The sequence below is a fragment of the Lissotriton helveticus genome, chromosome 2_2 (assembly GCF_964261635.1).
Source record: "Lissotriton helveticus chromosome 2_2, aLisHel1.1, whole genome shotgun sequence".
Taxonomy (NCBI): Eukaryota; Metazoa; Chordata; class Amphibia; order Caudata; family Salamandridae; genus Lissotriton; species Lissotriton helveticus.
In genome coordinates, this window is record NC_136060.1 from 325,475,873 (window position 1) to 326,052,588 (window position 576,716).

General features: G+C 44.4%; 1 protein-coding gene across 1 annotated transcript; it reads right to left on the reverse strand.

Annotated features, from left to right (window-relative positions):
* Window positions 1-52,073: 52,073 nt before the first annotated feature.
* LOC144821656 (proton channel OTOP1-like) lies at window positions 52,074-428,533 on the reverse strand. The gene is made up of 6 exons (XM_078678888.1): window positions 428,170-428,533; window positions 219,892-220,028; window positions 177,317-177,375; window positions 109,550-109,680; window positions 86,801-87,780; window positions 52,074-53,663 (listed from the first exon to the last, which is right to left on the reverse strand). Exons 1-6 carry the CDS (start codon window positions 428,531-428,533, stop codon window positions 53,493-53,495), a joined length of 1,842 nt encoding a protein of 613 aa, XP_078535014.1. The 3' UTR covers window positions 52,074-53,492.
* Window positions 428,534-576,716: the final 148,183 nt, after the last annotated feature.

Below are 576,716 nucleotides of genomic sequence, written 5' to 3' on the forward strand. Positions count from 1 at the left end.
AAAAACCAATCAGAGCCTGCGGAGTAGATTTTTTTGTAAGGTCTGATTTCTGTTGTGAGACAGTAGAAGGTAGATGGTGACTGCGGGAGACGATATCATCTTTTCTGAAACTTGGGTGCACGATCTGACTGTTAGAACCTCCCATATTGAGGATTATTTATAGAGGACAAACAGTCTACTGTCAAGACCCAGTAAAGGTACAGGACCTACTAAAATCATGGGTGGGTAGAATCTAAACACTAGTGGGCATATTTACAATAACTGGCGCATCCCTACAAATCAGCAGGGATGCGCCAGTTATTATGCGCCACAGCTCTGCCGTCATGGATGCGCCGCATTTAGAATGCGGCGCACCATGGTGCAAAAACAGCACAGATGCGTGACACATCTGTGCCGTAATAGTGACGCATTGCTGGAGTTGCGTCGCAAGCGCAACGCAGCTCCAGCAATGCTCTGGGGGCCCTATCTAGTTAATGCTGCGTCAATCCTTACGCCTGGTTCAGGCAGGCGCAGGGTTTTGATGCAGCATGGGCCTAAAAGTGAGTGAGTGAAATCTTGTAGATTTCATTCAGCCACTTTTAGGAGGCGTTCCTGTGCCGGAACGCCCCCCCCTGCACAGGAACACCTACATGTGGCGCAGGGCATTACAACGTGATGCATCTCCTAGATGCGTCACGTTGTAAGTACCCCGCACCATGGAGCAGGATTTGGGCCATCGCTGCGTCACAAAAGTGACGCAACAGCGGCGTAAATGAGGCGCAAGGGGCTTGTAAATCGGCCCCTAGCTTCTCAGTGGCTCAGACTCTAGTATCTAATCCGTGATTAGTGATGACTGAATCTCTTTGGCTTGCTCTTGGTTGGTATTGTCTGGCTATGCTCTCTCTGAAACTATTTCTCATTTCTGTATATTCATGGCAGTCTTGCACCTGCCATTTCTGGGGTGGGGGTGGGTTAATGTCTCTCTTTCATTTCACTTCACTGTTTGATAGGGGAGTATTTTGTTATTATTTCTTTTTTTGATTACCCTTGGGGTTGGGGGGCTTTGCGTTGGCCAAATCACCAAATACTTGGGGTGTGCTGTGGACTCATACCTAGGGCTTCTGCAAAGTCTTACTCGAACAAGTAGGATAGGAATGGGATTGGGTGGTGTGTTTTAGGGAGGAGGGGCTGGTGTGGAGGGTCTAGCCATGAGGAGGGATTGGAGGGGATGGGTTCAATGGACTATGGTTGGTTGTGTGTAAGGCTTCCAATATTCATGGAGGGCACTTGGGTCCATTCAGTTAAAAAGAGGCACAGTATGAGCGACAGAGGTATGGAGCCATCATTTATGCATAGGAATATGCTTCTATTTATTAACAGATAAACTCACTTGTGGTAACAAGCAGGGGCTACCAATTTCTTAGTTGGAATAATAATGGTATGCGCTCCAGTGAGAGAATCAGATATGCATGGGAAAAACTCTGTATCCGTAACTCAAATCTTATCTGCCTCTAGGAGACCCATCTTAGTATTGGCGAATTGCCTAAGCTTAATGGTTTGGGCTAGCATATCCGTGCTGCAGCTGGAATTTTATGTCCCGAAGAGGGGAGTTGCTCTATGTTCTAAGCCTTAGAATCTAAGGGGAGAGGATGGTCTGCAAATCAGGTCAAAATCTGCAGGTCTGGGAGATGGTTATTCGCTTGTATAGGTAATGGCAGTTTATCTTTAACAGTCTGTGTAGTCTATGCTTCAAATACTGATGTCCCCTCTCTATTCAATTGCCTACTAGGTGAACTTAGTACATGGCCTGACCCAATTGTGGGGATTTCTATCTAGTCATGGAGCCGTGGTGGATTCAACAGTTCCTCTTTTTTCACTTAGGGAAGGATGGCCAAGTCCGTGCAGCTATTAAGCAAATTAATATAACACATCCTTTGTCTTATGTTTGACATACCTGCCGGGGCCACAAGCCGGGATTTATATTCCACTCTATCCCTCATGGCACATCTTCCCGGCTTGATATGATTTATTTTAGCCCCAGCTTCCTGACTGTAGCGCCAATTAAGTTGAACCTACGGATTGTGTCCGATCATAACCCTCTGTCATTTTTTTGGGCGAATATAGCTATGTGTCTGATTCTCTGTCCCCATAGAAAATGGACGTTTGACCGTAAGCTGTTACTGTACCCTCATTTTATCCATTTCATGGTTTCTGGCTTGAGCAAATTTATTTGTATTAGCAGGGAGACAGCTTGCTAATCTAGGGCCTCGGATGCCCTAAAGGCTTTTATATGGGGTCAGACCACTAGCTAAGTCATCGTCAAAGGTAAGGCAGGCTACAGATACTAGGCTGTGGGAAAAGGCTTGTTTGGCTAGAATTGGAACTCATGCTGCCAAAGGATCCCAATTTGTTGAGGCAGCACTCTATTTTTGTGAAAAAGAACAAAGATCCTCTAAGTTGAGTCTCATATCATCCAATCGATATAATAGATTGTGATTTTTTTAAATGTACACCCATGTGCTGTGATCACCTTACTAATAGACGGATTGTCCCCTCGCGGGATACCGCCTCCCCAATCTTGCCATCTCAGTCATGGATGTGGCAAGGTAACTAAATGGATCTACTGGGATGATCCTGTTGGATGCTAAAAAATATTTGAGAGGGTTTCCTGGTGGAACCTGTGAATAGCCATGACAGAGATTGGACTAGGACCGGGTTTTGTGTCCAGGAGCAAGGTCAGCTGTGACTGCCCATGACAGTCCCTTTGATTTGGTAGAAAAACTTAAACACATCTGAAATAATGTTATTCAAGGTCAAATCTTTGATGAATTTAGTGGGGACTTGGTGTGGTCTTGTTCTCGTCTCTAGGTATCCGTCTACTTGCGGGATCAGGCTATACAGTGATATGACGTCAAGAGTGACTAGCCTTTTTGTTTCAGGATTGAACTGCAGGTCCTTAATCCTATTAATAAAGCCTGTTGTACCTCACAGGTACGATGGAATTTGTTGTGTGAACAGTTTTAAAAGTCAAGCACTGAATCACAAGCGGAAACTATAGGCAGCAGATCCATGACCGGTATCGGAGGACTGATTTTTTTTTAAGAAATCACATTCCTTTGGACAAGACACTCCTTTCCGGCAAATGCCTCTTTCAGAATGAATCTACATTGTAGGGTCTCCAGAAATCTTCCGATATAAATCTTGATTGAGAATCTGTCTTTGCCCTTCCCCTTTGGACTTGTCTGCCAACTGAATTACCATCGCCCCATGAAGATTTAGAAACGCTGTTTCATGCATACCTTATATTTAATATTGAGGTATCCGGGTAAAGTGCTTAATACATTTCAGATGCCTGCTGCTAAGTGGGCTTGTAGTTTGCTGTGTAATGTCTCTGTGTCAGAGACATGTTATGCTATTAGGCTGGCATAGTCTCGTAATGTCTCTCGGCTTAAGGCACACTCTTGTTCACTTTAAAATGATATATATTATACACCATTCAAGCTGTATAAGTCGGGCTTGAGGGAAACAATGTGTTTTCTTCAGTGTTATTAACCTGAGACTGATGCTATGTATATTTTGCAACATGTGGCTCCAGCATACCTTTTTGGCACAGAGTATTTGCATTGATGAACCAACTGTGTAAGATTAAAACCATTACTGATGCAAAACCTGTTTGTTTGGACATGCCCCTGATATCCCAGTTGAAGTCTATGGTGTTTTTTTTTTATTCTGCAGTGACCTCTGCAAGATTAACAATTGCTCAAGTCTGGCTGCAAAAGAAAGTACAGGACTCTGTATCTTGATCGCAAGAGTTTATATATCTTTGAGCGCTGGAGTTAACAATAACTGAAAATCACCCAAATCAATTTCAACTCAGGAGAATGTGGGAACCAGTTAAGTGGGGTCTATTGGATCTTCTACCTGGTTGCGACATGATAATGTGAAATAATTGTAAAGTCTAAAGATTTCTTGATGAATGTACCTATGTATTTGTGATGGTTCCTTTTTTCAATATTCTTTCTTCTTTTTTTCCCACCTGAAGTAATGCCGTTCTAGTATGTCTAATCTTGTAGTGAGGCTCAAATGAATTAACGGTTCTTAATTTTAAAAAAAAACGAAATAAAGGAAACTGTATGCTGAACTTTTCTCTGCAAGTTTACCTTGTTCATAGTTTTCTATGCACAGTGGCAAATGTACACATAAAGTGTATTCTTTGCGATTAAATTATCACACAATTCCTGATTTCGTAGCAAATGTTGGGAGAGCACCAAACATTCCATGGAACTTAATTTACGTTGTGAGAAAAACGTGGTGTACCAGAGGCCGATTTATGAATATGGCACTATGCCTGTTTGCATAAGGGAGCACCTTTCAAAAAGGGTGCTGGATGCAAATAGGGACAGTGCACTGTATTAGGAAGAATGTGCTACCCCAGGGCAGCCGCTACTCACGCTGCACTCTGAGCAGCACATTCAGGTGAAATATAAAGATGCTCTTTAAAAGCTGCTGCGTGTTTCACAATGCAGACGGCAACCCACCTGCACTTTCAAGAGGGGAAAGAGATGCCCTTGCAGGCAGGCACAATGAGTGACTACACCCAGGTACAAGGGGATGTCTAAGGGGTTCCATGGACCCCCTTTCTTCCCTCCAGGGGGCTCCCTATAGAAAGCACTGAAAGTGCACCACCTTTTTGTGGCACACTTTCTGTGTACCTCCTGAAACGCCTTTTTATTCCTTGATCCCTTGTACATAATATGGCATGGGCACAAAGGCAAACTGATTCCCTCAGTTGCATAGGGCCAAACCCCATGCAATACGTACGCCAGTGCTAGCTGTATTACAGAAGGAGATGCACAAGCTTCTGAGGCTCCCTCTGTAATACCATTGTGCACATGCCCGTTGCACCCCCCAGGTCGCAATGTAAAATATGGCCCCATTTGTGCATTTGGTGTTTTAGTGTGCAGTTTAATATTTTTATTACAGCTATTTAGACAAAGGTGAGAGCAGGTACTTCCATCTGAATGCTACGGTAAATACTGTCAGACGAAGGCAATAATTCAATGAGACCCAAGAAACTGAGCTCATGCTGAGGGAGCTGGGATTCACAGGACCAACAGATTCTCATTAGTTACTTTTATTTGTTTTAGGACGGACTGCGGTAGTATGCAACCTAAATCTGTTCTCCTAATCTGAGTTTGACAGCATCTAAAACAAAACAAACAATTTTTGTGCGTACTCGGCATGCTGCCACTGTGTTTTGACTTCATAGAGCTGTTTTATGGCAGTTGCAAGTGCCACCCAAATTGGTTAGGATCTGTTTTTAGGACAAGCCTTAAAGTCAGCACGCATGCTCTGCTTTGCAAAACTTGTTGTATTGGAGTATGGAATAGAATCACCGCCCACTCCCCGCTCATATTTGTCATTGACTTGTGTCATTGTCCTTCATAAATGCTGGCTTCTGCTTCGTTAATAGGCTTGTTAGTCCCTTCTTAGCACTGCCTTGTCTTCATTTGTAACCTCCCATGGCGACTGGCTCTTTTACTTCGTTGTTAGACAGGATGCTTTATTTAGTCTGTAAGCACTATTTTCTTTATTGAGTTTCTCTTACTGCAGGCACAATGTATTTAAGCAAAGCACATTGTACCTGCAGTAGGCAGCCGGGACAATGACGGCCGCTTCTTTCCAATGCCATAGATTTCGCATTTAAAGGCAAGGCCTATTGCAGTGCAAAAAGTTTGTTAGTCAGCCGTTGCGAGTGAGGCAGTGGGGCATCATGGAGAGAGATTAAAGATTACCTTTCCCAGGATCTCTCTCTCTTTCCTCGGGGAAAGTCTGCACCTGTCAGATGGCCTCTCGCTTTAGGTCGGGGTTAGGGGGGGCAGACAATGTTTGTGCTTTTTCATATTTTGTTGCAATATGTTTACAGCAGGCCTCAGAAAATGGCAGCTGTACAGTGTCTGTCAGAACCTGTCACCACGGTCTCTGCCACTTTGCTGATATTCATACACATTGACAGAAAACAATCACAATAAATACAGGCAGTTCCAAGCCATTCTCGGATTTCAGTGCAAAAAAAATTGGGTCTCTAATTTTCAAAATCTGTTTTATACTATTATTTGGAAACAAGACATAGGTTTTAAAAGCTCCAAGATGTTTGAAAATGAAATAATCCAAGTGCAATCCGTTTTAGATAGTTGAACTGCATACAAATTGCAGTGTCGACATTTGAGCTGGCACAGTTGATAGAGCAAGATTTTGCATATTACGCGACTTGTTTGACTCAAGAACTTCGAATAATTTATAATCCTGTAATTCAACCTATATGTTTTACTAATTTCCTTTTATTTTGGATGTGCGTGTATCTTAGTGACGCTTGCCTATGTGTTTTACTAATACGAATAACCCTTGTTCCTAAAATGGCCGCCGCTTGGGGGTTTTCTACTGCGCCTGCGTTAGTCACACTCACGTGACATGACGTAGTTGCAGTTCTGGTGGGAAAATGTGCGCATGCGTACTTGCCTCTAAAATGGCTGTGTGTGTCCTAACGTGGTGAAGCTTGCGCAAATGCTTTCGTGTTCTCGTCTGTTGCACTAATTATAATGCCATAGTATATTTTTCCAAATTAAGGAGTATAAAGTAGCTATTCATGGTATACAGTGAATTAATTTATTTCTATGTTTTAATTTGTTTTCGCTTACTTTTCATGTACCACGGTATGGAGGGTTGATGGGATGTACGGGAGTCCATATTGGAGTACACTACTGCGCATGACAGAAATTCGGCCAGTGGCACTGAACGACTGCCAACCAGAGGTGGCAGCCAAGACGTGCCTGGGAAGATGCACCTTCACCCAGCCGAAGAAGTCAAATTGTACTGCAGTTGCTACAATTGTTATTTCTCTATTGTATTCTGTAGAATAGGTCATGGGAACCCCAAATCAATAGGCGGTCTCAGACGAGAACACGAAAGCATTTGCGCAAGCTTCACCACGTTAGGACACAGACAGCCATTTTAGAGGCAAGTACGCATGCGCACATTTTCCCACCAAAACTGCAACTACGTCATGTCACGTGAGTGTGACTAACGCATGCGCAGTAGAAAACCCCCAAGCGGCGGCCATTTTAGGAACAAGGGTTATTCGTATTAGTAAAACACATAGGCAAGCGTCACTAAGATACACGCACATCCAAAATAAAAGGAAATTAGTAAAACATATAGGTTGAATTACAGGATTATAAATTATTCGAAGTTCTTGAGTCAAGCAAGTCGCGTAATATGCAAAATCTTGCTCTATCAACTGTGCCAGCTCAAATGTCGACACTGCAATTTGTATGCAGTTCACCTATCTAAAACGGATTGCACTTGGATTATTTCATTTTCAAACATCTTGGAGCTTTAATTTAGGCTTGTAGAAGTTTGTTCTGATTGGTGTGTTAACCTATCCTACTTTGGGACCCATCGAAATTGGGGATTCTGACACTTGCAACATTTGGGGGGTGGTACACTGACCCGAAAACAGTATATCTAGCCTAGGTTTAGCTAGAGAAACCGTCCGACTTGTCTGAATAGCTGACCTGTCACTGACCCAACGCACTCAATAGGTGACTGATACAGAGGTGCTGCGGAGCACTCTGTCCGAATTTGACCATAGACTCAAAGGTTTTACTAAACCTTAAGTGCTGGCGGAGCACTTTGCTGGGGAGTTCGCTAACCCAATCGGGGTTCTGACTGATAGCTGCAGAAAGGGAGGAGCGCAGGTGCTGCTTCTGAACTGCGGGTGCTGGTCGTGCCTTGGTGGTCCTGTCCTGATCCTAATCTGGTTTTCCTGTCCTGTCCTGGGGTGTCCAATCTGCACCTGCTGTCCCATTGATGACTGTCCTTCCTTGGGGTATTTCCTGTTCTTGACTGATCCGTGGCCAGGGTTGGTCTTCACACCATTCTAGGTAAATATAGTGCCAAAAACTCTATACTGCACCCTCTATTTTTCTGTCTTTGCTTCAATAAAGACATACCTTTGCATACGTTAATTTTCCATGCTTTCCGCATTCTACTATATGAAGAGTCAATGCATTTATTTCCATAGCATGTTCCTATGTTTCCCTACCTTTTAGAGCACACTCTCTCCATACTGTTTATGAATTAGAGATGTGGTTTATACTTTTCTCCTGCAATCTGATTTGAAGTAATGATGCTAGAACTATAGCGTGTTCCACTTTTCCCCCCCTATAGATATATAGGATCTCCAATCTTTATCCACTTTTGAAGTATTTCCCAAATAGTAAAATTCTAGTTTGTGTTCCATTCCCGAATCTGTTTAGCAAGTTTCACTTTGTTCTTACCTTCCTATAGAATCATAAATGGTTGCCTTAATTTTCTTTTTATATGGTTATGTGCTCTTCGTTATTCTGATTATAGACTGCTTTCTTGTTGTAAATTGTATGCTTTCAGAATCTGAATTCTAAGATAAACTTTTAAAACTTCCCAGTAGTCTGTGTTCATTTAATGAATATTAAGACATATAAAATTGGTATTTGTATTTGCCTGCCTTTCTTTTACAGCTAGCTCCCTGATCCATTGTGATCATAAGTACCCGTATCGGTGGATTGGTAAGTCGGGTACACTAGAAATAAATAGGAAGGAAACCAGGGTTACTGGTAGTAGAGTGTTAGGTCACCCCATCAAGGTATATGATAAATTGGAAATATTATGGGCCTGGTACGTGTATGGTGAAATTATATGGCCGGGTGACCTGCGATCTCTATCAGTAATTTTCTGGTAGCAGAGCTATGGTTAGGGACTAGTTAAAGTTAGGTAGGAGTAGCTAAGCTAGATAGGTCGGATGCTGCTAAGAATTTTATTGCTGCTAAAATGGTGAACATTTTTGTGAATTGATCACTCACGTGAAATGTTTGCTTTGAAAAATTATGAAATGTTTTAAATTGTTTTTCTTATTATTATACTGATATATGTATTAACCCACTCGTTAGTAAAGTGTTATATGTTTGATGGGAATCCCCGGGGAATTGAATAGCGATTGGTGAAGAGAATCCACTTCTCTTCGAGGTCACTGGCCTAAGGAAAGTTGGTGCAGGTTAGGCAGAACTGGAAGCACTAACTAGGGTTTTCTGAATGCATGTTTGAATAAATGATAGCAACGAGTTTGCTGGTGAAAACTTCTATCGTGACATAACCTAGTAAGGGTCACACCGGAAGGAGTAGCAGGTTCGTCGGAGCTTGGGTGATAGCAAAGGGGTTCGCTGGTGAAACTTTAGGCTCTGTATATATCCCAAAAAGAAGTGGATGAGTCGAAGAAGTAGCAGGTTCCCTAATGCTTGAGTGAAGGGTAGGCAGAAGCGATCTATCCGTAGTGTGTGAAAACTAAATGGAAGTAGTTTACTTGCAGTGAAACAAATCTTTGCTGTCTAGACACTTGGGTACAGTGGCGAATGTGTATTCGTTGTTAAATAACAAAAGCACTTGCACTTTAAAGAGAAATTAAGTTTCCGTTACCTTGTGAGGGAGGGAGTCAGTTGCGGAGTTGCTCTGACGTCACTCTGTGCAGCGCTGGGATTGGTAGACGCAGCGGGTGTGTAGCGGAGCTGGAATTGTATAGGAGGGGTGAGTGCCAAAGCGTGAGAACCTGTCTCGCGAAAAGGCCGCGCACCCATTGGTCGAGATTATTTGAATTTGTGCATTTCATTGGTCGCACGAAAAATAAGAGACGCACTTGGATTGGAAGTGATTTTGTAAACAAAAAGTCACTTGCAGAAATCGTATGTGGCACACGTATAGACCGCATACTAGACCTGATCCACGACATTTGGGGTTTGAAAACGATCAGTGGAAAGGGCATAACACTAGCATCATGTACGGAAATAAGAGAAAATAATCCCTTGTAAATAAAGTCAAGAATTATTTCAAAAAGGACAAACCGATTAAAACCAGAGAAGGTGTTGTCATTCCGCCTCCTAATACTCCCGCATCTTTCATGATGTTTGATAAAGGGTACCACTCTTGTGTTTGGTTGGAAAACTGGACGGAATACACCAAGGATGACGGAATTTTGGCTTTCCCGTTAGAAGGTACATTTAATGGAAGGATTCTATTTAATTGGAGAACCCGAATGAATGATTTACATCCCAGATCTAGATTAACACAGTACGAAGCTTTAGAGGAATGGGAAATCGACGCTTTTGAAAGGGATAAGCCCCGAATGGATAAAGGGTTAACAAAATTTTATCTGAAATTGAAACAGGAGACCCGAGACAAAAAGATGAAACAGTGAAGACAGAATATGATTGTAGAAGGACTGTTTCCAATGATGCCAATGGGTGGTCCTCCTGGGGGGGAGAAGAAAACAGAAAAGTGTAAACATTGGGTGCCCATTGGGGAGTCGGATGATGAATTATTGGATGACATGTTTATGAGAAGTCCGCCCCCTTATAATGAAGGACACAGACCCTCTAGTGAAGGGGATAATTCTCGAAGACCTCCTCCCCGGGAGGAGGCCAGATCTGCAAGTATAGGAGAGAGTTGTCAAATACCTACCTATAGTGAGAGTTTAGGACCCATAGGTGCTAGAGATATCTGTCAAAGAACACCATTTAGTGGGGAGTCAAGATACTCAAGAGAAAGAGACTTCTGCTCTAGACCTCCCTACGAAGTTGAGGCAAGACCCTCAATTTCAGGAATTCCGTTCTCAAGACCTCCATATGAGGAAGAAACAAGATCCTTAGGCACAGGAAGTTTGTTCCCAAAACCTAATTATGGTGAAGGACCAAGTGAGACACATCCCACTGCCCCGAGTTATGCTCCAACTCTGACCCCACAGGTATTACATGAAAAATCATTAGACAGGTTACTGGAGGAAAAGGAGCGAGAGGCTCTAGCCAAACAGAGAGCCGAGATAATTCAGAAAATCTCCCAGTTAAATACAAGTCCTGAAGCCTTGACAATCCCGGTAACTATTGGACCAGTGGTTCCGCTGTATGGGGACAGACAGGGAAGTCCAAAGACTCCAATTATTACTTCAATTATGGCGCAGCCGAGACCAGAGCCCTTAATCGTGGATGACCAGACAAGCGAGTGCGAGTCTGAGGTCTCGCTAATGGATTTGCCCCTTAAGGATGCAGGAAAAAAGTTACAGAAAAGACATAATCCTTTCAATACGAGGGAGATTCAAATGGAATCGACTTCGGGTACCAAGAGTGTGGTGACTCCTGAAGAAATTGAAAGGTGGAGTCGAGAGTTAGAAAAACAAACTCCTCAGTCGAAACCTTTAGACATCTACAAGCTGAGAGTAGAGATGGAAGAATTGATGGCAGGTAATGTGGGGTTAGACAGATTAAATACCTATTCTGAGGAAGAGCTGCTGTTCATCTGTAGGAGTTTTACCCGAAATACCAGAGTGCTCCATGAGAAACTAACAGACACTGCAGCTAGTATGGGAATAGATATTTCAAAATCGAAACCGTTGCAAAAGCCCTATAGAGCTGATTTTTCAGACAAAGATTTGGAAAACATGAATGTGTCAGGGAAAAAGGCACAGATCAAAGAACTATTGACTGTGTTACAAAAATGGGAGACGTAGAAAAATGGAAAGCCAGGTGGGCAAAGAAGAAAGATGAGGCTAGATCTAAACAGACTTCTTCCGAGTTTGTTCTAAAAGAAGCTGACAAACCAGAGCAGTTATACCCTATGCGTGAAGTGCCAGGTGGAAAGTACGTGCACGTTCCATGGTCCAGACAGGATATTGTGTCCTTTACCAATGACTTTCCCAAATTACGAGAAAAGCCTGTGGACTGGTATAGGCAGGTGGAAAGGTTTGTAAAGGTACAAAAGTGCTTGTGGAAAGACCTGGATGGGTTTTTCGATATAGTGGTTCCTGTGGATTTATGGACCGAATGTAAGGTGGCCATTGATTGGCCCAATAAAGAATATACAAGGGACCCTGTTACTGGTGCTCCCTCTGATGAGGTGATGAGAAAATACGACCAGGTCATGTTACACTTAAAGAAAAAGGTGCCTGCAAAGGAAACCGATTGGACCAAGATAGATAGAACCACGCAGGAAAGGGATGAGACTGTGCATTCCTTTTATGAAAGACTGTTACAGGTGTTTAAAACGTACAGTGGTATAGATAACATCGAGATGAAGGACATGACCCACTTCATTTACAGGTTTGTAAACGGTTTAAGACCTGAAATTTGCCAGTGGATCAAAGATAATAAAATTTGTTGGCAGTCTAAGAAAATGGATGAGGTCTTACGGTACGCCAAGTACTGTGAGGACGAGATGGCAGATAAGCGAAAGGCCCTGAAGGAAAAGGTTATGTGGGCACAAGTGAAGCTAGCAGAACAACAGGAAAAGCAATTGAATAAGATGAATAAGAATACCCAAAATCAAGGCTCTGGGGGTGGTGGGAAGCCAAAAGTAAAAATGAGCAGAGAAGAAGCTAAAAAGAAATTTCCCTGCCACCTGTGCGGAGAAATTGGGCACTGGGGAGACGAGTGTCCATATTTACAGCATGATAATACCCAAACCCCTGATTTAACTCCACAGACGCAGAATGAAAAACCAAGAAAGACCCAGCATCAGGTAAAGGCAAGTCAATTGCCCCGAGCGCCAAAACCAAATTATAAGGGAAAATCACCACAGGGTGATAACATAGAGATCTGGGGAGGCAATGAGAATAGAAATGCAGCAACTTCGCAGTTTCTGTTGAATGATACTTTTCTCTGTGATGACCAATACTGACGGGGCCTGAGAGGGGAGGACGAGGAGTGTGTACTTGGCGCCTCCTTGCCGGTAGACCAGTCAGGGCCATACATTGAAGGAAAGGTTGATGGAAATGATGTCACCTTCCTATTGGACACTGGTGCTACCCGTTCTACTGTGAGAACAGCGGACGTTCCAAACCTACCCCTCTCGGGAGAAGCAATCCAAGTAGTGGGTGTGTCTAATCAATTGATTAGTACCCCAGTTACTGAGCCCATGGAGATCACAATACGGAATTTCAAAGAAATGCATAGATTTGTAGTGTGTGATACCAGCCCAGTAAACTTACTGGGACGTGATTTGTTGTGCAAAATGAACTGCACCATCTTTTGCACACCAAAGGGCGTCGAAATTCAAACCCCAGACGAGGATGGCATATACAAATTAATGTTAATCAGACCTGACTCAGAAATTAAACAAATGACTATACAAGACTTACCCGAAGAACTCCAAAAGACAGTGAAACCAGAAGTATGGGACTTTACTGGAAAAGATGTAGGATTAATGGCAAATGTAGACCCAATCAAAATAGCCATGAAAGAAAATGCAGTTTACCCCAATACCAAGCCATACAAAATGAGTGCCGAAGTGAGAGCAGGAGTTGCCATTGAAATAAAAAGATTGCTATAAGCAAACATCATACAAGAAGTGATGAGTAGTCCGTGTAACTCACCCATAATTGGAATCAAGAAACCTAGTGGCAAGTACAGGGTAGTGCAGGACCTGAGAAAGGTAAACAAAATTGTAGTTCCTTGCTGTCCTATTGTTCCAAACCCAGCAGTGATCCTGTATCAGATTCCCTGGGATGCTGAGTGGTTTACCGTAATAGACCTATGTCACGCATTCTTTTCGATCCCATTGCATCCAGATAGCAAATTTATTTTCTCATTTGCTTTTGACAGTCACGTGTTCGTTTGGAATCGTGTCCCTCAAGGGTACACAGAAATCCCCTCGATCTTTAATCAGATTCTGAAAAAGTGTCTTGAATCTTTAGTCTTACCTGGAAAATCTGTTTTGGTGCAATATATAGACGATCTCTTGGTGGCATCTAAAAGTCATAGAGATTGTGTTATTGACACCATTGCTTTACTGAATCACCTAGGTGAGAAAGGACATAAAGTGTCCCCTGACAAATTGCAGTTCTGTACAAAGTCAGTGAAATATCTGGGGCACCAGATAGAAAAAGGCATCAGAAAAGTTACCTCAGAGAGAGTCAAGATAATTCGAAACATGCAGTTACCCCGTACTCAGAAAGAAGTCAGAATGTTCTTTGGGGTGGTAGGTTACTGCAGGCAATGGATTGTGGGATTTGCAGTCCTGGCAAAACCTTTGATAAAAATGACAAAGAAAGGAGCAAAGGACCCAGTGGAATGGGATGATGAAAGCTTGACATCATTTACTAAGCTACGAGAATGTCTGTGTACAGCCCCTGCTCTAGGGATGCCTGACTATTCCAAAGAGTTTGCACTGTTCTGTGATACACGAGATAATTGTGCACTGTCAGTCCTAACTCAGGAGCATGGTTTGACTAGACGTCCAGTGGCATATTTTTCTGCCACTTTGGATCCAGTGGCTGCTGGATTACCCGGATGTCTGAAAGCAGTAGCTGCAACTTGCACGAGTCTAGAACAGAGTGAATCTATTGTTATGGGACATCCTGTAACTGTGTATGTTCCCCATGCAGTTTATTGACCAGAACTAAAACTCAGTATCTCACCCCTAGTCGGCTGACTAAATACGAGAGGATTCTCGTGGGTGCTGCGAATGTAGTCATTACTCGGTGCAATATTCTGAATCCAGCTACCCTGCTCCCTGACACAATGCTTGTAGAAGCCAAGGGAGAGAACGAGCATGACTGTATTGACCTGACAGAATTCAGTACTAAACCCCGCCCAGACATTAAAGAAATGCCTTTGCCTGTGGAAGATGAGGAGCTGTTCGTGGATGGCTCATGTATGAGACACGAACTGGTAGGCCTAAGTGCTGCTTATGCTGTAGTCTCTGTAGACGGCATTAAAGAAGCATCCTGTTTATTTGGAGTGAAGTCTGCACAAGTAGCCAAATTGATTGCATTGATAAGAGCCTGTAAAATTGGAAAAAACAAAAGAATAACAGTATATACTGACAGTCAGTACTGTTATGGGGTTGTGCATGACTTCGGCCAATTGTGGCTACTGAGGGAGTTTCTGACTTCTTCAGGTACTCCCATCAGAAATGGAAAAGTTGTACAAGATTTACTGGAGGCAATCCAATTACCAAAAGAATTGGCAGTGGTCAAATGTGCTGCTCATAAATCTGGCATTGACCATGTAACTTTGGGAAATAGATTTGCTGATGAAGTGGCCCAACATTGTGCCAAAAATCGCATGTCTGTAAATATCAAACTGGGGGGACCTGGAAACAGCTGCCAACTTATGGTGTTTGAGGAGGTGCCTACCTGGGAAGAGTTGAGAGATTGGCAGCATGCGGTGCCATCAAAAGAGAAGGAAAAATGGAGGAAACTTGGTTGTCGACAGTCAGTCAGTCAGTCAAAACCACTTTATTTGATTAGTTAAAATCATAAAAGTATTCTAGACTTATTAAAAACAATTATTACATATTAAAATCAGTTAATACAGAATTAAACATGTCAAAGGTTAAAAGACAGGTAAAAGAAAATAATTACACAAATTCATTTCAGTTTGCGCTCAACAGTACAATAAACAAGACTTAACTAGCTTTCAGCATTGAAAGTCCGATCTTAACCGTAGTTTTTTACTTCTTACAGATGCAGCCAGGAAACTAGCAGTACAGAACATAATAACAGGAGAATCCAACATCTGTAAATATAACAATGCCAGCTTATACTGCGTAAAACTCAACTCCTTCAATATTGGTTTTAAGTATCGCATCCGAGGTACATCATAAAATGAACAAAAAAACAGGAAGTGCGCATTGTCCTGGGAGGAAAAACCATCACATTTACATGGGGACGACTCCTCTAGCCTACACCAGTCTTTCTCCCCCCACAAAACCATGTACATTTGGTTAAAGCGGAACTTGGTTAGTAGCCACCTATGGAAAAAATTTGTGACCACTGACAAGTAAGGAGCCAGCTCAAGAGATGTAGTTATCATTACATGGGCCCTCACAGAGGGTTTGCATAGCTCGACCGTTTCCCGCGCGGCCACACTGTGCCTGTTATAGTTGGACTTCACCCACATTAGATCTGCTTTACAAAGGGATTCTGGGCTGTCAAAGATCTCAGGGCGTCCCAGCTTTGCAGCCAAAGACTCCACATAAGACAGCCATTGAATATCCCTCCAATGGTCTAAAGTAAGACAATCTTTAATGATCTTGTGGTTAAGGCTAAGGTTTGGATTTAGCCAGAGCTTGATCCACATCAAGAGCGGAGCTAGATATATTATGTCTAGAATGTAACCAAGACCAAGCTCAAGGTGTAGGGAATAGGTAGCGGTCGACTGAGGTAGGCCCAGCAATGAACGTAAACATTTATTTTCCTCAGTTTGAATACGGTCAGATTTTACATATCCCCAAATTGCAGCCCCGTATCTGGCAATAGCGGCAGTCTTGGCTTTGTAAATAGCCAAGATAGCCTCAATGAGTTTTCCCCCTAATCTCTTTGCGAACCCCAGAATTGCAGAGGAAGAACTTCTCACCGCATTTGCTTTCGCTGTTAACTGCGGTGACCAAGTACCCCTTTGATCAAAGATAACACCCAAGTAGGTGAAAACCTTAACACTAGTGATAACCTCACCATCACAAAGGAAGGTTTTTACTTTATTTTTTGAACAACCTACTGTCATGGTATGGGATTTATTACTATTAATCACCAAGTCAAGGCTAGACATAAAATTTCCAAATGAATCAAGTAACTTTTGCAGGGCTATTGGGGTCCTGGCAATTAACACCGCATCATCGGCATAGAGGAGCACCGGAATTGGTGCGCCCCCCATGCTCGGAATATCCTGCGTGACTGCCATTAGGTCATCCTCCAATGAATTCACATTAACGTGAATAACATTGGGGCCAGTATACAGCCCTGACGGACCCCTCTGGTTGATCTAAAACTTGCCGTACATTTCCCTTCTGTTGTCATTCTGATGCAGGCTCTCAAGTCTTTATGGATCTCCGCCAGGAAATGTACCAGGGAACTATCAAGACCCAACTTCAAAAGCATTGCCCACAGCCTAGATCTATTTACAAGATCAAAGGCTGTGGACAAATCCATAAAGCCTAAAAATATCTTTCCGCTTTTTGCCTTTGTATATTTGGAAATTATCAGGTGGAGATTGAGGCATTGGTCCTCTGTACTCCTCCCTGACCTGAAACCATATTGTGCCTCGGATAGTATATTGTTCCCTTTGGCCCAAGATGCTATTCTCGCCAGGACAACCTTCCCTAGGTTTTTAACAGAGGAGTCCAGCAGAGATATAGGTCTGTAGCATCTAGGGTCTCCTCTCTGCCCTTTTTTGAATACTGGAATTATCGTAGCTGAGGACCAGGTGTACGGGAATCCTACTATAGCAGAAGCATTAAAAACCTTAGTGAGGATATTTGCCCAAAACAACGGATCTGCCTTAAACATGTCCACTGGGACCCCATCGGGACCCGGGGCCTTTCGTCCTGCAGTGTCCTCCAATGCTCTTAGCACTTCAGCTATATCAAAACTCACAGGCTCCATGGGGGTATCAGACATAGGAGCTACAAAGGGTTCCGGCTCCAAACTGCTACCATATATATTTTCAAAATGGGTAAGCCAATCTACCTCAGAAATATTGAGTTCCAGCACAGTATTTTGATCACCAGTAAACAGAGGAGTATTGATAATTGACCAGAACTTTGCATTGTTTTTAAGGGTGGCTTTATCCATTAATTCTACCCAGGCATCGCTCTTTATTTCATTTTTACGAGTTTTGATTGCCTTAGTAAAATCCTTTCTTAGTTGCACTACTAGAGCTCTATCCCTCGGGCGAGTATTAAGTGCTTTCTTCAAGAGGTTATGGGCCTTACTACAGTTGTTATCAATCCAGCCCTTCGCCGGTTTATTTTTTCCCCCCTGACCTTTGACTGTTAGGTTTATGGCCACTGACCGACAAACACCTTCGAAGGAGGATATAACCTCCTCCCTCCTGGAGAGGGGATTGGCACAAACATTCAGATCTGCCACCGCCAGAGCAGTTATGTTTAAGAAGAAAACTTCAGGAACTACCTTTTCCCATTTAATTCTTCTCCCCTGATCCTTAACCTTTAGCGGCAGTATAACCTGGGGGGTAACTAACGATTTTAACTTTAACAAACCGTTTGCCAGCTCCAACCCCACGAGATTATGATCACTCAGTGGCATAGCAATAGCATTGTAGGAAAACACATGCTTAAGGAGACCTAAAGATACCAAAATAAAATCAATTATCGAGTCACAGGCCCTTCCCGTGTATGTGGCAACCCGTGTCCTATTATCATAAAGTTCTGCCTCATACAATTCATTATCAATTAATAAGTTTTCAAGGACCACTCCCTTCTGAGTATGTTCTAAATGAGGGGGGGAAACACTATCAGGCCCATCAGCATCCGTTAGAGCGCAATTTAAACATAAATGTACATTAAAATCACCCATCAAAATAAAATAACAATAAGTGGTTTGCTTTTCCTTGTAAAGGATTAAAAAATCTGCTAACCATAGGAGATGCACAGTTTCAGGATAGCCGTTCGGTGCATTATAACAATTAATAAGAAGCATTTTACAGCCATCATCCAAAGTTATCTCTAAAACAAGAAAATTATGAGTGGCACAATCAATCACTTTAATTTTGCCCTTAATGTTCACCGATACCAGCGTCAGAAGACCTCCTCTATTCCGGCCTACTGGGGAGGGCAGGGCCGGTACAAAATAGGAAGTAAAGCCATCCAACCAATAATCGCACTCCATGTCCCAAGTCTCTTGAATGGCAATAATGTCATAAAACTTTATGAAATTCGACCAGTTTGGGTCACCCTTCTTTGACCGTAAGCCAGCAATGTTCCAGGATAACAACCTAACCATGTCCCCTTTTATAGGACTGACCTCAATCGGAATGTTACCAACCTCACCGGAAGAAGGTACAGGAGACACAGAGACAGTTTCCACAGGGACTTCGTCCACTATACCTTCTCCGGCCCCCCGTCAGTCACAGAGGTCAAGTCCCGATAAAGCATCAAATCTATTGTGTGTTACAATGGGGGGTCCAAAACTGAACACATTATCCCTTCTCTGTCCCTGGCTTTGGCATGCCGACCTGGGCCCGACTGGAGTAAAGGGACTTAGACCTTGTCTAGGGGCAGAGGCTACAGTGAGATGGTTATAAAAATAACCCAGAGGTCGCGCTTGAATACCGTTGCCATCATTCGACATTGATGACGCCCGTAGTAAGACTGTGGCCACGTGTTGTGGATATTTAAAATTAACTACCACACAATCTCCTCTACAGGTTTTTCTCGAGGGACCGATCCAGTTTACCCTCCTGGTTGTGATGATTTCACCAACAAATTTTGTAGGGTAACCACAGTTTGGACTTAGCCAAGCTACCACTTTATTTTTGAGAGAATCGTGAGATTCCTCATGAGAGTCGGTTCTGTCCGGGTTATAAAGCGGTACATTTGTCAGCACAATTACGTAGGGAGCACAGTCCGGGGGTAAGTTAATAAAATTGCTTCGCCTACTTAGCGTGGAGTTCAGGTTTTGAACGGGACCTGGCTTAGGATGTATAACAGTGGTAGCTACTGGCAAGGGAGAAGGGACCGAGGGAACAATGGGATCAATGTCGGCTCTGCTGACCTGTCGAGGTGAGTAAGATGGATTAGACACTTTAGTAGTATTTTTCCCAGCATCCTGTAAATTCACTATACTAGATGAAAGGGGCGGGGGGTTAACCTTAACAGGATGGGCCAACTGCTCTATCAGACCTCCTAGTCTTTTTATTTCAGCGTTGGCAGTATCCAGTTTGGCCGCTAAAGAGTTAAGGGATACCTCAAGTTTTAATTCAATATTGGCTTCTATAGTTTTAATTAGCAAGCCAAACTGCACAGGGCTCAGAGTCACATTAGCCTCATTTTTACCCTCCACGCTCGAGATCACCTCATGGGAGATATGGCTGTCATGCAGATAAGTATCTCCCCTTCTCTTGTGTGCGGTCTTGCCCCCCCTTTTATTTTGCTGCTTTCTGCAGGTTCTGACAGGTCTCGTGCTTTTATGCTCTACTATCTCCTCTACTATCTCCTCTTCCTCAGAGCCCGAAGATGATTTATTGGAAGTTATTGGGTCGGGAGCCAGAAGGATCAGTGCTTCTGCTGCACTAGCTACTCTTACTGCACCCGCCCCACAATCAGTACTATTTTCGTTCTTCAGTGGAGCCTCCAAAGAGGTTAGACCCACTATAGAACGATCATGATCCGATGAACCACCTTTACCCAGTGAGGCCCTTCTGTCATTGATGATTTTATTCACCTTTTTTACTAAGAAGTTGTCAAGAGGACCTACCCCTGTAGAAGCCTTATCTTTCTTTGGTCCCGACATGAGGCTGATTAATATAATGAATATTTGGGTCGAGACGTAGATATCACAAACAACTTGGCAGCCAGTATCTCAATATATACACAGTAGACCCTATATCAGACACTTTACCGTGTAGTTTTTAGAGCACCGTGGGATTCACACAGGGTCTCTGGCCCAGCCCGGCCTCCTCTTGCCTCTGACGGCCTCAGACGGCCCGCCCTCTGCCCGGGCTCAGCCCGGCGTCGCCCGCGCGCGTCCCGCGACGCGGGAGGTGTTCAGCGCTGTTAAGCGCTAGCGGGCGCTGCAGGAGCGTCACAGGAGCGCCGAGGTGCCGGGGCTGCTGGGGAGTGTAGTGCAGCGTTGGCCGTTCCCCTCACGGCAATGAAGAACTGATGCTGGCCGTTCCCCTCACGGCTGAGAAGACCTGGGCGTCGGCCGTTCCCCTCACGGCAAGCAGGTAGGTCTGTGTGGCGTCCCCCCTAGGTCTGTGGTTGTCGACAGAGAAGTGAGGATGGTGTCATTGTGGGCCCAAATGGTATGCCTGTGTTGCCTAGACATCTGCTTGCTTCTATGGCCAGACTGATACATGGAGATTCACACACTGGTAGGGACGCCATGGTTCTGGTTTTCAAACAAACATGGTATAATCCGAAGTTCAGGAAAGTAGCAGAGTCACTCTGCCAGAGGTGCTTAACATGTCAGCAGTTTAACGCTGGGAAAAGAACAGTAGTCGAATTGGGAAAAATTGGAAAATCAGGAGGTCCCTTTGTAAGAATACAGATCAACTTTATCACACTGCCTCGCTGTGAGGGAATGAGATATGTCCTTGCCATTGTCTGCCTGTTTTCAAAATGGGTGGAAGCCTACCCTGCTAGAAAAAATGACGCCATAACTGTAGCCAAATTGTTACTACGAGAATTAATACCTAGATTTGGGGTTCCAGTCACAATTGAATCAGATAGAGGCGGACATTTTCAGAATGAGATAATCGATCAACTCTGTAAAGCATTCAAGATCACACAGGTGCTGCACTGTGCATATCGTCCAGAGGCTTCTGGAGTGGTGGAGCAAATAAATGGCACTATAAAATCGAGATTAGGAAAGATGTGTGAATCTACAGGAATGAACTGGATAAATGCTTTGCCTCTTGTTCTGATGGGACTCAGAAGTATTCCAGACCGAAAAAAAGGCCTGAGCCCTCATGAAATCCTGATGGGAAGAGTGATGAGACAAGCATGGGTACCAGGACATAAACTGCTAAACATTTCTGATGATTTAGTACTTGAGTACTGCAAGCAACTGGGTGACCAAGTGCTTTCTATCTCTCGCCAGATTGGGTCGTAATAAAGAAGCATACTCGTACAAATTGCCTTGCACCGAAGTGGGGAAAACAACGCCAAGTGATACTGGTGACCACGACAGCGGTGAAGTGTGCCGGCGTTCCAAAGTGGATCCATGCCAGCCATACACAGAAGGTGATTCCAGACGAGAAAACTGACGCTGAAGGTTGTCCAGCTGAGGGGTCTGCAGACGTTGGTCCTGAAGTAGCTGATGGCGAACAACCGAGCACAAGTCAAGATGATTGGATACCCATAATCGACCTGACTAATGACCCAATCAGAACAAGAAGTCAAACCTATGCAGACAGAGAGTGGGATAGAGAGGAAGAGATAGGCACAGGCGAAGATCCTCAGATTATTGAGATTCACGTCAAGTCTGAGGAAGAAGAAGGTCAGACAGGGACAGAGCAAGGGATCTACACACCTCCACAAACTCCTGAAATTGAAAAGGGACAGACAAGATCTAGTGTAAAAGTTCGAGCAGAAGAAAATCAACGGTTCGAAGTGCTTCAACAGGATCAGATAGAACTAGAAGAAAGTGTTCAGGATACAGAAATTGAAACACCAAAAAGACTCATTAAGCATACACCTGAACCAGGCCAGCTTATTAACCAGGCAGAAGAAATAGATACAAGACCTGGGAGTAGTCAGACAGGAAGGAAAGAAACAGAAATAGAAGTGCCACAAACAAACGAAAATAAAAGAGCATTAGAAGAAAGCCAAATAACAGTGCCAGCTAAAAGACTCAAGAAAAAGAAAAATATCGAACCCAGATATATTAAGAGACTGAAACTGAGACTAAAAACAGTAGAGGAAAAACTTGAGCAAAGAAGGAAAAGTTCCCGTATTGCAGAGCAAGCTGGAGAAAGTTCCAAAAGAAGAAGTGATCGAATAAAGAGACTGAACGAAAAATATCAAGATCCTGAATGGACATATTTGATTTTGGAGGAGTTTGAGGATCTTGATATAACTGACGAAAGTGACGAAGAACAAACAGCTGATCATTCTGCCGAAGAAGACGAACCCACCTGAAGTTGCTCAGTGTAAGCTACCTGTGAAAGTTACAAAGAGGGGTTGAAAACTTCTTCTGAGCGAAAATGTCTGATTCAAATGTGAATGGAAGGCCTAGACGCAATTGTTGCAAAACATGCTGCAAAATATGTGTATGTAGTATAGTTATAGTGATAATAATTTGGATAGGACTAACAGTTTTCATTCCTTATATGATGAGCAAAAATACTAATATTGACCCTACACAGACTGAGAACACTGACACTGAAGAACTGACAACACGAAGTGTAGAAAAGGCACTCAGACAAACAAAACGAGACTTAGAAGCACCAGATGAGGAAGGACTACATTATCACGGAGTTAAGAACCAGACTCATTTAAATGTTTTCGCAAACCTGATAGTGCACTATGTAGAAACTATGGAAATAGAAGACTGCTATGTCTGCATGAAGCTACCTACTTCTGTAGCTGAAGGCGTGACTTATCATCACCTACCCTTGACTTATGGAATTTCCTGTAGTATTTTAGCAAGCTTATTTTACAAAAGAGGACCGTTACAGTACTACTACTCTAACTCAGACGTGATATTTTCTGAACTTCCTATACGTGGCAATCTGAATCCTGTACATACTAAAAGTGACGTTACACGTTATATGGGAGAATACTTTCTGACTATAGGTACCATAGACTTAAATGAAGCACACAGAGACAACTTGACCTGTTTATTACATGAACAAGAGAAAATGTTTTTAAACATGGCAGCGAAAAGAAGGGAGAGTTTCCAAAGAAAGGCAAATGATAAAAGACAGAAAACTCCTAAATGGGCTGAAAGCATGGAAAGCACCTCAAATGGTGGGAGTGGTCCTGCTTTGTTGCTGGATTTCGAAAGGAAGGGAAAACTCTGTCTTCACCGAGAAAAGACTAGTTATTATAATAACATTTTCATTGGTTCCAGCCAATGTGAACACAATTACAAGGTAATTGGAGGTTGGGGTTTCAAAAATGGGTCAGAACCTGTGTTTCCCGGAATTTATTATATATGTGGAAACAAGGCTTATTTCAAATTGCCGTATCACTGGGATGGAAGCTGCTACTTTGGCATTGTTTTCCCGAAAATATACCATGTGAATGAAATTGCTGGAAGCAATGAAAACACTAATGGCTTAGTGCGTAGTAAAAGAGAAAGCGTAGGTGAAATAAAGGTTAGTATTTTTAGTGCACTGATACCTGGAGTGGGAGTGGTTCTGAACACACATAGAATTTGCAAATTATCCACAATAGTGGATGTGTTGTCTACTGACACAGCACATGGTTTCCTATTGGTCAATACCGAAATGGTTTTGATCAGATCAATGGTTTTGCAGAACAGACTTGCTCTTGACACCTTATTAGCGAAAGAGGGAGGAGTCTGCCGGATGCTGAAAGCACAACATTGTTGCACTTACATACCGGACAAAAGTGTACAAATTAAAAAATATGTGAAGAACATTACAAATTTGGAAAAGGAACTCAAACCACTGGAGGTTGATAGTGCCTGGAAGAGACTTACTGATGGTCTCTCCGCTGTAGGTCATTGGTTTTCTAATCTAGGTAAAGGTTTATTGTTTAAGGTACTGATGCCAATTGGAGTGATAGGTTTCGTCATATTCCTCATATTTGTATGTTGCAAATGTCGCAAACACACAAAGAAATACTCTGTGTATAGAAGAGGTGTGAAACGGAGTGTGGATGAGCTTGAATTGGAAGAAATTAATATTCAAATTTACAAAAGGGTGAAAAATTCTCACCCTAACAAAGATGTGAAAGAGAAATTTAATCGCCTGTTGGAGGAGATTGAGATGCACAAAGTGTGAAAAAAGTTGGCATCTGGTTCCATTAGTTTGTGATGATAGTAAATATCATCAAAGAGGGGATTGATAGAGCAAGATTTCGCATATTACGCCACTTGCTTGACTCAAGAACCTCGAATAACTTATAATCCTGTAATTCAACCTATATGTCTTACTAATTTCCTTTTATTTTGGATGTGCGTGTATCTTAGTGACGCTTGCCTATGTGTTTTACTAATACGAATAACCCTTGTTCTTAAAATGGCCGCCGCTTGGGGGTTTTCTACTGCGCATGCGTTAGTCACACTCACGTGACATGACGTAGTTGCAGTTCTGGTGGGAAAACGTGCGCATGCGTACTTGCCTCTAAAATGGCTGTCTGTGTCCTAACGTGGTGAAGCTTGCGCAAATGCTTTCGTGTTCTCGTCTGTTGCAATAATTATAATGCCATAGTATATTTTTCCAAATTAAGGAGTATAAAGTAGCTATTCATTGTATACTGTGAATTAATTTATTTCTATGTTTTAATTTGTTTTCGCTTACTTTTCATGTACCACGGTATGGAGGGTTGATGGGATGTACGGGAGTCCATATTGGAGTACACTACTGCGCATGACAGAAATTCGGCCAGTGGCATTGAACAACTGCCAACCAGAAGTGGCAGCCAAGATGTGCCTGGGAAGATGCACCTTCACCCAGCCGAAGAAGTCAAATTGTACTGCAGTTGCTACAATTGTTATTTCTCTATTGTATTCTGTAGAATAGGTCATGGGAACCCCAAATCAATAGGCGGTCTCAGAAAATGTTAATTTAGGCTTGTAGAAGTTTGTTCTGATTGGTGTGTTAACCTATCCTACTTTGGGACCAATTGAAATTGGGGATTCTGACACTTGCAACATTTGGGGGGTGGTACACTGACCCGAAAACAGTATATCTAGCCTAGGTTTAGCTAGAGAAACTGTCCGACTTGTCTGAATAGCTGACCTGTCACTGACCCAACACACTCAATAGGTGACTGATACAGAGGTGCTGCGGAGCACTCTGTCCGAATTTGACCATAGACTCAAAGGTTTTACTAAACCTTAAGTGCTGGCGGAGCACTTTGCTGGGGAGTACGCTAACCCAATCGGGGTTCTGACTGATAGCTGCAGAAAGGGTGGAGCGCAGGCGCTGCTTTTGAACTGCGGGTGCTGGTCGTGCCTTGGTGGTCCTGTCCTGATCCTAATCTGGTTTTCCTGTCCTGTCCTGGGGTGTCCATTCTGCACCTGCTGTCCCATTGATGACTGTCCTTCCTTGGGGTATTTCCTGTCCTTGACTGATCCGTGGCCAGGGTTGGTCTTCACACCATTCTAGGTAAATATAGTGCCGAAAACTCTATACTGCACCTTCTATTTTTCTGTCTTTGCTTCAATAAAGACATACCTTTGCATGCGTTAATTTTCCATGCTTTCCGCATTCTACTATATGAAGAGTCAATGCATTTATTTCCATAGCATGTTCCTATGTTTCCCCACCTTTTAGAGCACACTCTCTCCATACTGTTTATGAATTATAGATGTGGTTTATACTTTTCTCCTGCAATCTGATTTGAAGTAATGATGCTAGAACTATAGCGTGTTCCACTTTTTCCCCCCCTATAGATATATAGGATCTCCAATCTTTATCCACTTTTGAAGTATTTCCCAAATAGTAAAATTCTAGTTTGTGTTCCATTCCCGAATCTGTTTAGCAAGTTTCACTTTGTTCTTACCTTCCTATAGAATGATAAATGGTTGCCTTAATTTTCTTTTTATATGGTTATGTGCTCTTCGTTATTCTGATTATAGACTGCCTTCTTGTTGTAAATTGTATGCTTTCAGAATCTGAATTCTAAGATAAACTTTTAAAACTTCCCAGTAGTCTGTGTTAATTTAATGAATATTAAGACATATAAAATTGGTATTTGTATTTGCCTGCCTTTTTTTTACAGCTAGCTCCCTGATCCATTGTGATCATAAGTACCCGTAACGGTGGATTGGTAAGTCGGGTACACTAGAAATAAATAGGAAGGAAACCAGGGTTACTGGTGGTAGAGTGTTAGGTCACCCAATCAAGGTATATGATAAATTGGAAATATTATGGGCCTGGTACGTGTATGGTGAAATTATATGGCCGGGTGACCTGCGATCTCTATCACAGTTCCATAGATATATTTTCAGGTTCTCCTCCCCTCATGCACCCGCGGTGTCACAGGTCTGATGCCAGCTGTTCCAGGGTTTTTGATTGTTCCCCATTGCTTCACGCGCACACCCGCACTTCGGTGTCTCCATATCGCCTCTCACTGTCAGTGAAATATAAATTAGAATCTAATACCTTGATACTTAGTTCATTCATTCTTTTCGTCAATTGGTCAAACTAATGTAATAAAAACAGACAGCTACAAAATATGCTTTCTACATCGTGGAGCGAAACACAACAAAACAAGCCCACAATTTCACTCAGACTATTTATCGTTTTAATGTATGTCTAAAACACCAGGCTCAACCAAGCATTGATTAAGCAAGTCGAAATGTCTGATTTATTTCTGTGGTGTGGCACAGACACATTTCAACATACACAGGTATGAGTGACCCCACTATAGATATAGGGGCTTATTTATGAGCCCCTGCGTCACTTTTGCACCACCGGTACGTCACTTTTTTTGACGCACCAGTGGCGCAAAAATGCACCATGTTGTGTCATATTTACGAAGTGACGCATCTAGGTAGATGTGTCACTTCGTAAATCCCTGCGCTACATTATACCTGCACCAGGTATAATGTATGCAGGGTGGGCATTCCCCAGCAAGGAAGGGTCGTCGGAGTGGCACAGCGAAATCTATGAGATTTCGCTGCGCCACTTCTAGGACGCCAATGCTTCAAAACCTTACGCCTGCCCCATGGCAGGCGTAAGGGTGACGCAGGCCCTTTCCCATGTGGCTTGCCCCATGTCAAAGGAACATTGCTGGAGTTGCGTCAGGGTTCCGACACAACTCCAGCACTGCGCCATTTTTTGCGCTGACAGATACGTCAGCTATACTGACGTATCTGTCCTTCCTTGCGACATGATGCGTCATATTGTGAATATGACTCATCATTGGTGTCGCAAGGAGGGCGCACTGAGAAGTGGCGCATCGCTGCTTTCACGCAGCGATGCGCCACTTCTCGTAAATGAGGCCCATATAGTGGTTACTGATGCATTTTATGTCCCAATGAATACATGTAAAGGACTATGTTTATTGAGAACCGCATACATTAATACAGTGGCTATTTGACAAGTGACTGTGTAATATTGTCAAATATTACCATCAAGGGTTTCTGATGACATCATAAGCCACAAGGCCAAATGCTGAGTGGTTTGCAAATGTAACCAGACAACAGAGATGGCAATATTGGACTAAATATACACATTTGCAATGCGATAGGTCTTGCATTTACATGAGTTTGAGCTGTTGGCATTGTACATGACTGTGCCTTCTATTTATGTTTTGGTTTTTAACACAAAATTAAAAGGCATTGTCATTTATAATGCCAATAGCTTAAACTTGAGTAAATGCAAGACCTATTGCATTGCAAATGCTTGTTCCTGCTCCGATTAAGTCCTCCGGTGAACTAGTTGCACAAGTAATTTTGTGTCAGTACAATAACTCTGAGTTATTTTGGCAGCTTACGAGGTTGGAAATAAAGGAGGTACTGAAATTAGAAACATGTTATGGTGCATAATAGAGCGGTTCTGAAGAAAAGCAGATTCTATGTACTTTTAAATAATTATTTATTGATAATTTTAACAGAGATTAATACAGACACCATGGGGAGAACAATAGCAGAAGAGTATAAAAAGTATGTAGAGCATCAGTATGTTTAAGAACAGACACAAAATCAATCACGGTAAACGATATATGGTTCGAGCACAATAAAGAATAGCATTATAATAAAGTTATCTAAAAATATATATAATGGTACAGCTACGAAAAGTAACTTACGACGTTAGGAATAAAGGAGTAACTGAAATTAGAGACATTTTATGTTGCATAACAGAGCGGTTCTGAAAAAAGCAGATTCTATGTACTATTTTTTAAATTTCAGAATAGTTTATTGAGAAAGTTGACGGAAACTAATACAGACACCACAGGGGGAACAATAGAAGAGGGGTATAAAAAGTATGTAGCATGATTAAGAACAGACACAAAACAAATCTTTGTAAGGCAATATATATTATTACGGCTAAATATACTATTGCATGATAATAACATTTCCTAAAAATATATATATAATGGCGCAACTACGAATAAGTAATAACATCGATAACCCTTGGCGTAGCTTGTGTAGTAGCGCTACGCATAGCTACACAAAGTGCACTTCGCACTACTCAAGCTACTAGTAGCTGTGCGAACCGCGTAGTGCTGTAGGGAAAATGCTGTTTGCACTGATTGCACAGTGCCGGATGCTTGTTCGCACTGTGCAATCATTGAAAACCGCATCTTGCACAGTGCAAGCAGTTGTTTTCTGCCGCTCGAGTAGATTTGTAGTCGAGCGGCAGCTTTCTCAACGTGGACTGGTAGTTTCTCATCACGAGCGGTCGCGAGCATACGCGACCACTCGCAATGAGAAACCTGACCTCCCTGCGTTGAGAATCTCACCAGGAGGTTTATTTTCCACGCTTGCGATCGGCAACTTGATGTTGAGGACAGCGAGCAAGCAAAAAATGCCCGCTATGCATTTTTGCACTGTACTACGTGCAATTTGCGCAGTGCGTAGTTGCGCAAGCTACTCACTCTCCGCAAGCATACCGTAGTCCTACACCAAGGGCTAAACATCAATAGCATGCCCATGTATCAGTGTTTCACCGAGTCCAAATAGAAAGGGAAATAACATTCTGGTTATTTCAGAAAATACAGATATTGATGGATGCATGCCACTCTGCAGAGTTGGTAGACAAGAATAGAATAAAGAAAGCTAAGAGAAGAACAGAAAGCCATGGGAGTCGAGTATGTATGTGCAAGAGACATAAACACAGCGGTTCTTATAGTATGGTCGGAAATCGGAGACAAGTTATGGATAAAGGAGTCAAGTGAGATCCATAATGTTTGAGGTATTGTAGGGTTACCCACTATCAAAATTTGAGAGCGGTATGTCTCCTAAGGTAGGTGACCCATGCCCACCAAGTATGGGAAGAAACGTGGATAGGTGTCTTCCAATCAAGGAGGAGAGGATACTCTTGATCCTAATAGTTAATAAATGGTCTAGTAGAGCCATGTCTTGTTCTGGCAAAGAAAGTAGGGTTATGTTTGAATAGGGTCCAAGGGTTATTGTGGAGAAATCCAGGGCAAATTTATGTTATGTGTGGCTCTCATAGAGACACTCCAGCGTGTACTTCAGTTTCTGAATCATATATCATACTGCTATGACACAGCAACAGTTAACAGAACTGGTGCGCCTGTGTTGTGATGCCATAAACGCCTTCCGGGCCAAGTTGACAGGGTTCTCTGAGAGCTAATCAGTGCAGCACTGCTGTCTGCTTCGATTGACAGCAGAAAGCACAGTTACAGAAGGGGGAAGGAATGCAGAGCAGGTGGTGGGGGTTGGTCAAGGATGACAGGTGAGTTATTATTTTACCTTTGGGACAGGGATGCATAACAGAGACCATTTTATATATGGTATATATGGCTCTTCCATTACCACCTCTGCCACTGTGTGGTAGTTGAAAGACGGGGCAGATGATTTTGTGAGCATGCATAACATATACTTATAGTGGGGTAAAATATGAGTTACAGGGATGTATTTCCCCTTAGGGTTCTTAGTGACATTATATACAATTCAAGCTTCGCTCTTGTTGTCTGTTTGATGTCACTGAAAACCCTATGGTGACATACATCCCCATAATTTACTGTGACACATATATAATTCTATATGTTAAAGATGGCCTGAAATGCCCCCCAGTAAGGAGTTAGCCACTTGCATTTGGTACAGCTTCCTGATCCAACAAACATCTGTATCTAACGTATTTAAGAGAGTGTCTCGTGTCCAATAAAGTAAGTGTGATGCAATGCAAAGAGTTTTGTTTGTGTTAGAGAAGGTATAAGTTTATTTTGCAGGAGGCGAGCACATATATTATTCCTTGATTATGAGTTGGAGGGTTCTCTATCTTGGTTTTTGAAGCAAGCCACCTATTTAACTTGAATGGGAAGGGAGGAAATGTTCATGGATCACGTCCCGAGTTCATTCACTAGATTGTAATGAGCTAACGTTAAAGGGAGAAGCCCTCGCTGAAAACCTCTTTGCCCTGGAATTCCGTTCATCCTCTTCAGATAACTCTTCCATCCAGATTAGGCATTTTCCACCTAATAACCCTTATGGTCGCCCACCAGGGCAACCACCTTCTTGCTCAGTGGGATCCTCTTATTTTATTTTAAAAGTTTTATATAGCGCTAGCTTGACCCGTTGATATCAGAGCGCTTTACATACATATGGTAAAAAACTGAAGGAAGTTGCATTACATAGTAGGAAGGCAGTAAGGAAGCCAAACTGAGATAAATAAAGATCTAGCATGAAAAATAAGTAAACAGTGCAGTGAAGGGAGAGAAACAAACAAAGGTGGTTAACACAGTCCGGTCACCAACTATCCTTGACTGTCTAGAGAGAGAGGAGTCAACTCAGGTATTGTAGTGTAGGTTAGTTGACGTTGGTCAGGAAAGTATTTGTTAAGGAGATGGAGGCTAATGATGTAGGCTAATGTTTGACTGATGATCAAACCCAAAAGTCACCCGGGACTCCAGGTTGGTTCTCCATCTCGCAGAGAACCCTCCCCTTCATATCCCTTCTACCAGCCAGCTCCCGTGTACCACCTGCGATCTGGTACCAAGAAATATATTGCTAACATCCTCCCTTGCAGAAAGGGTCGGGGTCTCAAGTGGAGATCTACCTTATACCCCTAATGGACAACATTCAGGCTCTAATTTGTCTTCTGGGTTATCTGTGATGTCTTGGAATATAGCTGGGTTGAGGACAAAAGACTCCAGATTGGCACACCTTTATCGAGTATTTTGACATCTGCCTTTACAAGAAACCTGGACGGTGGATCCTTTCTTCCGCACATGATACATAAATTACCATATCCCAGCTACTAGTGGGGAAAGAGTCGAGCCTCAGGAGGGCTATTAATCTGGGTTCGCCAAGCGATTAGTTTTGTTGTTCAGGTGCTCCAGTCTCAGAGCAAGGATATTCTTATAATTAGGTTGAAGTGGGGTCAGCAAGAGATAGTTGACATTTACAATGTCTATGCGAGGGGGAAATACAGGAAAAAGTAGTCGGAAGTTATAGCAGCTCTTGACTTTTTACTAGACCAGTATTCTAGGGGCTCAAATGTCATAATTGCTGGTGATTTTAATGTGTCTTTTGAGTCTCTTATATATGAGAAATGTAATTTCACTGATGAGGAAGATGAACAGTGGGGTATTCCAAAACTAGAACTGGCACCCATAAAAAATGGTCGGAAGTGGCAATCCAAATAAATTCCATCTGCTTGGAGAAAGGCCTAAGGGCGGCAAACGGTAGGTCCCTATCTGATAGACAAGGGGCTTGTACATTTAACAACAGTCACAGTGCCAGCCGCATAGACTACTTAATGACCAACTTACAGCTATGGTATGCGCCTAGGGACATGGTTGTAAGAGAGCGGTTAGAGAGTGGGGGCAGTGAATTATTTAACTTGGATTTGGTTCCCACTAATGACATGAGCCAACTAAAATGGGCTAATATATTGGAGAAACCTGACGTCCTTGAAAATATCTCCCTAGACACTAAAGGCCTACTTGCTGAGTTGGAAGCGCTTGTGGCCAATCCTGCTACTTTTGAGTTTGTAATTGGAATTCATGACAAATTCTTTGCTCGCTCCGCACCCACTTTGTCAAGGAAAGTAAGACTAGGGGCACTCACCTTAAGAAAACTTGTCAGTAGTTTAATGAAGAATGCAAAGAGGTGCGTAGATCCCTAGGGGACACAATCAGAGAAGGGGTCCCCCAGTAAAGTACGATTTGCAGGGCAAACCTATAACAGAGCTCAGGAGAAGGCCAAGAAAGTATGGGATGACAACAGATGGCAGGACCTAAAATGGGCATGCTAAAGCAAAAGTCTTAAACATTTTTGGAATATTGTAAAGTCGGACAGAGGTGGCTAGCCATCACAGCCGAAAAATCAAGTAAGCCAGGATCAATGGGTTATTCATTTTAAATTACAATATGCTAGTAGTCTAGACGATAGTGGGGTAGAGGAGCCCCCATATTTGTACTATCATGGCCAGGCTTTCGACGAGGCGGACGTCAGCCTTGCGCTAGGTGCTGTAATGGAAGGTAATAAAGGAAGAAGTTATGTTTCCACCCTGGATTTTGCTAGTTAATAGCTTTTTATTTATTCATTTTTTAAGACGAAATTTTTGAAAAAGTTAATACATATTATATACAATAGGACACTACACCGTTAAACTAAACAATATTATAATACTATGGATATTCATTCATACTCATCAGACATATCACAGTCGTTCAAAATATCATACATCCATTCTTACACAATCTGAAAAAAAGAAAGAAAGAAAGAAACAGAAGTTGCTCAATAAATCAAAACATCAGATATGATACATCAATGCATATCAACCTGGAGCAAAGTACACTTGGAATTCAATATACAATCAATTATACGATGAAAAACTTGTATGTCAATGTGTACACAACTAAAGTGCAGTATTTGTCAACACTTGAGTTATTCAAGAACAGAGCAACATTTGATACAAGGGCCTACGCGTTTCGAATCCCAAACGAAATCAACAAGGGATTCTCCTCAGGGCCAATGGAATATCTAGAAAGAATGAATAAAACATGAAAAATTGGTAAAAAATTCTATAAAAATAAGAGAGTGAACCACCACCAGCTCAAACAGCTTACCCCACTGGTCTACAAGGCGACTTGGAAGGTGAAGTGAAGCAGAAGTTTCTGCAGGGGAGAAGGGATATTTGTATAAGGTGATCAAAATCATCAGACCAGCCAGCATATATGTACAAGAGGAAGAAAGCGCTGTACCTGTCTGAAACAGCTGGTAGTCAGTGAACAGTCAGTAAACATGGAATGAATTTTTGCAGGCGCAGACGGACACTCTCACTGAAAAGTGAAATAAAATAGAATTAGGAGATGGTAATAACAGCCTGTGAGGGCCTAAGGTCATGACGTTTTTAAACTACGGTCTTACCGAGCAATATAGCCCAGGGGTCCGTTGCGGGTGTACGAATTCGGGAAAGTCGGGGACACAAGGATCCTTGTATAATTTAATATAATGAAGCCTGCAAAACCAAAACGGGGCAATACTTGTCTACCCCATAAGAGTAGAGGAGGTAAGCAGAAATGGTCACATTGCGAGCGCCTCACAAATGCGGGATGGATTACCTTAATTCAAGCGGGCGCTTGGCTTGGTGCAAAGACGAGAATTTCGGCCACGCGAGTTACCATCACAGGGGGAGTCAATCCTAAGTATATGAAAACGAAAGGATATTTTAGTCATTGCGCGACCCTTGGGGACGAGGCAAGTGAACTGAAGAAACTACTGACAGATCTTACCTGAATCACAGATTGTTGCGTGCTGCAATGGAAAGCCGACTTGTCGTTCTGGCGTCTAGGCAGAACTAATCTCCCGCACATGCGCAGGCCGGCCGGTGTCGGTCTTATAAACGAACGAGCTAGCAGGGAGAATACTACTCGCCCGCATTTGCGCATCAACAGAATTGAGTGCAAGTTGCATTTGATATACTTATTGGCACACAAAGCGGCGTGATTCATAAACAAAACCCTTCACAGACATGAAGGGAAGGATTTAATAATGAACAATGTTCAAACAGGAATAAACACCTTCACGCACAAAACGAGGCTGGACAATTACTCGCAACTAACGAACAGATGATCGCAAGAGGGCAGGACTCGGACGTTTTTATAGTTTGTAAATTTCTGACAATTCATTAAGACCTATAACGGCCGTATTAAACTTGACTATAAGGAGCGCTTCCCTTTTAGAGAGTTTGGCATCCCAGTCACCTCCTCGGGGATCGCGCTCCACCCTGGAGATGATAGTCCATTTGAGATCTTTGATTTGATGGTTCAATCTATTCCAGTGATTGACCAGGGGTGCAGATTCTACTCGATTTTTGAGTCTTGATTTGTGCTGTGAAATTCTTTGCCGTGCCTCCTGATTCGTTTTACCGATGTACAAGAGTCCACAGGGGCAAAGGATGCCGTAAACCACATATCTTGTCTTACAGTTACTGAATGTCTCGTGTTTCCACGAGACACCTTTATGCTGAAATAGAGAACCCTCAATGGTCGTCTCGCAGCATAGGCAGGTTCCACACTTATGGTGTCCTGTGATGGGATTAAGACCCATCATTTGTCCAATGGAGGGTGGGGCTTCCCTAGTCATTGCTGCTCTAACCACATAATTCGCTATGCTTCTTTCTTTTTTGAAAGCAAAAAGTGGTGGTTTATTGAGGCCCTCGTCTAGATTTTTTACTAAGTGCCAATTTTGATTGATTACTTTTTTTAGCTGATTCGCATTTGGGCAGAATGTCGTGACACACACCTGTCGTTTTAGCTGTGGCTTGGTGCGTCGTTCTAGGAGCGTTTCCCTGGGAGTCCAGCGTGCCCTTTTCATGCAATTTGATACCAGTTTTTTGGGGTATCCACGGTCACATAGCTTAGACATCAAATTACTGGCATGAAATTTATAGTCATCATTATTTGTGCAATTTCTTCGTATCCGAAGAAATTGCCCGAGTGGAAGATTCTCTCTTAGACTCCTAGGATGGTTGCTAGAAAATAACAGGGCTTTATTCCGATCCGTTGGTTTAACAAAAAGGGAAGTGGATAGTTTGCCTTCAGTTGGAAAGACTTCCACGTCCAAGAAAGATATTTTTTCTTTCGACAATATCATGCTGAACTTGATGTCTGCAGTACGTGCATTCAGCCAATCATAGAAGCATCTCAATTCCTCTTCACCACCTTTCCACACCATGAACACATCATCTATGAAGCGTAACCACACTCCAATGTGATCTTTAAAGGGATTGTTGTTGTATACATAAGTGTCCTCATACAGTGACATAAATAGGACTGCCAATTCTGGAGCGAAGGGGCAGCCCATCGCCACTCCTTTTACTTGGAAGTAAAAATCTTTTCCAAAGCAAAAGTAATTCTTTTTAAGAGCAAAAGAGGCGAGGTCAATCAGAAATTTTGTTGGCACCCGTACAGGTCTTGATCTCAATTCCAGGAAGTGTGTGAGTACAGCCACCGCTTCATCCTGAGGGATCTGGGTGTAGAGTGAAGTGACATCCAGGGTAACCAGGATGTCACTGCCCTCACAAAACTCAATTGTTTCAAGTTTATTAATAAAATCTGTAGTATCCTGCAAATACGATGTTACAAGGGTCATGAATTGTTTCAGGAATACGTCCACATATTTGGCAACTGGTTCGAGCAGGGAATCACATCCTGCCACAATTGGTCTCCCCGGGGGTTTATTTTGATCTGTGTGTACCTTTGGTAGGATGTAAAAAAGGGGGACTTTTGGATGTTTATTTTGTAAAAAATCCAGCTCTTTAGGACCTACAAAACCTTCTTCATACCCATCTTTAATGATAGCGAAGAGTTGGTGCTGTAGTTCTAACGTGGGGTCTTTCCCGATTTTGCGATAGCATGCCTGATCATTCAGTTGCGTAAGCACTTCATTGTTGTAGTCTATTGTCTCCCATACCACTATTGCCCCGCCCTTATCGGCTTGCTTTATAGTGATAGTGGGGTCGCTACGTAGATCTTGGAGGGCTTTTGTTTGTTCTTTTGTTGTATTGAATTTGACATATTTTTTCTGCGTTTCCATGGCAGAAATTGCAGAAAGTACAGTTTTTTCAAAGACTAAAATTTCTTTTGGTATTTTATGTCCCGGAGGGCAAAAAGTGGATTTATTTCGTAAACCCGTAGCTTCAGTAATAATAACCGTAGGGTTATCAATGAAAAAGGTTAGTAATCGTAATTTTCGACAGAACTCGATGAATTCAGTCTTCATCCTTGTAAAATCAGTACGTTTAGATGGTACGAAGGAAAGGCCCTTGGACAGGATACTTTCCTCCGCTACAGTCAATGATTTAGATGAGAGATTGAAGATGGGTGACATTGTCAATTTTGATAATGTTGGCGACGAGTTGTCATCTCCCATCTCACTTTCGCCCTCGGGCGTGTTTGCCCTCTCCCTAAAAAAGAATTTGGGGTGTTGCTTTGTTGTTGTTGATTCTGATTCCATTGGCGATTCCTGTTTGGTCTGCTGTTGCTTTTGTTGCCGCTATTATCACTGTCACCGCCCGATGAAGAAGTATCCGAAAAAGTAATGAACTGATTTCTTGATCTGCCGCGATTACCTGGTAAGAATCGCCTTGAGTCTGGTTTGTGTAAAAATCTGCTTGTAAAAAAGGATACAGGTTTTCCAGTGTAAAGGTCTTCTTATCTTTTTCAAAATGGTTAGTTTTTTGTGTTATAGTATAGTCCTTGAAGTCCTGTATTTCTTTTGCAACTTTGTCTAATAAAGCCTTTGCATCTGCTATCGTGGGGTTGCTATTTATTTCAGACTCTAGTTGGGCTATTTCTTCTAGTTCTTGTTTAGAAATTCTAGCCGCTGTTTCTACAGTAAGGACCATGAGGTCCCTACTGCATTTTGTCTCGATTTGACTAAAACCCTTTTTAAATAGCGGGTCCTCGGTAAAGATAAATGGTATATTTTTTATCTGGAGACCTCCCGGGATGGTACCTTCTCGTAAATGTTGGAGAAGAAAATGCCCGTGTAGGTCTGTTCTTATTTGCTTCTTTTTTAAGCGAAGTAACTTATCCGACTCATTTTGTGAAGTTGCCGAGACACTGAGGGAAACTGAAGAGAAGACTGGTGGGTCACTCAATAGATTTTTTATATGATCTTCTGAATAGGCAAAGGTGTCCCTTTCTGCCATAGAAAAATCAAAAGAATAGAAATAATAAAAATGGATACAACCAAAGACAAACCAAACAATTAAACTATATGTGGGCTTTGATATCTATGTATACCTTACACACCACAACAGAGACGAAGAATCAAATCTTGTCAGCCACAAGAGACTGTGGTCCGGTAATAAACACACTTCGCGAGAAAAATTCCCGCTATGAAATCTATTAGCAACAAAGAGTTGGCTCTAATCAGTTAGGCTGAGCACTTATATCTGAACAACAAAAGAAAGTACCTAAACTGATGAAATTAGTCATGTGTGATTTAAACTAAAGGAAGAAGTTATGTTTCCACCCTGGATTTTGCTAGTTAATAGCTTTTTATTTATTCATTTTTTAAGACGAAATTTTTGAAAAAGTTAATACATATTATATACAATAGGACACTACACCGTTAAACTAAACAATATTATAATACTATGGATATTCATTCATACTCATCAGACATATCACAGTCGTTCAAAATATCATACATCCATTCTTACACAATCTGAAAAAAAGAAAGAAAGAAAGAAACAGAAGTTGCTCAATAAATCAAAACATCAGATATGATACATCAATGCATATCAACCTGGAGCAAAGTACACTTGGAATTCAATATACAATCAATTATACGATGAAAAACTTGTATGTCAATGTGTACACAACTAAAGTGCAGTATTTGTCAACACTTGAGTTATTCAAGAACAGAGCAACATTTGATACAAGGGCCTACGCGTTTCGAATCCCAAACGAAATCAACGAGGGATTCTCCTCAGGGCCAATGGAATATCTAGAAAGAATGAATAAAACATGACAAATTGGTCTCTAAGTAAAAAATTCTATAAAAATAAGAGAGTGAACCACCACCAGCTCAAACAGCTTACCCCACTGGTCTACAAGGCGACTTGGAAGGTGAAGTGAAGCAGACGTTTCTGCAGGGGAGAAGGGATATTTGTATAAGGTGATCAAAATCATCAGACCAGCCAGCATATATGTACAAGAGGAAGAAAGCGCTGTACCTGTCTGAAACAGCTGGTAGTCAGTGAACAGTCAGTAAACATGGAATGAATTTTTGCAGGCGCAGACGGACACTCTCACTGAAAAGTAAAATAAAATAGAATTAGGAGATGGTAATAACAGCCTGTGAGGGCCTAAGGTCATGACGTTTTTAAACTACGGTCTTACCGAGCTATATAGCCCAGGGGTCCGTTGCGGGTGTACGAATTCGGGAAAGTCGGGGACACAAGGATCCTCGTATAATTTAATATAATGAAGCCTGCAAAACCAAAACGGGGCATTACTTGTCTACCCCATAAGAGTAGAGGAGGTAAGCAGAAATGGTCACATTGCGAGCGCCTCACAAATGCGGGATGGATTACCTTAATTCAAGCGGGCGCTTGGCTTGGTGCAAAGACGAGAATTTCGGCCACGCGAGTTACCATCACAGGGGGAGTCAATCCTAAGTATATGAAAACGAAAGGATATTTTAGTCATTGCGCGACCCTTGGGGACGAGGCAAGTGAACTGAAGAAACTACTGACAGATCTTACCTGAATCACAGATTGTTGCGCGCTGCAATGGAAAGCCGACTTGTCGTTCTGGCGTCTAGGCAGAACTAATCTCCCGCACATGCGCAGGCCGGCCGGTGTCGGTCTTATAAACGAACGAGCTAGCAGGGAGAATACTACTCGCCCGCATTTGCGCATCAACAGAATTGAGTGCAAGTTGCATTTGATATACTTATTGGCACACAAAGCGGCGTGATTCATAAACAAAACCCTTCACAGACATGAAGGGAAGGATTTAATAATGAACAATGTTCAAACAGGAATAAACACCTTCACGCACAAAACGAGGCTGGACAATTACTCGCAACTAACGAACAGATGATCGCAAGAGGGCAGGACTCGAACGTTTTTATAGTTTGTAAATTTCTGACAATTCATTAAGACCTATAACGGCCGTATTAAACTTGACTATAAGGAGCGCTTCCCTTTTAGAGAGTTTGGCATCCCAGTCACCTCCTCGGGGGGGGAATTGAGGGTTCTCTATTTCAGCATAAAGGTGTCTCGTGTAAACACGAGACATTCAGTAACTGTAAGACAAGATATGTGGTTTACGGCATCCTTTGCCCCTGTGGACTCTTGTACATCGGTAAAACGAATCAGGAGGCACGGCAAAGAATTTCACAGCACAAATCAAGACTCAAAAATCGAGTAGAATCTGCACCCCTGGTCAATCACTGGAATAGATTGAACCATCAAATCAAAGATCTCAAATGGACTATCATCTCCAGGGTGGAGCGCGATCCCCGAGGAGGTGACTGGGATGCCAAACTCTCTAAAAGGGAAGCGCTCCTTATAGTCAAGTTTAATACGGCCGTTATAGGTCTTAATGAATTGTCAGAAATTTACAAACTATAAAAACGTTCGAGTCCTGCCCTCTTGCGATCATCTGTTCGTTAGTTGCGAGTAATTGTCCAGCCTCGTTTTGTGCGTGAAGGTGTTTATTCCTGTTTGAACATTGTTCATTATTAAATCCTTCCCTTCATGTCTGTGAAGGGTTTTGTTTATCAATCACGCCGCTTTGTGTGCCAATAAGTATATCAAATGCAACTTGCACTCAATTCTGTTGATGCGCAAATGCGGGCGAGTAGTATTCTCCCTGCTAGCTCGTTCGTTTATAAGACCGACACCGGCCGGCCTGCGCATGTGCGGGAGATTAGTTCTGCCTAGATGCCAGAACGACAAGTCGGCTTTCCATTGCAGCGCGCAACAATCTGTGATTCAGGTAAGATCTGTCAGTAGTTTCTTCAGTTCACTTGCCTAGTCCCCAAGGGTCGCGCAATGACTAAAATATCCTTTCGTTTTCATATACTTAGGATTGACTCCCCCTGTGATGGTAACTCGCGTGGCCGAAATTCTCGTCTTTGCACCAAGCCAAGCGCCCGCTTGAATTAAGGTAATCCATCCCGCATTTGTGAGGCGCTCGCAATGTGACCATTTCTGCTTACCTCCTCTACTCTTATGGGGTAGACAAGTAATGCCCCGTTTTGGTTTTGCAGGCTTCATTATATTACATTATACGAGGATCCTTGTGTCCCCGACTTTCCCGAATTCGTACACCCGCAACGGACCCCTGGGCTATATAGCTCGGTAAAACCGTAGTTTAAAAACGTCATGACCTTAGGCCCTCACAGGCTGTTATTACCATCTCCTAATTCTATTTTATTTCACTTTTCAGTGAGAGTGTCCGTCTGCGCCTGCAAAAATTCATTCCATGTTTACTGACTGTTCACTGACTACCAGCTGTTTCAGACAGGTACAGCGCTTTCTTCCTCTTGTACATATATGCTGGCTGGTCTGATGATTTCGATCACCTTATACAAATATCCCTTCTCCCCTGCAGAAACTTCTGCTTCACTTCACCTTCCAAGTCGCCTTGTAGACCAGTGGGGTAAGCTGTTTGAGCTGGTGGTGGTTCACTCTCTTATTTTTATAGAATTTTTTACTTAGAGACCAATTTTTCATGTTTTATTCATTCTTTCTAGATATTCCATTGGCCCTGAGGAGAATCCCTCGTTGATTTCGTTTGGGATTCGAAACGCGTAGGCCCTTGTATCAAATGTTGCTCTGTTCTTGAATAACTCAAGTGTTGACAAATACTGCACTTTAGTTGTGTACACATTGACATACAAGTTTTTCATCGTATAATTGATTGTATATTGAATTCCAAGTGTACTTTGCTCCAGGTTGATATGCATTGATGTATCATATCTGATGTTTTGATTTATTGAGCAACTTCTGTTTCTTTCTTTCTTTCTTTTTTTCAGATTGTGTAAGAATGGATGTATGATATTTTGAACGACTGTGATATGTCTGATGAGTATGAATGAATATCCATAGTATTATAATATTGTTTAGTTTAACGGTGTAGTGTCCTATTGTATATAATATGTATTAACTTTTTCAAAAATTTCGTCTTAAAAAATGAATAAATAAAAAGCTATTAACTAGCAAAATCCAGGGTGGAAACATAACTTCTTCCTTTAGTTTAAATCACACATGACTAATTTCATCAGTTTAGGCACTTTCTTTTGTTGTTCAGATATAAGTGCTCAGCCTAACTGATTAGAGCCAACTCTTTGTTGCTAATAGTAATGGAAGGTAAAGCATCAGGCCCGATGGAATCCCGGCTGACATATTTCTCTTTGATAAGCCCATATGAAGTCGGTATATCATGCTACTGGCAATTGAAATTGCTAAGGGTGCACCTGTCCCAGATTCATGGAAAGTGCTGAGATAATCCCTGTTTTTAAAAAGGGGGACAAATCTCACCCTGGAAAATACAGGCCAATTAGCCTAATACACTCCCTCCAAAAGATCATGGGTCGGCTAGTCCTAAATAAGGTCCAGGATTGGGTTGATGAGCAGGGTATTCTATCTTCACTTCAGGCAGGCTTCCGGGCTCGTAACAGTACTATCGATCAGGTATTTTGTTTCATTTTGCTATATTGGAAGACAATGGACCTGGACAAGGGCAGCTTATATGCTGCCTTTGTGGACCTTAAGTCAACCTTTGACCTCGTCTCCCGTAACAAATTATGGGTAGTACTGCAAGAGATGGGGATGCCCTCTGAATTATTGTCCCTCATTGCCAGACTCCATGACGGCAACTATGCTAAAATCAGATGGGGCTTACAGGGTAATGTTACAAATCCCTTTCCCGCAGAGAAAGGTGTACGGCAAGGTTGCGTAATGGCACCTACACTCTTCTCTATGTTCCTCAACGGGATTGCAAACTTTCTGGAGTCTACCCCTACAGATGCCCCTGCTCTAGCTGGTGTCAAAATCCCCATTTTAATGTTCACAGATGACAGTAAATTATTTATAAAACACTGAGCGGTCTTCAACGAGCCCTATTACTCTTTGAAGAGTTTTGCCATTAACGGGGCCTGGAAATTAAAGTGTCAAAAACTACATTTATGTCTTTTAATCCCCACAGACCATTCAGAGGAGGCATAATGCTAAATAAGCGCCCCTCAGAACAGGTAACTGATTTCACATATCTGGGGGTCATTATGCAGACGGACATGAGATTTAATTGGCAGCTTGATATGGCCATATTGATGCACCGACAACTGGCTGGAACCCTGCAAACTGAGTTCAATGCACCCTTTACCAAACCAGTTAGTCCAGTCCTGCAAATATATAACATGAAAGTTGTTAATTCCGCTTTATATGGAGCAGAGCTCTGGGGGTTTGGAAATCTCTCTAAATTCACCACAGCAGAAAATAGGTTCTTGCATAAAATCATTAATCTTCCGCAAAGCACCCCAGTACCCCCACCGCCTTATGACGTAGGTAGGGGGGCACTGGCCGATATAGCTAGACTGTGCCCCTTACTACATTGGCAAGGAATCTGGACTACACCAGAATTGGCACCTTATGCTGCAGGCCTTAAGGACTTAATTAGAGCAGACTGCCACAATAAAATAAAATGGCTGCAGGAAGTTAGAGCCACCCTAACACGTATTGGTATGTTAACACTATGGGAGAGCCCAGCGAGTACCCCATTCCCACCCATAGCGTTATTGAAAGAAAGGTACTGGGATTGGGTGACACATAACTCCCATAGGAATAGTGACTCTTCCTCACCCACGGGGCAATTAGATGTAAAGCCATCTCCAAAGCTAGAATATCATAACCAAGCCACATGATAGGAAGTTATACTTCCAATTCAGAGTAGGCTCATTACTAGTAAGGTTGTTTACAGCAAAATGGGATATATTCGAGGAAACAAATCTTGTCCCATCTGCCTTGCCCAACTGGTGTCTCTGGCTCACTTGCTGTTTGTTTGTCCAGCCTATACTGCTCCGCGTAGACTGTGGTTGTCTCCAATTTGCAGATCTCTGGGCACTAGAAGGAATGATGTTGCACTAAGATTACTGCCCTCAGAAACAGAAACACCTATCGTCATTGCTTTGGCAACATTTTTGGGATGGGCATGGGCCATTAGATCTCAGGCACTCTCTGAAGGGTAAAGGTCTGTACTTTTTGTAGTATTCCTATATGAACTCCAAATCCTGCCCCTGTATATTATATGTTGAGGGATTGTAAGGTTAGGGTCTGAGATGATGTTATTGTATTTACCTGTAACCACGCGGTATACAGCACGATGAATTGTAATTTTAGCTAGAATATTAAGGCATTATACATTTTCAAGTTTTAGCTGTTTTATTGGATTTTATTGTTTCAATGGATACATTTTACCAATTCGTTACATAGGGGCACTAAGATTATTTCTTGTATTTTTGCTTTGATGATATAACTGTTGAAAAAAAGCTAATGTAAAAAAAAATCTTGAAGGCAGAGTAACCCAAATGTCCAATTTGGAGATTTTTGCGTTAATTTTCAGTGACTTATAAAACTCAACATCAGTTCGAGAGAATACATGTTATAGAGCTGCGAACGATAGGGAGTTCTTATCAGAATGGAGGGGGTCCTTATAAGAATACAGATTGCTAATCAAGTTGATATCTTAAGAGAATAAATAGAGCCAATCGCATTGGAGAGTAGTTTCTCATTTTTATTCTTCCAGAGTGACATATCATAAAATCAGAAAGAGTTCTCATCAATACATTTTTCAACAACTTTTAAAGCTTTTGGCATATCTAGAATGATACGACATGAGTGGGTTATCGACAGCATGGTCATAGAGAGAGGCTACCAGGGTGGAGGGAAAGTATAAATGTGGTTCAATAATCAACTATGCAGGACGTATCAGGTAATCAAGAACCAACGGGCACCTTAACCTGCCAAAAAGGCTGTTTGGTGTTTGATGATCAAACCAGTTAGGGAATTTACAATCACCCCAGCAGACGTCCATTCTTAGTTTCCTATACGCCATTCTAGGATTGTTTTTACACACAAGGAATTCCAAAGTGATTTTTGTCTAAAGAAGAATGAATAGGAAAGTCTAACAGGCAGCATTCTAAATAAAATATATAGTAAAGGATTAATCAGAATGTTTAAGGATTGCAATCTACCCCAATGTACTTAGGAGACCATGTGGCGAATAGATCTCTGATTTTATCAATTGTTTTTTGTTTGTTATATGATAATACATCTGTGAGGTTACGAGTCAACCAGATATGTAAGCCCTTGAAATAGTTAGACTGCCAGGATAGCTCTGAGTTTCCCACACAAGAGGGAAAGCAAAGGCTATTGAGAGGGAGTACTTCGATTTTATCTCTGCTTATGAAATAAGCAGAAAATCTAGAGAAGATTCCAATAATATCTAAGATGGTTAAAATGGCGGATTCAGGATCTGGCTATCTCCCTTTGATAAAGTCATATTGATATGGATGATGTCATAGTAATATAAGGTTGGAGATGTTTGGCCAAAATGTTTATACATATTGTTGCTTTCATATTAATCAGAGAAATAGATCTGAATGTTTTAAGGGATGAGAGGTCTTTCATTCTTTAGGGATAACTACAGTTGTAGCTTCGGTAGCTGTGCCAGAGACCCTATCGGAGGAGGCAAAATGATTTAGAACTGCCTCCAGTGGTGAGATTAGAGTTCAGGCAAAGGTTTTGTGGGCGTTAATGGGGACGTTACCCAGCCCTGAAGCCTTACTGCTTGGGATTTGCCTAATTGTTTCCAATATTTCATCTTGTTTAGTTGGTTTCTCCAATCTGAGTGTATCCGCTTTTGAGAGAGATTTTAAGGGCAACGAATTTAAGATGTCAAGACTAGAGTCTCTGATGGCTAAATTGGATGGTATAGACAGCGAAGGGTACAAATTATTAAAAACCATCCCTACAAAAACACTGGTCCCTCCTCCCCAGTAATCCAACCATAAAAGATAACATACAAACCTTTCCACAACTAAGGTGGATAAAAATGCACACCCTATCTTTTTTCAATAGCCTAAGGACTTTTACACCTGCAAGAATTGCTCAATCTGCAAACTGGACCTACACATCCAAAACCAAGGAAATGATAATTAATGGTAATCGCTACACAATACAAGAGTTTATAAACTGTGAAAGCAATGATGTGGTCTTTCTAATAACCTGTAGTTGTAATCAACAGTAATAAGGCAGCACCATCAGATCTCTAAAAATGAGAATCTAAGAGCATTTTTTAAACATCCACAAAGCCGGCCACAAGCTGCCACTAGTGAAGCATTTTATGAATCAACATCCACATCAGTGCACCTTCTCTTACTATGGTCTACTCAAACTGAAACAAAACCAATGAGGGGTGATGTAGAATTGAAACTATGACCACAAGAAAACGCACTCATCATTCGCTTCAATACTGTCCAGAACTGCCTAAACAAAGGCGCAGAATGACATTACTGGCTCTGATTCAACAATGGGCTTTCATATGATTGAACCTACAGACAAGACTATACTGAAGATCAACAGACTGTAAGAACCATGATCTGAAACAAACCAGTAAAGGAATCTTCACATGTGGAACTTAAGTCTCACTTATTACTGTCTGAATCTACAGCGAACTTACTGGCTCATTGTGGTACAAATCTCACACAGGACACTCAACTACAGATCTCACTTGTTTTTGTGTGAATCTACAGTGAACGTACTGCCTCCTTGTAGTACAAGTCACACACAGGACTCTCAACTGTGTAACCTAAAACGTACTGCCAATGCAATTTCTGTATGAGTAAATACAGGATTAATTAATGATGTGATTTGACTGTACTAACTTACCATGATTTCTTGATAGAGTAAACCCTATGCAGAGAATTCTTCACTGATCTTCCGGGGTACATTGAGCCTAATTAATCTTCCTTTATTAGACACCTAACGATTAGCTCGCTAATCTGTTCAAGGTCTTACTTTTGAGGGACCCATCAGATGTAGCTATTAGCAATTAGTTTATGCTTCACCATCCAAAATTTACCTATCCAATGATGGTGGCTGTTTCCAATTGACCATCATTCAGGTTCTATATAGTAATTTCCAACATATCCCACCTCCCAGCCAACAACTTACACTACATGCACCAAGACAGCTAGCCTGTATTCAAACATATTAACATATAATAATACAATGACGTTTGTTACAGCTCCCGCATAAATAGACCTCAAAACAGTTAGTGATAAGCTTAAACTCCACCGCTTTACCACCAGTAAGATGGCAGCCTCTGCCAGCCAACTATGTTTCCATAACATGTACATCCCTACCCCACAACCAATTGCCTTTACAAGAAACACATTGAGGCGGTTTGGCCACTGCTTAAATGTCTTTATCACATTAGACCTTCTCCCCGATTTTTACCTACCTAAAGCCAATAACAGCAGATCATGGTACCACAAAAAACATGAATCTTATGTGCTATACCACTCATCTTTTCATATTCCAAGATAGCGGCGCTCTAAGGAATGAAGATCCTGATACCCAACTAAGCGCCACTGATATAAAGAAGGGACCCTCAGCAACCTTAAAACATGGCGCCATAGCACCACGCTTGTATCACTGCTCAAGGACACACCACAGATGGGGATTTGCCCCGGGACAAGATAAGATACTGTCCGTGATGAGCATGTGACATGCTCTTCCTTATCTTTTATTAATAAGCCATGGCTCCTATAACGCTAGACGCCTCATTGCAATAACGGACAAGCATATCTACTGGGCTAATTCATTTTGTTCGGGTGCTCTCTAGCACTATGGAGTACATAGGCTTCATGTATTTGGTGTTCCTCCCAGCATAGACAGTTATTATGAACAATATATCCCACAACCGACAACATGTCAGAACCAGTGCTTAATTTGTAAAATAATAAGTGCCAGGGCTTCCCACTGCAGCTTACACCATTCATCACCCTTGTCATCACTGCCGAAACAACTACTAACTATATCTCTCGCATGTTAAAGCAACAGTTCAGATTATTCCAGGTCTCCAAAGCTAAAGGAATGGCTGGGGAGGCAGTTATTAGCAATTTTAATATATAGTGTACTCCTAAACTACCGTTGCTATGCTCATCTTTAAATTAGATGAGCAGCGCCACCATGTGGTGAACTGTTCTAAGTATGCTGTACACTACACCCGAGCACACCCAATCATTAGCAGTGGCTGTTGCTGTTTCTACATCTATGTTTTTTAACCCCTTCGACGCTGATGACGAGCTGGGCTCGTCATGAGGTAGCCTCCTGGCACGCTGATGACGAGCCCAGCTCGTCACGTAACATGCGCTTTTAAAAATCTCAGCGTACGAGCGGCATTCCACCCGCACGCATGCGGTTAAATAAAATACACAAGACCTGATTTGGAAGTGTGACTGGAGTACTTTTTGAAGTTTGAAACTGGACCAAGGACTTTTTGGAAACTTTACTATGATGGGAAAACAATTCTCTCTACAATCCTCTAACATTTGTAACATGCTTTGATTGGATTATAGATATAATGATTGGGTGTGCTCGGGTGTAGTGTACATATTATTAGGTCTGGACCTTTTAGGTCTGCAGATTGATTGACACCCCAGTGTGTGGGTCGAAAACACCATTTGTGAGCAGCTCTTACCGAGTGGAGTTCATACAATTTTGTTATAGACTTAGAATGTCAGTAGATGTGCAGATTGAATGAGCAAACCCATTTTTTGTGTTTATGTTCTAAGTATGCTGTTGACAGTTAGGTGCGGGTGCAGAGCACCGGAAACAAGTTAAGTGCTGGTGCTGAACACTGGAAAGCAGATGGTTAGTAGTAATTTCGGCAGCGATGACAAGGGTGATGAGTGGTGCAAGCTTCAGTGACCTCCTGGTCAGAGCCCTGCACTTAATATTTTACAAATTAAGCACTGCTTCTGACATGTTATCGATTGTGGGTTATATTGTTTATAATAACTGTCTATGCTACAATCAATTTTAATACCTTTCATACACTTGTTCTTGAATGTATGCCCACTGAGGTTTGACATTTATTAATGTACTCTAGTAACTGTTTCAGGCAGTCATGTAATGAATTTTAATACCCACTCTGGTATGATGGTAGTCAATTTGCTTCTTTGCGGGAATGACATACTTTTATGAGACATATGTTAGCACATTTCAATGCATGTGCCTGTGTATATGTACAGTGGTTGTTTTCTTCTCACCATACCAGTTATCGCAATGTTAATATTTTGTTATATTTACACTCCGTATTTACCCATGAGAACGGTACCACCGAAACACATTGTCCAGCTACCTGCTGAATACATTTTTTTCGCAAGGATTGTGGTGCTGCGGTCTGTAGGTGCACTTACATTGGCTATGGACAGTGCGGATTGAGAAGATATATAAATATATTACTATTAGTGCACTATAGTTTGATAAAGTATAGTATAGCAATGACTTGATAGCAGTCATCTTGAAATGCATGCGCATCAAAGTGTACATGTCACAACAGTGTCCGACAGTGTGAGAGCCGATGCCATTCATTCATACTATGCCTACAGCTATTCTTTCTTGCACTGTTGGAGACTTTTACATATACACTTCCATGCGTAGGCACTACAGACTAATTACTGATAGGTATCATGCTGTACTAAACTATACTATGCACTACGAATACAGTACACTTATATTCTGTACTAGACTGTACAATACTATTCTACAGTATACAATACTACACCAGATTTTCGGAAGTATTTGAAATGCACTAACATTATTCTGTCTGGCAGGGGAGCTGAATGACATCCTTTCTACTTTCTCATACACAACAATCTATGTAGTAATTCACACTCTGCTCAATGCATTCGTAGGGGAAAGAGGAAGGGAAAACGAACCTGCTTTCTGATTTCTATACTGCTGGCCCGCTTGGGGTTTTCTAAGCACCTGGTGCATATATGTCCTCCAGTTTACGTGCAATGTAATGTAATGTACACATGTAAGAAACCATATTTCGCTTCTATGCAAACGTTACATCATTATCTACTGTGCGGTATTTTGAATCAGTCATTCTAGGTTAGTTTACCTGTGATAACTTCCTACAAGCTGCTACTAGCTTTAGTGTACTTACAGGCTTGTTTTGTTCCAGGTTCTAATTTTAAGTAGGATGGCAAACTCAAGTTTGTGTCGCCATGAAATGGATCTGGCTACTGCAGAGAATCTTGGATTGCTAACAAAATGTTTTCTCAGAATTCCTCAATCTCCTTTTTTGATCACAAGTGTTACCAATCTCTAGTCTTTGCTCCAAAACTCTGTTTACTGCATTTATAATACTTATCACCACTTATCTGTTTCTTGATGATTTTTCTCGCCCACTTTCTGCAGCACTCGAGGTGATCCTTAGCAGAGCATCACCATTATCTTCAGGAGATCACCTCCATTATAAATTCCGATTCTCAAATCTTTACCCTGGCTCCGCATTAAAGATCGGATTGACTTTAAGGCGATGACCATCTTTTTTAAAGCCTTCCACAAGGTTGGAGCCGAGTACTGAGTTAAACAAGCTAACCGTTACTCTACATCCAGACCCTTGCGTTCTTCTATTGCTGATCTGGCCAATGTGCCCAAAACACACCTTGCTTGTACTGGCGGTAGATCTTTCGGCTTCCAGGGTGCAAAACTATGGAATAGCCTGTTGGAAACCCTGAGGCCTGACACAAACTTACTTTCTTTTTAGAAAGAATCAAAAAACATGGATGTATAATCAATAACTGGCTTCTTCTACTCGTCTCTCCCCGCTGTATATGCGCCAGGACACTCTAGCCTGAGCAGGTGTGCCCTTTATTAAATACTGGATTTCATTTCATTTCATGAAGATGAATCAGTGCCATGTCCATGAAAGATTCGCTACTGTTATTAGGAGGATATTCAGGTGGGTTTTCTGACTACAATTGCCAGGACCTGGTCAAACTGGGTGGAGTATAAGATAGTTGTCACGATTTCAACGTCTTGTAAAATCTTGCATGTATTTTGTCCTGCTAGAATTGTAATTCTAAAGTCAATAAAAAATAAATGAAAAAAATGAAAAATTATAAACAAATAAATGCAGTCTGTTTGTGAGTGTCGAATAGTGATGAATACACACTTCAAGCATTGCGCTTCAATTATTCTTTTATCCAATCACTTTGTGCTCCACTCAGATGCCTGCACTACACCTCTGCTGGTCATAGTAAACTACGTATACTACATGAAGGCATCTGTGCACCTGTTGTAAGGTTGGCATTTCCTTGGTGGCATTTGCCAAAGGAGTATTCCACAGTCTCTGCAGAGTGTCAGCCCCGGAGAGCAGAAGGCCAGTCAGTGAAGCATGCAGGCAAAGAAGGTTGTAAAAAAGGGGGTTCTTCTTTATGTGCTTTAAAGTTGCCATTACTCAGAAGAGATGGGCATGGCTAGCATTCAGTTTATTCCTATCCAAGATGGTTGCCTTCCTGAACCAAGATGCTGCTGGTCTATTTGCTGCAATGTTATCTCCTGGCGTGCTAACTTAACAACCAAAAGGTCAAAGGGGGGGAACACACAAGGTCAAAGGGGGGCATGGGGAGTCAGCCAAACTAGTAGGATCTGCAAGGTATCACCAGATCAAAGTAGATCCAAAGGAATAGTGAGAAGAAACATAATACTAATTGAAATAACACGGTAAAAAGAGTATCAGAACCAGAGAAAGAAGTAGATTGAGAAGGTATCCAGGTTAGTGCTGTTGATGGTCATTCATAAAAGTGTAGTAAAGGTGCACCATACTGCTGGAAGATCTATGCTCGGTTCATTCACAACTGATCTTAGTGTATTTATTAACTCATTTTACATTAGTCTTCTATAGTCAAGAATCATTCAGATTGCCCATTATGTTTCTTAGGCTTTTTTGGTCCTTTCATCCTAACTGGACTCCCTGAAGGAGACACATGCTGACTATAAATTGTATGCTAAGTACAGGATGGCACGTGGCTGCTGGGAGGAGCTCCCTTTCGTTGGGCAATCACACTGTAAGCTACACAGTCTCTTTACAGTTTTCAGTCCTTTAAATTGGGTGTTATTTGGATTTAATATCTCATATATTTTGTGATACTGTGGTTAGAATCCCCATTTTAATTATAGTTTTATTCTTTGCTCAGGTATTTTACATTTATTTGCACAGTAGTAAACCTTGTCACTGACATTTCTTCTTGTGATGGTATTGTATCACTGGGCATGTGACACCATTTCCTGTGATGACATAAAATAGGGTAAAACGTACTCACTTCAAAGGCATTTAAAAACTTGGGAAATGTTGATCCTATGCCTTGACAGATGGCATGACATTCAACTAGCTCTGAATCCTGTCAATTCTTGACCTACTTGTGTTATATTCATTCAGGACAAAGGAAGATTGGCATGTGCCTGTGTGCATGTTTTTTATGTGTACTAGAGTTGACTATCCGTGCATAACCTATAAGAAAGTCAGAACAACTGGCTATTTCAATGATTGTTAAGTGTCTGTTTAATTGAGTAAATAGTTGTGTCCTGATTCTCAAATCAATTTACACTTGTAAATTCAAATTAACTCTGCAAATGGCATTATTTAAGAGTGCAACATACTCGCTAAAAGCATCCTTAGAAATACATTTATTCAGGCACAATATTATTCCACAAGGGTATTCCAAGGTGGGGACGCCATGGATATTTTGGGGACATCCACAATCTTAAGAATGTGTGTGTATTTATAACCTCTTTTCTGACTCATTACAACCCTGCAAATCATTGGAAACTATTTCAGGTCAGAACTGGAAGAAATCTCATTTGAGGATGGGAAAGGACTTGGATGACCCTCAAAATTGGTTGGAGGGGTCTATTATGTACAATGTGGAATGTGGAAATGCATTCATATAGTCCCAAGTGTAAATTTAGAAACATTTTTCAAGCGTGCCTGCAAGTGTCACAGATCTACTGTGAGTGAAGTCACACATGCCGCTCAGTAGGCTCTCATCCCAGGCTTTTCCCCAAATTCTCAATTCTTGTTCATTCAACCAAAGGGGAAGGAGGCTGCAAAAAGAAGTTGTCAAGTTTAGGAAAACTAATGCATTCACTCTAGACATTAGTATTTTCTTGAACTGTATTTTCTGTTTCGGTACATTATGTTAACAGTGTTTTTATAATGTGCTAACAACCCACAATGGTATCTAGGTGCTAATCACCCATCAGGGTATCTAGGTGCTGTGTAGCAGGTGTGTGGAGTGAGCCCTAGAGGGCTTATTCGAAATGTATGTGTGGGTGAGGAGTTTGAAGTGTTCAGATTGTGTCTCGGGAGCCAGTAGAGTGCCCTAAGGTGCACCGTGATGTGGGCTTGTGTTGGAGGTTGAGGACTGATCTGGGTGATTTGCTTTTGACTGTCTACAATCTTCTTGTGAGCTGGTTGGTTATCCCTGTGTACAGTCCTTAGTCTAGTCTGCTAGTGGTGAGGGCTTCAGTGATTGTTTTCATGTTATTGTCTAGTAGTCACTTGAAGATTTTCTGCAGTATCCTGAGTTGACTTGGGCTATCATGTCCAGTTTGTTGTCTTTGATGATTCTGGGGTTTCTCGCATGCGAGCAAGGCATGGGGAGGGTACAAGGCCTGTCAGTCACCAGGTGGAGACCTATGGTGAAGCATCTTTCCCAAAGATCACCACTTGAGTCTTCGGTTTCTCACAATAGTTAGAGTGCTGAAATTCATTATTCGATTCCAATGCATAGTTGATTCATGGTATGATGTTTGCATAGCACCATGCCAGTGAAGTGTTCCAACGAGGCAAAGGTATTTCCAGATCACTTATTCATTTGATACAGCATAAAAAAACATTTTCATGAAAATGCTCCAATGTTACCTATATTGTGATATAGACAAGTATAATGCATGCCTGTCAAAAAGATGTAATCTTTAGTGCAAAGGATCTAATATGTATGGCCATTTCTAATATCATTTGAAAAATCAATACATTTTAAACAAATATCATGCTTGCCTAGATATGTTCGTATATGAAAAACGGATGCACTATATTTTTATGTAGACATCAAAAAGAGAATACATCGAATGCATACGATAGAATATTGAGAATGGAAGTGCTATGTCAATTAAAATAATCCAAGGTCTGAATCCAAAAACATATTCTTCAAGTCCATTGTCATACTGCGGACGGCATCCAAATGCCTGCGGTATCCAAAGCTGTAGGTGAATAAAAAAACACTTTTAGTATTTCAAATATATGAACTATTACAAAAAAATTCAGATTAGTAGCAGCTTGCAATATAATTTCTTATACCATGTAATCCTTATCTCAGCTGTTCAATCACTATCCTAATTTTGTGGACCCCTAGAATCAGAGAGAATGCATTAATAACAAGTTTCTGAGCTTAGCTATGCTGTTTGAAAATAAAGAACTGTCTCGGGGAAGTATTAGTTTAAATGAATTGATTCTAAACACCACTGTTAGGAAGTGGAATATTAGTAGAGCTAAGTAGTGACTTACCACTAGTAATAAGGCCACAAACACCATAAAAGGTTCCATTAGGGTCTCAATAAATGAATCCCTTGCTCAACCTTTAACATAAAATGTGTATTTATAAAGCGCACATTCACCAAGGGTATTTTGGCGCTGAATAACAGATGTTTTGTGTTACTCAACGGTACTCATTTTATAGACCTCAGAAGGATGAAAGGCTGAGTGAACGCGCCAGGATTTTAACCTGTGGCCATGAGGTTGAACACAAACCCCACCAGTGGACGTATTGGCCCACTAAGCCACCAGACCCGGCACCGGGCTTGGTAGCTGGCAACGAGCAGGCAGGCTTAATTTAGGACAGGGTTCTCAAGTGTCAGTTGTGGTGGACCGGACCCATGCCAGATTATTACGATTTCTACATTTACCTAAATGTGGATATACTAAAGATCTGGCATGGATACAGCCCTCTAGGACACTGGAGAACCCTGGCTTAGGAGATAGGTGTGCAAAGCATTTAAAAACACCAATATATTAAATAAGTAAGACACAACAGACAAAAAAAATCTAACTCCAATTTATAAAAATATATTATATTTTTATGAACAAATAGACACCAAAATGCCAAAACCCCACGTAGGGAACTGGAGATATGGTTTTTTTTAAAAAAAACACTTTATAGTGCTTAAAGAACAATAGAGCTAAATTGGGACATCGGGTTGCGCTTGACCAGGACAAAGTCAAAGCTGAGGCCAACTGCAATAGAGTCATGGTCGGATGCACTAAGCGGGAGACATCGTTCAAAATGTAACCTTCGTACTTAGTCGTTATATGGAACTTTTTCTCTTGACGTTGCGCTGGGCTCCTCTTCAGGCTGGATTTGCGTCAACGTCGTCAGCTTGATCTTCTGCAATGCCCTGTAAAATCCTCGAAGTCTGGAGCTTACAGCAGGATGAGACTGAAATCCAAGCTGGGTCATGGTTGAAGGTCACTGGCTTGACTCTCAAAGTCAAGTTGGTCCCCTTAAGGAGCTTTTTACCATAAAGTTACCAAACTACACCAAACGTCTGGATCTTCTACCAGAAGGTCTCCTTGAGGGTTCAAAGTGTCCACAACACCAAATCAGGGGTCTAAAATCTCTGGGATGGTCCTTGGGAAGTCCACTGGACACACTCCAGGGTGGGGACGTCTTGGTGGAGATGGAGCGGATGGAATCAGTTAACCTGTAGCTTGCAGGGAGTCCACTCCTTAATGGTTCTTGAAGCAAAGCAAATTCCTTAGGGCTGTAGACCCAGAATGTGCCGCAGGTGCAGTCCTTCAGATTGCAGACCTTTGGGGTGCAGATCAGGTTTCCAGCAGGGCAGTCTTTCTTCTCCTTATAGTTTCAGGCAGCAGATCTGAGTTGCTTTGCAGCTCCTCCATATTTATCCAGTGTCCCTGGGCGTCAAACAGGCGGGCACCCATGACCAATGGTATGCAGGGTGCCACCCAGGTGTATAACTACTAATTCAAAGTATGGAATATTTTTGCCCCAGAAAGCACCGTTCTTCCAAAATGGAGAAAGTCTCTCCTTGGAGGTTCACTCAGACTAAGCCAATCTACAGGCGTGGCTTGGATTCTCTTACACTCCCTCCCCTTCCAGCCCTGTCACTAATCTAATTACAGGGGCTACTTTGTGGCTGCGGTTGCAAGATGTAGGGGTGAGCCTGTTCATCCCAAACGTTGATTCTCCCTTTGAAGCCCAGTTTGGTCACTCAATCCCCATCCTGCATTGTGCTCTGCAGCTGCAGTTCTCCACCCATAGGAAAATTATTGTCTCTATAGCAGGCCACTTCCAGCCTCATTAAGGCTGATTGCCTCTGCCTGGCAGAGGCTAGCCAATCAGCAGAGGGAAGCTGGAAGGCTGGGTTTTGGCTTACAGAAAATAAAGTTCCGTAACTCATTGTTTGTAATAATTATTATAAATCTAAAGTGACAAGTTGTTGGATTCATAATAACTATCAGTTTAAGTCTTCGATTGATATTTTTTAGCTCCTTCCCATCAATATTTATACTTACAAAAATATTTCCATGTTAGCTTATGGAACTAATTATCTACAATGGGGAAAATGAAATTGGCATGTTTTCCCTCACCAGGGCATATATCACATCTTTTATAATGTCCATGCTTAAAGTTACGAGGCACCCTACCCCGGGGTCACCTATGGGAGAACTTAGGATGACTTATATAAAAATAAGGTAGGTTGCTACTTCGGAAGTACATTTAATTCCAAAGACGAATTTGCATATAATTACAATTTAACAGCTGCTTGCAAGGCAGAGCTGGCTTTAAAAATGACAGCAGGCAACACAGTAATGCACACTTAAGTACAGGTGGGCAGATTTATAAGCCCCGTGCGTCACTTTTACGCTGCCATTGCGTCATTTTGTGACGCAGCGGCGGCGTAAAAGTTGCGGCCCATTTACAACGTGACGCATCTAGGGAGATGTGTCACATTGTAAAGCCCTGGGCCACATTATACCTGCGCCAGGTATAATGTATGCAGGGTAGGCGTTCCCATGCAAAAAGCCACATAGCACTGGCACAGTGAAATGTATAAGATTTCACTGCATCAAAATCCCTACGCCTGCTCAGACCAGGCGTAAGGATTGATGCAGGGGATTTTACATGGGACCTACCTATGTATTCTGGTGCATTGCTGGAGTTGCGTCACTTTTGTGACAAACTCCAACAATGGGTCACTTTTCCTCCAACAGATGCATCAGAATTTCTGACGCATCTGTAATTCCTTGCGCCATGGTGCACTGTATTGTAAATACAGCGCATCAATGGTGGTGCAAGGACATTTGGAGGTGACACAAGGAAACTGATGCATCTATGCAGATGTGTCAGTTCCTTGTAAATCTGCCCCAGGATATCTACTGGGCCGCTACTCCTCCCACCACTATTATATACTAGGGGCTTATAGGTAGTTTGAATCTCCCTTGCGTTACTATATAATAGGGACTTACAGGGATCTGTCAGTACCATTTGTAATTATACGTTATTACCATGTACTTTTAATCAGAGCACAGCCATTGGGCTGGTTAGCAGATCTAAGGGCATTGTCAGAGTAAGAAAAGCAGCATCTAGTAGTCATGCGGGCAAAAAGTGGGCAAAAAGTGGGGAGACACCGCAAACAGGCCCTGATTTCTCACCCCCCTCCCAGCCAACAGCCCAGGAGACTCAGCCCAAACATGGGCGAGTTTCCCTGGTCTGTGTACAGTACCAGGACTCATTTTAAAGTGAATTTTCATCACAGCTCTTTTATTTCGTTTTCTTCCTCCTTTTTAGTTGGGGTAGTGAGGTGCCCACCTTCTCGATCCCAAACTTTGCTAGGGCAACTCCTACCCTACCCACAGATAAACCCAACACTTGAACTACGCTACCCTCACCAACAGGGTCATGAGGCCTAACTTACTTTTGGCCATGGGGTCTGCCCCCCATACCAAGTGCAGCCCTGCAGTGAAAGCTAGCACCTAGCAGAGGCTGCTGACAGCTGTCAGAATCCAGAACCACACCCTCAGCTATTCACTGACAAGTGGGTGAGCTGCCTTAGGGGCAACTGTGGGTTCTTGGAACCTTTCTTGCTGTTTAGAGTGGGGCTACCACCTCCTGTGGGAGGCACCCTTTTTTCACTCTCCCTTCTGTCAGTGCAATGGCAACACCCTGCTGTTTGACAGCTGACTGACCGTTCAGGACTTCAAGGTGGTCAGGTGAAGCCTCACCAGTGCCAACTTTGGGTTTCTCCCTCACAGGGACAAAAGAACCCTTGGTTCACTGGAGTTCTCTTTAAGAGTGGTTTACCTTTTCTCTTCTTTTTTCCTTTCTTTTAGGACCCCAGTTTCCTAACTGTAGGGACTGGCTCCCCAAGAACTTTGTGTGTGTGGAGGGCGGGGGGGGGGTCTGCGCAACTGCCCCACTTGGGATCAGACCAACCTCTGGGAGGTCATTGCCCATGAGACAATCTAAGGGAGGTCTGCACGGACTAACACCTTATACAACCAAAGGGTGCCCCTCTATTCTAGGGGCACTATGGCTACAAGTTTGGTTATGACCTCACCTGTGGCTACCCTTACTCTTCTTGTCTCTCCTGTCACATACATATCTCAGGACACCAACCTGTCACTCACTATAGTGTGACTGGCACATATAGTCTCACAGGCCAATGGCAAAGATCCCATTCATCTGAATAGAGTGGAGGTGCCTACTTCCACTCTCAGGGATCACCAGTTTACCATCTGGACCTGTCTCCCAACAAAATGCTAGGAGGACCTCCTGATCTGAGGGGTCCACCTCTATGGCTACAGAGGACAGCCCAAAGCTAACCACCTTCTTGGAACAGATAGGGTCAGCCCAGAAGTGGTCTGAATGCTGGCAGTCAAAACACACCCTGTTGTCCAAGTACTTCCTCGGCCCTGGGGCCACCAGCCTCAGCTTATCAGAGCTGGGGTGGGATGTCCTCTCCTCCTTTTTAGAGTTTTGGGGTACTAAGGGAGTCTCTGTGGTGGGCTTACCACCTCCCTTAGGTTTTTGCAGGGTTAACCTACCCTTCTTGGAATCTCCCCCCTGGTGCTGATTGAAAACCTGGGTTCTCACCCACTTATCAGCAGTCTTTCCCAGTTCTCTAAGACTAGAAATTTTTGAGTCCACTAGATACTGGCATAACTTCTCTTGTACACAATGAGTAAGGATGTGCTGTTTAACAATTACATTATACTACCCATCATAAGTACTCAGTATGTTACTTTCCATCCAAGTTACCTTCCATCCAGCCCTCTAGTACCTTCACTTAGATGTCCACAAAGTTCACCCATGACTATCTGTTTGTCTTCTGGGTGTCCCTGAACTTTACCCTAAACTGTTCTGGGGTCAGACTAAATGATCTAACAAATCATTTCCTCATGTGTGGGTAGGATGCTGCCTCATTTCCCCTGTGGAGTCAGGAGCCTAACCCTCCCAACTACTGGAATCAATTCTCAAAGGAGTGAACCCCAAAACTTAGAGTGAACCCTTCTCCTCTAACACACCCTTTCAAATGCAGTCAGCCATTTGTCTATGTCGTCCCTTCTACATATATGAGAACTATTCCCTTGGGAGTCTGGGAGCAAACCCACCACATCTGGGCATCTCAACATCTTTCTCTTTGTTGCTGTCACAATGTCTTCTCTCTTTCTACCTTGCCCACTTCTTCTCACCTAGGCAAAACGTCTTTTCTTCCAGAGACATGGAAGCTAACTGAGCCTCAGCCTTTCAATGGCTCTACCTGAGTTCTTTGTGGAGGAGCCTCCGGCCCCATCAGCTGGAAGTATGAACCTAGTACTGGAAGAAATGGATAGGTTGTTATCCTCCTATAACTGGAGGTTATTGGAGGGGCCACTGTCCCCCCTCCCCTTCATTATCTGAAGCGGTCGCTGCCCAGGCCTTAAGGGACCTAACTGTCTCTGCCTTTCTAACCCTATTAGCAGCAGGTAGACCCCTCGCACTACACTGTACCCTAAGCTCAGCCAATGCAAGTTTAGACAGGTTAGCCAGATCTAATTCCATGGTATTCCTAGTTTTGAGTCACAAGAACTTTACAAGTCAGAAATAGAACAAATATAAAAAAATCCAAAATATGAATTAAAATCAGTTTAGTCCACATTTTAAAAATTCAAAAATCAAAAGTTTTTTTCTAAGACAATTTAGAGGATTTTTAAAGATCCTAAATTAGTTTACTGTATGGCGTAATTTTAAAGAAAAGTATGTATCCTTACTGCTGAACACCGAATGTTGGAAAATACATTATTTTAGTGTTAAGCAGTGGCTTACCACTAGTAACAAGGCCACAAACACAATAAAAAATTCAGTTAGGGTCTTAATTATTCCCTTGATCAACCATTGGTAGCTGGCAACGACCAGGCAGGCTTAACTTAGGAGATGGGCGTGTAAAGCACTCAAAAACACCAATACATTAAATAAGTAAGACACAAAACACAATTAAGCTTCAACTCCAATTTGTAAACCTAGATTAAATTTTTATGAACAAATAGACACCAACATTACAAAGATCCAATGTAGGTAACCAGAGATATGATTTTTTAAAGGATAAACACTTTCTAATGCTTAAAACCCAATTGTGCCAAATTGAGACATCTTGTCGCGCTTGACCGGGACAAAGTCAAAGTTTTACACCGACTGCAATGGAGCCCCAGTCAGATACACTAAGCGGGAGGTCTCGTTCAAAATTTTACCTTTGAACTTAGCGGCTTCTCTGGAGCTTTTTCTCTCAACGTCTGGCAAGGCACCTCTTTAGACTGGATCCTCATCGACGACAGGGGGCTGTCAGTACCAATTGTAATTATATCTAATTACCATGTACTTTTAATCACAGTACAGACCCTGAGTCTGTTTAGCACAGCAAGGGTGCAGTCAGAGTCAGAAAACCAGCATCTATGTAGTCAAAAGGGGGGCAAAAAGTGGGGGGACGCTGCAAGCAGGTCCTGATTTCTCTCAAACACATGCACATAAAAACAGGCGCTCAGATCTGCTGTGATTCAGCAAAAGCCCATTATGATAGTGTTCCCAGTTAACTAGACTGCATATAGGTGGAATGCACATATTCTCACGTCAAAGGTTATATTATTTTGACTGTTTAGACAAGAGAATGCCTCTATTATAAGGTATATAAATATTTTACAATTTGTCTGTGCTGTCACTTTTTGTGGCATATAGCTGTGTCTTATTAATAATAACTCAAAGTCATGTTTGTAGACCTTTGCTTCAGGTGATTAAAGGGCTACCTGTATTTCTCGGCCATAGGAACTGAGAGGAATTATGATGCTGGCAGTTTCTGGCTCGCTATTTTATGCGGTAACATTTTGAGTAATCTCTGACACAAGTGTTCACAAATTAAGAAAATGTATTTCCATGGTACTGTGAGCTTTATCTAATGCCTTCACATTGCTGAGGTTTACATACTAAGGCACTGTTGTGCTAAACAGCTTGGCCTTTTACTCTATTGTCCATCATTACATACATGCTGACATTATTGCTTTCTGCAAAAGGAATAATTGATGGACAGAATGTTGAAAAATGACAAACATTCAAACCAGTACTTAGATCTGGGCCTAAACCCATCGTTTTTTTGCTCCCTATGCAATTCCAGTTTAAACAGAGCCATATTCAAATCAGTCTTGACCTTGTACCCCATATAAACAGTCCAGGTCCTCCCCGGACCAGAAATAAGCATCCTGGGACTGGTTTCAGGGTTTCATCCCTCATCAGCCAAGCTAGCTTGACTCCAGTGGCAAGGAGTGCACGGGGCCCACATTTGGGCACACCCATCCCTCTCAGGGTGACATATGCAAAAAGATCAATTGATGGATATACAGTTGAACAATGTCAAACATTCAGCCGAGTACAGAGATCTAGGCCTAAATCTATAATATGCCATTCCACTTTAAACCCACCCATATGCAAATCAGTCTTGACCCTGCTCCCCATGGGAACAGTCCAGCCCGTATTTCCAGGCCAGTTCCTCCCTGGACCAAAAACAAGCATCCTGGGACCAGTTTCGCCACTCGGCGGCCAGGCTAGCTTGACTCCAGTGGCATAGAGAGCACAAGCCCCGTCCCACTCAGGGTTAGAGCTTACTGTACCAAAATCTTCCTGAACTGATGATTTAATGGCTTTTACCCTCTTTTCATTTTTGAAGATCTGACTTTCTGAAATGGAACTGGGAAAAGTTGCAGGGTGCAGTTTTGCGCCATACTCTACACCCCCTTTGCCCCTTCCTTATCTTTCTTCAACCGGGGTTCACATGCACTGGTACTTCAGAGGGCTTTTTTCTACTAGAAATCCGGGTATGAATTTTGATTGAAGTTTGCTCTTTTCATGGATCTATCGGCATACTACAAGTAATACTCTCCGTAAGTTACCCCGCTTTTTCCCCTTCTTCCTTTTTATTTTTTTACCCCAAAAAAATCAAACAAATACTTTGAACCAAACAAAAAAAAATTCTGATTCCCTTAATGAGGCCTGTGTGGGCTAGTCCTGAATAAAAAACACGTAAAAATATGTGAATATATGTGGAAGCATTCTCCATACATAGAAAGGTCTGTCTACTTGATTTATTCTTTTGGAAACCTGGGTCTTACAAACCGTGTCTCGGGAGAGCCACAGGCATTTGCTCCTTCTTCGAGCGGAACAACCAACCTCAGAGGATGCTTTGTGTTAGACCTGTTAGCCTTAGTGTTGGTTTTTCCCCACACCTTTTGCCTTACTCCTGTCTTTGCTGAGCTTAGGAATCTGCACTCTTTGCCACTGCTAACCAGTGCTAAGGTTCTTGTCCTATCTCCTTTAAAATATGACAACATTGGCCTATATGCAACTGGCACATTGAATTGACTTGTAAATCCCTAGTAAAGTGGTACTACCTGTACCCAGGACCTGTAAATTAAATGCTACTAGTGTGCCTGCAACACTGATTGAGTCACCCACTTAAATAGCTCTTTCAAACATGTCTCAGGCCTGCCATTGCAGCGTGTGTCTGTAGTTTTAAACTGCAAATTTGACCATTGACGGCTGGTGACATTTGAAAGTGGTAGGCTGTAAAAGTTGCGCAACGAACACGTGAGCGTGCAAGCCCAACCATCATAAGGAAGGTGCGGGGCATTCTCCCACCAGGAAAATTTTGAAACAACAGTGAGCAAATTGTGCATTTTAAAGCAAATTTGAGAAAGCAAGGTTAATAAAGCATTGTAAAAGGGTGGACTTTAAATATATTAAAACATGTTGCACTTAACTATGCAACTAGTACATATATATTGCAGGGTCTTTATAAGAACCTTTCTGACATTTTCTTCATACAGTTTTGTTATGACGGTAATAAACTCAACTAAACTCAGTGTTACTTTACCTTATATTATTTTTTTCACCATGGCTGCGTGCCTATGTCTCCAGACTCCGAGGGCAGAACTAAACTACAGAGAATACCTCTCGTCTCCATGACGCCCCCACCTCGTGTGCAATGACATTACTGCTAGGTGGCAATGAGCACGAAGGAGATGATAGAGCAAGCCGTGAAATCAAATGGCCACTCGTTGCATGAATTCATAATAACGCCATGCAGTAATTGGTCGTGTTGTGTCCCTGTCCAACCCGAGCCTCCTAATTCTATTATCTAATTTCCACGTGTTTAAATGGACATGGCCATATTTTGACAAAGCACTTTCTAAAACAACTTTGTTGAACTGGTGTGCATTTCCATTGAATGATCTGTTTCTCTCTATTTGGTGATTTCGAAATAAAGGGTAAAAATAGAAAAATAGACTGTTTAACGAAATAACGGAATATTTAGCTTTACATTATTTAGTGTTTGTAATGAAGTGTTTACATTCCTCCTTATTTACACGTGATCTTTTCTTATACAAGCTTGTCGAACTGATTTTCACTCAAAATTAGTTGTATCTGTTATATTTGAAATGTGAACACAATTGTTTCAATTCATTTCATTTTGTTAACACGAATATTGCAGGTTCAGTTTGCGCTGCTTTAAACTTAGGTTGATCCTGTCCGTTTAATCATCCAGCAAAATAGTCCAAACTAAGGGGCTTATTAGGATAGCGGATTTTCCGCATCCTCTGGGCCGGCGGAAGCCACAGCCGGCCCGGAGGATGCGGAAAATCCGCTGCGGACCCACCAAAGACCCACCGCCACATTAGGATGGCTTGTGGGTCCTGGTTTCCGTCCGCTGCTTTTCCGCCGCGGTTGGCTTACAACCGCGGCGGAAAAGCTCTACTATGGTGACGGTGTCTCTCAGACACCGCCAGCCAGATTAGGATGGGATGGGAAACATGCTTTTCCGCGGCGGCTTTTCCGCCGTGGAAAAGCATGTGTAACATCACTGCTGGGGCCCGTTGCGGGCCCCCTAGGTGAAGTGGGGGTGGGGGGTGCACATGGGGGGTACCTGTGGTACCCCCCTGCATTTGTATGCGGAAAGCGGCAGGCACCACGCGGTGCCTGCCTCTTTCTGCATACAAATGCAACACCTGCATTTTTTACATTGCTGCGGGTGCAGCTTGAAGCCGCACCCGCCGCAATGTAAGTAATAGAGGATGGGACCGCCAGGGTGGCGATCACATCCTAATCGTACAGGAGGGAATGCCGCAGCCCATGCGGACGTTCCCTCCTCCTCAGTGATCGCGGACGGACGAAAGTCCGTCCGCGATCATAATCGGCCCCTAAATGTGTGCCTTTTCTTTTTAGTTTTTTTTGTCTTTACGAGTGTAAATGTACTGATGTTGCCAGCTTAAAAGACAACAGTGGGGTGATAGTCAGTGCAAGTGACAGCTCATCAGGACAAAACACATTTATCAACGAGGAATGTTAAATGTTAAAAAAGTCAACAAAACTGCATGTGTATATGTTAAACACTATGGGAAGATAGTCTGTCAGGCGTCAATGTTTCAATTTTGTATCCATTCCTCAATGCATGGAGGTGGTTTGGTATCAGTATCCCATAAAAGAGGAATTAGTGGTTTGTGATCGGTTGTCACAGTGAACGGATGTCCGTATACATACAGGTGAAAATGTTGACACCCCCAGTGAATGGCTACGGCCTCTTTGTTTGATCTGAGAGTATCTTTGTTCAGGGCTGGTTAAAGAGCGGCTCACAAAGGTATTGGGGACCCACGTATCCTCTTCCATGTATCGTTGCATCAGGACTGCCCCCAACCCTTTGAGGCCAGCATACACATCTATGGTGGTATCGTTCTGGGCTCGAAAATAGGCCAACTTGGTATTGGAAGAGAATGTGTCCTTGGTAGCCTGAAAAGTAGCCTCCTGCTCGGGACCCCATGGCCATGGGACCGACGACTTTGTGAGTTCTCGGAAAGGCTGTGTCAGGGTAGTGAGGTGTATGATGAACCGGCCACAATAATTGACTATGACTAAGAAGCTTAGCACTTCTGTAACAGTGGCAGGTGCTGGTGCTTCTTCGATGTCTCGGACTTTATCAGGGTCGGGAGTCACTATCTCCGACAAGAATACATATCCAAAAAAGTTTAACATTTGTTGCAAGAATTCGCACTTATTCTGATAAAGAGTTAGAACTGACTCCTAAATACTGTGGAGCACCTTCCTCAATCTCGCATTGTGTTCTGGCATGGTCTTTACATAGATTAAAATGTCATCACTGACATTTACAACACCTGGGAGGTCAACCAGAAGTTCCTGAATAGTGTTTTGAAACACTTCAATGGCACTGCAGATCCCAAAGCTCAAACGTTTGTAGCACCCTAACCCAACATGGGTAGAAAAGTTGTGATGTAGTGAGATTCCTCATCCAGGATGAGCTGGTGATATCCTGAACGTAGATCCAGTTTCGAGAACCAACTGGCTCCGCTGAGTTCACCAATCAGATCATCTATCGTAGGTGCTAGGTGTCTCTCCCTCTTTATTGCGACATTGGGCATGCGCATATCAATTCATATCTGCACTTCAACAGGCTGCTTGGGTTTTCGTATCACAAAAATCTGTGATACCCGGGGTGTTGATCCCGTTACCTTTTCAATGATGCCTGCAGTCTCAAGCTTGCTCAATTCTTTCTCTACCAAAGGTCTCAAATGAAACTTGATGTGCTGATGTCAGGGAGCTATTGGCTTCACCAACTGGTCAGTATGCAGGTGGACATTCTTGCCCTTCAGGCACACGTTTCCTTAAAAAACGGTGGAAATTCACTGAGGATATGAGCTATAACTGTCTGATGTATGTCAAAAGCAAAGGTCACGATGGCAAGAAATTCAGCTGCCCGACATCCTAGGAGCATTCCATGGCCTTCCTCTAGAACATATATGTAGGATTTCACCGGGTGGAACCCATACGATATTGTAGTCTTGAACTTGTCTTTCCCAACTAGGGTTTTATCTTAGCCATAAGTAAACAACTTTATTGTCGTGGGGTGCAGATGTGGGGCCGATCTCATGGTGTGGTAAGCTTCTGCAGACATGATATTGATGGTTTAAACGGTATCTACCACTGCAGTGGTAATGTGATCTTCCACTCGTATCTGGCATTATGGCAAGCGCCTTGTGGTTTGGGAGGCAGTGTCGATGGTAAAAACAGAGTGAATGGTGTGTTCTTCAGTTTCGTCATCATCATGTCACTGCCTCTCTTCTTTTTTTTTAACAGAGTTTTATAGAGCTCAAACTTGACCCGAGGGTACAGGTTATCAGGGCGCTTTACACTAGCACCAGTGGCGTTACATGAGGACACATTCATTTTTTTTGTTAGGTACGGGGAGATAATATGATTTGCCCAGAATCACAGGATGTTGCGCGTCCTTGCCGAGTCTCGAACCCGGTTCTCCAGATGTGAGGTTGACCGCCCTAGCCGTTAGACCAACTTCTCTTGCCATCCTTTACTTCTGGGATGGCACTGATGATGGTGTGCTGCCCCTGCTCCTTTCCTAATCGACAGACTCTCATGTAGGACTATTTCCTTCACAATACCCACAGGACCGTGGTTTGGTGCAAGCTTTCCTACCTTGTTTGGGATTAAGGTGTTGAGTGATACTGTTGACTGGTTCCGTCTTCACTGGGGTCTGTAGTGCCACTTTCATGTGAACCACCCGGACTCTGGGGAGTTCTTTCGTCCGACCCAGTGTCAGGATGTCCACTAGAGACTTTCCAGACTACTAGTATTCACTCCTGGAGTTTGGCGGATGCACATCCCTGAATGATCTGCCCTCTTATTTCCTAATTTTTATCACTGAAGCCACATGGGCTGGCAAGTTCCTTAAGACATGCTTGCATGAAAGACGTTGATTGATTCCTCAGCCTGCTGTCTTGCTTGGCGAAACACAAACCTCTCATAGTCTTGGTTTGCTATTGGTTCAAAATGCATCTTGCGAGCTGCTCTGAGGGTGAGGTGTGTCTTGGGAGCTGCTTCATTAATGGACTTCGAGATTTTGTAAATGTCTCTTCCCACAAGGAAAAGCATCAGCGCCCTCTTTTGTGCATTGTCTACTTTCATTTCATTTCATACAGCTTTATTCAATCATTTTGAACAGATCGTAAAAGCAAAGGAATACATATAAAAAATATCCAGATCAATAAATATTCATATATACGTTAGTTAAAACATTATTAAATACATTTTGCTGTGGTCCAGTTAAAACCTTTAAAATCAGTTATAGTAAAAAAAAACTGTTCATAATATGGTTACAGGGTGCTGCTAGAAACTTTGCCCACCCTTTTCCTCTTCCTGAGGCAGGCCCATAGATATGAGGCAACACAGAAACAGACAAATGGGTCACATAGGGCTTTTAGGAAATACATTGCGACCCGACATTGCCTAAAATTATGATGCCTCAGCATTGCTTCAGAATATTTTTGACAAAATAGTAGGATATGCAGATCTATCTGCACCGCAAGGTTGTTACAGGGGCAGCGATCAAGATCTACGGATTGTGGATATCCCAGGAGTAACGGGATCATGTTTAATCTGAAGCGCAGTAGAATAAATCCGTGCTGGGCTTTGTTTGTCCATGCTAAGTAATGGAAACCATCTCCTGGTAATAATGGGACCAAGTCATACGCAATAGTAGAGTGATGGATCTGTTTTTTTCCCCCCTGCGGGCGCATTCTGCTCTTTGGGAATATAGATCTTTAAACCGTTTCTTCGTGACCCCCTTACAGGAGTGAGGTGTTACCCTTGCTCCCATTCCAGGCCAGGAGGATCATGGTCCAGGCCCTGATCCTCTCCCGCCTGGACTATGGGAATGCCCTTTACATCGGAGCTCCATCAGCTGTGACCCGTAGGCTTCAGGTCACACAGAACTGTGCTGCCCGCCTACTCTACAATATCCCCCGCTGGCAGTCAGCTAAGAAAGCTCTGAAGGAGCTCCATTGGCTCCCTGTAACAGCCAGAATTCAGTTCAAGGCCATGTGTATTACGCACAAATCCTTTCACCGCACGGGCCCAGCAATTCTTCACACCATAGCGACCCCTTATGTTCCCGCCAGAGCCTTACGTTCCAGCTCCTTGCAACTGGTATCCACCACCAAAATTAACAAAGCCCGTTGGGGTGGCCGCTCATTTTCCCATACTGCGGCCGGGCTCTGGAACTCTCTTCCCCTCTCCCTCCGAGAAATCAACAACCATCTTTCCTTTAGAAAAGCCTTAAAAACTCACCTGTTTGTAAAGATGTGTTGATCCCCCTGAGCTTCCACCAGTAATCAGCTTAAAGCGCTACGAGGCCTCCGGGTAGATACGCGCTATACAAGTGCAATTTCAATTCAATTCAAGGGTCCTGAAAGAGTTTTTCCATCCCTATAGCCTTTAATACAGTTTCTACATGATTTAGCCACCCAATTCGTTTGTAATAATCTAGGTTACGGCATTCTCTTATAATGGTTTGTGTTAAATCTACTGTAGTTCTTTGCCAAATGGATAGCCACAAGAGGACCGGGGCCATTCTTATGGTCTCGCTCAGAAAGGGGAGCCCTAATTCAAGATGTAGAATATAATTTGAAGCCGCTTGGGGTAAGGACACATGGTTTTTAAAAAAGGAGTCTTCCATTTGCTGTAACATTGTCTACTTTAGTTGCTTCAAAGAACAGCAGCACTGTCTCTACCAATTCTTTCCACTTAGGGGCTTGTGCCAACAGAGCACCTGCTACAGTGAGCAACTCCACCGCTGGTATGTTCGCCATGGTGTTAGCGAGATGTGGTGCACACTATAATGTCTTTAACGTGATTGATCCACTCTCTTGTATTGATTGTACTGTAGCACTATCACCAGCTCTATGCCTCACTGAGTCCAATCAAAGGGGTTAGCCTACCCACAGAAATCATCTGCCACCAGCCCACACTGCTCCAGGGGCAGGCTGACCGTGCAAGGCCTCTCCTTTAGTCTCTGTGTGCACTATTTCAGAAACTACCACTGCTACACAGAATGGGTTCCTTCTCTGTTGATCACTCACCTGTTGTTCACAGCCAGCAGGGGGCACTTCCTCACTGGCTCAGCCCCACGAGGATACCGCAGATACACCGTCTTGTTCTTCCCCCTCGTCAAGAGAGAAGCACCTGCCAACCAAACCGAGGCTTTGCCTATAGCTGGCGTCAGATGGGATGCCTCTGCTAACCGCTGTACACACGCTGAGTGGTTCTGGGCCACACCGGTCAAGTGGCATGAGCACCACATACTTCACAGACTGTACGCAGCCACCGCACAGTGCCGGGAGCTGCAGAAAAAAAGGCCCACTCATCGCCAATGTCGCGTTTGCAGTGTTACGGCATTTAAGTGATGCAGCGACCACCCTGGTGATTGTCGGAGGCAGGTAATCCCAAGGCCCTGATTTAAAGAAGGACACATAGACAGGTTTGCTGTTAACACTGGCCCGGCCTGGGTCTCGTCTGCCAGCCACTCCCGGCCAGGACTATTTATTAAATCAGCACCACGTGGTGAAGCACAGTCTACTACAGCTACACACACAGGGGCGCCCACCTGTGACACCCCTGTGACCGGAGTGGAACATCCTAATCACGGTCGCTCCAGTTACATCACTGGAGCAACACTACACCCATCATCATCATAGCTGTTGAATAGTGCTACTGGCCACTTGCTGTGTATCTAAGCGCTGGTTACACACTAATCAGACTTATACTAAGAATCGAATAGATGGATTCTAATCAGTATTGTAAAAGCTAGAAGGTGCTTGTGATGAGAATTGACTACAGAGATCGTCCCACAGATGATCAGGCAAAAACTACCAATAAATTGCATTCTGGAACTTGTAGTTCACATTTTGTATTAGAAGTGTAGGAGTTGAAATGGACTCTACCATGCAAGGGCAGTTGGTGAAAAGGCCACGGTTGTGTGAATGTGTCACACTTGGCACAGGGCTGCTTGACCTAAGTGCCTTTGCAGATTAAACGTAAAACATTAACTAAGCACTGTAGATAATTCATGCACTCACTGACTGCTGCATGCAGGAAGCAATCAGGTGTCCTGTGGCAGAAAGAAGAGAGGCTGGACAACTAAATGCCTACATGGTAAATGAAAACACGTTCTTAAAGCAAGACACAAGGGAGGTACATAAGCTGAATATGAGATGGGTAATAGCTTTAGGAATATAATAAGACGAGGCAACACTTAAAACTTCACGCTATCCCAATGACTGATAGGCCCAGCCAGAGTTCTAGAATATCCCAGGGCAGAACCGTTAGTAAGTAGATTCTTCTTTGCATTCTGGGATTTGTGATTGGTTTGTCTGAACTACAAATCCGAATGCAGGCCGAGCTACTCACACATGAATGTAGGAAACCTGTGAGTTGTAACTTACTCTTGGTTTTTGTGTTTGCATTCTGATGCATGAGAGGCTCCTTTATTGTATACCTGTTTGCATCACATGTATGCACAAACTGTATTGTTTTTTTATTCCCCCCTAAAATAGGTTATCTACAGAATTCTGGAATTTAGAAGCCCAGGTAGGTCTCACTTGGGTATACTTATTGTGGGTTACACTCACATCACCACCTAGGGTCTACTTGAAACATTGGCTAACACAATAGGGATACACAAGCCCTGAAGAATACCACAGACCTATTAGGCTAATCATTGAGGGCAAAAACATGTTGGCAAAATAAGAGATGGGCTTGAGCCATTGTACTCTATGATACCCGTCAAAAGATTTGTTATTAATATACCTAGAGTCCTCACGAATAAAGGTAACAACCGACGAACCCTAAGGAATTTTTAGACTGTCTAGATCCCGCTCTTGTAAAGTAATTTTATGTAAGAACTCACTCCTACAATAGAGTCTTTGCGGAGGTTGAGTCCGCTTTGGTAGTACCATCTTACCGGGGTGGGGAGAGGATGCATAAAGACCACACATTCACATCCATGTCTTCCCTAAACCTCCCTGCTGCAGATAATATGGCTATCAAGCTTGACTCAAGCTCTGGGCCACACATCTGTGTCCTGATATACAGGCCCCCGCAGCATATGCCTCTTTTTCCCCCTCTCACTAAGTGAATAACAGGCAAATCTCACCATGGATGTGTGGAAAATGACTAAAATCGGTATACATAAGCGGCGTTCATTTATGTTCACCACAGCCACTGTTGAAAGTAGAGCGACAACCATGAAAACAGTAGCCACGCCATCTTGTCCCTTTTAGGCCCCATCGCGAAAGTAGGTGGCAGCCATTTTTGTGTCACGACATCTCTGCCCACTGCCAATAGCCTGCGCGCCTCTCCCCCTCACACCCCAGCCTCGCAAGCATTCCCCCGCGCCCCGACAGCCCCCGGTTTCTCCTGCTTGGACCATAAGCGCACCTCTAGCGCGACCCACATCCCGTGCTGAACCCCCTCGCTCTTTCATCTCATTCAAAGAACAGGCCCCTGTTTGATAACCTCTTCCTCCCTGCCCGATTGTCCAGCCCGATCCCAGGCCATCACCTAGCCCGGCAGATGCAGTTTTTTGCCCACTACAGTAGGACCCCGCCTCACATCAAAGGAGCGGTGGTTAATCAATACCCTCACACCTCCAGATCCGACCGATCGCCCACTTTCCCGTTCCCAGCAGAATGTCCAGCTGCGCGACAACCACCACATGCTGAGGTTGAGGTGGGAACTCTACGGTAAATATGTGTGGGAACGGGGGTGAAGCGGGGATTCCGAGGATGTCTTTCCGTACATCAAGTATTGACAAGAATGTGTTTCATGTAATAAAGCAATAAACCTGTGTATAAGAGGCCAGGCCTCAAGGATGCGTTTAGAGCACCTCGAGAAGATACCCTGTTGTCTGATTTGACGTGTTCTGCTCCGTCGGAATAAACTCCTGTTTCCTGCCTTCTGTCTCCAACGCCTGCCTCTTTGTTTGGTAATCTCGAATGATATGAGAGGCGGCTAACGCCGGGCAAATACTGAAGGGTTCTTGGTCGAATTCGGCCCTACCATTCAACAATTGGCGTCCCAAACGTGGGTCCCATCAGCGACGCGTGGATCCAGTGAGAGAGGTCCCAACGACAGAGTGAATGACTGCAACGATCGGGAAGTGCACCTGCCCGATAGACCCTCGTCTGGCAGCCGATCATCCGAACTTCACCGGTTCCGAGCAGACCTCTCTCGAGTGATCTCCGGTCCTGACTGGGAACCATCAGGAGTGCCACAGCAATTACGGAGAATAGAGGACGATCAGGCGCTTGAAGCGGAAGACGAGAAACTGTCCATGCGGTCCGGGTAAGGTCGTGTAAACACGACGAATTGCGAATTGATTGTTTGATTGTTTGAAAATACTAGTATTACTCATTTGATTGTTTCTGAGAGATTCTCTATTTGCAAACAAGCACAGAGTCGCCATACTCTGTTTAGTCTTTGCAGATAGTGAAGGGTAGGTAACGCAGGCCTTTGCCCCCTTTTGTAATCCGTCGTGCCTACTTCCCTCTCCATTTGATTGATTGTTATCCAAGCATTTACTGTTTTGGAATTGGTTCTCTTTGGATCATTCTCTATTTACAAAAAAGCACAGAGTCGCAATACTCTGTCTAGTCCTTGTGAATAGTGAAGGATAGGTAACGCAGGCTTTTGCCCCGTTGTAATCCGTCGTGCCTATTTTTATCCCTCATTTGATTGATTGTTTGACCGAACATTGATCGTTCGGAATTGGTTCTCTTTGGGTTATTCTCTATTCACAAATAAGCACAGGGTCGCAATACTCTGTTTAGTCTTTGCGCATAGTGAAGGATAGGTACTGCAGACTTTTGTCCCCTTTGTAACCCGTCATGCCTATCTTTGCCCCGTTTGTTGGTAGTTGGTTCAGCCCGGACCGTTTATTAGAGGTAGATCATCCGGCTCCGCCGGAAGACGCCCCTAATAAAAAGGACATAAATATATATAAAAAAAATTGCGGGTTAGCCGCTGTATCGTGCTAGCAAACAAAAAACATAAAAATCGTTAGGAAAAACAAAAGGAATCGAGCAAAATCAGTAGGCCACTGATGAGATCTCTTTTCTGACCTCGCTAAAATAGAAACATTAGGAACAACCCCTCATGAGAAATATGAAACTAGTGAGGAGAATCGAGCTCGACGCCATGATGGCTGCAAGACAACCCGGCTCCACCGCCCACCCCGCCCAAATACCGACAAACAATATGCAAATATTATAAATATATACAACACCCCAGCAAAGTAACTATTTAAAACTTTTTATTAAACAACTATTTTAAACTTTTTATTAAACAACTATTTACATGGCAGCGGCTGCAACAACAAGCCAAAATGCATTCGCCGTCTGCTTAACGCTGTTCCTGTCCCGCCTTCAATGTTGGGCTACTTTGAGCTACTTTTTAGTAGGCTTTGGGCTATAAAAAAGTCTACAAAAGCCATCAGCCGGCGAGGTAGCGTCGGTAACGGCCCGTTGAGCGAATAGGCCGGAGGCTACCCAACGCGCCAAGGCCTTGCTGGCAGCCATCGGCCGAAGAGGTCGTTGGGTGGAAGGCCCGGAAGCACCACGGCCACGATTTTGTTGCACTGGCCTTCCCATTCGTCCACCCTGAGGCGGCATCCAGCGAGCCACGGGTGGGGGGGGTGAATGCCTTGCTGATGACCCCCCCCTCTTATTGCCTGGTCCGACCATCACACATACCTGCGCCAGGAGACGGCGTGGGGTGCACTGGGAGGGAGAGGCGGCGCGAACGAGCCTCCCCCACCTCCCCAGGTGGAGGTGCCTCAGCTGCACCCCAGCGCTTCACTCGGCCAGCTGAGTTGCGCCCGCTCTTGCGGCACAGTGCCCCGCTCGGCCAGCTGAGTTGCGCCCGCTCTTGCGGCACAGTGCCTCACTCGGCCGGTTGAGTTTCGCCTGCTCTTGCGGCTACAGCGTTTCATCCACCATCCGGCTGAATTGCACCCGCTCTTGCGGTACAGCAACAGGCGGCTGCCACGGAGCTCACGAAATGGCGGTCGGCTCCACAGACTTGGGCCTGGCCTGCAAGGATGGTTCTGGGCAACCTTGGAACTCGGATGCTTGCCTGCTCGGGCATGAGCCCCACTCTTGAAGTCGTCCTCTCAGTTTTAAAATTCTACGAAAGTCACTGGCCCTCGACTCCCGCAGGCTTCCGGTGGGGGCCACCGCCACTGTTGCTCGACTATCCCCCATGGATATGCCACTGCCTCGGGCGACCGCCACTTTATCCACATCTGGTATCGAAGGAAAGACTGATTCAACGTATCTGTGGAGGGATACACCTGCTGTCCCGCTCTCCGGAGTGGCCACGACGTTGCCGCGAGAGGATGGTGCTCTCATGATGACTCCAGCTTTTGTCTGAATTACCAAGAAACACTCGATCAGCTCCGGTGGGACCTCAGCGTGACCCGGTAGGGAAGATTTTTGCCTTCCTCCCCTTTGAGTCACGGTTCATGCAGCCTGTTCTTTCTGTTGGCGCTAACGAACTTTTTGAACTGCCGAAAGGGATTCTGGTCCGGCCGCTAGTTGTCGGAAGCATTTGGACTATACTCTGGACCCACCCGGCCACGCCCCAAAATGGCGCCAGTATAGGCGAGACTTGCAACTCCTTATGACGTTTTAGTTACATAGCCTTGATATTATGGGATATGTATACGGTCCTTGAGCACGTGGCAGGCGGGGAAGGGTACTGATTGGGCATGCGGACAACCCTACTGATATTGGTTCTTATTCACTATTGATTATTGTATTTTCGAAGTTATGCTACTCATGATGCTCGCCCATGGTATGCGTATAAACGACTTTATTGTAACTGATCTTGTTTTACTTTCAATTATAAAATCAGCCTTCATTGATCCAGCAACCATTTGTCTCGTTTAAGTTTTTCCAATTAAAATGGCCCGCTCATTACGTACTCCTATACTACAAGTGTAATCTCTCCTTACCTCATTCATTTCCCGTCTGCCCCGTGGCCGGCCTGTATGGTTGCAGGCCCGTATTTTTATGCTGACATCTTTTTCAATCAAGGTTTTAAATGAAAAAAAATATATATTAAAATATGTAGAACTAGCCTCATATCAGTCACTTAGATTGGTAGGTTCTCGGATAAAGGCTACTATTTTCAAAATAAATAAAGGACAAGTAAAATGAAGCAATTTTGGTTATAAAAAATTAGAAAGGCATGGTACATACGAACAATGCGAAAAGAATAGTCAAGATCTGTCGCATTTTTTGCATTCCTGCAGCATAAGCAATAGGTAGAAGATTTGGATATTTAGATATATCTATGAATAAGGACAATAGACCAGTTCCTCTGGGCTGCAATGCCGAGATGCAAGGTACTGCTTCCCAATGATGATAAATTAGGCACGTGGTAGGTAAAAACATTTTCGTGTTTTTGCGCGCTGATGTGCTTTGTACGCTGTCACCCCCCCCCTCTCTTTCTCTGCAGGTTAATATCGGAATTTCAGCTGGAGTATGGAGAAGACCCAGAATGCACCGTGTTACACGCAGAAAGAAGAAGAATTGTATGGTATGAATGCGCGCGTGGGCCCCGATTTGTGTTGTATGAATGCTCATGTGTGGCGCACGTCTGGGTTGGCGGACGAATGCTTTTTTTGTATGACTGAGGTATGGATCGAGCGGTTAATGGAATAAGAAAAACAAGCCCGAACATGATACCTGCTTGTGAAGGACGAGAAAGAATATAGCACTTACCCTACCTAGGAACGACTCTCTCCCTCTCTGGAGCTAGTGAATGGGAGAGTGGCCTACGCCAGAAACTTGAAGGGTTATTGTAGTACCTCGGACCCCAACCGATATCCCAAATGAACGCCCTAAATGACGCGCACCAGTGAGTCAACTTAATGTGCAGACTAGATGAGAAAAGTTAAGGATACCCCGGGTTGGGATTCATCTAAAATCCCCCCTCAGCCCAGAAATTAGGGATATTGTCATGTTTTAGATTCACCCCCTCTTCTTCCATCCTCATAGAAAAGTCAGAATTGCACCATCGCACATCCGACAGACACCCCTCCTTTACCTCAACTCGTATCGTCATTTGTTAGATGTTGGAAGGCCCCACCGTGAGTATAAGCACGACTGGACTAGTGTCCGACCAATTAAAAGGAGTAAGTATTTATTGAACTGAGGTTACCAACAGAAATGGTCTGCTATTAGGAAGGAAGGAGAACGAAGAGCTCGACCCCCAAATGAATTAAATGGAGTACTGAAAATATGCAACACGCATGAAAAGGCTCTTTCGCCAAAAAATAACCCTCTGTTTTATCTTAAGTTTTCGTACTTGATGTATGTACTGTCGCACCCTATCTGGTATTTGTGTATACGTAAACTATGAATTTATGTTTTCCCTCAGCTTGTGTTTTTTTTTTTTTACGTGAAACTGACCCGTACTGATCTATATGTGTGTGCACTGAATAGCCTATTATTGTACACGTCTCTCTCTCTCTCTCCCTCTTTTTATGTTGTACGTGTACTAATAGCCTATTTGGTACGCACGATGCTCTCTCCCTCTGAGGGCTCCCTCGCTCCCTTTTGAATAAATGACGACACTGTACCTCGCCGGTACGGGAATAATTGGCTCTTAGACACGACAGTGTTTGAACAAATTGACAGAAACAAAACGATCGTATTTTTGCCATATTACTGCCTCTCCTTTCTGTAAAGTGATGAAACTTAATTGGCTGAGAAAGAAAGGACAGGTGAGACGACTGATGTCCCCTAATCTGACCCTTAAAAAGGGAACTATATGTCAGTGGCTTTTGTCTTAAGTACTTTGGTAACACCACCCTCATCGTTCGGATTACCACCGCCCATTGTACAAAAATAGAATGTCCGATACGTCCCCGTTCCTCCAGAATGGTCCCAGTTCTGTACCAGCCGTCCCAGAAAATCTTAAAGACTGTAGCTATAGTCCCATGATAACAGCATTTCACATTTTTATAAATTAACAGACCTTGAAGAAACATATGGCTCAACAGGATTTGTTTTAGACAAACGCGAGTCTCTACTGAAGGAGCCGGTTTGAATTCGATAAACTATGTAATTTTAGACATCAGACTTCTTGCCACGTTCGCAAATATAACAAGAGTAAAACGCCAGACAGACGTGTTGTTTGAAAATAAAAAAATGCTTGCCAACCTGCACTACAGCAATGATGCATGAGTTAACAACATACACCGATGTAAGGATTATTAAGCATCCACCCTATCGTGACCAATGAACGTTTCCCCAACTACTTGGGGTTGGGAGAGAAATTAAAGTGTGTAAACGTCTTCCCCTGCCAATTCTCTAAAAAATTGTTTTTTTATACTCATTCAAGGATAACGTGCAGTCGTCAGGAGGAGAGAGGCCGGATGTGACGCACAGCCTGGCTGCAGATCGGGGAATATCTATGACCTCGACCTAGGTGGAGCCGCAGACCAAAGAGTTGCGGGACAAGGCACCGTTCTCAGCGTGGAAAGTGAAGGAAAGAAGGGCCACCCAGAAGCCCCTGCACGTTGATGAGCTCGTGCCGAAACTCCCAGCCCATTGTGCCCGATTGGTGGGCCCACTTGCTTGAAATTTCTGCCCTCCTTGGTCCGTTTCAGATCTGATCCCACTCCACTCTCTCTTCCCTCGGTCTCCCAAAGCATGCCCCCATCACCCCCCTTTTTTCATATGGAATTTTTGAACTTGACTCTGAGACGAAAGACAGCATAAAAGATAGAATAGGGTTTGTCATGAAGGAAGAACGGAATGCGGGTACCCCGCCTTAGGTACCTATGATAGGTTAGTTGAGGAACAGGACAAACACAGGACTGTGGTCCGAGAGCAAAGAATGGCCACACCCTGCAACGCGAGATCTGAAGTAGAGCTGGACGCATAGCTCCACCGCCGGTGCTCAACAGTGCCAACGAAAGAAGAAAAACAATGAGAGCTTACCAGTGATGGCTCGCTGTAAAAAGACACTGGACAGACGAACCCTTTTTGAACATTGCCACCCCTTGACTGTCCCTCGTATTAAGTTGAATTCCTCTCCCAACCACTTGTATTGATTATCACCCAATTGAGCTTTCGAAACCTTACATCGTTCACTTTCAACTGTACATGGATAACTAAGAAAGCGTTAACTCTGTATCATGACTTAATAACCCTTATTTGGCCAGAAATTTTTTGTATGACATCATGTTTGTATCCGAACGAATTTCCTACGTCGTCTAAATAATATCCCCGTCTCCAAGGTCTAACATACGACACAGCTAATGTAATTTTTGTATGCACTGCCTCCTCGCCTATCGCATCGACTACATGTGGTTATGTACGATTCTGTTAACATTGATAGCAGGATTATTTCCATCTGCCCGTAATGCATATGGGCTATCAAAGACCTCGATAGACAGCCCAGCCACATGCTTCCCTTATTAGTATAACTAGATGTCAGCTTGTACGTCCTTACCTCAGACATAAACAGAAATGAACTAAATCATGATAAAAACTGGGGACTGTGGAAAATGACTAAAATCGGTATACATAAGCGGCGTTCATTTATGTTCACCACAGCCACTGTTGAAAGTAGAGTGACAACCATGAAAACAGTAGCCACGCCATCTTGTCCCTTTTAGGCCCCATCGCGAAAGTAGGTGGCAGCCATTTTTGTGTCACGACCTCTCTGCCCACTGCCAATAGCCTGCGCGCCTCTCCCCCTCACACCCCAGCCTCGCAAGCATTCCCCCGCGCCCGACAGCCCCCGGTTTCTCCTGCTTGGACCATAAGCGCACCTCTAGCGCGACCCTGTCTCCGAGCCACATCCCGTGCTGAACCCCCTCGCTATTTCATCTCATTCAAAGAACAGGCCCCTGTTTGATAACCTCTTCCTCCCTGCCCGATTGTCCAGCCCGATCCCAGGCCATCACCTAGCCCGGCAGATGCAGTTTATTGCCCCCTACAGTAGGACCCCGCCTCACATCAAAGGAGCGGTGGTTAATCAATACCCTCACACCTCCAGATCCGACCGATCGCCCACTTTCCCGTTCCCAGCAGAATGTCCAGCTGCGCGACAACCACCACATGCTGAGGTTGAGGTGGGAACTCTACTGTAAATATGTGTGGGAACGGGGGTGAAGCGGGGATTCCGGGGATTTCTTTCCGTACATCAAGTATTGACAAGAATGTGTTTCATGTAATAAAGCAATAAACCTGTGTATAAGAGGCCAGGCCTCAAGGATGCGTTTAGAGCACCTCGAGAAGATACCCTGTTGTCTGATTTGACGTGTTCTGCTCCGTCGGAATAAACTCCTGTTTCCTGCCTTCTGTCTCCAGCGCCTGCCTCTTTGTTTGGTAATCTCGAATGATATGAGAGGCGGCTAACGCCGGGCAAATACTGAAGGGTTCTTGGTCGAATTCGGCCCTACCATTCAACAGATGTTTCCAAAATCTTGCTAATTGGTGATTTAATCTACTGGTACAACGACAAACACGGAGGGCCCCACTCCACTGAATTGACTGAATTACTAACAAACCTAAATTTCATCCACCACATATCCTCAGCCACACAGATTAAAGTATATATACTGGATCAGGTCTGGAACATCAAGCTCATGGTATTCACTCCCACTATCCTCCCCTGTATCTGGTTTGACCATCATCTAATAAAATTCACGGCTACAATTCCCAGCAGCAGTAAGACCCCTAGGGCCAAGGGGGGCATGGTGAGGAAATGGAGGGCCCTCAACAAACAGGAATTCCAGGACAGCCTGGCCAACTCTTTCCCTGCCTTCAATCCCGATGTGTACCTCTTCGAAGCTAACTTCTCAGCCTGGCAACTAGAACCTAGCGATAAACACCCCCACTTACCAAACTCAAATGAGCTTGCAGCTCCGATGCACAGAAATGGTTCTCTTCAGAACTAAGAGCCCAAACACTGGATCTCCGCCAGAAAGAAAGGAAATGGAGACTCACCTACACCCCTGAAGGTAAGCAGTCCTACCTTAACGACCGCAAAGAATATTAAAAAGCCCCAATTTCAGCCAAGGCTGCCCACTTTTTCGCAAGAATCATAAACTCTAACAATAGATCTAAGGATATTTTCGCTATTGTTAACAAATTATCCAATGCAAAGAGAATCTTACCTAAACCCACACCTACACAAGTCTTGTGCGACTCCCTCAATAACTACTTCTTGGAAAAAATCTCCACCATCAAAGCCAGTATTCCTAATCCCAGTCCTAGGGAGGCTCCTACCACGATGTTAGCTAATCCTCTCACCTTAGACAACTTTGCCACCCTCGGTGTCCAGTCCTTCCAGGACTTGTTGTCCAGGGTAAAATCTGGCTCCCCCATGGACTGCTGTCCACCTCAAAACCTTAAAGATACCCTTTCCGCATTACCTCATTCAGCCATGACCCTGCTGAACAAATAACTTTACAAGGGCAGGGTCCCCAAAGCATTCAAGGATGTAGTGGTGGTCTCCCTCCTCAAGAAACCGGGAGCTGACCCCCAGAACTTATCTAACTATCAGCCCATCTCTCTGCTCCCCTACTTGGCCAAGGTCCTAGAACTCTAATAAAAGAGAGAGGGACCCAGCAGCCAAAGGGGAAGGGTACCAATGAGGACAAATGTCTAAAAATGAAATCCCCTTTGGGCAGTTTCATACACCAAGCACTACTTTTGTCAAAGACACTCAATTCACATCAAGCATTGCTTTTGTCAAAAATACTCAGTCCACACCAATGAGATGAACAAATAGGAAATGTAAATATAATAAAAGTATACCATTTATTCAGACAATTATTAAAAGCATACCAGTCCCCATTTAAAAACATGATCCAACCCTATCATCAATACAATTCTAATAATATTAAAAAATACAAATATTTCAACAGAGACAATATTAAAACATAAAAATGGGAATCACAGTAAGGAAAAATAATTCCTATTAGAAGAGGGAAAATACAGTAGTCAACCAGGGATCAACTCAGATTAATATTCCAATTTTCAGTCAGAGTTTTTGTCTCCACAGACTTAATGTAATTTCCACTCAAATGGGTATCAACGCGTTTCGGTTGGCAAATTGAATAATAGCCAACACCTTCTTCAGGAAAAAGTATATTAATTCCCATTTTAACATATTATATCTTCATTCAATGGTTTACAGAGACCTCCAATGCTTAAGCTGTAAGTGGTGGACAGTATATCACTATCTCTATTATGCTCGTTGATCCCACAAACTATCTTCAAAAACGAGGTCGCTCAATGTGCTCTAGAGTGGCCGCCTTAAATATCTATTACAACCTAAACAAATGGTAACGTACAGCTTAAGCATTGGAGGTCTCTGTAAACCCACGGAGACAGTAATCTTGGCAGTACTGGATGCCCTACGAGAAAATACAGACAAAAGCTCCCTCCAGGCTCTGGTGCTTTTAGACCTCTCGGCCGCTTTTGACAGGGTCGACCATGCCATCTTAATGGACCGTGTCAGACAGGCAGGCATCCAAGGCCCATTCCTCAGCTGGATTGGGTCCTTCCTCAAGGATCGCACCCAAGCGGTACACCTAGACCCATTCACCGCGCCTAAGTTAGCCACCACATGTGGGGTTCCTCAGGGATCTTCACTGTCCCCCCATCTGTTTAATCTGTATCTCCTACCCCTAATCCAGTCTCTAAAAGAACGGAAGGCCATTACCTTCAACTATGCAGACGATTTACAGCTAATCTTTACCATAGACAACTCCCCGGAATCAGTCCTGGATTTCCAGGCTACCATGCTCCACATCCGCCATTGGATGAACCAAAACCATTTAAAACTAAATCCAGGCAAGACGGAAATAGTCCTGACTGGGAACAGTCAGACCTTCTGGGGACCACACTACTGGCTGGCGGAGCTCGGTACCCCCCCCCCCGTACTCTCCACCATTAATAACAACATTATCACTAAAAACACAAGTGGGCACAGTGGTTTCCACCTGCCTCTTCCAGCTACATAAGACCAGGAAGATCAGCCGTATGCTCACTCACACAGCACTGATTCAAGTTGTGATAGCCCTGGTACTATCACACTTAGACTATGCCAACTCAATATACCTTGGCTTGCCACTCTTCTTAACCAAACGGCTTCAGCCGGTTCAGAACCAAGCAGCAAGACTGATTCATCAGCAACCCAGATGGCAATCCGCCAGACCCTTGTTAAACGTCACTGGCTTCCCATCCCCAACGTACGGCCTTCAAGACAGGCTGTATCATCTTCAAGTCTCTTCACAGCCGCAGCCCCAAATTCATCAAACGCCTCTTACCTAGGTACACTCCTTCCCACGACCTCCATTCAGCCCACCTTCATCTCCTGACCAACCCAACCTTCGAGCTAAAACGTTAGGGAGGCTGCAGGTTCGCGGCCTTGGCCCCCAGACTTTGGAACTACTTTCCACTAGAGATTCGATAATTTACCAACCGGCCAAACTTCAGGAAAATGCTCAAGACATGGCTGTTTACGCAGGCCCATGCTTAACTCCACCCACCGGTCCCAGCACACGCTAGAGCCAGCACCATGAAACCAATTGGTGTACGTGCGCTATATAAAAAATTGCTAACATAGCATAACATGAAGAAGCATGACACTATTATGTATGTGAGGCATCCTCTTACATTAAGAATGGCCACCACGTTTTAAACGTTTCCACACTGCATACAGTAGGAGTTGATTGATTCTGACTAGGGTCTCTTTACCTCCTCTGTTCCCAATGGCACGCTACCTTTTTGTGATTTGCGCATTCTGTTGGTACTTGTATTACTGCATTTAGAACTGACAAATAAAAAATATGGGAAACAACCTTTACAACGTAACTTTTACAACGCACTACCATTACAACAAAACTTTTACAACGCAACATCCATTACAATGCATGCCATTACAACGCAACCATTATAACGCAGGACACAACAACGCATACCACTACAACGCATATCATCACAACGCATACCATTAAAACGCATAACATTACCATCCAACACTTACCCTACTGTTGCACCCCCTGGAGTTAGAATAGTAATTTTTACCCCTACACTATCCAACACTTACCCTACTGTTGCACCCCCTGGAGTTAGAATAGTAATTTTTACCCCTACACTATCCAATACTTACCAAACATGCAATGTAATGTTATGTGTTGTAATGGTATGCGTTGTAAAGGTAGTATGCGTTGTAATGGAATGCGTTGTAAATGTAGTTTAAAAAAATGTGTTGTAATGGCATGCGTTGTAATGGATGTTGCGTTGTAAAAATGTGTTGTAAAGGTATGCGTTGTAAAAGTATGCATTGTAATGTCATACATCCAAAAATACAGGCATCAGAATAAAAAGCAATAAAAGTAGGGTTCTGTGGGTGAACTGCTTGCGCCACATGGGGAAGACCCAGAGGTAAACAAACCGGTATTCTGTGCTCATGTTGCCGTGGAGGAGGCACATGCGTTTGGCTGGTCACAATCTGATCTGTTGCTCACCATACCCCACATGCCCCTCTTAACTTATACTGTGCTCTGCAGCCGTGACCAGCACACGACACCCATCGCCAGGAAACAGAGAGCTCTCACTGTAGCCAAGACGACAGGACGCATTCAAGGGCTTCCTGGCTGATGCATCGTAAGTCATTTCTGGTCCCCCCTGAGCTGCGCTGGGGATAAGGAGGTGAGGAGGAGGGACTTAGGGAGGGGGAGGCAAGCCTTTCACAAACGTAGCAAATAGACACCTGCTGCAGGCAAAACATATGCCCAGTAGCCCCACTTCTAATAAATGAACTGTCCGGAGCTTTCCTGTTGCCTTCAAAAATTTACCCCAAGCTTTCCCTTAATTTCATTTTAAATAATGTGACTGACCGACTCCACTGCTGCTCTGCTCATGTCAAGCCTACCCACGTCTCTTTAGCCAATCCAGACGCTGCTCCCTTGCTGTTATGTTACATACCCAAAATGAGGGCAGTGCCTGGATTGGCTCGGGTAGTCCAGCTGAGTGCTCATTAGGAGACCTGGGAGCTGCAGCTGTGATTCCCTGGACTCACTAGTAGTGCAGGTGGAGAAAGGTTTCCAGTGCCTTGTCGGGCTGGCCAAGGAAAGGCAGTCGACCAACCAAACATGCGCACTTTCAAGAGGGTGGTACCAGCTGAGGCTAAATATGGCTGACGAGTGTCTGCTACTGTCAATCATTTTGAAACCCCACCCACAGGCCATCACACCCTGCCGAACGCAGGAACTGTAAGTGGCTGGCTTGTGGCTGAAATAAAACTGACTGCTATGGCCAGAATAAAACACTTCATTATTATATATTTGTTTACTGCAGGGGACGGGAGGCCACATATATGGCAGGGCAACGCCCTACTTCCTAATAAAGAAACTGCCCCTGAATTTGGTCTGGCAACATAAACCTTTTGGCAGGCCTACAACATCCTTTTTAATACATACAAATCATCCCTAGGGTAGGCCCTAAACAGCACATAGGATAGGGTACAGGGTATTTAAAAAGTTGTACATGTACGTTTATGTTTTACATGTCCTGCTGGTGAATAACTCCTAAGTTTGCCTAATAAAGTGAGGCCTACCTCTCCCTTAGGATAATATTGTGTTCTGTTACACTCGTAATAAATGGTATCTTTCAATTGGAAGCAGACAGGAATGTAGAGTTTGGTGTCAACGGAATTGTGATGTAAACATTAATGCTAAAGTCCAATTTTATGTCACAATTCTGAAAATACCACTTTTAGAAAGTTGCCATTTTCTTTCGTTACCCATTTGCTACCTGTATCCTGGGTCATATGACTAGGTATAGCTGACAGTTGGTCTTTGTGTATTGCTCCAAGACAGTGAGACAAAGGGAAAATAGGTGTTGGCAGAATGGGCCATCTCTGTCCTGATGGGGGGGTGGAGCTGTCACCTACCACAGTTGCACATCACAAAGGCTCTGCCTGAGCGCACTCACAAAGGATTTGACACTCGTCTTTTGTGAACCCAAACAATCTGGGACCAGGTCAGGGAGTCAGACAGTCACCTCTAGGAGAACTTCTAGTATCTTCCCCCACTTCAAAGCTGGTGCCAAGTATAAACACTGGACCCTCAGGCCTAAGTCTTCAATACCTTCCTGGACCTGTGCATAGGACAGAAGAACAGCTGTGCTGCTCTAATGTCAAAAAGACTGTTTCCCTGATGTGCTGCTATTCTGCTGCCCTACAGCTTGCTACCCTGGTTGCAGAAAAGGAAGACTTGACCTTCAACCTTTATCCCAGGCTGAAGTGATTCCAAGGGTCAGCTGACTGCTCCAAGGGTCAGAGCTGCAACTGTCCATCTGAGCAGCTGCCTGGACCTGCGACTGGACCTACCTGAGCCCTGATGGCCTCTGCTAGAGTGAATTCCTGACACTGAAGAGGTACCCCTCAGATCCTGAAACCTTGGTGTGGCATCCGTTGAGCTTCTCTTGGAGAAAAGGAGAAATCTTGAAGTTATGGGCTCTTTGTTACCTTGAACTGGCTGTTTGCAACAAGGTCTTTTGGCCTGTGCCACCTGCCATGGGGAAGGTCTAGTGGACCCCACTCTTTGTGCCACAACAAACGTCAGCAACATCCTGCTATGCAAGATATGCACTTCATGCTACATCATCAATAGACCACTGTGACCGCAAATGCTAATATCCAGCGAGAACCATTTGCGATGCCTGTCCTGCTCTTTGCACTACTGCGGTGACCATTCGCAGTGCTCACCCTGATCCTCGTGGCCACCTCCACTGCGAACTGAGGACCTTATTTATGAGAAGTGTTGCATCGCTGCGAGAAAGCATCCTATAGATTTCAATGCGCCACTTCTACGAGGCTTTGATGCGGGTAACGCCCACCCAGTATACATTATACCTGATGCAGGTATAATGTAGCACAGGGGTTTACGAAGTGGCGCATCTGGCTAAATGCATCACTTTGTAGATATGGCGAAACATGGCGCATTATTTAAGCTGGTACAGCATCACAAAAAGTGACACAACGGCAGCGTAAATGTGAGGCAGGGCCTCATAAATAAGCCCCTCGATTTTTTGAGCTGGACTGTAGAAAGTACCTTTTTTCAGCGTGACTAACCTGGTTCCTGTATCAGCCTGAGCTTCCTTGTGGTATCCTGAACTTGTCACTTTCACTAAGTCTTGCATGACCAGATGGCCCTGATTGGTATTTTGTGCTTTTAGGCATTTTGCTAATCTTTAAATGTTTTAAATTGTATGTCTCTGGTTTGTACTGTTTGAATTTGTGACATTATTCTCTCACATAATTTATTCAAATTTACTCTAGGTTTCTAAATTGGTGTGGTGTTTTCACTTTATTACTGTTTGAAGTGCTGCATGAATACTTTACACATGGCCTCTAAGTTAGACTGCTTTTGTGCCAAGCTACCAGAGGATTAAATGCAGGGTAATTTGGGCTTTGCTTGTGGTTTACCCAAACAAGAACTGTGGTTGTTGCGTGAGTAGAATTTGACACCCCCCTCCAAACCAGTAACACCCCCCCAAACCAGTAACCCAATTTCCTACACTTTGCTGTTTCTTTAACTCCTCATTTGCTCATAAGACTTGTATAGCTCTTGCTATAACCTGCCTAACTAAATCAAACAATTGTCTCCCTTAAATCTTGGGCATTTCATAAGATATATTTTCACCATAATTGTAGACGTCTATATCTGATGAAGCTAGACAGAATCTCCATCTCCTTGTACCCTGAAAGGAAGATGTTACCTTTTACTCTCTCCCTCCTGACCCTGGGCTCTCATTCAGTGATTCTAGGTCTATATATCGCATGTAAATTTTCAAAGAAATGCTCTTTGGCCAAAACAACTGTAAAGGCATATAAGCATCTTACCGAAATATTACACAGGAACAAAAATACGGTAATATTCCTCAGAATTCTTCTTCTCTTGCTGAGCTCTTCCGCCTTTGCAACTTCATTGGTAGGATCACAGAGTGGAGGACTGGTAAAATAATTCTTCTCATTATTGACACTTTTCTCGTTCATGACCTGGTTCTCATTAGGGTCCTTTTCATTCTGAAACACGGTCCTAATTTCTTCCAATGGAGGCTTGAAAATGTCCATGTCGGGGAAGGGGTCCTTCTCAGCTTTGAAGCTCTCACTGTAAAGCAGCTCGAATGGTGGGTCTGGAAACAGAGGGCTCTCGCAAGGAATGGTGGCAACACTACTCCGAGTAAGTGTGTCGTTATCCCATGGCTCTTCAAGTTTGCGGTGAATATATTCAATGATAAACACGTTCTGTATATATTTTTGTATAATAAGAATTATGGAGTATGGTAAATTATACCACGTGTACACAGGATGGGAATCACTATAGATGATGGCCAAAATGGAGCCCCACGACATGATCCAGGTCCCACAGGAAGACCCAACTAAAAGTTCTGCATCAAGTTGTATTGCAGGACTTTTCGCATCAATCAGTTTTCTGTTCCCTGTCTTACACGTAGCAAGGCCCACGACTCCTGTTAGGGTCATTATGCCCAGTAACAGTGTGCAATACAAATAGTAGATGGAAAGGGCTAATTCACTTTGGAACTTTGAGCGTCCAATCAGCATGAAGTAGGCCACAGTAGCTGCAATGGTGAAAGCCAGCACAACCAGTCCTGAAGCACTCCCAGGCGCAATGCCATGGAAATCACATTTTTGCTTCCCGTGATGAGATTTCATCTTGCTTCCAATATTTTTCCATAAGACATAGAGCATTGCAGAGGCTAGGATGTGGTATTCAATATTGAATGGATACAGGTAGTTTATTGCCTTTGAAAATGCTGAGCAGACCCCAGTAGTACAGTTACACTCCGGTATGGTGACCTCTGAAATAGAAAGAGGAAGACATATTTCACAAGATGAACAAACTTGAAAACTCTTTTGACGTTCATTCTTTAGGAAAGGTCTCTGTTACATTGCAAGGATTCTTCAATAACATTTTGCCCTTTTAATGAGTTTTGGGAATGAAATTGTTTTTAGTACATTATGTTATGTAGCATTTGTATAGTGTGTAACTCATACTAATATGTCATAGTGGATCAATTACAGGCTAGACAATGTGTGGTTGTAATAGGTTCTCTGTTGGAAGAGTTGGGTTTGATGTTTGAGGTTCTGAGAAATGGTATGATAATGTCAGGGCAACTTGCCACTTTCAGCAGGCATTTTGGATAGCTGTAAGTGATATGCAAAATAGTGTGACAGATGCAGCATTTTTCTTCTGTGTACCTCGTTGATGAACTGTAGCATGTTGAGAGTGCTATCCAATTTTGTCTTTCAAGGCCATAGTGTGAGTGTCTGCATAACCTGAGCGGTATCTAGGCAAAATATAGGAAATACAACTAACGTGGAACAGAATATTGTGTCAAAAAAATCGAGAAAAAGAATATTGTATAGATCATTTTCTATGTGTATGTAAAGTTTTACTATATACAACTTGACATATATGTACCTTGATGATACATATATCTTCAAAGTTCGTTGATCTAGACTTAAAAATGGTAAATGTATAATGACCTATTTGCACTTACATTCTTGATATTCTTATCCTGATATTTTTTACACTATATTCTGTACACTTGATATTTGTGTTTCCGATATTTTGCCACTGATCCAGTCTGAGCATCTGGGGAGTACCAGTTGTAAGGTTTGCCATATATCAAAAACTTAAAATTAAACAAAATTGATTAATTCATTAATCAAGCATGCAATATTATAGTGAGCCACTAAATCACATACTTGGGGTTGATACTGCACCATACCTTCTTCTTAGCTCCCAAGCTTTCTCATGTTAGTTGCCTGGCAAGTTTATAGGTGAAATTTGAGAATTTGCGGTCCGCGAATTCGCGCAAAATGGCAAAAAAAATCTGCGAACTTGCAGATTTTTTTGCCATTTGCACAAAATGTAACCATGTGTGCTTGTAACTTTGCCAGCGCGCCAAAAGGCGCCGAGGTCCCTTGAGTGAGCTGGCCATTTGAGTGGGGACGGGCGGGAAGATGTTTCATACCGCTAGTGTGTGGTGGACGGGGCCAAACGGGCAGGGCTTCTATGCGAGTTCACATGCATCTTGTTTATAAAGGGTCAGAGACCGAGCAGAGCAGCAGATGAGGAGAAAGCAGCCTCCTGGTCACAGGAGCTACACGGGGATGGCACTCGGGAAACTCATGGATGCAAAAATACGTTTGGCACAGGACCCCAGAATCCTCCAGATGTCCAAGATAGCTCTGCTGCGCGTGTTGGTACAAAACCATTCTGATCCTGCTCAGTGGGTTCAGGCGCATGCAGCTGCTGCTGCTGGACAATGTCCCATCTCATACTAAACTGCCCCGTACAGGCATATGCTGGCGCTGGGCAGTAGGGTGCAGTGGCATGCGGGTGCTGCATACCTGGTACATGTGCATACCGGTGCCAGGGGGGACACGTGTTTACTGGTGCTGTGTAGCAAGTTATGACTTTACATTTTGACTGCACCAGACGGTGGTACCACCTACACGGTTCAGGAGCATCCATGGTGCAAGAGCATAATGGTGCTGTGCGGTACGGGTATATATGTACAGGCGGGGCACTTAGCACAATGTGTGCTCACACCCAGAGGGCTCCCAGGCAATTGAGCACAAATTATTTTCACACTGAGAGGGCTCCGGGGCAGTTCAGCAGCATGGGGGCTCACACCCACTGGGCCCCGGGGCAGTTCAGTAGCGCGGGGGCTCACAACCCCTGGGCAGCTCAGCAGCACAGGGGCTCACACCCACAGGGCTCCGGGGGAATTTAGCAGTGCCACCTTCTGGTTTATCACTGCCACCCTCTGGTTCATCACTGCCACCCTCTGGATCACCACTGCCACCCTCTGGTTCACCACTGCCACCCTCTGGTTCACCACTGCCACCCTATGGTTCATCACTGCCACCCTCTGGTTCACCACTGCCACCCTCTGGTTCACCACTGTCACCCTCTGGTTCATCACTGTCACCCTCTGGTTCATCACTGCCACCCTCTGGTTCATCACAGCACCCTCTGGTTCACCACTGCCACCCTCTGGTTCATCACTGTCACCCTCTGGTTCATCACTGCCACCCTCTGGTTCATCACAGCACCCTCTGGTTCATCACTGCCACCCTCTGGTTCATCACTGCCACCCTCTGGTTCATCACTGTCACCCTCTGGTTCATCACTGCCACCCTCCGGTTCATCACAGCATCCTCTGATTCACCACTGCTTCACCACTGCCACCCTCTGGTTCATCACTGTCACCCTCTGGCTCATCACTGCCACCCTCTGGTTCATCACAGCACCCTCTGGTTCACCACTGCCACCCTCTAGTTCATCACTGCCACCCTCTGGTTCATCGCTTTCACCCTCTGGTTCATCAATGACATCCTCTGGTTCATCACAGCACACTCTGGTTCACCACTGCCACCCTCTGGGTCACCACTGCCACCCTCTGGTTCACCACTACCACCCTCTGGTCCATCACTGCCACCCTCTGGTTCATCACAGCCACCCTCTGGTTCATCACAGCCACCCTGTGGCTCACCACTGCCACCCTCTATTTCACCACTGCCACCCTCTGGTTCACCACTGTCACCCTCTGGTTCATCACTGCCACCCTCTGGTTTCTCAATGCCACCCTCTGGTTCATCACAGCACCCTCTAGTTCACCACTGCCACCCTCTGACTTATCACTGCCACCCTTTGGTTCATCACTGCCACCCTCTGGTTCACCACTGCCACCCTCTGGTGCATCACTGTCACCCTCTGTTTCATCACTGCCACCCTCTGGTTCACCACTGCCACCCACTGGTTCATCACTGTCGCCCTCTGGTTCATCACTGCCACCCTCTGGTTCATCACAGCACCCTCTGGTTCACCACTGCCACCCTCTGGTTCACCACTGCCACCCTCTGGTTCATCACTGTCACCCTCTGGTTCACCACTGCCACCCTCTGGTTCATCACTGCCAACTTCTGGTTCATCACTGCCACACTCTGGTTCATCACTGCCACCCTCTGGTTTACCACTGTCACCCCATGGTTCGCCACTGCCACCCTCTGGTGTATCACTGCCACCCTCTGGTTCATCACTGCCACCCTCTAGTTCATCACTGCCACCCTCTGGTTCACCACTGCCACCCTCTGGTTCATCACTGTCACCCTCTGTTTCATTACTGCACCGTCTTGTTCATCACAGCACCCTCTGGTTCACCACTGTAGATTATGGGGAGAAAGCACACCTGCCCAGCCAGCCTCAACCGAGACACATTAATTTGGGGCTGGTTAATGTGTTACTGAATTTGAGCTTCAAGCACCTGCTTCCTTATCTCTAAGTGCATCCTGTTGCGGTTTAATTTTTGTGACAGGAGCATTGTGCCATACTTGTAACTATTCTCTGATCCTGCTTCGAGGGTCAGAGCAGGGTCAGAGAATAGTTGCAAGTAGGCAACGAACTCTGGAGGCGCCACTCAGGAAGCACTTATAGGGTTACAGCAGGTGCCAAGTTGAAGTAAATTTCTTTGTAACCATTTTGTAAATGGTTACAAAGAAATTAGCTTCAACTTGGGCACCTGCTGTAACCCTGTAAGTGCTTCTTGGAAAAAATGTGTCCCGCTCGTGAATTTTGCCGCAATTTTGCGAGATTCACGGATCACGAAATTGCTGAAAATCTGCAAATTCCGCGAGCGGAACGAATTTTCGGCCCATACTTATAATGGCGAGAGAAACTGCTGAGATGGAGGTTTTTTTAATTACAATATTTGTATAATTGAAATAATGGTAACATATTCTACTAAATATACAACCCAACTGCCTGAGTGTCAGTATTGCATTGTACATTTATTCATAGTTTATCCAAAACGCAGCCTAAACCTTAAGACTTGTTAAGGCCGAATTGTACATTACATTAGATACATCTCTAGTAACTCTGTTAGAGTTAACTCTAATGCTGTTTCTATGGCATTAATATGATTGATGTCACATTTGGGATTTTCTATTCCTCTTATCACACATTGGTAGTCCTACTTTAAATATAGGCTGCTCTTAGATCTCTACAAACTAATGCTTTGATTATTGTTGCATAAAAACCTTCACAATTTTCACTGAATTGCATAAGCAAAAATATTATATAGATTTGGCAACTCTTGTATAGTTTGTTTCTCTAATATCTGTTCTCCTGAAAATGTAGTTGTAAGAAAGTAGTCTTTTTGGCATGATCACCCTCATTGTTTCTGGACAGATGCTTCTGTTTCTTGTCTGTGGCACTTGTACAAGGTTAAACAGGTCCCTGGGAAAGTGCTCTCCCCTCTAAGGTTTGACAAAACTGGCTAACTCCTAATTGGCAATCTTAACATTTCTGTAAGGCCTCAGTAAATGGTACAGAAATACGCCTGTGACAGCAGACGATTTATGTCACCTGTGGAATGCAGCACTCATTGGGCCATCCACTATTGTGGCAAAGGAATACATGGCTTCAGCCCTACAATTGCATCCTGACTGCTGCTCTGTAAAACCTGCAGTGTGGCTTGTTAAAATAAGCATTTTTAACAGGTAAAAACTTCCTTCATAAATATTAGTAAGTCACCCTCTGTAAGCAATGTAGCCCAGAAGCTATGTGGTACATGTTATTTAAAAGCGGGCATGTAGAAAACTAGTGTTCTATTTCTACAGTCACAAGGCCCTAAAAGCTATTTTTACTGCGGCAGGCCTAGCTATCCTATGTAGAAAACAGTACAGATTACACTACTAATATTGCTATTTTGGGAATGGGACATGCTAGAAAAATCATTAAACAACTATTTGTATTGCTTTTTGAAAATCTTATTCGATGGTGAAGTTAGATTGTTAATAAATATGAAGAACATTTAACTTTTAGCTAGTTATCCTTACTTGCCTGAACTGTCAAAAGGCTAATTAGCATGAGCCTCACCAGTTCCAAGCCTATGTTCAAGTCTGTGAACATGTGTTCTTATATTCATTGGGCAAACCACACAAAAGATAAGCATTAGAATATGCCGACATAGGAGTCGTCTTAGGTTAAGGTCATGGCTACACCATTGATAGAACATTTTGTATAGCACAATAACACAGAAGATAAACTGGAATGGTAAGTAATCACTGTTGCAAGCTCATAGAGCACAGGAAGTAGTACCTCCCCCCTGTTAGACCTGTTATCAATAGGGTGGTCTGTCCTCCAACTTTTTGCCTTTTGCCTCCCATTTTTGCTGATTAATTTTGCTGGCCTTAGGACTCTGAGCACTTTACCACTGCTAACCAGTGCTAAGGTGCATGTGCTTCTCCTCTAAACATGATGGTATTGGTGTATACCTGATTGCCATTTTTGCTAGACTGGTGTCCCCTGTAAAGTGGTATACAATATACACAGGGCCTGTATTTCAAATGCTACTAATAGGCCTGCAGCAGTTACTGTACCACCAACACAAGCAGAGTGCGGAACTGCGGAAGTGCGGAAGCGGATTTCTTTCAAGGCCCTGTGTATAGTCTTTAAGGCAGTCCATGGAATCGGCCCGCCATTCCTCAGACAGCATTTTCAGTGGTATAGACCAGGTAGGCTTCTCAGGTCAGCGGGTCTTGGGCTGACTAAGACCCCACGCATTAGGAAAGTGTGCTGGGGGGGCAGAAGTTTCATCAGAGGGGCCGTCTTAGCCTGGAATGCCCTCCCGGTGGCCCTTCGACAGATTACTGACCTGATGACCTTCCCTAGAAGTTTGAAAACGTGGCTGTTCACAAACTAAACAGCAGGCTTAGGCTAGGGGAGCTATCATTACAGCGCCAGGACACCGTTCGGTAACAGCGTGCTCTACAAATGTTATAAATAAATAAATAAATAAATAAATAAATAAGCAGCCTTTCAAACCTGTCTCAGGTCTGCCACTGCAGTGCCTGTGTGTGCAGTTTACTGCCACTTCGACTTGGTATTTAAAACTACTTGCCAAACCTTAAACCTACTTTTTTTTTTACGTATGAGTCACCCCTAAGGTAGCCCCTAAGTAATCCTAAGGCAGGGTGCTACGTACGTAAAAGATACCTGGTAGTGACAAACAGTGACAAACAGCCTATTTCATGTTTCTCTACTACAAGGCCTCCCCTCTCATTAGCCATCTCTGGGATTTCCTTAATACACTTTTAAGCTGTAATTCCTGACCATAGAGGAGCAGCTTTCTCATGTTTCATATGTTTGAAATGATAATTATACGTCTTCCTTACTGGTGAAGCTGGATTTAATATTACTGTTATAAAAATGCCACTTTTAGAAAGTGGACATTTCTCTCTACTTACTGCCCTTTATGCCTGACAGTCTGTCTCATATACACGTCTGGGTTGGGTGACAGTTACATTTTGTTCATTCCCTCTAGACAGCCATAAAAAGAGGAAGCTCAGCATTTATCTGCACTCATTTGCATTCTGATAAGTCTTTCTGGACAGGGAGGAATGGGAGGGGCTAACACATTTCAATGAGTAATGTTCTGTCCACACACAAAGGAGTGATTACGCCCCACAGGTAGCCTGGCAGACAGGACTGGAGTAAAAGGAATCCTTGTGCACTTCAGAAAGCTCCTTTGAAGTGACCCCCTACATCAAAGGCACTTTTGGTTAAAAGTACTGGGTATCTGGTCCCCACAAATTAGACACTTCTGGATCTTTAACTGAACTTCGGACAAAGGGACTCAACTGGACTGCTTTTCTGGAAGGACTTGTTGCCTTGCTGCCTACTGCTGCCTGACTCTGCTGAAGGAGAGCTGGACTCTACCTTCCCTCCAAATGATCTCAAACTGCTTGCTGGCTTGCCTCCTGCTTTCTGAAGTCTCTAGGACGCAAAAGACTTCCTGAAATTTGCTAAATTGCTGGACTCTGCCTCCTGTGAGTCCTACCCTTACCTGAGGTGCCCCCTCCCTATTCTGGGCCTCAGAAGTGGATTTTGAAGCTGATTTCTGCACAAAACAATGCTTTACATTGATTGGTGAGATATTCCACTGAATTGCCCTTCGACGCTGATACAGAAGCTGCTCGACGACATTGGATTCACATCCTGCGCGGTTCAATGATGAAGCTCTGCGCGGCTTAATGATGACACATTGCATTCACTTCAACTGAGCTCGATGACGACGTGGGAACCCCTTTGAGTGGCTCAACGACGACGCAGTAGGCTCTTAACGTCGACATTTGCTCCAGCCAAGGTATTTCTTCAGCTGGACCTGTATGGTTCCTGTAGCTGGCCTGCCGTTTATCGAGGTCAGCGGGTCCCTCACAACCTCAAGTAAGCTTTTGACTACTAGTGACTTCAAATAATATTTTTGCTTCTTCCTTAAAAATTCAGATATTAACTTCTAGTGATTGGATTTTTGTCATTTGGGTCCCATTTTGCTCTGATAAATATTCTCTATTTGTCTAAACCTGTGTTGTGTCCTTTTGTGGTGTAATCATTGAGTTACTGTGTGTGAGTGTTGCACAACTACTATACACTTTGCCTTTCTAGATAAGCCAGACTGCTCTGTGCCAAGCTACCAGAGGGTGAGCACAGGTTATCTTATTGTGTATCTAGCTTACCCTGAATGGAGTGGTAGTTCCTGACTGGCCTAGGTGCATTCCTCAGCCAGCCAGGAAACCCAATTCTAACACTCCCCTCTTAAACAAAGAAGAGCTGACATTGATCCTCCTCTTGGACAGTCTGAATACAGGTCTTAACAGGCTGGACCTCGCGATGTAGTGATTATGTACTCTTGACATAATTAGGACTCTGTGTAGTGTACTTTGCCACTATATGAGTATGGATAATAATATTGGTCTACTTCCGAACATACTTATATGCAAATTGACTTTATTTTGAGGGCACAATATGAACCCTTTAACCATCCGTTGCCTGTTGGTTATTTTGCCTTTTTGCTGCACATATTATCTAATTTGTTTTCTCTCTTTCGAGATTGCGCCCTTCCTCGACCTGTCTGATGATTCTTGGTCCTGTGTTTGTCAGGTCCACGAGTATAGACCTCTTTTTTTTGTCGGTCTCATTTTCTTTTGCAGTCCTTCCCTCTAGTTTGATCACCCTCATGTTTCAGCCTGTCTGATGACTTATCTATCTGTTGAGACCCATGCACATGCTCCTCTTTTCATGCCATTGCCGTCTCCCTCTCATTTCTTTTTCAGTCCACCCCTCTATTTTCGTTACCTTTGTGGTTCTCTGAGCAGAGCCTATTTACATGGCAACTTCTATGCCCGGAGCACGCACACTTTTTCGGTGTCCATTACAGACGCGTTCTCGGAATTCTCAAGGTCATCCATGCTTATAAGAGTCCATTGCCAACATGTAATTTGGTTTTCCTTGAGCACCACTGCGCCTTGATTCCTGACTCCTTGTCTTTAACCGCTAAGTAAGTTGAACCTTCTTCCCCTTCATTTTGCTGGCTTGATCCCCATATTCTTTTTTGGTATCCTTCCAGGTTGTCTGGTGAACTACATATGCCTGTGTCTCTCTCATTACCTGCCTTCAGGGTACTTTTATTAAGGATTCTCTTTTGACCCCTTCTGTCCCTATCCATTCATGGTTTCCTTATTTACACATTTATTTTACATACAGATATCATTTATTTTATGAGGATGACATTCTGACAATTTCACACACCATGGCACGTAAGTAAGTCCTTTTCTTGGATCTTTCTTTTTTTTTAAAACGTTTTTATTATGTACTTTTGATAATCTGTTCATTCATTTTAAATTCATGTTGTGACGTATAACTTTTGCTCTGTTTGTAACTCATTATTATTTTTGGCATTTCCTTTTTCGTCTTCATTTCTGTGGATGTCTTTTATGATTGACCATATTTATGCATTAAACTGTATCTCAGGCATCCATTCACAACTGTCCTGATGATAATTTTCATATTTATATACGATCAAAACGCTATTGATATTGCATGAGGACCCCCTTTTCCTTTTTATTAAAATTGATTGGCTGCATTGCTTTTATTTAGATTGTGGCATGGATAATACACTTTCAAGGCACATTTATCACTTTTGCCTGCCTGAGCACACCATCACATCATGTTTGCCTCACTATCCACTATTATGAATTTTAATGAAAGTTTGTTTGTATTTTTGAATATCAATATGTTGTTTTGAATATATACATATTGTTTTCCTATCTAAGACTAATTCTTTATTACATAGGGACCTATGTCTCCTGATAATAAAAAATATTTAAGCGACACTGTTATTCTATGGTTTAGAATGTTGACAGGCTATCTCCTCTAGCCTGTCTCTGTAGTATTTAAAATCTTCACTTCTTATTCACGAACCGGAAGTAACAGACACTCATCAGTAGTTACGTTAAAACACAACAAAAGAAAAAATCCTGAACCTATTTAGAAAAGTAGAGTGGATTTTAATAAATAAATTGACACTAAAACCACAAAGATCCAATCAGTAAAACCAGTGTCATAAATGTTAACAATTTGAGGCTAAAACAGAGCCAAAAGGTGCTAAGCACCAACGGTGGCTATCTAGTCCCACCGGTCTAGGACAAATTCAAAAGTGCAGGCTGACCCCAATAAAGCACATGATGGTTACAAGACCAGATTTGGCCCTCTGGGAGTTTTACCTTCTGTCCTTGGTGCTGGGGCTGCGATATGAGGCTTGGAACCAATCTGCATTGGGTCCATTGAAGCCTTTGATCAGGAACTGTGCCATGTTGAGATGCGAAGCTCGTTGTCTCTCCACACTGGATCTGGTGAAGGGGCCAATTAGGAGCTGTGCAGTGCTGTGATGAGAGGCACTGCGTCGTTCTGCATTGAATGTGTTGAAGTCGCCAATCAGGAGCTGCACAGTCTTGTAATGTGAAACCTGTGTTGCTCTACACCTCTCTGTGTTTGGTCTGGTAAAACCTTCAGTTAAGAAGAGAGAGTATGCTCTGAGTGATCCATGGGTCCAATAGCTCGATGACAGCACGTAGACTCACTCCCACAGAGGCCAGCAGACGGGATAAGGCCAGGTCCATTTGTGTCTAATCATCTGGAAAGCAGGAAAGGCCTCTGGTAACTTGTTGAGTCCCTCTAATTCAAACAGGAGGTCAACCAACTGACTTCTTGAATCTAGGACCTCACTTACGGGGGCCTAGGTTTAAGGCGAGTAGGTCACATATTCCTTCCTCAAACAGCAGGGCAGGCCTTCTTCTGAATCTTTTCAGGTACACAGCCTATTATTATTTCAGGGTCTGAGTAAGTCACTTTTGTACCTAGAGTGAGCCTCTCAGAGGGGGCAATCCTTTGTATACCCCCAAAACTAGTTCTGGTTAGTTCACACAGTTGTGAAACAAAAGGAAGAGCCAGAGCTGGTATCATGTTTCTTTGTGTGTGCTAGGTCTCATTCCTTGGAAAAGTAATCAGGACAGTGCACAGTTCCTCCCCAAACATTCTGTCAGGAAGAACTACTCCCCTCTACACACAGGCCCCTCTGTCCAGTGTCTGACCCCAATCGATATTTCCATGTGGGGGAACCATCACCAGCCCAATAGCAACTGGCCACTCACAGAAAGGGCCTACAAACTTTAGGCAGGGAAATGCCATTTCCAGAATAATAATTTAAAGGCAGACTTTACCATTTTAGATGTGTTTAAATTACAAATGCAATGAATGGAAGAAGTAAATCTCCAGCTGTTCCCAAACTGAATTTAGTACTTTTTAAATGTAATAAGGTAAACTTGTCTTTGTCTATGGGATGTGTTAGAATGATGAAAGAAGCGTAGACCAGGTGATGTTCAATAAGATCTCTACTTTATTCTTAAGATCTCTTCATAGTTACAGGTGACCAGATTTAAGTTAGATCCTTTAAAGTGTCCCACCAGGAGCAGGCTCTTCACTACTCAGTCCATCCACACCAACTGATTCACTCTTCCAATCCAAACACAATCAACATTCTATCTGACCTCATCATAGGCTGAGCAGCAAAGGAGAAAACATCTGTAGGGAGAGTGCATTAAGTAAAAGGTACATTACAACACATCTCCCCCTTTATAGTGATGGAAAAACAATCAACATGTGTGAAGTTGATAAAACACATGTTCCAGCAAAGGAAGATGCAATAATAACAAAATTATACATCACCCCCTTGCTATAATGATCATAACAACAAATGCATGAAAGTTGCCAAACATACAAATGAGGGTAAAGGAGAATTAATGAGATAACTAAGATACTACACCCATCCCCCCTTCATAATGATCACAAACAACAAGAATGCAAGTTAAATAAAAACATCCTTCAAAACCAGTGGATACTATCCACATAACTCACACCCCAAACTGCGGGTACAATAATGAGTAGCCAAGGCACCACAAACTAAGGCACACAACTGGCAGAACAGGGATCAACAACCCTCAACTGCACACCCAAAAATACTTTATATGGGTATCCCTTAACCCAAAGCAAACATATTATAGTTCTGCTTAAACCCAAAGCATATCTATTATGAGAATCACCAAACCCAACGTGCACAACCAAAAAATGCACAGTCCAAAGACATAAATCAAACCTGGGTATCCCTTAACCCAGAACACACTCAAAATTTCCTTTGGGTAACTATAAACCCAAAACAAACATAGTATAGGTAATTCTAACCCACAACAAACTAGGGTAACCTTAAACCCCAAAACACTCTCGCACATACTATGGGTATCCTTAAACCCACGACAAACTAGGGTAACCTTAAACCCCAAAACACTCTCGCACATACTATGGGTATCCTTAAACCCACTACAATCTAGGGTATCTTTGAACCCAAAACAAACTGATCAAAACATGAAAACATAGAAAATCTAGCATACAGTCATTTCACTCACATAACAAAAAACACATCATCTAATGTGCACTCACCACCCATACCCTACGCCCAAAAAAAGACACAAGTGAGAGATACTGCAAACACTCAAATACAAAACACAACCAGAAAGAAACATCACATTAATGAAATGAAGAAAAGAAAGTCTCTCACTCCGGTGAGCGATCACTCACCCGAAATTCCTTGTCATGTAGTCATTCTTAATGGCACACCATATGCTAGCGAAATCCAGAATCCAGGGTTTGCAGCAACCGAATGGCACACCATATGCTAGCAAAATCCAGAGTCCAGGGTTTGCAGCAACCGAGGCACAAACTCCCTGTAAAATGCTAAATGAATCTCGAATGTGCCCAGGATCACACAATTTGTGGTTGAAAATACCATAGATGAGGCAATAGAACATACAGACTTACGAGCGCAACTTTTGAACCTCTCTGCACTGTATGTGTTTTGAAATAAAAGAATAGAAGTCTTTTCCTTTAAGCCAACAATCTGTCACGCTTCACCAAAAGACCTTGCGTTGTTCAAATAACGGAGATAGCTTACTCCTTGTGTAGTCCCAGAATCCGCCATGCCAAAACCTTTCTTTCTCTGAAATGTTTCTCGTTATTTATTTATTTATTTTTTATTGCATCAAGAATGAAAACACACCGTGGTTGGCGGCAAACATACAGGAGAACGAGAAAGGAAAATGAGGCCGCCCACCACAAGATGGCGGCACGCAGCGCACGTCGTGCCGGGTGGCTCTCGGCACGTCAGGGCAGCAAAGTGCCTTCAGGCAGTCACAAACTGGATACAATCACGTCAGAAGAAAGAATCCAATGAAGGCATCACAGCGGCGCTTGAGCATCGCGTGCTGTGTATTTTCAAATAGCAGGAATCTCTGTCAAACTGTCAATTGCTCAAACTTGTCCAAATTTGTGCTAACAAAAAAAAACGATGCCCAAACAGTTCCACTAATAACTTAAACTTACAGCAACTTAGTGGTGCAGTCCAAATGCCAATGGTCAGCCAGTACGAATTGGATAGTGTGCAAGATCAAACAGCTCGCAGAATGAAATATTCTGGTGTGAGTTCTCCACCACAGTAACTCCAGAGTTAAGCTTGGCACAACACAGGTGGCACATCATATCACGACACTCCTCTTGTGGGTAAAGATCTATCCAACAACGTGACGCAGTAAGCAAATCCACACAAATTGGTTGGAAAAGAGACAAGCACAATAACCTCCAACTGAATTAACAGCAGGAACTGGCAGGCTCAAGTAAGGGCTGACCAGTCCCAGGTGATGAGGATGTAGACATCACTTTTCTGACATAGGAAAACCTCCTCAAGGCTGTTATCTGATAAACTAGTAGATGTTTGGGGAACTCCAATGATGGAGACACTCACCCAAGTCCAGCAGGCACTGGCAGTTCCACGACGGGGCCGACCAGTCTACAGGTCACTGGTGGGGCTTCTGGACTGCCAGCTTGCTTCTTTTATATGCGCTTCTTCAGTTTCTTAAGTACAAGTCCATCCAAGGTAGCTCATGCAGGTTCTTTCTATCGTCGCCAGTGTTACAATGATGAAAGAAGCGTAGACCAGGTGATGTTCAATAAGATCTCTACTTTATTTTTAAGATCTCTTCATAGTTACAGGTGACCAGATGTAAGTTAGATCCTTTAAAGTGCCCCACCAGGAGCAGGTTCTTCACTGCTCAGCCCATCCACACCAACTGATTCACTCTTCCAATCCAAACACAATCAACATTCTATCTGACCTCATCATAGGCTGAGCAGCAAAGGAGAAAACCTCTGTAGGGAGACTGCATTAAGTAAAAGGTACATTACAACAGGATGCCATTCTTGCCCCAGTGAAAAACAACTCTGGAGGTTATTGCACTGTAAGATTGAATATACATGCCGTACTTTTTAAATAGCCTACACCTTCCCTATGAGCCTTTAAGGCCTACCCTAGGGGTGACTTACAAGTATGAAAAGGATGTTTATGCTTGACAAAGGGGTTCTTTTGTCAAGTCAAAATGCCAGTATACAACTGCTCTGCAGGCTTCAATGGCAGGCCTGAGACATTTTTTAGGGAGTTACTTTAGTGGGTGGTACAATAAGAGCTGCAGCCTACTAGTAGTATTTAATTAAATGCCAGTGGCACAGGTTGTTCCATGTATTGGGGACCTACAAGTACATTGAGTGTGTCAGTTGGATGTATGGTAATTTTACTATTTTTAAAAAGAAAGAGTGCACACACTTTACCACATGTTGGCAGTGGTAAAGTGCCTGAAAAAGGGTTCCGCCACTGTAAGGAGATGCCTCTTTTTGTATGATCACCCCCACGTTTTTGACTGATGGTTCTGGTTTTTCGAATCTGAGTGTGCATTGAGGTCTACAAATCAGACCTCAGTGCCTGAATCCCGACCATAAGGTGTATGTCAAATTGAATGTACCTAATTGGAAAGGGCATGTAAGTTAGAGGGGTACCCTAGGGCTTGCAGAGCTGGTTGTGACACCCTGGAGGTCCCCCAAGTAAAATGAGTCCCCCCAGTCCACCACTGCAGGTTGGCAGAGCACTCGTGCATTGCTAGTTCAACTTTGCATTGTAAGCAATGGAAAAGCCACTACTTCCCCTGTACATCTGTGTAAGTCACACCTCTGGCAGGCCTATGGAGTCCTCAGGCAGGGTGCAACATATGACATGGGCAGGACATGTATTTTACATGCCTAGACAGTAAACACGCGAAACCAACGTTTTTACTGTGGAATGTCTTGGTTGCCTAATTGGCGAGTACAGGTGTAGATGCTGACCCCTCAGCTGATCTTGAATGGTGCAACCACAGTAGGCATTCTGAGGTATCAAACAACTCATTATAATAGGCCTGACTTGTATCTCAAGTTGAAATTAATGTAACTTGTTGCAGTGTGCAGCTTTTACAAAGCTGCTATCTTATTGCCTTTAAAATTCTTGTGCCGTCCTGCAAACACATGGAGCATGTTCCATGAGACCCCTTTCTGCCCTGTTATAGAGACATGCAGATAACTCTCATGAAGGAAAACAATGAGGGATTGAAGGCCATAGAAAGTTTTACCTGTCTCCTGTAGGAAGCCAGTTAGGTGTCAGCCCAAAAAGGCAGGTTTCAAATGAATTTGCTTTTGAAGGACAGTTATGTCACACTAGGGAAGAAGGCTGCCCCATGGTTTAGGCAAGCAGCCAGGCTAGCATAGGGACCAGATAGGGAAAACCAGTTGCCAAACCAGTTTCCCTAGGTGAGTGAAGCCTTGAGGTAGCCACACACCATGCGTGGGCTAGGCACAGAGAGAGGGGTCTCACCATCTTGGAAGTGGGCAGAATGGTGCACCCTGGGTTATCTTAATGCCACAGTCCGCAGGAACTGGTCACTAGGTGGGAGGGGACTTGGTAGGCCATAGGCTACCAACTACATCCTGCCCTGAAGGCATTTTCTGAGCAATAAATGTCATTCCTAGCACCCAGACCTCAGACCTCTGCCGACTGGAAGAAGGACGAAGGAATACTATCCTGTTGCAATGAGGGACCAACAAATAAAGTCTGCACCAAAGAAGACTGGACCTGCTGCACCTGGTGGCTAATGAAGGAGTGGACAGTGCCTGCTGTGTCCTGCTCAAGTAGAAGCCGTCTCCAGATCCCAGCAAAGCCAAGAGCCAGCTGACTCAAGGATCAGCTGACTGGTCCCATATTCACAGCACAGGGACACATCAGCTGAAGAAACCTGCTGGGCAAGGTGGTAGCCCAATGTCTTCAAGTTGCTACCACCACTGCATATCACCAGGGACCGGGACCTGAAGCACAGAATTGCTCCCAAGTTTGCTGATCTGGGAATGCTGTTGGAGGCTCCTAGGACCCTCAGAAGACGAGAAATTGATCTAGGAAGGATTGACCTGTGAACGCGACACAGGGCGTCTGGTAGTCCAGTGGCGGCTTGATCTTTGACAGACCGGACTGGAATTTGTGGGACGTTGACTCTGCAACCAGGACCTCCTCACCATCTACATGGACCGAGGAATCTGTGCAGTAAGACCCCTGTCAACTGCATCTCATCCACAGCATCTTTCATCCCTTGTATCAGGACCACCCCGTTGGAATCCATTGAAATGTAGATAACGTGCCTGGAATTGCTTGAAAACTGATTCTTCAGTGGAGGTAACTGTTTCTTAGGGCCCTGCTGTTCCCCCTTATCAGGTCCCTGCTGGAGTTTGTCATCCCAAGTACTTCTAACAGACTGCTGTGACACTTACCCAATTTTTCCTTGAAAAGGTTTCTAAGTGTCACATTTTCTGAATTTACCAAGGTTTGTTCATGGGTTAGTGAAAATGCTTTAGTTTATTATTACTTGTAAATTCAATATCTCTAAACCCCTCAGGTGGATCATTTTTGTTCTAGTGTCTAAATTTTTATAAAAATACAGTCTATTTTTGTAAATTGTAGTGAGGTTTCTTGAGTGTAGCGTTGATTTCTCCTTTAATTATTTTGGTGCTGTTTAATTGCTTAACATTAGTTCCCCTCTGTAAGCCTTGATGCCCAGTGCCACAGCTACTCATGGGTGAGCTGAGGGTTTGACAGACAAAACATAATGGACATAAAGGTGTTGGTAAGTGTATTACACAGTGAGATAGCACAATAACATCATATACTACACCACATTTCCTCACAGCTACAGTAGACACAAATCTGGGGAAAAATCTGATAAAAAGATGGCAATTTTTAACATTGTAAAAGAGACGTGAAATATCTCCCAGGAGCAAATGGTAGTCTGTTCTGAATGGACAGAGACGACTACTCTGAACTCCACAGAGTATTCAGAGTTAGGGCAGAGGGCTTCCTGGTAATATCACAGTGTCAAATCCTGCTTGGCAGGTCTGTTGAGTTAAAATCAACACTTGGGGCACACATAAAAGGGAGGGAGCAGGATGCCAAGACAATCCTTATGTATCCCCTGTCTGATTACTGAAGGACTCTGGTTTTCAGCCACTAGATTTCTGTCTCGGAATTAGTTGCGGATAAATGGACTGCTGCAAACTGGATTTTAATGTGAGATGAGACAGGAAACTGGGGATTTCCCTGTGACCTTCCCACCACACCCCAGCCTTCAGAGTCCAAGCTTAGTGTGATTGAAGACTTTCACCATCTTGAAAATACCCGGGCACGTGCCATTTTGAGGCTATTTGCAATACAGCAATCAGGACCTACTGAAAAAGTGGGTAGTGTTGTTCCTAGAAACTTTTACCTCATTGTTTAGGGAGTGCCCAGGAATCTCCCCAAACTACTAGCTGGTTTTAAGCATACATACGGCACCCCAAGGTACCTTCATTGGAACAGTACTTGGATTGCAAGAGTATACAAGGTGGACTGATCCAGCTGAACTTGGCATCTATAACCTGTGAGAAGGACCTGAGTGGTTGGCCCTCGTTCAACTTGAAATCCAAGGACAGAAAGATCTCCAAGGATCTTAAGGCTGCTGCCCTGTGGAACAAATAAAAAAGTGAAGAGGACATTCCTTTGATAAATACAAGCCGACCAGTGGCAACCTAATCTGGACCAAACTTTGCTATTGCCCTCAACCGCACACCCTGGGAGTCTATTGTGTTGCCCATGACATCGTGGGAGCTTTAAAAGTCGACCTGTGTGGTTGGTGTGGGCACCAAAAGATGTTTTTTCAAATCTTTTGCTCCAGAGCAGAAAGGGGAGCAACCATTAACAGCTTCTAACTAGCAACTCCACAGCCTCAGATTGAATTTCAGGTTTGTCACACAAGGACATAGGTTTTCCTCAGAAAAATGACAAAGCCCCTTTACACTTTGGGTCCGGGAAACTTTTTTGAAACCTCCTTACTTTCAGGCTATAGTGGCTTATCTGTTTTGTGTATCTAGCATGCACTATATTGTGGTCAACCTCTAAACATGCCTATGCCCCGATCTACTGTGGCCATTGATTACTGTTGGTACTTTGCACCTGTTGCCACTATTTCCAAATAAATCTTTACAAATTCATACCTCAGCTTCTCCTTAGTGGATTTTTCTCATTTTGGTGTCTGCACTTATTAAATTGTTCTCTACTTTTATATATTAGAGTATGATTTTTATTGTGCTGTTTTGTTCACCTTGTCACTGTTTTGGGTACTTCTAAATGCTTTACACATTTACTCTAAGTGAAGCCTATTTGTTCTGTACCATATCTACTATAGGTTCAGTACAGATTTAAATTATTTAAATCATTCACTGACTCAAACAAGATAGAGACTTTATTACTTGTGGTGGACACCAATTTACCACAACTAATAAATCACTTTCTCACAGTAGCACTTTGGTCTTCGTCACCCTTTTCCTCTCCCACTTTCTCCATCCTGTTGCTCATCCTTATTTCTGTTTACTCTTTCCATAAACTGTGCTTTTTCCAAATGCATAATTATTTCTGTCATATCCTCTGAGAATTTTAGCAATTTATGAGCATTTGCTTTGTTGTAAGACACTGCTAACAAGAATTCTGTGTAAAGTTTAGAAAGCATTTTACACAAGTTCAAATATTGCTGAAAAAATTGCAACAGACTCTAAAAATACATAGTTTGATTTAAAAAGTAGGGGTCTCTTGATTTTTCTGTGTGAAGATGCTAATACTGCGGACAAGCTGTGGGATATGCAGATATTTCTTTATTGGTATGTGAAACCTAAAACTGTAGAAATGGGTCTTGCTATGAGATTGATAAAGGAGTAGGTAACACAAACACTATGAACACCAAAAAATCATAACTTTGCATATTGACAAATAGTTCAATGTCTTGGTAATCAAGTGCATGTCAGAAGAACCTATTCCTGGACGGCCCCTGGCGTATGTGGCATTGAAAGTGCAGAAAACAGCTGGGACAACCCCATGTTTTAGAGGGGTCATTTAAGAGATAGCTAATATAAATGCATGCAGGATTTCACGTTAACCTGCACCTGAAGATGTTCTCCAATGTACTGGGTCCAAAATCTCGATGAAAAAAAATGATGGTAAGTTTTTCTGTCTGTTTTCGTTTTTGCAAATTATATGAAGGTATAGCTCTACAATGGATAGACTAAAGTCATCATTATGATATGTACAACTTCTATTTGTAAATAAGTTTAATTGTTTTGGGGTCCATTAGACTCATTCAGTGCATTGTAAACATATCATGATATAGGATTGAGAGTGTTTCCATCTTTTGGGTGCTCTCAGCATTTACAGTTACTTCATGTAGGTAATCATGAAGCAGCTCTGTATAATTTGATCAATCAGGGAGGGATCAAGGAGGATTTCCCTAAATATCATGTATGGAGGTAGAAGAGCCTAAAATGAAGATAGCCCCACGTAAAACGCCCAGCATTGACAAGATCCCCACAGATTTGTTTTTATCAGAGATAGACATGTGGACACCCTATCTTAGAGTGGTTTTTAACAACACGATTTTACATGGAGCAAGTTTCCTCAAGATGTGGGTAGGGGCTGAGATTCTTCCAATTTATAAGAAAGGTTGTCCATTGGATTCAGTCAACTACAGGCTAATCAGTTTAAAAGACTACACACAAAAATTATTTAGTAAAGTTATACTTGGAAGGCTCCAGTGTTGGCTTGAAAAGAATGATATACTTTGCCCCCTTCAAGCATACTTTTGATCTAATACCTCCACTGTTGATCAGGTGTATAGACTCCAGATAATATAATGGAAGACATTTAGTATCAAGAAGGGAAGGCTTTATGCCATTTTTGTTGACCTCAGAGCAGCGTTCAACTTGGTTCCCAGAACCCTGCTGTGTAAATCTCTAGTAGAGCAATACATAGCCACCTTACCTGTGTAGTATAATCAAGAGATTGCATCAGAATATTTACACATAAGTTAGATGTGGTAAGCTGGAAGAAGTAACAAAAACCTTTCCTGGAAAGCGCGGTGTTAGACAGGGATGCATATTGGCCCCCACCCTTTTTAGCCTGTTTTTAAATTACTTAGTTGATTTTTTAAATAGTTGTGAAAAAGATGCCCCCAGACTACAGGCATGAGGGTTCCCTCACTCATGTTCACCGATGATACGCTTTTGCTGTCAAAATCACCAATGGGGCTTCTGAAACTATTAGACCATTTTCATAGATTCTGTGTGTTGAGGGGGCTGGAAATTAAGATTAATAAAACCAAGTTTATGGTTTTTAACCCTTGTCCTACCAGGCGCCCAAATCCCACTCCATATGATTTCCCCCTATAACTAATATCTTTTTGGGTTATTTGGGGATTACCCTAGATAAAAGCTGCACTGGACCCATTGTGCTGCAAAAAGAAGATTAAAACTGTAACAACCAATTCGGGGGGTGTTGAAGCTACATAAGGGGCCCTCCTATATATTTGTATCCCCAGTCATTCAACTTTACACATATCAGGTGCTAACTGTAGCCCTCTACGGTGCAGAGCTATGGGGGCATAATAACCTAAAGCCAGTGATTATGGTAGAAAACCGGTTCATCCGCAACTCATGTGTTCACCTGTCAGCTCCTCTCTGGTGCCGTTGAAGCTTTAGGACTCAGACCGATTTCTGATAAGCTCGAACTCCACTCGCTAATTCTCTGGAGAAACCATTGGGCTACTTCTGAACTCTTGCTTTATCAAAGTGGGCTGGAGGAAATTCTTAGAAATTAGATTGTGGCAAAACTACTCTGCATTAAATTTGTCAAAGATTCCTACTGGGGATGGGCTTGGCTAATCTTTGGCACAGTCATGTGGGTTGTCGTACAGGAATAACGGCAAAGGAGTCAAAAAATCCATTTCAAAATCATAAATATAAAAAAAAATTAACACATTCACAAGGCACTTTATCTACCTTGTTTTCGTGGCCAGGGATAACTACCAGTTTGAAAATTCTTTTGGTGACATAGAAACTAATTTAGCCAAAAAACTATTGGCCAGATGTATGAAAGTATTTTGCGTTTGTAAACATTGTGAATTGCAAAATAGAGCTGTTTACAACTGCAAAAAGGCCTTTCGTTATGTATGAAAGGCTTTGTATTCGCCAGTTAGGTAATCACGATTTTTTGTGATTACCTAAATTGCAAATGCAAATAGGGAATTACAATTTGTGAATCCCTAATGCACATGTAAAAATACTTTCCTAAATGCGAACTGTACATTTAGGAAACGTTAATTACCATCAACTTCAAGTAGATGGTAACCATATGCAACATTTGAAAAATGCCCACAAATGCATCTCATAAATGCTGCCTCTATTTCATATCCAGCAGTTGACTTAATCCTTGGTTTTATCTTTACTTATGGATTATGAAAGGGTTATTCAATGTTCGTGGAGCGTGCATTCTTACTTGATATTTCACTGAGTAGGTACTGCTTTTACTTTTTAACTTGATGTTAATTTTAACCCATTTTGAAACGTATTTTTGTATGGTTCACCTCTTTCATGGCATATTACCGACATAAAGAGTTTGATGATGGTGATGATGATGAATTTGATCAATGAGGCAAAAAGGAACACTGTTCTACTTCCATACTAACGGCCACAATGTCAGGTGAATAAAACCGCATTTAAATATGGTAACATTTTATCTGACTGTATGCTGTATGAAGGTAGTTGTGCAAGAAGAATAGAGAATATGTTCCCCCATAAAACCCACCATTGTTTACCTAGCTGAACTAAAAGTATGTGTTGTTGAAAATAATAACAAACATAAAATAGAACCAAGGTAGAGCTTTCAAACTATTTTCAGCCGAACTTACCCAGTGTTATATTTTCAAAACCAAGCGTGGAGAGCCTATCCATGTGTTCCAGAAGCTGATGCTTTGACTCAGTAAACACTTCGCTAGCCCACAGCAGTAAATTTGTAAATACCGAATGGATTAGAGCAAACCTAAAAAAAGAAAAAGGTATTGAATTATGTCTTGATATGACTTTTTCTTTGCCTTTGATAGTAGGAATCCTCTTGGCTGTAGGAATCAGGAAAGCTTTCTGGCCTACTATGGCCAAGGGGAATAACTATGCTAAATTAAAATCATATTAGTGGTGTTGCTCTCTTGTGGCTGCTGATTGAGAGTTTCTGGGAGCCCCACCAACAGAGTATAAAGTAGTGCAACTCCCCTAAAAGCACCAAATGGAACCCTTCCTCAAGTCGTCAGCACTTGCAACAAGACCACTCTCCTGGTTGGCATCTGAAGCAACAATGGAATAGTCATTCAGTTCCCAACAGGGGAAAAATAGAAAGGAACCTCTGATCAAATGTCTGCCATGAATACACACTCTGTTTATGGGCTTACAACATCATATTACTGGCCAGGATGTGCAGCATTTTTAGTATACTCAGGGCAGCTTGCCAAAGAAGACTTGTTATAATGCTGCAGCAATCTGACAATACTCTCTTTCATGGATGCAGGGTTAAGGGGGGTCTCTTTATCTCAGTATTGCCTCTCTCTCTATCTCTCCCTCTCTCTCTCTCTCTGAATTAGGCTTATGTTTTATGCACACATGTATTAAAGAAACTGCATCAATATTAAGTATACTGTAACATTATTGCAATAAAAATTATCTCTCTGCCTCACGCCCACTAACATGGTAAACAAACTTGCAGGACCACATAGAAAAGAGGAAAGTATACAATTTGATGATCATGATTCACATTGTTATTTTTTTGCGTGGTCTGCTGAGGATCACAAAATAAAATAGCATTTTACCTTACAGAGGCCATTCCTCTGTGCTTGGCTCAGAAAAATGACAATAGAACAATTCAGCTTGGTTAGGAGAAGGGCAGTGGGGGACGATTATCTGCAACAGTCCCTGGAAAGATTTCTCATGATCCGGTGGATTTTTGGACCACTCAAATTTCTTGCAAAGGTTAATCGGTTATATGGACCACCTACCACAACCCACTTGTAACTCAAACTGTCTATCACTGATGAGACTCAATAAGACTGAAGCATGCTTGGGGTTGCTTGATTTCTCACTCAGTGAGTATACGGCCCGGCACTTTGGATTGGACTGTATCTTTTGGGGAAGTGAGAAGGCTGACTACCATCTGTTAGGTTTCTGCCTTAATGGTAAAATTAGCAAAAAAGATGGTGAAAATGTATGCCCAGAATGAGTGCCAGTGTTTATGGACAATGCAGGCATTCCCAAATATTTTTGTTTTTCTCCGCACAGCATCTACGAGGTTGTGCTTACTCTCCAACAGGCTCTGCACACCCTGATCGAAACCATGAGCAAACTCGCAAAGGCCTGGTGCACCTTTAGCCAGACCTTACACACTTGCAGCTTTGCCTGACCGCTGTCAGCTATACCCTGCACAAACATTAAGAACTCTTAGAACTCTCAGACATGCTTTTCACATCCTTAGTCACAGATCCATGGTCTGTACATTCAGAAGCACTTTTCAGACCTTTAAGCTCACTCTGCATGTTCTGAACAATGCTTTCAACTCTCTCTCACAAACACACACACAAGCACATACTATGCAATCTTGCTCTACACACTGCCCCAGCTCATATACACCAAGTAATGCCCTCAGTCACATTCTAAACCGCCTATCCATGCTCTGCATACCCTCGTCCTTGTTTTGAGTACTTCGAGCACCACCTTGCATCCGCTTAGGCTCACTGTACAACTCTGCACATTCATAGCCATAATCTCACCATTCTCAGCCAAGAAATGCATATTCTCAGCCACACAAACTGATTCCTAAAAAAAAGTCCTACACACCCTTTGCCAGGATTTGCAAATCTGACCTGCCAAAATTACCCCTTTTAAATATTAATGTCACCCCTAAGTACACCTTATTGCTCATAAAGTCAGTGTGCATGGTATTTAAAGGTAGGATATGAACATTTTAATTCTGACCATGTCCTTGCAGTGAAATGTCCCCAAAATCTATTTTCACTGTAGCAAATCAGGCAGCTTCTACAGGGAAATATTGGGCTACCTTGTTACATTTAATACATGCTTACCTCTAATTGGTAGCAGCTAGAGAAATAGTTCAATCCCTCATTGTTATAGGAATTCAACATTCAATGTATTAGTGAAATGGAATTTGGTCTCCTTATTGAGCAAAAGGTACATTTAAAAAGTTACCATTTTTGTGTCTAAAGCTTGTAAGTATTCAACTGCCACCTGGCAGCTGGATGGCACCCCTGTGGTGAGATGTGTATTGCTCCCAGGCGGTGGACACAGGGCCATGGGTGTGTGGAGGGAGATTTCCTTCTTGACAGGATGGCCTCAGGCTATGCCTTGTAATAGATTAACTTAAAAGAGACTTTCCTGGTCATAGGCAGATGGAGTTAACACCTGAGCGTGCTCCCTCTATTGTCCTTCTAGTCACAATGGTTTAAAAACCAGCAGAAAGAGGATCTACACCAGAACTGGTCTGGAGTGACCACCGGGGAGGGTTTGCCTGGTATCATAAGCACGTCTCTGAGTGAGCGCAGAGAAAAAAGAGTTCTGCCATATTGAAGGGCTAGTGCAGGGATTGAGGAATGATGTGGCATCCTAGTTTGACTAGGGGTATTTGACATCTAGAACTTTCCACCCACATTTATAAACCCCTGCACAAGGGAGAGACAGAAAGCAAGACCCTGGACCTAGACAGCAACAACCGGAGAAGCGACCAAATGGCCCTAAAGAACTAAGGACTTTGCCTGCAACTGACCCCCAAGACTATCAGGGTCTTTCTAGGGCCAGTAGTCTGACTACTTAGGACCCATGAAGACCAGTTGAGTGTAAAGAAAGACCCTGACACATTGTTCAGATTTGTAATTCTTTATTCAAAGTATTTTACTTACAATGATAATTGGGGACCATTGCATTCCTTTAATTAATGACAATTGCATTTATCAATGGTGATTGATTCCACTGGATTCAGTGGTGATTCCTAACATGGTATTATTGTTTTTATTATTATGCACAGGCCTGGCAAGTTCAATAGACCTGCCCTATATTTTCATGTGATGACCCTGTGGTAAAACCAATAGGCTTGCCTTATTATTTATATGGCAACCCCTATACATAGGCAATAGGCTTGCTTCATTTAAAATGACGCCACCATATATTGAGATGTTCTAGCTGGTGTTGCTGGTGGAATTGTGCTTTTAATGGTCAAGGCCCTCTAGGATCAAATGTTACAAAAGGTATTTGCATCTATCTTATGTATACATGTGTAATTTAATGTGGATTATTTATTAGTGCATGTGTAATATTTCGAAGAAAAAGCTCTTACTGGAAAATCATTTATTGAGTGTTGTTAGTGTGTGCCAGGAGATGGAGATTACGAGTCCACACCACGTCTGTTGAATAGCATTGGAGTGCACTGTTTCACTACCCTGGGAGAGTCAAGGGCTGGAATATGGTATTTGGTTCTCAGTAAGGAGGCAACTGTCAACCATTTACTTGCAAATGCCTCGCATTGTGCACAACTAATAACTCAATTTCTTACATAGCACATTCAAAGGTTTGATGTTTATTTTGATAACCAATTTTTATTGTTTTTTTATAACTCCCAGTATAGTCCAAATCACATGATGATTAATGTGCAGACTCGCAAAATACCTCGTTCCCATCTATGAAACCTTCAGCCATTATTTCACTGTCCATAAAATGCCCACCATTTGACCCAAGTTTTGATGTGCCTTTGTGGATATTCCCTTGCTTGATCTATAGGCTGTTCCATTTTGGCACAGTGGTCTATTCCTGTAGGAAGTTGGGTCACTGGCTGAGGGGGGTGAAACCCTTCTCAGGCAGATACCACAATATTTATTCTCAGGATGAAGTCATAAGCAAGCCCTAAATTAACCTGTGTTCAACCCTCAGGTACATTTGCCCAGATCAGTCAGGCTTAACCCATAGGCAATAAATAAAGTAGGTGTGCAACACTTCAAAAGGTAACACGTTGACAATGCACTACTACATGATCCGTATGAGTTTAGAACAATAGAGCAATGGTTAATAAATAAAACAAGGCAAAAACAACAAAAATCAAATCAGTAGAACCAGAGTTATGCTGGTTTAAAGATTTTAGTACAAATAGCGCCAAAAAGCACAGTGCGCCAACTGTGGATATCTGGTCTTGCTGGACCAGGAGAAAGTCACAAGTTCGGGCCTACTATGTTTCTGGTCTGCAGAGCATTGCGAGGATCCACATTGAAGATGAGTCGTGCAGCTTAAGTGATGTGTTAGTTCCGAGATGCGATGTGAGCTCCTGCAATGTCGTTGAGAATCCTATTGACAAGGGCTTCTGAAGCATAGACCAGCATTGAGGATGCGTGGCACAGCCAAGGCGATGTGTTGGTTCCAAGGAGCTGCAAGACCGCAGTGCGGAATCTGATGACGTAGTTGAGGCTGTCATTGACATGGGATGCGAGGGTCTGCACTGAAGATGTGTTGTGTAGTGACGGTTCCATAGAGAATGTGGAGGCAATGTGGGTCTTTGCGATGGGTCCAAACCACGTTGCAGAAGTGATACTTTGGTCCTGCTCAGGGCTGTGCCGTGCAGCAGAGTGGTTCCGCTGGAGCTACAGAGGCTGACATAGCACCTAAGGCCTACTTACAGGGGTCCAGGAATGGGGTGGCAACACTTGGCAGGGTAGACTCACAGATGACAGAGTCCAGGTACAGAGTTCTAGGTTGTTAGAGCCTATGGTCCCTGATGCTCAGTCCGAAGGCCAGCCAAATAACCTTTGGAGTCACTTTTGGTCCTGGGTTCAAGAGAGGCAGGTACAGCCCTTCTCACCCAAGGAAAGAGGACAGCAGGAAGCAGGTCAGCTCTTTAGGGCAGCAGTCCTTCAGAGCAGCAGGTCAGCAGTGCAGCAGAGTGACAATCTTTTCAGTAGCACAGCTGTCCTTCTTCCTAGCAAAGAATCCACAGGTCCAGAAGAGTAATGAAGAGTTGGTGTCTGAGGTCCAGTGTTTATACCCAATTAGGCATTTGAAGCGGGGGGAAGTTTCTAGAGGTTTCACTTTGAAGTCCCCAGGCATCCTGTTTTCTCTGACCTGGCTCCACACTAACTGCAGGGGGTGTGCAACCTTTGTGTGGAGGCGGGACACAGTCTATCCATGTATAAGTGGGGAGGGCTTTGCCCTGCCATCCTGCCAGTGATGGCCCATCCAGGCATATGGATTCCCTCTATTTAGTGTGGCTGTCTAGGAGGAATACACAAAGGCCAACTGTCAGTTACACCTAATTACCCTAGGACAGGATACAGGCACTAAATGGCTAAATCAGGAAAATGCAAACTTTCTAAAAGCCTTTCACAAAAGACAAGGGAAACCCTACTCACAAGGAACCAGGGCAAACAGTTATATCAAGAACAATGGTTCCAGTGGTGTAATCAAAAATAATAAAAATTAATTATATTGCTCAATGGCGATAAATATTACTACTGAGGATTGAGGATGGCAGAAAGAAGTACACTCACAATTATATATATTCTTCTCACGTTTTTACTTTATAGTATAAATATCATATTGAAATATGTCATACAGAATAATTCATACAAAAAAACATAAACAGTATATAAAGGTGCGGTGTGTCCCAAGTGTATCAAAACAACCAAACTAACAATACACAAAACATAAATACTCTAAAGGCACAGTGGTTTCTAGATGAATACATATACAGGAAAAAGACCCAGAAAAGATACTATAATTATTATGAGTGAATCTACACAATCGTAGGCACTCTGTTTAGGGGTTCTATTCCACGTAGTGTCGACGGCGTTTCGACCCTTTGGGGTGGGGGTCTCGTCAGGGCAGGAAAATGAAGGACATCTGGTTTCCGTTCATATGATCACCCATGCGTGGTAGAAAGAAGAAAAGGATTCACACACTTACAAGTGACCCAGCCGGGCACACTTGTAGTGGTCGGGAAATACGCAATATGTAGCGCAAGGCAATTGTATTAGAATCTTGTGGTAATGTCGGTTACACCTGCAATGGGTGTTGTCATAGATTAGGATATCTCAGAAGCTTCCCGCTTCCGTGTAATACACGGAAGCGGGAAGCTGTGAGACGCGACCGGGCTCTACAGCATTGAGGTATTATCCTCTCTCGATCTAAATATTGACACAGACATTACCCTCGTCTGATGTAAACATTGTTACAAAGAATCGGATACCATTGAGATATCCTAATCTATGACAACACCCATTGCAGGTGTAACCGACATTACCACAAGATTCTAATACAATTGCCTTGCGCTACATATTGCGTATTTCCCGACCACTACAAGTGTGCCCGGCTGGGTCACTTGTAAGTGTGTGAATCCTTTTCTTCTTTCTACCACGCATGGGTGATCATATGAACGGAAACCAGATGTCCTTCATTTTCCTGCCCTGACGAGACCCCCACCCCAAAGGGTCGAAACGCCGTCGACACTACGTGGAATAGAATCCCTAAACAGAGTGCCTACGATTGTGTAGATTCACTCATAATAATTATAGTATCTTTTCTGGGTCTTTTTCCTGTATATGTATTCATCTAGAAACCACTGTGCCTTTAGAGTATTTATGTTTTGTGTATTGTTAGTTTGGTTGTTTTGATACACTTGGGACACACCGCACCTTTATATACTGTTTATGTTTTTTTGTATGAATTATTCTGTATGACATATTTCAATATGATATTTATACTATAAAGTAAAAACGTGAGAAGAATATATATAAATGTGAGTGTACTTCTTTCTGCCATCCTCAATCCTCAGTAGTAATATTTATCGCCATTGAGCAATATAATTAATTTTTATTATTTTTGATTACACCACTGGAACCATTGTTCTTGATATAACTTTCTAAAAGCAGCGTTTTCAAAATTGTAAACTAAAATCTGACTTTACCATAAGTTATGATATTTCATTACATTTCGAAGGACACCAAACATTAACTGGTTACCTGATCCCATTTGGAAATTACAGCTTATTAAATGTTATGTGGTAATTGCAATGTTATCCAATAGAAGATATAGGCCTTGCAATAGTGAAAAATGTAAGTAGGAGTTTTTCACTACCAGGACGTATAAAACGTCAAAGTATATGGCCTACTTCTACTTTTTTAATACACTGCACCCTGTCCTCTGGGCTGTCCATGGCCTATCCTAGAGGTGACTTATACTAATAAAAAGGAAGGTTTTGGGCCGGGCAAAAGGTTTATTTTGCCAGATCACCAGTTTAAAAACTGTCCACACAGGTAACAGTGGCAGGTCTGAGTAATGCTTGATTTGCTATTTAAGTGGGTGGCACAATAAGTGCTGCAGGCCCACTAGTGGTACAAAAGGGGGTGGTGATGGACGGAGCATCTGAACCAATCAAACACTCACACCCAGTCAAAAGATCTGGGTTTGATCCATCACCGTTCTTTAGCCCACTCTGCCACCCCAGTTCAGACATGGCTATATGCAAATCAGTCTGACCCTGTGCCTCATGGGAACAGTCCAGCCCGAACTGCCAAGCGATGCCTTCCCTGGACCGGAAACAAGCTTCCGAGGACTGTTTTCTGGCATTACAGCCGTCTTCAGCCCGAATTGCTTGAATCCAGTGGCAAAGTGAGCAAGGGACTCACGTCTGAGCATACCCTGCCACACTTATGGTGGCCAAAGCGCTACAAAAGGGGGTGGTGATGGACAGAGCATCTGAACCAATCAAATACTCACACCCAGTCAAAAGATCTGGGTTTGATCCATCACCGTTCTTTAGCCCACTCCGCCACCCCAGTTCAGACATGGCTATATGCAAAGCAGTCTGACCCTGTGCCTCATGGGAACAGTCCAGCCCGAACTGCCAAGCCATGCATTCCCTGGACCGGAAACAAGCTTCCGAGGACCGGTTTCTGGCATCACAGCCGTCTTCAGCCCGGCTTGCTTGAATCCAGAGGCAAAGTGAGCAAGGGACTCATGTCTGAGCATACCCTGCCACACTTATGGGGGCCAAAGTGGTACAAAAGGGGGTGGTGATGGACGGAGCATCTGAACCAATCAAACACTCACACCCAGTCAAAAGATCTGGTTTTGATCCATCACCTTTATTTAGCCCACTCTGCCACCCCAGTTCAGACATGGCTATATGCAAATCAGTCTGACCCTGTGCCTCATGGGAACAGTCCAGCCCGAACTGCCAAGCCATGCCTTCCCTGGACCGGAAACAAGCTTCCGAGGACTGGTTTCTGGCATTACAGCCATCTTCAGCCCGGCTTGCTTGAATCCAGTGGCAAAGTGAGCAAGGGACTCACGTCTGAGCATACCCTGCCACACTAATGGCGGCCAAAGCGGTACAAAAGGGGGTGGTGATGGACGGAGCATCTGAACCAATCAAACACTCACACCCAGTCAAAAGGTCTGGGTTTGATCCATCACCGTTCTTTAGCCCAATCTGCCACCCAAGTTAAGACATGGCTATATGCAAATCAGTCTGACCCTGTGCCTCATGGGAACAGTCCAGCCCGAACTGCCAAGCCATGCCTTCCCTGGACCGGAAACAAGCTTCCGAGGACCGGTTTCTGGCATTACAGCCGTCTTCAGCCCAGCTTGCTTGAATCCAGTGGCAAAGTGAGCAAGGGACTCACGTCTGAGCATACCCTGCCACACTTATGGCAGCCAAAGCGGTACAAAAGGGGGTGGTGATGGACGGTGCATCTGAACCAATCAAACACTCACACCCAGTCAAAAGATCTGGGTTTGATCCATCACCGTTCTTTAGCCCACTCTGCCACCCCAGTTCAGACATGGCTATATGCAAATCAGTCTGACCCTGTGCCTCATGGGAACAGTCCAGCCCGAACTGCCAAGCCATGCCTTCCCTGGACTGGAAACAAGCTTCCGAGGACCGGTTTCTTGCATTACAGCCGTCTTCAGCCTGGCTTGCTTGAATCCAGTGGCAAAGTGAGCAAGGGACTCACGTCTGAGCGTACCCTGCCACACTTATGGTGGACAAAGCGGCACATAAGGGGGGTGGTGATAGACGGAGCATCTGAACCAATCAAACACTCACAGCCATCAAAAGATCTGGGTTTGATCCATCACCGTTCTTTAGCCCACTCTGCCACCCCAGTTCAGACATGGCTATATGCCAATCAGTCTGACCCTCTGCCTCATGGGAACAGTCCAGCCCGAACTGCCAAGCCATGCCTTCCCTGGACCGGAAACAAGCTTCCGAGGACCGGTTTCTGGCATTACAGCCATCTTCATCCCGGCTTGCTTGAATCCAGTGGCAAAGTGAGCAAGGGACTCACGTCCGAGCATACCCTGCCACACTTATGGCGGCCAAAGCGGTACAAAAGGTGGTGGTGATGGACTGAGCATCTGAACCAATCAAACACTCACACCCAGTCAAAAGATCTAGGTTTGATCCATCACGGTTCTTTAGCCCACTCTGCCACCCCATTTCAGACATGGCTAAGTGCAAATCAGTCTGACCCTGTGCCTCATGGGAACAATCCAGCCCGAACTGCCAAGCCATGCCTTCCCTGGACCGGAAACAAGCTTCCGTGGACCGGTTTCTGGCATTACAGCCGTCTTCAGCCCGGCTTGCTTGAATCCAGTGGCAAAGTGAGCAAGGGACTTACGTCTGAGCATACCCTGGACTGTTCTTTAGCCCACTCTGCCACCCCAGTTCAGACATGGCTAGAACGGTGATGGATTAAACCCAGATCTTTTGACTTGGTGTGAGTGCTTGATTGGTTCAGATGCTCCGTCCATCACCACCCCCTTTTGTACCACTTTGGCCGCCATAAGTATGGCAGGGATGCTTGGCATTCGGGGGTCCAAGGGAGTGGGAACGGAACATCTTTGGCCAACAGGGAAAGTAGGGGTTTTATAATGAGACTGAAATTTGGTAACCATTGTCGGCAGAAAGAAGTAAGGCCCACTAATGAACGGACTTGCTTCTGTGTTTTTGGAATGGGGGTGTCTAGGATGGTTTGGATTCGGTCGGGCGTAAGTTTCCTCCCTTCTTTGGACAGGAGATGGCCTAGGTATGTCACTTGGGGGTGGCAGAACTGCAGTTTCTTTTTGGAGACTTTGTGGCCATTCTCCGCAAGAAAGTGCAAGAGTTGGATAGTGGCTGTGATTGCAAGTGGAGTGGTGTCGGCCGCCAAAAGGATATCATCGACATATTGGATCAACACTACTCCATCTGGTAGCTGGACAGCGTCCAGCTGTCTTTTGAGGGCCTGGCTGTAAATGCTGGGACTTTCAGTGTAGCCCTGGGGAGCTCTACAAAATCGGTATGAACGGTTTTTTAAAGTGAAGCCGAAGAGATAACGGCTGTCTGGATGGATGGGGATAGAGAAAAATGCATTTTTAAGACCAATAACGGTGAAGGTGGTGGCAGTGGACGGGATGAGAGTCAGAATGGTGGCGATGTCTGAGACTACGGGGTACTGTGGCACCACCACTTTGTTGACTTCTCGCAGGTCGATGATGAAGCGGTACGCTTTCTCATCTCCCTCACCTTGCTTCTTAACAATGGGTAGGATAGGGCTATTGCAGACATTACTAACCACTTCCTCTACCACTCCTGCATCTACCAAGGACTGAATAATCGCTACCAATGCCTTCTCGCCTTCGGGCGATATCCGGTACTGTGGGAGTTTCTGGAGTATTGCATCTGGTCGAACAGTTATGTGTACAGGATCGATCATCATTCGTCCTACATCCGAGTCGTTTCTGGCCCATAGGTACAGGGGTAGGGTATCGAGCAAGGATAGGTCAGCATCTGTTATGGCGTACATATGTCGTGCGGGGTAGGGTCTGGACATGCTCGGGTTGTCGTACAGGATGACTCGGACTCCATCCGGGGAACACCTAATAGTAGCTCGGAAATGTTTCAGTAAATCAATACCCATAATGGCGTCAGGGGAGTTGGAGGAGAGCAGGAACGTGGTGTCAGTGGGATTGTTTCCTAGGTCAAAGGAGATAGGTACAGACAGGGGATTAGTGGAGGGCGTTCCATCGAAACCTATCGAGGTAATGTGTGAGCCAGACAAGGGTGCCCTTGGAATCAGTCGTTTTGATAATACACTACGTGTCGCTCCAGTGTCTACCAAAAATGGAGACTTTGTACCCATGACCTTAGCAGTGACGTAAGGACCTTGCTGGTCAACACAGAGCTCGACTGGATCCCTCCCTTGCCCCTGGCAGTCCTATGCAGAGTCGTGAGCATTGTTACAGTCGGACTGTTGGCACTGATTCTGTCGGGGGCGGTCAAATGTGTTTGGTCTGCCAGGTCGGTCATTGGTGGTGTCGTAGGTCTGCCCTCGTCCCTGCCCTCCAGTTTTTGGGCCATTTGTCATGTCCCTTGTCTCTTTATTTTTAATCATTTCCCGAAGGGCCGGGCATTGGGACTTCCAATGTCCAAATTCTTTGCAAAATGCACACTGTTTCTCATCGAGGTCGGTTCGTGGAGCACCAGGTGTGGGGTTGCGGCCTCTAGGGGGCGAATTCCTAGGGGCATTCGACTGGTAGTTTCCCCTATACCGTTCCCTTCCTGTAGTCACTTCATGCAATTGAGCAATCATCACTCGTTCCTTTAAGTCCTTTTTCTTTTTCTCATTCGCCCTCTCGTTCTCGTTCTTTTGGTGCTCATAATACTGAGCCATCTGGAGGATAGCTGCAGGTTTGGAGGCTCCCCAACTACTCTCGCTCGTCTGTAACTTTTGGGAGACCTCTTGTGATAGCCCTTTTACGTAGTTTTGCACGAATAGGTGTTGTCCGGTTGCGGTGGTCATGTCTTGGCCACTGTAGTCGGAGAAAACCGTCTCAAATCGGGAGAAGTATTCTGATACGTCCTCCTGAGGTTTCTGGCGGCAAGCCGTGACTACCGACCAGTCTATCTTCTTTTTTGGGATCAACGTCTTTAGCTTCTGCACTATTTTGTCGGGGAGTTCCAGTATGTCTTTTACAGGTTTCTTTCCGGGCTCTCGTTGCCTATCTAGTTCATCGAGTTGTTTCCAGGTGTGTCCGAACAGATCTGTGTGGTCGGCTTTCCGGATTTGCTTCCACACATCAGCCGGTAGACACAACCCGAAAAACAAATCAATGTCCGATAGAGTCATTATGGTTGAGCCCAAGGCTGTGCCTAGTTCGGTATAAAATGCTGTAGGGTTCTTTCTTAAATCGGGCAGGGTTTGCCTAAAAGTTAAAATATCTTGCCGATCCCATGGTTGGTAAACCCAGTTGTACACAACCCTCCCTTTTGCATCTGCGTGGTTGATATCATCGTTTGTTCCCTGACCTCTTGGGGGAACCCAGTAGGGGGCGGCTTCTCTGATAGGCATCATAGTGTTGGCTGCTTCTAACGAGGGCTCAATCGTCTCAGGGACTGTGATCTTGACCTCTGGTTTCTGTTCCGCGAGGTGGCGGAAGACCTCAAGCGTTTGCATGAAGAGGTCCGTCACATCGCTCTCAGTCCCATCTCCAACATCGACCCTTCTATATAGAGTCGTCAGTTTTGCAGGACCCTTATTCTGGTACCTATCCTCATATGCGTTCAGGGTGTGGTAGCTGAACCGTAAAATGAAATGCCGTCTGTGACTACCGGCATGTGAATTATGCATATTCATCGTATATTCTTCGCTCTCCTTCCGTTCTACCAGGGTCTTTGCTATCTGGTCGATTCCATCCCGCTCATCTTTGCTCAACCTATTTGGTCTGGCTGTTAGCTGTTTGCCAGTCTCGAGTTCATCTGGTGTTGTTACCAATGCGGCTGGTGCGAAGGCCGTAAGAGCCGGGGCACTAGCGCTAGAGTCACCCACGCCTGCACTTTGAACTGGTGAGTGTTGTGCTAGAGGTTGGCAGGGAGCATATGGAGGAGGCATGTAGATAATTGGAGGACCGAGCAGTAACTCGTCATTTGCCCGCTGTTTGGAGGGCATCTCCGGGTAGAGCGCAGGGGTGGTCCTGACAGGGCATTGGCCTGCCAGTCCTGATTCTTGCGTTTGTTTAACTTCCTCTCTTCTTCTTATTTCTTCATCTAGTTCTTTTGTGGCCAGATGGGCTGTTTTTCGTAATTCTTTCACTATTTTTGCTTCTTCTCTTTTCCTTCGCTGTTCTGCTTCTTTGCGCCACATGCCAATACTATCGAGCATAGTGGGCGTTGCCTTATTTATTTTTACAGCTGCTTCTAGTGTTTTTATTTTATTTTCATCAAAAGAACCTATCAGTGGCCACTGACTTTCAGGATCCTTTTTTGTATATTTATGCCATAACTTACTATAAGCTATAGCGACTAGTCCTTGCTTAGTAAACATGTCCTTATTAGGGGTGCCTTCCAGTGGAGCTGGATGGTTCATCTCTAATAAGCGGTCCGGGTTGACCCAACTATTAACCAATGGGGAGAAGATAGGCATGACGGATTACAATGGGGGGCAAAAGCCTGCACTACCTATCTTTTCACTACTTGCAAAGACTGGACAGAATATTCTATTCTACGCTGTTTGCAAATAGAGAATACCTCCAGAAAGAACCAATTCCAAACAGTCAATGTTTGGACAAACAATCAATCAATGAGGAACGAAATAGGCACGACGTGTTAAAGGTTTGCGTTACCTACCCTTCACTATCTGCAAAGGGAGAGAGAATATTCCTATTCTTCCCCGTTTGCAGGCAGAGAAGATCCTTAAGAGAACCAACTTCGAACAATTCAATGCTCGATTCAATCAATCAATCAATGGGGAGAAAAATAGGCACGGCAGATTACAATGGGGGACAAAAGTCCGCGTTACCTATCCTTCACTATCTGCAAAGACTAAACAGAGTATGGCGACTCTGTGCTTGTTTGCAAATAGAGAATCTCTCAGAGACAATCAATAAGTAATACTAGTATTTTCAAACAATCAATCAATCAATTTCGTAATTTGTCGTGTGTCACGACCTTACCCGGACCGCATGGACAGTTTCTCGTCTTCCGCTTCCAGCGCCCGATCGTCCTCTACTCTCTGTTGCTATCGCGGCACTCCTGGTGGTTCCCAGTCAGGACCGTAGATCACTCGGGAGAGGTCTGCTCGGAATCAGTGAAGTTCAGATGATCGGCTGTCAGACGAGGGTCTATCGGACAGGAGCTCTCCCGATCGTTGCAGTCGTTCACTCTGTCGTCGGGACCTCTCCCACTGGATCCACGTGTCGCTGATGGGCCCCGCGTTTGGGACGCCAATTGATAAAGATCAATTCAAAATGGTCAGGTGATTTCAGTTGATGTTTCCTAAGTTAAATTTGCCCGGCGTAAAAACGCCTCTAATACCATACGAAGTTATTCAATAAAGAGGCAGGCGCTGGAGACAGGAAGACAGGAAACAAGTTTTATTCCGACGGAGTAGAACACATCAGATCGGACAACAAGGTATCGTCTCGAGGTGCTCTCCCAGCCTCTTTGAGACCTGGTCTTTTATACACTGGTTTAAGACATGTGAACGTTCTTTATTACAACAAGGACATTGTGAAGTTGAGAACGACATCCCCGGCACCCCCCAGTTCCGGCCCCTTCCAACACATGACAACAGTAGAGGCCCTTTCCCCTCATATGATTGGGAGGGGGCTATCACGCAGCTGAGTGTTCTGCCGATTCCTTTGGAATGTGTGCGCCTGATCGAATCTCAGGGGGTGGGGAGGTCGTGATCAATAGTGGCTCCTTTCAGGAAAAGCAAGTGCATACAGTAGTGGGCAATAAACTGTATCCTCGGGCTAAAGGATGACCAGCGGTTCGTACAGGCAGTCGGGCTCAGAGGAAGGGGTCATCAAGGGAGGGGTATTCATGGACGGAAAGGAGGTGTTGGTCAGGCGCGGGGTGTGATTCCCTGAGACAGAGTCATGGGAGGGGAGGGTTCATGACTTGTGCATGTGAGTGCGGGGGCAGCCAGGGTGCGCGGGGAAGGCTTGCAAGGTTCAGGGAAGTGTGCTGACGGGCGATCGTGAACAGGGAGACCATGGTACCTAAAATGGCTGTCGTGTATGCTCATACGTGAGTCTGCAAGATGGCGTAGATGATGTTCAGTACACAAACTAAAATTCCACAGTGGCTTGGCAGTTTGGGCTGAACTGTTCCCATGAGGCACAGGGTCAGACTGATTTGCACATAGCCATGTCTGAACTGGGGTGGCAGAGTGGGCTAAAGAACGGTGATGGATCAAACCCAGACTTTTTGACTGGGTGTGAGTGTTGATTGGTTCAGATGCTCCGTCCATCACCACCCCCTTTTGTATCCCTTTGGCCGCCATAAGTGTGGCAGGGTATGCTCAGACGTGAGTCCCTTGCTCACTTTGCCACTGGATTCAAGCAAGCCGGGCTGAAGACGGCTGTAATGCCAGAAACCGGTACTCGGAAGCTTGTTTCCGGTCCAGGGAAGGCATGGCTTGGCAGTTCGGGCTGGACTGTTCCCATGAGTCACAGGGTCAGACTGATTTGCATATGGCCATGACTGAACTGGGGTGGCAGAGTGGGCTAAAGAACGGTGATGGATTAAACCCAGATCTATTGACTGGTGTGAGTGTTTGATTGGTTCAGATGCTCCGTCCATCACCACCCCCTTTTGTACCATGCAGGCCCACTAGTAGCATATAATTTACAGGCCGTGGGTACATGTTGCACCGCTTTACTAGGGACTCAAACATAAATTAAATATGCCAATGGGGGATAAGTCAATGTTACAAGGTTTTAAGGAGCGAGCATATGCACTTTACCACTAGTTAGCCGTGTAAAGTGTACAGAGTCCTAGTGCCAGCAAGAAACAAGATCAGAAAAATTTAGCAACATTCTGTTTGAGGGTTATGAACCCATCTGGGGAAATGATTATCAGTGTGCGGTATATGCCACATATTGCTCCCTGTCCCAGCTGATCCATAAGAATCTTGGTCTATATTGGGGCAGAGGAATGGAGTCTTGTGAGTGATAGGACATGGCATGTTGGATATGCAAACATTTTTGGAATTGCGTAAGTTATGATTATTGATGTTGTAGTTCATAGAATGAATCTAAGTGTCCTCCATGCAAACATTCCCCAAGGTTGTAATACCGATTATCTCATCAAATTGGGCCATGTGGTGAAGCCATTGTCCCTCCCATAGGGGGGTCAGCAGTGTAAAAGTGTTGTCCCATTTTATGAAAGGCAGGGCAGCCCTCCAAATCTTTACTACTAAAGCTGACACCACCGGTAGGCGTTGGTGCACATGGGCACTAGAGGACAGCACCATTATAGTGTCAAGACTCAGGCGGCATAGCTCCTATCAGTAGGATGGATCTTCCCACCCTCCAGCAAACCATTCAATTACCATCAGCTAGGATGCCCAGTAATACAGCCTGATATCGGCCATCCCTAGTCCCCCATGGTAAGTTGACTGTCTACATTTCCCCCACTCTAACAGGGGAGGTCTCACCACTCATAAACAACTGCGAATCAGGGAGTCTAGTCCATGTTAAGTACGGATCCTGAGATATGTGGAAGCTCAAGTAATGGAAACTTATTTTTAGAAAGGAATAGATATGCTCCAATAGAGCTGTGACTGATCACCCTGGAGTGGACCAGGAGTGATTTAGTCCAGTTCACCTGGGGTCAAGATGCATGCTCATATTGGGCCAAGATCTCTAGTGCACGTGGTCTAGAAATGGACTGATTCACGAAGAAGAGGGAGATATCGTTGGCATACAAAGCAGTTCTGTCTTCCAGTTGTTCTTGATCTGTGCATCACAGCAGATGAGCCACACCAGAAGTTCAAAAGCTAATGAAAGAGAAGGGCAGACAAGGAGCATCCCTCTACAAATAGAAAAGGGGTCAGAAATTACCTCGTTCAACTATACCTACAACAGTGGGAGAATGTACAATCATCCACATACTTCCTAAAATGCATTCCAAAGCCCATCCGTTCCAACTATCTCTGTAGAAAGGACCAATCAACAGAGTCAGGGCCTTTCTCATAATCAATTAGTTGTATAGTGCTTGGGTATGTAAGGGTCTAGGCTTGTGTTACCACCACTTGAAAACAGCATATACAGTGTCTGGTACTATGGGTGAGCATGAAGCCACGCTGATCTGGGTGGATCAGTGTGGAGCCGATTTGAAAGGAGTTTTGCATATATTTTGATCTCCACATTAATTAGGAAGAGTGGTCGATAGACGGCATTGTACGGGTGTATGCCCCTCCTTGGGTAGGACCATAATCATGGCGATATCAAGCTTGGCGGGAAACGCTCCCCTAGTAATTGCCTCCTCATATAGAGCAACGAGATGAGGGCCAAGGAACTCATGACATTTCTGGATAATACTTGAGTGGCAACCCATTGGGATCTGGGGATTTCCCAGGTTTCATATCAGTTATATAGTCAATTATCTCCTCAAGCACCATGGGCTCTTCCGGGTTAGGGTGGAGCGCTGGTGTGAGTCGTGGTAGTGATATGCCATCTAGAATTGAGTTATTCTGCTCTTCCCAAGATTGGGGATAGGTAGCATACAATTCCTGATAGTAATCTGCAAACGATGTTGTGATCTCTATCAAAGTGTTCCTAAAAAGGTCAGAGTATTCAACATTTTTGGGGACAGCTCTATTGGTCAGATCTCTCTTCAGCTAGCCAGCAGAGCAGTTCCCCATTTTTTCTACAGGTGGGTGGAATTCCGCGAAGTGCCCGCAAACCGCGGCTCTACTTTACGGAATTCCGCTCACAGGCGGAGCTGCTATACACACACAATGCCCTTTCTATTTAATAACCACTTCCTCTCCCATCAACTTTTACTGTCGGTAGAGTCCATACACTAAAACTCATGACTGGCGATGCTCTTTCACTCTAGCACCCACCATTACATACCAGAAGGTAAAACGTTTAGAAAAACAGCTCCCTGGCCAAAACATTGTGTGTGTTTGCACGGTCAGCCTGGGCAATAAGTGACACATATACCTTGATGATTAGATTAACGCTGGCAAAGCTAATATGGAATCCTCCGCAGATTACCAGCGTCATCCACAGTAATTAGATTTCTATTTAGCCAAGTTTTCTTTTTGCAAGCTGAGCAAGACGCCAAATGAGCAATAAACACAGCGGCGAGGAATTCTGCCATACAGGTCAAACTTGCATTTGAGATTCACGTGATTGTGTGACATTTAAGGTTTTGCTTGCAATGTTGCATCGTGAGAGTGGGCTCCCCGGCAACATGAAAGTACCACAAAGATACATTCATTTTGGGAAATATTTGCACAATCAGCTTACCTGGCCTATTTAAAATCAACCTTTTTTCATTACTTTTAGCGTAATATTTTGGCTGATACATCTCAGGGCTCGTTGCTGCCTGTTCTCTCACCTCTGTTATCATTATTGGGGCTAACGATAACTGCGCTGGATTTACAATACCAAAAACATGTGTTTTTCTTGTACCAGTTGTCACACATATACTAATCCAAAACAGTTATGATGGTGTCCTTGTTGAAATTTAAGTGCAAAACATTACTGTTTGAGAAAATTAAGAAATATGTCACCGTTAAGCTGACTTGATTGTTAAATGCTGATCCGTCCGCTGTGAAAACATTCAAGCAATCATCTTTCTTCAGGTAGTCCATTCATCAACCAGGAGGGCTACATTGTGTGATGATATGGAAGGCTGGGAATCTAAGCTGTTACATGCAAATTTAGCAACATGCAATTAGTACTTACTGCTTCGTAACCAGCGGAGCTGGAAAGTGCATAGCCCTGTACTTGAGTGAGAAAGGTTGTCAGTGGCCGTGCACAGTGTGCACAAGAGACATTTCACAGAATTGTAGAGCTTTTTGACAATGGAGCAGCAACACTGCATGATACTTTTAAAAGGAATAAAATATTAATTCCTTGCACTCACCATCTTGAATCCCGCGCTGTCCTCAGCCATGGTGTAGTTTCAGCTGAAGTGAATGCTGTAGAGCCAGATGTGTCAAAAACAAAGAAGGGAGGTAGAGCGAAACGACTGGATTCTTGCTCCACTGGGATACTTAGATAAACACAGAGAATCCAACTAAAAAATGGGAGGGGAGGGGAGTGTTTTCAACGTGTGTTGAAGCACTCAGTGTTTTGAAAAATACCCCTCACACACCAAAAGGCCCCTTGGTGTCATGCTTCATCATCGGGGTCTTCGCACCCCTCTATCGGGATGCGGCGTGCTGCGACCTACGACTACGCGGGAGCACTAATAGTAAAGACTATGTGTGGTGTTGGTGTGTGGGGTGTCTTAGGTTAAGTGAGTGGTGGGATGTGGTGAAAAATTAAAAAATACCTGGCGCATGAGTTTGAGGAAAAATTTATTCTGAACTCTGGCTGGTATTATTAAAAGAAGTGCAGAGTGAGGTCAGGGCTGTTATATTAGGGAACAGGACCTCTGGTGTGCGTTGTCGACATGTTTCGGAGCCAAGCTCCTTCTTCAGGACGGGGGCACAACCTCCCCACCTTACTCACGTTTTTCTAAAATTAAAAAGTGTATTATACAGAAAAGTGACGAAAAAATAGGCTAAGTGTGCCTACAGCGGTCTGCTACAAGTACAATGACCTGCAGAAAGACAAAAAGGAGAAAACAACATTGGTTACCCTTGTAGCGGGTAGTTCAAGCAGGTGCAGTCACCTGGAACCTCACCATTATGCTTGTTTTAAAGCCTGTGGAAGGAAAAGGACTGACAAAACTCACAACATAGAACACACATGTACTGGTACTTAGAGTTATTGTTGGTCCTACTTTTGAAGCTTTCTTTTTTTGCCTCATGAGCATAGAGAACGTCTGGGGTGTTGCTATTTTTGCAATCTGTTGGGAAGAATGATGCAAGATTTAATAACTCATTCTTACTCACTTTGGTTTTAGGACGATGGTCTTAATTGATCAGACTGTGGATTACTCACGATTACAGGACGCTATGGACACCGTCTACCCCCACACGCTGCTCCGCTGGTTCTGAATGGTAGACCAGTGGTCATGCTATTTATACCCTGTTTCTTAATGGTCGGAAGTATCTGTGTTTCCTAACATGGGTGTTCCGCTCCATGTTAATTGACAGATGCCCATGTTTGGAACGTCCGTTAATTAGCCTCGCGCATGTCTCTCCGTCATGTAATGACATGGCATAGATGACGGAGTTCGAATACACCCTGAAACAAAGCAAGTTCAGTAAACTTAAAAAGGATAAAGATAAATTCACACCGGAAGGAGCCTATCCATACACAAAAGCTGATTATGTGCACAAGAACCAAAACAGCGACATAGACAGTGATGGGTCAGACAGCTCAACCGGCTCTAACTCAGGTAATGGCCAAAGGTACCGTCAAAACCGAGGCGGTTGGAGACAAAAGAGACAACAGTTCCCGAGACAACGGGGATGGAGAGGGTACCCTCAATTCCCACAATACATGGGTCCCCCACCGTTCACCCCTTTCCAGTTTGGCCCAACAGCTAATGCTCAGGGGTATCCACAATGGAACCAGGATTTTGATGGTGCTTTCTATGACCCACAGCCTTTTTTAGGCACCCGCCCGGGACCACGGGGAAGGAACCGGAAGGGAAACAACGTCACATGGGAGGACCAGAACCAAGGAAACCCCCGACAAACCAGGAGCATGACGGGATCCCTACCCAACCAACCGTCGTCCAGCAACCAGAGAGGGACTTAGTGGTCAATCTCACTCCAACACTACTAACGAGTCTACAAACCCAGGTGTTAAACAAAGGCCTAGGCTTCGTTCCTACACAGAGACCTGATATCTTCAAGATGAACATTGAGATGCAGGAATTCATACGCAAAATGAAACTACAAGCCTACTTCATGGAAAGACCATCACCAGTTCTGAGAACCGATACCGGCCTTAGACCCAAGTCTACCTTCACTCCACCAGATTCCTTGGTCCCCTTAGAGCTATTGGCTTATGAAAAAGCTATCATGACAGAAGTCAACAAACTGGATGTGTCGTCTACCAGAATTTTTCATAACACAACAAGGGAGGAACAACAAGCCCTAAAATCGCTATCTGAGGACACTAATATCATAATAAAGCCAGCAGACAAAGGCGGAGCCATCGTCCTACAAACTGCCGAGGCCTACGACAGTGAATGTTTAAGACTACTGTCTGATAGACGCAATTACATGATCCTACAACAGGATCCAACAGAGAACCTGAGAATTAAGATTGGAGGGATGATCGAAGAAGGCCTAGCACACGATTGGTTGAGCAAGAAAGAGGGCGAATTTTTGGAGCAGAAAAAACCGCGGATTCCGTATTTTTACAGCATCCCGAAAATTCATAAAAACCTCACCAATCCCCCTGGAAGACCGATAGTATCAGGGATCGGTTCAATCCTAGAACCACTGTCAAAATTCGCAGACGCTTTCCTGCGCCCTCTAGTACAATCTACTAACACCTACCTCAAAGACACTAAAGCGGTATTACAACTCCTACAGGACATACCCTTCGACCCGGGCAGTCAACTCTTAATTAGCCTGGACGTCGAAAGTCTTTATACCAGCCTTCCCCATGACGAAACACTCATGATCATTGAAGAAGTTTTGTTCTCAACACAATGGAAGTACCAAACACCACGAGGACTGGTTCTTGAGTGCATCTCACTGGCCCTAGAAAAAAACTTCTTTCAATACAAGACCACGATCTACCAACAGTGCCATGGAACCAGCATGGGTAGCACCTTTGCGCCGAGCCTGGCGGGGCTCTATGTACATCACCTAGAGACCACAAAAATTCTCAATGAACGAAATCCATACAGAGCAAACATAAAATGCTGGAGGAGGTACATAGATGACGTCCTAGTCATCTGGGAAGGTGACCGACAATCTGCGGAGGAATTCCAAATATGGCTGAACAACCAAAATGCCTTCCTCAAATTCACCAGTACCATGTCATCCAACCTATTAGTTTTCCTTGATCTAAATATTTATGCAGAAGATGGGGGCCTAAAAACCACTACCCATTTCAAGCCAACATCGAGAAACTGTCTGCTAAGATACGACAGCTTTCACCCCAGGCACTTGCGTGAGAATTTGCCTTATGGACAATTTTTACGTCTGAGACGTAACTGCACAAATATGTCCAATTTCAAATCACAGGCGAAAGACCTGAGTGAGAAGCTAAAGCAACGAGAGTACCCCAAGAGAATCATTGCAAAAGGACTAAAAAGAGCTACGAATAACAACAGAGAGGCCCTACTGGAGGACCGAACCACAGAAGCAAAGGAAAATAAAAGACCTATATGTGTGACAACTTTTAACACCATGTCCAACGAAGTATCAAAAATTGTGAATAAACACTGGAGGATACTAACCTGTGGCAACCTAAACTTTGAAAAACCTATGTTTGCTCACCGAAGAGGGCGTAACCTAAGAGACATATTGGTACACACAAGACCAAAATCAAAAACAACTGTTACGCAACCATCTGTTGACGTCCAGGGCCATTTTCCCTGTGGAAACTGCAGTAGCTGCCACCTGACCAAGAAAAGCAAAAAACTTTTCTTCCGTAATGGAACCACTTGGGAGCAAAGGAAATTTTCAAATTGCAATACTAAAAACGTAGTATATCTGATCAAATGTCCCTGCAACCTTGAGTATGTTGGTATGACAACGAGGGCCGTCAAAACAAGAATGAACGAACATAAGAGCAATGTACGCTGTAAAAAGAGCACAACGAAAATGGCAACTCACTACCTAACTGCTGGACACTGCGTAAATGACCTAAACTGGACAATTATTGAGCAACTACCCTCTGAAGCTGGGCTCTTCCAGAAGGAACAGAGATGGGTTTTCAGGCTTGGAACCCATATAATTGGGCTTAATGACGATGTACCGTGGACCCAATTGACCAATGACCAATGACCGGTGAAACGGTCTTTCACATATGTCAAAAATAGAACTTCAATTAATAAATATCCCTGAAATTGAAGACTATTATAACTAAGCAGATAAATACAGCGCGACCACAACCATATTGTCTGAAGGTACTCAATCGGGATACTTCTGAGACCAAGAAACTGAAGTTTTACAAACCGGCTTCAATAAGAAGGATATTGCCCCATTGAAAGCGCAGACAGTACTGAAAGGACCGCCGGAATCCAAGAAGCGCATGCGCGATAATCAGTGTCTGTCAGAAATGACAATAGCAATCGCGCATGCGCCATTTATCACTGGCGTGCGCATGCGCGAGTGATCAGTTACCATGCGCCGACGGGGAGAATCACCAGACGTCTATGCCATGTCATTACATGATGGAGAGACATGCGCGAGGCTAATTAACGGACGTTCCAAACATGGGCATCTGTCAATTAACATGGAGCGGAACACCCATGTTAGGAAACACAGATACTTCCGACCATTAAGAAACAGGGTATAAATAGCATGACCACTGGTCTACCATTCAGAACCAGCGGAGCAGCGTGTGGGGGTAGACGGTGTCCATAGCGTCCTGTAATCGTGAGTAATCCACAGTCTGATCAATTAAGACCATCGTCCTAAAACCAAAGTGAGTAAGAATGAGTTATTAAATCTTGCATCATTCTTCCCAACAGATTGCAAAAATAGCAACACCCCAGACGTTCTCTATGCTCATGAGGCAAAAAAAGAAAGCTTCAAAAGTAGGACCAACAATAACTCTAAGTACCAGTACATGTGTGTTCTATGTTGTGAGTTTTGTCAGTCCTTTTCCTTCCACAGGCTTTAAAACAAGCATAATGGTGAGGTTCCAGGTGACTGCACCTGCTTGAACTACCCGCTACAAGGGTAACCAATGTTGTTTTCTCCTTTTTGTCTTTCTGCAGGTCATTGTACTTGTAGCAGACCGCTGTAGGCACACTTAGCCTATTTTTTCGTCACTTTTCTGTATAATACACTTTTTAATTTTAGAAAAACGTGAGTAAGGTGGGGAGGTTGTGCCCCCGTCCTGAAGAAGGAGCTTGGCTCCGAAACATGTCGACAACGCACACCAGAGGTCCTGTTCCCTAATATAACAGCCCTGACCTCACTCTGCACTTCTTTTAATAATACCAGCCAGAGTTCAGAATAAATTTTTCCTCAAACTCATGCGCCAGGTATTTTTAATTTTTCACCACATCCCACCACTCACTTAACCTAAGACACCCCACACACCAACACCACACATAGTCTTTACTATTAGTGCTCCCGCGTAGTCGTAGGTCGCAGCACGCCGCATCCCGATAGAGGGGTGCGAAGACCCCGATGATGAAGCATGACACCAAGGGGCCTTTTGGTGTGTGAGGGGTATTTTTCAAAACACTGAGTGCTTCAACACACGTTGAAAACACTCCCCTCCCCTCCCATTTTTTAGTTGGATTCTCTGTGTTTATCTAAGTAGAGCCAGATGTGTCATGCTGAACTTACACCAAGTTCCTATGAGAGGTCACAGGCCCTAAGCATGAAAATGGGCACGAGGCATATGCACAGCACATGACTAGTGCCATCAGAGAAAGAGAAGACGGGCGGGCTGCAGTCCGGCTGCCAGACACACTACTCGCATAATTCAGGAATGAAAATGAAAGAGAGACAACAACCCCACACAAAGCAACTATCGTAGGGTAGTAATTGAAGGTAGGGGTAGTGGCACTGCACAGTGGATGACAGAGTTTTTCCTGCCAAACTTTGCGCTCCAAAAGGAGCACCTAGTAGCAAAACTCTGTGAACTCTGTGAGCAGAATTTACCGCCCACCCCTAATTTTTTCACATCCATACACCCTTGTGTAGATGCCCTCAAACAATTGCAGACATCGTCTAGGAAGAGATGTCTAGCGAGATCTGAGAGATTCGGAGTTGGCGTTCCAAAGCCTCAGAGGGGTTAGTTCACAATGTGTTTTCCATGCCTAGTATTTGTCTCTCATGTGTTGTAAAATTTTTCTTTTTCCTTGTGTCTGATATAGCCCTATGCCAGATATCTCAAGGTCACCTTTCCTGTCACCCATAGTGTCCATAGGGATGAGACCGTGTCTTTATTAATTTCAAAGTATATCTGAAGTTCAGTCGATAAGTAGTCCAAGCAGTGGGCATCAACCAGATGCCATGCATTAAGCCACCAAATGGGACATCTGGAATGATCAAATCTCCAAAATTAAGCCACCATGAGCAAATCCTCTGAGGTTCAACTAGGAAGGATTGTAACGTCTGTGAGAGGAAGAATGTCAGTGGCTGGGAGGAACACAAAATCTATATTGGATGATTATATTTGTGTTGCAGAAGTGTGTGTATGTGTGTGCAAACTCCCTATCATTGGGATGCCATAACCTCTATGCATTACATAGTGTCAGGGAGCTCATCAAAGACAAGAGTTGATTGGCCTGGGATATTGGGCTTGATGTAGGGGGTCTGCAAGAGTCCACTGTGGGAGTGAGCAATGCGTTAAAAGTCCCCTCCTATTACAGTAACCTCTTGTGATAGTGCTAAGATAGCTCCTTCTATTGGCTGCAAGGCTGAAGCTGACAGTTAGGTAGGTATATATACACTTATTAAGTTGTTGTATTATCTCTCCAGAAGATTCCCAATGCCTGCAAAGCTCCTCTTGGTGTCCAAGAGGTGGAGGCAACCACCAGTGGGAATGATCTAAGTAGAAGAAGTACCATTCTCTTGGATACTCTTACAAATCATGCATGTATTACCCTGTCATGGCCAAGTCATTTTAGAAAGGAGCATTGGCTCCTCAGCAAGTGGATTTCTTGTAGCATCAGTATGACTGGCAGGACTCTCTTAACATGATGAAGGACAGCAGTACATTTGATCAGGTCAAGAAGACTGTAAACCTTTCATAACATGACCTAAAATGGACAATTAGGATTCAGGGTAGCTTTGTCGAGGAGGACATTCAAAGTTTTACGTAAAACATATCCTTTGAGTTGCAAGGCACCAACACCTATTTTCACTGTAGCCAGCTTAGTTGTATTAGAGAAAAGCATTGGGATACACTGCTAGATAGTTAGTAAACAATTCACTGGCAAAATCAGATTTTTAATAAATATTTCGGAGAAAGATTTTTAGAAAGCTACCTTTTCCCTGCCAAAGCCTCTAGAAGTCAATTTGCATGAGCTTCCAAATTTGACCCAAGAGCTGTCACCCAGGAGCCCTCGATGAGTTGTGAGCGATCTCCGAGAACTGAGACAAAGCCCTTCGGTGTGGCATGGTGCTCTGTTCCTCTGGCAGGAGACCTATCTGGGCTGTCCCCAGGAACTTGATTAACTTCAAAGAAGCCTACCCTATCACAGGCAAATGTTAACTGACACATGGACCGAGCCCTCTTTAATCCACATATTCAGATGAGAGAGGAGCTGCCTCCAGAACTGGTCCAAAGTGACCACAGAGGAGAGGTTGTTCATGTTCCTGGCCACGCCTTTGGGCCTCTGCACAGGGGAATAAAGTTTCAGCAATTTTAGTTTATGGATGGGTACTGTGGGACTGTTTACAGTAAGGCACATAGGAACCACTGCAAAAGGTGGATAGAATTAGCCCTCTCAACCTTTTCCCTATTTATTAGGAAGAGACAAGAAGTCATACCACCTGCATAAATGTGGCACTCCAGACAACTTCTTCAGAACGCTACTGCACTGGTGTAATACAGAATACAGCCTGCACCTGCTGTTAAGACCTGTCAGGAGACTTGAACAGCTGAGACTATTGCCACTTGTACCCAGCACAAAGAAGTGGACTCCAAGGGTTAGTTGGATGACCTCCTGTTAAGCTATAAGGATACAACAAGCTGCTAGAAGCTCTTTCCCTTATGTGTCAAGTAAACAGTTCCGACTGTAACTCCCCTGGTGCAGTGAGTCTTGACCTAAAGTGCTGTTCCTGAGGTGCTGGGATCCTTGGCTTTGTCAAAATGTACTCCTTCTAAAATATTGAAAAGCCTGGGATTTAGAAACGTTTAGGCTCCAAAGACCTCCAGAGGACTGGGACAAACATGCCAAGTTTTTCTGATGAAGATACATTAAAGCTGGGCCAAAGATTCAGGTTGATCCCTCTCTGAGCTTTTCTATAGCAGCAAATTCATTTCAGATCGAAGTCACAGAGAGGGTGTACGGCTTTGTGGAGCTCTATTTGACTACAGCTTGCAGCCTTGCCCTGCTGAAAGAATCCAAGCTCCAAAAAAGTGACTATGTCCAAATGATGAAATCCTCACCGGGTGAGGATGCCAACATTATCCTGCCATAGAGAGACCTTTTGTGAGTGCAAATCTTTTCTTTGTCCGACTTTGAGCTTTCCCGCATTAAATAATGGCTTGACTGAGACATCATCAGACAGCTAGCTAGCCTCATGGAGCCCTTCTCGGCCACAGCCTGCTGCTTTGCCTCGCTTGTGGACTCCATTTCAGAGACTAAGTCAGAAAGTATAACTTTGGACCGGGTTGAAACTTGTTTCTGTATCCAATGTGTGCTCCATCATGGTTAACTTTATATTTATACTATCTTTAAGTGCAACCTGATAGCTTCTTTAGTTTGCTGCTATTTTAATTTAAAATGTTAAAACATTCATATAACTAGTTCTCCCTATTGGATTTCTTTTGTCATTTTGTTAATTAAATTATGCTCTATATTTATAAATTAGAATAGGATTTATATTGTATTGTATATTTAACTTGTTAAATGCTTTTGTACTTCTAAATACTTTACACCTTATCTTAAGTTAGCCTATCTGCTCTGTACCATAGCTACTAGAGGTTGAGATCACGTTTAAAACCAAACCTTTCTGGACCTAACAGGAATAGTGGCATTATTAGCTAAAATGGGTTACTATCTACCCCAGCTAATATTCCACTTTCTCACAGTTCCATTGATTCATTCCTCAAATATAAAATATATAGTAAAATACCTCCCCACCCTACTCCCAGTATTATTGACATCAATATATTTTCGATACCACATTTGTGCTCAACAATATTTTTGGGAACATATAAAGGTTGTGAACCTTCTGATTGCCAAGTAGCAATTTATTGACATTTTTATCGTTAAAACCTTTACCCTCTATCATTGTGGACATAAAGCATGAGTGCCCCCCTGAACCTGGCGGTCTTGGCCTCGTCACAAGGAAACCATTGTTGGACAAGTGGGTTGGCCTCTGTCTGGCAAGGGTGACTTTCTCTCTTTGTATGAAGATTTCAAATGGCCAGGCATGTGACTGGTGGGCAGGGGCTAGCGCAACACGAGGTCTGTTAATATCACTTACCTGTCAAGTTAGGTTGAGCGATGGACCTTGAATTGCTAATAAGCTAATGTTTCACTACGGTGAAGCCCAAGTGAATGAAGCCTCTGGCTGATAAGGGACCTTCCAAAAGCTCTGATCCTCTAGGGCACGGACAAAGGCACTATGCTCAGAGCAATAGAGAACACCTTGGAGGGTTACAATGAAAAATTCAAAGTTAAGTTAAAGGCCGTATTAAACACCAAGGTGGCACTAGAAAGCAAGATAGATGGCGACTGAGGTGACACTTCTCAGGGCTAATCATGGGGAAGTTATTAGATAAAGTGAAAACAAATGAGTAGAGTCTTGCAACACTGAACCCTACTGTGCAAAGGCTACAAACACAGGTTAAGTCACTAACCAAAATGGTTGAAGTGTTGCAGCACAGGGCTGAAGATGCAGAGGGTTGCTTCTGCCGGAGACATATTTACCTGGTGGGCATGCTGGAGGGCTTGGAGGGATCATCCCTGAGGACTCTTTAGAGAACTGGTTACTACAGCATGCGTCTGAAGGTGTGGTGCCTGGTATTTTTGGATTGAGCGAGCACATAGAGTCCCAGGTGGAGACCAATCCCTGGTTCCCCAACCAGGCTGCTAATAGCTAAACTCTTAAATTACCTCCTTTAGTATTGCATCATGGCAGTAGCACAGAAGCAGTCTCTTAGATGTGGATAAGGCACAGGTCCACATCTTCCCGATTTTCACTGTCCCGGTTCACAAGCAGCAGCGGGCATACATGGAAATTAAATGATACCTGCGTAATCATGAAAGCAAATTTACCCTGTTGAACCCTGCCAGATTACATATTATGACTAAAAACAAAACACATTTTGTTGACTTGTCAGAGGTGGTTTGGGTCTGACTGGACCCTGAGGGGATTAGTAGATCTAGGATAGTAGGTCCAAGTGTTGCTTCATGACCCTGTGGGTGGCGCACTGCCCTATAAGACAGCAGGCTGCTGCAGAGTGACGAAACAAGTCGACACAATTATTTCACAGATAGTAGAGGACTCATCAACTTCAGACTCAGAATGGGAGGGATCACAACTGGGAGTAGATGCAGTTATGGCATCTATTCCGTATCACTGCTACAGGGACTGGATCTCATGCCCATGTCGAAGGATTTGATTATATGATCATATTTGATGGGAACCACACCACTAGGCGGAGCTGATCTTGCAGGTGCACTGTACTGTTTGTGATTGATCTCCGGAGAGGAGTGGGTCAAGTTGCTGCATCAGTTTTCTATGGTTTCAGGGCTAAGACGGAGTCCACTAAAACTGATACTAGTTGTTTGGTGTTCCTTACATGAACTAACCAAATATTTTCTTTCGACAATGAGCTGTATCGTTTTCGGGTGGGGGAAGTGAGTCAGTTGGGTAGTGAGGTAGTTCCAGAAACGTACACCAGGGATATACACCTCCAGCTGCACTGGGACAGATGGGTACAGAGCTCAAGGTTAGTCAATGGAGTCTGGAGGCCTCTGAAGAGGTGTCGAGTTCAGTATCTACACAGCAGCAGTCAATACTGACAATGATGTTCGCCATCACGGTCATTGTAAGCCGGTCACTGTAGGTCGAAGGAAGGTACCATCACCTGAGTAGTCACGGTAATGGGATTGGAGATGTGCAGGGGATGGAGGAGTTCCGCCGACATTGGGCCGTCTCTGAGAAGCCACCGTACAGGTGCGGTGCTTTCTTATGGCAGGGCAGTCATCTCACCACAAGTATCAGTCCTCTACCGCTGCAGTCTGGGGGACCTTTTTGTAGTGGAGAGTCGTGTCGACACAAGTGATGGTCCTCACCCACTATGGTTCTTCTACCGGCGGACACTGGGGACTAGAACCTCTATCGCAAAGGGAGGTTCTTGGAGATTGGGTGACAGCTGGAAGGTCTCCAGGGATTATTGGAGGACTAGCAGGGTTTCTGGTAGGACAGCAAGCCCAGTTGTCGATCCGGCTACAGGTGGCAGGCTTTTTGCTAGGTTCTGTCTGCAGCGGTTCAGTTTCTGGTCCAGCAGCGGTCTTCTTCCATCTTCTTCTTTGGTCCATAGGATCTGAGGAACAAGGTCCTTAAACACAAATTTTAAGGGCGTGAAAAGGTGGGGGGCAGTAGCCAATGTCTACTGTCCCCTAGGGTGACTACACCCTTTGGGGAGAGGGGCACATCCCTGTTCCTATTGAGTCTAATTCTCCAATTGAAGATGGCAAATTTCTAAGAGGGGGATTAACCTCAGCTCCTGGCGACCCTAGCGGTGTGCCAGGCTGAAGTCAACACTCCTACTTTGCTTACTAATTTTCCCGCCCCTTCTGCCGCCAAAAGTGGGGCCTGAACAGGGGGATGAGCATCTCCACTAGTTGTAGCTGCCCAAATCAGCACATCACCAGGTGAAAGCCTTTGAGGCTCACCGCCATGTTTTGCTGATCTTGCCATAATGATGAGGTCTCACATTGGCAAGAGCCAGAGTTATTGGTGTTGTAAATGGCAATGTCTTTTACCTATGTGTTTTGGTTTGGAGAGTAGTGGGTGTATGAGGAGTGGAGTGAGTGATGTGAATTGAAGTGGAGTGGAATTATGTGGGTTGTATTGGAATAGTTTGTTGTGGAATTGTGTGTGGTATGGTTTATGTTTGTGTAGTGGAAATATGTGGTATGGTGAATAGATACGGCTGAGAGCTGCAATAAAATGCAAGCAGCTACGGGATGCGGAAGCTGAATATTCACCAATGAAAGCTCGACCTAAAAACTACAAAAAGCAGCATCTGGAAAAGGATTAGGTATGGGATTTGTAGAGCACATGGCTACCCGCAGGAATCCCAGTGCAATAACAGGTAAGGGAAGCTATCTGGAACAAGAGTTAAGGGAGCAGCCAAGTTTTAAGTTTCTTTTTAAAGGACTGTTCGTTTTTGATCAATCGCACCTCTGGGTCCATACTGTTCCAGAGTTTGGGTGCCAGATGTGAGAACGATCTTCCACCCCACCTTGACTTCTTAATTCTGATGGTGTTCATCAGAAAATGCGACCTTGATCTAAGACAGCTGTGAGGTGAGTAGTGGGAGATCAAGGTTCGCAACATGGTCGAACCTTTCCCATACATGGCTCTATGTGCCAGGCAAAGAGACTTACATTTGATCCTGGTCTGGGCGGGAAGCCAGTGTAGCCCTCTAAGGGATGCTCTAGCTGACTGATTCCTGGATATATTAAGAAGCAGTATAGCCGCCACATTCTGTACAACCTGTAGCCTATTGGTAACATATTTGGGTGATCTGCGGTATAGTGAGTTTCCATAGTCGAGTCTAGTTACAACCAAGGCTTGCACCACCATCCTTCCCGATTTCTCTGGGAGAAGGCCAAGGATTATCCTGCGTATCTGAAGGATGCAAAAGCATGTACCTGCCAGCTTTTTGGCTTGCGTGGCCATCATTAAATTCTGATTGAGCCACATACCCAGATTTTTTATGACACCTTTAGGGGTTGGGGGAAGGCCTCAGGTGGCCGGGCAAGGAATCTCTAGGCGAGGGTTAGAATTGTTACCCAGGATAATAACCTCAGTTTTGTCTCCGTTCAGCTTAAGGCTGCAGTCCACCATTCATGTTCCTATCCTCTCCAGACATGGGGTAAGTTGCTAATGGTCGGAGTTCAGGGAGTCGGCTATTGACACCACTAATTGGGTTTCATCGGCATATGACACAATGGAGAGTCCAAACTTCTGGACTATGTGAGCTAATGGGCTCAAATATACATTAAAGAGAGTTGGACTCAGGGAGGTGCCCCGAGGTACTCCCCATGGAGCTGAGAGGGTATCTGACAGGATGCCGACCTCCATGCAATGAAAGGACCTGTCACTCAAAAACGAGGCCATCCATTGGTTGGCTGTGTCTTTGATTCCGATATTTTTGAGTCTATTGACAAGGATTTTGTTGTCTACCGTGTCAAAAGCTGCGCTAATATCTAATAATACAATGGCAACGGTCCTTCCCTGATCTAATATACTCTTTAATTCTTCTGTGATAATGAGTAAAGCTGACTCCGTAATATGCTCTGGCTGAAAACCCATCTTGGTCTGATGTAAAAAACTGTGCTCTTCCAGAAACTGTGAGATCGCACTGTTCACATGCTTCTCTGCGATCTTTCCTAAAATGGGCAATAGTGAAATTGGGCGATAATTTGCCATGACCATGGGGTATAGTTGAGATTTTTTCAATAATGGTTTTACGATGGCTTGTTTCCACTCTTTAGGCACTATCCCCTTTTCAAGAGAGAGGGAGATGAGGCTGGTAAGTTGAGTTAAAACACAGTCCCCACCTTGAACGAGAATTTGGGGCGGGACAGGGTGTATAGGAGACCCTGATTTGATGTTCCGTAGAAGGCAACCTGCCTGTTCCTCTCCTAGGATAGGAAATGAAAACATAGCAGGGGGAGAATGAGTTGTTGCCTGATTGGTGCTAATAGGGAGTACCTGGCTATCATGGAATGCAAGATGAGCTAAAATATATCTTATATTAAGTGCGACTCCATTGCAGGCATGGTTTCTGTGTACAGCTATAGTTGAGAATTCAATTCTTATTTCAGTCAGGACTTAAGAGTTCAGGAAATGTTGCTCCAGTCAGTGGAAGTTCTTGTCTCTCTACCGGCCAGTAATACAAACATATACTCCAGTAAATATTTTTAAAGTAGTCCCTTTTGGATATTGGGATTAAACAGACCATAAACCTTTTTTTTATTTTCTTTCGAGTGCTCCTGCACTTTATCATGCAAGCTGCCAACTGGCATTTTCATGATTAAATGAACAGCCCACAGCCTGTACCTAGGGTGACCAACCGTCCGTAAATTTCACAGACTATCTGTAATTTGGACCTCACGTCCGTTTTCCGTGAGGTCTTCATACTCGGATCCACCCCCTCAGCCTGGGACAACTTATGGTGGCCGACCACGCTGGGAACAGCACCGACACCCACCGACCACGCACGCAACCTAGGAATCATCCTCGACTCCTCCCTCTCCATGTCGAAGCAGATCAAGGCCGTCTCCTCCTCCTGCTACAACACCCTCTGTAGGATCTACAAGTGGGTTCCCACCGAAACAAGAAGAAAGGTGACCCAGGCCCTCGTCAGCAGCAGGCTAGACTACGGCAACGCACTCTAAGCAGGAATCCCTTCCAAACACCTACAACGACTGCAATGCATCCAAAACACCTCTGCCTGACTGATCCTCAACGTCCCTCGCCACAGCCACATCACCCCCCACCTGAGAGACCTACATTGGCTCCCCGTCAACAAGAGGATCACCTTCAAGCTACTCACCCACGCACACAAAGCACTCCACAACACCAGACCAGCCTACCTCAACAGCAGACTCAGCTTCTACACCCCCACCCGCCAGGTCCGCTCCGCCACCCTCGCTCTAGCCGCTGTCCCCCGCATCCAACAACGACTTCTGGCGGCAGATCCTTCTCCTTCCTCGCCGCCAAAACCTGGAACACCCTCCCTACCCACATACGGCAGACCCAAGACCTGCTCACCTTCAGAAGACTCCTCAAGACCTGGCTCTTCGAGCAGTAGCGGCACCCCCCGCCCCCTCAGCGCCTTGAGACCCTCACAGGAAAGAAGCGCAATTTTTAAGTACAATGATTGATTGATTGAGGATCCTTTTTACGGATGCGTTTTGTCCGTAATTTTGTGGTATTGCAGGGAACAGCACTGTTCCCTGCATGAAGCCTCAGCCCCCTGATGGTGCCGCCTTGCACTCCTCCACGGAGCACAAGTAGCCCCACCCGCCCATAGTCATTCTGTCTGCGGGCTGATTGCCACATACAGAATGACAATGGGCCAGTTTGGAGTGTTACTTACTGCATGCGGTGGCCTCCTCTTGCCACGGGCTAGAGCAGATGGAAGGAATGTGCAAACAAGCCAATGCTGCTACAGAATCCAGTTCATTCAAAGAAGCTGGTGAAACAAGTTGGAAAGAAGGGGCTAGAGTTCTTTCAGTCTCATCAGTTTAGAAAAGTGCATGTTAAATATTATATTCAACGAAGCCACGGTTGCTGCATTTTTATTTTACGCAACTAACAACCATGGACAAAGCCAATAGTTCTGGCTTGCTGTAGGTGTAACATTACTTGTGTTATATATCTGGCTACAATGACAGAATATGCAAAATTCCAGTGGGGTGGTACACTATGCTAAGCAGAGATTTTTAGCTTAGCTGTTTTAAGCCACATTCTTAATTACATTAAAGACCCCCTTTTAAGAGCCCCCACCCATTTTTCATCCTGCTTAAAGCCCTGGAAACAACACCATGTCACAGTCACCTCATGGCATGGCACTGTGCATCATGCATTACACATGCCCTTCTACTTTTCAGATTGCCTATGTGCAGGGGCATAGTGAACCCTCCCCCCACCCCACTCCTTGCCTTATGAACTAAAGCATGGGTGAACTTCTTGATGGACCTCTTCTGTCTGCAACTCTGCAGCAAAGGCTCAGCTCATAATTAATACGAAAAGGTGGGCAATTGAGTAAGTTAAGGGATGACTGGATGGCTGGATGGATTAGTGAAAGGGTGAATGGATGAATGAAAGGGTGAATAGATGGATAATGAGCGAAAGGATGGATTGATGAGTGAAAGGGTGGATGATCTGTGAGTGAATGGGTGGATGGATGAGAGAAAAGGTAAATAGATGGATGTGAGGGTGGAAGGGTAGATGGGTGGGTAAAAGAGTGGATTGATGAGTGAAAGGATGGATAGATGAGTGAACGGGTGGATGGATGAGTGAAATGATGGATGAGTGGTAGGGCCAAAGGATGGATTCATGAGTGGATGAGTAGAAGGATGGAAAGAAGGATGGCTAAGCAATAGGATCAATGAAGAGAGAAAGGGAGGATGGATGGATGATAGAAAAGGTGAATGGGTGGAAGGATGAGTGACTGGGTGGATGGATAAGTAGGTGAAAGAATGACTGGATGGGTCAAAGGGTAAATGGCTGGATTAATGAGTGGATGGTTGGGTGGAAGAGCGGATGAATGAATTTCCGAATCGATAGAGTGAAAGGGTGGTTGGATGGATGAGTGAAAGTGTGGATGGAGGGATCGATGAGTGAAATGATGGATGGAAGGATACATGATGGATAGGTTTGCAAATGGATGAATATGTTTGAATATAGATGGGATTACTTATATACTATTACGCGACCTCCTTTGATGTGTCTGTAAAAAAAAACCTTTTGTACCGAAGCTTTGTCCTGAATTTTGACCTCCTGTCCTGAATTTTTGTCCTGAATTTGGACCTATTGTCCTGAATTTTTACCCTCACCGTCCTGAATTTGCTCCTATGAAAGTTGGTCACCCTACCTGTACCATTTCAACATTCTCACTGCCTGCTCCTGAATAATTGGAAGATGCCGGACAGGGCAGCAACAGTAGGGAAATTAAAGATGTAGAGGCTTCTGCACACCGCCCCAGTAGTGCAGGGCTCTCTAAGGTGCGCGTCATCACTTATGAACAGTTTTACATGCATGCATTGAACACCGACAACCATCACAGATGCAGGACCTTCAGGTTTAAGTGGATCATCTGATTCACAGTCAGCCTGCTCCAAAGAAATAGCCGCTGCAGCAGGCATTTTGTGATGCTCCTTGGTGTGTTCTTCTTTCACATACTTAAAGTTTTCTTGATCTCATTGAACAAGAAGACGCTCCTGATGCTCCAATCAGAAGAGCGTTCCCTTCCTCCTGACTAAGGCCCTCTTTACAAGGTGACGATGCTGGCAGGTGGTAACTGTGCACCTGTAAACACTGGTATAATACCGTAATATTTCACCAGTAAACGCAGTTACAAGCTAATTCCAGCAGAATGGGGAATAACTGTGCAGATCCGTTTTCTACCGAGCGGTTTTCCGCAGGGTATTTTATTTTTTGTCGGGATTAAAGGTAGGAGTTAAATGTGACCTATGGCCATGGGTGTCCGCAGGTGGGGGCCAAAGGGGGGCACTTGCCCCCCCCCCCCGGATCGCCAGAGTGTCCGGTGTGGGCCCAGTCAGTCATGCTTTTGAAATGGTGCCATTGTTCCAGGTGGCAGCCCCCTCCATTGGGTGGGAAGGGTGCAATGGGGTGGCCGAGAAGGGGGCAAGGCAGAGGGGAGAAGGGTACAAGGCAGAGAGAAGGGTGCAAGGCAGAGAGGAGAAGGGTGCAAAGCAGAGAGGAGAAGGGTGCAAGGGGGTGGCCGAGAAGGGTGCAAGGCAGAGGGGAGAAGGGTGCAAGGCAGAGAGAAGTGTGCAAGGCAGAGAGGAGAAGGGATGCAAGGCTTAGAGGAGAAGGGTGCAAGGCTGAGGGGAGAAAGGTGCAAGGCAGAGGGGAGAAGGGTGCAAGGCAAAGAGGAGAAGGGTGCAAGGCAGACGGGGGAAGGGTGCAAGGTAGAGAAGGGTGCAAGGCGGAGGGGGAGAAGGGTGCAAGGCAGAGTGGAGAAAGGTGCAAGGCAGAGAGGAGAAGGATGCAAGGCAAAGGGGAGAAGGGTGCAAGGCAGAGAGGAGAAGGGCGCAAGGCAGAGAGGAGAAGGGCACAAGGCAGAGGGGAGAAGGGTGCAATGCAGAGGGGAAAAGGGTGCAAGGCAGAGGCGAGAAGGGTGCAAAGCAGAGGGGAGAAGGGGGCAAGGGGGAGAAGGGGGCAAGGCAGAGAAGGGTGCAAGGCAAAGGGGGATATGGGTTCAAGATGGAGAAGGGTGCAAGGCAGAGGGGGAGAAGGGTGAAAGGCGAAGGGGGAGAAGGGTGCAAGGCGGAGGAGAGAAGGGTGCAAGGCAGAGGGGAGAAGGGTCCAAGGCAGAGAGGAGAAGGGTGCAAGGCAGAAGGGAGAAGGGTGCAAAGTAGAGGGGAGAAGGGTGCAAGGCAGAGGGGAGAAGGGTGCAAGGCAGAGGGGAGAAGGGTGCAAGGCAGAGGGGAGAAGGGTGCAAGGCAGAGGGGAGAAGGGTGCAAGGCAGAGGGGAGAAGGGTGCAAGGCAGAGGGGAGAAGGGTGCAAGGCAGAGGGGAGAAGGATGCACCCCCGTTGGGGGGTAGCAGCGCGCTTTATAAGCTTCAAAATAATAATAATATTAATAAGGCAGAGGGGGAGTAGGTTACAAGGTGGAGGGGGAGAAGGGTGCAAGTGGGAGGGGGAGAAGGGTGCAAGGGGGAGCGGGAGAAGGGGGAGGGCGAGAATGGTGCAAGGCAGAGGGAAGAAGGGTGTAAAGGGGATGGTGATGAAGTTAAAAATGTGCCCCCCCCTGGAAACGTTTCTGCGGACGCCCATGCCTATGGCATGGGACGGGTTTGAGAAGGGCATCTGGTGGGACTAGTTAAGAGAGGAAAAGAAGCTGCCTGTTGGGAAGCATTACATACTTCCCCTGTGCTGGTATGGGGTGGGGCAGGGCCAGGGAATGGAGCAGAGCTGCACTTGTATAATGACACATAAACCAACACAAACATGCAGTGAGGACACATGTGCTGCAACGGGGAGGGCAGAGGGAACAAGTTGAAAATGAGAACATAAGAAAGGCATGCAACCTCCCCTTGAGGCCCCTGAAGCCCCCACCATGCTTAGGAAAGGGGTTTATAAGGGGCTATAATGCCTAATGCCTCCCCTGTTAATCTGTGCAAATCATTCCATCTCCCTGTGCCTAAAACATTACCTTGTTTAAATGGACTGGTGCTTAAGTAATTTACAGCGGTCCAATACCTCGGACAGAATGCTGGCTTTATGGAAAGAGGCCCTGCTGCTGGATGAACCCCCCCCCCGCCCCTGCTCTGACCCCCTTTCCACGCCCTTCTGCATGCACAGCCAATGGTAGATAAAGGAAATTAAAAGTGGGATGGGCTAATAAATGAAAAAGCAGCAAAAGCAAATGAAAAGCATGAGAGGCTAATGACAACAAGAATGCAGTAAGTAATAATTTAAAAAGAAGTTCTTCCTACTCAAAAGCTGAAGAAGGAAAGCATAAGAAAATTGTACTTGGCCAGTGCGCCTCAGCCTTCAACAGCAGTGAAGTACGGGCTCCGCAAACGAGTAAAGAGGCAGGAAAGAAGAGCGACACTGGAGGGAACCTCTGATAAGCAGCAGGCGGGCTCAAAGTCATTTTAGGATTAAAACAGGTCTTGCACACAGCATATGCGCACTGCATAGGCTCGACCAAAACACTGGATGAATCAGAGCACAGACAGAGTACAGTAAGGAAAGTGTGTATGTATGCTTAAATGAATCTGCACAAATCAAGGAACAATAAGACTATAGATCTTTTCCTCCAGGATGGTTCCTCAGCAAGGATTGTGGAAGGAAATTTTGGGTGGGTGGAACTCGTGGAATTTGACACCGCAGAGTTGCAATATAACTTGGCGATATTCAGCGGAGTTCCACCAACAAGTGGAAATAGGCATGGTGCGCTGCTCGTGCAGTGAGTTTGCACTGGGAGTGTGTTACATGCTAAAAAACAAAGCAGCGTGAACATGGCACACTGTGCTGTGCCAGAAGACACCGCTACTCGAAATGATTTTGATGCCGCTCAACTAGTTTTTCTACCAAAAGGCAGCCTTCTGAAAGTGAACGGCTGTGTCAGCCCGGTTAATGAAAATCTCACTAGCTATCCTCCTAGCTTCTGGAAATCGCGCTATGGTACACCAAATCTTGCTCACACCCCCCAACTTACCATACTGGAGCCGGGCACGAGAAAAAAAATTCTGCCTCCATGCAATAGGTGGAATTAGGCCAGAACTCAGCATTACAAGTGTAATGCAGAATCACCGAAATTCCACCAACTTCCATGGCGGAACGGAATATTTTACCCAACTACATGCATCAGAATGCCGCCTTATGGATATGTTTTTTTAAATCCAGGGTTGGAGCAAATAGTTGAACAGGGCATGCACTGGTTGAATGAGTGTCCTGTAATCATCAAGCCTGAAGGGCTTTCCTGAGTACCACCTGTTGGCAGAATGGCAGTCCAGACTTGTAAAAACGTTTTAAGCAAACAAGTCACTACTGAAGGTTTCTAGATCGAAATGGAAAATTTGTTAGTCATTGACATCAATAAGTTGAGTGTGTTTTCATTGAAACATGCTACAAAATACACCATATAATATTTTGCATCTGCTATTAATTGGTCATTGATGGAATACTGGCTCTTCCAATTCCCATACACATTTCACCTCATGATATTTATATTATTGAGCATGGATGACTTATTTTTTATGATATAACTATTCCAGCGTCTTGTTGCAATTTTGTGACCAGGGAACAAGCACATTGAATGTCCCTTGCCAATGTGCCTTCCCAGCTCAAGCTGACAGACATCAAGCAGGACCCTTTTTATAAGCCCGCAGCGATGGAACGTTGGGGCATATTACCAAGCAATAGCGATAATTATCGCTATTGCTTGGTTAGAGACAAAATTTTACCGCAGCTGCGGCGATTTTTATCGCAAATAAACCTTGCTATTACCAAGGTTTATCGCAAATGCGATAAAAAACGGCCGCAATGCATGAATATCGCTGAAAAGTCAGCGATATTCATGCATTACCGAGCTAATGCTCTTAGCCATGTTATCCACCTCCCATTGGATAACATGGCTAAGAACTGCTCAGGGCAGGTGTTAGCTTTTGGAGATATTCACGCTTAGGGCGAATATCTCCAAAAGTTGGTAATAGGAGATAGCGATGTTGGCGACTGTTTCCACTTTGCATGTCATTAGTGATAAATATCACTGACATGCAAAGTGGGGCCCAAGATGGTCACTATCTCCTACTAGCTGTCGACAGCTAGGTAATAGGGAGATAATTTTATCTCCGCTTTCTTGGCTTTTAAAGCCAAAAAAGAGGAGATAAACCCCCTTGATAATATGCCCCGTTGTTGCTACAGTAAATTTCATGAAAAAAAGTTAGGGGCATATTATCAAGGGGCTTTATCTCTGCTTTTTTGGCTTTAAAAGCCAAGAAAGCGGAGATAAAATTATCTCCCTATTACCAAGCTGTCGCTAACACCAGTTAGCGACAGCTAATAGGAGATAGTGACCATCTTGGGCCCCGCTTTGCATGTCAGTGATATTTATCACTAATGACATGCAAAGTGGGCGTGCCAAGATGTTAGCGACTGAAAACAGTCGCTAACATCGCTATCTCCTATTACCAACTTTTGGAGATATTCGCGCTAAGCGCGAATATCTCCAAAAGCTAACACTTGCCCAGGAGCAGTTCTTAGCCATGTTATCCAATGGGAGGTGGATAACATGGCTAAGAGCATTTGCTCGATAATGCATGAATATCGCGGACTTTTCAGCGATATTCATGCATTGCGGCCGTTTTTTATCGCATTTGCGATAAACCTTGCTAATAGCAAGTTTTATCTGCGATAAAAATCGCCGATTTGCGGCGATAATTTTTGTCTCTAAACAAGTTAGAGACAAAAATTATCTCTATTGGTTGGTAATATGCCCCTTAGTTTTGATGGCAATACCCTCGCTTCCTTTCTCTTCTTGTAAAAAAAAAACTACCTTGTGTGTCTAACATGTAATACCGTCATTCACAATATCCCAAATCCTGCTAAAATAAAGACAATCCTATTTTTTTTACAGTGACCTTTTCTTCATTGTCGCTTTGCCAGTACAGTACTGGAGCTGTGGCCACGTATACTGCAAGCAGCTTGTTTGTTCCCAGCTTGTTTGTTCCCAGGCTACTTCCTTCTTCACTGCAAGACTGGAAACCAGAATAAGCCCTCACAAAAGGCTGAGTCTGGGGCGACCCTGTAGTTAATATAACTTTTTCGGGGAAATTGGAGCTCCGTTAATAGAGCCTACCTTTTTAGCCTGTTCTTTCTTTTCATCTAAATGTTCCTGTGCACTTGATTTCTATTGAAAAGTTCTCAATAAAGGAACCAAACCTTTATTCACTCATTTGTAATTTAATCTACTGATTGTTCAGAGAATGTGACACAGATCCTGGCCAGGTATTTTTCCATTTGTAGATTTTATTTTTTCCTCTAATTCGGGAGTATTACATTTTACTTAGACGTCTTATTTCAAGCAGTGTTACCAATTTCACTTGCAATGGAAAGTACTTAGAAAGCAACATGTTTTCTGTTTTTTCATGGAAAACAGTCTCATAGCTTTGGTAAAGTTAATTATTTTAAAATCGGATGAGCATTGTTGCCTTGTACCCTAGCAGGCTCTACTACCAGCAGATTGAGATGTGCCATTTTTTGTCAATTAATTTACCCTACGGCCTGGATTCTGGGTTTACTCGTTCATCCAGTATCTGCGCACAGAAATTCTTTCTGCTAATGCAGGAGCAATTTCTGTGAGGAAAAGTGTAGCAAACGGCCGCTATTCTCCTGTGACCTTTAGACCCACGCTATATAGGGCCAGATGTAGGTAGGCTTTTACCGGGTGGTAACGGCCGAATTCGGCCGTTACCACCCGGTAAAAGCAATCTGACATGTAGGTCCCTGTAATTTACAGACTCGGTAAATTTACCGAGTATGTAAAATACCGAGTCGGTATCATTACTGATTCCGGACAATTGGTATGTAGGTGGGACTCTTCTGAGTCCCACAAGCAGTACCACATCGGTATTTTACCATCAAAGTGACACCCCCTGCACCCTTGTAACAGTCGGTATTTTCCGATGTGGTAAATACCGACCGGTATATGCCCAATCAATCCTATGGGCTTCAAAGCCCATAGGAATGCATGGGCATTAACTGGTCGGTATTTACCACATCGGAAATTACCGACTGTTTCCGATTCGGTAATTGCACATCTGCAATTACCTACATCTCGGTATTTTTATTTTCCGACCTCTTAAATACCGAGTCGGTATGACTCGGTATTTAAGAGGTCGGTAAATAAAAATTACCTACATCTGGCCCTTAGTGTGTACTCCAGGGAGTCTTCGACACCTTGCAAGAATTGTGATTTCGAGGCCTATCACAGCAATGCGTGGCTCTTTGTCTTTTCTTTTCTCATACGTCTACACAGCTGTATTTCCTGATGTTGTTTACACATGTTTAGAAGTTATTTAATTTCCCTGCGGATGGGGTTGCTTTAAGTTGCACTGATTACTGATTATTTAACAGAGCTATTACAGGTGTCTCTAGTTTTTTTTTTTGGTTGTCCTATTCAGTCTTCAGTCTTACTCACCGACGCTACCAACAACAAATGGCTACCTCAGCCACAATAATATAAGCTCGGGTGACAAACTCTATCATAACGTCCTGTTCAGATAGTACACATCTAACACTGCTGAAAAGCTTAGGCCCCTTAACCACTCCAGGAGCCATCATCCCCGGCTCGAAAGAACAGGGATGGGAAATCCTTTTTATGCGCTAGAGGAGGTACTTCAAGCAGCTACACCCAAAACAAGCATAGGGTCAAATGGTGAAGTCAGATTTTTAATAAATATGTAGCAAAAGTGTATTTTCAAATGCTAGACTTTGACTGCCTGAGCCTCCAGTTGGCTAATTAGCATAAGCATACTGGTGCATGGCCCTGACAGTGCTTTCCATTAATACCCTGTGGAAACTGCTCAAAGAGCAAAAACAATGGCCCAGACCTTTTGAGAAGAACATTTGAGTATGAAGTATGTAACACATATCAGCTCAGCAGTTGGGGATGGTTTGACCTGGCATTTCTTGGTGTGATTACTCCTGACTTTTTACCTCTACCTCCTCTATTTTTGATGCTGCAATGGATGCTTTGGGCACTTTGCCACTGCTGTTCAGTGTCAAAGTGCAAGTGCTCCCTGTGTAAAGTATCATGGTAATTGGTTATCCATGATTGGTCTGTTTGCCTTACTAGTAAAGTCCCTAGTAACGTGCACTATGTGAGCCAGGGCTGGTAATGCAAATGCTACTAGTGGGCCTGCAGCACTAATTGTGCCACTCACACAAATAGCCTTAAAAAGGGAACTCAGGCCTGCCATTACAGTGCCTACGCGCAGTTTGTTTAAATGCCATGTTGTTCTGACAAGTGCCAAGTGCCCCCGATTGCCAGGCCTTACCCTTCCCTTTCTATGCACATCAGACACCCCTATGGTAGGTCCAGGGTACCCCCTGTGAAGGGGGCAGTGTATGTGAAAGGTAGGACACATACTAAGGTGTGTACCATGTCCCGACAGTGAAATAATCTCCATTTCATTTTTCACTTTTGAAAGGCAATCTTGTCCATAGGATAGAATGGGAAAGCCGTGTAATATGTTTTCCAGCCTATCTTCCTAAAGGCTTAAGATGGAAAGGTGAAGTTTAGTATGCCTGAACTCACAATGTAATAACACATCTTTCTAGGAAGGTGGTTTTTGCATTATGTGGTTTATAAGCCACTCTTTTAGAAGTGGCTGGGTTTTTGCGCTCTAAACATTTCTGTGTGTCTCTGCCCGGTTGTGGATTGACTACCTGGATTTGAAAGCAATAGGATCTGGGGACTGTCTTGACCCAGGGGTGGAGGTGAGACATCAACAGTGAATGCTCCTACCCGCAAGGGGATGCCATTGAGGTTCTAGAGAACACCCATTAACTCCCCGCCACAGAGCTGCCATCGGGAGGCACACTGACAGTGCACAACCTTTTTGTTACACACTGTCAGTGTGCCTCCTTACAGCTTCTTTGCCTTTGTGCCTGAATCCATAATACAATAAGAATAATTGATGGACAGAATGCAGAACAATGTCATATATTCATCCCAGTACAGAGATCCGGGCCTAAATCCATCTTTTTTTTTGCTCACCATGCCTTCCAGTTTGAACCCAGCCATATGGAAATCAGTCTTGACCCTGTGCCCAATGGGAACAGTCCAGCCCGAACTGCCAGGCCAGGTCTTCCCTGTATTGGAACCAAGCATCCTAGGACCATTTTCGGGGTTTCACCCCTCATCAGCCAGAATAGCTTGACTCTAGTGGCATGGAGAGCACAGGACCCACGTCTGGGTATACCCGTCTCTTTCTCAGGGTGACAAATGCAAAAAGAGCAATTGATGGACATAATGCAGAACAATGTCTTACATTCATACCAATACAGAAATCTGGGCCTAAATCCATCGTTTTTTTCTCACCATGCCATTCTAGTTTGAACCCAGCCATATGCAAATCTGTCTTGACCCTGTGCCCAAGTGCGCCGGGAATGCCCAAGTGGGTCCCAGGCTCACGGTGCCACTTGATTCAAGCTATCCTGGTTGATAACGGGGAAGCCTTGAAACCGGTCCAAGGATGTTTGTTTCCGTTCCAGGGAGTACCTGGCTTGCCAGTTCAGGCTGAACTGTTCTCATGAGGCACAGGGTCAAAGACTAATTTGCAGATGGCCAGGTCTAAACTGGGATGGCATGGTCAGCAAATGAACGATTGATTTAACCCAGATCTCCTGACTAGGGGTGAATTTTGGAATTGTTCTGCGTTCCGTCCATCAATTGTGTGTCTTTTGCATCCATAATACAGGGGAAACAGCTATCACAACGCACCTTTTACTATGCATTGCTATTACATCGCATGCGTTACAAAGCATGCAATGTTACAGTGCATAGTAAAAACTACGCATACCATTACATTGCATGCGCTTTTACAACGCATGCAATGTAATGGCTAGCCACGTCGTTGTGAGGAAACTGAGGCTGTTTCCTCACAACGCTGTGCACCGCGTGGATATATGAGGAAAGAGGTAAGGCTGATTGTGCTTGGGGTTGGAGTAGTGTGGGTAGTGGTGTAGGGTAGTATCGTAGTGTTTTAGGGTTAGGGGTAGTGTAGGGGTGGGAGTAGTGTGGGTAGTGTTGTAGTGTCGTAGTGTTTTAGGGTTTAGGGTAGTGTAGGGGTGGGAGTAGTGTAGTGTTGTAGTGTTAGTTAAGGGTAGTGTATGGGTGGGAATAGTGTGGGTAGTGTAGTGTCGTAGTGTTTTAGGGTTTAGGGTAGTGTAGGCGTGGGAGTAGTGTAGTGTTGTAATGTTTGTTAGGGGTAGTGTAGGGGTGGAGTAGTCTGGGTAGTGTTGTAGTTTTTTTAGGGTTTAGGGTAGTGTAGGAGATGGAGTAGTGTGGATAGTGGTTTAGGGTAGTGTCGTAGTGTTTTAGGGTTAGGGGTAGTGTAGGGGTGGGAGTAGAGTAGTATTGTTGTGTTTGTTAGGGGTAGTGTAGGAGTGGGAGTAGTGTGGGTAGTTTTATCGTGTCGTAGTGTTTTAGGGTTTAGGGTAGTGTTGGGGTGGGAGTAGTGTGGGTAGTCATTTAGGGTAATGTTGTAGTGTCATAGTGTTTTAGGGTTTAGGGTAGTGTAGGCGTGGTAGCAGTGTAGTGTTGTAGTGTTTGTTAGGGGTAGTGCAGGGGTGGGAGTAGTGTGGGTAGTGGTTTAGGGTAGTGTTGTAGTGTCGTAGTGTTTGAGGGTTTAGGGTAGTGTAGGGGTGGGAGTAGTGTAGTGTTGTAGTGTTTGTTAGGGGTAGTGTAGGAGTGGGAGTAGTGTGGGTAGAGTTGTAGTGTCATAGTGGTTTGGGGTGTAGTGTAGGGGTGGGAGTAGTGTGGGTAGTGGTTTAGGGTAGTGTCGTAGTGTTTTAGGGTTTAGGGTAGTGTAGGGGTGGGAGTAGTGTATTGTTGTTGTGTTTGTTAGGGGTAGTGTAGGGGTGGGAATAGTGTGGGTAGTGTTGTAGTGTTTTAGGTTTTAGGGTAGTGTAGGGGTGGAAGTAGTGTGGGTAGTGGTTTAGGGTAGTGTTGTAGTGTCGTAGTGTTTTAGGTTTTAGGGTAGTGTAGGGGTAGGAGTAGTGTAGTGTTGTAGTGTTTGTATATTGTAGTTTTTTATGATTTAGGGTAGTGTAGTAGTGTAGTGTTTTAGGGTTTAGGGTAGTGTTTTAGTGTTTGTGTGGTTTATTGGTTTAGGGTTTAGGGTAGTGTTGGGGTGGGAGTAGTGTGGGTAGAGGTTTAGGGTAGTGTAGTAGTGTTTGGGACGACCGAGGGTCGGGGGAGGGTTGTGTAGGGGTAGGGTTGTCACTTTCCTTTCAAACTTTAACCACAAGTATAGCTCCACACATTCCTTTGCGTTGTAATGACATGCGTGGTAAAGGTATACTCGTGGTAAAATTTTGCGATGTAATGGCATGCCCTTTGCATTGACATCGCGTAATAATACCCGCGTTGTAATGACACGCGTGGTATTAGTATGCAATGTAATGACATATCCATAATACAGCGCTGGAGCAGAGGTTAAGAGGTTCCCTCATTTGCTTCGGGCCATGCACCCATGCAAATGAGGGATTGCACTTCTGAGATAGCACTGACACTACATATACAGGGGCTATACAAGCATCTGTGGACCACTACATGTGCAGCAGTGATATCCGTATTACAGAAAGGGCTACACAAACATCTGTATCCCTTTCTGTAATACCTAAGTGCCCCCATGTGCACAAAGCAGTTGAGCATGCCCCTTGTACCCCCAGGCAACTTTCTATAATACAGCCCCTGGAAGACTTGACCTGCTCCAGTTTGTACCCTTGACTAAATAGGGAATTTTGGGGTGAGTTGGCTTATCTTTCGGCCTGAGTGAAACTTAAACTATTTTAGTGAAATTCACATAATTTTGAGAATTTTGTGCTACTATTGTAACGTGAATTTGACAAAAATATGTGGCATCACTTTGAGTAATTATGCACCATTCGAAGTAAAAGTTTTCAGTGAATACACCGGAACAACAGAGCATGAGCAGTTCTTGTTCGCAGTGTTTTTATTTATTTTATTTTTGTGCTACCTTTTTTTCGCAAAATGGATTGTTGCTTCACAAATTGTCACAAGGATGCATGTCATGCAAAAATATGGTGTCAAATGACGAGTTTGCATTTCAAGTAACTATGTATCATATTGCATAATTTTACCAAAATTTCACCTAAATAAGTGAAAGAAATTTACAAGTACTTTGCACAACCATACTGACCTACTATGGAACCACAAGGAGACAACAAGCTGCAAGAGGCCTTTTTCCTGAAGTATCCAGCTGACCAGTAGCAAATGGACATGGATCTGGACTGTACCCTGCTATTAGAATCTACTTGAGTTAGTCCTGACTCTTGAGTGCTGTCCCTGAGGTCCTGGGAGTCTTAGGGGTCCATTACGATGTCGAGCGGTTTGCCTCCGCCAGGCTGGCGGTGGCCACCGCCGGCCTGGCGGGGGCAAACCGCCCGACATCGCAAGCCCAAATCCCCCCCGCCATATTAGGATGGCGGAGGGGAAGGCAGCGGTGAAAAACACCGCCCGCCTGTTTTCCGCCCCGGTCGCCTCTCGGCCGGGGCGGAAAACGAGTAACATAGAGGCAGTGTCTGTTAGACACCGCCCGCCATATTACTATGGGCTTTTTTCAATGCCTTTCGGTATGCGGTGGTCACTCTGGGGGCCCGCTGTGGGCCCCCAGAGTGAAGGCCAAAGGAGGGTGGCACACGGGGGCCTTTGCATAATCGAAGAGGCAGGCATCGCGCGGTGCCTGCCGCTTCGATTGTGCAAAGGCGTGCTTTTGTTTTTTAACATTGTGGCGGGTGGTGCAGTGAGCACCGCCCGCCACAATGTTAAATTGAGGAATGCGCCCGCCACTGTGGCGGGCGCATCCTAATGGCAATGTCGGGACCCCCGCCCTTTCTGCGGGACGGTGCCAATTTCCGCTAGGGTGCCGCCATCCTAATGTGGCCCAAAGTGCCTAATTACAACTTTTTGTCAGACTGGCAGTCCACCTGCCGTATTTAGAGTTTGGTAGTTGGACCTTCCACTGAACCGCTGTAACCGCCTGGGATCTGCAGTGGTGATGCAGCGGTCTGTGGCAGCAATATGCTGATGGTGCTGCTGTAGCACCGCAGAGCATATTATGAGTTGCCTCACCGCTACCTATCCATGGCGGTGAGCCTTCCACAGAAAGGGTGGTGGCGAGGCAACTCAGGGGTCTCTTACAGGGGCCTCAGCCACCTCTGTGCACGGGGGCACATCTTGTGCCACCCAGTATTTTTACACCACAACATAGTGCATTTCTTCCAGTTCAGGAATGTGCCTCAGCTGTCCTACGGTACTGCCTTTCTATGGCTCTCCTTTGAGCCTTAGAAAGGCACCGCTGTTGGACAGCTGCAGCATACACTGCCCACCAGGATTAAACTCGTAATCTGGAAGTCAGTCTGATTTTGAGTTTGGTGGTCTTCCTATGGGGCTCTGGCATGGCGACCAGCAGGAAGAGCGCCAAACTTGTAATCAGGTCCTAAGTAATGACCAAGTGGAGCTGCTCTAGAAACTCCAATAAGTTAGGATTAGAACATTTTTGGACTTTCTAGGCCTCAGGAGTCCTAGCAGGATTTCACAGTAAAGTCAAATCTTGAAGTGTCTGTCCAAAGCAAGAACTTTGGTGTATGAGAAATTAAAGTTTTCCCCACTCTGAGTTTTTCCCTGCCAAAACTATTGGTTTGCAGCAGGATCATTTCCAGCAGCTGTCCAGCTTTCAGAGGACTTCAGCAGATACAGCCTCCAACCTTGCCCCACTGGATCATTTTGACTTCCATTTCACAAAAGTAAATAATTTTGACCTGGATGAACCTGCATGTTGTACCCACCCCAAGCTGAATCGCGGTCAATCTGAAAACATGTCTAGGGTGCAGGTCAACAATAAACAATGACTACTGATTGGCACTTTACTTTTTAGTGCTGACTTTTGCCTAAAATATTTAACAAAAATCACATCTTTAGTTCCCCTGATTGAATTTTCTGTCATTTTGGAGTAATTTTACTCATTACATGTTGCTTTGTCATTCCACGTTATGTTTTGACTGCTTTGCTGTATTCTTACTTCTAAATACTTTTCATATTTTCCTAAGGTAAGACAGTCTGCTCTGTACCAGGTTAAAATTATGAAAACTGATTATTTTAGCAAGGTTGCAGATTTAATCCTTGTGGAGGACTCTCAACCTCCAATTAATAACCCACATTCTACTACTACAATTACATTCCCTGAAATACAATTAATATATTATCTAATATTTTTAAATATTTTTATTGTTTAGCAGTGTTTAAATTGTTCCCAAAACTATAATAAAAATAATATTTTATTACCAGAGTTTATTATTTTGTTGTTAATAATCGACAAGGAAAAACATAATTAATTTGATATAATAATAATGTTAATCAATAATTAAATAACAAGTTCATTCAACATAATATTCTTAAAACAATCCCTAGCCTAAATAGATGTTTAAACCAAGCAACTTCCAAAATAAACATTTAAAATAAAAATTGATGTGAAGTTCATAGTAACTGCCATTTCTTTAAAATAAATAAAACAATAAATACAATTATATGTATTTAACAATAATTTAAAACACTGCCACCCCAAAAAACCTTATAAAACCCAGCATCCCCAAAATTAACTAACATAAAATAATTAAATAAATTCTACCTATTCTATTTCAAACCAAAATTTCAACATAATATTCTTTAATGCACTGCCTAACCAACACCTTGATAAAATAATTAAAACAAATTAAATGCTGGAATTTGAATTTACATTTTTCACATAATCTTTAAAATGTCATTATCTCTAAACAGTTATATTTCAAATACTAAATTAAAGAGAATACCATAAAATATCATTTCAAAACAACAATGCCCAACCAAAACGTCTATAAAGCCCAACAATACCCCAAAATAGTTTTATATAATTATCACCATTAAGAAAATTAAAAACTGTTTGAAAAATACTATCCACCCAACCACCAAAAAATAACTACTATGAACCAAATGTTTTAAATTGTACATATTGAAATCAAATATAAACATTATTTTAATTTTAAAAGAAAAATCTAAACATTAAAATAGAAATGTAAAATATTTTTACTTACTGCCTCCCTAATACCCCAAAAGAAAGACGAAAAAACTAAATAAAATATTTAACATTTTTAATATTAAATTCTTGCATAAGAACAATATAACTAAATTATTAAATTAAAACTTACAAGAAAATAAAAACACATTTTTGAAACACCACCCAGCCTAAACCTCTAGAAAAGCAAACAACTTGACTAACTTTAATATTTCACAAGAAATTATACATTAATACACAACTCAATACACCAGAACATTTTAAAATAAATAAAATAACTAAAACATTAAACAATAATAACAAAATTAAATATCATAAAATTAGAGTTGTTGACATTTTAAACTTCAATGCTATTGATATAAAAATAAAAATATCATGCTTACCAATGATATTCCATTCCTTAATATTCTGACATTCTCAATATTATGATTTTGATATTCAGAACCATTGATATTCTGACTGGATTTTAAGGATACACACCAAAGGCCACCTTACTACTGGACCCAAACTGAGCACCAAATACACTAAATTTCACACTATCACTACTATAATTGAGTAGCAAGACAAAGCAATACAAGTCTTACTGAGGGAAGTAACATGGGTGATAAACTCAGAACTCCTTAAAGTGCACAATAACATTAAGGGCCCGATTCCGATCTTGCTGGGAAAGCCCCATGGCCGTAGATTTTTCCAAGCGACTCGGGCTCCTGGGCTTTGAGCGGCAGAGTACAATGCGCTGCATCGCTAATGGACTCGGGTCGCTCAGAGCCCCATTGAAGTCTATGGGAGCCTGGTGTACGGTGCGTACATAGGCTTCCTTAGACAAAAATAGCACGTCTCGTACAAGGGTGCCCCCTGTCACGGGGACCCCAAGGTCCTGCCTGCACCTTGCATGCATGTGTAGGGGGGACCATTGGGACCCCCTCAGTGATCGAGTCGTATGGCCCCGGGCAAAGGGGGGCCTGCTACAGACCCCGGAAGCCCGCTTCCCGGAACTTTTTCGAATCGGAGGATCCGAACTCGATCCGGCTGCTCGATGCAGGCATTCTACTTGGTCGTCCTGGAATCTGCCCCGTTTCGATGTGCGCGTCGGCCATGGCGGAGTCATCCAGAGGGGCTCACTGATGCGTATGAGTCGCTCGGAGTGCCAGGAGATTTTCTTATCGTACTTGCTCGCTCGTACAGCTGTACGATTCAGCCAGAATTTGCACGTACTACTCGGACTCGCTCCTGACGAATGCCTTCAGGAGTGCTTCTGAGCGGGATCAGAATCGTGCCCTTAATGTCAATCTAGTGCTTTCACCTTAAAGCAATGAAGGCAATTGCATTTGTACACAACTCTGTACTAAATATACAATTACAAATGTGCACAATGAAAGCAAGACATCACTATCCCCTGCTAAACTAGAGGCCTGTGTAAGAAGATCTCTTGGTGTTAACAATGTAAAACTCGTATGGTTTTTCTCACAAAGTTTACAAGTATAAAACCCCTTCCGATCGTATTTATAAGATGGGCCACAATCTTCTCCTCCTCCTACTGTACTGGTTACAGGGTTACTTACACCATGCAAAGACCCTTTCTACTGAATTGGGTAAGACTTCTGTATTAACAGGGTGTTTGTCCTTTATGAGCATTGTAACTACTTCACTGGTGAACAAACACAACTGCTGCTCAAATACCCATAAGAAAAATGGTGAGAAGGGTGGAGCCAAAGGCCCTGTCTCTAGTCTGCCTTTTAGTTCTTTATTGTGCAACATGCTGCCTGTCAGTAGCTAAAGATTTATTTAGCCATACCTCGAACCAGATTCCAGTCCTTTACTAGAAGCAAGCCTCTAATGGACACAGTACCACCTCAAATATATGACCATCCCTTTAGGCACCACATTGATGATATAACTAGGGTCCTGTCATCACATCCTCCCCGGGAGGCGGGCTCTCAGGAAGGGATGTACGGAGTGTGGCTGGCGTCCCCCAGTTTTGCGGGACTCCCTGTCGCCTATTCCTTTGTGCCACTACCACTGTCTCCTTCTCAACACCAGATCATTAAGCTGTCACTCCCTCAACATTTGGAATCTCCTGAAGGAAACGAATACATCTTGTTTATTCCTTACCGAGACCTGGTTGGGGGAAGGCTCTGCCCCGGATTTGGCTAATGCCTTACCTCCTAATTATAATATCTTTAGGAGGGACAGAGCGACTGGCCGAGGAGGAGGTGTGGCTTTGATTGTGGACAATCGCTTTCTCTGTACGACCTTTCCTGTAAATAATATTCAGGGCTGTGAATCCTTAGGTTTTACCCTTCACCTCTCCCCCTCTCAAGCCTGTACCGGGATCCTCCTTTATAGAACGCCGGGACCCCTCGGATCCTTCTTTGATGACCTGCAAGCGGCACTGTCTGTGCCATGTCTTAGATCAGAGCAGTGAATTCTGCTTGGTGATCTTAACCTGCATATGGACAACAATTTAGACCCTGAGGTTCTAAAGCTTCTCGATATTACGGCTTCCTTGGGGCTGGCACCTTTTGTTCTGGGGCCGACTCACAATAAAGGTCACACTCTGGATCAGGCCTTTTCTACAAGACCAATAAATATGTCTCCCCCGCAGCCTGTCCTGTGGTCTGATCATTTTTTAATTAAATTTGCGCTGCTCTCCACTGCCATATCCCGGACGAGGCCTCCAATAAACATCGTGAGGACCTCGCGGCCTTTCCACTTGATTTCTGCCGACATGTTATCCGAAGCCCTCCTCAGTTCCCCTTGCCAACTTTCTGGCAATTTGGAGGAGGATCTTGTTCTCTTCCAAAATTGGTTTTTGGCCAGATTGGAGGTGTTGGCTCCTGAGAAGAGGACTAAATCTACTGAGAGAAGTAGCTCCGCTCCTTGGTTTACTCCGCATCTAAAAGTCCTACGTCAGGAGTGCAAGAAGGCGGAAAGGGCCTGGCGGCGTGGCTACGATCCAGCCGAGAAACTGCGGTATAGAGTGGTGACAAGATCATACCACAGGCAAATCTGGGTGGGGAAAAAGGTGTTTTTGGAGCGAAGAATAGACGAGGCCGACAACGCGAGTAGAGAGATTTTCCGAATTGTCAAGGATTTTACTTCTCCTTCTTTATACACTCCCTCTCACATGCACTCAGAAGCTTGGATTAAGCAACTAGCCCAGTTTTTTGTGGATAAAATTAAATCCATTCAGGACTCCCTCCATCCTGCCTGCTCTTCGTTGGCTGCTAGCTGTCGGCCGTCCCTGCCTCCTTTGGATGGCGATGGGCCTTTTATGTCTGAATTTCCTCCTATGACTCTTATCAATTCTTTAGATCTTTTGTCCTGTTTGAATTCGGGCTCGCCGCTGGACCCCTGTCCGGCGAAGTGTCTGGGGAGAGTGGCGTCAGCTGTTAACACCTTACTGAACCCACTTCTTAACTCTTCTCTGTCCACTGGCGTGGTCCCTCAGGCCTGGAAACGTGCCTCGATCCTACCGTTGATCAAAAAGCCAAACCTTGACCCTCTCATTCATGCCAACTACAGGCCGATCTCTCTCCTCCCGGCGCTGGCGAAAGTAACCGAGAAGCATGTACATCGGTCGATCTCCAATTTCATCGAGGAGAACGACCTTCTTCACATGTCTCAATCTGGTTTCCGTGCGAATTTCAGCACGGAGACTGCCCTTCTCGAGGTTACCGACGCCATTAGGGAGGTTCTAGATTGCGGTGGTAAGGCCATGTTGGTCATGCTTGATTTGTCGGCGGCTTTCGACACCGTCCCCCATGAAGGCCTCCTGATAAGACTCTGGGAAATTGGCCTACGGGGGACGGTGCTGAGTTGGTTTAAATCTTTTCTGACCGGCCGCCGGCAAATGATCTGGGCGCCTCCTTTTTCCGCTGATATGCCGCCGCTAGAGGTGGGGGTACCTCAGGGTTCCATTCTTAGCCCCATGCTGTTTAACATCTTCTTAGCCCCTCTGGCGGTGGTTGCGGAATCTTTCGGCGCCCAGATCATATCCTATGCTGACGATACCCAGCTTCTGTTCACATGTGACAGAGGTGGGATTTTCAACGGCATACGGATTAGGGACTGTCTCGAGGCTGTTTTCGAGTGGTTCCGTTGTCAGGGTCTTAAATGCAACTCCGATAAATCGGAGTTGCTTTTCTTTGGCTGCACTCCTGATTCCAGCTGGAAGGCCTGGTGGCCACAGTATATGTTTCCCCCGGACACTGCCTCTGTGAAGGCAAAAAACCTTGGAATTCTGATCGATTGTGACCTATCCTTCCGGCCCCATGTCATCGGGCTTTCAGGGAAATGCTTCGGCATTCTCAGGATGCTTAGGAAATTTCTTCCTTTGCTGTCACTTCACCACAAAAAAACCATTGTGCAGGCGCTAATAGGGTCGCGTTTAGACTATGCGAACGCCCTCTATCTGGGTCTACCCAAATATCTTTTGACCCGCCTGCAAGTGGTGCAGAATTCTGCGGCTCAAGCCATTTTCGGACTTCCGAGACGAGCCAATGCTGCTGAGTTACTAAAAGCTTTGCATTGGCTGCCCATCTCGAAGAGGATCCTTTTTAAAAGCCTAACTTTGGTTTTTAAAGCCCTTCATGGTATCGGTCCCAAGTACATCGGGAAACGTTTTTCCTTTTACCGGCCTAGCAGGGCTTTACGATCTGCTTCATTGGCCAAAGTGGCTGTGCCTATCATTAAGCGTTCTAGAACTGGAGGCCGGGCTTTTCGCTACCTGGCTTCGCGAGGCTGGAATGAGCTCCCTTTGGCTTTACGAAGGGCAAGTAATCTTCTTGTTTTCAGGAAGGAATTAAAGACCTGGCTTTTTTCTGTATAGGGTTTCTTCTGGCTTCTTTTTTTTCTTTCAGCTTTTAGTTTGTTATGTTTGTTACTCTGCATAAGTCCTCTTCGCCAAAGCGCCGGGATGCTCCTTGGAGTAGCCGTGCGCTATAGAAGAAAATAAATAACATAACATAACATAACATTATTTAATGTCTTCCCACCTTTTTAGTGACTGATTCTGATCTGGGTCGGAAATCACTCTGACCAAGCCAGATTCGGGGTGTTTTCCGACCGATACGGGCTCCTACAGTCCGACTGAACGAGTACGACATGGCCGTATGCTGTTGGACTCATTTCGGTCGGACTACCATTGAAGTCAATGGGAGCCAGTCGTACAACGCGTACATGGGCTCCCATTGACTGAATGGGTACGTTCCGGACAAGTGCACCCCGTACAGTGTGTATGCGTCAGTGCCATCCGCACCATACATGCCTGTGTTGGGGCGACCCATGGGTCTCCCCCTGTGTCCGAGCCGTATGGCTGCGGGTGACAGGGGGTCCAATGCGGACCCCCAAAGACCAGCTAAGGGACCTATTGCGACTCGGAAGCTCCAACTCGATCCGGCTGTCTGAATCGCACATCGTTCTGGCTCGGTCGGAATTCGCCTCCATTGCGCGCCATAGTTAGCTTACGGCTGAGACGTACGGAGCGGTGCGGACCCGGAAACAATTTGGGCGGAGATTTCATGCTTTTTCACATCGTACTTCGTCGTCCGGACCTGTGTATGAACCGGACGGAAAGTCAGCCTCCGAATCCGACCCGCTAATCCCGAACCCGATTCGGAGCCCTTCTGACCGAGATCGGAATCGTCCCCTTACTGTGCATCTTGAAGTTCCAGTCTCTGTTACATCCTAAGGAGGGGTCTGTGAAAATGGCATAATTTTTTTCAAACAGAATCTCACCGAATTCACCCACTAGCCTAACAAAAGATTCATAATATAAAATGGAACTCAACTACTTCAATCCTCTTACAGAAGACGACACGTATAATATCCTCACGCATGTGAAGTCGGGATCCCCATATGATCCCTGCCCTATAGAAATTTTAAAGTTAGCTGCTATGACATTGACAGGCAAACTCACATCCATCTTTAACTTAATGTACAAACAAGGATACTTCCCAAGAGACTGGAAACAGGCTTCTATTTTGCCACTACTAAAGAAACCTAACTTAGATGCTAATGACCCAAACAATTTTAGGCCCATCTCCAGACTACCCCTCCCAGCAAAAATAATAGAGAGAAACATGAATGTCCAGCTTAACCAATTTCTAAAACTATCCCAGACACCAGATCCTACTAAATATGGGTTTAGAGAGGGGCATAGCAAGGAAACGGCACTCATCAAATCCACGGAAGAGATTAGGGCCATTCTCGATCAGGGAGGTAAAGCCGCCCTGATCATGCTGGACCTCTCAGCGGCATTTGATACGGTCCACCACACCCTGCTGGTGGACCGTTTAGAGGAAATAGGAGTCAAATGAAAGGCCCAAAAACTCCTTAAATCCTTTTTCTCAGAAAGAACTCAAACAGTCAAACTAGACAAATTTGAGGCAGAAGCTTTTTCCCTACCCTGTGGAGTTCTGCAGGGATCCTCACTAAGTCCCACACTTTTTAACATTTATGTGTCCTCTCTAGCCCCCCTCATCGAATCTTTTGGTTTTAATCTCACTTCCTACGCCAATGACACCCAAATTATGGTCACAATTGGACCTGAAATGCTACGCGACACCGCATCCAGACTACAGGACTGCATGTACGCAGTGACTAACTGGATGGCACAGAACTGCCTAAAGCTAAACTCCAACAAGACGGAGGTTGCGCTTTTTGGCAACAATTCCACTTTTTGGACCTCAAACCGCTGGCCGAACTCCCTAGGCCCACTGCCATTCCCGACCAGGAAGGTGAGGAACCTGGGAGTTTGGACTGACGATACTCTTAGCTTTAAAGATCAGGTTAATTCAGTGGCATCTACCACTTTGTCTCAGAACATGTTAGAAAATAATGCCCCTACTTCCTAAGGGTGCACAACAAACGGTGGTCACAGCATTAGTAATGTCCAGACTGGACTACTGCAATGATGTTTATCTTAAGCTTCAAGAGGGATCCATGAACAAATTACAAATGCTGCTGAACGCAGCTGCCAGACTTCTTACAGGAACTCCTAAGTATGTATCAATCACAACATCTATAAAAAAAACTCCATTGGCTACCAGTCAGAAAGCGCACCCAATTTAAGGCCCTGTGTCTGGTCTTCAAGGCCCTGCATGGATCAGGGGCGGACTTTCTAAAGCAACAACTCCGCTGGTACTAATACACACAATTTCATAAATCTCCAGTAGGCCTTCACCTCAGCTCCAGGACACCTTCGGGTAGCAGCAGCACTTTACAAATGCTATTAACATTAACATTTGTGTAATTACATCAAATTTCAGAAAAGGTCCCCAAAATTATGCAAAATGCTAATCTGGCATTTAGTGCTTTATTTTATCATGAAATATATCCTTAAATGGATGTGTGGATGCAATCCGAGTTGAAATATAACCCAAAATACACAACTCCCATGAACGACAGCTGGTTACATTCTGTTTGTTCACATTGTTTTGGCGCTCCTGCAATGGGATTTTTATCCGAACTAACTGAAAATCATGCAACATGGCCTGTTGGCATAATTTTGAAAACTTTGCATAATATCACCTTGGCGTGACCCTAAATGCATATATCATTTCACATGTGTAGAGGTTGCGGATGGGAGCAGTGAAAGGAGTGGGAAATAGAGGTGGACTGTTAGTGTAGTTACCTTATGGAGTATGCTTATATTGAATGCTGAGAAGTTAATGTGTGCAGACGACTTTGAAGTTAGGAGAAGTGTCCTTTATAGAAAAGGTAGGGCTCAAGTTCAGCCGAACTATCTGAATTGTCAACATTGCAAGAAGAATGTCTAAGGCTGCAAGAGCATATCAAATTTGAAATCAAAAACCCTCAAAGTTATTGAATGGTAACTTAAGTAAGATCAATTAAGCACAGCATTTAAAATTTAGATTCAGACACAAGTCAGATGATTATGCACTTCATGGAGTCATATTGGTGGTTTAAAGTCTCTGCTTGTTAAGAGCTTGGCATACACAACGATTTAAATGGATTCAAGCTTGTTACATGCTGGTAATGTTCGCATTCTGCAGGATCACCTCAGATTCTTGCCTCTTTTACTGAACCAGTTTTTGTTGACCAAAGGTCTCTGCACACTTTACTACTGCTACCTAGTGGTATAAAGCTTGAGCTCTCTCCTTTAAAAATTGGTAAATTGGCTTACACCTAATTGTCACATTAAATTTACTGTAAGACTCTAGTAAAGAGGCACCACATGTATCTAGGGCCTTTAAATTAAATGCTGCTATTGGACTACAACACACAATTCGATTCAATAAGCTTTATTCGGTTAAAACAAAGCAACCATAAAAGCACAATACATGATCAAAATACATCAGCAAAAATTGATAAAAAGACCAGAATCTATAAAATCATCTAATTTCATTAAAACATCATTCGATTCTCAGTGAAATAAAAATAGCGGTAATCTACCATTACTTAGCAGCCATTACTTCGACTTACCATTAGTGCGGATTTTTTACTTAGCAGGTGCTTTTACTACGCATGGTTTTGTTTAGCATGCTTTTACTTCGCATATGCAGTTACTTCGCATATGCCGTTACTTCGCAAATTGAATTATTTGCAGACTATCTACCACGACATGCACCATGAAGCAGAAGAAGAGTTGGTCCATGGTTGAAGGTGAAGAGAGGGACCACGAGGAGAGAGAGGTAAGTGGGGCAGAGTAGTTTTTAGGGTCAAGCAGGGTATTATCTTTAAGGATTAAGGGTTTTGTATGTGTAGTGTAGAGTAGTGTATTTGGCTTTAGGGTAGTGTTGTAGTGTATGTGTAGTGTAGGGGGTAGTGTTTTATTGTTTAGGGTAGTGTTGTAGTGTATGTGTAGTGTAGGATAGTGTCTTAGGGTTTAGGGTAGTGTTGTAGTGTATGTGTAGTGTAGGAGGTAGTGTTTTAGGGTTTAGGGTAGTGTTGTAGTGTATGTGTAGTGTAGGGTGTAGTGTTTTAGGGTTTAGGGTAGTGTTGTAGTGTATGTGTAGTGTTGGGGGTAGTATTTTAGGGTTTTGGGTAGTGTTGTAGTGTATGTGTAGTGTAGGGGGTAGTGTTTCAGGGTTTAGGGTAGTGTTGTAGTGTATGTGTAGTGTAGGGGGTAGTGTTTAGGGTAGTGGTGTAGTGTAGTGTAGTGTAGGGCAGTGTTTTAGTGTTGTAGTGTAGTGTTGTAGTGTATGTGTAGTGTAGAGGGTAGTGTTTTAGGGTTTAGGGTAGTGCTGTAGTGTATGTGTAGTGTAGGGTAGTGTTTTAGGGTTTAGGGTAGTGTTATAGTGTATGTGTAGTGTAGGGGGTAGCGTTTTAGGGTTTAGGGAAGTGTAGTAGTGTATGTGTAGTGTAGGGTAGTGTTTTAGGGTTTAGGGTAGTGTTGTAGTGTATGTGTAGTGTAGGGGTAGTGTTTTAGGGTTTAGGGTAGTGTTGTAGTGTATGTGTAGTGTAGGGGGAAGTGTTTTAGGGTTTAGGGTAGTGCTGTAGTGTATGTGTAGTGTAGAGTAGTGTTTTAGGGTTTATGGAAGTGTAGGCGGTGTGGAGGGTAGTGTTGACGTGTAGGAAAAAAAAGAAAAAAGAATCTCTATGCGTAGTAATAACCTGCGAAGTAATGTACTGCTAAGTAATCCCACTTTCTTAGTTTTTCTATGATTTTGCGAAGTAATGGCATGCATTATAAAATGCTGCTAAATAAAGGCACTTGCGAAGTAAAAACTTCGTTAAAAAAAGCATGCTAACTAATGGCATGCTAAGTAACATCATACATCCGTAGCACCACATCAGTTCTCTTAGTGTAAACAGTAAACTCATAGCAGCATTTCATAGACAATTGTTTGGCATGAACAGTTTATAATGGCAAGAACCAAAACACATAGGCTTAGAAAGTGCAAAGTGCTCAGTAAGTATAACCAGGGGGACTGGATCTGCTTTGTTGAACCCAGGACACTGGAAGAGATACCAATGGCCAGATTGCTGATCTCCTGATTGAGGTACAGGGACTCTTATACATTCAGAGGCCTCTCTCCTTTCAATTGCCCAGCTGACCCGTTCCAACTGAACCTGACCTAGACCCTGCTGCTGGCCTCTGTTGGATTGAGTCCTAACCCCAAGTGGTGCACCTCAGGTCCTGGTCTGAATGCAGAGAGCTTAATCAGTACTGACGCTGAGCAGTAACCAGTCAATGTGGGGGCATTCTTGTGCACAAACTTTGTACTTTGCCCACACCAGAGCTTTCCCACCTTCTTTGATTGTTGGATCAGGACCCTGCTATGAAACAATCTGTAGCCAACGAGCCATACTTCGGCTTGACCTTGCACAATTCGTTGTCTGAACCTGGCCCCTGTATCCGGCCACCAATCTATCGCAGTTGGCATTCATTTTTTACCTTGACTGGGTCTAGCACGACCATGTGACAGCTGTTGGTGCACTGTGCTTTTTGATACCATTTTTAATATAATCTTTACAAATTCATGTCTCTGGTTCTACGAATGGGATTTTTGTTGTTTTAATGTCATTTATTTATTAACATATTTACAATGTTTCTAGACTAGGTTGAATTTTTCTTGTTTTGTGATTCCACTTTATTACTCTTTGAGTACTGCATAAATTCTTTACACATTGCCTCTAAGATAAGTCTGACCACTCTGTGCCAAGCTACTAGAGGGCTAAGCACCGGTTTGCTTAGCGGCTTTTGATGTTCACACTCACAAGGAATATGATTATTATTATTTGAGGTGGGGTATCACCCCCCTTCAACTAATACTCCAATTTCTTACAATACCTATTGTTAGACCTGTCATCCTTAGTGTGGTGTTCCCCCAACTTTTTGCCTGCTTACCTCCACTTTTGCTGCATCATTTTGCTGGTTTTATGGCTTTGAGCACTTTACCACTGCTAACCGATACTAAAGTGCAGGGTTTTCTCCACTAAACATGGTGACATTGGTGTATGTATGAGTGGCATATTTAGTTACTTAAAAGTCCCTTGTGTTATACTTTATACCCAGGGTCTGTAATATAAATGCTATTAGTGGGTGGGTAGCACAGATTGTGCCACCCGCACAAGCAGCATTTCAACCCTCTCTCAGGCCTGACATTGCAATGCTTGTGTGTAGTTTACTGTTTTGACATTTAAAACCACTTGCCAAGCCTTAGTCTCCCCTTTTATTACACATAGGTTATCTCAAAAGTTGGCCCTAGGTAGCCCTATGCATAGGGTGATGGGCAACTAAAAGGTAGGACATGTACTTCTAAGTTTTCCATGTCCTAGGAGTGAAAACAGCTAAATCAGTTTTTTAGTTTTTTACTACTGTGAGGCCTACTCCTTTCATAGGACAGCATTGGGAAATCCTTGATACACTTTAAGCTGTAATTCATGATTAGAACGGAATAGCTAAATCTTGTTTTCTATGTTTGGAATAGTAATGATTAATCCTTTTCAGTGGTAAAGTTAGATTTGATATACTATTTTAGGAATGCCACTTTTTGGAAGTGGACATTTGTCTGCTCTTAACTTTGCTCTGTTTGCATGCAGCCTATCTCCAATACACGTTTGGGCAGGGTGACAGCTATACTATGTACATTTCCTCTAGGCAGCAACAAACAGAGGAATGCACATTCTGATGACTCACATGCATTCATTTTCATTATGATGGGACTCCCTGGGCAGGGAGGAATGGGAGCGGTGACACTTACACTTCAATAGATAGTGCCCTGTTCACACACAAATCACTAATTTACCACCCAGAGATAGCTGGCAGACAGGACTGGATTGAAAGGGACCCTTGTGCACTTTAGAGAGCTCTTTTGAAGTCACCCCCTACATCAAAGGCACTTTTTGGTATAAGTACAGGGCATCTGAACCCAACAAATCAGTACACTACTGGACCTGGGAACTACTCTGCTGGAATAAAGACTGCTGTGCTGTAAGGGCTACCACCTTACCTTGACTGAATGTTCTGAGGAACTGCTTCTCTGCTTTGCTGCCCTGCTGCCTGCTGATCTCCGCCCAGCTGAGGACATGGACTGGACCCATCTCACTTGAACCAAGAGTGACTCCAAGGGATTGCTGGCTTGCCACTATTTTTCTAGAGTTATTGAGTTCAACACATCTTTTGAACAGCCATCAAGTTACCACAGCTTTTTCATATGTTTCCTTTGTGTAATACTTTGACCACCATTCACTCAGTTGTTCTAGCTACATGCATGACCTTTTTAGCACAAATTGACACAGATTTACCAAGATATGTTGAGTGAACTGAAAAACCCAGTGCATTGCCATGGTTGCAAATGCTGGCCTACTGAGAATGTCCTCACATACACTGATGCACAATCAGGCTGCTTGGATGATGCATTTCCCTGACAATGGTGCAAAGGATAGTTTAACACTCTTTTGCGGAGGATTTTTATTTGAGCTATACCCTCCCAGTGCCGCAGATGGGTGAGAGTGTCGCAGATGGGTGAGACACATTAGATTGTGCTGTGCACCCCAAAACGCCTGCAAACCATTATTTGCTGGGGGATAATCAATCCCCTGTTTGCGCTTGTATCCACTAGGCGTTGGCTTTTAATGCAAAAGCTACTTAACAGGCTTTCTGTCAAAACCACCCCTCAAAATTCTCTACTTGAAACAAAGTCGCGCAAAGAGGAGTTTGTACTTTGAAAAGGATACCTTTCCAAGATAAAGCGCATTTGTGTGGGCAAGTAAATCACTGTTGTGCTTTAGATCACCCTAGCACCCTAGCACTGGTGCAAAACCTTAGCTGGGGCATTGGGGCGTAGCCCCACTAAGCCACATGGATGCACGCCACGCACGCTAAGAAGAAAGTAAGCAAGCAGCACAAAAAATAGCATTGGTTTTGCCAATGCTACTTAATCCTAGCTCACGCCCGAGTCGGCCGACTCAATCAGTCCGTGTGCTCCGCTCTGAAGCCAGGGGGTGGGGCGGCTGGGCTGCGGCAGCTTGAGTGACAGAGTCCAGACTCTGCTGCCACAGTAGTGCGCTTGTGCATTTTTGGGCTATGATCAGCCCGAGCATGCGCTCACATTAACCTTCCTGGGACTCAAGGGTGCTGCTTCATACAGCAGCCAGCCTAGCCAGAGCCGCAGCCCCCGGGTCTAATATGGGGCATTGGGGCGAATACTACCTGGGCCCCCCTAGCCAATCCTGGTGCTGCATGCAGCGCCAGGATTGGCTGGTCCACCGCGGTCCACCACATGCAGATCCATTATTGGGTGCCGCGCGTGGGTGATCCCAAGACTGCATCGGGATTGGTTTAGGGGAGCCGGAGGAGGGAGGCTGCCTACAACGCGCCAGGAGCAGCAGGAGCTAAGGCGGCGCGTGATGCGGTTGTGGAACTGGCTGCCGCTAGACGAACTTGGAAGGTAAATTTAGGCCCATATTATTATGCATTACGCCAGTGGTGGGAGGGAGTATTCTATAAGCAGTCCGTTTTCAAGACTAGATTAAGAACGCTCTTCTGTGACGGGTTTGAACGGCCTTCCCTGCTGGCTGTGCTTTCAATGACGGAAATGTCACCGCGCAATTTGATGCGGGAGGGAGTCTGGAGAGGATGATTCGGTGTCTGTTGGCGTCCTAAATATCGAGCTACTAATTATTAAAGTCTTCTCAATGATTTCACTGAGTGTTCCGCACTCTTCACTCTTCCTGTGGGGCACTGTATCGGGGAGTTCACTATGTCCATCTCTGAAACTCTGAGGTCAGTGTGTGGGTTGTGCTTTTGGCTGTTAGTGGGCCTGATTTATCGTTCGGGGCAGGGGTGGCGGGGGGAACGGGGGGACGGGGGGGGCGGTTACTGTTGAATTGCCAGATAACATCCCACATAACCTGCCTGAAACAATTACAAATGCACTCCGTCTCCCATATACCGTGCAGAACATCAATACAGTGTTTTTTACATGTTCAAAGCTGCTCCGATTTGACAACGAGGACTGATTAGGCGGTTAAGCTTTTGGCAGAGCTGAATGGTGGGTGTTGTGGTGGGCATCATATTTTATTTCACCCACTGACTATTTAAATAGGTATTACCTTCTCTTTCCTCCTTTCATTTATTTGCTCCCTTCTGAAATGGATCCAAAAAATAAAAACACTTGCTGGAAACGTACTGTTTTTCTGACATTTTTCCATTTCTAAGTGCAGCCTCAGGGTTGAGAGAAATAATACATGCAAATTCTCATTGTATTACAATAGAATTAGATCAACATGCTGCTTGACAAGAACCACAATGTTTCTAAATCGGATCCCAGCTTTGGTATTTTGGTATGAACTGGATAAATGCAACACAATAGATTTGCGAGCACATTAAAAACCAAGAAAAGGCTGTTTACTTCACTTTGCATTTTGAAACACTTGAATGTCATTTTAGTTATCTTACATTTATAAGTGCAAGGTTACAACTACTAAAACTCAAATCAAGGCAAGGCCTACTCACTGACATGGGACAAGCTGATATCTCTAAATGTAGGCTGTGATCTGTGTTTGCCAGAATCTGGAATTGTGAATTTAGAGAATGGGATAATGGGAAATGGATTTTTACAAATTAACTTTCACTGACATGAAGAAAGTTTTAAGACAGTAAAATCTAGACTATCATAATTTTTTGCCAAACAAAACCACGGGTCTCCAATTAATGTTGACATGTTGTCTGTACATCTTGATATTTACCACGTCCACAACAGTCCTTTGCAATTTCGCTGTACTGAATGATCACGTCATATTAGTAATATGTATAAATTCCTTTGAGGTGGCCCTGGAGAGAATATCCATACATTTAATAATTACTCTTTGATGTCATTGACAGCTGTACCTGTTTTCTAACATAGTTCCAGAATTAATCAGTTTGTGAGAAAAATGCTAAGACTGAAATTGGAAGGGAGCCTACTTTTTGAAAGTCTGACTACTTCAGTGTGCAAAATGTTAGCTGTTGTGATAAAAGTCAGTGTAAGGCAATAACTGTGCAGGATGCCGCTTGCAATCACTCAACTCTACGTTTCATATGCCTGAGATCTGAGTGGAGAGCCAGACTGCCTCTTGGACTTGTTAGAGTCCCATAAGGGCATAGGAAGTAAAGCAGGTGACTCAGTAATAAAACATCAACCAGCAGGTTTAAGAATATTTCTGAGGCCCACAGCTGGAAGTGATATTTTAGAACCACTGCAGTCTAGGAGAGTATTTCAGGACTTTGATCTTGCTTTTGAAAGTTGTTGGCTATTTTTGAGAGTGTATTTTGAAAATTACAGGTCTCTTGAATTTAGTATCCATCTTGCAGCCCAGTCACATTCTTTAAGAAAGTACACCTCCCATGTCTTTCTGGTAATGTGAGTTATGAAAAAACAGGACATACATCTAAAGGTAGGTTGTGCAACACAAGTTCCATGTGAACATTAAATTGTGAGTGTTTTGTATTTAAAAAATGCTTCCCTTCATTTATGACGAAAAACCAAAGGTGGTGATGGACGGAGCGTTGACAATACAAACACTCACCCCCAGTCAACTGATCTGGGCTTAATCTATCACTGTTTTTTAGCTCACTCCGCCACCCCAGTTCAGACATGGCCATATGCCAATCAGTCTGACCCTGTGCCTCATGGGAACAGTCCAGCCCGAACTGCCAAGCCATGTCTTCGCTGGACTGGAATAAAGCTTCCCAGGACCGGTTTCTGGCATTACAGCCGTCTTCAGCCGGGCTTGCTTGACTCCAGTGGCAAAGTGAGCAAGGGACTCACGTCTGAGCATACCCTGCCAACTTTGCCTCAAGTTTGCCTCTTGAGTATTGAACGACCACTGATCTCTCACTGGCTGAAAGGACTTGTGTGACAAGCATCAGTTCCCAAAGTGGATGTGGTTTTTAATGGGATGGATGGATGTACGCTTTTAATGGGATATGCTAAAGTATTACCAAAGTATTCCTAAGTGCCCCCTGGTTGTGCAAGCACACCCGCACACAGCAACCTCGAAATGGAAATAAAAACAAAAAAACTCAGAGATAGTGCAGGAGGCACTGAAAGGTTTGAAAAAAATGGAAGAGGAGTGTTGGGAAAGGGTTAGAAGGCATGGGAAGGTGTGGCAGGCAACAAATGGCTAGGGGCTAATGGGGAAAGGGTGAAATATTTTATAATAAGTTAAGCGGGATGGGGACGAGCGGAGGAAGCTATGGACGAGTAGAGGGAAGCAACAATGAAAGTGACGAGGTGGAGGAAACTAAAGGGGAAGCAGCACACAGAGGAGAGAGCAAGAGAACACACACATTCCTGAGCAAGAGACGGCAGCAACAAAATCTCTCAAAAGCCAGTGCTTCTCTCAGACCGAGAGCATTTCTGCTGCAGATACATGGCGGTGAATGCATTAAAACCACATAATCTTAGGGTCTCCCCCAGATTTGTGCACTGGTTCTTCTGGAGAGCCGTCCCACTGTGTTCATGTCTCTGTAGCCAGCCCTTGTAGTTCTTCTACCCTCTCTAGGAGGGAGAGCAGCCTACTGCTGGGTTGCTATTACATGCATATCTGATATTTTATTAATTTACAGGTTTCTATATCACGCTGTAAATTTTGCTCTGTCATTTCGCTTTATTGCCCATGTATGTTTCCTATTCCTCCCCTGTTTTTTGTTATTTGACTAGTTCATTCATCCTCTTTTGTATGGTTTAAGGGAGGGGTAGTTCCACTTGTTTTGTTCTGCTATAGAATATGCTGTAGAACCGTGCATGGTCATTCTGTGGTTATACTGAATAAGCAGCTACCTATGTTATGCCATCTATTAATGTAATAACTGCACTTTCACAACTGCTTTATTAACCTTCCTGCTTTCTCAAATTTGCTTGAAAATGCACGATTTTGCTGTATGCTAATCACTTGGCGCCCCACCACTTTGAAATGTCACCCACCGCCCAACAATGATATTTATGTAGCATCTTGTTTGCTCTATTGAGCAGGCCATTTTTGACATATTACTGCACTTAATGTCTGAACATTATTTCAGACCTTTTCCAAATTTAGAATTGTAATATATGCATCAAAACAATGGTTATATAATATAGTTATCAAATATATGCTGTTAAATACGAACTTTTAAAATTTTAATTGGTTTTCTCAGATATCACTGCTTATTAGGAATTGGTCGATACGCTTTAGCTGCTTTATTTCCATCTAATCATTTTTCGAGCTTTTAGATGCCATAACCAGCACTTCATGGCTTCACAAATTATTGGTTATCAATAAGAACACAAACCACAGTCTCTGATTTCATGCATGTCAACACTATCCATGCTTATGTTGTCTATGTGACAATGGCAGTGTATGATCTCCAGACACATGTTTAGAATATCTCCATGAAATCATCGAATAAACCGATGGTTTGCCGCCATTAAACATTGCAAGACTCACTCTAAGGCCTTAGTGTTAAGGAGGACTTCAGTGGAACATTACACATTTCTTTTGTTATGCTTTATTTTCACTAATACAGTTGTAGGTTTCGATTCGGTTATTTTTCATACAGCATATTTATGAATAGGGAAAATCTTAGGACAACCGCAATTTAAGCAGCAAAATATGTTGAATTACCTTTCAATGGTTTTAAAAGACTGGATGATGTCCTTTGAGTGAAACCAAAGAAAGAAGACCTAAAATAGAAAGAAATTCAGACAAGGGAAATTCAGATAGGACATACATTTAAAATTGATAGACATACATTTTATCAGTGTGTGCAACATACATCATTTAGACCATCACAATACAATATTTTAAGTCGTATTGGGACTCTAAAGAAAGAATAACATCGGTTGTGACTTTAGAATTATGGTATGGAATAATAGATCCAAGGATGTGGAATCCCATTATGACAGGTTATCAATAATATTGTTAATGCAGCTGCATTCTGATGTCAGAACAAGCTGTAATAAGAACATGATGTAACTATACTGCTGTAAGGAGTTATTACAGAGTGGCATCTGTGATAATACCACTCCTTTCTCTACTTTCACCTCACTTGTAGGAGTAGAAATCACTTTTGAACGGGAAGGCAGCTTCAGGCGCAAGAGACAAGCCACAGACAGATGCCCCAGCAAACTATCTTCCACAGCCTTTAAGGCCAGAGTGATCTTGGACAGTGGAGCAGCCAACTCACATTCAGAGATGAAGTTGAGGATGCATAGTAGGGCTGCTGTCTCACTGTCAGGGAGAAAGGTGGGGGCTGAAGGTGTGGCTGTGCAGAGAGGGGCAGTGGCTTCACTATAATAGAATCAGAGGTAGAGGCATTTGTGGTGGGATGTGTTGTAGAATAACTAATTAACTATTCAACTTTAAATAAAACGTTTGTTACACCAAAATGAAAATTCAAGGATAGGACCTTCAGAAAAATGGAATATAAACCTTTTAAATCACCTAGGGCTACATTATACAATGCAGCGCATTTTTCTTGTTTGCGCCGGGTGCACCTTTAAAAAGGTGCACCCTGCTCAAACAAGGAGAGTGCACCGTATTAGACTGAATAATCTGCAAACTCATGCTACCCAGGGGGCAGTGCATTCAAGTGAAATACGGATCGACTTTGAAGCAGCAGCATCGCGTTTCACTGTTCTGGCAGCAAACCATCCGCAATTTCAAGAGAAGATAGAGATCCCCTTGTAGGCGGTACCGTGAGGCACTGCGCCCGTCTGTACGGGGGGTCCATAGGGCTCACTTTCCCCCTCTAGAGGGCTGCCACCAGGGGGCGCACTGGTATTGCGCCACCTGTCAGTGCACTTCCTGCCTATGAGCTTGCGTCTATATTATGGCGCAGAGGCAAAGAGATTCCCTCGTTTGCATGTGGCCATGCCCCCATGCAAATGAGGGAACGTCCTCTGATGATAGCACTGGCCCTATATGTGTGCCAGCACTATCTGTATTACAGAAGGGGGCGCACAAGCTTTTGCAGGCCCTTCTGTATTACCAAAGTGCCCAGGAGAACATGTTAAGTGGGCACAAATGCCCTTTTCACCCCCAGCGCACTTTATATAATTCGGCACCTGGCGTTTTGCAAAGCAGTGTGTAAAAATCAACTCTGTACAGATGAATATTTCCAATACTTGTAGTTTATTCATGAGAATAAAGGATCCCATCCACAGGAACAGTCCATCACATAGCTAGATCAGCATAACTGATCTTCCACATTTGCTTACATTCTAATGCTACTAGCAACAAGGTTAACAAGATAGAATGCTACACATCTCCCTTCTATACAACACATAAAATAACAGAACAAATATTAACAAAGAAATTAATTTACTGTACAAAATCTTTCAAATATTTGGGTGTAATAGAGACTCTTTGAGATTTACGCACCACCCTTGAGGCTTTACCCACACCATCTGTAGTTCCGGCAGAGATGTTAACCAACACTTTAGACACACTTGGAATCTTTGAACACCCTCTAGAATTCCTTAAACATCAAATTAGAACTTCCATTACTGTGAAGCTCTTTGCACATATCTTTTTTAGGATTTACATATAGAGGATGAAATGGAACAAGATCATCTCTCACCACCACAACCCTATTTAAATTCCATATTCGGTGATCAGTCAGTTTGACAGCATTCTTAAAAACTTTGACTACTTGTAGTGGTTTCAGAAAAGTAGAAGAATTGGCTCTTTTGCAAGGATTTTGACTAATACCCAATCTCCCACCTTTACAACAGTCTCTTTTACATTTTACCTTCGATCATACAATTCTTTGCTAACCTTAATTTTTTGTGATTCCAATACCTTCCAATTGTGCATATCAACCTCCACACCCTGAGAGTTTTGAAATTCATTCACCCATGTTCGAGTCACAAGAGTGCTAGAACGTCTTCCTCTAAACAACTCAAATGGAGTTTTCTTAGTTGCATCATGAGAGGAAACTCTATACACCTCAACTTTTTTTTGGATCTCATCTTTCCAGTTTAACCCAGCAGACTTTGCCATTTTAATCATTTCCTTTAAGACACGATTGAAGCACTCAATCATTCCATTTGTTTCTGGATGATATAAAGCACATTTCTAGTGCTTAATACCATATCTACAAGGAAATTCTTGCATCTCCTTTGATACAAATTGTACCCCGTTATCAGTTAAAATACAGTCAGGAATGCCTTCCCTAGCCATGAGGCTTTGCATAAATGTAATCACCTGTTTAGTTTCTATTCCACAAGTGATACTGATTTCAGGCCATCTTGAGAAAAGATCAATTAAAGCAATCACATACCATTCAGAACCATTTGAAGAAATAGGACCAATAATATCCAATGCCACCTCATTTCACGGACGTTCAGGACGATCGCGTATCACAATGGGTTGAACCTTGGGTTTTGCCACTCTATACCTTAATGCACATTGTATACAATCTCTGATACAACGCTCCACCTGCAGATCCATGCCAGGCCACCAATATGACAGTCGCAACCTCTCTTTAGTTTTTGTCATTCCTGATATACGGTACAAAAAATGGGTGGTGATGGACGGAGCATCTGAATCAATCAAACACTCACACCCAGTCAAAAGATCTGGGTTTAATCCATCACCATTCTTTAACCCACTCTGCCACCCCAGTTCAGACATGGCTATATGCAAATCAGTCTGACCCTGTGCCTCATGGGAACAGTCCAGCCCGAACTGCCAAGCCATGTCTTCCCTGGACCGGAAACAAGCTTCTGAGGACCGGTTTCTGGCATTCCAGCCGTCTTCAGCCCGGCTTGCTTGAATCCAGTGGCAAAGTGAGCAAGAGACTCACGTCTGAGCATACCCTGCCACACTTATGGCGGCCAAAAGCGGTACAAAAGGGGGTGGTGATGGACAGGTTTTGTAATTCCTGATGTACAGCATGAGCCAAATCAAGTGGGGTATTACTCAAAATTAAAGGGGGAACTAACTTTAAACCCCTCACCAATAAAGAACCATGATCAGAGAGTTCATCCCTGACATGCCAGAATTTTTGTAAGTCAACTTCATCTTTAGCTTTGGCCTTCCAACCAACTCTCACGAGTTCCAATACTTTAACCAGAATATTATCTGCATTGAGAGCTTCCAACCACCTTTCTTTAGAGATACAATCACCTTCTATGCTGCACACCAATTCATCATCATCCTCAACTTGAACAGGATCATCAACTGGAATTTCTTCACTAAAATCAACTAATCTCGACAAAGTATCAGCAATCTTGTTGTCCATACCAGGTAAGTACTTGATCTGAAAATTATAGTCTTGAAGACCCACGACCCATCTGGTAATACTACTCGCTACAGCATCAATGCCTTTTATTTAATATCTCACACAACGGTTTGTGGTCAGTTCTGACTTCAACACACATTTCCCCACAACACATTTTTAAGTTTCTTGACAGACCAAAAACAGTGAGAGCCTCTCACGCTATAATCAAATATCTCAATTCAGCTCCTCTGAGACTCCGTGACAAAAATAAAATCACATCATCACAATCACCATTGTTTTGGTACAGAACAGCACCAACACCCTACATACTGGCATCTGTTAACAAAATTGATTTCCTCTTTGGATCAAAACAACTCAGTTTAGGAGCTGCATTAAGTTTTTCTTTAAGATTGCAGAATTCATCCTCACACTCTTGATCCCACACAAACTCACAACCCTGACCCAACAGGGATCTCATCTTCACCCAATGAGCTGCAAAACCCTGCACAAACTTATTGTAATATTCTGCAATCCCTAAAAAAACTCATTAACTCCTCTTTGTTCACAGGTGAGTGTAACTTACGAATGGTATTAACCAAATCTGCTTTTGGCATGATACCACCTGCAGAGATGGTATGTCCTAAATACTCTATTGATTTCTTCCTAAACTTACACTTTTCAATCTTGACAGTGAGGTTGTGTTGTCCGAGTCTGTCTAAAACATGTAAAACCCGTTCATAATGTTCCGTATTTCATGCCCATATATCAATATATCATCTTGATCTACCCTTACACCACTAAGCTTCCTCAACACTTTTTCCTGTGCCCTCTGAAATACAGAGGCGGCCGACACCAAACCAAATAGAAACCTAACAAAACAAAATGTACCAAATGGGGTCACAAAAGTCGTAAGATCCTTGCAATCTTCATTCAACATACTCTGATGATAAGCAGATTTTAAATCTATGGTACTGAAAACTTCAGCACCCTGAAGAAGCATCAAGACATCAGCAATCTTGGGCAGAGGATAACGATCCACCACAACATGCTTATTCAACTCTCTCAAGTCTACACCGAGACGCAAAGATCCATCAGCTTTCTTGGCAGCGACAACCGGAGAAAGCCAAGGAGTTGTTTCAACCTCCTCAAATATGCCTTCAACTTTCAAACGAACCAGTTCAGCCAAAACTACTCTAGCACAGCAAGAGGAATACTGCGCACCTTACTACAAACAGGTCTTGCACCATCACACAATCGAATATGGTGAACATAATCCTTCAAACATCCTAACGTTTCACTAAAAACTTGAGGATATTTAGATCTCACATCTGCAAAATATCACCAGATGAATTATCCTCTACTGAAGAGATCAAATGAGTACCAAATGTTCTTTGAGTTTGATAGGAGGTGTAGAATCTGGATCAAAAATCACTCCTAGATCTCTCAGATGGAACCAGCTAAGTATGCTGTCCCCTTTCTGAGAAACATACATTTTAGCATGAATTATTCTGTCTTTATATTGTATAGTACCACAAAAATACCATAAAAGTTTGATTGGTTGGCCACCATAAGCACAAGGAGTTACGTCAGGAGGACAGATTTCTATAACATGTTCAAGTTTCTTTAAATAAAACGCCTTTGACATAATGGTGATCTTGGCACCTGAGTAAAATAGAAGTGAGGTACCTTCTCCTTGCACTAAAACTTCATGAATCGGACCATTTTTACCACTTTCACTATTCACCTGTAGGAGAATTTGTCCGCAGTCAAGCTTTTGGTCATTACATCATCAACACTTTCACAATCATCATAAATTTCGTTAACCTTCCCCTTGTGCATTGTGAGGTTTGACTCTGCATGCAATGGAAACATGACCTTTCTTCGTACAATTAGCATAAATGGCATTTCACCCTGGACAAGATTTATCATTTGCTAGATGACCCATTTTGCCACAGCGAAAGCATTTGGGTTGAAAAGTGTTAACTTTCCTAATCATCCCAGAATCTACTTTCTTTTGATCCGGTTGTTTGGTTACACTTTGAGAATGCTTAACTGATTGAATAGAATCTTTTTCTTTCTTATCTCCATCCTTCTTAATCACTTCAACGCACTTAAGAGAGTGTTCAATTCTTTTAGCAATGACTAAAACCTCATCTAGGGATGGTGCATCTTTTTGCCACAATTCTTCTCTCACATGTTTAATATTACCACCAAGCATAAATTGATCCCTAATTCGCTCGTCTATAGTAGAACCAAACTTACATGATGACGCAAGCTTTCTCAGGCCAGTAATATAGTTTTCTATGGATTCATCTTCAAGTTGAGATCTACCACCAAAATGATATCTCTCAAGAATTGTACTTACTTTTGGTCAATAATGTTTGTCCAATTTGGCTATACATATCTCGAAGTCATTAAGATCAGGTGCTTGAATTTCTGGGAGATAATAAAAAACCTCCTGTCCTTCCGATCCCAAACAATGTAATAACAAAGCTGTTTTTCTCTCAGTTCTCAAAGAAGAGCCTCATACTCTAGCATATCTCTCAAAAACTTTGCGCCACTTTTTCCACTTTATAGGTGGATCTCCAGGGCAGGACAGGAAAAATGGAGGAGCAGGTACATTTTGTATCTTGACCAAAGTATGAATATGTGCTTATTGTGATTTAAACAATGAAGAACTTTCAGACATAAATATAGTATGAAATAGGAACAATGCCTACACAAAATGTACAATAATGCTTAATGACGGTGTTCAAAAATAAGGAGTTCTCATAAAGCACATTTATGCTTCTTATAATGAATCAGGAAAAGAACAAAATTTAACACAATTACTGCAATTGTGTGCTTAAAGACAGCTTTAAACTGTGTGTATGTCACAAGAATGAAGTTAAAAGGAAGTACTTGCAAATGAAAAATGACAAGCTAAAAGAGTGTGCGTATTACTGCTGGTATGTATTTGCTTATCACACAAATGAAATGTCACTGTGAGTTTATAAAGATGACAAGCAGCAGGAAATGATACACAAAAACGAGTGTGCGTATCACTGCCAGAAAATGTACTTTTGATCTGTGTGCGTATCACAGGAATGACACGCAAGGCAAGTGTGCGTGTCACTGTAAAAGCACAAAAGAGACAAACGTAGGTATGCCAGAAATATAGAAACCTCGAAGATGTGTGCGTATCACAGATATGATGCGCTACTTACGCCATTGATACAGTAAAGTCTTCTAATAAAACCTGAAGGTGTGTGCCTATCAAAAATATGATACGCTCCTTATGTAAATGATTCAATAAGTTTTCAAAATTGAGGCTTGAAGCGTTGAAAGCAGTGTGCGTTTCACGGGGAAGACACGCCGCTATATGTGTTACGTAAAGAAACTTGCAGAGAAGGCATCAAATATGGCCGCCGTTTATGTGCACGACGTGCACTGTCATGGAAAGGCTAGAGCGTAGAACAAGAAACTGGAGAACATTCAATATTGCTGCCAATGTTACGTGACGCCCTATGTAGGAAGCGTGCAACTTCAATTGTCACCAGAATGCGAGTGTCGGAGCACGAGAATTCATCGAAGAAACACTCCACTCCAATGACACTTTTAAAGGTAAACAGAGATATTTTCAAATAATAACTTTCTCTGTGAAGTAGCGGTGCCAACATCCACGAAGCGCACAAGTATCCCAATAACAAATAGTTAAAGCCAAAATCAATAAATCATGAAAAGGCAAAAGTGTCCTTTTTAAACTCCATCCCACCCTCGTCGCCAAATGTAAGAATCAACTCTGCGCAGATGAATATTTCCAATACTTGTAGTTTATTCATGAGAATAAAGGATCCCATCCACAGGAACAGTCCATCACATAGCTAGATCAGTTTCAACTGATCTTCCACATTTGCTTACATTCTAATGCTCCTAGCAACAAGGTTAACAAGCTAGAATGCTACACAGTGTATGAAGATTTTCTACTAGTAACACTTCATGCTTTCATCGGGGAAAAATGTGCCTCTAAGGATGACCAAAACTGACTGAGAAGGTGATAGGGAGAAATCAACTCATGACTTCGGTATATGTTTAAGCTGAGCTGCCAAAAACTCTTGCTCACCACAGAGGCAGGCTAATAGATTGCTTCATTATTCACTAGATAGGGGAGTGGGGGGTCCTAGGGAATATTTAACGACCTGCCTGTGCTACAGCCCTATTAACTGAATTGAACACCAACTAGAAGTAGCAAGGGGTCGAAATAAGGAAAAAGAAGAAACAGTGTGTTTGTTCTACCGAAGGCGAAATCAAACAAAGGGCACTCTCCAAAAATTAGAGATGTTCCCATCAGAGTCCCAACCTTTACTGCCCCACATAATTTGGGAACAGTTGAAATCGCAAATGGGAAAGTCACCCAGAGTATGATTTGGCAAGTCCTAGCCAAATCTATCATTCTAGTCCCTTTGTGTGTAGAATGTTAAATCAGTTACAGGTGGTATCTGAAAAGCAGTGCTGGATAGTGTAAAATAATAAGTGTTAAAGTGACATAATGTAAAAATGGGTAAAGTCGAGGAAAATCATTTTAATAGGCACCTCCCTTTCCCAATATTAAAAACAGTGCATAGGTAGCGTTAATAAATAACTACCCAAATGTAGGAGCACCGCTCTGCCCGTCGGTACTCCGGACGGGCAGAGCGGTGCTCCTTTCTACCTGGGCTGTGGCCAGGTGAGGTGGAGCTACATTCTCCTAACAAATGGGAGAATTCCAGGTGACAATTATTTCACTATTTTTCACTTAATACAGCAGTAGCATATTAGGTCCTGATGAAGCAGTAGGTGACCTATGGGCCCTAGGTAAGCTGCAGAAACATGTCGACCATTATACACATTTGGGTAGTTATTTATTAATGCTACCTATGCACTGTTTTTAATATTGGGAAAGGGAGGTGCCTATTAAAATGATTTTCCTTGACTTTACCCATTTTTACATTATGTCACTTTAACACTTATTATTTTACACTATCCAGCACTGCTTTTCAGATACCACCTGTAACTGATTTAACATTCTACACACAAAGGGACTAGAATGATAGATTTGGCTAGGACTTGCCAAATCATACTCTGGGTGACTTTCCCATTTGCGATTTCAACTGTTCCCAAATGATGTGGGGCGGTACAGGTTGGGACTCTGATGGGAACATCTCTAATTTTCGGAAAGTGCCCTTTGTTTGATTTCGCCTTCGGTAGAACAAACACACTGTTTATTCTTTTTCCTTATTTCGACCCCTTGCTACTTCTAATAGATTGCTTCATCATCCTTTTGGTAGAGCAACCTAGTACAGTAGCTTGTGCTCAGCAGTAAATGCTGGTTAATACATACATTTAAGTGCAACATAATAAAGCAAAAATAATTTGAAAATGAAAATCAAGGTTACTTGTGAATTTTGTATTGTCTATATGTCCTGTAGCCACTATACAGATCTCAGGGTTTTAGGCATCCTTGTAAATAGTCCTGAGGTTTTGACATTAGCTTCTAATCAGAAGGTGGGAATTTGTCTGATGGGTTCATTGCAACCAATCTTCCTTCTAATTGTTTTCCTCTGTATGCGTCAGTGCAAGATCTCTGTGCACTACAGTCAAAGTTATGTGCACCAAAGCACCGATAATGCTTGCCAGCACTTCACTCACAAATAGAGTGAAACAATGTGTTTAATAGGGCCTTGAGACAGTTTTGCAATGCACATAAAAACCCTCATGGCATGAATTGTTTACTCTTGTGGCACATACATCCCAGGTTTAAAAAAGGACATGACTCAAAAGATTATACCATTATAAAATTATACTGAACACTAGGGCTGATGCAAGGAGTCCCCAGAATGAGGGACCCTTCATTAAGCCGGAGTTGGGATCCTGGCTGGATCCGGTATAACATGCTGAATTTGTTCCCACTGTGATTTTTTTGACAACAAGACACATTGAGCTGCACCCGCAGGTTGTCTGCTTTGAGTTCCGAGCAGAAATCTTCAGGCAGTAAAGATCCTTTCTTATTTACAATTCCAGATTGTCCCAAAACAAAAGCCTCATTTATAAGCAATATGCATGTACTATAAGAAGGTAAGCATAACATGTTAAGATTGCATTGCTGGGAGAAACAGAAATTGAGGATTTAAAATGTATCAGCTGCCTGGGTATTGTCCTGCCAGTTAAGCTCCGCTAGGGTTGGACACTCCCGCTAAGCCTTGCAGAAATCCACCCTGCTGAGCCCACCCTCAACTTGCCACCCAGCAAGCTCAGGCTGGTCCTCCCCAGTCGGTTCGGGACATGCTCCCTGGTCGGCTCCTGGGTCACCTCCTACAGTGCTCCATACACTGGTACGCAGGAGCCACAAATGTTAGTTTCTCATGCATTGTACTTTTCCCTTTCTTTGCAGCTGTCAGGCTCCAGACTTCCTTGACTCTCCTTCTGGCATCCATGGACTTAGTGAGCGCACAGACCCACTCAGGCAACCCCAAAATTTCCAGATGTGACTGGAGCTCTACTTTCTTCCTGACAGTGTCCTCCAAGTCATTCCCTAGCAAACAATCCACTGTCATGGCAGGGCTCACTGCTACCTTAAGAGAACCTAAGACCCCCCTCCTCCACTCAAAGGGAACCTGAGCCACTGGGTAGTGGCTCTCACAGTTGTGCTACAACAACCTGGTGAAATGTATCCAGTATCACCTGCTATGAGGATACCAGATGGCACCTGACTGTAATCATACTGGCTCCTGTATCTCTCAGAACCTCCACCCTCTGCTGGTGACCCACTGCTTATACTTGGATGTTTTGGCAGGCATGTGGGCCTTAAGCACCATCTCTCCATCACCCAGAAACACTAAAGTTACCTCAACTTCCCCCTCCACTATTGGCAGGCTGTGCCCTCTCGGAGCCATCTTGAAGCACTTAGCATCTCCCTTGACATTCCCATACTGGTAGCACTGTTAGCACGTAGGGACAACTTACCTGTATTTTTGTTCACAAAACCTTTCTTTTAATGGCCAGATTGGGTATGGGGCCCTTTCTCTTGTGAAATACTTTAGGGGTATTGTGAGCACTCCTGTTTTTATCTCCCCCTTCGTTTTTCTGGTGGGAACCCTTACCACACTTTAGTGAGTCCCCCAAGATGCCTTCTTGGACACCCAGATACTGACCCAGACGACTGTCTCCTCAGCTAGCTTGCTGGGGTACATCAACTTGCTATCCTCAAGGTGCTGGCACAGCTCTGTAAAACAAATAGTAAGTATGTGTTCCCTCAGAATTAGATTGCACAGCCCATCATAATCATTAACTTTGCTGCCCCTCACCCAAACATTCAGTACCTTATTAGAGTCATCTAGGAAGTCTACCCACGAATTGTGTGGCAGTTTTTGGCTGTCCCTAACCTTTGCCAGTACTTTTCAGGGGTCAATGCAAATTTAGTGACAAGGATGGCTTTCATGGGGGCATAGTTGGTCTAGCCATTTACCACTAGTGTGAGTAGTGTATTCCTCCCCACTGTAAGCATATGCTTACACAAGTCACACACTCCCAGTGCTCCACTGGGACCTTGTGAACTCACATGGCAAACTCATACATCGCAAGCCATTTGTAAAAATAAACCCCCACAACATAGTTAGGCTAAATATCTTTAAGTATGTGAACCTTAGTGTCACCTTCAGCCACTACAGGTAAGCTGCCACTAATTCTTCTGCATTCAGAGCTTCACCTTGTTTAATCTCCAGTTCTTCCAGGCTCCTCTCATGCTACAGCAGCATTCTTTTTTCTGCCAAGGCTCTCTCAGCCGCCTTCTCCTCTGCCTTTAGTCTCTAGCAGCTCGAGTATTCCTGCTCCTCTGGGGACAGGCCCTTGGGGGGGGACACACTACTTGCTGCCCTCACACTTGGTTCTTACTTAGTGGGTAGAGTACTTCCCTCCTATGAGAGGTACAGCTCAGAGAACACAGCCAGGTCATCCTGCATTCCTAAATCAAGTTTGCCTTCATCAAGATCCTCCACATTAGAATTCTCATTCTCAGAGTCCTCAGGCTGGGATTATATCCCAGTGAATTCCTCATAGATGTGGAGAGCTATCTGATGGAACAGAATTTTGGCCTTCTTTACTGCTTGTCACTCCCTTTCTTTGAGGGGTTTCTGCAGCTCCGACCTGCTGAGATTATCCACATTGAGCCTCTCCACTTCCATGATGTAAGACACCCAGGTAAGGGACTTAATTCTTTTTAAAAAAAGAGAAAACAGCCAATCAGAAAACTAGGGAGAATTTAAAAAGGCTCAAATTGATCTTGAATTATTTAAATGGGATTGTGGTGGGACACAAAATTACTATATGGCACTGCACTAAAGCAAGTCTAAATCCCACTGCTGCCACCAATGTAAAAACTTGTGGTACTGGCTAAGGAGGGGGTGGGTGAAACCCTAGTCAAGCAGCAACCACCCATTCTTTTCAAGGTGAAGTCCCAACCATACCCCAAATTAACCTGTGCTCAACCTCCTTTGGCACAGAGCAGTCAGGTTTAACTCAGAGGCAATGTGTAAAGTAGTTGTGCAAACAGTTATAAATCGACAGCACCAAGCAAAAAGGAACCCAAACCAAGTAAGATATACAGAGCTATTTTTTAAATATAAAACAAGACTAAAATAAAAAAAAGAAAATCGGTAGAACTGGAGATATGCAAGTTAAAATATTTCAGTGAAATAGCTCCAAACAGCACCAAGGATATCTGTTCACATCGTTAAACGTTTCTGGACAACCCAATGGAGCCCAGGCCATCTACAGAGAACCCTGATAGGCCAGCAAAACAAGAGTACTTAAAATCCAGGTTTGCTGAGCGGTGCAAGGGTCTGCGTTAAAGATGTGTCCCGTAGCCGAAGCACTGCTATGGTTCCAAGGAGCCGCCATGATGCGATGCAAGGTCCTGCATCATCCTCAAGATTCTCCTTGGTGAGGGTTTGCAATGTGAAGCTCGATGTCGAGGATGAGTCATGCAGTCAGGGCAATGTGTTGGTTCCGTGGAAGCGTGAGGCTGCGATAAGGAGTCCATCATCGTTGTGGACACTGCCGTTGACAAGGGATGCAAGGCCCTCCACCGAGGATGCATTGCACAGCAGTGGTTCCGACAAAGCTGCAAATTGGCAATAAGGAGTCCTTGTAACAGGAGACTCTACGCAGCAGAGGTGATGCATAAGTTCTTCTTGGAGTAGCGACACTTGACAGAGAAGATGCGTCGGTTCAGCTGAATCTACAGATGGACTGGCAGAGCACCTACAGGACCACTTCCAAGAGTTCAGGACTGGGGTGGTAGCACTTGACAGGGTAGACTCACAGATTGCAGAGTCCTGGTGCTGGGCTCAAGGTTGTTGGAGCCTACAACCCCTGAGGCTTTAGTCAGGAGGCCAGCCAACTAGCCCTTGGAGTCACTTTGGGGTCTTGGATTTAACAGTTGTAGTTCCAATCTTTCTCAACCAGGTAAGAGGGCAGCAGGTCAGCACGGGAGGGCAACAGTCTTTCAGAACAGCAGTGCTGCAGAGTATCCACAGGTCCAGAAGTTTGCTAAAGAGTTGCTGTCTGAGGTCCAATATTCATATCCAGTTCTGCCGTTGAAGTGTGGAATGCTACTAGAGACTTTCCTTTGAAGTTCACAGGTACCCTGTCTACCTTGTCCTGGCTCCAGCCTAACTACAGGGGGCATGCAGTCCTTTGTGTGGAGACAGAACATAGCCTATTCATGTGTAAGTAGGGCTGTGCCCAGCTCCTACATCCCATCCTGCCAGTGATGGGCCATCCAGGCACACCTAAGCTGTCTATTGTGTGTGGCTGTCAGGGACGAATACACAAAGCCCAACTGTCAACTACACCCAGTCGTGTGACCCTGAGGCAGGATACATATGCCAAAATTGTAATAAACAATCTCACTTTACCATAAGAGAGGATTTTTCATCACAATTCCAAAAACACCAAACATGAAAGGGTTACCTGCTCCCATTTAGACTTTACAGCGTATAAAAGGTAATATGGTAACTCCAGTGTTATGCTATGGAAGAGGCAGAATTTGCAGTAGTGAAAAACAAATGTACTCACTTTTCTTTTTTAAGACATGTAAAACCAAAAAGTACATTTCCAACTTTTTAATGAGACTACTCCCTGCCCTTTGGGCTGTCCGGGACCTACCCTAGGGCTGACTTATATGTATTGAAAAGGAAGTTCTGGGCCTGGCAAAAGGGTTCTTTTTTCCACGTTTAAATGGCAGTGAAAAACTGCACACACAGGCTACAATGGCAGACCTGAGACATGTTTTAGGGGCTACTTAAGTGGGTGGCACAATCAATACTGTAGGGTTACTAGTAGCATTTAATTTTGAGTCCCTGCATACAGGCAGTACCACTTTACTAGGGACTTATAGTAAATTATAAGTAAATTAACTTTGCTAATTGGATGTACGCCAAAGCAACCATGTTTTAAGGATTAAGCATGTGCCCTTTAGCACTGGTTAACTATGGTAAGGTGCACAGATTCCTAAGTCCAGCAACAATGAGATCAGCAAGAACAGTGGGGCTATAGGCAAAATATTTTGGGGGAAGACTACCCTAAGGCTTAGAGGTCTAAAACTCTGTAAGGTGAAAAGTGTAAAAGTGGGTGAGGAGCGGCTGTGGAATAGAACAGTAGTCAGATGCAAGCACTCCTATCTCTCACTTTGTGGAGCTTGCGGGTGAAAGAACCTTTAAGTGGGCAATGGTTGCAAGCCATAGCTGAGAAGGTTTCAATTGCCTCAGATTAGGCATGTCAAAACAAACCATTGTCTTTGCCAAAGAGAAAGATGTGACCATAGGTACAATACCAAGGGGACTACACCAATCTTCATCTATTCCTTTGCCAGTTACTTTCATAGTACTGACCATTCACATTCAAGAATCTGTTATTTTTCTTTTTTTATTATTATTTTCAGGTCAAAATTCAGCCATACATAAACTCATTGTAATACATACATTGTATCTGAGGCAGAATAATAGAAAGAGGGGCAGAAGAAAAATAAGAAAAAGGCAAAAAGAGAAAAACACAAAAAGGCTGGAACGGCAAGGAGATAGGAAACTTTAGGCAGTCTTTCCATATCGAGAGATGTCCCAGAGTATATTTAGTCAGCATTAACATTGATACTTGAAGGGGCCCAACAGAATTTATTCCAGATCCTTTCAAATTTTTTCAGAGAGGTCAGACCTCTGGCTTTAGCCAGAGCCAGATTGCCTCATAAATCTGACGGATGAAAACCTTCCATTCTACAGTCTTAGGGGCATTTGGAAAAATCCATGCCCTGGCAATACACAGCAGAGTAAACACAAACATAATCATTACCTGGTGTTGAGTACCTCCCTCACAGTCATATTTAACCCCCATCATTTTTCCTTGATGGTTATTACACTCAAGTGACCCAGGCCAGATATCATATACTGGCTCACCCTGCCCAGAATTCTTGTAGGGTGGGGCAGAGCATAATCATATGCACTATAACCGCAGCCAGAAACCTAAACTTCGGGCATTTAGTCTTATCAGTAGCAGTGTTTGTTCCCCATTTAAGTATTTTATCGGGGTATTATACAACAGGCATATAGGACACAGTTGTTGCAGTTTTAGACTAACAGACTATACAGAGTGGCCTAAAATTTCTTTGGAGTGATGAATCTCTGAGGCCGAAGTCTCTACTGAAAACAATTGGCTCCACTTGTCTGCCAGCGTCATAGTATCATCTGTGTTATAGCAGGAGAGCCCCTGGTAGGTGATACTGGCAGAGGTAGTTTGTGATACCCCAGATGAGAACGAGTCCAGAGTGTCATGTACTGTGAGGGAGCCCTTAAGGATGAGTTGCCGACCTCAGATCATACCTTTGACAACGATAAGATTATTTGAGAAGCAAGCTCATGGCTGCGACAACTTGGGATTTGGTGGGTCCCGCCAGAAGACTGCCTGGGAGAACGTAGTGATGCCAAGGCTTCATGCCCTGTCTAAAGTAGGGAATCTGTGAGTGCAGTTTCCTGATGTTTGTGTAATTTGGAAATCCATGGCCTGTCATCTGCCCAGGATCTGAGTGGATGAATTGGTTGTTGTACATCAGTGTTGAATGACTGGGAGGGAGAGCAGCTTGACCTTGTTAAAGTCTATGTCCTCCCGGGGCTCCAAATTGACATACTGACCTATTTGATCAGATTGCTTGCTGAGCTACCACAGTCTACCACTATAGTGGGGGGAGACTTTAATATGGTGCTAGATGTTTGCGTAGATAGGGGCCCAAAGTAGATGGGCTCATCTGGTTGGTGTTGGAAAACTTTATAATTTCATCCAAGCTGCAGGTATGTGTGATGTTTGGAGGGTGCTCCATGAGCCCTGTAGGAGCTATTCCTTCTACCTAAGTGCATAAAATCCACTCCTGTATAGATTTGTTCTTCCCCAGTTGAGACCCTCCATATAAGAGGCTGACTATAAGGTGAGAGGGATATTGCATCACTCCTCCCTTAGCTTAATGCTGGAGTCACCTCATAGTCATGGTCAGGGTGAGTGGAGAATAGTGATGTGGAGACTTACTAATGAAAAAGAGTTGGCCCGTCTGCAGATGGCCATGACCCACTATATTAAAGAAAGTGCAGAGTCAGTGGATGAGGCTGCCACTGTAAGTGTAGAGTACAAGACCACGATCCAGGGTATGCTTATTTTAAGAGAGGTGGGAGACAATTGTAGGAGAGGGGAACATTGTGTTAAAGTGGAAAAGGATCTGCTGAACTCAGAAGAAGAGAGTGCACTGCACCCCTCAGAAGTAGTGAATGCATGTATTCTTAGTTAGATGGAGGAATACCACTCCCTGGCAACAGACACAGTTGGACTATAAAGTCCAAGCAAAGTGCTTTTATTAAGTAGGTGATAAGGCAGGGAATATGTTAGCTTGGCTCAACAAGAGGAACCAAGGTAGGCTCCATCTTGGGCCCTGATTGCAGTTTAGTGGTGGCTCCAAGGCTATTGCGGAGACGATAGCGGCCTACTTAGAGGACTTCTATGGGAGTTGGTATAGTCATTCATGAAGGACTTTTGTGGATTTGTGCAGGACTGCCCCTGAAGAAAGATAGGGCATCACAAGTCACTATAACTTGAGGCAGATTTGACGCATGAGGAGGTGCAGTAGGCACTAACCCAGCTGCAGTTGGGGAAATAGACAGGCCCGAACATGGATTAGTGGGTCACGTACTAACCGATATCGATGCTTAACTGTGAATCTAAGGTGCTCTCCAAAGCACTGGTGAATCATCTCTGAGAAAAGATCCTGGACTTCGTCCATACTGACTAGAATAGCTATAGGTCTTATAGATTACTAAAACATAAAGGGACACTGCAACTTGGACGTCGGATGCAAAAAGTCATCACAAAACGTGGGGGTGCTAAAAAGTCACCTACACAAACAATTTAAAGAGAAAAAAGAGAAGGAGAAAAAGAAGCCTAGGTATAATCACCCTTCGTAACAAAGGCAAATGTTGTCCTTCGTAGCCCTCACACACCCTTGGGATATCATGTGTCATCATACACCCATCGGATGTCATGCTTCATCATCGGGCCACAGCTCCACGTGGGGCCGGCGCTGCAATCCCCCTTTGTTACGAAGGGTGATTATACCTAGGCTTCTTTTTCTCCTTCTCTTTTTTCTCTTTAAATTGTTTGTGTAGGTGACTTTTTAGCACCCCCACGTTTTGTGATGACTTTTTGCATCCGACGTCCAAGTTGCAGTGTCCCTTTATGTTTTAGTGATGTAGTTAGGAGCATGGACTCTGTATCTTCAATAGCTCTTGGGTCTCCTTTTGTTGTTGATGGTCTTATAGATTAACCATACTCAATCTCTGCCACCTGCATAACAATATTGCCATGGCCAGGGAGACAGAGCTCCCAGTGACGGTGGTGTCGTTAGATGCAAACAAAATACTTGTCTGGTGGAGTGGCTGTCCTTTTTTAAAGTATGACAAAAATGGGCTTGGTCTCCTTTATAGGACTCTGAACACATGAGTAAAAGTAAATGGAGTTCTCTCCCAAGAGTTCACTATAAGCCAGGGGTACTAGACAGAGCTTCCCCCTCTCGCCTATGTTGTTTGCCCTAGCAATAGAGGCTTTGGTGGACTAAAGTAGGGTAGATACACAAATGTGGGTCTGGTGGTGGGGGCACACATGAGAGGAGAGGATATCTCCCTTTGCCAGTAATATCCTCTTATACTTGGCAGAGATCTTTACAATCTATTGGAGGTATATAGGATGTGGCACTAATTAAAATAAATCCTTCATATTCCCAATAGGGACCTGGGTGGTGCAGTGTGGTCTCCTCATGCCCCTCAGTGTGGTGCAAGACCATTTCTGGGGCTTGGGTATCTGGATATTGGTGGAAGAACCTACTCATTATGAGGATAACTTAGCTCTACTGCTGCGCAGACTGGAAGTGGATGCTGCCCATTGGAGGGTGCTCCCACTCTCACTGATTGGGAGAGCTTTGCTCTTCAAGGTGATCTCCCTTCCCAGATTCACGTGCATCCTGCAGAACAGTCCCCAACTGATACAGGGGTCACTCGGTTGCAAAATGAATGGTTGTGTGAGGTCCCTGCTGTGGTTGAATGGGCCGCTGCATGTGGCACTCTCGGCACCCTTCAGTGGTCCCCTTATGATGGTAGAATAGCCCTCCTGAAAATCTGCAAATAATTTGAGGCTGCTCTGTTCAGTATTGTGAATAAGTGGGGATATGCAGCATTGGAGGACCTGGCCTATATGACTGTGATGCCCTAGGTGCTAAGGGCTATCTCCATGTAATTTATGGTGGCAGGATTAGCCTGAATGGCCCTGTGGCAACCAAAACAGTGTGAGCAATTGGGGCACCCCCCAGAAAGAAATGTGGTGAGAAAATACATTTACTTCCAAAACCCCCTTATGGTTGGGTTCGAGAAAATGGAATCTCTTCAGCCTCTAGATTGTTACAGGACGTGTGGGATGTCAATGGCAGTGAACTGTTTATCCATCTCAGAGAGGAATATGACATGGCACCCACACACATTTTTAAATATTATCCAGCTGAGGCACAACTTGAAGGTGAGAATAGCCCTAGAGGAGAATACACTGGAGGAGTACCCCCTTGAGAGGCGAATTTTGGACGGCCATATGATGACCAAAGCAATATATACCTATAGGTCGCTCATGCTGCAGTTTCCAAGGGCGGTGGCAATCCAAGTGAGATTTCACCTGATTCAGTCTAAAATTATCACAGGACATACTACAATAGGGTACTCTTACACAGGATTGGCAGAGTAGCGCATGATGCTTGCCTGCGGACCTATGGTCAGCGGGGTTCATTCTTGCACACACTCTGGGGATGCCCCAGGATCGGTATACTTTGGGAGGGGGAGAAACCTTGACTGGAAACAGCTATTGGGGTGTCCATTGTGAGCCAGATAAATCCGATGTTGTTGGTTGGGGGTATGAGGAGCCTCCACCCTTAACTCCCATCAGAAGAAAGAGTGGGTGAGCCCAAATTGGATGTTTGTTATACACAGGAGAAACTAGTATATGAAGGTTGAGGCTGCCAAGGAAGTTCGGAAAAGTGTGGGGGAATTGGTCTAGGGGAGAATAGAGAGGGGGTGCCGGGTCACCTTGTAGCGGGTCCAGGTGGATAGAGTACAGTGGTGGCGACATGATGACAGGGTCATGGACGTTTTGAACTGGCTTACCTCAACTTGCTGCTCTGGTGCAAGACTTTGTCAATCAACAGAGCATGGAGTTATGTTTCAGCCGTCAGGGTAGTATTGCTGCAATGTTTTGTGCATTGTTGTTTGTATATATGTGTCTGAAAACCAATAAACATGTTTTAAAAAATATACATATTGTTATTATCTTCCTTGGAGGGAGACAGTTCCCCTCAACCTTCAAGACTTTTCAGACGAAATCTGCACCTGTTAGTCCAATACCCATTCCAGGCTTCTAAAAACATTGGTCAAATTCAATATGAACCAACGAATTGTCACTTATATTGACCTGCATAATTGTCAGGCTTATGGTCAGGGTTCCTCACAGAAACAGTCACCATTCACTATGTAGATGACGGCCTAATCCCAGTCTTCTTTCTGCTGTTATGACTATAAATAGTTGTTAATGCAGTAATTTACAATACTATCATTGAATGTATGAATGTGTTGATATTTGCAGTGATTGGTCCTAGCTTGAGAGCAATAGAGCACTGAACAGAAAGAGTATGACCCCGGGAAAGAAAACCTTTTTGGGGGGATGGTAAAATGTTGACAGTTGGGCCAGGTAGTACTCCTTGAAGAGGTGTATCTCCAGCTTTTTTCTGAATTGTAGGTGCTCATCTAATGTTGATAAAGATGTTGTTCCAGATCCTGGGAGCCTGAATGGAGTAGTCTCGCCTTCAGTTTTTTTCCATCTTGCAATGTTTTGTCTCGAGTCTAGGCTCCTGGTCTGACTCTATCCAACAGAATGGCCAGTTTGTTTGCCAGGTAAACTGGGATCTTGTTGTTTAGGACTTTTAAGTGACACAAGTTGTCCTGAATAAGATCCGGGCTGTGGCAGGTAGAAAGGGGCCACAAGCGTAGGACTTTAACATGGGGGTGATGAGATCGAATTTATTTGGGCCCTTGATGAGCCGTGTAGCTGCATGTAGGATCCCTTTCAAGAGTTCGAGGGTGGTATCGAGGAGACCCTTGAGCAGTGTGTTGCGTTTATTTAAGATGAGAGATGACTATGGTTTCTATGTTTTCTCTGAAGCTATCTTCCTGGCAATGTGTTGCTTGTTTGAGAGATCTGTCAAGGGTGAATGCTAAAGGATTTTTATGGTCTGTCAGCTTGGGGGTGAAGGCAGGTTTAAGTTACAGAATGAGGCTTAAATCTGAATTTTGGTGTTGTTTACAATTAGAAGGAATTAAGTTTATGTGGGGTTTACCTTTGAAAAGTAAGTTGACATCCAAGATTGGATGAGATTGAAGCAGAATTTGAGATACTGTATGCCCTCTTACAAATCTTTACTCATGAAGAGCCATCCTACTCTAGTTTACATCGTATGTTAACAATAGACACAAATTTATCTTGGTGTAATCCTTCAGCTTCAGATCCTTTGCCTACTTGATATATTTGGAGTCCTATAAAGTCTAATCCTCTTCACAGTGATGTTTTCCCTCTACATGCAAACCCTAGGTTTTGTTTCAGCTCATGTTGGAAATATCATTTAGAAATATGCTATTGCTACCCAACTGAAATTGAGATTGTCATCTGTCAATGACTTCTCTAATTCCTTTCTGTATCACACCAAAGTACTCATAGATGCCTCAGTCATACTAAAGTCCAATCCTATCAAAACAGAATGAGTTCTCTTCTCTGACACAGATGACAGATGTATGCATTCATCTCACGAAAAACTTCACACCTCTTGTCTCGGGATATACACCACCTCTTGGATTTACGTTCAAAGCAACAACCTCTTCCAAGTCCCCATCTTAAAAAGGAAATCCAGAATTCTAGGTCCTTGCTGTCAAAGATCTTTAACGTACAATTTTACACATTGAAATCAAATATCTGGGCCAACCCAAAGAACTTGATTTCTCTCCTATAGATAGTGGCAATGTTTGCCCAACTGGCATCTCTAGCAATACCTTGGCACAGCTGAAATAATCATAGTCACACACTTTTGAAAGTAAAAAGGGAAATCTGGTCAATTCCTGTCTTCTTACATTGGCTTACTGCAAGCCTTTATCATCTTCAGTTTCTACTATTCACCAAGTCTCTGGTATGCCTGAAGGACGGTCTTGCCTTCTCCAGCGGGAGGTCCACATAACAAAATAGGCCACAGGATTTAAAGGCCTGGGTTTCAACAGCACACGAAAAAACAAAGTTAGAGACAATCTTTCACAATCTGAGCCCTAATATTGTGGAATATATTGTGTTTTTTAGGATGTATCATTGCAATTTTGCATTGCACATATGCATACTAATTTTATTTATCACCCACAGTCTTGCATTATACAAGTAGGCATTTGCTAAACATTAACAATCATTCGATTTTAGAACTTTAACAAAAAAATTCTGTCAGACAATTGGGTAAGGGATCATGGGCTAGATGTAGGTAAAAAGGTTTTCCCAATTCTAAAATACCGAATTTTACCGATTCGGTATTTTAGAATCGGTAAAACCTATGTAGGTAATTATTCTGTATTTTTTACCGAATCGTTAAGATTTGGTAATTAAGGAATCGGTATTTACCGATTCGGTAATTGCCATTCATTCCTATCGGCCTGGAGGCCCATAGGGATGAATTTCAGTTACCGAATCGGTAAATACCAATTCGGTAAAATTGTGAAATAGTCAAGGGTGGCAGGGTGTCACTTTGACACCCTGTTGCTCCCCTGATTAGTGCTTGTGTGCCATGCGGCACACATACATGCCCTAAGTATATGGCACAGGTGTAAATGCACATATTTGCATTTATATAGGAATTCGTTATTTACCACAAACTAATAGTTGGTGGTAAATAACGAATCTTTAAAACCCTGTAGCACTGTTTACAGTGCTACCTACATTTCAAAATACAGATTCGGTAATTTTACCGAATCTGTAATTTTACCAAATCGGTCAATTTACCGATTCGGTAAAATTACTGATTCGGTAAAATTACCGAATCTGTATTTGGATACCTACATCTGGCCCCATATCATCTATGCTTCAATATTACACTAGAGCCCATGATGGCCACTGGGTGCCAGGTAAGTTGGGGGCCCTTCCTCTGTCCACTATTTACAATCAGCCCAAACGTTGGGTTTTCCACAGGAAGTGTTTTTAACTGTCAGTATGGTGTATCAGCCCTTGTTCATGGGGAGCACTCCTCTGTGGGAAATTGCAGTGTCCTGGTTAACGCATTTCATACATCCGGATCTCCCGGGAGCTTAGGGTCAGTTCTCATTAGCTCCATTATGAAACCGTCAGTAGTGTCCCATTCCGCCACATCTTTCAGTCATCCAGCCGTTAACGTTGTTCTTGGGCTGAGCCAACTTATCACCAGCTTTCTCCTGACTAGCAATAGTGTAAAATCTAAACACCTTCTCTTTATTGTGTTTTTCGGGTGGCAGGCGCCAATACCCAACTAGAACACTGGCAGACAGCACCATGGTTCTATTGGCAGTCTGTCCTTGTGCGTGTTCGCCACTTGCTCCCAGCCATTTTAGACCCTCAGACACAACTATGCAAGTTGATGATATGTTGCTTCATCTGACCACGTTTAGGACATTGTGGGAACTTTCTTTTTTCAAGTTTATGAAGCACTGCAGGTATAATGTATATTATGTGTGTATAGTAAATTTGTATCAGGCGGGATCAGCTATTTACTAGCAGGGTCAGCCTAGGACAGAAAATAGGCCCAGACACCAGAATAAAAGTGGTCCCTATTAACAAATCAGATAGCTCAAAAAAAGTGGCCCAGGTTTGCGAATAGGGCAGTTTTTAAATTGTAAAGACACAGTGTATGTATGTTTTGCAGACTATGGGAGACTGCATGCGTTTATGCTTGCTAAAGGCAATGTTTATTACAATATCAGAGTTTTTTTTTTATCGGCACAGCAGACCATAAAACAGGGCCAGAAACCTCCAAAAGAAACATTGGCATAGCCAATAGGTCTCGCCTTTAGGATCTTTTAAGCGTTTAGCTGGAGCTATTGTCTTTCTTTTGCATTGTCACTTGGATGTGCACAACACATACTTTAGGCTTTCAAGGTCTATGTCAAGTACTACTCATGATTCATTTCCTATTACAACCAGGGACATGTGCAAGGCAGCAGTCTTTCTGTTATTATCTATATTTTTGATTAATTTTTTTTAAAAAAGATTAAATGTGGCGAGCCGTGAAGAAAACTAGAGGGTGGTGTGGAAAAGAGCAGACAGGAGAAAGGAGAGTGGTAAGGAACAAAAAGTATGTATAAAATAAAAAGTTTGATATTGAGATAAATCTATGTAAGACAATCGAGAGATAGGCTGGGTGAGGAAAGAGGGTGGAGAGATACAAGAGGAGAGAGGGCGCGAGTACAGAGAGAGGAGGGGAAGTGACATGTTCAGCGCTTCCTGGGTGAGGGCCAGTCCTGTACACAGCAAAGCTCACAAGTTACAGGCTGGCTTCATTTTAACTCTTTTCCAAGACTCAGTTCAGGCTGCTTCCATGAAGCTGTGTCCAGGCTCTGCCTCTGCCCACCCTCATGGTTGGAGGGTAGTGTGGGGGGGGGGGTAAAAGGGTTTTGATCACGCTCACCAGCAGACCAGGGGGAAGGGAGGGCCCTCGGGAGGGGGGGCAAGGAATGCCCATTTGGATAGGGGATCCTACTCCGAGATCTGCAGAATGCACGCGGTCCCTGCAGGGGACCCCATAGGAGGGCAGACCCCGTAGTAGGGCGTGGGGAGCCGATCGCCCAGTTCAGGGGAGGGAGGTGGGCGGGCCAACTGAGGAGAAGTCCGTCCCCCCTTGGGACAAGATATAGATGCGCCCTTCCCTCCTCGTGCCCTCTTTGCTGCTGCCCAACTCACTAGACGGTCGGACAGGCTGCTCCTCGCCAGCCTAGGTCCTTTAGGCCCCCTCAGCCCCCCCTCTCTCACCCCAATCCCCCTTCGACGGACGCGAGGCCCGCGCTTTCCAGCTCAGATCGAGGTAAGAGGATCAAAAGGCCTCCTCCAGGGCCCCGTCCTTGGGTGCAACCCGAGTTGACAGGGCCCCGTGGCCATGCCACGGGGGAGTCTCGAGATCCGGATTACTGTCGAACGATGATTTATGTCGTGCGTGGTCTGAGTGCGGGCTGGGGCACCAAGGATGTCGACGGACAGCTGGTGCGGGGGTGGTGTTTAGGCTGTAAGATTCCGGCCAACATACAGCCTCGCGGCGGTATTAAACAGCGAGCCCAGCTGCGATTGCGGGGGTTGTGTTTAGGCTGTAAGATTCCGGCCGGCATACAGCCACGTGGCGGCATTAAACAGCGAGCCAAGTGCAATTGTTGTTCTGGCTGCAAATGATTCATTCATGGTTCAGGGGACTGTGGATAAAGCACGAGCCGGGACGAAATAGGTGGGGCCAGCCGCGATGTTGGCGGGCGGTCCATTGTGTGCTAGGGGTTTGTAAGAGGCGCATCTAGCCCCTCGATTCGTTGGTGCTCGCAATGCCCGGGTGAGCGCGTGCTGTGCCTCACCATACTTTAGGTACGCAGGGCACGCCACCGGCATTTGTTTCGGATCGCAATGCCCGCGGCGAGCGCGGGTTGTGGTCCAACATACCTCATGCATGCAGGACACGCTTACAGGCATCCTAGGCTCTGAGGCCGAAGGGGCGGAAGGCTATATGCTGCACAGCAACATCTCGAGCAGATAGAAGGAGCGGGATGTTTTAAACGATTGCTTCAGGTTCAGGCATTTCTTGAGTAGTCCGGGCTTTGTATTGAGCATCCGGGTCACGGGGAGTAGTCCGGGTTTTGTATTGAGCATCCGGGTAACGGATTTCATGCAGGCGCCCCTGGTTAGCATTAATTTCCGGTTCTTAGGGAGACGGCAGGCGCACATGGGTAGCAATCAATTCCGAGTTATATTGAGCCTCGCAATCATTGCCGGGTTATATGGAGCCGGCAGGCACACATTGGTAGCAATCATTTCCGAGTTATATTGAGCCTCGCAATCATTGCCGGGTTATATGGAGCCGGCAGGCACACATTGGTAGCAATCATTTCCGAAGTTAAAGTGAGCCTCCGGTTGACAGGCAATTCGGCAGGCAACGGCCCCCTTTGTTACGCCGGTACAGGCAGGTTCGGGAGCTAGTGAATGACAACGCTTTGAGCAAATTTAAGTTAGCTGGATCAATTTTATAGGGCGGTGCGAACCGTGCTACGGGCAAGAGCTGATTACAAGCAGTAACACGGGTAGGAGCAACACGCTAGTGAGTGACCACGCTTTGGGCCATGTTAAATTAGCTTGATCACATTTAATTGAGCGGTGCGAATGGCGCTACGAACAAGAGCGGATTAGGTGCCAGTAACCCAGGTATGAACAACACGCTGGGAGTGACCACGCTTTGGGCAAATTTATGGGCGGTGCGAACAATTCAGGCACAGCACACAGGCGGCCTGGGGTGGGCTCTATCGCACTCAGCAAAATGAAGGCAGGAATGGCAACGCGGTGAGGTATAGGGCATAACGAAAAATGTTATCACGGACACGAGCGGATTACTATTTGCCTCGGGGTTATGGCTTGTGTGCAGGCACGTGCAGGGACTCAGCATAGGGCGTCACAACCTTGGGTCACAAGCCCAGCAGTGCCTAACATGTGCGTGGCGTTCGGCTCACTCAGCCGCGACACACACGCGGCCGGGGTGCTCTCACACGCAGCACAAACGTTGTCGGTAAGGAACACGGCGTGGTATAGGGCAGAACGTGCGAAGGTATCCCAGATGTCGTGCTGTTTCACGAGCAGGTGCACTAGATTTGAGTCAGCGCTCCTTTTGGGAAGACTATAGGGGTACCCCGTTCACATGCTCAAATTAGTTCATGGCCTAGATACACTTACACTCCACAGGAGCACGCCCTGGGTAAACTGGCTCAAACTGACAAGGTCAATGTTCAACTGTGCAACTGGTTAAGTGCCAAAAATAAGCGTTATCGCTATTCATTGTAGCTATGTTGCGTCGCCTTGCTACGTATGTAATGCGTGTCCCCCATTTTCAGGGAAACCAAGATTGACTACCCACTAAAGCAGCGAGAGCCCGGCTCCACCTCCTCAAGGCATAGGTAAGAAGGAGAAGGGGGGGCGCCGAACTACGAAAAGAGGGGTCCCCGACAGGACCGGGAGGCCGGTGTTCATGGCCTGGTCTCCCCGGAGCCCTGTGTAGTTTACGGGACACTGGGTGGGGCCAAAACTTAAACAATGTTGATTTTAATCAATACAGGAGCACACCGCTAAGCAGACGTCGCCGCACCATATTCGATTAGGAAGGTCCAAATTATAATGGAGGCCATTTAGGTCAAAGTAAGTATGAGAATGAACATGGAACGCCAGCAGTTAGAATGAGTCGGGGTCTACAGATTCACGGGGATTCGCTCGGTTGGTCATTGCAATTTTTCTTGCAGGGAGTGAGGCCACACAAGATGTCAGAGCGGAGAACAACTGGAGCAGGATCAGGGTTGGTTTCGGATGCACAAGCGGCTCACGCAGCGATCTTATTACAACTAGTGGAAACAAATGGCGTCGCATGGGCCACTGATTTGCTTAAGGGCAGCACGGCGACCCCACGCGTTAACAAGGACATTATAGCATTGGATGATGATGATGCAGGTGGTCAAGGACACGCTAGAGCGTCGAAAAGGGTGAAGCTTCCTACAAACAAAGAATTCCCGCCGCCGCCAAAAAAGAAGGGCGGTGCAAATACGACGGTCGCAGTAATACATGAGTCAACTGGTCCTGCAAACTTGCCTGTTGCAGCACTTGAGGTGCCTGGTCCATCAAACTTTCCGGACAACAGGCATCCACCAGCAGAATACGCCACTAGAAGCCATCTTGGTAAGATCTTGTCCACAATGGAAGTATTTATGAAGGAGATGAGAGAAAGTGTGGCGTCCGGCGCTAATGGGGGTAGGCCCTTCTAATGTGTGGGGGAATGGTCCTTCAATGCCTGGCCCATCTGGAGTGCCCTTTGGGGTGCAGGAGGGCACTGACTTGTCCAACTTGCCTGCAGCATCACCGGCGTCCGTGCCTGTATTACCAGCGTTACCTGCCACGCCCCACATGTCACTGTCATCCCAGCAGAGCCAGCCCTACCGGCACCAGTGCCATCGCCCTCTGTGCCCCCTCCTCTTGCGGTGCCCACGCCTCCGTCGAACACAGCAATGCCGCCTGCCGCAACACCAGCCGCTCCCCCAGCGCTGCCAGGCAATGAGGAGGAGGTGGTGTTGGACGCACCTTTGTTGTCAGGCCGGTCTTCCTTGTCCTGGGAGGTTCCGCTTGCAGCTAAGGAATTTATATGGAAACGGGAGTTTATCGATATTTTCTCATTACTTATGTTAGGTCAGCAAGGTGCAGATGTACGTAGGGCAGGCCTAAAAGAAGACGACAAAAAAGTTAAATTTCAGCCCTGGCCAGAAAAGTCCATTGACACGTGGCTGGAAGCATTTGCAATGTTGTCCTCTGTTATCATGGAGAAGTTTGGGGACCAGGGACCGGCTTTAGTACAATATGGGAGATTAATACACAATGAGGCGAAGAAGTGGGGAGGTTTAGGTTGGTTGGGTTACGACAGGGAATTCCGGAAGAAAATGTCCAGATAACCTAACATGAGGTGGGACCACAAGGAAGTTTAGCTGTGGATGGACCATATGGGGTCCAGGGCGCTCCAGGGCGTGACAACAAACAAAAAAAGTCAGGATGCACAGGTAGTGGCAAGTGATAAGAGCAGCACAACAGTTCAGGCAGAGCAAAAAAATCCCCCCTTTTGGTGGGGCCAAAGGGGGAGGGGTCAAAGAAGGGGTGGCGGGAAGTCTCCGGCGGGGTCATGCAGATTGTTTAACAGCGGGCACTGCCATTGGGGGAGATCCTGCAAGTTTACACACATGTGCAGCAACTGTGGAGGGCAGCACCAGGCAGGTACCTGCAGGACACCCAAAGGACATAAACAAGGTGGTCAGCAAGGGGGGAGCGGCGGGTCCTGGCAGAATAGATAACACGGGCTCGTCAGACCCCCCCCGCCCCCCCACCTTTTACACCCCTCCTTTAACACTGCCTAACAACACATCACCACCGCCACACGGCATGAGTACTGCCCCCCCCAGTCAGCCAGGGTCAAGGTTCGGCGCAGTGAAAGGGCCATCACCGATAAAACTGGACAGACTAATTAGTTTGCTGCATAAATATCCCAATAGATTGGATGGGAGACTGCTCTTGGGAGGGTTTACAGAAGGTTTTGTCACACCATACATAGGGGTGCCTGTGGCACGTGATGCTGAGAACTTGAAATCAGCTAGGGACAACTCGGAGGTGGTAAGAGCAAAGGTTGTTAAGGAACTGGAGCTAGGGAGGGTTGCTGGCCCATTTTCACAGCCACCGCTCGAAAACTTCATTGTATCCCCCTAAGGATAGTACCCAAAAAAGAGCCCGGGGCGTTCAGGCTGATACACCACTTGTCCTATCCCGAAGGAGAATCGGTCAATCACAACTTAGAGGAAGGGGTGTGCCTAGTCTCTTACTGTTCATTCGATGTGGCACTGGACCTCGTACGCAGAGCGGGTAAGGGGGCCTGGCTGGCGAAAGCTGACATTGAGTCAGCTTTCCGCCTCCTGCCAGTGCATCCCAGCAGCCAAAACTTGCTGGGTTTTAGGCTGGGCAATGATTATTACTATGACAAGTGCATGCCCATGGGTTGCTCCATCTCGTGCGCATTCTTTGAGGCTTTCAGCACCTTCCTACAATGCGTGCTACAGGAGGTGGAAGGGGTTGAAAGTGTGATGCATTATTTGGATGACTTCCTCTTTGTAGGTAGAGCAGAAACACCAGAATGCGCGGAGGCGCTGGCGAAATGTAAAAAAATAGCAAAACACCTGGGAGTGCCATTAGCTCCGGGAAAGACCGTGGGCCCAGCGCAGGTTTTAGTTTTCCTAGGCGTAGAAATTGACACGGAAGCTGGGGAGGCCAGGCTTCCAGCGGACAAAGTCACCGAACTGGCAGCTCAGATCAAAACGGTACTGGGTCAAGATAAGGTGTCACTGGATGATATACAAAGCCTTCATGGAAGACTAAGCTTCGCCACAAAAGTGATTCCAGGGGGTAGAGCTTTTGCGCGCAGGTTAGCCAGGACAGCAGCAAAGATAAAGCGCAGACACCATCAAGTGAGGCTGAGTTTGGGGACCATAAAGCTGTGGGGGAATTTCCTTGAACAGTTTAATGGCTCTGTGATTTGGAGGGACCCCTGGTCCAGCAGCCAGGAGCAGCCAGGAGCTGACGTTGTTTACTGACGCGTCAGGCAGGGATGGTTTCGGCGTGATCCTCGACAGGGAGTGGTGCGCAGCGGAGTGGCCAAATGCATGGAGAAAGAAAAAGATAACTGCCAACATAACGGTATTGGAATTCTTCCCAATTGTAGTGGCCTTCCACCTCTGGCCTTCCATGTTAACTGCAAAGAGGGTGGTCCTGTGGTCCGACAACATGGCGGTGGTCCAGGCCATCAACACCCAGTCGGCCTCTTGCGCACTTGTGCTATGCTTACTTAGGGAACTTGTCAAAGTATGCCTGTACAATAATGTGGAATGCAGGGCTAGGCACATCCCAGGAATCCAGAATACGGCTGCTGACGCACTTTCACGTTTTCATTGGCAGCGGTTTCGAGATGCCTGGCGGAGAGTGAGGGAAGAGATGACACCTTTCCAGGCTCAGCTCTGGCACCTGCTGCGGTGGCGCAGCGCATTAGAGAACTAGGCGAGATGTCCCTGGCACCCCGGACCATCAGAAGATATCAGACTTGTGTAAAGACATTTTGCGAAATAATGGGACCTTGGGAGGAGGAAGCCGCAAGACAGGTTGAGAGTGTGCAGTCATTCATGGTTTGGGCAAAAGATGAGGGGAAGAGCCACTCGTGGATAGCCGGTCATCTGTCGGTTATCGGGCACCATGCCCGGCTGCTAGGTCAGAAGGACCCCACCACATTATTCACAACCAGGGCGGCACTCAAAGGATGGGCAAGAGTGATGCCCAAACAAACCGACCAAAGGGCCCCCATAGACTACGAGACATTAAAGAACATGCTAGACGCTCTTCCAATGGTCACCCACTCTGCTTACGAAGCAGCCCTATTCGCTGTGACATTCAGCCTAGCATTTTTTGGAGCATTTAGGATAAGTGAATTGGTAGCCCGCTCCAAAAAAGAGATGAACTCTAAGGCGCTGTTGATGAAGGACGTTCGATTGACAGCGGAATCAGTAGAGATTTTCTTACAATCCTCAAAAACAGACCAGGCATGCAAGGGTAGGAGCATTTCATTACAGCGCCTGGGCAACGACAGCTACTGCCCGGTGGACTTGCTGGCCGCCTTCCTGCCTCGCCGGCCAGACACGGAAGTGCTGCTACTGATACATCCAGACAGCTCCCCGGTCACAAAGTATCAGGTGGACCATGTGATGCAGGGGTGTATATTCTTAGCAGGCTACACAGCGAATGGGGCCAAGTTCTGCTCGCACTCTGTCAGGATAGGTGCGGCCACCACCGCCTTCAGGGAAGGCCTCCCAGCAGAGGCGATTAGGAAAGTAGGTCGGTGGGATTCCAACTGCTACAAAAGATATGTGAGACCATTGAGTGTAATACGCCCCGTTAGCAGAACTAGGGTGGACAACGTGTAAATAAAAGAGGAATAAATATGTAGGCCATGCTTAGGTGGCAGTGTAAGATACAATGTGTGTTACAAATTTGAGTTGCCACATCTTGGTGGTTGTATGACGTTGCAGTGCTTTGAAGTGTTTTAATAAACTATAATCTTGCAACCTATTGTGTTTCATTGCAGGAACAAAGGTATGGGTGTTGGGGCACTCTTATGTCACCAGACTGGCGAGATGGGTGAATGCTAACACCTGGAAGCACGGCTTCACCAACACTAATATATCTTGGTTCGGCTTCCCCGGGATGCATTGGGTGGCACTTTTAGTGACGCTGCGTAGGTTATGTAAAGAAAATAGGCGAACGCCAAACATCTTAGTGGTGCACCTAGATGGAAACGACCTGGTAACATTAGGCAAGAGGCGACTGTTAGACGCAATGAGGAAAGACTTGAGCATAATGAGCGGCGAACTGGGAAAATGTAACATAATATGGTCTGAAATAACTCCAAGACCTATCTGGCATGGGGCAACATCGCAGGAGGCGCTAGAGGTCACACGTAGGCGCGTAAACGCAGCGATACGCAAGTTCAGTGTACTGCGAGGGGTGGGTTTCATCAGGCACGGCTTGCTTCACGCTAAATCTATTGGCTGCTGGGAATCTGACGGGGTACATTTGTCTAAAGTAGGCATGGCAATTTTCCTATTAGTTCTAGGCGAAGTGTTAGAAACAGCCGGATGCAGATAGAGGAGGGCTAAGGGCTAGGTAGTGGGGGCTCTGGGTGCAGCGGGTGCCACGCCCAGGGCTGTGGAGGAGTTACAAGGCGATCCCCATACAGGACAGGCGCAGGAACAGGACCTGAAGCCCCAGTGCGAATCGCACCGTGCTGAGTCATACATAATCCAAGGGGCCCTTCTTGGGGACTTGGTTTCGACGGCGCCCCGTTAGTCCTTAGGTCGGTTGTAAGCCTGAGCAACCGGGGGTTTGCCGATAACGCCCCGCCTGGATGGAGAAGGTGTGATTTGACTCTCCCTTGCCCGGAGGGTGGGGTGGGTGGACGTTATGTCTGCCGGTGGGAAGATTTCCTCCCAAATACCACACCAGGCTATGGCCGCTGGTGTCCGCTCCTTTGGCTCAACTTCAGGCGCCCTGCAACAAGGGGTTGCGGGGTTTTAGGGGGTCGCCTGTCAGTTAACCCATTCTGTTATTTGTACTACAAATAAACCTGCAACTTCTTCATCCCAACGTGCTTGTCTGTGTATCATTTGGTTGGGGGAGGTTGTGGGCAGAGGCGTACCGATGTCACTACTATGGCCAGTGACAGTGTCTAGCTGGTGCCATAGTTCAGTCGGTGGCATAGTTCAGGCGGTTGACATGTCAGCAGCAGAGATATGCATGTAACCTACATGTCGTAGGTTTTATCGGACCAACACCACTCAGCGCGTTATCGTCCCGATCCAGAGCTCTGTGTGGACCTCAAGAGCTTCCGCCCCAGTAGGCAGTACAGGCAGCTGCTGCAGAGCGGTGTATTTTGAAGTTACACCTTCCACACTCCCCTGGGGTACAGGTCCACAGAGCAGCCCAGGCTCACCGCCACCAGTCACCCTCCCAGCCCCTCTGCACAGTCCATCTGCCACACGCCTGTTTCGCCTGTGCCCTGCTGGTGACTAGGCAATAAATTGTGTTCCCAACGCTGCATCCTGTGGTGTTAATGTGCTCACAATGAGGGCGGCCATATCAGAGAAGCCACCACCAGGGGAGCCTGATGTTATCCCCATTCCCCAGCTGAACTTCAAACCACCCGAGAGCGAAGAGTAGACAAACAAGTATTTGCAATGCAATAGGTCCGATTGCATTGCAAATACTTAAGTTTAAAACTGAGAGCGCTCAGTTTCTTTATATATTTGTTAACTTTAACACTGTGTGCAGTGTCCTTGACACGGGCACTGCGCTCAGTGGTAAAGTTAAAAAATATATAAATAAACCGAGCGCAGTGTCCGTGAAGCAGCGCTGTGCTCAGTTTCAAAGTTAGACAAGAATTACAGCCGTATTGGTGACCTAACCTCCGCTGCTAACCTGTCTACAATCCGAACACCTATGGCTTTAGGAGTGGATATAAAGTAAATTTTACCTGCAATGTAATTTGCATTTATAAAAGCGCTATCCACTTCGCCAGATCACACCCCCTAACAGCACACTTCTGTGTAATAAAAGTCTGAACCGAAAAATGTCTTTTATTTATTTTCGCAGTTTTATACAGTGCAAACTCGGCCTGAGGTCCACATCCGTTTTTAAAAGGGACATGGGAATTAACTTAATTCAATTAAGTGATTTGAACAGATTCGTAGGATGTTGAGCGGACACCGAGATTCCAAGCTGATCCCGCACTGTTTGTCAACCTCAGGCCTTTCCAAGCCCAGAAGACCCTGAAACATGGCTGGCTCTGCCCCCGCCCTACTTAACTTTTACCATGACAGCATAACGGACATTACACTTGTAATCCCAAAATATTGAATGCATTTTTATGAGCCTAACTCAAGGCACTCATCGGATATATGACATTTATATGACTTCCTCTACAATTAATTGTAATTACAAAATATTGAATGCTTTTTATGAGCCCCTCATAGGATATGTGAAAGTAATATCTAGGAGTCAAATCTCTCTCTAAATGAATCCGCTAAAGCTGGTCCATATAGCAAAAATAGAATAGACGGATTCCACGGTGAAAGGGGCGGGGCCTTAGTTGCAGGGGGCCTCGGCGCTATAAGATGAGCTCTCGTAAACATTTACTCACCGCACTCATGGCGGAGCTGAATAAATTTAGATTCACCTGGGTGGTGGGAGAGTTTGGTTTTGGGGGCCAGTCATTTGCTAATCTGTCCGATAGCCCATTGTTCAAAATTGAGCCCGCTATCTCCCCCATCCCCCTCCCAAACACACACACAGGTTAAAGCCTCCCGCGGCTCCGAGTGATGGGATCTGGCCATACAAAGTCATAGTTCCCCTCGGGCTTCAGTGAAATCTCATCAAATCATGTGTACAGAGCTTTAAATGAAGAGGGACGGGCCCAGGGCGGAACAAGTACTGTGGAAGCAACATCCTCGGCAGCGGCTACATAGAGAAAGGTCTGCCAAAGATCACACAGAATGAATGCCCACATGCATCAAGCCTTTTTGTATTCGCAAACGGTGCGAATCGAAAAATTCGGCAGTTTGCGAATGCAAAAACCTTTTTTGGGATGCATCAATTTCTTTTCATTTTTCGCAATTTAAGAAATCGCAATTTTTTGCGATTTCTTAAATTGCAAAAGCATTTAAGAAATCGCAAATTTTGCGATTTCTTAAGTGCTATGCATGATTATTTTTAATTTGCGAATTCACATTTTGGAAGGGGAAAATTACCATGAAGTAAACCTTCGTGGTAATTTGCGAAAAGTTTCAAAAATGCACAAAAGTGCATTTTTGAAACTTATATTTTACACACACACATGCCCTTGGGACGTGTGTGAGTAAATTGTACTTACGTTACATTTCAGGGGTGCAGGGGGGGTCCTGTGGACCCCCCTGCACCCTTGAAATTGCATTCTCATTTTGCGATTCCTTAATTGCGAATTCGCAAAATGAGAATGCCTTCCCATTGATTCCTATGGGCCTCAAGGCCCATAGGAATCAATGTAATGCCATTCCTTAATTGCGATTCGCAATTAAGGAATCGCAAATAGAGAAAATTAAGAAATCCCAAAAACTGTTGAGATTTCTTGATGCATAGGAATTTGCGATTCCTAAATTGCGATTCCTTAATTTTCGCAATTTAGGAATCGCAAATTCCTACAAAGATGCATGTGGGTGTATGATTCTTCTGCGAAAAAGTAAGCTGTGCACTGCTGTCCCACCAATTACACACACTCACTTCCTTCATCCAGGCACTTGTGTGCTCTTCTTTTTCTCTTGCTCATGGACAAGGATGATAAGAACCCTCAACAAGCTCGCGCAGCAGCAGAGGGAGGCGTAGCAGCAGGGGGAGTAGGGGGCCTGCAGTTGTGGGAGCGATAATTGCTGCCATATGGCGGTGCATGCTCCCGCAAGTAGATCACCTCACATGCATGCGTTGCCATTGATGGCAATGAACACGTGCACGTTTTTGGCTGAAAAGCCAAAGCATTCGAAAAAGTTATTTTTGCCTACGCAGCGTATGCGCGCTGCATAGGCGAGACCTAAAAATGGCTCATTGGGCACTGCCTGATTGGCCTTTAGGCCAGTCCTACACTGATTACTTAATGCTTTGCTTATGATTGGAGTATATTGTTCCCCAAACCACATTGCTTGTTTGAGAGAATGTTCTATATAGTACAATACAAGAAATTTGTAGAGCACCCAGCTGCTTTTGAACAGGCGTCTCAGAGCTAGCGTCACAGGTGAGAGCGAAAGAAAGCGAGAGGTTATAGTCAGCAAGTCAGGTGCTTTTATAAGCAGGAATCGAAGAGCAAGGTTTTGAGGTTTTTCTGAAATTAGGTTCAGAAAGGCTACAACGTACGTAGAGGGGAAGAGCATTCCACAGCTTGGAGGCAAGGAAATCCAGGGATCTACTGTCTCTTCCAGCTTTGTGCATGTGAGGTAGCTGAAAAAGCTTGAGATTATTCGATTTCAGGGATCTGACTTGACGGTGTGGCTTGAACCTCTTCCGAAGATAGACGGGGCCCTTTTGCATGTAGGCCCTGAAAGCAAAAATAAGAGCCTTAAATTGAATTATTTTAGAGACAGTGAGCCAATGGAATTGACAACAATGATAAGACACCAAAACTCTCGGAGCAATCTTTAAGATTAAGCGTGCAGCAAAGTCCTAAACTGTTCGAAGACGTTGGATTAAGTAAGCAGGGAGGCCTAAATACAAACTATCGGCACAGTCAACTTTGCATGGACAATATTCTTACAAAGTCCAACTGAATAAGGTGGAGTGTTGTCCTAAGTGACTCAACGTGGCAGAGCATGAGGCAGAGATTGGCTTGATTTGGGGGTCAAAATGAAAATGAAAGGTTGGGGTTGAAATTCACTCCAAGGTTTCTGTGAGTAGGGGCCGAACGAGAGGGGGGGGGGGGTTGGAGGGTCACACAGTTCTATCGGCCATCAGTTGCTAGGGTCTGGAGATGTCTTGGTATCAGAGAAGAAAATTTCGGTTTTATCGGAATTAAACTTGAGGCAGTTTTTATTCATGCATTCGACTAGTGGCTTCAAGCACCGTTTAAAATAGCTCAACATCACTGGTGAGTCCTCCTGAAAGGTAAGGATGATCTAAGTGCCATCCGGATCTATGTGGCATATTTATTGCAGTTCAGAAAGAAGCTTGAAATCCTTCTCTTCAAAGATTATCTCCATCTACCCATTGAAACACCATTCAATCAAGGAACTGTCAACAGACCATATCAGAGTGGAATTCGATCATCGTCTGCACTGGCTTTATATGTGATCTCCAAATCATTCTCCTACCTCTAACTCTTGTACACCGCCCCCTCATAGAATAATCCACTGTTTCCATAGCTACGTTTAATAGCCAATAAAGTATTGTAATTGCATTTATATAGCGCTTACTACCCCTGAAAAAATAGTGGTTGTAATTGAAAGAAAAAGCATCTCATAACAGTCCAATTGCATTGCATCAAACTATTATATGGCTGTTCTTAATATGCCACTGAACTGAAGTCGAGTGGTTGAAATAGAATTGAAACGTGTACACTGTAGGGTCCTTCCACGTATTCATCTATTTCCAGTGACTAAGGCACGTCATGCCAATAATTATGTGGTACAGATTTACAAGTTCCGTGTAAGAAAGTATAGGATTCCAGGGATCTCAGGTTTTCCATAACTAAAGCTCCCACACCGGCAATGGAAATAAACGAGGATATAGAATGCTCTCTGTAGAAACTTCTATACCAGGAAACAACAGGTTTTCATTGGTAAGAACAGTGACAGTGTTTCTTCCTGGTGTAACAGAACATCGTTCTTCAGAATAGGTTTTTGTCAGCGTGAGGCCTGGCAAGCAGGAGAAAATCCAACAAATACATCTAAAGACAGAAATTGCTTCTAAATAAAAATGAGAATGATTTATAGATCCATATTCTCATTTCTATATGCCATATTGATGAGAATCTGATGCAGTGCTGTGCCGCAAATCACCTTGCTGCGCCACGCTGCACCAGAGTGAAAGGGTAGGAATGCGCTGTATTTATCCAATATGGCACATTCCTGGTCTTTTCCTCTGTGATGGCACTGTTTTGGCAGCCTAGCACCAACACAGGCACCCTTGCATCATGGTGCAAGGGTGCCTGTGTTGTAGATCCGATTTTTTTTTGCAGGAAGGGGCACCTTTATGCACAAAAACAATCCTGAGAGGCTTTTTCCTGTTTCTATGTGTGCTGTAAAATGCAGCATACATGGAAATAGGAAAAAACGATTAAAAATAGAGATTTCTCCTCATTGCGCCTCCCTTTGGGAGTCGTAAGGTTTTGGCACATTCCCAGGTTTTCAAGTTCTTGTAAATCTGGGGATGCGTCAAAATCCATGGAAGTTGCAGGGGAACACCCACGCAACACCCATGGAACGCCTACCCAGGACAGAGTAGCGCAACACAGCGATTCGCGATTTGCGAGCCAGGTTTTTGAGGCTACTCAGACTCACGCAAATTGGCTTTGCATGGCTTCATAAATGTGACTTAGGGCTTGCACCAACATTTACCACTTTGTGTGGTACAAACGTGACTCAAGCCTCTCGTAACTATACCTCTTGGTGATTAGTATTAATGTTATTAGGCCTCTGAAGTCCTTTGGCATGAACATCTCAAGGCAATAATATTCCCATAGCGTTTCTGTGCTATCAAGCTTTCTGCCCCTGGGAAGTTGTTGGTTACTGGTGCAAAACACTATAAGTAAAACGTTCCCAATAATTTAGATGGCATCTTCCAACATTACCTTCCTGCAATCCATATTCCTGTGTTATTCGTTCTACTGACATGCACCATAAGGGAGTAGGGATTTTCCTCTTCAGTTTTTTGCACCCGTTTATTTTGCAAAACACTGTATGCAAAACATTCCCCAATATCTTAGATTACGTTTTCGAAAATGGATTCCCTGTAATCAAATTCCAGTGTTTTTAGTTCGGTTTATAAACACCGTCAGGCAGTAGGGAACCTAATCTTTAATATAAAACATATTATTAGCAACTTGGACTGCTAATTCAGCAAGGTGTAATGTAGTGCAAAGCTCATTCGCAGAACAGAATAAAAGCATCTTTTTTCACTAAGAAGATTATGAAGAGTCTGAAATGCACATAAAAAAGAAAGCCGCACAATTCAGGGAAAATTGTACGAAATTACGCATAAATGGCAATTCTATGAAACCTTATCAGGTTATCGTGCTAAATGTTGTTTTTCACAAACAAAGGAGTGTGGTGAGACAATGTACTACACATAATTACCTCATTCGCAAGAGCGTGTGGTATGATAGTGATTGTGAATATGTGCCGGACATGTAAAGAAAATACTGTATTCACACGGGACAAAAAAAATGCATTCCAAAGGTATTACACCGTGCTAACTTCACTTTGTTCTCAAATATAATCTATGTGCAACGTCCCAGGTTGATGTGGGAATCGGTAGGGACAACAAGAACCTGCACTGTACTCAAGATCTGCAAAGATATGCAAAGACATGGAGTGGCATACTGCAGCAAGGAAGAGCAAACGCCATTTTAGGAATAAGCAGCCACAACAGAAACATGCAGATGCATACTTTTTGGACCTGACATCCTTGACATGGTTTTCCCCCAACCATTTGCCTTCAAGCCTCCTGTTTTAGCTGACTTCGTTTTTGTTGGCCATAGGACTCTGTGCACTTCACCACTGCTAAACAGTGTTAAAGTGGTTGTGCTCCCTCCTTTAAACATGGTAAATGTGGCTTACACGGAGTTGGCCTTTTTAATTTACTTGTGATCCCCTAGTAAAATGGTACTTCATGTAACCACAGCCTGCAGCACTGATTGCGCCTCCCACCTAAGTAGCCTTTACACATGTCTTAGGCCTGCCATTGCAGCCTGTGTATGTAGTTTTAAACTGCCCGGGGAGGCTGTTCCTGAGGGAGTCACCCTGGGACCTACAGGAGAAGACATTGATGCCTTGGGAAACCTACCTAAACTGATGAATTGGAAAAAGGAAGGAGGGCCCACCTCGGAGTAGTTCTGCAGAGTGCAGGAGTGTCCTACTGTGGCAGGCCTAGTCCCAGACTGCTGGCAACACCTATGATGATCACCTGATTTACTGGGAGAATGGTCTCCTATGCAATGAGTCTAAGGCTCCTGAGCCTTCTGCAACCTGTGTGTTGGAGGTCCTGCAGTGCTAAAGGGCTTCTTACTCAAGCTGGCTCACGATGATCCCCAGGCAAGACATCTGGGGCAAGATCTTTGGCAGGCTTGTCACCCACTTTTATTAGCCCCGGATGAAGATGACCTCAAATGTGTTCTGCAGGTCATATACCAACTACTAGGCCAGTGGGAAGTCAGTAGGGAAGCATAAGGCTCCCTTGGGCCCTCTTCCAGTCATTGGCACTTATTTAGAAAGGGTGAGCTTCAACGTTGTTGGAACTCTGGACCCCAAGACAGCCCTAGGCAAGAAGGATGTGGCCAGCTGGACCTCTGCACCCAGATGAAGCTCTGATGGAAGAAAATCAAAGAGAATCTGAAGCCAGCCGGGAGCTTATGACGCTATGTCATGATCCCAATAATACTGATGATCTGGGCCCTATGAGGTTAAGAAATGCAAATGGAATGTCACCTATCTGGTAGTCCTCAAAACCCCAGGATCCCTTTTCAGGTTCTACATGTCTGTCGCCTGAAGTCCCATTTTTCAATATTGAGTTTGGTGTCTACAGAATTGTAATTGTAAACCCTTTTTGACGATAAAGTCAGATTTTAAGTCACAATTCTCAAATGCCACTTTTAGAAAGTTGCTTGTATGGGGTGGATCTGCACACCAGTATTCGATTATGTAATTAGGTTATATGGGTTCTGAGGAAATTTTAGCGTGCTTACTAGCATGAGGGTTGCGTGCCTAACTCCCTCCTAAATAATAATCGTTCAGATACAAGTCCAGGGAGACCCTGGGCTGCTAGAAGCACAACAGTTGGGCATTAAGCCTTAATTAAGAGGCTTAATGCCCAACTGTTGTGCTTCTAGCAGCCCAGGGTCTCCCTGGACTTGTATCTGAACTTTTAGAAAGTTAGCATATTCTAGTCCTGAACACTTGGTGCCTGTAGGATGTATCCTTGGATACAAGACTAGGTATAACTGGCAGTTGGTGTTTGTGTATTGCTCCCAGACAGTGAGACAAAGGGAAATAGATTTTGGCAGGAGGGACAATCTATGACTTTATGAGGAGGAAGAGCTGCAACCTACCACACATGCACGTCACCAAGCCCCTGACTGAGCACACACACAGAGGGCTGACACAAGTATTTTCTAACTCAAGACAAGCTAGGGCTAGGGCAGGGAGACAGGAAATTCCAAGCACCTCTGGGGTGAAAGTCTATAGAAACATCAGCTACTTCAAAGTGGCCACCAGGGATACATATTGTACCTTCAGAGTCAATTCTTCTGTACACCTTTAGACCTGTGGAAGACTCAGAATGACTACTGGGCTGCTCTGCAAGAAGGGCTGCTACTCTGCTGTCCTTCTGCCCTGCTGCCTGAGTGAGAAGAACAGGACCTGTATTCTGAACACAGGACTACCAGAGTGACTCCAAAGGCTAGTTGGCTGGCCTCTGATCAGAGCCTCATGGACAGAAAAGGCTCAACCCACATTGAATCCAGCACCTGTACTTTGCCTGCTGTGAGTCTTGCCTCCCATGTCGTGCCATCCCAGTCCTGGAACCTTGGAAATGGACCTGAAGGTGCTCTGCCTGCCCAGTTGTGGTCTCGTGGGCAGAACCGATGTAGTGCAATGCACCGTCTCTTAGCCTCACATCGGAACCTCAGCAACAAGACTCATTCTCAGTGCAGAACCCCGGAGCTCCTCGGAAACTCTGCTGCACTACGCATTCTTGCATAGGACCTCACTGCATGACTCATCCTCAGGTTAGGATGTCAAATCACGGCCCGGCAGCTCATAATTACTGCTACTTCGTGACACATCCTGGATGCAGGACCTCGCAACATTCCTCAACCCGGATTTAAGGTAATTTGCTCAGCAGGCCTAACTTGGTCCCGGAGTCCTGCTCACACTCCATCACCATCAGTCTGAATCTGTGACTTTGTCCCAGTCCAGCATGACCAGATATTCACAGGTGGCGCTTGGTGCTCCTGAACATGTTTTCACTTGAGCTTTTTCCATATACTAATGAATTACTGCACATTGTGTACCCTACTTCTAAGGCAGCATATAAATGAGACAAAGATGTCACACAAGCAACCTTACAGATAATGTACTGTCTGCATCCGTTATTTGCTATATTCCAAATTTAGGCCTGGGGAAATTTTAATTATAACAACGAAATTCCGAATTCCTTAGTATGTGAAATTCACTACATTTCTCATAATTTTAAGAATTCACATACCTCTTTTTTTCCACACCTTTCCTTAACCACTACCGCGCTACCGCGTTTTCCCGCTGTGTGCTGGAATTTCAAAAATGCGCTGTTTATGACAAAGCCAGCTCGTCATCCGCGTAGTGCAGGTAACGCCCATGACGAGCTGGCTTTGTCATTAGCGCTGAAGGGGTTAAACAAGCAGTGAAAGGCCAATAGCAGGCCGAAAATGGAAAATCACACGCACGAGCTTGTGGAATTTACAGGTCCAGTGTATCGCTAGGCACGAGACCTAAAAAAAGAGTGAGATACCAGCGAGAATCTGGATCACACAGAAAATGTCTCACTGAGTAACATTTTCTCCTTGAACAGTCACCTGCCAGAATCTTAAAAGACTTTTTACGCGAGGTGCGTGCTCAGGTAAAAAAGAAAAGTGATGCGAGAGAACAGCAAAAACACAAAAAAAAGTATAACTTTGCCAAATTATTATACAATTTTGTGACATTTTGTGAGAGCAAATTATGAAATATCGGGCATCCCCCAATCAAATCAACTGTTAATTCAAAACAATCTTGAAAGCAGACAAAAAGTATAACACCGCTATCTATACATGGTACTAAGGGAATGAGAACATGGGATGATGTGTGGAAGGGGAAATGCCAAATCCGACACGGTGGGATCCTATAAATTAATGAAGCAGTAAACATGAGGAGAGGCAAGAATATCAAAGTTGTATGGAATCGAGTGGAGCCTGTTGACCAAGTTAGGAGTTAACTGGTGCCTTCATAAGTCACTGTTCTCTTGAGTGGTGTCTTCCTTGTCCCATCTTTTAGGATTAGCAATCATGTAGTCACTAATGACAAATCTTTATAGAAGCCGATTTTCTCAACAACACTAAAGATTCTGACACAACTTTCAAGCCATGCCAGCTAGAGTACGAAAATGCAGTTTAGTGATATTGACTTCAAGGAACATGTCAATTTAACAGGTTATGGTTGAAGCCACAACCAAACATTACCTGTATCAGCGTATGGACAGCATGTGTAACCGGAAAAACAGCTTCGGTCCTAGATAAACACTCCGAATAACCCAAGTAGTATCCGAGTTTCAAAGCATCCAGGATTACAGCAATCCCTGCAAATAGTGCTATGCCACCTAGGAAAACGAAATGTACATATTTAGGATGAAGCCATAGGAAACGCCTAGCCAATTTCGATTTAAAACGGGGGTGGGGCTCAGAAAATCTCAAAGTCTCAAAGACTACTATTGCTGATATTATCACAAACAGTTGAAAGATTGTTTTTAATGTGTTCCCCTTGAAGAAACATTGGTATTTTTCTCAAAAATAGGAGAATTCATTTTTAGGATGGCAGTTTTATTATTGCCAAACACAAAGGCAGATTTACAAAGTTGCCACACATTTCAGTGCAAAGTTGCTGTGCAGTGTTGTGTAAATGGGAGAGAGCGGGATAGAGCCATATATACTGTGACATGGCGGGCACTCCTTCTCGTTTCACTAGCACTTCTGCACAAGCAGGCTGCCTAGTACCATGCACACACCTTTGCACAATAGTACAAAGCTGTCTGCCTGATTTCTAGTAAAGGTGTCTGTCTGATTGTCTACCATATGTTTTGGACAGGAAGGATACCCTACCGGTACAACATATTATGCCAAGACACAGTTAAAACCTCCTCCACATTGGATGTGTGCTGTCGAGTGCAGAACATATGCAATGAGGTAAAATTTAGAGAGGTTTAAACATTTCTCCTTTTTAATTGCTAGCTTTAAAGGCATTATTTTTGGTGCAAATCTCTGTCTACGAATGTTAGTGGACAGGGCTTTGCATAATAAAAGCACTAATTCTCTCATGTTGGTACCTCCCTTGGTTAAAAAGAAGTCAACCCAATCTTGCGCTTTCTCCGGAAACGCGCCTCCTATCTGGAACACACCGCCCAAAGATCTTCGCTGCAACCCCTCCTACTTCAACTTCAAAAAAGGCCTAAAAAACATCTTCTCCAGAATTTCTGGGGTCCTTACGCTACACTCCTCTCCACATTATACTTGACTTACTCCTGCCTCTCTTCCTCACATATATTCACACCCTCCTACTATTTACCCCCATACTACCTCCACCTACTCCTTCATGCTTTGTACCACATAGGTTCTGCCCTACCCCCATACTTTCCCCCCATCATCCCGTGCTGCAGACGCACAATTATACTAATCATAGTATTGGACTTCCTGTACTTCTGATCTTCCTGTCAATGTATTTACTGATCTTCGAACTCTGTTTATATTGTCTTTTACACCCTTTTCCTTTTGTACGAATATAATACTGTAATCCGGTTTGACTTCAAGCCCCTGTAAAGCGCTCTGGTAACTCTGGGTCTAGCCAGGTCTATATAAAACTGTTTAAAGAAAGTTTTCATCGGAACGTTCCTGTACCACCCATGGTACACCCCCTTGACACAAAGCAATGAAAAGCAAACCAACTCAAGCATTACAAGTGCTGTTTTGCACTATTTAGGGTACTTTACAGCTCTTATACATTTTTGTATGGGAAAGTAATCCCAAATAAACATTTCAGTCCGTTTGCATCATTTTTGTGCTGCACACCTGGTCTAAAATGTCTGCCCCTCAGTTTCTCTGGAACAATTGTTTCTAGAAGTGGACCTAGTAGTTCTTGTCAGGGAAGCAGAGATGAGTGTGTTTAATTTTCATATTTTCTTTAACAAAGAGAGATCGAGAGAGTAGTAGTCGTAATGGTGTTCTCCCTGACATAGTCACATGCACATATGAGCAACTAGGATAGATTTATAAATGGGGTCCTGAGTAGAATCCAAAGATTTTTGAGTAGACGTCTCACCCACTAAATAGTGGCATTCTCCTTTATCCGTGCCTATCCACACCCTGCTAGGATGGCACCACCAGGGCGGACTCAACTGTTTTAACAAATGCCGTTTAGCATGATATCATTCCTCTATTAAAAATGTCTTTTGTGATGATCTGATTGTTGGGGAGGATTGAATTCAATTTGTGCATCCTTTTCTAGAGAGGAGATCCACATCCACCCCTTTTCCATACTGATGTTGAGGAGGCAGTTCTATCTGGCCAAGTGTTATGTGGAGGAGGATTCCAACATATTTATCCATGTTACTTTATAAAGGTGACCGTGCACATACAGCCACAAGCCATTCCTCCATGGCTTCCTTCACTGGCCAAGAACCACCCGTCTTTTTTAGAGACCTAGGGCCTAGATGTATCAAGCTTTTTGCGATTCGTTAAGGCCGAAATTCGCAGAATTTCGGCCTTAACGAATCGCAAACGGACATTTTGCTTCTTTTGCGATGTCTGAGAAATTAGCAAAATAAGGAATCGCAAAAAATTGTGATTCCTTATTTTGCATAAGCATTTAAGGAATCGCTATTTTGCGATTCCTTAAATGCCATGTATGAAACATTTTTACATTGCGAATTCAGGTTAAGGAATCGCAAATTAACACCAATTTGAGGTTTGTGTTAATTTGCGATATCCTTTCAAAAACCAAAATATGACAATTTTGAAGGTGGCATGTGACACACATACATGCCCAAAGGGCATGTATGTGTGCCATATGCACACACATGTAAGTTTCAGGGGTGCAGCAGGGTGTCCATGAGACACCCCTGCACCCTTGAAATAATTCTCAAATTGCGATTATCAAATTGCGAATTCGCAATTTGAGAATTACTTAACAATCATTCCTATGGGCCTCCTGGCTCATAGGAATGCATGGGAAATTATTCCTTATTTGCGAATTCGCAAAATGCGAATTTGCAAATAAGGAATAATAAGGATTCTCTAAAAAAAAAGCGATTTTTTACATACATTCCATTTTGCGAATTCTAAATAGCGATTCGCTAAAAATCGCTATTTAAGATTCGCAAAATGGAATCTTGATACATCTAGGCCCTAACCACTAGAGACAAGGAATTTTAAATGTTTTTTTTTTGCAGCACAAAGCAGGCATGCCCAATGTAAATCTAGAAGGAGTGGTTCCCTGCTACATATTCAGAATAACCCCATACTCGGTTCATGCTTAAAGGTTATTCATACATGGCCTAGTGAATGCTTAATCCTGATACCCATACAATGCACGGATTAAATAAAATCAGGTGTTTGTTAAGCGTGACTACTCACCCGTAAGGGTCTCAAGGCACTGGGGGTATGGAGGGGGGTTCGCAGGTTCCAGTCCATCAAGAAGGGGGTCTGTCAAAGAGCCAGGTTTTGAGGTTTCTTGCGAGATGTAGAGCGAAGTTATCTGTCTGAGGTGGAGCGGAAGGTCGTTCCAGGCACTGGCCGATCGGAAGGAGAAGGAGCGGCATTCTAATTTTGTCTTTCTGGTGCGGGGGACCACGGCGTAGGAGAGCTGGGCTGATCGTACGGTCCTTTGGGGTGCGTGAAATTTGAGTCGGCTGTTCAGGTTTGCTGGTCTGGTGTCGTGGAAGGCCATGTGAGCATGGGTTAGCATCTTGAAGGTGACTCTAGCTTCGTTGGGGAGCCAGTGAAGTGTGCGCAGGTGCTGGGAGATGTGTCAGTGGCATGGCAGGTTGAGGACCAGCCTTGCGGCGGCATTTTGGATGTTCTGTAGATTGTGGGTGAGGTTTTTGTTTGTTCCGGCATTGAGTGCATTGCCGTAGTCGAGCCTGCTGGTGACCAGGGCGTGAGTGATGGTCTTTCTGTGTTTGAGGGGGACCCATTTGAAGGTCTTACGTAGGAGGCAGAGGGTGTGGAAGCTGGAGGACAAGACGGAGTTGATCTGGCGGTCCATTTTGAGCTCTGAGTCTAGGATGATACCCAGGTTGCGTGCGTGTTCGGTGGGGGTGGGGGGGCTTCTGAGGGCAGGGGGCCACCAGGTGTCATTCCAGGGGCCTGGGTTTGGGCCCAAAATGAGTACTTCTGTTTTGTATCTGATTAGTTGTAGGTAGCTGTTTTTAATCCATTTGGCAACGGCTTCCATGGCTTCTGGAAAGTTGTGTCTGGCGGTGTTGGGTTTGTTGGATAGGGAGAGGATAAGTTGGGTGTCATCTGCGTATGACACAATGTTGAGTCCGTAAGTTCTAACGATGGGGCGAGCCGAGCCATGTAGACGTTGAAGAGCGTAGGGCTGAAGGAGGACCCCTGCGGGACACCGCAGGTGGTAGGTGTAGGGTCTGAGAGGAAAGGGGGGAGTCTGACCCCCTGCATTCTGCCGGAGAGGAAGGAGCGGATCCAATTGAGGTCCTTGTCTTGGATCCCTGTGTCATGGAGCCTGCATATTAAGGTGCGGTGAGAGACTGTTGAACGCCGCTGAGAGGTCAAGGAGGATGAGGGCTGCTGTTTCTTCTTTGTCCAGTAAGGTACGGATGTTGTCTGTTGTGGCAAGGAGGGCAGTGTCTGTACTGTAATTTTTTCTGAAGCCTGATTGGGAGGAGTCGTGGATGTTGTGCTCTTCGATGAATGTGACGATTTGGCTGTTGATGGCTTTCTCGATGACTTTAGCTGGGAACGGGAGCAGGGAGATGGGTCTGTAGTTTTTGAGGTCGGTGGGGTCTGCCAAGGGTTTCTTCAGAAGGGGGTTGATCTCAGCGTGTTTCCAGTCGCCAGGGAACGAGGCAGTTGCCAGGGAGTGGTTGATAGTGTGGCAGAGCATGGGTGCAATGGTGTCGGCAGCTCTGTTGAAAATGTGGGGGGGGAGGGGTCCGTGGGGGCCAGGGAGTGGATTGACTTCATCGTCTTCAGTGTGCCTTCGGTGGTGAGGGCTGTCCAGTTGTCAATTGCTGGCTTCAGGGTGTCGGGAGTGGTTGGCGAGGGTTCAGTGTGTTGGTTGTCTTCGTCAAAGTTGTGGTAGATGGTCTTGATTTTGTGGTGGAAAAAGGTGCTGAGTTTTTCACTGAGGTTTTGTGAGGGAGGGATGTCGGTGGACTCGCTGGTGGGTTGGGCGAACTCCTTGATGATGTTGAAGAGTTCTTTGCTGTTGTGTCCAAGAGTGGAGATTATGTCTTCAATCGCTTTTTTCTCGTTTTTCTGATGAGTTGGTGGTGGGCGTTGGAGGCGGCCCTGAAGTTGTTGCGGGCTTCTGTGGATTTGGTGTTCCTCCAGGCCTTTTCGAGGTGGCGGCATGTGCATCTGGATGCTCGAAGTTCGGTGGTGAACTATCTAGCTTTCTTGGCATGGGTGTTGTTTTTCTTGAGGGGGGCAATGGTGTTGAGGCTGTCGGAGATCCATCTGTGCAGGGTTCGGGCAGTGGTGTTGGCATTGTTGTTTTCTGCATTGGGGTGGAGTTGCTGAGTGTTGAGGTTAGCTGGTCGTCGGTGATTGTGGTCCAGTTTCTTTGTGGGAGAAGGTGCTGGTGTCTGTGGATGGTAGGTGTTCTGAAGGTGAAGTGGATGCATCGATGGTCAGTCCATGGGAGTTCGGTGGTGTGGCTGAAGGGGATGGAGTTTATTGTTGTGAAGAGGGGGTCGAGGGTGTGTCCTGCTGAGTGAGTGGGTTTGGTCACGATCTGGCGGAGTCCAATGTTGTGGAGATTGTCCAGGAGGGATGTGGTGCTGGGGTCCAGTTGGTTATCGAGGTGGAAGTTGAGGTCTCACAGTAGGATGTAGTTGGTGAACGCGATGGCATGCAGGGAGATGATGTCTGTGATGGAGTTGGCGAAAAGTCCGCGGAGTCCTGGGGGTCTGTAGATGAGGGTTCACCGGTGGGTGGCGGTAGGGCTGGCCAGTATCTTGAAGTGAAGGTGTTCCATTAGGTCTGTGGGCTCGGTGGGTAGTGTGCTCAGGTGGAGGGTGGAGGCAATGAATGGAAGTGATGCCAGATAGTCAATGTGTGAACAGCAATGTCCCTCCCTCTCCACCCCAAGGTAACATGGCAAAGACCTCCACCATCTTTTCCTAACAGAATTTGTCAGATCTATCGCGAATCACATTGAATCGTAAGGGCTCACTGCAATCATTTGCAGTTCACTGGGAACATGGGTCTTCCCAGTTACTTGTTATCAACATGGGCATGCATCAGGGCTTTCAGATTTGTCATGCGGCGACAAAGCATCGAGCTCACGTTACCATCCGAGGGAACAAAGTAACTTTCTGCACAGTGCGATCTGTTGACCCACAATCCACTTCGTAATGGAGAATGATCGTAAGATGGTTAAAGAAATTATGTCACAATACAAGAGATTTGGACTTGTCTTTGTGGATTTATTGAAATGTGGTAGCTAAAATGTAGACTATTGGAAATACAGGTCCAACAATTTAAACTTCTTATTAATTCCAAAAGAAAAACGTTTCACAGACTAAAGGGAATAAAGAAGTAACAATTGGACATTGTTAAAAATCCAAACATAGATCCTCTGTGGCTAGACAAATCAGGTGCATGGCACAGATTCTGGGTTGCTGGAACTGGGCCTTACAGTGGGCTTCTATGTCAGGCAAATGCATAGATCATGGGAAGGCTGCGGTAGTGGATTGACAACCAGTGTCATTCTTAACCTCAAAGAAGGAAAAGTACTTATTGATGCACCATAAAAGAAAAATCTTGGTGTTGCATGTGCTTGTTGAATGATGTGCACACCACGAATAAGAACAAAGTCTAACTCAAAAATAAACAAATATTTGCAATCCAGTAGGTATTGCATTACTGAAAGTTCGAGCTATTGGCGTCGCAAATAATGCAACGCTAATAGCTCAAACTTTCAGTAAAGCGAGAGCTATTGAATTGCAAATGCTGGTTTATAAACCTAGCAATTCACTCATCTTGCAAGACGAAGGCCAGTGCTAAATTCCTGAGCATGCCTAATTCCCTGAACACAACTCGCTCATCGGCACGAATGTACATGCTTGGCAGTCCCGCCCCAACTGGAACATCTGAATGGGGAAGCATATGCAGCCATAACTACCCCTCCGCGGTCGTTATAACAAGACCCCACTTTGTAAATAACTGTATTGAAGCTTTTTATTTTTGTGACAACTTTACATATAGTCAGGTCGCACATTACTTTAATTTTACCTCTGTCCTCAGGGTAGCGTTGCTGACAGAGGAAAAGCAGGAAGCGAGGGAGGTGGCAGGTCCTTTAGTAACACATTATGGCATGGTGTAAACATAAAAGACTGAGGGGGATATTCACAAGGAAGTGGCAGAGAGAGGGCTTAGCCTTCTTGGCCTACCGCCTCTCTCCGCCACTTCGGAAACGCGAGGTTGCACCATATTCACAAGGATATGGTGCAGCCTTGCATTTCCCCTGTGATGGCACTAAGTTTCACAACTTAGCGCCAATGCAGGCACCCTTGCACCAGAGTGCAAGGGTGTCTGCAAGCAGGGAGGTGTGTTTATGTACAGGAAGGTGTCACACTAACATGTGTGTGGCTTCATGCAGCACACATGTAATTTACAAAACAGCATTTAAAAAAAAGGTTTGTTTGTGAACTGGAAATGACACCTTCCTGTACATAAACAAACCATGGCATATTACATTTTCCATGTGTGCTCCACAAGGCAGCACACATGGAAAAATAAAAGACGAGGAGAAAAAAAGCATTTCTCCTCATTTTGACAACTTAAGACCAGGATTTTTCCAGTCTTAATTTTGGGCCTACCTACTATTTATGCTACTCTTGTGAATAGGGGGCAGTTTCAAAATCAATGGGTGTTGGGGTGGAACGCCCACCACAACACCCACTGCACGCCCCTTTCACGCTAAACACAGCGTGAAAGGGGGCTCATTCACAAGGCAGCGTTAAGCCATGGTAAGTGCCTTAACGCTGCCTTGTGAATAAGGCGAGGCACCTATTACCACCACAACGTCACACAAAGTGACGTTGTGGTGCTGATAGGGGCTTGTGAATTTGCCCCCCATTAGGCAGTGTGCATCGGATCCAGAGGAAGCCTCCTTCTGTTATGACTATAACAAGGAGGACTGCCTGGCGGGGGGGGGGGTTAATTTTTAATTACAAACGTCCTATGTTAAGCCTTAGTGCAGAGCTCCTTCAGCTGAGAGGCAAGAGAGAAACAAGAGGCAACTTAGAATTAATAACTTTTTTTCCTGCATCACAAACAACCTTAGTTTTACCATTGTAGTGTCCTCCGGCGGGGTAGCGGTTCAGTCTACCCACGCCCGGAGGTGACGCACTAGCACTGGCGCATGACGCCATGCGGGTATATATAATAAAGAGGCGTGGCCCGGCTCGAGGAGTCACGACCACGCAGTGAAACCAACCGCACAAGACTGTTCCCTAATTACATTGGCCGCAGCGCGCACCATTTTCCCGCGCATGGTGAGCAAAAAAACTATGGATTTAGGCCCAGATCTCTGTACTGGTGTGAATGTGTGACATTGTTCTGCATTCTGTCCATCAACTGTTATTTTTGCATTAGTGTCTTTGAAAGCTTGTTCTTGGTCGGGCCCCACTGCCACATATTGGGGGACTTTGTCAGCTCCCTGAGGGGCTTAGTGAGGTTGGACAAGTCCGAGATGAAACGCCCACAGAAGTTTACCGTCCCTACAGATCTTTGTACTGGGGTGAATGTATGACATTGTTCTGCATTCTGTCCATCAACAGTTCTTTTTGCATTTGTCACCCCGAGTGGGACGGGTATGCTCAGACGTGAGTCCCGTGCTCTCCATGCCACTGGAATCAAGCTATCCTGGCTGAAGCGGGGTGAAACCACGAAACCGGTCCTAGGATGCTTGTTTGCAGTCCATGGAGGACCTGGCCTGGCAGTACGGGCTGGGCTGTTCCCACTGGGCGCAGGGTCAAGACTGATTTGCATATGGCTGGGTCCAAACTGGAATGGCATGGTGAGCAAAAAAACTATGGATTTAGGCCCAGATCTCTGTACTCGGGTAATGGAATGACATTGTACAGCATTCTGTCCATCAACAGTTCTTTTTGCATTTGTCACCCCGAGTGGGACGGGTATGCTCAGACGTGAGTCCCGTGCTCTCCGTGCCACTGGAATTAAGCTATCCTGGCTGAATAGGGGTGAAACCCCGAAACCGGTCCTGGAACGCTTGTTTCCAGTCCAGGGAGGACATGGCCTGGCAATTCGGGCTGGACTGTTCCCATTAGGCACAGGGTCAAGACTGATTTGCATGTGGCTGGGTTCAAACTGGAATGGCATGGTGAGCAAAGCAAAAAAACTATGGATTTAGGCCCAGATCTCTGTATTGGGGTGAATGTATGACATTGTTCTGCATTCTGTCCATCAACAGTTCTTTTTGCATTTTTCACCCAGAGTTTGACGGGTATGTTCAGACGTTAGTCCCGTGCTCTCCATGCCACTGGATTCAAGCTCTCCTGGCTGAAGAGGGCTGAGACCCCGTAACCGGTCCTAGGATGCTTGTTTCCAGTCCAGGGAGGACCTGGCTTGGCAGTTCGGGCTGGACTGTTCCCATGAGGCACAAGGTCAAGACTGATTTGCATATGGCTGGGTTCAAACTGGAATGGCATGGTGAGCAAAAAAACGATGGATTTAGGCCCATATCTCTGTACTGGGGTCAATGTATGACATTGTTCTGCATTCTGTCCATCAACAGTTCTTTTTCATTCAAAGACACTAAAGCAGCCCTTTCGGCGGACACCACGCTGTCATATTTTGCCCCGGCATGGGCCACCAATGTCGCCGTTGATGCCAGTCCATACGGGCTAGGTGAAGTGCTCACGCAGCTACAACGCAATGATGAATAGACACCGATTGCACATGTGAGCCGCATCCTAACGAACACGGAGCAGCGTTACTCTCAGATAGAGAGAGAGGCAATCGCCATCCACACGGTCTGTCGGCATTTCCACGTCTACTTGTATGGACACCCATTTACAGTCTCCACCGACCACAAGCCCCTTATCCCTCTATTTCAAGGATCTGCATCCAAGCCCCCCCCAGGATAGAGAAATTAATACTTTAACTGCAAGGGTATGACTACCAGGCGGAATACAAACCAGGCTCATCCAACCCAGCTGACTACCTCTCGAGACATCCGAGGGCCGCAACCAAGGCAGAGGAAGAGGATGCCGAGGACACCGAGGAATACGTCTGGTTAATAGCGGAAGGGTCCAGACCACTTCCGATAAGCCTTGAAGCTATAATGGAAGCCACCCAGGATGATGAGTGTGTGCAACTAGCCATCACCACAGTTAGGGCGAACGGCTGGCACCCCATTCAGACCATGATGACCCACGGGACTCCCCAAACGAAGGCCATACTTGAGTCGATCATGCGGATCAAGGAACTCTCTGTTGACAGCAGTGGGTGCCTGCTCAGAGGTCCGCGACTGGTGATCCCGTCAAGCCTTGCTCATTTAGCGGTGGATCTCACACACAGAGGGCACCAGGGCGTGGTGAAGACAAAGGGTCAGCTAAGAGCGAAGGTGTGGTTCCCGGGGATGGACCAGATGGTCGAGCAGACGGTCAGAACTTGCCCATGGTGTCAGGTATTAGGCCAACCGGATCGTTCTCACCCCGTCATCACTGAAGACAACCCCCGACGACCGTGGGAGTGCATCAGTATAGATTTCGGGCATCTTCCGGATGGGCGCTATGCCCTCGTGGTCATAGAAGATTACAGGAAATACTCCGAGATAGACATCTTGAGAGGTCAAACAGCCACGGAGGTAATCACCAAGGTAGAAAAGATCATTGCAACTCACGGGATCTTCGAGGTGGTGAAGACGGATAATGGCCCACCCTTTCAGAGGCAAGAGTTTGCAGACTATCTCAAATCTTGGGGCATCCAACATCGGAAAGTGACACCGCGCTGGCCCCAAGCGAACGGGAAAGTAGAGAGATTCATGCGCACTCTCACAAGGTTATTCGCATTTCACATGCTGAAGAAGCACCCCTGGAGAGAGCCATCTATAGTTTCCTGAGAGAATACAGATTGACACCTCATCTCACGACAGAGTGAGCACCGGAACCAGCAACCATGGGTCGAGTGGTGCGAAACACTGTTCCTCATCACCCAAACTGGACCCCTTCCCAGATTGACACCACAAGGGTCCTAGCCAAAAGGACCAGTTCCAACGACCAAGCCAGTGTCAACCGAAGAGCGAGAGTGCGACCATTCAAGAAAGGGATATGGTCTACGCCAAAGACAGGAACACAGGAAGCAAATTCTGTCTCCCGTTTGAGCAGTGCCCGTGGACTGTGATCCGCCGAACTGGCACAATGGTAACAGCCCAGAGAGAAACAGAAGAACTCACACAGAATATATCGTTCTTTAAAAAGGTCCATGCTGGAAATCCCAACCTTTCAAGACCGGATAGTTGGAAGCTGGTCCAAGTCAAAGGAGAGTGGCTGAGGAGATAGAAGATGGCTAAGGAAATATCCCCATGGATGATCTGGACAGGTCTGACAGAGGAACGGCATCACCGCTCGGAACTCCAGACTCCAGACAGAGGACTGTCCGACTCCCCTGTGAGATCCCCGGAGGGCCGGTCTCGTATCCCCCATCCCTATCATTTTCATGGGGAGTACATTCCAGATACGGCCTGAGGAGTAATCTGGCTCCCTTCTCCCGTCTAGCTGGATTCATGGTGTGAAGAACCAGAGACTCGCAGCGGACTGTGACCTGTGACTGGGTATGAGCTGAGAGCAGACGGCCCGCTCGGAACTGGTAACAGATCAATATGTTGATGTTTTTGTTTATTGTTTAATAAACGTTGGAAGGAATGTAGTGTCCTCCGGCGGGATAGCGGTTCAGTCTACCCAAGCCCTGAGGTGACGCACTAGTGCTGGCGCAAGAAGCCATGCGCGTATACATAAAAAAGAGGCGTGGCCCAGCTCGAGGAGTCGCGACCACGCGCTGAAACCAAACGCACGAGTCTGAGCCCTAATTACCGCGTCTGCAGCGCGTACCATTTACCTCCGCAGAGGGAAGCATAACAACCATTTTGCAGCACTGTAGAAACTAGTGTTACTATTACAAAATGTAGAAGTACGAAATTTTTCGACCATGGAAGAGTGAATTGCAGCATTGATCCTGCAAGGTTTCAAATTCCGAAGTGTTTAAAAGGGAAACATGTCCAGTTAATGTGTGTTACAAAATAGTTCTGTATCGACTTGTTGCATGTTGGTTTCCGATTAGACTGTTTTAGTGCTTAGATATGTATATATTTAGGGCGAAAAAGTGCCCAACTTGTTGCTGCCCCAAACCAACTACTTTGAGCAGCTCAAGAAAACAAGTAATTAAGGACGCAAGTTCTTGTGAATGAACAGAAAAAGAATTAAAGGGGATTCCTGCAGTCTTCGGATGCTAGGAAGGAGAGGATGTGGCCTCACGGCCTGAGCTTCCGACTTTAAAGTTGGGAAACTAGGTTCGAGCTTCGGTGTTCTGTGATATGGGCAAATCACTTAATCTCCCCATATCTACACAAAAATAATGTGTGCAATACCTTTAGGTCGAGCTTGTGCTATATAAATCTGCAAAAAACAAAGCAGGAATAGAGGCGGTATAAGAGTAAATGGAGGAGAGAGGGGAACACAGGACCAGGGAAAAAGAAATGCAAGCGGCCTGTGAGGAGAGGGCAGAAACAGAAAGTAGTGCTCTAACACAAAACATATGGGCATTAGTGAAAGGATTGAAGTAGCAGGGTCAATCGCCAAGGCGGTAACAAACCAGCAACAAGGTGGGACAAATGCACATGATTCACCAATCATAGCAATGGAATTTATAAAGGCAGAGCCAGCACCCAATAAAAAAATGGTGGGCGTGTGTGGATGTGTTCAAACCTCACTAAGGGACTACACCATGCCTCGCAGAGCAGCCCATGCGTGCTAACACTAGGCTCGACCTAAAAAGGGTGGCTACATGGGCAGATCATGTTTACCTACATAAAACAATTGTATTTTAGAATAAAATCCGATTTTACAGCAGGAGTAGCATGTATGCAAATTTGTGATGCCCCGCCACGGTGCCGAGCAGGAATAACGACGGAGGTATATCGTGGGACAATAATATCGCCGCACAAATATCGTTTGGAAGAAATATCGACAACAAAAATATGGATGGCAAGAATATCGACTGACATGTAAGTAATATCGATTACAAAAATATCGTTGTAATAAATATTGTTTACAAAAATATAGTTTACAAAAATATCGATTTATTAATAATGTTATGTATTTTAGTGTTTTTAATAAGATTTGTTTGTCATTTTATTATGTGTTTTAGAATTTTTCTACTTATTAATTTATTTGAAGTTTAATTTTGCTTTATTAGCTCCGTAGCGGGTTATGGGTTTATAGGGGAATTGGTTGGGAAGCAATTTAATTATTTAAAATTCATTGATTTCTTAATGTGTTAATTTATTAATTACTAATAGTTTAATATTTAGTTGTTAATTAATTTCAATTAGTCAATTAATAATTATGTTAATTGTTTAATTTATTGTAGGTGTGTGTTGTGGTGTTTATATGTGTAAATGGTGTGAAGGGTGGTAAGTAATTATTTTTTTATTGATTAATTATTAAATATTTTAAAATTAATTACCATTAATTATTTAGTAATTATTAATTGTAATTGTGTAATTTATGTGTGTTGTGGTGTTTATATGTGTAAATGGTGTGAATGCTCGTAAGTAATTAATTGTTTATTGATTAATTATTAAACAATACAAAACTAATTTTCATTAATTAATTAGTAAATATTAAATGTAATTGTGTAATTCATTTTAGGTGTGTGTTGTGGATAGTATAGTGCTAACTAATGCGTAATTTGTTTTTAATCTTTGTTAATAATAATATATTTACATTTATATATTAATTATGTTAAAATTGGAAATTAAATTTAATGAAAATATTGATAGTTTTTTGTTGTTTTGCGATCCCGCGCTTTCCCTACTGCTGCACTCACTGGAGTGGGAATAGTAATTTTTACCCCTACGCTATCCAGCGCTTTCCCTACTGTTGCACTCACTGGAGTGGGAATAGTAATTTTTGCCCCTACGCTATACAGTGTTTTCCCTACTGTTGCACTCACCGTAGTGGGAAAAGTACATTTTACCCCTATGCTATCCAGGGCTTTCCCTACTGTTGCACTCAGTGGAGTGGGAATAGTAATTTTTACCCATACGCTATCCAGCGATTTCTCTACTGTTGCACTCACTCGAGTGGGAATAGTAAATTTTACCCCTCCGGTATCCAGCGCCTTCCCTACTGTTGCACTCACTGGAGTGGGAATAGTAATTTGTACCCCTATGCTATCCAGCACATTCCCTACTCTTGAACTCACTGGAGTGGGAATAGTAAATTTTACCCCTATGCTATCCAGCCTTTTCCCTACTGTTGCACTCACTGGAGTGGGAATAGTAATTTTTACCCTCCGGCTATCCAAATGTTTTAACTATTAATGTTTTTATTTTGTTTTTAAATGTATGTATTTTTTTTTAATAGTTTAATGTGTTAGTTAAATATAGAATATTTTATTTTATTTTAAATTATTTATATATGTTTTTATTTAATTTTTATATAACTAATAAAGTGTATGAATTGAATAAAGATAATAGTTAATAAAATGTATGTATGTAAATATATGTATATGTACACTTTTTTGTGTTTATATTTGTTAAATTAAGTTTATTTCTTATAATTAGTTAAAATATATATTAAAGTCAATTTAACTTGTTACTTATAATAATATTATTTAATTAAATATAATTTATGTTATTTTTTAAAGGCGATAATTTTTACATCTATTTTTTTTACATCGATAGTTTTTAAGTCAATATTATTGTACTTACCTGTTAAGTAGAGGGAGTCGATATTTTTGTTATCGATATTTTCACATCGATATTTTTTTCATCGATATTTTTACTATCGATATTTTAACATGGATCCCCAGCCACAGCTGGCATCTTTAACCTATTTAAGATTCACGACACGTAGAAAAGCTTTAAAATGAGAGATAAAATATGATATCATTTACTACTGGTGACATCATTAGACATTAGAAGGATCTTTCTCCCAAGCAACTACAGACAATTCACCTCTGTCTCTAATAGCACCACCTGCGTCATTGAGAATGACACTTTTTTTGCTTTTGCCATTCACAACAAAAAATGGACCTCAACATGCTACACCGATGGCTCTTCCTTGCACCAATATGCGTCCCCCCTCAAAACAAGACATTTTCAACATTATGCCTCTAATTGTGTTGTGGCCTAGCTTGACATGCTTGTGACTGAACATTTCTGCTCTTGGGTACACAAACATCTCCAAATAATATTCCTAATTCTGTGTTATTAGTTCCGTAGTGGGTTATGGATTTATAGGGGAATAGGCTGGGAAGTAATTTAATTATATAAAAATAATTGATTAATTAATGTGTTAATTTACTAATTAATAATAATTTAATAATTAGTTTGTAATTAATTTCAATTAGGCAATTAATAATTATGTTAATTGTTTAATGTATTGTAGGTGTGCGTTGTGGTGTTTATATGTGTAAATGGTGTGAAGGGTGATAAGTAATTAATTTTTTATTGATTAATTATTAAATATTTGAAAATTAATTACCATTAATTATTTAGTAATTATTAATTGTAATTGTGTAATTAATTGTAGGTGTGTGTTGTGGTGTTTATATGTGTAAATGGTGTGAAAGCTGGTAAGTAATTAATTGTTTATTGATTAATTATGAAATATTAATAAATAAATTTTCATTAATTAATTTGTAAATATTAAATGTAATTGTGTAATTAATTTTATGTGTGTGTTGTGGATAGTATAGTGCTAACTAATGTGTAATTTTTTTTATCTTGGTTAATAATAATATATTTACATTTATATATTAATTATGTTAAATTTGGAAATTAAATTTAATGAAAGTATTGATAGTTTTGTTTTTTATTGTTTAGGGATCCCGCGCTTTCCCTACTGTTGCACTCACTGGAGTAGGAACAGTAATTTTTACCCCTGCGCTATCCAGCGTTTTCCCTACTGTTGCACTCACTGTAGTGGGAATGGTAAATTTTACCCATACGCTATTCAGCGCTTTCCTTACTTTTGCACTCACTGGAGTGGGAATAGTAATTTCTACCCCTATGCTATCCAACGCATTCCCTACTGCTGCATTCACTGGATGGGATTAGTAAATTGTACCCCTGTGCTATCCAGCATTTTCCCTACTGTTGCACTCTCTGAAGTGGGAATAGTAATTTTTACCCCTACGCTATTCAGCGCTTTCCCTACTGTTGCACTCACTGGAGTGGGAATAGTAATTTTTACCCTCCTGCTATCCAATGTTTTAACTATTAATGTTTTTATTTTGATATTAAATGTATGTATTATTTTTTTTAATAGTTTAAAGTGTTAATTAAATATTGAATATTTTATTTTATTTTAAATTATTTATATATGTTTTTATTTAATTTTTATATAATTATTAAAGTTTATAAATTAAATAAAGATAATAGTTAATAAAAATGTATTTAAGTAAATATATGTATATGTACACTTTTTTGTGTTTATATTTATTAAATCAAGTTTATTTGTTATAATTAGTTAAAATATATATTAAGTTTAATTTAATTTGTTAATAATAATATTATTTAATTAATTTTATTAAATTTATGGGGTTTTTTTAAGTCGATATTTTTTACATCTATTTTTTTTACATCGATAGTTTTTAAGTCGATATTATTGTACTTACCTGTTAAGTATAGGCAGTCGATATTTTTGTTATCGATATTTTCATATCGATATTTTTTTTATCGATATTTTTACTATCGATATTTTAACATGGATCCCCAGCCACAGCTGGCATCTTTAACCTATTTAAGATTCACGACACATAGAAAAGCTTTAAAATGAGAGATAAAATATGATATCATTTACTACTGGTGACATCATTAGAAGAATCTTTATCCCAAGCAACTACAGACAATTCACCTCTGTCTCTAATAGTACCACCTTTGTCATTGAGATTGACACTTTTGTTTTGCTTTTGCCATTCACAACAAAAGATGGACCTCAACATGCTACACCGATGGCTCTTCCTTGCACCAATATACATCCCCCCTCAAAACAAGAAATCTTCAACATTATGCCTCAAATTGTGTTGTGGCCTAGCTTTACATGCTTGTGACTGAACATTTCTGCTCTTAGGTACACAAACATCTTCAAATAATATTCCTAATTCCGGTAGATACAATGCATCATCCTCCGTAAAGGTGCCAGCAGGTTTGTCACCTTCTACTGTAGCTAAGACTTGCCTTCTTCCAACTATCTATCATCAAAGTCTGCTCATTGCGGGTTAATTGGATCTACAGCAAGAACTCATATAAAAAAGAATTGCCATTTTTCAAATTCTGATTGGCTATACCAAGGGTTGTTTGATAAAGTGACTAAAGGATTTTCACAGGTGTTCAACCACGTGCTACTGATTAGGGATCAAATAGCAAACCTACGCTGGATGCCCGGATTTCTCATACGATAAGCCAAGACAACTTGCAGCTGCTTGTACAGGTGCTGTATTATGATACATATCGAGTTCCAACTTGTTACAACCTGCTGGATTAGGTGAAGGCTTGGCAACATGGTCTGCACCTGAACCGAATAGAAGTAATTGGTATTGTTATAGGAATGCCTAAAATCCAAGCCCAGACCAACATCTGCTGAGTTTTCTCAGTGTGTTGCAGGATGTGGCTCAACATCAGAATGAAGACATGGGAAAAGGTGCATCTGTAGAGCGACCTGAATTTACACATGTTAAAGTAGCTACAATATTAATACTTTTGTCAGCACACAAAGCCGAACCCTAACGTCTTGTGGAATGTATTAATAAATCACTGCATACAATTGTTACTTCACAAAAGAATATTCTTTTACTGTGGATGCTTGAGTATTACTGCCTTTGGCAAGAATGGCTATGACACACACCTAGTGCCCTGGAAAAGTCATGTTTACTTTACCCTAATGACCTTCATGTGAAACTCAAGGACAACTGCTCCTACAACATTGATACTGCAGTAGGGAACAAATCCTTCTCATCTACCATACCCACTATCATCATGAGAAACCCCTTGTATACTGTACTTTTGTCATTGATATGTCAATTAGCACTGAGGATAGTTGAGGAATTCAGGATCACATGGCTCTTGAGTTACTCTCTGTAACTCAAGAGTTCTTCTGCATTTGACACGGGTTGGTTGGTGATAACGCAAAAATAAGCATTGATATTGAAGGTGTCGTATATATTTTTCGAGACTAGTATTGTTTCCTATCTGTTCAGCAGGGGTATGTGTTTCCCTTTTCCAATGTGTGAGCCAATGTCATTCCACCCTTGGGTGGAAGATAGTGTCATCTTGTCCCTGTATGGGTGATAATGTCTTACTGCACGAATGTGGATTTGCAGGTGTTAGTCTGAAACTAAACATTTACTGATCCAGTATAAACTTGGAAGCATCTCCACTCATTTGTGGAATCTTACTTTTATGCATCCCATGCATATGGAAAGCTAGATCCAGCAATCAAGCAACCAGATCCAACAGAAGGACAACCAGATCCGGCAGTCGAGCCTTCTCCTATATCACTGCAGAAGTGCAAAACGACCTGCTACTATACATAATAGCCTCCTCCAGACTTATTGAATTCTGCAAGAAGCTGAAGAACTGGCTTTTCAAGTAGCCCTACTAGGTCCTAGCTTTGGCAAGACTCACACCTGTTCAGCGCCAGGATAACCTTCCAGGTGATAGTGTGCTCTACAAATCTGCATAACTTAACATAAAACCTATATGGATAGAAATGGGTCTGGTGCGCCCTGTACATTTGGACTGATGCTGCACTTGACTGTTGTTGCCCAAAAGGACTGATACTTGTCTCAGGTTGATTATGCTTCCATTTAGATGGAATTCGGCTTTGCAGCATTCTCTGGACTGTTCTTATTATGGTCAGACCAAGTTGGATTAGCATATTGCAGAGAACTATGTTTACAGTGGGATAGTGAGCAAAAAAATAATGGCTGAACTGTATTCAATTTTCTATTCTTCACTTTTTTTGTTTCCTAGTGAGAAGCTTAGACATAGGTCCCATGCTGCAAGCTGCCCCTCAATGATGAGGCCCAAAAAGGCTGATACTTGCCTAGGGTTGCTTACATTCCATGCTCTATAACAATTAAAAGGGGAGCATAGACAGGTTTATGTCCAGCACACATCCTTCCTAAATGAACAATACTAAACAACAAAGGTGTGCAGTTCAGTTGAATAAAGGGGAATTCAAAGCCCATAGTGGGGGTCCGGCCCTACTGATCATCAAAATGGTGGTATGCTTCATAATCGGGCTGTGCTCCTCGTTGGGCTGGTGCTTGAATGCCTAACAGGCCCCATATGAGAGCAATTTGCTGGAGATCTTTTGCTATTGTTTATTTGTCAGGAGATGGGGCAAGTAATCCTTTCAAGGAGTGGTTAAGGAAGAGCTTCAGGAAAGTCTAAAAAAAGAATTATTAGAGATCTCCTATATATCATATATTATTTCAGGGGCCCTGTAAACAGGATAAAAACAAGAGATGGTAGGAGCATTTTATGATTCCTAGATCTCTTCACTTGGTCGACATATTTCACTCCTAACTTGCTTATATTCCCATCAGGACATGACCTGGAAGTTTGATTTGCATATGGCTGGTCTCTGTCCAGAGTGGCATAAAAAATGACATGAAGTGCTTCTAAAGAATTACCAGTGGCTGAGATTCATTCAGACATACCACCCGCCATTTTGTTGTTTTTTGCAGTGGTCCGTGTGTGTGTGTTTCCTGCCACAGCTCATCTTAGTGTTTCCCTATGGTACTATATTTGTGAGTGCAGGGCCGACTTTAGTGTTGGTCGCACCCAGTACAACAATGTTTGTTGGCAAACTCGCTACCTCCTTTAACAGTGCCCCTCAAGTCTCCATAACCACTCTCTCACGGGCATTTAATTGATTTTATAATGCCACTCATTCCAATGTAGGGTGTCAGAGCACTTTACATTACACACAATACACAGAAACAATCAATTATATGTGTGTAAATCAACATATGGGAAATGTTACATAAGATACATAACATAGAGAACTACAAAGTGTAGGAGCCACATGTCATCCATACTGGTAGACAATATAGTTCAATAGTGCTTAGTCTGGAGAAGCACAAACTCAGAATTTAAAATGTAACACAATGGTTGGGTGTTCTCTTTAATAATCAGAATTGATTTCTATCCAAATGAACCCTTTTTCCAACATTAGGATATTGAAAGACTGGGGAAAAAAATCATAATGCTCTAAGCTATACCTTGCAGTATGCATGCAGCTCTTTGATGACAGTTAATAGCTCACTGTTCTATGTTAGGATTTTAATTTATAAATTGCATGTAACAAGAGGATCTATCAGACAAAAACAGTAATGCACTGACATAATTACATTATATGCACTTTGTGATCCGCATGGTACATGTTCTTTGCAGCAGGCATATTAACCCTCTGTGCTACCTTACCATAAGTCAAAACATCCACTAGACAGACCTAAGAACTCTCAATACAAAAGGTATTAATCACTGTAGTTATCTTGACATTCATATTGTTGCCTGAAAATTGCTATCGGCCAGGAACTTTTAAAACCATAATATACTTTCAAACACAACGCCCCACCAGAAATCATCGCCTGGTGTGGTCGCACCGGTTGTACCCCTTAGAGCAGGCACTGTGTGAGTGTGTGTGACAGACATGGTGTTCTCCAGCACCAGTGTGTCGCTTCAGTGTATCCTTGACCGTATGTCTGAGTAAATGTGCCCTAGTTCTTGTACGGCCTTCCTGGTATTGTGTCACTATCTTTCTGTCTTTGTGTCTAAATCACTGCCGCCGGTCACTTCTGTAGGTTACTTTATATCATTAAAAATATCTCAATGTCTCCATGTTTCTGTCTGTGTCTCTCAGCTTCTCATTGTTAGAAATTGAGTTTTTAGTTGGGTTTTAGTTCGCATAGGTATTTACCCTGTCCCATTAGCGACCACAATCCTAGTTAGGGTAAGTCTTGACGCAATCTTAAATTATCCCATGCTCATCCTCTGGTTACTTGACACAGAGCAGGCACGATTAACTTAGATGGGAATGTGTGAAATATTTATGCAACAAATCATACAACAACACAGTAAACACATCAAACTAAATCTGCACTTGGTTATAAACATAGACTAATATATTTTGAACAAAACAAGACCAAAACAATCAAAATCCATCAAGCAGAAGTCGAGATATTACATTTTGAAGTAATAAATACAATAAAATGCTTAGAAACAGATAGTACTAAAACGGTTACTTTAGGCCGCACTGGACCGGGGCAAAGTCAAAGTTCAGGCTGACCACGATGGAACGCCACCCAGAGACAGGAAGTACCCAAGCAGGCCCGGTGAACAAATTACCTTTCCTGGTCGCAAGCAACGAGATGCATCGATCTTCTCCACGCATTGAAGACAGTGCATCGGTTCTGAAGTACCGTGACGAAGCTTCGAAGTTAAGTCTCGCAGTAGGGTCCCGCATCATTGTTGAGTCACGCAGGGATGTCTCTGGATCGTCACTGTATCGACATTGAAGAGCACTGCGTCTGTTCTGATTGCTGCAGTGGTGAAGATGCAGCGATTTTGTAACAAAACAGTTGCAGAACTCACTTCTGAGGCCCAGAACTGGAGAGAGAACCTCGGGCACGGGTAGGACTCACAGATGGCAGGGTCCAACAGCACCAGCTGAATTGCAGGAAGTCTTTTGTGTCCCTGAGACTTCAGAAAACAGGAGGCAAGCCAGTAAGCACTTGGAGATCACTTGGAGGGAAGGCAGAGTCCATCTCTCCTCCAGCAGAGTGAGAGAGCAGAATGCAGCAGGGCAACAAGCAGAACAACAGTCCTTCCAGAAAAGCAGTCCAGTTGAGTCCTTTGAGCAGCAAATCAGTTCTTCTGACAGAGGTTCAGTTCAAGATCAAGACGTGTCTAATTTGATGGGGTCAGAGACCCAGTACTTATACCCAAATGTGCCTTTGAAGTGGGGGAACATCACAGAGTGGTTTTAAAGTGCATAATTATCACTTTCAGCCCAGTCCTGTCTGTCTGTCTATCTGTGTGGGGTAATCAGTCCTTTATGTGGGGTCACACCACGAACCTTTGAAGAGTAAGTATTATCCCCTTCCTCCCATCTCCCAAAAGAAGGGCCATCAGAATGCAGTTGTATGTAGGTGGGTACTCAGCCACACCCAGCCTTTCTGTTTGTGTCTGTCTGGAGGGAATGCACAAGGGGGAACTGTCAACCAGCCCAGAGATGTATTGGAGAGAGACTGTAAGGTACACATAGCAGTAAGAGACCGTGTTTGTGTTCTTTCCTTAAAACATGCTAGGATTGGCTTATAGTCAATTGGCATATTTAATTTACTTCTAAGTCCCTAGTAAAGTGGCACTACCTGTGATCTATTCCTATAAACTACATGGTACTCGTGGGCCTGCAGCACTGATTGTGCCTCCTACTTAACCGCATGCGCGCTAGCGGTTTTCCCGCTGCGCGCTGCGATTCACAAAAACCCTCGTAACGTGACAAGGTCAGCTCGTCAATCGCGCAGCGCAGGTAACGCCCATGACGAGCTGACCTTGTCACGCGCGTCGAAGGGGTTAAGTAGCCCATTCAAATATGTCATAGGCCCGCCACTGCAACCTGTTTGAACAGTTTTGAACTTCCAATTAAACATGGCAAAATAAAACTTTTGCAAGGGCCAAACTGTCCTTCTTGATACATACAAGCTGCCCCTAGCACTGCCCTGGACAGCCCCTAAGGCAGGGTGCAATGTACTTAAAACGTCAGATCTGTACTTTTAAACTTTGCTTGTCCGGGTAGTGAAAAATGTTTCACTACTGCAAGGCCTACGTCTCCCATTGTACAACATTGGAGTTACCTTATTACATTTAATAAGCTGTAACTTTCGAATGGTAACAGGTAACTCAAGTTTGACGTCGTTTTAATTGTTATTAGAAATCTTACAATATTATGAAGTTGGATTCTAAATTACAATTTTGAAAATGCCATTTTCATAAAGTTGGCATTTTCCTGCCTTAGATATTAGGTGCCTGCTGCCTGTCTCTGGGTCACATTACTGGGTGTAGTTGGGCTTTGTGTATTCCTCGAAGACAGCCACACACAATAGAGATTTTAGGTGTGCCTGGATGGCACCTGGCAAGATGGGAGGGAGGAGCTTGGCACAGCCCCCCTTTCATTTGAATAGACTGTGCCCTGCCTCCACACAAAGGGGTGCATACCCCCTGTAGTTAGTCTGGCGCCAGACAGGGGAGGCACGGCACCTGTGCACTTCAATGTAATGCCTCTAGAAGCTTCTCCCACTTCAAAGGCAGAACTGGGTCTAAACATTGTACCTCAGACACCACCTCTTCAGTACACTTCTGAACCTGTGGATACTCTGCGGGAAAAAGGACTGCTGTGCTGCTGAAAGGACTGACACTCTTATGGACTGCTGCCTTGAAGGACTGCTGCTCTGCTATGCTGACCTGTTGTCTGCTGTCCTCCTGTCTAAACCTGCATCTGTAGAAACCAGGAGCACCAGATTGACTCTTAGGGCTAGTTGGCTGGTCTCCTCACTTGACCCTCAGGGAAAAAAGGCTCCAACACCTCGATCCCAGCACCTGGAATCTGCCATCTGTGAGTATACTCTGCCAAGTGGTGCCACCCTCGTCCTTGACCCTTGGGAGTGGGCTTAAGGTGGTCTGCCAGCCTCTGTGGATACAGCAGAACCATGCATAGGCTCTGCTGCACAGTGCAATCCTGAGCAGAACTAACACATTACTTCTTTTGAGGTGCTCAACCCCGGCGCAGAGACCTGCATCACCCTCGTAGCCCACAACTGCCTCGGAACTGCCACTGCTTGACCAGGGATCACACCCCAGTCAACCCACAACCCAACTTCTTACACCATGGCTTCTTGTTTGTCCTAAAGTTGGCTATCAATTTTTCAATTTATTTATTATGTTTTGGCTCTCAACAGAGGGCCACATAAAATATACAGAAGTACAGTACAATGCAATACAAATGCAAACAATGTCTGCCCAAGAAATAACTAAATTACATACAAACTAACATACACACCAGAGCTGTAGAAAATTGGCAAGTCAAAAAAGCATCTCCATGGATTATTAATAAATAGCTAAAAAACCTTTAAAAAAATTAAAAATGTGGAAGCAGAACATTTCGTTGGGGGGACAATAAAGTGCATGAAGAAAGTCATTCAGAGTAAAAATGCCGAGACGGAAACAAATGACTTTTATCCATCTAGAGCGCAATTTACATAGCGCCGGGCAAACCAGTAAAACATGCGTACAGTCCTGAATATTCAGATTACATAGATTACACAGAGAGGTGGAACCATACCATTTAGATAACAGGAGATTTAGGGGTATTAAATCGTAGCGTAGTAGGAACCAAAATCTACGTATACCGTGTGGGAGGGACCATCGCACATAAGGTTGTGGCTGCTTCATCAGATAAGTGTCAAGAAGGATATCTACATTCCTTTTTCCATGAATTAACTTTTTATCCGTTTGAAAGCAAAGGTCCCAGGAGGCTGCTTTTAAAACAAGTTTTAACTGTAGAGGGGAGTACACAAAAAGAATAGTTTCATCTAATTTTAAAAGAGTTACGGCTTTTCTGAAATTACGAACAAGTTGAGAGAACTCATTGAAATTACCTAATAATTCACTTTTAAGGAGTGCTCTCAGTGTCCCAACCTCCGCTCTTGCAAGACAGGCCACCCATCTTACTAGGGCACAAAGTCCCTGTACCCAACTGCTCCTTAGACCGAATTCGAGCCTGCAGGCGGCCAGAGAGCAGGCAGTATTTAGTGAAGAGAGGGATCTTAAGAGTTTCCCCTCAATCCTATGGCAGAAGTCCCACTTTTTCACCTCTATTAACTCTATGCCATAAAGAATTGTTGCGGGGATTTTAGATCTGTACACTTCCAATAGAATCGGAAAGTGCCGTTTCCCCGTTGCATGGTATAGTGAGTTTAAACCTTTGCCATGGGCAAGAGCTTTGCGAGAGCAATGCTCTATATGGAGCTTCTCACTCAAATTAGCCGTAACAATTTTCCCCCAAAAAATATATGACTTTACAACCTCCAATTTTTGCCCCCGATACTCCAACCAAAATCTGCAGCTCGACACCTCTTTTTGCCTACTATACACATGGCTTTACTTTTGGTTATGTTAATCTTCATGCAATGAGCCACAGCATAACTATGGAGAGCGTGTAGCCGATTTGAGAGTCCTTTAGGGGTTAAATCAAGAATGAGGACATCATCGGCATACATCAAGCAAGATAAAGGGGTCCCCCCCACCAAAGGGGCAATGCCCTCTGTGGCAGACAGAGCGGCGGGCAGATCAGCCGTGTATAGGGAGAATAAGAGGGGAGCCAATAAACAGCCTTGTTTAAGGCCATTACCCGATGGAATTGGGTCAGAAAGCCCCCCTTCACCCCCCAACAGGACCCTACACCAGGTCTCTGTATGGAGAGCCCGCACCAATTCTAACAGGTAAGACGGGACCCCAAGCGCAGCCAATTTTCTCCACAGCATTCCACGGTCCACTTTGTCGAATGCTGTGGAGAAATCAATAAAAGCTGCATACACCGTCCCCCGTCTCACCTGTACATATTTATCCGTAACCACATGAAGAGCGGTAAGATTATCCAGGGTTCCGTGGTTCCTGCGGAAACCAGTCTGTTCAAACGGCAGGATATTGCTCTCCTCAACCCAAGCGGAGAGGGATCCTAGGAGGCATTTCGCAAAGACCTTCCCGATTGAGTCGAGGAGAGCAATCAAACGATAGTTACTTGGGCAATCCCTAGTTCCCTTCTTAAAAATGGGGACCAGGATACTCCCCCTCCATGAGGCAGGTACCTTTTTGGACATAAAACATGCTTTAAACAGGGGGTACAGAATTTTACTCCACCCTAAAGGGTCCTGTTTAAGGACCGTCATGGGGAGTTCATCTGGTCCCATTGCCCCTGAGACACGCATATTTTTTATGGCCATCTCAATCTCCTTTACTAAAGGATAGTTCATAAGGCCATCCGCAGACAGACCAGTAGTAATAACATCACCTAAAATATCATCAGAGGCGATAGTATCAGAAGTACAATTCCCTGCATAAAGGTCCCGGATATAAGTGGTCCATACCTCTTCCGCTATAGGAATAGGGGAGGGGCTTAATCTAGACCCACACCCCTTACCTATTATTGCCCAGAAATCTCTAATCCTGCCATGAACAACAGATTCCCTTAAGTCAATCCAGACATTGTCTTCCTTAACCTTTTTTATTTTTAACTTAAGTCTGCTTCTCTTTCTTTTTAGCCTGGAAATCTCTCTTCCACGTTCTGTACCTCTATCTAAATATTGTTCCCGGACTAGATTATTAATTTCCTTATTTAAGATACACAGTGTCCTGGGAACTTCAACCCCTCTTCTCGATCGTGAAGATTTATTAGCACAAGAAATAATCTTCTGCAAAAATTCTTCAAAGTATACTATTTCGTTTCCACGCCACTCATTTAGAGCTAAGAGGGTATCGGATAAGAGATCCTGCACCCCTTTAATGGCGGAGGAATTCCAGTAGCACCTTCCCGAAGAGACATGAAAGGCAGCGTCGCTGCCATTAAGGGACCAAGGTGCAGTAGGCAGGGTTTTTAAGGAAATAGTTACGAATAATATAGTATGATCACTCAGGGGGGTAGGTATAATCTGAAGGTCAAGAATAGATGGAAACAGGCCATAGTCAGCAATGACATAATCCAGGATGGATGACCCAAAGGGAGACTTATGAGTAAATTTTGCAGGGACGTCCGACGGGAATCTCCCATTTACTATAAGCCCATCGACGGCCACTAATTCATTTAACAGGATCTTCCCTCTTTTATTTGTCACTGACTTTTCAGGGAAGAGAGCTTGGGGAACAAAGTGCGCCTCTTCTTTAGACTTATTCCTAAAAAGCTCAAGACTAACATTAGAAATCTTACAATTCAAATCGCCCATAATCAAAACCTCCGGGGGAGATGGAACATTTTTGATTTGATCTACATAACGAAATACCCGCTTCATTAACACATTAAAACGTTCTTCTGGAGGAATATAAACATTTAAGATCACAATAGGGGCCTTAATGCCAACATTAAACAAATTTTCAATAGTTATAGCATGGAAAAGTTTACTGGAATCGATATGATGGGAGAATCTCCATTGCAATTTATTAGATAATAAACAGGCGATTCCCCCCCTGGCGTGTCCTTTCTTGGAAGGGGCAGCAGGCACTTCCAAGACATAAAAATCTTTAGGAACATTCAACATATTGACACACCAAGTTTCCTGTAAACAAATCACGTTAGCTCCTAATGAGAAAAGGAAATCAAATTTCTCTGGGCTGCTATGGATCCCTGACGCATTCCAAGAAATAATTTTCAGCAAGGTGTTAAAGATGCTGAAACAGTCTGGGGTTGTCTTTAATTTTTGTAGTTAAGGCTCCGTGCAGCCAGTTCCACCGATCGTTATCCTCTATATGAGAGGAAATCTGCGTTAACGGGGGTGGTTTTGCTTGTAAGACCGAACGTTTTCCCTTAGAGACCCGAATCTTCAGATCCCCAAGGGAAGAGGCTACCCCCTTAATCTTATCTCCTCCAAACGTCTCCCCAGAGGAGTACTTAATGTTGCCCAGGTTAAAGATCGGAAGAATATCGATACCTGTGCGTTGGAAGATCTCAGCTTGCTGCAGTATCAGGTTTACCTATATTGGCTATATCTAGGTCCTCATTAAGAGTGGCCTTTTATTTTACGATCCCTCTGCAAACTACTGTTTGCACAGGAATTGGAATTACAAGTTTTGTGCTAATGACCACATGCCTGGCAGTTTTCCCCAGGTAAATTTCGACAGGTGAAACATGTCGAATTTAATGAAAGAAAAAAAAACATGAATGCTGGCACATCCAGATTTTGGTGTGCACCAAAATCCACGTTATACCCCATTTCAAAGGGCACAACTTGTAACAGGCGGTAATTATTGTACCTTTTAAACTCCAATCTCAGGATATTGGAATTTAAAGGGCATGAAAATAATCATCTTCCAGTCAGGCCGCTTGTAGTGAGAACCAAAGTGTCTGTAATATTCTCTATATTTGTCTTTGTTTGTCTTCATGTGTCGGTGCCTCCCAGGGTGTATATTTCAATTTCTCGTGAATTCCAGTGCCTCTCTCTTCCAAAGTGTGTGACTCCCTGTGTCGTTCTCTTCCATTCCAAATTTCTGTGTCTCAGAATACCCATGTCTCCAATTATCTTCTCTGTGCCTCCCTGCACTTCTGCCTCTCTGTTGTCATACCTCCATGTCTACCATGTCTATTTTTCCTCACTGTCCCTGCACATTACTGATCCTGTTTCTCCTTGTCCCTAAATATCCATTTAGCTCCCAGCCAGTGTGAATTTCCTGTATCTGGGTGAACTGGTCTTGAAAAAGACCTTCTCCCTATTTATTTAGCCTACCTGAGTAATAAATCCACAAATCCAGTAAAGTCAGGAGCCAGGTTTCAACAATTTAAACTTCTTCTCTTGAAATTCTGGTAAAACTAGGCTGTAAGCCATGTCACATAGCACATGCGTTTCACTTAAGAATATGTGTGTTGGGAAGTGGGCTATAGTGCCACTCTGGGACATCTGGTCACGCTTGTCCAGGACAAAGCCAAAGTTTGAGGCTGACCACAATGAAGCACTGGTCAGATACACTAAGAGGGAGGCCGGTCAAAATTTTACCTTCACACTTAGAAACTTTTCTTGAGATTTTTCCCCACAGCAGGCTGGATTCGGTGGAGGTTCGCCGGCTTGACTTTCCGCAAGACCCCAGTCAAATCCTGGATGACTGGAGCTCTGGAGCTTTCAGTGAGACAAACCTGAAATCCTGTTCGGGTCACGGATGAAGGTAGTCAGCTTGCCTCTCGACCTTGGGTCGGCCTCATCATGGAGCTTTTTCACAAAAGTTCTCCAAACTTCAGGAAGTGCTTCCTGAAGGTATCCTTGTAGGTTCAAAGTGTCCAACTCACTAATCCAAAGATCTTGAATCTACTAGATTGTCTCTGGGATGTCTGGACCACAATTCCCACAATGCACCTGGCCAAATCCTTAAAAGTACACTGGACGGAGTCCAGGAGTGGGACACTTGGTGGAGATGATGCAAGTGGGCTCTGTTAATATGTAGCTTGCTGGAAGTCCACTATTTAATCTTTCTTGAAGCAAGGCACACTCCCCAGCACTCTATTTTCAGATTGTGCAGCAGGTGTAGCCATTCAGAGTGCAGACCTTTGGGTGAAACTCCAGATACCAGTAGGGCTGTCCTTCTTTTCCTTGTAGTTTCAGGCAGCAGATCTAACAGGCTATGCAGCTCTCACATATTTATTTAGTGTTCTGGGGTGACACGTAAGGGGCACCTCTGTGCAATGAGATGCTGGGTGCCACCCAAAAGCTTCATCCAAAGTGTGGCATCTTCTTGTCCCACAAAGCACTGCACTTCCAAAATCCAACATGGAGTAAGAGCTAGCTAAACCAACCCACCGTGTGGCTCATTTGCATTAGCTCTCCTCCCCCTGACCTCTGCAAATCTTTGCCCTAAGACGGCCATCTGGCTGGGGCACAGTATGTGGGGGTAGGCACGCCTGGCATTCCTTACTGATCTGCTCTCTCTTTGAGCTCAGTTTGATTTACCCAGCCCCCTCTGCAGGACCATCATCCTCAGCTTCAGAGCTCTCTCCATCAGATAACATCTACTCCAGCCAGGCCACTTATCACCTAATCAAAGCAGCCTTGCTAAGCCTGGTAAGTCTGACCAATCAGCAGAGACCACTAGAAGGTTGGGTTTTGGCTTACAGAAGAGAAAGTTCTATAAAGTCTATTTTGGCATTTATCGGTACCAATCTTTTAAGTTCTTAAATTACCTTTTAACTCCTTTCCTAGCAGTAGATATACCTAAGTAAAATATTACAATGTTAGTTTATGGAGCTCAGTATCTCAATGGAAAGAAATGTAATGGGATGTTTTCCCTCACCAGGGCATATAAAAGATCTTTTATAAGGTCCCTGCTTATAGTTACTGCCCCCCCCCCGCTCCCCTGGGATGCATAGTGTAGACCATGGGGGTGCCTAATATGTACAAATAAGTAAGATTACCCCATTTAGAGTGCTCATACCACCCACATCGAGTTTTCACACAATTTGCTTTTTAAGATAGTCTGCAAAGCTAGGCTGCCTTCAAAGCAACAGCAGGCACTCAGAAGTGCACATATGCAAGTGCAGGAAATCTGCTGGGCCTCTAAACGTTCATGCCCTATTATATACTAGGGACTTAAAAGCAGTTTTAACCCCCCCAGACCTATTATGTACTAGGGACTTATAAGGTCTGTCAATACCAATTGTGAGAATTTACTTTTAAAGACAGGCTGCAAAGCAGGGCTACCTTTAAAGGGACAGCAGGCACACAGCAGTGCACACATGCAAGTGCAGTAATTATGCTGGGCCTCTACAACTCCATTCCATATTACATACTAGGGACTTATAGGTAGATTGCACCCCCTGGCCCTAGTATCTGCTAGGGACTTATATGGTCTGTCATGGCCAATAGTAAGTGTACCGTATTACATGTACCTTTTTAAACATAGCACAGACCCTGGGCTTGGTTAGCAGAGCCCAGGGTACAGTCAGAGTCAGTTACCACCAGTATCATACAGCAAAGAAAATGGGGGTAAACACTGCAAAAGAATGACTTCCTAACAATGTGGCAACAAGAACATAATACAGTAAATATCCAACAACAAACTCCTAAACAATAAGCAAATGTAGTAAGTAAAATGACAACAAAATTACTAAAATCCAATAAGAAAGACCTAATATATGAATTTTTAAATGTTTTAAGGCAAAAAGTGCCAAGAAAAAGTAAAGAGCCAACAAGAAGTAACTGTTCGCAGTTGACCGGGATCTAGGTGCAATTTCAGTCTCCCCACAATGGAGTGGACGTTAAATGCACCAAGTGTATTGTCCTGATCAAGGTTTTTACCTTAAGACTTGGGCTTTTTATGGAAGTGGAAATCCTTCAGCAGGGCATGATTGAAGCCTGTGTCCAGCAAAGTCCTCACAAATCCAGATAGCAGCTGGACGAGTGCTGAAGACACTGGTTTTGGAGGGAAAATCACCTGGCAGAAAAATTAAACTGTTGCACCTCACAAATCCTCTCACCATGTGGACATTTTTTACACCTTTGTCCACTCAAGACTCTTAACTTCTAATGCAGCCTTTTTCTTGGCGCTCACAACTTTTTTTTAGCATGGCAAGCCTGATGCTGTATCTGACAAACAGGCCTGGGCAGTGAAGTTCGCTCCATTCTTGGAGTTTGCCTAGTTTTCTGCACTCTGCACTCTGCACTCCACACTCCATGTAGCATGCACAGTTGTGAAAAACTCTGCACTATGGAGAACTCGGTGCTGAGTTTTTTCCTTGCTCGCATTCACATACATTAAATCGGTAAACATGAGCGAGGAAAATCCAACACTAGGCCACTTCCCAATGAGATTTCTCAAAGTGGGCGGTCTTGGATGGACGGGACCGCTCACGTTGAGAAACCATCCGTTCAAGTTGAGGAAGCTGGCACTCAAGTAGAAAATCTATTCGAGCAGCAGAAAGAAGCAGCGCCATCTTGTGCTGCGCATGGTGCAGTTTATGCTGATTTTTCAGCACAGGACAAACACCCGGAGCTAAAAACCAGCGTGAATGGCGCAACCTAATGCACTCAGCCACTTGCGTATTCCGTGCAGCGTGACAGGGTTTTTTGGTCACTCTGAAAACTCCGCCTACACTGCAAACAGGCCTACCGTTACATTTTTCCTGTAAATGGACACCTTTGCAGAGATGCCCTGATGAAGCTCTGGCGGTCTTGAGAGTCCAAAAATCTTCCTAGTCCTAAATTTTCAGGCTTTCTGAGAAGTGTTATAATGACAACAGATTATAACTAATTAAATAGTGAGAAGTCTTTATAATGGGTATGCCCTCATCTTCCCAAATAATAATCATAGCTATACCAATAGAGGGGAGACCCAGCATTCATAAATTGCATGTCGGCAGTGCATCTGAGACTGGTAAGTTCCGGCACTGAGATAAATCGCTGCTCTACTCACATTTCCTCAGATTTTCAGTGTCATGTGCTTATCAATTACATTCTGTAATGATGGTTTACTGTATATATATATATATATATATATTCACTGAAAAAACCATAGGTTATAGACCATATATAGTTAGGAATTTGCATTTACAAAACCTTGAAAATTCACTGAAAAAACCATAGGTTAGAGACCATATATAGTTAGCTGGACATTTTATTGACATAAAACCAATGAAATTCCATATATAGTTAGTTGCACTAACTATATATCGCGCACCCGCAATCCACTGCTGATGATGTCACATATTACATCATTCATGACATGGTCAGTGACATCACTGATGACATCACTGATGACATCTCAAATGACATCACTGATGACATCACTGATGACATCTCAAATGACATCGCTGATGACATCATCTAGTGTCTGTGTGTTTTTGTAAAGTTTAAATATGTTTTACATATTGAAGAATGAGTGGATGTATGGAAGACTGAGTGTGTGTGTGGCTGGCTGGGAGGTGTGTGACTCTGTGCATATCAATGTGTACTTGTATCAGTGATTGTATAAGAGAGTAAGTATGTGTTAGTATATGTGTGAAAAGTATGGTGTTCTGTGTTTAACTGTATAGATGAGGAAATCGAAGTGTGATTGATTCTTCACAGGACTGACTAGGTGTATGAGTGCATATGATAGTGTTGTAATAATGAGTGACTGTATGTATGAGTGATTGTATGGGTGAATGAGTGAATGTGTGTGTAGACGTAGGAATCAGTGAGTGCGTATGTAGTAACTGGTATTGGTGTGTCATGATGTCATCAGTGATGTCATTTGAGATGTCATCAGTGATGTCATTTGAGATGTCATCAGTGATGTCATCAGTGATGTCACTGAAGTATGGTGTTCTGTGTTTAACTGTATAGATGAGGAAATGGAAGTGTGATTGATTCTTTACAGGACTGACTAGGTGTGTGAGTAACTTCATGGATGAGTGGCAGTGTGTGAGTGTCTGCATAGGTGTATGAGTGCATATGATATTGTTGTAATAATGAGTGACTGTATGTATGAGTGATTGTATGGGTGAATGAGTGAATGTGTGTGTAGACGTAGGAATCAGTGAGTGTGTATGTAGTAACTGGTATTGGTGTGTCATGATGTCATCAGTGATGTCATTTGAGATGTCATCAGTGATGTCATCAGTGATGTCATTTGAGATGTCATCAGTGATGTCATCAGTGATGTCACTGACCATGTCATGAATGATGTAATATGTGACATCATCAGCAGTGGATTGCGGGTGCGCGATATATAGTTAGTGCAACTAACTATATATGGAATTTCATTGGTTTTATGTCAATAAAATGTCCAGCTAACTATATATGGTCTCTAACCTATGGTTTTTTCAGTGAATTTTCAAGGTTTTGTAAATGCAAATTCCTAACTATATATGGTCTATAACCTATGGTTTTTTCAGTGAATTTCATTGGTTTTTTAAAAGCTAATATCTATAGCTGTAAAATATATTCTTTATTACGTGACGTATCACGTAGCCACGTGAGACGCCTCATGGCGCGTCGCATAACCGTGACGTATCGGCTCTGCAGGGCAAACAAAACCCGTAACGTAAGCGTGCCGGAGCACGCTTACAGATATATATATATTTTTTAACCTTAATTAGACAAAATCCACACGTGCATATATCTTGAGGCCTTGCAAAGGCACATCAAACAAACAGTCCCTACAATTTTGCCAAGTTTGCTGGAAATCTATTCCCTTAATTTTTTTTTTACTGTTTCTCTTGGTTTTCCCCTTCTTACGCTTACCGGGACGCTACCCGGTACGCGAACCGGACGCTCCAAAAACACAATATGGCGGACTCCCGTTAAGCTGCCGGTTAGCTGCCCGGTTCGCGTACCGGGAAGCGCCTCTACCGCGAAAAATCACGGGGGACTTTAATATCCCCCTCATCAATCCTAGGGGGTCAGGAGGGGTTTACCTTGCCCCCTTTCCTTCATTTCCCCCTTCTTTTTTCACCACATCTTGTCTCTCGAACCTACCGAGAGACAAGATGGCGGCCGCTCCGGACTGTTTACAATGTTGACAGCTACGCTGCCGGTTAGCTGCCCGGTTAGCTGCCCGGTGAGCTGCCCGGTGAGCTGCCCGGTGAGCTGCCCGGTTCGCGTACCGGGACGCGCTTCTACGGCGTAAAATAGCAATTTTTTTTTATTTTTTATTTTTTGCCCCGCGGGGCACTTTAATATCCCCCTCATCAATCCTAGGGGGTCAGGAGTGGTCTACCTTGCCCCCTTTCCTTCATTTCCCCCTTCGTTTTTCACCACATCTTGTCTCTCGATCGTACCGATAGACAAGATGGCGGCCGCTCCGGACTGTTTAGAATGTTGACAGACACCGGAGAGCCAATCAGCTTCGCTTCGCGAAGTTCCGTTACGCGTCAGGTACGCGAACCGGGGCGCTAACCGGAGCGCTGTCACAGATATATATATTTTTTTAAACGTTAATTTCTCAAAATCCACTGGAGCACATATATTGAGACATAGCAAAGGCACGTCGGGCAAACCATATCTACAATTTTGCCAAGTTTCATGTAAATCTATTCAGCCGTTCGAGCTAAAAGTGAGTCCAACCGCCCTATGGAAAAATGAATGGGAAAAACGCGTTTTGGGACCCCCCTTTTTTCTCGGCCCCCCTTGACGAAACCCCCCCCAAATTTTCAGGGGCTGCTCAGAAACAAAATGTGCCATTTTCCTGAAAATTTCAGCCAATTCCATCCACAAACGCCAAAGTTATTAGACATAGAATTTTCAGAAATCCCATAGAGAAAAAATCCTAACTATATATACCCACTGGCTATCGCCAGTAGGTAATATACATATATCAACATATATAATCTGCATATCTATATAAATATAAATGCATGCATACATATACATATATGCATACATATGCATGTTATTTACATGAAAGTTTTAAAAACACTAATAAAAGCAAAGCTAAAAAGCCACCTCATTACAAACAGAATGGCTTTAACTTAAACGAGGGCGAGATCTATTGCATTTTCAATGCTTGTTTACTTTGGTTCTACCAAGAAGGCATTCAGATGTGTCACACATTTGCCATAAATTCTGAATGTTAGCACTCTAGTTGCTCATTAGATCACTGTAGTAAAGCTAGTGCTCACCAGGGAAGTCTGCTGCTAATCATGGTTTGCAGCCATTTTCCCGCATTTTTTATCCCGCAGACTTTCAGTCCGCATACCATTATCCCGTAAGGTCATTGACCTCGCATACCATTATCCCGCATTGTTTCAAAACGCATGTGCATTTATCGCGCATGCCTTTACAAAGAATTACGTTTTAAAGGCATGTATGGTAAATGCATTTGCGTTGTGAAAACCACGATGACGAGAGAGGTAAGTGGGTTTGTGTTAATTTTTTCGTGGGTTAGTGATTGTGTAGTGTAGTGTAGTATTGTGTAGTGTAGTGTTGTGTTAGTGTAGTGTAGAGTTGTGGTGGTTGTTTAGTGTAGGGTCATGCTGGGGGTAGTGTTTTAGGGTTTAGGGTTGTGTTGTAGTGTTTGCGTAGTGTAGGGTCATGCTGGGGGTAGTGTTTTAGGGTTTAGGGTAGTGTTGTAGTGTTTGCGTAGTGTAGGGTCATGCTGGGGGTAGTGTTTTAGGGTTTAGGGTTGTGTTGTAGTGTTTGCGTAGTGTAGGGTCATGCTGGGGCTAGTGTTTTAGGGTTTAGGGTAGTGTTGTAGTGTTTGCGTAGTGTAGGGTCATGCTGGGCGTAGTGTTTTAGGGTTTAGGATAGTGTTGTAGTGTTTGCGTAGTGTAGGGTCATGCTGGGGGTAGTGTTTTAGGGTTTTGGGTAGTGTTGTAGTGTTTGCGTAGTGTAGGGTCATGCTGGGGTGTAGTATTTTAGGGTTTAGGGTAGTGTTGTAGTGTTTGCGTAGTGTAGGGTCATGCTGGGGGTAGTGTTTTAGGGTTTTGGGTAGTGTTGTAGTGTTTGCGTAGTGTAGGGTCATGCTGGGGGTAGTGTTTTAGGGTTTTGGGTAGTGTTGTAGTGTTTGCGTAGTGTAGGGTCATGCTGGGGTGTAGTGTTTTAGGGTTTTGGGTAGTGTGATAGTGTTTGCGTAGTGTAGGGTCATGCTGGGGTGTAGTGTTTTAGGGTTTTGGGTAGTGTTGTAGTGTTTGCCTAGTGTAGGGTCATGCTGGGGGTAGTGTTTTAGGGTTTTGGGTAGTGTTGTAGTGTTTGCGTAGTGTAGGGTCATGCTGGGGGTAGTGTTTTAGGGTTTTGGGTAGTGTTGTAGTGTTTGCGTAGTGTAGGGTCATGCTGGGGGGTAGTGTTTTAGGGTTTTGGGTAGTGTTGTAGTGTTTGCGTAGTGTAGGGTCATGCTGGGGGTAGTGTTGTAGTGTTTGCGTAGTGTAGGGTCATGCTGGGGGTAGTGTTTTAGGGTTTAGGGTAGTGTTGTAGTGTTTGCGTAGTGTAGGGTCATGCTGGGGGTAGTGTTTTAGGGTTTAGGGTAGTGTTGTAGTGTTTGCGTAGTGTAGGGTCATGCTGGGGGTAGTGTTTTAGGGTTTAGGGTAGTGTTGTAGTGTTTGCGTAGTGTAGGGTCATGCTGGGGGTAGTGTTTTAGGGTTTAGGGTAGTGTTGTAGTGTTTGCGTAGTGTAGGGTCATGCTGGGGTGTAGTGTTTTAGGGTTTTGGGTAGTGTTGTAGTGTTTGCGTAGTGTAGGGTCATGCTGGGGGTAGTGTTTTAGGGTTTAGGGTAGTGTTGTAGTGTTTGCGTAGTGTAGGGTCATGCTGGGGTGTAGTGTTTTAGGGTTTTGGGTAGTGTTGTAGTGTTTGCGTAGTGTAGGGTCATGCTGGGGGTAGTGTTTTAGGGTTTACCCTAGTGTTGTAGTGTTTGCGTAGTGTAGGGTCATGCTGGGGGTAGTGTTTTAGGGTTTAGGGTTGTGCTGTAGTGTTTGCGTAGTGTAGGGTCATGCTGGGGGTAGTGTTTTAGGGTTTAGGGTTGTGTTGTAGTGTTTGTATAGTGTAGGGTCATGCTGGGGGTAGTGTTTTAGGGTTTAGGGTAGTGTTGTAGTGTTTGCGTAGTGTAGGGTCATGCTGGGGTGTAGTGTTTTAGGGTTTTGGGTAGTGTTGTAGTGTTTGCGTAGTGTAGGGTCATGCTGGGGGTAGTGTTTTAGGGTTTAGGGTAGTGTTGTAGTGTTTGTGTAGTGTAGGGTCATGCTGGGGGTAGTGTTTTAGGGTTTAGGGTAGTGTTGTACTGTTTGTGTAGTTTAGGGTCATGCTGGGGGTAGTGTTTTAGGGTTTAGGGTAGTTTAGTTGTTTAGTGTATGCTAAAGGCATATTCGTTCTAAAAGTTTTCGTTATTTTAATTTGCGGCCTAATAGTACATGCGGGATTTCGTCATATATTCGCTAATAATTACTTTCTATGGCAAAATGAACCCCCTCATTTTGTTCCTTTTTAAATTAAATGTTTTAAGAGTTACCACTTTATTCCAATCAAGATGGCTTCAGGTGTGCCATACCTTTGTAATAAGTAGGACTGTTAGCACTCTAGTTGTTCTTTAGAACACTCTGGGACATTCTGTCATTGGGCTATAGTTGGGCTACATCTGGCTGATATTTGGGCTACATTTGTTTTTTTTGTCTCTGGTGGCCATCTTTGGGCTACATTGGGCTACATTGGGCTACATTGGGCTACATTGGGCTACATTTGGGCTCCAACATATATATAGCCCAATGTAGCCCAATATATATTTTTCAAAGTTAATTTTCGTAAAAACCACTGGAGCCTATATCTTGAGACATAGCAAAGGCACATCGGGCTACCAGTCCCTACAATTTTGCCAAGTTTGGTGTAAATCCATTTAGCCGTTCAGGCTAAAAGTGAGGCCAACCGCCCTATGGAAAATTGCATGGGAAAAACACGTTTTGGGACCCCCCTTTTTTCTCGGCCCCCCCTTGACGAAACCCCCCCAAATTTTCAGGGGCTGCTCACAAACAAAATGTTCCATTTTCCTGAAAATTTCAGCCAATTCTGTCCTCAAACGCCAAAGTTATTCGACATAGAATTTTCAAAAATCCCATAGGAAAAAAATCCTAACTATATATACCTACTGGCTATCGCCAGTAGGTAATATGTATATCATTATCAGTCCATTTGTCCTGCTTAACTGGCACCCTACAAGCAGAAAGCTTCCACCAAAAATCATTAATTGAAAGTATCCCATACGGAGAATTTCTTCGAATACGCAGAATTTGCAGTGAGGAAACTGAATGGCTAAAGCACAGTACCAACACAAAAGAAAGATTCAAAAACAGAAATTACAATGCCGGCATTGTAGGAAATTGTTGGAAAAGAGCCAAAGAAAAAAAAAGAAATGAATGCTTGAAAATAAAAGCAAAAACAACATCAAACCCAGCAAAAATAAGATTTATCACGGATTACACCCAAGATTCCAAAACGGTGAATTCAATCTTAAAAAAGTATTGGAAAATTTTGAAATTAGATAACACCATTGGAAAAGTAGTGGGCGATCACCCGATAGTAACATATCGCAGAGCGAAGAATCTGAAAGATCACTTGATTCACAGTCATCTACAAATCCAAAGCAAAGGAAATCAATGGTTCCAAACCAAAGGTTTTGTAAAATGTTACAGCTGCAAGGTCTGCCAAATTGCCAAACCAACATCGGAACTTCAAATGGCAAATAAAAAAAATTGGAAAATTCGAAATTTGGTCACCTGCAAGAGCAGATATGTGTGTATGTAGTTGAATGCCCCTGTAAATTAAAATATATAGGGAGTACAACATGCAAACTTAAAAAAAGAATTTTAGAACATACGCTTGCCACCACAAATAAAGATAAAAACAATGCTGTAGCACGACACATGGAAATAATATACAATCAGATGCTAACAAAAATTTACAGCTTAAAATGTGTCCGTAGAAAATCGTGCCGGTTACTGAAAAAATTCCACGCCAGGTTTTGAAAATCTACACCATTAAAATTACCCAAATTAGGCAAATACTACATGTCCTATAAGCCTTAGGGGCAGTTTGAAATGAAACAGGAAATGAGGTAATTGTCCTTTTCGAAAACTTTTAAAACTAAGAGAAAAAACAGATGTAACATGCCGTGCTCAAGCAGCGGCTGCTGCGAAACGCGTCGGATTTGTTTGGCTTGAGAGATGCCGTGTAGAAAATAGAAAATGAAAAGCAATTAAAAGAAACCTGATTAAGCGAATCCTTTTGGTGAGTGCAACCCGTTTTTCTGGGGTTCTGGAAGTATGGCAAATTGTTAGCGGTGTGGTCCCGCCGCTGGAAAATGCACCGCAAAGAGAGCGCCGGTTAAGCAGGACAAATGGACTGACAACGATATACAAATAAACCTGCTTCGGTGACCGCAAACGGTTGGTTGAACTATTTGGAAATTGACAACGCAAGACAACACTCAAGTCTCCTTGATAGGAGGTAAGAGGCTCAACAGCCAATATTTTAACATTAAATGAATTTTAAAGCAAATGTATGCTTAACAATAAGAAGATTCAACCGCTTTGTTTATTTTGTCGGGATATTGCATATGAAACCTACTAATATGTGCAAATGTGTTTAAGAAAGAAACAAGAGCATTGAAAGCAGAGGTAATTATATGCAACTTTAAAATCTCGAAAAAAAGTTTTCGCATAAACAAAAACAAGTGAGAGAAAAATAATAAAACGGCAAATACGGCACGATAAACTCCAACAAGACAAAATGGAAAAAAGAGATGCAAATAGACAAGAATTCTTGACGTCTATGTTTCAAAAGAAAAAAACCCAAAAAGATGTAGAGACACAAAACACGACTGGAAATTTGGATGTAAAAGGCAAACTTCGAGTTTGGGAAAAATTGAGCAAGAAAGAAAGAAATAAATCTTGGGAAGTTTTGGCATTGAAAAAGTACTTGGAGGTGCAACGGGTCCCGAGGGGACTGCGAATAATGTTAATGCCCAAACTATCAAGACGCAACCAATGATTTATTAGAGGATTGGGGGAATTATGTGTTGAAATCCTCACTAGGTCTGATTGAAATCCTAGTAAAACACATAGATATTGCTCTGAATAAAGTAAAGGAGGAATTATGTGAGATGGAGAAAGAATTGGAAGCTTTGAAATTGAGCACTGAAATTACCAAATATAAGGAAGAACTAGAAGTTCATATACAAAAACACGAGGAAGTGGTCAGACAACGGAAACATTCAAAATGTATACGGGACACAGTTAACTACGCTGAGGGGCGAATTTTTACATTTGCCCGCAAGTTAGATTCATTTAGAAAAAACACAACTGGATTTGACAGAGCGAGCGCTTCCAGCAGTATTTCATCCCTAACATCCACAGAACAAATCAGTGGAGAGGAATCTAATAACCAAATAGAAGGAGAAAAACATAATTTTTCAGGCGACATGCGCCTGGTTCTCCGACAAAGGGAATGGGAGTAGAACTGCAGAGCGCAGCACTAATCAAGAGGAAGGGGCAGAGGACGCCCTTGGCAAGGAAGAGGAAAAAAACGCAGCGGAGAGGAAGACGGAACAAGCGGTTCAACGGAGAAGACTGGAGCAATAACAAGGAGTATGGCTCAAAGGAAGGAGTGTAGCGGAGAACAATCCAGAAAATAATTAATCTAATAAGATACAAACAAATGAACTTCAAGTAGTCAACTTATCAAAACGCCAAATGTCTGAAACAGAAGTCACTTTATTAAAAAAGGGCATAAACTTCTGCCCTACTAAAAACATGGACAATGCTCAAACAAGAATAGATCTGTACTTGTATATAAGAAAATTGAAGCTTTCGAAATTCTTTATTGAACATCCAAAAAAAGAGCAAAGCATAAGGGAAACCCCTGAATCGATCATAAAAGCAAAAGATGAAACAGCATATCTAACATTGCTAAATCTAAACGCATTGGAAAATGAAAAAATGACCCTTCAAGAGGCCTGTGAACAACTTGGAGCAGGCCTAAGCAAAAAACGCCCGAACTCAAGATTTTATCCCCAACTACTACCGGGGAATAAAATAGACCTCTTTCAAGAAGCTGTGACACATGACCTGTACAAAATGAAAAAAAGAGGGTATAAGGATAATCTAACAAAAGGAGAAAAGGAAGCCCTCTATAAACTTTCAATGGATAAGGAAATAGTGATAAAATTGCCGACAAGGGCGGAAATGTTGTCATTTGGGACAGGCAAGCATACATGACTAAAGCCCATCGGCAGCTTGGGGACGTCACCTATTATGAAAGGTTACAAGTCAATCCAATGGTCAAAATGAAAAGAGAAATAGATCAACAAATCTTGAAATGGGTGGCTCAAAAACTAATTGATGAAGACGAGAGAAAATATTTAGTGGTAGACCATCCAGTGATGGCTACCATTTATTTCCTCCCAAAATTGCACAAAGATGCTTTAAAACCTCCTGGACGACCGTTAGTTTCGGCGAATGGGTCTTTATTGGAGCCAATGGCAAACTATATCGATTATTTTTTGCAGCCCTTTGTGGAAAACCTGGATTCTTATATCAAAGATACCAGTGATATGCTCAGAAAAATTCAGCAAATAACATGGGATGACTCGTATTACTTGATTACAATGGATGTTATTTCTTTATACACCACCATAGCAAACGATTTGAGTATAAACGCTTGTAAATATTTTCTACAACAGAGGAATATACATCTAAGTGATCATAATCGAATGCTGCTGGAAATGTTGGAAATGTGTCTAACTGGAAACATCTTTCTCTTTGGAGATGAAATTTTCAAACAATGCAACGGAACGGCTATGGGTTTTTCCTGTAGTCCAAGTTACACCAGCCTCACTATGGGATGGTGGGAAAAGGAAGTGGCCTGGAATACCCAAAACAACAAATATGTGGAAAAAATCGTCCAGTGGTCTCGATTTATCGATGATCTATTGATCGTGTGGAAAGGAAAAGAAATAGAGTTCCAGGAATATTTCAAAATTTTAAATACAAGCATTGATGGCTTAAAATTTACCTATCAAATGGAAAAATATCATGCTATCTTTCTGGACACGAAGATCTACATGAAGGAAAACAAAATCCAAACCACCCTTCATAGCAAAAGCACTGCGACCAATGCCACCCTACAAGCAGAAAGCTTCCACCAAAAATCATTAATTGAAAGTATCCAATACGGAGAATTTTTTCGAATACGTAGAATTTGCAGTGAGGAAACTGAATAATTAAAGCACAGTACCAACACAAAAGAAAGATTCAAAAACAGAAATTACAATGTAGGAAATTGTTGGAAAAGAGCCAAGGAAAAAACAAGAAACGAATGCTTGAAAATAAAAGCAAAAACAACAACAAACCCAGCAGAAATAGGATTTATCACGGATTACACCCAAGATTCCAAAACGGTGAATTCAATCTTAAAAAACAATTGGAAAATTCTGAAATTTGATAACACCATTGAAAAAGTAGTGGGCGATCACCCGATAGTAACATATCGCAGAGCGAAGAATCTGAAAGGTCACTTGATTCACAGTCATCTACAAATCCAAAGCAAAGGAAATCAATGGTTACAAAGCAAAGGTTTTGTAAAATGTTACAGGTGCAAGGTCTGCCAAATTGCCAAACCAACATCGGAACTTCAAATGGCAAATAAAAAAATGTGGAAAATTCGAAATTTGATCACCTGCAAGAGCAGATATGTGGTGTATGTAGTTGAATGTCCCTGTAAATTAAAATATATAGGGATTACAACATGTGAACTTAAAAAAATTATTTTAGAATATACGTGTGCCGCCAAAAATAAAGATAAAAACAATGCTGTGGAACGACACATGGAAATGACTCATAAGGGGGAGTGGAAATTGTTAAAATTCTATGGCATTGATCAAGTGATAGAAAGCAAATGAGGAGGAAATTTGGAAAAAATGCTCCATCAAAAGGAATCCAGACACATTTTAAAATTCAGAACAATGACCCCGTTTGGTTTGAATCAATCGGAGGAGTTATATGTACACTTATAGTAAACTGATACTAGAAATGTTTAATATCAACCCCAATGTTGTATGGAAATGATCGCATAAAGTGACAAAATTATTCATGAAGCAAGAATATTAAGTGCGCAATGTAATTATAGGGGTGATAATTTATAATACAATCAGATGCTAACAAAAATGTATAGCTTAAAATGTGTCTGTAGAAAATTGTGCCGGCTACTGAAAACATTCCATGCCAGGTTTTGAAAATCTACACCATTACAATTACCGAAATTAGGCAAATACTACATGTCCCATAAGCCTTAGGGGCAGTTTGAAATGAAACAGGAAATGAGGTAATTGTCCTTTTCAAAAACTTTAAAAACTAAGAGAAAAAACAGATGTAACATGCCGTGATCAAGCAGCGGCTGCTGAGAAACGTGTCGGATTTGTTTGTCTTGAGAGATGCCGTGTAGAAAATAGAAAATGAAAAGCAATTAAAAGAAACCTGATTGAGCGAATCCTTTTGGTGAGTGCGACCCGTTTTTCTGGGGTTCTGGAAGTATGGCAAAATATATATATGTGTGTGTGTCTTATCTACTAGCGATCGCCAGTAGATAATTATAGTTAGGACCTATTTTCCATAGGAAATCCGCAACATTCTATTTGGAATAACTTTGGCACCGGCTGACGAATCTTCGCAAAATTTTCAAAACCGGTCTGCACCTGTCCTGAAAGTCGCGGGGTGATTCGTCAAGAGGGCGCCGAGAAAAAAGGGGGTCCCAAAAAGTGTTTTCCCCATGCATTTTTCCATAGGAACCATTCATCGTGGCTAGAGCCCGAACGGCTGAACGGAATTACACCAAATTTGGCAAAGAGGTAGTCCTTAGTTTAGACTTGTGCCTTTTGCTTAAATGGTGTAAATCCGTTTAGTAGTTCATGAGAAAATCACATTTAAAACTACATATATATTTATGGCCGCGCAGGATCTGCGTATCCTAAGCACACCCTGCCGTGTAAGCGCTGTTTCTAATTGGCTGTCAACACTACAAGTGTCGGCAGCCATTTTGTGCCTCGGTAGAACCGGGGCACAAGAAACCTAAAAAAGAAAATGTGCAAAACGCAAAAAGGGGGCAGGGTAGAAATATCCTGACCCCCTAGGCCTGCTCAGGGGGTCCCACAAGGACCCCCAAGGCCCAAAATATATATATATATATATTTAAAAATCGGCAAAATCCACGCAGGAAAAAAAAACAGAGCACGGGCTCCAGCGCTATATTAGGTATTAGACCCCGGGGGGGGGGAAATCCCGGGGGCAATGAAAAAGTTTAGGTGGGGGCCCAAAGAGGCACCCCAGTTATTATAAATTGTGCAGGGGGCTCATAGCCCCCCCAGCCCTGAGGACCGCCACCCCCGGGCTTTTTGCTAATATATGCTGGCGCTCACGGCCCCTCCGCAGACCCGGGGACTGACACCCCCCGGGGCTTTTTTTTAATAAAAAAACCAGTGGGAGGGAGCTTGAGCCCCCCCTTTCGCCCCGGGGACCGTCACTTCCTCTGGGCACTAAGTTTTTAATTTGGAGGTCCATTATGGACGTGGGGAGGCGGTTGGGACCGTGGGGGGATTGGGTACCCCCACGGTCCCCAAAAAAGAGGGCCAGCCTCGGGGATGGGGTCCCCGGGGCTACAAGTGGCCCAGGAGGGGGGCTACGCGGCCCCTTCCACAAAATGAATATAAATACATTTTTTTTAAAAAGGCCGTCCCCGGGGGATGGGGTCCCCTGAACCATAAATGGCCTAAGGAGGGGGGCAAGGCAGCCCCCCTCCTAAATGGAAAATATTTTTTAAAAAGGGCCATGCATCGTGGGATGGGGTCCCTGGGGCCGATTATGGCCTTGGGAGGGGGCCAAGCTGCCCCTTCCCAAATGTTTATTAAAAAAATTAATTAGGGGGCAGGCCCTGGGGGATGGGGTCCCCAGGGCCAAAATATTAGGAAAAGAAGGGGGGCCTCACAGCCGCCCTTCTTAAACCAAAAAAAAAAAGAAAAAGACCGACATTGCGCCAGAGGCCACGCCCCCTTCTTGTAGCACTCTGCAAATGCGCCCCCTGGAGCATTTGCAGATGGGGAACGAATTCCCCTTGAATACTGGGGGTTCCTGGGGGCCAACTAGCCCACCAGGAACCTCCAGTATGCACCATGGGGCTGTGTTGCAAAGAGGTGTTCTGAGGCCACGCCCCTTTATACACTTCTCTGCAACACAGCTCTGTGGCGCTTACTGGAGGTACCTGGTGGGCTAGTTGGCCCCAGGGACCCTCAGGATTCAAGGAGAGTTAATGCCCCAACTTAAAATGCGTCATAGGGTGCGCTTGCACAGTGGTGAAGGGAGGGGGTGGGGCCTGAGTTCATATGTGTGCAAACACACCCTGTGGCGCGGTTTAAGTTGGGGAATTAATTCCTTGTCAATCATGAGGGTCCCTGTTGGCAAAGTAGCCCACCAGATACCTCCAGTAAGTGCCACGGAGCTGCGTTGCAGAGTGTTGTAAAAAGGGGCGTGGCTTCTGAAAACCTCTCTGCAACGCAGCCCCGTGGCGCTTACTGGAGGTACCTGGTGGGCTAGTTGGCCCCTAGGGACCCACAGGATTGAGGAGGAATTAATTCTTTAACTTAAAACATGCCAGAGGGCGTGTTAGCAGACATGTCACCTCAGGCCACGCCCCCTTCCTTCACCACTGTGCAAATGCGTCCAGTGGCGCATTTTAAGTTGGGGAATTATTTGTCTTTGAATACTGAGGGTCCGTGAGGACCAAATAGCCCAACAGGTATCTCCAATATGCGCCAGGGAGCTGCGTTGCAGACAGGTGTTCAGAGGCCATGCCCCTTTTTACACCTCCCTGCAACGCAGCTATGTGGTGCTTATTGGCAGTACCTATTGGGCTACTTTGACCTTAGGGACCCTTAGGATTGAAGGGGACTTAATCTCTCAACTTAGAACGGTGACAGGGCGCGTTTACACAGTGGTGAAGGGAGGGGACAGGGCCTGACGTGATGTGTGCAAACTCGCCCTGTGGTGCGTTTTAAGTTGGGGAAAAATTCCACTTCAAAACTAAGGGACCATGGGGACCAGGTAGCCCTCCACTGCGCTGCGTTGCAGAGAGGTGGTGCAGGCCATGCCCCTTTTTACATCTCTCTGCTACGCAGCTCTGTGGCACTTACTCGATGTACTACGAATTCCAATTTACTCACCTGTTATCAGGAGAGACCTCAGTGCTGCATCTTTGAGCCCAGTACTAATTCTGAAAAGTAATTCTAACCACACTTACCAGTAACTTGAATTTCCTTCCATAGGCTAACATTGACTGGTTTCACTTGGAAATTCTTCTAACTGTGGAGTATTAAAACTTTAAAATATTCACCTAAACTCATCCGAACAACGAATTTCGATTTACTCACCTGTTATCAGGAGAGAACCCAGTGCAGCATCTTTTAGCCCAGCACTGACCCTGAAAAGTAAATCTAACCGTACTTACGAGTAACTTGTATTTCCTTCCATAGGAATCCATTGTCTGGTTTTCACCGGAAAAGTTTTGAAGTGTCTATTTTCACAAACTACAAATATTCCTAAAAAATCGCCTGTATGACTTAAACACATTTTTTCAACTGTTTACAGGAGATGCACTGGTGCTGGATCCAGGATCCACCAATGAGTAAGAAAAAGTAATGATAACACTACTTACCTGCTAAGTGAATTTCCTCCATAGGATAACATCGGTGATTCTATGTGAAAAAATTTCTGTCAACTTTTAAAATATAATAATATTCCTTAAAAATCACTACTGTAACCAAAACGCTTTTACTCAACTGTTTACAGGAGATGTCCAAGGACTGAATTTAGGATCCAGTCCTGTGGTTAGAAAAGTAATCCATAAAGTAACTAATTGTATTTAACTAGAAATTCACATTGAGCTCAATGTTGCATTGTGTTTGAAATTGTGTTGCCCATTGCAACAACTGTAACTACTGTACATAAAAGTCTATTGCCTATTTGCAAAGTATTTAAAACTAAAGTAATTCATTCTGAGAAAGTATATTCTGTAATGTAATATATAATGTAATTTAAAAATATAAAATATCTAAAAATAAATCGATTTTAAAAATGTAGTAAATCAGTATCAAAAAAATAAATATAACAATTAATACAATTAAAAATTGTCACTTACAAAACCTTTGCAATTCACTGAAAAAACCATAGGTTTCAGATATGTTATAGTTAGGAATTAGTATTTAAAAAACCTTTGAGATTCACTGAAAAAACCATAGGTTTCAGACATGTTATAGTTAGGAATTAGCATTAACAAACCTTAGAAATTCAGTGAAAAAACCATAAGTTTCAGGGGTGTTATAGTTAGCAGGACATTTCACTCGTACAAAACCATTAAAATTCCTCCGTTATAGTTAGCTCTACTAACTATAACTCGCGCTCCCGCCTTCCACTGCTGATGATGTCACATATTACATCATTCATGACATGGTCAGTAACATCACTGATGACATCACTGATGACATCTCAAATGACATCACTGATGACATCACCCACATGGCAATCTGATACAGCTCATCATAAACTAGTATAACCTTTCAACACATTATAAAATATGGAGTACCATATTTGAAACCATTGACACACCAATGCAAGTTTCTAAAAACTCACTCAGTGAATCCTACATGTAAACACACATCTAAACACTTACCTATAGATTCACTCATACATGCTAACAAACATCAATAGAACATTTCTAAATATACTTATACACCTACATCGACATTATACACCAGCACACATCCTATTCACTTATGCAGTCATCCTACTGAATTATGCAAACAATGGCTCATACTTACATTTCCTAAGCTACACACTTTTACAAACACAACTTTATTGATTCATATAGATAGTAACTCATACTTAGTGTGTTATAAAATCACTATTACAAGTATACAGTTTTCAATACAGTCACTCATACAATCTCTGAGTCTTAAGTATACATATTTATAAACAACAACTGTCACATACACTGCCTTTTATATTTCTACTTTGTTGGACATGTATCATTGAGAAATATATTACTTAACACCACACCCATATAGAGAATCACTCACCCAAACAACTGTTTCCATGTACAGTCGCAACCTCATATACCTACTAAATCAACTATTTACACATCTTTGAATGCATGTATGACGTTATAATGCATACTTTTACAATGAATACCTTTACAAGGCATTTTTTACAACGCAACATCCATTACAATGCATTCCATTACAATGCATGCCATTACAACGAATTTTTAAAAACTACCTTTACAACGCATTCCATTACAACGCATACTACCTTTACAACGCATACCATTACAACACATAACATTACATTGCATGTATGGTAAGTATTGGATTGTGTAGGGGTAAAAATTACTATTCTAACTCCAGGGGGGTGCAACAGTAGGCTAAGTGTTGGATAGTGTAGGGGTAAAAATTACTATTCTAACTCCAGGGGGTGCAATAGTAGGGTAAGTGTTGGATATTCTAGGGGTAAAATAACTATTCTAACTCCAGGGGGTGCTACAGTATGTGTTGGATAGTTTAAGGGTACTATGCGTTGTAATACTATGCGTTGTAATGGTATGCGTTGTAATGACATGCATTGTAGTGGTATGCGTTGTAGTGTCATGCGTTGTAATGGTTGCGTTGTAATGGCATGCGTTGTAATGGATGTTGCGTTGTAAAAGTTTTGTTGTAATGGTAGTGCGTTGTAAAAGTTGCATTGTAAAGGTTGTTCCCCCTTTGGACAGTCACACACCTCCCACCCAACCACACACACATTCATTAAGTAACCAACTTATGTAGTAGCTTACACAACAAGAGATAAAGTGATACAGATATTCACAAAGTGTAATCACTATCCCATATATTTAATGAGACACTTTAAATTAGTCACTTAAACAGTCAATCACAATGCTACTAAATCCTCCATCCAGACACTTATACATCCACTCAGTCTTCAATGCAGATTGCTATATATGTAATACTTTTTTAAATATCGAACCAAACCACATTCACTGGATGATGTCATCAGTGATGTCATTTGAGACGTCATCAGTGATGTCATCAGTGATGTCACTGACCATGTCATGAATGATGTAATATGTGACATCATCAGCAGTGGATTGCGGGCGCATGAGTTATAGTTAGTAGAACTAACTATAACAGAGGAATTTCAATGGTTTTATACGAGTGAAATGTCCTGCTAACTATAACACCCCTGAAACTTATGCTTTTTTCACTGAATTTCTAAGGTTTTTTAAATGCCAATTCCTAACTATAACATGTCTGAAACCTATGTTTTTTTTCAGTGAATATATATATATATATAATTAGGGTCCTCACCCACAGGTAGCATCCGTGGCATGCTTTATCATTGGACCTGTGTCTGGGTGGACTAAACGCGTTTCTAAGTGAAGTTCTTAGGGTGGAAGCAGTGAGTGAAGGCAGGGGGTGTAGGTGAATTAAAATAACCTCCAAATCCTAATTTGTTAAACTTCAATGGCATAGGATTAGGGGGTGGATTAAAAAAGGTTCCGACACTCTCCGGATATAGTGTTCCCAGGTGTCGATTTAGGTCAACATGTTTCAGCCAATGTATTGCCCCGAAGGGTCATTAGTCTTTTCTCAGGACCGTAAATTCCTTGTGTAATATCTAATGATAGGTTTTTGCTAAATCAGTTACTTAATTCAAAAAGATGCACATTATCATACAGAGCATACTTGAGGGACCTTTTCCTTGTATGGTCATAGATGTCTTGTTAATTTTACCGACATCATAGGAAACTTCAGGGGTGGACCATCTTTGTAGTCAAACATTCATCAAGGGTACGTGTCCGGTAATCACAGGAATTGGAGGGTATTTTATTTCACCTACATCTCCTGCCTTCACTCACTGTTACCCACACTAAGAACTCCTCTTACTAACTCATCGAGTCCACCGAGACACACTCAGTGTTTGGGTGTAGGTCCAATGATGAAGCATGCCACGGGTGGTACCTGTGGGTGAGGACCCTAAGAATATATATATGATTATTCTTTTATGTATTTACCAATCTCAGATACTCTGCACAAATGCACTTAGTAATGACAACACAACATTTTGATTTAATGCTCTTGAAGTCTAACAGCAGATAAACAACCTGTGTCTGTAAAACCAGACACTTAACAAATACAGTTCACCAGCTGTCACAGAATCCCACGATGACACCACCCAGGACCCCATACAGTGCCTCTGACATACGCAAGATTCTACTAGCCCTTATTCCATAAGCCCACATTACTGTACATTCCCTTTCCTCCCAAACAATAGCAAAAGAAAGCAAACAACACAACAAATATCAAACCCCACTCACACTCATAGTTAATGCTCATAATACAGCCTACGCCCCATTACATGTGCACCACCCCTCACTTGTACATGGGATACATATATGTATAAAAACAGTCTAACTAAACACACAATCCCTCCACAGTGCCAGAGGTCTGCTTACTTAAACTCCATGCATACTAGTGCCTCCTCCGTGCATAATAGTGTCTTTGTTATCAACACCTGTATCACTGACATCACCTACTTCACACACTGGTGGTCTATCAAAATCTTTTTCATCCAGCAAAAACCAACCAGAACACCTCTCCACATTCTCAATCGGTCTGACAACACTTTGTCCATCCTTCTGATACATAGCAGCCATCCTCAGGTTCCATGTCAAATCATTTTCCAGCTACACCCAATTTTCACCTAATTCCTTCACTTTATACAGACCATGAAATTCGGCCCGATTCCCACTCATGCCTCCAAGTTTCACCTTTACTCAATAATTGACCTCAATCAACTGTTAACCCTTAGAAGTCTTCTGGACCTTTTCAACCAATTTAATTTCACTCTCATGAAACCAACAATACCTTCCACTGTGCACGTCTACACAAGAGGGAGGAGTTCAACAAGCAGCAGCAAGTGAGACGATTAGGCTGCACTGGATCTCCATGCCCCGAGCTCCATTCTGTGTCCCGGGAAAAAGGTGCCAGCATTAGGTGAGCAGAGCAGTGAGATCACAAGGTCAGGAGCCTCACAAGGGCTGTTTCGGCTGTTCCAGCGATGTTGGTAACCCTGAGTACCAAACCCAGATCCCCGGAAGCGCTCGAACTGCAACTAAACAGTAGTATAGTAGTGCCCCCCCCCCTGGCTAGACCTGATGCTCCGGGCCAAGGAGACCCAGGAGGGGCCAACAACAAGGTAGGAGGTGGGGAACCCACCTCCATTTTGTTCACCAGATGACCCTCTCCATCCTGTCTGATGCCAAGGCTAAGGAGGATGGAGAGGTGTCCTGATGCCCCCAGAAGAGCAGCAGGAAGGTGAAGGGAGGCTGACTGGTGTGTGTTGAAGAAGACCGGTGCTGTGGGCTATGCCCCACTGATTGAGCCTTGTGGTCTGCCGAAGCAGCTAGACCAGGTTTGGGTGCAACTTGCAGCCCGGGCGTGCTCCCCCACACTTGCTGGTCATGAGGGAGCAACCAGTGGAGAAACCCCCCACAACCCTTGCACTTCATACAAGGCACGCTTGTATCGCTCCCCCACTCTTGCAGCCATCAAACACGTTAGAGGGAGACGAGGTGGCTCCCCTCAGATAGAGGTGGCCAGAATTTTTTATTCCGCCGGCGGAATTGGAGAAATTTTGTATTTCCGTGTTACTCTTGTAATTCGGAACTAATAATAAATTCCACCATTGGAATTATAATAATCAGCACTACCGAGCTCCCTGATCTCCCTTCCTCATGTAGCAGAGCTAACTCTGCAAAGGTTTCTGTAATTTTAGTTGTGGTAAGAAACTGTTTACCCACTGCTCTTAACTCGATGACAGGGATAGGACTGTTGCCAAGCTTTGTCATTTGTCATTTTTCAATGTAAGACCACAACTCTCTATGAGAGGCGAATAGCGTTATGTACATCTCTGCCCCCGCTCTGACTACTTCCCGTTTCTCCTCCGTGCTCTGGGAGCTCTGCTCGGAGTCATGGTTTGGTCACACTCCCCAGTGCCTACAGCGGGGAAGTGAAACAGTGAGAGGGAAGTCGGGGACGCCTAGACCAGAACGGGTTAAGTCTTAGTGTGAAAGGACAGAGGGTAAACAGTTTGCTTAATAATCTTGTTTACGTGGACGCTCATGTGGAATGTATGCAGTTATGCACGCGTCCTCAAGCTAACGATACCGTATGGAGTAAAGTACTTCGGGGCTCATTTACAAGCCCCTTGCGCCACCCGTACGTCTCTTTTCCCCATGTTAAAAATGAGGCAAAAATGGCGCAACAAGCTTGTAAATAAGCCCCTTCGTGCTTGGGTTGGTGCGTTATAACGGTGCGTTGGACGGTCGCAGTTGCCGGGACCTGTAACCTCGTGGGTACACACACCTTTGCCTGCAGAAAACACTAAAGCAGGGCTTCATTCCAGAAGTTGCTGTGAGCACGGTTCAGCTGCGAGGTGGCCAGTGTTTTCAATGGATTGCTCATTTGGTGCTCTTTCACTTCCCTGCTCAAGGGGGTTACCTATGTCCAGTCAGACAGTGTGGAGAAAAGTTATGGCTGTACATGTATGCAATACACATGGAGCACCGTTTCTGCTTCTTTCTCGCGCACTGAGTGCTTAGTAATGGATGCTATCTAGTATTGCCTGTGATTGAGTTCCTCTGTGTTCTTCTGAAAGTTTGCTTTTGCTTATTCCTGTTTTGTTCTGCTCCAGTATGCTCATACTAGAATCCCAATGTCCCTTTTTCCTCTCCTCGCTGATTAGTTGTAGAGCTGCTATTAAGACCCTGGTTACAGATAAGAATGTGTGCTGAGTCGATCTGGTAGCAGTGGGGAGACCTAATGAATGTCGCCGTTTGTTGAGCCCCAGACACTCCATGTCCAGGAAAATCTCGTTTTGAGATAATATCATCAGGAAATTGCTTCTCCCACATCAAGTAAAATTATAATGACAGTATAAGGCGATTGTTTATTCATGTTGAGGGAAATGTAATAAAATGTCACATGGGCTTGAGACCGAATTCGACTGTCCACTCATATAATATCTACAGGCACATTAATGAGATACCCAAATGCCATCTGAAAAAGACACACTCTTAAGTGATCTCGATTTGCTATTGAGTGATAATGACACGGAAAAGTGGTTAAATTGTGCACTCAAGAGCACACAGAGTGTCAAACATTGAGCTGTAACTTGACCTTTTTGCCAGTCACATATTCATGAGAACTGCATTTTTACAGAGGTTGTTAGGCGCAGCATGATGCATTCTGACTAGGTCAGCTAGAGGCTACTGCTACTGCAGAGTGTTTCTGGGGGATGTCTATAGGACGCAGGTAATGCATGGCACAGAAGCATGTTTCTTGACCAAATAACGCTTATCTGCAGTTAGTGAAAACACATGAATATGTTTTTTGGGCAGCCCAAAAATAGCCTCATGAAGGACATTTTAAAAGGGGCAAACAGAGGGAACGCGCGGCGGCAAGATGGCCGCGACCTAGAGGAGCTCCGCGGCACCGGCACTTTTCCTTTCACGGAGGTTCTGACACACGGCCCGACTCCAGCCTCCTCCCACCTACAATGCAGTCGGAAGATATCAGGATCATTTCGGTGTGCTTCACGGCCGCCGGTGCCTGAGGGAAGGTGCGTTTACGCTGATCTCTCATTCACCCTGAGGGCACCTCGCGGCCGCCATTTTGTATGTTTTTTCTGTGCGAAAAAGACTCTTCTCCTCCACACGGAGCTTTTTTCCTCATTTTCTTCATGCAGTTAAAGAAATCAAGGCTATTCCGTTACTCAAGCAATTTTATGGAATTTTTTTGCCACGCAGCCACTTCTTCCATATAAAAGGCATGCATTTCTCTATATTTGGAGGCTTTTCAGCAAATCTGCGCAACATGCATGTGACACATTAATATTCTCCTTCCTGAAAGCACACAGCTGATCCCAGCCATTGACTATACAACTTTTTTCTTCATTTATCTATATTTTTCAACGTGTCATTTTATTCTTTAGCTGTTTTTTTACGTCATTCATGTGTATCCTTCCTATACTGATGTTCTTTACCTTGCTCTTTACGCACTATCTATTCATTAACTGAGTGCTTCCTAAGGATACTGTTTTTTCAGGTTTTAAAAAAAACAAAATTCAATATTATCTGCTTCTACTTTTATATTCCATGTCAGATACCTCAACATTGCTTGTTTTCAGTGTCTTTTTCCATCCTTGCACTGCATATTATTTTTTTTACAATGGATCCTACACAGTCAAATAAAGCTCATGGTACCGCTGAAATTGCTGCTGGAGGGCGCAAAGACTCTTCAACTAATGCTAAGCACCTTAAAAAGACCCTTCCTCTCCAACCAAATCTCCTCTCCCTATCACGCTAGAGGATATAATGGATGAACTGCGCCTTATTCGCCCATTCATCTCAGACACTACTACTACTCTTCACAGAATAGAGGAAAATGTTCTGGTCTGGACGCACGTTTAACAGATGTTGAACAAAAAGTAAGTGATGCTTAAGATGTTGTGGCGAAAGTTGATGCCCTTACCAAGGAAGTCACCCTACTGAAGAAATCCACAGAGGCTTTGGAAAATCGTAATCGTCGCAACAACCTGCGAATTTATGGTATTCCTGAAGTCTCAGAGGGGTCCGACTTGATTCTTTTTCTGAAAATCCGGGTTTTACCGATCGCCGGTCTCCCCAAAACTGTTGATTTCAACATCCAAAGAGCTCACAGACTGGGCACTCATAATGCATCCCCAGCGGCCAAACCAAGAGGTTTCATAGCCTATTTTTTGCTTTATTCTGATCTAATGGCTATTCTCTCCGCAGCCAAACAGCACAAGCAAATGTTCTGGTCAGGACATAAAAATTTCTTGAGCCAAGATGTCTCTAAACCAACTGCCACTTGACGTAAAGAATTCTTGGATCTCAGGCCTGCCTTGAAGTCAATGAACGCCCGTTATGGTCTCATACGTCCTTGCTTCTTCAAAGTGACTTATAAAGACAGGTCTTTTTCCTTCGAGGATCCAGCTGATCTCCAGAAATGTATTCATACACATTGGGAGGAACAGATGGAACTGAGAAAACGCTAACAATTTTTTTCCCCTTTAAGATGTTCTAGGTTCCCTTCTGTTCTACCCCCTTGAATTTTTTTTTTTTTCTTAAAAAAAATTTTTTTTTGTTCCCATCGTGTAATATGGTTCACTGTTATTTGTCTTCTTGTTTGTTTCAGATCCATCTGTTACTGAAGTGTATTGATTCCAGTGTTTACCTCTTGTTTTTGTTTGACTCCCACACCCAGTAGATGTCTCTCCAATTATCCTTGTAAGCTCCCTTTTCATAACGTCCTTGCTATATTTTGCATTTATACCAGTTACATTTTGTTTCTGTCACCTTGTCCTAGTTTGTTTCCCTCCTTCAGGTTACCTCATTGCATACTGCCGGCTCTGCTTTGCTCCCATTCATGTGTTGCGGCCTTCTTAGTTTCTCCTTTCCGCCCCCCCTCTCCTCTTACTGTTTGTTCTCCTTTTTATGTACATTATGGCTAAAGCCTCTTTGCTTTCTGTCATCTCTTTCTTTACTATCATGGGAGCACTTGTACCCTTCTTTCTCTCTCCCTACATCTTTTCTTTCTTCCTTTCCCCTTTCATTCTTTTCTTTCTTTTCTCTTCAGTACTATATTTCCTTTTTCTCTCTAAATCCCTCATTCTCTTACCTTTCTTTGATGTGTTTCCTCCACTTTACCCCCTGTTCCTTGGCAACGGTTTCTTCATTCATCCTTTTTAATTTTCTTATTTCTTCTTTGTACTCCGCTTTCTCTATTCCTTCTGCTTTCCTATCGTATCTTGGACTTTCCATTGGTGGTGGTTACAATCGCTTTCTTTTTATCACACTGTTACATTGCGCTTTATCTTATCTTTAATTGCTTTTTCTAACTCGTCACTTTCTTTTCTCTTTTCTCTTTTATTGGTTTATGCCTTCTTTTCTACTTTAACTTATACTCCTCCAATGAATAGCCTTCGTATTATTTCATGGAATGTTAAGGGTCTCCGAAACCCTATCAAAAGGCAATGTATTTTATCTCATTTGGCTCGTCTAAAATGTCAAGTAGCTTTGTTGCAGGAAACCCATCTTTCTTTGCAGGACTTGTCTTTGCTATGTAAACATTGGGTAGGAGAGGCTTTCTGCTCTCCAGCTGTCAATAACAAAAATGGAGTTGTTATTTTATTTCACAAATCGCTGTCTGTCCAAATTCAAAATGAAATTTCTGATTCAAATGGTAGATGGTTATTCCTTGATAGTACTGTTAACAATGTTCACCTTTCCTTCTGTAATGTTTATGGACCCAATGGTGTAGATCTATCTTTTTGGAATGATTTTTCTTCTCTTCTTTCCTCTCAAGTTACCAAAGATTTGATTGTTGGTGGTGACTGTAATCAACTTATGGATCCCTTCATAGACCACAAATCACAAGCACGATATGTTCCAAATAAAATGCAAAAATCATTTCATAAATCCATCTCCTCCAGAGGCCTTGTGGACTCATGGCGAATATCCCACCCTGATTCTTTTGAATTCTCCTTTTTCTCTCCAGTTCACTCATCATACTGCTGTCTCAATTCCTGGAAACCAACCGGTTACTTAAAAACTCTCAGACGGGTTTTCGACCAGGTCAGGGCACTGACACCGCTCTCCTCGCGGCAGTGGAGAAGACCAGAGAAATTCTCGATACAGGAGGATCAGTGGCAGTGGTCCTCCTGGATCTGAGCGCGGCCTTCGACACTGTCAGCCACCAGGTCTTGACTCAACGTCTAGAAAACATCGGAGTGAAAGATACAGCGCTGAAATGGCTCGCGTCCTTTCTTTACCAACGCTCATTCCAAGTCTGGGAATGTGAAAGCCGCTCCTCCTCCATCCCCCTCCGGTGTGGTGTGCCACAGGGCTCATCACTAAGCCCCATGCTATTTAACGTGTACATGGCCCCACTGGAGGAGCTGGTCTCTCCATTTGGAGTCACCATCGTCAGTTATGCCGACGATACTCAGCTGGTGGTAACTCTCTCTCACCCCAAGCTAGAGCCGTCCAATCTCCATGACTGCCTCTCCAATATCCATCAATGGATGAGCGACTCCGACCTGAAATTAAATGGGTCAAAAACGGAGATTCTTCTCCTAGGGCATAAAACACAGAACCTACCCCCAAACATCTGGCCCGTCTGTATGGGTGAACCCCCTGCCCCTAAGATGGAAGTTAAGAGTTTGGGAGTATGGCTAGAGAAAGATCTCACCTTCAGAACGCAGGCAAGGAAAACGGCCGGCATCTGTTACGGTCTACTAAGATCATGCAGAAAGGTGCTCTCCCTACTCCCTTTCCAGTCCCGACTACTACTGATCCAAGGCCTAATTGTCTCCAGGCTGGACTACAACAACGCCATTTACTTAGGAGCTCCGGAAACCACTCTCCAAATACTACAGAAAACCCAAAATGTCGCGGCCCGGCTGCTCACGAATACCCCAGCCAGAACATCAGCCAAACCCGCACTGAAAAAATTACACTAGCTTCCGATCAGGGAAAGAGTGAGATTCAAGGCCCTATGTCTGGCTCACAAAGTACTGCATAACGCAGGTCCACCTATCCTTAGCAACTGGATCACACCCTACAAACCAACTAGAGCGCTTCGTTCGGACCAGGGAAATCTAATTGTGGTTCCCAGGGTGAAAAAGGCCCGCGCAGGAGGCCGCCGCTTTTCAGTCCACACAGCGAAACAATGGAACGCGCTCCCCTTGAAACTTAGATCAGAACCTAACCTCCTGCGCTTCAGGAAATCTCTCAAAACCCTTCTCTTCCCTTAAACCACCTTCACCCCTGCACTTTCATCCTTCAGGACAATGAGGTTTAGCGCTGGGATACTCATGGGTGACTATGCGCTCTATAAAAACCCAAAATAAATAAAAAATAAATACTCCCGTATTGACTACATATTTCCCTCACAACATGCTTTTCAATACATGGCTCATTCTGAAATAGTCTCGATTCTTATCTCAGACCACGCTCCTATCATTCTTGACATGGATTATCCTTCCCCCACTTCTGCCTCACGATGCTGGCGTTGTAATAACTCTTTACTTCTTGACCCCCTCTTCACCACTCACTTTACATCTTTTATGGATGAATTTTTTTCCAATAATTTAAATACTACCTCGGATCTTCACTTCATATGGGATGCTTTTAAAGCTGCTGCCTGAGGCTGTATCATAGACTTTGTCTCCCGCAAAAAGAAGGAAGCTCTCAACCAAGCATCCCGCATCGTTAAACAAATTAAGGACCTCGAACACCTTTATTTCACTACCAATTCACCTGATACTCTATCCTCCCTTATTAAAGCTAAGTTAGAATATAACAAACACTCGTGGGACTCCGCTTCCAATCATCTTCTCAAATTTAATGCCAAAATATATGATGGACGTAACAAAGCAGGTAAATCACTTGCAAATTATCTTAAAATCAAAACACAGAAATCCAAGATTGTTGTAATTAAAGATTCTCAAGGAACTTCTCATTCTTCGGATGCTAAGATTCTTGAATGTTTTGTTAACTATTATTTCTCCCTTTATACACCAGAATCTAACCCTTCCTCTGACCAAATTGACTCCTTCTTTAATTCTATTCCTAAGTTCAATGATGCACTTGTCGATCTTTCTTCCCTTGATATTCCCATTCCGGAAAAAGAGATCATCGTTGCGCTCTCACTTTTACCTAAAGATAAAACTCCTGGCCCGGATGGCTTTACTGTGCGCTTCTTTCTTCACTTCAAATCTGTTTTATTACCTCACCTACTTACTCTAATTAATCATTTCCTTGCCACTTGTGAATCCAAAGGTTCCTTCACGCAGGCAATGCTCTGCCTCCTCCCTAAAAAAGATAAAGATCCCTCACTTTGAAAAAATTATAGACCCATTTTACTTATAAATACAGATTGTAAAATATACGCAAATATTTTGGCTATTCGAATTAATAAAGTTCTTCCCGAATTAGTGAATATATATCAATCTGGTTTTATTAAAGGTAGGTCTATTACCAATAATTCAAGAACCCTTCTGAATATCATACATCTAGCTTCTAAGATGGACTCACCTATTGCCGCCATCACACTAGACGCTGAGAAGGCTTTTGATCGCGTCAATTGGGACTTAATGTTTGGAGCGCTCAGATGGCATGGTTTCAGCCCACATATTCATAAGTATATACAACTACTATACTCCGCACCTAAAACTTCTATTTGGGTTCATGGTGCGCAATCAGACTATTTTCCCCTTCATAGAGGAACTAGGCAAGGATGCCCTCTTTCTCCTCTCCTCTTTATCCTTGCCTTAGAACCCTTTCTGGAGACAATAAAAAACTCTTCTTCTTATTCTGGATTTCACTATAAGGATGTAGAAATGAAATTCACTGCTTATGCAGACGACATTTTGCTTTATATCTCTAACCCCACTGCCTCACTACCTGCACTTTTCTCTTTACTCAACGATTATTCCTTCGTTTCCGGTTATAAATTAAACATTGATAAATCTGAAGTTCTCCCCCTTAATAAATTCAGCCTTTCCCATATGTTTGAAGGCTCGGGAATTGAATGGAACCCCGGTTTTATTAAATGTTTAGGCATTCTATATGCTAACACCACTAGAGAGACCATTAAAATCAATCATTCTGATATACTTAAAAACTATCCTCACTTATTGAACGCTGGACACCACTTTTCCTCTCTTGGTGGGGTAGATTGGCTACTATCAAAATTATGCTACTCCCAATTTCTACCTTTCTATGCTTCCTATTTCTCTTCCTCATTACTTCTTTAAATCCATTAATCGTATTCTAATGAAATGTTTATGGAACAATCGCAAAGCTATAATCTCCATTTATCGCCTCCAACAACCTAAGATTCTTGGTGGTGGGAATTTTCCTAACATCTCCCGTTTCCATTCTGCGTTTACACTTAAACAGATTTGGCCCTTCCTTATGGATACCTCTCCGTCCCCTCTGACAGCTTGGAGCCCTGTAGAACTAGCACAACTTGCTCCCTTTTCATTCCTCACAGCCTCTCGTCTATCTCAACCTCCTAATAGATTTATATCCCCTGTTTTTAAGCACTCCACGGCTTTAGTGCTTTCACTTTTTCGATCCTTTCTGCCTCCTTCTTCTCTTCACATACAGACCCCGATTTGGAACAATAAATTCCTTAAGATTAAGAACAGAGCACTTTTCTGGAAGGAATGGATTGATAAAGGCATTATTACCTATGATCACTTGCTTGAAGATAACTCTCTAAGATCTCTTCAAGATCTACAAGACTTGTATAATCTCCCAAACACACACTCTGCCCATTTTCTTTCACTCACACACACACTCAATTCAATTCAATTCAAAAATCCTTTATTCGACTGTATGCATTGCAGTCATAAAAGTACAGAGAAAAAGCATATATATACCTATCAATGTTAAAAATCAATTAGTCAGGAACGAAATCACAAGGAAGCATATAATTTATACAACGGATATAGATATACTAACTGTCGATGACATATTTTACAAGGGGGGAGTAAAACGTATAACAGTTAACCTTCCATACTTTTTCTAAATTTCAGGGCTGTTTTTAAAAAATTGCATAAAAACAAAGTGCTTTCACAGTGCAGCATTTGAAGATAAACTAATGCGGGCCTTATTTGCATAAAATTCAGTTGTTTAAAAAGAGGTTTTAAAAACAATTTTCGTGGAAACGTATAGTAGGAGCATACAAATAAAAAGTGTTCCAGATCTTGCGGAGACTTACTGTCGCAGCCGCAAGCTGGCAACACTTGACCCCTGTGGGCCCCACTGGGCACAGCTAACATCAGATGAAATAGATCAAAGCAAAATCTAGGTAACAGGAAACGTTCATATCTAGAGATGGGCCAGGATAGATAAGGTTCGATTTGCAGTGTTGTTTTTGTTAGAACATGTCTCCTCACACTGCCCTTTTTCAACTCTAACTCTTCTCTAGCAAACTGACGATTCAGCAAAAAAGTGTCCTTCACATAAGTTATATCTCGCTCAGATACTTGCTGTGGGGCTAGGAAGAGTTCCAGCCGACCCAAATCGTGGAGACAGTTTCTGATGTATTTTAGCCAGGGTATCTTAAATTTCCCTTCCCAGTTAAGTGCTTCGAGGAGAATATTTTGTGTAAATGGTATTTCATCATTCATCCAGCAGTTTAACCAGCACAACAGGGGTTTTACTGCAATCTTGTCCCCTAAAAAGGGCATACCCAGTTCCTCATGAATAGAAAAGTTGGCTGTGCCTTTGGGTGGACATAAAATTTGTTTAAAAAAATTATTTTCAGTAGTTACAAGGTCGCCCACTGGGACAAAACCCCAGAGATCGCTCCCATAACAGGCCACAGCAGTACTTTTAGCTTGGTACAGTTTCATCAAAGCAACCACTGGTGTGTTTCCCATTTTACGCGCAAAGTCAAATATAGCAGCGTTAGTCCTTGCTAGTTCTCCTTTCTTCTTTCTTACTGCAGGACCCCATGTGAGTTTCTGATCAAACAATACACCAAGGTATGAAAAAGTCTTTGTTGTTGGAATTTTTTCCCCATTGACAAAAAAGGGGTAAGACTTATTTGAGCCAGATCCTAGCTTCATAACAAATGATTTAGTATTGTTGATGCACAGGCCCCGTGATTTCATGAATAGGAAGAAAGAATCAAGTAGTAATTGAAGGCCTAGTGCAGTTCTGGAAATAAGAACGGCATCGTCTGCATAGAGCAGAACAGGTACGCCCTTTTTCCCTATGTATGGGTAGTCAGTTTTTGTTTTTAAAAGATGCTCCTCAAGGCCATTAATATATAGATTAAAAAGAAATGGTGCTAAAATACAGCCCTGCCTAACCCCCCGATTTATCTTGAAATCTTTAGTGACTTTCAGGTCTTTAGTATATGGGACGTTTGCTCTTGTGTCACTATGGAGGTCGGCTAAAAAGTTGATCAAATTCTTCTCAACCCCCATTTTTAGTAAGATGTCCCAGAGTCTATTTCTGTCAACACAATCAAAGGCCGATGAAAGGTCCATGAAGGCCATATTTAAGGTTCCATTTCTAGCCAAGGTGTACTTGCCACTGATTAAGTATAAATTCAGGCATTGAGTTATTGTTGAGTGCCCTGGTCTGAACCCGTATTGGACGGGCGACATAACCTTGTTGTTTTTGGCCCACATGGTCAACCTATTTAAAATTATCCCTCCCACAACTTTAGCAACAGAATTTATCAAAGATATTGGCCTGTAACACGCTGCATTGCTTCTGTCACCCTTCTTATAAATGGGTACTATAGTTGAGGCCCCCCAGGACTTTGGGGTCCCAACTATATCTCCAGCGTTGACAACTGCGGTGAGGATTGGGGCCCAGAGAGAGATGTTTGATTTAAATAAATCTGGGGGCAGACCGTCTGGGCCCGGGGCCTTGTTGCTAGTTAAACTACGAATCCCCTTTTCGACTTCATTGACTGTGATAAGCAAAGGTGTTTCTTCTGGAAATTTAGTTGCTTGTATCGTCTGCGGATCATCACTCTTGAAGATTTGGCTAAAATGTGAAACCCATTCGTTCTCAGGTATAGTAGTTCCAAGGCTGGCAGCATTAGGGTCATCGAACATCGGCTTGTTGATTATGCTCCAGAACTTGGAGCTGTTTCCCAGAGTTGATGGATCTAGCAAAGACTCCCAGATGTTTGCTTTTATGACCTTTTTACGAGATGCCAAGGTTGATTTATATTCGGAACGCAAGATTTTGATATATGCGAAATCCCTTGGCTTTGCCTTGAGAGCCATTTTCAAATTTCGGCCAGCTACTGAGCAGGCGTGATCAAACCATCTTGGCTGATAATCAGTTGGGCCTTTTATTGGAACAGTTAGCAGTTGGTCAATCCTTTGGACTACCACAGCAAAGGCAGATAGAATAGATTCGGGTGGTGTGGACTCAGAGACACAACGAATGAGTTCCTGTTTACAGCTCGTTTCGACAGACTTATACAGAGATTCAGTGTTTATCCTGGACCATTTCAGGCGGTGGTTACTGCTGATCAATTTTAAAGCACCAGTGTCTTTGAAATTTTTCCGTAGTTCGAACAAACCCTCACCTAGTTCCACTGAGATTGGGTTGTGGTCACTGAAGATGCTTTCATGTATTTTAAAATTTAGGGCTAAATTTGCTAGATCAACAGAAAAAAGTATATGGTCTATGAAAGAACCGTGTTCAGAGCCTTTGTAGGTTGGTACTTCAAAGATAAATGAGTCGTCTTTCAGAGACATTGCCACAGTCAGGTTCAGATCGTCTATTAAATTATTCATTTTGGTTCCACGCGGGCAGTGCGCAAAATGAAGGCCCGACCTGTTCCCACATCCCGGAGAGTCCAAAGTTGTCTTAGTCGGATTTCCACAAATGTGTGCGTTAAAATCACCAATGATTATTTTATTCCGAGGTGATTTTACCAGATTGTCCGCAAATAGTTGCGGAGCTTAATGATATTGCAATCACCTGATGATGTTACCGAATTATAGAAATTAACCAGGGTTAATGCTTTTTTGCCCTTCCTAATCTCCAAGATCTGAATATTCCTGTTATCCAACTGCTTAGTCTTGACCTGAGAGATAAGGGAGAGGCTAATAAAAGTTGCCAAGCCCCCCTTAGCTCTGCCACTGGGCAATGGAGTAGCTGGGACAAAAAAACTCTGGAACCCCTCAATGAAGACATTGTTCTCTATAAGCCACGTTTCCTGAAAACACATTATAGCAAATTTTCTGACAAATTCCATCCACTTCTGATCGTTTATTTTTGCAGCCAGTCCTGCTATATTCCACGACAGGATTTTTATAATTTTGAGTTCATCGTGAAGAATCGGTAGCTCTTGAGTCGTGTTAGGTAGCAAATTCAGGTTTTGTTTATATTGACTTATTACAACTGTTGATTGGTTTCTGATACTGAATAGCAGGTTTTGGGCTATAGTAGAGGAGGAGCTACCCAGTTCAAGAGTAGAGAGAGTAGTTACAATTTGTGAGGAGGATTTCTCAAGGGGCGATGTTACGGGGTCTATTATATTGGTAGCTGGTACCATTCTAGAGAGGGCTAAGGTACTTGTTGGGTTAACAGTTCTTATTATGTTGTTTTGTTCCTTACAGATTGACAGGTCTGATAAAGTACTAGGGGACAGAACAGGTGTCAGTCAGTCCACCTCGTCCAGGTAGTCATGGGAGTACAGGGCATCATATCTATTTGAAGTTGGGATCTCAAATTGGTTTTGGGACAGATAGGGATAAACATGATCTCGTTCGTATATGTGTTGTGTAGGTTCCCTTCTCTCATACATTACTTGAGGAGGATGGTTGCGTGACCTACCTTCCCATGTAAGTGCCTGTCTTTGCTGATCCCAATCTAGCGTTGACCCCTGATTATAGGTCATAATGGGTGCCCTGGATTGACAATGGGCTCGAGGCTCCAGAGACCCCTCGAAGCCCTGGTAAGATTTTGGGTTATTACTTAGCCCGTTTTTGTTATGGGGGTAGAAATAGCTTAAGCCCATCGTGCGGATCAAGCTATTTGTCGAAGGACTCCGCCAGTTAGCAATAAATTTCGCCACTCGTCTATCTTTAAAATTGACTACTATACAGTCTCCCTCCGTTGATTTGAATCTTGAGCCCACCCAATCCACTCTCTTCACATGGGAAATGGACCCAGTTATATGAGAGGGAAGTGGCCTGTGTGTGGTTAGCCATTGCATGACCTTATTTTTTAGTTCCACGTAGGTCTCCCCCTATTGTCAGCTAGTTTGGGAACCCCAATCATAACTATTGTATATACGTTTGATTCAGGTGGAAGATTGATGTGGATAGGTCTTTTTGCTATCATCGGTTTAGGCTGGATTGCCCCTGGTGTCTTAGTGGGGGTATTTGCTGGTAGTAAGGTAGGAATCTTCAGTGGCTCCACATTTACTATACCAGCTTCCTGAGAGTAGCCCTCCGCAGCCCACTCACTATCATCAATATCGTCACATACCTGCATAATTTGTGTGTTAACTGCAGACGTGGCTAATGACTGCGGTGGATTAGGCACTACTTGTGGAGTCATTACTGAGTGAGTTGTAGCTAGGGGTCCCTTTTGCTGATGCACTGTCAATTTGTTAGTACTATTTGTTGTAACACTAGTGGTTCTTACAGATTTAGTGTTATTATCTTTAAGTGTTGTACTTGCTGAAACAAACGTAGAAGTTGTATTAGGGAAATTTAGTCGTTTAAGAATGCTAGAGGATACTTCATTTTGTGCTCTCTCGAATTTACCTAAGGCCTTTTCTTTATTGACAATTCGAGTGCTGATGGGCTGTAAGAGAGATTTAACCATGATTTCTATGTCATTCAGGGAGGGTATTTTCGTTGTGGATGTCTGATCTATTTGCCTTCTCCGATCTTTATCCGAAACCCTCTCGATATTGACCTTTTCAGATCGGGATGTATCTGGGACTTGGGTAGGTGTAGTCAGGGACCCAGTTGTGGGAGTTGCGGAGGATTTACCCTGTCTAAATTTCTGCCACATATCTTTAATAGAATGTTTTCCCAATGGGCGATTAATTTTTTTCGATAGGTATTTTGTGTTTCGTTGTTTCTTTTGACACTGAGTTTTATTTGTTAGTTCATGAGTTATCATTGGTTCCATTTGAGTAGTGGGTATGTGGCTCTCCATTATTTGAACTTCTGGGTCTAGAAGTGATGTGTGCAGACAGCTTATATTACTTCCAGGGATAATCAGCACCAGAGGGCTACTGTCCATGGAATTCCCTGCAGGGCATGTACGTAGGGTTTTCGGCGTGTTGTTCTTAATATGAGATCCTGGCAAGTCAGTAAAGGACTGCATTAGTAGTGAGTCCTGAGAGTTGATTGAGGCGTCCTGAATATGTGTGTTGTCAGTGGTATGCATAGACAAATTTGGAAAACACATATCTGGTGTCAGGGAAAGACGTCTCTCTGTATCCTGGATAGCGTCCGCCACTACACTAATAGTTTTTTGCAACATGAGATCTATGACAGTTATGGTGGGTAGTGGTGTGCTCACGGGTTTTAGACTCGTTTTGGATCTTGTTGTCATAGGAGTTTTCTGGGTTTTAGACAACCTTGTATATTTTGCGTGAAGCTATCCGCCAAGTATGAGTTACGTGGGTTACCTTATTGCGGGGTGACTTGTCTGGAGATGTTAAGGGGGTGGCCCGTCCCGTCCACCTCGGGCCCCTGAGGGCCACAGAGGGCCCGCCCTTTGCCCGGGCTTCGCCCGGCGTCCCGCGAGAGGGGTTTGATGGCAATTTAAAGCGCCACCTGGCGCTCGCTGATGACGCTGGACCCCAGAGAGGGCTGCTGGGTGTTGTAGTTTCTAGCCCCTCACCGGTCTCCACCTGGCAGCCCCGCTGTCGGTTGGTTCACAGGCGGTCGGCTGCTGGAGACTAGCGGGCTGGTCCAGGCTGTGTCAGGGTAATTCTTAAAGCGCTGGTTTAGCCTGACGTTTGCCTCACAGTCAGAAGAGGTACGGGTGCATTCAAAGACGAATCGCCCACTCGATGGGTTTGATGGCAATTTAAAGCGCCACCTGGCGCTCGCTGATGACGCTGGACCCCAGAGAGGGCTGCTGGGTGTTGTAGTTTCTAGCCCCTCGCCGGTCTCCACCTGGCAGCCCCGCTGTCGGTTGGTTCACACGCGGTCGGCTGCTGGAGACTAGCGGGCGGGTCCAGGCTGTGTCAGGGTAATTCTTAAAGCGCTGGTTTAGCCTGACGTTTGCCTCACAGTCAGAAGAGGTACGGGTGCATTCAAAGACGAATCGCCCACTCGATGGGTTTGATGGCAATTTAAAGCGCCACCTGGCGCTCGCTGATGACGCTGGACCCCAGAGAGGGCTGCTGGGTTTTGTAGTTTCTAGCCCCTCACCGGTCTCCACCTGGCAGCCCCGCTGTCGGTTGGTTCACACGCGGTCGGCTGCTGGAGACTAGCGGGCGGGTCCAGGCTGTGTCAGGGTAATTCTTAAAGCGCTGGTTTAGCCTGACGTTTGCCTCACAGTCAGAAGAGGTACGGGTGCATTCAAAGACGAATCGCCCACTCGATGGGTTTGATGGCAAGTTAAAGCGCCACCTGGCGCTCGCTGATGACGCTGGACCCCAGAGAGGGCTGCTGGGTGTTGTAGTTTCTAGCCCCTCGCCGGTCTCCACCTGGCAGCCCGCTGTCGGTTGGTTCACACGCGGTCGGCTGCTGGAGACTAGCGGGCGGGTCCAGGCTGTGTCAGGGTAATTCTTAAAGCGCTGGTTTAGCCTGACATTTGCCTCACAGTCAGAAGAGGTACGGGTGCATTCAAAGACGAATCGCCACTCTCTTCCACTATTCTTCTGAACACTCCTCCTTCCGATGTTGTGCTTTCTCTTTCACCCCCACCAGACTTTACCATTCCCCATAGAGCTTTGGCCATTTATAAGCTCTTCTCTCACTCCCCTACTGCTCGACCCAAAATCAAGCTAGAACTCCTATGGGAAGTGGGCCTTGCCCAATAATTTTCCATGACTGTCTGGGATGCTATTTGGTCTAAAATACACACAGTTTCCCGCTCTGCTAGTACATCACAGACTTTTTATTTTTTTTACAATCGTCTCTTTTTCACCCCCGTAGACCTCTATAAATTTAAGCTATTAGACACCAAAAAATGTTGGTCCTGCCCTTGCGAACATAGTGATATTCTTCATATGTTTTTTCACTGCCCTTTGGTGAAAGCTCTCTGGTCCCGTATTTGGTCTACACTTAATAGTATTCTGTCCACTGATATCCCCTTTGAGATCATACATGCAAGCAATGTTCGTAAATTTATTGACCTTTTCATAGCAATCACTTTTCAAATGATCACTACTAATTGGAAAGATACATCCAAAATTGTATATAATGCTTGGTGGAACCTTTTATGTCATCACCAAAGACTTGATCATGCTTATGCTACAACTGTTACACAATTAATTAAAAGAGATCTGTTACGGTTACCTTTAACCACACATCTCTCTAGACATACCCCTGATTTATAGTATTATTCTTTGTTTTTCTTTCTCCTTTTGTTATTAGACATGTATTGGTATAAAATTTGAAGTTATTGTTGCCTCCTTTCCCTCTTCTTTCTTTTTCTTTCTCTCCTTTCCCCTTATTGAAACTTTCCATAAATAGCTAGGTTTATTGGTATAGTTATATTGCCCTCTTTTGGGGTTAGTAGTTTTCATTATTATTTTTTTCAGATTTTTCATGCATTTTGATAATATTTCCTTTTGTAATGATGTTTTACGTGGTTTTATCTTTGCTCAATAAAGCTTTCTAAACTGAAAAAAAGGGGCAAAGAGGCTGAAAACCCTTGTGGCTTTATGAACCTCAGCATCCAGTGTCAGTTAGATGGCCAAGTTGGAGCCCGACTAGTAAACGACAACTTGGGCTGAGTTGCAGCAAACCTTGCCCAAAAGAACCAGAGACATTCCTAGCATAAAGCATATGAAGAACCAGGATGTGGCAGGCCGGAATAAAACCATTAACATAGTAATCTGGAACATGGCTGGAATCACCAAGATTTTACGGAGCGAGGCCGCTCTTGCATTTGTAGATGAAGCAGATAAGTAACATCTGCCTACAGGAGACACGGGCATTAACACCTACGACACTATATGGATATGCCGAATTTCATAAGCCGTCTAAAAAGGTGTACTTATTTGGGAGGCCCTCTGGAGGGATCTCTACATATATTAAACACTCAATAAGCCTTTATTTTTTTTAATTAAACAGCACCTTGGGAATGCTTCAAGCAGGCATCCTAAAAGGCCTCACAAGTCCTGTAGGAACCCATGCGATATTAATCATTAATGTCTACTTCAACGCCCATGGCACCAGTATCCTAAAAAAACGAGATCAGCTTATTGGTCATTTGGAAAATGTATTAACCATGCACCCTGGCTCGGAGATTTCAACATGCACTATTTGGGAGAGGATGGCACAAGCACCAGGGTGCTAAGTGAAACAACCCAGAGATGTAACACTTTCCTGCAGACGTATAATCTTGAATCAGCGCAAACTACAGCAAAAAAGAACAAACCTTGGACTAGCAATCTACCCTCTTTTAATAATCTAACTACAATTGACTATGTTTTCATGAGCAGGATCTAAGTGGACGCATCACAAATTATGAATAATGAAGTGATTTAACAAATTGAGAGTGAGCATGTCTCCTTTCTGGCTCACCTGGATATATCAGCTAGAACTCATGATCCCCTGTGTTCATTGGGAACGAACAATAGTAAAGAGCACCAGCAACTCCTGCGGAGGACAAAATGGGCAACCAAGTCCATAGGGAAGTTTGAGAGATGGAAGGCAAACTGGGAAGGCTGGCCTGCCGGGCTTCTAAAACTAAACTTCATCAAGGCTGGTCTGGGATGGTGACGAACTGTGTGCACTCCTACAAGGGAATCCCCGACTAACATCAAAAAGGGGCAATTCATACTTTAGGCACAGCGCTAGAGATCAAAAAAGGCACGCAAAATTGAAGGGCCAAAAAGAGGGCACACAGAAAACTGAAAACCAGTTTCTCAAAGGAGCAGCTAATAATCGCAGTGAAGAAACACAAACACCTTGTATGGGAGCAGAAAAGAAAAGCGCAAGAGGCCAAGTGGGTGAAATTCTTTGATGTGATTGCAGCCAATAAACACCAACACTTTTGGTAGTATCCTAACACCTTTTATAAAAGAACCTGCAATAGAAGGAACTCAGTTCCTGCAGGAACGTGTATTGCACACGTCAAAAGCCCTTTACATCGAGCCCCATGGCAAACCTCACCTAAACAACCTAGATCTCAGAAGAGAGGTAGAGAAGCTGAGGTTGACATGACAGCTGTATCAGTGGACCATGCAGTACCGAACGATCTTGTGGTCACAAAAGTCTTGAAGAAGATCACAAACGATGGCGGTCCCGGACCCAATCGCTTACCAGGGTCACTATTTAGAGAAGACACACCGCTTTGGGCCTCATCACTTGCCCCACTGTGTGCTGAATGCAGACTCCTTGAGGACGTTCTAGATCCATGGAGGGGTTCACTTCCAAAGCCCATTTTCAAGAAGGGCAACAATACTGATCCCAGAAATGATCGCATAATAGCCCTGCTGGACATTAAGGGCAAAGCCTATGCTAGTATATCACTGCAGGAGCTAGCAAGCTGGGCTTCCACCGAGTGGCTGCTACCTTTCTTTCAAACAAGGTTTCGAGCAGGAGGATCAACAGTGGATAACATTGTTGCCTTCTCATATCTAGCCCATCAAGTAGTAACCCATACATCTCCATAGCCTTTGACAGAATAGTCCAGAACATCCTCTAGCACTAATTAGAGAGGTGGAGCATCTGCTCTAAATTACTGTACACCATCATGTCACTTTACACCAGGGCTTGGGTAAGGGGCAAGCTCATGTCAGCCAAAGCAACTGCTAAAATCTCACATTAAACAAGGGTTAAAACAGGTCTGTGTGCTATCCCACTTTTATTCAACCTATCCACGACTGACCTGGGCCTGGCTCTTTCTGGTGGGAAGCCATCCCATGGATTGGAGACACGAAAATTCACCTCATGCAATATGCAGGCAAGCTCATCTTTTTAGACCACATGAAAGTCAGCCTCCAAAAGGCCCTCAACGCCCTGTTTATATATAACTCTAAAGAACAAACTTACACCTAACCCAAATAAAAAACCACAAAATTCTGATTTTCGGACGTTGTCTGAAAAAAGGGCCACAGTATGGTGGCTTGGGTCACAAAGGCTCAAAGGCATTCAAAACTACAATTACTTGGGAGCATTACTGAGTGAAACTGGAAGACTAACACTGCAACTACAAAAATGAAAACCAAAGGGAGGATGGCTCCATACGTGCTTTGTAAATTAAATAGCACCCTCGGCAGGCCAACAACTACGGCTATGAGGAGGGTGATTCAGGCAAAACTGCTTCCCTCAGTTAATTATGCTCAGCAGGCATTCCACGGCATGCTGGAAGACGATCTTGAAAAGCTCCAATGCATGGGCTACAGGAAACTGTTCCAACTACCTTCTTACACAAGGAACACACTGATTGGGCTTGAATTTGGCCTCGTCAATCAAAACCTTGAATGCATGGCCACCGTGGCGAAATATTTCCCCAGACTACACTCACACCTGACAACACTATGAAGGCAGTCATAAAAACAATCTTCATAAAAGATAATAACGTCTGGTCCATAAATGTCACAGTTGTGAGGCGAAAGTCTGCAATTTGCTGTTGAGAACTAGAATACAAACACCATTAATTACACAGACAATAAATCAGCAATAAAAAAGCAATCTGTGATCACGTGCCCTGTACGTAGAAGTCCACCAGGCAAGGGCCTTACATAATTCCCTAACAACACCTCAAATAAATCAGTCAAGCAAGCGTCATCTCCATCAGGACATGGGAAAACGCTCCCTAAATAAAATAGTATGGGCAAGACTGGTGCCACTCCCAATTAGAGAACTGAAACCGGCCTGGAAAACAGCAGAAATTATCATATGCTGCAGACTGTTCAATTACTGAAAGGAATCACTGGCTCATATATCACTTTGTTGCCCGGCTCTTCATCACGCCTGACAAACACACTATTGATGCAAATGTTGTTACACCTGGGCACCCGGCCGCCAAAGTGGTTCTTTCTACACCTCTTATACACCCTTGAAACTGTGGCGGACATCGCCAAGTTTGGGAACTGTATATATCAGGCACGCTCACTGCTAAAGAACATGTTGCCGGAAAAAAACAGATCTACTTCCAGCTACTGTCCAGGCCACTTAATAAGGAGCAGCCAATTGTTCAGCAAATCTAGCCTTATTTGTATTTGTAGACCGCAACATTCATCCCAAGGGACATCACGGCGCTAAGACAAAGCAAAGTGCATGTTAATGTAGGAGTGTGATAATCTACTTGACAGGTTAATAGATGGGGAATAGGTGAGTTTTTAGCTCTTTCCTGAACATTAGGTAATCTTCCGTCATACGAAGTTCCGATGGGAGTTTGTTCCAGAGAACCGCTGCTAATTTGAGAATGATCCATCACCCATCCTGACTTTAGTCGTACGCTTGACTGACGCCAGTGCCTGATGGTGGGACCTCAGGTTGCGCGCGGGTACTTAAAAATCTTATTTTATATGTAGGATTTGTGGGCCAGTTTTATATAGCGTTCTATGTGCATAGCACAAGAGCTTAAAATTGGCTCTTTGGCGTACTGGTAACCAATGTAACTCCTTCATACAGAAGGAGGCTGAACTGTATTTGCTCTAATTGCATATCAGTTTAGCAGCGGCATTTTGAACCACTTGGAGTCTGGTGAAAAGATAGTCTGCCATGCCAATGTACAGTGCATTTCCATAGTCCGGCCTACTCACAAGAAGTACCTGTGTCACCATTTTCCTACACTTTAAAGGGATCCAGGGAAAAATTAGTCTAAAAAGTTTTAGTGTGGCGAATCTTTTCCAGCACAATAGGCGTACTTGATTCTGCATGGACAGAGCGTCATAAAAGATGATGCCCACGTTCTTAGCAGCCTGCCTTGGTTCAGGGACAGTGCCCAGTGTCTGGGGCCACCAGCTATTATCCCAAATTGCATGGGCGCCATCCAACCATCAATTTCTGTAAGGCAGTGTATGAGATTGTCTTTAGTATCGACTTTTGTCAGTCTATCAAACAGGGGAATTATCAATTGTGTGTCATCAGCATAGGAACATATATCGAAACCCCATTTCCTGCTGATGTCTGCTAGGGAAGAAACATATATGATAAAAAGAGAAGGGCTCAAGGTAGCTCCCTGCGGAACTCCATAATTTACTTTTTTTGCAGTGGAAGAATAGGGACCCATTTGAATTATCTGGGTTCGGTTTTTAAGAAAAGACGCAAACCATGCCAGGGCTTTTGAACAGAGCCCTTTTTCATAGAGAATTTGTAGCAGCTTGCTGTGGGACACAGTATCAAAAGCCGCTGTGAGGTCCATACTCAATACCACAACCTGAAATAGGGGGGCTACACACTAATTGAAAGAATAGATAATGCAAGATTTCATTTCATGTAGATCGAACACGCATTTATACAACACAGTAGAATGTGCCACTACCAGATGCAAGCGGCAGAAATTAATTCATAAATTTATATTGAACAAGCTGATTGTTTCACCTAGGCAATGCAGGAAGGAAATAAAAAACTACTTTGTAGTTCTGTATAATACGCAGGCGCTTGACCAAGCAGCCGCCCGCACAGGCATCGGAATACATCAGCAAGACGTAGGGCATCTGATGTAAAGAATAAAACTACTCTGTAGTTCCATTGAACGCGCATGCGCTAAAAAACAAAAAATAAAAAAAAGGACGCCAAAAGGGGTTGATAATTGGAAGAGGACTAAACGATCCTCAAGGAAGTACAGCACCCTGAAATGACGTCAGACTCGGTGTCAGCGGCGGCCAACTAAGGAGACAGGTGTCCGTGGAAGAAAAAGCAAGAAGAACTCGAAATCACGGCGAATCGAGTTGACACATCACTGCACAGGTACCAAGCATATTGGGAGTACCAATGCAGTAGCCGCGGAATCACGTGCAAAAAATATACGGGGCACTGGCATGTAATTGCATGCGCCTGGTACTATAAATTGGCACAGTAACACAACTGAAACTGGCATGTAACTGCATGCGGCTGGGACTATTAATGGGCACAGCTATATAATATATACCCACAGACTAATGAAAGGCAAACTTAATTGCACTTATCCCATTATAGGCAACTATACCAGCAGTGCAATGAGAGAAATTGATACATGACTGCAGCAAATAGTGTTAGAGGAGCTCGATTCTAAGCAACATTGTGATGTTCCTTACCCCCCCCACTTATACCACAGATATAAACTACTATATAAAAGAAGAAAAGGCTTAATGAAATAACGCTACAAGCCAGAAGCTCATTTATTATATCGGGTAGGTCTACACTAAAACAACTGCAAGCTGATGAGTCTTGGGGACATGCAATGCAAGACACAGGCTAACCTATAGTTCCGCTTCTTAAGCAACAGAATGAGTGAGAGCGCCTTATCTTAAGAGCAACCTCACCCCCCTAACAACAATAGGTACGTAAACGAGGATTAACACACACTTGCACTTGTAAATAGCTATATACACAACAGTAAAACAATTATTTTCTGATTGCCTTTTTCTCACAGAATTAGAAACTTGTCCTACGTCACATAGATCGTGCCCTGAGGAAGACCTTACATTAAATAAGAGGTCCACATTTCATTAAGGTCGAAATGCGTTGGCATCAGCAATAGAGGATCAGAGCGTAACAGATTGGAAAAGACTATGTTTAAATAAACAAGTGGAGCTAGACTGTTTAGCCCGCTGAGATATTATTTACGAATAGACTCTGAACCCTATCAGGACCGAAATATTAGGTATTGCCAAGAAAAAATGATTCTAAATCTGGCAACATAGTAGGACGCTAACCTGAGGAATTCAAACAGGGTTATGCTTGCGAGAGCACTGTTAGGATTCGGTCCCCAGTCCTCTTTTGATGACCATGTCTTTACTGTCACATGACTTGCCAGATACACATAAAAACTAGTCCTACCATAGTGTTGGTGCTTGTTATTGCTAACCTGTGGGTTCCTGCTATCCTGGTTCCTGTGTATCCTGTCGGCTGTTGCTGGTTCTCACGGGCTCGTGAGAATCCTTGGAGTTTCCCTTTTTGTTTGCCCCGCTTCCTGTGTCCTGGAGTCCCGTTATTGATTTGTGCCTGTTCCCTCCCCTCCCTTTTTTCTTAGTTTCCGTCCCTTGTAGGCTGTAGTTAGTTAGTGTTGCCCCCTTTTTTTGGTCTCTCTCCCCGTTTTTGCACTCTTACGAGACTTTCTCTGACATTCAGGGGCTCCTGTTTGTCAGTCACCGTATCGGTGCCTTTCCCTTTCTTCTAGACGTAGCGAAGAAAGACTGTTGGACGCGCGGTATTTCGCGCTGTGCTCACGTCTCATTGTACCCGGTCTGCCTCGTTATGGGCGGAAATGACGTTTGAGGCCATTCCGCGAGTGAAAACCCGGCGGGGTATTACCACTCTGTCCTCCTGGGAATAGAGTCTTTACAGTTCCCGATTGCCCTTTTATCCTATAACTATTTCCAAAGAAACAGGGGTTTTTTGTTCATGCCATCCACTTAGGCGTGTTTTTTACCCTGCATATAAATAAGTGCCCAAACTAATCACCCGAAATACTAGTCCTGTTTTCAATCCTTTCCAAGAGATGTTATCTTGGAGTAGTTGTACCCTGGACTAGACACCCTCGAAGCAAACCCTGCATTCGTTTCTGGTAAGTGCATGTGTGGTTAATTGCTGGATATGGTCATTATGTGCAGAGGTAGGATTGGGGACTGAGAAGTTATTGTGAGGTGTATTTTTGTCTCACTGTTTATGCAGGTGCGGAAGCGAGGAGGAGGGTGTTTTATTGGACTACGCTCTACAGGGGTGGAAGGTTTGGTGCCTTCATAAAATTCCACCCCTTTTTCTGGGTCATCGGCTTACTCATATGTACCATATAGTGAGTGGCCGGTGAGTCGGGGAAGTGGATTGGGACATACCTCGTTCCTGCAGTGTGTGGGTTGGGCAGGAGTCCAACAGAATAACAAGCACACGTTTAACTACACTGCCCGAACTAGGATGGATGTCGATGCAGGAGCCATGGCAGGGGCTGAGGCCCCTACCATGTCAGATGTAATGGGTGCCCTGGTAGCCTTGCAGGCTCAGGTGCAGGACTTACGACAGGAGAATGTAGGACTGAGACAGGAGCTAGGCGCTGTAAGGGCGCGTGAGCACACACATTCAAGAGGTCAGGCTCCCATGATACAGCCAGCTACATTTCAGTATGGAGGGATGGGACAGAGCAATCCAGGAGGCGGAACCCCTGTCGCTATCACTGTGACATCCCCTGTTCCTGTTCCCCTGGCTCCGCCTGAACGATTCTATGGAGACAGTTTGAAGTACGGGGTGTTTATGAATCAGTGTCAGTTACACTTTATGTGTAAGCCTGGTGCCTTTCCTGATGATGCGGCGAAGGTAGCCTTTACGCTTTCTTATTTGGCTGGTACCGCTGCCCAGTGGGCTATACCCTTAGTGGAGGGCGGGGATCAGGTGTTGCGTGATTATGAGGCCTTCAAGGAGTTGATGCGAGGGCTATTTGCTAAACATGCATTCATGCAAGCCAGTGATTCCGAATTGTTGAAGTTACGGCAGGGCAGACAGGATCTGTTAGCGTATATAGCGACCTTCAACCGGTTGGTAACTGAGATTCACCGGCCAGCGGAAAAGCGGACCTCATTGTTCTACCAGGGTCTCAGTGAAGAATTGAAGGACGTGGTGTCGCAGGTGGTGGATCCGCCAGAGGAGTGTGCCGCGTTCATAGACCTGGTGGTTAAACTGAACCATAGGCTTTCAGAGCGACGTGGGGATCCTGCACGTTTTCAGGTTGCACGGGGAAACTTAATGAAATCAGAGGTTAAACAGCCCCTTGGGGAGCCGAAGTCATCACCGGAACCAATGGAGATAGGGGGAGTTAGGGGGCCTCTGACCCCAGAGGAAAAGAAAAGAAGAAGAGACAAGAACTTGTGTCTCTATTGTGGACAGGGAGGTCATTTTGCAAGGGAGTGTCCTGTTAAACCCTCAGGTGTAGGGTATGGAAAAAAGGTGGCATATGTACAGGTGGGAAGGTCCCGACTTACTGAGCACTCAAGGGGTCAGTATGAGGTGTTGGGGGCAGTGGATTTGGCGCCTAGACATTTCGTCATTTCTGCCCATCTATTGTTGGCCGCACAAAGACGAGTGCCCGTATCGGTGCTATTAGATTCTGGTGCCACTGGTAATTTTATTGATATCTCATTAGCTGAGAAGTTGGGTGTTCCCTGTCAATATAAGAGGCAACCGGAGCCAGTAAGAGCAATTGACGGGACTGAATTGTCATCAGGTTGCATCACCCGACAGACAATACCTTTGCGATTGCTATGTGAAAATGGACACTGGGAGCGGGTGGTGTTTGATTTGATTGATGCGCCTTCATTTGGTCTGGTGTTAGGGGTTCCTTGGCTACAGGAACAAAATCCCAGGATCGATTGGGTGCAGCGATTAGTGACACTGGATTCACATTATTGTTTGGGACATTGTTATAGTGAGGCCAGTGAGAAGGTCCCTCCGTTGTCCTGCGCAGCAATGGAAGGAAGTGGGGTCCCAGTGCAGTATGCTGCTTACAAAGATGTCTTGGACAAGGGTTGTGCCCAGAGTCTACCACCACATCGGTCTTTTGACTGTAGGATCGACCTAGTGGCAGGGGTTCCCTTGCCATGTAGTCGTATTTACGCACTATCCGAACCTGAGGAAAAACACCTCAAGGAATATCTGGATGAAATGCTCGGATTGGGGTTTATCCGTCCTTCTTCTTCACCTGTGTCTTCAGCGATCTTCTTCATACCGAAGAAGGAGGGGACGTTGAGGGCTTGTGTGGATTATAGGACATTAAACAAGGCCACTGTGAAGAACAGGTACCCTCTTCCGCTCATCCCCGTGTTGCTGGACCAGCTCCGCAAGGCCACAGTGTTCACTAAATTGGACTTGCGGGGAGCTTACCATCTGATCCGTGTTTGGCCTGGGGATGAGTGGAAGACGGCTTTTAAAACCAAACATGGCTTGTTTGAATACTGTGTGATGCCGTTTGGCCTTTGTAATGCGCCGGCGGCGTTCCAGTATTTCATTAACGAAGTTCTGAGCGAGTACCTTGATAGAACGGTCATTGTGTACCTGGATGACATCCTTATTTATTCCGAGACAGGAGTAGACCATCACAAGCATGTGATACAAGTGCTGCAGAAATTGAGGGAACATTGGCTATATGCCAAACTCGAAAAGTGCCAGTTTGATGCTGTAGAGGTGGAATTTTTGAGGTTCTTGATTTCAGCAGAAGGGATACGTATGGACCCAAAAAAGATACAGGCGATCGTGACCTGGCCTGTGCCATCCACTGTTAAGCACATACAGGTGCTTTTAGGGTTCGCCAATTTCTACCGGCGTTTTATCGCTCGTTTCTCTGATATTGTGGCGCCCATGACACGATTACTGCGAAAGGGGGTCCCTTTTGTGTGGTCCCTTGAGACTCAGAGTGCCTTCCGGTTGTTATTGAAGACCTTTACGTCCGCTCCTGTGCTGGCCCATCCTGACCCTGCCTTGCTGTTCTATGTAGAGAACGATGCGTCAGCTGGTGCAGTAGGTGGTGTATTGTCGCAACGAGAAGAGGGTACGGGCCATATGCATCCTATTGCCTATTTTTCTAAAACATTGCTGCCAGCAGAACGCAATTATACGGTGGCAGAACGCGAGTTGTTAGCCGTGAAACTGTCCTTTGAAGAATGGCGTCACTATTTGTGGGGGGCCAGACATACGATCACGATCTACACGGATCATAAGAATCTGGAGTTCTTTAGATCAGCTCGGGCATTGACACCCAGACAGATGCGATGGGTTTTGTTTTTTAACGAATATGATTTCATCATAACGTACAGACCCGCTGCTCAGCAGATAAAATCTGACGCACTGTCACGGATTCATATTGATCCGGATGAAGTAAGATCAGTGAAGGAGAGTAGACCCATGATTGAGAACAGGAAGATAGTAGGAGTGGCTTCGGTGGAAGAGTTTGTCTCTACCGTGAAAGACCAGTTGCGCAGGATGGATCTGGCTCTATGGTTACAGCTATCTCAGGTGGTGTTTCGGGATGGGGTGTTGTATCAGGGGGATAGGTTATTTGTTCCACCCGATTTGAGAGGTAAGGTGGTGGAGTGGTGTCACTCCTCCTCCTTGGTCGCGCATCCTGGAATGGGGAAGACGAAGGAGTTGTGCTTGAGATGGTTTTGGTGGGAGACCGTGGCACAGGATATCCAGAGGTATGTGTCAGCTTGTCCTGTTTGTGCTATCAACAAGCCCTCACATAGAAAGCCCTCTGGTCTCCTGCAACCGTTGGAGGTCCCTCCCTCCCCTTGGCATACTGTCAGTATGGACTTCGTCACTGACCTTCCCTCGGTGTCCGGATTCACAGCCATATTTGTAGTGGTGGACTTGTTCACTAAAATGGCGCATTTCATACCACTTAAAAAGATCCCGACAGCAAAGGAGATGGCTTTGGAGTTTTTGTCTTCGGTTGTAAGGTTACATGGGTTGCCTACAGCTGGTATATCAGATAGGGGGGCGCAATTTGTGTCTCATTTCTGGACGGAACTCTGTCTGGTGCTCAAGATGGATATACGATTGTCCTCTGCGTATCATCCTCAGTCAGATGGGCAGACAGAGCGCACCAACCAGACAATGGAACAATACTTGAGGTGCTTGATTACGTCTCTGTCGTGTGATTGGGTGACGGCTTTACCCATAGCAGAATTCGCCTATAACAATAGTGTACACACTGCCCTGGGAATGACACCGTTTTATTGTTCTATGGGATTTCATCCTAGAGCATTAGCTATTCAACCCACTGGGCATATGCCAGCCATTGACGAAGTGTGTAAACGATTGAGTGACATCTGGGAAGTGGCAAGTGTTAGGCTACATGAGGCTAAGGCTGCTATGAAAGTACAGGCGGATCGTCACAGGGTCTCGGCCCCTGGTTACAAGGTGGGCGATCAAGTATGGTTGGTTTCACGCAATCTGAGATTGCAGGGGTCACGAAAGCTACAGCCCCGGTATGTAGGCCCTTTTCCTGTAGTACAGGTGATCAATCCTGTGGCACTGAAGCTTTTATTGCCATCGGATTATAAGATCCATCCAGTTTTCCACACATCGTTGTTGAAGCCCTTTGTTCCTTCAGATCAGGTCTTGCCCCCTCCCGCCCCTGTGTTGGTGGATGGACAGGAAGAGTTCGAAGTCCAGGCTATTCTTGATGCCAAGCGTAGGAGGGGGAGATTGTTTTACCTGGTGGATTGGAAGGGCTATGCCCCGGAAGACAGAACATGGGAACCAGCTGGGGGGGTGCATGCACCTCGTTTAGTGCGGTTATTCCATAGACAGCATCCCCGGAAGCCCCGGCCGGTAGGGAGGGTCATTGGGGGGGGGGTACTGTTAGGATTTGGTCCCCAGTCCTCTTTTGATGACCATGTCTTTACTGTCACATGACTTGCCAGATACACATAAAAACTAGTCCTACCATAGTGTTGGTGCTTGTTATTGCTAACCTGTGGGTTCCTGCTATCCTGGTTCCTGTGTATCCTGTCGGCTCTTGCTGGTTCTCACGGGCTCGTGAGAATCCTTGGAGTTTCCCTTTTTGTTTGCCCCGCTTCCTGTGTCCTGGAGTCCCGTTATTGATTTGTGCCTGTTCCCTCCCCTCCCTTTTTTCTTAGTTTCCGTCCCTTGTAGGCTGTAGTTAGTTAGTGTTGCCCCCTTTTTTTGGTCTCTCTCCCCGTTTTTGCACTTTTACGAGACTTTCTCTGACATTCAGGGGCTCCTGTTTGTCAGTCACCGTATCGGTGCCTTTCCCTTTCTTCTAGACGTAGCGAAGAAAGACTGTTGGACGCGCGGTATTTCGCGCTGTGCTCACGTCTCATTGTACCCGGTCCGCCTCGTTATGGGCGGAAATGACGTTTGAGGCCATTCCGCGAGTGAAAACCCGGCGGGGTATTACCACTCTGTCCTCCTGGGAATAGAGTCTTTACAGTTCCCGATTGCCCTTTTATCCTATAACTATTTCCGAAGAAACAGGGGTTTTTTGTTCATGCCATCCACTTAGGCGTGTTTTTTACCCTGCATATAAATAAGTGCCCAAACTAATCACCCGAAATACTAGTCCTGTTTTCAATCCTTTCCAAGAGATGTTATCTTGGAGTAGTTGTACCCTGGACTAGACCCCCTCGAAGCAAACCCTGCATTCGTTTCTGGTAAGTGCATGTGTGGTTAATTGCTGGATATGGTCATTATGTGCAGAGGTAGGATTGGGGACTGAGAAGTTATTGTGAGGTGTATTTTTGTCTCACTGTTTATGCAGGTGCGGAAGCGAGGAGGAGGGTGTTTTATTGGACTACGCTCTACAGGGGTGGAAGGTTTGGTGCCTTCATAAAATTCCACCCCCTTTTCTGGGTCATCGGCTTACTCATATGTACCATCTAGTGAGTGGCCGGTGAGTCGGGGAAGTGGATTGGGACATACCCCGTTCCTGCAGTGTGTGGGTTGGGCAGGAGTCCAACAAGCACGTCGTATTGTTTGTTTGTTTTTTCAATATATGTAAAACAATTGCACTCACTTTTATATATGTACAAATTTGCACTTATATGTTGTTATAAATTGAGATATGGTGTATATATCTTTGTGCAAAAAGGATCAAGACATGAAATGTCAATGTGTTTTATGTATATAGATTGCTAACAAACCTAACCTATAAGAACTAATGTATATAAAGAAAACAAAAAAGCAATAAGAATAGTGGAGTCAATAAAAGGGACTTCTGTTTTCAAAAATAAGAGTGTATGATCCATGGTGTTAGAGGTAATACTTTTGTTAAAACGTGAGGTCCAAAAGGATCAGTGCTACGGCTGTGCCCTGATCAACTAAGGACCTAATATTATCAGACACAGCTAGTAAAGTGGCCTCAGTGCTGTTGTTTGCTCTAAATCCGGTTTGTGAGGGATCTAATAGGCTATTGGTTTCAATAAAAGTTGTGAGTTGTTTATTAACCAATTTCTCCAAAACTTTAGACAGGTATGGTAGTTGAAAGATTGCCCTATAGTTGGCTGTATCAGAGATTTCAAGACCTGGTTTCTTTAAAAGGGGGAAAACAACAGTTTTTTCCATATATCTGGGAAGGTTGCAAGCTCTAAAGATTGATTGAAGGCTTTGGTAGCCTGGGGGCATAATACTGACACCAGGCGAGAGAAAATGAAGCGTGGACAAAGGTCTAATGGAGATCCAACCTTAACCTCTATCATGGCTTTAGCCACATGTTCTTCGAAAAAAGGTGACAGCCTGTCTAGATGACTGTGGGCTGCAGGGTGAGGAGCAAAATTTCCTCAGACCGTATTGTCTTCCTTGTTAGTGGGAGGAAAGGTTGCATAGATTTTTGTCACCTTATCTATAAAGAAGTTGTTTAATAGTTCACAATTCTCGGGCGGAGGCGCCATAGATTGAGACAGCAGGGGGGCTTACAAAGTTCCCGAATTACTTGATAAAGTTCTTTGGATGAACTACCAGTTTCTTCAATCCTTTCTGTATAATATTTGGTTTTAGCCTCTTTTAAGGACCCATGATAGGTTCTTTGTTTAGCTAGATAGATATGTCTATCTGTGCTTGTTTTTGAGAGTCTACATTTGTGTTCCTTGATTCTGTTCTCTCTTTTCATAAGTATTAATTTCAGTGTATACCACTTTTCTGATTGGGTTTTGGTGACTGGTTTCCGAGTAAATTTGGGGGCACATTGGTCAAAAACTTTTTCAATATCTAGTTGTAGCTGTGTAGCTAATGTGGTTGTAGGGTCTTGATGCTGTGGTCTAGACGCGCAATGGAAAAAAGCATTAAATGATTCTTCAGTAATTTGATTCTAAGCCCTAGTCTTTAACTGATACGTTGTCTCTGTCTTAGGTAAATTATTGGGTAGGCTAAAAGAGAAGGAGATTAGGAAGTGATCGGTCCAAAATAGAGGTTTAGTTTCATGAATATTCAAGATTCTAAATTAGAAAACAGTAAGTCTAAGGTGTGACCCGCCTTATGAGTTGGTTTAGTGATCCTCTGGAGTAGCTGCATTATGGCCATGTCATCATCCAGGTGTTTAATCCCCGGGTTTGTAAGCTTTTCATAATGTAATTTAAAATTTCCTATAACTAGAACCTGAGTTTGTTTTGGACAGAGGGGGAGAAGTGGGGCTGGTGGCCTTGCGGGTTATAAATGACCGCCCCTCCAAATAGATTACAGTCACCCACAGACACTGAGAACGCTAGAATCTCATGAGTGCCTGCTTCAGTGACCATAATGGGAACACATGTGAAATGATCTTTATATAACATTGCTATCCCTCCTCCTCTTACCACCTTTTCTATCTTGTTTTAATATTTTATATCCCAAGGGTAGGGCAGCGACAATGTCTGGGGTGTTGTTATCGTCTAGCCAGGTTTCAGTAAAAAAGGCCAAGTCTGGGTTCAGATCATCCAATGTCTCCCGATCTCGATGCTATGTTTAGGGAGTGACCTGGCATTAAAATACATACAGTTCAAATCCTGGACACTAGAATTATGATTTGACTCTTTCTTTGAGCTACGCATTTGTGTATCATAGCATCCCAATTTACAGTTCTTGCAAGAAAATGAGCCTTCCATTACGGTGGGAGATGCTCTAATACATACCTTATCAGAGGTAAATGTGTCACCTATGGCTAAGAGTTCTTCGGTTGTGTGGGAGAAATTCAGTTGGGGTTGGTAGAATTTGCCATAATTTCTGGCCCCTGGTCACGGTCGATCTCAGGTGGGCGCAGACGGGCTTGCCTTAGGCGCGCCTTTGGCGTGCCAGCGGCGCGCCCGCTGCGTGCGTTCGCTGCACGCGTCCCGCCGTACATTGTCTTTTAAGGCTTTCCCCCAGGAAGTGGCGAGTGACTAGAGCGCTGACCCTCTTCCCCCAAAATGGCACTCCCACCAAAGATCAACAAAATACTCCTGTACTCCTCCGCACAAACAGGACTTCCCGCTGCGGACCAGGAGTGAGGAACAGGTAAGTGCAAGGTAGGTAAAATACAATTGGATAGTAAAATTGTGCAAAATAGCGTACTTCGAGTTAGTGCAAATAGTTGGTTAACATTGCAATTTAAGATGCGGTTAAAATTCAAAGTGGACAGGAGATTATGTCAATAACCAGATTCTAGTTAGTGCAAATGATTAAAAAGTATTTTAAAACAGTCTGCTCCTATTTTAAAACATATCTACTTCCAGCTACTGTCCATGCCACTTAATAAGGAGCATCCCATTGTTCAGCAAATCTAGCCTTAACCCTTAACATCGGTTATTGTAGGGGAACTAACTGACCTATTGGCTAATTTGAATCTGAAAACGTTTATGCGTTGCCATCCAGTCTGTTACACTAAAAACAAAAATATGTTTTTGCTTTTTTATATGTCACCACGAATTAATTGATTTAAACAATCCTGTTTGCACTGTACCTCATACCCGGCCCAAAATAGCAGCTACTTCAGTTCCTATGAGCCAGATGTACAAAATGACCTCATTTCCTAATCTGCATCTGAAACGTTTATGTTCTGAGCCATCTCGTTTCTCGAGTGGAAAAATCTATTGCCTCCTATTGCTGTTATGTATTAGCTGATTTTCCTATTTGTTTGCACTTTATCACGTTTTTATCTTGAATGGCACAAACATGTAATATTTTCAAGTAATCATACAATAAACTATTCATTCATTCATGCAACCAAGATGGAAATAATTTAGTTCCCGGCTGTCTCCCACTCATTATTTCAAATGGTGTTTATCCAGTACCAGAATTCACAGCGATGCGATGTGCCCACAACATGTCTTTGATCACCCTCTGCACATATAAACCAGCTTTTAAAGCTATCTCCATGGTGCCCTTCATCAAGCAATGTAGTCTCTCAACCTGACAATTATTTTGGGGGTTGTAAATTGAGGTATAAACATGTTTAATTCCTATGTTATTGTTATGCATACTTTATGTCGGTCAGAGGCCATAAAGGTTTGACAGAATACTAAATAAAATACAAACAATGTCTACATTGATTCACATTACCTTGCACTTAATTACTCAAGCTATAAAAATTGCATCAAATAAAATAAACTATGATGCACTTCTCGCAGAAAATAGTTGATGATAAACCTCTGCATCTTCTGGTAAAAACAACACTTTAGTAAGACTCAAAGTAATTAAATCAGAACATCATATTAGGTTTGTAAATAAAATACAAGTGAAAATGACAGCGACATTGTCAACAATAAAAAAATCTAAAACCCATAAAAGTGAAACAGAAAAGATTAACAAGCTGAAAGCAGCATAAAAACAATACACCAAATAACATTTGAATGATAAGCCCAGGCTATGTTACTCAAACATTGTTGCATTTCAACGGACGTAAGTTGAGTGCCATTGTCAGTGATAAATTTAGAAGGTATCTATTCTCTCCTAAATATATTTTCTAGAACTGCAATGGTGGCTTTGGTGATTAAAGATTTCATGAACACCACCTCTAACCACCGGGACTTAACATCGAAAATGGGCCAATAAAATCTAAGCATAATTTCCCCCACACAAGATATGCCTCAACTACATGCTGATTGTGTTCAGGCACTCCCAGTTCAACTATCAATCTTTTTTCAGAATTCGTGAATGATTCAAATCTTTCCACCCATTCTTTCACTTGAGAGTCCATTTTCAGCCTCTTAATGATAAGGGTTTGACCCAAATATCCCTCATGGGCTAATCTTCTCAGCCTCTCCCCTGCCGCTGTTCGTGGCACAAATGATTCTTTCCTCATAAGCAAACCATTGCCCACTAGGAATAACTCTCCTAAGACCTTACGAAAATGTCTAACTGCGTCAGGTAATATGCTCTTGTTGGAAAGTGGGTTATTATCAGTGGTAAATATGCATCTACCACTTGCAATAAGGCCACTGATTCAGTCTAGGGATCAGTACAGGTCTCAATAAATGATTCCACTCTAAACCCTTGGTAGCTTGGCTGTGAGCAGGCAGCCTTAACTTTAGAGACAGAAATGTAAAGCATTTAAAAACACCAATTTCAGTAAATAAATAAAACACAACGCACAATAAAAATCGCACACAAATTTATAAAAATTGGAAACCTTTGTATCTTTAAAATTACACTAACACAAAAAAATTCAAAGTAGGGAACCAGAGATATGAATTTTGAAATATTTAACACTATATAGCACTTAAAAAACTATAGCGCCACATTGGGACATGTGCTCATGCTTGACCAAGACAAAGTCAAAGTTGCAGGTCAACCGGGATGGAGCCATGCTTGGATCCTCCCAGGCGGCAGGCCTCAGTCGAGATTTTACAGTCAGACTAAGAAACTTTTCTGGAACTTTTTCAGCTGGGGTTCCTCGATGCTCTTCACCAGTCCAGGTTCATTGAGGGTTCGCTGGCTTGCTTTACAGGGAGTTCCCAGTCAAACTCTGTAAGTCAGACCTCTGGAGTTTTTCAGCTGGATGAACCAGCAGGGCAGGACTGCTCACGGTTGAAGGTCGCTGGCTTGGCTCTCGCGGTTAAGTCGGCCCCCCTCTGGAGCTTTTTACCAAAGTTGCTCCAAACTCCGCCAAACATCTGGACCTTCTCATGAAGTTTCCCTGCTCATTCCAAAGTGTCAAAAACACAATCCAAGGGTCTGGAATCTCCCCCAATCCACATTCGACAAAACCCTTACAAATCAACTCGATGCACTCCAGGCTGAGGCTTCTTGGTGGTGATGGTCCATCTAGCTCCGTTAACCTGTAGCTTGCAGGGAGTTCACTCTTTATTCCTCTTGAGGCAAGGTACATCCAAAGAGCTGTAGTCCCAGATAACGCATCAAGCACAGTCAGTCCGAATGCAGGGCCTGATGGTGCAAATCAGGTTTCCAGCTTGGCAAGCCTTCTTCTTCTCTTAGTTTCAAGCAGCAGATGCAGATCTCAGATGCTCAGCGCCTCTCACATATTAATTCAGTGTTCTCTGGGGTCAAACAGTAGAGTACTCCTGTCCAATGAGATGCAGGGCAACACCCAGAGCATGACCACTTCCACCAAAGTGTGCCATAACATTCTTCTAGAAAGCACTATTTCTCCAAAACTCAATATGCTGAACTTGTTGCAGAGAAGCAAGAACTAGTTAAACCAACCACCAGTATAGCTCATTTCGATAGCTCTCCCCCCCCTACCAACTGCAAATTTCTGCCTTCATTTTGCCATCTAGTTGGGGCAGAGGGCTAGGGTTAGATGGACCTGGTATTCTCAGGCTGGCATGTCCCCCTAGGAAGCTCCATGGTTCACAACCCCTCCCCCATGCTCAGGCATTCCTGTGTAGCAGAGCTCCCTCTAAGAGATAGCATCTCCCTGGGTGAGCCATGTATCACTTCATCAAAGCAGCCTGGCTAATCCTCTAAACTCTGACCAATCAGATGAGACCACAGGAAGGCTGAATTTTGGCTTGCAGACAAGAAAGTCTCAAAGATTTTTTTTCTGTATATTTTAGGATAAATTCATCAATGGGATATTGTTGGATTTATCAATACTATTCTCCTATGCACTTGAATGATATTTTTTGTGAATTCCTAGCGATAGTTATTCATTATAAACTATTGACATGTTAACCTATGTGGCTAAGGATCTACAATTGGGAAAATAAAATGTGCAATTTCTCCAACACCAGGGCATAGAAAACATCTTTCATAAGGACCCCTGCTTATGGGTACATGACCCCCCACCCCAGGAGAAGCGTGGCTCAGTGGTTAGAGGCGGCAGACCCGGAAGCTGAGATCGGCCGTGGACCAGCGTTCGATTCCCCGCCTCGGCGGGTCTCGGGCAAAAATTCCACGGACTCGACAATTCTCGCTCTGGTGCCTACTCAACTCACGGAGTCACACTCTGCGACTCTGGGCAATAGCTTGCTTAATCTCCACTACGGCCCCTCGCGGCGGGATGCCTGGCTTTCACCTTGTGGACACCCTGCGGGGGTTTCTCACAGGGGAATACCAGGACGGGTTCCCTAAGCAAGCGCCGGGACGCTTACGGGCAGCCGTGCGCTTTACAAATCCAGAACATTTACATTTACCTCTGAGACACCTAAGGGAGTCTTTAGGGGTCCTAAATATTCAGAGATAATGTTGATCCTTACTCCACGGGGCTCCTAGCACAAAAGGTGATTTTTGGAAGCACTTTACTGCAATGGGGAAGTGAAATGTTCAATTTCTCTATCCACAGGGCATTTAAGTACATGACCCCCACCCCTGGGAAACTTAAGGGAGACCCAGGGGGTACCTAATATGCCAAATATTGTAGATTTTCATTGTTTTAGTACCCCTACCACCAAAGTTGAGTCTGGGCACAATTTACATTTAAAAGCAGCGCTGCAACACATGGCTGCTTTTAAAATGACCTCAGGATTTCAGCAGTGCACACATGCAAGCGTAGAAAGGGCTGCTGGCCTCTAACCTACCATGCTTAGTATATACTAGGGACTTAAAGGTAGTTTTAATCATCCCCCTGGCCTATTATGTACTATGGACTTATAGGATAGGTCATGTCAATTATAAGTGTACCCTAGTATATAGAGTACACTCATGTATGTCTGTGTTTTCACTGTGTTTTGTACCATTGCACTGGCCCTGGGCCTGGTTAGCCAGAGCCCAGGGACAGTCGGAGTCATTTACCACCAGTACCAGTCAGCAGAAAATGGGGGTTGTCCAGGGCACAGGATGACTTTACAACAGCTCTCCCTTCTCATTTGGCCTCTGAGTAATTCCCTCACTACTTCAAGAAGGTCATCTTTATTCATAGCTAACTTCCACTCATTCATTGACACACATACTTGTAATCCTTCAGTTACATCTTCTATGTCAGCTACCATGTCTTCCGAATCAAAAGTGCACTCATCAGCAGCCACCTTGTTTCTTCAACCCGGCAAGTATTCTACTTCACAATAAAAATCTTGTAACCTTACAGCCAACCTTTGCAAATGACCAGAACATTAGCTTGTGCCATTTGCCCCAAGTACTTGTAACAAAGACTTATGATCAGTTCTCAATGAAAACTTCCTGCCCCAAATTAGAACACAGTAGTGATTTGTGGCCCAAGTAGTTTTTCTCTGCCTCAGTTAATGAACAAGAAACAAAAGATACAAAATGTTCTGTTCTTTCATGTACTTCAACTGTTAAAATTGTTTTCAAACTGAATTTGAAAGGAGCTAAAATATCAGCATGTGAAATATCCATTTCAGGTTGATCAAAAACAGTTTTCTGAGCTTTTCCCCACTCAATTCGATCAATGTATTCTTTATTTTGCATTTCTTTTTTAAATGCCTTAAAGTACAGGATACTAACACAGATATGATAAAATAAATGGCATAAATTATTTAATCTAAAACAACTGTTAAGATGTTAATCCATTTAGGTAAATGGCCATAAAACATTTATAAAAACCACAATCCTAAAACTATATTAAAAACAATTGTCAATCTCATTTATACCAAAACTGTACATCCCAAACTATCTGCCAATCAATCTTCATTTTAATCTCATTTCCAAATATACCTTCCATGAACAAAAACTGATCTAAATACATGTGTCTCCACCTCAGTGCAGCCCAAAGGAAAGAAGCCTGGGCATAACATACATAAACATCTTCCAGTTGCAGAAACAGAAGCACTAGGTGACATAATCTAAAATTGTCTTTGCGCACCATCAGTACAATAACCTTTTTCTTTTGGGAGCCATATAAAGAGCAAAAAATAATAATATATGCATGTTAGAGTGGGTCGATCGTCTGTCACAAGGACAGGGCGCCAATTCGCATAAAGAAAGAGTGTTGGCTGGAAAACCTAACATGAGAGGGACATAATTTTGTCGAAATCTCATCAAAACAAACCGATGCTGAGGATTTCGTATCATAGCCAGATAAGACTGTACGCCATGATTTATAGAGGGCATGTATGATATAAACCTACAGTACTCATATTTTGCTTTGCTCCCATCTTTCCTCCAAGGCTGTCATTAAAAATATTTCTTTAATCTTAGCTTTAGGGAAGGTAACACGTCAGCGGGGAAGCAAATAATTCTTTAAGACCTAAGGCTGCGAAGGTAGTTTCTAAGTAATTCAGCCATGGGATCCAGTGGGCATGTTCAAATTTTAGACAGTCCCTTAGTATTGCTTGATCCAAATTTACACTCTGCCATTTCCAAATCGAATGCCATAATAGTAATGGTGCCATTCTAATTGAATCAGTCAAATATGGTAGGACCAATTCCTTATGTCAGATATAATTGGAGAAGCTATGAGGCAAAGAGAGCATTTGTATACCAATGGTATCCTCTGCACGCTGCAATGCTTGTATCTCTGCCATCCCCCAAACTGTTGCCCCATATATGCCAATGAATTTCGCCTCAGCTGCATAAATATTTTAAAAAATCAGGTGTAGGTTTCGATCCCAGTTTTTTCGCAAGATTAAAGATAGCTTCAATACTTTGTTCCAGGCGAGTAACTCTATTGGACAACATGACCTTCTATGTTAGTTTACCATCAAATAAAATCCCCAAATAGGAGAATGAATCCACAACATCAACCCTCTTTTCAAAGCAAAACTTAAGGGTTTCATCCGTGTTCCAGCAGTTAGCACAAAGGATTTGGACTCATTCACATGCAGGCCCACGTTTGCCATAATTCTCGTATACTCCTTTATGAGTCTCTGCAGCGCCCTAGGAATCCCAGCCAAGAGCACTGCATCATTTGCATAGAGGATTAGCATTAGTGATGCCTTTCCAATATGAGGAACATCCTTAACCATCTCTGCAAGGACTGCCTCCACCTCATTCGTATACAGTGAGAACAGGAACAGAGCAAGTACGCACCCCTCTTACACCTCCTTCAATGTTAAATGGTTTCATACACTGTCCCTCCTTCCCATAGTGAACACAGGACATTGAACTCAAATACATCTGTCTGATGAATGTAATAATACCTGGACCCACATCCATACTCTCCATGGTTGCACATAGTTTAGTCAAAAGCGGCAAACTGGCAAAAAATCTGGGGGTTTGGTTCGGGGAAAACTTTAAAATTTGACGAACATATTAGAAAACTAACTAGCGGTTACTTTGGTACCTTCAAAGCTCTTCGTAGATTTTTTCCCTGCTCCCAAGGCAGGCCAAAGAAATGGTGGTGTGGGCCCTCATTCTTTCCTACCTAGACTATGCCAATGCCTTGTTCATTGGCATCCCGGCCTACCTAACCAACCGCCTTCATATTATACAGAATGCTGTGGGTAGACTTCTCTTTCACATCTCGCGGAAGTCTAGCGTTCGGCAGCATCTGCGCAGTTTGCATTGGCTCCCAGTTGCTCAACGGGTTCTGTTTAAGAACTTGATTTTTGCCCATAGAGCCATCCATGGTCAAGGGCCACTGTACTCGAGGAGAAGCTTCTCCCTGTACGTTCCTAACCGTCCCGTCCGGTCGGGCACTCAATACCGGCTGGTTGTTCCACGCTTTAGACGGGCGCGTCTAGGTGGTCACTCGATCACCGCAAAAGCAGCTGCGGCCTGGAACACCCTTCCTGTGAAGTTACGTGCTTCTCAGGATCTCGAACTTTTTTAAAAAGCACTCAAAACCCATCTCTTTAAAATGACGGTCTAACCTTCCATTCTCTTCTGCCTACTGTTTATCTGCATCTGCTCGCGCAAGGATACGCCTGAGTAATTGAGCACACTATAAAACTACCTATAACATAACATTGGGCAATCACCATGGTAAGATTAAGGCACTGGTCGATTGTCCCTTTGCCCTTTCTGAAGTCATATCGTGCTACTGTCAGAGCATTCTTTTTCCCTGCCCATTCTTTTAGTCTATTTAGAAAAATGTGCCCCATCAATTTTGCTGTACTGTCGATTAGCGATATGAGTCTATAGTTTTTTTGGTTTTGTCTATTCCCCTTTTTATAAATAGGCGCTATTATTGAGTACTTCCAAGATTTTAATGTACCAATATACACAACAGCATTAAAAACATTTGTCAATAAAGGGCCCCACAAAGTCTTTGTCTCTGAAAATATGAGAACAGGAACCCCATTAGGGCCAGGGGCCTTCGATGATGATGATTGTTCAACAGCTCGCTCTATTTAAAGTTAAATTTGCTCTGTTATAATCCGTAGAAATCCGATTATATTTTAGAGTCACTTTAAGCCCTCGAAAAATATTTTGGAAGTGTTGGACCCAGCTCACTCCATCAATATTTATTCCTACGCTGATGACACTCAAGTCATCTATTCACTTTCCATCAATAAAAACCTCCCCTCCTCCTCTCTTCAATCCGGGCTGAAACATATATCGGATTGGATGCTGAAGCACAAATTAAAATTAAACGGGGACAAAACAGAACTGCTCCTGTTTGGCCCAGACACTTCGCTCTGGGGCCCACACCATTGGCCACCGGAGATGGGTCCTCTACCCATTCCATCAGTGTCTGCCCGCAATCTTGGAGTTCTCTTCGACAACCAACTTACTTTCAAACAACACGCGGTGAAAGTCTCCGCCACCTGTACCACCATCATCAGGTGACTGAGAAAAATCACGTGGATGCTGCCTGCGGACACCCTGAGGACCGTAGTCCAGGCTCTTGTCATCTCACGCCTGGACTATGGGAACATCCTTCTCTTGGGTGCCGCCAAGGAGGTAACCAGGAAGTATCAGGTGGTACAGAATATGGCAGTTCGCCTTATCTGTCACCTTCCTGCCAGATCCTCGGTCACTCACCATATGCGGAATTTGCACTGGTTGCGAATCGAGAACAGAGTTAATTTCAAAGCACTTTGCTACATGCACAAGATCATGACTGGTAGAGCCCCTCACTATCTCTCTGCTCTGGTGCAGCAACATATTCCCCCCCGTACACTTAGATCCTCCACGCAGAATAAGTTTAAGATTCCGCGTATCAACAAAGCCAAAATGGGAGGACGTTCGTTTTCCCTGCTGGCCCCCTCCTTATGGAATTCTCTACCCCAATTTCTGCGTTCTGAATTGTGCTTTCTGACATTCCGTAAGGGAATTAAAACTTGGCTTTTCAATACCTAATTCTATGGTTTGATGCTCCTCCCACCCTTTATACCGTTCAGTTTGCCTTAGCGCCGGGAAACCTCCGGGTAGCTGCGCGCTTAACAAATGTAATTATAAATAAAATAAAATATGTGCATCTAGTGAAGGCACACCCTCATTTCTTCTTTTCCAAGATCCTAGACTATCCCTCACCTCAGAAGCTCTCCTCAGATCCTCCCAAGCCTCCTCTCTTAAACTTTTCAGCCTAACCCTTCTGTCTGCCTTATATTTATTTCATAAATCCCGTATAAATGGGGCGTCTCTGGGAACTATACGTAGAGGCTTGTGCAGAGTAGATAAAGCTTTTGTGTAAGTTGAGTCAAACCATTTCTCCACTGGGGTTACTCTCTTTGAGGATGGGCGAGTTAACTGATTTTAATTTCAGAAAAAATCTCCTCGAATGCCCCAGTCAGTTATTCCAGGCTTGCATTGACATCTAAACTAATCCTGACCTGTGGTTGTTTAAGGTTAGAAAATATAGGCAAGTACTTGGATGTATCCCTTTTCTGCCATTTTAAGACACACCCATTTTCCTTTTTAATATTGGTTTGGGGGCAGGGATGAAGCTATTTTCCCAGGTTTGCTCCCACCACAAATCACACACAAGTAAGGTGTGATCACTAAAACCTATAAATGGTATCTGTGTGTTATTTACTCTATCACTCATACTATATGAAGTTATTATAAAGTCAATTACAGAGCCTTTATCAACACGTTCAAAGGTCTTCTCCAGGGATCTTGTGAACGGGTTTATCTTATTTATTATACCCAAATTCCATATAATCAATAATCTATTTAGGGCATCCCCATGTTTGTTGTGAGTGAAGTGAATAATAGGATCTCCTTCACAATCCTTATTTTTTTTCCTTTCTTTTTCAAGACCCTCAATTGATTGACATGTTTGCAAAACCTCTCACACGCTTTGAATAGTATTCTACAGTACCCTTGAATGATCTCAAATTGTCCATGTCATTAGGAACATGTGCATTGACTATTGGGCTGAATAAGTTCATCTTGGGCTTTATTCCTTCACTGGAAATTAAGTGCCCAAGATACTCAACCTCCTTCACCACGGTCTTGCACTTGTCGTTATGTAGAGTCATGCCTGCTTAAGCATTTTGGTTTAATACTTCACGCAAAGCCTTATTGTGATCAGTAATATCTTCCCCAAAAAATAATATGTTTTAAGAAGGTCACAATATTTACTCCAGACAATACACATGCCATTAGTCTCTGAAATACACTGACGGCTAACAAGAGACCAAATGGTAACATGTTAAATTGAAAAAAGTATTTACTGGTAATGAATGCTGTTAAATGATTTGAGTCTTGATGCAATTTCACCTGGTGATAGGGGCTTCTAAGATCCAATATACTTACAGTTGTACAATTGAAAGATTAATATTCAGCAATGGGAAATAGTCTATAACAACAAATGAGTTGAGACTGCTCAAATATACACAGAACTGAAGAGAGAGATATTCTTTCTTGGTGATTACTACTTGTAACAACCACTGACTCAAAACATTTGTCTTGAATCATTTAATCCAGGATTGATTTAACTTCTGCACAAGCTGCAAAATGTATTTTTCTAACTGAATGCTTTACTGGAACATCATTTTTTTAAAAGACTATTTTGTATAGATAGTCCTTCACTTCACGAATCCTGTTCTCAAATACCATGTCAACGTCTTTGAGCAAAGCTTCCAGTTCTTCATCCTCAACTTTCAACACTTGCTCTGTTGCCCTTAGATTTACAATAATGGGCAAGTCATATTGGTGAGACCAGCCAGTATCAGAGGGCCATCAGCAGCAATGCACACCCTTCCCTTATTGGTGCCTTTGTTTTATTTGATTTGTGCTGTGAAGAATCCCATCACTCGGATGTCAACTCCCTGGTACAATTTCAAGATCACATCCGAACCATCCAACTTTTCCTTTGACCATAGACCATCAAAATTGTGATTTGGTATAATTGTGTATAGGAAGCCTGAGTCCTCAATAAAAATAGCAGATTTTTTATGAATCCTGAATTCTGCTTTGGATCATAACCTTCTCTTCTCATTTTGGTACTCTTCCCCCACGGCCAATTCTCTGTGTTCTGTAACATACTTGGCTTCTTCTAGAACTAAAACTCTTTTGTTAGACGCCTTGCAAACACATGCAAAGGCTCCTTTCTTCCCACATATGTGAATTTTTTTACCAATTGCAAAACTATTTTGAGTACCCCATATGCAAATATCTATCACACGCATGACATGAGAGGCCACTTTGAGTTTTATGCAAGTTGGTTAGTGAAATCCCCTTTTTATGTACTCATTTTCCAGCATTTTTGTTTTGACTACCATATTGTACATAGAGTTTCTTTCTCACAGCATTGACTAGCTCTGAGTCATCATTAATCTTTGTTGCAACATTAGCAGGTTTTATTTCCAATCTTTGCATTTTTGTCATGCTTTTTTCTGCTACTGTATATTCTTAGCAATCTTGGTTTCATCTTTAAGAGTGGGGTCACTTACTGGCGAAAGCCTCTCTGATTTCTTTTACTGTTGCATTGAACAATCACCTGGGCCCCAATAATTTCCTCAGCTATTGGACCAAATTTGTATTTTGCCACTAGCTCGCACAGCTGAGCTACAAAGTCATCAATTGACTCCCATGGCTTTAGTGTATAAAACGTATTGCATCTCATTTGTGTATTAGAGTTTTAGTGGAGCGATTTTGTAGTCCTAACTTGAATTTCTTGAAGACATCTTCTATCACTTCACCATTTTCCTCATAGACTTCTGGTAAGTATGTAAATACATGTTGACCTTTTGTGCCCAAACATTTCAACAAAATTGACTTTTTCCAAGCAGGTGAATAATGTGTGCCCCATAAGGCGAAAATGTAATTAGCAAAATCTCAGTCCAGTCTTCCCATACAATTGGTGGATCTTCCCGTTGCATCAGGAAGGATGGAGGCACCGTAATTGACTGACTGATATTCTTGGTAACACATATCATCCGAATGGTAGCCCAGAATAAGCCCTATGAAGAAAATAAGAAATTAAACTAGTGGATGGTGCTGTTCTAGAATGACACCAGGTAAACAACAGACAGATTTTTACGGGAAACCTCTTGGACCAGTAGAAGCCACTCAAGACTGTCACAGGGCACAGAAGGGAAAGCTGTTGGCTCTGTACAGGTTTTTCTTTTAATATATATGTTCTATATATTGCTTGACTGTGAATGTTTCTTGTTTATCTGTGGAAAGTTGTACTCCCAGTCTTTGATATGGCTAAACTGTTGGGAGACGCATTGACACATATGCGCTGATCCCCAGTCCTGCCTGCCATGCAGACAAAACTCCAGAGGGCTAATACGCTGGTCTTGGTTCAGGGCTAAAAGCTCTGTCACTGACAAATAAGATGGCAGTACAAAGAACAAGTGCTCTCCAAACACGCTCTTCTTCTTCTGTTTTTTTACTGCAAAGAGCTCGGAGGGCTCACATACTCCTCCTGTGGCTGGCCCGCCTCTTCTTCCTGACCATGGCGGTGCTTGATGAAAGGCAAGTGCTGCTGAACACTGATACGCTAACGAGGTGAGATTTGTAGAAAGTTAGGAGAGCACGAATTACTACCATTTCAAGTATCTAAAGGAACCATATCTTACTGGGTGGAGCCGTGATATACAATTCCTCTGGATACCAAGCAGAATTCAGCACCAAGCTACTCACCCAGCTATTTCCCGCTTGCCTTAAATACAAACATATTATGGTGGTGTGAGACTTTAATGTGCAATTTGAAAAATCCAACAACATGGTGGCTACCCACCTGGATAATGATATGCAGATCCTTCAAATTAAACAATGAATCAAGGGGCCCACACACAACACAGTACATACACTGGACTTATTATTTACTAATATTGAGTCCATGATTGTTGAGGAGATTAAACCAGTCACATGAACTGATCACTCATTAATCACCTTCTCATTTGCCCAACCAGCGATATCAACTAAAGCTCCTACACTCACGCACAGAACATACAGAGCCAGGAAACTAGTCACTTCTGACTCATTCCAGCTCCATTTTTCCCCCAACAATCTTGAGGCTCTAGAAACCCTTCCCACTGACAGGGGTGCAGTGAATCTTGAAACAGAGATCACCAATACACTGGATTAATGTGCTCCTAAACTTAAACCTAAATCCATGAATAGAACATTATCTGAAAAGTGGTATACATCAGAACTTAAGGCACTGAAAAAGAAGTGCAAAACATTGGAACATAACTGGAGAATGTCCAGATCAGACACTGACAAGTTATCGTACAAAGCTGATCTCAGGAATGATAATTTTGCTATCAAGAAAGCTAAAAGGACATATTTTGCGCAAATAATAAATGAAAACAGCAACTCAGTAAAAGAGTTATATAAAATTGTACGAAAATGATGCAAACCAACCTGCATGTCCCAAACCCTGCATCCATCAACAGAATGCTGTGAAATGATCAGTAACTTCTTCACAGACAAAATAAGCACAATTTACTTGTCATTTAATATCAAAGCCCCAGCAGACCCCACTAACTGGGAAAGTACGGACCCTCATTCCGATGCCCCTGTACAGATTGGCAGTTTCAACCCCGTTACTGAACAGGAACTCACTAAGGCTTTGGGGGTAGTTAAAATCTGGATCCCCCTTGATCCCTGTCCACATATTATCTTTGTGCAGATCATACCCACCCTTAGACCATTTATCACACAGCTTTTTAACAAATCTCCGGAGACAGCAGTTTTCCGGGAGATTTGGAAACAGGCCGTAGTGACCACCCCTGCTGAAAAAGGCGGGCTCAGATGTGACCAATCCAGTTAACTATAGGCCAATTTCCCAATTCCCCTATCTCTTCAAAGTATTGAAGAAGTTGGTCAACAGACAGCTGTCTTCTTATCTAGAAACCAATGACCTGCTGGACCCCTCCCAAACGGGTTTCAGGGCAACCAACAGTACAGAAGGAACTCTCCTGGCTGTCCTGGATAACGTAAGTGCATTACTGGACCAGGGTAAGGCAGTTGACCTGATCCTGTTGGACCTGTCGGCGGCGTTCAACACGGTCTCCTACCAGCTTCTACTAGAAAATCTGCACAAAAAAGGGATAGATGCAAAAGCACTTCAATGGCTTAGCTCATTCTTGAGCAACAGAACTCAAACTGTGTAACTGGGTGCCTTCTCATCAAGTCCAAAAATCTTAAGCTGTGGTGTCCCTCAAGGCGCATCCCTTAGCCCCACTCTATTTAATGCCTACGTTTCATGCCTGACAAAAATCGGTACGAAGTGAGGCTTCAGTATTTGCTCATATGCAGATGACATGCAACTAACAATAGCCATCGGAGACGGGCACGAGGACCAAACTCAATAATTGCCTCACTGAAATGGCAAGCTGGATGTCGGACCACTGTTTAAAGTTCAACTCAGAGAAATCAGAAATCCTGCTCCTTGATGGAGCCAATCATATCTGGGATGCATCATGGTGGCCCCACTCACTAGGAGACGCCCCAGCACCCAAGCAGTATGCAAAAAAATTGGGTGTTCTCATTGACAACAAATTATCTATGCAGGATCATGTACGGACACTTTGTAAAAAAAGCTTTGCCACGCTGAAGCTTCTAAAAAGCCTCTTTCCCTGGATCCCCCTTGAAAGCAGGAGGACAGTCACACAGGCTCTGAAAATGCTCTTTTCATTGGCAGTTCAGACTACCTCTTTAAACGCCTGCAGGTAGTGCAAAACGCTGCGGACAAACTGGTGTGCAACAAGGGCAGACACAGCTCAGCAACTGTCTGCCTGAGGCAACTTCACTGGCTGCCCATGCGTCAAAGAGCACGATTTAAGCTCTTAGGGCATACACACAAGGCACTCCATCACACTGGCTCTAAGATTCTTCAGAATAAAATCCAATTTTATATCCCTCCCAGATGCCTAAGGTCACATCAGCAGGCGCTAGCCGAGACAAAAAGGATCAAAAAGACCAGGGCAGGGGGTCGTACCTTTTCATATCTTGCGGCACTGCACTCGAATGGGCTTCCAGTAGAACCACAGCTGATCAAGGATTACAATACATTTAGGAAGAAACTCAAAACACACCTATTCCCTAAAGATTGATGTCACTTATGGAATCAGTACCAGCCCCACCCACCACTGTCTGCTACCACAGCGCCTTGATATCCCGATGGGATGAATGTTGTGCTAGACAAATAAATAAATAAAAAAAAAGTTTAAGGCTCTTTAAATGACGTACACATAAATGTATGTAATCCTCCTTCTGCATGGTGCTTTAGGATGGAGAGATCACCACTCCCCAATTAGATGACCTATTGTCCTCCACATCCTGGGACGCATTATTCTTAACTGAGACCTGGATCAAAGACTCCTCCAACCCTGACATTGCCCTAGCAATTCCTACTGGGTACAGCTTCACTGGATTAAACCGTGAAGGCTCCAAACTAGGTGGAGGAATCTCTGTGATTCTAAAGAATCACCTGAAAATTACTTCTAGGAAAATTACAAACATCAAGCCTATAGAAGCCCTTTATTTCTCAATCACGGACTCCACCACCGCCATCTCCTCAGGGATCTTGGTTTATAACCCCCCCCAACACTCCCCAACCTGCCATTCTAGAGCTACTGGCAGTCACGGCTGATCTCTCCCTTAAACACCCTCACTTCATGGTATTGGGAGACTTCAACCATCATGTGGATATAAGCAGCTGCAACCGTGCCTCTCAGCTCTTGGAATCTATGCAAAACCTAAATCTGCTACAAAAGGTAAAAGGCCCCACTCATATCGCTGGGCACACCCTTGACCTTATCTTTTCAAACTACGAGAAACTTAAAACCCTCCCCCCCCTTACCTCTGACCTGGTCTGACCATTACCTTTTGAGGTTCCCTAAGCCCAAATTGTCAAACAGGTATCCGCCATTAGGACACAAGGCAGAAAATGGCACAAGCTTTCATTAACGGCCCTAGAGCAAAAATACCTCAACAGTCTCAACCCGCTACCGGACGATCTTGACGCAGCTGTGCGCACACTTAACAAAGACCTCACAACTGCCATAGAGAAAATCGCCCCATTACATACCCTTACTTCCCGCAGACTAAAACCCTCTGCCCCATGGTTCACACAAGAACTTAGGGCACACAGAAGCATGTGCAAAAAGTTGGAACGACTCTGGAGACAGAACTATGACCCGGGAGCCTAGGCACAGTACAAACAAGGCCTTAGAGAGTTTCGCAAACTCAAACACCACTCCATGAGCACCTATTTTTCCGACACTATTGCCAAAGCAAAAAACTCCACCAAGGCCCTTTTCAATATAGTGAAAGATTTCACTCATCCCAGTGCACTGACGGCTCCAGTACCCACGTCCCAAGCACTGAGTGAAAATCTATCTAACTTCTTTGAAGAAAAAATAGCCAACATTGCGGTAACTATCCTCCAGAACGATTCCAACAGTACCGAAGACTTGGACACGAACTGCAAACATACATTCACAGCATTCCAACCACTTACTAAGGAACATGCTATGAAATTGTTTTTGGAATGTAAATCAGGCTCTCCCCTGGACCCAGCTCCAGCCTTAATCTTGAATGAAATTGCCCCCTTAATCATTAACCCCCTACTCGAAATCTGGAACTCCTCCTTAACCACTGGTGTAGTCCCTTCCGCCTTGAAACACGCATTACTAATCCCAACTAAAAAAAAAGCAGGCAAAGATCCTCATTGTCTAAGCAACTACCGACCGATCTCACTTCTGCCCAAACCTGCCAAAATACTTGAGAAAGCTGCTCAAATACAACTATCGTGCTACCTTGAATCAAACTCCTTGTTTCACGATACCCAATCAGGCTTCAGACCAGACTATAGTACCGAGTCGGTGCTACTTGAGGTATCCGAGTCAATCCGTGAATGCACGAATAGGGGGGAGGAGGCCATGTTGGTCCTCCTCGACCTATCCGCTGCATTCGACACCATCTCGCACGACAAACTACTGACTCGTCTACAAGAGTTAGGTATCAGCGGGCCCCCCCTTTCATGGGTAAAATCATTTCTCACAAACAGAACCCAACAAGTGATGCTGGGATCCTTTCTTTCCTCCAAAAAACCACTGATTTGGGGAGTTCCGCAGGGTTCCTCCCTTAGCCCGCTCCTTTTCAACGTGTACCTCAAACCACTGGCAAAAGTGGTCGAATCCTGTGGCGTCAAAGTTACCTTCTACGCCGACGACACCCAACTGGTGTTCTCCTTCAAAAACCACGCTGAAAAATCATTCGACAACTTTCGCCAATGTATGCTGAATATCGCCTCATGGATGTCTGAGAACAACCTTAAGCTCAATACTGATAAGGCTGAAGTCTTATTTTTTAACCAGAAATCACCCTTACCTCCCAATCTCTGGTGGCCGGCCAAACTCAACCCTCCTCCAGAACCAGTCCAAGCCGCCCGAAACCTAGGCTTCCAATTTGACACTGCCCTCTCCTGCAAAACCCAAATCAACAAAGTTACCTCAGCCTGCGTCGGGAAACTACGTATGTTAAAAAAAATCATCCCCTACCTACCGCTAGACTCTCGAAAAACAGTAGTCCATGCCCTGATCACTTCCCACCTGGACTACTCCAACAGCTTGTATGTAGGCGCTCCTACATACCTCATTAACCAACTGCAGAGAGTACAGAACGCAGCAGCCAGGCTGATTTGCAATATCCCTTATCGCCACTCCATTTCACCCCACCTGATCAGACTCCACTGGCTCCCAATAAGACTGCGCATCCAATTCAAAGCCTTAACTCTGGCTTTTAGAGCCCTCAATGACCGAGGTCCTACATACCTACATCGCAGAATGAGGTTCTCACAAGCACCGTGTAACCTCAGATCTAACCATCTCCGCCTCATGAAATGCCCCCGTTTTCGTCTTGCACGAACAGGAGGAAGGGCCCTTGCAGTTGTCACTTCCAAACTTTGGAATCAGCTGCCCACAGAGTTAAGATTTCTGACGTCAGAACCCCTATTCCGGAAAAAACTAAAGACCTGTTTTTTTTCCCAGATCTAATTCTACCTCCTCCTCACACTCCCCCGACCCTCCTGAGATAATGTCTTCAGCGCCGGGACACCTCCGTCGGAGGTAGCTGTGCGCTCTACAAAATACTAAATAAATAAATAAATTGGTCAGCCAGTTTAACAATTAGTATCTCTCCCAGCACTCGCCAGTGTCAACATATAATGATAATATGGTACAATACATAATTTACAGATACCCACACTTCTTGTGTTTCGTCGCCAATGGTTAGTAACAGAGACTTCATCAGGGCTGTTATTTCGGGACGTTAGAAAGTATCTTTAATCCGGTTATACTTCCATCCAGGTCTCCCAAGTGTTTCACTACGCACGATTAGTTTTTCGAATTCGGACAACATATATAGTGATGTTTTAAGTCTTTCATTTATCCCATTCTTTGGAATCCGATTGTCGTTCGTGCAGCAAAAAATGGTCCAAGCGAGTACACTTCTGATGTTTCCCCTCAGAAGCCTACTCGCTTGGACCACTTGGTGCTGCGTGAACAAACAATACAAAAAAACAAGAAGTGTAGATATCTGTAAATTATGTATTGTACAATATTAGGATTATATGTTGACACTAGCGAGTGCTGGGGGAGATACTAATTGCTGCTGAACACTGCATTTGCTTCGTCTGCTTAGTGGGATTTGATCGCTGCTGCACGCGCTCCTTCTGCCACACAGCAACAGCGCTTGATGAATGGCAAGTGCCGCTGCATGTGCTTCTTCTTCCTGACTGCAGCACTTAGCCACTGCTGCATGCTCTTGTTAGGCAATACATTGGCGGCCCTTAATGAAGTGCAAGCACTTCTGCACACTGTACGCTTTTATTGTTAACAGACAAAAGAAAGCCCAGGAGGGTCCAGGGCAGTACATTGCTTACATATTATGGTTGGTAGAGATGTCAACTTTTGACAGTGAGTTTGTCTAGAACATAAGGATACATAGGACAGAATCAGTAAAGAATACGCATTATAAACAAAGAACAAAAGTGTTACATGATCTACGTAACTAATATTTGAAAATGGCTCCAGTCGCAATAGAATAGTATATATACAATAGGGCCCAGTGTGCATACCCAACATTAAATCATCATGGCAGATCATCAGTACTACGTGCCAGGGGGACAGGTTCAAGGTAAAGACTGTGATAGTCAGCCCATCGCTTCAATATTCTCGGGTATTGCTGGAGGCATCCGCGTGCTTTGAAAATTGGGATTTCTAGCCCCATGGAGAAATCAAGCCACTCTTCCAGGCCCCAACCGAGGGCGGAGAAGCCGCCTTCCACGCCCAGGCAATGTTGCGCTTAGCAAGGGTAAGCCCTAAGAATAGCAAGTACCTTTTGTATCTATTACCGCCGATCTCATCAGTGATGTGGAGCATGGTTATGCGTGGAGACCTTGGGATGTCCCATCCCAGGACCTCGAAAAGGCAAGCCAGCACCACGCACCAGAAGCACAACAGAGCGGTACAGTCCCAAACTGTGTGAAGGAAGGTGCTCTCAGCCGACCCGCAGCGCAGGCACAAGAGAGATACGAGCATCCCAGGGCGCCAGAGCCTACAACAAGTAAAATATGCCCTGTGGAGGTACTTGAATTGTATAAGGTGACGCGCTGCTATGGCTGCACCGTGTGGTGATTCAAGAGCATCCAACCAGTCATCTTCGTCAAGTGGGCCCAGGTCGTCCTGCCAAGCCTACCTAGTCTTGTGAAGTGTGTCATAACTATTAGTGACTAAGGTGCGGTATACTGCTGTTATTTGTGTGTGCCCATCTCTACCATGAACACCTTGGCCTCAATGGGGTTGAAATCAGGAATGGTGTCTTATCGCGAAAGATAAGGGGAGAGGGCGTATCGGATTTGAAGGTATTTGTAGAATGGGGAGTGGGGCATTTGGAAGTCAGCATGTAGTTATTGAAATGACTTGAGAGTCTGACCCCGGAGGATATTTCCAACCGTTGAGACTCCAATAGCGTCCCAGCCCACAAACTCTAAAAGTTCAAGCAATTGCGGTAGGAGGCCATTACGCCAGAGGGGAGTCTCCTTGGTAAGTCTGCCCCACCAACCTATCTTACGCAGAGCTTGCCACCAAATCGTAAAGACAGTCCGGGTTGTGGGAAGTAGCGTTCTAAGCGCTGCATTAGAGTATAGAATCATGTGTAGAGATGTAGGGTCCATTAGCCAACATTTGAGCACGTAGGCAGGGTTACATCGGTCGCTGTACCACCAGTCATTTAGGACAAGGAGGTGAGACGCTGCATGGTAGGTCTGGATATCTGGGGTCACAAGACCCCCACAGTAGGTGGACTGGAAGCATGTTCGCGGGGCAACCTGTACGGAGACCCCCTCCAGAGGAAACGGCTGAGAGCTGAATTCAGTTGTCGGAACCATGTGTGTGGCATTGGTTATGGATAGTTTGGGAGTTGGTAGAGTAGGTAAGGCAGCAAGACCATTTTAAAAATAGCCGATCTGCCAAGCAACATCATGGTCAGATGCGACCAGGAGCTCATCTGTAGACTAATCCGAGGCAGTAGGGGGGACAGATTTTTAGACCAAGAATCAGGTTGAGATAAGGACAAGATCATCCCAAGATATATAAAGACATCAGGCACAACCGTGACTTGTTGCGTCCAAGTCGCAAGCTGATCACTCCCAAGGAGAGGCCATAGATAGGACTTGTGGGTGTTCATATAGAGGCCGGAGTTTTGGCCAAAGACTTCCATTATTCAGAGCAGACGGGGGCCAGATCGATTTGGACGTGTGAAGAAAAATAGGACGTCGCCAGCGTATAAAGCTATATGATCAGACACCTCGCGTGACCACTCAAAGCCGAATACCTGAGCATCGATTCGCACCCAAGCTGCAAGTGGTTCCATGGCGAGTGCGATCAAATTGGGAGACAGAGGGCAACCCTGTGTTGTGCCCCTCCTGACATGTAGAGGCCGCGAGGTGGAGTCAATGATTGGCACCGAGGCCGTAATGTCAGTATATAGGAGGCAATTGTATTAAAGAAGTCTAGGGCCAATGTTTAAGCGGAAGAGGAGTGCTAACAGATAGGTCCTGCTGAGGGAATCAAAGGCCTTGTCCATATCGGCAAGTAAGAGCGCAGCAACTCATTTAGCCGGTCTACGGAGGCGATCGCATTATGTGCACGACGAATATTGTGTTGAGTAGCCCGACTGGGCATGAAGTACGTCTGGTCAGGATGGACAAGTGTAGTTATATGCGGGACAATATGGTTGGCGATAATTTTGGCGAGTAGTTTGGCCTCTACATTAAGGAGAGAAATCGGTGCGTAGGAAGCATGCAGCTCAGGGGGTCAGCCCGGCTTTGGGAAGACCACTATCTCGGTGTAACGCCAGTCAGCCGGGAGATGGCCATCGTCCACCGCGGCCTGGAGAGCCGTCAAGTAGTGTGGTCATTTTTGAGACGAGTACTTCTTGAAGAACTCACACGGAAATCCGTTCAGACCCGGTGATTTACGCTAGCACATATCCGTAAGGACATTTTGGACCTCTTCCACAGTGATCGGGGCATCTAAATCATCCCAGACGTCATCAGATAAAGACCGCGGGGGCAGGTCAGCCAGGAAACGATCGATGGTGTCCGCAGGGAGAGTCTCTTGCGGGCGTATAAGTTTGCATAGTAGTCGGTGAAGCTAGTGGCGATGTCAGCGGGGTCCTTAAGGTCCTGGTATGCTAGTCCCCAGATCCCAGGAAGGGTCACAGGGTGAAGCGTCTGCTGGCATAGGCGGTGCAGGAGGGTGCTGGATTTGTCCCGCCATTGATTGATGCTTCTACACGTGGCCAGCCAGTACAGCTTGGACTTGTCAAGAAGGTCACTGGCGTATAGTTGTTGGCTGATGGGGAGCTGGTGACGAGCTACCGTACCGTCTGCTTCTCTACTCCTGCATTCCAGGTCTAGGATTGGCGCTTCCAAGTGAACCTGTTTCTCACTGCGCCACAGACGCCGCGCGGTGCAAAAGGCAATGTCTACCCCTCGCAGAGTTGGTTTCATGGCCTCCCACAGGGTCCCAGATGAATCTACAGCGTCAATATTATGTGAGAAATATTCAGTAAGGGCCACGTAAATCTGCTGGTGGTATGAACCATCCTGTAGTAACCAAGTGGAGAGGCGCATTTGGGGCAGAGAGCGAGTCGGGCCCAGCTGCACTACTAGTGTGATGGGAGAGTGCTTCACAAGCCTCTGGGCAAGATCTCAGCCTTCTCAATCTTGTGGACGTGTGAGGCAGATCTGAGTATATAGTCCAGGCGTGAGAAGGAATTGCGTGTGGTTGAAAAGTATGTGTATTTGTTTGCGGCAGGGTGTAGTTTCCACCAGGTTTTGACCCACCACAATCCCTGAGCTAGTGTGTCTAGTTTCGACTTGTGCATGCCACTCACCAGACCTGTGCTACGCCAGGGACACATAACATTATAACAGGCATCTCCGGCTAACAGCAGTCCCAGCGTAAATTCAGCCAAAAGGAAAGTCACCCGTTCAACCAAGGACGACATAAGATGAGGGGCATAGACTGAAACCCTACGGGCAGGAGCAGATGAGGGCCATACCATGGCACTTATTATGCTGGACCTCAGTGCCGCGTTTGACACTGCAGCACATTCCATCTTGCTACAGTGTCTAAACAAGGCCGGGGTCACCAAGGCGGCACTGGGTTGGCTGAAAGCGTTCCTCACCGACCGCTGCTTTCAGGTTCAGAGAGGCATGTACCTCTCAGACAGCATAGCCTTAGAACAGGGGGTGCCTCAGGGCTCTGCCCTGAGTCCCACCCTGTTCAACCTCTATATGGCCCCGCTGGCAGATGTGGTGCAATCGTATGGCGTAGAATTAGTCTCCTACGCCGACAATACCCAACTGCTAATCTCCCTGTCCCAAGCCCCCAACGCAGCTGCTGACAACTTTAAAGCCTGTATGCAGGATCTTGCAGGCTGGATGACCCAACATTGCCTGAAGTTAAATGGCTCTAAAACTGAGGTTTTAGTGATAGGAGGGAAGGATACTAGTTGGACAAAAGACTGGTGGCCATCCTGTCTTGGGCCGTTACCCACTCCTTGTAAGGAAGCAAAGAACCTGGGTATCTGGGTTGATCCCAAACTCTCCTTCGATAGCCATGTCCATAAAGTGGTAGGGAAATGCTTTGGAGTTATGAAGACCCTCAATCGCACTCTGGAACTCCTTCCTCTTGAGGCCAGGCGAACCATGACTCAGGCCTTAGTAACCTCACGAATAGACTATGGCAATGTGCTACTGTTAGGAACTACGGAAAAGAACATCCGGAGACTACAGGTGCTCCAAAACTCGGCAGCACGTCTGGTCCTCAGACTACCAAAAAGAGCAGCCTCAAAACCCTCCCTCGCCACTCTTCACTGGCTACCTATAAAAAAGAGAATTCTCTTTAAAGCGCTGGTAATGTGCTATAGAATCACCTTGCACAAAGCCCCTTCATATTTATCAGATCTGGCCATCCCCTATGAGCCAAATAGAACCCTTCGCTCTAGAGGTATAGGCCTACTCAAAATCCCCCGCATAAAAAAAGCCAGAATGGGAGGCCGTTCCTTTCGTGTGCTTGCAGCTAGCGAATGGAACTCTCTCCCACCGATCATTAGGCTAGCGGACACTGAAACCACATTCAGAAAACTCCTGAAAACCCACCTATTTTCCCGCTAGTTCCAGCCTTTCTTTTCACTCCTCTGACTCTCTCTCCACAGCGCGGGGACACGCCGGGAAGGCGTCACCAGGCGCTTTACAAACCCCTTTAATAATAATAAAAGACGCACACCAGCATGAGAGGCTCACCGTAGAGTGTGCCAGATACCCCTATAAACCTGCCCTGGGGATCGGACCAAGAACGGTCATGGACAAATGGCAGTTTGCGAGGTATCAATATCGCTACCCCCCCCCCCGCCCCGGGACCCTAGAGAAGCCTGAGTGATAAGTGTGAGCAAAGCCAAAGCATTCCAGGCAGATCTTCTTATTGCCCAACAGATGCGTTTCTTGAAGCATGAGATTGTCAATATTCTATCGCCTAGCCTGACGGAGTACTGCCCCACTTTTAACCTTGTCCAGTATGCCCTGTATGTTCCAGCTAGCGATGGTTAAATGCCTAGCCCGGGTGAGCATCAAGTTGGGTTAACATCACATAAATGGACCAGTGATTGCGTATGAGGATGCGCGCAAACTCTAAGCAGGAGAGAGATTAGTGTGGCACTAACAAACAGGAAATTGTTCCCAAAAACACCCACCCTCCTCCCAACCTCCCCCAATACCTCAAAACCATTGTAGCATCGGTCGCGGTATGGCAAATGCCCCACCCCTAACAGGGGGTAGTATCCGCTCCCACCAATGGAACCCAACAAACCATAAAACGTACATCAAGTCTACTGGAGTTTTGCCACTAAGTAGAGAACTATGTAGCCCACTTTAGATTGCCATCAAGAGGTATGTATCTTATCTAAAGTTCGGAAATGTTCAGTCATGTCGGGGAACGCAACTGCCGACCATCTGTTACGTGCCTACGAGAGCTGCAGCGGGGCTGGGATCTTCGCCTCGAGCGCGACCGGTGCTGGTGCTTCCCAGTGGGCCTAGGCAGGTCCCTGTCAGAACCTGCTGATGTAGCATCCAAGTCTATTCCAGAGGGGGTATTGACCTTCTGTTTGACTGATTCTTCTGTCCATTTGAAGACCTCCTCCGGGGAGTCAAAGAAGTAAGTCTGTGATCTAAACGAGACATGCATACCGGGAATAGTAAAGAATACTGGATTTTCAGGCCACACAGATGGGCCTTGGCCTTGGTTAACGACTGTCAGCGCTACATGACAAGTTTGGTATAGTCGGGAAAGATCAGGATAGGCTGTGAGGTGTAGGTGAGAACCCCCTTGATCCGGGAATGCTGGACAATCATAGGCTGGTCCCTGTAGTTGAGAAAATGGGCAACCTTGGTTGAGGGCGAGCTCCCGGAGGTGGCTTCTGTTGCAGAACATGATGCGCCCGTTCGATGACAAAGCAGGGGGACAAGGATTCACTAGGAAGCAAATCCAAAAGCCATTTGGTCGAGAAGGTGGCCGCGTCATTGGACTCACAGCCCTTGGGAAAACCCAAGAAGGGGAGGTTATTGTCCGGAGCTCGGCCCTCGGCGTCCTCCACCATGGCCACCAGTGCGCGCCTTAGTGACTCCAAGTTGGAAACTGTTTTCTGGAGGGTGATAACGGCGTCCTCCATCGCAGATATTTACGTTTCTGTTTCAGTGATCCACTGCACCGCATTGCAACGGTCCTGCTGAAGGAGCCTGACCCCACAGCAGCGATTTTGACTTCTAGCGCATCCTAAGATTGTGTTATAGTCGCCAAAAGTGCGGCATTATCAGGGATGGCAGGAGCCGAGGCCTCCAGGCCGGGAGGTTGGGCAGTGGCCTCAGTGTACTTGTCCATGGTAGATTGCTTGGACGTGGCCCCCGTGGGCTTGTCCCTAGCCATTATGACGATACTGGGGAGGGACAATCCAATGGAGGAGATCACTGGAAGTGAGAGAATATCACAGCCCCCACCACAGGGACACACCACTGGTCGACTGAAATGGTCTCCGGGGGAGGGGCCGACACCCACAAGCCGCATCGGGTCCTAGCCCGGCCACCTCTGCAGGTGAAGACCCCTCATGCCCCCCCTAGCAGGCAGACCCAGGTAATGGCACGGTCCAGTCACAGGGAAGGCCTCATGCCACGTAGGAAGGCACCCCAGGAGCCCGTGTGGCACTACAGGTAATATGGCAGTCTCCCCGGCGTAAGGTAGTAGAAGGTGTGTTGATCTGAGGTCTCCCACCAGCACGATGACAGTAGGAACTAGGTCTCCTAAATCCACCACAGAAAACAGGCCCCACTGGGGGCACAGGCACACCAACCACCAAAGACCAGCAGAAACCGCCTGCCACGAGGACCACCACTGAGGCCTCAGGCCACCATGTGTACAACAACAAGAGCGGGCAGGGAGGCAGACGGTCGCGCCCACCAGGTCCCACCACAGGCAAGAGGAAAGGGGGATGGGGAGCCACTCGTCTGGGCCCTTTCGCAAATCCTCAGCCAAACCTGCAGCTGCTCAGGGCGATTCCGGGAGCCCAAGGATGCATTCCGGGTGCGGGAAGGGAGGCAGCCTGTTTCAGCCCAGTCCGACCACTGGCACCGCAGGCCCTCCAGCCGGTATCTCGGGAAGGTAGCGGAGCAGGGAATCCGACCCGCTGCTTACAAATGCCCGTTTCCAAACACTGCCGGCTCCCTCCCACAGGAAGCAGGTCACTGGAGGACTCTGGAGTGAAGGGCCCCAGCCACACCCCAGGCAACGTCCAGAGGGTCTGGAAGGAGCTTGTGGCACACACAGGGGTGTGCTTAGGAAAATGAGTAGCTCTCTCCTACTCATGATGGTGCCAGAAGGCTAAGTGTGTTTGTATTCCCAAACTGGAAACTTTTTTTTCTCTTCCTCAGTCTTTCCTGATAACTAAACTATTACGGTATAGGTCTCCCCCTGGCCCCTTTTAAGTTAGTGTAGTTCTTACACACTCCTGAGCTGCCATTCTTGAGTTAACCTGGGTCACATTCTCACCTGTGCATCCATTCAGACCCATGCTATTATCTCTGATCAGACTGCAGTATTTTAAACCCTATCAGAGCAGCACTGATGGGCCAGTTGCAGGTAGACTAATGCTAATTAGCATGCAGGGGAATCAGGCTGGGAAAGCATAACTTTTTTAAAGTTACTTTTACTGTATATTTATCAAAAGTTCAGCTTCACCATTGAAATATTAAAAACAGTAGTTGAACCACCTCTGTTGCTTATTCTAAATTGTAGATAGACAAATAAAATACTTACTATGCTTTATCTTTTTCTTCATAGAACCACTTATAGCCATCACAGCGAGAATAGCTTTCACAGGATAGTCACAGTAACAACATGCACAGATTAAATTATTACATGTTTCACTTTTAAATAGCAGGTACCTTACCATTTAGGCTATAAGGCTTACTTAGGGGTTTCCTACCTAATATTTATAGGTTTTTCCTCCTGTTAAAATGTTTATTTTGACAGGTTTACCTCCAGGAGTAAAAGCTGCAGGAGTTAGGTTACGCAGGTAGGCCTTAAGCCATGCTTTTTTTTTCAGCCTAGCAAATGGTACAATAGGTGCAGCAGTCCATAAGTGACATTTAACTTTTTTTGTCATTGATGTATTTTTTTACACCATATACTATGACCTTAATGTAAAGTGAAAAATGCTGACAGTGGGGTAGACAATTCTTCCAAGGTTTCAGAGCACATACTCGGGAGACTGGACAGCAGATCCCCAGAGTGCGGATTTTTAAAAACCAGCAGAATCAGCCAACAAAGGACAGGTGTTACCACGCAATAATGGCAATTTTCTCAAAATGGTGTTCTAATGTCTTCATTTGCTCCTTCGGGGAAATGCTATTCACCTTGAAGAGTAGGTGTGTCTAATGTTATATCTATATCTATGCAAGATCGTCATCACAACATTTGCTCCTTGAGGTTCCCAGTACAAAAAAGTATCTGCCTCTTTTCTTGAGGTATTATTTCCTGTCAAGATCAAATTTAAGTAGGCTGGGCTAGAGATGGATGGAGCCAATGTATTTTTTGTCACATTCTCTGTCCACTCGGCTAGCTTGTTATCCCTGATTTTTAGCTCCCTATTTTCTGCAGCACATAAATATTGGCTCCTTGATTTTCAGCTTCTACATAAACAACCAAGCTCAATCAAAAATTACTAGTATTGGTAAAGGGGTGTTTTTTATCCTTTTTGGCTTTTTCTTCCTTACTGGTTCATCTTCAGTAAACTTTTAATACCATTAATTTGTACATTACTACCCAGGATGGCACCAAGGTCCCTGGGAGACCCTACTTTTAGGCAAATGAGTAGAAATCTAAAGAGACCTTCAGTGCATCCAGTCCTTGATAGATTGAGTTTTACTTTCTCTAACACTGTCAGTCACAAAATTGCCCATGAAAGATCCCAGTTCAACTTATCCCATTCAAACAACCACAGTTTCCCGTCTTTCCAAAACGCTGCATCACTGAAATTTGATGATCATTGCATGTTACCAGTGTTTTGAAAGACAGAAAGCTAAAAGCAATTTACTTGTCTAGTAAGCTCTAATGATGAGAGACTGGTGATAAATAAGGAAAGGTCATATGAGGACAAATAAACTGCTTATCAGGTGGGTACAACAGATCCACATTGTTTATGATATTATGGCATACTATTGGATGGGAACATGGAAGCCACGGCGTCTGCACAAAAACGATTGTGTCAACAACACTTACCATGGTGCAAGGGTGCCTGCATTGACACACATCTTTTAATTGTGCGCCAGTTCTGGCTGAAAGGACAGGAATGCGTAGTATCTTGTAAATATGGTGCATTCCTGCCCTTTTGATTTCCAAAGTACAGAACACAACACAATATTGTTATGAAAACAAATTGGAAAAATTAAAGAAACATGATACCACTGTCATCAAAATAGGTTAAGAGGAATCAACAACATGGCTTTTTAAATTCATAAGGCAAAAAGCACCTGGGAAAAAGTCAAACATGATGGAAAAAACAATAGTTTGTTGTGGACCAGAACCCAGGTGCACCTTCTGATATAAATGTATACGTATTGACAACCACATGCAGATTGTTACCAACTCTCAAAATGCACACAAATATAATCCTGGGTAGAATGAGGAATGTTTAATGATGGTTAAAAGTATAAGAGATTTCTTTTTCTCAGCATGGAGAATGTTTTTATATGGTTGTTGGACAGGACCCTTTTTGCAGTGTCACCCTAAAAGTTTGTCTTCCTTTGTTGAATCCATTTTTGTGGGTTCTAGGACCTGCAAACTTCCCGCCGTCTAACCAGTGGTAAAAGGCTTGTGCTCTCCCTCCATAACATCGTACATTTGGTATACACCGGATTGGTTCATTTACTTTACTTATTCATCCCTGGTGTGTGGTACTACAGGTACCCAGGGCCTGTAAAGTAAAGCGACTAGTGGGCTGCAGCACTCATTGTACCACCCACTAAAGTAGCTCTGTAAACAATATCTCAGGCTTGCCACTGATGCCTGTGTGTGCAGTTTTAGTGTATGCAGTTTTAAATAGCCATTTCAACCTGGCAAAATAAATGTTTGCAAGGCCTAGGGTAGCTATGCGCTCTATAAATCCCTATCCAAATCCAAATCCAAATCCTAAACCTTTCTTTTTAGAACCCATAAGGTACCCCTACGGTAGGAATTAATGAAACTGCACTGTAAATAGTCCTGCAGCACACCCTTTGCTTTATCATTTTTAAACTTTTTGCAATGTTTTCTCAATCTTAGCGTGCAGCACTCCGTCATGCTCCGTCCCAAACAAGCACCTGAGTTAAACAGCTCTGTAAACGGCACGGGGTGTCCGTGCCACAAAGGAGTTGCACAGCCATATGCACAAATGTGAATGATATACACACGTATTCCATATTTACTCCAAATTCTTCCGGTTTTTATTCAAGTTCTTTTGCGATGTTTACACATTTTTTCACCATCACGTCAAAGATGCGAAGTTTTCATGTTTTTGTGCGTCTTATTATTCTGAGAGTGCCCATCCAGGCTTAATCACAGACAATTATTTAAAACTTCATGGTTCCAAAACATTCAACCCAATGCATTTCGGTCCTCAAGACCTTCTTCGGGGGTATCTACAATATTAAAAACATGTTTTAATAAACGCTCCATTTATACGAAAAGCGCTCCAACAAACTTTTAGACCAAGTGTCCCTCCCCCTTCATCGATACTATAACTAAATAAAGTGTATTGACTCTTATGCGCGCTGTTATGTTATGTTATGTATAGCAGGTCAGGGGAGATAACAGCGCGCATAAGAGTCAATACACTTTATTTAGTTATAGTATCGACACTTGGTCTAAAAGTTTGTTGGAGCGCTTTTCGTATAAATGGAGCGTTTATTAAAACATGTTTTTAATATTGTAGATACCCCCGAAGAAGGTCTTGAGGACCGAAATGCATTGGGTTGAATGTTTTGGAACCATGAAGTTTTAAATAATTGTCTGTGATTAAGCCTGGATGGGCACTCTCAGAATAATAAGACGCACAAAAACATGAAAACTTCGCATCTTTGACGTGATGGTGAAAAAATGTGTAAACATCGCAAAAGAACTTGAATAAAAACCGGAAGAATTTGGAGTAAATATGGAATACGTGTGTATATCATTCACATTTGTGCATATGGCTGTGCAACTCCTTTGTGGCACGGACACCCCGTGCCGTTTACAGAACCCCTACGGTAGGCCCTAAAGGCTCAAAGTGCAGGGTCCATGGTATTAAAGAGTAGGATATGTGCTTAAGTTTTACAAGACCTGGCAGTTTTTTTCTGTAGCAGGACCATCTCTCCGATAGGCGAATATTGGGTTTCCTCATTGCACTTAATAAGTGATAACTTCAATTTGGGTGCAGATAGAGAAATACTTCTTCCGCTCACTTGAATTGTAATTTTAAATCTTTTTTAATAGTAAGTTCGGATTTTAAGTTACTAATCTGAAAATGCCACTTCATGAAAGTTTACATTTTCCTTCCCAAATCCAAATTGCTTTTCTGCTAGTGTTCAGGTTCACATGACTGTTAAAGACTCTCTTGTGGTGTAATGTGATTTGCTTCCAGATAAAGGGACAAAAGTGTCCTGGGAGTAGAGGAAGTGGGTCTTGCTGACAGGATGGCTAGGAAGGAGTTGTGCCTTCTAATGATTACACATCAAATGAACCTACCTGCAGCACACACAGATGAACTTGACACCAGGCTTGGCTTTGCCTTTGTGCCCCTAGTGAGGCTGCAGCCAAGCACAGGGAATGGAGACAACTATACAGAACTAGTTTTAGAGTAGGCAAGGGATTGTCCCCACACAAATGCTCAGAACACTCCTGGAGCTGTAAAAGGGTCAAATGAGGGCCTGCCCTTCTGTCAGAAGACTGGACCTGCTTTTCTTGAACCCAGCATCCCCGGGAGAGACTCTACATGTCAGTTGGCTAGCCTCATGTATGAACTACAGGAAAAAAACAAGAATCTAAAGGCATTCACTTCACAGTAACTGCCCAGCAGATCAGCACCAACTTGACCTGCCTGAGCCATGCTAATGACTTCTGCTAGAGTAGTTTTGACCCCCAAGAGGTGAGCCAGCAGGCCATGGGCCCTTGGCTGGCATTAGAGTGTACTCCTCATACTGCAAATCTGCAAACTCTGAGCTAAAAAGTGAAAATCCCAATGTTTTGGGCTGTTTGGAACTGTAAGCGGGCACCTCACATCACCGACTGCCGCATCTCCCACCAACAAAGTTACAACAGTGACCTGCTCTTCAAGCAACAGCAGTCGCACTCATCTACTGCCAACGCAAACCTTCAGTGATTACCTGTGCCTTGCACTGACAGCAAACTGCTCGCTGCTCTTGCTAACACGAAGTTCCGGTTGAGGCTCCTTCAGACTTGAACTATAAGATGGTAAATTCTTCAGTGGTCTGAACCTGGTCCCTGTATCTGACCCACTCTCTATTGCAGTCAGCCTGAACCATTAACTTTAACCCGGTCCAGCACAACTAGATAATAGCGAGTGGTGCTTTGTGTTTTTTGGTGTTATTTTTACCTGAAACTTTAAAAATGTATATCTACAGTTCTACTGATTGGGCATTTCTTGTTTTATGTCATTTTATTTTTCTAAACTGTTTTGGGATTTTTCTTCAGTGGTGTTTTCACTTTATTACTGTTTGAGTGCAGCAGACATACTTTACACATTGACTCTAAGTTAAGTCTGCCTGCTTTTGTGCCAAGCTAGCAGAGGGTTAATGTTTGAAATTGAGGTTCCTGGTTGGCAGAGTATACACCCTGTCCAAGCTAGAGCCACAATCCTAGTCAGGGTAAGCCAGATAAACAATCTAAATTAACCTGTACTCACTCTCTGGTAGCTTGGCACAGAGCAGTCAGGCTTAACTTAAGAGGCAACTTGTAAAGTATTTGTGCAACACTTAAATTACAGCAATACAGTGAAAACACCACAAAAAGACTCCACTACAAAAAAAATAGAGAATATTTGACAAGTGCAAAACGACAAAAATCCAATAAGTAGAACTCGAGATATGAATTTTTAAAGGTTAAATCTAAAAACAGTGCTTAGAAGTCAATAGCGCTTAAAGGTTGCTTGAGGTCACGCTAGACCGGGTGTAAATCCAAAGTTCCATGACAACCTCGATGGAGGGAAGGCCGGCTTCAGGACCCACACAGTGCCTGCTGAAAAAGAGCCTTTGTATGGAGCAATCGTCGACGTCAAAGACTCGATGCGTCAGATCCGATTCACACAGTCAGGTCGTTGCATTGCAGGAGAGTCTTGCAGTTGATGTCAAAAGATCCACGCTGCATCACAGTCGAGCCTCATAGAGGGGTCTTCAGATTGGTGTTGCGTCATTGTTGAACCTCGCAGCCAGGACTCGCATTGTCAAATTGGCACTGCGTCAATGTCAGAGGGCACTACATCAGTTCCGATTAGCGCACAGGCGTCACTGAGTCAAATTTTGCAGAAAACAACTGTAGAACCCACTTCTAAGGCCCAGTAGGACTGGAAGTAGTACCTGATGCAACAGTAAGACTCACAGATTGCAGAGTTCAGCAGCATCAGCAGAGTTGCAAGATGTATTTTGTGACCATGAGACTTCAGAGAACAGGAGGCAAGCCAACAAACCTTTGGAGAAACTTGGATTCAAGGATGTAGAGAACAGGTCTCCTCCCAGGCAAGAAGCAGCAGGCAGCAGGACAACACAGTAGAGCAGGTAGCAAAGTGGCAGCCCCCCCTACAGCACAGGAGTTCTTCTTCCAGCCAGATGGTCCGTGGTTCCAGCAAAGTTCTGATTTGGTGTTTGGTGGTGTCTGGTGTCCAGTAATTGTACACAAATGTGCCTTTGAAGTGGTAGAGACTGCACAGAGGCATTTGAAGATCACAAGGTCCCTGCCTTTCCTGACCTAGCACCAGACTCACTAAGGGGTTGGGGAGGGGAATGCAGCTCTTTTTCTGAGGACAGGCATAGTCCTACTCATATGCAAGTGTCATCTTATCCCTCCCAATCTATCATAGGAAAGCCCATCATCCTGGTGATGGGCCATCAAAATGCAAATGTCACACCCCAGCTCCCTTTGTGTGACTGTCTAGAGGGAATGCACAAAGCTCAGCTGTCACCCAACCCAGACATGTATTCAGAGACAGGCAAAGGCACAGAATGCTGAAGAACGAAAAAAAGGCACATTTCTATAAGTGTCATTTTTTAGACTTATAATTTAAAATCCAACTTTACCATAAGTTGTAATTTTAAATTGCGAGTCCGGACACACCAAACTACAAATCTCCATTTTTTCTAATTGTAAATTACACTTTATAGATGTTTTAAGGCAATCCCAATGTTAACCTATGGGAAAGATAGGTCTTGCAGTAGTGAAAAATGAATTTAGCAGTTTTTCACTATCAGGACACGTAAACCTCCAAATGTACATGTTCACCTTTTGAATACATTTTACCGTGGCCATAGGGCTACCTAGGGCCTACCTTAGGGTTGACTTATATGTAATAAAAGGGGAAGTGTGGGCCTGACAAGTAGGTTAACTTGCAAGTCGAAATGGCAGTTTAGAACTACACACACAGGTAATGCAGTAGTAGGCCTTTTTCAGTGGTAAGTCATGTTTAAAGGGAAACTGAGTGGGTGGCACAATCAGTGCTGCATGCCCACTGAAAGCATTTAATTTACACGCCATGAGCGTCTTTGCATTACTAGCCCTGGCACACACAGTGCACATCAGTTTACTAGTAAGGCAAACATACCAATCATGGCCAATCAATTACCATTACATGGAACACTTGCACTTTGACACTGATCAGCAGTGGCAAAGTACCCAAAGCATCTAAATTGGCAACTCTATGTCAGTAAAATGGTCTGGGGGGAAAGCAAAAAATGTAGGGAACTTTAGCCAAAAAGGCCAAGTCCTACATCCTGCAAGTGTGACGCTAAAGATGTGGTTGCAGGTTGGCTATTAGGTCTCATATGATGGCAGAATTTAACCTATACTTGTCATATATTTCCTCCTCTATATGGCCAAACAATGTAATGTGCACTCTTATCTCCACCTCCTTCTCTGTGCTGCAGCCTGGATCATCATCCTCCTCGCAATTACGTAGACTGCAGCCATTATGGAACATGATGAGGCACTCTGGGCCTGTTTAAATACAATTCACCTCGTTACCACCTGATTGGAGTTGGTGGTATTTATCATATGCAAAATTGCTTTTTCAAGTCCATTCTCTTCTTGCTAATGGTTCCAACATTACATTTGCGATTACATAATTGCGATTTTCAATTTGCGAACCACAATTGGGAGTTGCAAATGTGCTAATTGCAATTTTTGCACTTACCTAAATGTGGGCTGTGATTGGATTTCATGCATTCAGAAAGGCAAATTTGCATTTGCAAATGGGCAAAATTACTGATTTGCACTGTTTGCAAATGCAAAATTGCTTGATACATGTGGCCCTAAGTTTTTAAAAGAGACATTCCTTTAGTGTTATTGCTCAGATAATAGTCAGATTGGCTACCTCTCCTGCTTGCACATGCCCACATGCGGCCTTAAATCTTCCTAATAGCCCAGTTAAGAAGCTATTCTCAGTTAAGAAGCAGTTTTATATGGCGCGAACTCGAGCCGAAGGTACTGGATTGCTTTACATGAGTGCTAGTTGCATTACACAAGAACAAAAGCTTATGTTACACAGCATTTACGAGTCCTTTCAGAAGCAGACGACCCAACTACAATCTAACCCGCAATAGAAGGAGTGTCCTTCATATTTTATGCATATGTTGTTCACCTAGAACATGGCAACCAGGCTCCTGGTAGCCACTGGTTTCGGGATGTCACACAAAGTCACTGTGCCTACAACGGGGTGCTGCAGTAGCTATGTACGTACGACTATTGAAATCATGACGTGCAGTGCTCCACTTTTGAGGTTCTGCCAGCGCCTGCACCCCTAATAAGGTTGACATCAGATTAGGCGCATGTACAACACACCTACGCAGATTTCTGATACATTTGAGCAATGGTGGGTGCAGGCCTGCATACTGGCAGCAGACGACATGCAGCAATATAACTTATGCCGCACAAATTTGTGCAACTAGGAGAACTGGCAGATAAAGAGTCCTTGAGGAAAACAGGAGGTACCATGGTATTTACAAGAAGGAAAGGCCGTCAGCTGGACCTAAAGACACCAAGGTGGGCGTAGAAAGACATTATTTTAAGTAACAATGAACCAAAAGAGATCATAAGAGTCTAACATGACACAGCACCTTTCTGAACATAGGACAAGGGCAGTACAGAGACAGCTTATAGTAAAATTAAATAGACATACTAGTTATCCCTCTAGGATTACATAAGCGTTTCTTCTATGAAAACAAACAAAAAATAGTAATGCCTAGCATAAAGAGTTAGAGATCTGCGGTATCACTCATGGGAGTGAAATATTTATTGTCTCTTCTGGAGCCAGCAAAACTGTGGGACTGGTAGAAATGAGAGCCCCCCCCCCCCGCGTCTAGGGGAGGGGGGCCTTTAGTGGCATTCCGTGCGAGAGGAAGTGGCTAGAGAGAGGCTGGGCCAGTGCCCAGGGGAGTGGTCAGCAGGAAATATGAGGAGGTAGGGCTGGCAAGCTTGTAGTGCGTCACTTAGGTGCGCAGGCAGCCTCCCCCGGGGAAAGGAATAAGACCCCTGAGCACGAGGGAGAAGCCCTCTTTGTCCTCTTGCCTCGGGCGCCGCGGGTCGCAGATAGAAGCGAGTTGCCGGTCGTCTCGCTGTTGCCCAGGTGAGGGGGCCTCACGGTGTAGTCTAAATTCATTTGGCTGTAGTATAAACTATGCTGAGGTTTTCATGCACTTATTTGGGACACAGAGTGTTTTATTATGGTCCTGCCGGGGCAGGCTGCACGGAAGTGGTAGTTTCGGGCGGGTTGCTGTCGATTGTTTGCTGCTGCGAGGGGGGCGTTGCTCCTCCGCAGGTTCCCTGGTTCGATCCCGGGTTTCAGCTGAGGATTTTTTGCTGACTGAAAAGCGTGGGAAACTGGAATAAAATGTCATAGGACTTTTTAGGGGTAAATGTAGTGCAAGATGATCTATGTGTCAAGAATAAACTCTATTCTCATTCGTGGGGGATGTGACTACTAAGCTAAGCTGATCATTCTTTCATTGCCATGCTGCCGGTTTCATACCCAACTGTCAGATGGCTGCGTTTGCAATGAGATCATCAGAACTGACAACCAAGGAAGTCTCCGTTAAATATTATGGGTGGAGGCTTGGATCGTGTTAATCCAAATAAAATCTAGCATCTGGAAGGCTTGTCAAAGCCGCATAACTTTCTCCTACCTTAAAGAACGTGGATAGGAGGGAAGTGACAAGAGAGGTGGTAGTTGATTGGTGAAACTGGAATCAGGGCGGAAAGCTTGAGTACGGGTTGATTTTCAGTCTGATTTAATCGGGACAGTCGCCTCTTGAGAACAGAAAACCTGGATATCCACCGTAGCCAGGACAAGCAGACAGGAACTTCTTTGTAATCTGCATTGATATGGAATGGCCATTAATGCAGCACCTAGTTGTGCAAGTTTTGGGGGAACAGCACTAATTTGTGGGAACAGGACTGATTTTCATACTGTCTTTGGCTCAGAGCAGGTGAGAGAAAGGCGCCCCGTGTAGGTATAGATCTATAGCAGTTGCACAATTAAGGGTGCCATTCAGCAATCGGAAATGGTTTTTTGTTTTAATTCAGGAACTTTTTGTTGGAATAAAAGTCTAAGAAACAATTGAGACCAGACAGCCATGCATCGTCTGTGACCATTTTAAAGTGCTTTGGGGGTCAGTTCTTATAAGCTCCTGTTGCCATCGATAAAAGAATAACAAAGCAAGTTTTGGCTGCTGTTGACTGATGCTAATAGTTAATTTAAACCCTCTGGGCCCATAAAATTGAGGGCTAGAGAACACAGGTACAATCCTAACAGAAGAAATCCAATCAAGGGCTTGTAATTAAAAACTGTCAAATGCTCTTTTACGTGCTGCACCCTAAATAGATGCAATTTTCCCTTTTCCAAAGGTTTAAAAGTGATACGTCTATTTTAAGTAATATGTCAATGGCTAAGGGGTAGTGCTAACGGCGGGTGATCGCTGTCTGGGACCGTGCTCGGGCGGGCGTTGCTCAGTCTTCGGGTCGGGTGTGCCTGCTAATGTAACCCTTTCTCTAAGAAAGCGAAGAGGTGAATTTTTAAAGGAAAAGCAGGCAGAGTGGGCAGGGTTTCGTTTGCCAGCCTGGGAACCTGCTTTTACTAGATGGAAATAAATTGATGTAGTTTCCCTTGGACACTGGTTTATAAATGAAGGTGCATTTAAAGAATGTGCCAACCACCGAGGTGAAGGGCAGGTTGGTTGTTAAATGCGGCATTTTAACATTAAGGGGTCGCAATTTCCAATAACTAATGCCAGTAAACTAATTGTAGTATTCATGTAATGCAAAACACGACAAGGCATCCTGCGCTTTCTAAATGTATGTCCCCTAGAGTCCCTCGGAATAGTGTTTTTCTTTAGAGATGTGGGGATATCGAGACATCATAATGGAGGTTTTGCATTTCAAGGTACGGGGTGGGGGAGCGCGCTCGTGTAATGGCGCCTCTGTGATTGATGACGGTGGTTGCGTGGGAGGGAGCCGCCGCGCAGGTCGGGCGTTTGTTTGGATGGTAGCTGCTGCTCTGGCGTGTCCAGGGCAAGTAAGGCGCAGTCATGTTTGCAGGTCAGTTCCAGCTTGCTGTTGTCCATCAATAGACAGAATGGACATGCAGGGGCGCGAAGAAAGGGTAAAACCCCAACAACGCCTCGTTAGCGGGTACACAGTTTTTTTGAAGACGTGAGAAGTATTCAGGGCGTCTTTGTGGAGGCTCGGGAAGCCGTCTCAGCGGGGCTGATGCACAGGACGGGGCCGAGGGCACATTGAAAGGGGCAAATAGCAATTGCTACCACAAAAGGCCTGACTGTATTCAGGATCTCTCCTTGTTAAAAGTTTAAGAACGTGTTGTATTGTACACAGGTGGCAGTAGGAGGCCTTTCACAATTCTTCTTTACGGTGAAGTGCATGCTTCACTTCCTTCCATACTGTGGGTGGCGTTGCTCTGGGGTATTGCCAGCTATATCAGTCGTTTAAAAACAGCAGTAGTGCTGGAAGAAACATGTTTGAAACTGCATTTGTTCCTGATTATTTAGGACTACCGGTTAGTGATTGTGGCTTGATCTTTGAAGGGCTATCGGCAGGAAAGATGTGTAATTGCTGCCATAGCAGTTGCTTCCATAACCGGAGTAAAGGCATCCCTTAAGGGAATGTCCATAACATCTCAAAACAATCAGGCTAATCTGCTCATTCATGCCAGATCTGCAGCAAATAGCTCCTGGTTTACAGGGGGCCATCTGTGGTAGGAGTTAAAGGTTGCCTGTTTGTTGAAGTCGATATGATGGCAGACGGTTCATTAATGAAGAGTCTGAGAATCTGCTTCACTGTGGTTTTGGCTAAAATCTGACTTTTACTCCAAAGGTGATGTTTATATCCTGCCGTTTTTCAGGTTACATTTCTAGATTGGTTCACAAGGGGTGATTTGGTTGCAGTTATTGGAACACGAGATACAATTCCGAAAGCACTGTGTAGCAGACTATGGTTTGGGGATGCATAGAGATGCACACATCTGCAGGTTTGTTGGTGCAATACGTGTAAGTGGCCACGGTTTGGAGTTTTCATTGCATTGTAATTAGTCACCTAGGGTGCGGAGGTAGCCAGCGGTTGGTGCCACAGGGCCATTTTCGTTGTTTGGTGTGCGTCATTAAGGGAGTTAGCCAATGACTAGATCATCTCAGTTTAAAAACTCATCCCAACAACGGATGGAAATACTTTGGTGACATATTCCCTGGGATTCATTTGCAACATATTCTCAGGCAATGTGAGGAATTGTGCCAGTAAGTCCTTACCGAGGACTGAGGGTGTGTAACACAAGGTGCATGGAGTGAGCCTTTGAAAGGTACTCCATTGTAAAGCCCATCCCAGTAAAATGTGGAGATTCATTGGGTCTTGCTTAAATGCCAAACACTTCTATGCAGCACTTCTTTTTTCCTTGCAAGGAGCTCCCATCTCAACCCAATACAAGGTGGTGACTCATTGGGTTTTGCCTAATTACCAAATAATTTTATGCAGAGATTCTCTTTTCCCTTCAACTACAGCAGTCTCTCGTAAGGGACTTATGGGGTAAAATACAATTCACAAAGAGTGGGCCTTGGGAGTGGGAAGCCTTTTAAATCTCATCCCAATAACTGGTGGCAATTGAAATGTGGTGTAATCCACAGGTACTGTGGTGGATGGAATCAGCATATCAGAGTGAGGAAGTGCGGTGTACAACACAATTAATGGAGTGGATGTAGGGAGGGAAACCTTGAAAGGCCAAATATTTATATGCAGAGTTTCTCATTTCCTTTTAGGCAGCGGCAGTCCTTGGGGAGGACTGGTAGTGTGCAACACGATTATCAAGGAGTTGGCCTTGGCATGTTACAGTGCATCCCATAATGGGTGGGGATTTATTTGTGGCATAATCCCCGGGCAATGTGAATAGCTACCAAATCAACCATCAGTAGGGTTGCTTGGGTCTGTGGCCAGTTTTCTGTCCTTTTACATGTCAACAGTGTTTAGTGAGGGCCAATGGGGTGCAACACAATTAACATTCAGAGAGCATGAGTGCAGAAGTACAGGCCAGTTAAAGTCCTGCACAAGACGGTCTTCTGGGGACACGAAATATGCAGCATAGCAGAGTCGTTTCTAATGACACTGGGGTGCCAGGTTGTTAAGGGGGTATGGCTGATGGAAAGTGGAATGTCATATGGGTGGCTTTGGCCGGTTAGACTTAGGGCCACGGGCAGTTCTGGAATCAATAACTTAATAGCTGCTCGCAATTATTGCAGGGGTTAAGGCATTCCAAACATGCAGAGGGGTGTTTTCAAAGGGTGATTTAAGCACAAGTGCTTACATAGCGCAAGCTTGGGGGAGGAGCAGCTTCAGAGTGTACGATAACTACAGCTTTCTTGCCGGGGAGCTGCTCATGGGTTTATAAAAAAAATTCTTTCTACTATGTAATTTATACGTGCACTTTCAAAGGAGTAGATCACCAAACACTGACTGCTTGTTTTCTTTTTCTCCATATGATGGTGGGAGGCGCACTGCGCCGATATGATGGCAACATGATCTCCGGAAAGCAACTGGCAGAACCGCCAGGATAGCCAACATTCAGTCTGCACACAAGAGTGGAGGAGTTTGTATTTGGTTTGGTAGTACTTTAACAGTTGCTATGTGCCCTGTCATGGAATATGCCATAGTCCGGCTCATCATCACAAGGGAGACAAGTACAGAGGGCAGCGCTTACCATGGAGGGCGTAAGGAATGTGGCAAGGTGATGACTCAGGGTATAGCCGCAAGTATGTAGACAGAAGCGGAGGCTTCCCCCTGGGAGCTCACACACTAATAGTTTGGGGCTGGCTATATTGTATGGGGAATTCCCCTTGGGGCACAGAGAGCTGAGCATACTACCTGCACTTCATTGGCAATTGGCAGCTACTTTTAAGCAGTGCATTCTATACTGCAACGGTTGGCACTTGCTGGGGAGGCATTGTTATCTCAGTACATCGAGTAGCAGCAGGTTTACACTCTCCATAAATAAGCCAACATTAACAATCTGGGGAGAGTATTAAAATGGTTATTTGCAGGAGTCTCCTGGTGATCAGGAATGCAGGGTCGGATCATTCATCTACACTATATTGGGGGCTTTGGCACCAGATCTGGAAGGGGAAGTAGCTACTGGGGGGAGGGTGAGAGCGCCAGTTGGCTCCTCGCCCTGTGGCGGGGTCCCGGGCAAGAAAAATGGCGGGGACTCCTTTTGGCGGGGACTGGCTCATCCTGGAACAGGGAGGGCAGTCCATGGGGCTCCGGGCTGGTGGGAGAGGGGGCCGTCCTGCTGGTGGTCCTTGAATCTCCGGCCCTACCCGAGATGCCGGCTCTTGGAAGAAGCAATTTGGTGAAAGGGGGTTGAAAGCTGGTGCGCAAGGAAAGGCGCAAAGCAGTACCAGGCGGCCGCGTCTAGGGCATAGACGACAGGGAGTTACCTGGAATGGAAGCAATGGAGATGGGTTGTGGCCTGCTGGTACAACCCACATCCAAGGTGGCTCTGGAGATCCTGTATTGTAAATGCAATTGTAACCTGTGGTGCAAACGAATATTGCACAACCCAATGTATCAATGTGTGTTGGATTGGTTTAATAAAGTTGGTCTAATGTTGACAATGCCTCAACAAATAAAGAGAGTGTTATCTGAGAATAATAAAGACTACGCAGTGAAGACCAGACACTTTGTATGATGCCTTTTTGTGGTGGGCCAAAAGGGAGGCAAAGGATGGTGGGACGAATCGCACGTTATATGCCTACTATGAGAAAATGCAGCCCTCCCCCACCCATCAGCAAGGCAGGACAGGGGTGTTTTAAATCAGAAGCTGAGAAGACCTGTTAGCCTGTGGCCTCTAGTCACATACCATGACAAAAAGAATACACTGTTGGAATTGAATGCTGCTGAGCAATTCAGAAATCACTTGTTTTACTGCAAATCACATTCACTATGATCAGAACACACGAAAATGTAGAGTATTCAAGAGAAACTCTAGATCTACATTATTATTTTACTGTGTGTTTGTGGAAATTTGGGTATTTCAGTTTACAAATTAGGGGGCATATTAGCAATGCTTTGCAATAAATATCACAAAGCGTGCTTAGCGAGTATTTTTTCATCGCCAGCTATCGCTGGATTCCATCGCCGACATAGCACGTTATTAGCAACGGCTATTTCCACGGCGATAAAAAAATCCAGCGATAACGGCAAAAAGCGGGATTATCGCATGAATTACAGCGATAATGACTCAGCATTAGGGGGGTGGTTCCTGATAGGCCAGGGTGAACTCAGCCACAGAATCCACCCCCCATTCAGTTAAATGGACAAGTCAGGTTTTGAGCAGCTGTAAAAAACCTGTGATAACCGCGGTTAGTGCGACTTTCATCGTCACTTACCGGGTCCCAGGGTCGCATTGCTGATAGGAGTCATGTGTGTTTGGGAGTGGATTCCTGTTGTTTTCGTGGGGCACGCCTACTTTGCATGTCATTAGCGATAAATATCGCTGACTTGCAAAGTGGCAAGGGAAACGGTTGCCGTCACCGGAAAGCTGTCGCGAACAGCTGTTAGCGACAGCTTGTTAATTGGGCAGTAATAACATCGCCGCTTTAGCAGAAGAAAGTGCCGCTAAAGCGGCGTAAATGCCCTTGCTTATATGCCCCTAGGTTATTTAAACAGTGATCAAGAGTGAAGCGTTTCGAGACAGGGCGATGGTAAGAAAACATGAAAGTGGTGCCAATATAGCAGGGGTGTGCGTGGGGGAGGGAGTATGACGGGCAGGGCACACAAACATTATCAACCTTAACAGAGATTCTCCCGCCAGCCTGCAAGCATCCTCCCAGGGCCACAAGCCCAAAAGGAAGACAAGGACGTTCAGCACTTGGAAGTGGCTGGAAGGCAGGATGTTGGCGCTTTACAAACAATCGAATATGCAGATAAATTATTTTATTAAAGGTCTGTTAAAAACGTGCTATTGCACACCTTGCCAACTCAAAGGCCCTCTTTAATGATATCAGAAAAGAAGAAAAGTTAAGCAATCGCTCCTTGATACAGTAAGGAGACTTGAAGGCTGCTTTCATATTTATTTAATTATCTTTATACCGGACTGCTCTCGAGCGCTAGTGAGGTACACAGTATGTAAGAAGGGAGGGAGCAGAAAAGATTAAATGCCACCATGCAGAATGTTTATAATCCAAGGGGGCATATTTACAAGGAAATGGCGGAGTGCAGGACTGCAGAAAATTTTGCCGCGCTGTGCTCTGCCATTTCCAAAACGCAGGGATGTGGCATATATACAACACTATGACGTATCCCTGTGTTTTCCCTAGCGCTGGTGCTAAAAATAGCTGCCTAGCACCAACACAGACACCCTTGGGCCATAGTGCTACAGGGAATGCATTGTTTATGTGCAGGAAGCTGTCCCTTCCTGCACATAAGAAATCAATAAAGGTGTTTGCTCTTTCTATGTGTGCTGTAGAATGCAGCACACATAGAAAAAGCAAAAATGAGGAGAAATAAAAGTATGTCTCTTCGTTGCACCCTTCTAACCCCTGCTATTACATGGCGTATTTTTTTGGGGCTGTCTCAGATTTACAGATCCGTGTAAATCTGAGAGGGCGTCAAAAAGAAATGGGTGTTGCGATGCAATGCCCACAGCAACACCTATTGCATGTCCCTTGCACACAGATACTTGTGTGAAAGGGTACCATACTTAACAACGTGACGTTAAGCCACAAAAAGGGGCTTAACAACACTTTTTTTTAAATATGGTACAGGGCATTGGGCCACTGGACCGTAGGTAAAAGTGATGTTCTGGTGGCGCAATCCCCTTGTAAATATGCCCCACGGTATCTTGCGAGCAAGTGGTTGAATGACAATTCCTTGGATGTATCGCTATACAATGCAACACACAAATCTACCTGGCACGCTTTACCCTCAACAGCAAGCATTTCTCTACTAATATATTTTTAGATGCTCCTTAAGAAATATTAGTAGTATTCGAAATATGGATGTCACAGTAAATGTCTTTAGTGTCCCATATAAATGGCCATTGCTGTCCTCATTTTTTGGTACCAGTTCTAGAAGAACTATTTAAGTAAAATTACTTTTAAGTCATCAAAGGGGTGTTTTGGGATTTGTACACAGAGAGCTCTGATTTCAAAACGGTCTCTTGCTCCATGTGTGCACTATTCCTGCAGGGAAGTCCCGGGCTAACAGAGGGGGCGGGGCATGAATGACAGGAATTCACAGGCTGCAGATAACTCCACTTTCAGGTCCTTTCAAACAGGAGAGTTGAGCCAGAAGGGCTGCTGAGGGATGGATAGGAGGAGTGGGTCAAACCTGAGAGATGACCTGAGGCCCCCGATAAAGAGGGCACCAGCACCTTTTCCATCTCATTCCCAGTCAGGGTTGTACTAAAGAGTACCTCCCAAATTGTCACTTTTTCCCGATTAATAAAGATTTGCTTCCTTGTTTTTATGAGATAGGGGCCACCGTTAAAGCCAAGAAATAGTTCTAGAGCATTAGCTTTCTATATGACCCCCGTTAGTTAGTTTTAAGTCTTTACTGTGTGATGCACGTTAGAAGTTAGAACACAGGATCACAGTGGGGGATGGGAAATCACACAGTGAAGTGGATGAAGAAATAAATGAACATAGAAAAGAAGCATGAAGAGAGCAAACAGTTTAGCCTTTTTTAGGTCTCCCCTGAGCCAGCACCCATGTGCTGCTCTGCGAGGCTCCTGTAAGACCTTTCAACATTCCAAACATGCAACTGCAGGTGGACATAAGACTGGTTTGCCTTCTTCTCTTTAAGAATATTCTAGAACATTTTGATAATCTGTTAAAAAATATTAAATATGTTTTTCAATAAACTATCAGTTTATGACAATGGCTTTCAAACACCGTTGTAATATTGTCTCCACTCTCCTGTTTTACCTTAGTTCCTTATTTCGTGGAAATAGAAAAATGTATTCTCGGAATCAACAAAATGGGGAAGGGGTCAACATAGGGGGAACAGCCATGCGGGGTAGCATTATTATGAGCTGAGTCAACGTCAACAGTTTACCACCTGCTAATGCATATGCATTGTCTTTTACCAACTCTGCCCCAAACAAAATTGGGTGACATGGAAAAATGTGATTTGCGGTTTCTTATGACAATGATTACTACCAGATGGCCTTTTAAGATATCAAACACACAAAAGGGGATGGGCGAAACCGGTCCTGGGCTGTTTGCATTCCGGTTCAAAGAGGATCTGGCCTGGCAGTTCAGGCTGAACTGTTCCCATTGGAGCAGGGTCAATAGGTCTCGCCTTTGGGACCTTATAAGTGTTTAGCCATACAACTGTTGATGTTGCACCGAGAATATTGTGCTGGATAACTAAACACTTACAATGTCCCAAAGGCGAGACCTATTGGCTATGCCAATGCTTGTTATTATTTGTCTGATACGCTTGTGCACATAGCCCCAGAGAACCAGGCCCGCCGCCCCAGCTCGCTTCAAGCAAACAAAAAGTCCAGACATCAGATCTCCCTGCGCCTCAAAAAGGGAAACTTCCAACAAGACGGAGTCCGAGGCTGGGAACACTGCTCCCAGGAGAACAGGTTTACTGCCACTTACTCTGGAGATGGTGAGAGGCTTTTTAAAGGCTTTCACACCAACACTCCTGAAGCCACAGGGTCCAAGGCCTTTCATAATGGTACAGATCATACCAGACAAGCAACCATGCCAGACAAGCAACCAGGTTGAACAATTAAGTTGTGTGGGAGCACACCGCTGCCCTCTCAGGTAAGGTTCGCCCCCTGGCATTCTGGTAAATGCAGTCTCTTGTGGCTCGCTCTGATATTTTCTAGTGTTTCGCCAAGGTTAGCACAGATAGTGCTGATTTCTAGACACATGTTTCTGGTTTATTCTGGTTTATTAACCGTCATCAGTAGAGAATACAGTCTTTCATTTTGGGGTTTGTTGAGTCAGCTGCCAAACATTATATCAGGTCCGGTACCACTCACTGGGGCGCAGGTGCTACATCCACGAGCTTGTCAGCTCAATGACTCACAGGAGTACTTTAAAAAGACAACAGGATGTGGGAGCCCACCGCTGACCTCTCAGGCAAGGTTTTCCCGTGGCATTCTGATAAATGCAGTCTCTTGTGGCTCGCTCCGATATTTTCGAGTGTTTCGCCAAGGTTGGCGCAGATAGTGCTGATCTCTAGACACGTGTTTCTAGTTTATTACCCGTCATCAGTAGAGAATACAGTCTTTCATTTTGGGGTTTGAGTAGGCTGCCAAACATTATATCAGGTCCAGTACCACTCACTGGGGCACAGGTGCTTCATCCACGAGCTCGTCAGCTCAATGACTCACGGGAGTACTTTAACTAGACAACAGGATGTAGGAGCACACCGCTGACCTCTCCGGCAAGGTTCGCCCTTGGCATTCTGGTAAATGCAGTCTCTTGTGGATCGCTCCGATATTTTCGAGTGTTTCGCCAAGGTTGGCGCAGATAGTGCTGATCTCTAGACACGTGTTTCTGGTTTATTAAAAGTCATAAGTAGAGAATACAGTCTTTCATTTTGGGGTTTGCTGAGTAAGCTGCCAAACATTATATCTGGTCCGGTACCACTGACTGGCGCGCAGGTGCTTCATCCACGAGCTCGTCAGCTCAATGACTCACGGGAGTACTTTAAATAGACAACAGCATGTGGGAGCACACCGCTGACCACTCAGGCAAGGTTTGCCGCTGGCATTCTGGTAAATCCAGTCTCTTGTGGCTCGCTCCGATATTTTTTAGTGTTTCGCCAAGGTTCGTGCAGATAGTGCTGATCTCTAGACACGTGTTTCTAGTTTATTAACCATCATCAGTAGAGAATACAGTCTTTCATTTTGGGGTTTGCTGAGTAGGCTGCCAAACATTATATCGGGTCCGATATCACTGTCTGGCGTGCAGGTGCGTCAGATCAATGACTCACTGGAGTACTTTAAATAGACAACAGGATGTGGGAGCACACCGCTGACCTCTCAGGATGAAGCACCTGCTTGCCAGTGAGAGGTACTGGACCTGATTTAATATTTGGCAGCCTACTCAGTAAACTCCAAAATATTGGAAAATATAGGACGTTGGTGGCTGACCAACTCAGAATAATATATCTATAAATAATAAATCTTCTGAGCCACTGGCCGGCGTGTTACCTAATGCGAAGGAGTAGCCTTGATGAGGTAAATTAATGGGAGCTTGCTCCCCCGTTTTGTTATAGGTCCAATTTACAACTCACTTGGTTTAACTTTCATTTGCTATGACATGTCTCCTTTTGAAACAGAGTGTGACTACAGGTGTCCCTCTTCCCCCGTTTGGACTCAAGAGGCCTGAATGATGCTTGCAACATGTATGTCATTTTGCCTATTTCAAGTGGATGTATGCTGATGTTCTTGAGAATTTATATATGTGTCCTGTGCCTCACTGCTTTTTGGCATCACTAGATACGCTCACCTAACCTAGCAGAAAATAAATCACGAATGCCCACGATGGTGTAGAATGTTTAAAATATAACATCTGCAACATGTCCACCGGGCCATATGTTATTAATTTTTTTTCTTCTTCTGCTATGTATCCTCGCAATTTCCAAGAAACAGATCTATTAGTTGCTGTATATCTCTTTGTTATTTAACGAGCATGCAGTGAACTTTAAGACTAAGAGTGGTATCAGGGAGTAGACTTCCTTAGTCGTGAAGAACAGCCTTGGGGTAGTGCCTGAAACTAGTTGACCAGAGAAACCCAGGGACATCACCACCATAGAGTTTCTTTTTTCCCCCCTTATTTTATCCATACTGGCTAGAGGTGCAAATAAACATTTTCCTACTAGCCAGGTATTTGTATTTCTTTTCCCAAACCCCCTGCCCCACTCATATTCTTTTCTCATCTGGATAGGTCCTAATTACTATTATTGATCCCACATACCCGTCGGTCGCAGCAGGCCCCATTCCGCAACAGAATGGGAAGAACCCAAAGATGAAGCATGCCACCGAGGGGTAATCCTGGTTGGTGAGGGTTATTTAAAGACATTTCCTTTCCTCTCAATAAATATTTGTAGGGTAAGAAGAAAGAACATAATTCACTTTTGATGAAGTACCTCTCTTTGGTTTTGAGTGTGACTTTTGGAGGATGAGTCTTTATGCCCCTCTCCTTTACCTCCCCCTTTGTTGTTCACATACTTACAGATAAACATCTTTGATCTTCTAATTTGTGTATGAGCCAGTCCTAGGAGGCTACTTTATACATTTCAATGATCCATTTGTCATGGGTAGGAAACACAAGTGATGTAAAATGCAGATTTAGGTGGTGATCAATGCTACAGGCAGGTGACTCCCATGGCATGCGGGTGTTGGCAAAATCTGTCATGTAATGTAGGATGAGCAAAATATAAGATCTTGAAGCTGGCTCCCCTTCTTACTGGTAGACAATGGAGTTCTTTTAGGCAGTTTGTAACTGAGCTGAATTTCTTTTTATTGCAAATCAGCTTAGCAGCAGCGTTTTGGACCATCTGACGACGGGTGAACAAGTGATCAGCCATGCCCACATATAGAGCATTTCCGTAGTTCAGTCTGCTCAAGAACAGTGCTTGAGTCATTAGTTTTTTGTATTTTAGAGGAATCCATGGGAAAAATCTTCTTAAAAGTTTTATGGTGGCGAAACCTTTTCCGCAAAACGAATGGACTTGTTTTTGCATGGATAGGGTATCGTCAAAGATGATGCCAAGATTTCTTGCATACTGCTTCTGTACGGGGGCGGTGCCCAAGGCCTTGGGCCACCAGCTATCACCCCAGATTGTACGGGCTCCCCCAAAGAGCAAGACCTCTAATTTATCAGTGTTTAGTTTTAGGCAGTGTTTGGACATCCAACCTGCAAGGTCTGATAGACAGTTTATGAGGTTATTCTTAGTATCGGTGTTTGTCAGCCAATTTGTAAGGGAAATCACCAATTGAGTGTCGTCAGCACATGAGCAGATTTCAAATCTCCATTTTCTGCTGATGTCCGCCAAAGATGAGACGGAAGCATTAAAGAGGGTGGGGCTGAGGGTGGCTCCCTAGGGAACCCGATACTTAGCGACTTTTGGATTGGAAGAGCAAGATCCCATTTGTATTGTTTGTGTTCGGATTTTTAAGAATGAAGCAAACCAAGCTAGGGCTTTATGACAGATCCCTTTTTTGTGCAAGTGTGTCAAGAATCAAGGCAGTGTTTATATCCTTTCATAATTTAAATATGTCTGGGCAGTTGTGGATTATGTGCATTGTGTCACATTCAGCCTGTCAGCATCTCCAGCAGTAAAGTAGCGCAAGAAGCCTTCTGAGGCTTGTTGCCCGACCAGTACCAGTGATAGATCATCTTGAATAAGCATAATTTAATTCGAACCTCTTTGACCCTTCTGTGGAAGCCCTGTAGCAATTCATTCCAGCCGTCATCAGTGAAATCGACATGTAGGAGATGCTGCCAGTGACTGCTTGAGAAATGGTAGGTTGGGTGTGCAGGTGGGCGATCCGTTGGTTATAAAACAGCGACATGCTTCCTCTGTAGAGGCCCCACTTTTTCAGATGCTGCACAAAAGGGGAACCTGGTATGTACCAAGTAAGTGATCCTAATGCACTGTGCAGACAGTGGCATAGTTGTAAAGGATTATGTTTATTACTTTAGTAGTACTGTCACCCCTCTCAACTAATAACCCAATTTCTTACAACTTTTAACCTGGAGAAAGCTAAATGTTCAATGTGCATTTGTGTTAGGACACAGAACGGGTCAACAGCGCTACCGGTCCGTCAACGGAACTACAACCCCCAAATCACCTAAGCTCCGGAACTACTCTACCCAGAAGGCCAAGCCTGGAGCATGCGCAATACGCGCCAGCAGACGAGCCGGCATAAAACCAACAGCGGACGCAGAGGAAGGCGTCGGATATTCAGAGTTCGTAGAGTGAGCCAGCGCTTCTGCAAGGTGAGACCTTGATTCTTGAACCAGCCCGTTGTTTACGCCGCGATGTACACAGGGGTGGCGGACGCCCACACCGCGAAGAGCGTTCCAGCTAACTTTGTTGCGACCCGTAGTCCACAAACGCAGTCCCCGTTCGAGGGTTAACGAGCAACTTCCGAGCGCAATTAACTCTGCAGCAGCCGTGCCTGCCTGAGAGGTATCAGGCGAGCCGAACTCGTGCTTTGCTGCGCTGTTTGCCTCAGTCCCTGCTCAAGGGTTATCGAGCGCTTTGAACTCGCGCTTCGACGCGCTACTTGCCTCAGTCCCCGCTCGAGGGTATCGAGCGCTTTGAACTCGCGCTTGTTGCGCTACTTGTCTCTGTCCCCGCTCGAGGGTTATCGAGCGAGCTGAGCATTGCCTTGGTGTTGTATAGGCTGTCTTAGTCCCCGTTCGAGGGTTATCGAACGCGCTGGACTGGACCTTTTGCAGACGACCTTCACAGTCCCCGCTCGAGGGTTTTCGAGTGTGCTGGGATCTTAGCTTTCCCTTATTGTTTCAACAAACCCCCGCTCGTAGGAAACGAGCCGGACCAGAGCTCGTGTTTGTTGCCCTCCGTTGGATAGTGTCGGGACCAACACTAATGCGGAGGACGATCTAAGCAGTAAAGCGGTACTCCCCCAACAACGCTCAAGTGGCATTGTCGGCCACTACTTAGCACAGTGCCCTCTGTTGGTGAATGCCGGGACCGGCAATCGTGCAGAGGACGGTTGGAAGGAGAGGTCGTTCGCCAACAGAAAGGGCTTACGCCCATGCACCGACTCATCGCTGTACTGTGATTATCTGTTCATCCTTTGATTGATTAAACCTGGTTTAACCAACACAACTAGCTATCCTGTGTACTTCCACGGTCTGAAGTTGGGGTGGTTTTCTTCTCTACTCAATCCCGAGGTACCCAGGGGTTACATAATATCCGACCCTACAAACTCTAATCAACCTCCCGGTTGAGTACAGAACCATGGCCGCTATGGACGATGTGTTGGCAGCCTTGCTTGATGTACAGACCGAACTAGCGCCGTCCCGTCAGGAAACAGCGGATTTACGGGCTCGGATGGACCACCTACAGAGGAATCCTTTCAACGCAGGGGCTCCCAGCACCGGACTACCAGCCGCGGTAGTGGTGGAAATGCCAGTCGCCATACCGCTGGCCACACCGGAAAGGTACAGCGGGGACCCCTCCACAGTCCAGGTATTCATAACACAGGTGGCCCTTCACTTCTCCTGTAAACCTAAATCCTTTCCTACAAACCAGGCGAGGGTGGCATTCATGATTTCGTATTTGGCGGGGAACGCCGCACAGTGGGCAGTGCCTTTAGTGAGCAGGGATGACCCGCTTCTGTACGATTGGGAAGCGTTTCAGGAGGAATTCGTCAAGGTGTTTGACCGGAGAGCAGACTCGTACACTGCAGACCGAGAACTACTAGAGCTGAAACAGGGGTCCACAGGGCTCGTCCAGTATCTGAACGCGTTGAGGCGTCTCGTCGCAGAGACCAAATGGCCGCCGGCAAAACAGACAGCGCTCTTCCACCAGGGATTGAGAGAAGAACTGAAGGATGTGATCGCACAGATCGACCCCCAACCCACGCATTGCGAAGACCTGATCAGCCTGGCCCTTCGCCTAGAACACCGATTATGCGAACGCCGTGGTGGTGGGCCAAAGAAGGATAAGTCGCTGTCCGCTTCTGGCCATCCAGGGTCCGCTGAATCGCTTCCGGCTCCTCGGAATGAGCCTATGGATATCGGGGCTGTTAGAGCCAGCCTGACGGCAACGGAGAAAGAGTCCCGCAGGAAACAGGGCCTTTGTTTATACTGCAGAAAGAAGGGGCACTACGTCCGCGAGTGCCCAGCGAAACCAAAAACAGGTCGTTCTCGTCCCAGCCGACTGTCGACAGCAACGGTGGAAAAGGGGGCGGAAAACTAATGGGCTCCCGGAACAAAGAAGGGGATTCCTGGAGTCACGGATACATCCCTTCTATACAGCGACATGTTTGACTAGTCCCAGACACATGTTCATACCTCTACGGTTAAGGGTGCGGGAGCATTGGGTCTCTGTCTCAGCGATGATAGACTCAGGGGCCACTGGGTTGTTTATGGATGAGAAGGAGGCAGACCGTATCGGGGTCACGATTCTGCCTTGTTCGGTCCCGGAGGACGTTTATGCGGTAGACGGGCGCAAGTTGGTTTCAGGGCCCATCAGTCACCGCACCGGGGATCTTGAGGTGGGTTACGGAACACATGACAAGGAAGTCATGGACTTCAACGTCATCTGTGCACCTCAATACGGAATCATCCTGGGGTTGCCATGGCTGAAGAAACACAACCCTTCTATCGACTGGGAAACCCAGACAATATGAATGAACTCCCCTTACTGTTCCCGGTTCTGCGGGTGGTCCTCGGAGTATCCGGTGTCGGAGGTGACACAGGGGTATACGGTGGCCACGGCAGCAGAGAAAGAGGTGATCCTTCCCAGAGCATATCGTGACTTCAGGGACGTCTTTGATGACAAACAAGCTGAGACTCTCCCTCCCCATACGGTCTATGACTGTCAGATCGATTTGGTCCCTGGAGCTAACATACCTAGCGGGAGGCTGTATGCTTTGTCCGAGCCCGAGAATATCCACCTTCGTTCCTACTTGGACACAGTGCTGAGTCTGGGGTTCATAAGGCCATCTAGATCACCGGCGGCCTCCCCTCTCTTTTTCATCCCAAAAGCCAACAGGGAACTTCGCGCTTGCGTGGACTTTAGGGCGCTTAACGCCATCACCGTTAAGAATCGATACCCCTTGCCACTCATAAATGTGCTCCTGGAACAAGTCAAAAGCGCGAAGGTGTACACCAAGCTGGATTTGAAGGGGGCATACCACCTCGTCCGCATGAGGTGTGGGGACGAATGGAAGACCGCCTTCAAAACGCGGTTCAGCTTATTCGAATACAAGGTGATGCCCTTCGGGCTTTGTAACGGCCCTGCGGCGTTTCAGTTCTTCCTGAACGACGTGCTACGAGACATTCTGGATGTGTACGTCGTCGTCTACATAGACGATATACTGGTGTATTCGGATAGCATGGAGGACCATGTGAGGCACGTGTCTTCAGTCCTACAGATCCTGAGGGAAAACTCATTATACTGCAAGCTCAGCAAATGCGACTTCCATGTAACCTCAGTGGAATTCGTGGGGGTCATGCTAAGCCCCGAAGGACAAACGATGGCCGAAAGGAAAGTGAAGGCTGTTGTTGCCTGGCCGGCCCCTAAGAACGTTAAGGAGGTGCAGAGCTTTCTTGGCTTTGCCAACTTTTACCGGAGGTTCATTGAGGGGTTCTCTGGAATGGTGGCTCCCAGTTGCTACGGAAATCGTCTTCATTTCCGTGGTCCACAGAGGCCCAGGGGGCCTTCGATGCCTTGAAGCAGTCCTTCACAACGGCTCCTGTTCTGGCTCATCCTGACCCGAATCTCCAGTACATCGTAGAAGCAGACGCCTCGGATCTGGCGGTGGGGGCCATCCTATCGCAAAGGAACCCGGTGTCAGGAGTGCTACATCCAGTGGCTTTCATGTCCAGGAAGCTGAACGAGGCGGAGAGGAATTACCACATAGCTGAAAAGGAGCTGTTGGCCATTAAAGATGCCTTCGTTGAATGGAGGCACTTGCTGATGGGGGCCAGGCACGTGGTAGCTGTGTTCACTGAGCACCGGAACCTCCAATTTATCACTGCGGCCAGGCAGCTGTCTCCTCGTCAGCTGAGATGGATGCAGTTCTTCTCCGGATTTCACTTCACCATCACATACAGGCCGGGTACCGAAAACAAGAAAGCAGACGCTCTATCGAGACAGGCCAGCGATTCGGGGCGTCCCTCGCCGACCATCAGGTCCATCATCTCTCCGGGTGCGGTGGTAGGAGCGATCCAGCCAGGGGCCTTCCTCCGTGGAATACAAAGAGGCGTCTGCACCTTCGAGTGGAGGACATGGCTTCGCAGACACGATGAATGGAAGGTAAAGGACGGGATGTGGTGGTTGCATCCTGGTTCCCACGGTTCGGCTGAGGAAACAGGCGTTCAGATGGTGTCATGAGTCACCTAGCGCAGGGTATTTGGGTCTGGAGAAGACGGTTGACTACGTGTTGCGTCAGTTCTGGTGGCCTTCGGTGAGGGCCGATGTCCGTGGATGGATAGCCGTGTGCTCAATATGCGCAGCCATGAAATCGGACCACAGTCGTCCTCAGAGACTCCTACAACCACTTCCAACCCCTGCAAGACCGTGGGAACGCATTTCCTTGGATTTCATCGTGGGCATGCCAAAGGACCAGGGGTGTACAGCCATACTCGTGGTGATCTATTATCTGACCAAGATGGGTCATTTCATCGCCTGCAAAGGGGTACCGACGGCAGGACAATTGGCTGTCACGCTCCTAAAAGAGGTGGTGCGTGTCCATGGCCTACCCAGCGTGATCGTGTCGGACCGTGGATCACAATTCACGGCACGGTTCTGGAAATCCTGGTGTTCTGCTCTCCACGTCACTACGGCCTTATCCACCAGTTATCACCCCCAGACGGACGGCCAAACGTTGAAGCAGTATCTCCGCTGTTTCGTTGACCAGGGCAAGGAGGAATTGGTTGATAAATTGTGGCTTGCAGAAATCGCGTACAATAACGCCACTCACAGCTCCACGAAGGTGTCGCCTTTTTACAGCAACTATGGACATCTCCCCAGGTTCCTCCCACTGGTACGTCCTTTGGCCCAGACGGGCGTGCCTGCAACCAATAGAAGGGTGGCCCACATCAAGGACACGGCCGTGCGTACCAGGAAGTGCTTGGAGGAGGCCAAGGTGGTTTACAAAGCGTATGCAGACCGGCGACGGCGGCAGGGTCCGCTGTACAAACCGGGGGATTACGTATGGGTTTCCTCGAAAAACCTAAGGTTTCGCAAGCGATACGTGTTCCACCCACGATTCGTCAGGCCTTATCGTATCAAGGAATGCGTTAGCCCGGTGAACATGAAGCTGGTGTTGCCGGTCAGCATGCGAATACATCCGGTGTTTCACGTTTCTCTGCTCAAACCGGCACGCTCGGCAGGGCGTTCCGTCCCTTCTCGGGTTTTTGTGGATGCCGAACAGGACTATGAGGTCGAGGGCATCAGGGATTCCAAATGGAGCAGGGGCAAGCTCTGGTACCTGGTTGCGTGGGAGGGTTATGGGCCAGAGGAGCAGTCGTGGGAGCCGGTGTCCGGGATCTGCGCGCCTCGTTTGGTGTCCGCTTTTCACAGAAAGCATCCTGGCAAACCCGGCCCGGTGGTGGGGCCCTTGAGTGAGGGGGGATGTACTGTTAGGACACAGAACGGGTCAACAGCGCTACCGGTCCGTCAACTGAACTACAACCCCCAAACCACCTAAGCTCCGGAACCACTCTACCCAGAAGGCCAAGTCTGGAGCATGCGCAATACGCGCCGGCAGACGAGCCGGCATAAAACCAACAGCGGACGCAGAGGAAGGCATCGGATATTCAGAGTTCGTAGAGCGAGCCAGCGCTTCTGCAAGGTGAGACCTTGATTGTTGAACCAGCCCGTTGTTTACGCCGCGAGGTACACAGGGGTGGCGGACGCCCACACTGCGAAGAGCGTTCCAGCTAACTTTGTTGTGACCCGTAGTCCACAAACGCAGTCCCCGCTCGAGGGTTAACAAGCAACTTCCGAGCGCAATTAACTCTGCAGCAGCCGTGCCTGCCTGAGAGGTATCAGGCGAGCCGAAATCGTGCTTTGCTGCGCTGTTTGCCTCAGTCCCCGCTCGAGGGTATCGAGCGCTTTGAACTCGCGCTTGTTGCGCTACTTGCCTCTGTCCCCGCTCGAGGGTTATCGAGCGAGCTGAGCATTGCCTTGGTGTTGTATAGGCTGTCTTAGTCCCCGTTCGAGGGTTATCGAACGCGCTGGACTGGACCTTTTGCAGACGACCTTCACAGTCCCCGCTCGAGGGTTTTCGAGTGTTCTGGGATCTTAGCTTTCCCTTATTGTTTCAACAAACCCCCGCTCGAAGGAAACGAGCCGGACCAGAGCTCGTGTTTTTTGCCCTCCGTTGGATAGTGTCGGGACTGACACTAATGCGGAGGACGATCTAAGCAGTAAAGCGGTACTCCCCCAACAATGCTCGAGTGGCATTGTCGGCCACTACTTAGCACAGTGCCCTCTGTTGGTGAATGCCGAGACCGGCATTCGTGCAGAGGACGGTTGGAAGGAGAGGTCGTTCGCCAACAGAAAGGGCTTACGCCCATGCACCGACCCATCGCTGTACTGTGATTATCTGTTCATCCTTTGATTGATTAAACCTGGTTTAACCAACACAACTAGCTATCCTGTGTACTTGCACGGACTGAAGTCGGGGTGGTTTTCTTCTCTACTCAATCCCGAGGTACCCAGGGGTTAAAATTTGTGTCAAATATGTGCATGCGGACCAATGACTGCATGTGGGTCATGCCTGGAGCCTTCTCCAGTATCTACAATTACCTGCATTCACTAGGGCATTATCCCACGATCACGTATTCAAGATCAGTGAGTAGTCAACAAGGGGAAAAGAAAATAATTCAGCTCCAGTCGAAAGTCTTAAGTAGATACTGCAACTTGACAGGCTCCAGGTACTGACTCAATAACATCAAAGAATATAGCACCTTCCATGCAGCTGTCTTATCTGGGAGGAGCCCTCCTAAGCAGGATATATGGATACCCTTCACCACAACAGAAACCTCGGTTCCCAGTGCTTCTCTGACTAACCCAATTAAAAGCAGCACAAATTATGTCTGGCTCATGCTCAGTGAGGACACGAATGAAGATATGGTTGACAGCTAGAAGATCACTTGATGAATGCGCTCTGAATTACACATTTGAAGCCACCTGGAGGGAAGAAATTAACAATTCAGCTATTAATAATTCAGTACAATGGCAACAGATAACTTAAATGGCTGATGACAATCAAAAGGCTTCTGTGCCGAATTCCGTTGCCTGACAAGGAAGTGGTGTGGAAACATGTCAACGGCTGGAAGTAATGAGTTTCCTTTACTCAGAGTAATCAGGGTACAAAATATTTGGAAACTAAAAAGCTGTACAAATTTGGAAACTCGTGGTATGTATATTTGTATGAAAAAAATCAAAAGAACTCTCCCCTGAGAATCTGTGTGCACTACTGAGAAAATGTCTGTGTAATAATCATTCTTGACATTATTTCAACTGTATTATTCAAAAATTATATCAAAGTACACAAAGATATAGAAACAAAAAATACAATCCAACTTAAGTTTGGTATTGTCACAGTAAATACTTGAATATACTTGATGACACCAGATCAAGCAATCAAAAATTGTTTTTTACACAAATACATCGTCTTTGTACATTTATATTTGATGTTCAACACCAAGACATTAGAAATGAGCCCGATGCATTTCGGGACAAGAGTCCCTTCTTCGGGGGCCACTGAAATTCAAAAACAAACGCATATTTTAATATTCAAAAAAATTCTAAAAAACATCATTAGTTAATGCTACCAAATTGTCAGAGCCTGAGAGGGGTAACAATGTGTTAGAGGAAAAAGCAAGTACCTTGATCTCATCACCCGTGTGGTCACAAAACATTCAAAGTGATCTCAACACATAACATGATGTGCACATATAGATCAAACTCAGACCATGAAAGTGAAACTCGAGACAGCTTCGACTCGTGATAATAGTTCCCCAATGAAGCAACACAAACCCCTATACAAAACGGCAAACATAGACATGCAAACCGAATAACATCTACACACTAAGAACACAAAATGAGTGTAAGACACACGGTACCTGGATGCTGAAACTATGCACCCATATGCTGTAGAAACCAATAATACACATAATCAATGCTAAGTGGCTGACACCATCACTGTCCAACCAAGAAACATAGACACATAAAAACTCCCTTCATACCTGTAAAAGTGGTATAATGCAGCCACCACGAAGGCTATGGCAATGTCCAGTTTCCTACAAAAAATATGCCGATGATTCTAAGATAAAGAAGGTGTAGTTGCTGGAATCTAACAACATGCTAAAACCCCGTGGGGTAGGGAATGCTTACCGGCAGCAAGCAGGACAGTGCCCGAACCGCACTATACTTCACTCAACCAACGTTCCACCGATCTCAGTAAAATGGTTAAAAACAGAGACTCCCGTTTAAGCATGGGCGGATTTTGCAAATTGGCAATCCGCGAAATTGCGTATTTACGGATTCGCAATCCGCAAAATTCGCGAACTCTCGCGAATTTTGCGGATTCCTTTTTTTTTTTGTGTTCGCACGTGTTTCTGCCATTTTGCAAGGTTTTTTACCAGTTTGCAAACGCGAACTTACTTGTCGGGTAGCAACGGTCGCGACCATGTTGTTTCTACGTCTGGTTCATCACAGCACCCTCTGTTTCACCACTGCCACCCTCTGTTTCACCACTGCCACCCTCTGGCTCACCCAGGCTCACCCATGCCACCCTCTAGTTCATCACTGTAGATTATAGGGGAAAAGCACACCTGCCCTGCCTCAACTGACATGAATGAATTTGGGGCTGATTAATGTGTCACTGAATTTGAACTTCCAGGCTGGCCCCTGCTTCCTTATCTGTAATTGCTTTCTGTTGCAGTGTAATTTTTTTAACAGGACCTTTGTTGTATACTTGTAGCTATTCTCTGAGCCTGCTGTGAGGGTCAGAGCAGGGTCATAGAATAGTTGCAAGTAGGCAACTGAACTCTGAAGGGGCCCCTCAGGAAGCACTACAGGGAATGGTTACTAATGATAAGATTGAACTTTTGTACCTGCTGAGTGCTTTCAGTTTTGCAAAAATCCAAATATCCAGCAGCATCCACAAAAAGTAATCCTTCCAGGTCAAGATCCAAATCAAAGTGACCAGCACATGAAGGAAGCACTGGGAGGAGACTGCTGGACAGGAACAGGAAGTTGGAGACTGTGGGGCACTTCCTTCCTCCCATCCCCCCCCCCCAAAATGGACTCCTTGCAAAAAAAAAGTGCAGGCAAATGTGAACCTGAGGAGTTATTCTGATAAAAATCATAATTTTCAAGGTTTATGCTGCCTGCTGGTGGATTTCTTGTGCGAAATTGCAAATTTTGCAATCTCGCAATTGCGAGATTGTCGCTGCCCGCCGCATCTACGTGTTTGCAAGTGTTTACTCCCGCGAAATTGTATAGTATTCTAGTTGACAAGTGCGACCAAGCAAAAAATCCGCTTCGCACGGATTTACGAATTTTCGGCAAGTTCGCGAGAGTTCGCGGATTGCGAAATTGCCGAAAATCCGCAAAATCCGCGAGCGGAACGGATTTTACGCCCATGCTTACTCCCGTTACCAACACGGACATATTCCCAGTCCGTATAAAGAAAACACAAATACAACGTTGTACACCTACCGACTAGTTCAAAAAATAATCAGTGTCTTCTCTCAGTGGTCTGCACCATATTATTTGCAAACGCCAGCATTACCGCGATACAAAAACGTATGCCAAAACCGGTCATGTGACCGCAACATGGAAGTAGAAACGGGATGGACTAAACTACCCGTAATCGTAACTACTATACATTCGTTCCACCTAACCAATACGACCAGGTCTCCCATTGTAAGAAACACGTAACACTTAACAAGACAACACGTAGATACTAAGCGTGCAAGGAAATAAAAATAAAAATAGAACTGATTGATGATAAGAGATAGTGCAAAAGACAATACGTGAACTAGAATACTAATAGTTGAATAAACAGTGATGTCATCATATACAATCATAATCAACATGGTGAAAACATGTTACATATGGTTATATGTTACAACTCCATAAATATAAAGGATGTCTAAATTGTATAGAACAAACATGGAACCTTGGAGTTTATGTGAATAAGTATATGTATAATGTGGTTCAAGAACGAGTGAGAGATAGGTACGAGCTGAGAATGTTGCCTAAAGAGTTTATAAAAAGCAACTTAAATCTAATTTATCATTCAGACCGTCTAGCATCATGGTCTGCAATTTGCGTTTCCAGAAATCTTCTCTCTGTGAGAGCTTCTTGCTGTTGTCAGAACCCTCCTTGGTAATCACCTTTTCTATGACTACAAATCTGAGTTGAGCAATATTATGACTTTGTTCCCACCAATGAACTACTAAATTGAAATTCAAGTTTTTGTTTCTGATCATACTTTTGTGCTCTCCTATGAGGATTTTCACCTTTCTTTCGGTTTTACCGACGTACATCAGGCCACACGGGCATTTAATTCCATAAATCACATTGGTAGTGTTACAATCCGGTGTATGATTCAAATTGATATTTTCTCCAGTTTTAGGATGCGTTATGAATTTTTGGTGCATAACGTTATTGCAATTTACACAATTATGACATTTCCTCATGCCAATATGGTTAGAGGTTATGGTCGATTTTTTGCTAGCAACCACTATTTGCATACACCCGTAGTCGAAATTTAAAAGAACTACTAGCATCTAAAAAATCGACCATAACATCAATCCATATTGGCATGAGGAAATGTCATAATTGTGTAAATTGCAATAACGTTATGCAACAAAAATTCAAAAGCAGGGTTAGAAACATAGATTATATTTTTATGAGTAAAACGAAGGCAAAACGACAAACATCAAATAATTAGAACCAGAGTTATGAATTTCTAAAGATCAAATCAAAATCTAGTGCTGATACACAGAAACCGGTCCCAGGATGCCTGTTTCTGGTTCAGGGAGGATCCAGCATGGTAGTTCAGGCTGGACTGTTCCAATGAGGAGCAGGGTCAAGACTGATTTGCATATGGCTGCGTCCAAACCTGGGTGGCGTAGTGAGCAAGAAAACAATTAATTTAACCCAGATCTCTTGACTGGGGGGCGAATGTTTGATTTATTCAGTATTTTGTCCATAGTTTGTTGCTGAAGCATTTTTCATCCTATGTGGGATGGGTATGCCCAAACGTGGGTCCCTTGCTTGCTGTGCCACTGGATTCAAGCTAGCCTGACTGATGAGGGGTGATGCCCCAAAACCAGTCCCAGGATGCTTGTTTCCGGTCCAGGGAGGACCACTCTTGGCAGTTCAAGCTCGACTATTCCCATGAGGAGCAGGGTCAAAACTGATTTGAACATGGCTGGGTTCAAACTGGGGTGGCGTAATGAGCAATAGAACTATTGATTAAACCCAGATTTCTTAACTGGAAGTAAATGTTTGATTTATTCATCATTCCGTTCATCATTTGTTGCTACAAGCTTCGTAGGTTGCCTCCTGCCATATAGAACCCTATCTCTGTAAAGGCTGTATATATTGTCTCTTCCCTGATGAAGAGGCCTAAAGGTTGAAGTAACTGTCCCCTCAATGAAGAACGACCCTTCTGCTGGATAGTGTGAGATTGAATTGATTGTCTGATCAGGAATCAAGGGCCCGCCTGCAGGTGAGCAGTACTAACGCAAATATGCTTTTATCCTTCTAAGCTTGAAAGTTACAACTAAGTAAAATGATGCCACATACGACTTAAAATTTGTTTTACTTTTCCCTTCATCTGACTAGTAGTGCTTGATGCTGTCACAGGCACCTGATCTGAAGTAAGCATATATGAGGAAGATAACTTGTCACGCAGTCAACAGAATGCCTCCATAAATTGAGCTTTTGTTACTGATACCTGTAGCTATCCACAGGACATGAGTTCGAATCCCCGCAAGGCACATTCAGTCTTCAATTTCCCAATAAAAGACGTGCAGAATGAAAAGCTATAGTTATAAAAAAAAAATTACAAACCCATGGGAAATAAATCCGAATGTTATGCAAAGCTAAAGTTTCGCATCTGGTTATTAAATAATAAGGCACGACATCACTGCTGTGGAGCCTGGAAGGCAGGGGCAGCTTGCATGAGAGTGTATAGCGAGCACAATGTCACAATCAGTATTACAGAGTCAAATAACCCCATAACCCTCAATGAAGCACCCCGTCTCCCTCGGTGAGCATGAGTGTAAGGGACGGTGTAACAGGCAAAGCTTGCCAAAACCATTCTGCATCACCAGATGATGCCCGGGTCTCACAGCATAGCTGGATGATGGGCAGGTGGTAACGCTAGAAGCCCCTTGCTTTGCCACACTACCAAATGTGAATGCAAAGGAAGTGAAATGCCGCCATTCCCGCTACCTGAAGCTAAAAACTCTCAATGACGTCCTGTGAACTGAAACAATTAAATGCTTCTGGCAACAAGACAGTAGTCGCAGTTAAGTGCTCCACTGCCAGACTTCATGTATGCTGCCCTGGGATATGATGCAAAGCGTGAAAGACACTTCAAGGAAGCAATAGCTCAAGAGATCGCCATCAAAACTACTCTCTAGTTTTTTTCCCCAAGAGTTTTATACAGCGCAAACTAGACCCGAGACATCGGGTATCAGAGCGCTTTACATGAGCAACAGTATCTTTTTTTTTTTTTTTTTAAAGTTTTTATTCGTTACACAAGGACACATTCATTTTTGTTAGGCACAGGGAGATTAAGTGATTTGCCCAAAATCACAGGATATTGAGTGTCGTTGCCGAGACTCGAACCCGGTTCCCCAGCTTCGAGGTCGACCTTGTTTTATGTTATTATATTTATTTTTATTAATTGTAAAGGTTCTCGAGATACAGTCAAACCTGTCTTCAGCCCAGCTTTAAAAATAAGATGTAGATAGTTAAGTCTTCACTTGTTTTGTAAAAACGCTGACAAATAGTGATCTCTTTTTTCTTTATGTAAAAGGGGGCCTTTGTGAGCATGTGTTTCCATTACGCAGGTCCATCTCCGTAGGAAAGAAGTAAGCGGCATGAGTTCCATACAAATACAATCAATGCCAAAGATTCCATTGTATTTCAAAGGCCACAGCTAGCTTTTGAAAGTAGACCCGTTATAGAATTACTGAAGAACACAACCTTACAGTCCATGGGCATGCAATAAGATATCAGCATTTTCCACAATAGTCACCAAGGTCCTGGAAGAATGGGTCATTGAAAGATAAAGGGCTGCCATTGTTTAATGATTTTCCGAGATAGATGGTGACTTGCTGCATCTGTATTTTACTTCAGATATTGTCGCACACAAAGGATCCTCATTGTTTCATGTCCTAGTCTTTCTTCTTGTGATTTTGTGAGTCCATGAAGTGAAAAGAGCTTTGGGACCGGATGTTTTTAGCTGCGCAGGTGGGCTAGTTCTCCTTTTCTCCGTTTACATATCGGACTGGTGGTTGGCGTGTCCAGTGGCTGCACGCTTTGAACTTGCACTGAATGGACCAGTTACATACATTGCAGTGCAAAGTAAAGAGAGAAGTCTGGCAAGTGATCTGGCATACAAATATACATGTAGAAGAAAAAAGGAAGGATTAGAAACCAATGCTTACTCGATATATATTCCGTTAACTTACTCTGACTGAAATTGTTATAAGTGTTCTACACAGTGGTGTTTTCATTGTGTTACTGTGTGGGTGTGTTGCGCAAATACTTTACACATTGCCTCCTTATATAAGCCTCACTGCTCTGTGCCAAGCTACCAGAGGCTGCGCACAGGCTATCTTTTACTGTGCATCTGGCTTACCCTGACTAGAGTGGTTATTCCTGCTTTTACATGGTGCATACTCAGACAACCAGAAACCCCAGATGTAACATTAGTGACCAGCGGTGAGGAGAGGGCTTATGTTTGTGCAATACCATATAGTAACTCATTGTTCACTCCAACTCTATACTAAAACCAATTCAAACCGTTTTTAGTTCTCTCTGGCCTTTTCCGGCAAAATGGAAATTAAGCTGGCCAATCTGGAGACCTACAAAATGAGTCAGCTCCAGGGACTCTGCCAGAAAAGTAGGGTGGTCAACAAGGGAGGAGCCAATAAGTCAGGGCTTCAAAAAACTTAAGAGCATGGCCTGCCACCCATCAGATCAACTCAGAGGATGAGGAGGAGGGATCAGAGTCCGAGCAGGAATTGGAGCAGGACCTGTCTGGAGTTCTTGTCATGCAGCCTACTTATGTGGGGGGGAAACATCCTCCTAGGACTGGAAGTCCACTGCAAAACAGGCAGCAGTGTGTCTTCCACGAACCTGTCCCCAGAGGTGTTGGAGGGCGGGAAGGAGGAAAGAAATCTGAAGCTAGAGTTTGCAAAATTGGAATTGGAGAAGATGCTGACCCTTGCCAAGATAGAGAAGTACCAGGCCCTTGATAAAAGGAGAAAGAGCAAGCTCTAGAGGAGAAAAAGCTGGCCATGAAAGAGAGAAAATGGCCCATGAACTAAGCATGGGAGAATTGGGCAAAAGAGTCCTATAAGTGGGGTGCAGTAGGACCCCACTAGTCAGTCCAGGCAGGATCCCCAAAGATTTGGTGCTGAGTTATGCTGTGGGCGTGACATACAGAAATGGCCTATGAAGTGGATCAAAGAGTGCACCAGGTCACAGCGTATTTCTGAGGTGGTAGGTATATGCCCACAGTGGGAGGGGACACACTCCTTACACTAGAGGTAGAGGACAGCAAGTATGGAGCAACCCCTGAGAGTTATAGGCTCAGATTCAGGGGCAACCACAAGATCTCATCACAAACATTGATGGATGTCTGTCATTATGCCAGCAATGCATGAAGGGCTGGGTTAGCTGCAGCAAGGTTGATGATTATTCAGGGCTGTATAACTTAATCTTAAAGGAGTACATGCTTGATATTTGTTTTCGAAACCTGCACGAACACCTGGTTGATAGAAAGTTAACTGACACCAGGAAACTTGCTGAGGAGGCGGACATCTGGGTTAGCCAAGTAGACATTCGGGGGTGGGGGTAGCTCCCAAAACAGTGGTTAGAGATCGCACTAGAATAAGGAGGGGGAGATAAAAAGACAGAGCCCCCTTAAGGTCCCCAAAACAACTACCAGGGGAAAGGGCCTGGTTTTCATTCCCATTCTGGCCACTGGAAGGAAAACTACCCTGGCAAAAGTCAGCAGCTCAAAACCCTCAAGTGCTATCAGTGCTTTGACCATGGACACTACAAAGGGGATCTAAGTGACCAAAAAGAGCACCATCCCCCACTGGAGGAACGACTCCAGGGGTGGCCAGGGTTGGATTGGGATTAAAATAGGCCCGGGCACCCTAAAGAAAAGTGGCCCACGTTGTACTTTTTCACAAAACAATGCTTCAATGACTTATGTATTATGAAAAGAAGGAGGTGGGGGTCGTCTAAAAGAGGCATGTTTTCTTAATGTCACTGATATAAAATAAAAATGCAAATGTTGCCAGGAATCTTAGTGCACAGATTAGTTCACAATTGTGAACCACACCTGAATATAAGTGAAACCACTTCTGCTCAGGCCCGCCGCCCCTGCTCAATCTGCATACATTAATGGTTTGGCCCAGTGAGAGACTGGGAGTGACACCTCCCAGTTGGTAAAAGGGAGGCCCATCCACCTCCGGGAAGGCTGCTCAGGTACCCACTGGGCTGCTGGCGGCATCAGAACAGCACAGACACTGCCCAAATCGGCCACCACACTGGCCAAAAAAGCAGTCCACAGCTGCAACTACCTGCCCAATGCTCGAGTGCCCGCTTTACCAATCTGACTCTGGAAATGGCTAGTGTAGTGCTAGGGGAGGAGTTTGTCCCAGTTAATGAGGGAGAGTTTAGTAGGGTCAACTTAGTTTTCCTGGGTGACAGTGGGATGGTTCCTAAGCTCCATGTGCCCTCAAATACTACAAAGTATAGGCAATGGGTCACCATAAGTTGGCATGGTGGTGATGCTCTGGGGGATACATGTGCCAGCATGGCTATGGCAAGGAGTCTTCTTGTGTCACCAGAGAGGTAATTCCCACTGTATTCCACCAGGTTGTGGTGGCTGACAACAGAGAGGGTTTCTATCCTTGGACTCTTATTCCCTTTGAATGAGGTGGGGGATTCAGAACTTCCGATGGTTGCTGTGAGCCCTGCCATGCCTGTCGACTATTTGCTTGGTAATGACCTTGCTGTGTAGAATCAATCATTATAACACAATCTTTGACTAATTCAACAATGTTATTCAATACAAATTAGTGAGAAAAATACCAGTCCAGCTAGTATTTTTATAATGAGTAATTATGGTTCAGCCAAAGTAAGTTTTATTAGACAAGAAGCATTTTAATTGAGCAATTTTGTGTGTCTTTCAGGACAAAAAAAGAAAGACTAAATGAGTAGACCCCAGGTGTGAAACCAAACCAAAACTGAAATCAAAAAAGGAAAGGTGAGGTAGGAAGTGAACATATATGGTGTGTTGGTTGATTCATATCAAAAGACAGCAGTTTATATTCAGTACATTTTAGGATACAATCAATCATTGTATCACTATTATGAAAAGTTGTTTTTCTTTGTACTTGTGTTGATGACGTTTCGACCCTTGGAAGGATATAAGGGTCTCATCAGGACTGAAATGGCCTGGGGTTGGCTGGGATTGTGGAAGCAATGTTCCCCATGGAAGGGAGCACTAAGACCCTTAGAAGGATAAAAGGGTCTCATCAGGACTGAAATGGCCTGGGGTTGTCTGGGATTGTGGAACCGATGTTCCCCATGGAAGGAAGCACTAAGAATTTGGCAATGGAAATCAATCTTGGTAGGTGCGATACATCTAAAATAGACTGTTGTGGGCCACACCGACTCAGAGGAGCCAGCCCCCATACAGTGTATCTAACAGGGAAAGCAGCTACGGAGGGAAGCGATCTCAATAAGAGTATTAATTGCCCAACTAGGGATTATCATATTGAAAATAACCCATTCTCTCTGAAAAGAGCCCATTTGCAGCGGCTCTAATTCTTCAAAGGAACTACAAAGAGGACTGTGACCCATAACAGTCTATTTTAGATGTTTCCCACCTACCAACATTGTTTTTGGTTGACAAATTAAGAAAATGTGTTATAATGATTGGTTCTACAGAGATTCCCAAGAATGAGTTCCAAGGATAACTTGATATTCCTATTTACATGGACATAAGTAGGAAGATAGGACAGAGGGTTAAAGCCCTCTTAATCCCTAGTCTGTTATTGACACACCATTTGAGTAGGTGGGGATCAACATTGTTGGGGCTATGGTTCCCACACTGCATCAGGCAACAGGTTTATCCTGGTTCTGGTGGATCATGGCACTAGGTATCCAGAGGCAATCCCTCTGAGGACCATGACTCTACCTGCAGTGGAAAGGGACCGGGATTTTGTACCCAAATGGGTTACCCCAAGGAAGATGTTCTGACAGGGGCACAAACTTCATGTCTGCATACATGCAGTAAATGTGGTAGGATTGTGGGGTAACATACAGGTTCTCCACCCCTTACCATCCACAAATGGGCTTGTTGAGAGATCCAAGAAGATACTGAAGGGCATGATCTTGGGCCTACCTGAGCCCCTGAGGAATAAGTAGGACATCCTCTTGCCATGCCTGTTATTTGTCTAAAGGAAAGTACCACAGAAGGTAGCCCCTTTGGCCTCTGTATGCACCCTGTCAGAGGACCTCTGAGTTTGGTCAAGGAAGGATGGGAGCAAGCTCTGAGGACGATTCCACAGGATGTAGTGAGCTACATGCTGGACTTCAGGAGCCAAATGGCTAAGATGTGGAAACAGCTTCAGATAATGTGGAAGAGAGTCAGGTTGCAATGAAAGAGTGGTATTACCAAAATCCTACCACCGTGGAATTGCAGCCTGGGCAGAAAGTGTTGGTTATGGAAACTGTGGAAGCCAGGTCCCTCCAGGACCGTTGAACTGGGCCCTATGAGGTGATTGAGGGTAAGGGTAAGGCCACTTCCCTATTGGATCCCCAAGATCCCCAGGCAACCCCGCAGGGTACTCCATATCAGTCGTCTGAAACCCCACTTTGAGAGGTCAGAGCTCACCATGTTGTTGGTGACAGATGGAAAAGAGGAGGAAGAGAGTGAACCTCTCTCTGACCAAGACAGTTTGGTCTATGGAGGGAGTGATCCTTTTTACCCCAGTCAACTACTGAACAGCAGAAAGACTGCCACCAAGTGCTGGGGTGGTACTCCTCTCTGTTTGCCCCTATTTCTGGGACTACCTGCCTGTGTGCCCATGATGTGGACACAGGGGACAACCTCCCGGTTAAGAATACATCTTATAGGTTGTCAGATAAAGCGAGGGCAAGTATTAAGAGTGAAGTCTCTAAAATGCTGGAGTTGAGGGTGATACAACCCTCCAGTAGCTCCTGGTCCGGTATTGTGGTTCTGATACCAAAAGCTGCCCTACCGGGCTCCACACCTGAACTAAGGTTCAGTGTGGATTATAGAGGACAAACTCAGTGAAAAAGCCAGGAATTCAACCCATTTCCCGGGCTGATGAGCTTATTGACAGATTAGAGGCTGCCCAGTACTTAAGTACCTTTGATCTTAGATCAGGGTACTGTCAGATTGCACTAACAATAGGTGCCAAGGAGCGGTCAGCCTTCTCTACTCCAGAGAGGCACTACTGATTTTATGTGATGCCATTTGGACTTAAAATGGCCATACTACCTTCCAGAGGTTGGTATTTTTATTTTATTTATTTATTCATCTTATAAAGCGCGACAGCTACCCGTGAGGGTTTCCCGGCGCTAATTGACAGTGAACAGCATAATTGATCCTGAAGAGAAAATTATTCAGCAAAAAACCAGGTCTTTAAGGCTTTTCGGAAGCGAAGATGGCACTGCTCCATTCGTAGGTCCAGGGGAAGGGAGTTCCAGAGCTTAGGTCCCAGTACAGCAAAGGAACGGCCACCTACTCTTGAAAGCCGAAACTTAGGCACGCAAAACAGATGTTGGGAGGAAGATCGAAGAGAGCGTGTGGGTATATAAGGTTTAACGAGTGAATGGAGATAGCTGGGAGCGGCTTCAATCTTAATTTTATGCATAAAGCATAGTGCCTTAAATTTTACCCGGTTATCAAGATTAAGCCAGTGAAGTTGCTTAATACGTTCCGTAATTGGATCATATTTCCGGCAACCACATAGCAGTCGAGCAGCAGCGTTCTGGACCAGTTGGAGGCGACGCATGATTGCCCTGGTAGCCCCCAGATAGAGCACATTGCAGTAGTCTAATCTTGAGGTCACCAGGGCCGTCACAACTGATCTTTGGGTGTCGGATGGCAAAATCCAGAAGATTTTCCTCAGCCATCTAAGGATAGTAAAACAAGTGGCTGTAACTTTATTGACCTGGTCTTGCATCGATAGATCCCTATCGATAAGGACCCCTAGATTTCTAGCTCGCTCCGATGGAATGGGTAAGTCGCCCATAGTTGGCGGCCAGTGTCTTAAACTCCAAAGGTCGGGCTTGTTACCAAAGACGAGAACTTCCGTCTTCTCGCTGTTGAGCTTAAGAAAATTACGGCTCATCCAGCGGGAGATGTTACTAAGACCCGATTGCAGAGAAGAGGGTAAAGAAGGGTCAGCTTGAGATAAAGAAAACACAATCTGAGAATCATCCGCGTAAGTAAAGAGATTAAGACCGGTAAGGTTAGCAACATGTGCTAATGGAACAACATAAAGATTAAAGAGAAGAGGGCTAAGGATAGAACCCTGGGGAACACCATGTGGGGAAGGATAAGTATTGGAAGTGGAGGTATTAGAAAAGATTTGAAAAGTCCTATCAGTGAGAAACGACGAGAACCAGAGCAAGGCTTTGTCACAAATGCCAAAGGAGGCAAGGCTACTGAGAAGGATACTGTGAGAGACAGTATCGAAGGCTGCACTGAGATCGAGCAATATCAGTGCAGCCGTTTCACCGTGGTCTAATAATTGGCGAATGTTCTCAGTTACTCCTAATAGCGTGGTTTTAGTGGAGAAGCCTTGACGAAAGCCAGATTGGGAAGGGTGAAGAAGATTATTAGAAGTGACAAAACGTGAAAGATGAGAATGAATGTGCCTTTCCAAAATTTTTGAAAAAGCCGGCAATAATGAAATGGGCCGGAAATTGGCAGCTACATTGGGATCTGCAGTGGGTTTCTTAAGGAGCGGGGTAACCATTGCATGCTTCCAGCTGTGGGGGACCGTGGCTGAGTCAAGAGTGGCATTAAGTAACGAGCAGATCACATTAAGTTGTGGAGGCTCAAGACAGCGTAAGACCGAGATGGGTAAGGGGTCCAAGGGTGAGCCAGATTTAATATTATTTAAGATTTCCAAAAGGGTGGCAGGTACAAGGTCAGGCCAAGACTTCAGAGAGACCAAGGGAGGGCAAGAGGTGGTGGGGAGTAAGCAAGGACTGGCACAGGGTTCCTCATGGATAATTATGTCTTTGTAAATTTTGTCGATTTTAGATGTGAAGTACTGGGCAAGTTCATCACATTTCTTGCTCGAAAGAGGAGGGGGTATAGCAGCTGTCTGTGAGCCAGCAAGGTCTTTTACCACTTTGAATAGAACTTTAGATTTATTCATGGCTTCAGTAATCAGATTGGTAACATAGGTGGCTCTGGTCTGAGCACAAGCTTTGTGGTAAATTTTCAATTCGACTTTGTACGTAAGTGAAGCAGCAGTTGAATATTCCTTCCTCCAAATACGTTCTAGTCTCTTACATTGGGCTTTATGTAGACGGAGGGTATCGTTGTACCAAGGGGCGGGAGAATTATGGACAACAGTTTTATTATTTATTAGAGGGAGACAAGTATTTATAGCTTCAGAGAGCCAGGAATTTACCGAGTCAGCAGCTGAGTTCATATTATCTAAGTTAGGTAGGTATTTAGGCAGAAGATCAAACAGTGTATTGTTGAGAGCTGCCATGTCCAAATTTTTCCAGACTCTCTTCTTAAAATTAAGAGAGAGTTTAGGTGTGGTCTGTGTTTTGTATGTAGTCACAGTAAATTTAACTGGATAATGATCAGACCAAGAAACAGGTGAAGCAGGATGACAAGTTATCTGCGGAACGTTTGAAAAAATAGGATCTAAAAGATGCCCACCCTTATGGGTGGGACCCTTATTATGTAAGGTTAAGTTCATAGCAGCAAGATCGGTAATACAATTTCCTGCTGGCTTATCATTGGGGTTGTCCAAATGTAAATTTAAGTCACCAATGACAAAGAAGTTGCTGGAAGAAACAAGCGCTGAAGCAATGTAATCCAAGAATTGTGTATACCAAGAATTTACAGTGCCAGGGGGACAGTACATAAGGAGCCCAGTAAGAGTATTATTAGGATTTAGAGTGAGCTTAAAATGAAGAGCATCACATCCGCTCAATGTAATAGGATCTGAATGACATTGGTATTTTTTATTAAAAATGACCGCCACACCACCACCAGTCCTTTTAGGACGGTCGTTACGGACGATGGCATAGTCAATAGGCAACGCTTCGGCGATATCAGGGCCAGAGCTATCGTGGAGCCAGGATTCAGTGATAAATAACGCATCCGGCGCCTCGTCAGTAAGCAAGTCAAAAATGTTGCGTTTATGTTTGGGCAATGAGTGACAGTTGTGACTAATAAATACAAATCCAGGTGGAGAAGGAGTAGTAGTTAATTGCTGGTGACTTTTGCAAAAATGAGGAGTGTTTAGAAAAAATGGGCAATCAGGGCAGTACTGAGGAAAACGGTCGAGCATATCCAAAGAATGCAAAGTATGCGTGTTGGGAGGTTTTAAGTCAAGTAGTTGTCTACTGGAATATGAGCAAAGAGCCAAAGGAGACGAACCAGGGGTTCTGGCCCGGGGCCCGTTTGGGCGCGGACGGGCGCAGACGGGCACGCCTTTGGCCCGCCTTCGGCGCGCCATCGGCGCGCCCGCTGCGCCCGCCCGCTGCGCGGACGGGAAATAACACACATTTATACAAGAGGAGGGTGGGAGGGTCTGAAAGCCTAGACCGCGATCCCTGCACCTCCCTAAGATGGCGGCTGACCCCCGGCTCAAGCCGCGACAGCCTTCAATCGGCTGTGCTGTCCGAGATGGAAAGCGGAACAGCGTCTAAGTGCCAGAATTGTGCAAATAGCAAATTTTAAAAGGTAGATTTTATAATCCCAGTTTCACAATACACATTCAAAATATAAAAGTTTAAAAGGTGAATTAGAGTCACAGAATCACAATTTCAAACAGCAAATGAAATGCGCTATATTTCCCGGCTTTCCGCCTCAGGAAAAAACAACACGCTGGTATCAATCACCAGGCAGTGTAAAATGAAGATTTAAATACCCGGGAGGGCGGGAGGGTCTGAAAGCCTAGACCGCGATCCCTGCACCTCCCTAAGATGGCGGCTGACCCCCGGCTCAAGCCGCGACAGCCATCAATCGGCTGTGCTGTCCGAGATGGAAAGCGGAACAGCGTCTAAGTGCCAGAATTGTGCAAATAGCAAATTTTAAAAGGTAGATTTTATAATCCCAGTTTCACAATACACATTCAAAATATAAAAGTTTAAAAGGTGAATTAGAGTCACAGAATCACAATTTCAAACAGCAAATGAAATGCGCTATATTTCCCGGCTTTCCGCCTCATGAAAAAACAACACGCTGGTATCAATCACCAGGCAGTGTAAAATGAAGATTTAAATACCCGGGAGGGCGGGAGGGTCTGAAAGCCTAAACCAAGTCTGTGCTGGTAAGTAGGTCTTTTCACCCGCCTACCTGGATAACATAGCTGTTTTCAGTAGCAGATGAGAGGATCAGCATTTGCGCCTACAGGAAGTTTTTCAGGCTCTGCAACAATCAGGCCTGACCATCGAGGCCTGTGAGTGCCAGATAGGTCAAGGGTCTGTGGTGTACTTGGGACATGGAGGTGCAGCCCCTTCATGCCAAGATTAAAGCCCCCCAAAACCCAGACTGAGGTCAGAGCATTCTTTGGCCTCACTGGTTACTACAGGAGGTTTGTCAAGAGATATGGCTCCATTGTATCCCCCTTGACAGAACTAGGAAGCAGCCCAGAAATGTGATTTGGACAGAGGCATGTCAATAAGCATTTGACTACCTAAAGCAGGCCATTTGCTCAGTCCCTATTCTCAGGGCCCCTGACATCTCCAAGGAGTTTATCCTTCAAACAAATGCCGCATAACATGGCATAGGGGCAGATTAAATATAGCTAAATGAAGAGGGCCTAGTCCAAATTGTAGACTTCATCTCCAGGTTACTCCCTAGGGAACAAAGGTGGAGTGCTATTGAAAGACAAACCTTTGCTGTGGTTTGGACACTGAAGAAGTTGAAGCCATACCTGTTTAGTACTCACTTCCTGGTTCATACTGACCCCAGGCCCCTCAAGTGTAAAAAAAGTTGAGGTGGTCCTTTTCCCTATAGGTAATGGAATTCAAGGTGGAGCACAGACCAGGGGTAGACCACGCCAAAACTGATGGTCTATCCATGTTCTTCCACTTTAGTGATGAGAAACCCCTAGAGGTTGGGTAGATATACCCACTTTCAGCTGGAGGGATACATGTTAGACCTGTCATCCTTAGGGTTGTCTTCCCTCAAACCTTTGGCCTGTTTACCTTCTTTTTTTTGCTGTATCTTTCTGTTGGCCTTAGGACTTCTCGAAGGAGTTTATTGTTCAGACAGATGCCTCCGAACATGGCACAGGGGCAGTTTTATCACAGCTAAATGAAGAGGGTCTAGTCCAAATTCTAGACTTTATCTCCAGGAGGCTACTACCCAGGGAACAAAGGTGTAGCGCTATAGAAAGACAAGCTTTTGCCGTGATTTGGGCACTGAAGAAGTTGTGGCTATACCTGTTTGGTACTTACCTCCTGATTCATACTGACCACAGTCCCCTCAGGTGTCAAAATTGTTGAGGTGGTCCTTTTTTCTATAGGGTATGGACTTCAAGACTAGGGGTTGACCACATCAATGCTGATGGTCTATCCAGGTTCTTCCACTTTAGTGATGAGAAACCCCATGAGAATGAGTAGGTGTACCCACTTTCAGCTGGGGTGTATATGTTAGACCTGTCATTCTTAGGGTGGTCTTCCCTCAATCCTTTGCCCTGTTTAACTCCTCTTTTTGCTTTTTCTTTTTGTTGGCCTTAGGGCTCTCAGCACATTACCACTGCTAACCAGTAGTATACCATATACCCAGGGCCCTCTAATATAAAGGCTAATAGTGGGTATGCAGCACTGGTTGTGCCGCCCACACAAGCAGCCTTTCAAACCTGTGTCAGACCTGCCATTGCAAGGCCTTTGTGTGCATTTTCCTGCAACTTCCACCTGGCATTTAAAATCCCATGTACATGTACTTTTAAGTTTTACATGTCCTGGTAGTGAAAAACACCAAAATGTGTTTTTCACTACTGTGAGGCCTACTCCATCCCAGATCTGTGACTGGGGGTGAGTGTCTTAAAAGTGTCAACGCTCTGTCCATCATCTCATTGTGTTTGACTTGTTTGCCCTAAGTTGGCAGGGTAGGCCCAGATGTTGGTCCCTTGCTCACTTTGGCACTGGAGTCAAGCTAGCCTAGCTGATGAAGGGTGTTACCCAGAAACCAGTCCCAGGATGCTTGTTTCTGGTTCAGGGAAGACCTGGCTTGGCAGTTTGGACAGGATTGTTCCCATGAGGCACAGTGTCATTACTGATTTGCATATAGCTGGGTCTGAACTGAGGTGGCGAAGTGAGCTAAAGAATGATCATGGATTCAACCCAGATCTCTGACTGGGGGGAGTGTCTGAAAAGTTTCAACGCTCTGTCAATCATCTCCATGTGTTTGCTTTGTTCACCCTAAGTTGGCAAGGTATGCCCAGACGTGGGTCCCTGTCTCACTTTGCCACTGGATTCATGCTAGCCTGGCCGATGAAGGGTGTTACCCAGAAACTGGAAAATAAAGCCATTGAGTCCCTTAAGACCAATGGCTAAAATTAGCAGATAAAGGCGGAGGCATTGTGCTACAGGAGAACAGTGCATACAAAGCAGAAATCTTACTCCAACTATCCAACACAGATCACCACTGTAGGCTTACGACTAATCCCACTAAGGACCTACAGACTCTTATCCTTCAGATCACATCTGATGCTAAATCTGATAGGTTTCTCAGCCAGAAGGAATTTCTCTTTCTCAATGTAAAATCTCCACGCACACCAGTGATTTATACATTGCCAAAAGTCCACAAAAATCAAACGAACCCACCAGGACGCCCCATAGTCTCCGGTTGTGGTTCAATTTTGGAACCTTTAGGTCAGTACATTGACTACTTTATCAAATACTTTGTTCCTGTGACCCATTGCTATGTTAGGGATAGCATGGCTATAATTAATTTGATAGAACATCACCCTTTTGACCCCCAACAACGACATACTCTGTACAATGGATGTGGAATCCCTCTACACCAATATTCCACAAACCAAGGCACTCACCGTGATCCACTGAATCCTCAACTCTAGACCACGTCTCCACCCGGTGTACACGCTATTCAAATCAAATCAAATCAAATCAAACTTTATTCGATTTCACAAAGAAATCATAAAAGTATACATCCATAGAAAATAAATACAAACTTCAATAAAACCACGGTACATATTTACATGATACTAATTTACATAAACATTTTGCTGCCGGTTTCTCATAACTAGAGCTGTTCTAATAGGGAGTAAGAAAGTTAATAATTGATAGAATCCCTTCCTAACAAGTGATTACGTGGGGCTATTGATCTTGGTAAGGGGATGTGTGGGGAACTCGGGTAGAAATCATGCAGATCCCAAACGGAAATGGAGCCATCTTTTTCATGGGGTTTGCAGGATCGTAAGTAGGGGACTGTCTGTCTGTCCTTAAATTTAACTAAAATTAGGTCCCCGGGAATTTCTTTGGCTGATGACCCCAACCAACCCACCCTTCTGACGCTCAGGATGCCACCGTTTTTATTGGGTGGGAGGGGTCTATTTTTTGATAGCCAAAACCGGACTTTGTGATATAGGTCCTGGTGGCTTTCAGGTTTCCCGTGGGCAAGTGGAGGTACTCCTGCAAGAACAAGCACAAAGGGTGCTGCTTCTGGGGGCAAATTTATGCAAGCTGCTCTCTTAGGTTCTGCTCTAGTAGTAGAGGAGTTAGGTAACCCAGGTTTACAAGGAATATTCGGAGTAGTTGAAGATATTCTCTTAGGAGATCGCACTGCTGTATGGGCGATTTTAGTACTTACAGTTGGGACAGTTTTTGTGATGAAAGGCACTTTGGGGACAGTAGGAGGTGGGGCACAAATAGATATAGCAGATGAAGAAGAATTGGCTTTAATAATAGCCTCTAGGCTTGTCAACCTATCCCCTAAGATGTTAATTTGGTCAAGCAGGGGTGATAGCACAGATCTTAACATCGATTCAAAGTGGGGCAATAGTGGTAGGTAGGAGGATGCTACTTCACTCTCCAATGTTCCAGTGTGCGCCTTGGATGGGGTTGAAATAATAACAGGCGATGGGGAATCAGTACAGTTTGTTTCATTGTGCTTCCTTTTTACACAGTGACCCTGTGTAAGTCCAATAATTTGGCTGCTATCCTCCTTCGGTGATCGGGATGTCTCACAATGTTTATCCGCACAGGGGTCGATGGTAGGGTCTTTTACGGGGGAAGGGGGTACAACTGGGATAAAATTTGTCCCGCATAAGGCATTTAATTCCTCCCAATAAGATACTTTTTCTGTCCTGGCAGAGGGTTGTGGGAGGGTTTGAATTGGGTCTAGGAGTTGACGGCAGTCATCGGAATCTGTGTCTCTAATGGTGAGGAGAGTCAGATGGCTCTGGGTGGACATGTCCAATTCCTGGTCCGGGCGATGTTTTTGGAAGAAGATGGGATAGGCCCCCTTGGAAGTCATACTGTATGTGGTGTATTGAAATTGATAAAACAGGATGGCCTTAATTCTTCAACAAACGAGAATGGACACTGTACCTTCTTTAGTTGAAATCCCAAGGGGTCTGGCCCGTCCCCGTCCTTCTCGTGCCGCTGAGGGCCGTAGAGGGCCCGCCCTTTGCCCGGGCTTTGCCCCGGGCGTCCCGCTCGCGTCCCGCGACGCTAGGGGCAGTCCTTCCTTTCAAGCGCCTTCGGGCGCACCCTGATTGGTGGAGGCGGCGTCCAGCCGCTGAGGTTCCTGGGGAATGTGGTTCCCTATCCCGGCTGCCGCGCTGCGGTGTCCTGGCAGCGACGGCGCTGGCGGGGATACAGAGGCGCTAGGGTCTGAAGCGCAAGTCAAGAGGTGAGGGACAGCACTTTGGCCCCACGGTGCAAATACCGGAGTCTCCCGCTCCCCCAACGGCAGTCCTTCCTTTCAAGTGCCTTCGGGCGCACCCTGATTGGTGGAGGCGGCGTCCAGCCGCTGAGGTTCCTGGGGAATGTGGTTCCCTATCCCGGCTGCCGCGCTGCGGTGTCCTGGCAGCGACGGCGCTGGCGGGGATACAGAGGCGCTAGGGTCTGAAGCGCAAGTCAAGAGGTGAGGGACAGCACTTTGGCCCCACGGTGCAAATACCGGAGTCTCCCGCTCCCCCAAGGGCAGTCCTTCCTTTCAAGCGCCTTCGGGCGCACCCTGATTGGTGGAGGCGGCGTCCAGCCGCTGAGGTTCCTGGGGAATGTGGTTCCCTATCCCGGCTGCCGCGCTGCGGTATCCTGGCAGCGACGGCGCTGGCGGGGATACAGAGGCGCTAGGGTCTGAAGCGCAAGTCAAGAGGTGAGGGACAGCACTTTGGCCCCACGGTGCAAATACCGGAGTCCACACGCTATTCATTATTCAGCTACTAGAGCGTTGTCTCGCCAGAATCTTTTTCTATTTTGAAAATGAATATTATAAGCAGGTGAAGGGTACTTCAATGGGGGCTGTTTTTGCCCCCAATCTAGCCATTTTGTTCATGGATCACCTAGAGCTGAGCACCATTCTCTCACCCTCCAATCCATTTTTGAGCGGCGTCACCATGTGGCGTCGCTATATAGATGACATCTTTCTTTTTTGGCATCACAACAAGGAAACTCTAGGTCAATTTTCACACTGGCTCAATAATAATTGTTCAGGTCTCAAGTTCACAAGCACACATGACAGATCGCAGATTCCATTCCTTGATCTCACAATTTACCACAATAATGGCGAGCTTCTCACAAAATTGTACAGACAAAAACCAGAAAGAAACACCCTACTCAGATATGAGTAATCATCCCGAACACTGAGGGACTCACTACCATACTCACAATTTTTACGCATAATTGCTTTTCTAAGGAAGATTACTTCTCTGTAGTAGCCACTCTGTCTAGCAAACTCGGAGCACATGGCTATCCGAAAAGACTAGTAGGCAATGCCCAAAACCCACCTGGTACTGCCCGAGGGAAGTGTTACTATGCCCCAAACAGAAACCAACACAAACCGCATAGTCTGTGTCACCACTTTTTCCCCGGTCTCCAATGCTCTCCGTAATTCCATTCTGAAGCACTGGCCTACTGTGAATGCAGGTAATCTCTCAATAGAGCGACCACTTTTCGCATTCCGAAAAAACAGAAACCTAAAAGACCATCTGGTACCGGCAGCACTACCAACAGTTGAACCTGCCATTACCCTTAATGCCCACTGGGACTTAGAACCACTAACAGGGCACGCCAAATGTGGTAATTGCAATGTGTGTAGTACAACCAGGGAGGGAAAAGAGTTTTCATTTAACAATGTCTCCTTTAAATTGAATTCCTTTTCTAACTGTGACACCTGTAATGTAATTTACCTAATTGTATGCCCCAACCAAAATATCTACATTGGTCAGACCACACAGAAAGTGAAAGTAAGGATTGGACAACACAGGAGCAGAGTATGGTGCAGAACCCCAAATGCCCCACTTGTCGAACACTTCAGTGAGATGGCCCATAATGAGGATGACATCAAATGGACAGTGATAAAAGTCATCAAACAACCGTCCAGAGGAGGTGACATCTCGAAAATTCTCAACAAAGAAGAACTGAGAATGATCATCCTGACTAACAGCATCAGAAATGGCCGAAACAGGAATGAAGCGAAAACCCAGATCAGTTGACTGGGGGTGAGTGTTTGATTTACTCAAACGCTCCGTCCATCATCCCCTTTTGTATCGCTTTGTTCGCCCTAAGTGTGGCAGGGTATGCTCAGACGTGAGTCCCTTGCTCACTTTGCCACTGGATTCAAGATAGCCTGGCTGATGAGGATTATGAATCCAAAACCGGTCCCAGGATGCGTTTTTCCGGTCCAGGGAAGATATGGCTTGGCAGTTCGGGCTCGACTGTTCCCATGAGACACAGGGTCAGACTGATTTGCATATGGCCATGTCTGAACTGGGGTGGCGGAGTGAGCTAAAGAATGGTGATGGATTAAACCCAGATCAGTTGACTGGGGGTGAGTGTTTGATTTGCTCAAACGCTCCGTCCATCATCCCCTTTTGTATCGAAATAGGAATGAAGACTGGACCAACTTAATCTGATTTGACAATTTTTGCTTTTATATTATTTTCACAAGCTACATTACTAACCATCTCCAATGTTTCACAAACCCACTTGGGTCATTGATATGCTCACTTAAATGTCGCTATAACTCTCTGCGTATGCCCTAATCCCCTTTTTTCCTTGCATTCAATCACAATCTTTCTTCTCAATTGGTTGCCTGAGTATAACCACTCCAAACCGTCGTTGTATTGGTACCGGTATCAGTTGCAATTTACCATGGAATTCATTGTGCATACTTATGCTGTTGTTGCCAATGTATTTACTTCATAATTACCCACGGCGCACACAATTTCGAAGCCTTGATTCACTTTTCTTAAATTACAAAATTCCCATTGACTATTGTTATTCTTCTCCCTTAGTCTTTTCTCTATCCCCCTTTTCCTCACCCACGAGGGTGCCCCGTGACGCACGGTTCACGTTCCAGTGCACACTCACGATCACTTATAGGCACCCCATGCGCGCACTCCTTCAATCGGCTTGATCGCGTGAGGCGTACTGCGGTATATTCAGTAAGCATCCTTGTGTTTGTTGACCCCTGTGATTGTCTTGAGTTTTATACCAGTTGGTGGCCTTTCCTTATAAGCTTCAGCTTGTTTCCACAGTGTATCAGCACACCACATGTGACCCCTGTCCCGTCAAGATGCATTCAATACGGAATGGCATCTATTCATGGTTCCATTGTGAACATTAACTCCGTAACTTGAAGCAAATTTTGGCTTAAGGTGAGCGACTACCCACAGTTCTTCAGTATTTACACTTACTCAAGTAACTTCAACGAAGTGCGTCTTACGTAGAACTTTTACCCCTTTTCTTAGTCCCTGCACAAGTCTTCATCGTTAATGTGGCGCAACACTGAGTGACGAGTGCTGACTGTAATTCCCACCACTTTTGTTTGGTACCTTAAGTTAACCGTGCACCGGTCCTCAATTCTCCGGCCCCTGTTGTATTGCGGTCCGTGGTTTTTGTCGGTTTCAATTCTCATACTTTTCAGATCAGACATAGAGCACCCCGTGGAGCAACCCTCCGCCTACCCCATGAGGTTTGTGGTTCCTCCGGAATTGCCTTTGTTCATGCATGGCTGTCTCCCAATAACACTGTCTAAACCGTCTATAACACCAGATCGTGGACAGTGTACAGATTCTCTCACCACATCCACTATTGACGTTACCTCAGGACACCATTGAGCGAATAATTGAATACTATCCCTTCACCACTCGCAGGGGCCAGTCACCTTCGGGCCGCAAACAGTTTTTAAACAAACACCACTCGCAGCGGCTGGTTAACTGCTGGCCTCACGCTCCATTATTTACAGCCTTGCTTTACTTAAAGCACTTCGTTTTACACCGACCCCTAGATATTGTCGAGACCTCACGCATGACACTGAGCGTGGCATGGCATGGATGTTTTAGTCCCCACAATGCCAATCTAATGCTGTCTTCTTTAACCCCCCCCATTTTTTCCTATACTGTTGGACTTGGCCCGCAGGGCTGGTTCACCCCTGAACTTTTTGCCTTAGGTGTGACCCTGTGTCAGTGATTTTGGGTCTCTGCGCACTTTTCCCTGGGTCCCAGAGTGAAAGTGCGTGCGTGTAGTATGGCTGGCCTGCCCTCCCATAGGAATGCATGGGGAATGTGTGTGTCCCTGGTAGTTCCTGATGCGTGGGGAGTGCAGGCTCGAGTTTAGTATGTGTAAACTCGTGAGAGTGAATGCTGCGCAATGGTATGTGCGGCTTGTATGTGTCTAGAAGGGAAGTGTTACTTCTGGACATTGAGATATGTGTGCATGTGCTGTGAGGGTGCTGGAGCGTGATTGGCTGGAGCTGGCTGGCATGCCAGGCTCCAGGAAGTCTGGATGGGTCTGCCCGGTGGTGAGTGGGAGATTAGCATGAGTGATGTGTGGGAGGAGTGTACCTGTGTCCTGGATGGGCTGGGTTTTCCCCACACAATGCTGGCTCCGCCCCCCTGTGGTGTGTCTAACGACCCTAGCCTCCCCAGTGAAAGAAATGGGTGGTTGGGCCATCAAGAGTGCTCCAGAGCCAGCTGAAACTGGTTTTCCCCCCACCCTGCACCTTGAAACAAAGGATTTGGTACTATAAGAAGGGGCTGTGTCCCCTTGGAAAATGTTCTGCTTTTGGATCCTGCCAGAGGGGGCTGTTGCTGCTGCTGGGGCCAGGAGGACCGCCACTTGGACTGTCTCCCTGCCTGGAGACCCAGTGTGCTGGCGCTGGCCCAGCCTTGCCCCCCCTGCCTGCCTCCAGCCCCTGCTGGAGCCCTGTCCTGCCCTCCAGTGCTGGGGAGCACTGAGGACTTCATTGCCTGCAGCCTGAGAGCGCTGCTCTCTGCCCTTCAGCGCTAGGAGCTCTGAGATCGCCTGCCTAGCGCTTGGAACCGCTGGATTTTACCCCCAGCGCCTGGGAGCGCTTTTTGCTGCTGTTTAGCGCTTACGAGCGCTTATTTTTGCCTGCAGCGCTTGGGAGCGCTGTGGTCTGCAGAGGCCGGTGCCCACCCGGCCTCCGATCGCCCCGTGTGGTGGTTGGACGGCGCGGGTGCCACCCCGCTCATTGCCGTATTATTTTGCCCAAGTGCCGATTTGTTGGATTCACGAGGGAGCCCACTCCTCGGATCCTGGGAAGCCGCCTGCCTGCCGAAAACGGGCCGCCGCGCTGCCCGCGACGACCCGGAAGCACTGGGCCGGCTGGCCAATCAGAGTGCGGCCCCAGAAAGGCCGACCGGAAGTCCCGCCTCCCCCGCCGAGCCGCGAGAGAGCCTGCCGAGGCTCCCCGAGAGGAGAGGAGAGCCCCGGGACCAGCGGGAGAGACCCGCCGCCGCTGGAAAGCCCAGCGCCAGACCGGTAGGTGCCTGCAGAGGAGGGGGGGAGCGTCGGGACACCTTGCCGGTGTCCGCCCCGCCCCCTCTCTGTAGCGCGACCTCGCGCCTATGTGTTGTTGGAGCCTGAGGGCTCCGGGGGCATTTCTTTACTTCACGAGCCCTGAGAGGCTCTGAGCGCCCCACAATCACGTCGAGTCCCCAGAGGGGGGACTCCCAAAGAGAGGCGCCCGTGTGTTTCGAGCCTGAGGGCTCAGGGGGCATCTCCACGTTTTGGAGCCACGAGGTGCCCCGGGGGCACCAGTTGGTTTAGAGCCCAGCGTGGCTCTTGGCGAACATCACTGCTTTGGGTCCCCAGAGCGAGGGACCCCACAGCCCAGCGAGGCTGCACCTTTTGTTGCTGGAGCCCTGAGAGGCTCAGCAGCCCCCTTACTTGTGTAAGAGAGCCTGAGAGAGGTTCACCAGTGCCACAGTGGTGGTTCTTTGAGCCCAGAGAGGCTCCAACTTTGCGCTAACTTTCCCTGCTCCAGTTGCCCAGCACTTTGTGGGCAACTGCCACGTTTAGGCCCTGACATTGGGACACCGGGACAGTCACAGGTGGTGACTGGTGAGTTTGGGGAAATTGGTATTTGCTCTGCACCTCTGAATGTATTGATTATGCGTCATGTGCCTTTACACCTCTGAATGTTACGGCATCATGTGTTTTGCTTACACCTCTGAATGGGTAGATTATTCATCATGTGTTCTCTTTGTCCTTTTGCACCTCTGAATGTGTTTTTATGCGTCATGTGCCTTTACACCTCTGAATGAATGTTATGCATTGCATCATGTGTTTTCCTCTTACACCCCTACAGGTATTGTAATACATAGGTGGTTGTTTTCTCCCTAGTACAGGTGGTGCTAGTGAGGTCCTGTTACCAGTGATTACTGGTTGTGTGCTCTATTTTTATATTGTGTGCTACACTGATTTTTCTTTCTACAAGTGCTAAGTTCTAAAAGTGCTGATACCCCTGACAGTGGTCCAAGTGGCCCTGTCCTGTGCAATATCCCTTGTAAATTCCGCCCGTGCCTGTTGGCACAGTGTAACAAGATGTGTGTTTTATCTGATGTTTATTTATTATAATACAAAGGCTATTTTTACATAACCTTGTGTGGAGTTTCCTTTGTGGTGGGCCTTTAGTTGTTGTTGCTGGGGTGCGTGCGCAAATACTTAACCTACATCGCCTCCAAGTTTAGCCTTGCTGCTCGCGCCACGTTACCTAGAGGGTGAGTAGGGGTTATCTTGGCGTGTAACTCCCTTGCCCTGACTTGGGGGTGGTGGTCTCTGACTGACTTTGGCGAAAGCCCTGGCCAGCCGGGGATCCCATTTCCAACATTGGTGGCAGCGGTGGGATAAGGATTTGTGTTTGCGTTGTACCACAGTAGCGACTGGCCGCACTTCAAAGCTCTACATTTTTAGATAACCACATTTTGGGGATTATTGTTGTTGGTAAAATTCCTGTTTCTTCTCCTGAAGAGTGTCATTTATAATTGTGTTCAGTGCATTTGTCCCCCGCCCTGCTTCCAGAGTTTGGTACCTGTGTCACTTTTGGTCAGGTTGAGAAGTCAGGGGTGGTAGAAACTGCCTTACCGATCCGAGGGGAGGGTGTGTGTGGATGAATGGTGTGTTTCCCTGGACGCATGAGTGAGTTCTTTTTTTAAGGAGAGTGTGGAAGTTTTGGAATTGTGTACTCCTACTTCAGATTGCTAGATCCCTTGTGTTGCACGTGTCTGTGAGCATCCTGTCAAGATGGAATCTCCTTTTAACCTTTGTGGCCTGTTTAAGTACAGTGTGCATGAGTTGGTACGGTTATGTAAGGAGAGAGACATCCCAGTGAGTGAGTCAGACACCCAGTCCAAGCTTAGGGATAACATGATCCTGTGGCAGAAGAGTGACTGGGAGCGTGAGCACAGTGAGAGGGAGAGGGCCCGGACCGCACACCATGAGGGTGGTGGGCCTGAGGGGAGCCCTGAAGAGTCTGATGTGGAGAGTGAGTTTGACAGTGGGTGGGCGCCAGCAGAGAGTGAGGACCCCCTAGATAGGGAGTCCCTTGCTGGGTCCAGTGTCAGGTGTAGCACCCCATCCCTTTCCCTGTCCCCAGAGGAGTGGGTGGATAGGAGAGAAGAGAGGGAGCACCAGCTGGCCATGGAGAAGCTCCGGTTAGAGTATGCCAGAGAGATGGCGCAGCTGGGTGTGAATGAGCGGACTGCAGAGGCTGAGAGGGCCTTGGCCAGGGAGAAGATAGCCCTAGAGTGTAGGTTATCCCCTGAGCGCAGTCTTAATTTTCTGGATCCCCCAGGGAGGGTTGAGTCCAGTGGTGGCAGCTATTTAAATCTAAGTCTAGAAAGTCCCAGTTCCCAGAGTATGGTTCCTGTTTCCCCAGAGGAGGAGAACAGGTTGAAGTTCAGGAACCATAGGAAACCGCCTCACCAGAAGTGGGGGTATTTTGTGGATGACTGTTCTGATGCAATGGAGGATTGGCTGGCGGCTAACCCGGACGATGAGAGGGACGGAGTAGTGAGTATGTTCCTCAAAGAGCAGTTGCTCAGTGTTGTGTGTCCAGAGTTGCGCCAGCACCTGCTGAAGTTGAAATGTTTTTGTCCTTGGGACCTTGCAGAGGAAGCAGACCGCTGGGAAAGGGCCAGAGGCTCTGTAGAGTCATTGGTGAGTGACTCCGAAAGTAGTGGGTCAGGGATCTTCCAGCCCAGCGTGGTGGAAGAGGCTCAGTGTAGCCCAGCTAGGTCCCAGTATAGTGAGAAGGGTGTAGGGGCTGACTGCCTGGCTCAGTGGAGCAGGAGTCAGTGGGTGGCTGAGAGCCCCCAGAGGCCCGAAGCCCTGTCTCAGAGCCTGGGTGGTTTCTTGAGGGAACACCAGGTTGGGGACCTAGGCTGTCCTGTTAGCCCATTTGAGGAGGATCTCCTAGTGAGTAGAGGACCTGGAGCGTCTGTAACCAGAGCTCCTGTGGTTCCAGAGGCTGGCAGTACCGCTCCGGTAGGGAGGGTACAGGAGTCCAGCGTGAGGAGTGATTGGGGGATGAGTTTCCCAGTGGATGCACCAGTGGACCAGAGACTAGCCAGGTGGGCTAGATCTTCTTGGAGGGACCCGGGTGACACCACTTCTGGTCTGGGGGATCGTCACGCACTGTCAGGTGGACAGAGGGCGGGAGATCTGCGCCAGACAGACAGTCACACAACAGATGTGTCATTTGTTAGCCTCAGAGGGATTGTGTGTGAGTCCCAAGAAGTCCTGGAGTGCCAGGCAATTGTTCCACCAAAGGTTTTAGACCGGAGGTTGGATGGCCAGGTTCAGGATCAGCCTGACCTGAAGGGTAGGACGACTGTAACCAGTGTCCTGACCGGTTCTTCTTCCAGAGGAACTTCTCCAGGTGGGAGAGGGCAGACCTCTGGAAGGGGGTGCAGAGGGTGGGAGAGCCCAACTCTGACCCCGGTGCAACCTGAGGGGTTAAACCCTGGGTTGGCATGGCGTTCTAGGTGTCCCCCTCGCACGGGGAGGAGGAACCCTAAAAGAAGAGGTAAGGGGAGGAGAGCCTTCCCTGAGACTCCTGGTCCACCTGAGGTTGTAGACCCTAGGCTGGAGAACCAGTGGCAGTCTAGCCCTGTCTTGCAGACAGGAGGAGTGGAGAATGGCTACTATGTGCCCGGGGTTACTACCCCCCACTTCGTGAGTAGGCAGGAACCAGTGGCACCTGGGTGGCCTAGGGCCTGGTCCTGGCCGCGGACAGCTGAGGAGTACCAGTGGGGTAGCCCAGCTGGTCCTTACAGTAGCTTTAGAAGGAACCCTAGGGGTTCACCGTGGCATAGAACAGGAGGGTGTCCCGGCAGTGGCGGGCCTGCGTCCGTGTTCTATCGCCCCAAGCAGGGAAGTCCATCACGGTGGTGATTGTTCTCCCCTGCGTTTTGGCTGGAAGGGGGTTATGTTGGACTTGGCCCGCAGGGCTGGTTCACCCCTGAACTTTTTGCCTTAGGTGTGACCCTGTGTCAGTGATTTTGGGTCTCTGCGCACTTTTCCCTGGGTCCCAGAGTGAAAGTGCGTGCGTGTAGTATGGCTGGCCTGCCCTCCCATAGGAATGCATGGGGAATGTGTGTGTCCCTGGTAGTTCCTGATGCGTGGGGAGTGCAGGCTCGAGTTTAGTATGTGTAAACTCGTGAGAGTGAATGCTGCGCAATGGTATGTGCGGCTTGTATGTGTCTAGAAGGGAAGTGTTACTTCTGGACATTGAGATATGTGTGCATGTGCTGTGAGGGTGCTGGAGCGTGATTGGCTGGAGCTGGCTGGCATGCCAGGCTCCAGGAAGTCTGGATGGGTCTGCCCGGTGGTGAGTGGGAGATTAGCATGAGTGATGTGTGGGAGGAGTGTACCTGTGTCCTGGATGGGCTGGGTTTTCCCCACACAATGCTGGCTCCGCCCCCCTGTGGTGTGTCTAACGACCCTAGCCTCCCCAGTGAAAGAAATGGGTGGTTGGGCCATCAAGAGTGCTCCAGAGCCAGCTGAAACTGGTTTTCCCCCCACCCTGCACCTTGAAACAAAGGATTTGGTACTATAAGAAGGGGCTGTGTCCCCTTGGAAAATGTTCTGCTTTTGGATCCTGCCAGAGGGGGCTGTTGCTGCTGCTGGGGCCAGGAGGACCGCCACTTGGACTGTCTCCCTGCCTGGAGACCCAGTGTGCTGGCGCTGGCCCAGCCTTGCCCCCCCTGCCTGCCTCCAGCCCCTGCTGGAGCCCTGTCCTGCCCTCCAGTGCTGGGGAGCACTGAGGACTTCATTGCCTGCAGCCTGAGAGCGCTGCTCTCTGCCCTTCAGCGCTAGGAGCTCTGAGATCGCCTGCCTAGCGCTTGGAACCGCTGGATTTTACCCCCAGCGCCTGGGAGCGCTTTTTGCTGCTGTTTAGCGCTTACGAGCGCTTATTTTTGCCTGCAGCGCTTGGGAGCGCTGTGGTCTGCAGAGGCCGGTGCCCACCCGGCCTCCGATCGCCCCGTGTGGTGGTTGGACGGCGCGGGTGCCACCCCGCTCATTGCCGTATTATTTTGCCCAAGTGCCGATTTGTTGGATTCACGAGGGAGCCCACTCCTCGGATCCTGGGAAGCCGCCTGCCTGCCGAAAACGGGCCGCCGCGCTGCCCGCGACGACCCGGAAGCACTGGGCCGGCTGGCCAATCAGAGTGCGGCCCCAGAAAGGCCGACCGGAAGTCCCGCCTCCCCCGCCGAGCCGCGAGAGAGCCTGCCGAGGCTCCCCGAGAGGAGAGGAGAGCCCCGGGACCAGCGGGAGAGACCCGCCGCCGCTGGAAAGCCCAGCGCCAGACCGGTAGGTGCCTGCAGAGGAGGGGGGGAGCGTCGGGACACCTTGCCGGTGTCCGCCCCGCCCCCTCTCTGTAGCGCGACCTCGCGCCTATGTGTTGTTGGAGCCTGAGGGCTCCGGGGGCATTTCTTTACTTCACGAGCCCTGAGAGGCTCTGAGCGCCCCACAATCACGTCGAGTCCCCAGAGGGGGGACTCCCAAAGAGAGGCGCCCGTGTGTTTCGAGCCTGAGGGCTCAGGGGGCATCTCCACGTTTTGGAGCCACGAGGTGCCCCGGGGGCACCAGTTGGTTTAGAGCCCAGCGTGGCTCTTGGCGAACATCACTGCTTTGGGTCCCCAGAGCGAGGGACCCCACAGCCCAGCGAGGCTGCACCTTTTGTTGCTGGAGCCCTGAGAGGCTCAGCAGCCCCCTTACTTGTGTAAGAGAGCCTGAGAGAGGTTCACCAGTGCCACAGTGGTGGTTCTTTGAGCCCAGAGAGGCTCCAACTTTGCGCTAACTTTCCCTGCTCCAGTTGCCCAGCACTTTGTGGGCAACTGCCACGTTTAGGCCCTGACATTGGGACACCGGGACAGTCACAGGTGGTGACTGGTGAGTTTGGGGAAATTGGTATTTGCTCTGCACCTCTGAATGTATTGATTATGCGTCATGTGCCTTTACACCTCTGAATGTTACGGCATCATGTGTTTTGCTTACACCTCTGAATGGGTAGATTATTCATCATGTGTTCTCTTTGTCCTTTTGCACCTCTGAATGTGTTTTTATGCGTCATGTGCCTTTACACCTCTGAATGAATGTTATGCATTGCATCATGTGTTTTCCTCTTACACCCCTACAGGTATTGTAATACATAGGTGGTTGTTTTCTCCCTAGTACAGGTGGTGCTAGTGAGGTCCTGTTACCAGTGATTACTGGTTGTGTGCTCTATTTTTATATTGTGTGCTACACTGATTTTTCTTTCTACAAGTGCTAAGTTCTAAAAGTGCTGATACCCCTGACAGTGGTCCAAGTGGCCCTGTCCTGTGCAATATCCCTTGTAAATTCCGCCCGTGCCTGTTGGCACAGTGTAACAAGATGTGTGTTTTATCTGATGTTTATTTATTATAATACAAAGGCTATTTTTACATAACCTTGTGTGGAGTTTCCTTTGTGGTGGGCCTTTAGTTGTTGTTGCTGGGGTGCGTGCGCAAATACTTAACCTACATCGCCTCCAAGTTTAGCCTTGCTGCTCGCGCCACGTTACCTAGAGGGTGAGTAGGGGTTATCTTGGCGTGTAACTCCCTTGCCCTGACTTGGGGGTGGTGGTCTCTGACTGACTTTGGCGAAAGCCCTGGCCAGCCGGGGATCCCATTTCCAACATATACCTCTCTTCCTCCTTTTCCAGAGGCAATCTCCAATATCAGGCATGCACTATTCATTGTCCTGATGATGATCCTAATATTGGTCAATAGGATCGAAACGTCGTCAACGCCCATCTAACAGCTTGCACGTTTATCCACTGTGTAAAAAAGTGCATTGTCTGTTCACTTTAAGCTTGACTTGATCTACATCTCACAAGCTATATTTGTCTTGCCTGAAATGTCCTTGTGTGTTGTATATACCTGTTAATGTTTTGTTCTCTGTAGGATGCAGGACTGTGTCCCACTTAAATGTTGCATTTCATTCAAGCTATTGATTTGATTACATTATTAAATTAATTGTCCGACTGGACATCCAAAATATAGTATTGATTCTAATCTATATTTATTGTATTGTTTTGATCACATGTTTGAGGACCACTGTATACATACATAACTGTTACCCAAGGTCCTTAATTACCTTTAGGGTTCCCTTGTGCTTTTGTAACATACTGGATTCAAGCTAGCCTGGCTGATGAAGGGTGTTACCCAGAAACCGGTCCCAGGATGCTTGTTTCCGGTTCAGGGAAGACCTAGCTTGGCGGTTCGGGCTGGGCTGTTTCCATGAGGCACACAGTCAAGAATGATTTGCAAATACCTGGGTCTGAACTGAGTTGGCGAAGTGAGCTAAAGAATGATGATGGATTCAACCCAGATCTGTGACTTGGAGTGAGTGTCTGAAACGTTTCAACGCTATGTCCATCATCTCCTTGTGTTTGCTTTGTTCGCCCTAAGTTGGCAGGGTATGCCCAGACGTGGGTTCCTTGCTCACTTTGCCACTGGATTCACGCTAGCCTAGCTGATGATGGAGGTTACCCAGAAACCGGTCCCATGATGCTTGTTTGCGGTTCAGGGGAGACCTGGCTTGGCAGTTCAGGCTGGACTTTTCCCATGAGGCAAAGGGTGAAGACGGATATACATTTAGCTGGGTCTGAACTGAGGTAGCGAAGTGAGCTAAAGAATGATGATGGATTCAACCCAGATGTCTGACTGGGGGTTAGTGTCTGAAAAGTTTCAATGCTCTGTCAATCATCTCCTTGTGTTTGCTTTGTTCGCCCTAAGTTGGCAAGGTATGCCCAGACGTGGGTCCCTTGCTTACTTTGCCACTGGATTCAAGCTAGCCTGGCTGATGAAGGGTGTTACCCAGAAACCAGTCCCAGGATGTTTGTTTCCGGTTGAGGGAAGACCTGGCAGTTCGGGCTGGACTGTTCCCATGAGGCACACGGTCAAGATTGATTTGCAAATAGCTGGGTCCGAACTGAGGTGGCGAAGTGAGCTAAAGAATCATGATGGATTCAACTCAGATCTGTGGCTGGGGGTGAGTGTCTGAAAAGTTTCAACGCTCTATCCATCATCTCCTTGCGTTTGCTTTACTCCTATCATAGGCTAGCAGTGGGAATTCCTTGATAAACCTTTAACCGGTACTTCCTGATTAGAAAGGAGTGTTACATATCTTTGGAATGCTTGTGATAAATCCTCTTTACTAGTAAGGTTGGATACAACATTACTGTTTTAGAAATGCCAATTTTAGTAAGTGAATTTTTCTCTGCTCTTACGGCTCTGTGTGCCTGGCAGTCTGTCTCCAATATACGTCTGGGTTGGGTGACAGCTACACTTTATGCATTCCCTCTACACAGCCTCAAACACAGAAAGGGTAGATGTGACAGAACACTCATCTGCATTAAACTGCTTTCTGATATCTCTTCTTGGGTATGAAGAGAGAGGGACTGCACAGATTTACACGTGAATAGGCAGTATCCTGTTTCCCACATAAAGGGCTGATTACCCCCTACTGATATTCTGGAGCCAGGGCTGGGAAGAAAGGGGGACCTATGCACCTCAAGGGCCTGCTTTGACGTCACCACCACTTCAAAGGCACAATGAGTTAAAAGTGCTGGATCTCTGACCCTACCTAGACAGTACACTACTGGACCTGAGAGAACTCTATCAGGAGTAAAGACTGGCTACAAGGATTGCCACCCTGCCTGACTGCTACTCTGTAAGAAGTGCTTTTGCTCTGAAAGAACAGATTTTCTGCTTTGCCTTGTTGTGCTGCCTTATTGCCTGCTGATCTCCACCCTGCTGAGGACAAGGACTTGACCCATCTCACTTGAACCCAGAGTGACTCCAAGGGCTTGCTGGCTTGCCCCCTATTCGGAAGTCTCAGGACCATCAAAGATTTCATTCAAATCTGCAACAGCACCTGGACCCTGCCATCTGTGATTCACGCCCTGCCAAGTGATGGCAATCTAGTTCTGAACCCTTGAAAGGTGATTTCTGCTGTCCAGAACCATCAAAATAGATTCAGGGACGACTTTACCATGATCGTTACTGACAAATTGCTCTTCAACGTCGACGAAGCCTTCATTGCATGCGTGGATCGGAAGTGACGCATTGAGTCTTCGATGTCGATGCTTGCTCCATCTAAGGAACTTTTTCAGCTGGACCTGCATGTGTCCTGTAGCCAGACTGCCCTCCATCGCAGTCGGCCTGAACTTTAGGATCGACCCCGGTCCAGCGTGATCTCCAATAACCCCTTAGCAATATTTGACAACCAGAAACCCCAGTTCTAACAATGAGGATAGACATTTTTGTCTCCAACAGAATAAGTCAAATATGCCCTCTGTCTTCTCTGCCATTTGTGTCTGCAGTATGGTCAATGGGATCAGTGAATCCAACTGAGATGTTGGTTGGTCAAAGAATCTCTGTTCTTTTTATATGCCAATGCCGTATTATCATATGAAATGAGGCTCATGATGTACTTGTACGGGCTCTTGATATTGCCAATCATTTCAGGAAAATTTGGCTTCTAATGAACTGTTCCAGTTGCTAAGTGTGCCCTCAAGGTTGGCTGTTGAGATTGTGGCATTCTCTACCCAGTTGCCATTAGATGAGTCCTGAGAACCATAAAATACAGTAGCATTAACTTTTATCTTACACTGATAACGAGTAGCACAATATTTATGGCATGCTACAATCCATTGTGGTCAAAGCAGACTGAGAGATGAGACTTTCCATCTGAAATGCAGGTAGGATAGTTATTGCAAAACTGTTGTTTCTGCCCATTATTGTATAGTTTTACTAACGCACTACAAACAACACGCAATGGCCACAGTTGAATATACTGTTGTGTGTTAGCAAATTTCATGAATGACACAAGACCTTGACAAGGCCGAGAGCCAAGCGGACTTGCTGACCCTGACCTTAAGAACCACCAACTATTGGAGCAACTCAATGTGACTGCATGGGTGGTAGAAGCAATATTTCTAAATATGTGTGTATGAATCAACAAACATGATTCTTATGTGGCGCATTAACTTTTTTGGCATACTCAGATACTTGCAAGAAAGCATATGGGGAGACGAAGCTGCCAATTACGTTTTTTGCTCTTTTGCTGTTAGTAAACCATATAGTGGGAGGATATCCTTTGCAGGATGCTGCACTGGTCTCCAATTTTGGATGGTGTACAACTGGCTGGTGAGGGGAGAGATGTTTTCCCGCACAGATATTTCCCACTCACCGTTTATCCCACCAGAAGAAGCCCCACCTACCCCAGGACCTACTTAATGCAGGCCACAGCACAACAGCATCTGTAGGCGGCTGGACTCCTAGCTTTCCACTTGCCAGTGACCTCCAGTTTCTGCTTGTTCCAAAATGATCCAGTTGCTGCTTTTTGACCAAGTAACACAGCTGCTGCCTGAATTTTCCCACCTGGATTTTCTCTGTTCACTGCTCCTCCTCCCAACAGAAGACCTGCCCACCCTAGGGCCGACTTAATGCAGGCGGCTGCCTGGCTGCATCAGTAGGCACCTAGACACCTAGCTTTCCACTTGCCAGTGGCCTCCAGTTCCTGCTTGTTCCAACCTGATCCAGTTGCCGCCTTTTTACCAAGTGACACAGCTTCTGCCTGGATTTTACAGCACAGGTTTTTCCAGCTCACCATTCTTCCCAACAACAGAAGCCCCACCCACACCAGCACCTACTTAATGCAGGCCACAGCGCAACTTCATCGATAGGCCCCTGAACATCTAGCTTGCCATTTACCGGTTGCCTATAGTGCCTGCTTGTTCAAGCATGATCCAGTTGCCGCCTTTTACCAAGTAACACCGCTGATGCCTGGGTTTTACCACTTGGGTTTTCCCACACACCGTTCTTCCCAACAGAAGCCACACCTACGCCAGGACCTACTTAATGCAGGCCACAGCGTTATTGCATCAGTAGGCCTGGACAACTAACGTTCTACTTGCCAGTGGCCTCCAGTTCCTGCTTGTTCCAACCTGATTCAAATCAAAGAAGGCTTTATTCGATTGTTATATTAGACAATCATAAAAGCAAGTTAAAAAGAAAACATTTTCCATTACATACAATAGAAATTCAGTTAATATATTAATTAAAACAGTATTAAACTAACATAGCCCTCTTTCATATAAAACAATTAAGCGAGCATATATTCCTTTTGTCTCATCATTTTCCTCATAGCTAACAGTCTTAAACACACATTGCGAAGAGACAAAATGTGTTTCTTTGTTACACGCAATTCAATAAGAATATTAATTAGAACGGGGTAAGCTGGCATAGCCCTCTTTCATATGACATTAAATGACCATACAATTCCTTTGACTCAGCACTTTTCTCAAGAATATTGCTATCCTAAAACACTATGCTCATTGTCCAAGTGTTGTAGTGCCAAAAAAGCTGGTTGACACTGTCGAAGACCGAACCACTTTAAGACAGGTACTAAATAAACCTCCTCACATGGGAATGAAATTTACAAAAAAGAACACCATGAATCGTGGATTGGGCAGAAGTATTAATATCAAGTGAATCTCACTCGCCTTATAAATAGTGATACGCTCCTCTGGGTTTCTTTATGCCAGGGCCACAACGCATAATGAAAGTCTTGGAAGATTTTTTTCTTAATCCAAGATCATTCATAAATAAATAAAACCTATCAAGCACTCTCTGGAGACCTACTTGTGTGCGGGACATCAGCACCGCGTCGTCCGCATACAAGAGTGCAGGTAATGGGCGTCAGGCCACTTGAGGGGAGTGGTGGTTATCTTTAAGAAGGGCCTCCCCCAATCCATTGATATAAAGATTAAAAAGGAACGGGGCCAGGAGACAGCCTTGCCTGACTCCGCTCCTGATCGGGAAAGCAGCCGAGCATTCCCCCATCACACCACAAATGACGCGTGCCTTGGCATCGCCATAAAAACATTTAAAAAAAATAATAATCTGAACATCAACTCCCATATCTTCTAAAATTGACCAGAGCTTACTGTGAACCACGCAGTCAAACGCGGCCATGAGATAAACAAACGCTAAAAACAGGTTCCCCTTCTTCGCCCTCGTGTACTTCCCCACCAGAATGGACAAATTTAAACCCTGATCCACCGTCCCCAATCCGGCACCAAAGCTGTATTGCAGGTCAGATAAAACTGAGTTCTCCTCGGCCCAAACCTGGAGGTGTTCTAAAATTATTATGCCCGCTACTTTGGTTATTGCTTCTAGTACGGATATTGGCCTGTAGCGCCCTGGGTCCTGTCTATCCCCCTTTTTAAAAATGGGCCCAATCATGGATTCAGCCCAGGTAGGTAAAAAAACACAGTGCTGTAGCTAGCAGTAAGCACCTGAGCTATATTAGGCTCCCATAGAGAAGTATTTGCTTTAAACAAGTCTATAGGCATTCCATCTGGTCCAGGGGCCTTGCCACCCTTGCTAACGGAAAGTGCCCGCTCCACCTCATCCAGAGTAAACAGTAGGTCGTGATGCTGGGGTAAGGACTCCAAACTGTAATCCTCCCATGCATGTTTAACCGTCTCTGCCGAGTTTGCCTCACCATTACATACTCATGGTAAATGGTTAATCCATTGTTCCTCACTAATTGCAATTTCAAAGGAAGGGCCATCCTCACTATGCAAGAATGGTGCCTTGACTGCTTTCCGAAATGCAGCACTGTCTTTAGCCAAAGAGACCGTGTGTAATGCCTCCCACGCCTCCTTTTTCATAGTGTTTTTTCTATCCCTGATTTGCTTGCTTATATGCCGCTCCGGCCAACCTTCACTTTTTTCCCATTTGTTCTCAGGGCAGGTTTATTCAGTTTGTGTGTTCCTCTACTCTTTTTTGGATTTGGAGGGGGTTCAGTGGTACTCTCCAACCCAAGTTTGGCTTTCTACCCTCTAGTAGTGGCTTTGAACCAGATTGGTCTAGGTTCTGACTCAGAGGATAAAAAAGAGACAATCTCTGTCACTGAGTCTCGGACGTGGTGAAGGACTTATCCGAGGTGGAGTTACTTCGTGATTGGTTGCCGCAGGGGTTTCAGTGAGTGCAGGAGTCAAAGAAAGTCTGGTCTGGGAGGGTAATGGCTCGAGAGATAGCCTTTGTTCTGTAAACTTAATCTCATTAACGAGGGCTGATTCTGCCCTCAATAAGAAGGTATCTAACGTCCCTCCAACAACTTTGCATGTGCTAAAAGTGTGTTTACTCATAGTAGCAGTATATAATCAGAACAATATAATATTAACTAAAAGATGCCAAACTAAAAATGCAGAATACAGTAATGCCCCCGGAACCAAGTTCTTAGGGTGGTTGCCTGGCCCAGCCTCTAATGGTCCCCGAAGGGAGCAGACAGGCACGCCCTTGGCCCGGGCTCGCCTGTGCGCGTCCCGCGATGCAGGAGTCCTGTCCCTCTTTTGTGCGCCTCCCGGTGCTGACTGGTGGCGTGGGCGGCATGCGCGCCGCTTGGGGTGCTGGGGGTTGTGGTCTCTGGCCTCTATTCTCCTATCACGAGACCAGCACGTCTTCCCCGATGACTCCGGCGGTGGTGGCAGCAATAAACAAACTGGCGGAAACCTCAGGTAGGTATAAAACACTCTCCCGCGGCGCGGGAGTCCTGTCCCTCTTTTGTGCGCCTCCCGGTGCTGACTGGTGGCGTGGGCGGCATGTGCACCTCTTGGGGTGCTGGGGGTTGTGGTCCCTGGCCTCCATTCTCCTCTCATGAGACCAGCGATACGAGCGCGTCTCCACCGATGACTCCGGCGGCGGTGGCAGCAATAAACAAACTGGCGGCAAACTCAGGTATGTATAAAACACTCTCCCCTTTTTACAGAGTGAAACACCTTCTGCCTGGACTTTACAGCACAGGTTTTTCCAGCTCACCATTCTTCCCACCAACAGAAGCCCCACCCACACCAGCACTGACCTAATGCAGGCCACAGCTCAACTGCATCGATAGGCACCTGAACACCTAGCTCGCCATTTACTAGTGTCCTATAGTTCCTGCTTGTTCCAGTGTGATCCAGTTGCCGCCTTTTACCAAGTAACACTGCTGATGCCTGGGTTTTCCCACCTGGGTTTTTCCACACACCATTCTTCCCAACAGAAGCAACACCCACCCCAGGACCTACTTAATGCAGGCCACAGCGTTATTGCATCAGTAGGCGTGGAAACCTAACTTTCTACTTGCCAGTGGTCTCCAGTTCCTGCTTGTTCCAATCTGATTCAGTTGCCGGCTTTTAACCAAGTGACACCACTGCTGCCTGGGTTTTACTGCCCAGGTCTTTCCCGCTCACTGTTCTTCCTGCCTTCAAAAGCCCTACCAACTCCAGGACCTACTTAATGCAGGCGGCAGGGCGACTGTACCGCTGGTGAATCAGAGGCACTCCAAAGCTAAGCCTGTCTGTGCCTGCACCGGGCCCAGCACCAGGAACCCATGCCCCACGACAATCCAATGCAACACCACAACCACAGCCGCCACCAGAGTCAATGAACTCTGCCACTATTTCTCCACCATCCTCTGTGACCTCAACAACACACACTGGAAAATACACTAGCACTGTGCATCCCCCAGCACATTGTAGGACATTTCTCCTGCACCCATTGCAATTTCACCTGTGACACCACAGACACTGACACCAACCCCTCCAAACAACCGGCACACGCCCACACCAGCACCCTGCACCAACTGTCTGCCATGCTCCTCAACGTCTGCTCCCTTGGGAAATACTCCATCCAAATCTGGGTCCTCCTCAACAGCAACACACCGACCTTCTTTTCCTGATGGAAAAATGGCTTAACCCAGCCTCTAACCCAGATCTCGCTACAGTCATCCCGCCCTGGTACCAAGGGCTGAGGTACTAAAGAGGGTCCCCAAGAGCTGCAGCATATCTTGTGTCACCTTAAGGGACCTAGTACCAAACTCATACAGACTGCCACAGCAGGCTGCATGATAAGGAGCCTCAAAAAGTGAAAACACAACATGACACACTCCTGTGTGCCATGTTACCTAAACACTGCATGTAATATTTGTAAGTCACTCCTACAACAGGCCTTACAGTCCTAAGGCAGTGTGCATTAAATTACATGTGAGAACATCGCCGCATGAACAGTGAAGCCATCTTAAACTATGTACTGGGCGCTGGTCAAAATGAGTTCCGCAGCTACATAATGGCTTCACTGAAACATGTTGTCTTTGGTATCAAACACCTCGCATTAATAAACCCACACTGTCCTATTTCCCCCTTGCTGTTCATCATCTATATAGAGCCATTAGCTCTACTTAATTCACCCTTTTAAATATCAACTCTATGAGTGTAAGTTAGCCCTGTACGCTGATGATTTGCTGTTAGATACCAGCAACCCGGGGGCGGTCATACCACGGGTTGAAGCCCTCCTGGAAGAATTTGGCTCTTTCTTGGGCTATCTAGCCAATACTTCTAAAACAGAGGTGATGTGCTGGACTATAGACCAATGGGAGGGCACTACAAGTAAAGAACTCAAATATTTGGGCATTCATATTGTTAAAGAGCTGGATAAAATCCCCCAGATTAATCTGAATAAAATCATCAAGGAAACAGATTGTCTCTTTGCTAGATGGAGGATTCTTCCTTTGACAATCTTTGGGAAGGTTAACTTGGTGAAGATGGTCATCCTCCCCAAGCTGACCTATTTGTTTAATGCAGCCCCTCGTGGTTTTTCCCAGCAAGAGTAACTGTAAGATTCAAAGTAAGATTGGGAGCTTTATATGGGGGGATAAAGGAGCAAGGTTGTCATGGAAGAAACTGAGGGGTAGGCTCATTAGGCTCATTAAAGGGTGTTGGTCCTCCCGCATATTGGTTGGTATTTGGTCACCTTTCAATTTAAAAGCGTCCGGATGTTACTCTTAAAACCAGAGGAGACATCGTGGGGGAGGCAATTGGGTGAAATGGCTATGATGGAGGTGGCGGAGAAGGTTTTCTGTATAAGTTTGGGGCTCGAGGTTCTTTAAGGGAGTTCGCCTGAAGGTTCTTAAGTCCGCCTTGGAAACTTGGTACAAAGTAAGATACAGATGGGGTACTGGGTATTACTCAGATTTCACACCTATATGGGACTCCCTCGGGACCCAGCTTTGTCTCAAAGATAGTTTGGCTGTACCAATTAGGAGAGCAGGTATAACCATCTGGTCAGATCTGTTAGCTGTTGTAGGAATCCACCCCTGGGAGGTATCAAGGGCTAAGATTGGACCTGGTTTTTCTAGGTTTAAGTATATACAACTTGTATTCCGGTTTGAAGCAGAAAAGTGGGATATAAGAGGAGACTGGGAAACGGAGCAGAGCCTCCAATCAGTTCATCCAAGAAAGAAGGAGATTTCCACCTAGTATAGGCAGTTCTTGGATGCAGAAGATATGGAACTTCACCCGCAAAACACAGTCTGGAATCAATCCCCCTTTGAGTCAAACATTGCAGATCTGCATGAGCCTTCTTTGAAGCTACTTTATAAATTTATCAAACCGGCCAGCTTAAAGAAGAATCATTTTTTTGTCATCAATAGACTTTATTGTACACCTTCCAAAATAGCTACGTTTGTCCCTCTATCCACCCCAAAATGTCCTAGGTGCAAGACTCTCAATGCTAATGATATCCATATCTTCTATGAATGTTCAGTACTTAGAACCTTTTGGAAGGGGGTGGGAGACACCACCTGTGGTCTTTTTAAAGTCAATATCAAGGTTAATGCTTCACTAGTAATCTTCGGAGAGGATGGATTGTTCAGTTTGAATTTATCGCAGATTCATAGAGGGTTATTGCTATATTTGGTGCTACTCGCTCGGAGAGAGATCTGCATGAAGTGGAAAGATACACTCCCCGCGGATATGAGTACTGGCTTAAAGCCACGTTTGCCATGGCTCGGTTAGATCAGAATGGAACTGGGGAAAGTACGACAAACATCTGATAGCCTCTAATGAGTTGTGGCCGAGACTTGAGATTTATATAGTACTAGTTGGCTTCCCCCAGTCTAATGATTACACCAAGCCTTCATCAAATGTGGCTGGCCAGGCTGACCTAAGCCAGTGCAGCAAGCCGTAGGGCGCCCAGTTGGTAATCATGGCTTTCGCTAAGATCTGCAGAAGCTTATTGGTGAGATGAGGACAAAAAAAATAAAAAAATAAAAAATAAAAAAATAAACCCACACTGATTCCAGTGATGGATCTTCTAATACTTGCACCCAGAGGGTATCTTATTGGTACCCCATGAACCTAACTGTCCTCTAGTGTGCTAGTTCACTGGCCCAGTCCACCCTGCCAACACAGATGGGTTTCTGACACCCCAGTAGGTAAGATCTCTACTCTCAGAGGACAGAAACAATACCTTCTCTGGGAAGAGGTTTTATCACTTCTTCCCCCAAGAAATTTGGTAAACCAACATACCAAGGCAGGAGGCTTCACAGGCCTCTGCTGCCTTTTACATGCGACCCAAGGCCTCCCCAGTCAGGGGAAGTGCCACCCCCTGCCTGGGCCATCTGGCATCAGGACAAGCTGGCAAATTAGCTGGGCAGGAGGTGTGTTGCACTGCCAGGCTGCACACGCCTCTAGGGTGACCACCAAATTAAGGGTTCCACCATCTTGTGTGTGGTGGAATTAGGAGTTCTAAGAAAGGGTGATGCTAACTCCCCAAAGGAAGTGGTCATCTAGGAGGTGAAGTGACCCCAGGGGTAAGTAGCCCATTGGCTACAAACCCTCACTTCCCTTAACACCCCTACATTGAATATTTAGAGGACCCCCTCATACCAAAATTTGAGATTTCTATGGACCAAACCAAGAAGGGACAAAGAAGAAGAATTCTGACCTGAGAACAGAGGACAACGACGGACTTGACGCCATCAATGCAAACCTGCCTGCTGCACCCGACCTTCGTGGATCAACTGACTCATCCTGACACTGTGGAGACCTCAAGAAACCCGGGGGGTTGTCAGTGCTTCGCCAATTGCCGAAGGAACTTCCTTGGAGTAGAGGAGCTACTCTCCTGCAGCTGCAGGCAACAAAAAAGCAACGACCTGCAGTCTATGGAGTCTACTGAAACAGCAGCCACTATGGAAGCCATTCTCCCACAGGTCAGCTCAGTCGCCCCTCTAAGCATCAGGACCCACCGGAACAGCACAGCACCAATAGCAGGGGTACTGGACCCTTAACGCTTGTACAGCCCCTTCCATAATACAGATAGCGGTGGCGCACATGTAGCACCAGCGCTATCTCAGGAGGGTGTTCTCCCATTTCCATGGGGGCGTGGTCCTATGAAAAATAGGAATCTTGTCCTTGCCGTATTGTGGGTGCGGGCTCAAAGGCAAAGAATCTGTGAGTGCACCCCCTGATGGCAGCCCTTTGGAGGAGTTTAGGCGGGTCTTATTTGCCCCCAGATACGTCCTTGCAGGTGGGTGCCACTTGCACAGTGAAACACTAAGCACAGCTTTTAAAGCCGCTCTGTATTTTACGTGAATACAGGAAAACACAAATTAATGCACAGAGGCCTGGGTGGTCAGTATGGTTAATTCAAAGTTAGTTGTGTTATGCCGTGTATCATTCATGTTGTCTCTCACTTACTAAGCATCACAAAGTTGGACATTTGGAAAAAACTGTAGCTCGAAGTTTACAATAAGTTACAAATGCAAAGCTCTCAATAGTGGCTCTCATAGAAGACGAAATCACAAGCATTCTCAAGTGAGTGTCCTCACCACTGAAAAAGAACCACACTAGAAGAGGTCTGAATCATGATGCAATATTTTCTTGTAAAACAAGCGTGGGTAACACTACGTTTTTTGTAACTAAAAGTATTCATTGAATGACTGCCGATTTTGTATATGGTGGCATTAACTGGTGAGTGGGTAAACAGAAGATGCATCAATGGGTAGAAGAATGGATGGATGAGTAAGTGTATAGATTGATTCAGGAGTGCATGGATTGGCAACTATGTGAGCAATTGAGAGCATGGATAATCTGGTGAGTAAGTGCATGCGTAGAGACCATAAACGGCAGAATTAATGAAGAAGATTGGTGGATGGATACATGAGTAAGCCGTCGAGTGAGTGCACTGATTGATGTTCGACTGAATTGAATGGGTTAGAAAGGTTTTCATAGCTTGGGAGCATGGCTTGTCCTCAGCAGAGCAAGGTGCAACAACACCCTGTTCTCCAACCCATCAGAAATATTTTCATTCTGCCACCCGCTGATGTGCTTGATCGTAACTTTGTTGTCTTTGCTATTTTAAAGATTATCAACATCAAAACACTCAGTAGAGACTGTGATGTGACATGCTAGCACCATCGAAAAATACATACAAAAATAAATGTTAGCACTTGCAAATGTTTGCCAGCAATGAGCCTGAAGTCTGTATCATTATGTATTGGCTGCCCATAGCCATCATTTTTCAAGCAGTATTCCCCACCATGCTAATGGTGCCAATAATATGCAAAGAAATATGACCATAAGGCAGGGGTAGCATTATCCAGAGATCCCATGCAATGTCATTGTACAGCGAGAAGTATTACAATTCTGTGAGGGTCAGCATTATTCCAAGTATACTCCCCATTTTACCACCGATGCCACAATAAACTAACAATTACCACTAAGCCAAACATTATGTCTTAAGTAACTGCATTCATCTCACTGGTGCCCACAACATGCCAAGCATTTCATCAAGTATGCCACGGTCAGTTTTTGGCGCCATAGCCGTAAGTGAAGCAACCATTCTTATAATTGTAAATTGTTGTAATTCATGCATTTGCTTTCCCTGTATGTGAAGCTTTGTCCTCGTGTGATTTATGCATTTGAGCCCAAGTTGTTAAACTATTGTGCTATTAGCTGTGTGTAAGGGTGTGGTTTACATCTTATTGTTTGTGCACAACTTTGTATATTTCTTTCCATGCACAGTAAAAGAGGGATGGCTAACAGAGCACCTCTAAGATACAGAGAAGGAGGCACAGCAAAGTGACAGGGAATGTACTAAAAGAGGTGCCAGCGTCGCAATCCCGTGCACACGCTTATGACAAAAGAAAATGCTGTGTGAGTTATGCAACGGGCTGGGCCTCCCCTTGACTCTCTGAATTGAGGGTTCAGCAACCAGTTGTACAGCATGGCCCCCACGGACTAAGGGGCATATTATCAACAACTAGCGATATTTATCGCTAAATAAGCTTAGCGTCATTTTTTTTATTGCCACGCATCGCCGGATTTTATCGCAGAGATAAAGTGCTATTAGCAACGTTTTTCTCCAAAGCGATAAAATATCCAGCGATAGCGGCAAAATGCGTGAATATCACTGGAAATCCAGTGATATTCAGGCATTATCGCTAATAGGGACTTATCCCTGGATTGGATATACAGGCTAAGAACTGGACTGAGCAGGCGTTAATTTTCAGCAATATTCACGCGTAGCGCAATTCTTTTTTCTCGCTATGCCTGCATTGATAATAGGCGATAGCGATGTTAGCGACTGCTTTCAGTCGCTAACAGGTTGGGTACGCCCACTTTGCATGTCATTAGCGATAAATATCGCTGACATGCAAAGCGGGCCCCAAACCGCTCGCTATCACGTAAAAGCTGTCGCAAACTGATGTTAGCAACAGCTTGCTAATAGGGCGATGAAATTATTGCCGCTTTGCGGCCGAAAACGGCCGCGAAACCGGCGATAATTTCATTTCGCCTGCCTTGGTAATATGCCCCTTAATTATTTGTAATTACCAAGATGGGCAAGAGAAAATTGGGTGGGGGTTTGAACACTGTACAATCGTCCACCCCCATCCCCTGCCCCTAAAATGCTTGACAAAATGTTACAGCGTGCTATGTCAGCTATTAACACAGAAATTAACCAAATGGAAAGAAGACTGTTCTTGTCCTTCACCACAGTGGAAGACTTAAGCACCAAAAATAATACTCCGGTATCTCCTAATGTTTTAGTACAACCAAGTTGCAATAGCTCAGACCTGCTGTTTCAGTCCTCAGTTCCCGAAGTTATTTCATTGTCCCCGAACCCACCCTCCTCTGAAAGTCATCAACTTCATAAGGACTCAAAGTGACCCAAGCGGTCCAGAATCCCAAAAAATGGGAGAAATGCTGTTCAAACAACTGTGACGGTCAAGGCATCAAAGACTTCAAAGGGCTCAGATATTACTTCAGCCCCCATAGAGCTGGAACCCCCACGAGTGGGGGCAGAATCTGATAAGGAATTTAGGGGGGTTGGGCAATGGAGGGGGGAGGGTTGACCTGGCCTTTGGAAGCAAAAACTATTGAACAAATTTCAACTCTGTTACGGAAGAAATTTCGACCGGTTTGGGCCAGACTGGATGCCATACACAGAGCCTTATTGAATCTAAAAAATATGAAAGATAACCCTCAATCCTTTAATACCCATCCAGCCAATGAAGCTCGTGTTGCTGCAGGCCACTTAGGTTTGCAGAGCCTGTAAGATATTTAATTCCATTCCCAAACCGCAAAAATGTTCACAAGGGATCAAGATAGTCCTCACGATCAAGGTGGCCCCAAAGCAACCAATCATGAAGAAACACCCACGGGAAAGAGTATAACCCACAGTCAGAGATATAGAGGAGGGCGGAATAATGAAAGAGAAGAACTCCCTGGAAAGAAACAACCATTAATATGGCTTTCCCTTGCTGCATGTCCATATGTAGTTATCCTTGCAGGGTCTCCTAGCTTAAGGAAAGATCATAAGGAGTCATATGATCAATAAAACCATAAATTGGTTCGGCCGTTGGAGAGGTTTCCTGCTCTCAGTGACCAAAAATATTTTGATGGTAAGGAGGGTGGGGTGGATTGGCCCCTGAGCCTGTGGACCATCAAGGCGATTGTATCATGGTTACTTTAAATTCCCTGTACTTGACTAATAGTCTTACTGGGAAACATGAGCACACATTTGGAACCAAGTAACATTGTTTTGCTACCTCTTGGGCCCCCCTCGAGCCCCTAGTCAAGTAGGATGGAGTACAGGAAGGCCTCCCCTAATTCTGGCTAGGGGGTGTGCCATTTGGGCTAGCCCCTTCTCCATTCCCACGCACAATTGTTTTGATGTCTTAACAAACATTGATTAACTTAACAGACCAGAACCAATGCACCAGCAGGCAGTCTGCACTGGGATGAATCAAGAATAATAGATATATCAAAAGAAGGTATGGTTCCCCAGAAAATTCCCAGAGTAATTTAAATTTAATTTGTTGGAAGTTCTTTCCTTGCGGTGATAAGAGGCTGGATTTGTATAAATCATTCAACATATTATGTTTCCAGGAGACATGGGATGCGGGGGACAGTTATTTATAGATGGTTTCTCTGTCTCCCAAGTAAATATGGTGGCCTCAAACCAAGGAAGGGCCCAGGGAGGTCTATCAATATTTGTGAGCCTAAGGGTAGGCTATGATGTGGAACAGTTAGCTTTTGACTCTTATCTTGGGAGTTTTGTTCTCCTTTGTTAACCTTAATCATGAATATTTATAATTCATTCTCCTCAGAGGTTACACTGGAAGCTGAGCTAATATGGTTCATGAAAAGAATTTGTTAGATTGGCCGATCTTGACTTTAATCATATTATTTGGGGACTTTAACCTGCAACCATGTATGGCTTGCACCATTAACAAGAAGGGCGCATATCTCGAAGGGGGCTGTGAACAGGTTCACTTTAGCCACTCATATCAGGAAGATATGGCTAATCTGCTGATATCAGAATTTAATCTTATTCATTTATTAAGCACTTAGGAATTCGGTTCTCATAAGTCTGTACCCACTTTTAAGGACAGGGGAACGAACTCTACCATTGATCTTATTTTTGTTTCTGCTAACCTGTATTCATTTCTTGTGGGGTTCAGAACCTCCCGTACTATATTTAGTGATCATAACCTCTAATGACTGAATTTGGTTGGAGTGGCTAAGGGGAGAAGTCTTTAGATATCTATAAAAATCCCCTTAAACTAAAGGAAACAGGTGGATGCATTAGTTGGGGCAAAATAGTCCCAGAGGATTTATTGAGGAAATTGATTAAAGTGTACAGTCACGATTTTGAGGTTTGTTTAAATCTCAACTCCTCTGATCAGGCCATTGTGAACGCGTACTTGAATATTTGTAGTGAGGTACAGAAAGGTCCTTTTAGACCTAAACTCAAATCCAATGAGGAAGGCCCTAAATGGTTTGACAAGCTTTGTACGAAGGCTTGTAAGGATTTAAAGATGGCCCTCAAACGGAAGCCATGGGAAACACTGGCTGTTAAAGTGGGCAGAAGGAGCTATGTGCAAGAATGAAATGACAGGATGAGTCGCCTAACAAAAATAGCCTGGGAAGATTTAAAGGAAGCTGGTTAAGTTAGGAAAATGTTAGCCTTCGGGAAAAGGCACGCTGTTTGGCACCCTGCACCCAGCCTCCCCCATGCCCCTGGTGGGTACTGTTGGTGCTGCCTTGGACCTTGCCCACCACTCCCCTTAACTCCTGGATATTGGTCTCATAGGTCGATGTACTGTACCTGTTTACAGAACTTGTTCTTCCTTCCGTAGGGTAACATTGCAGAACTTAGAAATTGCAGTGTCCACTTTTTAAAATGTAAAGAAATTATCTTTGAAAATGTAATTACCTGAATGATTTTTCTCCTATACCTAAATATATATAAAGATACGTGCTAATTTTTATAAATTAGTGTGGATCTCCTTCTTGAGCCGTGTGTGTCATTTATTGACTATTGTGTGCATTTGCAAATATCTTGCACGCCTCTGTGTTAAGCCTAAGGCTGTTCGACCACACTAACTCTTAATAGAGCTCCTTGAAATTGCTAAGCAAGCCCCTGTCCACTAGTAAGAGAACCCCTGGACTCTTTACATGCTATTTCAGATTATGTATATATCACATATAGGGCCAGTTCCTACACACACTTTGTGCATTCCCTCTAGACAGCCAAAAAAAGTGACACTCATCTGTATTCATCTGCATACTATTGGGTCTTCCGGGGCAGAGGGAAGGGGAGAGACTGACATACTTCAATAGCTGGAGTCCTGTCCTCACACAAAGCACTGATCAACCCCCAGGTTTAACCTGGCAGATAGCGCTGGGCTGAAAGGGGACCAGCGCACTTCAAACACCAGCCTTTGATGTCACCTCCACTTAACCGGCACTTTGTGTCAGGACTTCTAATCAGTCTTTGCCTGGAACAAACCTCCTCCAAGTCACTCTGACCTAGACCTAGTTATAACAGGCTAAATGTACACAGGCATACCATTGACAATGTCCTGATGATGATCCTATACCTTTTGTAAGGATCCAAGCGCAGTTGACTTGTTGTGCGCCATATACACTTCTTTATTTAATACTCATTTTGTGAAATGGTGTCATCGCTTGTTTGTTAAATCAAAATGTTCCCCATACAAACAATTTACTCTGCCTGAGCCTTTTCTGTTTTTATGTTGTACCTCCTTCCCACTAAGTTGGATACAGGCTTGAGTCTCACTTTAATTGTTTCTTGCTTTAATTGTATATATTCAAGCAACTGCATATTAAAAAACATCCTGTGTGGTTGGACAGCTGTAAAATATAGTACTGATTGGGCCTATATTTATGGCTTACTCACATTAACCCTTGTCTAGGGACCACTGTCTTTAGAAATAAGTTATAAAAGCAAGCTCCCAGCAACTTAGAAGCCAGGCAGGACGTCATGTAGGAATGGTATGGCAGAAATGCCACTCTTGTGGAGTTGACATCTGGTCAGAAAGTATGGGTGATAAAACCTGTAGAGCCCAGGTGCTTGAGAGGATAGGGGAGACCACCTACCTGGTGGATCTGTAGACTCCTAGGCAACCCCACAGGGTGCTGCATGGCAATCACCTCAAAACCCACTTTGAGAGGTCTCAGCTCACCATGCTGTTGGTGACTGATGGAAAAGAGTAGAAGAAGAGTAAACCTCTACCTGACGTCTCCACCTCCTAGGAGAAAGATGGGCCTGTGGAAGGAGTAATCCTTTCCCCCATCCTGACTCCTGAGCAGCAGAGAGACTGTCACCAAGTTTTGGGTTAGTATTCTACTCTGTTCTCCCTTATTTCTGGGACTACCCACATGTGTGCCCATGATATGGACACAGGGGACAACCTTCTTGTTAAGAATAAACCTTACAGACTGGATAAGATGAGGTCCAGCATCAAAAGTGAAGTGTATAAGATGCTGGAGATGGGGGTGATAGAACCCTCAGTAGCCCCTGGTCCAGTCCTGTGGTTCTGGTACCAAAAGCTGCCCCACTGGGCACCACTCCTTAACTGAGGTTCTCTGTGGATTATAATGAGCTCAATTCAGTGACAAAGGCAGATGTACATCCGATCCCTAAAGTTATAGAGCTGATTGATTGGTTAGGAACTGCCTACCTTTGATCTTACATCTGGGTACTGGAAGAAGGAGAGATCAGCTTTCTCAAATGCAGAAGGCCATTAGCAGTTTCAAGTAATGCCCTTTGGTCTCAAGAATGCCCCTACCACATTCCAGAGGTTGTTTAACCAGGTACGCACTGGAATGGAGGCGTTCTCTGTTACTTATCTAGATAACATAGCTGTCTTCAGTAGTAGCTGGAAGTACCACCCTTTTCACCTCCAGGAAGTGCTCCAGGCTTTGCAACAAGCAGGCCTGACTAGTAAGTGCCAGATAGGGCAAGGGTCAGGGGTGTATTTGGGACACCTAGTGGGCTGGGGTAAGGTGCAGTCCCTCCAAGCCAAGATTTAAATAATGATGGCCTAGGAGCCCCACAAAATCCACGCTGAGGGGTAAGAGCATTCTTGGGCTCACTGAGTACTTTAAGAGTTTTGTCAAGAGATATGGCACCATTGTTGGCCCCTTGAGTAAGCTCACTTCTAAGAAGCAGCCCAGAAATGTAATTTGGACAGAGGCATTCCAAACTGAATTTGACTCCCATACCAGGCTATGTGCACAGCTCTTGTGCTCAGTGGCCTGACTTCTCCCAGGAATTTATCGTTGAGACTAATGCCTCATAGCATGGCAAAGGGGCAGGACTGAATCATCTTTATGAGTAGAGCCTAGATCAGTATGTAGCCTTCATCTCCAGGAAGTTACTCTCCAGGGAACAAAGGTGGAGTTCTTTTGAAAGAGTAGCTTTTGCTGTGGTCTAGACACTGTAGAAGATGAGGTGATACCTTTTAAGCACTCACTTCCTGATTCAGACAGATCACACGCCCCACAAGTGGCTCATGCATTTTCCTACGGGGTATGGACTTCAGGGTAGAGCACAGACCAGGGCTAGGCCACTTTAATGCAGACAGATTATATAGTTTTTTTCGCCTTAGTGATGAGGACTCCATTGAGGTTCGGTGGATCTCTGCACTTTCAGCTGCGAAGGACATGTGTTAGACCTGTGTACCTTAGGGTGGTGTTTACCCAGACTTGTTGGCGTTTCCCTCCTGTTTTGCAGACTCTCTATTTGTTGGCCTTTGGACTCTGAGCTCTTTACCACTCCTAACCAGTGCTAAAGTGTGTGTGCTTCTCCTTAAACATGATGACATTGAATATACCTGATTGGCATGTTTGAATCACTAGTTATTCCATTGTAAAGTGGTATCCCATAAACCCAGGACCTGTATTTCAAGTGGGCCTACAGTACTGATTGTGCCACCCACATAAGTAGCCTTTCAAATCTGTCTCAGCCTGCCATTGCAGGGCCTGTGTGTGCAGCTAATTGTCACTTCAACTTGGCAATTTCAACTACTTTACAAGCCCTTACCTTCCCTCCTACTACATATGTCACCCCTAAGGTAGTCCCTAAGTGACCCTAAGGGCAGGGTGTTATGTAAGGGAAAGGAAGGACATGCATCTGTATGTTTTACATGTCCTGGTAGTGACAAACATCAATATTTATTTTTCACTAATATGAGGCCTGCTACTCTCATAGGGTAACATGGGGAATTACTTGAATGTACTTGCAAGCTGTAACTTTTGATTACAGAGGAGTAGCTGCTTTATGTTTCATATCTTTGGATTGGTAATGAAAAAACCCCTTTACTGGTAAAGTTGGATTTGGCATTACTAATTGAGGAGTGCCACTTTTAGAAAGAGGGCATTTGTCTGCTCTGAGCTCTTTGTGTGCCTTCCACCCTCTCTCCAATCGACATCTGGGTTTGGATCACAGCTACACTGTTTGCATTCCCTCTAGACAGCCACAAACCCAGGAAACTAAGCTGTATATGCATTCATCTCCATACTAATGGGTCTTCCTAAGCAGATGGAAGGGGAGGAACTGCCCCTCTGTTACCTGCCTTGATATGCTGGCCTGCTAAGTTCTTCTGTGCTATATAGATTGTGTTCTCCAAGTGCTTGTTGGCTTGCCGCCTATTTCACAGCCTCAGGATCATCAAGGGCTTCACCACTGCCTTGAGACCCTAGTCATAGTGAGTCTGACACTTGCACTTTTGTTCGTCACACATTGTGTCTGATCACCGCTTGTGCTGTGCTCTTAACGCTTACTTGGTTGGGAGAGAGATTTGGCACCTTTTTGATTGCAGCGAACTGTGCTGGATCACCACTTGTGCTGTGCTCTAAAGGTGCACCTTGTTGGGAGGGAGATCAGGCGTCTTCCTGCCTACTCGATCCTGTGCCTGCTGCAGCTGGGAGATGCCCCTTGTTGATCCGGAGCATTGCCAGGCAACGCTGGGCTCCTCCAAACCTTCGGAAGGGACACTGCAGCCAATTTGCACATGCACCGACTCAGCGCAGCCACAGGCAGACAACCGATGCATCGAGAGACTCGTGTACGAGGACCCCCCAGCCAGCCGTTCACCTTGTTGGAATCAAGCACCGGAGGAAGGACAAAGGACTTGTGTGGTCCCGGGGGACTCACTGAGGATCTCCTGTGCTCATGCTTGTTGGCCACAACTTGCACTACTACTTTTCAGCCACATAAATCACAAGCCTCTTTCTGAGGTCAGACTCAATGTAACTCGGTCAGAGTGACTGTGCATAACCTATGAAACGTGAGTGGCCTCCCAACACTCAAAACCCTAAAGCACTGTGATCTGATTGTTCTTTTGTACTCTCATAACTTAAGAAAGGCTTACTCTTTCTGTTCTTGAAAAGTATTCATTATGGTTTTGCCAGTTTGGTCTTGTTTGGTCTTGTTTTGTTCAGAATATAATATTCTATATTGCTAAGATGTGTGGAGTTTTGTGTGTTGCATTCTTTGTGTTACTATATGTGTGTGTTGAACAAATACATTCCACCTTGCCTCTTTAGATAAACATGACTGCTCTGTGCCAAGCTACCAGAGGGTGATCACAGGCTATCTTTTAGTGTGTACCAGCTTACCCGGACTAGAGTGAGGAATCTTGCCTGACCTGGATGCATATGAGAGAGCGCAAACTGACCTAAATGTATGAGTACATCACACTTACCTGTAGTAAGCACAAATCATGAGGAGAAATGCCATGAGTGCTAATAGTATCTGTAATTATATTCTGAATGTATAGCTAATGTAGAGATTTAAGTAGAAGTGGAACTAATACAGAAATGTGTGACACTATATGATTTTAGTAGATGTGATTATTTCTGAATCCATGTCGTGTAGCTGTTAAAATGTAAGATGGTATGTGGTTAAACGCAGAATGTGGTAGGCCTCAGGGCCAGAGCTAAAAGGGAAGGTGTTTCTTTTCACGACACAGATTGTATTAATGTTTTGATCATTGCATTAAATGGGCCATGATTTTTAGAGATGTTTACTGAATAATAGAATAAGAGTATTAACATGCTTTAATTAATGAAGAAGTTGAATGCTATAATCAGGATGAGAAATATTGTAGGCCTGAAATGTTTTAACATTGATTTACACGTACATGTCTGGGCCAAGAAATGTTGCAAGCCTTTTTGGAAGTCTATGAGAGTTGGGTTCTTGGCTGCAGATGTCTGTCTGCAAGGAAAGGGGGGATCCAATTATAAATGAATGAATAGAGGTCTGTTCAGTAGACGGCCCAGACATGGAGGAGGGTTCCGGAATGTTTAAGGGGTATCAGCGGGCCGGAGAAGAGTCTGAGAAGCAAGGTCAACTCTAACGTATGAGGCCCAATACAAAGCATCATGGAAAAAGCCAGAAGCTACACCACGTGAGGGGCGTCTCGCAAGGGGCGTCTCAAATGTTGTTGACTGTTTTGTATTAGGGACAGCACCCCTGGGTGGAGTTAGAGCAGATACCTGAGGACCCTTTAGAGAGCGGATGGGTAGGCAGAGAGGGGTCATGACTGGAGAACTATAGGTTTTCACCAAGAGACTTAGAGTGAGTGACTTCCCTTGGGGGTCATTCACTGCTGACACCTTTGTTAGGTTGGGACTTGGTTAAGTAGGGATACCATCTAGAGCAGGGTAGGGACAGCCTAACCTGTGCGTTTTCCTCCAACTTAAATGAAGGAGAGATATGCGTCAATGCTGATAGCTTTATTATTCTTAGAACTTGTGTTAGTGATTTCCGTTGCTCGTCTGAGGGCTTTCCGAGAGCACATGTATGTAATTGGACCTGTGTATCTCGTGAATCTCATTCTGAGATGCCTGTATTTGCAGCTTATCATATCCTTACAATAAACTTTTGAAAGCTAGAAGTTGTTTGTGATCTTTGGGAGCAGAGTCCTTTATTGGGTGAACTAACTTGCAGAGAGGGGCACTTTCTTCCTCCAAGACAGGCAACAAAGGTTCAGTCGACCAGATCGAGGTTTGGATCAATAGTGATGAGGTATCGATCAAAATCTCGCCCTTCCAGTTGGTAGCTATAGAGGATGGTTGCCTTCTTGAGGACGGTGACCTAGGCCAGGTTAGCTTACCCCAAGGCCCCTAGAGATCGATGATCGGAAGAACAGCCCGCTGAAGAAGATCCGGATGACGTGAGACAGAAAAGGCAGCAGTATCGGTCGAGAGTGAGTATAAAGGGTTATGCGTGTTAGATTGCGGTGTTTTGTATTGTATCTATGTTGTAATGTCTGGCGGAGTTGAATGTCTGTAGAGTGACTGTGGAACAGGTTGTGAGCGCGCGCAACCGGTGGAAATCTTAAGTTCAAGGAGAGCTTAAGTGGTTCGGGTGTATCGGACACCCAGAGTAATCGTCAACTAGTGTGAAGGGGGTCATGAGGTACCATTGATCACCCGAAAGACCGAGATAGGGGGAACGTAAGAGTGAGTGCGTGAGTAACGGACGCTGGTCGGAGGTTACTGTGTGTGTAAGCAACCTATCAGAGAGACGATAGACATTTCGTCAGTTGTGTTGACAATTACATATAGACTGTGGACGTACAGTCGAGAGAAGTGACCGCTTGGTCGGAAGTAGTCATTTTTCGGTGTATGAATGGGACGCATGCATAACCGGGAGACGAGTTGAGAAAGGAGGGGTGCTGCTGCGAAGCGGAGAAAAGTGACGTCAGAAAGTGTCGCGACGTGATTGGCCGACCGGAGAAAGACCGCGCTGTGATAGGCCAGCTAGCAAAGACGTCAGACAGGGTCGCGACGTGATTGGCCGACCGGAGAAAGACCGCGCTGCGATAGGCCAAGCTAGCAAAGCCGCGACAGGATTGGTGGATTGTCATCAGGAAGTAAACAGTAGCGAGGCTGGATATTGTGCGCATAATTATGAAGTGTTTTAAATGGCTGAGAGCGGTGTTTAAAAAAGAGAAGCGGGGATCGTATGAGGGGGAAGAAGCCCCGCCGGAGGGTACGCCAGCTCGTTACATGGCAGTGAATGTTGGGTTGCATACGATCCTTTGGATATCAGAGTGGAGTAAGATTACGGAAGGAAATGAGGAACTGACGTTCCCGAAGTACGGGACGTTCAGATTAGAGGTGTTACATCGATTAAAATCAGTCATGACCTCAATAAGACCCTTGCCTAGACCGACCCAGTTTGAAGCCCTTGATGCATGGATTAGGGCAGCGCATGAAAAGAATATGAACAGACGACAAGAAAGGGTGAAACGATCGGTAAGGGCAGTGCAGGATGCCAGGTGGGATGCGGATGCTAAAAGATGGAGAGTGCATAACATGGAAGTAAATAAACTGTATCCAGTGTTAGAGGTGCCCGTAAATAAAAGCCCCCTAGAAGAAGATGATGAGAGCGAAACAGAGGACAGCTTGATAAACAGATTATTGACAGACAGGCCACCCCCGTATAATAGAGCAGGGGGAGAGGTCGAGAATACTGAAGGAGGAAAGGGGGGCAATGCAGGAGAGCATAGACCGCTTCCCAGTTCAGAGTGGGATCCTGAGGCAAAGAAAGAGCTGTCCCAGCCTAGTCAGGTGCAACAGGTAGTCGGGAGGTTTGTGGTACAAAGAGCGCCGGAAACGGAGAGCGCCACATCCTACGCATTACCAGATGCACTACAGGTACCTGTTACCATAGGTCCTATAATATCGATATATGACCAAGAGAGAGCAAGAGGGGAAGAACGGGTACGGAAAGACAGAGAAAGAGCAGGGACGGCAAGGAGGAACGATACGATTAATTCCCCAAGTCAGATGCCGATACCGAGAGAGTGGAGCACCCCGATGCACACAGCAGGGGACCCAGGAGGAGATCCTGGGGGCCCTAGATGGCCAGTGGATCTGAGGGGATCTGGACGAAAATCCTTTCAAGAGCTAAATGAGTACATGAAGCAGTGGGATGAGGCAGTGAAGGCTCAAAAGAGCATCATAGCTGCGGAAGCTGAAAGGGAAAGTCAGGACAGCCGAGCTCGGACTCACTGCGGGGCTGGGGAGAGCAGCCCGGAGTGGGACTGTAGAGAGAGAGATAGTAGGGGAGTCACCCATTGGGCCCGGAGTGGGAATAGAATAGATTTGGAAAACGGGGGCCCCGGGAGTGGAGGGGTGGCGCGCCCAATACTCAGTGAAGGGGAGAGGAGAGCGCAAGAGTACAGAAACAGCTTTAAGTGTCCACACTGTGTGCCCGGCACCAGAGAACTGAATGGGAGTTGTGAGAGGTCGCACCATAGTCCCTGTGATGACGGAAATGAGCGCAGCCCAGGGAATATGGGGAACCAGGAAGGATCGTATCAGATACTGAGCGATACTAGGCAAAGAGAGAGTAGAGACCAGAGGGAAAATAACAGAGAGGTGTGCGGTGAGAGGAGAGAAGAAGAAGAGAGTGGGCAGAGCAAGAGTAGGGGTAACAGGCCCGTGTTCCATCACCTTCCAAGATCGGATGGCCGAGCATGGGACCTGGAGAGATGGGAGCAAGGGAGGGCACCCATTAACTCTCCCGAGCCCAAACGTAGAGCTCGAAGTTGGGATGGTAGGGAGACCAGTGAGCCCCCTTCGAAAGACATATTGCGAGCTGAGATAAAAGCCAAGAGACTCGATGTCGCCAGTTTAAGGTCAGACCTGGATGACATGGTAGATGGTACCCTGCCTTTAGAAAGAATGGAAATGTATGAACAGGATGAAATACTGTATATGGCAAAGGACATTACTCGAAAAGCGAGAGCAGTCCATGAGAAGTTAGTCGAATTAGCAGGCAAATATATGGTGGACTTGTCAAGAACCAAAGCATTACAGGGTAACCACAGGCTACATTATACAGATCGAGACCTAGATGAGAGGAGAACGATTGGGCTGAAAACGCACATAAGGGAACTGATCGCTGGAATAAGGACATGGAGGGCACTAGATAAGTGGGAAGAGAGGTGGTCCAAGAAAGGGACCGGCAGGAGAAGCACGCTTGGTATGACACCAGGAGGACAGCAGGGAATAGAAGCTTACCCTTTGCGTGAAGTCGCAAATGGGAACTATGTACATGTCCCTTGGAGTAGGGGAGATTTAGCTGCTTTTACCACCTCCTTCCCCAAATTACGGGAAAACCCAGTGGAGTGGTACAAGCAAGTGGAGAGATTTGTAAAAATCTCAAAGGTCCTATGGATAGATCTGAACACGCTGTTTGACATTGTAGTACCAGGAGATCTGTGGACAGCATGCAAGGTTAGCGCTGAGTGGCCCACAACGGAGCCAGAGAGAGATGCTAAGACTAATGGGCCGTCCGAGATTGTGATGGCAAAATTCGAGAGAGTGATGACTTGGCTGAAAGAGAAAGTGCCAATGCAAGACATAGATTGGGTCAGAATAGATCGAACAAGACAGGAACCCAAAGAGACAGTCCACGAATATTACGAGAGATTGCTGAAGGCGTTTAAACAGTATAGCGGCTTGGATGTAATGGATCCAAAAGACATAGGGCAATTCGTGTCCAAGTTCGTCCTAGGACTGAGACCGGATATTAGTTTAATGATTCAGCAACACTCGATTTGTTGGCAAAGTAAACCCCTAGACGAAATACTGAGATATGCCAGGTACTGCTGTGATGAGATAGACTCCAAGGCTAAGAAACTAAAAGAAAAGTTGATGGTGGTACAGATGCAGGCAGCAGGAAAGGGGGGACAGCAGCAACAGCAGCAAGGGACAGGTACAGGAGGAAAGAAGCAGTACAGTCAGAACAAGGGTAATGAGGAGAGTTCCACCTTTAGACCCAGAACAGACATAGCTGCCTTGAAGAAAACGACTAGGTGCCACCAGTGTAACGAGGTGGGGCATTGGAAACGCGAGTGCCCCTACAATGTAGAGATAGGAGAGCAAGAGATAGAGGAGGAAGAGGTCCAGAGCGCGCCTACAAGAGGGGTGACGCCATACCAAGGAAAGGTGCTCAAAGGGGGGGCTCCTCCCCGAGCCCAGTTCCCGCAACCTCCTCGAGTAGGGACTATGGGTAAGACCTATAGACAAATGCCCCTGTTTGTAGAAGGGGAAGAGTGCTATTATGTGGACCCATTAACCGGACAGAGAGTGGAAAGAGAAGACTGCACCCTCGGGGCAGCCTTGGAGGTGGACCAGAGGGGACCTTATGTAGAAGCAGAAGTAGCAGGGTGCCCTACGACATTTCTGGTGGACACCGGAGCCACTAGATCCACGATCAGATCAGCTGCAGTTCCAGACCTGCCCATGTCTGGAGAGACCATACAAGTGGTAGGGGTCGCAAACAGGAGAATAACCAGCCAATTGACAGAACCGGTACAGGTGAAAATAGGGAAGTACAGCGATGAGCACCAGTTTGTGGTTTGCGATTCAAGTCCTGTGTGTCTGCTAGGAAGAGACCTGTTGTGTAAATTGAATTGTACTATATATTGTACACCTCAGGGAGTGGAGGTATTGACCAATGATGATGACGCAGATTTCAAAGTTGCAAACTCAAGAATATGCGTGGAGCTGTATCCTACTTTAACAGTAGATGAGCTCCCCTGGGACTTGAGAGAGACAGTGGCACCAGAAGTATGGGATTTCACTGGGGAAGAGATAGGATTGGTCAAAGGGGTGGACCCAGTGAAAATTGTAGTGAAACCGCATGCTGAGTTCCCAAGAACACCCCAATATAAATTGACTCCAGAAACGATTGCAGGCATAAAACCCGTGATCGAGTCCATGATTAAACAGGGAATACTGAAAGAAATCGTGGGTAGTCCATGCAACTCCCCGATTATGGGTCTGCAGAAACCAAATGGGAAATTTCGGATAGTACAGGACCTTCGAAAGATTAATAACATAGTCGTTTCGTGTTGTCCAGTGGTACCGAATCCATCAGTGATACTGTTTCAGATTCCATTCCAAGCTGAGTGGTTCACTGTGATCGATCTTTGTCAGGCTTTCTTTTCGATCCCTCTGGACGAAGAAAGCCATTTTCTTTTCGCATTTAAGCTGGAAAATCGCGTCCTAACATGGTGTCGTATCCCTCAGGGGTATACAGAGAGCCCATCGATCTTTAACCAGCTTTTGAAGAAAAATCTTGAAAGTCTAGTGCTGCCCCAGAAGTCAGTTCTGGTCCAGTACATAGACGACCTCCTCGTGGCGTCAGAAACAGAAGAAGCTTGCAGGGAGGACTCCATTGCTTTGTTAAATCACCTAGCTGCCAATGGGCACAAGGTGTCCCCGGGAAAATTGCAGTACTGCCTGACAGAAGTGCAGTACTTGGGACACAGAATAGAGAAAGGCAAACGAAAGGTGTCACCAGACAGGATAGAGGCGATCATGAAAATGAATGCGCCTAAGACACAGAGAGAGGTCAGGATGTTCCTAGGGATGGTGGGTTATTGCCGACAGTGGATCGTGAACTTTTCACTGAAAGCAAAGCCCTTGCAAAAACTGACGCACAAGGAGGTGAGCGATCCGGTACCATGGGACAAAGACTGTTTGATGGCATTCCTACAGCTGCGAGAGGACCTGTGTCGTGCTCCGGCATTGGGAATGCCTGATTACAATAAACCATTTTTTCTTTACTGTTGTGAGAGAGAAGGTTGCGCGTTGTCTGTGTTAGTCCAAATCCATGGGAATGCCCGTAGACCAGTTGCTTATTTCTCGGCTACTTTAGACCCAGTAGCCGCAGCGTTGCCCGGATGTCTCAAATCCGTTGCTGCAACGGGTGTCAGCATTGAGAGATGTGAAAATATCGTCATGGGGCACCCGTTAGAGGTGTGCGTGCCCCATTCTGTTGAACTGTTGATGACCAGGACCAAAACACAGCATCTGACCAACAGCAGGCTCACGCGATATGAGCAAGTTATTCTTGCTGCAGAGAATGTGACCCTCAAGAGATGCTCTGTTTTGAACCCTGCTACCTTGATGCCACTCCCAAATGATATCGAGGATGATGATGAATGTACAGACCATGACTGCCTCGATGTGACTGAACTATGCACCAAACCCAGACCCGACATCGTAGATGAGCCACTGACCGACCCAGACGAAATTTTCTTTGTCGATGGCTCATGTGTAAGAGACGAAGTTGGGCAGTTGAGAGCAGCTTATGCTGTTTGTACAATTGCTGGAGTTGTGGAAGCTGGGTGCCTGGAAGGAGTACACTCCGCTCAGGTAGCCGAGATTGTTGCCTTGACACGTGCGTGCTTGGCCAGCAATCAAATTCGAGTCACCATATACACCGACAGCCAATATGGTTATGGGGTAGTTCATGATTACGGGCAGTTATGGTCTCAAAGAGGCTTCATGACCTCTTCAGGCTCTCCCATTCGCAATGGAGAGTTTGTGCGCCTGTTGTTAGAGGCGTTGCAATGCCCAGCAGGTATCGCAGTTGTAAAGTGCACCGCACATACCAGAAATGAGGACTTCGTTTCGAAAGGCAATAGATATGCTGATGAAGTTGCGCGGTATTGCGCGGAGCAAGGGTACTCTTTCACAGAGGTGGAAGTGGGTGGAATAAATGTAAGGACTGAATTAGCCATGATACTGGAAACTGTTGATACTTGGGATGAACTGTCAAACATGCAAGAAAATGCTCCTGATATTGAAAAAGAAACATGGGAAAAGGCAGGATGTGTAATGGGTGAGTCCCATTTTTGGGTCTCAGCAGACGGCAGAGCAGTGTTGCCCAATGAGATGGTGAGTCCAATGGCCAGACTCATACATGGTCCCGTACACTTAGGGAGAGATGCTATGCTGAGAGTGTTTAGACAGACTTGGTACAATCCTAAGTTTAGAATAGCAGCAGAAGCAGTGTGCCAGCGTTGTGTAACCTGCCAGCAGCTGAACGTAGGAAAAAGAACACCAGTTGCACTGAGCCACATAGGAAGGTCTGGAGGTCCATTCAATAGAATGCAGATAGATTTCATTGAAATGCCAAGGTGCAACCGCCTCCGCTATGTCCTGGTGGTTGTTTGTGTGTTCTCCAGATGGGTTGAGGCATACCCTACACGTAGGTGCGACACCCTCACAGTGGCCAAGTTACTGCTTAGGGAACTCATTCCGCGCTTCGGGGTGCCGGCCTTTTTGGAATCAGATAGGGGAACACATTTTAACAGCGAGCTTGTGAAAATGATTTGTGCAGCTCTGAATATCGATCAGAAGTTGCATTGCAGTTACCGACCAGAAGCCTCAGGAATTGTGGAGCAGATCAATGGCACGATCAAGGCCAGAATAGCCAAAGTTTGTTCCTCAACGACCCTGAGTTGGCCTGACGCCCTGCCATTGGTTCTCATGAGCCTTCGTAGTACCCCAGACAGAAGAACGGGGTTATCACCACATGAGGTGTTAATGGGGAGAGCAATGAGGCTGCCATCTGTCCCAACTACTGCACTGTTAAATATCACAGATGATATGATCCTGGACTATTGTAAGGGGCTGTCTGACGCCATTCGTTCTGTGTCCCTTCAGGTGCAGGCTGCCGAGGTTCCATCGTGCCAGGGCCCGTGCCATGACCTGTACCCTGGGGACTGGGTCCTGGTGAAAAAACATGTGAGAAGAAGCTGCTTGGATATTCGTTGGCGTGGGCCCTTCCAGATCATCCTGATCACGAACACAGCTGTGAAGGTGGGAGGCCTGCCCAATTGGATCCACGCGTCACATACGCGAAGGGTTCCAGCACCTCGGGAAGAAACAGCTCCTCTCTCGGATAGACGTCCAGCAGAGGACCGAGAAGCCATAGAGGGGGCTAGCCAAGCTGTAGAGGTGCCAGCGGAAGCAGGGAACGAGTCTGACCAAGCTGAGGACGGTCAGTACAACAGCGAAACGGAAGACGCTACAGAAGGAGAAAGTAGCTGGGAGTACGAGTCAGACACTGACAGGTCTGACAGAGAGCGAGAACAGACAAGAAGGAGAAGGAGTAGAAGGGCACGTGGAGAAGCTAATTGGCCGCAAAGAAGGAGCTCTAGCCTGAGGTCAACTCCAGAGGTAACCCTTCCTCCGATATCAGAAGACTCAGACCCGGGAGAAGGTGCTCAGGGCGCTGAAGCACCGGACCGAAGAAGGTCAAGAAGAGTGCGTGTGCCTAACAGAAGATACTCCACACCTGAGTGGACATATCTGGCGACAAATGTCTGTGAAACCGGAGACAGGGAGGATCCGAGCGGTGGTGGTGTCCAGTTCTGAGCCCATTGTCACCGTGGAAATACGACTGTTGGTACCCGGAGTCGAACAAGAAGGGTCACTAACATTCATGCTCCCCAGACCTCCCCGCCTCAGCAAGTTAAAACACATGTTTCTTTCAGAATTGCAATTCCCCGACTTTGGTACAACGATAACAGCACATGAAGAGCACAATCTTCGTTTGGAAATACTGAACTATGCTATTGAAGCTACAGGCACAAACCTGATAGTAGATTGTTAAAGGACTTTTGCGAAGAAGGTTGTCAGCTTCCAGTTGTGTGGATTCTAAAGACAAAAGGATTAAAAAGAGACTGTAAAGGAACGAGAGGAAAAGAACTTTTTGCTAAGATAAGAGAGAGCCATATTGTCTGACGAAATGGAGGCCGGCACCCAGAACCGCAGAGCTAAATGTATAATAGGTACACTAATAGTAGGAGTGATAATATTAATAGCTTTAGTGGTAACAATTTCTTATGTAAAGGGACATGAGGAAGAGGCAAAGGTAACTGATGTGAATTCTGTAGAAACGCTTACACCTACTGTTGCTGGTGAGAAAAGGGAAAACACTCAAGAGAAAGCGTTATTAGCTGCAGAAGCCCGCAGGTTACACGTAGATGAGTCCCAAGGAGACTTTAGGTCAAATGCTTATGCTAAACTTTTATATGAATACGTGGATGCCATGGAGGTTAAGGATTGTTACGTCTGCATGCAGTTGCCGGCGTCTGTAGATGAAGGCATTAGATACCATCACCTCCCGCTGACATATGGCATTACATGTAGCTTATTGCTTAGTATATTTTATGAGAGAGATAGTTTCGAATACTATTTCTCCAATTATGATTCAGTGTTGCCAGAAGTCCCAAATTATAAGCAGATGAACAAATGGGACTACTGGAAGAGTGAAGACAGATTGGCCAAGTTCTTCATTCCTTGGATTACCTTAGATACTTCACATGCCCGTAGAAATAACCTGACATGCAAGGTGTCAGAAGTCGAGAAGAAGTTCATAGGGCAGGTGGATGATCGTTACAGGAGACAAAAGATTTTGAAAAAATCAGGACAATGGAAAACAGATTGGACCGAGGAAGAGAAGGCACACAAGAGAAAGGGTAGTAGTGGTCCAATAGCTTTAGATAAAACGCAGAGAGGAAAGCTATGTCTTCACCGAGCCAAAACGTATTATGAAAATGTATACGTGGGAGAAGTCGACTGTGAACATGCTTTCAATATAGAGTACTATACTAAAGATTTCCTGAAGGGAATGCAAGTGATTCCAAATGTGTATTTTGTATGTGGAAGAAATGCCTACGTGAGACTACCTGACAACTGGTATGGATCATGTTACTTAGCAATTGTCTTCCCCAAAATATATCATGCACAAGACTTAGTGATCATTGAGGGCAAGACATCATCGAGGGGAAGGAGAGATATAGGAGATGCAGAAATGGTTGGAGATGTCTTTGGAGCTATGTTCCCTCTTTTGGGAGTAATCCTTAATGATGTTAAAATTAGACGACTGGCAACAGTTGTCGACAGGTTGTCTGCCAGCACTGCTCAGTCCTTAATGCTGGTAGAAGGAGAGATGCAATCGATAAGGGCTATGGTTCTTCAGAACCGTCTTGCGTTAGATGTCCTACTAGCAAAAGAGGGCGGAGTCTGTAAGGCTTTGAAGGTCCAGGAATGTTGTACTTACATTCCAGACAATTCGAAGCCCCTTGAGAAAGTTATTAGGAACATAACTAATATTCACAAGGAGATCGAAGACTTGAGTAGAGAAAATGTCTGGGAAAAGGTGGGCCATGGAATGAGTGAAGTTGGAGGGTGGATTTCCACCTTAGGCAAAAGCTTTGTGTGGTATATACTAAAACCTATCATCATAATATTGATCTGTGGGATTATATTGTGGGGATTGGTGAGGGTATTCAAATGGTACAGAGCAAGAAGGTCAGAAAGGGCCCAAAGAGAACAGCTGCAGAGATTGGCTGCCATACAAGATAATCAGTACAGGAGCCTGAGGGCTCTGGAAGCGCAGAGACAAATCATGCCAGCAATAACTGCAGTTTAAATGTTAGTGATGACCCCGAGAGGTCATCAAAGGGGGGAACTGAGAGAGCGCAAACTGACCTAAATGTATGAGTACATCACACTTACCTGTAGTAAGCACAAATCATGAGGAGAAATGCCATGAGTGCTAATAGTATCTGTAATTATATTCTGAATGTATAGCTAATGTAGAGATTTAAGTAGAAGTGGAACTAATACAGAAATGTGTGACACTATATGATTTTAGTAGATGTGATTATTTCTGAATCCATGTCGTGTAGCTGTTAAAATGTAAGATGGTATGTGGTTAAACGCAGAATGTGGTAGGCCTCAGGGCCAGAGCTAAAAGGGAAGGTGTTTCTTTTCACGACACAGATTGTATTAATGTTTTGATCATTGCATTAAATGGGCCATGATTTTTAGAGATGTTTACTGAATAATAGAATAAGAGTATTAACATGCTTTAATTAATGAAGAAGTTGAATGCTATAATCAGGATGAGAAATATTGTAGGCCTGAAATGTTTTAACATTGATTTACACGTACATGTCTGGGCCAAGAAATGTTGCAAGCCTTTTTGGAAGTCTATGAGAGTTGGGTTCTTGGCTGCAGATGTCTGTCTGCAAGGAAAGGGGGGATCCAATTATAAATGAATGAATAGAGGTCTGTTCAGTAGACGGCCCAGACATGGAGGAGGGTTCCGGAATGTTTAAGGGGTATCAGCGGGCCGGAGAAGAGTCTGAGAAGCAAGGTCAACTCTAACGTATGAGGCCCAATACAAAGCATCATGGAAAAAGCCAGAAGCTACACCACGTGAGGGGCGTCTCGCAAGGGGCGTCTCAAATGTTGTTGACTGTTTTGTATTAGGGACAGCACCCCTGGGTGGAGTTAGAGCAGATACCTGAGGACCCTTTAGAGAGCGGATGGGTAGGCAGAGAGGGGTCATGACTGGAGAACTATAGGTTTTCACCAAGAGACTTAGAGTGAGTGACTTCCCTTGGGGGTCATTCACTGCTGACACCTTTGTTAGGTTGGGACTTGGTTAAGTAGGGATACCATCTAGAGCAGGGTAGGGACAGCCTAACCTGTGCGTTTTCCTCCAACTTAAATGAAGCAGAGATATGCGTCAATGCTGATAGCTTTATTATTCTTAGAACTTGTGTTAGTGATTTCCGTTGCTCGTCTGAGGGCTTTCCGAGAGCACATGTATGTAATTGGACCTGTGTATCTCGTGAATCTCATTCTGAGATGCCTGTATTTGCAGCTTATCATATCCTTACAATAAACTTTTGAAAGCTAGAAGTTGTTTGTGATCTTTGGGAGCAGAGTCCTTTATTGGGTGAACTAACTTGCAGAGAGGGGCACTTTCTTCCTCCAAGACAGGCAACAAAGGTTCAGTCGACCAGATCGAGGTTTGGATCAATAGTGATGAGGTATCGATCAAAATCTCGCCCTTCCACATACCTCAGCCGTTTCTAACAGGAGGGCTGTCAACGTGAGGGACGCCTATGCTGCTGATTTCACTATTTTGCTTACTCCCTCATAGTGCACTCCTCCAGGCCCTGCTGCACGGGCGTTGGTGAGTTACTTTGTGCGGTTCTCTAGCTACTGCACGTAAAGATGCCACAGTAGAAAATAAATCAACAGGAATTATCGAGAGAAGAGTCAAAGCAGCGGCAGCTGGCACAGGTAAGCTCGGTGGGTGGTGGGGCAGTGTTGGGCACAACAGGGGGTAAGTCAGACAGAATAGGTATTATTTATTTATTTAAATATACCTAATCGTCTGTCTACTTTCCCCCTCTCCCACCCTGCCCCCGCTCCGCCCCACTGCCCCACCTTGCTTACCGGTGCCGGCCGCCGCTGAGTCACAGCTTATATTAGTGAGGGACGTCTAAAATGAAATGGATTTCTTAAGCAGTAGCATAGAGCAACCATTACAACGAATGGATACGTACATCGCAACCACCTTGCTCCGGCGTGAGAATCCTTTTCTTTGGTAGAATTCTTTTGACTTTTGGTTCTGAGAATATACCATAGCATCCACAGCATCTGAACAAACATTACTGCTATTAAATAGCACTGGATGTCTTGTTTGCTAGAACGGGTGAGATTTAAGGAGCCGGCAAACATCAGGAACAGTCCAGCCAGAAAGAGATTGATTCCATATTGGCTGCTCAGGATTTCCGATATTTTCTGGGTTAATTTGAAGTGATTTCTTTTCTCCTGAACTGTTTTTTCATCAAAAGAAGGCGAGACGGCACTCTCTGCTGGAGCTGTTTCCTGTGATGGAGCATTTTCTTTGAGCATGTTGCCTGCCATGCCTTATGTTTATAGAAATACCTGTAATAAATAACAACGTTTAGATCAAATTATCCTTAAGCGACATCCTTGTTCACTATTTCTCAGTCTAGCATAACATTCTGCATATAAGAAACTAGAACAGGTAATAGTGCTCATTAACATACTTTAAACAAGCAATAGTAAAGCCAATAGGTCGCCAATATAAAATAAGTTATTTACTTTGCCAATGCCTTTTGACAACCACATGCAACGCATGCCCAGACATGGCTGGCAATCTTGCGATGGGGTTTTAAGCCCAGACGGCTGCTGATGCACACAGATGCATTGTTAAACATTTGTGCGTGTGCTCTCATGACGCATGACAGACATTTTAAATTTACCTCTCTAACACTGAGGACGTCCATGTTAAAATAATGAACAGTTTTTGAAAATATAAAACGAAATGTGCACCAGCGCAAAAGCGAAATGAACGTCCCAGTAGCACATTGCAGCTGAGCCGCCATAATAAAGTATGTATTTAATAATGGGAAGCAGGAAGCAGTAAGGGAACAAAGAAGAGAGTTTGCGTTGCAGGGAGGGCAGGAGAAACAAGTTGGGGCAGATTTACAAGAACTGGTGCATCTCTGCATATTTGCAGAGATGCGTAGGTTCATTTGCGTGATGGAAAAATAGCCTAGCGCCACCATGGATGCGTGGCGCAAGGACAGGCAGATGCGTGACGCATCTTTTGTCCGAAAGGCAACGCATTGCTGGAGTCCTGTCGTAAGCACGACACAACTCCAGCAATGGTCAGGAATGCCTAGTCCGACCATGCTGCGTCACTCCTTACTCCTGCTTCAAGCAAGCGCAAGGTTTTGACGTGGAGGCGTCGTAAAAGTCACTCAGTGAAATCCTATAGATTTCACAAAGTCACTTTTACGAGGCTTCATTGCGACGGATTGCTCACCCTGCACACATTATAACTGATGAAGGTATAATGTAGCCAGGGCCGGACTGGGAACCAAAACCGGCCCTGGCAAAGTGCTCGGCCGGCCCCCACACCCCCCAGGGGGTATGGGGGTGCGACCGCGCTCTTTGCCAGGGCCGGTTTTCGGCTGATTTTGTTACTGGGCCGTTTTTGCAGCAACGCTGCAAAAATGGCCCTGTAACAAAAACGGCGCCCAGGGGCCCAAAACCGGCCCCCACCCTTGCGGCGCACCGGGGAATTGCCCGGGGCCCACAACGGCCAGTTCGGGTCTGAATGTAGCGCAGGCCTTTACAACATGACTCATCTCCCTAGATGTGTCACGTTGTAAATATGTTGCATCATGGCGCATTGTTTATGACACCGCTGCGACACAGAAGTGACGCAACGGCGGCGTGAAGTTGGCGCAAGGGGCTTGTAAATCTGCCACAATGAAGGTCTAGCTTGGAACTGAAATCGCAAGCCAAGCCTGTCAGCTTTGGAAATGTTTTTCATATTGCATGATCAGATTAGTCCCACGAATTACCATTTCTGTACTCTGCACAGTACAAAGACACAAATTAGCAGGGAGTACAGAGCGCACTCAGCCAAATATGGCATTCACATCCCCTCTAGCTGTGAAGATGTGCAATCGAGTCTTCCATGATGCAGGTTGCAGTACCTTGAGCTGCTATTTCAGGTGTCTCATGTTACCTATGAGGAGTCGGATGTACCTCCTACATACATTTGTTCATTCTTTCGGACACTATAATAGGTTGTTCATCTCTCCTCAAAGAAAATAAATATACATGCGCGGTATAGATTAGAAGGGATACAAGAAAATGGATCCGTCTGCTTCTTAGCTTTTTACAGTTAAAAATAGATAGCTATTAAGATGGTGCTTTTTATATACATTCCTCGAATTTCAAAGTGCAGCTTACTTTTAAGTGAAAACTAGGTGGAGTCACATCTGCCCTCCACAGTGCTGTGCACGAGAAAAATGGGCAAGTCAATAGACAAGGGCAGCTGTGTGGCCAGAAACATAGTTGAGATGCTTTATAATTAAAAATAGGTATGCACTCTTTATCTTAGCTGGGATACACAGCAGCAAATAATAACAGATTTCTGACGACAAATATAACGAATAGCAATTATTAGACTCAGTCACTTTGTAATTTTGTCATTTAAGTTCATGTCTATTCAGATTTCTCATCTATAATACATTTATCACAGTGTGAGAAATTGTGTTACTGGGTGGCAACAACCACAATCCTTGTCAGTGTGCAAAACAAAAGTCACTAAATTAACCTGTACTTCCCCCTCTGTTAACTTGTCATAAAAACAGGCAGGCTTAACTTAGAGGCTTAATTTAGAGGCTCAAATCAGTCAGGCTTAATTTAGAGGCACTTTGTAAAGTATTTATGCAGCACACAAAAAGTAATAAAGGTAAAATACAACACAAGAAAATTCCCAAACCAAGAAAAATAGAGTACAATTTAATAAAATATTTGAAACCAAAATTTAAAAAAAAGTTTAAAACAGGACATTCGGAATGTCAATAATTTAGGTTATTTTTATGCCAAAAAGTACAAAGTGCTACTCGTGTTTATCTGGTTGTGCTAAAGGCTGAAAGTCACAAATTCAGGCCAACTGCAATGGAATGCAGACCAGATACAGAGACCAGGTTAGTCGCACTGAAAAATGTACCTTCTCTAATTCTGGTGAGAAAAGTCCAGTTCGAGCCGCAAGGAGAAATGAGTTCATCGCTGTAGGGCAAATAGCAGGCTTGGAGTCACGGATGGTCATTGCTGTACCATGAAGATCTTGTCGGGCATTCTGGACAGTCATTGCTGGAGTTTCGTGTTAATGGTTACCTTGGACTGTCGATGCTGTACCACAAAGTGCAGGTCTCACGTTGTTGGTCATCGCTGGGGCTCACTATAGCATAAAGAGTCATGTCCACAAGAGCTTCACATTGATGGTTGGAGTGGGAATCAAAATCTTGGTACGAACTGGCCCATTCACAGTCAGGAAGGGCCCAAAACATCAGGATTCCTCCTTTTCTTCCAGGAGGAGCTCAACTGATGCCACACCAAGGGTCCAGGACCTGGGAGGCACTTCTTGGGGAACAGGGACTCACTCCAGCAGAGGCAAGCGGGGCTCAGACAGGTCTAGTTGCAGGTCTAAAAAGGTCTAGTGCAGCAGGTCAGATGGGCAGTTGCAGGAAGGCCTCTGGAGATTGTTATGTCCCTGTAGCTCAGAACAGGAGGCCAGCTAACTATCCATTGGAGTCTATCGGGTACCCTGGGATGAACGGAGCAGGTCCAGTCCTCTTTTTCAGGCAGGAGGGCAGGCCACAAGAAGTAGGGAAGTCTTCTGGCAACCGGGCAATCCTTTTTCTGTAGCATCCTCAGGTCCAGTAGTGTGCTGAAGTGTGGGTCTACGGGTTCTAGTTTATTCCTGGTGCTAGTTTTGAAGTTGAAGAAACTTCTATAGTTTTCCTCCACAGAAATGTCCGGAATGTCCTGCCTCCCAGCCATGGTCCCAGAATGTCTGGAGTCACAATAGCCTAATGTGAAGTTCTTTGTGTGTGTGCTGAGGCAGTTTCTTTGAAGAGCAAGAAGTGCTGTGCACAGCTCTGCCCCGCATACTGCCAGAGTTGCCCATTCTGCCACAACCCAGTCCTTCTAGTGTGTGGCTGTCTGGGACGAATACACAATGGCCAACTGTGAATTACACATAACCATTTGACCCAGAAACAGGCTTCAGGCACCAAATGGTTATGACAAGAAAATACCAACTTTCTAAAAGTGGTATTTAGAGAACTGTGACTTAAAATCTGACTTTGCCATTAAAGAGGATTATAAAATTAAATTTTTTTAGTCACCAAACATGACATTTGTACCTACTACCAAACAGAATTCATCACTTATTAAATGTAACAGGGTAACTCAATGTTATCCTACGGAAGAGATAGGCATCACCGCAGTGAAAAACACACATTTGTGGGTGTTTCTCTCCAAGGACTTGTAAAACCAAAAAGAATATGTGTGACTTTTTAACTACAATGCACCCTGTCCTATGGGCTGTTTAGGGCATACCCTAGGGGGGACATATGTAATTGGGATTTTTAGGCTTGGCAGAATGTTTATTATGGCAAGCCGAACTGGCAATTTAAAACTGCCCAAAGGCTGCAATGGGAGGACTGAGAAATGACTTATAGGGTTACTTAAGTGGGTGGCACAATAGTTGCTGCAGGCCCAGTTGTAGCATTTAATTTACAGACCCTAGGCACATGTGGTACTACTTTATAGGGACTTAAAAGTAAATCAAATGTGTCAATTTGGTGTAAGTCAATTTTACCAAGTTTTAGGAAGAGAATACAAGCAGTTTAGAACTGGTTAGCAGTTGTAAAGTTCACAGAGTCCTAAAAGCCAACACTAACGGGTTCAGGAAACAGGAGGTATGAAGACAAAAAGTTTGGGGGTGACCCTGCAGAGAAGGCCACGTCCAACACACATGTTTAGCCCTCTTCAATCTGAGGACTTTTCTAGGGGAAGCCAGTTTTGCTGTCTTTGTCGGTTTAATCAAAATCTGATACACATAATAAAATCTTTTCATCTATTCAGTAGTCAATGTTGAACAAACCTGGCAGTATACAGATTGTTGCTTTGAAGGTTGCACAATATCAGAATTAGATGTTCTTTTTTGCTACTGTACATTTTTCTTAAATATATAAAAAGAAATGAGCTGCTGGTCATGTATGTACTAGCCAGGAACTACATGCGGGCATCTTTATGACACCTAGTTGGGTCAGCAATCACAGGTGACAATACAGTGATAAAAAAGTTAGAAGCTCTTAAACTTTTATGATGCATTTTAGTTTTCCATCCTTTCATGGCCTGCAAAAAGATTACTATTATATTGGTGATAACTGTTATGTTGTGTTACAACTGCATTTTGGTGGGCAGACAGAAACGTTTTAGGTTTTACATGACGTATTTAATGGGAAATGCGTACATATCATTGGAGACGGCCATCAAAATTTGACTATTTTGAGGTGTCTGTTAGATATGAGGCGAACCATTTAAGGACAAAACCATCAATACCCAGTACACTTAACTCTTGAGAACCAACCTCTCTGCAGAAGTTTTTATTTCCATTCTGATCACTGAATGGACAAGTCAATTCAAGCCACCGACTAGAGTCCCTTTGTGTAGCGTTTGTATTGTTTTGAGAAGTGTTAACTGTAGAGACAAATATTCAGAGAGCAGTGTATTTGTGATACAAACAGTGAGATTAATGGCACTTGACCTTGACACCAATTATCTCTGAGGTAATGACAAGAGGCAACACAAGACTGGCAGTGTGTTTATTCTTTAATTGTTTTTTAATGAACCGACCTTCAGCTGGTTGGAGTTATTTTATAATTTGTACTCACTGCTCTTCCACAGCCAATGAAAAAGAGCCAGAGTAATGCAGGCACCACTCATATGATGATATCATTATAGACAGTAAAACGATGGAATGGTCAGTCACATTGAGGCTTTAAAGTAAAGTTGTAGAGTGACTGGTCGTTTGATGTTTCTTTGGCTCTCCCTGCACTGCCATTCACATTGCCATCTAAACTAATCCTGAAGTCCCTTGTTACAATAAGGAGCAGCACAAAGCTGTAGCGTGAACATCTGTCCGTAATTGCACCGAGACAGCAAGTTAAATTAGTGAGCTCATCTCTTATAAAATTATATATTTTACTGCAAAGTTTGATAAAGAAATTGGCTAAAAAGCTATACGTTTAAAAAACAATTCTAAAGGAGAAGTATTGAAATATTCAAATATTTGTAAGAATGCACCCATTTTTTTGTAGTAGGAAATATTATCCCAAGTTAAATAGAATACTTAATTACAAGATTGTACAGATTGCACATCATGGTCAACTAATATTTTTCACACTTACACATGTGCCAGTCTCTTCACCACATCAACTCGCAAGCACACCATGTAAGTCACTTTTTAAAACTGATGCATGGTACATTTTCCCCCTGAAACTTGAAAACAAAATAAAATAAAATAAAAATCTTACAAGAGGAACGCTCATCTGAATAACTCTTGAAGAAAATTGTTCAGACCAGATGTCTGGCTGTAGCTCGTGCACTTTCTTTCATTATTTTTGGGATTTTTCTTTTACATTTTTAGCGAGAGAGAGTGTGGCTAGAACAAATAAGATTGGGTTGGCTGAGCTAGCGCATGCTTTTCCAGATGAAGATGCGTTACTCTTCCTTTCACAGCATGGATGTTTTACTAGGGAATTTTTCTATTAGAGATGTGAAAGAGATTTTATCAATTGATTAGAAGAAAATATGTCTTTTAGGATTACATGAACAAGCTTCCAACGTTCATGTTTTTTTCTTTGTTATTCTTTTTCATTGAATAAATAACATTGAATCTATATTACAGTGTTGTTTTCTTATACTGACGACAATGGAGGAAGCCATGTTGTGATGTTCTCGAATGTTGCAATATTCAACCCTTTTTACTAAGCCTGCTCAATGTAGTAGGCATATCGCGTGCTATTTGCCCCTAACACTTTGCCCCTCCTTCTTCCCACCTCAAAAGCACCGTACAAGTGGTTGGTCTTCATTGCGTAGTCTTTATTAATTCTCAGATAATGCCATCTTTATTTGCTGATGAACTGTTATCATTAGACCCACTTTTATTAAAACCAAACCAACACACATTGATAAGCATAGGGTTGCACAGTACTCTTTTCGGTCACAGGTTACAGTTACAATTGTATTTACAAATCTGGATCTCCAGAGCCACACTTTTTTTTTGGCAGAGTTTTATATAGCGCGAACTAGACCCGAACCGAATCGGGTATCAGAGCGCTTTACATAGCACCAGTTACGTTACATGAGGACACACATTCATTTTAGGCACGGGGAGATTAAGTGATTTGCCCAGAATCACAGGAGGTTTTGGCGTCGTTACTGAGACTCGAACCCAGATCCCCAGGTCCGAGGTCGAGCGCCCTAGCTGTTAGGCTAGGTCACAACGCCACACTTGTTGCGGGTTGTACCAGCAGGCCACAACCCATCTCCATTGCTTCCAATTTGAGGTAACTACCCATCGTCTACCTCTAGACACGGCCACCAGGGCACTGCTTTGCGCCTTTCTTGTGCACCAGTTCTCACAAAGTTGCTTATTACCAAGCACCGGCATCTCGGGTAGGGCCGGAGAGTCCAGGACCACCAGCAGGATGGCCCCCTCTCCCGCCAGCCGGGAGCCCCATTGACTGCCTCCCTGTTCCAGGATCAGACAGTCCCCGCCAAAAAGGAGTCCCTGCCATTTCCTTGCCCGGGACCCGGCCACAGGGTGAGGAGCCTACTGGCACTCTCGCCCTCCCCCCAAAGGCTGCTTCACCTTCCAGATCTAAAAGCCAATGGCCTCCAATATAGTTTGGACGAATAGCTCCAACCCTGCATTGGACAGATGCACCCCATCCACAAGATACAATTCCTATTTTGTTGCCTGTATCAAGGTATGCCTAATGGACCTTATTGAAGACACCTTCACCAGCTTTGCCATCTCCCGATTCAAACTCCTCACAGACTTGTTCACCGCACTTGGTGGCGCATTGTCCCCCTCAAACGTATTCCGGGATCACCTGTGACCAAAATATGGTGGTACCAGACAGGGAGCTCCTTACCCTTGAGAGTGTACAAAAGAGTTCCTCCTTTACCTCCCTCCTGCCCACCGGAATCATGGTACTGCCGCCTGCATGAATCACCAGCACGTCCGGAATGGGCATGCACCGGGATACTTGAATGTAGGAGACTCCTGGTAATAAACTATGCATGTCAACTACCCCCTTTGTTATTGTTGGCCACTTTATGAAGAGAATTATCTTGCTACAAGGCAAAGTATCTCAATAACTGTGCTTGTTAAGTAACTGTCACCTAGCAGGACAGCACTTTCTCCTGCCAGGTTGATGTCCTTAATCCGAAACGCAATTAGTGCTGATTTTCCCTTTATGCACCGATTCTCCCGTTTAGTAATTATATGTCTTTATAGGTTGCAAATATAAGTTGCAAATAATTAAGGGTCCGTGCAGCAAAAGCCGCAATTTGCCCTTGTCACCCTGAGTACTTAAATATGAATTGGAAAATGACAGGTGAGAATGTAAAGAAAATTGGCGCAAATTTATGGAATACTATTTCCCCGCTTAACTATTTGCCACTCCTTGTGGTTAACTTGTGAGTGTAAATGCTGCACCCGTATGAAGGGCCTAAAATACTGGTGTGGTAAATAATGTATGTGCATGATTATATATATTGCGCAAACTTGGCATGTATAATATGTGCACGGGTTACATGGCGTATGACATATTCATAGGTTGAGACACCAGCTCCCAAGCTGACCCTCTTCCTAATCAAGGCTAATACTATCCACCAGGCAAGTCCTATGTATTGGTTTGGTAACGAATAACCCCATATTGCGACTGTTAGTGTCGGCCGATTATGGCAATGGAATGTAGCATTGTTTTTGGTCATTCCCTCAATTACCCCCCCTTGCCTCGCTTTCCCCTAGTATCAAACTTGCCGCTTTTGATATACATATATGCACCACAGTGTGCATCACTGACCTGGGCACAGAAAAGTATCCTCTGGATTAACTTGAAATTGATATGGAAGGAAACTGATGAAGCATGCTGGGCAGCGCATACAGTCTATTCCACGTCATGTGCCAACATGCGCCCTGAAATACCGCAAAGCTGAACTATTACCTGTGCATGACAGCACATTTCTTTTTTTTATTATTTAAAAAAAAAAATGTATACAGCTTAAACCGTATGGAGAGTTTAGATGATGTGTGAGTAGCACTGCTATGTGCAATACCCATGGTAAGCCTAAACACAAAAACCCTTAGATGGTCAGCTGATGTTCTGCAGGCCCAGTGCGTACTACTGCCTGCCAGCTAAGCCATGCTCTCATGGTTCCTGTACTTAACAGACTAGATGGTGTCATTAACCTATTAAAACCTTGCATGAAAGAAATACAGCCTGCTAGCATTATTAGTATTAAGTAAAATTGGATCCAGGTAGTGCAAATTAATGTTTATACTGGTGTCGACGATCAAGACAAGTACTTATTGATAAATCCTGATAATTAATGACTACCCTCCATACTATAAGTAGTCACAGCTAGGTTCCCAAAACTTTATGAACCTTTAATTAGAACTAACTGCATGAAAATGCAATAACCGCAGGAATTATGCCCCCAAATTTACTATTAGTGGAATTTTGACCCCCACAAAATGACTGAAAGTTAATGTGCTGCCCGTATGGTTTCTTATTGTGTGTAGCAGGTACCGCTGCGAGAGATAGCAGCAAATCGCAAATGAAAGACCCGGTGCAGTGCAATCAGAGTAGGAAATTAGAAAACCAAGTTTGTGATTTCTGGGATTTATTGGCACAAAACACCTTGCTCAATGGCCTGGCCCAGTTTGCACAGGAACCATGGTGTGAGTTAGAAGCCAATCATAAAGAAAAACCGTGGTGAAAGCTGCACGTGCTCCAGTCACCCGCAATGTGGTTACCCTGCAGCAACTGTACTCCACTCAATGGCATGCTACCCCCCCTCCATGTAGTCCGGTCTGGCTTTTACTCCACCACCATGGTATAACCCATAGCACGACACGTACAAACCGATAAACTGTTACCACACAGGACCTGGACTCCTCCCATGTGTGCTGGCACTGATAAGTCGGCCATCCTTGAGTTACTGCCAGTTGCCGTCCGTAGACTAAGTTACTGCCATGTCAGTGCAGTGCGCGACCCACCAGCATATATAAAGGAAAAGAAAACAAGCAGTCAGTGTTTTGTGGTCTCCACTTTAATGGCGCACTGCTGTTTGGAGTAGAAAGTACATCTTATTAAAACCATGAGCTGTTTCCTGATGCAACCACTGTAGTTCCCGTGTTCTCTGAAGTGCTCATCCCCAAGCATGAGCTACGTAAGAACTCTGTGCATCATACACACCAATACTTAAGTCACCCCTTTGAAACCTGACTCTGCATACTTGGAATGCCTTTCCTCTGTTGTGGCGACCAGTCAATAATATAATTTATACCCATTCCTGCAGCTAATAAGACCCTAATCGCCAACCAGGACAGCAGTGATGTTTTGCAAGAGTGCGAGGTGCTATGTAGAGGAACAGGGTATAAAATGATATGCCCAGGATCACAGGCTACTAACAACACTGCATTGTCCCTGCCTGCAGAAAAATGCTTCATGTAAAAGAATGGCAGAACATTTTGGACGAGTGTATTTGCAAAGCGCCCGTTCACCCAGAGGCATCTTTGAGCTGAATAACAAATGCTTATTGCTACCCCAGCCAATGGAATTCAGCTTATCGACCTCTGATGGATGAAGGGCAATGAGATAGGATTTTTAAAGCACAAGATGCTATTCTGGTCCAAGTTTAAGGTCTGAATTAATTCATGAATCACATTTGAGGATGGAATTAAAACACGACGGAACAATATAACGTTAAAACACCCGTACATTTGACCCCAAAACAAATCAGTAGATAAAGGCAGACCTGCTGACTTGTCACTTCTTATTTGCCTTGAAATTGCAAAAGAATGAATACAGATTTGCCTTCGTGAATATGCCATGTGTGTATGGCAAATATATTTTATTGCAATATGTCCAGGCCCATGCAGCAAACCTTTATAAAGCATATTGGTTGTGTCCTCTATGTGAATAGAAAAACAATGAGGGTTCGCCTTCCGAGAAGTGTGGCAGTGCGCTGCGCTTCATTAGGCGCTTTAACACTGTCACTTGTACTTACTTGGGCGGTCGTAGTACAGGTACCGACAGAGTGCGTTGAAGAGAGCACGACTGGGGAAAGAATAAAGAACATAAAAAGGCCGCAGCGAAAGATAACCCAGTCTTTCCCATGTACGCTGTCCATGCATGACCAATGCAATGCAAGGGTGCCTATTCGAACTATGTGACCGCCCGTATCTGCAACCCAGAACCGAATGGTTCCTCTAATTACACTGTTCTTTGCCCGGCAATCACTCGCCTTCCCCAGAGCCGTGTGCTGACTGCTAGACGAGAAGACCCCTTGACAGCTCCTCTCCTCTCCGCACATTGTTGTTGATGAAGAGGCGCTAGGTATCCTCCGAAGGACGCCACTTCACTCCAGGACGCTCATCCCGTATACTTCGCCAGTTTAGAACTGTCATCACTTGAGTGTGAGGAAGAAGCGAACCTGTCTCGTTAACGTCACTTACAGAAAGGGAAGACTCTTGCCCCATGGCCAGGTCAATAACAGCACAAGAATACTCTTCCACTGCCCCTTGCACCTCCCATGCAACCAACGCTATGCGCTCTCTTAAGGTACTTTGACAAAGGTTAACCACTTCCCTGGGCAAAACAGCACGCGTTCAATGCTGGCTCGAATTTAAGGCCCAGGAGATCAAAGGCCCTACAGCGAGCTGGCGGGGGCGGGAAAGTAAACAAAGGATCCTTTACATGGCATGGCTCATTTACTGCAACATTATTAACAGGCTAAATAGCACCCACGCACTGGGACAAATTAAGTTGTGGGGTCCTAATAATTAAATGCATTGACACACTGCAAACGGCTGTCATATACGGGTGACGGCATTCGAGCCCGGGCGAGTCCCGCACCCCTCCTGCCGAAGCTGTTCCCAAACATAATTTTCGCTTGAAGCCAGCCCCGACTTTCTTGCCAAGTTCGAAAACGCCTATTTACTGTAGACTACGGTAATCTCTTGCGACCGCGAAGGAACACGCACCCTTCACAATCCACTGATTCGAAGTCAGGCACCTTATCCCTGAGACCACAAGATCTTCTATCCAAACTCATCTAGATTACATCGATAACAGAACGCACTCTTTAATGAGCTCTTAGCCTTAAAGACTTGGCGTGCCTCGCGCCGCTACCACTGCACACACGCAATGAGTATTGGTGTGGATGAAACTATGAAAATTCGCAACCCCTGACTTTCATAAGCCTCCTAATAAATAATGGGATTGCACTCGAATCCCTTCCGCTCTTGCCCACACTTCCTATTGAATGCAGTGATGGAGCCCACATCCCTTTTCCCAATTTCGCGACGGTGCGCTGTGAACATCTAGCGCTGCGAGCCCCTCTCTTTCCTTCAGCAAAGAGTGGGTGTGCAGCGCTTTCCCTGCTTGCAATGTTATTACCTGCATCCTTCAACATAAATAAAGGATGGGCGGTTTGCGCCTTCGGTATTTCAAACTCTATGCTTTTGCGATAGACCTCGCCGCACTGTAGCGCTGCGACCCACTCTCTTCTTGCTAACGAGCGGCCGCGTCTCTCGACTCCCTGTGTCCCTTTTTCAAACGCTGATTCAAAATCAGACACCTTATCCCTGAGGCCACAAGATCTTCTATCCAAACTCATCTAGATTACATCGGTAACAGAACGCGCTCTTTAATGAGCTCTCAGCCTTAACCCCTTCGCTGCTAGGCCTTTTCCCCTCCTGTGCTAAGCCTTTTTGTGGCGATTTGGGGTAGTGCGCGCTTAGGCCCCTGTAACTTTTTGACCACATAAGGTATCTAGGCCATTTTTGCGTCCTTTTCTTCCAACATCATGTGGATTCTAAAGGTGCCCAGGGTTTGTGGATTCTCTTGCAGGGGCCCCAGAAATTAAGCAAAATACAGTAAAAATTTAGTTTTTTTCAGAAAAGTGGGAAAAACGGGCTGCAAATGAAAGCCTCTGGGTTTTTCCCTGCAAATGTTATCAAAAAAGGGTTTGTGGGGCTGAAATCTCCATTTTCTCAGCTTTTAGGGAATGACAGTCTTTTGTCAGAGAACCAACATTTTTCACACAGTTTTGGCATTTTTCTGGGACGTAGCCTATATTTGCTATTTCTAGAGCTTTCAACCTCATTCCAGTTAATGGTAGAAATGAGTTTGAAAGCAATAATGGATCCTGGAAATCTATACATTTTCAAAAAGTAGAAATATTCTGAATTCAGAAAGGGGTCATTTGTCTAAATCCATGAAGGTTTATTTATAGAAACTAACAGTTAGATATTGGAATAATTAAAAATTAGTTGAAAAAAACAGCCTTTTGTCTCAACATTTTCACCTGTATCTTCTTGTAATTTTGACAGCTGTTTAAAAGCAATATACCGTTACATCCGTTTGACCTTCCTGGTTGTGGGGATATATAGGGCTTGTAGTTTCACCAAGAACCCGGCGAACCCAGAGCTAAAAACTGAGCAGCAACTTGCAATGGTATTTTATTATTTACTGGGTATAGAGCACTTATTCTTGGAAAATGTATACATGGAAAAATCGGTATGAAAGACACCTATGTATTTATGAATTGGGTACAAATTATAGAGTTTAGAAACAGTATATATCTGCACATTTTCAAAATTGGAAATACTCATACTAGCATGAGAATTATTGGTCATTTTTCAAAAAGATTTTTTTTTTACACAATGTCTTTCATTGGGAAGGGAGAAATGCATGAAAACTCAATAGGTAATAACAGTTGATTTACAAATCTGAATTACCCTAAGTCTCCCGATAAAAACGGTACCTCACTTGTGTGGGTCGGCCTTGTGCCTGCGGCAGGAAACGGCGCAAAATGCAACGTGGTCACACCTCAATTTTGCAGTTACAAATTTACCCTTTTATGGCAAAGTGCCTAGCTGTCGTTTTTGAACCCTTGCTCTCCAGGCACCTAGGGAAACCTATTAAACCTGTACATTTTTGAAAACTAGACACCCAGGGAAATCAGGATGGGGTGACTCGACTGCCACCCACCAGGTTCTGTTACCCAGAATCCCTTGCAAAGCTAAAAAATTGGGGGAAAAACGCATTTTCCTCACATTTCTGTGGTGGAAAGTTCTGGACTCTGCGTGGATACACAGATTTCCAGCCACCCGCGTTCCCCAAAGTCTTCTGAAAAAAATTGTACCTCACTTGCGTGGGTGGCTCAAGGACCCGCAACAGGCAATGGCCCAAAACCTAATGAGGCAACATCAAAATTACCTATCACAAACCAACCTGGTTTTGCAAGGGGATTCCCGTGAGTTTTTGGCCCAGGGCTCGGCGGCCATGTAGGGAAACCTACCTAACCCATACATTTATGGAAACTAGACACCCAGGGAAATTCAGAGAGGTATGGCTTGCATGGGTCCCTCATCATTCTCCTACCCAGAATCCACTGCAAACCTCAAATGTCGCAAAAAAATTCGTTTTTTTCTCACATTTCTGTGTTGTAAAGTTGTTGAATCTGGGTAGATCCTCAAATTTCCGCCCACCCAGCGTTTCCCCAGGTCTCCCGATAAGAATGGTACCTCACTTGCGTGGTTAGGCATAGTGGCTGCAACTGGAAAAGGCCCAAATCGTACGGTGGAGACTTAAAAATTACCTATAGCAAAGCTACCTTATTTTTGGGGGGGGCCCTGAGTTTTTTGCCCCGGGCTCGGTGGCCATCTTGGGAAACTACCAAACCCAAACAGTTCTGAAAACTAGACACCCGGGGGAGTTCAGCAAGGTATGGCATGCATGGGTCCCCTAACGTTTTCCTACCCAGAATTCCCTGCAAACCTTAAAATTAGGTTAAAAAAACACTTTTCGTGAGACCTGGGGGAACGCTGGGTGGGAGGAAATTTGAGGATCCACGCAGATTCCACAACCTAACCACACAGAAATGTGAGAAAAAAGCAAATAATTTTGCGGAATTTGAGGTTTGCAGTGGATTCTGGGTAGGAGAATGATGAGGGACCCACGCAAGCCATACCTCGCTGGACTCCCCCGGGTCTCTAGTTTCCAGAAATGTATGGGTTAGGTAGGTTTCCCTACATGGCCGCCGAGCCCCGGGCCAAAAACTCATGAGAACCCCCTTGCAAAACAAGGTTGGTTTGTGATAGGTAATTTTGATGTCGCCTCATTAGGTTTTGGGCCCTTGCCTGTTGCGGGTCCTTGAACCACCCACGCGAGTGAGGTATCATTTTTATTGGGAGACCTGGGGGAACGCTGGGTGGGATGAAATTTGTGGATCCATGTAGATTCCAGAACTTTCCCACACAGAAATTTGAGAAAAAAGTGATTTTTTCAGCTAAATTTGAGTTTGCATGGGATTCTGGGTAGGAAAACGTTAGGGGACCCACGCAAGCCATACTTCGCTGAACTCCCCCGGATGTCTAGTTTTAAGAAATGTGTGGGTTTGGTAGGTTTCCCTGGATGGCCGCCAAGCCTGGGGCCAAAAAGTCATGGGACCCCCCTTGCAAAACCAGGTTATTTTGTGTTAGGCAATTTTGATGTCGCCTCAATAGGTTTTTGGCCCTTGCCTGTCGCGGGCCCTAAGCCTACCCACACAAGTGAGGTACCATTTTTCTCGGAAGGCTTTGGAAACCATGGAGTGGGTGGAATTGTGTGGATTCAAGCAGATTCCAGAACTTTCCAACACAGAAATGTGAGGAACATTTGTTTTTTTGGACACAATCAAATCAATCAAAAGATACTTTATTTGGTTTAAATCACAAAAACCATAAAAGTGTACAAGTATTAAAAAGGTCCACAGGTCACCAGGCTGCATAATATGTAAATAAAATACAACATAGATGCAAAACAGGGAGTACCCAATACGATATGCAATACATGGTGACAAGAGTTTAAAAACGACAGCATAAACATTGATCACCTAATTAAAAAATTCATACAATAGTTAACATTTATGGAGAATCAACTAGGACCAAGCGATCTTTTTGCCAAGTCTCACTGCTATGGTTAAAAATTTTGCCACATTATAGATTTCCCATATTTCTGTCAAGAGTTGAAGGTACAACAGAGCTGGCTTCACTTGCCTAAAGCCTTTTCCTTTTAACAATGGTATAATGAATTTTGATCTAATACCCTTAAAATGATCACAAAAAAACAAAAAGTGAACAGTGTCCATAAATGAACAGCCATCGCATTTGCATAGATCTAAGTCCCTACTCCTGGTCCAGACAGGGCGGCCAGAAATTAGGAGGTGAATTTTGTTCAATCGGAACCTTGTTAGCAAGTACCTATGATTGGCATCATTTACAACTTTGAGGTACAGTTCCGGTTCAGGGCCAGAAGAAACAATCAGCTGATGGGTCCTGACAGAGGGCTTTAGCAGCTCTCTGTCCTCTCTATCCATTTCTCTATTCAGCAAAAAAGTATTTTTGGCCCATTTTAGATCTCCTTTCACCAAGCTGGAAGGTTTATCAAACAATTCGGGCCGACCCAGCTTTTCACACATTTGTTGCACATATTTCAACCAGGGGATCTTTTCCCAGTGATCTAGCAACAAACAGTCTTTTAAGATTTCATGGTTCACTTCAAGCTCTGGGTTTAGCCAAACTGCTAACCATTTTAGTAGGGGGGCCATGGCAATTTTATCCTCCATAGTAACCCACGCCGCATTCCTGATGAACTATGAAGCTTGCAGTGGATCTTGGGAGGGAAAGAAGTGTTTTTAAAAAGTTGTCCTCTATGACCTGAAGCGATGTAACTGGCCTAAAGCCCCACAGATCGGCCCCATACATGGCGATGGCGGTGCATTTGGCAGCGTATACTTTTAACACTGCTTCGATGGGCTTCACCCCTAATTTACGAGAGAAGTTCAGCACCGCCGAGATCGAGCGTGCCAAGGCTATTTTTTTCTCTACCATTTGGGGACGCCACGTAGAGCCTTCGTCAAAAACAACCCCCAGATAGGGAAATCTAGAGGCTCGTGACAGCTTGTGTCTGTTACAAAATAATGACATCACATTTTTTTTAATCTTTGCTTTGTGGCCCACTACCATAACATGGGACTTGCCAAAATTAACACTTAAATCGAGGTTATTCATAAAAACATAAAAAGAGTTCAACAGGCATTGGAGTCCTACAGCAGTTCTGGCTAGGAGGGCAGCGTCATCCGCATACAGTAAGGCAGGCAGTAAATATTTCCCAGCCTTCGGAATATCCTTGCAAGCAACACCCAAAACTTTACCTAGGTCATTGATATATAGTGTAAAGAGCATGGGAGCGGGGATGCAACCCTGCCTCACACGTTGATGATGCAAATTTTTTCCGTGCAGTTCTCCTTTCTGTCGAAACGGACCGTTGCTGTGAGGTCCCTATGGAGGTCTGCTAGGAAATACACTATGTTAGGGTCTATTCCGATGTTAAGGAGCTGGCCCCACAATTTGGATCTGTTAACTCGGTCGAATGCCGAGGACAGATCCATAAAAGCAATAAACAGTGACCCTGGCTTGGCTAAGGTGTACTTTCCGATAAGCAGTTGTAAATTTAGACTTTGGTCAATAGTACTGCGCCCCTTTCGAAAACCATACTGTAGAGGGGAAAGTGTATTGGTCTCCTCTAACCAATCTGTCAGTTTACCTAGAACCACTCTCCCTAAAACCTTGACTGCAGAATCGATGAGGGATATAGGTCGGTAATTGCCAGGATCCCCCCGATCCCCTTTTTTATAAATGGGTACGATAACCGACTGCGTCCATGACTCAGGAATTCCTGCCTTCGAAACTCTATTAAAAACATTGGCTAAAACTTTGGACCAAAATAAAATATCAACTTTAAAAAGATCAGAGGGAACGCCATCTGGTCTAGGAGCTTTGTTTCTGGTCATCAGGCTGATGGCCGCTGCCACCTCCTCCTCATTCACAATTAAGGTATAGGGTGATTGGGGAAATGCAGTCAAACCTTCTGCCGCCGTGGTCTCTTTTTCATAAACGGACCTAAAGTGCGAGTGCCATCGATCTTCTTGGATTCCGCAGTCCAATTCATTGTTACTGGAATCCGAGAAATAAGGTTGGTTGACCACCGCCCAAAACTTGGCGCTGCTCTTTAGGACATCTATTGAGGTCAGATCAGCCCAGGCGTCCTCTCTAATTTCGCGCCGCCTTTTTTCGATTGAGGTCTTGTATTCTTTCCTGAGGGTGGCCACAAGCCGTTTGTCTACTGGGTTTGACTTAAGTGCAACCTTAAGTTTATGGTTGGCCGCTGAGCAGTTTTTGTCAAACCAGCCATCCTTCCCTTGTGATCTACCTTTACCCTGACGAGTCAGGTTGGAGAAAATGTTGAGGCAAACCTTTTTATACGCCTCCATTACTTCATTGTCTCCAGCCTGATCATCCATACACAGCGTTAGGTCGTCCCTGCTACTGAGACAAAGGTTACAAAAAAATTCTTCTGGGATTAGTTTGCACCATTTGATTCTGCGTGCTTGGTCTGTCAACCGCATATCGTGTTTCCCTACCGGGTTTGGGCAGCTATCCTTAATAACAAATATGTTCTTTGACTTTAGTACAACAGGATTATGATCGCTAAAGTGTGACCCTAAAACTGAGTAGCTGCTGATTTGGACTCCACAGGTACTACTGAGGAATATATAATCGATCACAGAGCCACTGCCGTGACCTATAAACGTGGGAATATCCCCCTCACCCCCAATTGGTAGGACAAACCCATTTTAAGCCAACATTATTTCCAAGAAAATACCCTGCTCTGAATGTTCAAAGTGGGTGTTTTCTTCATCCGGGGTGCCAAATAACACGTTGGGGGGACATTTATCCTGGCAACTGTGAATATTGAAATCTCCCATCAACAAAATGACACAATCGTGCTCTGCCGACTCTTTAAAATCAACCAAAAAAGCACTTAACATCATCAGGTTACTAACTGGACTGTCCCTGTCAAATGAATTATAAAAGTTGATAACCAAAACATTATGGTAACTCCTATAAGTGATTAGAACAGCGAGGCAATAGGGGCAGCCAGTAGCTGTTTGCTTGTATGTCCCAGGGATTCTAGCAGAAATCAGGGTTACCAGTCCCCCTCTAGCTCGCCCCCTCGTTGACTCAACAGCCGGTATAAAAAAAGTAGTAAACCCATCCATTGTCAATAAATTTTGGGTATCCCAAGTCTCCTGCATGACTATTAAATCCATAGATCCTATAAGATCCCGCCAAATCGGGTCATCCACTTTGTTTTTGAGACCCGCGATGTTCCATGTTGCCATAGTAATGCCCCGGCCGCTTCTAGCCACATCTGTTTTTGTTTGCAATGAAACCCCACCTTTCGCACCCTTGCCGTGAGTGGGAATTGAATCTGGCATCTGCCCGTCCAGAATGGTATTTTCCTCTTGCAGAAGGGTGGGGAGGTTGTTGTTGGGCCTCTGTCTAACTGCTGAAACCTGTGTATGTCAGTCCACCCATCCAAAGCTGGTAGACAATCATAACGATTAGCAATTGGGAGGTTGAAATGATTGTCATATCCGTTAGCAGGCTGGTGGTAATAGAGTGGGTGACTGTTATGAGGCCGGGCGGCAAACCCCCCTTGAAACGGTCTTCCTCTTCTTCTCCTGACCGAGTTCCAACCCTCATCCCCACCCTCATCCCAGCCCGGAGGGTGCGCCTCCCACGGGGGGTTAAACCTCTGAGTTGCTTTTCGCTCATGTGGGCCCCTTAACCAACTCCATCTATTATCTGATTGGTTCCCAGGTAGGTAGAAATAGGAGATGGGCCTAGCAGTAACAGTGCTTGCATGATATCTAGAGGATCCTCTACATATATATTCTACCGCATGTGTGTTCTCAAAAGTGACCACCACGCAATCTCCTTGTAAGGTTTTTCTGTTCCCTCCCACCCATGGGGTTCTTTCCACCATTAGAATATTACTTGGCATATTTGGCAGTAAGGGATGATTTTTGGAGAGCCAGTGGCACACTTTATTTTTAAGGGCCTGGTGGGATTCTACTTCAGAAGATGGAATTTCAGTGACTCCAGTGAGAATCACTACGTAGGGGCAAGCATCTGGAGGAAGATGGATATTTCTACGGGTCATTGCCTTCACTCTAGGGGTCGGGTCAGGGTTTGGGATCGGCAGGGTAGGATCATTTGGTTTAACTTGGGGAATTGACTTGGGTTTAGTTGAATTCTCGAGTTGTTTTAACTCGGTGGCCTTGGGTTTAGTGCCTCCCAAATTTGGAGTACTAGTAGTGTTCCTAAGGGCATTGTTGTTAGCCACGGTAACACTTTTACCAGCCAAAGATGACTTATTGGCTGTGTTAGCAGTGTGGGATGTCTTGGTGTTTAAAATAAAACTTGGGGCACTTATATCCTTATGGATGTTCATCAAGATAGTTTCTAAGCTGTGTAATCTGACCTCTATGGGCTCAAGTAGGGATTTTAATATCTTAAAAATGTGATTATTATTAACCGTGCATGACCCACTCCCATCCTGGCTATGTTCGGCTAAGTTATGACTTTTCCACTGAGTTCAAGAATTTCCTACAGACTTTTATCGATGATAGTGTCGTCTGGAAAGCTTAAAGGCAAACCAATATTTGTCGAGTGCACCCCCTTGGTATCATTGCCACAAACTGCTGAGTTATTATTCACAGTTAGCGGGTCTGAGGTGATGTTATTTCGATTGTGGGCGGTTTGTGCTTTCTTCCCTTTGAGGGTGGTGAGTTTATTTGCCTTCTGTTTAGGGATTGCCCCTTCTTTCACTCCCTTTGATTCGTGGCACTTGCCCGGAGTGAGTTATCTAGTTCAGTTCTGTCTAAGCCACACTCTGTCAAAAGGTTAAGGTTGGGAGTAGCTTCTAAGTCCATTTGTGAGCTTAAGATTTCAAGATCACCAGTGTCCCCAGTGTTATGTACAATTGCGAGTGTATTGAGACGGGACTCGGGGTTAGGCGTGCATGCCTGAGCAATAAGGCCTAGAGAAGATCTCTTGGCCATAGCTAAATCTTGTGACACCCTCCTGTCCATAAGAACTATCCCCTCATCAATCAGTGCATTAGTACGAACAATGAAGTCATCCAGAGTCCCAGTTAACTTTTTCGCTCCTGCAACAGCCATACTTCTGGTCTCCCGACAATTCATGACACTCCCCAGTACTAAATTCAAATGACTTTTTGTATTAAAAAACAGTTCGATGACAGGCCCATGCAATAAGTGCTTGACAATCATTAACGTCCAACGTCCCACTTTCCAATGCTTGCATGTTTGGCAGACTTACAGTTTCTGTGTCCAATGGTCACTTGGGCTGGAGGTAATCGGGCAGGGATGGTGGCCCAGGCCAGGCTCCTCAGGCCTCTGAGGGCCACAGAGGGCCCACCATTTGCCCGGGCTTAGCCCCGCGCTGTGACCCGCTCGCGTCCCGCTTCGCGGAGGGGGTGTTGATGTTTTAAGCGCCTCCGGGCGCCTGTTGCGCGTCACTGGATGCGCCCCCGCTGAGGCTCCTGGGGGTTGAAGTCCCCCCGCTCGGCGGCCGCTCTGGTGAAAGAAAGCGGCGGCGGGGGGACTCTGCTCCCACAGCTGGTCTGGTCTTGGTGCAAAAGGAGTGCGGCAAGTTCTCTCCAAATCTTCCCAGGTTAGTGGCGATTTAGGCTCCCACGGTGCTCCGGGAGCGCCGCTGTTTTAAGCGCCTCCGGGCGCCTGTTGCGCGTCACTAGATGCGCCCCCGCTGAGGCTCCTGGGGGTTGAAGTCCCCCCGCTCGGCGGCCGCTCTGGTGAAAGAAAGCGGCGACGGGGGGGACTCTGCTCCCACAGCTGGTCTGGTCTTGGTGCAAAAGGAGTGCGGCAAGTTCTCTCCAAATCTTCCCAGGTTAGTGGCGATTTAGGCTCCCACGGTGCTCCGGGAGCGCCGCTGTTTTAAGCGCCTCCGGGCGCCTGTTGCGCGTCACTGGATGCGCCCCCGCTGAGGCTCCTGGGGGTTGAAGTCCCCCCGCTCGGCGGCCGCTCTGGTGAAAGAAAGCGCCGACGGGGGGGACTCTGCTCCCACAGCTGGTCTGGTCTTGGTGCAAAAGGAGTGCGGCAAGTTCTCTCCAAATCTTCCCAGGTTAGTGGCGATTTAGGCTCCCACGGTGCTCTGGGAGCGCCGCTGTTTTAAGCGCCTCCGGGCGCCTGTTGCGCGTCACTGGATGCGCCCCCGCTGAGGCTCCTGGGGGTTGAAGTCCTCCCGCTCGGCGGCCGCTCTGGTGAAAGAAAGCGGCGGCGGGGGGGACTCTGCTCCCACAGCTGGTCTGGTCTTGGTGCAAAAGGAGTGCGGCAAGTTCTCTCCAAATCTTCCCAGGTTAGTGGCGATTTAGGCTCATTTTTAGGTTTGCTAGGGATTTTGGGTAACAGAACCTATTGAGAGCCAGTCCAGTCACCCCATTCTGGATTTTCCTGTGTGTTTAGTTTTAAAAAATGTACAGGTTTGCTAGGTTTCCCTATGTGGCGGCTGCGTTAGGGCCCAAAATCCACAGGTAGGCATATTGCTAAAAACAAATCCGTGCCTAGTCGGCCTTCTGCTGCCCTGAGGGGAAGATTTCGGGGATGGGGTTGCCCCGATATGCCCCCAAGGGGGGAAGAAACATTGTGACTATATTTTTTGGGGGGTGGGGGCATTGGTATGCCCATTCTGGGCAGCCCCCACCCCCACACATATAAAAGCCAGCATAATCGTTGGTCTCAAGTGGGCTTTTTGCCCCCCCGCGGGGGCATATTCGGGGCTACTGCCCCCATCCTCCCTCCAGGGGGGGCAGAAAGGCTGTCATTGTTGCGGGTGGGGGTCGGGGGGCATTGGCATGCCGTTTTGGGCAGCCCCCAACCTAAGAAAAATGTGCCCAAAAATCCCTTGTGTCTGTGGGTTTTTTGCCCCCCCCCAGGGGGGCCAGATTGGGGCTACTGCCCCATCTGTCCCCAGGAGGGGCAGGAAGGCTGTAAATTTAGCGGGGGAGGGGTTGGGGCATGGGCATGCCAGTTTTGGGCAGCCCCACCCTATTTCAAATTTGCCCCCCCAAAAAATCCCTGGCATCTAGTGGGCTTTTTGCCCCCCCGGGCAGGGCAGATTGGGGGGTAATGTCCCCATCTGCCCCCAGTGGGGTCAGAAAGTCCACTAGACGCCAGGGAGTTTTGGGGCAAATTTTGATTCGGGTGGGGTCTGCCCAAGACGGGCATGCCAATGTCCCCACCCTAATAAAAATTTGCCCCAAAAAATCCCTAGTGTCTAGTGGGCTTTTTGCCCCTCCAGGGGGGGGCAGATTGGAGGCTACTCCCCATCTGCCCCCCAGGGGGGCATTAAGGCTGTAATTGTTTGGCGGCGGTGGTGGGGGCATGGGCATGCCCGTTTTGGGCAGCCACACACTATTTCATATTTGCCCCCTCAAAAAATCCCTGGCGTCTAGTGGGCTTTTTGCCCTCCCTGGCGAGTCAGATTGGGTGCTAATGCCCCCTACTGCCCCCCCAGGGGGGGCAGGAAGGCTGTTATTTTTGTGGGGGAGGGGGTGGGGGCATAGGCATGCCCGTTTTGGGCAGCCCATCCAAATTTGCCCGCAAAAAACTCCCTGGCGTCTAGTGGGCTTTTTGCCCACCCCCCGGAGGGGCAGATTGGGGGGTAATGCCCCCATCTGCCCCCAGGGGGGTCAGAAAGTCCACTAGATGCCAGGGAGTTTTTTGGGCAAATTTTAATTAGGGTGGAGTCTGCCCAAAGCGGGCATGCCAATGCCCCCAACTTAATAAAAATTTGCCAAAAAAAATCCCTGGTGTCTAGTGGGCTTTTTGCCCTCCTGGGGGGGGCATGTTGGGGGATACTGCCCTATCTGCCCCCCAGGGGGGGGCAGGAAGGCTGTAATTGTTGGGGGGCGGGGGTGGGGGCATGGGCATGCCCGTTTTGGGCAGCCACACACTATTTCATATTTGTCCCCTCAAAAAATCCCGGGGGGGGCAGAAAGTCTGTAATGGTGGTGGGGGGTTGGGGGCATTGGCATGCCAGTTTCAGGCAGCCCCCACCCTAAAAAAAGTGCACACAAAAAAATCCCTCGTGCATAGTGGGCTTTCTGCCCCCCCGGGGGGGAAAATAGGGGGCTACTGCTCACATTTGCCCCCCAGGGGGGGCAGAAAGGCTGTAATGGTGCCGGGGGTGGGGGCATTGGCGCGCCCGTTTTGGGCAGCCCCCACCCTGAAAAAAAGTGCACAAAAAAAAATCCCTGGTGCATAGTGGGCCTTCTGCCCCCCGGGGGGCAGATTGGGGGCTATTGCCCCCATATGTCCCCCAGGGGGGACAGAAAGGCTGCAATGGTGCCGGGGTGGGGGCATTGGCGCGCCCATTTCGGGCAGCCCCACCCTAAAAAAAGTGCCCCCCAAAAAATTCCCTGGTGTATAGTGGGCTTTCTGCCCCCCCGGGGGGGCAGATTGGGGGGCTACTGCCCCATCTGCCCCCCAGGGGGGGGGGGCAGAAAGACTGAATACTATAAATTTAGTTATGGGGGAGTGAAGGCCCTTGCCCAAGGGGCCGCTCCCCCCTCCCTGGTGTCTAGTGGGTGGGTCCCTGCTTGGGGATCGGCCTCCTGGGGCGATCCCCAAGCAGGGATCCACTCGGGGTACCATTGGAAAGGGGGGATTCTCCCCTTTCCAATGATACCTCTCCCGTCTTTCTACGTGCTCAGGGGGCTGAGATAGCCCACTGAGCATGTAGAAAGTGAAACTGAAATGAGCCTAAAGGCTCATTTTAGTTTCGGTTTGTGTTCAATGATGACAGTGCGACGAGCGCGCTGATCATCATTGAACAGAAAACAGGGAGGGGGCCTCGGGAGCTGGGGAAGCTCTTCCCCAGCTCCCAAGGTCAAAGGGGTGAAAAGGAAATCCCTCTGCTGTCTGCAGCAGAGGGATTTCGTACCCCTGGCCTCATGACGGAATGGTTCCGTCATCAGCACCGGAGCACCGATGCTCATGACGGAACCATTCCGTCATGAGCATGGAAGGGGTTAAAGACTTGGTGCGACTCGCAATGAGTATTGGTGTGGTTGAAACCATGAAAAGACGCAACCCCTGACTTTCATAAGACTCCTAATAAATGATGGGATTGCACTCGAATCCCTTCCGCTCTTGCCCACACTTCCTCTTGAATGCAGTGATGAAGCCCACATCCCTTTTCCCAATTTGCGACGGTGCGCTGTGAACTTCTAGCGCTGCAAGCCCCTCCCTTTCCTGAGCATTGAGCAGGCGTGCCATGCCTTTCCCCCTCACGATGTCTAACGACTACGCCATGAGGCCCCTCACCAGGGTAAACCAGCTGCTCAACTCGTTTACGGCTGCACCCGCTGGGCACCCGAGGCAAGAGGACAAAGAGGGCTTCTCCCTCGTGTCTGGTGTTTTTATCTCTTTTGGGAGGAGGGGTCGCCTGCGCACCTTAATAACGTGCTTCTGCACTTCTTATTTTACAAAGTAAGCACTGCATTGGTTGTTGTCACAATTGCTTCATTTCACACCATTGCAAGTGTGTGTTTTTTCACTCATTGAAAACTATAAAATGTGTCCCTTCGGGGATGTGTGCCAGACCTTCTGCTTGCTTTCTCGAAGGCAACTTCCATGTAGTCTGTTTGCAAATTTATACTTATAGAACTTTTCCCGACTTTCATAATGAGCAGTCTCCAGGATAAATCTTGACCTTTTTGCTCTTTCCTCAGAGGCAGACTTCATGTATGTCATATTACAGATTTATATTTAAATTTTAATTACAAACTGAGTAGATTAATTCTAGTTCTTTACTGAAATATATTTTGGTGTACGCTAATTCCCTTCTGGTATGACCTCATGCAAATGGCTTTATTTGTATGCATCATTAATGCTAATTTGAATCTTACGAACTACTTTTTCAAACACAACAAGATGATGGACGGAGTGCTGAAACATTTCAACCACTCACCCCAGTCAAGAGGTCTGGTTTGAACCCATCACTCTTTAGCTCACTATTTCACCACAGTTTGAACTCAGCCATATGTAAATCAGTCTTGACCTTGCTCCTTATGGGAACAGTCCAGCTCGAACTATCAGGTCAGGTCCTACCTGGACCGGTAACAAGTATCCTGGGACCTGTTTCGGGATATCATCCCTCATCAGGCAGGCTAGCTTGAATCTAGTGGCACAGCGAGCAAGGGCCCCACGTCTGGGCATACCGTTGACCACTTAGGGCGAACATAGAAAACACAACAAGATGATAGACAGAGTGTTGAAACTATTCAACCACTCAGCCCCAGTCAAGAGATCTGGGCTGAATCCATTGTTCTTTTGCTCAGTATGCCACCCCAGTTTAGACCCAGCCATATGCAAATCAGGATTGACCCTACTTCTGATAGGAACAGTCCAGCTCATCATCTTTTTGTGTTGTTAAAATATCTACTTTTTGCCTTCTGTTATGATTTTTAAGGTTTGATTAAACAGGTGTGGTTTTGATTTTGAATTTTGTCCTGCTAAAGTTTCCTTTATTTGCATAAGGGCATCAGTACTTTAGTAATCACAGGGCCCCGATCCTGAGTATTTTGCCCATTAAATGTACTAGTGAAAGGCGCTGACACAGACAAAAAATGAACTACTAACATGTAGCTGTATTGATCAGTCTTAAAGACAACCAAGCACTGTGTCTCACATGCACAGCACTGAAATAAAAGTTAGACATATCCCCAATGAACCCTTAATATTGCCATTATTGCTAGTACTTACAGGATAGGGAGCTTTTGATAATGATTCTGTCCTACTGGCTGAGCTCTTCCCCAGATCAGGCCAGAGAAGCTGTGAAGCTAGAGATGCCGAAGAGGTCAAAAGGCTTTCGGCACAGACTGGGACAGACAGGCCAGAGGATTGGAAACGTAAACACCTGGCAGGTGAAGAGAGGATAGGGCATGACATTTAAAGTCCAGAGCAGGGGGGAGCAGAAGGATGTGCCCTCAATTACACCTTTCTGTAGACTGAGGTGGGGCAGGGAATTTGATGATCCCATGCCAACCTGTGACACAATGGAACATGTTGGAATCAGAGGTAGAGCAGAGCCATGGCCAAACCTCCGGCTTTAGGTTGGGCTATACTGTTCTACGCCTAATGCAGGACAGAAACTTTCAGCCATGCCCTTGCAGTTCCTACTTGGCGGTCCAAGAATCTAGAGCTGCCCAAGCACCATAGTCATGCGCATTGGGCCTCCTGTATCAGTTCCAGACAAGGCCAATGGGAAGTGACTGCTAGCTGTGACAGACAGCTCATTAATCTTTAGTAAGCATTAACGTAAGTTGCTGCACTGTCTACTCAAAACGAATTGGCTGTGAAAAAGTGGCACAGCCTCTTTCAAAAAGTGACATTGGGGCAGCCTGGCTTTCTTTTGGTGAGGTAATTCAGCGCTAATATAGAGACCTGGAACTGCGGTTTCTGCTCTCAGAACACACCTTAGATTGACTCAAACAGAAGACGCCTTAAAGGACTATATCAGTGAAAGTAGAGATGCCTATTGATGTCACTCATGGTGGTGCAATGGAAAGTCGAGCCTTTTTCTCTAAACACGCCTGCAACCCACCTTTTAGGTTCAAAAACATGACCTGAGCACCAGCTTGTATTCACTTGGTATGCAATATTTAGTAATTTTACCAAAGTGAGTCAAACGTACAATATTTAACAAAGTGAGTCAAAAGTGCAAATATAACATCATAAACAAAATAGCAGTGCTTTGTGTCTCACAATTAATGGAGCACCACATGCTTGATGAGGTTGAGATGTGAGATGACTGGTGTGAATAAGAAGATAAAATGGAGCATGAGGAATACAGGAAGTAGAGGAGGAAAAGTCAGAACGCAGCAAGAAAATAAGAGCATAAGTGAGAGGAGGGGAATGAAAACACATGCACTGCCATGGAGTGCTGAATGGTAACGGAAACAAGGATTGACAAAGACAAATGGTTTGACATTTCAATGGGCGAGAAAGGAGAGGAAGGACGTGAAAAGAGAGGAAGGAAATGACAGTGCCAATCGGTTTGCCTGTTGTGCAGTGAAGCTTTATTAACCTTTTCCATGCTAATGACAAGGTGAACTCGTCATGAGGCACCCTGGAGCTGTGCTCATGACAAGGTCAACTCATCATGAAACAATGGAAAACATAAATCTCCAGCACAGGAGGGGAAAAGCCTTAGCAGCCAAGGTGTTAAAACATAAAACAGACACAGCTGAACAGGTTGGAAGCTTTCTAACACAAATAACAGGCCCAAGCAAGTGGTGGCAGAAGAAATGTTATGTTAATTCACAGACATACACAGAACAAATAGAAGACCAACAGCAGATGCTGATGCTCTGTTAAACACATAAAACAGGTAAAGTAACAACCAGCATCAGAAGTGCTAGAGTCTTTGTTAAAAATCGAGTTTCTGGTTGGAAGAGGTATGCACCTTGCCCAAGCAGGCACTACCACTCTAGTCAGGGTAAACTAGATATACCTGTGCTCACCATCTGGTAGCTTAGCACAGAGTAGTCAGACTTATTGAAAGAGGCAAAGTGTAAAGTATTTGTGCAACACACACACAAAGTAACACAATGAAAACACCACAAAAACACACAGTTAGAAAACAGATTATATTCTTATGAGTAAAACAGGACCAAAATGACACAAATCCAATCAGTAGAACCGGATTTATGAATTTCCAAAGATTAAATCAAAATATAGATTTTTGAGTCACAAAGTGTAAACTGTGGAAATATGGTCACACTACACAGGGGTAAATTCAAAATTCAGGCTGACTGCATTGGAGGGCAAGCCAGATACAGGACCTATGCAGGTCCCACTGAAAAAGTACCTTGGGTGGAGGAAGCATCTGCGTTGAGAACCCGATGAGAGGAGCTGCAGAGGTGATGCGTTGTCATCGACCCCGTGGACGTAGGCAATGCGTCTGTTCCCATCTGCTCAGTTAGTGAAGCCTTGTTGACAAACCCCTTTGCAATGCAGAAGATGGGTCATCGTTGAGCAGCGCAGTCCATTGGCGGTGAGCCATGCAGTCCATTTAAGCAATGTTATTGGGCAGCAGCTGTGTGGGTTGGAAGGGAAATGCGTTGGTTCCGATCGGCGTAAAGTCATTGATGTGAGGATTCTGCTGGGTCAGCACAGAAACAAGCACTTCCAAGGTACAAGGACTGGATTGGCACCTCTGGGGAAGGCAGGACTCGGTCACAGATGGCAGAGTCCAGGTGCTGTTGCAGAGTTGTAGCAAGTCCTTTCCATTAGTAGGGTAGATGGCAGCTGCAGCAGGTAATAGGCAGCACAATAAAGCAGAGCAGCAGTCCCATAGAGTGGCAGTACTTGCAGCAGCACAGCAATCCTTCTTTCTGGCAGAGTTCTTCACAGTTCCAGTAGTATAGCGACTCGGTAGGGTCAGAGACCCAGTACTTATACCCAATTGTGCCTTTGAAGTGAGGGTGAAGTCAAAGAGGGCTCTTTGAAGTACACACAGGCCTTTCTTCACAACTCAGACTCCAGTAGGGTTAACCAGCCCTTTGTATGAGGATATGACACTACCTAGTCAGTTGCCTACTCAGGCTCGCTTCCTGCCCAGGAAGAGCCATCAGAATGCAGATGAGTGCTCAGACACACCTAACCTTCCTGTGTTTGTGGCTCTCTAGAGGGAATGCACACAGTGAAGCTGTTATCCATCCCAGGCATTTATTGGAGACAGGCTGCAGGCACACAGAGCAGTAAAAGCATTTCTAAAATGGTAACATTAATTCCAGCTTTACCAGTAAAGAGGATTTATCATTACAATTTCAAAGATCAGGAATTACAGTTTAAAAGTGTATTCAGGAATGCCCAATGTTAACCTATGAGAGGAATAGGCCCCACAACGAATTTGGGTGTTTTTCACTACCAGGACATGCAAAACCTTTGAGTAGACACGGCTCAGCAAATGTAGAAAATTGAAGGTATATTATGCTGCATACAACGATCCCTGGCCAGTCCCTTATCCTCAGCAACTGTCTGCTTGCTCAGCTTCTCAGAATCTACACACAGGATTCCAGAGGTAGAAGCATCACAGTTGGCCAGAAACAGCATCACAACTACCAGGAAATACAACACTACAGACTATAACACATCCCCTTTTCCTTAATAGGAATCCACACAAATACATTTATTACACAAATTAACATAGAATAACAGCTCAAGTACATATATAATCTTTCAGTTTTGTAGGGCTCTCTCTCACACATGTGCTTGATTGCCTCAAACGTGGTTCACCATCCTTGCAAATTTTGCTTGCCCATTCCAATTCTTCGAAATCGTTTCCTAACTTCAACCATTTGTGCTGCTACACATCACTGCACACTGTCACCTTTCTTACATTCCACCACTTACCATCCGACAACCTAAGTGTGTTGCCCTTTACCTGCACCACTTTTTTCAGTTCAAATAACCTGGAGTTACTCTTTCTATAACCACATTCCAGAACACACCCTCACAAACATTCCTCTCTTGCTGCTTTTCTTTGTGTCTTTTCCCGTAATGAGCTTGGCACTTTTCAGCTTTCTTGCTCAACCTACCCTAGTCAACTTTTGGCTGACCAGACATAGCCATCCATGCTAGCACTGCTACCATGCACACGGTACCCTCGCTTTCAGTAAACAAAACTGTGTTTCCCCCATTGCAGAGTGCGGAGTGGTTCTATAGTTCCAGAACATATCCTTGACTTGACTCCTCCAACAAGCATGACTCGACAGTCAATTGTATGCTTTCCCCAACATGTGGTTAAAGCGTTCAGTCAAACCATTTGCCCTGGGATGATACACCGGGGTCCTACAATGTTTAACTGCCCATTTCTTAAGGAAAGCATTGAATTCTTCCGATGTAAATTGAGGACCATTGTCCATAAGCTTTTCCGCAGGACACCTTGTTCTACAGTAAATGCCCTCGCAAACAGCAATCACATTATTTGCTTTTATATCCTTCATAAATGCCTCCTCAAGCCATTATGAGAAATAGCCCATCATCACCACTGAAAACCTCTGACTCACTCCCAAACTCTCTAATGGGCCACACATGTTAATTGCAATCCTCTCCATGCACGTTTGGGCAAAGGCACCCGGCATATTGTTGTTTATTGATGCACATGTGACTTGTCACTACATGTGCAGGGAATGCAATACCAGACAAATCTTTCTATTTGCCTGTCCATGCCTGGCCGGGATAAGTTCAAACTGGCTTTTTTTTCATTGCAGATTCCCCCATACCCCTCATGTTGTAATCTTAACAATTCTTCCTGCAGGTTCACTGGCACTACCAAAATTTCACATCTTCGAACAATACAGTCCACAACTGACATCTCCTCCCGCACAGTATTAAATACCTCTAACTCTCCTACTATTTTCCAACCCTGAGCACATGACTAGACCTCCATCAATATTAATGGAGACATATTTTACAGGAAACATATAAGTCCATCCAGATATGATAAATTAGGTTTTTGTTTATTAAGTACCAAGAAGTACATAAGACCTCATCCAGCATCTGAGTCATAATAATAATAATAATAAAGGGGATCTTATCATGCGCAGACTTAGCCCAGTGGGCATCAAGGCGCCTAATTTCAAATCCAGCTCATGACAAAAACCTGGCAGCTCAACCTGTGTAAGCTCTCGAAGCGCACCACGTTTTTAAAGCCTTTTTAAAGAGCGCTAGGGAGGGTAAAACCTTCATCTCCATCGGCAAGATGTTCCAGAGCTGTGGCGCGACGACGGAGAAGGCCCTGGCTCCCCATCTGGTGAGCTTAAAGCGAGGGACAACAAGTTGAAAAAGTCCCGATGAACGCAAACACCTTGTAGGGTGATAGCGGGTAAGCAGGTAGCTGATAGCGCTCTTAGATCCATCCTCGAGAGCTCTGTAAGTTAAACACAGAATTTTAAAATCAATTCTGTGCTGAATAGGCAGCCAATGAAGGTCTCTTCTCGCAGCAGTAGCAGAGGAGGCCCTGGGAAGATCCAGGAGGAAGCGTGCAGCAGCATTCTGCACGATTTGCAGACGATTTATAAGGCCCTTGTTGGCTTCCATATAGAGAGAGTTACAATAGTCTAATCTGGAGCCAACAAGGGCAACTGCAATCTGCTTGCGTGCTTGAAGAGACAGATAGCTGCGAATTCTATTGAGCGTCCTGATCACACCCCAGCAGGTCGAGACAGTCCGATTTACCTGTAGAGACATCGAGAGTGAAGTATCGAACACCACACCAAGATTTCTGGCAGCTTGAGAGGGAGTGGGGCAGATGCCAAGAGAAGTGGGCCACCACTCACTCGACCAGATATCTTGGTCCTTTCCAAAGACCAAGACCTCAGTCTTGTCGCCATTTAGCTTCAGGGAGTTGGCAACCATCCAATCTGCAACGTATTGCATACAGGACCTGAAGCTAGAGGCAGATGATACGACAGAGGACTGAGTGAGTGAAACCATGATCTGGGTGTCATCGGCGCATGATACCACCTCCATCCCCTGTGATCTTACAAGCCTAGCAAGGGGGGCCACATAGATGTTAAAGAGGGTCGGGCTTAATGCCGACCCCTGTGGCACCCCACATTGCAAAGACTTAGCTGGGGAGAGGTGGTTGCCGAGCATCACTCTCTGTTCCCTATCAAGGAGAAAGGAGTTGAGGAGACTCAGGGCCGAACCCGTGACACCTGCCTCCCTGAGCCGAGATGTTAAAATGGCAGGAGACAGGGTGTCAAATGGGGCCGTGAGGTCCAATAGCACAAGAACAGTAGTTTGTCCGGCATCAACCTTGCGTCGGATGTTATCGACTACAAAGGTGAGAGCAGATTCTGTGCTGTGATGTTTTCGAAATCCATGCTGGGTAATATCAAGATACTCCGCTGCTTCAAGGAAAGAGGTTAGGTGGCAATTCAGGTGTGCTTCTAAAATTTTAGCCGGTGCAGGGAGCAGAGAGATCGGTCTAAAATTTTTCAGGATACCAGGATCAAGTGAGGGCTTCTTAAGAAGCGGCCTCACAATGGCCTTCTTCCATGTTGATGGAAAAGTGCCTTGGACTATGACCTTATTCATCACCTCAAGTAGGGGGGGAAGGAGGCTATCCCTACACTCTTTTAACTTTTTAAGAGGCAATGGATCAAATGGAGAGGAGGACTTCGTCTTGTCAAGAAGAAGATTCAATCCCTCCCAGGACATAGAGGGAAAATCAGAAAGGAGGCTAGAAGGAGCTATATCCAGTACCTCAGAGGAACGTATACCTGAAAGACTGTCTTCATTCAAAGAAAGACGTTGTACTTCTAAGGAAGAGTGGATATCAGAGATTTTTGTATGAAAAAAGTCTGCAATATCGTCACAAAGACGTTGAGAGCTAACTACGGGATCAGGGAGTTGGAGGGAACATAATGAGTCCGCAATTTTAAAAAGCTCCCTGGAAGAAGTGAGTGAGCTGGTCAGATTGGAGAAGTATTCCTGCTTCTCTATTATCACTTTTTGCTTATACTCCCGTAGAGCAGACTTATGAGCCTCCCTATCCATGGGATCCCAGGATTCCCTCCATCTCCTCTCACTGCTTCTGCAGCCCTGTCTTAGTAATCTAAGATGGTTAGAGAACCATGGCGCTGATGGTTTCCGCCGGGCCACATATTGCAGGGATGCGGGGGCAAGATTTTCCACTGCTTTGGTGATGGAGTCCTGCAGATCTTGTGCTGCCTCATCCGCATCTTTTAGGGAGAGAGCCTCTGGTGTAGGAATAAAAGGGGCAAAAGCCTCATTCGTAAGGTTTCTATAATTTCTCCTAGAAACGAAAGGGTTAGTCCCCTTCTTAATAAGATTAGAAGTGGAAAAGGCTAGTTTGAGGGGGACCGCAAAATGATCAGTCCACACCAACGGTAAAGGCGTACCGCTGGAGAGTTTTGGATCATTAGAGAAAACCCCGTCAAGGATGTGACCTGCTGTATGAGTAGCCTTGGTAACAAGCTGAATAAGATCGCAAGCCCCAAGAGATTCAACCAGTGATGACGTGTCCTTAGAGTGGACCTCATCAAGATGGAAATTGAGGTCACCTAGAATGGTGAAGGAGGGCTTTCCAAAGTAGGGTTCAAGAATCCTCAATATGTCCGAGACAAAATTAGCTCTATAACCAGGCGGCCTGTAAATCAACATACCCGTAAAGGAGACTGAAGGGGCACATGTGATACAGAAGTACAGAGCTTCAAAGCGATCTTGGGGCGAGGAGAGTGGATTAACCGTACATAGCAAGGAGGATTTACAAAGAATAGCAATGCCTCCTCCTCTACGTTTAGGTCTGTCAAGCCTATGTAGGGAATAGCCCTCAGGGATGGCTAAAAGAAGGTCATGGCCAGAAGAGTCAGTGGCCCAGGTCTCTGTAACAAATACCCAGTCTGGTTGCCTTTCATCCACAAAGTCGTGAAAGGCAAGATTGTGTTTGATTAACGAGCGCGCATTTAATAGAAATCCAGTATTGTGAGAAGTAGTGGGCCTTGGGGACAAGGGACAAGGGATGATAGTACAGCTAGCAAGGGGGTGGAAAAAGGAGGAGCAAGCCCTACAGCATCGAGAGTGTAATAGCCCTAGCGGAGTAAGACAGTGTAAAAAGGGGCATGCGCGTGGTCTAAGCGCCAGAAGCGAAGAGGATGCATAGCGCAAGCGAGTCTTACCGGGGAGCAGAGGAGCGGGGACCAGGTCCAGCCCGACCTGCAGCCCGTCCTCAGCGCGGACGGGCGCAGACGGGATGAACTCTGGCGTAACTCCGGCGTCAGTCCGGCGTCCCCGCAGCGCGTAACCGCTGCGCGTAGGCATGGCTCAATTTATGTACTGCTCGCCTCCTAGAGAGAGGACTAGAGCGTGCAAACAACCCCCCCAACCTAAGATGGCCGCCAACAAGACGTGGACGCGGGACCCGCCAAGTGCGGTGATCAAACAATTAGAGTGCGGGGAAGAGGGGCTGAGGTGCGAGTGTGCGTGGCCGGCGAGATTAAAAACAGGGTAAGAAGCTTGAAATCAATTTTAAATAAAATGACAAAAACTGGCAATTTTAAAAATAGCTGATAGCTACTGACAGGTCGCGCTGCAAGTAAAGCGCTGCTGGCAATGCGCTGAGCTGTAGGGAATGAACTGCCGAGATTTGCCTCAATTTATGCACTGCTCACCTCCTAGAGAGAGGACTAGAGCGTGCAAACAACCCCCCCAGTCATGAAGCTGCTAACCAACTGCTGCTCACATTCTGTTCATAAGATGAGAGTTCTACATTCCAACTAGCGTAGCCTAGTAAACTGAACAACATTATTTTACAGAAAGATAAGTGAGAACATTACATCATCCTGGCTCCTGCCATGGAAAACAAGTCTGCCAATGGCCTATGATCTGCTCGAAGTTCTAAATTCACACCGCACCCAAAGATCCCAAAGTGCTGCGCCTCCACTAGCATGCTCGCACCTCTTTCTCAACAGTAGAGTAGGGGCTTTCCGCTCCTTTCAGGGTGCGTGATGAGAATGCCACCACTCGCTTCCTTCCTTAATGCACTTGCATCAACACTGCCCCAAGCCCGTAATTACTGGCATCTGCCACAATAATCATCTTGTCTTCAGAGGCAAATTACTTCAGAACAACTATCTTCACTATGGACTCTTTCACCACAACAAATGCCCCTTTGGCACTCAACAGACCATTGAAACTTCACACCTTTCTTCATTAAACTACGCAATGCATTCACTTATTCAGTGCAATGGTCTACAAACTTAGGGCAATACTCTGCAATGCCGAGAAACAAACTTAACTGATCTTTTACTCAAGGAGGAGGAGTATTTTCTATTGCTACTGCCAAGCTGAGTTTGGGCTTATTCCCTCCATGAGTCAAGGTGTCCCCCTCCCTAATGCTACATTTGCACTTTTCCAGACCAATGGTAAGTACTGCCTTTTTCAACCTACGCAACACTTCCCTTAAAGTCTGACCATATTGTTTTCTGCTAACTCCCCAGACGAACACGTCATCCTGGAATACCAGTCCATTTGACACCTATCCTTCAAAACACCCTGCATTACCCTTTGGAATACTGTCAGCACCGATGCCAGCCCAAAGGGCATGCAAATACATTGGTACGCTCCTTCGGGTGTAATGAACAATGTCTAGATTCCGCATGCAACTGTTCGTGATGGTAGACACTGGGCAAGTCTAAGGTAGTGAAACATCTTCCCCATCACACTCGCAAGCATCTCAATTATTCGGTAAGGGGATGGCAGTCAATCCAAATGCAATCATTCAAACCCCTGAGTTCAACACGCATGAAAATGATTCCATTGGGTTTTCTAGCTATGACGATCGGACTCTACCATTCGGAGGCCTCAATGGTTCTTATCACACCTTCCTTGCATAGTCTTTGTAGTTCCGCCTTTAGCAATCATCTCAAGGCAAAAAGAATGTTCCGCACATTGTGCACGTTGGACACCACTGCTTTCTTGAGTGCAATCCGGTGTTCAAATTTCCTCAGACACCCCAACTCTTTTCTGAACAAATTCAGAAAAATGATGACCCACTCTTTCATACCCTGGGAGTCCGTTAACAACACCTGCTTAGGATGCCTTGGGTTCAAGATCATTCCCAATGCATATTGCTCCTTTCATCACATCAAGGACTTTCCCTTCTCAACTACATAAATCTTTCCCCTTGCCTTCCTATCCTGAAATTCAAACTCTGCCACGAAATAGCACACAACTGGCAATTTGTTACCACAATACCCCTCAGGATCTACATCTGTGGGACATAACTCACAAGCATTCAAATCCTCCCAACTTGATTTTCCAATTAGGGTAAATGGCGAATACAATTCCGCCCTAACATGTACCTCTTTGCCGTCCACCCTGATTGCACATTTTGGGGGATGATAAACATTGCCCCAATCCATGGACTGCCATCCTCCTTACTTGTAACCTGATGTATCACATTTGTTCACCAAGTTAACAGATTTCCTGGAATTTGAGGTACCCAACATTCTACATACGTTCGAGAAATTACTAATCTTTTAACATTTGAAACATTTACTCTTGGTGGCTGGACAACTAATCGCCTCAGCTGTGTGCCCACACCTAAAGCAAGTTTTCTTTTTTTCAACTTCTTGGGTTTCGCATCCCTCTTATCCCTGTTACTGTTTTTTTGTGTGATTCTTTACCATATTAACTTCACACACCTTTTCAGATTGGCCATTACCCTTGGACTCGGAACCACTCAATTCCTTTACATAATGGGTAGTACTTTCCATAAGCCTGGCTACATCAGTGGTTTTGTCTAATGTGGAGTCCTATAGCCCTAACAACTTCTCCTAGATATTCATGTTGTTTGTCCTGTTGATTAATTCATCCCCTATGATTTCATTCCTGAGATCCCTGAAATTACTTGTAGCAGCTAGCCTTCTCATAGCCACAACATCCTGTTCTATTATCTCTCCTTGCACTTGGGTCCAGGTAACTCTTTTGTGCTTTCCAACCACAATGCTTTCCTTTTTCCCATAATTATCTTCAAAGGCTTTGAGAGCACTGCCATACTCATCCTCCTCTTTATTATATGACTCCATGTCTACACTTCTTCCTTCCATTGCCAATCTGGGCAGGGGTTTTATGACTTTCCTCCCTTCCACCCCCAAGCTGCGTCTAAGGATTGCCTGTTTTCTTTTCACAACAAATACATACCCCCATACCTACCAAATAAGTCTCAAAGGTCTTCCCATCCCATAGAGGGTAGCCCTGGCTCCTGTAAATATGCTGGAGGTGCTCATATGCATTGCAACATCACGACAGAAAACTCTGATCTCCCGTTCTGCTAGAAATTGCCAAGAAATCACCACTCATCCATTCTCTGATTACCAACCAATATAAAACACTATATAACAGTAGAAGAGTTGGAAAGTTGCATAGGAAACGCACAACAGTATGCAAAGATGGAAATTTGCAAGCGCATTTCAGTAAACTCCCACCTGATATCAGCTCACCACTGTTTCACTGGAATTGCCACAATTCCAGCACAAGGTATTGTTGTAGAAATATTTTTTTCGAGTCTCAACACACACAGTGCAGCCGTGCGCATGGGTGTGGTTCCAAAATGTATATATTGTTATTTCCAAACAGCCATGTGCACCGGCGTGGTTCCCAATAATAAGCACTTTGTTTTTTTTCAAACAGCTGTGAGCACTGGCGTCGCACACACAGGCAAATGACAACTAACTGCACCAGATCCAAGATGGTGCAGTGTCATTGCATGACTCACATTGCCCTGGTTGCCACAATCCAATCAGCGCCAAGCAATGCGCAGCTACGCCTTGACATCCGTAGGCAGCGGAGCATCAGACAGCACCACTATTTTGCCATACAGTTCCTCGTCATGAATGCTTTGTCTTGCCAGGGAGAGCACCTCTCCACTGTCTTGAAAGATGCAGCGAGTAGCGGTAAGCCCATCTTTGTCTCATGTCCTTGGGCTAGTGCCCCCAAGCTTCCTCAAACCTTAGACTCAGCACAAAAGCATGTGCATGCAGCTGCACGCACACTAAATATCCGACCACCTCGCACCAGCTGTCAACATGCAGGCCAGACACAGTTCAGATGTAAACACTGCATCCTTAACAACAGCGCTTGCTAGCTGCACGCTCGGCAAATTTTGGGAAAACAGCTGAGGCGATTCGGGGGTCTAACCTCAACATGATTATTAGAGCGAGGTGGCAAGATGACCTGCCAGTTCTGCTGACAGATAGCAAGTGGAGGAGAGCACTGGGGACCCAGGGGGACCGTGGCGCGAGCCGGTGTCCCCCTGGGAGGTTTCGCGCGGTGGAACAATCCACCGGAGCGCGATTGGTCAGATAGGTAGGAATGGGGGGCGGGACTTAGTTTGTTGAAGGGGAAGTGGTGGGGCAGGAATTCCTCACTGGCGAAGGAGAGGCGGGTGACGCAGTTCGTTTGTGCGGCGCGCCCCCTGTCAACGGAGGAAGTTTCTCTGCTGTGGCATTTTCAGGCCGTTTGAGCGTCGTCGTTGCTATGGAGGAGGACAACGCTGTGCGGAAGGCAGTGCGCACGCTAGTGGAAGCAGGGAGGAGTGGCCTGCTCCGGCCGGGAGCACCCCTTGAGGAAGAAGGAGGTGTGAAGCGGCCGAGGCGTGTGGCAGCGAGAGGGGTGAGTCGGGCAGTCGCGGTGTGTATGCCGCCTGTGGGCCGCGCTTCTCTGCCTCACCGTACTGCCCCTGGCTTGGCAATACCGGCGAGTCGAGCGCACTCCTCAGTGAGGAGCGTGCATAACAAAGTGATACAGCGGCGCTCTCTGTCAGCGCCGGCTTGCAGGAAAGGACAGCAAGATTCATTGGTGGCACATAATGTCAAAGGTTCTTATATAGCGGGTTTTCACCGCAAGGTCTCAAGGCGCTTGCTTTGGGAACCCGTCCTGGCTTTTCCCTGTCAGATAACCCGTACTGGGCATCCCCAAGGTGAAAGCCAGGCATCCCGCCGCAGGGGGGCCGTAGTGGAGATTAAGAAAGCTATTGCCCAGAGTTGCAGAGAGTGAACCCGTGATTCAAGTAGGCACTGAAGCGAGAATTATCGAGTCCGTGGACATTTGGGCTCAAGACCCTGCCGCGTTGGGAATTGAACCCTGGTACCGGGTCTGACCACTGCTTCAGGGTCTGCCTCCTCTAACCAGTGAGCCACACTTCTCCACTCCATAGTTCCATAAAGGACAGCATTAAAGGGGGCAGGTCTAGTGCTGGGGGTCTGTGTAACACGCAGGCTACTTTAGATACAGTTGAGAAGACAAATAGGGGCTACCAGGCAGGGGAGCTACATTTTGGCATACCAAAGGGCACTTTATTGATGCAAAAAGAGGCAGTATTTGCAGGCATTACTCCCCTTCAAGTTTTTGGGTATCCTAGAACAGCGGCTGGCATTACTATAGCTCCTGCGGTATTAGGGGGGCCCCATAGCGCTGCCCTAGTGGACTACCCATCAGACAGTGAAGAAGTAGAGGAAGAGCATGCGGGGTTTGAAGAGGATTTTAGTTTTCAACGTGTTGACCCTGTTTTGATAGAAAAGGGGGAGAACCAAAAGAGTGGGGCAAGCTTACAGACTGTGTTGACCCCATACCCAGAGGCCCCCGAGGGTTAAGGGCACCGGCAAGCATTCACGAGTTTATGTTAATACTGAATTGACTTCCACAGACAATGTTACAAAGGAGGATGTTTTGTTGGACCAAGGTATAGTGTGGTGGCCTCAAAGGGAACACAACCAAAGGCAGTTAATGGGTTGCAGTCAGGAGACGGATGTTGTTTCTATATTTCCAGAATCTCGCCACCCACCCAGCCACCCTCAGGTAGACTTTGACTCAGATTTTGGTCCACAATGTGTACAATGGGTGTGGGTTGAACGTTCGGATATTTCAACTGAAGAAGCAGCTGTTTTCAGCAGGGATTTCGTGACGGCTAAGTCTTCGTCAAATTCTGGCCGGAGCGGTAAGAAGTTGGTGGCGGGCCCTGCCTCTAGTTCAGGATTTAAGGGCTCATTTTCAGCTATTGCGAAGCATAGTGCGACTTTTGGTAGGGAGCTGCATACTCGAGGCGGATCCAGTGCGGATTTTAGGGAAACGGCCAGGCTCTCTCCGCGGAGACCTGTGACCTCTTGGGAAGAATATGATGGTGGATATAGTGATGGTGAGCTGCCAAGCACAAGTGATAATAGGAGATATGTTTCTATGAGTCAAAGTGATGCAATTTTGGGTATGATAATGAAAAAGAAAATGATGATGTGTTGTTGGTTCAAAAGGCGGCTCCTTCAGTGGTCACTGAGGAGTTGGGGGTGGGGGATCGGGGTAATTTCACGTCTGCTAATATGTTTCAGAGATCAAGAGCGGATTTGCCAGTGGATGGTTTTCAGTGCGGCGGACATCGTGGGCACGATGATCCTCAGGAATATCAGAAGCGAGCTTCGCCGCTAACGTCAGGTAAGACTAACTGGTGGGCTGCGTGGTCAAGGCCTTTGACGTGCGGCAATAATGTCGTTCTGGGGGGAGAGAATACGGGTATTGCATCTGGTACATTGGTTTCAGAAGTTTCAAAATTAACGCCGGGGTCAGGTACAGTATCATTCAGGGAATGTCAAGAATGTACCTAGTAACAAACAGGTATCAGGTATTGGTACGAGTAGGACGAAATTGTCCTATATGTGTTTGGTCATGCCTGTGGGTATGCATTTATCAGACAAAACCAGACAAAAGATTTGGAACCATGATTTTGTAGATGTTTTCCGATTATTACACAGAGATATTCAGGCTAGGGAGGGTTCAAAGGAAGAAGAATGGGAACTGGCTCGTCACCCTAGAGTACCAAAGAATATCGAGAACTGGACGGCTGCCTTTCTCATTTACGCTAGCGTGTACTGTCAGAGGCATCAGGAAAGGGCAGTTGCAATGTTTAAATATATCGACATTATTAGGAAAGCACATTTACAGGTGGGTGGTTACGCTTGGCTCAATTATGATGAGGAATTTCGGGCCAGAATCAGCATTTTCAACGACAAACCTTGGGGGAAGGTTGACCAAGAGCTAATGTTGCAGTGGATGTCTTCTAATCAGACATCGTCCACCATACATACGGCTAGTGGTTTTCCTATAACTTACCGGTCCTTTCTGCAGCGTCCTGCCCCCATTGGGGATGGGTAGAGCACAATTGCCTGCAGCAGGAGCATGTTGGAATTTTAACCTCGGCTCCTGCATCAGGCAATTCTGCAAATTCAAGCATGAATGCCCGCAATGTGGGGGTAAGCATCCCATCACACAGTGTTTCACCAACCAAACATTTGATGACCATGGGAGGGGGCAGAGAGGAAGAGGGACCATTACACCTGTTATTCCAAAAGGCTCATACCTGATGTAGACGCGGCCGCTGAATTATTCTGGGGCCTTAAAATTGGCTTTAGGATAGGTTACCAAGGGCCTCGTTATCATCAATGGGCGGATAATTTGAAGTCTGCTAAGGATTTGCCACATATTGTGCGTTTGAAACTGGACAAAGAACTCCAAGCTGGAAGAATAGTTGGGCCCTTCAGTCACTGTCCTTTGCAGAATTTAATGGTATCCCCTTTGGGAGTGATCCAGAAGAAGGCTGTGGGTGAATTTAGGTTAATTCATCATCTATCATGGCCTGAGAGCCAATCGGTCAATGATTTCATCTCGCCAGATGATTCTAATGTTTCCTATACATCTGTGGATGACGCTTTGCGATTGGTACGTTTGGCGGGCACTGGTGCGGAGCTGGCCAAATGTGATGTGCAGTCTGCGTTTCGATTATTACCTATTCACCCATTGGATTTTGAGCTGTTGGGAATGTTTTTTGAGGAGGAGTACTATGTGTACAAAGTGTTACCCATGGGTTGTTCCATTTCCTGCGCATTGTTTGAAACATTTAGCACATTTCTTCAATGGTGCTTAGTGCAGAAATGCGGACATACCTCGGTCTGTCATTACTTAGGAGAGGCGCACCTACTCGAGGGACTTCCTGCTGAGCGTGCACCAGCAAGTGCACCAGTGTGAATGCCCTCCTCTCCATCCGCTGTGTGGCCCGTTTAGGTGTCCATGCAGTGATTTTACACTTGATCCTCCTACCCCTATAAGTGCACCCCTTGAGTCCCTGTCTTATCGGCATCTAAACATTTTGCAACTTAATGTCAGATTGCTTGTTAAACACCATGCCGAAATACGCGATCTTATCTCTGACGAGGCACCAGATATTTTCTTCATGACAGAGACCTGGCTTCATGATGAAGCTACGGTGGAGCTCAACTTAGCTCTCCCCTCAGAGTACTCTATTTACACGAGTAACCGTAGCACCAGAGGCGAAGGCATTGCTGTAATAGTAAAATCTTGCTATCCGTGTAGATGGACTAAGATGCTGATAGAAGGTTGTGAAAGTGCGCATTTTAATATCTCGATAAGCCATCATTTCACCCTTTCAGGGCTACTGATCTATAGACCCCCAGGGAATGATGCTACATTTAGGAAAGCCTTACCAGAGATAGTCGGCTCTCTGGCGATGGGGAAGGCTAATTTTTATATTTTTGGTGATCTAAATCTTCATTTTGACCTTCTCCAGACCCTGTCCATCGGTAGCCTGCTTGCCGACTTAGCGGCGTTCCAGCTCTGCCAGGTGGTCACTAGTTCCACTCATGTGGGAGGCCATATTTTGGATCCCATATTTACCAACATAGCTACGGCCACTGCCCTGCCACCGATTCCGGTGGTATGGTCGGATCATTTACTGGTGGAGCTATCCCTCATAGTCTTTGGCTCTGTTGATAAAAATATTGATAGAGCCACTTTTAAACGCCCTTGGAGGAAGCTGAAGCTTGAGGACTTCCATCGTCTTCTCAAAGAAAGCCCCCAGGGTCCACTCGACGAAGTTGAGTCTGGTTATGACCTCTTCTGTGATTGGATCATTCGGGCACTTGATTCACTGGTTCTTGCTACCTGGAGCAAATGTCATACCCTTGAACCCAGTCCTTGGTACAACGACGCCTTGATGGTTTTGAAGAAATCTTGTAAAAAGGCGGAGAGAGACTGGAGGAAAAACTATGATGCTAGGAAAAAAACACTGTAGCTAGCCGAGGTAAAAATCTACCATAAAGCCATCTGCAGGGTTCGGGCAGCATATTACTCTAGTGAAATTACTCGCAGCTCTAATCCGACTAAGTTGGTCTTTAAGATTCTTAAAGACCTCACGGCTAAGAGAGTCCCATTGTCAGATGTATCCTCAAACTCACACTGTGAAGATCTCGCTGCCTTCTTTCTCGAAAAGGTACGCGCCATCTACCGTACATTTCCTAGCACTAGTCCCCCTAATGAGTTGACATTGCCCAGCCCCAGCACCATCACCGGCCTCACGATCCTCCCTGGGATCTTGGAGGACGAATTTGACAAACTAGCTGTTAAAGTTAAATCGGGCTCTCCTGCCGATCCGCTTAGGCCTGCACAATTTAGAGATTCTGCAGTGCTGTGCTTGTCTCCCCTACGCCAACTTATCAATACTTCATTCGCCTCTGCTATATTCCCATCCAAATGGAAACAAGCTTTTGTTACCCCGATCCTTAACAAACTCACACTGGATCCGAGTAAACCTGAGAATTATCCACCGATCTCCCTTCTCCCCTGGGCTGCTAAGGTGACTGAAGCTCATGTCAATAGTATACTTACTAAACACCTCCAGATTAACAACATCCTGGATGCCTCCCAGAATGGGTTTCGGGCAGGCCACGGTACCGAAACCGCCCTCCTTGCCATGACAGAGCATCTGCGATCCATGCTCGATTCCATCCAAACAGCGGCACTGGTTCTTTTAGATCTCAGTGCCCCCTTTGACACGGTTTCGCACGCGGTCTTGCTTCATCGCCTGGAGGGGGCGGGGATCTCTGGCCTGGCCCTTGAATGGTTTACATCGTTCCTGTCAGGAAGATCATTCCGGGTGGCTACTCCACACTCTCAGTCTCAGGACTATCCTATTGAGCAGGGAGTGCCTCAGGGGTCGGCGCTGAGCCCCACTTTATTCAATCTCTACGTGCAGCCGTTGGCTGCTGTTGCTAAGCAGTGGGACCTGGTTATGGTCTCATATGCTGACGACACGCAGCTGGCGGTTGCACTCTCAGGGGACTCTGACCATGAGGCCTCAAGGTTCAAGGATGGTTTGATGGCGGTAGCTGGCTGGATGTCAGCTAACTATCTTCAGCTGAATGCCAACAAAACGGAGGTTATGATTGTTGGCAAAAACAGTCAGCTGTGGGGAGAACAGTGGTGGCCTACGGTGCTGGGTAAGACTCCTATGCCGGTGATGGAGGTAAAAAATCTGGGGGTCTGGCTTGACCCCTCCCTTAGCTTCTCTGGCCACACAAAAAAAGTGGCAGCCACGTGCTTTGGCATTCTACGGGGTCTCCGACCAATTAATTCTTCGATGCTCCCACAAGACAGCTTATAAATTCAGGCCACCATACTGTCTCGGCTGGATTATGCTAGCTCTCTTCTGCTGGGGGTAAACCTGGCGGAAGTCATTCGGTTGCAGCATATACAAAATGCCGCGGCCAGGGCCCTGGTTGGTTTACCTAGGTTCTGCTCTGCGAGGGAGACCATTAGGAAGCTTCATTGGCTCCCAATGGCCAAAGGATTCAATTCAAGTCGTTATGTCTGTCCTTTAAAATTCTCAAACAGACTACCCCCAAAATCCTTGAGAACCTTCTAACCCCCTATGTCCCTTCACGGTCCTTGAGATCTAAAGGACAAGGCCTGGTCATGGTACCGCGTTTTAAACACCGTAGAGTAGGAGGGCGTTCCTTCTGCTATTTAGCGGCAAAGCTTTGGAATTCTTTACCTGCCCATATTCGTGCTCTCAATGACCTTCTTTCCTTTAGGAGGGCGATTAAGACGTACCTTTTTCCATCTAGGACTTAGGTTCCGGTACTGCTCAGCAATTAACACAGGATTCCCTTGGGCAGTTGGTTTCTCTGTTGGTCAAAGCGCCGGGACGCCCCTTCGCTGGGGCAGCTGCGCGCTATAGAAGTCCAATTAACATAACAATTAACATAACATAACTTAGACGATTTTTTATTCATTGGTCAAGCACAGCTCAATCAATGCCGTAGAGTGCTAGATTGTTTTCAGGAGCTAGCGAAGGATTTTGGTGTGCCTTTAGCTCAGGAACAGACAGAAGGGCCATCTACCAGATTGACATTCTTGGGTATAGAGATTGACACAGACAGCATGATGGCTCGTTTACCGGCCGACAAAGTGGTGGAAATTAGTTCCTTTCTGCGGGAAGTGCTGGGCAGGCAGAAGATTGAGCTTAGACAAGTGCAGCACTTGCTTGGCTATTTGAATTTCGGTTGCCGAGTAGGGAGGGCAGGCAGGACTTTCTGCAGAAGGTTGGGTTTCGCCATGTCTGGAGCATCTCTGCCACATCATCGGATAAGGCTGTGAAAGATGACTTGAGAATTTGGCTACAATTTTTGGAGGAATTTAATGGTGTTTCTATCCTTTTTGTAGAAGATGACACTATATGGCAAATACAAATATTTTCAGACGCCTCCGGGGCGCATGGCTTTGGTTTATTCTGGGAAGGACGATGGTGTGCAGATCGTTGGCCTCAACAGTGGATCCAACAAAGCCGCAGTATCGCCTTCCGGGAATTTTTTCCCCTACTACAAGCATTGAGGGTTTGGGGAGAGGACTTCAAGGACAGGTGTGTTTTGTTTCACATTGACAATATGTCGGTAGTGGAACTGGTCAATAGGCAACGTGCGAAGGATGTAAGGTTTTACATCTGTTGAGATCATTCATGCTGCAGAGTGTCAAATTGAATATTTTTTTAAAGCAAAGCACATCCCAGGTGTTAATAATACAATCGCGGATGCTTTATCTTGGTCCAATTGGCAGACATTTCGTTAATTGGCACCGGGGGCGGATACCTGCAAAACTGCGATCCCAGCAGACATCTGGGTACTGGGGGATTGAGGATCATCGACCTGGTGGAACGTTACATTGCTCCGTCCACTAAACGCAGCTATCAGCAGGCGTGGTCTGAATTTTTAATCTATGCTGCATCACAGAATCAGTGCAGTTTATCGGTTGGTAACGAATATTTCATTTTTCAATTTGTTTTGTCATTGATGGACAAAGGTTTGTCACACACTACCATTGCTGGCAAGCTTTCAGGGATTTCTTTTTATGGACAGTAGTTGTTTGGGATAGAGTTGAAGGGTGGTGTGATTTTGCGTAGGATGTTAAAAGGTTTTAGTAAAATGAGGGCTCATCAGTTGCCTTTGAGGGAGCCAATTACTTTTGATCTGTTACAGCAGCTTTTAGTATATTTGCCCAGTTGCTGTTTTGATGAGTGGGAATTTATTCGATTTCGTCTTTGTAAGATATGGATGTTCTTTGGGGCATTTAGGGTATAGGAATTGCTGGGTCTACGGGGTCAGACGGGCATACAAACTACCGACATACAAGTTCAAAATGGTTGTTTAAGGATTTAGTTGAGACAGTCAAAAACAGATCAAATGAGGAAAGGGACATGGATTAAATTGAGTGAGGGCGGTGTTGTGGGTTGTTGTCCAAGGAGCGAATGGGAATCCTTTTTGGTATCCCCTCACTTTAGACACGGGGTGGTGTTTAGTCATTCTAATGGGGAGGCCATTACTTGTTTCCAGTTACTTGCTGTGTTAAGGAAGGTTTTGATTATAGCGGGAAAGAATCCTCGGTTATTTGGGACACCTTCATTTAGAATTGGAGCTGCTACTGAGGCGTCAAGGTAGGGCTGGGGTTGGGAAGAGATACAAAAAATAGGTAGATGGAAATCCGATTGTTGCTCTCGTTATATTCGACTATGAATGCAGTTATTTGGTAGGTATTCCTAGATTAATGTTCTCTTTTTCATCTAAGGTCGAGTTCTGCCTTTGCCCCGAAAAATGAGGACCTGGATTATAGAACATTCTTTTATCAAATGGTTGGCGACCTTTGCGGAACAACAAATATGTGGCAGAGCCCTGGGATTACACAGCAAGGGGCACAAAGTATTTTGGAAAAGGTTGGGTGGGATGAAATGTGGAGATTTGTTTCCTTTGCTGTCAAAATTGTCAAGGGAGAGAGGATTTCCTGATTTATTGATTATTCATTAGGGAGAGAATGATTTGGTTGAACTCTCAGGTTTAACGCTAATAAAAAGAATGAAACTGGATCTAGCTGTTTTGAAGGGCAATTGGTCAGGTACGGTTGTAGTATGGACGGAATTCATTTATCGTCATCAATGGAGTGGGGCTCGGAACCATACGGCAGCAGAGAAACCTCGCAGAAAATTGAATAGAGCAATGAAAACTTTTTGTTCGGCGATGGGGATTAGAATTTTGGCTCAAGAAAATATTACAGGTATGGAACAACATCTTTTCCGGGCAGATGGGGTACACCTTTCCCAAATGGGCCAGGCCTATTATCTGATGGAGTTGCGAGATTCATTTGCGGGTTTGGGGTGAAAACTTATGGTGTGATGGCAATATCAGATCATTTTCATTTAAAATTTCACATTTGGGTGGGGCCAGGAAAACTCTTTGGTTTTCCTGGGTGGCGCTCTGTTGGGGGTCGGGATAGTCTAGAGCGGGCTTATCCTTGTCCTCTGGGGGTGGGAGGGAGGGTAGGGAAAAATGGTGATGAAACATAATGAGGAGAAAAAACAATGTTGGGGATTGTACAGTAGTTGGGGGTATTGATTGATAATTTGTGGAGAAATGTTTTCGGTTGCAATTTATTATGGAAATGTTTTGGTGAAAATGTATTAAGGGGTTTTCTTTATAATGTAATAAATGCAAAGAATTGGATATCTGTTTTTGACTGTCTTAAATAAAAAGTGACCTTTTTTGCTATGAATATCTGGTGGATTGTTCTTATTGCGCGATGGGGACCCAGGGGGACTGTGGCGCGAGCCGGGGTCCCCCTGGGAAGGTTTCGCGTGGTAGAACAATCCACCGGAGCGCGATTGGTCAGATAGGTAGGAATAGGGGTGGGACTTAGTTTGTTGAAGGGGAAGTGGCGGGCGGGAATTCCTCACTGGCGAAGGAGAGGCGGGTAACGCAGTTCGTTTGTCCGTCTTTTTTAATTTTGTTTTTTCCTTATATTTATTTATTTAGAAAAATAAAAAATAAAAAATATATAATGTCACGTTAAGACAGTCGTTACAGTGTCCTTTATTGGTTTATATTTGCATTAGGCGCTCTGTTGGGGGTCGGGATAGTCTAGAGTGGGCTTATCCTTGCCCTCTGGGGGTCTGGGGGAGGGTAAGGAAAAAATGGTGATGAAACATAATGAGGAGAAAAAACAATGTTGGGGATTGTACAGTAGTTGGGGGTATTGATTGATAATTTGTGGAGAAATGTTTTCGGTTGCAATTTATTATGGAATTGTTTTGGTGGAAACGTATTAAGGGGTTTTCTTTATAACATAATAAATACAAAGCATTGAATATCTGTTTTTGACTGTCTTAAATAAAAAGTGACCTTTTTTGCTATGAATATCTGGTGGATTGTTCTTATTGCGCGATGCCACAGGTCGCTGATGCAATAAGCAATGCGCGGTTTAAACTCATTCAGTTTCATTATTTACATTGCACGTATTTGACTCCACAACGCTATGCACAGTTCACCCCAGGTTCGCCTCTCTTCATGTCCACGTCGTGGCATAGACCCCGCCACGTTTCTACATATGACCTGGAGCTGTTTACTCTTACAGCAGTATTAGACCCAGATGGTGCAATCTCTCTGCACTGCAACACCCTGCAAATTGAAACCTCCATAAAACATTGCATCCTGTGTGTACTCTCAACACCTAAGAAGGGGACTAGGATGTGATACAAATCTGCACTATTAGGACTGGTCCTAGCAAAAAGACAGATATCGATCCACTGGATACGTCCTGCCCTCCACCGCCCCACGTGGGATAGATGGAGGGATGATTTGCGTGAGTGGCTTGTGGCTGAAGAACAGTGACAATGCAGAAAGTGATCTTTTGGACTGGGGCCAAATGTTGACTGCAGTGTCTACAGTAATGACTCAAAGTGAGAATGGAAGCACACACAGTTAACCATCCACCCGGCCCACATCGCCATCCAATGCAACAACAATGTAAGTGCCCTCAAGCACCATATTCACGTGAATTACAAACCAGTCTCTGGTACATAGCCAGATAACCGAAGCCCCTACAAATACGTTGGTTATGTTATCTGTATACAAAATAAAAACATGCCTCATTCAGTAGTGAAAATGTGCTCTGAATTTGAAAACCTTAAATCACCACAGAAACAATCAAATGTTTAAAGAGCATATACAAAGACCTAAAGGTTCATGTTAAAAATCACTTTCTCTGTTCTGTCAAAGATGCATGCATACCTGCTGGGAGCAGAGGATTCTGTGCAGATGGATTTGAGAACTCACTTTTGATGGCAGCACTCTCACTGACCAATGCAGACAAACTAACCTCAAAACTTGCCCTCAATGGTCACCCATCCCTGAAATGTGTGGAGACTAGTGGAGACATTTTAGCCTCTTGATTCTTGGGCACAGACCTAGGTGTAAATTAGCCTTTCATCCTACATATGTGGATTAAATAGGTACCATGGAACTGAGGTTTATTAACGTGCTGAAAAGCAGGGAGCGCCTGGCAGTAGGCACTATGTGTAAACAAATATGAGTACCATTACACCTGCTACTTAGAAATCATTCCATACCTAATGATACTCAATTTTCGACATTGGAAGGACAGCAGCCATAACAGGAAGATTTCTAGGGGCGATGTTAGGTTTGAGCTATTGATAATAGTAATATGCTATAGCAGTATGAAAGCTGTGAAAAGGTATTTACAAGTGGAAAAGCCAATACAAATGTCCTTTCTCCCTATTCCGTAGAGCAGTGTGGAGGGAGTTAATGACTACTTACAATACTAAAAATCAACACGGAGAGCAGCCCCGAGGCAAGGTACTGCTGCCTGAGGGGACATATTTTAAGCAAGGAGATTATGTATGGCTGGAGGCAGGACAGATACTGCAGATCCTGTTGAGTGAGGCTTTTGCCTCCACTGAGATCTTTGATTGTCAGCTAACTCTCTTCGTTTTTCTGTCGCTTTTTGGTACTAGCAGTATTGGGATAGACTAAAATCGAAAGCCCAAATTTCCAGAATGTACACAAAAAACAAGCACACACGGCTCATTCTTTGCAGCAATACAATGGATTGCAACATGTTCTCAACCAGATCTGAACTTTTTATTTTTTCTGCAGATCACATTACAGGTGTGCAGAGAAACGTGACTTAACACCAGCAGCAAATCCAGGGCGTTGCCAGAGTGACAGAGCACACTGATGTCCAGAGATGAGGGTAGACAAACTGCTGCTACACTTGGGAAAACGTTCATCTTCAGCATTTACCAAATGCCACTCTTCGTGTAAGGGATGTGTATTGCGCTATCAAACTGCACCCAAATACCAAGGAGTGTAGCGAGAGAGCCGCTGTTCAGACTTACCCGGATTCTCCAAGGGCTAACTGTGCTTCATCACAGTGGGATCGAACAGCTCTTGTTAGGAATGTTTGTCCTGGCTGTGTCTATTGTCAAGTTTGTCACTAAGCCCTGAAGCAAGCAGTTAGCAGCTACATAACTCCATAGCCTATTATTGATAATGACCTCCAAGAGCTGCCGTTCCCATTTTTAGGTCTCACCTACAGTCAGCTTTTAACTGCCTGCTGTCTAAAGGCTTCTTGTGGCCCATACCAAAAACTTACAGAGGGCCTGGTGGTAGAGAGTTTAGGTCTCATCACGCTTCCTGAAAAGGACTGAGTTGTAGTCCGCTTTTTTGAAAGGCAAGAATTTCAGTGAAAAAGGATTTTGCACTACGCGAGTGCTATTTTGAATCCAGAGGGTTTCAGATTTTCTTCCAAGTAAATGGAAATCTTTTTTGAGGATGATCATCTTAAACTGCTCTCTGACGTCAATGAGCAACTGTTGTAGATCTAATAATAACACATCAATGTGGCTGGAATGTGTTCATTCCAAAACAGCATTCTGCCACATGTAACACTGTCTTAAGTGGTAGAAGTTTAACTTTACATACGTGTTTTATTAGTTCAGTGGGTTCAGGGGTACATCATGAGCCAGCTCTTATATCGAGACCCAGTAGCACTGGGAGCCCACCAACACAGGGGTTGCCCTAGACTCAGGGGGCTCAAAATAGAGGAGAAAATGCCTCCAACAGATGAGGTCATCACAAGAGGTGTCTCCATTTCCCTGGGTCTCTGCCTGCTGCTGAAGGCCCGTAAGAGTGATTCGCTCCTTCTGCGCCTGGCAGAACTCTGGGGTCTGGCTTGTTCAGGTGGGTCTACCGAGGCAGAAGGTCCTCCCCTCTAGGCTAGAGGATGTCAGCCTTAGGATCATCTTCCTCCCAAACTTTTTGAACCTCAGACCCCTCCTCTTCCTAGTAGGTACCAGGGACATTGTTCACTGCTCCACGCACTTTTGACTCTCCTTTAAGGCTACCATGGACTGTGTGTTCAGGCACACCAACTCTTTCCAGAGAGCGCCCTCCAGGTCATTTCCTGGCAGACAGTCCAGAGGCGTGTATGGACTCAAAGCTACCCTTAAGGGACCTGAGTCCCCCCTCCCCTTTCATACAGAACCAGTACCACAAGATAGTAACTCACCTGGTTCTCTGCTGTCACAAGCTGGTGGACTACATTCGGGCTTACCTACTCTGAGGACAGCAGGTGACAGCTAACTACAGTCACTCTGGCTCCTGTGTCTCTCAGAGCCTCCACCCTCTGCTCATTGTAGTGAGAGACTGCCTATATTTTGCAGTATTGTCAGGCATGAGAGCCTTTGGCACCATTTCTCACTCACGGACCCTAGGGAAAGCTCTGTACTCCCCGAAAACTAACTGGGATAGCCTTCCAGGGGTGGACACACCGGTGGGGGGCTGCTTCCTGCATGGAGAGATGGCACCCCCCTTTAATTTAGCAGGCTGATAGCACACATGGCACTTGGGCTGGATAGAAGAGGTTCTGTGGTTTATTCTGGTAAAAACCTCCTTTCCTTGATTAGGGTTGGACTGGGACTACCTCCCTTAGAATTTCTTTTGTGGGCACTTACAAAACTCCCTTGATTTTTCCCAGTTTCCCCCTCCTTCTGCTGTGGGGTAGCCTGTTCATCCTTCATGGGGTCTCTCTTAGGCACCTTCTTGTAGACCCTGCTGCAAAAAAAGGTTCCATGTTTAAATATCGATGTCACAAATCTCGATGAAAAAAATATCGAGGTAAAAATATCGATAATAAAAATATTGACTCCCTATACTTAAACAGGTAAGTACAATAACATCTACTCAAACATATCGATGTAAAAAATACAGATGTAAAAAATATCGACTTTAAATAATAACATAACTTAAATGAAATTAATTAAATAATATTAATATTATTAACAAAATAAATTACATTTAATATATATTTTAACTAATTATAACAAATAAAATTATAAAAATAAACCCCTATATAAATAATTTAAAATAAAATATATATAATTAACACATTAAACTATTTAAAAAAGAATAATACATGCATTTAATAGCAAAAGATAGCGAGGGGATAAAAGTAACTATTCCCACTCCAATGAGTGCAACAGTAGGGAAAGCGCTGAATAGTGTAGGGGTAAAAATTACTACTCCCACTCCAATGACTGCAGCAGTAGGGAAAGCGCTGGAAAGCGGAGGGGTAAAATGTACTATTCCCACTCCAGTGAGTGCAACAGTAGGGAAAGCGTTGGATAGCGGAGGGGTAACAAATACTATTCCCCTTCCAGTGAGTGCAACAGTAGGGAAAGCGCTGGATAGCGAAGGGGTAAATATTACTATTCCAACTCCAGTGAGTGCAACAGTAGGGAAAGCGTTGGCTAGCGGAGGGGTACAAATTACTATTCCCACTCCAGTGAGTGCAACAGTAGGGAAAGCGTCGGATAGCGGGTGGGTAAAATTTACTATTCCCACTCCAGTGAGTGCAACAGTACGGAAAGCACTGGATAGCGGAGGGGTAAAAATTACTATTCCCCCTCCAGTGAGTGCAACATTAGGGATAGCGCTGGATAGCGAAGGGGTAAATATTACTATTCCAACTCCAGTGAGTGCAACAGTAGGGAAAGCGTTGGTTAGCGGGGGGTAAAAATTACTATTCCCACTCCAGTGAGTGCAACAGTAGGGAAAACGTTGGATAGCGTAGGGGTAAAATTACTACTCCCACTCCAGTGAGTGCAACAGTAGGGAAAGCGTTGGATAGCGGGTGGATAAAATTTACTATTCCCACTCCAGTGAGTGCAACAGTACGGAAAGCACTGGATAGCGGAGGGGTAAAAATTACTATTCCCACTCCAATGAGTGCAATAGTAGGGAAAGAGTTGGATAGGGTAGGGGTAAAAATTACTATTCCCACTCCAGTGAGTGCAACAGTAGGGAAAGCGTTGGATAGCCTAGGGGTAAAAATGACTATTCCCACTCCAGTGAGTGCAACAGTAGGGAAAGCGCTGAATCCCAAAACAAAAAACAAAACCATCAATATTTTAATGAAATTTAATTTCCAATATTAACATAATTAATATATATTTAAATATATTATCATTAACAAAGATAATAAAAAATAATTAAGTAAACATTATTTAACACTATAATATCCACAACACACACCTAAAATTAAAGACACAATTACATGTAATAATTACTAATTAATTAATGAAAATTAATGTATTATATTTATGAATTAATCAATAGAAAATGTATTAATTACCACCTTTCACACCATTTACACATATAAACACCACAACACACACCTCAAATAATTACACAATTACAATTAGTATTTACTAATTAATTAATGGTAATTAATTTAAAAATATTTAATATTTAATCAATAAAAAACTTAATTACTTACCACCCTTCACACCATTTACACATATAAACACTAGGGGTGGGTGTAGTTGCGTAAGGGACTTATAAGGAGAGGCACGGAGATGGAACCACACTAGGGGTGGGCGTAGTTGCATAAGGTACTTACGCGGAGAGGCACGGAGATGGAACCAATCTCCGCACTCTCCGCATTGTTCTGTTACGCGACGCCCGCCTCCCGCCCTCCTCCCGTCCGCAGTAATAAATAACCTTAAAAAGCCTTAAATAACATTTAAATAAAAAACCTTTCCTTATCGGCGGCGCATCTGTCTCCAGGACGGGAGCCCGCGGATGCGCAATCCTCACCAGGAACGCCCATGCGCAGACTCCCGCGCATGTGCAGTTCCCAGAAGAAGGCACGATGGAGACGGATGCGCCGCCGATAAGGTAAGGTTATTTTAAATGTTATTTAAGGCTTTTTAAGGTTATTTAATACTGCGGGCGGGACGCTGGCGAGAGGCGGGCGGGCAGGAGGCCAACTTCCGTTACGCCCCGAATGTGCGGAGATTTGCCTTGTTTCTCCGCCTACATTGCGAAAGGCGGAAGGGGCAAATCTCCACATATTCTGTGGGCGGAACTGAGTTGTCCGCCCACCCCTAATAAACACCACAACACACACCTAAAATTAATTAAATAAGTAACATAATTAATTATTAATTGACTAATTGAAATCAATTAACATCTAATTATTAAACTATTATAAATTAATCAATTAACACATTAATTATTCATTACATTTTATATAATTAAATTACATCCCACCCTATTCCCCTATAAACCCACAACGAGCTACGGAACTAAAAACGAAAAATTACAGTTTTAAAAAACAAAATTAACTACTCTAAATTATTACTTATTTTATTTAAATCTATATAATTAAATTACTTCCCACCATATTCCCCTATAAACCCAAAACCCTCTACGCAGAATTAAACTTAAAATAAATTAATAACTTGTAAAATTCATACAATAAAATGACAAACCATTCTCATTAACAAATACTAAAATATATAACATTATTTTTAAATCGATATTTTTGTCAACTATAATTTTGTAAACAATATTTATTACAACGATATTTTTGTAATCGATATTACTTACCTGTCAGGAGATATTCGTGTCAACTATATTTTTGCCGCGATATATATGTCCCACGATATTTCTCCGTCGATATTCCTGTTCTGCACCGCAAAGCCAGAGGTTCGCTTTATTACTAAGCTCACTGGGTACAGTGAGTTTGGAATCAGTCATGTGTTGGCACAGTTCTGCAAAACAGTTCTGCAAAACAATTACTGAACATGTGCTCTTCGAGAAAAAGATTGTACACCTCATCAGAATTATTCACATTGCTGGCCTTTACCCCAACATCTTGTGCCTTTTTGGAGTAATGCATAAAATCCACCCAAGACTGGCTTGACAGCTTCCGTCTGTACCTGAGCTTTAACATGTACTTCTCAGGGGGTAGACAACATTTCCTGACAAGGGCTTCCTTCATGAGAGGATACTTCGTCTTTTCACCCTTCTCAAAGACCAACAGAGATTTGCTCCCCTCAGTAGGCATATGCCTTCACTGACCGGCTCCCCATTGCTCCTTGAGGACCCTAAGCTTCTCTAGAGCTATCTTATAGGCTTCAAATCATATGTCTTTCTCGTCTCCCGCAACAAAGCTTAGCAACAGGTCTCTGGGTATGTGGACCCTTTTGTCCCATTTGGACACTGGATTGTTGCTGCCAACATTGCTGCTGGACTCTGAGAGCCTGTTTGGCATTTAGGGCCAGCTCCTTCTGACTCATTTCATGAGCTAGCAATATGTTCTTTTCTTGCAAGGCTAGCTTCTTTTCTTCCAAGGCCCTCTCAGCATCATCTTTTTTTCACTACTAAGACTCTTTGTTCCTCAACAGTTTTCCCCTCTGTGGCTGCTTCCTTTTCTTCTGCAGCCAATTATATTTCCTCTGCAAGCATTTTGAGTGGGGCAAGCTGCAGTATGTGCTCTTTCCCACAGGGAACCTCACTCCTGTGGGTCCTCCTTTCTCCTCAGAGGCTATGACAGATGTGCACTCCCTTCTCCTCCATTTCATCTGCCCCTTCCACATCATCACCCTCCTCCGCTCTGTGATGTAGACTGAAGAAGATGCGCTTCTTCCCAGGATCTGACGGCTATCTGTCACTCCTGTTTCTTCGAACCATTTGCCATCTGCAGCCTCTTTTCCCTTCACAATGTATTCAGATCCACTATAGTGTAGCTTTCAATGTTGTTGCGATTTATGAGTAGACTTGTCACAGAGGCAAAACTATGATGGCAGGAACTTTATTTATAAGTAGGGGCAATAAAAAATTAAGGAGGATTTAAAAATATATATTCTGATATCAGATTATTACCATGGAATTTTGGTTTTATACAAATTACTCAGTGGCACTGCACAAACACAAGAATTGGGTCCCACCACAGAAAATTAATGTAAGAAATCGGTTTATTAGTTACTAGTTGAGAGGAGGGAGAACCCCACTCAGATTATAAATGCAATCTATTTCAGAGTGAACAAGAATAGTCCTAAAATAATCTTGTGCTCAACCCTCTGGTAGCATGGCAAAAAAGCAATCAGGGTAACTTAGAGTCAACATGAAAAGTATTTATGCAGCACTCAAACAGAAATAAAATGAAAACACATCACAAGGAAAACTCAAACCAATTTAGAAATGTAGAGTGCATTTTCAGAAATAAAAGGGCACCCGAACAACAAACATCCAATAAGTATAACAGGAGTTATGAATATTTAAAGTTGCAGGTGATAATAGCACCAAAAAGCACAATACAAAACTAACAATTATCTGGTCATGCTGGACTGGGTCAAAGTCGCAAGGCCGACCTCAGTGAAGCATGGGTCAGAGTTGACCTCCTCACAGAGTCCAAGCCATGCGAGCAGCCTCAACTGGAACTTAAAGTTGGTGGGAGACGCAGACAGTCACACTCTTGCAAAGAACAGGTTGCCGTCAAAACTCCACATTGTCTGGAGATGTGGGAAATCATTACTGATGTGAAGAGTCTGCTCGTGGTCAAATCGAGCCCAAAACCACAATAGTTCTGTCTTAGCAGTTTTAAAGTAGTAGGAGAAGTACCCTCTGATGCCAGCCAGGGCTCCAGAACCTGGTGAGGTACCTATTTGGGATCAGACAATACTGCAGCAGAGGCCATTAGCAGGGCTCAGACAAGTCCAGTTTGTGCTGGTCAGCTGAGCATTTGCGGGAATGCCTATGGAAGCTTGTTGTATCCCTGTAGCTCAAACAGGAGAACAGCCAAATGGCCCATGGGGTCAGTTCTGGGGGTCCTGGGTACAAGGCAAGCAGGTCTAGTCTTCCTTCTTCAGACAGCAGGGCAGTCCTTCTTTTGAATTTTCCACAGATCCAAGAGTGAGACGTTCTGAGGGTGCCACTTTTATGGCCAGTGCCAGCCTGTGTGTGGGGGCCCCTCTCTTGTCTACACCTAAACTGGTTCTGGTCACGCCTACCTTAGGGGTAACGTATAAGTATTAAATGAAGGTTCAGGCCTGACAAAAGGTTCATCTTGCCAGGCTCAAATGGCAGTTTAAAACTACACTACAGGTTGCAGTGGCTGGCCTGAGGCATATTTTACTGTGCTGCTTGAGTGGGTGGCACACTACGTGTTGTAGATCACTTGTAGCATTTAGCTTACATGCCTTAGGTACATGTAGTACAATATACTAGGGAGTTTTAGGTAAATTAAATGTGCCAGTTATGCAATTCCCCATTTTACCATGTTTAAGGTAGAGACCACAAGCATTTTACCACTAGTTAGCAGGGGTAAAGTGCCAAGAGTTTTAATGCCAACAAAAACAAGTGCAGTAAAAATAGGGTAGTGAAATCAAAAATGTCTGGGGAAATACTATAGCAAAGATGTCAGGTCTAACAGTAAACCATTGAGAAGTTAATTAACATATTCAGGTTGATACAGTAGAAGAGCTTGTAATATAGTCTTGAGATGTTGTTTAAACATAAACTGTTGAATACCCTGGAGTAGATAAAGATGATGGTGCGCTTTCCTAGCCATGGCATTGATTTGAGATCGGAGATTTAATCACTTATCAAAGATGAAAACCCAGTGATTTATCATTGTCCATGATGGCAGGATACTTTGGAGTACAACATAAGAAATAGGGAGCTTGTTCTGATGGAGCAACAATACCTGTTACTTTTACTAACTATAGTACACACAACAAATTTGATCACAAGAGGTCAATTAATGTGCCTTTCAAGATGAGGTATAACATTAAGAATACCATTAGTGTAGTATAGTTGGTTGGTCACTATTGTCAGAGAGAATCCCCAAAGTGGTTGAGTTAGTTGAATATTGATCTGGGCTCTGTATTGAGTTAGGAAGACCAGACATGTTGTGTATGATGGGAGATACCGGGGAAGGATATCAAGATTAACAATGACTCAAAGCAGCTAAATGGTTCTCACTTATGAGTCAATCCTATGTGTCAACTAACATTGTATCTAAGTTTATCTTCAGCTAGTGTTGGAGGCAGTGGCGGCTCCTCCGCTAATGCAGAGGAGCAATGCCCCACTGCTTTTAGAGCAGTGACAAGGAGTAAAATAAACCGATAATAACAAGGTAACCATTTTATTTTTGGTTGCTGTAGGCTGGGTTAGGGCAGGCTGGTTGGTCAGGGTGGGAAGAGGAGTGGACTATGCACACTAAGTGCACATGATTGCTTGGCTGGCTATAAATGGACAGGACTGTGTGAGTCTTCAGGATATTATGAAGTAATAAGTCCCTTTGCTTAATAACTGGTGCCACTTACAAGTGCGTGTTTTGGGGTGATCTCATTCACATTTTTCTCTGGATTTCTGATAATAGCAGGTACACTTAAAAGGTGAATAAGAATGATCAGATGGAGACAAACTGTCACTTGAAGTATTGAACAATTCATCATGCTCTTTACCTATAAAAAATCATAATATTCTACAACAACTTGGTCTAATACACTACATGCAATTGTGATTGATCACGCCAATCTTTCGATCACAAGGTGCCTTTTGGGTCTTCGACCTGGGTGATGAATTTGAATATATTCAGGTGCTCCTCCCCAAAATGTTGCTATATTTGTAATTGTAGCCCTGAGGAGGTCTGCTGCTACTTCATTGGCAGTCAACTCCCACTGTGTGTACTTCAGTGCTTATAGGGCGATTGGCCGCAGGGCCTGGCCTGAGGCAAGGCCCTGCAACGAACCTCCACCATGGCAGTGGTTGGATTAATGTAGAGTAATTAATGAGGGGTAATACCCTGCTACTGGTTGCAGGTGCTTTTTTCTGGTCCAGGGAGGACTTGGCTCGGCAGTTCGAGCTGGATTGTTCCCATGAGGAGCAGGGTCAAGACCGATTTGCATATGCCTGGGTCTACACTGGGGTGACATGGTGAGAGAACACTGGATTTAACCCAGATCTCTTGATCGGGGAATGTTTGATTTGTTCTGCATTTCATCCATCATTTGTGTGTCTTTTCCTTTTTTGCCAGGTGTGCCGAGATGTTGGACCCGGGCTCACTGTGCCACTGTATTCAAGCTAGCCTTGCTGATGAGGGGTGATACTCCGAAATCGGTTCCAGGATGCTTGTTTCTGTTCCAGGGAGGACCTGGCTTGGCAGTTCGGGCTGGACTGTTCCCATGAGGAGCAGGGTCAAGACTGATTTGCATATGGCTGGGTCTAAACTTGGATGATATTGTGAGCAAAAGAACAATGGATTTAACCGAGCTCTCTTGGCTGGGGTGACTGTTTGATTTGTTCTGCATTCCGTCCATCATTTGTGTGTCTTTTACTTTTAGGAATTTGGCATTTTTCTACCTAAACCAAATCTACCCATCTGCCAGTGTCCAGGGTCAAATGACTGTGAATGGCTCTCCTATGGTGTTCTGTGTATTCCTTCCAGACATGACCACAAAAGGGTGTTGGGCATGGAGCCTGGTGTTGCTCTCCTGAGTAGGGTGTTCTGAGCATGTGTTCAGCCTTCATGGGCTTTAAATATTAGCCTCAATGCTTGCCTACCTCCTTCCTGACTTCTAAGGACTGTCTACATTGCCACTGTCAAATACAGCTCACACCTTTGCCTGCCAGCCCTTTGCTACTCTTGACAGTTTGGAGCCAAACCTAGGAAAGGGGAAAGGACAGATGCATCCCCCAACCACAGGCTGGCACTGCGAATAAAGGGGCACATTCAGAACCTTTCATCAGAACACTCCAGAACATGTGGTAGATTTAGGAGAAGGACTGCCCTTCCGTCTGGACCTGCTTGCCTTGAACCCAAGAATACAAGAAGTTACTCCAAGGGTCAATTTGCATACTTCCTGTTTGAGCTACAGGCACAAAAAAGCTTCCAGAGGCATTACCTGCAACTGCCTAGTGACTAGCACCAACTGGACCTGCCTGAGCCCTGCTGCTGGAGTGCTTTCCTGATCCTCAAGAGAATCCCCCATATCCTGGAATATTGGCTGGCATCATAGTGTACTCCTAAACTCAACTTGAAAATACAGATGTTTTGGGCTCCTCGCAACTGCAAAGTGGCCTCTACATACTGATTGAGGTGAAGCTGGAGATCACTGGGGCTATTGTGCAAAGTGTGGGGGGAAACAGAATAACAAGGTGTGTACAGGATTGTGTTTGGAGTTACATATAGGTAAGTGGTTACATGGTGAAAGGGTTGTAATTGAGGAGCCAAATAGGGGATCTAATTGTGTAATGTCTCCCTGGTGCCAGAGGCCATTTTCTACTCTTTGCTATGACAGTTTTTAAATGCATTTCATTACATATATTGAAGAAGATTTTTATGAAATTAAGATTACGGCTGCCCGAGGCTGTAGCATTCGCGGTAACCACTGTTCCAATTGAACGTGACATTATGTTTAATCTGAGTGGTTCCCTCATGGCAAGATTTGATAGGCTCTTCCTAGTCTTAAAACTGTGAGTTTTATGTAATGCTTAATTTTTCCACACTGCCTCTTCAAAGTGTATTGTGCATTTGTGTAAAACTTTCTCTGAGAAGGTAATCTGAATATTTCATCAGTGTCCCATCATAACCTTTGGTATTTTGGTTAATTTAGGTTGAAAGGTATGATATAACGCGCACTACTTGGCCTAATTTTCATGAGATTGTTTCTCAGGAGAGGACCGTTCTCCCCAAAGCCTCAAGGAGGATGTGAGCATCACACACTTCATTCGCTACCCCTGAACATTTCTCAGAAGATATTCATGCTACCCCCACTTTAAATTTTCACCACCTACCTCTGCTCACAGCAACTTTTTTCCACCTCTTTATAACTTTGTCAGTCAACATTAAACAGGGCGCCAAATCACAAGCATTTCGCCCATGGTGGCTAAAAAACATATTTCGTCACTGACCCATAAGTACAATGGTAAAATATTTCTTTGTTTCAGTAGTGGTAGGATTATGTTTCTCATTTCCCAGCTGGTCCTACCATGGACCAGGAACACAAAGGTATTCACACATACACCAGGTATACGGACCTGTTTGACACTTGCCAAATGTTTTCTGAGGCAGGTGTGCAGTGTGCCCCACATTATAACCCATTCCTTGTATAGATAGTGACAATGGTATTAACTGTTTGTTTAAAATAGTTTTGAAGAAATTCAGTCAATGGGTTTGCAGATATATTAAAGCCAGAATATGTCTTTCTTCCCTACTTGGTGACTGCAGCATTTCATATCCTCTACTTCCGCTATTAGCCCTTGACATCGCTGTTAAGACGTCTCCAAAGATTTTCAATTAGAGCTAATCGAGTTGATGGAATTGGAAAAAAGAGCTACTTGTGCAGTACTAAAGAAGAACTCGGGGCCTGATGCAGAGACATGTTAAGGATGTTGAGGCTCCTGGGCCAAGCATATTATGCGGGCTCCTGCTCAGCACAACTCTGAATTTATTATCCACTTTCAGCTCATTTACACCCTCAACAACCTTGGTTGTACTATTGACATCTCTCTTCTTTGTCCAGCCTACATCTGGGACCAACAATAGGGCAGTTTCTCTTTGGCTGGCCAGCACCAGAGAAACCGAAAGATTATCAGTCTGAACCAGCCCACTGCATGTGGAGCTGTCAACTGTTGTGTCATCTTTTGGCCTGTGCATATAGAGGGTTTTTATTTTGTTTACTGTGCTTCAGTTCCTGCTATGTGAGAAACAGGGATTCTATGTCAGGTGGCACTGGTGTTTGATCACACTGGCCCAGTTGCAGCTCCATGTAGATGGTGCAATCATGAAGGCAGCATATAATGCCGCACAGCATCTTGACTCATTGCCTACCTGCCACATAAGTAGAAAGACTAATGGTTCAACCAAGTCCTCTACTCACAATCTATGTTGTTATACTATAATTAGTTTGTCAGAGCAATTCGGGTACACACTGGTGATGGGTGCTTTTGTTTATTGCACTGCTTGTGTAGTGAACGACAGGTATGCTGAGTCAGGAAGCAGCAAGCTGTGATCATGCCACCTGGCCATAGCCACAAAAGGACAATGCAATCACACAATGTAAAATGTTGGAACTAGCACTTTCCGGTTGGCTGAGGCGATGCCCTAGACAGGAAGAACTTACTGCTCCCATCAGAAGTGGGTGATTAGGCTCACTGCATAATCTGCACTCACCCTTGGGTACCTTGGCACTGAGCAGTCAGCCTTATCACAGAGTAAATGTGTAAAGCTTTGGCACAGCACTCTCACACAATAAATACACAGAGAGTCACAAAGAAAGAGACTTCACATGTGGTGTATGAAAATAAAGTCTGTAGTCAACACAAACATTCATTAATACAGCATGAACATAATGTATTTCTGGGCCTAAATCACATCTGCAAATATTACTAGCAGTATTAGGACCACCGTGTTAAAATGACATCAGCAGTATGCACACTTAGGAAAGATCATACTTTATCCCCGAGCACCCTTATGTGGTGCAAAATGTTTCAGAAATAGGCCCACCCTCTCAATTATAACTGTTCAATACCACACAGTTATAGGGTGCATTTCAGATCACAACAATATCAGAAATGTGTACACACAGATAATTGCAACCCTTTTAAGCAGCATCGTAGCCCAAGGCCACCCGGGTAACCCAATGTCAAATATAGTCTTCCTTTGGCAAGGAATCAACGTGTAAAGCAACACTGCCATGCGATGTAATCAATGCCAGGAGGTCCTCACGCAGACTCACCCACACACACGCACTCAGTCAGCATTGATACGTGGTGCCATGCATATCAGGCAGGTCTGTATGGAGCACACTCATGCACACACGTACACTGCACCTTAATGCAGTGCAACTGGTATCCGACAGATCAGTTGGTAACACAAGGCAGACCCATGTGGCCAAAGCCCTCTTCCCCCTTTCAGCTGACCCCGACTACACTCCACCCATGGTTTAAAGATAACCCACCCTCACCCGGATACTAGGTTGATCGTGACTGTAGTCACACTTAGTCAGAGTGCCATGGAAGAAGGTGAGGGTAGGTATCAGGACTAATTAGGAGGTGGCGACAAATGGGGGGTTTGGCCACTACTCGGGAAGTTCACCCTCAGTATGCAGAGGAAAAGCAGGCTTAGGTTGATAGTCGCTCAATCAAAGGATTCCACAATGTGCCTTCTGCCAGCAGCCCAGTTCTGTGAAACATGGGTGTGTGGTCATGCAGTCTCTTGACCCACTTCCGATTGCTCTCTGAATCGTTCCATCGGCTCAGTCAATCACTCTCATCACCCAGGTCCGATCCAGGCAATACTACCTGGCAATGCAATGTCGTTGAGGCCAGGTGAGGAGAGGGTAGTTTTTTCACCACACTGAGGGCACAAAAGGAACAATGGATGAATGGGGTATGAAGCAGGTGAGCCTCTCGGAAAGAAGGAGGCACACCATCAGACACATGTTGATCAAAGTAGTACCCAGGCAATCTGGGCACATTGGAACATGCACCCGCTCCTCCGCACCTCCCTGGAAATGAGGCACAATGTCTGGTGTGCAATAATACAATATGCACCAGACGGTTCCTGTCACACAAAATGAGGAGTCACAAACTCAGTACCTACCTGGAAATGAGACAGAACATCTGGCGTGTTGGGATCTGAGGTGCAGCAGACAGTATTGGTCACACACAATAAAGAGTTGCAAATCTGTGCCACCCTGTAAATGAGGCATAATGCCTGGTGCACGTTGCTATGGGTCACACCACACAACACTAGTCACGCACAATGAAGAGTTGCCAATTCTTTACCTCCCTGGAAATGAGGCACAGCGCCTGGTGCGTGTAGTTACAGGTCACACCAGACAATTCTGGTCACACACACAGGTGCAAGTTCAGCAGTGCCACACGTGGTAGAACAAGGCACTATTATGGGTACGCCCTCACCTCCGAGGGTCGCGACCTGTAAATCGGACATCACAAGCAATGAGCAGGCAGTCGGTGTGTCACATGAGAGAGATGCAGCACGATCAACGAAGCGTGCCTCGCTGGATCCTGCAAATAGTGAATCCACTAACCATCAACAAGACGCTTATGCGTATCGAGGCCCCACGATGCAGGGGCCACTCCTTAGATGAGGGCAACAATTTTGAGGCTATGCACAAGGCAATCCGGTCTCCAGTTCAACTCTTAGTTCCACGCTCATGCAGCGCTACCAGTTGAGATCCAGCAGACGATGTGGGTACTTAGAAGGGCAAAGCTTTTCAGGTGCCACAAATAGATGGTGTGCATCCCTTGTGGGAGGTCTTTGATGTCCCTGAGACCTCCACAAGAGAACATGGAGCAAGCCAACAAGCCCTTGGAAAGCATCCTTCAGGGTGCCACACAGCAGCATGCAATCAGCCCAGGCCAGCCACTGTTCCAGAAGGGTGCACGGTCCCTTCCAAAGGCAGTAATCCTGTAGTGTAGCTCCTATTTTCCCAATAGGCTCTGCGCATTGGAATAGTGCCTACAGCAGTAAAGGCCTAGGCCAGACGTTAACTAGGTCTACTACTGTCGATACTAGACTTAATTTTTGGGTTTGCCAGCTAAGCTCAGAGTTCGCTAGAAACTTTCTCGAATGTTCAAGGAAGGTTTAACTCCCCTGATTAGACAAGAAGGGATTTAGTTTCTGACAACCATAGAACATGACAACTTTGCTCTCCCCTAATCAAGAGTCAATCTCGAGAGTCGTGTGAGCACAAGGCAATTATTTTACTCAGTCAGTACGTGCATTCTTAGTCTCATCAGAATGTAGAGAAAAGGAAGAGACGGGCGGGTTCAATAAAAGATGTTATTTATTGATCAGTCTCTTTTCTCGTACAAGAGAAATGGATCGATATTATTGCAATACTTATAGTTAAGTAAAGTGCATACATTAGAAGCAATAGTATAAAATAATACTGTAAAAACATTGATATGGTTTCTGAGCCATATGATGTTTAAAATGATTAAAATATATTTACATACACATATACATTTGACTAAACGTACTCAACTGGTGTTTCTAAATACGCCTACCCCGTGTACCTGACCTAAGTCTAATGCGTGGGCGGGAATAGAAAGTTACAGTTTAGTTTAAGTTTGTTTTTGCCAAGTGAATAACTAAAGAATTCTCTAGGAGGGGTTATTCAGTTCTGTACCTGGAATTTAGGATGAATGAGGAATGGTATCTCTTTCTCTGCTCTCGATATTCCAGGCTGCCTGCGAGGGCTGCCCAGAAGCGCCGGTGCTGGGTCTCTCGGCTTGAGATAGCAGCGCGTCTCTCAGCGCGTCAGGAAGGCGGGGCTGCTGCCTGCGGGGTCTGCTTCTGCTCTCGGCTTCGGCAAGTATGGCTGCTCCGTCTTGTCACCACGCGTGTGTTTGCATAGGGCAAGGTCGGCAATATTTATACCTTAAAGGTGCCGAGATTGACGTAAGGATGGACATAGGTACGTCAATAAAGATGTCATACGACTTGCTCGTTAGCACATTCTTTACTAAAGTTCTCTGTGAAATCAAAACAATGGCCGCACGGATTATCCAGGTTGTCATAGGTTTGATTTGTTATGAGAACGTCGTATGCCTTATCAGGGGCTGGAGGAATGTCGCTTGTCTAATTAGATCTCAAGCGTTATGACCTAATCAGATAACACGTTCCTGTGCCGTAGTGTGACTGCGTCAGATAACGGTATCTGCATCATGGGGGATTTCTTGCCTCATGGGCTGACTGTTAGTTAACTAGCTAGTAAGTTTAACCAGAATAGGGTCAGGAATAGGGGGATCGAATCAGAACCTATAGAAATACACGACACCCACTCCACGCTAACTATGGTCATATCTACTAATCTATGCATAGTATAACATAGTACAACATACTATAGAGTATAGTGTATACCTTACCACCCCAAAATACATAAATGCATTTCGAAATTTTCAAATATACTGAAAAATTGCAGTCATATATATTGTATGCACTTAAGCTATGAATTAGATGCAAAAGTGAACACGCATTGTTATGCATTATTGATTGTTGGTATATGAGAAATACACATGAAATGGCTCTTAATATGGCTATACAGAAAAAAAGTCGAAACCATTTCATCACATAAAACCTATTGCGAACATACCAGCGGGCAGCTAAAGTCTATAAAGTCTATAAAGTATCTAAAATAGAAATCTTAGTTCTCTAGGAATAGTCTCTTACTTTAAGCAGAAAATCAGTGTCCCGGGAAAAAATATATAGAAAAATATTTTAGGGGCTTGCTGAAAAAAGTTGCTGTCCGTGAACTGGATTGTAATTGTTCATGTGACTTTATTTTAAAGTTGAAGGCCGAATTCAGGGAACGCCGTGTGCGAGTTTACTCAAAAGTCTCTATTTCTGTTCCGGAGAGAACATCATATCATTCAGGCTTTCGAAAAAACTGTCAACAGCTTCATGGGAAAGTTCCTCTAAGTCGGAAATAGGGGTAACCATGCATTCATGCGCATGATTGTCTCCATTGACATTCTGATTTGCATTGCTGACAGAAGGTCGTACCTGTTCGATGCTGCTTTCATCTTGAACTTCACTACTCTTCAATCGCAGTGGTGAAGATTCCAGGAATGCCGTCATCAGAATTGGCAGCCTTTGAGGGCAGCACAGTGCGTGAACCTTGGTAGGAACCAACAGTGTATCTGCATCCACCGGCGCATCCGATTGTAGCGTCAGACAGGTGTCTAACACGCATTCTTCTCCGCATAGCAGACACCTTAGTACAGGTAAAACACACCTTTGCCACATTGGTCGAAATGATAGAAACCAAGTCATGTTTAGGTCTCTAAGCCGGGATAGTCCCAGGATTTTTGATATCCGGTCCCGGTATCCAATGGCTAGGATCGTATCTTCCATTGTCGCGAGAGTTTGATCTGTGACATGGGTTGCCATAACGAAAAATAAGGACTAGGAATAGGATTACTGCAATTAGTCCTAGGATCAGGGGAAGTCCGCCAAAAATCGAATGGACGAAGTCTGGAAAAATACCCAGTATGGCTTTGAATGGTGTTAATGCCATCGAAAATACTGTCTTAAATACCTTTGAGACCCCTGTGGTATCAGAAATATTTAAGATTTCGCTCAGGATTTCCGCGAAATGTACGGGGGAATTAGTTGATAATAATGTATGTATCTCTGCAGTCGTCCTTGCGACTTGTAGATCATACGTTTCTTTAGATGACGTGAGCCTTGTAGGCGTCTGAAGAAGCACTGTTTTCATTCTGCTTAAAGTGTCTATTCGAATAGAAGTAATTTTCAAACTGGGCCATGCCCTTGCCTCCCTGTCTGGAAAGGAGCTGGGAAACAAAGAACGTCCACAGCACTTGACCTTCGCCGTCGTAGTGACGAGATAAGGAGTCCCGGGCATAAGACTACAGCATCTGCGGTCTACAATAAGAATGTAACTCCCATTATAGAGTCTTTGAAAGAATGGTTCTATTTCAGTTGCAGGCGCGCCTTGCTGGTGACATGAAAGGTTGTATGAATTCCCTTCACAGGCTCCGTGCAAACTAATACCGTTACACAGAAGCGTGCCGCTTAGTGACATAGCACAATTGTTGCCACTAAGAAACACTTTCTGTCCTTTGTTACTGACACATGCATGTGAATAGGGCAGGTTCCATGTTGTTTTAAGGTACCCCTTTCCCAATTTCTCGTACATGCCAGCCTGTATATATTTTTGGCAGTATTGAAACCTGAAGGTTGAGATTGTAATATTTATGATTCCGTGGATTATCCATTCACTGACAGGTCGTTCTGACATTGTCAACGGTAATCTTTCTAGTTTTTCAATGCTCAAGATTGTATAATCAGCACCCTTCTGAGCCATACCGATTTGTCTATCAGTAAGGTTAAAGATTTGGAATAGTGACGTTGTGTTGATTAAACGCCAAGGCACATAGCCTGAACGCAGATTTTGTAACGTCCAGCCAAGCTGTACAATAGAACGCAATTGTGACTGACCATGTTGTAATAACAGTAAGTCTTGCGATAATATATCGATTGCTGAAGACACAATGCTGTCCAATGAAAAAATTCTGGAGGACAGAGTCATTAACCCATTGTCCACTACAGAAAGTGATTTTTCCAAATTATTACGGTCAATTTCCCGTATTCTTTCTGCTGTTTCAATTTGAGTAACCTTCCAGGCCTCATTGTATGCTGCATATACAGAGGCTGCTATGAAACGCTTTTGACGCTGTTTGCGTGGTCCCATTATGAAATCACGCAAGTCAGCACCATCAGTAAGTAAAGTTAGGTGTTGCTTAATTTCAGGCAGTGTGGAAGTTTGTAGCCATTGAAGGCATAATTTGCCCACACTGTAGGTTGTTATTATCCCTGGGTGATGTCTTTGGGGATATCTAGGGTCTGGCCTGGTCATTTTGAAACCCTGTGTTTTATTCAGGAATCTATCTTGACAGTTATTTGTATCTGTGGGCCAGATCAACCATTGTTTCCAATCAGGATGTGTTCTGTTTTGGTTAAGTATATGGTTTATGTCTATTTCTTCATCTGTTTCAGAGTTATTGCTAAACATTGTTGGCTTTGGAATAGACAGGTTATTTAAATCTTTGATTTTGGCTAAGCCAAGACAGGTGGTTTGTTGAACGGTGTCATTTAAAAATATCATTTGTTCTGGGATCATGCAGGCTCTAAACAAAGCTTCTATACCCTGTACTTGCCATTCTTTTGTGCCCCAAACACTTTTCAAATCAACATGTTTGTCCCAATAATCAAATCCAAAAGTATTCATTTTTTCAAAGAAAGAATCTGAATATATCAATTTTGTGTTGGTTATCATGGTTTTCATCCCTGTCTTGTTTGACAATTTGTAATAAAATGTTTCAGCATTAGTTATGTTAAAACCTGAAAAATATGAATATTTGCCATACACGGTTCTAGAGCTCCCTTTTGGAGGTGTAGCACAATGTTCCCATTGATTAAAATTTAAAACATTTCTAGGTTGTGCAGATTTATGCAAGAAATGGTTACCATAATGGTTATAGCAGTACATGCTGTCATAATTTGTAGAACCCTGCAAATAATCATGTTTTGTAAATTTAGCAGACATTACTAAGTCAGATATCATGGTGTTAATATTTTCAAAGTCCCAATCATCAGCAAATGAGTTTGGTTTTACAAAGTCACTCAAGGAGATCTTGATTTGGTGTGGATATTTCAGGATCTCGACCGGACCATAAATTTCATAGTCAGTGTTGTCCCAGGCTACCCCACCAGATATTGGAATTGCTGTGAAGTTGGCTGAAGAAAGTTCTGAAGAAAGTTCTCTTTTCTCGACGTGTGAAGATGTGTGTGGTTTGAGGACCAAGTTGATGTTCTGACTTGCTGTGTCCATTTTAGCATATTTTCCCTCAATGAAGCGTCCCAAGGTAAATACCATGATGAGCCAAAGTATGAGGATAAATGCACCAAAACCCACCCAAAATTCAATCCATGGAGAAACTAGATATGTTTCTTTCAGTTGTTTCAAAAGTTCCTTAGCTTTGTCTTTAAAGGATTTTGATGATGGCTGTGTCTTTTGTTCGCTGAAGCCGTCAGAGGAATCATCGAAGTTGATGAAGTAACCGGATGCAGTTCTGTCAATTGTTCCAATTGGTTCAGGATTTTTGTTTCTCGCATTTTCACTTGGTACTTCTGTATAGATTGGTGTGTCTCTGCTAAATGTCTTTATTTGGGTTTTCAGAGGTCTAAGTTCTATTGCATTGTTGCATAGTCCTTGTTGTTCTCCCGTAGGCGTTTCGAATGTGATGAGCCTCTTTGATAGGACCTCTGTACTGGTAGCAAACCTTGGAGTTCTGCTACTTATTGGGAGTCCACTTGGCCTACTGTTTGTTATCGGCCACATGTTGTGGTTTTACCAGGTCGATGGATACAACTCGGTTCTCCTTTTTTCCAGCAAGTGGCGGTAGTACAACTGATCTTGTCCCGTTGACAGACAAGACAGGAACTGCTTTTCTGTAAGAAGGCCCAAATTCCTTCTTTACCGCGATCTTCTCCCTGACTAGATCCCCGACTTTTGGAATCCAGACAGGTCTTGCTGGGACAGGTGGTGATTCTTCAGTGGTCGTTGGCTGTTCTTTCAACTGTATGTTGCTCAGGTCTTTTCTTGTTTTGTTTAAGTCCTGCAAAATAGCCAAACGGTCTTTGACATCAAAGCTTTTTTCTGTTACCACTGAAGTCTGACTATCAAGGTCAGAGATCAACATCCTAGTTCCGAATAATAATTCGTACGGACTGAATCCCTTCAGAGAATTTCTTGGCAAGTTATTAAGACTACGTTGGACACTTATTAGATGTTTGACCCACCCAGCTCCCGAACCTAATATCCTTTCTATTATAGATTGCTTTCTGTCTTGGTTTTTTCTTTACACCATCCCATACCCTCAGGAAGGAAGTGAGAAGATTCCCGCTGGGCTGTGCTCATTTGGCCATTCTTTCCCCCCCCAGGCTGGATTGCCTGAGAAAAGGAAAAAAAATTGGTCGAACGTAGCATGCTCTTAGCGTATATGCCATTTAGACTCGCAAATCTTGTATAACAGTCCGGACGTCAGCCGAGTGTTGTGGATCTACATTATAAGTGGGAACTAGCCTGTATATGTTAATCGCAAGCCATTCTTTTTAGTGGTGATGTTATCTGCCTTGATACGACGAGGTATTAAACTGCTTCTCTCCCCACTGCGATCTCTGTTGCAGTTTGGGCAGTTTTTTACAAACATGGTGTAGTGCAGGCTCATGCCTGGCCACCAGTACCGTGATTGTAATTCTTCCAGAGAATCCTTTAATTTAAGGTGTCTGAGACCCTCGCCCATGTGTGCGTCTGCGATTAACAAGTTTCTCCTGTCCATGTTTGGAATCACTCTATCCCCCACTCCAGGGATTCGAGCAAAAGGAATGGAGTTTGCATCTATGATGTATGTGTAATTGAGTGGATAGTTGATCGGTAACGCCGAGCAGTCGCCTTTTGATGACGTTTTTACTGCCAGCAATGTTTCGCCGTCAATGTATTTCAATGTACGCTTTTTTCGATCTACGGGAGCCGGTTTACTGGCTGCCGCTGCGGCTATTTCAGCCAATGAATTCCCTACAACGTGAACGCCATCACGCTGGTGACTCAGTGAGTGTGTCACGTGAGTCTTTGGTAGTTCTTTTTTCAAAAGAGCTACCTGTTCCCAGAGCAGTCTCTGCTTTATTGGTGCATCCGTGTCATCTTTGTAATCGTTCTGAATCCAGGTCTGCAAATCCTTGTTATATGCTTTGACGCAGAAATATGAATCTGACACTATAAGTGTCGGGAATTCGCGATCCGCATTATCTAGCGCCATTTTCAAAGCTAATATTTCAGTTTGTAGTTCTGAATTAGTTTCTACTGAGTGTGATTTTGTTAATAGAGGTCTTAGTTTACCTCCGTGCCACACTTCTTTTGTAATCTCACATGTGGGATTGTATGCATGTTCTCCCCAAACGGAGGGTTGAGCATGTCCGTCTGTATAGATTACACAGGCGTAATGTCGTAGAGGCAGAATGTCGATTGGCAGAGGATACGTTTTTTCATATTTTAGATTTTTTTAATTCTTCTAGTTCTGGATCAAAGAAGTAATATACTTTGTCCGTTGTGATTGAATTTACCCATTGTAACCATTCTGGATCCAATGTTGTTGTTGGTAAATTACACGGTGTTGTTAATGCCTCAAAAGCTGATTCTGCTGTTCTGACTGTGATATGTCTACCGTCAGCTATGTCTTTTTCTCTAGCTATTGCGGTTTGAACTGCTTGAACAATTTTTCCTTTGTTGTTGAATCTCTGTTCAGCTTTTGTGTACAAATGTGATTTGAATGCAATTGGTACCTTATCTCCCTCATTAGAGGTTAGGTATGTGAATCCGTATCTCCCTGGGATGACTCGGATCACAAGGTTGCGTGTATTATCACGGGTTTCTAATTTTGTTTTAATTAGCATGTCTGTTTGTAAGGATCTCAAAATTTCTGTGTGTGCTTGAGTCCAACTGGATCTTTTAAAGTCTGGTTTAATTAGATCGTAAAGGGGTTTGACCCTTTCTGCGTAATTTGCAATGTAAGTTCTTCCGAAATTTAGGAAGCCTAGAATTGACTGTAGGTTTTTTAGTGTTTTAGGAGCTTGGATTACGGCACATTTCTCTAGGAAATTGTCTGCCAGGCTTTTGCCTTCACTTGATAACTCATATCCTAAGAATAGGACCGTCAGATGGGCAATTCTGGACTTTTTGAAGTTGAATTTGTAACCCTCTGCAGCGAAACCAAGTATTATGGTGTTCACTCTTTTCAAGTGAGTTTCCAAGTCATCATCTGTTAAGTAAATGTCATCGACATAAGATAATGCTTCATCATCATATAGTTGTAGTAATTCTGTTACTCTCGCTGAGAATACCCCCGGGCTGTTCTTGTACCCCTGGGCTAACCGACAGAATTGTTTTTGAGTGCCATTTACTGAGAATGCAGTTAAATATCTGCTCTCTGGTGCTATGTTTTGACAAAAGAATCCGTTGGAGATGTCCAAGGTTGTTTTGTATTTTTTGCGCACTATGTTATTCATTAGTGCAGCACTGTGTGAGTTTTGCACTGCAAAAGTTTTGCAACATGTGTTAAGGTGTCGGTAATCCAAAACTAGACGGTACGAATTGTCTGGTTTGGAGACCGGAAATAAAGGATTGTTCATTTGTGAGGTGCAAGTTTCAATCACCCCTTGGTATTCTAGCTGATCTAGTATTTCATTTACTTGTTTTTTAGCTTCTTGCTTAATTGGGTACTGCCTTTGTGCAGTAGGTTGTGATTTTAACTGGACTTTGTGAGGAGGAGAATCCTCATCCCATCCTACATGATTTTTATATAAAGCAGGTGCTAAGGCCGCTGCCCACTTTCTAGCAAGTGTATATTTTTTATGAATCGGTATTTGATTCGAGAAGGCAGGCATAATTACTTCTTCGCCATGAGGGCACTCCCTGACAAACTCTGGTGGCCAGTCTTTTTCAGCTAGAAGGATGTCATAGCCCTTGGATAGGTTATCCCAAAATAGTCCCCTTATTTTCCTAGTCTTATCTCCCTCTATACGTAATGTTATCTCGTATATTTTGTGGGGCTTGCTAACTCTGGTATCTGCAGTTTCCACTTGAAGGTATTCATTCGTGTCCACTGTCTCCAGATGATTCATAAGGACTTTGCGAGCTATGCTCACCTCTGCTGCGCTGTCTAGCATTGTCTGAGCCCATTCTCCGTTTTTCAGTTGTGTCCTCAGTATTCTCGGCATTGTTAACTACCTTGATACTGGCTACCTTTTTTTTTTTGGAAATTGTGATTTCTTTTTCAGTTGAGCAGGTTCCTTGTCTTTGGACTTGGCGTGCTCTTCTGATCGTCCTCTTCTTTCCGATTTCTGCGAGGAATTCTGAAAAGATTGAGAGGGACGTGTATCAATGTCTTGATATCTATCAGGTTTTTTAATATTATCCCTATTTCTAAGGTTATATCTATTCCCAGAGGGTTCACTCTGAGGTGACCTTTGTCTCGGGTTCGGAGATTTCTCTCTTCGCCTAGGAGACCTTCCTCTGGACTGGAATTTCTTTTCTTTAGGATTGGATTGTTTGTTCCCATCCCAGTTCTTTTTTGGTGAATTATTATTATTATTAAAAAACATTTTTTCTGGACTTGTAGTCAGTTGCGGTTTTACCGGTATTCCACCTAGACTATCTCTGCCTAGTTCTTCATAGGATTTTTCTATGATTCTGGCAATTTCAGCTGGTTGGTCTGCTATATCTGTCTCTTTTAACCTCTGGCGGATCGCCACGTTTGCTGCTTCACCCTTTATGTTGGCTAGTAATATAGCCGAAACCTGTTTGAAGTCTTTTAGTAATTTCATACCAAGAGTTAAAGCAGGTTCTGGACCGTATTCATCTTGAATTTGTTTTAGCACATCTGGTATCACCGAAATGGATGGAACACCGTGCGTTTTTGTATAGATGGAAGCAAAGACTGTACCCCAAGTGTCACAGTCCTCAATGTGTGGTGCGATTCCCATTGGGAGACATATAGTCAGAATCCTGTGTTTTTCTAATGGGGTGGTGTCAGGAAACACCGCCTCTATTTGGGTAATTTTCTGTGCCAACCAGAATGGTATTTGTTCCCGTTTAGCTGGAACTTTACCTAGGCAGGATTGGATGTTCTGTGGTGTGATTTTATTTGTGTTCCCCTGGTGAGGGGTCAGCTGTGGAATTTTAATCGCTGGCTGAATTGTTGAAGTCCGCATTACATACTGAACTAATTGTCTATGAATTTTTAGTAGTTGTTTTAGCTGTATTAATAGCTCTGCTGCAGGCATTCTTTCGATGTCTGGATGTGGTGTGTATCCGGCTAGGACCGGCCACGTTGCTCCTGGTCTTCCTAAAGGACCGAGCCTTGTAATGTGATTGTTATGTATTAGGGCGCCATCAAATAAGAGCAAATGCTCTTGGAATTTGAGTGGTACTTCCACCTCCTCGAAAGGAGTGTACGTTTCAGGAGGTTCCTCTACTTTGTAATAGTGGAAGTACTTTGTTACAGCATTTGCTGCTGGAAAATGTATCCATGTATAGTATACCTCTGTCTGCCGATATTCGTGTGCCTCAATTACGAATATGACTGTGCCACCTCTAGGTGTCAGTCCATTTTCTATAAGTTTTAAGGTTATAGATCTCCTTTTAATGACCGGAATAAGTATTATATCCGCGTCTGCTGCTTGCATGGTAGCATCAGCATCTGCTATTTCAGTAGCTAATCTAATTGCCTCTCTTTCTCCATCGCTGTCTCCCATTTTACTGACAGGATGGTATTATTTTTGTTTGCAGATCAGGTTTCTTTATGGAAACAGAGATTAGATGCACAATATTTTGGAACTGTTTTATCCTTCAACGTTGACTAGACCAAGAACCATACATAGGAGTTCCCTCCTGCGAGGTTTTGGAGGATATAATATCCTTTCACCCACTCCAGACGTCTTTGGAGTATTTGGGAAAAGGGGTCTGAGTGAGAAAGCACGACTGAGTTACTCTAAATGTCTTACGTTAGTTTTATCGCCCTTTCCAAACGCGTTGGGCGCCATGTAGTGTAGCTCCTATTTTCCCAATAGGCTCTGCGCATTGGAATAGTGCCTACAGCAGTAAAGGCCTAGGCCAGACGTTAACTAGGTCTACTACTGTCGATACTAGACTTAATTTTTGGGTTTGCCAGCTAAGCTCAGAGTTCGCTAGAAACTTTCTCGAATGTTCAAGGAAGGTTTAACTCCCCTGATTAGACAAGAAGGGATTTAGTTTCTGACAACCATAGAACATGACAACTTTGCTCTCCCCTAATCAAGAGTCAATCTCGAGAGTCGTGTGAGCACAAGGCAATTATTTTACTCAGTCAGTACGTGCATTCTTAGTCTCATCAGAATGTAGAGAAAAGGAAGAGACGGGCGGGTTCAATAAAAGATGTTATTTATTGATCAGTCTCTTTTCTCGTACAAGAGAAATGGATCGATATTATTGCAATACTTATAGTTAAGTAAAGTGCATACATTAGAAGCAATAGTATAAAATAATACTGTAAAAACATTGATATGGTTTCTGAGCCATATGATGTTTAAAATGATTAAAATATATTTACATACACATATACATTTGACTAAACGTACTCAACTGGTGTTTCTAAATACGCCTACCCCGTGTACCTGACCTAAGTCTAATGCGTGGGCGGGAATAGAAAGTTACAGTTTAGTTTAAGTTTGTTTTTGCCAAGTGAATAACTAAAGAATTCTCTAGGAGGGGTTATTCAGTTCTGTACCTGGAATTTAGGATGAATGAGGAATGGTATCTCTTTCTCTGCTCTCGATATTCCAGGCTGCCTGCGAGGGCTGCCCAGAAGCGCCGGTGCTGGGTCTCTCGGCTTGAGATAGCAGCGCGTCTCTCAGCGCGTCAGGAAGGCGGGGCTGCTGCCTGCGGGGTCTGCTTCTGCTCTCGGCTTCGGCAAGTATGGCTGCTCCGTCTTGTCACCACGCGTGAGTTTGCATAGGGCAAGGTCGGCAATATTTATACCTTAAAGGTGCCGAGATTGACGTAAGGATGGACATAGGTACGTCAATAAAGATGTCATACGACTTGCTCGTTAGCACATTCTTTACTAAAGTTCTCTGTGAAATCAAAACAATGGCCGCACGGATTATCCAGGTTGTCATAGGTTTGATTTGTTATGAGAACGTCGTATGCCTTATCAGGGGCTGGAGGAATGTCGCTTGTCTAATTAGATCTCAAGCGTTATGACCTAATCAGATAACACGTTCCTGTGCCGTAGTGTGACTGCGTCAGATAACGGTATCTGCATCATGGGGGATTTCTTGCCTCATGGGCTGACTGTTAGTTAACTAGCTAGTAAGTTTAACCAGAATAGGGTCAGGAATAGGGGGATCGAATCAGAACCTATAGAAATACACGACAATCCTCCTTGTGCACAACAGATTCCTCTGGCAGTGGGCCCCACCTATTTCCAGGTTCAGAGGTCCTATGTCCCCACCACAAGTGTATTTCTTCACTGCTGAAGTAGTAGCCCATCAGTGAACCTATGCTCACGATGTGTACCGCTCTTCTTCATTCCTCAGAGTGGGACTACAGATGATACCCCTCCGGAGTCTCGAATCACTGCCTATCACTAAAATCTAGTGTAATTATGCGCAATCTAAGGACAACATTTTGCACGCTAGCAATCTAATCTTTTAAACTGCACACCACCTTAGGTGACTGCATGGTATCTAATCACGAGTCGTCACCCATTGCTGAGCTATCTGCGCTGCAACTCACCAAGGGCTTACACAAGGTTGTACGATGGCCATGTTTTTCATTGCGCATTTTACTGATAAGCGGCGACACATTGCCCATGCTACATAGGGTGCCAGACTCTGTTCTGGACACCATTCGCTGCATGCCGCATTATAATAACTGCGTGCACCACGCAACATTAGCAGCATGCGCCCCCACCTACCACTGGCTATGCATTATCTCACTGTTGTGCCCACTTACCTGAGACTTAAACAGCCCAGACGTGGGACCCTTGCTCCCTTTGCCACTGGATTCAAGCTAGCCTGCCTGATGACGGCTGATTAGCCAGAAACCGGTCCCAGGATGCTTGTTTCCGGTCCAGGGAAGACATAGCTTGGCAGTTCGGGCTGGACTGTACCCAAGAGGCACGGGGTCAGACTGATTTGCATAAGGCCATGTCTGAACTGGGGTAGCAGAGTGAGCTAAAGAATGATGATGGGATAAACCCAGATCATTTGACTGGGGGTGAGTGCTTGCATTTTTCAACACTCCGTCTGTCATCCCTTTTTTTTGCTTTGTATGCACTAAGTTTGCAGAGTATGCCCAGAGGTGGGTCCCTTGCTCATTTTGCCACTGGATTCGAACTCGCCTGGCTGATCACGGCTGATTAGCCAGAAACCAATCCCAGGATGCTTGTTTCCGGTCCAGGGAAGACATGGCTTGGCAGTTCGGGCTGGACAGTTCCCATTAGGCACAGGGTCAGACTGATTTGCATATGGCCAAGTCTGAACTGGGGTGGCGAAGTGAGCTAAGGAATGATGATGGATTAAACCCAGATCATTTGACTGGGGGTGAGTGTTTGCATTGTTCAACACTCTGTCCATCATCCCCTTTGGTTTTGCTTTGTTCGCCCTAAGTTGGCAGGGTATGCCCAGACGTGGGTTCCTTGCTCACTTTGCGACTGGATTCAAGCTAGCCTGGCTGATGATGGCTGATTAGCCAGAAACTGGTCCCAGGATGCTTGTTTCCAGTCCAGGGAAGACATGGCTAGGCAGTTCGGGGTGGAATGTTCCCATGAGGCACAGGGTCAGACTGATTTACATATAGCCATGTCTGAACTAGGCGGCGGAGTGAGGTAAAAAATAATGATGGATTAAACCCAGATCATTTGACTGGGGGTGAGTGCTTGCATTGTTCAACACTCCGTCCATCATCCCCTTTGGTTTTGCTTTGTTTGCCCTGAGTTGGCAGGATTTGCCCAGACGTGGGCCCCTTCCTCACTTTGCCACTGGATTCAAGCTAGCCTGGCTGATGACGGCTGATTAGCCAGAAACCGGTCCCAGGATGCTTGTTTCCGGTCCAGGGAAGACATTGCTCGGCAGTTCGGGCTGGACTGTTCCCATGAGGCACAGGGTCAGACTAATTTGTATATGGCCATGTCTGAACTGGCTGGCGGAGTGAGCTAAATAATGATGATGGATTAAACCCAGATCATTTGACTGGGGGTGAGTGCTTGCATTGTTCAACACTCCGTCCATCAACACTCCGTCCATCACCCCCTTTGGTTTTGCTTTGTTTTCCCTGAGTTGGCAGGGTTTGCCCAGACGTGGGTCCCTTCCTCACTTTGCCACTGTATTCAAGCTAGCCTGGCTGATGACGGCTGATTAGCCAGAAACCGTTCCCAGGATGCTTGTTTCCTGTCCAGGGAAGACATGGCTTGGCAGTTCAGGCTTGACTGTTCCGGAGAGGCACAGGGTCAGACTGATTTGCATAATGCTGTGATGTATTCCTATAGGTTCTGTATCGATCCCCCTGTTCCTGACCCTGTTCTGGTTAACAAACTAACTAGCAGCCATCCCATGATGCAGAAACCGTTATCTGATTAAGCCACACCACGGCACAGGAACGCGTTATCTGATTAGGTCATAACGCTTGCCATCTAATTAGGCAAGCAATATTCCTCCAGCCCCTGATAAGGCATACGGAGTTCTCAAAACAAATCAAACCTATGACAACCTGGGAAAATCCCTGCGGCCATTGTTTTGATTTCACCGAGAACTTCAGTAAAAGAATGTGCTAACGACCAGTTCGTATGACATCCTTATTGACGTATTCATGTCCATCCTTACGTCAATCTCGGCACCTTACAGGTATAAATATTACCGATATTGCCTTAAGCAAACACACGCGGTGGTGACGAGATCGGAGCAGCGAGACTTGCCGAAGAGGCCAGCACAGAGCGGACCCCGCTGGCCCTGCCCCGCCTTCCTGACGCGCTGAGAACGAGACGCTGCTTTCTCCTGCCGAGAAATCCAGCTCCGGCGCTTCCAAGCAGCCCTTGCAGGCAGCCTGGAATATCGAGACCAAAGACGAGAGGTACCATCCCTCAACCATCCTAGATCTCAGGTACAGAGCTGAATAACCCCTAGCACAGAATTCTTGAGTCAGTCACTTGGCAAAACAAACTTAACTTAAACTGCTACTTTCTATTCCCGCCCACGTATTAGGCTTAGGTCAGGTACACCGGGGTAGGCGTAGTTAGAAGCACCAGTTGAGTACGATTAGTCAAATGTATATATGTATGTATCTATTTTATCCATTTTAAACCCACATATGGCTTAGAAACCATATAAATGTTTTTACAGTATTATTTTATACTTCTGCTTTTATTGTATGCACTTTACTTAACCATAAGTATTGCAATAATATCGATTCATTTCTCTTGTACGAGAAAAGAGACTGATCAATAAATAACATCTTTTATTGAACACGCCCGTCTCTTCCTTTTCTCTACAATCTGGTGAAACTAAGAATGCACGTACTGACTGAGTAAAATTTGTTGTTTTGTTTTCACACGACTCTAGAGATACACTCTTGATTAGGGGAGAGCAAAGTTGTCATGTTCTATGGTTGTCAGAAACTAAATCCCTTCTTGTCTATCCAGGGAGATTCAACTCCTCCTTGCCTATTCGAGAAAGTTTCTAGTGAACTCTGAGCTAGCTGGCAAACCCAAAACTTTAAGTCTAATATCGACAATAGAAGACCTAGTTAACGTCTGGTCTAGGCCTATACTATTGAAGGTATTATTCCAATGCGCAGAGCCTATTGGGATAATAGGAACTACACTACATGGCGCCCAAACGTTTGGAAAGGCGATAAAACTAACGCAAGACATTAGAGTAACTCAGTCGTGCTTTTTCACTCAGACCCCTTTTTTTCCCATAATACTCCAAAGACGTCTGGAGTGGGTGAAAGGTAATATCCGCCAAACCTCGCAGGAGGAAACTCCTATGTATGGTTCTTGGTTCAATCAACGTTGAAGGATACACTGTTCCAAAATATTGTGCATCTAATCTTTGTTTCCATAAGAAACCTGATCTGCAAACAAACGGAATAACCTTCTGGACAGTACAATGTCAGACAGTGAAGGAGAAAGAGAGGCAGCTAGAATAGCAGCTGAACTCGTAGCAGCTGATAATACTATGCAAGAAGCAGACCCGGATATAATACTCATCCCGGTCAACATAAGAAAATCTGTAACTTTAAAACTTATAGAAAATGGACTGACACCTAGAGGTGGCACAGTCATATTCGTAATAGAGGCACACGAATATCGGCAGACAGAGGTATTCTATTCATGGATACACTTTCCAGCAGCAAACGCTGTAACAAAGCACTTCCACTATTACAAAACAGAGGAACCTCCTAATGAGTACACTCCTTTCGAGGAGGTGGAAGTACCACTTAAATTCCAAGAGCACCTGCTCTTGTTTAATGGCGCCCTAAAACATAATAATCACACCACCAGGCTCGGTCCATTAGGTAGACCAGGAGCAACGTGGCCGGTCCTAGCCGGATACACACCACATCCAGACATCGAAAGGATGTCTGCAGCAGATCTTTTAATACAACTAAAACAATTAATAAAAGTACGTAGACAATTAGTCCAATATGTAATGCGGACTTCAACAATCCAACCAGCAATTAAAATTCCACAGCTGACCCCTCATCAGGGGAACACAAATAAAATTACACCACAGAACATACAGTCCTGCCTAGGTAAAGTACCAGCTAAACAGGAACAAATACCATTCTGGTTAGCACAAAAAATCACCCAAATAGAGGCGGTGTTTCCAGACACCACCCCGTTAGAAAAACACAGGATTCTGACTATCTGTCTTCCAATGGGAATCGCACCACAGGTGGAGGACTGTGATACTTGGGGTACAGTCTTTGCTTCCATTTACACAAAAACGCATGGTGTTCCATCCATCTCGGTAATACCAGATGTGCTAAAACAAATTCAAGATGAATACGGTCCAGAACCCGTTTTAACTCTCGGTATGAAATTACTAAAAGACTTCAAGCAGGTCTCGGCAATACTATTAGCCAACATAAAGGGAGAAGCAGCAAATGTGGCGATCCGCCAAAGGTTAAAAGAGACAGATATAGCAGACCAACCAGCTAAAATTGCCAGAATTATAGAAAAATCCTATGAGGAACTAGGTAGAGATAGTTTAGGTGGAATACCAGTAAAACCCCAACTGATTGAAAGTCCTGAAAAAGTATTTTTTTAAAATAATTTAACAACACAAAAAAAGAGCTGGGATGGAAACAAACAATCCAATCCTAAAGAAAAGAAATTCCAGTCCAGAGGAAGGTCTCCTCGGCAGAAAGAAAGATCTCCGAACCAAGGACGCAGGTCTCCCCAAAGTGAGCCCTCTGGGAAAAAATACAATCTTAGAAATAGGGATAATATAAAGAAGCCTGATAGATATCAAGAAATTGATACACGTCCCTCTCAATCTTTTCAGACTTCCTCGCAGAAATCGGAAAGAAGAGGACGATCAGAACACAGGGAAGAGCACGTCAAGTCCAAAGACAAGGAACCTGCTCATCTAAATAAGAAATTACAATTTCCAAAAAAGAAGGTAGCCAGTATTAAAGTAATCAACAATGCCGAGAATACTGAGGACACAACTGAAAAACGGAGAATGGGCTCAGACAATGCTAGACAGCGCAGCAGAAGTGAGCATAGCTCGCAAAGTCCTTATGAATCATCTGGAGACAGTGGACACGAATGAATACCTTCAAGTGGAAACTGCAGACACCAGAGTTAGCAAACCTCACAAAATATATGAAATAACTTTACGTATAGAAGGGGATAAGACTAGAAAAATAAGGGGCCTATTTTGGGATAATCTCTCCAAGGGCTATGACATCCTTCTAGCTGAAAAAGACTGGCCACCAGAGTTTGTCAGGGAGTGCCCACATGGCGAAGAAATAATTATGCCTGCCTTCTCAAATAATATTCCAATTCATAAAAAATACACACTTGCTAGAAAATGGGCAGTAGCTCAAGCTCCTGCTTTATATAAAAATCATGTAGGATGGGATGAGGACTCTCCTCCTCACAAAATCCAGTTAAAATCACAACCTACTGCACAGAGACAGTATCCAATCAAGCAAGAAGCTAAAAAACAGGTAAAAGAAATCCTAGATCAACTAGAATACCAGGGGGTGATTGAAACTTGCACCTCACAAATGAACAACCCTTTGTTTCCGGTCTCCAAACCAGACAATTCATATCGTCTAGTTTTGGATTACAGACACCTTAACACATGTTGCAAAACTTTTGCAGTGCAAAACTCGCATAGTGCTGCACTAATGAATAACATAGTGCGCAAAAAATATAAAACAACATTAGACATCTCTAATGGATTCTTTTGTCAAAATATAGCACCAGAGAGCAGATACTTGTCCGCGTTCTCAATAAATGGCGCTCAAAAACAATTCTGTCGGTTACCCCAGGGGTACAAGAACAGCCCAGGATTATTCTCAGCGAGAGTAACAGAGTTACTACAAACCTATGATGACGAAGCATTATCTTATGTCGACGACATATACCTAACAGATGATGACTTGGATACTCACTTGAAGAGAGTGAACACCATAATACTTGGGTTCGCAGCAGAGGGTTACAAATTTAACTTTAAAAAATCTAGAATTGCCCATCTAACAGTCCTGTTCTTAGGATATGAATTATCAAGTGAAGGTAAAAGCCTGGCTGACAATTTCCTAGAGAAATGTGCCGTACTCCAAGCACTTAGAACACTAAAAAACCTACAGTCAATTCTAGGCTTCCTAAATTTTGGAAGAACATACATTGCAAATTACGCAGAAAGGGTCAAACCCCTTTATGATCTAATAAAACCAGATTTTAAAAGAACCAATTGCACTCAAATACACACAGAAATTCTGAGATCCTTACAAACAGACATGTTAATTAAAACAAAATTAGAAACACGTGATAACACACGCAATCTTGTGATTCGAGTCATCCCAGGAAGATGCGGATTCACATACCTGACCTCTAATGAGGGAGAAAAGGTACCGATTGCATTCAAATCACACTTGTACACAGAAGCTGAAAAGAAGTTCAGCATTAAAGAAAACATTGTTCATGCAGTTCAAACGGCAATAGCTAGAGAAAAAGATAAAGCTGACGGTAGACGTATCACAGTCAGAACAGCAGAATCAGCCTTTGAGGCATTAACAACCCCATGTAATTTACCAACAACAGCGTTGAATCCTGAATGGATACAATGGGTAAATTCAATTACAACGGACAGAGTAAAATACTACTTTGATCCAGAATTAAAAGAATTAAAAAATCTAAAATATGAAAGAACATTCCCTCTGCCAATCGACATTCTGCCATTACGACAATACGCTTGTGTAATCTATACAGACGGACATGCTCAACCCTCCGTTTGGGGAGAACAAGCATACAACCCCACATGTGAGATTACAAAAGAAGTGTGGCGCGGAGGTAAACTAAGACCTCTATTAACAAAAACACACTCAGTAGAGACTAATTCAGAAGAAAAAACTGAAATAATAGCATTGAAAATGGCGCTAGATAATGCAGATCGCGAATTCCCGATACTTATAGTGTCCGATTCATATTACTGCGTCAAATCATATAACAACGATTTGCAGAAATGGATTCGAAACGGTTACAAAGATGACACAGGTGCAACAATAAAGCAAAAAGTGCTTTGGAAACAAATAGTTCTCTTGCAGAAAGAACTACCAAAAACTCACGTGATACACTCACTGAGTCATCAGCGTGATGGCGTTCACGTTGCAGGGAATTCATTGGCTGAGACAGCCACAACGGTAGCAACTGAATCGGCTTCCGTAGTTAGAAAAAAGCGTGCAGTAAAATACATTGACGGTGAAACAGTGCTGGCGGTGAAAACGTCATCAAAAGGCGACTGCTCAGCGCTACCGATCAACTATCCACTCAATTATACATACATAATCGATGCAAACTCCGTCCCTTTTGCTCGAATCCCTGGAGTGGGGGATAGAGTAATTCCAAACATGGACAGGAGAACTTTGTTAATTGTAGACGCACATATAGGTGAGGGTCTTAGTCATCTCAAACTAAAAGATTCTCTGGAAGAACTACAATCAGTGTACTGGTGGCCAGGCATGAGCCTGCAGCATCACATTTTTGTAAAAAAATGCCCGGACTGCAACAGAGATCGCAGCGGCGAGAGAAACGGTGTAATACCATGGCGTTTCACTCAAGAAGGGCTAAACAATAATCAATAAAACCAGTATAAATAATGCGTCCTATTAACAAACAAAGACTAGTTTCCACTTATAATGTAGACCCCAGCACTCGGCTGACGTCGGGACTGTTATAAAAAGATTTGCAAGTCTAAATGGCATATACGCTAGGAGCATGCTACGTTTGACCAATGTTTTCACTTTAAGCCCTCAAGCCTGTGGGGAAGCATGGCCAAATGAGCATAGCACAGCGGGATTCTTCTCACTTCCTTCCTGAGGGATACGGGATGGTGTAAAGAAAAAACCAAGGCATAAAGCTATCTATAACAGAAAGGATATTAGGTTCGGGAGCTGGGTGGGTCAAACATCTAATAAGTGTCCAACGTAGTCTAAACGACCTGCCAAGAAATTCTCTGAAGGGATTCAGTCCGTACGAATTGTTGTTTGGGACTAGGATGATGGTCTTAGATCTTGACAGTCAGACTTCAGTGGTAAAAGAAAAAAGCTTTGATATCAAAGATCGTTTGGCTATTTTGCAGGACTTAAACGAAACAAGAAAAGACCTGAGCAACATAAAGTTGAAACAGCAGCCAACAACCACTGAAGAAAAACCACCTGTCCCAGCAAGACCTGTCTGGATTCCAAAAGTCGGGGATCTAGTCAGAGAAAAGATCGCGGTAAAGAAGGAATTTGGGCCTTCTTACAGAAAAGCAGTTCCTGTCTTGTCTATCAACGGGACAAGATCAGTAGTACTACCGCCCCTTGCTGGTAAAAAGGAGAACAGAGTTGTATCAATCGACCTGGTAAAACCACAATCATGTGGCCGATAACAAACAGTAGGCCAAGTGGACTCCCGATAAGTAGTAGAACACCAAGGTTTGCTACAAATACAGAGGTCCTAACTAAGAGGCTAATCACATTCGAAACGCCTACAGAACAACAACAAGGACTATGCAACAATGCATTGGAACTCAGACCTCTAAAAACCCAAATAAAAACATTTAGTAGAGACACACCAACCTACACTGAAGTAACAAATGAATATGCTGAAGCTGCAAGAAACGGTAATCCTGAAGCAATTGGAACAATAGACAGAACGGCATCCGGCTACTTCATCAACTTCGATGATTCTTCTGAAGATCTAAGTGAATCAAAGGAACAGACATCAACAAAAACCTTTAAAGATAAAGCTAAGGAACTTTTGAAACAACTGAAAGAAACCTATCTGATTTCTCCATGGATTGAATTTTGGGTGGCCTTTGGTGTATTTATCCTCATACTTTGGCTCATCATGGTACTATGCTTGGGACGCTTCATTGAGGGAAAATATACTAAAATGGACACAGCAAGCCAGAAAATCAACTTGGTCCTCAAACCACACACGTCTTCACACGTCGAGAAAAGAGAACTTTCTTCAGTCAACTTCACAGCCAATCCTATACCGGGTGGGGTAGCATGGGACAATACTGACTATGAAATTTATGGTCCGGTGGAAATCCTGAAATATCCACACCAAATCAAGATCTCGTTGAATGACTTTGTAAAACCAAGCTCATTTGCTGATGATTGGGACTTTGAAAGCATTAATGATATGATGTCTGACCTAGTGATGTCTGCTAAATTTACCAAACATGATTATTTGCAGGGTTCATCTAATTATGATAGTATGTACTGTTACAACCACTATGGTAACCATTTTCTACATAAATCGGCACAACCTAGAAATGTTTTAAATTATAATCAATGGGAACATTGTGCAACCCCTCCAAAAGGAAGCTCAAGAACCTTTTACGACAAATATTCTTATTTTTCAGGGTTCAACACAAGTAATGCTGAAACATTTTATTTCAAATTGTCAAATAAGACAGGAACAAAAACTATGCTTACAAACACGAAATTGATATATTCTGACTCGTTTTTTGAACAAATGAATACATTTGGTTTTGATTATTGGGACAAAAATGTTGAAGTAAAAAGTGTTTGGGGTACAAAAGAATGGCAAGTACAAGGTATAGAATCATTGTTTAGAGCCTGCATGATCCCGGAACAAATTGTATTTTTGAATGACACTATTCAACAAACTACCTGTCTTGGCCTAGCCAAAATCAAAGACTTAAATAAACCGTCTATTCCAAAGCCAACAATGAACAGCAATAGCTCTACAGATGAAGAGATAGACGTAAACTATGTATTAAACCAAAACAGAACACATCCTGATTGGAAACAATGGTTAATCTGGCCCACAGATACTAATAACTGTCAAGACAGATTCCTGAACAAAACACAGGGGTTCACATTGACCAGGCCAGACCCTAGATATTCCAAAGACAACACCCAGGGATAATCACAACCTACAGTGTGGGCAAACTCTGCCTTCAATGGCTACAAACTTCCACACTGACAGAAATTAAGCAACACCTAACTTTACTTACTGATGGTGCTGACTTGCGTGATTTCATTATGGGACCGCGCAAACAGCGTCAAAAACGCTTCATAGCAGCCTCTATATATGCAGCTTACAACGAGGCCTGGAAGATAACTCAAATTGAGACAGCAGAAAGTATACGGGAAATAGACCGTATTAATTTGGAAAAATCACTTTCTGTAGTGGACAATGGGTTAATGACTCTGTCCTCCAGAATCTTTTCATTGGACAGCATTGTGTCTTCAGCAATCGACATAATATCGCAAGACTTACTGTTGTTACAACACGGTCAGTCTCAATTGCGTTCTATTATACAGCTTGGCTGGATGTTACAAAATCTGCGTTCAGGCTATGTGCCTTGGCGTTTAATCAACACAACGTCACTATTCAATATCTTTAACCTTACTGATAAACAAATCAGTATGGCACAGAAGGGTGCTGATTATACAATCCTGAGCATTGAGAAACTCGAGAGATTACCATTGACAATGTCAGAACGACCTGTCATTGAATGGATAATACATGGGATAATTAATATTCCAATATCTACTTTCAGGTTTCAATACTGCCAAAAATATATACAGGCTGGCATGTACGAAAAATTGGGAAAAGGGTACATTAAGTCAACATGGAACTTGCCCTATTCACATGCATGTGTCAGTAATAAAGGACAGAAAGTGTTTCTTAGTGGCAATAATTGTGCGATGTCACTAAGCAGTACACTTCTGTGTAATGGAATTAGTTTACATGGAGCCTGTGAAGGGAACTCGAACAACCTTTCATGTCACCAGCTAGGCACACCTGCAACACAGATAGAACCGTTCTTTAAAAGACTCTATAACGGGAGTTACATTCTAATTGTGGATCGCAGATGTTGTAGTTTACTGCCCGGGGTTCCTTATCTCATAAGTACGACTGCGAAGGTCATGTGCTGTGGACGCTTATTGTTCCCCAGCTCCTTTCCAGACAGGGAGGCAAGGACATGGCCCAACTTGAAAGTTACTTCTATTCGAATTGATACTTTAAGCAGAATGAAAACAGTGCTTCTTCAGACGCCGACCAGGCTCACGTCATCAAAAGAAACGTATGATCTCCTAGTCGCAAGGACGACTGCAGAGATTCACTCATTGTTATCAACTAATTCCCCCATACATTTCGCAGAAATCCTGAATGAAATCCTAAATATTTCTGATACCAGTGGAGTCTCAAATATATTTAAGACAGTGTTTTCAGGGGCATTAACACCATTCAAAGCCATACTGGGTATTTTTCCAGACTTTGTCCATTCGATTTTTGGCGGACTTCCCCTCATTTTGGGACTAATTGCAGGAATCCTATTCTTGGTCCTTATATTTCGTTATGGCAAACCATGTCACAGACAAAACACCTGCGACAAGGGAAGAAACAATCCGAGCCATTGGATACCGGGACCGAATATCAAAAATCCTGGGACTATCCCGGCTTAGAGACCTAAACATGACTTGGTTTCTTTCATTTCGACCAATGTGGCATCGATGTGTTTTACCTGTATTAAGGTGCATGCTGTGCGGAGAAGAATGCGTGTTGGACACCTGTCTGACGCTACAATCGGATGCGCCAATTGATGCAGAAACATTGTTGGGTCCGGTAACGGCTCATGCATTGTGCTGCCCTCAACGGCTGCCAATCCTGATGACGGCATTCGTGGAAACTTCACCACTACGATTGAGGGGTAGTGAAGTTCAAGATGAAAGCAGCATCGATCAGGTACGACCTTCTGTCAGCAATACTAATCAAAACGTCAATGGAGACAATCATGCGCACGAATGCATGGTTACACCTTTTTCCGAGTTAGTGGAACTCTCCCAGGAAGCTGTTGACAGCTTTTTCGACATTCTAAATGATATGATGTTCTCACCAGAGCAGAAATAGAGACTTTTGAGCAAGCTCGCATACGGCGTTCCCTGAATTTGGCCTTCAAATAGAATAGCAAAATACCATGAACAATTTTCCCTCCAGTTCACGGACAGCAATTTTTTTCAGCAGCCCCAAAATATTTTTACGATTTTTCGGGACACTTATCTTTTGCTTAAAGTAGAAACTATTCTTAGAGAACTAAATTTCTATTTTTAGTAAATTCATAGACATTAGCTGCTCGCTGGTATGTTCATAAATATTTTGATCTGTGATGAAGTGGTCTCGAACTTTTTTCTTCTGTATTGAGAGCCATTTCATGTGTAATTCTCATATTCGATTAATACTAATGTATACATATGCGTGATTAATTTAGCATTGTTTTACAGCTTGAGTGCATATAGTACATGTGACTATTTTTTTTCTTCGTATATTACATAATTTCGAAATGCATTATATGTATTTTGGGGTGGTAAGGTATACACAATACTCTACAGTATGTTTTACTATGCCTAGATTCGTAAATATGGCCATAGTTAGCGTGGAGTGAGTGTGATGTATTCCTATAGGTTCTGTATCGATCCCCCTGTTCCTGACCCTGTTCTGGTTAACAAACTAACTAGCAGCCATCCCATGATGCAGAAACCGTTATCTGATTAAGCCACACCACGGCACAGGAACGCGTTATCTGATTAGGTCATAACGTTTGCCATCTAATTAGGCAAGCAATATTCCTCCAGCCCCTGATAAGGCATACGGAGTTCTCAAAACAAATCAAACCTATGACAACCTGGGAAAATCCCTGCGGCCATTGTTTTGATTTCACCGAGAACTTCAGCAAAAGAATGTGCTAACGACCAGTTCGTATGACATCCTTATTGACGTATCTATGTCCATCCTTACGTCAATCTCGGCACCTTACAGGTATAAATATTACCGATATTGCCTTAAGCAAACACACGCGGTGGTGACGAGATCGGAGCAGCGAGACTTGCCGAAGAGGCCAGTACAGAGCGGACCCCGCTGGCGCTGCCCCGCCTTCCTGACGCGCTGAGAACGAGACGCTGCTTTCTCCTGCCGAGAAATCCAGCTCCGGCGCTTCCAAGCAGCCCTTGCAGGCAGCCTGGAATATCGAGACCAAAGACGAGAGGTACCATCCCTCAACCATCCTAGATCTCAGGTACAGAGCTGAATAACCCCTTGCACAGAATTCTTGAGTCAGTCACTTGGCAAAACAAACTTAACTTAAACTGCTACTTTCTATTCCCGCCCACGTATTAGGCTTAGGTCAGGTACACCGGGGTAGGCGTAGTTAGAAGCACCAGTTGAGTACGATTAGTCAAATGTATATATGTATGTATCTATTTTATCCATTTTAAACCACCATATGGCTTAGAAACCATATAAATGATTTTACAGTATTATTTTATACTTCTGCTTTTATTGTATGCACTTTACTTAACCATAAGTATTGCAATAATATCGATTCATTTCTCTTGTACGAGAAAAGAGACTGATCAATAAATAACATCTTTTATTGAACACGCCCGTCTCTTCCTTTTCTCTACAATCTGGTGAAACTAAGAATGCACGTACTGACTGAGTAAAATAAGTTGTCTTTTGTTTTCACACGACTCTAGAGATACACTCTTGATTAGGGGAGAGCAAAGTTGTCATGTTCTATGGTTGTCAGAAACTAAATCCCTTCTTGTCTATCCAGGGAGGTTCAACTCCTCCTTGCCTATTCGAGAAAGTTTCTAGTGAACTCTGAGCTAGCTGGCAAACCCAAAACTTTAAGTCTAATATCGACAATAGAAGATCTAGTTAACGTCTGGTCCAAGGCCTATACTATTGAAGGTATTATTCCAATGCGCAGAGCCTATTGGGATAATAGGAACTACACTACAATGCCATGTCTGAACTGGGGTAGCAGAGTGAGCTAAAGAATGATGAAGGGATAAACTCAGATCATTTGACTGGGGGTGAGTGCCTGCATTTTTCAACACTCGGTTCATCATCCCCTTTTGTTGCTTTGTTTGCCCTAAGTTGGCAGAGTATGCCCAGAGGTGGGTCCCTTGCTCACTTTGCCACTGGATTCAAAGTAGCCTGGCTGATCACGGCTGATTAGCCAGAAACCCATCCCAGGATGCTTGTTTCTGGTCCAGGGAAGACATGGCTTGGCAGTTCGGGCTGAACTGTTCCCAGGATGCACAGGGTCAGACTGATTTGCATTTGGCCATGTCTGAACTGAGGTGGCGGGATGAGCTAAAGAATGATGATGGATTAAACCCAGATCATTTGACTGGGGGTGAGTTCCTGCATTGTTCAACACTCCATCCATCATCCCCTTTGGTTTTGCTTTGTTCACCCTAAGTTGGCAGGGTATGCCCAGAGGTGGGTCCCCTGCTCACTTTGCAACTGGATTCAAGCTTGCCTCGCTGATGATGGCTGATTAGCCAGAAACTGGTCCCATGAGGCTTGTTTACGGTCCAGGGAAGACATGGCTTGGCAGTTCGGGCTGGACAGCTACCATGAGGCACAGGTTCAGACTGATTTGCATATGGCCATGTATAAACTGGGGTGGCGAAGTGAGCTAAAGAATGATGATGGATTAAACCCAGATCATTTGACTGGGGGTGAGGGCTTGCATTGTTCAACACTCCGTCCTTCATCCCCTTTGGTTTTGCTTTGTTTGCCCTGAGTTGGAAGGGTTTGTCCAGACGTGGGTCCCTTCCTCACTTTGCCACTGGATTCAAGCTATCCTGGCTGATGACGGCTGATTAGCCAGAAACCGGTCCCAGGATGCTTGTTTCCGGTACAGGGAAGACATTGCTCGGCAGTTCAGGCTGGACTGTTCCCATGAGGCACAGGGTCAGACTGATTTGTATTTGGCCATGTCTGAACTGGGCTGGCGGGGTGAGCTAAATAATGATGATGGATTAAACCCAGATCATTTGACTGGGGGTGAGTGCTTGCATTGTTCAACACTCCGCGCCGTTTGCGCGCCGAAGGCGCGCCAAAGGGAAGCCTGTCTGCGCCCGTCCGCGGCCGGATGGGCCCAGGGGCCAGGGACGCTGCCGCTGCGATCTCTTACACCCCCTCTGCTCTAAAGAGCCTACAATCTTTTCCATGTTCTCTTCCGCCTGCTGTCAGAGCTCGCATTTCTACTCTGGGAATCACAGGGAATATCCCTTTCCACCTGGGATCGGATGTGCTACACGCTCCACCCGTCCCTATTGAATCACACATCCGAATACTATATCTAAACACCCGTTCTCTTGTTAGACACCAAACTGACATCCTCCTCCTACTCTTGGCTGAGAGTCCAGATGTTCTTTTATTATCAGAAACATGGCTCACTGACGACTCCCTCCCTGATATCCTGGCGGCATTACCCCCAGACTATTATCTGCTGAATGCTAATCGCCCTGGGGGCCGTCTCGGTGGTGGGGTGGCAGCGGTAATACGCAAGAATTTAAAAATCATCGCCACCACCTCCATGATCCTCCCCGAAGTGGATAACTTGGTTCTCAGCCTGGGAACTGAGGCGGGTGCAGTCACTGTTATAATACTCTACCGCCCCCCTCACCCTATGCCCTCTTTCCCCTCATCCTTCACTGAGCAGCTTGCCAATCTCATCACTTTCTCCCCTCGTGTCGCCATTTTCGGCGATTTTAATTACTGGTTCCAACACAAGGATGCCGGGCCGTACGCCACTGAGCTATTTGAAACTCTCTCGAGCTTAAATTTCACACAACTTCTTAAGTTCCCCACCCATAGCGGTGGCCATATCCTCGACCACATCTGGATTCATGGGGTTAAGTCTTCTTGCCCGCAAATTACTCCTTGTGTGTGGTCTGACCACTCCTTGATCGAGACTATAATCTCTGTCGTTGGTAACATCAGGGTCCCCCACTGGAGGGCGGTGTCGCCCGCAAGTGGAGGGCTGTTGACTCCTCCAAATTTCTTTCCCATTTGTCACAGACTTGTCCCTCCCTCCCTAACGATAGCTGCATCGATGAGCTAGACGGTAACATTTCTCACTGACTTACGTCAGCTAGCGATATCTTTGCTCCGTTAACCAAGTTTCCCCGCTCTCGGCATAGTAACTCCCACAAATGGTTCGACTCCCAACTAAAAACCCAACATCTGGAGCTACGCCAACTGGAGCGCAAGTGGAGGAGAGTTTACTGTCCCACGAGCAGAGACATTTATGTGGCCGCCCGCAATAAATACAAAAAAGCCATTACTGCGGCCAAAACAGCATATGCCTCTAAGAGAATTTTATCTGCCCCCTGTAAATCGAAGGAGATTTTTAAAAACCTTGACGAATTTACCTCTGATTCCAGGACGCTCCCGACCCAGGCTCCTACACAGGAGTCATGCAATGCTCTCAGCATGTTTTTCTTAGAGAAAATTGTTATGATTAAGGACACTATTCCGGTCACCTCTCCTGGCGCTGATTCTGTCTGTCCCCCTCACAATGCACTCTCTCTCACACACTTCCCCTCTCTTGATTCAAAATCTTTGGCCACACTGGCCGCTCGTGTTAAATCCAGTTCTCCGGACGATTGCTGTCCACCATCCATACTACAGGACATATGCCTTTCTTTACCTGACAGTATTCTCCCTCTGTTGAACTCTTCTCTCTCCTCTGGCTTGGTGCCTAGCTCTTTCAAGGCAGCCGTCCTGGTGCCTCTATTGAAGAAGCCTGGAGCCGACCCAGCAGCCTTGGCGAACTACCGGCCTATCTCCCTCCTGCCCTACTTCTCTAAAATTCTGGAAGCCCACGTCACCGCCTGTCTCTCTCAGTTCATCGAGAGCTCCAACTTCCTTGAAGCCAACCAGGCCGGTTTTAGACCCGGCCACTCCACGGAGGTAGTGATCTTGGCCGTGTTGGATGCTCTGAGAGACGGCGCTGACAGGGGTACCCCCCAGGCCCTGGTTCTTTTAGATCTGTCGGCCGCCTTCGACACGGTGGACCATAACATCCTTCTCCACCGTGTCGAGCAGGCCGGCATCCAGGGCCTGGCGCTGGCATGGGTCAAATCCTTCCTGACCGGGAGGTCTCAGACAGTCAGCCTGGGTACCTTTAGGGCACCTCTGGAGCGTTCACTCTGCGCGGTCCCCCAGGGCTCCTCCTTATCTCCTCTTCTTTTCAATCTGTATCTCCAACCTCTTCTCTTTTCTCTGAGGCAGTGGGACGTCACAGTCTTCAATTACGCTGACGACCTGCAACTCATCTTTCCTCTTCATTCTCTTTCTGCTATTTCTAATTTCTAGGCGGTTATGGTCCACATTCTCCAGTGGATGAGCCAGAATCAACTTAAATTGAATCCCGAGAAGACGGAGCTCCTTCTCCCTGGCAAGAGCTCTACCCATTGGGGTCCGCACTTCTGGCCGGCAGAGCTTGGCCCCTCTCCCACCCCTGTGGCCTCGGTGAAGAGTCTCGGGGTCACTATTGACTCCGAGCTATCCCTTAAGCCCCAAATAGGGATGGTGGTCTCTTCCTGCATGTATCAGCTGCGCAGGATCAGGAAGGTGGCCTATCTCTTGACTCCCGAAGCCCTGATCCAAGTCATCATGGCTCTTGTCCTCTCCCGCTTGGATTTCTCGAATTCTCTCTATCATGGTCTGCCTAAGGTCCTCCTTTCTAGATTACCAAGCGGCGAGACTGGCCTTCGGGACCCCAAAATGGCAATCCGCCAAACCTCTTCTCACCAAATTACACTGGCATTCTGTCACTTCGAGGGTAGCCTTTAAGATCGGCTGCCTCACTTTTAAATCCCTAACCGGCCCCTGCCCTGCCTTCCTGAAATCCCTTATCAGTCCCTACTGCCCTCCACGTAACCTCAGATCTTCTCACCTCCGCCTCCTGGTTGTTCCCTCTTTTAAATTCAGCAGAATCGGCGGCCGGAGATTCGCACTCTTGGCCCCCAAATTCTGGATCTCTCTTCCTCCCTCGCTTAAATTCTCCAACTCGCTTATTCAATTCCGCAAATCCTTAAAAACTTGGCTCTTCCCACAATCCGGTTAATTTCCTCCGCCTCCCTCAGTATCAGATCAGCGCCAGGAAACCCACGGTGACAGAGCGCTTTATAAGCACACCTTAACATAACATAACATCCATCATCCCCTTTGATTTTGCTTTGCGACTTAACCAGCGGCACCAATATAAGCTTGCATTTTATGTTGCTATTATATGTGTCTTGTTTTGTCTGTTTTCTCCCACAGGTTTTTTACGGCGAGTCTGTAAGTATACCAACACCTGCAAATGCTACCACACACCTTAACGTGTGTGTAGGGTAATCGCATATTCACGTGACGTGTTCTTTTGCCACTCACGTTTTCACTTGTCCGGTCCTGAAGAAAGCCCTTTATATCTGTCTTTTTTGGGCTGAAACATGTAGACCTCTCTAATAGAGCAAAACCCCTCCATCAGTTGCACCACTAGTTTTTAACAATATCATGGGCCGTCACTAATAAATATAACAGCAAGGATTCCCAGAGATATTTGAAACTCACATCACTTCACACAAATCACACCACACCATCTCCGCTGCAACCAGGCATTGCAGCACAATCAGGGGGGCATTCGGCCACCCATTTGGGACCCCAATGATGAAGTATGACACCAACCAGGTTGGTGTGTGAGGGGTCTTTTAAGAAACCTAATGGTTCCATGAGATAGCTTACCACAACAGTGAGTGTCAAACAATTCTTCATTGGGTTCACCCACATTGTTTAGACCACAGATTTAAAACCACCATAGGCAAAAGGGCGCTTACACTGGCCTGCAATGGCAGGCTAGACAATGTTAAAACCACCATAGGTGCCAGTGCCCACACACTGGCCTGCAACAGCAGGCTTAACACATATTTAAAAACTTCATAGGTGCAAGTGCACCTACGAAAGCATGTAATAGGAGGCTGGACAGATAGTTAAACCCATCATAGGTGCAAGTGTGCACACACCAGCCTGCGATGGCAGGCAGGTGATATGTTTTACATGTTTTACAAACTTCACGTAAGCACCACTTTTTAACATGTGTAGAAAGGGTGCATGCACTTTCCCTTGCATTTATGGTGGGCAGGTGACCAAAGCCCTAAGGCCACAACAAGAGAATCAGCAAATCCCAGAAGAGGTCCCTTGGAAGAGCCGACCCCCTAGGTAAGGAGAACCCACATAGGGGTATTCACTACCTGGGCAGGAAACATGCATGTGTACCTGCCTGGCTGCTCACCTACCACAAGCTTCTCCCCACAGGATGTACCCTAGGGGGTGCTCTGAATGTAGCGAAACGCCCACTCAGTGTTGGCTAATAAGTGAGTAAAGCCAACCTGATCATGAAACAAGTTTGTCAGGCTATTCTGGTGGGAGGCACAATCAGAGCTGCGTCCCACTACTAACCAGTGCAGTAACCCACCCTGGGTATGTGGTGTACCTACTTACAGGGAACTCACAGGTACAACACCTAAACAATCAAGTAAGCACCTCTTCCTGGTATACGTAGAATAGAAAGGATGTGCGCGCTTTCTCACAGCAGTACAGTGGAAAAGTGCCCACAGTCCTGAGGCCACAAAAAGAGAGTCATCACACACCAAGAGCGCAAAGAGCAAATAGTTTAGGGAAATCCCTTGAAAAGGGCCATGTCCAACACCCTTGCATTGCCATTGTGTTTTGCAAGGGGACGCAAGGCAACACAAGGGCTTAATTCTGATTTACCAAGCCACACAAAGCCATCTTGCATGACCCTGCATGGCTTGGAAAATCCAGACTAACGAAAAACAGCAAGTCACTGTGACGGGAACGTGTTACACGGGTGGAAAGTGAGTGTTCCCATTCATTCACCCATGCTTTTTGGCACGTTCCCAGATTTGCTACGAGTAATAAACCTGGGAGTACGTCACAATTGTACGGCTTCCCAATAGAGGCGTAACGAAGAGAAATATGTTTATTTCTTCTCGATTTTCCTCTTTCTATTTGTGCTGCATCCACAGAAAGAGGAAAAACACCTCTGGGAATTGCTTTTGTGCTACAAAACAATCACCCGTGCACGGCCAGAGAGCAAGAATGTGGCATATATTTGTAAACTGTGCACATTCCAGCCCTCCAACTTTCACGCAGTGCAGCAAGTTGTCTTGCTGTGTTGTGTGAAAGGTTTGTAAATCTGCCCCTAAGTGTCCTCATGATGAATATAGAGAAAGGTATCACAGGAGGGAAAGAGAAGCAAGGGGTATCAAGAATCCACTGGGCTTCCAAACATATATATCACAAAATATCAGAGAAGTGGGATCATGTGTTCTGGAGGGATCCCTTTTAGAAAAATCTGTGGGACCCTCAACAGTTATTTTCGGTTGGTGGTATATGCTTTGCCACTGACGCACTTGTAACTGATTGCATAATCATTGGGTCTTTACCTCCAGCAGGAGGTAATCTATCTGACTGAAATAAATATTTGGAATCCGCATCAGAATAGAAGATTTAAAATTACCTCTTATCTAGAAGAAGTTGATTTATTAGGACCCTCAATAAGGGTAAGGTTAAAAATGAGGGTGGATGTGTAATGGGATATGAAATGCTGCCCCCACATCACTCAATAAAAACAGGTCTACATGTTTCAGCCTACTTGCGCCTCAACAGGTAGGCGGCTTTCGTCAGGACAGATAGAGATAGGAGGATCCCTTTGTTTTCCAAACTAGGCGGAACAATGTCTCCTGGTTTGTGTGTGATCTGGGTCAATTCGCTCCGGATGCGGAGAAAACACTGTTCTCTGCTCCTTTACAATCCCAAGGGCCCCATAGGCTCAAGAGGGGAGACAGTATGGCTGCCCTCTTGTGGTGCAGCACATCCTTGTAAATGAAGTCCAGAACACATGATCCCACTCCTCTTTGATATTTTTTTGGAACGTAGGCAAAGGTCAGTGGAGCAAGGCTGTGCCCATGCACTTTGAAAGACTAGCATGCTTGCTGAATCAAACGAGAATAAAGCAGGTATTTTCTTTAAGTCTCTCTTTCTCTCCGGCTGGGGCTGGACAGGCCAGAGAGCTTGGCCTGGCTCAAAAAAGGAAAGTAAGTAATCAAACTTGTTATTTTTTAACTCTTGACAATTTGGAAGCTGTTCCGAAAGTTTAATGAGGGCCCCCTTTGAAGGTGGAGGCCTTGGATCAGAGGCCACTTTGCCCATGCCTTAAAACGTCTCTGGCCAGATGTGCAAAAGAGTAGTCACTAAATGTGGCTGCAAATTACACATCACGTTTTGTGACCAGTCTTTTACATTGTCATACCACCAATGTAGTAACAGCTCTCAATGCAAAACCTCCTGTCGCAGGAGGTCGCAGAATGGCCTGCCTAATGAACATCAATTAGTCTCTGCGAAACCCTGTGACTGGCTACAAACACAGTCATGGGGGCCTTTTTTGCATACCTTTAATAGCTACTATTGTACAATTGACAACACAGTTTGTTCACGACCATATATTAAATAGTTGTTTCTTTCGTATATATTTGTAATTTTTATTTGGAAAATGGCACATGAATATTGCTTTCAAATTTGACGGGGGGACCCAGTGAGAGCCAGGCGCGAGCTGGTCTTTCCCTGGGTGCGTTCGCGCGAGCAATCTGGGAAGAGCAGGTGGGGTTGATTAGGGGAGTTTATAAGGGGCGGTTAGGCAGGCGGGGGGGAAGTGCGTAGCGGGAGGCGAGGGAAGGGAGGTTCTTTTTGCCCCACCCACCATCCCCCTTTTTCTATTTGTTGGGTTTTACTCTGCGGTGCTCTAGGCGCTGCTCTGTTCTTCGGGCCTTGCCACTGTTAGGACAGGTGTCTTGGTTCTTTCAGGAGGCGGGTTTTGCTAGTGGGGTGGGCAGCCTGGAGCGGGTTGGCCATCCTGAAGGGTAGCTCATTGGGTAATCCAGGGGGTATTCGGCAAGAGTTAGTTTCGGGTTCAGTTAGGTAGGGATGTTTAGGCATACTGTGTAGATTGGAATGTTTTTAAATAAATAAATAATTAATGTGTTAAAGAAATGTATTATGCACCTGTCTTAAAATAAAGTGGCCTTTCTTGCTCCTAGAAGAAGTGTGGACAGTGATTTCTTGCGCAATGATGTTTTCAGGGTACCTGGACGCCTGAAGACGTTTTCAAGCACTGTCATCGTTCCTGAAGTTCTGAAGGACTGTCGCATATTTTATATGGGATCGGTAACAGGTGCTGTCACCAGCATTATGGCATATGTTAAGTTCAACAACGAAAAGAATTGTTCTGTTTTTTTTTTTATTTCCCTATTGTTAACTTCCAAATGTACACAACAACAAAAATCAATAAAAGGGCAAGTAAGGAACCACGGTTTTCAGAAACTAGACATTTTGATGTGAGACTTTTTGTAGAAATGTAAGAATCCGTTTATGTAAAAAAGCAAGAAGTAATAGTCCGATCTCAATGGGATCGCATTTTATGGATGCAAATTAAATCCAATTATATGTGAATGCGGACTAACTCAAAAATAACTCGGTGCTATCCATTACATGAAAACGAGTTCAATGAGCCTTTGCAAATGCCAATTATAGGTTTTTGTCAGCGGAGAGACTTGTAATGATAATGTAATGTTCGTGATCATTCTAGTAAATCTAGTAAATATTTTCAAATCTATAATTTTAAAGTCTACGTTATATAAACCGTTTGATTAAATTTGCAGAACAATGGCAGCATTTCACGTAAACATATCAGTCTAACTTTTATATACATGTGTATGCGTTTCTGAAATGAATTGGGATTTGAAAAAGTCCATCTCACGCTCAGCCAGCTTTTTTAATTCTCTACAGTGACTAGGGGAACATACGAAGAGGAGCACTTATCAAAATGTCCCAATCATCGCGCGCCACTTTAAGCACAATAACGACTTCTTAAAGTCCCAATATGAAAGCATTCTTTTTGGCTTACCCGCGTTCCGAATCTAGAAGTTTCTCAGGTTCCTTCCGACTCCGCTCCTCTCAGGCGTCTTGCTCTTGCGCTGCTTGTGTCCTGTTAGCCATTAGTGGCTTTGACCGCTTTGAAATAGGGAATTACTGGAGAAAACCTACGTCAGCGGATAGGATTTCATTGGCAGGGCACTGAGAGCGTAGTTCTGTGAAAGAAGGTGTCTCACAATTCACATTATTCACAACTCCTAGGCAACACGCCCCTGGGGGCGGCTCCGGACAGGTATCACAAGCCTTGAGCAGCCAGCTTGATCTTTTTTTAATCCTCACATGTGATGGGCATATCGTACAATTAGGCAAAGAAAATGAATTACAAGGCAGAACCAGCAATTTATAATATAAATGCACATACGGTGCTTGGCGGAGGCTTGCTCAAAAAGGTTTCGAACACGCATCTGAAGATCTGATGCACAAAGCAAACTGATGCATCAGAAAAGTGGCAAATATAATGAGTTGGATTGGAGGTGAACGAGTCAAAAGAAATGTGTGCCTATATTTACTTTATGTTTATTTATGTGGGTGTTTGACGCGGGATGAAGATTCAAGGCGCAAAAAGGTGAAATGCTATTGATGAAGCAGATAAACTGCTGAATCCATTTAACTGACAGTAAAATCAAATATGGAACGTTTGAGAACAAAATGTCAAACGTGCCCCAACTGTGCTAACTATATGTTGAAGAATCATGAGAAACAATATTTGAAGACTGAGGCCCACATTTGTGTGGTTTTGCTGCAGGGTAGCGCCGCAGCCTTTCCTTCTGGGCTGCCCTACGGAACAGAAAAGGGCAGGAATGCGCCGTATCTATTAGATACAGCACTTTCTGTCCTTTTCCCCTGCACAGCACACAATGTGCTGCCATGCGCCAATGCAGGCACCTTTGCACCATGGTGCGAGTGTGCCTACGTTGCAGGTATGATTATTTATGTGCAGGAAGGAAAACAATCACAAGCGGCTTTTTCATCTTTCTATGTGTGCTGCAAGAAAAAAGAAAAACAAGGAGAAATAAAGATATTTCTCCTTGTTGTGCCTCCCTTACGCCTCTCCTGGGGAGGCGTACATTTTTGACTCTGTCTCGGAGTTCTTGTAAATCTGGGGCAGTGCCAAAAAGCCATGGATGTTACTGGCAACGCCCCCAGCAATATCCATTGCAAACCCCTTTAATGCAGAAAACTGTGTTAAAGGGAACGGTATTTCCGAAACAGCATTAAGCCAAAATAAGTGGCTTAGTGCTGCCTTGTAAATGTGATGTAGGCTCCTGCACCAGGGAACGTCACAAAAAGTTGCATTCCGGCAGCGCAAGGGGCCTCAGAAGCCCTTAGTTACTGCATCGTAAAAGCATGCACATAAATTATAGGATAGATGGAATCATATACATTAAGTAATAAAGGTTCAAAGTTTAAAACGTTTGAGTTGCTAATTCAGTGTGTATCAATCAAAAGGTAAATATCATGTATTTAGGTCACATAAGATTTCTAACCATTATTAACAAAATAAAGATGCGTTGGAAGAATTCAATTAAATCTAACCTGTTTTAGAGATATTTACGTGTGATATTGAAAGGTTTAATTCTAAAACGACATATTTTGCAAATGTAAATTGTGCACCAAGTGAGAAAGGAGAAAAGGGTGCCACACGCTTATACGAAAACCAAGTGCTGTGAGACTTTCAGGGAATAATCTTCATACATGCCTTAATATGAATCACCAGAAAAGATATTATTAATTTATGTTTTTAAATAATTTTACACATTGGTACTTTGAAAATGCAGTAATATGTCATAGTTACATGTGATATTTACAATGAAACTAAAAGGCTTTGTGAGTGCAAATAAAGTTAAACTATATACATGTATATATATATTACCTACTGGCGGTCGCCAGTAGGTAGTTATAGTTAGGATTGTTTTCCATAGGGAAATCGCAACATTCTATTGGGAATAACTTTGGCGCCGGTTGAGGAATCTGCCTGAAATTTTCCTCAAATTTGCCTCGCGGCGCTCCGGTCCTTCCCTGAAAGTTTGGGGGGGATTCGTTAAGCGGGGGCCTAGATAAAAGGGGGGTCCCAAAACGTGTTTTCCCCATGTTAATTTCCATAGGGCGGTTGGACTCACTTTTAGCCCGAACGGCTGAATGGATTCCCATGAAACTTGGCAAAATTGTAGGGACTGGTAGCCCGATGTGCCTTTGCTATGTCTCAAGATATGTGCTTCAGTGGATTTTGAGTAATTTAGGTAAAAAAATATATATATATCTATTGCCGCGCCCCGGTACGCACACCGGGGAGCGCTTCGGGCGCGCCACGCGACTTGCGCACGGAAAGCTGATTGGCTCTCGGGTGTCTGTAAACATTCCAAACAGTCCGGAGCGGCCGCCATCTTGTGTCTCGGTAGGATCGAGACACAAGAGGTGGCAAAAACAAAGGGGGAAATAACCAAAAGGGGGCAGGGTAGACCCCCCCTGACCCCCTAGGTTTGATGTGGGGGCCATAAAAGGGTCCCGCGGGTCAAAACAATGTTTTACTTTTTTTTCGATTTTCACGGGGGAGCACCTGGTACGCGCACCGGGGAGCGTACCAGGGAGCGTACTTTGGTGAAAAATAGTAGTGTAAAATAATCATTTTGAGTGATTAGAGGTAGGGTAGCTCTGAAAAGAGCTTTTGGGTTCTGTGGCTGTTTTAGGTACCTACAAGTACATCCCACACACACCCTCACGCACATAACCCCACACCCCCACACCCACACACTCCCCACACACACCTCACACATGCACACCTCCACCCACACCCAAACACCCCACACCCCCACACCGACACCTTACACATCCACAACCACACCCACACACCCCACACACCCACACTCACACACACAACTCACCCCCCAACACACACGCACACACAGATACCTCACAGACACATCCCACACACACACCCCCCCCACACACACACACCTCACGTACACACCCACACATCCCACACATACACACACATCCTACACGCATACCCCCCACACCCACACACCCCCCACACACACCTGACACACCCACACCTCCACCTACACCCAAACACCCCACACACCCACACACACACCTTACACACCCACACCCCCACCCACACCCACATACCCCACACACCTACACACACCTACACACCTCACCACCCCCAGACACACACACATACACACACACACACACACACCTCACAGACACACCCCACACATCCCCCACACACACCTCCCCCCACACATGGGGAAACCTCAGTGAAACAGTAAAATAATAATTTAAAGTGCTTAGAGGTAGGGTAGCTCTGAATAGAATTGTTGTGTTGTGTGGGTGATTTAAGTACCAACATGTAGGTACCAATGCAGAGTCTTGAATTCAATGTACACCTTTTTTCTGTAGATATCTTGCATGTTGTTACAGAAGTTATTGTGGTATATGGAATCCATACCATAGTCTGTCAGGAAGGCAGAAACAGATCCTTTAAGTACTCCCTGAGAAGACCTAGGGGATCATGGGTAGTCTACCCTACTCCCTTATGATGTTTTAAAATTGCACAGTATACTGTATGTTTCACTTTATTCTATAATATAAACATAATCATTTTGGTAGTACTTCATGAATTAGATATAAAAATGAATAATGTCTCAAACAATTTTTAATTATTAAATACAAATTTATTGGTTAGAATTTTCATAGTTCAATAAAACTTCCAGCATTAGATCATCTGGAATCTCCTCAAAAATGCATGTTTCTATATCTTGTAAACATTCAATAAATTGTTGATCCAAAGACTGATCCATAAAATCTTCTTCAACAAAATCTTCATTAAGAATCTCCTCATATGTAATCTCGAAGGAAACATTGATGTTTTCTTGCTCCCCTTCCATTTTTTTGCTGTAAATTGCATAAAAAATAACTATGTCAGTAGAGTTAGGGCACTGTTGGGTTTAAGTTCAGACAGGTAGTTCTGATTTTTTAACAGTGAAGTTAACTTTGGGCAGTGTATGGTAACAGGCAGGAAGTAGAAATATAAAAAAGTGCCTGTGAAGAAGCGTAAGTAAATTCATAATTATAGCAGAGAAGCCTAAGTCAATCCATAAATATAACAGAGGAGCCTATCTCTATCTATAACTATAGCAGAGGGACAGTAAATAACTATCAGAAAACGTTTTTACAAATTAACTTAAAGTGCCCCTTACAAATTAACAACTTACTTTACAGAGAGGTGAAGAAGAAAAAATGCGAAAATCCTTTCAAGATGTACCTCAGGTAGTTGTAGTCAAAATGGCCGTGTTTCCCTCTCATTTTTCATTTATATTCATGTACATAACCAATCAAATGTCAGGAAAAAAAGTAGAAAATGAAAGTAACATTTTAATTGGTTGTACATTCTAACACTTCAGATGTGTTTTTGTCATGTAATTTACCTCAGGATATTTAGACAATGCTACAGCTCAAATGGCTCAATGGAATTCCACCAAATTTGGGAAAATGGTAGGGACTGGTATGTAGTAGGGCCTATTCTAAATTTGGTGAAAGTGTCTCCAGTGGTTTTTATGTAAATTAACTTTTAAAAAGTTTTGGGAGCGCTTCCCGGTGCGTGCCCCGGTACGCGTACCGGCAGCGCTACGGGAGTCCTCCATCTTGTGTTTCGGAAGAATTGAGACACAAGATGTAGGACAAACAACGTTGGGAATGGGTAAAAGGGGGCACGGTAGACACTCCCTTACCCCCTAGGGTTTCTGAGGGGGGCTTAGGAGGCCCATATAGGCCCAAAAAAAACTATTTAAAAAAATTTTTTGCGGGGGAGCGCCCGGTACGCGCACCGGGAAGCGTACCGGGGAGCGTACTTTAGTGAAAAACAGTGAAAAAAGTTAGAGAAAAATAATCATTTTGAGTGATCAGAGGTAGGGTAGCTCTGAAAAGAGCTTTTGGGTTCTGTGGCTGATTTAGGTACCTACAAGTAGGTTCCAATGCACAGTCTTATATTCAGGAGTAAGCATGGGCGTAAAATCCGTTCTGCTAGCGGATTTGTAGGATTTTCGACAAATTCGCAATCCGCGAACGCTCGCGAATTTGTCGAAAATCCGTGAATTCGCTCGCGGCGGATTTTTTGCTTGGTGATACAATATTGCGGCGCGCGGCGTGGTGCACGGCGTTCACTTTCCGTCATTTAGCGTTTGCCGAGTTGTTTTTCTCGATCATATTTAGCGAGTGCTGCGCCATTTTGGATCTTGCTGCGGGATCCCGCGGGAGTTTGGCGCCCGCGAATACGTAATCGCGGCTTGCCACCTTGCACAGTACGCCTCGCGAGAGTTTTCAATTGCGAACACGTAGTTGCGGCGGACAGGAACAATCTCGCACTCGCGAAATAGAGATTTTGCAATTCTGCACAAGAAATTCACCAGCAAACAGGATAAACCTTCAGAAAATGATGATTTTTATCAGAATCACTCCTCAGGTTGACATTTGCATGGCCTTTTATTTTGCAAGGAGTCCATTTTTGGGGGGGGAGGAAGGAAGTGCCCCACAGTCTCCAACTTCCTGTTCCTGTCCAGCAGGCTCCTCCCAGTGCTTTCTTCATGTGCTGGTCACTTTCATTTGGACCTTGACCTGGAAGGATTACTTTTTGTGGGTGCTGCTGGATATTTGGATTTGAGGCCTTTTTGACTTTCTTTGGATCACTTTTGGATTAGAAATCAACTTTCACAAGTAAGTTTGTTTGGGGCATTACAGTTGTTGCAACTACAATTTTGGAACTTTTTCAGAACATTAAATAAAATATATTGTGGGTAGCCACAGTATCCAGTAGGACCAGGGTTGGTTATGGGTGCATGATACAACATTGAGGCCATGGATGGGCTGGGATTGTGCTGATTTGTGTTGTTTTTGTCGTTTTTTTGGGGCTGCTGGTGGGGCCCTTTGCCCAGGGGTGGTGAGTGTTGCATGGGCCTAGTCTTTCTGTGGGGTGTCTTCTTGAATTTAAACATCACTGAGGCCATGGATGGGCTGGGATTGTGCTGATTTTTGTGTTTTTTGTTGTTTTTTTGGGGCTGCTGGTGTGGCCTTTTGCCCAGGGGTAGGGGTGCATGGACTGAGTGTGCCTGTGGTGTGGTCTCACTCTCTTTAATGTAAACATCCTGGATGGCATTGGATTGTGGTGATTTTTGGGTGTTTTTCTGTTTTTTGGGGTGTACTGTTGATGTGGACTGGCCATGTGGGTGGTGGTGGTGGCCATCTTGAGTGCTGGCTGGTACAGGCAACATGTGCTTGGGGTGCAAGGGGCCATTTTGAAGAGAGGCAGTGTCTGAGGCCTGCACTTATTTTGCCTACTTTTCATCCATTATGCCCAGGGGTAGTGAGTGTTGCATGGGCCTAGTCTTTCTGTGGGGTGGCCTCTTGATTTTAAACACCATTGAGGCCATGGATGGGCTGGGATTGTGCTGAATTTTGTGGTTTTTGTCGTTTTTTGGGGCTGCTGGTGGGGCCCTTTGCCCAGGGGTGGTGAGTGGTGAGTGTTGCATGGGCCTAGTCTTTCTGTGGGGTGTCTTCTTGAATTTAAACATCATTGAGGCCATGGATGGGCTGGGATTGTGCTGATTTTTGTGTTTTTTGTTGTTTTTTGGGGCTGCTGGTGTGGCCTTTTGCCCAGGGGTAGTGGTGCATGGACTGAGTGTGCCTGTGGTGTGGTCTCACTCTCTTTAATGTAAACATCCTGGATTGCATTGGATTGTGGTGATTTTTGGGTGTTTTTCTGTTTTTTTGGGGTGTACTGTTGATGTGGACTGGCCATGTGGGTGGTGGTGGTGGCCATCTTGAGTGCTGGCTGGTACAGGCAACATGTGCTTGGGGTGCAATGGGCCATTTTGAAGAGAGGCAGTGTCTGAGGCCTGCACTTATTTTGCCTACTTTTTATCCATTATGCCCAGGGGTAGTGAGTGTTGCATGGGCCTAGTCTTTCTGTGGGGTGTCTTCTTGAATTTAAACACCATTGAGTCCATGGATGGGCTGGGATTGTGCTGACTTTTGTGGTTTTTGTCGTTTTTTGGGGCTGCTGGTGGGGCCCTTTGCCCAGGGGTGGTGAGTGTTGCATGGGCCTAGTCTTTCTGTGGGGTGTCTTCTTGAATTTAAACATCATTGAGGCCATGGATGGGCTGGGATTGTGCTGATTTTTGTGTTTTTGTCGTTTTTTTGGGGCTGCTGGTGTGGCCTTTTGCCATGGGGTAGTGGTGCATGGACTGAGTGTGCCTGTGGGGTCTCACTCTCTTTAATGTAAACATCCTGGATGGCATAAGATTGTGGTGATTTTGGGGTGTTTTTCGTTTTTTTTGGGGTGGACTGGCCATGTGGGTGGTGGTGGTGGCCTGGCCATGTGGGTGGTGGTGGTGGCCATCTTGAGTGCTGGCTGGTACAGGCAACATGTGCTTGGGGTGCAATGGGCCATTTTGAAGAGAGGCAGTGTCTGAGGCCTGCACTTATTTTGCCTACTTTTCATCCATTATGCCCAGGGGTAGTGAGTGTTGCATGGGCCTAGTCTTTCTGTGTGGTGTGGTGTCTTGAATGTAAACATCATGGATGGCAAGGGATTGTGCTGATTTTTCTGTGTTTTTCCATTTTTTGGGGTGTATAACTGAACTGATGTTCCTCTGTCTTCCATTGCTTTTAGGTGCACAAGACTCAAGAGAACCACCAGTGGCAGGAAGAAGTCCTGCAGCGGTGTGTGTGTGCAGCATAACGTCATGCGACGTCACGTCTGGACACAGACAACTCTGCAACTCGTGCAACTGCTGCCTGCTGTTCTGACCTGCTCTGAAGAAGATGGCCCCAAAAAAAGTTCCCCGTAGCTCCTCTAGCAAGAAAGTTGCCAGTAAGGAGCAGAAGAAGCAAGTTACCAAGGAGACTGGTGTGCCGGCCGCCCCTTTTTTTGGGAGGAAAAAAAAAAGTACGCCTGCAGCAGCAGCGGGATCTGCTGGGGCCCAAGCTGGAAGGAGCACCCCCGCTACATTGGGCTCAGTGCCACCACCACGCCAACTTAAGTCCAAGCCCTTGACTGCTGCAGAGGCAGTTAGTCTAGTTGTTCAATCACCATCGACCAGTGATGTTAGCTCATCGCAAGAAAGTAGCAGCAATGTCCCTCAATCAACACAGGTTGTTTTAACTCATCTGACGAGTGTTGAACAACCACAGCCACAACAAAAACCACATGTGCAAGTACAAGCCCAAGTACATGTGGAAGGAGAGGCAGCGCAAGGAGATGCGCAAGCAGAGGTGCATGGAGGGTCACAAGTGCCCACAATAGTTGTTCCTCCCGAAGTAGGGGCACATCAGGAAATCGACAATCAAGGCGAGGTATCATTTGAGGAAGACACTCCTCCTGATGATCATTCATTGTCTTCCACACCCCTAGCAAGGAAGAGATCAAGGGTGGTGTCTACATCTTCTTCAAGCACACCTCCTTCTGATGATACGGATCAAAATTGGAAACCAGCACCACTGCCGTCTGAGAGTGAGGCACACCATGATCTGACAAAGGTAGTTAAGCGTAAAAGGAAGCTCGTCCAAAGTCTCAGAGTTATGGAGTGTGATGATGAGGCTCAACAAGAAGTGGCGGATACTGCTGCTGATGAACACTCTGACAACGACGACCCAGTCATCATAAAGGTCACTGCAGCCCCAGCGGGCATGCAGCAAACAGACATTTTGACCCTAGCCCGAAAAGCTGCTGAGCGTGATGATGATGATGTTGTCGACGAGGAGGCAGTGGAAATACCACAATCATTGGAGTTAAGTAGTACACCAACTCGTACCGCTTCCATATTTCTTTCTCACAAGAAGGGACCTCCATCCACCTCGACCTTAATTAGTGGCGGTGAAAGTGCACAACGTACAAAAGTTGGGCAATCCAGATCCTCCACTTCATCTGGCATTAGCAGCATGACCACCACCACCAGTATCGCCGCCTCCTCCAGGCCCCACAGACACTTCAAGTCCCCAGTTTGGGACTTCTTTACTGTTTGCCCAAAAAGGGAAAAGTTCGCCATTTGTACCCTTTGTAAGGTTGCAGTTAGTCGTGGTAAGTTAGGTACCAACTATGGTACCGGAGGCCAGAGAGGTCATCTTGAGAGACAGCACGCTGTCCAATGGTTTGCGCACCTAAAGGCGATCAAGGAAGCCCGAATTGGAAGTCAAGAAAACTTTGATGTTTCATCTGATGATGACGAGGAGGAAGAAGACGTGTCAAACACTTCACTTACACCCAGTACCCCTGTCAGCAGCACACCCCATGTGAGGCACACTAAGAGTGTTGGAGCGAGTGAGACACCAACGCGAAAAAGTTCACCAGCGAGCATAATTGGGTCAACGAAGTCATTATCATCCCGTAAATGCTTGGTCCAGGCCAACATTAGAACCATGTTTTGTTCAGACGCGCCATATGAACGCAACCACCCACTGACGCGTCTGTATAACACTAAGCTAGCTAAAATGCTAGCTGTGGACCTTGTCCCTTTTTCTTTTGTAGAAGCGGTAGGTTTTCTAGAATTAGTGGCAGCGCTCTGCCCTAAATGGAAGGTTCCTAGCCCGTTCTATTTTGCCAGAGTTGCGGTTCCAGCACTACATGAAGATGTGCTGGAGGTGATTGGGGCAGCTTTGCAGAAGAGTGCTGTTCACACTATACATCTGACAACAGACATGTGGACCAGTGGCGCAGGCGCTGATTACATGTGCATCACTGCACACTGGGTCTCTTTTTCAGGGGTTAAAGCAAAGCTAAACGCAGGTGTTGACCCGGACCAAGTTTTTAAAGCTACTCGGAAACATGCAACACTAGCCATGTTTGGCTTGGAGAAAAGTCACACAGCACGAAACATTTTGGACGAGTTTAACAAAAAGGTCTTTCACTGGCTGTCCCCAAAAAAACGCAAGATTGGTTATGTTTTCACAGATAATGGCGCCAATGTAGTTAAGGCCATGTCGCTGGGTGACTATTTCAGAGTGCCGTGTTTGGCGCACTGTATCAACCTGGTAGTTCAAAAATTCTTGAGTGATAAAGACAGTCCAGCGTGCGAGGTAATGGCCACCTGCCGAAAAATGTGCAACCATTTCAGCCATTCTTTTAAGGCCCGGAAGCATCTGAGGAGCCTGCTACATGAACGTCGAATGCCAGTGAAAGCACTCATCCAGGAGGTGGCAACACGTTGGAACTCAACCTTCTACATGCTTGAGCGTCTGTATGAGCAGTATACGGTACTCGATCACTATTTCTTAAAACAGGGTACAGCTCAGAAGGACCTGAGGATGGGTGCGGCGCAATGGGACATAGTTAAAAGCCTGACAGACATACTTCGTCCTTTTGAGGTCTTCATGCGTGCAGTTACCAAGGAGGACTGTAATTTGGGAAAAGCTATCCCATTGTTGTGCATGCTGGAGCACCAACTGAAGGCGGTGTCTTCTGAGTTAGAAAAAGATGAAAAAAACAAAGACCCTTTTGTTTTGTCAGAGAAATCATTAGAGCGCCTACGTGGTGATGAACGTCTTAAAATGATCAACTCAGAACAGCATTACATTTGTGCTACTATTCTGGATCCACGCTACAAAAAGGCGCTGGCAGGCCAAGCATTCTTTCCTTTTGCTGATGAAGATGTTAAAAAGTACAAACGATGGCTAGCCTGGTCAGCCAAGAGGTTTGAAAAAGAACGGCAGGATATTGAAGGAGAAGGCAGTACATCAGCATCAGCATCAGCAGGCCATCCCCAGTCAAAAGAATCCACTTCTGCACCTGTGGCTCTGGCACAAGTGACCTCTCAGCCGTTAAAGACACCGGCAACTGGATCATCTGCACCACTCACAAGAGTAACATTGGCTGCTGAAGAGGATTGGCTAACTTGGCTTGGGTATGGTTCTCGAAAACAGGTCACAAGCACAGCAAAAAGTAACCAAAGTGGAGGAACCGTTAAGGACCTTGAGTCGATGGTGCAGGACTATCTGAATGACTCAACAGAGGTCTTTCTTAATGATGAGCTATTGCAGTATTGGCATGGGAAAAAACAATTGTGGCCACAGCTCTCCAACCTGGCTACAAACTACTTGTCTTGCCCACTCGCAAGGGTGTCTTCTGAACGTGTTTTCAGTGCTGCTGGTGGCATTGTAACTCCCAAACGGAGCCGCCTCTCGCCCAAAAATGTGGAGAGGCTAACAATGATCAAGATGAATCAGCACCTCATACCACCAGATTACAAAGTACGAGAAAGCACGCAGCATGAAGACGAGGAGGACAGCAACGTAGATGAGGGAATTTGTTCTCTGTTCGGTGACGCTGACCTCATCCTGCCTGAATTCGCAGAGTATGATGACGAACTCTTATTCTTATTCCCTGACACCGAGCCCTGAAAATGAGACAATGAATCAATAACTTTCTTTTTCGTCCTTATTCACTTTTATTCCTGTGTGTCTGTCTTTCTTTGTTTTGCACAGTTAATTTAATTCAAACTTTAATCACCTAATCACAAAAACAAGCCCATCAGCAGAACTGTCTTCACTTGTTTGCTTATTGATTTGAAGGTGCCGCAGTCTACATTCCTCAGGTTCACAAGTTCAGAAGAACATGCTCCTCTATCCTCCTCCTCCAGACTCCTATTTCCCTCAAAGCAGAGGGCTGGATTACGCCCAATGAAGAAAGACTCAGCACTTGTGGAGGTGTTCTGCTTCTTTGCGGGTGAGTTGACGGCTCTGGGCCCATTGCTGTGAAGCTCTAATAACGGATAAAAATGTTTTGGACCAAATATGAGGCGGAAATTTCTTGCCGTTTTTGCTGACTTGCTTGCCTTTGAGGTGCTGTTTGGCGGAGTTCCGGGTGTTTGTGGGTGAGTTTTGGGGTCTGGGAGCACTGCTGCGACAGTCTAATCTTGATTGCATTTGCTTTTCAGGAAATCCGTGGTGGAAAACAGGAGTTATGATGATGACCTAGCTGCACAGCGCGTTTGGACCGAAGGCCGAGAGATATTGTAAGTATGAGATTTTGCTTTTTGGCTGTTTGGGGGTGTTGTCGCATGCTTTTTTGCGGGTGGGTTGGCGGGTCTCTTGGGGCATTCCTGTGAAGGTCTAATACCGGATAGAAGTGGTTTGGACAAAATCCATAAGGAAAAACCTTTTGGCACTTTTTGTAACTTAGGGTTCGTTAGGGTTAGCCCTAGCAGCAGGATTGCATGTGTTTCGGGGTGTTCTAGATTTTTGCAACTGAGTTCTGGGGTCTTAGAGCACTCTTGGAGCGATGCTGGCTATGGTTACTTTTGCTTGCTTGCAAGTGGTTTGAATACAATCCACGGTGGGTAAGGGGGTATTTGGGCCTACTTTTACTTTCAAAGTCCGTTTTGTCACCATTTTTCTGCTAGGCGTCGTTTTTTGAGATCTGATTGGGGGTCTTCTACATTTTTGCGACTGGCTTTAGTAAGGGTCTGGGTGGGAGCACTGCTGGGAAGGTCTAATTTTGTTCTAAAACACAGTTCACAGTACACCGAGCTTGAGGGGAAAGATCCGCTAAATTAATTTGGCCATACTTATTTATCCTTCAAAAGGTGACTCAGACAGAGTACGCAATTTCAAAAATATTGTACTGTCTATTAGGAAAATCAAAGTGTGACTTTTTGCACCACACAGCGTACATACCTTATATTTGTTTATCAGTGGTATTGTAATAGCACTTCCTGTTTTCCGTTCAATAATTACAGGCCGGGTTTCAGTCTGTGCAATGGGGAAAAAAGATGGAGTCAGGCTTCACATTAACGAGCCGCAATTCAACATCCGCCAGGCAGGCAGTGGACAGGGTGTCTTCTGTCAGTGGGCACCAACATTGATGGACGAAGCATCAGCTGGAATGGAGGAGTGCCGCTAATAAGAGGAATTGTTTGCTGCATGCAACTTACTTACCAAATTCAACAGGACAACTCCAACAACATACAGATACAGTATCCATTGTTTTCTTCTATGAGTGTGACTGCATTTCTTGGATCTCTCTCTGCTTCTAAATTGATCCCAGATTTCTTTATCTTCAATTATTGTTTAACCATGCTGTGCTTTTTTTTTCTTCTCTCAACAAAACCTACCCAAAAAGAAACCCCCATTCCCATCCATTTTCCAAACCCTAACCCTCTTCCCCCGGGCTGTGTGGTTTTGCTTGATGTGTGACTAAATGACATCAATAATTCCACACACTTGCTGGGGAGGATAAGGTCATAGCAACAGGCTGGTGAAGGAATCCGAGGATATATTCTAGACTTACTCAGCTTCAGTACTATTTCTTGTAGTAGTAGGAGCCAATGTCAAATAAATTCAACGCAAGTACTAGTTATACTTGCAATACTTTACCATTTGTTAGGCTACATTGTGGCACTGTTCTAGTGTACTGTCACCTGCTATATTCTCTATCGTACCGTAACCGTTGTAATGCTACAGTAAGGACAAACCAGGTTTCGTTTTCTTTTTTTCCATAGGCATGCAACTGCCACTGTGTCACACCACTAGTACCACCGCAATGAGGACATTTCATCCGCCCAGGATTGCCAACCTTAATCCCCATTTCCCGTGGAGCCAGCCCTGGGCCTAGCCCTACTTTCAAACACAAATTACAGGTAAGATAAGCGTTTGGTGGGAGGTAGTATAATGGACTATTAGGACTAGACGAGAGATTGACGGTAGTACTACTAAAGTCCTAGGACTCTTCAGGAAAACAAACTTACTGTTAAACCCCCACCCACCAGACTTAAAAGCAGTAAAAAACAGGTATGGTCAGATAAAGTTAAAAAAATTATATTTATGTAGCCCTAACAAAATAATCTCCCTCAAGACCCTCCCTAACCCCAACGATTGTCTTTCAAAAGTCCCAAAAAGAACCCAACTCCCAAATCCCACCCCCCCAAAGTCTCTAAAAAAAGGGCAAGGGACACTACACTACTGGAGGGTGCTGTTGAATTTAGCGGCCAGGGCATCATACTCCTTGCAGAGGGTGGCATGGTCGAAGCGGAGGCCCTCCACCAAGTTCTTGTAGCTAAGGACCTTCTGCTCCAGGTAGGACATTCTTAGGGATAAGCGGCGCTGGCGTGCCTTGCAACTCCTGTGGGGGGCAGCTGATGTCTTTGCTGCTTGGCGGTGGCGGTTGGCTTTGGTAGCCCGGCTCCGTACCGCTGGAGCACTGCGCTGTCTGGCAGCCCGTGGGGGCACGGAGGAGGATGCAGCTGTCCCAGTGGAGGATGTTGTGGTTCCACCGGTTGACTGCGTGTCCTCCTCCTCCAGGGCCACCAGCCGCCGATATTCGGTGACAGTGGCATCCAGCCTCCGTTGCCGGGCCATTCGAGCCTGCTCCCTCCGTGATGTCGATTTGGAAGGAGCAACTATATGAAGAAAGAAAGACATAGTCTGTAACCAATGCTCCTTAACAGTAATAACACAAAGTGATTGAGCCGAAAGTTGTGTCACAGTACAAGTAGCAAATTGAAAGCCCAGTACATAACTATTGAGGACAGTATCTATCTAACCTCCCACTTCTGCATCCTTGCTCTAACATTAGTGGGAGTTTAATGAACAAATTCTACGACCACTATGGACTTCCATTACAGTCGACTATGACAGTACACCAGTCTTATTCTTCTTCTTCTCTCTTGTTTAGGAAAATTTGTATGTTATCTTATGCAAGCCGACAGAATGCCAGCGCAGTGAACTTGCACCCGAGAAAAACAGACGCACACCATGATGAGTGAGACAGACTTGCGTTACTGTACCGGTCCAGTACATGCAGGTGGTGAAGCTATTACTTTTCTATTACGGGTGGCACTGAGAATACTCTGTTACAAGGGCTACTGCTTAATTAATTTACCTTTCACCCTACAGTGCAAATAAGTACTAGTAAAGGAAAATGAAGAAGCTAAATAATTTGATTATCTATCACTTCACATGGGATGTATTTGATGACATATGGGATGACTTTAGGTGCTTTGCTTATTATTGAGTGAACAGTGATACACCCACACATGAATGACGTACTACTACTAAACTAAAGTTATTAAGAGAGGTATGGAGTGTCCACCGTAATAACCGGATATATGCTGTGCTTGCAGTTGCAATACAAACTACTGCTACTATTCATGGTAGTATTGGACAAATTTACAACTTCTTTTCCTTGCCTTCCCTACACTGGAACGGACGTGCGGGTGCGGTGTTACATGCTCTTTAAGGTAACACTTAGTTCATCCAGTGACCATCTACTCTCTCTAGATACACATATGCTATCTAAGAGTCAGATAATACCATGCTCCAGGCATCCATCCATTCAAAGTATATGCACACATACAGTTTCTGTTTCACCCACCCAGGCTGTTCTCCTTCCACCCATCCTTGCTTCATCATTGACCCAGCCATGCACCATACCATATTCTTTCCTTCCCAGCCACCTCGGGGACCAAGCAAACACATATCATTCTTCTTTGCCAGCCATCATAACATTTCTCGTCCTTCCACACTTACTTACACCCTTCTTTTGCTTTCCGATCATCCCATCCATCAAGTTCATCTAAGATCTTATTGGGATTCTTCTCACCAAAAACTTCACAGCTAAGTTGAAGTACATTTAGAGGAGGATACTACCTGGTTGATTTATAATACACCCGTGCAGAAAGCACACTATGCAGTGTTCAATCTCAATAAGTAAGGAATATATAGCTTACCTCTTCCCGCCACCACCGTGTGAACCCTCACAGGAACGTCCGGCACTTGCACCGCATCCTCCCCAGAGTCCTCGTCCAACACCACCACCTCCGCGCTGGCCCCGCCACCAGATGTTAAACCTACAAAGTACATTTAAGAATGTTAGAAATACACCACTCACTACTATATAATATTTGGTCTAGGAGGAATAAAGCAATGTTAAAAAAACGAAATACAATGTAATAATTTGTAACTGTATACTCTAAAGTAAAAATGTCCCTTTTTCCAGGGAAGGCTGTTGTCTTGCAGCACTTTTTGGCACAACTGATGAGTGCTTGCTTTTTATTTTTAACACGGACCACTTTTTCTCCTAACAGACAGAAGCTTGACTTCTAAGAACACGAGCAGGATCAAGTTCAAACCAGGTGAGAGCTCGGCTCGACCACAAGAAATGTGTCCAATTAATCGTCAGCACTAAGCACTTTTCCATTTTCAGTTAAACGTTTAGTTTTATGACAAAGTTGATTTTAATAAATGTGTTTACTCTTAATAAAGCTTTTAAACTTAAATAGACTCTGTGGTTTTTGGTCCTCCAGACTAGAGTGGATGAGCTAACGGTTTTGGAATTTCTGCAAGCATGAGTCCGTGCCTCTGACACCCTGCGTTGGATAATCTAATCATCATTGGGGATCAATCATCGGTGACTTTGGGAGCTAAATGACTCTGCCACACTATCTAGTCAGTAAGGAGATTGGGGGTTCAACTACAAAGTCTGTTATCACTGAGGTATGTGGAAAGTCTAACAGCACCTATTATAATTGATAAGCTAAGCAATGCATTATTTAGTGTCCATAGTTCTGCTTGTGCAGATTTGTCCCTGCAACAGTAGTAGAATGGATTGTCCTACTAGCCAAACCAAAAGTAAAGTAGTATCTTATTCTTTCTTGGTGGTCATTCACCTTTTTATTGTTGGCAATTGTCAAAGCATAAACATTTAGAAGACTTAAAAAGACATTATAGACAATCCCAGAGGACTGCACTCAGTGCATAGAGCTATTGCTGACTAGAATGGGAGTCCAATGGAATTGCCAAATGTGCAATCTTAGTTAGCTACACAGACAGACTAATAAGAATAATCTAGTAATACCACAGGGAGTCATAGTCGAGGCAGGATAAGAATTTAGATCCAGTCTACAAGAAGATCAAAGATGATTTAGAAAAAATCGAATGAGGAACGCTAGGAAAAAATAGGTATTCCTGGCCTGCATCCTCCTGAACAGCACCCTCCTCCTCCTGTGTCCTCTTGCCCTTGGGGGGAGCTGATGTACAACATGAAAGAAAGAAAGAAAGACCAGAAAACATGGATGAGATTTGTCAACCAAATCAAACATTTCAAAAGAACAATAACAAAATATTTTGGAGAAATAGCAAATAGATAGACAACTATTCCACGGGATATATTGACCAATCTCATGTGGTATACTACGTTATTCGTATTGCCTGATTTGCGGACCGTTGACTTTGAAAGTTCCTATGTAACTCACTAAACAGACTACTAAAAAGGTTTGCCTAGGCCTGGCAGGCAGCAGTCCGCAGCACGCGAAGTGACAGACAAAGTCCATCGTGCTTGCAGATCAGTGAATACTCAAACTATCAATCCACCGACCACCACCACTATTTCTTCTTATAGCCATGTGTCTAAAGGAAGTACTGGACTTCAGTCTGTTGGGGCTGATTTAGAAGTCCCTTGCGGCTCATTTTCCTCCATTGTTGCGTGACTTTTGTGACGCAGCGGCAGAACAAAAGAGGTGCCATGGTGCGGCGTATATAAAAAAAAAAATTACGCATATGGGAGATGCATCCCGTTGTAAAGCCCTGCGCCATCAGGGGGCGTTCCGGCGCAAGGGAGGGCGTTCCTGCGCAGGAACGAATCCTAAAAGTGGCTGAGGGAAATCTACAAGATGTCAATCAGTCACTTTTAGGACAATGATGCGTGATTGAAACCCTGCGCTGCTTGAAGCCGACGTACGGCTTGATGCAGCATTGGGGAGATAGTTTACAACAAGGGGTGGTGATGGACAGAGTCTCTGAATTAAGCAGAGTACTCTCACCCAGTCAAGAGATCAGGGCTAGATCCAACACCGTTTGGGGAGATAGGGCACCCCAGAGCATTGCTGGAGCTGTGCCATCGTTGGCACGCAACTCCAGCAATGCGCCGCCTTTACGGCACAGATGCGTAAGGCTTCTGTGACGTTTTGGACCCAAGGGTGGTGGTGGTGGCATGGCGCACAATTACTGCCGCATCCCTGCTACTTTGCAGGGATGCGCCGGTAATTGAAAACATGACCCTTAGTGTCTAGCATTACGCAGTTCTTTACACTACACTCATACATAATTTCTCAGGCCAATGAAATGAACACAAAATACAAAACAAATAAGCATAGTAGCAAGCAAGGCTACTGAGAAGGAGAGCAGTGCACCTGAAATGCATAGAAGATTTTGAAATATAATTTACCTACAATGTAATCAGCAGCATTATTGCTCTTGGTAAAGAACAAACATTTGCAAATAACAGAGCCGGATAAAACAGAGTAGTGATGAAATAGCTAGAAATAGCTACTACTACTCACCAAGCCCGGGGACCTCTACGCCGAGCGCATCCAGCAAGTCCTGTTCCCGGTCCATGACATCCGTCCACCGGTGGGTGGCCTGGTTATAGGTGCGCCGGACCCCAGAGAGCTTAAACATGGCCGGGCACACCTTCTCCCACCGCTTCCGGCGCTCCCGGATGCCATAGCCGGTTGCGATCTTGCCGCCTCCCAGGATGGTCTTGGGGAGGCGGCGCTGGACGTGGAAGATTAGTGCGGCCACCTCCTCTGCGCTAAAAATCTCCCGTGGCATCACTAGGTCCCCCCTCAAACGCCCGCACGGGAGCCGGGCACGGGGTGCGGGACCCTTCCCCTTCTCAGGGTGCTTCCCGGCTCCCTTTACCATGGTCTGGGCAGAAATGAAGTTAAATAAAAAAGAAGAAATAGAATAGGGAAGAAGAAAAGAAAAGAGTTTAAAAAAGTAGTTTAAAATTAACAAAAAGTAGCAGAAAACACAAAAATATAGAGCTAGAAAAATGGAGGGATAGATAATAAGTAAAATAGATCAAATAAACTTCAAACAAGCAAAGGATGGCAGAGATTCAGAGAGGATACAGAAAGCATGCCCAGAACCATAGCAATGAATGAGAAACAAGATGGCCGCGCCCATTCACGACCGCGTGGGTACGTTCGCGCGAGATTTTCCTCGCGATCACGCGCGAAATTGTACTAGCGAGCAGCACACTTTGCGAGATTACACATAGCGGCCGGAAACGGAATTACGTCACGCAAACAAGATGGCCGCGCCCGTGTACGACCGCGTGGGTAAGTTCGCAAACGTATCACTACAAGCGCCTTGCGAACACGCAAAAAATCACGCGAACATACACGCCGCAAAAAAAAAAATAGTGTATTCGCATGCATTCGCGGCTTCCGAAATCGATCTCGCACGGATTCGCGCCCCGCAAATCGCGCGAAATTGCAGAAAAACGATTTTTGCTAAACTGAAAGCAATCACCAGGTGCAAAAATTCAAACTTAACATTAGTAACCATTCACTCTAGTGCTTCCTGAGGGGCCCCTCCAGAGTTCAGTTGCCTATTTGCAACTATTCTATAACCCTGCTATGACCCAAACAGCAGGCTCATAGAATAGCTACAAGTAGACCATAAAGGTCCTGTGAAAAAAAATTGCACTGCAACAGAAAGCAAATTACAGATAAGGAAGGAAGCAGGTGCCAACCAGACTGGAATTTTCAAAATTACTGACACATTAATCACCCCCAAATTAATTCATGGCAGTTGAAGAAGGGCAGGTGTGCTTGCTTTCACTGCAACAGAAAGCAAATTACAGATAAGGAAGGAAGCAGGTGCCAGCCAGACTGGAAGTTTCAAAATCACTGACACATTAATCAACCCCAAATTAATTCGTGTTGAACGTGTTGTAAAGCTTTATTCGAGAAATTTTACTCATAAAAGCACAAACATTAATTCATGGCAGTTGAAGCAGGGCAGGTGTGCTTGCTTTTTTTCACCCCCATAATCTACAGTGATAAACAAACCTAATGGGTGGCAGTGAGTATGTACCAGAGGGTGGCATGGGTGTACCAGAGGGTGGCAGTGGTGAAACAGAGGGTGCTGGGAACCTGTGATGATAAACAAGACGTAGAAACAACATAGTCGCGGCCGTTGCGAGCCGAAAAGTAAGTTCGCAATTGCGAAATGGTCCACAAATCCTCGCGAACGCTCGCCAACACAAAAACCGTAAAAATCCGCAAATCCGCGAGAGTTCGCGTATTTTTGCGGATTGCGAATCCGTAAATTCGCAAATTCGCGTACGCGAGATCCGCTAGATCCGCCCATGCTGTCATGTAAGTAGAAACAGATTTATTCACATGTTTCCTTGCTTTCTCAAATTGTGGACAAAATTGGGTGGACCACTTCCATTTCTGTCTTTGGCATATATTGGAATATATTGGAATATACCAAGGCAGTTTGAGGAAAAAGTGCCATCAATTGCTCAAAGGTGTCCTTTAAAAGCATGTCCAGACCTACCCCAGTCAAAGTGCCTAAGTCATTTCCACCACAGTGCAGAATTATGAGGTTAGGGTGTGGCAGATGCAAAAAGGTTTTCACCAATGGTATCAATTGATGACATCTCAATCCTCTTTGGCCAATCCATTTTATGTCTACATTTGGTAAGTCAAGGTTGTGAAAAATTCTGGTAGCTGCATACCTTTGAGAGCCCAGTGGATATAGCTATGTCCAATAATTCAGACAGAATACATGGTGAGAGGAGGTTCTGGTGCAGTCAGATGAAGTGTAGGAATAAAATGGCAGTTGGAACAGTAGGAGTTTGCAAAAAAAAACTGTGGAGTTTCAGTGCTGTTTGATTGGTGGATTCAGAAAGTTGAAAACTGAAAGTTAGGGTGCATGGTTCTGTTCTGTGAAAGAAGTAATTTGAATGGTTAAGAAAAAGTCATTTAAAGAAACATTGCACCTCATAAGCTGGGGTATTGAGATGTCAAACATCCTTGCTGATTTCATTTGCAACATTGTAGAATAAACTTTTAACCCTGAGAGCTCAGTGAGGAGGGAGTTGCTATGGTAACAGGTAGAAAGGGCTGAGGGGGGGGGGAGGGTGTTGGTTTGAAAATAGAGAGGGAAGAGTTTTAATTAGTTAACATAAAGGGATATGTGTGTAGAATTAGAGGTTTTCTGTGCCATTCATGGTTGCAGTGCCTGGAGAACATACCTTTTGCTCTGCTAAAGAAATATTGGTGTGTGTATCTGACACTGTTTTCAATCTCCCAAAGCATTTGTAAAGGTGAGTTATGATTCATTCAATATAGAAAGAGAGTTCAGATTAAGAAGCACATTGAGTTTCTTTGCTGTTGGTTTGTGTGATGCTTTTTGAAAATGCATGGTTTCAATATTTGCAAGATAGAGGATTTGTATTTTGTGAAATAGTGAGGTTTCAGTAGTGAAGTTGAATGGTTGTACATAGGACCTGCGCTCTGTATCTAAAATGTTAATTGAAAAACGATTTTAGTGCAAATCAATGAGTTTCAGTAGTGAAAATGAATGCTTGTAAATAGGATCTGTGCTATGTTTCTAAAATGTTAATTGAAAAACGATTTTAGGGCAAATTAATGGGTTTCAGTAGTGAAAATGAATGCTTGTACATAGGACCTGTGTTCTGTTCCTAAAATGGTAATTGAAAAACGATTTTAGTGCAAATCAATGGGTTTCAGTAGTGAAAATGAATGCTTGTACATAGGACATGTGTTCTGTTCCTAAAATGTTAATTGAAAAACGATTTTAGTGCAAATCAATGGCTTTTACATTTTTAAGAAGGAATAAATAGTGTGTGCATAATTACATAAAAATATTTGAATCTTTTACAAACATGTCACCTGTGTTACCTGAGATTGGGAAGTAGACTGAGTTTCTTTGCTGTTGGTTTGTGTCATTTTTTGGGTAATGCTTGGTAGGAATGTTTGCAAGAGAGAGGAAATGTATTTTGTAAAATAGTGAGTTTTCAGTACTGAAATGGAATGCTTGTACATAGGATCTGCACTCTGTTTGTAAAATGTTATTCAAAAAACGATTTTGGGGCAAAGCAATTGGTTTTAGATTTTTGAGAAGGAATAAATAGTGTGTGCATGATTACATAAAAATATTTGAACCTTTCTCAATCATGTCACCTGTGTTACATCAGATTAGGAAGCAGACTGAGTTTCTTTGCTGTTGGTTTGTTACATTTTTTGGGTAATGCTTGGTAGAAATGTTTGCAAGAGATAGGAAATGTATTTTGTAAAATAGAGACTTTTCAGTACTGAAATGGAATGCTTGTACATAGGACCTGCACTGTGTTTCTAAAATGTTATTGAAACATCGATTTTGGGGCAAAGCAATTGGTTTTAGATTTTTGAGAAGGAATAAGTAGTGTGTGCATGATTACATAAAAATATTTGAACCTTTCTCAATCATGTCACCTGTGTTACCTCAGATTAGGAAGCAGACTGAGTTTCTTTGCTGTTGGTTTGTGTCATTTTTTGGGTAATGCTTGGTAGGAATGTTTGCAAGAGATAGGAAATGTATTTTGTAAAATAGAGACTTTTCAGTACTGAAATGGAATGCTTGTACATAGGACCTGCACTGTGTTTCTAAAATTTTATTGAAAAATCGATTTTGGAGCAAATCAATGGCTTTTACATTTTTGAGAAGGAATAAATAGTGTGTGCATGATTACATAAAAAAAATGAACCTTTCAAAATCCTGTCAGCTGTGTTACCTCAGATTAGGAAGCACACTGAGGGCCTTATTTATGAAAACAGCGATGCGTCATTTTTCACTGCGCACTCCTTGTGACACCAATGATGCGTTATATTTAATGTATGACGCATCATGTTGCAAGGACTTACAGATAAGTCAGTATTTCTGATGTATCTGTAAGCGCAAAAGTGATGCATTGCTGGAGTGTGTCACAAAAGTGACGCAACTGCAGCAATGCATCCTTTCACATGGGGAAAGCCCCATGTGAAAGCGTTTGCCTCAGTCTTACGCCTGCTGGGACCCAGTGAAATCTCATAGATTTCACTGTGTCACTATTACGAGGCTTTTTGCGGGGGAATGCCCCCTCTGTGTACTTTACACCTGACAGAGGTATAATGTGACGCAGAGGTTTAAAAAGTGACGCATCTACCTACATGCGTCACTTTTTAAATATGGCGTAACAAGGCACATGTTTTATGCCGCTGAGGCGTCACAAAAAGTGACGCATCAGCAGTGCAAAACTGACGCAGGGCCTCATAAATGAGGCTCATCTTTTTTTGCACACTACTCCAGTTTATTCCTGTCCACTGCGCTCTTGGACACAGGCGTCAATTTGACTCTTTCACAATGATGTTACCTGTGTTAACTCAGTGTAGGAAGGACATTGAGTTTGTTTGCATAGAGGAATTGTATTTTGTAAAATAGTGAGGTTTCAATAGTGACATGGAATGGTTGTACATAGGACCTGTGCTGTGTTTCTTAAATGTGAAGTCAAAAACGATTTTGGGGAAAATGAATGGCTTTTACATTTTTGAGATGGAATAAATAGGTTTGCATGCTGATAGAAATAAATTTGACCTTTTCAGAATGATGTTACCTGTGTTAACTCAGTGTAGGAAGCACATTGAGTTTCTTTGCATAGAGGAATTGTATTTTGTAAAATTGTGAAGTTTTAGTAGTGACATGGAATGCTTGTACATGGGACCTGTGCTGTGTTTCTTAAATGTGATGTCAAAAACGATTTTGGGGAAAATGAATGGCTTTTACATTTTTGAGAAGGAACAAATAGTGTGTGTATGATTAAATAAATATATTTGAACCTTTCACAATAATGTCACCTGTGTTACCTCAGATTAGGAAGTAGATTGTGCAGTTGAGGTGAGGCATGTCCAGAGGTACAGAGGAGGTGAGGCCTATGTTCAAGACTGTAGTAGGAGAGAGGCCTTTCCTGGGAAGCATAGGTGGTGAAGCCTGTGTGTAAGAGTGCAGTGGACTAGACTTCATGAAGCTATCCCCTACTGCACTCATAGACACAGGTCTCCCCTTCTTTGTACCTGTGGACAGACCTCTCTTCCACTACACTCTTCAATACAGGTCTCACCTCTTCTGCACCCCTGGAGAATCCTCACCTGATCTGTAACCCTGAATAGACCGTTTGCTTTTTGCCATTGCTTTGTTGTTTGGTAATAGTGGTCTATAATGTGCTATTTTTTTCTTTAACACAGATTGAAATCAAGATTTCAAGAGTAAGGAAAGATGCCCTCAAGGGAAAGGAGAAGAAAAGATGATAAGCGCCAAAAAACAAAAACAGCAATGGAATTACAGCACTCTTCCACAACAAATACTTCAAAAAACAGGAAAAAAGCTCCTGGTAAGACAACTAAGTCTTTCTTACGGAACATATGTAGATCAAAAAAAAATGTTGGCCAGCATGTAGAAAAAGAGAATGAGAGAGTAAATTTGAAAAGGAAAGAGAGGCCCTCAAAAAATCTTACTACTGGAGCAGGAGAGAATAATATGTATAGGAATAGAAGGCAGAATCAGTTTAGAGACATTCGTAAACGAATGTTTCGCAATAGGGTGGTTTTAAATTTGTTAAAAAACATTAGGAAAGGTAAACAGAGAGCTGCTTTTTATAAGAAAAAGAAAAGTGTAGAGAAGATTGTTGATCAGGCTTTTGAACTTAAGAAAAAATTATTTATTTTAATAATCAATAGAATTAGGACACTTAACAAGACAATTGATGTTTTCAAATCAAACAGTAGATGGAAAAGAGTAATTAATCGGACTAATTTTTGTAAAGTTTTTTCAGGAGAATGGATGCACAGTTCAAGTTGTGAGCCGTTTTTTAATGAGGAGAGTTACTTGCAGGAGAATGATTTAGTGCATGCAGTCGACACCAGTGGTCGAGCATATGAGGTGAAAGACGGTTGTCCGATTGAAAAAGAGAAACTTGTGCCTAGAGAACCAGAAGAGGTGTTAATTGATGAAGTTTTAGGGATACATAGTAAGGGTCCAGTGTACACTTGGAAGTGTAGTCGTATTCGTAGTGTGCGACAGGAATCAATTGATTTGTTTTGTAATTTCTTACGTACATATAGTAAGAAAAGTCTAAAGATGAAAATGAAGTTGTTGCAAGACTTAGATCCTTGCAGAGTGAGAGAAAACACAGGTTTGCAAGGGCATTCACTGGCTTGTCTTTCTAGAAAAGTCTGTCAGAGTGTTTTTCATAATTTTAGGATGTTAGCAGTGCATCATACCAAAATGAGGAAATTAGTGAGAATGTTGTATTATGCAAAACGTCCAGCACTTAAGATTAAACAATTAAACAGTGCTCTTTTGCATGGAACTGAATTAGATGTGAAGAAGATTTGTGAAGAAATTGAGATTTGTTATTTTGGTGAAAAAGAGGACAGTGTAGAAATTGACACAGAAATTCAAGGTAATGTGGAAGACAATGTACAGATTTCAAGTACAGAAAAGTTTGACCAGGAAATTACCAGGTTTAAGGTGAAATCAAGTGAAAGGCCGAATTTTACTTGTGTGTGTTGTCGACAAAGTCATTATAAGCATCAAACTAGATTAGTTGATTTATACGTAAAATGTGAAAAGATAAATAATTATGAGTGGAAGGATTTTGCAACTTATTTGTGGGTGGAGAATTGTTTTGATTTGAGTTCTGATCAGCGTATTTGTAAATATTGTTATGATAAATTAAATCAAAACAGAATGCCTGCTAGAGCTGTTCATAATAATCTGGAGTTGGTAGACATTCCCCGTGAATTGATGGATTTAAATGCATATGAGTCTATTTTGATTCAATGTGTCCATCCTTTTCAGGCTATTGTTCGCATGGAGCCTAAGATAGGGAAATTGCCTCCTACAGATTTGCAGAGAGGATTAAAGGGAAGAGTTGTTTATTTGCCTCTAGATTTAAAAAAAAATATTGATACAATTGGTATAGAAAAAGTAGAAGAGGAACCTTTAGTTATTCTAGTTAATGGGGTTTCGACAAAGAGTAAGGAAATCTGGCAAGATTTAGTGGATGTTAGGAAAGTCAAAAAGGCAACGTTGTATTTAGTGAAAAACAATGAGTATTACAAACATGTATGTGTTGCAGCAGAGGAAACAGCTGCTGATGAAGACAGTGATTGTTCAGCCGGCCAAATTGAAAAATTTGATGTGTCTAGAAGTGAAGAAATATATGAACATTATACTGTTCATCCTTTGCATTCCAAAGAAGTAATGGGGAATGCAATTGAATTGTTTCAAATGAAAGCAGCAAAAGGAAGTCCCATTAGTGTATGGGAAGAAAGTTTGGAAGCTCGTTGTTTTCCACAGCTATTTCCAACAGGTCGAGGTGGACGATATGACGATCGACCACTTCAAATTCCTGCATCTGAATATCGAACTGTAAGATTATATGCTGAAGATCCAAGGTTTCGTCAATGCATTCCCTATTTGTTTCATCTACTGTATGAAAGTGACTTGTCTGGGCTTTCTTATGCAGTAAACCATATACTGAAAAGTGGAGCACATCTGCAAAATGTTTCGGCGAGGGACTTTATGGAGAAAGTGAATCTGCAAGATAATATTTTGGAATCTCATCTAATCAATCTCATGGCATGTCAGTGTGGTACAAACGAGTATTGGTACCGTCGTCATGGGGAATTGAAATGTATGCTAAGAAACTTAGGAACTCCTACATGGTTCCTCACTCTTAGCTGTGCCGAGTATGCATGGGACGACTTACTTGAATTTCTACGAGAGGCAAATGCAAATATACAAAATATAGAATTCAAAACACCTGAAGAACTGTGTTCTTTGGATCCAGTGAATGTATGCAGATATTTCAATCATAGATTTGAAGCTATGATGTCTTTTATTACCAACAAAAAAAATCCTCCCCTTGGAGAGGTTTTGGATTTCTTCTGGAGAAAGGAGTATCAAGCGAGAGGTGCTCCTCACATACATATGTTGTTGTGGATTAAAGATGCACCCAAATTTGGAACAGATTCGGATGAGACAGTGATGAGGTTCATTGAGAGTATTCAACATGTGCTGTTCCGAAAACTACAGAGGAAAGCAGTTTAAGGCAACAAGTGTTACGCTTTCAATCCCATCGTTGTGGAAAGTACTGTCATCGAAAATTCAGAAACAAGGACAAGTTCTACACAAAATGTCGTTTCGGCTTTCCACGACCAGTGATTTCTAAAGGAAGAGTAAATAATTTGATGTCTTCTCTGCGACATACTGTGACGAGGAAATCACCAAAAAATACATACAATTTAAAAAGAAACGAAGAGTCCAAGTACATCAACGACTACAACCCAGTGATTTTGTCCATGTGGAATGCTAACATGGATATTCAGTCAGTTCGTTGCTGACAACTCTATTGCTGTGGCTCGATATGTGACGTCTTACATCACAAAAAAAGAAAAGACAACACTTAAGGAAATGTGGGAGGACATTTCACATGAAAAGAGTCTAAGCAAGAAATTATACAGTTACAGTCTGAAGATGTTGTCTCATTGAGAAATTGGAGCATATGAATGTTCTGATCGATTGTCATCAGCAAGTCTCTATGCCAAATCTAGAACCATCATTTGGGTGAGTCTAGGTCTTGCTGCAACACGAAACCGAGTTTTGAAATCTGTACAAGAAATAGAGTATTTAGCGGAGAAAGAACCAGAAAGTACAGATATTTTGAAGACAAATATGTTGGATACATACTATCCAAATAGAAGTCCTTACCTTGAGAACGCTTGTCTCTATGAAGTTTTGCAAAACTATTTTTATAAGAGAACCATCAGAGAAGATATCAACAATGGAATATATGCTATCATTGGGTGTGAAGGATGTCTAGTGAAGCAGAGAAAAGGCCATTTGATTAATCATCGAAAAATGAGTTGCGAAAATCCAGAGAAAAGGGAATTTTACTATTTAGCTCTTTTGCAACTCTTTAAGCCATGGCGTACAGAAGAGGAACTACTTGGAGATTTTCTCTGTTACGAAGATTCTTTTAACGCAACCAAGGATACCATAGAATGCCCTGTTTTTCCAAATTATCTGCAAATGTTGAACGAAGAAATAGAGCAAGAAGCCACAATTGCTGTAGAGATTGCTAGAGACAGTTCTCAAGACAGTCAGAGTTCTGCTTCATTGAGTCAGGATCCACTAGGAGGACCAATTATCCAAAATGAAGCTGCCACTGCCATGGATGAGGTGGAAAGAGCTATGGAACAAGCTCAAGATGATGTAGTTAACGTGAAACAACTAAATCTTGAGCAGAAGCAAATATATGACGAACAGATTGAACATGGATTCACTCATGAGAAAAAAGAGTGCTCATGTACATCATTTAAACCTGTCCAACTGTACGTGAGTGGAGAAGCGGGAACTGGAAAAAGTTTTCTGATTAAAGCAATTGCAACTTATCTGCAGAAAAGGACTGAATCACCGCTATCTTATGTTGTTACCGCTCCAACTGGGCTGGCAGCACATAATATTAAAGGGATTACTTCACATCGTTTACTGATGCTGCCAGTGGAGCATGATAACAAATTGCAATACGACAAGCTATCTGGAGATGCGTGTTCCGAAGTTTCGAGAGTCCTGAAGAAAATGAAACTTCTTATCATTGATGAAGTAAGCATGGTGTCAAATATAATGCTTGCTTTTGTGCATTTGAGAATGCAAGAAATTCTTAGAACAAACTATGATGTCTTATTTGGAGGAAAACATATTATTGTTTTTGGAGATCTACTGCAGTTGACTCCAGTGAAAGGACAACCTGTGTTCAAAATGCTCACGCATGAAGATACCAGGAAGTGCCTAGGAAGCATTGGAAACGTTAATATATGGTTAAACTTCAAATATGCAGAACTGCTTCAAAATATGCAAAGGATGAAGATTATAAAAATATTCTACAAGATGTAAGAATCGGAAAAGTAAGTCAGCATGGGAAAGAAGCTTTACATGGACGATTAATTTCAAATTTGTACCCAAATGAAAACATTCTTTCAGAGAATATTTTTAAGAAAATTAACGAGAAGAAATCTGGCATATGTTTGATGCCAACTCTGAAAGAATGTTCCATGTTCAACAACAAAATGTTAAAATTAGAAAATGAAGAGATAGTGAAACTGGAAGCTATAGATAAAATAGAGCATATGGGAGCAACAATTATTTTGTCTGAAAATTTGAAATCAAAATTGGATTCATTAGAGAAGACTATATCCAAAACTGCTGGTTTTGAAAAGACTCTGAATGTGTGTTTAAATTGTCGTATCATTTTGAGAAGGAATTTAAATGTTGAAAGAGGTCTGGTAAATGGAGCAATGGGTCATGTTGTTGGTTTTGTGAATTACAAAAATAGAGATATAATTGAAATTTTAAAAATTAAATTTGATGGCATTGACGAAATAGAACAAATTTGTCGTTGTTCAGCTAGATTTTTGTTTGTGAAAGACTTATATGTTCGCAGAAAACAGTTTCCTGTTTGTTTGGCATATGCGGTGACAATCCATAAATCTTAAGGTTTAAGTGTAGATAGCGCTCTGGTGAACATTGGAACTTCTGTGTTTAAAGAAGGTATGGCATATGTGGCATTATCACGAGTCAGAACCTTATCAGGATTGTACTTGATTGAGTGTGATGAAACAAAGATTTGTGAAGATCTAGATTGTGTTAAAGAATACAATAGGTTAAGAAGAGAGTATGCTCCACATTTGCCTCAATATCCTCTGTTTGAAAAACGTGTGGTAGGCCGAAAAAGAAGAAATGAGAATAATTGCAGTGAGGTAGTAGCAAAAAGACAAAAAGTAGATGAAACTGTAATTGTAAGCAGAAAGAAAAAGGATTCTGTTGAAGATGTTGTTGGATTTCAGTTTGAAAACAGTTCTGGTGTCAACTGCTATGCTAATGTAGTGGTTAATGTTGTTTTTTTTCTTCAAACTTTACAAGAACAGATTGCTGAAAATCGGGATGAAACACTCTGCTGTTTATTGAATTCTGTGTTTGAGAAATGTAGCAGTGATAGAGCAAAAATAGAAAGTGTTTCAGAAATTCGAAATCTTCTAGACATATGTTCTGGTCAAAATCAATTTTCACAGAATATTCAGCAGGATTGTCAGGAATTTTTAATGTATATGTTTGATGTATTAGAAGATGAAGGTGTAGATATAAAAAATCTTTTTAGCCTTTCTTATCAATGGCAGCATGACTGTGACAACTGTAGTTTATCAAGTAGTACTAGAATAGACACTGAAAGATTTATACATTTGAGTTTACCAGACTGCAAATCAGTGCCTTTTAATAATCTTGATAAAGCAGCGGATCACAATGTGGTGTGTACCCAATGTAAGTCTGCAATGCTGTCCACATTATTTATACAAAATGATGGTCAATATGTCATTTTAATGTTCCAACGATGTAGACCTGATGGAAGTAAATTGTCAACTTCTATTAAAAATTTCGTGGCTTCTCAGTTATCAATATCAGGAAAAACCTTTGCAACTGTAGCTATTATATATCATGACGGTCCTTCTACAACATCAGGGCATTACACATGCTATTTAAAAAGTTGTAAAGGTTGGACCCACTGTAATGACACTCATTTGACTTTCAAACAACGTTTGCCTTTTGACTTAAAAAATTCATACCTGGTGTTTTTAGAACCAAAATGTAAGTAAAGGTAATTGGCCTATGAAGACGGGAGCAGTTAATAAAGGTTAGTTTGCTGTTTAAAATTATATTCTGACTAAAAGTGATCAAGATAATATAAAAAATTGACTTGTCATATAGGTACTGTAAGTGGATCTCATAGTAAGTGATATCAGTATCATACAAAATGATGAACATGAGTAAGTCAGAGATGAAATTACGAATACTTAAATATTGTGAAAATGTTGTTTGAGCCTTTCTTTTAGAACGTCGGAAAAACGGTAATTTTAGAGTTTGTTTTTATTAATTTGAAAATATACTAATACATCTGACACTATTTGGCCTTAAGGAATGGTGAAGGAATGAGCAAACAGTTCTGACTGAACAGAAGGAGTATATGAAAATAATGAAAATATTTCAGATGTTCTTGGAGCTTTTCTTCTAGAAAGTCGATGAAATGGAATTTTTAGAGAACAGCAGAGTACTTTGCAACGAGAAAAGGACCTCCATGATATACTATTTGGCCTAAAGGAAAAGTAAGTCAATCAAAGATTAGTGTACATTTGTCATTTGTCAGTATCTAAGGTTTTTTTTAAAACACAATCTTTTAGATTGTGTTTTTTTTCCCCGCTGTCATATGATGAGTAATTTGAACTCACTGTTTTAAGTGAAATTCAATATATTCTGAGAACAGCAAAAATAAACTATGTAACATGTTGTACAAGTTATTCTATACTTTGGATTGTGTAAATTAAATTGTATTCCCATAGTCTGACACTCACTTTCCTTTTTCCATCCTCTTTCAGCTCTTTTTACTCACTTATAATGTCTTTCTCTCACTCTCTGTAACCCCCGTTCCTTTACTCCACTTCTTTGACAACCCCTCATTCTCATTTCAACTGTCTGCATCCCCTCTCTCCCTTGCATAACTTTTCAGCTTCCAGTCTCTCTCCTTTCCTTCCCTTTTCCGTATTTTCCTCCTTTGCTCTTTTAGTAATTCCTGTTTACTCACTCAGCAGTATTGTCGCACTCTATCACTATAAATCACCCACTCTCCCTCGCTTATCTTTGTTTGCTCCTTTCTTTTGACCTTTTCTCTCTATTTTTCGTTCACTACCTCTATGTCCTCAGTGCCTCACTCTCCTTGTGTTATGTTCACTTGTGTTTATCTACCTTCTATCATTTCTTTTACAACAACTTCACTGCTCCTCTCTCATTGTTCTTCATCCCATGTCTTTTACTCTGGTTCCATTACTATCCCTCATTTCCTTTCTTTCAATGTCCTTCTCTTTACTTTCATCACCAAATTATTTTCTCTCGCTACCACTGTTTTAGTCGTCTTCTCCTCTCTTTCCTTTTTTTGCTCCCTTACTCATTTCCTTTGCTCACTCATTGTACTCCACCTCACTCAGTTTTTCTCGTAGTGTGTCTGTCTACTAACTTCCTCACTCCATTTCCCTCAATCATTGTATATTATCCTCTCTCCCTTCATCCCTTCACTCTATGACTGTTCTTCACTTACTCTCAGTTATCTTCTATTCCTCATTCTTCTAAATGCATCCTTAATTAGACTCTTTTCCATCTCAGTCATTATCTTTTTACTTACTACTGTTTCCTGATTTAGTTTTGCTAACTCACATTGTTTTAGTATCTTTCTTACCTTCAGTTCATTTCTCTGTTCTTCTCTTCCTCTCTGTCAGTCAATCTATATGCCTTACTCTTAGTAATGTGCTCTCCTTCTATTTCTTTTTCTCTCTTTTTGTCCTTCTACCTTACTTTATTTCCCTTTCTGTGTCCTTCACTCTTACTTTATTTCTAAATACACTGTTATGATTTTTAACCTCTTCATTTGTATCTTTTAATTTAAAATACATATTTTACTAATTATAAATTATTTTTTCTTCTCTCTTTCACAGATACAAAGTGTAGTAAAAACATGTAATTAAGTTTACATTAATTATATGGTAAGTGTGACAAAAAAATGTAGTTTGTCATCACCCTTTGCTTTAACCTCACTAATATTTTCTAAACAAACCTCACTCCTGTTTCTTTACTCTACTTCCCTCACTTATTCTCCATGTTTACTTCCCTTTCCCTATTTCCCCTCTCATATTCAACTTCTTTCAGTTCCCATTCTTTACTTCACTTACGCTCTGTTCACTTCCTTTGCTTCTTCACTCATTCTCTTTTTCTTAATTATTTACTTCACTCCTACACACTCACCTCATCCCCCTCCCAACACATACACACACCTCTGACATACACCCCCCACACACACCACACACACACCTCATACACCCACACACACACCCACACACACCCCTCACACACACACACACATTCCATACACACACATACGTACCACACACATACCCCCCACACCCACACACCCCTCACACATATCTCACACACCCTCACCTCCACCCACACCGAAACACCCCACACACCCACACCCACAGACACACCTTACACACCCACACCCCCACCTACACCCACTGACTCCTTATAAGTCACACACACTGCATTACTTACCTTTCTTTGCTGTTTCACTCAGACCCATTCAGGCACTGCTTCCTTTACTCTCTCTGTCCTTTCTCTTTGTCACTCCCCATGTCTTATCCTAATTCAATTTTTCACCCTCTTTCCCCCGTCTTTACTTACACTCACTGCTCTTTTTTCACCCTCCCTCACCGTTGTTCATTTATCCCGGTTCCGTCACTACCCTTCATTCCCCATTTTTTAGTGTCCTTTCTTTTTCTTTCAACAGCCACTCACATTCTCCCACTATTTCTACTTTAGTCTTCTTCCTCTCTGTTCCCTTCTTTCGCTCCCTTATTCATTTTACCTTTCTCACTTTCACCCTATTACACCTTCTCTGTTTTTTACTATGTAATAAACAATCCCTCTGTGTTTCTCCCTCTAGCTCTCTTTCTCTGAACATTACTCTCTTTGTGTTCTTCCCTCATGCTAACTCCTTCATTATTTATTTTTTTCTTTGTTGGGGGTGCGCGCCCCGGTGCGCGTACCCTGAGGAAAAAAAATTGACAGAGATTCTTTAAAAATATAGGTTTATTTTTATAAATTAAAGGTAGTTCTAAAAAGAACAGTTTTTTTTTCTTTTTGTTGTTTTATATTTTTCTATTGTTTTTTTGATCATTTTGTACTTTTTTTGGCTTTTCTGAACAGTTTTATATTTTTTTTGTATTTTTTATGGGGAGAAACAAAAAGAGAGAATTGAAAATGGCTCAACTGGAGCAAAAAACTAAAAACTGAAAAAATTTGGGTTTTTTGGGGCAATTGTGGTTGTCACCAGCAAGGACGATGAGCTTTACGCTCTTTTCACCATAGGAGATGAGCTTACCACAATAAATACATGTTATTCGGAAATCCTCAAATCGTGATTGAATGCAAGGCATCGTCTCCGTTGTCTCTGGTCCCGATGGAGTGGGTTGCTTTTTTTTGGAGGTGGTCCTTGAAGATTGGGGGAGGTTTCTGGCCAGTTCCCTCATCTTTGCACGAGAATAGTTGTTCGGATGCTTGCGGGTCATGTGTCTAATCATGGTATTATTACCAAAAGAATAATTCTTGTTAGGGTTGCCCCTTGAAAGTTCCATGCCACAGATTAGGCAAGTCACCTTGGCCGCATTGACTTTTTTCTTGCCCTCTGGGATAGAAAAAAACTCCCATACAATGTGTGGCCTTGGCTGGTATGGGGTATTGTCTTCATGCAGCCATCTTCTCCCCTCCTCCTCTTCCTCTTCCTCCTCCTCCTCTTCTTGACCACTAATGTAATGTTGTGGTGGTCCTGTTGGTGGTGGTGCAGATGCTCCAGCTGCTGCTGCTACTGTAGCCATTTTAAAGTACAAAATAGTTGTTCAAACAGGTCTTCCTCAGTCAAAGGACAAAGTCAGAATAAGGAAAAAAGGTGGAGTCTTTCATCATTTGGAAAACAGAACTGTTCTGGACCAATGAAAAGTGTTATTTTCAAGTCACATGATCCGGGCTTTCATCATTTGGAAACCAAAACGGATCTGCACCAATGAAAAGTGTTATTTTCAGATCACATGACCCGACGCGCTTACGCTAGCGCCCTGGGGCGCACCCGGGGGTGCGTAGCGTAAGCGCGTCAGGACGTTGCGCGATCGTATGCGCTCGCGTGCTTCCGGGTGCGCTTACGCAGTGCGTCATATGACGCATCACGCGGCTACGCGAAACGTCACGATGTTGTTTTTGTTTGCGGGAATAGCGCTAACAGGACGCTCCCCGGTACGCACCCCGGGGCGCGCCATAACATTGCGCTTACCCGTGCGTTCACCGGTACGCGCCCCTGGAGCGCCCCGGGGCAAAAAAAAAAATATATATAAAATTCGTTATACAATTTTTTACTTTTTATACCTATAGAGATTTGCTATTAAAAAACCATTGAAATTCACTGAAAAAACCATAGGTTTCACACCAGTTATAGTTAGGAATTAGCATTTAAAAAACCTATTAAATTCACAAAAAAAAACATAGGTTTCACACCAGTTATAGTTAGCTGGAAATTTTACTCGCATTAAAACCAATGAAATTCCCACGTTATAGTTAGTTGGACTCACTATAACTTGCGCGTGCAATGCACTGCTGATGACGTCACATATTACATCACTCATGACATGGTCAGTGACATCACTCATGACATCACTGATGACACCATCCTTGTGACAGAGTGACAGACCTCCTTTCACTGTAATGTAACCCTTGAAACACATTCAAAAATAGAAACAAAAATTTTCAAAAAAATGGAGATACCCATACCACTTACAACAACCAATTCAATAATTCCACCATCTATATACACATGCACTAATTCACCAACAGTTCTATATAGTCACTCATACATATACTCACTCATCATATGTAGTGATACACCTATGCATCCTGTTACACACCAACAGTCATCCAAAAGATACTCTCACACATACTCACACATGCAACTAAACTATTGAACATCCATTTATTTGCATATACAGCTATACACACACTACCATTTTACTTCTAAGGAAACTTACACATACTTACTCTCTTAAACAATCACTTATAGAAACACATACTAATTTAAACAGGAACTCTTACAATCCCTCACTCTCACATATACTCACTTATATACATCAATATTCACATATACTAGATTAAAACATATGTAGTTACTGATAAAGACACTAATAAGACAGTCATTCACTCACTAACACAGACATATACACACTCATCCACCCATACAGTCCTGCACATATGCAGTCTTCAAAACATATACAAAGAGAGAGTCAGTCATTCATGCATCTATGTGCTAAGAAATACCCCCACTAAACCATACAGACACTCATACTGATACAAAAAAAACATCTAATAACCCATATACATACACATGTAGCTACTCACCAACCCATGCAGCCACTTATACACAAAGTGAAACACTAATACATATATTTAAATATTTAAACATTACTCACTAATATTTATTTTTCAGAAAGACACACATTCACTGGATGGTGTCATCAGTGATGTCATGAGTGATGTCACTGACCATGTCATGAGTGATGTAATATGTGACGTCATCAGCAGTGCATTGCACGCGCAAGTTATAGTGAGTCCAACTAACTATAACGTGGGAATTTCATTGGTTTTATGCGAGTAAAATTTCCAGCTAACTATAACTGGTGTGAAACCTATGGTTTTTTCAGTGAATTTAATAGGTTTTTTAAATGCTAATTCCTAACTATAACTGGTGTGAAACCTATGGTTTTTTCAGTCAATATATATATATGTATATATAAATATATACATTACCTACTGGCGGTCGCCAGTAGGTATATATAGTTAGGATTTTTTCCCTATGGGATTTTTGAAAATTCTATGTCTAATAACTTTGGCGTTTGTGGACGGAATTGGCTGAAATTTTCAGGAAAATGGCACATTTTGTTTCTGAGCAGCCCTTGAAAATTTAGGGGGGGTTCGTCAAGGGGGGGCCGAGAAAAAAGGGGGGTCCCAAAACGTGTTTTTAACATTGAGTTTTCCATAGGGCGGTTGGCCTCACTTTTAGCCCGAACGGCTGAATGGATTTGCACGAAACTTGGCAAAATTGTAGGGACTGGTAGCCCGATGTGCCTTTTGTAGGTCTCAATATATGTGCTTCAGTGGATTTTGAGAAATTAACGTTCAAAAAAAGATATATATCTGTAACAGCGGACCGGGCAGCGCTCCGGTTCGCGGACTTTACGCGGTACGGAGCTTTGTGAAGCGAAGCTGATTGGTTCTCCGGCGTCTGTAAACATTCCAAACAGTCCGTAGCGGCCGCCATCTTGTCTCTCGGTAGGATCGAGAGACAAGCGGAGGCCAAACCGAAGGGGCAAATGACCATAAGGGGGCATAGTAGATCCTCCCTGACCCTTTAGGTTTGATGTGGAGGTTTTAAAAGGGCCCCTCGGGGCAAAAAAAAAAAAATAATAATAATCGAACAGCTGAATGGATTTGCACGAAACTTGGCAAAATTGTAGGGACTGGTAGCCCGATGTGCCTTTGCTAGATCTCAATATATGTGCTCCAGTGGATTTTGAGAAATTAACGTTCAAAAAAAGATATATATCTGTAACAGCGCTCTGCTTCGTGTACTTTTCGCGTTACGGAGCTTTGCGAAGCTGATTGGTTCTTCGGCGTCTGTAAACATTCCAAACAGTCCGTAGCGGCCGCCATCTTGTCTCTCGGTAGGATCGAGAGACAAGAGGAGGCCAAAGCGAAGGGGCAAATGACCATAAGGGGGCATAGTAGATCCTCGCTGACCCCCTAGGTTTGATGTGGAGGTTTTAAAAGGGCCCCTCGGGGCAAAAAAAAAAAATAATAATAATAATCGAACGGCTGAATGGATTTGCACGAAACTTGGCAAAATTGTAGGGACTGGTAGCCCGATGTGCCTTTGCTAGGTCTCAATATATGTGCTCCAGTGGATTTTGAGAAATTAACGTTCAAAAAAAGATATATATCTGTAACAGCGCTCCGCTTCGCGTAACGGAGGTTTGCGAAGCTGATTGGTTCTCCGGCGTCTGTAAACATTGCAAACAGTCCGTAGCGGCCGCCATCTTGTCTCTCGGTAGGATCGAGAGACAAGAGGAGGCCAAAGCGAAGGGGCAAATGACCATAAGGGGGCATAGTAGATCCTCCTTGACCTCTTAGGTTTGATGTGGAGGTTTTAAAAGGGCCCCGCGGGGCAAAAAAAAAATAATAATAATAATCGAACGGCTGAATGGATTTGCACGAAACTTGGCAAAATTGTAGGGACTGGTAGCTCGATGTGCCTTTGCTAGGTCTCAATATATGTGCTTCAGTGCATTTTGAGAAATTAACGTTCAAAAACAAGATATATATCTGTAACAGCGCTCCGCTTCGCGGAGATAAAATTATATCTGTATTACCTAGCTGTTGCTAACACCAGTTAGCGACGGCTAGTAGGAGATAGCGACCATCTTGGGCCCCACTTTGCATGTGAGTGATATTTATCACTAATGACATGCAAAGTGGGCATGCCAAGATGTTAGCGACTGGAAACAGTCGCTAACATCGCTATCTCCTATTATCAACTTTTGGAAATATTCGAGATAAGCGCGAATATCTCCAAAAGCTAGCACCTGCCCTGAGCAGTTCTTAGCCATGTTATCCAATGGGAGGTGGATAACATGGCTAAGAGCATTAGCTCGGTAATGCATGAATATCGCTGAGTTTTCAGCGATATTAATGCATTGCGGTCGTTTATTATCGTATGTGCGATAAACCTTGATAATAGCAAGGTTTATCTGCGATAATTTCTGACGATGCTTAGCGGTAAAAAAATCGTTGCTAAGCATCGTTAGGGATAAATATCGCTTAACTTTGGTAATATGCCCCAACGTCTGTTAACGTTCGATTCGAAGGAAATCAGGAAGTGTTGAAAAACATTGTCTGCGCCATCTTGTCTTTTTTCAAATGCCACACTTTTGTCGTGCACGGCAGCCATTTTAGATGCCTTGACCAGACCCACTCTGTGCACGCTGTCGATCCTTAGCATGGCTCCCCACCCTCGCAAGCATCTCCCCCAGGCAGTGGTCACCCCCGCTCTCTGTCTTATGCATGGGTAATAAACCTCCCCCCATCTGCGCTGCTCTTCCCTGAGAATCACACCCTGTGCCTGCCCGACACCTCCCTTTCGCCCTATTCACTACCGCACCCTCTGACACTCCTTTTCCTCTGTGTCCGATTGTCCAGGCTGGTCCTAGGGTATCAGCTAGCCCTGCAGATGTAGTTTATGGCCCCAGCTGTAAAGAATCACCCCTCTTCAAAGGAGTTATAGTAGATCAAGGCCCACACTCGATGAGATCCGTCACAGCAGAAGCGTTGCTATTATCTGAAAACCATCCTGTATTGTGATTGGGGAGGGGACCGAGCCTGAAGCGGAAGATTCCAGGGATGACTCTTTGTACATCAAAGTTTTTACAATTATGTGTCACATTAAAAATATATAGCACTCCGACAAAGTAGTAAGATTATAAAACTTTAATAATTTATAAATATATACAAGAAAACAAAAATAGTAATAACATATAAACATTTTTAGGGAAAAACAACGAAGTAGCGGTCGGCTGTGCGAATAGTCCCAACGCAGCACAACGTCCAGATTTCCGGCGTGGGGCGTCGCGGGGGGTCGGTCATCAGTAGCAAACTGTTGTGCGAATAGTTCCAAGGCAGCAGAACGATGGCACCAAGGTGATGTCCAGTAAGTTGCCGCACTGGTTTTGGTATCCTACAATGCTGCTCCGAATAACGGCGTGGGGCGCCCCGGGGGAGGCGGCGTGAACGGGCCTCTCCAGGTGGAGTGTCATCTGTTGTAGTGGGGCGCCCCTTTACCGTTTCAGTTGCCATTCCGTCCGTTTTTGGTCCACTGTGTCAAAAGCCGCAATTCAGCTGAGTTGCGCCCACTCTTGCGGTGCAGCGATAGGCGGCTGTCACAGGACTCTCAAAATGGCGGCATGCTCTTTCCTTTTTGGGCCTGGTCCACTGAAATGGCCCTGGGACACCTTGGAAATCGGACGCTTGTCTGCTAGGTCTTGGACCCCATTCTCGAAAGCGTCCCCTCCGCCTTGAGAATTCATCAAAAGTTTTGGGGGCCCCCGACTCCTGTAGGCTTCTGGTGGGGAGCGGTTGCCATGATTGCTCGCGGAATGACCACGACAGAGCTACGAGATGGTGGTGCTCTCATGCTGACGCCAGCTTCAGTCTGAAACATCCAGAAACAAGGTGGGGCTTTCATCGTTTGGGAAAAAAAAAAAGTTTTCATCCAATGAAAAGTGTTGTTTTTAGGTCATATGATCAAGCCTTCCATCATTAGGAAACCAAAAGTAAAATGAACCAATGAAAAGTTTTATAAACAAGTCACATGACCTGTTATGCGGCATAGGGTATAACATGCGGAGAAAATACGTTGGCACGTGAGGCGGCGTCAGTAGCGGACCGATGTGCGAATAGGCCGAAGGCAATACAACGCGCCAAGATCCGGATGGCACCGAGGTGGTGTCCAGCAAGTTGCAGCACTGGTGTGGCCATCCTACAATGCTGAAAGTTGGCATGGGGCGCCCCGTTGGCCTGTGAGTTTGCGTCAGTAGCGGACCGATGTGCGAATAGGCCGAAGGCAGCACAACGCGCCAAGATCCGGATGGCACCGAGGTGGTGTTTAGTAAGTTGCCGCACTGGTGTGGCCATCCTACAATGTTGAAAGTCGGCGTGGGGCGCCCCGTTGGCCTGTGAGATGGCGGCAGTAGCGGACCGATGTGCGAATGGGGCCAAAGGCAGCGCAACAATATTTTCGGAATAGAAGACACCACAAGGCGCTGAGATGCCAAGATCCGGATGGCACCGAGGTGGTGTCTAGCAAGTTGTGGCACTGGTGTGGCCATCGTACAATGGTAAAAGTCGGCGTGGGGCGCCCTGTTGGCCTGTGAGATGGTGTCAGTAGCGGACTGATGTGCGAATGGGGCCAAAGGCAGCGCAACAATATTTTCTGACTGACACCACAAGGCGCTGAGATGCCAAGATCCGGATGGCACCGAGGTGATGTCTAAGTTGCGGACCGATGTGCGAATGGGGCCAAAGGCAGCGCAACAATATTTTCTGTATGGAAGATACCACTAGGCGTTGAGATGCCAAGATCCGGATGGCACCGAGGTGATGTCTAGCAAGTTGCTGTACTGGTGTGGTCATCCTACAATGCTGAAACTCGGCGTGGGGCGCCCCATTAGCCTGTGAGATGGCGTCAGTAGCGGACCGATGTGCGAATAGGCCGAAGGCAGCACAACGCGCCAAGATCCGGATGTCACCGTGGTGGTTTCATAGTTGAGAGGCACTTCATCTGCAGTGGGGCGCTGAGATCCGGATGGCACCGAGGTGATGTCTAGCAAGTTGCTGTACTGGTGTGGTCATCCTACAATGCTGAAAGTCGGCGTGGGGCGCCCCATTAGCCTGTGAGATGGCGTCAGTAGCGGACCGATGTGCGAATGGGGCCAAAGGCAGCGCAACAATATTTTCTGAAGAGAAGACACCAAAAGGCGCTGAGATTCCAAGATCCGGATGGCACCGAGGTGGTGTCTAGCAAGCTATGCAGTTGAGTTGTGTGCGCACTTGCGGCGAATAGGTCGAAGGCAGCATAACAATGTTTTCTGAATAGAAGACACCACAAGGCGTTGAGATTCGGTTACCACCGAGGTGATGTCTAGCAAGTTGCCGCACTGGTGTGGCCATCCTACAATACTGCTCCGAATAACGGCGTGGGGTGCCCGAAGGGGGGGGGGGGAGGCGGCGTGAACGGGCCTTCCTAGGTGGAGGCTCGTCTGCTGTAGTGGGGCGCCCCTTTACCGTTTCAGTTGCCATTCAGCTGAGTTTCGGCTGCTCTTGATGCTACAGCGACAGGCGGCTGCAACAGGACTCTCAAAATGGCGGCCTGTTCTTTGGATTTGGGCCTGGTCCACTAAAATGGCCCTGGGACACCTTAGAACTCAGACGCTCGATTTTTTTTTCCTTTCCTGTACATGCAAAAAAAGGTAAATGCCCGGTACGTTACACGCTTCATCTGCCACGATGAACTCTCCAGAGGAACCGAAAAAAAATATAGTTGTGGTAACTATACCATGCATCGTCATATGGAGAGGTGGCACCAATTAATTATAGTGCTGCATAAAAGAGAGATTTGGAGGAGAACCCCTGACCTGCTAGTACATTCATCAAAGAAGTGGCACTGACAGCATCAGAGGCAAGGGAAACGGTCCCAAATATTTAGAAGAACTTTGGAAAGATTAAAATGACATGTTTAGATTGTGGCAAATTAATTTCATGTGGACAGATGAGTGTTACTCTAATAAATACAGCATATGAACATCATCATAGTCGATGGTTGGTAGAGACATTTTGACTATATCCTGGACCTGCCCGTCTTCGCCCAAAATGGCGCCGGAATAAATGGGACTCGTAACTCCTTGTTGTGTACTGGTTGCAGAACCTTGAAATCACGAGATACGTATGCAGTTTTGAAGCACATGGCGGGCGGGGACGAGAATTGATTGAATATTTCGACATCCCTATTGATATTAAGTTCTGATGTGTTATTGATTACTGTACTATTGAAAGTTCGAATTAACGTCACCCATGGTACTTGCCCGCAAATGTATATCTAGATAATTTTATTGTAACTGGCCCTGTCGTATTTTAATTATAAAATGTACGTCCACCGATTCCGTAACTGTTAGACACCTTAGTTCTTGCAACCTAATGGCCCGCCCGTTACGTTCCTCTACAGTGTAAATGTCTACTCATCATATACGATTACAGTTTGCTCCGTGGCAGGCCCACGTGGTTATAGGCTCGTATTTGTATAATGAAATTTTCACAATAAAGGTTTTTAAAAGAAAACATGGTAGTAGTATATACATTGGTAAAGTTTTTAATAATAGTCACTGTTTTAGAATCATTAAAAGGCAAGTGAAATAAAGCAGACCAATTACATGAAGGGTAAAAGGTATAATACGAAGGAACGCAGTAAAGATAAATGGTCAAGGGCTGTTGTGTTTTCTATTCCTGCAACATAAAGTGATCGATAAGAATCTGATATTCAGGCGTATCGGCGACTAAGACAGCAGGTCGACCCTCTTTTGCTCAACGGCTCCGTCATGGGACGAAGAAACGCTCTTTTTCTCGAAAAAAGAATATATTTTACTTGCAGGACAGTTGTAAATTTTCCGGGAAAGTACATTAGCCTGGAACATTATAACATATATTTAAGAAAAAATAATGTTCGGAAGTAATAAAAAGCGTACTTTTTAGGTCATATGACCAAGCCTTTCATCATTAGAATAAGAAAAGTAAAATGAACCAATGAAAAGTTTTATTAACAAGTCACATGACTTGTTATGCTTACGTTACGCGCTGCGCGCCCCGGATGACTTCCGGATGCGCTAACGCGGCGCGTCATATGACGCATTACGCGACAACGCAGGTCCAGAATATAGTCAAAATGTCTCCACCAACCAGCGGTCGGAACACAACCCCTTTCAGCAGGCTAAATAGTTCTGTTAAATGACAACAGAAGGGACAGGCAACAAGAACCATCAGTCAAAGAGGGGAGGGCTAGTTCTTCTCTACCGGGTTACATTGGGGCGCTACCGGAACTGATCGAATTGGTAGTCTACAGTGTTTCTGGATGTTTCAGACTGAAGCTGGGGTTAGCATGAGAGCAGCACCATTTCGTAGCTCCGTCGTGGCCATTCCGCAACCAATCATGGCAGCCGCTCTTTATCGTTATTTTGGGCGGGGTGGGTGGCGGAGCCGAGCTGTTTTGCAGCCATCATTGTGTGGAGTTCAGTTCATCTCACTAGTTTTGTATTTGTCATGAGGGGTTGTTCCTAATGTTTCTATTTTAGCGAGGTCAAAAAGAGATCCCATTAGTGGCCTACTGATTTTGCTCAATTCCTTTTCTTTTTTTTTTACACGATTTTTCGTTATCTGCAAAGACTAAACAGAGTATTGCGACTCTGTGTTTGTTTGTAAATAGAGAATGAACCAAAGAGAACCAATTCTAAAACAGTAAATACTTGGATAACAATCAATCAAATGGAGAGAGAAGCAGGCACGACGTATTACAACGGGGGCAAAGGCATGCGTTAACTACCTTTCACTATCTGCAAAGAGAGAGTACTCCTAATAGAAATGAGGGGGGGCACCATTCAAAGCAGATCAGTGTGCATAAACACGAAAATGTTTTCACTTACCACGTACTTGACATTCGACAGCTTATGATATTTGCTATTAAAAAACCATTGAAATTCACTGAAAAAACCATAGGTTATAGACCATATATAGTTAGGAATTAGCATTTACAAAACCTTGAAAATTCACTGAAAAAAACATAGGTTATAGACCATATATAGTTAGGAATTAGCATTTAAAAAACCTTATTTTACTCACACAAAACCATTGAAATTCCATATATAGTTAGTTGCACTAACTATATATCGCGCACCCGCAATCCACTGCTGATGATGTCACATATTACATCATTCATGACATGGTCAGTGACATCACTGATGACATCACTGATGAGATCTCAAATGACATCACTGATGACATCACTGATGACATCTCATTTGACATCAATGACCACATCACTGATGATATCATTCACGTGACAATACAATGCATCTCCTCACATTTTAATATAACCTCTGTTACACCCAGTGTTAAATACAGAGTATAATTTTTGAAACCATTGACACACCAATACTAGTTACTACATACGCACTCACTGATTCCTACGTCTACACACACATTCACTCATTCACCCATACAATCATTCATACATACAATCACTCATCTTTACAACACTATCATATGCACTCATACACCTATAGAGACACTCACACTCTGCCACTCATCCATGGAGTTACTCACACACCTAGTCAGTCCTGTAAAGAATCAATCACACTTCCATTTTCTAATCTATACAGTTAAACATAGAGCACCTTACATTTTCAAACATATACTAACACATACTTACTCTCTTATACAATCATTGATACAAGTACACATTGATCTGCACAGAGTCACACACCTCCCAGCCAGCCACACACACACTCAGTCTCCCATACAAATACTTGGACAAACAATCAATAACCCATATAGTTACTCATATAGCTACTGATCAACACATGCAGCAGTTTACAGAACAACAGACATAATGATGCACAAATTAAGACAGTTTAGTCACTAACCCATGCACTCAGTGAGACACATTTAATCACTCACTCATACATTCAGTCATGCACCTACTAAATCCTTCGTCCAGACACTTATACTTCCACTCATTCTTCAATATGTAAGACATATTTTAACTTTACAGAAACATACAGTCACTGGATGTTGTCATCAGTGATGTCATCAGTGATGTCATTTGAGATGTCATCAGTGATGTCATCAGTGATGTCACTGACCATGTCATGAATGATGTAATATGTGACATCATCAGCAGTGGATTGCGGGTGCGCGATATATAGTTAGTGCAACTAACTATATATGGAATTTCAATGGTTTTGTGTGAGTAAAATAAGGTTTTTTAAATGCTAATTCCTAACTATATATGGTCTATAACCTATGGTTTTTTCAGTGAATATATATATATATTCACTGAAAAAACCATAGGTTTCACACATGTTATAGTTAGCTGGACATTTCAGTCATACAAAACCATTGAAATTCCCCTGTTATAGTTAGTTCAACTAACTATAACTTGCCCGCCCGCAATGCCCTGCTGATGACATCACATATTACATCACTCATGACATGGTCAGTGACATCACTCATGACATCACTGATGACATCTCAAATGACATCACTAATGACACCATCCAGTGAATGTGTGTTTTTCTGAAAATTAAATATGTTTTTTATATGTACATCTCAAGGTCGATTGGATAATAATATATAAGTGTCTAAATGGATTATTTTTTTGTAAAATTGATTGTTTAACTGACCGATTAAGTGTATCTTAGTGAATACATGGGTTAGTGAGTAATGTTTAAATATGTAAATATCTGTATCAGTCTCTCACTTTGTGTATAAGTGGCTGCATGCGTTGGTGAGTAGCTACATGAGTGTCTATATGGATTATTAGTTGTTTTTTTGAGTATCAGTATGAGTGTCTGAGGGTCTGTATGGTTCGGTGGGCAGTATTAATTAGTGCATATATGCATGAATGAGTGACTCACTATTTGTATGTGTTGAAGACAGCATGTATGCAAGGCTGTATGGGTGGATGAGTGTTTGTATGGGTGTGTTAGACAGTGAATGACTGTTTCAATAGTGTATTTATGAGTGACTACATATGTTTTAAACTAGTATATGTGAGTATTGGTGTATGTGAGAGTGAGAGATTGGAAGAGTTCCTGGATAAATAAGTATGTGTTTCTATAAGAGATTCTTTAAGTGAGTAAGTATGTGTAAGTGTCTGTAGAAGTAAGTGTGGTGGTGTGTGTATAACTGTATATAGATGTAAATGGATGTTTGATACTTTGTTTGCATGTGTGACTATATGTTTGAGTAACTCTATGGATGAGTGTCAGTGTGTAACAGAATGTGTAGGTGATGAGTACATATGATGAGTGAGTATATGTATTAGTGACTGTATAGATATGTTGGTGAATGAGTGGATGTGTGTGTAGATCTTGGAATTACTGAATAGGTGTGTTGTAAATGGTATTGGTATCTCCATTCTTTTGAAAATGTTAGTTTCTATTTTTGAGTGTGTATATCAAAGGTTATATCAGTGATGTCATTTGAGATGTCATCAGTGATGTCATGAGTGATGTCACTGACCATGTCATGAGTGATGTAATATGTGACGTCATCAGCAGTGCATTGCGGGCGCGCAAGGTATAGTTAGCTGAACTAACTATAACAGGGGAATTTCAATGGTTTTGTATGACTGAAATGTCCAGCTAACTATAACATGTGTGAAACCTATAGTTTTTTCAGTAAATTTCTAAGGTTTTTTAAATGCTAATTCCTAACTATAACATGTGTCAAACCTATGGTTTTTTCAGTGAATTTGCAAGGTTTTTTAAATGCTATTTCCTAACTATAACATGGCTGAAACCTATGTTTTTTTTAGTGAATATATATATATGCACTGGAAAACTAAACACCCACTTCCTTTACAAAGAAATGGAAAGTTTGCATCTCTGCAACCTCTCGAATTTTTCACCTTAGTCATCTTCCACTCAATCAACCCAACAACCACATAACACACACCTACTTGCTACCATTCTTGACTGAGCTTATCAATTATTCTTCTTTAATTCAAATTCAAAGTGCAGACCCTTTATTCAGCCTTCTTGGTAACTACTACCCATGAATAGCAGTGGGTAATTTGCACACTTCCATCCTTTCTTGCGTCTTTTCTACCACACACTGGGGCAGGTTTACAAGCCCATTGCGCCACTTTTGCATCATTTTTCCCACGAGCTTTTAACCCCTTCCGCGCTAATGACAAAGCCAGCTCGTCATGGGCGTTACCTGCACTACGCGGATGACGAGCTGGCTTTGTCATAAACAAGCCATTTTTGAAATTCCAGCGCACAGCGGGAATTCGCGGTAGTGCGGAAGCGGGTAAATCTGCCGACCTGTGTGTACTTTATGCACTAGCTTTCTTCCTTAGATGTAGTACTAGTTTCTCTTGCTCCCACTGCAGAATCCAACACCCTATCTGTGTAATGACCTGCAAATTCAAAGATCCACTTCACTGACAATGCAGTAGGTAGTTTGCGTCTCTCCAGCCTTTCTTATTTTTCACGTTTTTCATCTTCCACTCAATCTACACATCATCCACACATACACACATCTAATTGCTGCAATCCTAAGCTAACTATTCTTCTATTTTATATTCATATTCAAAGTGCAAGCCCTTAATCAAGCCTTTTTGTTGTAACTACTGTTCCAGGAATTTTGCTCATACACAGAACTATGCATAAAGACTTAGGACCTCAGTGAATTACGGTGTACCAAAACCCACCTTAGTACACAAACCCCCTAACAGACTTGCAATCAGTCACTCATTGGTTCTTCACCCTAGAGCAAAAACTCCAATGACTAGT

What these genes read in the sequence shown, in the direction of transcription:
- LOC144821656 (XM_078678888.1), bottom strand. Translation starts at nt 428,533, where the DNA reads ATGGCAGGCAACATGCTCAAAGAAAATGCTCCATCACAGGAAACAGCT. An exon ending in CGGAGCAAGGTGGTTGCGAT is followed by an intron (nt 220,029 to 428,169) that starts GTACGTATCCAT and finishes TCGTTTTCCTAG; the next exon opens with GTGGCATAGCACTATTTGCA. An exon ending in TCTTTTAAAACCATTGAAAG is followed by an intron (nt 109,681 to 177,316) that starts GTAATTCAACAT and finishes TTCTTTTTTTAG; the next exon opens with GTTTGCTCTAATCCATTCGG.